General features: G+C 44.3%; 8 protein-coding genes and 1 long non-coding RNA gene across 27 annotated transcripts in view; 6 read left to right on the top strand and 3 right to left on the bottom strand.

Annotated features, from left to right (window-relative positions):
- MRPS33 (mitochondrial ribosomal protein S33) overlaps positions 1–1,413 on the bottom strand; it is a 211,550-nt gene extending 210,137 nt beyond the window's left edge. Inside the window, exon 1 of the mRNA XM_083701056.1 lies at positions 1,395–1,413. Coding sequence (XP_083557182.1) covers positions 1,395–1,398 — 4 coding nt within the window. The 5' untranslated portion in view covers positions 1,399–1,413. The remainder of the gene's footprint in view (positions 1–1,394) is intronic.
- Positions 1–93,660, top strand: part of TMEM178B (transmembrane protein 178B) — a 271,646-nt gene extending 177,986 nt beyond the window's left edge. For both annotated transcript variants that reach the window (XM_083700894.1, XM_083700895.1), the window contains 2 exons: positions 59,174–59,311; positions 92,531–93,660. In XM_083700894.1, coding sequence (XP_083557020.1) covers positions 59,174–59,311; positions 92,531–92,781 — 389 coding nt within the window. In that variant the 3' untranslated portion in view covers positions 92,782–93,660. The remainder of the gene's footprint in view (positions 1–59,173; positions 59,312–92,530) is intronic.
- Positions 93,661–130,499: 36,839 nt separating this feature from the next.
- On the top strand, positions 130,500–168,257 carry AGK (acylglycerol kinase). Of its 3 annotated transcripts, XM_083700729.1 has the most exons (16): positions 130,508–130,799; positions 132,872–133,049; positions 142,329–142,368; positions 145,879–145,958; positions 148,466–148,541; positions 150,452–150,544; positions 151,031–151,063; positions 153,917–154,011; positions 159,232–159,301; positions 160,008–160,087; positions 160,794–160,851; positions 162,398–162,545; positions 162,883–162,980; positions 164,503–164,573; positions 166,381–166,465; positions 167,891–168,257. In XM_083700729.1, the coding sequence occupies exons 2-16, from the start codon at positions 132,940–132,942 to the stop codon at positions 168,023–168,025; spliced, it is 1,272 nt and encodes a 423-aa protein (XP_083556855.1). In that variant the 5' UTR covers positions 130,508–130,799; positions 132,872–132,939; the 3' UTR covers positions 168,026–168,257. The 3 variants fall into 3 exon arrangements, with proteins under 3 accessions (XP_083556854.1, XP_083556855.1, XP_083556853.1); XM_083700728.1 differs by lacking the exon at positions 142,329–142,368 and having other exon boundaries at positions 130,500–130,799; XM_083700727.1 differs by lacking the exons at positions 130,508–130,799; positions 142,329–142,368 and adding an exon at positions 131,773–131,942.
- Positions 168,258–176,973: 8,716 nt separating this feature from the next.
- DENND11 (DENN domain containing 11) lies at positions 176,974–198,634 on the bottom strand (the record flags this gene model as incomplete). The annotated part of the gene is made up of 9 exons (XM_083700723.1): positions 176,974–177,649; positions 178,159–178,227; positions 178,900–179,050; positions 180,295–180,426; positions 181,751–181,889; positions 182,862–183,009; positions 183,993–184,151; positions 185,170–185,269; positions 198,397–198,634. 9 exons carry the CDS (start codon positions 198,632–198,634, stop codon positions 177,454–177,456), a joined length of 1,332 nt encoding a protein of 443 aa, XP_083556849.1. The 3' UTR covers positions 176,974–177,453.
- Positions 189,794–219,903, top strand: WEE2 (WEE2 oocyte meiosis inhibiting kinase; the record flags this gene model as incomplete). 6 transcript variants are annotated; one of them, XM_083700313.1, is made up of 12 exons in its annotated part: positions 189,794–189,815; positions 201,449–201,810; positions 205,057–205,256; positions 208,079–208,130; positions 210,613–210,785; positions 211,548–211,669; positions 212,534–212,680; positions 215,272–215,373; positions 216,559–216,644; positions 216,821–216,991; positions 217,618–217,760; positions 218,620–219,903. In XM_083700313.1, 11 exons carry the CDS (start codon positions 201,454–201,456, stop codon positions 218,783–218,785), a joined length of 1,719 nt encoding a protein of 572 aa, XP_083556439.1. In that variant the 3' UTR covers positions 218,786–219,903. The 6 variants fall into 6 exon arrangements, with proteins under 6 accessions (XP_083556439.1, XP_083556434.1, XP_083556435.1 ...); XM_083700308.1 differs by lacking the exon at positions 189,794–189,815 and adding an exon at positions 198,633–198,921; XM_083700309.1 differs by lacking the exon at positions 189,794–189,815 and adding an exon at positions 198,709–200,209.
- Positions 219,904–222,509: 2,606 nt separating this feature from the next.
- On the top strand, positions 222,510–231,411 carry SSBP1 (single stranded DNA binding protein 1). 3 transcript variants are annotated; one of them, XM_083701049.1, is made up of 7 exons: positions 222,510–222,727; positions 224,550–224,620; positions 225,701–225,764; positions 225,940–226,080; positions 227,468–227,555; positions 229,212–229,300; positions 231,239–231,411. In XM_083701049.1, the coding sequence occupies exons 2-7, from the start codon at positions 224,597–224,599 to the stop codon at positions 231,280–231,282; spliced, it is 450 nt and encodes a 149-aa protein (XP_083557175.1). In that variant the 5' UTR covers positions 222,510–222,727; positions 224,550–224,596; the 3' UTR covers positions 231,283–231,411. The 3 variants fall into 3 exon arrangements, with proteins under 3 accessions (XP_083557175.1, XP_083557173.1, XP_083557174.1); XM_083701047.1 differs by having other exon boundaries at positions 222,513–222,727; positions 227,462–227,555; XM_083701048.1 differs by having other exon boundaries at positions 222,532–222,634; positions 227,462–227,555.
- Positions 231,412–243,996: 12,585 nt separating this feature from the next.
- CREB3L2 (cAMP responsive element binding protein 3 like 2) lies at positions 243,997–459,497 on the top strand. 3 transcript variants are annotated; one of them, XR_014555610.1, is made up of 13 exons: positions 244,289–244,780; positions 284,470–284,686; positions 294,430–294,602; positions 296,539–296,626; positions 297,199–297,380; positions 298,844–298,990; positions 300,708–300,766; positions 301,741–301,809; positions 310,089–310,188; positions 311,266–311,392; positions 311,569–311,794; positions 313,636–314,216; positions 459,467–459,497. XR_014555610.1 is itself a non-coding variant. In XM_083700540.1 (12 exons), exons 1-12 carry the CDS (start codon positions 244,673–244,675, stop codon positions 313,709–313,711), a joined length of 1,569 nt encoding a protein of 522 aa, XP_083556666.1. In that variant the 5' UTR covers positions 243,997–244,672; the 3' UTR covers positions 313,712–317,360. The 3 variants fall into 3 exon arrangements, 2 of the variants coding, with proteins under 2 accessions (XP_083556666.1, XP_083556665.1); XM_083700540.1 differs by lacking the exon at positions 459,467–459,497 and having other exon boundaries at positions 243,997–244,780; positions 294,433–294,602; positions 313,636–317,360; XM_083700539.1 differs by lacking the exon at positions 459,467–459,497 and having other exon boundaries at positions 313,636–317,360.
- Positions 316,188–326,933, bottom strand: LOC310826301. Its single transcript, XR_014555713.1, has 2 exons — positions 324,044–326,933; positions 316,188–318,061 (listed from the first exon to the last, which is right to left on the bottom strand). It is a non-coding gene; the product is annotated as an uncharacterized lncRNA (long non-coding RNA).
- DGKI (diacylglycerol kinase iota) lies at positions 330,366–570,585 on the top strand. 7 transcript variants are annotated; one of them, XM_083700072.1, is made up of 35 exons: positions 330,366–330,941; positions 440,233–440,341; positions 445,309–445,404; positions 446,393–446,467; positions 450,908–450,964; positions 454,523–454,588; positions 458,664–458,735; positions 459,803–459,919; positions 463,854–463,949; positions 464,266–464,340; positions 465,427–465,522; positions 467,555–467,637; positions 471,114–471,174; positions 474,377–474,490; positions 477,546–477,683; positions 478,590–478,668; positions 481,977–482,032; positions 482,532–482,594; positions 483,235–483,308; positions 484,041–484,152; positions 485,314–485,513; positions 495,425–495,487; positions 507,777–507,877; positions 515,922–516,001; positions 516,698–516,742; positions 524,121–524,190; positions 525,812–525,852; positions 528,881–529,008; positions 531,360–531,485; positions 544,060–544,085; positions 559,490–559,527; positions 562,654–562,774; positions 566,328–566,364; positions 569,269–569,368; positions 569,937–570,585. In XM_083700072.1, the coding sequence occupies exons 1-35, from the start codon at positions 330,736–330,738 to the stop codon at positions 570,051–570,053; spliced, it is 3,138 nt and encodes a 1,045-aa protein (XP_083556198.1). In that variant the 5' UTR covers positions 330,366–330,735; the 3' UTR covers positions 570,054–570,585. The 7 variants fall into 7 exon arrangements, with proteins under 7 accessions (XP_083556198.1, XP_083556201.1, XP_083556200.1 ...); XM_083700075.1 differs by lacking the exon at positions 463,854–463,949 and having other exon boundaries at positions 459,803–459,904; XM_083700074.1 differs by lacking the exon at positions 463,854–463,949.
- Positions 570,586–576,716: the final 6,131 nt, after the last annotated feature.

Here is a 576,716-nt window from a genome sequence, read left to right as displayed (position 1 = left end):
AGACTTAGTGGAAGGTGGGGTAACCACACAGCATGGGCAGTTATTAAGGAACATGTAGCATTTGTTCCAAGGTTACTGAATGACTGTATATGCACTCCCATGTGGTGAGAGAAAGAGATACTTTATGAAATTCATGCATCAATGCCTTTAATTCATGGGTTTATTGTGCAGGAATATATATATATATATACACAATCGTTGACTCTTGAAGAGCTGGAACTTGTGTAAAATGAAGATTAACATTTCCCCTATGGGATGGGGAACCTCTGAAACCATGGGCGATACCTTTTGACCCACCAAGCCATTTGGGGGGAGCCATGCCCACACCTGACATAGAGCTTAAAGAGTTCTCACGCTTGCATCCCATTGAGATTCTAGCTATGGGAATATACAAATGTACACAAATCCCCACATGTCCTTATTTGGGCTTAGTTGTACACAGAGGCAGATTGTGTACCTGGATTTCTTGCTGCAATTCATTTCTAACATATATGGAAACAAGTAAAATGCCAAGTAAATAAGCTGTATTGAATGGTAAATTGCTTCATGTTGTTGTTTGGTGATTATTCTGTGCCATGCAAAATAATTTATTTGCTAGATACAAGTTTTGCTACAATTTTTTTTTTTTTTGCGGAGGGGGGGGGGATTCCTTGTTTCATCCCCAAGAATAGAAAAGTATCATTGAAAAGAGGGAAATGGCTCCTGCAGTCTTCTTTACCCCTCTTTGGACAAGAAAATGTTATACTTGGAAAACATTAGATTTATTGATTATAAAATTAAATTTCTTGGATGAAACTCTACTACCTTTTGAAAGCAAAAGAGGCACTCCAGATTTACAGACAAATGTGACATATCTTTTGTCTTCCAGTTTTTACCTTTACTCTTCCATTCCAGCTATTATCAGAAGTTTTAAAACTGGTGTGGATTTGATCCATGTGCTGCTAATGATTTTATTTTGCAGTTCCTTATTGAGTTTTAATGAACTGACAATGCTATCACAGCTGTAGAGTGAGCCTCCTCTGTTTGGTCTCCCTGCTTCCTCTCCCTCGTGACCACAAAAATGGCAAAGGAAGATGGTGATCTGATTTAGACATTTAATCATAGGTTTTCTTCTTACAGAAGCAATTGCTTGGATCATGTGAAACTCATATCCAAGGCTACACAGTACTAAGGTTATGATGCCAAGGATGGTTTATTATTAGGAATGTAGAGAACATTATAGGGACGCGGGTGGTGCTGTGGGTAAAACCTCAGCGCCTAGGACTTGCCAATCGCATGGTCGGCGGTTCGAATCCCCGCGGCAGGGTTCGCTCCCGTCGTTCGGTCCCAGCGCCTGCCAACCTAGCAGTTCGAAAGCACCTCCGGGTGCAAGTAGATAAATAGGGACCGCTTACCCATGGGAAGGTAAACGGCGTTCCGTGTGCTGCGCTGGCTCGCCAGATGCAGCTTGTCACGCTGGCCACGTGACCCGGAAGTGTCTGCAGACAGCGCTGGCTCCCGGCCTATAGAGTGAGATGAGATCACAACCCTAGAGTCTGGCAAGACTGGCCCGTACGGGCAGGGGTACCTTTACCTTTACCTTTTAGAGAACATTATCTTTTTTCCCCCAAAGTGAAAATACACATTTAGATAGGAGGATAGGAAGCTGTCTTGTATTGAGTCAGATGATTGGCCCATCTACCTCAGTAGTGCCTAAACTGACCAGAAGTAGCCCTCGAAAGTTTCAGGCAGCAACACTCCTAGCCCTATGTGGAGATGCCAGGAACTGAAGCTGGGACTGTCTGTCTACAGATCAGGTGCTCTACCACTGATCTACTGCCCATCCTCACATTAGCTGTTGGAGAGAAATGTCCAGCATCAAGCAATAGGTTTCTAAATATGTTTTGCGTTTCAATGGGGGGAAGCGAACAAGTAGCAACTTGTTCAACAAAGCCTGGTAATAGTACAGAGATGGAACACCATTTACGACGTGAGCCATATGCAATGGCTGTGATCTGCTAGGGAACAATGTACAATGATTCCTGCTGTCCAAACTAACATGCGAACAAACAGGTCAACCAAAAATTAAATAATAAATAATATGGAAAAGCCTTCCCTTATGAAAATTGCACGTTTGCTATCGCACACAAGTGTCCCAAACATACAATGCCATATTTTAATGAGGCAGAATTATAGGTTATTAATAGGCTGTGCCAGAATATGTTGGTTGGATTGATGACTTTAGCATTTCTGAAAATGTTAAGGCCAACCAAGTAACACCATTACTGAAAAGAGTGGAACGGCTGATCTTTCAAATTAGACCCAATGTATGCCATAACTCTGGAGCTGAAGCAATAGTTGCCCCTTTCAATGTTTCCAAGCACATGCATCCAAGCCAATAAAATGTAAAGTCAATCATTGTCAGTGTAGACAATATTGAGCTAGGTATTGTATTGGTCTCACTCAATACAAGGACCATCTTCCATATGGGAACAGGCAATTCTGTGACCGGCCTGATGATTATTTGATCAAACATTGTTATAGTTAATTACATATGAAGTATATATAAAAAATCAATCACAATGAATGCCTTTCATATACTGCTTTTGGGAGTGGGCTTTTCAGCATTGCTGAGAATCTTACCCTCTGTACCACCAAAATCTCCCCCCAACTCAAACCTGAAAATAGTGTCCCTGATCTCCAGGACTTCAGATGTTTATAATGCTTTGGCTTGATTTTCTTTGGTCTGCTGTTTCCCTACACCCCCATTAATTCAAGGGGGTATTTCCTGATTGGTTGAATGAATGAAGTGAGCATAAAATTGATGAAAGTAATTGCAAGTCAGTAATCAGATACTGTCAAATACTGATTGCTAATGCTCACCAGCTGTCAGATACTGTCAGATGTTGACTGCTATTGAAAAATTGTCGGATGGTAAACGCTGATGATGACTATCAAATACTCACCAAGCTGGAGAACATTCAGAGAATTTTGATAGCAAACATTTGCAGAGGAGAATTTTAGGGCCGCTTACTCCCGGCTCTGAAACAACACAGCACCTCTTCTCTGAATGCTACATTTGATCTTCTGCTCACAATGCCTCTGAATGCTCTTATGCAGCAGCTTGGCCTGTTGTAACACTGCCATTATTATACAGACCCTGTTTCTGGCAAAGTGGCAGGAATTAGCATAATGACATAACCCAGTGTGGGTGCGTTAAAACCAGTTGCTTTTAACTGCATCACGAAAGGTCTTCAGGGACATGTGTGTGTCTGTGTGTGAAGCTTTTCTCTGAAGCGTTGTTGGTGTTGTCCCACTCAAATAAAGCACAAAGACACAAATACTTCAGTTTGTTCTTCTCTAAAATATAGTATTACTGACAGCTTCAAAACCCAGACATCTCACTTGTTAAGGTTCCCAGTGCTATGCATGTGGTTTATCACAAATTTATAATTTGGCTAGTTGGAGACACATATTTCTTATTTATTTAAACATTTTAGATGCCACTTAACTATCACAGTCTTTTAGAGATTGATCGTGGGGCATTCTATATGCTCAGTTGCTCTACCACTGAGCTACCACCCTTTCCCATGAACCTGCCCAGGTGTTAATACCAGTCTCAGAGAACCTGCTCTGAATCCCCAATGCTTCTGAACTGGGGCAGGTCATGATAGGAGGCCAGGCCTTCTCTGCTGTGGCACCCAGTCTCTGGAATCTGCTCCACCATGAAGCTCAGTTGGCACCATCTTTCAGCACCAGCTGAAAACTTGTTTAGTTGCACAGGTATTTTGTTACAAATAAGATATATTGAGGTTTATGCCAGGATTTTCTCTATTTTGTTCTGCTTTTATGTTTTCTTGCTTTAAGGGTGATTTGCCAGGTTATTGAAAGTCCCTATAGGGGTATGATATCATACAGTCCCCTCCACTGATTGCTAGACAGTCACAAGCAGGTGCAATGGAACTATGGAGTTTAAGAACCTGTGTAGAGGGGACTCTGTGATATCATACCCCCAAACCTGGTGGTGGAGAAAAGGCAGTGGGTTAATCCCTACCTCTTCCTTCCTGTCGCTACACACTCTTTTTCTTACCTGCAAAAGGGGGGGGGGCGATGTATCTTCGCTCTCCCTCAGAAAGCAATCTCCATTTCTAACTAGCTTCTAGCTGTGCAGGGAGGTGATTTTAACTCTCCTGAAACAGGTATTTGCATTCTCACACAAGTGAGAAAGAGGAAGGATACTTATTGTTATGTACTGAAGTTCTCACCCTGGGTCAGCAGGGGGATACTGTAGATAGTTCAGGTCCACACATGCAAATAAGGGATTGAAAGTGACGTTCATTGATTGGATAGTTACAGAAAGTTGTTATAGTTATGTTGTACTGGAGCTCTATATAAGCAGGCTGGCTGAACCCTTCAGTTCAGTTCTGTTCTGGCCTCTGAATAAACAAGAGCTGTTTGAAGAATTGCTGTGTCGTCTGATATGTTCACCCACAACTTAGCACTTATTTAAATTAAGGTTACCAGATTTCCCCCCCCCCCATGAATCTGGGGACACTTTTCAACTTCAATGGATTTTGTATGGGGACTGATTTGTAAATCCGGGGACTGCCCCCAGGAAACAGGGATGCCTGGTAACCTTAATCTAAATCCATCCAACACCAGCACCAGCATTACTACCGCTTACTTAGACAGAGCTGGAGGTGGGGCAGGGTGGTGGTAGGGTAGGGGCTGGGTGGATGCAGCAGTGAATCCAATCTGGTGCTCCCATGGACCTCACTTGTTTTCCGTTTGGGGGCTAACAAAACACGGCCTGCAGTAGTATCATACACAAATTACCTGTTTTTGACACCTGGGAATTTCAGTCTGAATTATCCCCAACAGAAAGGACTCTGGTTTTTTTTTGGGGGGGGGGAGTACTTTTAAACATTTTTTTCAATTCATTATGGATCATTTCCCAATACTCTTTTACCCCTTTACAAGTCACCACATGTGAAAGAACGTTCCCTCCACCTCTTTGCATCTCCAGCACTTATCTGATTCAATCTTATACATCTTAGCAAGCCTACCCAGAGTTAAATACCATCTGTAAATCATTTTCAAGTAGTTTTTCTCCTTCAAAGAATAACATGCTGTAAACTTCAAGTCACTTTTCCAGAGTTTCCCCCAGAGGTTAAAATCTGTATTGTGCCCTATATCGCTCCCCTGGGGTTTCAGTCCAGTGCCCTATATCGCTCCCATGGGGTTTCAGTCCAGTGGTACCTCAGGTTAAGAACTTAATTCATTCTGGAGGTCCGTTCTTAACCTGAAACTGTTCTTAACCTGAGGTACCACTTTAGCTAGTGGAGCCTTCCACCACCACCACGCTGCCACCACATGATTTCTGTTCTCATCCTGAAGCAAAGTTCTTAACCCGAGGTACTATTTCTGGTCTGTAACCTGAAGCATCTGTAACCTGAGGTACCACTGTACAACCCTGACTGTGTTATTGCCCTGCCTTGCCCCAGCCCATTCGGGTGAGCGGCAGTGATGCTGATGTCAGGCAGTGAGCTCTTTGGCAATGCCCCATGACACCAGTCACTACTGTGGAGAATCTAGAAGCATAGGACTTTGTGAGGAATTATCACATGGAATCTAAAACACAGAAAGGCATAAGAAGAGCCTGCAGGGTCAGTCAGTAGCCCATCTAGTCCAGCATTATGTTCTTACAGGAAACAACCAAACAGTCCACAAGCAGGACATGAATGCAAGAGCACTTTCCCCTTCTGCAGGTTCCAGCAACTGGGATCCAGAAGCATCTCTCCTGCAACTGTGCGTGTACAACATGATCGGAGGCCACCTTCCACCCACCCTTCCCAAACGCCGTCCCAGCTTGGCTTTCTTCCATTAGCCTCCACTTTCCTGCCTGGGATAACAGGGAGCAATTTGTCCTTGCATTATGCATACTTTCTATTATGTGGCAGCTTATTCATCAGTAATCTTGCTGTCTTTAATTCTGCTGTCAAAGACTGTGAGAAATGCATTAGAAGTAAGGTTGAGTTCTTGTTAAGTTAAAAAGAATGCCTTGTGGTTGACAACAATGACCTTCATGAGGAAGGCCTAGAAGACGCGGGTCAAAATTCAGCAGAGCTCCAATTATCACTGAACAGTCGGCAACTGCTTGATAGTTAAGGTGAACTGAGGTGAAGTGCTCACTGCCAAATTTCAGGCAGTTCTATATGTTTGGGGATGGCTATGAATGTTAACGTCTGCTGACTAGATAAAGGCTGTTTAATCATAGAATCATAGAGTTGCAGAGTTGGAAGGGAATTGACAGTCATCTAGTCCAATGCCCTGCAATGCAGGAATCTAACTAAACCATTCAAGACAGATGACCATCCAACCTCTGCAAAAAAAAAAAAAAAAACTCCCAAGGAGGGAGAGTCCACCATCTTCTGAGGGAATCTATTCCACTGTTGAACAGCTCTTGCCATCAGAAAGTTTTTCCTGATTCTTATTCATAATCTCCTTTCTTGTAGCTTAAATCGATGGGTTCAGGTCCTACCCTCCGGATCAGGAGAAAACAATTTTTTCCATCTTCCATGTGGTAGTCCTTTAGATATTTGAAGATTGCTATCATACCTATCTGCTTCCAATGCTACTTTTTTAAAGACACAGACAAGTAAAAATAACACTGTATTTAATAATAATGAGCCAAGTCTCATGCCTGCTTCAAAGTCTGGGGTCTAGATTTTCGTTATTTAATAGCCAATAGAATTCTTCCCAACTGAAGAACATAATATGAGCCCTGCTGGATAGCACAATGACCCACCTAGTCCAGTGTCCTGTTCTCACAGTGGCTGAACAGATGTCTGTGGGAGGCCTGCAAGTTTTGGAAGAACCAAATATCAGGCTATGAATTCAGCTGTAGACCCCCACATTTGTGGGAGGCCTCTTGCTGGTCCATAAAAGTTTCAGTAAATGTTGTTCCTCAGTTGCCCGTGGCCTGAGATCTTGCACATCTTTTGTCTTGAGTTTATAGACAAAGTTCAAAGCCCCTGTGCCAAATTGTTTTTTGGATTAAAGCCAAAGTAGTCTAAACAAAAGCTCAAGAGTGATCTCATATATCCAGGCTTAAGTGTTGGCACTGCAGAGACGGTCCGGTCTCGTATTGCCACCCTCTGGACCTCTTGAAGAGGCGGCATATGAAGGAGGGGCTCAGAGGTGATCTCAGGGTCTGGGTAGGTTCATATGGAAAGAGGCGGTCCTTGTGGTATTGCTGTTCTGAGCCGTTTAAGGCTTTATAGGTCAAAACCAGCACTTTGAATTGGGCTGGAAACTAATTGTAAACTATTTTGTTATGTCTTATACATGTCTGATATTTTAATTTGATTTTATATTTGGAAGAAATTTATAATTTCTGGAGTATTTCATACGTTAGAATTGTGCTTTATGCTTGCTCCTTAGCCTTTTTGGTGCAAATAGCTAGCCTTGCTTAGGTCATAGAATAGCCGAGCTCCGACACTGCACATAAGGCCTTCTGACCACACGTGACCTCCACATACTCTAGAGAAGGCTCATTCTCTTGCTGTCCAGACAAAAGACAGGAGTTGCTTTGTTCCCTTATTCTGGACAGGGGTAGAGAAATCCCTGGCTTTCCAAAGGGATTTGGGCTGATACCTCACCCTTAAAACTTCCAGTAAGCATTGCATCCGAGCTGTTCCATTTCACGAGCCATGCAAATCTTCTTTCAGTTCAGCCACTGGAATTCCTGTGATTTTTGGAGCACAGCAATTAGCTATCACTTCCAGTGACTTCAGGCAGTTTTGGATGGTCTTGGTGTGCAGAAAGAGGATAGTGATAATAGAGCAGCCCTAAGGCCATTTCCCACAAATAGGGGTGACAGCATGGGCTGAGCATCAAACTGGCCCCTCGCCCATTTGCTTGCTCTCTTTGTGAAGCAATCTTCCTTGTAGCAACTTTCTGTAGATTCCCCCCATATTGGTGTGTTTTTCCCCTTTATTTGTTTTTTTAAATTCGATGACACATGTTCGATACAATTTTGGTCAGCTGCCTTCATCCTCAACATTTGCCTTCTCTTCCATGAATTTCTCTAATTTCACTCAAGGACTACTATTCTAAGCCTGCTCAAGTTAAGGCCCGATATGGAGAACCCATTTTTTTGGTTCCGCGAATAAAAACATAGATTTATATTAAGACCTAAGGCAATGACTTTGCTTTCTTTGTGCAATCGGCTAAGTGACACGAGGGGCAAAAGAAGTGAGAGAAAGGTTAACAATAAAACAATTAATGTTAATGGTGTTTAATGGATAGCATATTTATTTCCATAGTGAATCAAAAAGGCAGGAGTCAAAGTGAATAGACATTTCAGCAGTACCCAGTTAGACAGTTAAGATCAAATGCTGACAATGGCTTCTAGCCATAAGGGATATGTTCTGTCTCCATTGTTGGATATAAAAGGTAAAGGGGCCCCTGACTATTAGGTCCAGTCGCTGATGACTCTGGGGTTGCGGCGCTCATCTTGCTTTATTGGCTGAGGGAACCGGCGTACAGCTTCTGAGTCATGTGGCCAGCATGACTAAGCCGCTTCTGGCGAACCAGAGCAGCGCACAGAAATGCCGTTTACCTTTCCGCCGGAGCGGTACCTATTTATCTACTTGCATTTTGTGCTTTTGAACTGCTAGGGGGGCAGGAGCAGGGACCGAGCAACGGGAGCTCAACCTGTTGCAGGGATTCGAACCGCCAACCTTCTGATCTGCAAGTCCTAGGCTCTGTGGTTTAACCCACAGCTCCATCCACGTCCCTTATTGTTGGATGTATGCTGCCTCAATACCAGTGGCTGAAAGTCACAAATGGGGAGGGGGTTCCTGTACTCAGGACCTTTTTGTGGGCTTTCCAGAGGCATCTGGGTGGCCACAGTTATAACAGATTACCAGACTAGACGGGCCTTTGATGGATTCCATCAGGGATCTTCTAATGTTCTTAACACAATGTCTGCTAGCATCTGCTTGTACAACAGGACTTCTGATTTCTTTTGTCCCCCTTCAGCCCCACAATCTGTTCTAGAGCATTTGGGGAACCTCTGAAGCAGATTTTGGGGGGAGTGCAGGGAGTTGGACAAGGACCAAGAAGTCCCATTGTGCAAGCAGGTACGCATCATCGGAGATTGCCCCAGATCTCCTAGATTCTCCACTTTCAGATCTGAAGGAACCCTTGGGCATGGGCAAGTTACTAAACACTTGAAAAGTGGGTCAGGAGTGCTGGGGAAAACATCTCTCCCTTCCAATGAGGCTGGGTAGAAGCAGCTGTTTGCAGAGCAAACTGTTATGTATTCCCAGGTCAATGCACAGAGCAGCCATTGTTGCCAGGCTTGGGTGGGTGGTGGGGAGGTAATCGGTGTGTGTGTGTGTGTGTGTGTGTGAAAATGTACAGGGGTAGAAATCCTAGTAGACTGATATTTATAGCTAAGATTGTAATGCAGATGCTTTAGAATGTCTGTTGCTACGGAACCCCACAGATTCTTGTATGTTGCAGAAGAATGCACACCCCTCACTGCATATAATGAAAATAAACACAACGCACTCCCTAAAAAATAAGATGGGCACGAATTTTATGCGGTGGAGGGGGTTGAAGACTCTTTGGGTCCCTTTCAACTCTATAATTCTATGGTTTTATTAGGCAATGGTGGGCAGTGTTGTGTGATGCAGAGCAGGCATATCCTAGTTCAAAGACCTTTGCGTTACACCACACTACCTACAGCGGCTATATGAATGTTTTGTTTCCCTGACATCCTTCTTTCCAGCTCCCCACCCCTCTCTCCCCCGCACTGCCAAAATAACCCCATCATAATTTCCTCCCATCTAATTTGACTCAAGGCAATTTGCATTTCAAATCACTGTTTATTCTTTGCCTTGATTACCTTTTGCCCTAGAGTTGTTAGGATTTTGGACGTGTTTGGTTCCCCCCCTCCGCCCCCCTGTTAAAAAAAGTCTTGCATTTAACAATGTAGTGATCCTATTTTTTCAAACTCTATTCCTATTAACTCTTAACGTTCTAGACATGGATATTTGTTCTCTGCATACCTGACCTTGCATGTGCCTAACTTCTCACTGATACACACACACCCTCCAACATTTCTCCGATGAAAATAGAGACGCCCCCTTCTATGAAGATAATTTTACTGTTTATACCCCACACATCTTATTGGGTTGCCCCAGCACTCTGGGCAGCTTCCAGGATACATAAAAACATAATAAAACATCAAACATTAAAAAAAACTTCCCTATACAAGATTGCCTTCAAATGCCTCAGGGGTTGGATGAATCCATACCCTCCAACATTTCTCCAATGAAAATAGGGGCATCCTAAGGAAAAGCGGAACATTTGGGGATCAAATCAGAAACAGGGACGGCTTCTCTAAATCAGGGACATCCCTGGAAAATAGGGACACTTGTTTGGAGTGTCTCCACACAGGAGACATGCCCAGAATCACTTTGGTTTTTGTTTCATTTTGAAGGTCTCTTTTAAGAATCACATCTCAAAATATTGGGTGTTCCTCTTCTGTGACAGTTTAGAATCTCTCTGTGTGGGTTAAGGTGTGGGTTGCCAATGCAGTACCAGTGGGTACACATGCACCCTAAGGCCTCCCCTGGCAGCACATTGCCCCCCCCCCATCTGAAATTAGACTTGAAATAAGCCAATAGAAGTCTTTTCTAAGCCTAATTGTTGTACAGCATACAACCGTATGCTGCAGCTGGGGAAGCAAGGTTTACCCTTGCCTCCCCAGTTGCACTGTCCAGGAAGATCTCTCTCTCACACACGCAAAATTAAGCTTGAAGAAAAGTGAAAACACTTTTTTTCAAGCCTAATTCCAGTTGGGTATGGAGGGTGGAATGTGAAAATCTATGTGTGTTGTTGGCATGCATGCACAGTTGTGGTCACATATAATGCCCACAGCAGTTGCTTGACTTTGAAGATGTGCTAGGGACCCAAAAAATTAGCCCCCACTGTTTTAATGCTATTCCCCCCCCCCCACAAAGGGAAGTTCTAAAGTAAATGCAAAAGCACATATGAGAGGGGAGTGTTCCACCCAACTTTATGCACATTAATCATTTGTTTTCTGTACAAACATATGAAGCTGACTTAGACCAAATCAGACTATCTACCCTTTCTTTTATTAAACATGCAAAACAACATTGCAAGGGACACATACCATGTACTACACATGCCTATGATTACATCAACTTTTATGCCATGGATAAGCTATTATATCAGGGATGTGGATCTTTTTTCACATGTTTGCTTATGGGCAACCTTCCGGAAGAAACATCCCAGTGGCAAAATTGGGCATGGCACAATGTGTACGTTTTCATGAGAAATCCCCAGAAAACCCTGAAACCGTTTGCAAAAAACTGAGTCATTTCAGCTCAGCTCTAAATCTTATCCTTTTCTCAGTTTTATCACAGGTCTGAGTAGGAGGCCTTAAGAATCAACCATAAGTTGCAGGGATAACTGAAATCCGTCTTACAGCAGCTGCAACCCACTCTCCCTTTTGCAGCAAGGTCTGCGCTCCTTATAGGAGCTAAAATTTCTTTCTCTGTCAAAAGTAACTTTCGGCTCCTAAGGATTTGAGCATGTTTGCAAACTTCACTCCTGATTAGGAGGCAATTTATTATTGTTTGTCAAAGTCTTTGGAGAGCTGAAGAGGGAAGGAGGGGCAGAATGCCAAAGGGCGCCATTTCCAGGCTGTGCAGTCAGCAAATGGGGACCGTCAGTTGTTTGAAGAGCAAACACAGGGGGGCAACCAAGTGTTGCCAATGCAATCACTAATGATACTTGAACAGGTGCTCACCTCTCGGGGCACCTTGCACGTTTTTTTTTTAAATCATCACACCAAAATCCGAAAGCTGCTGCGTTGTTTTTAATTACACAACTCTCCCTTTTCTGGGTGGGGGCAATATGAATTTTGCATCGGGAAATAAATCAAGAGGAGAGATAGCTTAAGGGTGTGGGAAAGAATTTCAGTAGCATCTGAAGAGCTTCTGTGAAAATTTCAATTTGCAGAGCAGGGATGGGGAACCTGTCTTCCATACATTGTTGGATTCCAATTCCCATCAGCCCCAGACAGCATAGCCCAGAGGTCAGCTACTTTTTTCAGCCGTGGGCCTGTCCACCGTCCCTCAGACCATGTGGTGGGCTGGACTATATTTTGAAGAAGAAGAAAAAAGAATGAATTCCCATGCCCCACAAATAACCCAGAGATGCATTTTAAATAAAAGGACACATTCTACTCATGTAAAAAACCGCTGATTCCCGGACCGTCTGCGGGCCGGATTTAGAAGGTGATTGGGCTGCATCTGGCCCCCGGGCCTTAGGTTGCCTACCCTAGCATAGCCAATGGGTCAGGGACTAGGGGAGCTATAGTCTAATAGCATCTGGAGGGACCACAGGTTCCCCATCCCTGTTGTTGAGTCTGTCTTCTAATCTTGTATCCTGTTAAGCTGAGTGCTGCATACCAGCAGAGGTTTAACAGGTGAAAGTGGGGGCACTCTGGTTGCCTTGTAAAACACCTGAACACCCCGAACAAAGATTAGCAAGCAAATGGGCAGCAGTAACAGTAGCAAGGAAAGGAGCCAGTTCAGAGAGGGGGATCCTCCAAGGGCATCTTGCCTAAGGACCGAGGAGGAGAAAGATGTCAAGGGCTACTTGCTAGACAAAATGGCTATGCTCTGCCACACAGTCAGAGGCAGTGATGCTTCTGCATACCAGCTGCTGAGAACTGCAGGAATGGTCCACCATTCTACGCCACTGTTCCCCCACCCAATGCACAGGTATGGGGGGGGAACGTATTCTTCCATATGGAAGAGCGGCATGTTGAATTTCGCCCAATGTGTTTACTCTGTGTCAGCTTCACAGTGGATACAGATTCCCTTTGTACCGACCTGATATAAAGCTCTTCTCTCTCTTCCTTGTCCTATTCCTCGGAGGACAGCCAGTGAATTTGCTTTGCTCCATTTGTAAAAGGGTAAAAATGGAGTTAGCACAATTGTTTTCAATTACAATTTAGGCCGGTAGCCCAGCTGGCATGAAGGAGAAAAGGGGGTCCCTCCCCCCACACTAAATCCAAAGCTTCATGAATTCTGCTTCTCCTCTTCTTTCCTCCTTGTTTAGCTCTCTCTGGCTATTTTCAATTTCATGTCAGTTCACATCTTGCCAAAAAATCCCATCTGCTCATCATCAGTGGCATTCTACTGCAGGAGGTCCTCTAGGGAGCTGGTGCTGATTAATAGCCTCAGTTTCAGTCCCCAGGCTTTATGGGGAAAGAGGAACAGGGAGGGGAGAGGAACCCAGGCCCGTCTGTGGTCTAACAGTGCGAGGTCAAGAAAGCTCCTCTCAAAGGGACATACTACTGTTTCCAAAAGATCAACTGGCCAACAGCAACCATTTTATACACTATCCTCTTTTTCTTAGGAGAACATCTAAGTACTGTGGAGGAGCCCTCATCACATTAGCCATCTGCATAGTTAAAAATCAGGTCTGCCTTCAAAGAGTTTAGAAGACAAAGATGTGGTCTTTAAAAAGCTGCTGTGTAAGTTAACAATCTCACATGGGATTTCCTGCCACGGGTAGAGAAGGACAAATTTATCAATCTAAGTTTCTCATTTTTCCAATTTCAGTTCACCACTTTCCCTCATAAGTTCAATGTGTGTGTGTGAACAGTCCTCACAGAAAATCATTAGAATTTTAGTGCACATTTCACCTAATATATTTCTCAGTCCTTCACATACACATCTTTGTATACAATTTTCCCTTAATTTTTTTTGCAAGCCATTTCCCCTAATATAATGCATTTTGTATGTTATTTTTTCACTGCACACTTTTTACACACCTTTATACCCATTTTTGTTGTTGTTCGAAAACTACATTGCAAAATTCACCAATGGCCTCCCTGCTAAAGACTAGGGGTGCTGCTCAAAGATTTGCAGCTCAGCTAGCCACCTTGCTGTGAGTTTTTTGACCCAAGATAAAGGTTGAAGCCTTGCACAGGGTTTGACCTGTTTCGGAAACTGCAAATTCTGTCTGCTGCTTCTATCCAGACCCACTTCCCTCAGCCTGTCCTCTCACACTACTCGGCTTGGTTCTACAATATTAAGTATGCAGTTGACAGTGCAGTAGTCTCCCCCCCCCCCCCGAGCTTCAGCAGTTTTATCTCTCACATTTTACAGGAGTGGGGGGGGGGTGGATAACTGTGTAATACTCAGGGAGTCCTGAACAGTAAGAAAGCCAGAGGAAAACACTCATATACCGTAATTAAACATATTCATATGAAAACATCTGTTCACCACAGACATGCATATGCGTGAATATGGAAGGAGCAATTGCTTTCCAAATGCTCCCCCGTTACCCAGAGACACCCTTCTTTATTTCACAGAATGTGCCCCTTGCCAGTTAGGCCTATGTGGAAGAAAGGAAGTGGCATACATAATGGCTGAGGAGCAGAAGCTCAGCGGGCCTTGCATTCCTTTGGGCAACCAGCAGGTCTGATACTGTTGCCATGACTACAAGAAGTGCATCAGTGCCCTTCCTTCTCTCTCCCTCTCCCTGTCTCCCTCTCCTCTTCTTTTCTTGAGGCAGCAAGAGAACACAGCAGTCGACAAATGTGGCTCATGAGCAAAAATCTTTTTGGGGGCAGGAAATGTAGATTGCTGAGGCAATGCTGACTGTTTAGCAACCGCCTCTTGGAAAATAATCTTGCTCCCTTTTCTCTCTCCACCTTGCTTTCTGCCAGATTTGCTGTATAGATAGGTGGGGGGACACAGTGGGAGGGCTGGCCTAAGACATTTTGCCGCCTGAGGCAAAAGGCAAGATAGTGCCCTCCCTCCCATTCTATGTACAAAGTTTGCCGGCTGAAGCACTGGCAAAGGGGTGGCACACTCCACATCACCCGTGGGCAGCAGACTAGATTTGGGAATCCAGGGCAGTGTGTGTTGCTCAGACAGTTCTGTCCATTCTGTGCCCCTCAACATCTGCCACCTGAGGTCTCCAGACTCTGACTAATGGTAGGACAGGCCTTGCACTGTGGGTTCCTTTTCCCTAGAAAAAAAGTAGTTTACATCAACCACTTTTGCTAGATTAAAAACAACAACACCATCTCCACCACCACCTTCTACAAAAGGGTTGCTTATTATTAGCCATCACAAGTAATTAATAATTACCAATACATTAATTTAAAACAATGTTACCCCATTCTTCAACAGGAAAAAAAGCTCCTCCAGAGAAGCCTATAAATATCACTAAGTCCCCACCCTAAAGTTTACCAGTCTAAAAAATATGGCATGAAAAGGAAAAGGGATTGTGAGACACTTGCTCCCTCCCTCCCAATTGCCAGCTAGTCTAACCAGAGGGATCATTTGTTCCCACCCCAAAATACAACAGCTGGTTAACTCTTGACCCTGATGCAAAACTCAGTAAACAGCCCCCACCCCACCCGCATATGAAATGCTATTAAAGGGCAAACATGTTTGCTTTGTTCAGTATTTTCTATCTCATTTTGCCTAGTTCCATGTTTCAAGTTTTTAATGTGACAAAATCGACTCATTACTCCACAAGCACAAGCAACAAAGGCATCAGAGGATAATCATATGATAATCTTCGCAAAACTGCCCAAGTCTGTATTAAAGGTGGAGGATAATGATGTAAAAAATGCTCAGGGTTTTTATTTGGGAGGCATTTGCAGCTATGGGTAAGAGTGTGTGTGTGTGTGTGTGTGTGTGTGTGTGTGTGTGTGTGTGTATACAGTCATACCTCAGGTTATATGTGCTTCAGGTTGAGCATTTCCAGGTTATGCTCTGCGGTGACCTGGAAGTAACGGAGCACGTTACTTCCGGGTTTCGCCGCTTACGCATGCGCAGATGCTCAAAAATGATGTCACACGCATGCACGGAAATGGAGAATCGCAACCCGCGCACGAGCAGACTCGGGTTGTGTTTGCTTCAGGATGCGAACGGGGCTCCAGAACGGATCCCATTCACATCCAGAGGTGCCACTGTATGTATGTATATATGTATATGTACAGTGGTACCTCGGGTTACATACGCTTCAGGTTATATATGCTTCAGGTTACAGACTCTGCTAACCCAGAAATAGTGCTTCAGGTTAAGAACTTTGCTTCAGGATGAGAACAGAAATTGTGCTCCGGCGGTGCGGCGGCAGCAGGAGGCCCCATTAGCTAACGTAGTGCTTCAGGTTAAGAACAGTTTCAGGTTAAGAACGGACCTCCAGAATGAATTAAGTACATAACCAGAGGTAGTACTGTATATGTATATGTATATGTATATATGCATTCTGATTGGGAAAAACGGACATTCTTCTTGAGCACCATGTTGCACAGTGAATTGCCCAGAACAGAAAAGGATATGCAATAAGCTTGTATTTTGCACAACAGCCTAGCACCATAAGAAAAAGATTGCCACCTGGGGAAACAAGCATAAGCTATATCGAACTGCCTAGCCCTGTAAATGGAGAGTGATGCCAAATGTGAACTGACATGCAAAGGGTTTAGAAAAACCCAAGCCATTCAAACTTAGCTGTGATTCCTGCACTGCAGGGAGCTGGACTAGGTGCCCCTTCAAGTCTCTTCCAACTCTACAGTTCTGTGCTTCTATGAATACTGCATATCTGCATTTGTGGATATATATTGGGGAGACGGAAAGACCCACAGATATAACAGCAAGAAAGGTTTGGCCAGCAATTTCCTGCCACTGAGCTGTACCACCCTGTTCAATACAGGCAGCTAGGGATTCTGGAATGGTGCTTTACTAGGTGGAGAGTGAAACAAAACAAGAGTTTTTTGTGAAGAGTTAACTTTCCTCCCTCCCTCAAAGAAAACAGACCATTAAGAGAAACCACTCATTTAACAGACAGTATGTCAGCTTGAAGCAATGTGTGCACATTAATATTACAATGTGTGTGAGCTGCTAAATTTCTATTCCTGGGGGATATTTCATGGTGAAAATCAGCTTTGACTTTGTCACAGTTAAGACATTTCCCCTCCCTCCCTCTCTTTCTCTGAGGATGAATTTGCTCTGTCCTTATGCCCTTTTCAGGCATTTCTTTTGTCAAAGAGCAACTTGAGTACAGAGAGGCTGTGGGTTTGTTGCACCTTTAGCCCAGCCCTTGTTGTTGTTGTTGTGAGGCTTCTTGCCACTTCCAACATATTTGGGGCAAACATTGACATGTTTGTCATGTTTGTCTACATTGCAGTCTCCCTGAGAAATTTAGAACCCTGACTGTGCTGAGTTCTAGAACACAACGGTTCTGTGTGTGTGGTTCCAGGCCATCCAATAGAGCAATATTCTAGATTATGCTAGCAACCAATAAGATTGCAGAAAGCTTTCTGCCGCAGATGTTTGTCCTAAGTACATGGGAAGCCAGAAACAGTGCTGTGCATCAATGGGGGCAAGTATAAAGTAAGAGCCGCTCCCCTTTGTACTGGTGTTGCCCATTCATGCAAATAATGACTGGCTAAGAGAGCTTTGGGAAACCTGCAGCCTTGCACATGTTGTTGGAACCACACCTCCCATCATCTCTGGCCAAATGGGAGTTGGAGTGCAGCAGCATCTGGAGGGCCAAAGGAATAGGGATCAACAGCCTTTTATTTACTTGTGAAATCTCCCCAAGTAGATGACCAGCCCTATCATTAGGCAGAGTGAGGCTACTGCCTCAGGTAACAAATGCTGCATGGGAGGGTGACAACCTGCCACCAGTCCCGAGTCCCCTAAACAAGCCCGCTGAGCACCCCTGAAAATAGTTGCCTACCTTCTGGTATGGTGGATTTCAGCAATGTTGTTCCACTGCTAGTGGTTAAGTCAGGTTCCACACCAGTCTGGTTGAATTATATTTGTGGAAAGAGAAGGTTCTATCTTGTCCTTTGCCTCAGGCAGCAAAATGTGTTGAGCTAGCTTGCCCATGTGATTCAGGACTCTGCAACATCAGGGTCTGCATGGGAAGCCTCCACATACAGACATTATTCCAAACACTCTACTAAAAAGAGAAAGGTTTTCGTCTTGAGTTAAGCAGGGATTCAATAACAGAGAAGGAACCTATAGTCTTATCAATTGCATCTGCTTCTCCAACGCAACTAGGCACACTCTTAGCATGCTGAAATTCATGGTGGATCAATGTATGATTAAGATAATGGACTTAATTTAAATCTCTGTTGTTGTCATTGTCAGATGCATCCTGTGGCTTCCAGCAGGTTTTGGCATTTCAGGATTTAATAAACTATTCCACATTTATAAAATCAAGCTCACAAATAAATAGTCTGGTCCCACCAAACAGGTACAACAGTAAGGCAAGAGCTATTACTAGGTGCACATTCAATGCATTCATGCATGCTCTATAAAGTCAACCCAATCTAGCCAGGATATGGAAGCTTTAAGCAGAGGGTTGGAGAAGTAAGATAATTCTCTGCATGCCTCACCTCTGAAGTTTTCGGTATCCTTTACCAAAGACTGTTATTCACATGAGCTCTGGGGCTCAGAAACTAGCAGTCTTCCTGAAAAATATGGAAGAAAAGTTCCCTTGCTTATTCTGGGGCCCAGGGAAATTCATTTTCCCCTAGCCCCTCCACAGGCTACATCAATGGAAGCTCAGCCTTCCTTGACTTGGTCTACCTGGTGGACATATATGATGTAAGGGAGACTGATTGCAAGCATCTGCTGCCCTCAACTGACAGAACCGACCATCTGTTCAGCAAGGAAGATCCTTGCAGGTAGCAGCATGAATGCAGCCCACTTGCTGTGTACAAAGATTTCTGGAAGGCTGTCCTGGTGAGAGAACAGGGGTTGAATCACTTACATAAGTATAATTGATGGGGCCTTTATCACTTCTCATGTGCACAATTCAAGTCTGAGTGTATTAAATATCTTGTAAATGGTCTTGCTTATTCCCAGATAGACTATCTTCAAACCTCTCAGACCCTCCCCTGTAACCCAACCTGAAAGATGGAACTCACTTAGTTTTTATACTGTATATAAGTGTTGCACAGCACCTCAATCTCTGAACAGTGCAAGATTCCAGGGGTTCCAGGCATTGCTCAAAGTTCATGTTTCCTTTTGGAATGAGGCACAGTACAGACAGAGGTGTCCTTAGGATATATGCTTTATTTACACATATATACAACCTGAGTCTTCAATGGGGAGGTTCATAGCATTAACACCCCAAAAGGGCCTTGTTTCTCCCACAGCTGTGTTGTTATTGTTGTTGTTTAGTCATGTCCGACTCTATGTGACCCCATGGACCAGAGCACGCCAGGCACTCCTGTCTTCCACTGCCTCCCGCAGTTTGGTCAAACTCATGCTGGTAGCTTCCAGAACACTGTCCAGCCATCTTGTCCTCTGTCGTCCCCTTCTCCTTGTGCCCTCCATCTTTCCCAACATCAGGGTCTTTTCCAGGGAGTCTTCTCTTCTCATGAGGTGGCCAAAGTATTGGAGCCTCAGCTTCACAATCTGTCCTTCCAGTGAGCACTCAGTGCTGATTTCCTTAGAATGGATAGGTTTGATCTTCTTGCAGTCCATGGGACTCTCAAGAGTCTCCTTCAGCGCCATAATTCAAAAGCATCAATTCTTTTTTAAAAATAATAATAATAATATTTATTAAAAGTTTAAAGACTATAAAGGAAAGAAAAAGAATTCAACAATACAATACAATACAAAAACAAAAACACTACATAACACTAACAATAAAACATTGAATTAACAAAACAAAACAAGCACAAAAGCACAATTTAAAACACATCCAATAATTTCAATATCTTATCTTTCATTCACTTGTTTCCACGACCTCCTCACACATCCCTTTTTGTATTCCTCTTCAATTAACTGTTTCAGCAATTCCTTTCCATCTTCCTCAGTTTTCTGTCCTGTAATTTATCTTAACTTATTCTAACCTTATTTTTTCCCTTTAATACATTAAAAATCTATTTGTACTTAATTCCTTATAACCTTTCTGCTAAAGCCATATAACTTCATTCCAACATTTTTCTAACATTCATTAATTTTACAGTATTTCTGTAAATAATCTTTAATTTTTTTCCAGTCTTCTTCCACCGACTCTTCTCCCTGGTCTCGGATTCTGCCAGTCATTTCCGCCAGTTCCATATAGTCCATCAACTTCATCTGCCATTCTTCCCGGGTGGGTAAATCTTGAGTCTTCCAATACTTCGCGATAAGTATTCTTGCTGCTGTTGTTGCATACATAAAAAAAGTTCTGTCCTTCTTTGACACCAATTGGCCGACCATGCCCAGGAGAAAGGCCTCTGGTTTCTTCAAGAAGGTATATTTAAATACCTTTTTCATTTCATTATAAATCATCTCCCAGAATGTCTTAATCCTTGGGCATGTCCACCAAAGGTGAAAGAATGTACCTTCAGTCTCATTACATTTCCAACATTTATTGTCAGGTAAATTATAAATTTTTGCAAGCTTGACTGGTGTCATGTACCACCTGTAAATCATTTTCATTAAATTCTCTCTTAGGGCATTACATGCCGTAAATTTCATACCAGTGGTCCATAACTGTTCCCAGTCAGTCATCATAATGTTATGTCCAACATCTTGTGCCCATTTAATCATAGCAGATTTCACCGTTTCATCCTGAGTGTTCCATTTCAACAGCAAGTTATACATTCTTGACAAATTCTTAATTTTGGGATCTAACAATTCTGTTTCCAATTTTGATTTTTCCACCTGGAAACCAACTTTTTTGTCCAAGTTATATGCCTCCATTATTTGGTAATAATGGAGCCAATCTCGCACTCTGTTTTTCAATTTTTCAAAGCTCTGCAGTCAAAAGCATCAATTCGTCGGCGATCAGCCTTCTTTATGGTCCAGCTCTCACTTCCATACAGCATTCAAACAGAAATGAACCATCTCTCTCTCTCTCTCTCTCTCTCTCTCTCTCTCTCTCTCTCTCTCTGGCTTGCTGCTTTTCCTCTAGCTCACATGGCTGCAAACTCTGCTCTCAACCCTGGCTATGTCTGTTGAGGGAGAGGGCACCACTCATTTGCCACCTTCCATGAAGCCCTTTAATCCTTCATCTTGGCTATTTCCAGGAAGGCTTGATTCGCTTTTAACACTTGCTAGATCCAGGGATTAGAAGGGTCTGGCATACAGTTTAACATAACCCATAAGGCTTCCTCCTTCCTTTACCCCTTTCCCTCCTCATTCTCTCTCTGTCTCTCTTCCACTTGTTAAAAAATAAATAAATGTTTAGTTAGGCAACTGGGGGCCATCCGCCTTAGTTCAGGGATAATCCAATCTATGTCCCAGCTTGCCAACTGGAGTGAGAGTTGTGGTTTTCAAACTTCTTGCCCTCCAGAAACTCCATCCACATTAATTTGTCCACCAAAGAGCCTTGACTTGCCACAGATGATTCTGAGCCAGACTTATTTAGGCATCTATTCATTTTACAAAAGGCTTTCCCCAAAGCTCAGAGTGATGAGCAAAACATTGAAAACCCATAAAACCCCAATATAAAACAAGATAACAGAGCAACTACAGTGAGGTAATACCTTAGTCTCAGAATCAGAGCAGACTCAAGCCAGACCTTGACAGGAAAAGAAAAAGCTTTCTGCAGTGAACTTTATAGAGCAGGGATGGAGAACACTTTTCAGCTCAAGGGCCACATTCCTTCTGGGAAATCTGCTCAGGGGGCCACATACCAGAGGTGAACAAAGCCAGAGGCAAAAGTGGGCTGGGCAAGGAATATAAGTTTCACCATTGTACAGTAGTGTAGTTTCTGCACACACACACACACACACACACACACACACACCCTTCTCTGTCCTCCATCCAGGAAAGTAATAATTGTTTTCAGAGCTCAGGAATACAGTCCAGCCAGGCAAAAACACTCATGCGGAGGGGTGCAAAGCAGGGCTGATGAGGGATGCACCATTGAGAGTCCTGGGAGCCAGATAAAGAGAGGACTGGAGAGCACATTCTGCTCCTAGGCTTGAAGTCTCCCACCTATGCTGTACAGTGGTACCTCGGGTTACATACGCTTCAGGTTACATACGCTTCAGGTTACAGACTCTGTTAACCCAGAAATATTGCTTCAGGTTAAGAACTTTGCTTCAGGATGAGAACAGAAATTGTGCTCCGGTGGTGCAGCAGCAGCAGGTGGCCCCATTAGCTGAAGTGGTGCTTCAGGTTAAGAACAGCTTCAGGTTAAGTACGGACCTCCGGAATGAATTAAGTACTTAACCCGAGGTACCACTGTATAAGGTTGTGCAAACAGAAGAGCCCAGGTTTAATTCCCAGAGTCTCAAGCTAGGACTGGGAGAAAGCTCTGGCTGGAACTCTGGAGAGCTGCTGCCAATCAGTGTAGACACTGCTGAGCTAGATAGACCAGTAGTCCAAGACAGTATAAGGCTCCTGTGTTGTTCCAGAGGACCAGCTGGAGAGGTCCCTTTTCTAGGGTGTGGAGGCAGAGGATAGACGTTGTGCTCCTCACAAGCGGAGGGTGTCTTGAAGCGCAGCTATGCTCCCCTTCAACCGCACCTTCTAGGGAACAGCAATAATTATGGACCTCCCATCTTTTTAGTAGTTTGTGCCTGTTACCAACCCTTTCACCAAGGAACTCTTCAGAAGCACCTGAGGCATCCCAGCCCTTCCCAGAACACAGTCTACAAGCTATTGGATTTAGCACATGAGGGGAGAGGAAAGGAAAGGTTTCCATGGAGTAGCCTGCCTTTTGTTTTTTGATCACAGCCAGCCCAGCCCATGAAGTTAAGCTTCCATCCATCTTGAAGAGGTTGGGGAGCTAATAAACATATCCATCAAGTCTTTTGCCGGGTCTGCCGGAATTTCAGGTTTCCCGATAGCAGAGAGAGGCAGAGTGGAATTTGCCGTAGCTGAGAGCGGCGGCACAATAATAACACGGTAATAAATACGCTGTCACTCCAGCAGCGAAAGCCAAAGCTTCCAGGCCTATAAACCGTCTGGCGGTAGGAGGAGGCAGCGGTGGGAGATCAGAAGAATGATGGGGGAAGGAAGAGGAAGGAGCTGCAGGAGATCTGGGTAGCACTTAGAAGCCTGCAGCAGGGGGATGGTCTGGGAGAACAGCAAGCGGAGACAACAGGGAGCAAGAGCAAACCTTGGAAGAGTGCAGATTCTGTACTCAGATCAGGCACTGCATGCTTTTTTTATTTTTAAAATCACACTGGTTTTTGGATAACAAGGTTACGGTGTTGTGTTGTTTTTTTCATCCCACGATTTTCATAACTAGATGAGGCACTCATATTCTCAGTGGGTCTCCACGGGATTATGGTCCTTAAAATTCACAGTTGCCCCCATGCGGCACACAAATGGCTCCTCTTATCCCTAATGGATGCGGAAGAGAAAGGAGAGGGGGAACTACATCCCACCGGCTGCAAATTACTGTGTAGCTACATTGCCGATTTGTGTGTATGTGTGTGAGCTACACTGGAGACTGGGAACCAGGGGGTCCCCAAGCCAAATTTGTTTTCTCGAGGTAGTGTACCCTAGCATCACAACCACCCTTGAAAATGACGAAAAGAGGGGTCTGAAAAGAATGGTGACAACAGGTCTTATCGGAAGACCAGTTTGGGAGGTCATTGGTGAAGACTTGGCCCTCTGTCCCTGGCTCTGTTCACACAGTGTTCCTTGAAGAAATCTAGTTCTTGACTAGATAATTAATGTATGGCTGGAACAGTTTCCCCCAACCTGGTGCCCTCTAGATGTTGCTGTTCAACAATTCCCATCATCCGTAATAGAAATTTAGGGGGTGCTAGTTTCTGTAGCCAAAAACAGCAGAGTGGTACCTTAAAGGCTAAGGAAATTCTGATGGCATCCCTGGCCCCTGGCCATGCAAACTGAGGTCATTAGGATGATCTAATAGCACCGAGAAGAGGCCTTTTCAGTGGTGGTCTCTCATGTGTAGAATGCTCCCCCCCAAGCAGGCATGCCTGGCATCATCCTTGTTAGTCTTTAGGCACCAGACTAAGACCATTTTGTCCCCTCAGGTAGCCGGTAAATAAGTTCCCTCCTACAGTAAAGGGACCCCTGACCGTTAGGTTCAGTCGCGGACAACTCTGGGCTTGTGGCGCTCATCTCGCTTTATTGGCCGAGGGAGCCGGCGTACAGCTTCCGGGTCATGTGGCCAGCATGACTAAGCCTCTTCTGGCGAACCAGAGCAGTGCACAGAAACACCATTTACCTTCCCGCCGGAGCGGTACCTATTTATCTACTTGCACTTTGATGTGCTTTTGAACTGCTAGGTTAGCAGGAGCAGGGACCAAGCAACGGGAGCTCACCCCGTCACAGGGATTCGAACCTCTGACTTCCGATTGGCAAGCCCTAGGCTCTGTGGTTTAGACCACAGCGTACAGCTTGTCCTTATTAATCTGTTATTGGGCGAGCATTCTATGTATTTTGCATTGCTTATTGTTTTACATTTTCCCAGTTTTAAATTGTGTTTATTGTATCGTATCTTTGAGACTTTTTTCCTTCTATAAAGCAACTGACAAATGTAATAAACAACAGCAGCAAGTGAAGGGAAGATTTAAGAATCAAATTCCTGTGGCTGTTTTATTCAAACTGGCACTATCCATCTGGCACTGCTGCTGGATGTAGCGGCTTTTTCAGGCTTGCACAATTATTTACAGTATTAACGGTAATATTACAGAGCCAGTGTGGTATAGCAGTTATAGCGTCTTGGACTAGCACCTGGGATACCAAGATTCAACTCCCCACTGGGCCATGACGCTTGCTGGGTGATCTTGGGACCAGTCACTGCTTCTCGGCCTAACCTACATCACAAGGTTGTTGTGAGGATTAAATGGGGGGGGCCATGTAAAGCTACCTTGAGCTCTTTGGTCAAAATGGTGGGATATAAATGCAATGATAAAAATTTGATTATTGCCCTCCCCCAGCTATTTGCCTCTTTCAATGCTCCCTCTCCCTTCCCTCGTTGATTGACCCATTCCAATGACTTGGGCTTCTAAGGTACTTCACAGTTTTGACAGGAAGAATAATTGAAATAATTATGTGTACAGGGTAATTTTTGTCTTTCCTGTTTTCTTGTTCTGGTGGAGGCCATTTCCACTAATCTGTGCAAAGCCTGGCTGAAACTTGAGAAAGAAGAGAGAGGGACCTAGACATTGCGACAGTTGAAATCTACTGGCATTTTTTAGGTGGATTTTTTTTTAAAAAAGCAGAAAAGGGAAGAGAAAACAAAACATGGGGAAATAAATATATATAATTTCCCCACAAATAAATACACAAGAGCCCCGTGGCATTCATTTAACCTTCAGCGTGACTGAAAATTCCACTAGCAGGTGAACAGAATTATTGATGTTTGAAGTAATTACTTCAGGAGGCACTGCTATCAAAATTCATAGTGATTGATTTCCCACTAGTCAGCTTATCTCTTCCAGAACAAGTGTGCTGGAAAGCAGCTTGTAACCCCTTCCTAATAAGCCGTGGCACATTATTGAACAAAATGGCTTTGGGCTCTGTCTCTATTTGGTTTTATTTTGCATTTACTGCCCCTGAAAGAAGCTGGGTTGCTTAGAATGTTTAAACTGAATCTGCTCCTTTCTCTCTAGCTCTTTCCAAGACCATTTCAGGATAGTTACAAAATGTTTAGCTCTTGCATAGCCTGACTTATGCCAAGTCAGACTTATTTCAATTGCCTATTTTGACTGGCAGTGGCATTCTGGGGTGTCAAATTGAGATTTCTCCCCAGCACCTACATCATCCTTTTTTATTGGAGATACCAGGGATTGAACCAAGAACCTTCTGTGTGCAAACCATATGCTCTACCACTGAGCTAAGAGTCCCCATCTGCCCAGGCTATGGCGCGCGCGGGGGGGGGGGTGGAATCCTAGAGAGTGGTGGGAAAAGTCTAGGAAGATCTGACCTCAGACAGAGAGCAATCAGTAGAAGGGATGTGTTAGCAAGGAGCAGGCAGCAGGTGCTTGATAACAAGGAGGTAAGCTACTAGGCAGCTGTTCAAGAATCTGGAGATTCAGGACCTTGGAGAGGTCCCGGAGACAATGGATGTTGCTCCATCCAGCTCCAAAGCCCAATGGAATCCTTATAACTCCAAGCAGGATCTGATGACTGCCTGACTCTTATTTTCAAGTGGAGGCTGTGCATGCAAGGAATGCTTGGAACCATGCACTGTTGAATAGCCTCTCTCTGCCTTTTTCAGCAGGGATTCATGGGAGGGTAAAAAGCCTTGGGTGGCAAGTGGGCCTATTTAGATACTTTATCTGGAACTTATCACCTCCTAAAATATGTTTGGTTGGAACCAGGGTTGTGTCTCAGCTCTGGAACCTCCTCCTGGTGAAAGGCATCTTGCCTCCTCTTTAATCTCCTGCCATAAGTCAGTAAACACATTCCTTTTAAAGAAAGCTTTTTAGTTTGCTGATGATTCTCTTTTTGTATTGGTTGGAATCTGCTGGTGTTGCTTTGCTGTTCTTCTTTTTATTGGTTTTGTGTGTTTTCAGAATGGATAATATGCATTGTTAAATGGTGCAATTTTGTGGTTGGCCACCTTGAGATATTTACGAGGAAACATAAGACATAAATGTTTCAAATAAATAAATGGATGAAACATGGCGTGAGCAACCAGGCCTGGGTTAATTGCGCAACTCCATCTTTCCAGAGAGTTCAGCAATAATTCCTCCTCTTCCTCACTGGTGACTATGGATTGTATCCAACCCAGAGCAGGCTCATTAATGGGTGTGGCTAATTTTGGTCCAGTTATTTCAATGAGTCTCCTATGAACAGGACTAGGACTGCATACAGCCCTCTGTTTCTGGCAGGTTCATGTTCAGACCATCCTGCCTGGACAGAGAATCCTACCTTAAGGTCATCATTGGCTGAACAAGTGGGAACTGCAATGAGGTGTTGCAGCATGGGGCAATTCTGCTCATGTGTTCATCCACCCCATTCAATGTGATCTGTTTTCATATGTGTGTGCACTTTCTCCCTCCTATCCCCCACTACTGCAACTTCCAGGATCCCTCAAACGTCCTGATATCTCCCTTTTGTTCATGGGGCCATTTTGGACCAACATGCAGAAAACTAATGATACTATTAGATGAGTTTATTCAATACAATTGGGCCCCTTTCCCAGATACAATCATGTAACCTATGCTGTGTCCCTCAAGGTAACCTAAACAATATAGCATGGGCAAATCTGTAAGGGGAGTAGTTGGTGTGAGTGCGTCAATTGACTGATTCTGTGGCAATGTCTTGGCTTAGGACAACAATTTGTGTAGGACTACGCTGAAATGGCTTGGGCTGTAGAGTTTTTGCAGTGTAGAAAAGCTATCTTTTTCATCATTGAAAAAGCTACCTTTGAATCTCCGCAGCCATGAATGTTACATTTTTATAAATCTGGGTCTCTGCTTTTTATTGATAAAGTCGAGTTTGCTGATTGCTTTTTATGGCAAGGTGCTCTAGATTCAATTTATTGATCTCATTGTTGCTGCAGGCTATGCACACAGCTATAACCAAATCCCCAATGTCTTGTGTCCAGCCTATTGGGGTAGACAATATTGCTTGTTCCAAATTCTAAGCAAGATGAGCCAGGCCATTAGAGTTAACTAAAGCAGTGAAGGATGGCAGTGCTGGGCTGGGAATACATTTTAGCACTTTTCATGCTCCAGGAAGCCCAAGGTACCTAAGACAGCAATGGGCCTGTGTCACATAGCATTTCAGCAACTCTGCAGCCAAATGCACATTTACTGCTTGCCTTCCTGATAGGAGGTCTTCAGGTAACAGACCCTAGTTTACTGATTCAGGTTGCCATGCAATGCTGTTCCAAGACAGCAGGGATATTGCAGCCTCGTATAATCTTACAAGGAGCCCTGGAGAGAGGCAAAGGCAGAGAAAGGGAATCTGTAGCTAGCTTGGCTAGGAGGCATCATTGCTCAGAAGAACAAAGGATCCCATAGCCTTCTGGAGGGTTAAGGGAGTATCAGCTGATCCACTTTAGCCTATTGATGCAAAGAGGCTTCAGGGCTGGTGTGTTTGGCATCATTGCAGTTCCAGCCTTGGGGAGTGGTCTTCAGGAGGGCTACATGTCCCCCACCCCTGCTGTAAACATAAAGCTGGGTGTTAATTTTCTGCTTGCGGGGGGGGGGGGATTTAAACAAAATGTGGGAATGCTTTAAAAAATGCCCACCTACAGGTTTCTACCACCCCATTTCCTCCTCATTTTATTGCCCAGATAGGCCCAGTCTGAGTGCAGAGAAAGCAGTTGGTGTGAATACAGTATGTGTATTAGCCCTGAGATTCTCAGGAAGGCCGTGGTGTCGGATTATTTGTCTCCTGAGACAGATGGATGCCAACAGCAAATTTGTTAAACAACTGGCTTCTGTGATTTGAGGAGCAATCACGGTCAAGCACTCAAGTCGCAAGGAAACTGGTGTGTATCTTTTCCACGTTGGGGCTTGATGGAAGGTGCTCAGTACCACAAGGTTCCATAGCCTGAACCAGATCGAACAGAATAATACCAGACTTTATAAGATGGTGGCGAATAAACAAGAATTACATCCTTCTGCAGTTACAGTTTTGGTCCCAAGCGATGTGGGGAACTTGTGCCCATCCAGAGTTTGTTGGACCACAACTCCCATCATCCCTGACATTGGCCATGCTGGGTGGGGCTGATGGGAGTTGTAGTCACCCCATTTCCTGGGCCTCCTGATCCCAAGCTAACTCTTTTATTTATTGGCTCCAGGAGTCTCATTCCACTACCTTTCCTTTCACCTCCATGAAACCTCCACACACCACCTCCATCTCTACTGCCTGGGGCCACACCCACCAGGGCTCATGGTCTCTTCTCTTCCTTCTCACCAGTTCCTCTGCAGGGAACTGCACAGCTCCCATGGCTTCACAGTCCTGCATTACTGACACCTGCAAAGGGGTTTGAGAGGATGGTGGTCTTGGTCGGAATTCCCAGCAATTTGTCTCTGCTGCAAAGAAGGAGCAGCATCTGAAAGCGCCTTTCCCCCATTTGCTTCTCTTGTGTGGAGAGAGAGAGAGTGCACCAGAGTGCTCTCTTGTGTTCAGGAAACCATGTTTTTCACCCTGCCATCTGCCACGAGTAGGGGAAGCAAATTATGCTGTTTAGCAGGAAGTGAACAGATAATTTGCTTGAAATGGTTTAGCGAAAAGAGGCCATGAAATCTGCTGAATGAGAGCATTTAACATGGCAGAAGGAGAGAGCTTACATTTGAAAGCACCAGCTATGAAGGCTTCACTCAGGTGCCTGTTCATCGATCAAAGAGGATGGCAGAGAGTTCAGGTGACCACTCTGTCCCTGAGGGTAAACTAAACAATATAGCATGGGCAAATCATGGGTGGAAATAGTGGCCTGCTAAGAAAGGCTGCTGTGATGGTTAGATTAAGATGCCCCAGCGCAGCTAACCTACATAGTCTTTCCCTCCACATTTCACGAGTCTCAACAAGAGGGACAAATTAGATTTAGGAATGCAGGAAGCTGACTTCTCCCAGGTCAGGCTGTTTGTCTAGTCGAGTACTGTGTACTCAAATAAGAGCCTGTTGAATTAGGCCAGTGGTGTCCAAACTTTTTTCAAAGAGGGCCAGATTTGATGAAGTTAGGGGCTGTGGGGGCCGACCAAAGGGCCAACCAAAGGACCTTTTCTTAGGATTGAAGTTGTTGAAATTTTTTTAGGGTTGAAGTTGTTGAGATTTTTTAAAGATTTTACCCCAAGAAATAAACTGCCACAGGGGCCAAATTAAACCCCGACCGGCGGGCCAAATTAGGCCCCTGAAATGGGCTTTGGACATGCCTGAATTAGGCCTTTCTAAATTCACACGCACACAGCTTGCCTGTACCTTAAGTGGCCCATGGTACATCATTATGTAGCGTCGTTCCCCAGGGCATTCATTAAGATGCCCCAGTTCACATATAACACCTAGCTATGGTTTGCTCCAGCCATGTTGTGTTTTTACAAACCATGAGTGAACCACAAATTGTCCCACAGATTATCAAACCATTGCTTGTTTCTCCACAGTCATTTCCATTTCCCAGCTGCCCATGCCTTTGTAGTTTTGGGAGTGCCTGAGGTGGCGTGGTCAAGCAAAGCATGGTTAAAGAAAGGTCCTGGGCTCATACATAATGCCACAACCACAATTAAGCTTCTGAGCAGGGTTCACAGATAACAAGCCATGGTTTAGTGTCATGTGCAAACTAGGCTGATGGCTGCCCCCTTTGACATTGTTCCAAATGGGCATTCTGTCCCAAGGGGCAAATTTTCTTTTCAAAAAAAAAAGAAAAAGAAGTAGTACTCCATGAGATCATATTTAAAAGTAAGACTACTAGCACTTAAAAGCTCTTAAAATTTGCTGCTGCCCCATGAAAGCTTCTGAATACCACCTCTCCACTTTCATAGGGGATGAAGGGCCATAAGAAAGTGGATATTTGGGCAGGGATATTTGGCACAGCTTTAAAAGAAAGCACCTTAGGAACAATGAATTCAGAGGAAGGTCCTTCAGTTTATTCCTGCTCATCATCCGCCACACAGGACTGCCCATGCCATCTGTTTAGATTACAGGTCTCTGGGTTGGATCTTCCACTAATTTATGCATGCTTGGAAGCATCACCACAGAACTCAGACTGGAAAGCTCCCCTTTGAGCTAAACAGCTTCCCTCGGCCGGTTATTGTTTCTGACATTTCACCTGTCACATTGTGGTCTTCTTCCAAGGTGGGGGGCAGTGAAATGTTTGGAGCCCTGAATGTGAGGTTGGCACACAGTTCTCTGTTGACATGAGATTAAATATGTCAGGACTTCAGAGGAACAAGCAAGAATGAAAGAAGGAGAAAGAGAGAGAAGGAGAAAGGGGATTAAAAGGAGAGAAATGAACAAAAATGGAATTTGCCCAAAGATAGGTGGACACATGACTAGTAAACCTGATGAATCGACAAGTTGTGTTGGAAAGACTTCCTAATGATGGTTCTGGCAGGAAGGCCAAGCTAAGCTAGTTCTTAGCGGCATGTAATGGCTCTGTGGTTTAGCAAAGATTAATGTTCCTTGAGATCTGGGAATGAGCTGCAGTGAAGACTGATCTGAAGAGATTTCTGTGTGTGGTTGAGAACCCTTGCTTTACTTCCTTCCTGGTCTAGGCCTGCCATTTATAGGTGTCCACAGTTAAAATAGTCTGAGAGCCAAGCAATGGTTGCAAATGCGTTGCTCAGTGAGTCACTGCTGGAAGTGTGCAGGCAAGCAGGGCCAGGCCCTGCAAGGTGGTCTAGTTGGATAATGTGCAGGGAGCTGGAAAGACAGGCAGGCTATTGAGCCAATAAGGTGAGGGTGGGCAGGCCAAAAGCAGATCAGTTCAAGCCCTGGTGACAAGTTACATGGACTGAGAAGCCAGGCCAATGTCACAAACTTTATTATACCAGATGAAACCCTATGGGTTCCTTGTGTCACCAGAGACCTATGCTCTTTGGCAGGCATAGGCAAACTCAGCCCTCCAGATGTTTTGGGACTACAGTTCCCACCATCCCTGACCACTGGTCCTGTTAGCTAGGGATCATGGGAGTTGTAGTCCCAAAACATCTGGAGGGCTGAGTTTGCCTATGCCTGCTCTTAGGGCTGGCCCTACCATTAGGCAGAGTGAAGGGACTGCCTCAGGCAGCAAATGTTAGGCGATTTAATAATCAATTCCTCTTCCCAGAAAACTTTGGGTATTGTCTCTCTGTGTGGAGAAGAGAGGCCTCCTAAAAACTCTCATCGCCCTTAACAAACTACAGTTCCCACAATCCTTTGGGAGAAAGTCACAACTGTTTAAAATGGTATCATCATATGGAATGAATGTGGCCTAAGTCAATGTGGCAAAAACTGGAGTGACAAGATTTACGCTATCCTTTGGCTAATTATAGCCTTTTAAACTTGTTACTATCTTATGTATTTTTTTTGGGGGGGGGGTTATATTGTAAATTGCCCTGTGATGAAGGGCTGTATAGAAGTTTAGTAAACTAATAAATAATACCCAAAGACTCGCTAGTCTGAATTCAAGCCGCTGCTTCATCATGTTAATTATTTCAGTCATAATTAATAGCACACCCTCTTTCCCGAGTGATGCCTTAGGCACACAGAGAGACTGCCTGAAGCGGTTAAGAAAATAGCCCCAAATGAAGGTAAAACCTTTTGACACGGAGACGCAAAGCCTTCTGAAGAGGCACAGTGCAGTCATGTGAGGCCCCTGCCCCCCAACGGCATTGTAGATTGCACTGCATGAACCTGATAGAGTGCCGTAGGTTAAAAGGCTTTTTGCAGAGTGTTCGCAGGGTGGAATGGGGAAAGCTGTTCCTTTAAGTGGCTTCACAGGGCACCCTCAGGCGAAACCACCAACTGTCTACTTCTCCTCAAGGTAAGGTGGGACGGCTGGATCTCCAGTGCTGCTCATTAGGGCAGAATTCACCATTGTATGTTAAATAAGCTACCCCAAGGTTGCACTCCTGCCAGCTGTTAAAATCCACAGGAAACTCTGGGAAACCTTGCATAGTTATTAAGGTCAGAACAGCTTGGAGGTGAATTTTTTTTTTAACATTCCTGAAGGAAACCCGATTTGCCAGTTAGGAAACCCATCTAGCTCATGTTGTCTGCAGAAGTGGTTTTCCACCAGTGTGCCGTGGCACCCTGGGGTGCCTTGAATGATGATCAGGGGTGCCACAGGCAATACTGGCCTCTGTCCCTCTTTCCCTCCCTCCTCTGGTTCCTTCTTGTGTCTCTGCCTCCCAAAGGCTTGCACAGCTGTTTATTGCAGCATCCCTGGCTATAAGCTCCATGGGTGAATGGTGCCTTTAAGAGGCACCTCTCTTTGGGGCAGAGGGGTCAGCTCAGAGACCAGGGACGGCAGCAGTAGCTGCCTGGAGGACTCCCAATGAGAGGGAAGAGGAGAGAAGGCTGAGAGAACACTCCACAAGGGAGGGTGTTCAAAAAAGGGTGAGAGGCTGCCAGCTCTGCAAGCAAAGGGTGACGTAACTGGGCTCCTGAACCCCACAGGGGTGTCGCAGAAAGAATGTAGTTGGTCAAGGGAGCTGTGGACTCAAAAAAGTTGAAAATCTCTGGTCTACAGTGACTGTCTCCCTGCCTCCACAACCTAGAAAAGAAATGGGGAACCTTTCTTGCTGGCTTCTGGAGAAACATATTAAACCGCCTTATGTCACTGATCCATCTAGCTCTGCAAAGTTTCTGATCAGGATTCTTACCCCGCCCTCTGTTTTGAAATGCCTATTTTGAGAGAAGATACATTTTTAAATGTGCAAATTTGCCTGCAGATTTTTAACATGAAATCTCCAAACAAAAAAAAATTCCTTCCAGTAGCACCTTAAAGACCAACTAAGTTAGTTCTTGGTATGAGCTTTCATGTGCATGCACACTTCTTCAGATACACAGTGTATTCTTCAGTGTATCTGAAGAAGTGTGCATGCACACGAAAGCTCATACCAAGAACTAACTTAGTTGGTCTTTAAGGTGCTACTGGAAGGAGTTTTTTTTGTTTTGACTATGGCAGACCAACACGGCTACCTATCTGTAAATGAAATCTCCAGATTAACATGGCAGTGGGATGATGGGTGAACACATGAAAAGGTGAGGTGGGCTGGAAGCAGGTGGATTCACTAGCCCCTAACCCTGAGTGCATCCCAGAATGGCTTGCACATCCATCGACTATTCCTGCACTTGCTTCCTGCTCTTCAAACTGTACTGCAATGTCACTGGCTTTTCATTCTTACAACCTGTTGCTTATGGACTGCCTTGAGCATCCTTTGATTGAAAGGCAAGGAATAAATCTCCTAGGAACGTGCATACATAAATAATATATTTGGATCTTGCCATTACACCTCAAATTAGTGAGCAATTGGACTTTTGCTGTTGGATCCTCCTTGCTGAAGTAGCTTAGTTCTACCTTTATTCCTGCTTCCTCGTCTTTTAAAATATAATAAGAAAGACTTTCTAATTATGCACTGGGTTTTAAGGGGTCTGCTGTGAACAATAAAAGAATCAAGTAAACCAGTTTATTTTGAAATATAAAATAATCTGCTTTTTTCCACTTTGTATTTTTATCAATAGTTTTGAACAGCATAAGTGGTGTGGCATTGAACACTATTATCCTGAATAACTAAAGTCCTATTCTAGATGGCTGAGCATTTATCCCAATTTCTTTGCAGGGAAGGTTACATAATATCCACTGTTTAGTGAGCATTCATTCTGATTTATTTGTGGGAAAGGTATATGGCCTTGCATCCAACAATTGTTGTCCGACACTTTTGAGTGCATTCCCAATAATTTTCCTTAGCACAAAAAGTGTGTTTGTTTGTTTGTGGAACATGGTGGGGGAAGAAGGTTTGTTGTGCAAGACCTCCCAACCAGCTGCAATGGTGTAACCTGAATTTATTGGCAAACCATTCAATCTTATCTGCAACATAGCAATGTTGTGGAAGCGCTCGCAGTTTCACAGAACACCATCAATCACCTTCCTTTGCTACAGCTGGTTCTGATGAAACGAAGATGGTGGATCTGTGAGCCTCACATTTCTTTTAGACACTTTCATCTGGCCGTTCTGCCTAGATGCAACTGCCTCATCTCATTCAAGTGTTGGCCCCCATTGTGTAAACAGAGAGCAGAATTAGAAATAAGGAGGTGTATCGTGAATCAAGCTGCTCCTTTGTGAAGCCAAACTGTGTGTTAAAACCAAAATGCGGCTCTTCCGAGAAATATCAAGCGTGTTAAGCTGGAAGAGTAAAACTTGGTGGGAGGAAGAGGGGGTGGGAGGAAGCCCCGACTGTGCTGGAATTGTCTACATAAGTAGCAAAATGAGGCACAGAATCTGGAGGTGACCAAGTGGCTTTTACACCACTTCGGATTCCAGATGAAGGCACCATTTTTAAATTCTCCCCATGTAGAAAGCTTCTTACCATGCAGAAAGGCAACAGAACAGGTTCCCTCCAGCCTTCTGTATCCTCTGTGTTGAGGAGGAATGAAAGAAACCCTTTGGACATGTTATAATTGCACCTACGATTCTACGTTCATGGAAAATCATATTTAACCATGGTTTACAGTGATGTGTGAACCGTATCACCACTAACTCAACCACTACTTATTTCTACTATATTTTTGGGAAGGAGTGGATGCATTGCTACAAAGCAACCAAATGCTGAGTTGAGAGATGGTAAATATAATGCCGATTCTGCCACAGGTTTGGAACAGATTTGTGGAGGGTTTCCATGTTTGGCATGTTGACTTTTAAAACTCTCTGAGGACTTGCGCTCTGCATGCTGTTAGAGATGCTTGAGAGCAGTGTCAATTTCTTTACAGTTTGAGTCCTATCCCCCCCCCCCATTTCCATTGAGTGCATTGTTTTCCGTGAACGGAGCTTGGAATTGAAATGGTTGTGTTCATTTTCTGTTTCATGCTGCAGTATCCTTCCAGGGTGCATGGTGTCAATAAAACAGATTCTGTCTTGCTGGGTATGCACTCTTGCTAAGCTACTGGAGGAAAACCCATTACATTGGGGGGTTTCTTTTAAGATCTGAAGGAGCGTCTCCACCCCCATCGTTTTACCCGGACACTGAGGTCCAGTACCGAGGGCCTTCTGGCAGTTCCCTCACTGCGAGAAGCCAAGTTACAGGGAACCAGCCAGAGGGCCTTCTCAGTAGTGGCGCCCTCCCTGTATAATGCCCTCCCACCAGATGTCAAAGAGAACAACAACTACCAGACTTTTAGAAGACATCTGAAGGCAGCCCTGTTTAGAGAAGCTTTTCATGTTTGATGCATTATAGTATTTTAACTTTTTTTGGAAGCCTCCCAGAGTGGCTGGGGAAGCCCAGCCAGATGGGCGGGGTATAAATAAATTATTATTATTATTATTATTATTATTATTATTATTATTATTATTACCCTATGTATCATTATATAAATGTAAACAAGCTGTGTATTGCATTGTCTCTGTATGTGCAATGGGGCAAACTGGGGTGATTTGGGTGATTTGGGTCATGGTTTCATGCTCCCGAGTTGGATCATGCCAAGCTTTTGAGTTGCCCTGTGGCCTCGTCTCTCCCCCCACCCACCCCCGGAAGATAAACACAATACTTTCCCCTCACTTTTCTGAGAAAGGAAATCAAGCTGACTGGGAAAACACTTAGAGCTCAAGAGAGGAAGGTATGAAGAGGTGGGAGGGTTTTTCTAGCGGGCGGGTTGACAGGTTTTAATCACATTATTTTTCAAAGCCACTTCAATTGCAGTGATGAGTGGGGAAGATGTTGAAATAAATAAACAGAGTTGTTCCTCCCAGCATCATTGCCTTCTACACTTTGGCTGTGAAAACAGGATGTAAGCAGCAGAGTTAGGTTATTGGGGGGTGTTAAAAATCAAGACTGTATCCATATGAGAGCTTCATAGAAACAAATCCTGAAAATGTTGAGACTGTAGTAGAAGACAATCTCATACAAGAATCATTCCATTGCGTGCCCATTTTTGTATTTGTCATTTACTCCCCTGTCTTAAATAAAGGGGATACAAAGGTATCATCATTTTAATGCAAATGTCTCCCAATATACAATTGTTTGCAAAAGCGTTTCCCCAAAGATAGGCATTTATAGGCACACTTTACCCTACTATGTGCATTTTTGTACATGTCACTCAGCTGGAGAATTTTGTTGCCGAATTCAGAAAGGTGCAAATTTCAAAGGCCAGCTGCATTTCAGTTCGCCTATTGTCCTGGAAAGTGCAAATTAGGTTAAGTTGCCCTTTAAATGTCCCTCCTGTGTGTAGCCCAGGTCTTATTCTGAGGAAGCTTCCGCCCACCCGTAGGAGGGCAAACTTAGTCACTTCCTCTCCCTATATTCTCAAGGACAGCCTTAAGGATGCTCCATATTCATGAGGCGGGTTGTTGATTACTTCTGTCTCGGCTCCACTGATTCTGGTGAGTCCTCTCCTCCAGTCTTATCCCACTGCCGCTGAATTCCCAAGGAGACCATTCCTCCACCAAGACTTGCTTTCCCTTTCTCTCCCTCTGCTGTCTGCTCCTCTCCCCCTCCCCTCCTCCTCCTCCCCCATCTTTTTTGTGAAAAGCAATTTCATGGCTCATGCACTTAAGATCCCATCAGAAAGTTGAGCCTTTGATCAGGCAGAGAGATGCCCTGCTGTGCTTTCATTGGCAAATCACAAGTCCCTTAATTAACACTCTGCGTCTTTAGTCGCTAAACTGGGCCCCTAGCTCATTTTACATCCACTGATTTTTCCGGGTTCTGGAGCCTTCGCCACCTAAAGGGCACATTGGCATCTGTCACTAGGGTGCCCTTCCCACCCAAGCCTACAGCAGCAACTCCTCCTACTCCTCAGAATGTAGTGGAGCACCCATTCGGGACAGGGGGCAATTTGTCACTCAGTGTATGACCCTTTTTGCAAAGAGAAAAAATGTTGGAAACTGCAGCAAATCTGTTGTCACTGGCCACCCCAATCTCTGCCAAGCGGGACACGAGATTCCAAGTGGTCTTGGCACTCAGCCAAGGTCTGTGCTCCTTTGGAGGAGTGAGAGGGTCTGCAATGTCTTTGAAATACAGTGGTACCTCGGGTTACATACGCTTCAGGTTACAGACCCAGAAATAGTGCTTCACGTTAAGAACTTTGCTTCAGGATGAGAACAGAAATTGTGCAGCGGCGGCGCAGTTGCAGCAGGAGGCCCCATTAGCTAAAGTGGTCCTTCAGGTTAAGAACAGTTTCAGGTTAAGAACAGACCTCCGGAACAAAATTAAGTACTTAACCTGAGGTACCACTGTACCATCTAAACCACTGAGACTCTTGGGCTTGCCAATCAGAAGGTTGGCAGTTCAGATCCCCACGACCGGCTGAGCTCTCAGTTGCTCTGTCCCAGCTTTTGCCAACCTAGCAGTTCAAAAACATGCCAGTGGGGTGGTTGGAAGCTATGCATCCATCTGCTAGGCCGAGGTGTGCTTCCTTCAGACCTGGAAGTTCAATTTAGCTATCCCATCCAATGGGCATTGATAGAGCTGCCTTGCCCTCCATGGATTTATCTAAATCTTTAATTAGCCTGGCCCTGTGCCTGGGAAAAGATTGAACTCTGCTTACTGACTCCGGTGTGTTTTGTCTTGGTTGCCCTTGGAGAAACTCAAGTTGTTTGTCTCTTGACTTTGGGAGGCCTGCTGCACTGGAGCCAAGTTGGAGCACCCACTCCTGCAGTGAGATTGCAGCTGTAATAAAAAGTGCTGGTGCTCAGTGTTAGGTGAACAGAGGTCATGTGAGAGGTCCAGAGCTGTGAGGCTCAACAGAAGGGGGAGGAGGGCCGGGCGAGGGAGTGATGAAGGCAGTAGTGGGACCAGTAAGGCAGAAGGAACAGAGACCAGCAGTAGGTGGAGTCAAGGAGAGGCAGAGCCATGCTGCTGATTGGTTGTAAGTAAGAAGGTGGGAGGAAACTGCCTGGAGGCAGACAGAGGTTGGTCAAACAGTGCCCCATTTGCCCAAATGGACCCGTCTTCACTGGTCTAAGGACCAGTTAACACATTACCCAGATGTGAGAAAAGCTTAAAATTGTATGAATATTTCAAGGATCATCTAGTCCAACCCCCTGCAATGCAAGAATCTCACCTAAGGTGGGGATCAAACCTACAACCTTGAGATTAAAATTCTGAGCTATTCTCTGGACACCCTTTGCTTTCCTTAAAGAGGATGGCCACATTTTTCATCTGTATGGCCCCGTTTTATCCTGTGTTTATTCAATTTAATTTATTTAAGACATACTGCTTCATTATTTGCATTTCCAAGTGGTGGGTGCATGGAAAAACAATCCACAGAAAATGGGACAATAAAACACTTTTTAAAAATCGTAAAATCGAACACTACTTTAAAATGCCTGCTGGAACAAGGAAGTCTCCGTCACGCTCCTGAAGCTGAGCAAGGAGGGTGCACATCCAATCTCAGTTGGGAGGAAGGGCCGCAGGTTTGGGCCCACTACACTGGGATTTAAGTTGTTATAAGTCATGCATCTGAGCCATGGGGGACCAAAACATGTAATTAGATACATGTCTAATTACTTCTCGATGTTTTTCCTCTAAGTGCCATCAAAAGAACTGAAAACATCGTCCTTCCCCTATCCCAAATTGGCAAATATTAAATGCACTTCTCAAACCACATATTTATTTTTTTTGGGAGAGGAACCCTAAATCCTGTCCAAAACAGAGCTGTGTGCTAACCTGAGTCAGCTTTACATTCCATGAATCTTTGGACATGGGTTTGAGATCTAGAGATGAATGTGATCTTATCTTCTAAACAAGGGTAGTGGCATTTCACCATTTTTGGCCACCCATAACACTATGCCTAGAAGGCAGTGTGGGATGTAACATAAGCAGTCAAGTACAACATTTCCTTTTTGCCCAGAGTGGACATGCAGGCGAATGTTGGTCCAGCCAGGAGGACTTCCTGTCACACCTGGTCTGGAGCATCCTCCCCTGCATGTGACCAAGTAGATGGGCATGACCCTGTGAGACCCCATAAAAGGGCTGGTCACATAGCCATCTTCCCTTCTCTCTTGACCCTTCTTCGCTCTTTGCCATCTTGATGCTTTTGCTGTGGGCTGGCTCTCAGCACATGGGCTCAATCCCCATATGGGATGAATCCACACTGTAACTACAAGCTAAAGCCTACCTTCAGCATCATACTGTGAACTGAATGTGAGTAAACGTCTTATTACTTTAAAGAGAAGACTGTTGTGTCTTTATTCTTTTCTAAGAGGGAACAAATCCAATTTGGACAAGCCAGACTGGACTGCTTAACTCTAGAAATTCTAAAGAATCTACCAACTACAGTGGTACCTCGGGTTACATACGCTTCAGGTTACATACGCTAAAGGTTACATACGCTTCAGGTTACAGACTCCACTAACCCAGAAATAGTGCTTCAGGTTAAGAACTTTGCTTCAGGATGAGAACAGAAATCGTGCTCTAGCAGCGCAGATGCAGCAGGAGGCCCCATTAGCTAAAGTGGTGCTTCAGGTTAAGAACAGTTTCAGGTTAAGAACAGACCTCCGGAACGAATTAAGTAACCCAAGGTACCACCTAGTTTCCTGCAATATACAGGGGAATGTACTCTGCTACCAGCTCACTAGGAAGGATAATTATATTTAATCAATATATCCTCTCCTACTATCCACAACATTCCCACAGGCAGTGCAGTGTGTCCTTAAAGAGTAAACATCAGATTCAGGATGTGCTTCAATCTGCATAAGGATGCTACCTGCTCAGAGCCACCTTGCTTAGCCCAGGAGATCCGCTAAAGCCACATGCCAAGTTGGATCCCGTCATTTTGTTTTTGAAGGAAGCAAGTGTCTGACTGCATCAGCCCAAGCTAGATAGATGCAGATGGAACTGAACACAAACATGGACTGTTGTCCCATTGCTGTGATGGGGAAGGACAGCCATAAATCGTTATATATGATATTCCATGTAAGAATAAATCCAGTGTGTGTAGGATGGGAAACAATGGATTTTGAAAGCACTTTCCATTTCCCCAACTCCTTAAAGCAGAGTTGGGGGGTCCATCTGCCCCTCCCCTACCAGGCCAGGTTCAAGGTACTTCTGTCAACTCACAAAACCCTAAACAACTTAGAACCATAGAATTGTCGAGTTGGCAGGGACCCCAATGCAGGAATCTCAGTGGTACCTCTGGTTACATACTTAATTCGTTCTGGAGGTCCGTTCTTAACCTGAAACTGTTCTTAACCTGAAGCACCACTTTAGCTAATGGGGTCTCCCGCTGCTGCTGCGCTGCTGGAGCACGATTTCTGGGTTAGGGGAGTCTGTAACCTGAAGCTTATGTAACCTGAAGAGTATGTAACCTGAAGCATATGTAACCCAAGGTACCACTGTAATTGATATTGCTTATAATCCACCACAACCACTGATGTCCTCTGAGGGAAGACCTTGGTCTTCTGTTGGTCTTCTCTAGTGACTGAGCCTTTAGTGTGGCAGGCCCTGCCCTGTGGAACTCCCAGCCAATAGAATGGCGGCAGGAACGGCCCTTTGCAAGATGACTCTCTCACTTTTTAACCAACTAGTATTTGCTGGCATTTTGTGGATGTTTTTAATGAAGTTTTTATGGATGCTTTGTTGGTGTTATTTTAATTGTCTAAGTCTCATGCCACCTTGATATACTGTTATGGCAGTGTGGATTACATCTATCAGTCCACCAAGCTCCCACAGATGGGGCTGACAGGAATGGTACTCCAAAACTTCCAGGGGGCTCAAGGTTGGTGACTGCTGCAGAAAGAGGCTCTGTAGGGGTGATGCTGCTGATGCCTCCAGCAGCAATTGAGCTGCCTGAATGTCACAGAGGACTGTGGCAGGCAGAAAGAGCTCTGATTGCTGCTGGTTGAGCTGGCTAGATATCCTAGAGATGAGCAGTTGGTGTAGAAGGCAGGAGAAGGAAAGCTTTTTTAAAATCTAGGAAAGGAATAAGGAGGGAGCCATCAGACCCAGGATAGCATGAGGACCTAGGAAAGGAGCGCTGGCCTAGTTAGGGATGGAAGAGAAACTCAATTTAGTTCACATTTAAAGGTGAATCTGTGTAATTCACACCTTCCAAAACAATATGGGAAGTGAAACACAGCCATCCCTCAAAATATGCTTTCCAAATTATGCAATGCAGTTCTCCAGCCACGTAAGGTGTACAGAAATGCATGTGCAAGAATAAAGTGGGCATATAAATGAATGTATTGGTGAAAATTGCATACAAAACTTAGGAGAAATTCGCAGTAGAATGCTGGTGATCTTTCACAGAGAATTTAAAAAAACAAACAACAACAAAAACACACACAAACGGATGTGGAGAACTGAACTTAACAAAAATGAGAGACAGGGAGAAAGTGAAATGTGCGGATTTGGCCAGCACAGGGCATGGTGCAGGAGAATGGAAGGAGAGAATGGTCAAAGGCAGAATTCTGAGGGGAAGCCTGGGAGAGAGAATGGGGAGATGTCTGCAGGACTGGGAGCTGCAGATATGAGGATGCTCAAATGTTGCTTTGAATGCAACATGTCAGATATTTGGCCTGTTTGGGGGTGGGTTATCTTCTTTTAAAATTAAAATGTCTTAATCCCAGATCACAAGTCTAAGACCCCAAGATTTCCCTTCCTGTGATCCTGGAATTGCATGGTTTATGAAATTACATAGCCTGGGGGCAGTCGCCCCTCGCTGTCACCCCTCGCTGCATGTGCCTCCCTAGCAAACCCTTTGGAAAACCTCCCTCCTCTTCAATGACTTGCTGCTAGTTGGCATCCATTTGTGGGTGTAGTGCACACAACAAGCGTTGACTTGCAAGTCCTTGGAGAGATCTCCTCCTAGTGATAGTGTTAGGCCATGCAGAACCTGATGAGTTACTACTACTGACCTACTATACAACAGTGATAGTTTCAAGAGGTACCTGTCTTGACTTGATCAGATGTGAATCCAGAGCAAGGCTCTTGCAGGAGCTTGTGTGAACACTCGCTCCCTTTCTTTTGGTCAAGAGTTGCTGACCACCCTACAGCTACAGCTGCTGAGAAGACATCTCAGGCTAGGTTTGTTGGTAGCCCAGGACTTCCTTTCCAAGCCTGCATTTGCAGAGGACCATCACAATGAGGTTGTCTTTCTCAATTCTTTTTTCATTCCTGCTGTATAAAGCATCTATGCTGGGATATTTTTACTATTAGTGGTGGTGGTTTTTGATAGTGGGGTTCCCTCCTGCCCTCCTCCACTTTTCCCAGATTATAATGGATTTGTCTCTTGGCCTGGCACTTACGATTCTGTCTGCTTCTGGCAGACCCATGCTTGGGACTATCAAAATGCCACCAGCATCGATCACAAAAGGTTAGCGCTGCGCTGTCGCCAGAAAGTTTATTATCAGGGAAATGATTGGGTTTGGGAGATGGGGAGTGGTGGAGGGCAATGGCAAGCCCATTTCCCACACGTCTGGGACTCACATTGTACATCTTTCCTTGACACCTATAAATTCAGAGGAAACTGACATTTGCGTGATGACAATCTGGACCAGAATGAAACACAACTCTGCAATCTTGCTTTCATGCATTTGAAAGGGGAGAGAAAATAAGAGCACAGGAAGCTGGTCCGTGTAGCCTACACTGCCTGGATGTGGCTCTGTCAGATTTCAGGAAGGGGGCATTCCTAGTCCTGCCTGGGACCTTCTGGAAATAAAGCAGGTGCTGTACCACTGAGTTACAGCCTTTCCCCCTAAATGGGAGCAGATATTTCTATAAAGGGCATTCATGTACAGAAAGCAGAAATAGGATCAAGCTGGTCTTGCTCAGGATCTGGGAAGAAGAGCTGCTCTCTCTGTTTAGCGCACATTCAAGGGGAAAGAGGGTGGCTGATGAAAGCTCCACTTGAAGTTCTGGCTGTTCTGGGGATGCATAAAAAAGGCTCTTGCTGCTTTTGTTTATATCTCATCTTCATCTGTCTCATTCTAGTTCTTATGCTGATGGAATAATTCTTTGCCAAGGCCAGCTCAAGACATTTTGCTGCCTGAGGCAAAGGACAAAATGGTCCACACCCATTCCATATATAGTAGCAAATTCTACTTCAATAGTAGCAACGGGATCAGTGGGGTAATTATAAAAGTGGAGGGCAAGGTGTATGATTCACAGCTCTCTTCTCCAACAGAAGGGTATGGCCATGGAGCTCAGGAGGAAGAGCTGAGGGGCAACACCGCCTCCCAGCATATGCCACCTGAGGCAGTTGCCTCAATCTGCCTAATGGTAGGACCAGCCTGCTCATTGCATGTGGGCTCAGTAATAATGACTCTCTTTTGCAGCCTTAGGCAATTAAGGAACCACTAGCAATGGGAACAGTAAATGGGTTGAAGCCTTTTCACGTATCAAAGCTAGGAACAAGATGATGGCCTCTTGGCCGAGGAACTTGTACCCACCCAAAAGAAGAAGAGGGAAATCAATAGACTTGGAATGTAGATGGCCTGGAGTTGCATAACTGGGTCATGTAACCCCCCTGCTCCTCCCACTGTGGTTTCAGGAATGGGTTATGCCAATGGCATTCAATCTGTTGATTAATTGATTGGTTGAATTTATATTCTGCCCTTCCTCTCAGAGGAGCCTAAGCTAGCGAACAACAGGCAATAAAACTATTTTTAAAACAATTCTAATCTATTCAAACCATCCAGCACAGTGGTTCTCAACCTGTGGGTCCCCAGATGTTGTTGCACTACAACTCCCATCATCCCTGAGTGCTGGCCTTGCTAGCTAGGGGTGATGGGAGTTGTAGTTCACCAACATCCAGGGACCCACAGGTTGAGAAAGGCTGATCTAGCACAAGGATAAGAACCTAGTCATCTCCGGACCTTTGGTGGACCACAGTTCCCATTGTCCCTGATCCTTGGCCATGCTGGATGGGGTAGATGGGAGTTGGACTCCAACAATATCTGGAAGGGGGAGCCAAAGGTTCCCCAATTCTGATCTAGCAAGTAGGAAAGATTGGTACTGGGAGGCAAGACAGCACATCACACAATGACAGGACATCACACAATGTCCAGATTGACTTAGAAGAGGAACAGAAACAAGTAGGATGGCAGGGGGAGAATCCAGGCTGAGAAAGCAGGGGTGAAATGCCCAGAATTCCTCTTGTTCTTTCTGATGATGATGATGCAATAAATCCATAATAATGAAGCTCCCCTTGAAGTTCTGGCTGTTCTGGGGATGCATAAAAATAAAAAGGCTCTTGCTGCTTTTGTTTATATCTCATCATCATCTGTCTCATTCTGGTTCTCCAGGGATACCCTTATGCTGATGGAATAGCTCCCTTTGTATATAGCTGCTTACCCAGCTATATACAAGGGGGGAGGGGCATGGATAAGCAAGTAAAGAAGACTGAATTCAGCTTGCTGTGGGGCAGGAAGATACGTCTTGCTCTAGAGAAGTCTAGATTCAAACAAGTGTAGCATGGGGGCAACTGATTTCACCTTGAAATTCCAGGTGCATATGTAGATGGCCTTTCAGTCTGCTCCAGAATAGAGCATCAATTCCAGAAGTCTGAAGGCATGTCCACAGTTCTTCCAAAGGCATCCAAAGTGCATCGGATGTGCTTTTGGACCTTGAAATGCACAGACACAACCATACCATACATTTAAAGCACATTGGACCACTTTAACAATCCTGGCTTCCCCCAAAGAATCTTGGGACCTGTAGATGACCCCTCACAGACCTACAGTTCCCAGCACTCTTACTTTTAAAGGTGCTCATCAGTACTGTACTGTACTGTTATGGCCAGCCATTGATGGCTGGTAAACAGTTTTCCACTGGGAATATGCAGTGCACTTACCACTGCTTTCAGGAAGCCAATAATAATAATAATAATAGTAATAATAATAGTAATAGTAATAATAATAATAATAATAATAATAATAATAATAATACCCCACTCATCTGGCTGGGTTTCCCCAGTGACTCTGGGTGGCTCACAACAGAAAATTAAAAACACGATAAAACATCAAACATTAAATACTTCCCTAAACAGGGCTGCCTTTAGATGTCTTCTAAAAGTTTGGTAGTTATTTTTCTCTTTGACATCTGGTGGGAGGGTGTTCCACAGGGCGGGTGCCACTACCAAGAAGGCCCTCTGCCTGGTTCCCTGTAACTTGGCTTCTCGCAGTGAGGGAACCACCAGAAGGCCCTCAGCGCTGGACCTCAGTGTCCAGGCAGAACGATGGAGGTGAAGACGCTCCTTCAGGTATACAGGACCGAGGCCATTTAGGGCTTTAAAGTTCAGCACCAATACTTTGAATTGTGCTCGGAAATGTACTGGGAGCCAATGTAGGTCTTTCAGGACTGGTGTTATATGGTCTCAGCAGCCACTCCCAGCCACCAGTCTAGCTGAAGTTCGAAAACACTGGGCTTGGAATATGAATTGATCCAGCTAGATAAATTTGTGCAAATAGAGAAATGCATTTCTAGATGAGCTCCTCTGCTCCTGAAAACATTTGTCTGCTCTTCACTTTAATTGTGTGACTATTCTGCACCTGCACAGATTTGCATTCTCAGCACCCAGAACATAAGCAAGGAGAGCCTGTTGGATCAGGCCAGTGACCCTTCTAGACCAGCATCCTGTTCTCACAGTGGCCAACGAGATGCTTGGGAGAAACCTGCAAGCAGGATGCAAGCACAAGGGCACTCTTCTCCCTTCCAGTGGTTTCCACCAGCTGGAACTCAGATGCAGTACTTCTTCCAACCACAGCAGGAAAGAGCTGCTGTGCTGGTGTTTGGTTGGCATGTGCTTGCTGATGGTTGAAGCTAACTTGAACTTTTAGAAGTGGGTGTTTAAATTTCCCATTTGACCATGGCGCCTTGGTCTTCAACTTGGCTTGGAGTTTCCGCATTAGAAAAATACTCATAAGCTCCAAGTGGAAGGTATGTGCCATGTAAGCGTGACCTTTTAGAAAAGCGAATCGCAAGCCAAGATGCTTGAGGATTTCAGACCTCATTTTTCAGCAAAGTGCAAATGCCGTATAACCTTTCTGCAAATGGTATGAAAACGGAATCAGGAGGATTGCTCAAAATACGCTTCATGTGGAAGCAACCCAAATCACCTGGTGGCAATAAAACATCGGACGGAAGTGAAAACAGATTAAAATCAGGGGGGGATGGGAATATCTTTTTCTTGGCACTAAAATCACCTTAAAGTAGGTGCCAGACAAACCTCGCTGGGCAGAGCATTCAAGAATTGGTGTGCTACCATTGAAAAGGCTTTTGGTTCCAGTGACCACATGCTGTTACCTTATCCAGCTGGGGCTCTTAGAAAATAGTCTGCAATACAGATCTTCTGTGGTACTGGACAGTGTGGTGGGGCAATGGCGTTTCCCTCACCTCCAGACAGCTGAGTAACTGCTCCCAACCAAGAAGCAGAGGGAGAGGGACAAAGCAGTGGGGAGGTCAACCCAAATGCACCAGCAGGAGTGCCAGATTTGCTCCACCGACTTGTCTTTTTTTTTTTTTATAATAATTTTTTATTGTTTTTACAAAACAAAAAAAAAACAGGGAACAAGGGTATAGGAAAAACAAACAAATCACAAACAAATACATAAAACATGACTTCCCCATACCTCCCCTTCTCTGCATCATTATTTTATAATGTGTCAGCAACCCTTCAGTCAATTTCTCTATATATTCTCATTAAGTTTCCCCCTTTAATTTACGATTTACAGCTGTAGTTCTTTGTTTCTAGCCTCTCGACATCTTAACCGTCCGATATTTTACAATAGTTCTTAAGGTATACTTTAAATTTTCTCCAATCTTCCTCCACCGCCTCCTTCCTCTGGTCACGGATTCTGCCGGTCATCTCTGCCAATCCCATATATTCGATCACCTTCATCTGCCATTCCTCCAGAGTGGGTAGTTCTTGCATCTTCCAATACTTTGCTAAAAGAATTCTTGCTGCCGTGGTTGCATACATAAAAAAAGTCTTATCCTTCTTCGGTACCAATTGGCCCACCATGCCCAGAAGAAAAGCCTCTGGTTTCTTTGAAAACGTCCATTTAAGGACTTTCTTAATTTCATTATAGATCATTTCCCAGTAGGCCTTAATTTTTGGGCAGGTCCACCAAAGGTGATAGAAGGTTCCTTCAGCTTCCTTACATTTCCAACATTTGTTATTGGGCAAATGATAGATCTTAGCAAGCTTGACTGGAGTCATGTACCACCTGTAAATCATTTTCATAATATTTTCTTTCAAAGCAGTACATGCTGTGAATTTCAAACCGGTGGTCCATAACTGTTCCCAGTCAGCAAACATAATGTCATGACCAACATCTTGTGCCCATTTAATCATAGCTGATTTTACCGTTTCATCCTGTACATTCCATTTCAGCAGCAGGTTATACATTCTGGATAAGTTTTTTGTATTGGGTTCTAACAGTTCCGTTTCTAGCTTTGACTTTTCACTCTGGAATCCTACTTTCCTGTCCAACTTAAACACTTCATTTATTTGGTGGTAATGTAGCCAATCTCTAACTCTATGTTTTAATTTTTCATAGCTCTTTAATTTAAACTTTTCTCCATCCTTTTCTAACATTTCATCATATTTTAACCAATTTGAGTCCATGTTGAGTTTTTTAACTGCTTTTGCTTCCATTGGTGATAACCATCTGGGGGTTTTATTTTCCATTAAATCTTTGTACCTGATCCAGACATTATACAATGCCTTCCGTACCATATGGTTTTTAAAACTCTTATGCACTTTCACCTTGTCATATCACAGATACGCATGCCAGCCGAGGTTATTATCATAACCTTCTAGATCTAAGATGTCTGTGTCCTCAAGAAGTAGCCATTGTTTTAGCCAGCAAAAAGCTGCTGCCTCATAGTAGAGCCTCAAGTCCGGCAGGGCAAATCCCCCTCTATCTTTTGCGTCTGTTAAGATCTTAAACTTAATTCTGGGCTTTTTGCCCTGCCAGACAAATTTAGATATATCTTTTTGCCACCTCTTGAAACACTCCATCTTATCCAGAATTTGTAAAGTCTGAAACAGGAATAACACTCTCGGCAATACATTCATTTTGATAACAGCTATACGGCCTAACAAGGAAAGTTTCAATCTAGACCATATATCTAGATCCTTTTTGACTTCTGTCCAGCATTTCTCATAATTGTCCTTAAATAAGTTAGCATTTTTTGATGTTAAGTTTACCCCCAGATATTTAACTTTTTTAACAATTTCCAAACCCGTTACGTTTTGAAATCTATCTTTTTCTTCCGGTATCAAATTTTTCCCCAACACTTTGGTTTTTTGTTTGTTCAATTTAAATCCTGCCACTTGACCAAATATCTCAATTAGGTCCAACACTCTTTTCGTACTCTCCTCTGGCTGTTGTAATGTTAAAACTAAGTCATCTGCAAATGCCCTTAATTTATAATGTTTCGCTCCGACCTGAATACCTTTAACCAGCGGGTCCATTCTAATCATGTTTAACAAAACCTCCAGGACAGATATAAACAGGAGGGGAGACATAGGGCATCCCTGTCGTGTACCCTTTTCTATTGATATATCATCCATCACCATACCATTCACGATTAATTTTGCTTTTTGTTCTGCATATATCGCACCTATACCATTTTGAAATCTTTGGCCTACCCCCATTCCCTGGAGATTCTTCATCATAAAACTCCAATTGATATTGTCAAAGGCTTTCTCCGCATCCACAAAGATCAAAACTGCCTTTTTGTTAATGTCCATTTCCAACAGTTCCAGAATGTCTAAAATATTTCTCACATTATTTGACATATATCTCCCTGGGAGAAAGCCTGTTTGGTCCTTATGAATCTCCCCTACTAGCACTCTTTTAAATCTTTTTGCTAGAATGTCTGCAAAAATTTTATAATCCACATTCAACAGTGATATAGGCCTATAGTTTTTTACTTGGCTTTTGCCAGTCTCTGTCTTTGGTATAAGTGAGATGAATGCCTCTTTCCACGATTCGGGAGCCTTTTTCCCCTCCAAAATTTGATTGCAAACTTCTTTCAATGGTTGAGTCAACCATTCTTTTAACATTTTGTAATATCCTGCAGTTAAACCATCCGGTCCTGGAGATTTCCCCATTTTCATATTCTGAATGGCACCCTCTATTTCTTGTTCTGTTATTCTCCCATTTAAGGTCATCTTATTCTGTTCTGAGATTTTTGAGAGTCCATATTTTCTGATGAATTCCTCTATTTCTTGCTCGTTTGTTGGGCCTTGCGCATACAGTTTTTTGAAGAAGCTTTGAAAACAATTGCTTATCTCATTTGGTCTAGTGATTATTCTTCCATCTTCTTCCAAAGATGTTACAGTATTCAGTTTTTGTCTTTTTTTCAATTGCCATGATAGCAGTTTCCCGCATTTATCTGCCGATTCAAATGTCTTTTGTCTCATCTGCTTTATCTTCCATTCTATTTCTTGATTCATCAGTTCCATATATTGCATCTGATAGAATTTTATTTCTCTTAATATTTCTTGTGACTTTGGTTTAGATCTTAACTTCTTCTCCTCTTCCTTTATTTTTTCCAGGATTTTCTCTTCCCTCTCCTTTTGCTTTCTTCTCTTTAGGGAATTCTGCTGGATAAGAAAACCACGCATCACGGCTTTACTTGCATCCCAGATTGTTCTTTTCTCCACATTTGTTCTTAAATTTATCTCAAAGTATTCTCTTAAAGTTTTTTGGGCCTTCTTGTAGATTTCTTCATCTTTTAAGAGGGTGTCATTCATTCTCCATCGAAATGTTCCCGCCGTTGTTTGTTTCATTTCCATTTTTACAGCATTATGGTCGGAGCAGGTTTTTGGGCAGATTTCTATCTTCTTAACTTTTGATGCCAGATTGCTGGAGATCCAAATTTGGTCAATTCTAGTCCATGTCATCTTTGCTTCGGAGAAGAAGGTTCCCTCTCTTTCTAGAGGGTTCCTTGTTCTCCAAATGTCTATTAAGTCCATATTGTCGGTCATTTCAAAAAAAGCCTTTGGTAGTCTCCCGTCCTTGGATATCACAAGTCTTTGGGCTTTGTCCATGTTTGTGGAGACTACTCCGTTCATATCGCCCATCATTACAATTTTATAGTCCATAAAGTCTGATAGAGTCTCATGCAATTTCTTGAAAAATTCCGCCTTCCCCTCGGCTCCACCGACTTGTCTGCACAGCAATGACCTCCCCATTACCTCTCCCCCCTTCCCTGTAAGGAGCAGTGACTCAGTTGTCAGGAGGTCAGGTGAGTGCTTTTGCCTCACCACTCTGCCTGCTACTGATCTGAATAGGTACTTGTAAAGAAAGGCAGTCCTTTGGGTCAGCCTAGCCCTGTGCGTCCGAACCGGTTGCTCTACCTTAAAAATGACCTCCGCCCACTGAAATGGACGAGAATGACTAAGTTAGGTCTGTTAACTGCAGTGGGTCTGACTCAAGCAAAGTTGAATACCACCCATACTAAATAAAATTAGTACCCCTGTCTCAACCCACGGAGGACTTTCAAAGTGAGAACTAATTGAACCCCCAAACAGGCAAGGAACGGGGAAAGCCATAGCTTGCTGGCATCGCATGATTGCACCTCTGCAACTCGATCTGCTCTAAGGTTACCCAAGAGTTAATGTTGTGTGCTTTTGTCCCCGTGGAGCCTGCCCAAGTCTGATGGAGACTCTTGTTCAATTAAGAGCTCGACAGTGAACCCAGAGGTAAAGGCCACCAAATGTATTGCTGTCAGCTTGCAGCATTCAATCTGACCTACATTCTAATCACTGACCTAGAGGTGGGAGACACCAGAGCCCATTACTTGTTCCCCTGGGGCATCCTATTCCCAACCCCCCAACCCCCTTTATTTTCTGAAATGGCAGCCAAGGCCATTGAGGCTCCTGGTTAATTCACTGCTCGGGGACAAAATGTGTGTATCCCTTTTCCTGCTCTATAGGAATGGAAAATAAGGTGGGGGTGGGGGAAGACGAAGACAATTAATGATTGGATTTCCCCCAGGGGTTTCTTCAGTGGAGATGGAATCTCTTGTGTGGCAGAATTAGAGCGAACACCAGGCAGACAGGTGGCCTTTGGTTAACCCTGTGTGGTTGGTTATCCCCCCCCCCCATCAGAGTCACTTAATTATGCTGTCCGAAACAAAAACCAGCAGGGGATTCTGCTGAAGCGTTCCAAGAAAATAAGTGGGGAATGATCCCCTTCGAAAGTGGTCAGAAACCCCTCCATTTCACCTTCTCTCTCTCTCTCTTTTTAAACCAGGTGTGAGGATGGGGGAAATGAAAATATAGATGTGTGCAGGTTTGTGTCACTGGTTGAGAAATGGCAGGCAGATCAAGTGTTCAGCCAAGCAGGCAGGAAAGTGTCAAATGCCAGGGGACGCACATGAGATGGAGGACAATTCAGTCCAGAAACAAGCCTTGCCTGTTAATACAGACACATTTCTCCTTCTCTTGAGTTTCCTGAGAACAGTGGTGTGTTCATACCATCTATTTAAAGCACATTAGTTCTCCCAAGCAACCTGGGAGCTGTAGATTACCTTTCACAGAGCTGCAGTTCCCAGCACCCTTAAACTACAGTTCTCAGGATTCTTTGGCGGATGTTGTGTGCTTTGAATGTATAGCTGTGTACGCAGACTAGGATTTGTGTGTATTTGAAACCTCAGCTCTCGGAGTCTTCCTCAATTCTGATTAGGCTGCAAGTATCAGAAAAGAGGCTGGTACACACATACAAATCTCAATGGCTTCTTTAACTCTCTTTTAGACAGCATCCCTAATGAATGTGTGTGCCAGCAATGTCACCTTAATTTTGTGATGGCCAGGTCCATTTAAAAAATCCATCAAATGAACTCTATGTCCTTTTTTATTTTTGCATTGCAAAATGGGCACTTGCATGTTGCTGCATTTGTGTTTTTTCATATATATACAGTACTTTGTAGGAACCATATTGTAGGATTGCCATATGTCTGGAATTTCCTGGACATGCTTGGGATTTCAACAGTGAAATTAGCGTCTGGGTGGGGGTGGGGTGGAAGTGGGGATTTCAAAAAATTGGCAAAATGTCCAGGTTTTTGCCAACAGAACAAGGAAGTGTGTGTTTGAGTATCACTCTTGTTTGGGAATTCGCCCAGCAAAGCTCAACAACTTTTTGGGTGATTTACCCTCCAAAAAGGTCAACAACTTACGTTTCAAACATTTTTACTTCTTGAAATATGGCAACCCTGCCATATTGGTATCAATGTATGAAAGTCCCCTCTCCTTGCTACTTTATGAACTAAAGGATTTGTGCTCATAGCAGGCAGGACCTAGCAGGCAAGGGAATCTGAATCCCGGGCCACTCAGCCCTGGGAAGAATCTGAGTGGCTGAGTCATCAACGCATCCAATGGCTGGATGGCTGTTGCCGGATCAGAAGATGGAGAGGTGCTGTCTCTCTCTCCTGCTCCTTCTCTCCCCAGCTCTAGGCTGGCAATGCATAGGGTCTTAGCATGTGTCCACCCAACCATCAATGGGTCAATTTAAGATGACTGGGGCTGGGGAAAACTCAGCCAGATGGGCGGGGTATAAATAATAAATTATTATTATTATTATTATTATTATTATTATTATTATTATTATTATTATTATCATCTTTGGGCAGCCTTGCTCCTCCCATATTCTGCTCCCAAAGTATACCATTTGGGGGTCTTGTTCCAGCTACCACTGGTGGGAACACAATCTGTAGCAGCTCCCCAACAGCCTATGCCTTTTGGTGGGCACAAGAGAGGCTTTCATGGCATGGAGCCCACCACAAGCAGAGCCATGAAGAGGGACACCTCTGCCCATTCCAAACCCCAGAACTGTCCCAGAAAAATGGGGGGCACATCCCATTTTTCCTCATGAGAGCATGGCAGCCAGTTTTTTTGGGGAGCTGCAATATCACACGGTGTCCCAAAATGTGTGTTTCTTAGGCACCATGCCCCCAAAAAGCACTTTTGGGAGATGGTGGTCTCAGGCAAGTCACGTGACTCATACAGAAGGTGGCATCTCGGTTTCCCCTAATGTCACGTTGGAGGGTATGCCATTCCCTGTCATCACCACCTCCGTTTGAGGGTTCGGATTGCTTCCCTTTGTTCTTCACAACAGGTAGGTTGTAGAAAGTTTTGACCTGGGATATATATGAAGCAGATTTTTGCCAAGTCAGAGCAACTATTCATTTAGCCCCCTACTCTGACTTGCAGCAGTTCTCTGGAGTTTCGGACAGAGGCCTTCCACTTAACCGGAGATAATTTCCTGCACGTAAAGCATTAGTGCTACTGTTGAGCTGTGATGCTTTCCCAACAGCAATAAAGCAATAATGTTTTTTTCAACAAAGAACAATGCTTATTGCCGCGGGCACAGGCCAGAGGGAAAGTGCCCAAATATTGAAGCCAAAGGCTTGTTCTCTTGATTTATGGATTTATCGATTGAAAATGTATAAATCACCCTTCATCGCAAAATGGATTTTGGGGCAGCAGTATACCGAGAAGTTTAAAATTACAAAAACATTGCAAACCCAGACCAACAATGCAGTTGTGTTAAGAGGAATGAAACCATCCGAGCGGCTCAAAATAGCATAATCTAAAATGCCTGGGAAAAGAAAGTCTTAACATGGTGCCAAGAAAAATACAGAGTAGGTTCCAAATGTATCTCCCTTGGAAGGTCATTCTGTAGTTGGGGCAACCACAGAGAAGCCAAAGATTTCAATCTTTTACAGTACTTCCATTTACTGAATAATGTTCCTTTCTTTATAGCCTCCCCAGATAGTGCAATCCTATGCATGTTTACTCATAACTCATAAGTTCCATAGAGTTCAGTGGAACTAAGGCTGTCTTACCTCACTAACCTGGGAGATAGGGCTGTTCATAGATGGTTGCTATTTTTGCGTGGAATTCAGTCACATATTGGAAAATTCAGGTTGCACAATTATAGTTGATGAGGAGTTCTTGCACAGCAGTTCCCCAAAATAAGTTCCTTCTGCAATAAGGAACGTAAAGGGGAAATACACTTGCTTTGAGGCAACATCATTTAGCCTACCTACAACAACAACCCAGATTGATGGTCGTTGTGTAGCTGATGTAATCTGATCTCCCTGCAAACAAATCAGGATGAATGCTCAAAAAATAGCCCGTATGTTTAGGATTGCAGCCTTACTCCCAGGTTAATGTTGTTGTTGTTTAGTCGTTTAGTCGTGTCTGACTCTTCGTGACCCCATGGACCAGAGCACGCCAGGCACTCCTGTCTTCCACTGCCTCCCGCAGTTTGGTCAGACTCATGTTTGTAGCTTCAAGGACACTGTCCAACCATCTCGTCCCTCTGTCGTCCCCTTCTCCTTGTGCCCTCCATCTTTCCCAACATCAGGGTCTTTTCCAGGGAGTCTTCTCTTCTCATGAGGTGGCCAAAGTATTGGAGCCTCAGCTTCACGATCTGTCCTTCCAGTGAGCACTCAGGGCTAGTTTCCTTAAGAATGGATGCATTTGATCTTCTTGCAGTCCATGGGACTCTCAAGAGTCTCCTCCAGCACCATAGTTCAAAAGCATCAATTCTTCGGCGATCAGCCTTCTTTATGGTCCAGCTCTCACTTCCATACATCACTACCGGGAAAACCATGGCTATAACTATATGGACCTTTGTTGATAAGGTGATGTCTCTGCTTTTTAAGATGCTGTCTAGGTTTGCCATCGCCTTTCTCCCAAGGATCAGGCGTCTTTTAATTTCGTGACTGCTGTAGGGTTAATGTAGGGTTGCCATATTTCAAAAAGTGCCATTTTTGATCTATTTTTTTATTAAAAAATGGCAAAAATGACACTGCCAACACAGCTTTCCGTATGTCCAGATTTCCCCAGATATTTTGCCGATTTCTGCCAGGACACTGCTTCCAGCTACAGTATTCCGAATATGTCTGGACGCATGGCAACCCTAGTTAATGTGAACAGGAGTGCAGCTTAAAACTCTTGACAATTGTGTGATTTCCTGTGTCGCTCTTCTCTTTTCCATGTCGATTTTAATACACTTCTAATTTCATCACTCTCTCTTTTTGAAGAAAAATACATTCAATCATTTGTAGGACAAAGCAAATGGAGATGCATTTCACATTGCTATACATTTCTTCTCACTTTTAAATGGCATCGATTTAAATGCAGATTTCGTGCGTGGAGCTTGGAAGCAGGGGCTTTCAATTTAAATGTTAATAGAAGAGTAAACTTGAAAATAATAATAAAAAAGATCTTTGTGAGAAAGATCACTTCCTTGCTGTAGTTAATATATTTCTAAGCTGGCCCTTCTTTCCTTGTACTCCCACTGGCAACCGGCCCTGTATTAAATGGTCTTCACACGCACACACAAATTAAAATAAGAATGTACCTTTGGAAATGCCTAAATTAAAGTGTTTAATGCCAGAGTCTGCAGGAGGCCTGAGCAGAGACCTGAGGAGCTGATAACGCAGAGATCTCATCCTTCAATCTCTAGCTTGTTCCTTAACAGCCCATTCATCAAAAATAGCTGTTCCTAAAGCTCTATATGATTATTTTGAGGTTGATGCAGCATAATGTTCTGGTAGGAGGGAGATAAGAGAATATTTGCTCACACAGGCTTGCCGAACCTTCCCTTGATTAAAGGCAACTCCACAGCACAGGCCCAACCATTAGGCAGAGGGAGGTGGCTGCCTTGGAGGCAAATCCTGAGGGGCCTGGCAGTGGCAGCAATATGTTGGAAGACAGAGCGTCTGCCCTGTGTCACCCCCGGCTGGCCTCAGGTGTAATAGAGGATGCCATCCCATCAGCTGTGCCAAAGTAAGACCCATCTGCTAGTCCAGTCTGCTTCTGTACATCAAATGGTGAGGGTGGTGCAGTCTTGGCCTTGGCCTCAGGCAGCAAAATGTCTTGGGCTGTTTCTGGCAAACAGAGAGATTTAAGTGGGTATAGATGTAGGGCAGAGTGAGGGAAGAATGTGAATTGAGATCTACGGATCGATCACTAGCTCATGGCTGACCAATGTGGCACCCATGGGGGCCAGTGTGCCCATCAATACCTCCTACGGTGCCCAGGAATGGTCTCAGTAAGCATCTCCTCAATGCATAAATGACAGTTTGCTCCTCCTGCTCAGTTTCTGTTTGGGAGGTGCCCAAGCAATTTTATGGCCTTATCCCTTTTTAGACTCGGAAGCCATTAGGCCACACCCCATGGCAGCCATGTTGTATTATGCCACGCACACATGGTGGCCATTTTGTGTTAGGGAACAGGCTCACCCTGGCAACCATTTTGTGGCTGGTGCCTACCATGCTCACTCATACTTCCAAATGTACCCACTAGCTGAATGGGGCTGAATGAGATTATTTATAGTAGGCTGGCAAGGATTTCCAGCTCCCACTTGTCCCCAGGCAGAGTGCTCTCTCACATTGGCAAGTATCTGATTTGTAATCTAGATACACTAGGATACATCCGCTTGCAGAGGATGTGCTCTTCTGATGCACCAATGTGGGGAGCTGCCCCTGAGGAGCTCCAAAGTGGGTAGAAGACTAGCTATGCGTTTGGACAACTCTCAAGATACCATGACCACATTCTACATGATGGTTTGTGAGAGCAAGGTTTACATCTATGGTTGGATACAACTCGATGCCATTTTGAATTAAGATGGTGGACTGGACTTTTCAAAACTGCACTGATTTTAAGCACTGATTTCAAAACTGCACCAATGTTTTGGTTCTTAGAATTCCCTAGGAACGCCAGGCAGGAGGCAGGTGCTCTTTCTTGACTTTATTTCATTTGGTCTGGAGTCTATGGCAACAGCTCATCAAGGAGCCAAGGGACTCAGATGTCTGGGAAACCCTGGATTAAATTATGAGGGGAGCAGAAGCCACAAGTTAGTGATGGAGGGGAGACCTTCAAACAGCTAAGGGGAGCTGCTCTAACTCTGCATCCTGATGGGGCGTCTCCTTGTTTTCCTTGCCCCAGTCACCACTCAAACTGCTGTGTTCAGCTGTAAAGAGGAAGCGCTGATTAAACTGTATTGGGACTTCTCAGCTGAGAGACCCACGGGATTTCTCCAAGTCCTGCGATGCCATGTTAGCAGAGAAGGCACACTTCTTTTCTAGTCTGACCTCCTCCTTCCTAAATAGCTGTAGGGTGCTGATTCAGCGTTGTGCTGCTGTACATACACATTCATTTCCCATTGGAGGAATTGCTCTGAATAGACTCATCCTCAGTGCTGACATTTCTGAGCGGGCTGTTATGACATGGGAGGAAGGCTGGCCAGATTGCATCTGACAAGTAAGAGCAATTCAGACAACCAGCTCACAACCCCTCTTTCACACCACTGCCATTTGCAAGCACTGCCCTTGGCAGTGGCCATGTCAGGCCAGGAAACAGCAACAAACAGAAAGATTCTCTTCCTGGCATGCCTGATCATTAATTTGTTTATTTAAAATGAATACTCATAAATAAAGCATTTGGCATAGGGAGGCAATATGTTGTTACTTGCCCCTCCCACCCCCAACCTTTTTGTAAATGGAGCAATAAATACCCCTTAAGACCTGTCAAAAGATGGATAGCCAGTTGATGTGTCTCACTGGGAGCTGAGATGATCCAAGAAGACTTACAAGAAGCCTTGGGGTTTGTTTGTTTTTTGAGCAATTGCCAATCAAATTATTATTATTATTATTATTATTATTATTATTATTATTATTAAAACTGGCTTTTATACATTTTAGTTGTTTTTCAGTTGTCATGTATTTTATTCAAGATGCTGCAACTTACATTGTAAACTACTTAGAGATTTGTTTAAATACAATAGGTGAAATTATTCATTCTCCCCAAAACACACACACACATACATACATGACAGAGGGCAAGTGTGGTTTGTCTGGAAGCAGTAACCACAAGTAGAAGCCTTTAGCTTCTAAGGGTGGAACTGAAAGCATCAGACACAGAGAGCTTCCTGCAACAATCATTCCACCCTAAAAATCTGATAGGGAAGCAGTATGTGTTGGAGTGGCTTTAAGAGGCAAAACCTCCACCTATGCTCAACATGTGAGTAAATCATATATCGCAAAGTTCCAGCCAGTTTCCAGTATCCTCTGGAAATGTGTACATTCTACACTCCTGGAATTTTCACTGCTCGAAGACTTGGGGTATATGAGCAAGCAAAGATAATGATAAAGTCATTTTCATGTGGTCAGTTATCTCTCTCAAATGGTTTTCTTTTGTAGAAGTAATCAACTTTTCTCTGTGGTGCTAAATAAGAAATACCGTATTTTTCGCTCCATAAGACGCACCTAGTTTTTAGAGGGAGAAAGCAAGAAAAAGAAATTCTGCGCAGACTATGTAAGCGGCTCTCGCTTTTCTTGCTCCCGTCCGTCCCTCCTCCCGCTTCGCTGTACCCGCCTCGTTTTTTTCCTTCCTGTCTGCAAAAGAGCTCTGTCTAACTTGAAAAGAACAGATTTTGCATCTCTCCTTCTTTCAAACCAACCAAACAACTGATCTCTATGCAAAACTGTACGGCGGTGGGTTGGGGGCCACTTGACTTTTGTATGTTGCAGCTGCTCAGAGCAAGACTGGATCTTTAGTCCCCTTAACAGCAATGAGACAAACCATGAGCGCTATTAACAAGATGTCTCTTTTTCATGTTGCAGACTTGCGCAGAATGACAGCAGGCTTCATGGGCATGGCTGTGGCCATCATCCTCTTCGGATGGATTATCGGGGTGCTGGGCTGCTGCTGGGATCGAGGCCTTATGCAGTATGTGGCAGGACTTCTCTTCCTCATGGGAGGTAAATGAAATGCCATTTTGCTTCTCCACGTCTACATTTCAAAGTACCAGGAGGACCGTGTCCCAATTCTGCCATTGCATTAAAGCCAATCAGCAGCAAGTTGTTAAAAATCTGGCTACCACAAGCAATTCCTGAATTTATATAGCACTTTTCCTAAGGGCTCAATTCACTTGCATTATCTCAGTAATCCTTACAAGGTCGTCTGAAGCAGGGCTAGGTAGACTTCAAGCCTGTGGGATCCATGTTGTGGTTGTTGTTTACAAGATTCATCAACCACAGGCAGTTGCAATATAGTGACTCAGATGTTTAGGGTAAAGGTCTGGGCATGTCAGAATTAAGGAACAGGACACCTCTGGGCATACCCTCTATAAAGGAATTTGTAGGATGAGGGCTAAGCTCAGTACACCCCAAATCCACACCTCTTGTTAACGGAGAAATCTGAGGGTTCCCTTGGACAAAAAACAAGGACACCAGCCAGGAATACCAGAGCAAAACAGCAGCCATTAGGCTTGGTCTTTATTGAAGACTGTCACGACAGGACTCCCATATGCCACAAGGTGGAACAAGATGGAAGCCCCGAACAAAAGAGCCCCCAAACATTTATTAGCTGCTAATCCCCATGTTACACCCCCCCAAACTACATCACTAATACATCACAGTTACATCATGAAAGGGGAGGTCTGGTGGCAGTAATCTGAGCATCCTGGACCCTGCCCCATGGTTCTCCTTGCCCTCCACCAAACACCCATCAAGTGTAACAAAATAGATATTTACATTTCCCTGTTTCCCAGCCAAGTTAATCACACCCTTTTGTCTGCATCTGGGTTTGTTATTTCTGGAATAGTTACCTGTCTGGCACTCAGGTATCATGATGCCAGGAATTATCACTCAGGCAGAGGGGCTGCTGAGTAGCTGAGCTCACATGTCTATATGAATTTCTGAAGTTTTCCCAGTGAGCCAGTACATTTATCAGCGAATTGTTACATTTGTTGCGTGGCAAGTTCCCTCCCCCATAGAAAATAAAGACACAGGACACGTTCTTTAAGGTTAATGGGCGTAAATGGCCACAACTTTATTGATTACAGAATTGAAGGTATTGGCCTTAGGCATTGGCTCCTATCCACTACCCGGCATGGTGACCGGGGAAGGGTTGATCACTAACCGTGGGGGTCCTGTTGAAGTACGCCAACTAGGAACCCACGGGTGTCACCGCTCGTGGGCGTGCCGGAGGCCCTTACCTTACTAGGTTTCGGACAAGACAACGCCCCCGGAGTCCTCTAACGGACTACCCTTTTTCCTGGGGGGAAGGTGATGGCATTTCCTCCCCCCCGTCCATTTGCATAACAATTGACCCCTGCCAATGCCTAACCGCCAAATACCGAAAAAGTTGTGACGTTTGCTACGAGGTAGGTGAAAAAACCAAAAGGCTGGAAATTTGCGAACTTGGAAAAATTCCTACCAGGCCCCTTGCGGCGACCAACCGAAGTCCATAGCAAGGTCAAGCCTGCCTAACCTGAGGGTGGGTGGGATGGGAAAACCTCACGGCAGCTGAAGGGAGAAGAGGGCAGTCCCGGGGCGTGCCTGGCCTTAAATACCATTAGGCCACGCCTCCCCAGCCCGCCGATTGGCGGGCAGAGGGAAGGCACGCCCCGGAATTCCCTAGGTCTCGCGGTGGCCGTGATCCATTCCCCGCGCATGTGGGAGGGGGCTGCCCGCAACCCCCTCTCCTCCCCAAGGCTCGGAAATGGCTGTATCGTGCAGCAAAGGCCCTTTGAATAGATAGGAAGAAACTGTGATGGGATGTTTTGTGGGGACAAATCACAAAAGACACAAAAGCGATTGTGCTGGTTTTGGTAGTGAACACACGTAAGTTTCCTTCCTGCCAGCAGTCTGATTTGGAAAACAAATAAAGCTTTATCTTGACAGTATTGCTAAACAACTGGGATTCAGAGACCTTTTTCAATCTACTACAAGTTACTTAAAGCGCTACCAGTCAAGCCTCTGTGGGTCTCCTTCTCTCCCCCTCTTCTGCTCCTGGCCACATGTTTAAAACCTAGATTCAACACCCAAATTCAGTTTGGGGCCTAGATCCAGGTTAGGCCGGCCCTGGCCCATCCTGGGTTAAATCAGGGCTGTTGCAAATTGCTATCTTGGGCTTCAGATAGGATTCAGTTGGGCATGGCATACACTGGATTCTACTCAGTATATTTGTATTATCATCTCCAGGTGACAGATGGGTGGGTTCGGTTGTGACTTAGAGATGAAGGCTTTAGATTTAAACAAGGGCATGTTGAAATTATGTTGAAATGGATTTTTTTTTAAAAAAAAAAAAATCCTTTAAGGAAGAAGATCATAGCTGTCAACCGTCCCTTATTTGGCGGGAAACTCCCTTATCCCAGCGCCGTGTCCCCTGCTGTCCCTTATTGATGATGTCCCTTAAATTTCCCGGGTTTCATGCTCACCCGGCTCGGGAGAGAAGCAGCGGCTCGGGGTCCTCCGCCGTGACAGAGAGCGTGCGCTGGCGCCGTTGTCCTGGCGTGAGGAGTTCCATCGGCCCTTCCCCACCCAAGGAGGGGGGGAGGGAGAGAGACTCTTGCCCCTGCCGCCTGCGAGACCAGAGGCAGCAGCGGTGGCGTCAGCTGAGGAGGTGGGCTGAGGGAGGAGGAAGAGGAGGGGAAGGGGAGGGATGCAGAAGGGCGGCGCTTCAGCGGCTGCGGCACCGCCGCAACCGCCTCATGCCAGATTGACAGCATCTGTCAATCCTACCAATGTGTGTAACTCTTTACAATGGCAAAATCCCTTATTTGAGCTGCTGATCCCTTATTTTCGAGGCTGCTGGTCCCTTATTTTCAAATCTGTAAGTTGACAGCTATGAAGAGGATGCACTTCTGTTTAGCACCCTCACAAAACTACCATTTCCTTGACTACTCAAGAAAAGCCACGACAAACTGGTTTAAAAACTGGTTTAAGTTGGCTGATTTCAATGGAACGCAGTCTCACGTAAGCATCTAGGATGGCAGTCTAAATCATCTATAACTGAACTAGGTTGAAATGAGACATTTTGAGGAGGGGGGTGTTGTCTGTGTTTTAAATAAAATGGGCTGCCATTCATTTTTTGGTGTTGTAAAACAAGCTGGCGTGCTACAAAAAGGTATTGTGAGAAACGAGGCCTTCAAAACATGAATGTCGTGAAAGAAAGTTGAAAGTGATCCTTCCTTTGTAGTTCTGAGTAGTTTTATAATAAGACCAAATTTAAGCTGCACTTTTATGTTTAAACAACAACCGGCAACTAGATAAAGATCTTTTAATCGATTAACTGTCTGGCTTTTTACTGCTTAATCAACTAATCACATATTGCTGTGTCGCAGTAATCATGCTTTTTCTGAGGATCTTGACTGAAGGTGACAGTTTCTTATTGGGACTCGTCTTCAAGCAAACAATCTTCTCCTCATTGCTAATCTTTATTTTCTTAACTTGTGAAACAGGCAGTGCTGTGTTTCTCTAAGATGTCTTAAAGAAACAAGTAAAGATGACAGTGCTATAATTCTCTCCCCACAACTAACCTAAGTTGTTCACTGAGATTTTTAAACGCACCAGTCCAAAGGTGCACACAGCACCTTGTTCACAATTATCAATAGTGCTTTTTCACTGCCTTAGTACCTCTGCAGAAACATTTGGCCGCGAATAGAATCCACAAAGTTTTCTTGGTCTGAACAAAATTACTTTTTGGAGAACCAAAGGGAGCTTGCTCCAAAGTGCAGTAATATGAATAACCGGCATCCTTTTTAATTCTTGTATTAAAGCTTGCAGTCCTGATTGGGCAGTTTTGACACTTCATTTGCATAAATAGCTAATGAGGAGTGAACTCTCCTTAGCTTATCTCAGTTTTTGCAAGCTTTCCTTGTGAGTGCTCAGAAAAACCCTGTGAAATCTTTTTAAAGTATTCATAAGGAGAATTAGGGAGAAAAGAGGATGAATGTCCCATCCACCGGTTCTCCTTCTTCCCCGAGCTCAAAACTCTTACCCTTGAGATAAAGAGGGAGGGGAGGATCAGTGAATGGTGGCAGAGAAAGCTCACTGGGGACATGATAGTTCTTACTGTCATTTCATGGGGAGCATGGGATCTGTTGTTCCTTCTGCCTCCTGAACTGAATTAGAAGCCAGAGGAAACTACAAATCCCATTCTCCCCAGAAAGTAATGGTGCACCTTTAATTTCCAGATTAGGAAAGATCTGATTTCTAGTTTAGAAGAATGGGTAGGTAGTACTAGGGGTAGGGTGGGGGAGAATTTTTATTCAGTTTGCAGTTAAAGGCAAACCTAGCTAATCTGCACTTTATTAAACAAAGAGAGTGTAAGCGAAGATTTCAAAATTTGCATGTCTCTGAATTTTGCAATTCTGTTATCCAGCCAAGCAACGTGTACAAGAACACATGTGCCAAGGTAAACATATAAAGTTGCAGTACATTTGGGCATTGGGAAAAATTGCATACAAACAAGGATAAAGTCACACTGATGAATTTCATGAAGATAAATAATAAGTTTCCATTAATTATTTTTTTAAAAAATTGCAAACTGCTATGGAAATGAATTTAAGGCTGAGGGGGTGTGAGAAAATGAAATTGGCAGATTAGCCCATTCCCTAAATAGGAGTTAATTTCGCAGTGAACTTGATCTAAATGCAAAGGGATCTAGACCCAATTTGCAGGGGGTGGGGTTGAGGTTTTTTAAACGAGGGAAGTTTGCGTTCTGAACTATTCCAATTCAAACTTTCCCCTCATCAGTATGAAAGTGCTGTGCACTTGAGCAAGTAACATTTCCTGCTTGCCCTGACCCCATGAGCAGTCAGGATGTGGCCCTCCAGTTTCGTGAGAATCTAAGCTTCTATTCTTAATATTAATTTTATAAGCAGGCTTCCGGCTCCTGCGGTTGCCAAGATATGCTTGAAAATGTGTGGGCAATGCCTGGCAAAATCTCAGGCTCCGCAGGCACGACTGTGCAAAATTTCTCATGCTTGGAGTTGGAGATAGGGCTTTGGTGCTTTGTATAGTTTCTTACCCGCCCTGATGAGTAGGAAAGGAACAGAATAAATGGCATAAAATAGAAGGGGGGAAAGTGGACTGGATTATGCAAATTGGCTCAAGTTGAATAATGCTCAAGGCACAATATTCAGCTGTGACTGATTCTTTGTACAGAATCTGGATTATGCATATCTCTCTCTCTCTCTCTCTCTCTCTCTCTCTCTCTCTATATATATATATATATGAGCAGACACTCCTGAGAGAGATATCGGATGAGTATCAGCATACACCCACAAGCAGGAACTTCCACCTTGATCGTGGATGCTGCCACTGCATTTCTGGAAGTAATGCTCTCCTCTGGTTCCTTGAGCATGTTTCCTTGCTCATGTGAGCAAACTGCTAACCTGAGCATTTATTCGTACAAATGGGGCAGCAAACAGGCCACCAGAACTATTTCACAGTTTAATCATTCTTGTCCTCTTTGTGGTTTGTAAACTATTTGCTCAGACTCTGCCTTCTTTACTGCTGATTTGCACAACTTGCTTTGGAAGCACTGCTGTGAGTGTGTGAGTGTGATGCCAAGGTTGCAGGTTCGATCCCCATATGGGGCAGCTGCATATTCCTGGATTGCAGGGGGTTGGACTAGACCATAGGTAGGCAAACTAAAGCCCGGGGGCTGGATCCGGCCCAATCACCTTCTAAATCCAGCCATGGACGGTCCGGGAATCAGCAAGTTTTTACATGAGTAGAATGTGTCCTTTTATTTAAAATGCATCTCTGGGTTATTAGTGGGGCATAGGAATTCATTCATATATTTTTTCCAAAATACAGTCCGGTCCCCCACAAGGTCTGAAGGACAGTGAACCGGCCCCCTGCTGAAAAAGTTTGCTAACCTCTGGACTAGATGATCCTCAGGGTCCATTCAAACTCTACAATTCTATGATTCCACTATGAAATCTAAATAAAGAAATGTGGGACCCAATCTTGCCCAGAGATCTTCATAAACTATGCAGCCCCTTAGTTTGAAAGGCAACTCTGGAAAGGCAACAGCCTCCTGTTGCAGAACTGTCACTAGCCTCTGACACCGACTTTTATTTCCACCACCTCTCAGTTCACTCTAACTCTACAGCCCGAAGCGCAGGGGTCAAATAATGATTTAAAAAATAATGCTAAACCAGGCAATAACTGAGACATCTCTATTGCAGCTATTAATATTGTGCAGCTTGAAGCAATTGGTTGCATGGAAAACTGACTCCTTTTGGAAATAGAAATTGACCAGACCCATAATTATGATTCAAAGCTTTACTAACCAGAACTTCATCTCACACAACAGGTACAAAGCAATCAATGATACATCCAGAAAGTTGTGGAAAACATATGCATATTCAAACATAGGTTCTTATTCTTAAATATGTAACATAATTACAGAGCAAAAAAACCAAAACAAAACTCTGTATCTCCGATAGCCTGCCTTCCAGATTAAGGCTATTTGCTCCTGGACAGGCATCCATATCACATCCTTTGTTTTCTTCTGCTTCCAGAGAAAGACTCAAAGGAAACTCCCTTCAGGATGGAGATTTGCAATGGAATATCCTCATGTGATCTAAAGTTAAACACCACATGAGAGCTGGCAGACAACGCCAACAGTTAACTATCAACCTGTTAGAGCTCAGAGAGGGCTTCAGTATAGCCCAATTGAATTTTCCAGTGTTAAACCTTCAGCAATACATATGCAGGCATTCTCCAGTTCAGTATGCAATTAAACAATCTCCAGTTCGCAAGTATCATCACAGTCTCTCATGTAAAAAAGGCAAATGTTTATAGGAAGTAAACGCTGGAATCAGAAGAGGGGCTTGATGGGGAAAGTGGATCCTGTAATCAGGCATGACCTTGTGGGCCTGGCCACCCCTCTAGGCTCAGAGTTTTGATATTTGAGACATGGCATGCCCAACACATAGGAATGCAGGAAGTGGCCTTAGACCATTGACTGCACTGACTGATACCACTTCTCCAGAGTTTCAGGCAGGAGTCACTCCCAACCCTACCTAGAGATGCTGGGGGTTGAAACTGGGACCTTTTGCATGCAAAACAGATGCTCTACCATTGAGCTACAGCACTTCCATATGCAGAGAGATGGGCCATTGGTACATTTCAACAACCCAAGATGAGCCAGGAAGTAAGAATTGGGAGAGTTTCCCCTTAGTGAGAGTTACATAGGTTGCTCTGTAATGGGGGAGTTGGACCAGTGTGCCAACTACATAATATGTTTAAGACTTCAGTGATGTATTTGATTTAGAACTTGTGATGGGGGGGACTCTAGCACTACACAAAGATCAATAAGAACACAAGTCAAATGAATTAGAAATTGGGTAAATGGTAGGTTCCCAAACGTAACTGTTAACAGGGAAATTATCATTAAATGGAAATGTTGCACAGACATCAATTCTTGACCCAGCGCTATTCAATATCCTTGCCAGCCATCCGGAAGAAAATAGAAAATCATTGCAGATAATAAACACAGGGAGTGGTGGGATGGCAAAGAATGACAACAATGTCAATTCTACAAAATGAACTGAGTTGTTAAGTGAGCTTCTCAAATTCAAGGAGTGGGGATTTTAATACAGTACGAAAGTTGGGCTAAGAGCAGCAAAGAATATAATGGCCATTCAGTGATTTTGCTATGTCTCATGTGATCCACAGACCCGTAGCAGAAGTTGAGACATTACAGTTACTCAATGGCAAAGTCCCGGAGATACCATTTGGAGAAATTAGCCAAGGAAAGAGGATTGATTCCACACACATATGACAAAGAGCAGGAGCAAGACTTGGGCTTGTGTGTGCGTACACACAAACATGCATACCCCTTGAGCTTCATGCTAATGAAAACCTACCCCCATGAATACCTCTAGAAGTAGCCTCAGTTTCCCAGCCTCTCTCTGCACATTTTCTGAGGCCTCCATCTAGAGGTCACAGCTCATGTTGAAGGCTTAAATGCACTGAAGCAGAATTCTCCGCTTCAAGCATTTGTCTTTGACCAGAATTGGCTCTTCATCTTGATGGGGCTATCCATTGCTTGGTGTCGCTTGTAGCACTGGAAATGAAGGCCTATTAGAATGCAGACAGCCATTTAGAGAATTAGCTTAATGTGAAACTAATGGTGATGATAGACACATCATCAGGAATCATATACATAACCTCATTAGCTGTCTTGCGTCGGAGACAGAGGCAGGCGTTTGGAAGGTTGTTTGGGGCACCCTACAATCCCTACTGTTAGTCAAGGTGTTCTAGGCCCACCAAATCCCTCCCACTCCTCCTTATCCCCCTCCCCAAAGACTGCCCCACGGATAACACAGGTGCATTAACCTTGCCCCTTAGGGTAACTAAAACGAACAAATGTAAGCCGACTGTTGATTTGGGAAAGGACGGCATTAAGAGGTTGTGGGTGGAGGGAGAAGACAAGATGCATTGCCTCCTTCTCTCTGTCCAAAGAAACCTCTGCATCTATTGGGGGGGGGATCTGACCGCATGAAATGCAGTTGACTGCAGCCTACATGGAGACAGCTTGGCAACCCTACCATTAGGCAGGTCTCTCCAAGCACCGATCCTGGGTGTGTTCACATGGTTTGTGCCCCAGGGAGGACACTTTGGTGCTGCCAATGCAGCGGCCTGCCTTCACCCCTGGAGGTGCACTCTGTTGTCTCTGGAGACAGACAGAAGCCAACAAGAATATCACATGGACCCTTCCTTGTTACCAAAAGGAGGTAGAGGGACTGGGTTATTGAGCTCCCTTGCCATGTGGCTTATCCCTGCTCACTGCTGTTGGGGCACACCACCATGCTGTCTCCATGTGCACACATCCAATGGATGTTGGAAGGAGTTCCACTCACATACAGAGGTGGAATTCCTCCATCTGCTGCGTATGTGTGTGTCCCCTTGGTCAGGATATGTCCTTTCATGAAAGAGCTCTCCTTGCATGTATATGAATTTTATTTGGAGTAACTTTCCTACGAAGCAACTTTCCTATGAGGAAAGCTTGCAGCAGCTGAGATTTTTTTAGTTTAGAGAAAAGTCGTGATAGGAGTTTATAAAAGGATGCATGACATGGAGAAAGTGGAGAGAGAGAGAGAGAGAGAGAGAGAGAGAGAGAGAGTGTTCTCCTCCTTCTCCTCCTTCTCCTCTCATAACACTAGAAATCATGGACATTCAATGTAGGCAAATGTTGGAAGATTCAGGACAGGAAAATCCTCCATACAGTTAACTTGCTACCATGGGAGGTAGTGATGGCCACTGACCTAAACATCTTTAAAAGAGGATTAGACAAGTTCAAGGAGAAGAAGACTGTCAATGGCTATTAGCCAAGATGGCTATGCTCTACCTCAATGGTTGGAGGAAGTAATGCTTCTGAATACCAACTGCTGGAAATGAGAGGAAAGGAGAGCACCCTTGTCCTCATGCCCTGCTTATGGGCTCCCCATAGGCATCTAGTTGGCCACTGTAAGATGGGTCACTGGCCTGATCCAGCAGGATCTTCTTATGTTCTTAGAGTAGCTATGACAGTGGGCAGCACCTCATGCTGCGGTGGGCTGGGGCAAACTGCCCAGCTCTGTGCCCCCCTCGGCACCCTCATTCAATGTGTGGAGGGTTTTGTGTGTCATCCTCCCTTCTGCCCCTTGCTTCCTGCTTAGGAAGGGTTTGTTTTTGTAGGACTCAGCCCTCAAACTTCTGCTGCTCAGCTTTGAAAAGCAAAGATGCCCTACCAGAAAAAGAGATCCCAGTCTTAGGACTGCCTGTGAATTAGAATGGATAATTCCTTCAGCACTCAAGCCAACGTTTTCAGAACGAAGGTTAAAATGTTCAACATCTGTCAAGAGCTGCCATCTCTGGGCTGTGGTGGCTTCCAGATCACATAGAGGCTGCTTTGTTTTTGGATTGGTGCAATAAGACACACACACAAACACACACACACACTCCATGTGAGCTGATCATAGCCAAATTGACTTCAAATCTCAGAGCAGACAGCTTTTGAAAAATTGATTAATTTTGTTCAGTTGATTTCCTGGCTCTTTCTGCAGAGGCCAGAAAAAGCCAATGATTTGGAGCCTCTTTAATCAGAGGTGAACTTACTATGTTGAACGTTTGAGGAAGACTTAGACAGGGACAGGGTTACCAGCACCCAGGGTATTCTTGGACAGATCAGACCGCTGCCAGCCCTATATCAAACAAATGAACAGGCACAAAAGCCAATGTTTTCCTTGCATTCAGTTTATTTGCCTCTCGTGACAATCCTCCAGGAGCACCCCTCAGGGTTGGTTTTGACATATGGCATTGCTACAGATGACTGGTCACATTAACAGACTTGCTGCTATGTCTTGTTTGGAACGTAATATATTTCACTCTCTTTCAGCCACAGACAACTGACTGGCCATTCTGAATGTAGTGTTAGGTAGACCCCAGAACCTTCTTTTATAGAGCTGTTTCCCAATTATATGTAAGTTAAGTGGCTTTGCATGGATATTTGGTATAGAACAGTTGTGTTGCTGACATCAAAAACATAAGTTTTAAAAGAAATTAAAACCCATTAAAACTCAATTAAAATTGTGTTTCTACAGAGCTTCAGAGCTAGCTGCCTGCCCTGTCACCATCTTGACCAGAAGTCTGTTGCTGACACTGGAACAATGGATTTAAGGGGTGGAATTCAGCATAGTGCGAAGGAGATGGTTTCATCTAGCACAAGGATTCCTGCTCACCTGACAAAACAATTTCCCCTCTCCTCCTCCTCTACACTGTTCTGGGGGTCCTCCTGACCCTCTAAGCAGATTTGGGAATGGGGGCTTGTGGGTACTAGCAGAACAGATTCATTGAATCCAGCCCCAATGAGTGCAAACCTATAGCATGACTAGATGGCAACGGAGTCCAGCGGTGGCTTTTAGTAATTGTGGGGATGATGATGATGATGATAATTTATTTATACCCGCCCTTCCCGGTTCAGAAAACCGGGCTCAGAGCGGCTAACAACAAATTTAAAACACTTAATTGTAAAAGCAGCATAAAATACAGTATAAAAGCACGAATAACAATAAAATTCAAAGTTCAAAAATCAATTTGGGGGGAAATCCATCTAATAAGCATTAGATAGTCACCAGGGCTAGCTGGCTGAATTAGTCCTACTTGGGCCAGCGAGGAGGCCAGGGGAGAATTAGCTGTGGGGTCCCAGAGCGGGTGATTTTCATAAAAAGGGGAGGGGAGGGAAGGAAGGGGAATAAAAGATCAGGCTGAATTCAAAGTAAAGGCCAGACGGAATAGTTCTGTGTTACAGGCCCAGTGAAAGGAGGTTAAATCCTGTAGGGCCCTAGTCTCATGGGACAGAGCATTCCACCAGGTCGGAGCCATCACTGAAAAGGCCCTGGCCCTGGTGGAGGATAGTTCAGCAGGTGCAATTTACCTCCTCCTCTGCATGCGGTGGAGACTGGTGCAGAAGGGCAAATCGGGCACTGCCCCACCAACCTCAGTCTATCCTTGACCAGCCCCCACCTGTCTGCTTTCTTCAGTGAGTGCCTCTGCCTGCCATTGGCTCTGGCTGCACCTACGTAGTCTTGGTCTCCCTGCCTTCTGCCCCACCAGTCGCAATGGGCGCCAGCCTCCACTGGCAGCCTCTCCTCCCAATGTTCCCTCTTCTTCCATGCAAGTGTTGAATATACAGGAGACTCTGTTACATCCGGTCACCCTATCAAGCTGAGCAATGTGAGGACACCACTAGCCAGGCAAGCCATCAAGCCTCTGGGATTTTCCAGACAGCCAATGCTCAGAAATTTGCAGACCTACATTATGGAGAGCTTATGCCCTCTTTCGTCAAGTCCCTTCGCAAAGCCACCTATTCCAGGAAGCTCTCAATTAAGCCTCCTCCTTCACTCCCAACTGCAATGAGGGGGTGAAAAAAATATATGGTGAGTCCCCTGTGTATGTCACCTTTAACTTCAGTGCGTGTGAAAATTACATATTAACTGCTTATTGGTCAGGCTTTGAGAAATCTATTCTGCTCATCTTCATCTGAAGCAGCCCAAATCTCAGAAAATACTTTGTCTTGTCCTACTAGACCAAGCTCTTTGAAGCTCATTTTACCTAAATTTGGTAGCAATCGTGATATGGGAAACTTCAGAAAAGAAATAAACATTTTGAACCAGCTTAGATAATACTGGTTTACTTTTTCCTCCCTCTGTGTATGTGCACACACACACACACACACACCCTTATACCTATATGTATAGACATATACTATGCAGTAAGAAAGCGTGATAGATAAACCTTACTATTGGCATAGAGGAGTGCCAACTTCGTAGCCAACCACTGTAAGGTAAAGGTAAAGGTACCCCTGCCCGTACGGGCCAGTCTTGACAGACTCTGGGGTTGTGCACCCATCTCACTTAAGAGGCCGGGGGCCAGCGCTGTCCGGAGACACTTCCGGGTCACGTGGCCAGCGTGACATCGCTGCTCTGGCGAGCCAGAGCCGCACACGGAAACGCCGTTTACCTTCCCGCTGGTAAGCGGTCCCTATTTATCTACTTGCACCCGGAGGTGCTTTCGAACTGCTAGGTTGGCAGGCGCTGGGACCGAGCAGCGGGAGCGCACCCCGCCGCAGGGATTCGAACCGCCGACCTTTCGATCGGCAAGTCCTAGGCGCTGAGGCTTTAACCCACAGCGCCACCTGTGTCCCAGCCAACCACTGTAGCTGTGCTTTTAATAGCAGCCTGATCTTCAGGTGATCATGCTTAACTCCATGCTGTGGAAAGTGTCACTTGCTGATTTCTACACACCAAGCAGAAGAACAGACTAGGCTGGGCTGAGGGATTTTCTGGTCAGTTGGCAACCTTATTAGTAGCCTATTTCTCAAAGCTGCAGAGTTGAAAGGTCTGCCTCAGGGATCCCTGTGCTATTTAAGAAATGCAGCTCTTTATCACCGGCGTTTTTTTCCCCTTTTCCTGCCAGCTCCTATTACTCAGCATAACAAGGATTTGAATTGAATGTTGAATCTGATTACATCAAGGGATTTGTCAAAATGAATCATTTGTGGACTATTATCTTGTACTCTCACATCTAGAATCCCATGGTGAGGAAACAGCGCTTTAGGATGCATTGTGTATTGTAACTCAAAACTGTGTTTGCAGTGAGGTTTGAAAATAATTGTTCAAGTAATCTTTCCTCTTTCATTCAAATTACAGCCTTGGGCAGTAAGTGGACATGTCCCTCAATTGGTTCCCATTGATGTTTTGCATTCTTCTTTTGCTTTTACAGCACACGCTTCATACTTGTTTAACATGGACACAACAGGCCAGGAGCAACTCTTTGTAAGCCTTATAACACAGGTGCACAGGAAGTGGCCTTATTTCAAATTGATCCATTGGTCCATCTACCTCAGTGCTGTCAACGCTTGAATGGCAGTGTCTCTCCAGGCCTTCAGACAAAGGGATCTCTCCCAGTTCTGCCTTGATTATTTATTTTATTAAATGTGCATGGGTTCCCTTCAGCTTTTAACAAGCAATTCTAAAAGGTGGAGAAATCATTCCCAGGGAGGATGTGTTTATGATGTCACTGGTTCCCTCCAATCAGTGCTACACAAAGACAAACTTGTGTATTTGATTCTCCAGAAACCTTGCTGGTATAATGCCAGGGTGATGCTGACGTGGTGCCTTCATGATACTGCTAGGGTCCCACTCCCATCAGGCCCAGCCAGCATGCCTAATGGTCGGCGGTGATGGGAGCTGTAGTACCACAACATGTGAAGGGCAGGTTTGCAACACCTGTACAGTTTCCTTGGAAGGAGATGAGTGCCTAGAAAGGCCTTCCGAGAGGTCCAGCTTCTTTCCCACCCAGCCCTTTTCTTCCATGCCCTTCTCCCCACAAGTTAAGCTCCTTCTGCAACCATTGTCATCTACTGACAAAAGGGAGCAGGAACACAAACACACACACTGGCTCCCCGGCAGCATTATGCATTTCAGTTCACAAGGGACAGAGTACATTATTGCCTTGCATAATTTCTCTGCTCTGCAGTTTTATGACACCATTTCACTTCTCCCAAAACTCTGCTTTTGCTGACCTTTTGTCTCTGGCAACCCCCTAAAAGCTTTTATGCTCATACCTGTTGTCTGCAGGCTTTTGCCATTAGCCACCCGCTACCAGAGTGACATGCCCCAAGGTGAGGTCAAAGCTGCATCCAGCAACGCTTCATGAATCTCACTGGCTTTCTCTATTTATAGGAGCATTTGCACCAGAGAAGTCTTTCTCCAACGAAATCCCTTTCCTAAAAAATGTGCTGCGCCAACAAAGGAGAACAAATTAAATCCAGCCAAGTGGACTTTGCCTGAGTCAAAGCATTTCCTGATCTGGCCCATCACCCACTAGCTCAGGCTTCCTCAACCTTGGCCCTCCAGATGTTTTGAGACTACAATTCCCATCATCCCTGATCACTGGTCCTGCTAGCTAGGGATCATGGGAGTTGTAGGCCAAAAACACCTGGAGGGCTGAGGAAGCCTGCACTAGCTGATCCTTTAGACTAGCACTTCCATGGATTGAATTTGGGGTATTCTGATTGTGTAGCATATGCCCTGTCCCTTAGCTATGACTCTTCTTAAATAAAGCAACATTATCCATAAGAGCACAAACATATTTCATAAGTACATAAGGAGAGCCTTGATGGATGAGACCAAAGACCTAGTCCATCTAGCCCAGCCCACCTAGTCCGACATATCAATGAAAACAACCAACAAATATTAGGGGTGCGTAGTTGTATCACTTGTTGTTGTTGATTAGTCGTTTAGTCATGTCCGACTCTTCGTGACCCCATGGACCAGAGCACGCCAGGCACTCCTGTCTTCCACTGCCTCCCGCAGTTTGGTCAAACTCATGCTGGTAGCTTCGAGAACACTGTCCAACCATCTCGTCCTCTGTCGTCCCCTTCTCCTTGTGCCCTCCATCTTTCCCAACATCAGGGTCTTTTCCAGGGAGTCTTCTCTTCTCATGTGGTGGCCAAAGTATTGGAGCCTCAGCTTCAGGATCTGTCCTTCCAGTGAGCACTCAGGGCTGATTTCCTTAAGAATGGATGCATTTGATCTTCTTGCAGTCCATGGGACTCTCAAGAGTCTCCTCCAGCACCATAATTCAAAATGTTACATCACTATGAATGGCTAAATTATGACAGTTAAACTGCTTCAAAGTGGAAGAATCCACATGGGTGAATAGGTTCCCATCTTGCTTTTCTCCCTCATCTCTCTCTCCCCCCCCCCCATCTCCTTTTTGTACATGCTACAGAAAACACTGCTTTGGAAAATAGTGGCTGCTTGGGTGTTGTTGTTCACCATATTATATCCATGTGGCAATAGTGACCATGTGACAAAACCAGCTGTGAAGCTGCTCTGTTGCACTCCATCCCAAACACTCATTTGATCTGCAGATGTCCATTGGCCTTGGCCATGACTCTTTGGATCAGATATGGGAAACCTGTGGCCCGCCACATGATGTTGGACTACAACTCCCATCATCCTTGACCATTGGCCATCCAGCATGAAGCTGATGGGAGTTGGAGTCCAGTAATATCTGGAGGTCCACCGGGTCCATACCCTGTGTTAAATGGGCAACACTAAATGTCAGCCAGTCTAAAGGTTTGCTTCTGAAAGCAAAGTAGGACCCTGCCTTTTCCCTTGCCTCTATGATCTGCCATTACCAGCACTATATCTAGCTAGAGACTGACGTCCTTTCTTTGCAAAACCTCCACTTTTTTGCTGGCATGCTGAGTTCCTTGAACCCTCTGTGCCCTATCCGGATTATGAAAATCATCTCAGTCTCCGTGTCTTTTCAGCTAGCTTATTAGTTCAATTTCCTACTGAACGATTTGTTTTGTTTGTCCAAAAATACATCGCCATGGGTCTCACCTGGTAGCTCAGCTCTTAGGTCACCTGGAAGCTCACTTCTTAGAAATGACAGTTACGTGGTTGAAAAGCTTACTGGGATTTTGGGATGACTTCATCTAGCAACTTCTTGATCCTCCAGAATACACGGCTTTGTCTCCAGCCAGTCTTTCCTTGTCAATATCTGACCTGTGATGGATTGATCCCCTCGCAAGCAGCCAGGGAAAGAGAAAAGAGTAGCAGCAGAGACTTTTCCTAGGTTTCTTATCATGGACCAGTTTTCCTGCGGCTCTTATGCTATAGAAATTCAATGCTGTTGCTACCTCCGTATTTGCCTAAGAGGCAGAGCCTGTTTTGAAAAAAAAAAAGAGCATTATTATAACACATAGCACAGCTTTATTATCCTGTGGTGCCTAGTGTGGTATTGAACTCAGAATTCATCTTTCTGATAACCTTCCATTTTTCATCAAAAAGCATGCTTCTAATCCTTATGGCTGCAAGCAACACCTGCCAAAATCTTAGAAGCAGAGTGATGACTGAATAAAATTTCCAGTGGTTGGGGAGGGGGTGGCTTTAGTGTCTGCATGCATGACTAGCAAAACCAAAGCAAATGATGCAAAATAACAAAAAGAAGAATTGCAACCATTTATTCTACTTTCATAATTTAAACAAGATTGAGAAGTCAAAACTTTAGCACATACAGCCCCTGGCTATTAGCTGAGTACAAGCAAGGGTCTTTTCAAGCGTTACATTTCACCTTAGACTTTAAGATTTGAATACAACAAATCTGTTTAAAAACAATTGGGGTTGTGCAGGTAAAGTTGTCTTGAGGGGTGCCAGAACTGGCTGCAGCCCCTTTTAAAGTATATGCTTGTTGCAAACCCACATTTGTCCTACGACGTGTGTAAAACAGGTTGTGCAGGACAGCAGCAAAGAACAACAAGCACTGTTTGTCACTAGCTGCTGATTCACCCAGTGCTGATTCATTTGAGTTGGACATTTTGCTCCGTTTCAAAGAAGCTGTTCTTAAAAAGGCGGAAAGAATGTGTTTAAGTTGGGTGCAATATTTGGTGTTCTATTTCCAATTTGCAAAACAAGAGTGTTTCTTACCTTAAAAAAAAAAAATCTGACAAAATTTTGCAACGTGTATGATATTCCCTTGATATCGAGTGCTTCCTGGCACTTGGAGGAGGTCTAGGAGTGGGGAGAAGGACCCACAATACTCCAGAACAGTTCCTGCCTGTGCTATTTTTTAAAAAAAGAAGAGTGAGATGGATAGCAAGATACCAACTTCGCATTTTCACTGAGGTGAGAGAGTGGAGGTGGATCCTGTCAACGGCTAGTTTAATGGGGATTCAAGATGGATATAACTGGATTATGTAACTGATCACTTAATCAAAACCTGGAAGCTGGCATTGTCAAAAACACAAGGCGAGGTGGATAATTCACTTCTGCTTGTCATGATGCTGTCTGTGGAATGCCACCACTGGCGCCAGGTATAAGGGATGCTTGGACCTCCAACCCCCTCAATATTTTGAATCAAGGGGCTGGAGCCCCCCAATATTGAGGGGGCCGACATCCCCTGCCAACACTAGGTGCCTTCTGTGTGCCCCAGCCCCCACCTGGGAGCCAGGAGGGGGCTGAGACAGTCAAGGGTAAAGATTGCCAATGTGGGAGGCACGTTGACGCCCCTGAGCACCACACAAAACTGATGGAGAGTTCCTAGGGTTAAGCGATGAGATCCAGTGCCCCAAAAAGCAAAGATTTGGGAGAAGAGACAATGGAAGAGGACTGGAAGAAATTTAAGGACTATTTACAAAAACATTATAAGTTGTATGAATGTTAAGAATCTGCATGATTTGGAAATTTTAGTTCCTGCAACTAGATTGGGAAAATAGAAAGTTAAGTTATAAGTAAGAAAAAGTTGAAATTTAAAGTTATTTTATGTATTATCTTAAGGTATAAATATTTGACAAAAGGTACTTTAAATTTAGAAGTAAAATATTTTGAAAGATATAAAAAAGATACGAAACAAGGTAATAATTTGCTGATATGTTTATTGTAAAGAACGCAGGGTGAGGGAGATGTGGGAAAGTCCAGTTAGTAACGTTAAAATGCATTTTGAAAGTTGGATTATTTTTCTTTTTTCTTTCTTCTGGTTTGTTCTTTCTTCCTTTTCTGTAAATTGAAAATGTAATAAATTTTTTATTTAAAAAAAAAAAAAAGCAAAGGGAGGCATACGTGGCATTATCCTGTTTCATTCCTTACAAGAAGCATTAGAAGTAAAGGTGAGCCACTCGCAGCACAAACCTAGACATGTTTACTCAGCAGTAAGTCCCATTATGCGGGAGGCAGTGGAAGACAGGAGTGCCTGGCGTGCTCTGGTCCATGGGGTCATGAAGAGTCGGACACGACTAAACGACTAAACAACAACCAAGTCCCATTATGTCCTGTGAGCAAGTGTGTTGAGAATTACAGCCCCAGTGAACTTTATCCATGCTATTTCTCTCCTAGGCTCTCACAGGCCTGAAGCTCTGTAGTTCAGACCCCACAGTTATAGCTTATCATTCCTCGCTTCCTTGCTGCTGAGAGCCCCTCTCCCCCAAGCTGCTCCATATGGGCTTCTGGTAAGCTGCAGCTTCTTGGCACAGCCTGATGACATCACTGCATCACAGGCAAGGCAACTGGCTATGTGTTGTTCCCTCAGGTACTGGATGAACACAAGGAGCCTGCTGCATTGGGCCATTGGTCCATCTTGTTCCACACTCTGCTCTTATAGCGGCCAACCAGATGCCCATGGGAAGGCCATTAGCAGGATCTGAGCACAACGGCACCCTCCCCACCCGAAATTCCCAGCAACTGTCAGTCCAAGGCATAGTGCCAGACTTTGGGGGTCCTTGGCACTGTGCCGCCAGTGGGTGCCCACCCTCAACACTGCTGCACACACCATAGCTCCAAGGCAGCTGCTGCAAGTGGAGGCCATTTGGCTTCCATTCGAAAGCGACACTGCCATCTGCCCAGTGCTAATACAGTCTCCCAAGAGAAATTGCGGTGAAATTGGTACATGTTTCCATATGTGGTGGCCATGCAAAGAAACATTCATATTCTGGTTGGAGATTTTTAATGGAACGAACCAAATAACTGACCAAAATATATATAATGAGCCCTCAGTTGGCATTGTTGCCTATTTTTGACAAGTCTCAAAATATTCTTTTTAAAGAATTAATACTTTTCCTTATTGTGGCAGCTAGATTAATAACTGCCAGATTCAGGAATCAGTCGCACTCCAACTTGCTGAGTCTACGGTATAAGGAAATGTGGCAAACTGCTCTGATGGCAAATCCTACCTTTAAAGTAGAGGCTGAAAGAAATGGTCTGGAAGCAGATAAATTTTGTGTTCTGTGTTACAAATTTATTGCATATAACTAAGTCTGAGGGCATTCTTCACCCTCTCACAACTCACAGAACACTAGTTTGTTTTGTTTGTTTTATTTGTAACTATTGTTGTTCTGGTTGTTGTTGTTGTTGGGTTTTTTTACTTTTAGAAACCTTAAACTTGATGTAATAAATATATAACAGTCTCCCAGAGGCCTGGCTAGGAGGACAGTAAGGTGACACAGCTAGGTCAGGCTGGTGAGGGGCTCTTCTGAGCTGCTGGGGCCTTCAACTGATGGCCAACCTGGTCAACTCCTGGTGCTGGGCATGTTGTTTCACTTCAGCAAGGTAGTGGCCAAGTGTGCCTAGACCATACTCACCCAGCCAGTTATTCTAACCCCCAACTAAAAACAGAGCAAGCAAGTTTTGGAGATTAATCACTACACAACCTCTGATTGCCATGATGATTTCAAAAATAGGCCATTCAAAAGAAAAGTGCCTTGTGTTAGAGAAGGAGTATAGCTGGCTGGGATATTTTTTTAAATAACCAGACCAATATCAACAGCCAGAATGGTGGTAGGCGGGAACAGCAAACATCAGACGTTCAAATCAATTAGGAGTTCCTCATTTTTACATGAACACGGAGATAAAAGAAGGATGTTGGATTCAAGCTACAATCAGACCAATCCTAAGCATAGCTGAGCGTGACTAAGCCTGTCAAAATTAATGTGCTTAAGCACACCTAGCTTTGCATAGGAACAGGCTGCTCAGCTGAAACCCTGTGCACTTGGAAGTCAGCCCCGGTGAAGTAAGCCTAGCAATGAGCTTTGTTAGGGTGCTTTTTATTGTATTTTAGATTTAGCAGAAACTCACATGCAGACTGTTGCATGTGATATAGGCGTTGTTTCATCTCAAGGCCTCTTCATACAATGGAAATTCACGTGGAGGCGTGTCATACCTTACAGGCGACCTGTGCATTTCCTATGATTCTCTACAGAGAATTACTTTCCTTCTGGAGTTCTGTAATGTATAAACTAACCCTCTTTGCCATGCCCTACTATGGAGAGGTTGTCCTTCAAGAGGCAAGGCAGTGCAGCTCAGGTTCCCTACGCGTAAACTGAGGAGGCATGCAGTTAAGTGGCAAATGAAGTGTGCATGTAAAGTACCCCGTGGATGTGTACCTCGTGTTGAATCATCTGGGTCTCAGAGTTAAGCTGCTTTGAACCCTTCATGTGTTTGTGCGAAAAGAAAGGAAGAGGAAGAAGCCTTGCTACAGGGAAGGGCTCAACAAAGAAAAGAATTCTGTGAAAAGCTGAATGACTCAGTGAAATGACTTAAGCTGCAGTCTTGTATACTCTTAGGCATCCATAGCTCTGCAATTTTCTTCATGGACTGTGTGGAAGGTGTTAGCCTTCATAAGCGTTCAGATATTCCAGTCCCCATAGTAAACATGAGTGGAGTTCTGGATTTGGTGCATGTTAGTCAATGTGCAGAGATAACCGGCTGGGGTGGAAATAAAGTTATAATATTTAGCATTTGTGTTTTCAAGTGTTTAGAACGCTTCATGTAAATAACCTTGTTGTGACCTTTAAACAGGAGTGGGGAACCTTTAGCTTTTGGGTAGTTGCTGGATTATAACTCCCACCATCCTTGACCAGTGGCCATGCTGACTGGAGCTGATGGGGGGAGTTAGAGCCCATCAACATATGGAGAGCCACAGATCCCCCACCTCTGCCTTATAACAACCCTGTAAAGTCACTGGGTATTGTTGTCCCCATATTGCAATTGAGTGGGATAAGGTTGAGAAGTGATGGCTTCCTTAGGGCCACTTAGTAAGTGTATGACAAAAACAAGATCCTAACCAGGGGACTTCCTGATTCATAGGCTGCAATCCTAAACAAGCAGCAGCTGGCAGGGCAGGTTGACCTCCTGTTGCCCCTGTGGTTTGGTTGACCTTCTGTTGCCTGTGTTGGTTGGTTGACTCCTGTTGCCTGTGTTAGTTGCTTGACCTGTCACCCATACTGCTGCTACTTACCAGGAGGTAGATGGGGAAGTGGAAAGGGATAGAAGGATCATTGACTCCTGTTGCCTGTGTTAGTTGGTTGACCTGTCGCCCATACTGCTGCTACTTACCAGGAGGTAGATGGGGAAGTGGAAAGGGATAGAAGGATCATGTGAATGCTGCCACCCTGCCAACTGTTACCGGACATCTTGACGAAAGAATAAGCTCCTTGGAACATTGTGGGACTTACTTCCACATAAACATGCTGTTTAGGGTGTCCAAGTGCCTTTCTTTGTGTAAAGGACTGCCCGGTCCAAATCTAAAGAGAAAGATCCCAAAGAATGAAGAGCAGCAGTGGGCTTGAGGCAGTCTATCAAAAGTGCCCAAACAGAAGACTAAATAGGCACATAGGTCACCCGATCACTATCTCCCCCACTATGGTGATATGTTCTGTGTTTCTATTTAAACTACAGCCGTACCTTGAATCTCAAACACCTTGGCTCCCAAACAAACAGGCTCCCAAACAATCAAAACCTGGAAGTGAGAGTTCTGGTTTTTGAATGATTATCAGAAGACAAATGTCCGGTGTGGCTTCCGTGGCTTCCGATTGGCTGCAGAAGCTTCCTGCAGCCAATCAGAAGCCGCGCTTTGTTTTTTGAACGTTTTGGAAGTCGAATGGACTTCTGGAATGGATTCCATTCGACTTCCAAGGTACGACTGTATAGTAATTAGTCATTCATTATTAATTATCAAATGCAATTTTTCTGCAAATCATATTAGGTGATGCTGAAGTGGTCACTCTAATACTGTGGGAAATCCAAATCTGATGGTGTTTGAGCATAATTGTGGTGGTGTATGTGCTTCTGCTACCTCCATTTCATTCTCACTAAAGCACCACGTGGTAGTTTAGTTTGCAGCTGAGAGCACTGCAAAACACAGCACTAGTGAGGTCCCAGCCACTCACCATCTTAATCTGCCCAGAGATATCTGCAACATATAGACCAGTGCACTGAGTCCTTTAAATACCCTAAGGGCAATCCTTTATTGCCCTTAGTTACTACATTAAGTTAGATCAAAACTGACTTCTGCTGTCAAACTCCAGGGTGGACTATATGTAAATTGATAGTAATTGACAAGAAAGTACAGAAGTTGCACTCATACAACTCCTTTTTCTCAATTAATTATATACTGTTTTAATCTTGGGGTGAAATGCATAATAAATCTTTTCTTCTTCTTCCTCACCCACCCCCAATTATTCTGGATTTCACTGCGACCCCTTTCAATGTAAATGGATATAAAACACTTACCATCTCTCTGGCTTCCGCATGGAATGTGAGCTATGAACTGACTCACAGGAAATGGAAGATGCACTTGCCCAGGCAAATCTGACTGATCTGATCTTGGTTCTGCTTCACAAAACCTAGATCACAGGAAGGTTCCTTGCAGACAATCAAGAAGTCAAATTGCGTAAAACAAGTATGAATTGCTAAGCAGTAATGCTGCCACCTTTTCCCCAACCCCTGACAGAGACTTTGCAACTCTAACACCTGTGGGACAGGCAGAAATTCCACAGGTACAGATTTTTCCAGCTAAGAGAAGCCAGTGTGGAGAAGCTATGTTTGTTGGATTTCTGCCTGTCATGCAGCTGCTAAAATATTTGAAGAAAAATGGTGATTCCCCAGTTGCATTCCTTGGCAGTTCTTCAGCATTTTACTGTCACAGAAACATTCAGAAGAAAAAACTTCAAATGCTGTTTGTTCTTCTTTGCTGTTGCTAGACAGACAGACACACAAAAGGGGGGTGGTCGCATCTCACACAGTGCTGGACCCTCTGCACAGCCAGTAAATCATAGTAACTGCATCAATGCTACCTTTCAGGAACAGAAGGCAAAAGGATCTTTGGTCCAAAGATGTGAGAAGCTGGAGCATAATTTGTCATTGACCAAAGATAGTGCAAGTTATGCTGAGATGACTGTTAATTCCAGGTGTGTTTGGGGTTGTTTTTTTTTTTTAAGCTAACAGCCCTTCCTCTGCCAACATATATTTCATTGCACCCTTTTACACAGAGGCAAAGATTTCAAGGATGTCCAGAGCAGATTGGAGTTGCGGGGGGAGACAGGACTGTCATTTCATTATTAATATTTGGAAAAGTCATGTGTGGTGTTTGTACAGCTGTGTTCCTTACTATGAGTATTCACAGTGGGATATTCATGTGTAGGACTGTTACACCTTACAATCTAAATACCAGTTTCCAGGGATTTCCTGCATGGGTACATCTTCCATGTTGGACATCTATCATGTGTGAACCAGCCCACAGCTTATTTTTCTTATTTTTGCAGTGCTTACATAATGCTTGGCAGCCTTTTCCAATCTAGTGCTTTCCAGGTGTTTTGGATTACAGCTCCCATGAGTCCCAGAGTTTGGCCAGTGGTGATGGACAATGGAAGTTGTAGTCCAAAACTTCTACAGGGCACCAGGTTAACTTATGGTATACAGCAGTGTGTCCCAAACTTGGGTCTCCAGCAGTTTTTTTTAACTACAGTTCCCATCATCCCTGACCACTGGTCCTGCTAGTCAGGGATGATGGGAGTTGTAGTCCAACAACAGCTGGAAACCCAAGTTTGGGAAACACTGGTATAGAGGATGTACTACAGACAATTGAATGGTATCCCACTTCACCAGTTCCTATGTCAGGACTGTCCCTGAGCAGCAGACTAGGCTGCTATTCAGATGCAAGGTGGGTGTGAATGTGCAGCCAGATACATTGGACCTATGGCACTAGATGAAGAGGAGTGTGATGGCCTGGGATTCCGATTCAGAGGCTGAACCAGAGGAATCCCAGCCTGCACAGGAGTCCCCGCCTCCAGGGCCGGCTGAACTGGGGCAAGGCCTAGATTCTGAGGAGCCTGCACCTGTGTCAGATCCTCAGGAGCAGGCACCAGGTGAAACCATACTGGCCCCAGAGGTGCTTGAGGACTCAGTGCCTACAGGTGAGCCTCCCCCGGGGCCCAGTAACCCTTCAGCCTCTCCTGAACTGCAGAGGCTTAGGGCAGAGAGGCGAAGGGAACTGGTTTCTCCCAGGAGGAGTGCTCGCCTTAAGGCCAGGAGAGGCGGGGCTCCTGGGGGCCGGGACCGCCCCTGGCCTTAGAGAAGATAAAGGTCAGTCAGCCTGGTCCCAGGTTGCGGGAGCAACGTCATCATTGAAGAGCTGTATCGGCCAGCATCCAGTCCATTTCCTCCAGTGTTCCTGTTCCCTGCCCGGCCTCCTGCTTCTGACCTTCTAGCGTTCTAGTTCCCCGCCCGGCTTCCTGCTTCTGATCCTCGTGAGTTCCTGTCCCCGCCCGGCTCTCTGTTTCGGACCTCGCCTCACATCTTGTGAACTCTGACTACGGTAACAGTACCTTCCCCCGGGACCAGCACAAGGAGCTAGAAGCTGGTCCAGGCCCCAGCATCACAACCAGGCCTAACCTCTGGCTTTACTCATCAGATTGAGGGGTACTTGAGCCAACTGTCTCTGAATTCATGATCTCTGTCTGAACTTGCTGGCAGTCAGTTAAAAAGATGCTTTTTAACATCTTTATGCGCCCCCTCGCCCAGCTTGTCCGGAGTTTTGGGCTGAGCTGCCATCAGTATGCTGATGACACCCAACTCTATCTGTTGATGGACGGCCACCCAGACTCGGCCCCAGACACACTGATCAGATGCTTGGAGGCTGTGGCTGGATGGTTTCGTGGGAGCCGGTTGAAGTTAAATCCTGCGAAGACAGAGGTCCTCTGGCTGGGACGGGACGACATGGGACTGAGGGGGCAACTCCCATCTCTTGCGGGGGTGCAATTAGTGCCAGCACCGTCCGTTAAGAGTTTGGGTGTAATCTTCGATACCTCCCTCTCCATGGAGGCGCAGATTGCAGCTATAACAAAGGCGGCATTTTTTCATCTCCGCCAAGCTAAGCAGTTGGCTCCTTACCTCTCTCGCCCTGACCTAGCCACTGTGATCCACGCGACGGTCACCTCCAGACTGGATTATTGTAACTCGCTCTACGTGGGGCTGCCCTTGAGACTGACCCAGAAACTCCAGCGGGTGCAGAATGCCGCAGCGAGACTCCTTACGGGGTCTTCGCTTAGAGATCACATTCATCCGGTGCTATATAAGCTGCACTGGCTCCCGGTGGAGTACAGGATCAGGTTTAAGGTGCTGGTTTTAACCTTCAAAGCCCTATACGGCCTAGGGCCCTCGTACCTACGGGACCGCCTCTCCTGGTATGCCCCACAGAGGAACTTACGGTCTTCAAATAAAAACACCTTGAAGGTCCCAAGCCACAGAGAGGTTAGGCTGGCCTCAACTAGAGCCAGGGCTTTTTCGGCTGCGGCTCCAACCTGGTGGAACGCTCTGTCACAAGAGACAAGGGCCCTGCAGGACTTGACATCTTTCCGCAGGGCCTGCAAGACAGAGCTGTTCCACCTGGCCTTTGGTCAGGGCGCAGCCTGACTCCCTCCTTTGGCAATCTTTACAAGACTTTAGTTTATGGTTACCATTAATTTTGATTTTAATTCATTTTTATAATGTTTTATAATGTTGTACTGTTTTAGTGTTGTTAGCCGCCCTGAGCCCGGCTTCGGCTGGGGAGGGCGGGATATAAATAAAATTTATTATTATTATTAGTAGCCTAAACCTCTTGAGAAACTGTTCCCCTCTGCACCAGAGACTCCTACACATCCCCATGTCAGCCCTCCAGTATAGGCAATGAGCTGAGATGGTGTTGTCTAATATGAGGTGGTGTGCTGGGCCCCCATTAAGGCTTTCCACTCCTCAAGAAGCATTGGAGCCTTGGAGGGGTGAAGCATTAAAAAGCTTCAGTCCTGTTGTGGACTTTATTGGAACAAGTTTCTTTCTTGGAGCTCTCCATGGTGCTGTAACTTCTGACTTGCCTTGCTCCGTTGTAGGCTTCTTGTCAACGACCAGATCCACACCGTCAATTTTAAAACACTCTTGTAGCACTTTAACAGTCATGGCTCCCCCCCCCAAAGAATCCTGGGAATTAGATTTGGGGAATCCAGGACCAGGAAAGACTTCTGTCTGAACTTGCTGGCAGTCAATGTACAAACGCCAAGCTAGATGGAGTAATGATTGGACTCTATATAAGGCAGCTTCCTGTGTTCCAGTTCACAATGTCAAAACTCATTTGTGAGCTGCATGCACTGCAGGCTACAAGAAATGGTCACCTGATTAATTTGTCGAGTGGCCAGACTAATTCTTCTCTATGGGATGAGCAGAGTAATTTTCCCCACACTTCAGCAGAGGCTGAAAATTGATCCAGCCAAGCAGCATAACGACCACATGGCTGCATAACTGTGAGGGCAGATAGAGTGCATTTTCCTCCACGATGTGGCTAGGGCCAGTTTTTGTCCACACCAGTGAACCCAGGCTATGGTTGTGATACTCAGATCTCTGGAGGGATGAGGAAGGTCAATCATTATTTTGTGTTGCTCTCTCCTGTGCTATCAGATTTTTGACTTGAGACCCACATAGCATTTCTTACTGTGGGGAGGTGATTCCGACGCAGGTCCTTCATCTTGGGAAGTGGCAGTTCCAGGCCAAAATGAGCAGAATGTATTCTTCTGGGGACACTAAAAAACTAAGTCATGGCAAACAAATAATGGGACTACTGGCAATTTAGCCTCCTTGCTAATACTGCCACCAGGCATTGCATCAGGTGATATTATCAAAGAATAGAACCATTAAGGTTAAGGAGGAGGAAAAATCTGAAGCATCAACCAAACGTGGAACTAAAATGAGACCAGTAGAATCTACGAATAAGAGTGTTTCATTCTTATTATTATTACTTCTGGTAACATTACAGATAATTGCAGGGGGGGTCCATTATGTCTGAATGAGTCAGGAAAATGACAATGGAGTAAAGACTGAAAACGTCTAGAAACCCAGTGCCCAATTTGGTTCAAACTTAATTCTGGACAGACACTGAGAGAAGGACTTATTTTAGCCTAAGAATCGTGATATGCCTTGTGGAAGCTGTGGAGCTTTGCCCAGCTTTTTAATGGTCATGTGTCCAGAAGAAACTGTTGGTATCAGCTGACTCCAGGGTCATGGTACCCAGTGAGGACTGACCATGCTCAGTGGGCATGGAATGCTGGATGGCTATTGGAGGAATGGAAAACAGGAAGGAAGGAGAAATGGGATAGAGTATCCTGGGTGTGGCCGGTTGGTTGGCACCCTGAAAGGAGCACTCCACATTGCAGTGTTTTGGTGCAGATCCTAATTGTAGTAGCATCAGCAGCAGTTGTAAAGTAGTTCAATATTATAATGCTTTTTTTCAATAAAAAATATTTATTTGTATGGCAGGACAATAACTTTTCAACTCAGTTAACCATACCAATTCTTTCATGGCCTGAACCAAAACAAATTCTGACACATTTGAACTTGCTCCAGAATTTGATGTATTAGTATTAATGGTTTGGCTCCCTGAATCCAGTTTTGTACACTAGTATTTTTAGGGGACGCGGGTGGCGCTGTGAGTTAAACCACAGAGCCTAGGACTTGCCAATCAGAAGGTCGGCGGTTCGAATCCCCGCGACGGGGTGAGCTCCCATTGCTCGGTCCCTGCTCCTGCCAACCTAGCACTTTGAAAGGACTTCAGAGTGCAAGTAGGTACCACTCCGGCGGGAAGCTAAATGCCGTTTCTGTGTGCTGCTCTGGTTCGTCAGAAGCGGCTTAGGCATGCTTAGGCATCTTAGGCATGCTGGCCACATGACCCGGAAGCTGTACGCCAGCTCTCTCGGCTAATAAAGCGAGATGAGCGCCGCAACCCCAGAGTCGGTCACAACTGGACCTAATGGTCAGGGGTCCCTTTACCTTTTTATTTTTTGGGGAGAAGAGATGTTTGAGTTTCAAGTATCACAGGATTCTTCAGAAGAGGAAGGAAAATGAGGAAGGAAAAGGTCTGCACATCCTCACCAGTAGAAGTTGGTCTTCTTATCTCTTATGTTCTATAGATAAGGCAGACTTCTCTCGTTTCCAAGGTTGCAAACTGACAAATTTCAGCTACCCTCAAGTATCACTTTAAAAATAAAAGCCAAAGTCAGATTCAGATATACCAATCTCCTTTTTAAGATTAGAAATGGGGCTATTATACGTATCCCATAGAATGGATGAATGGGTTATGCTGCGGTGAGGTCAAAAAAGAAAGGGTGTTAAAAGTCCCTTTATTGCTCTGGAAGCTGTTGAGTCCTTCTCTCCCAATAATGAAGGTCAGCTCAAATTATAACAGAGGTCTTGATGAAGTTGGAGACGGGCTACTACCAAAGTTGAAACTCTAATGGGCATTATGCTTGGAGATGGAAGACCTCAGTTTAAAGACTCAGTATAAATTCAGTGCTCCTATTTCCCTCTCCCTCTCTCTCACACACACCTCAGACTTTTCAAAACCTCTGATCAAGCTATCACATAAACTCAGTGATCATAGGTCATATTCACACCATATAGTTACAGTGATATGATATCTAACAGGCATGGCTCCCTCCACCAAAGAATTCTGGGAGCTGCAATTTGTTAAGGGTGCGGAGAGTTGTTGTGCAACCCTTATTCCACTCACTGAGCCACAATTCTCAGAATCTCCGGTGAAGAGGGACTGATTGTTAAACCACTCTGGGAACTGTAGCTCTCTGAGGGGAATAGGGATCTCTTCTCAGGGACGCGGGTGGCGCTGTGGGTTTAACCACAGAGCCTAGGACTTGCCGATCAGAAGGTCGGAGGTTCGAATCCCCGCCACGGGGTGAGCTCCTGTTGCTCGGTCCCTGCTCCTGCCAACCTAATAGTACAAAAGCACGTCAAAGTGCAAGTAGATAAATAGGTACCACTCCAGCGGGAAGGTAAACGGTGTTTCCATGCACTGCTCTGGTTCTCCAGAAGCAGCTTAGTCATGCTGGCCACATGACCCGGAAGCTGTACACCGACTCCCTCGGCCAATAAAGTGAGATGAGCACCGCAACACCAGAGGCGTCTGCGACTGGACCTGGACCTAACGGTCGGGGTACCTTTATAACAACTCTTCACACCCTTAACAAACTAAATCTCCCAAAATTCTTTGGGGGAAGCCATCCCTGTTTAAAGTGGTATCATAGAGATTTTAATGGTTTAGAGAGAATGTTGGAAGGTATGAAAGCCGAGTCAGTAGGAGGTATGGCTGGGCAGGTGGTATGGACTAGCGAGTGTCTCAGACAGGTCAGACATAGAGATTTGAAGGGCTGTATTTGGCCCCCAGGCCTTAGGTTCCCCACCCCCAGTCTACACTGACTGGCAGTGGCTTTCCAGGGATTCAGGCGGGGGTCTTTTCCAGCCCTAGCTGGAGGTGCCAAGGATTGAACCTGGGACCTTCTACATGCCAAGCAGATGTTCTGCCACCATGATACGACCCTTCTCCTCTCTCTCACACACTCTGTTTGTTCAGTACTGAGACAGGCAGCAAAGGCTTGATGGACAGCCACACAATAGCGGCAAGCTTTGGAGAATCACACCTTGTACAGGTCCAGATTACCATCTGCCAAGCTGTTTTAGCAAGGCAGCAAGCAGCCATTTTTGCCTTCTCAGTTTTCCCCTCGCCCTCTCCGCTGCCACAAACATGGAAACAGACACAGCCTTGGTCACACAAAGGTTTCCACACATGATTTTGCAGTGTGTGCTTGGCTGAGGGAGGCACACAGCTGCTCTTGTTGCTGGGGAACCTGTGTTGAACTGGCCCAAATTCACCATACTAAAACAATCTCGGTCGGTCTATTGTGATTCTGGCTCCTAGAGTTGTGTGTGTGTGTGTCTATATTCTAATCCAGGAGGATTTGTGATCTCACATTGCACAGTCCCTGCATCAGCCAATCGGGTCGCTTCCCCTTTTCCAAGGCATTTTCATAAATAAGGGCAGATTTAAACTAAACCCTATCTGCCACACGCCCGTCTGTTAGCCGATGATGAGGCTACAGTGTGTAATTAAACAATCATTTATATTCCATGCAAGTGCGTGCCAAACAATGAAGCGCTCTCGAGAGCCTTGTGCTGCTGAGGCGTTTAATCCGCACACAGAAGGCGCTTGCTTCAGAGCTGCTCTGGCAGAATGGGCCTTGTCACCACGCAGCAGGGAGGGAGTGGAGTTTTATTCTTCAATAATTTTGATAAGGCTGCGGAATAATTTAAGTAGCTAATAAGGAGGCTGAATTTCTTGGGCCAGGTCCATGTGCACAATGTTGGATTGCCTTGCACATATTTGGGGGCTGGGGACGGCGGATAGAAACTGGTTGGTGAAGGAGCATTGGGTCTACCTGTTGGAATATATACAGGAGCCTCCAAAACCAGACAGACAGACAAATACAGTGGTACCTCGGGTTAAGAACTTAATTCGTTCCGGAGGTCTGTTCTTAACCTGAAACTGTTCTTAACCTGAAGCACCACTTTAGCTAATGGGGCCTCCCGCTGCCAGAGCACGATTTCTGTTCTCATCCTGAAGCAAAGCTCTTAACTCAAGGTACTATTTCTGGGTTAGCCGAGTCTGTGACCTGAAGCGTCTCTAACCTGAAGCGTATGTAACCAGAGGTACCACTGCATACAGACAGACAGACAGACAGACAGACAGACAGACAGACAGACAGATCCAGCAAAATTGGACTTTTTCAGTAAAGAGAGAGATGAAGAAATGCACTGGAAAGTGTGGCATAACAATTAGAATCACAGAATTGTAGAGTTGGAAGGGACAACGAGGGTCATCTAATCCAAACTTCGACAATGCAGGAATCTTTTGCCCTATGTGGGGCTCAAACCTATGACCCTGAGATGAAGAATCTCATGCCCTACCAACCGAGCCAACACTTGAGATAATTGCTTGACACGACATCACATAACCTCCTCAAAAAGAACCCAGAATGAAAACTCCATATACAAGTCTAGGGTGAAACACACTCCTCTTCAGAGCAGGCCTGTCGAAATCAGTCGACCTGACGTGTCCATTGGTTTCAGTTCCCAGAGTAGTTTAACAACCAATTCATCTCCCCAAGGTACTCTGGAAATTGTAGCTCTGCAAAGGGGTATCCAAACAACTCTCAGAACTCTCAACAAACTACAGTTCCCAGGATTCATTGGGGGAAGTGAAGACTGTTTAAAGTGGCATGATACTGCCTTGAATATATACCACAAATGGGGGGAAATTCTGACTTAGTTTAATAAGAGAGCTCCTTATCTCCTTCTTATATTTTACTTGCTGCAATCCTTCACTAAAATCTTTGGGGGAATTGGGATTGAAAGGAATCCCAGCCTCCACTCTTTGGGGATAGAAAAAGAGCTGGCATTCTCATTTAGGAGCAGAGTCACAAAGCAACGGACCTTATCACAGCAAAACTGATGTACCCAGACTATCAACAGGGAGCAGAGAATTAGGCAGGTCTCTGGAGCCTGGAGTCAGAACTTCTAGCTACTAGTCTAAGCATCTCTGAATCATATTTTTGTTGACTTACAATTTCATTTGCTAGGATGGACCACAAGTGAAAATTAAATTTGGGAAATAACAGCCAGCCAAGCAGAGCCTCATAGATTAGGGGCTTACATAGCTCACAAAAGGCAAAACACTTGCAACCAGTAAACAAAGTTTATCTCCTTCCCCTGTTCAAGGATTCCGCCTTCTGCCCCGTTCAGCCAGTTCTTAATATTTATTATCAGTTCCTCTGGCATGCTTAGTGCAGAGTGCCACTTGCTGGAGTCAGGGATTGCCATAAATTGGGACTGGAAAGGGGACAAAGGGTAATCCAACCCTGCTTCTGTAGCCAGGAACTGGCTAACCACTGTGATGACCAATGTATGACAGACTTCCAGAGATCCACTAGTACAGAGCACCAGAGTAGTGGGGCCACCACAGAGAAGGCTCTGTGCCTTTTGCCAATCAACTTCACTGATCTTAGTGGGTTTCTGCAATGAAATTCTGTGTGTGTTTGTTTGTTTGTTTGTTTGTTTGTTTGTTTGTTTGTTCATTATTACATTTATATCTTATTTCCATCCAAGGATCTCAAGGTGGCCTACATGGTTCACCCCTGTCTCCATGGTATCCTCACAACAACTGCAAAGAGGTATTTTAGATGCTTGTCACATGCAGTCCATATATTTAAAGTGCATGGCTTCCCCCAAAGATTCCTGGGAACTGTGTTTGTTAAGGGTTATAGCAACTATAGCCCTGTGAGGGGCAAACTGCAGTTTTCCCAGGATTCTTTGGGGGGAGCCATTTTGTGTTGAATGTGCTTTGAATTATGGCGTGAATGTGACTTGTAACTGGTCCAAGGTCACCCAGTGAGCTTCATGGCCAAGTGGGGATTTGAACCCTGGTTTCCCATGTAGTTCAACACCCTAACCGCTATTCCACACTGGTGTGGTTTCCCTAGCCGCTTCACCCAAATCCCTTCTTTTTTCACATGGTGGACAACCGATTGCTCTTTACTATTTTGGTACATTTTTATTGATTTTTAATACATCCTAAACATCGAATCAATTGCTTAATAACAGTAATTGGCATAACCAAGTCAAACCATTGTGTTATAATAAGGGATGAAGAAAAAACAAATACAAACAAAGAACAATCACTAAGCAAGTATTTTTCAAAAATGTATATGGTAATCTTCAGGGATCATACCAGGTAATTATAGCAGCAACAAAAAATCTGTTTTATATTGCAGGTTCAGGAAAAGGGGTAAAAAATAACGGAGAGTAGAAGACACATAAAGAGAGAAAAATAACAAACCAAGACACTTCAGATTAACCTGATTGCTTTTTATAAGTCTAACCCATCTCCATCCTCCTCTTCCCCCTTCCTTCCTTCCTTCCTTCCTTCCTTCCTTCCTTCCTTCCTTCTTTTCCCTCTTCTCCTTTTCTTCTCTTTCTGCAGGAACCTTCTGCATCATTTCGCTGTGCACCTGTGTGGCTGGGATCAACTTCGAGCTCTCCCGATACCCCCGGTACCTGTATGGACTTCCAGATGACATCAGCCATGGCTACGGCTGGTCCATGTTTTGCGCATGGGGAGGCCTGGGTCTCACTCTCATCTCCGGCTTCTTCTGCACCTTGGCCCCTTCTGTTCAACCTGTCCCCAGGACCAACTGCCCCAAATCGAGACCTGAGAATGGGACAGTGTGCTAAAACAGACACAAACAAACCTACCAATATACATATTATAAATATATATATATATATATAAACATATATCATATATAGATCTCAAACGGATGCCAGTGCCAATGTAGAGTGGAGTCCAATATGGCGCCTACGTCTCCTCTACAGACTTTGTATCGCTCTTGTTCTTTCTCCTGGAGGTGGAAATAGCTTTTCTGCACCATTGCTCTTCCGTCTAGTTCTTTAAAAACAAACAAAAACACACATCTTCAGCATCCCAGTTCCAAAAGTCAAGTGAACATATTGTTTCATCTGACTACTGCTGGTTAGGGGTGGGTTACAGTAGGGCTTGGGAAGGGGATGTTTCTTGGGATATGTGATAACTGAGTTTGTATAGGAAGCTAACACACACACACACACACAATCTTGCCTGTTGCAAATTGGGGAAACAGAAATCAAACATTTGTGTTACCTCTCTCTAAAATGTAACCTCCTCAAGGCCATCTTCAGAATCCCTCCCTTTTTCCTGCACACTCTCCTCTTTTTAAACAACAACAACAAAAATCTTGCCTGTTAATTTTGTCTGACTTACCAATAAAAGGGGGTGAACGAGAACATCTTTGTTTAAAAGGTTCCCTTTCCTTGCTAAACTTTAAGCAACAAGGCAAATTATCAAGAACCTTGCAGAACACAACTGCGACTGGGGACGCTTCATGGATGCTGCTTTCAACTTCCAACTGCCTTACATCCGGGCCTAACAGAGAGAGCTGAACTGCTATCGGGGAAAACACAGGAGAACACCTTGCTAAAATGCTGTGATACATGTGTGTATAACTCCCCCTCTCCTTTTGTTTTTTTTTTCATTTTTAAAAAAGGAAAACCAATTCAAACATTGCAATGTGATCATCTGCCAACTCATCCTCTCTGTGTTTGTGACTCAAGGCATCAAGACTTGTGGATGTATGCGGAAAATGTGTCTGTTCTCTGAGTCACGTGGGCCGGATTTTGTTCTGCGAGTGTTTCTCCCTTGCCTATGGAACAGCAGGAGATTTTCCACCCACGGGCTGGATGGATGGCATTGTAGGTAGCATTGGGTGAGGGGAGATACAGGCCTTTGTGGTTGGTTGAACTTTGGGGTGATTGTGCAGGAGGAACTCTGGCGGAGATTTTGTTGTTGCGGCCGCCATTTTGTCAATGAAAAACAATGGGGGTAAAGAAGCCATTGTGGAGGAGAGGTGGGGAATTCTGAAGGAGCGTTGGTCATGTTGAGGGGTGGTGCCTCTTGCTATGTTCATGTTCATCAAAATAAGATGCTTCATACATTGTCATCAGAAGCTAACCTATGTCACCAGATATCTCCTTGCAAGAAAACTTCTCCTCCACACATATGGGGTGGAAGAGGTTGGAGGCTGAGAATGAAAATCCATTTACCCATAAGCTCAAAGGTTGTCTGGTGCGTTGTGATTCTGCAACTGGACACCTCCCTCCCTCTCTCCCTCCCTCCCTCCCTCCCTCCCTCTCCTTTTCTTCTTTCCTTTCTTTCTTTCTCTCTCTCTGTGCTTGGTCCCTCTCATCATCCATACCAAAGATCTGGTATAATTTTCTGAATGATTTTCATAGTAAAAGGAGCAACAGAATAAATGGGGGAGGCAGTGGGGGAGATGACCTGAGATCTGAATCATCCCAATACAAGGTGGCGGTCTAGGGAAAAGCAAAGGCAGAAGTACGGCTAGGTTAGGGGCATCCATTGACTGATGAATTGTACAAGAAGATGTAGTGTGGTGGTGGGGAACTTTTTTCATTTCAAGGGTTTCATTCCCTCTTGGCCAACCTTCCAAGCACTACATCCCAGTGTAAGGTTGTCAGATGTCAAAAGTGGGTGTGGCCAGAGGCAAAAGTGGGTGGAGCTACAGACCTGAGACACACATATACATACTTCTCCATCCAGGCAAGGAGGACATGGAGCTATTGGAGGTGGGGCTAATAGAGGGGACCATGGCCTAGGGTGAGAATAAAGGGCCCGGCAGAGAGGTCTGAAGGGCCACATTTGGCCCCTGAGCCTGAGGGTCCCCATGCTTTGACACAGTGCAACATCTCTGGATAGATCTGCAAGGAGGAGAAAACCTAGCCCATTTCAATCATTTAAGTTCATATCAACTGGAGTTAAAAAGTCATTAGCGAACGTTCTTTTTTAAAAAAAATCAGTAACAAAGATGCACAAGCCAGCTTTTTTCAAGTATTTTGAACCAATTTTCAAAGATTGCAGCATCTTCCTGATGTCAGCTTCCTCAAGGCCTATCTACGCATCTGTGTAAATGACATAGCAGAAGACTTGGTGGGACTTTGGGGTTTCAGGTGGTAGGTGCAGAACTTGAGATCTTAGAGATCCATCTAAGGTTGCTTGCCACTCTTATTTGGTTTACTTTTCCACAATTAAAAAATGCTGCCACCCCAGCTGAGTTAATATCCCTCTCCCAAGTTGTCAGCTCATAGATTTGTGCCAATACAAACCTGTGAGGATGGACAATTATAAAGGTTATCAGCAGACTAGTGATTAAAGAAGGAGCAGGGGAATGAAATGACTCCATTCCTTAATTTTGGAATGGGTGTTAATGGGTGTGCTGGAATTTCAATCATGTTGAGATCCTTCTCTTTCCCCCCCCCTCCCTTTCTCTTCCTCTAAGTCAGTCCCGAAACCTTATTATTAGATATTCAGTCCATTTTGAGGCAGAGAATATCAAGGACATAGTGCTATTTATTGATGTAAGAGTTTATTGTCTGCTGACCAGAGGTCAGCTATTTCTTGACACATAATCGGAGGGGGGAAAGGTTTTGTTTTCTGCGGCTTTTGTTGAAATGAGGCTGAATTAATGAATAGGTTGAGTATGTTGCAGAGTACGTAGACTGCATCCTCCAACAAATGAGGTTTTTGCTATTCTCCCCCCCCCCCACACATACACAAACACACAAACATGAAAGCCCCTAAGGGCAAATTAGAACCATGAAGAACAAAACAGTTAAAAACCCACAGAATAATAAAATATTACAATTACCAGAGCACAGCAATAGTAGATATTGAATTGCACAGAACATTCCCAGTGTGGACATTTTTATAGTCATCCTATGGCACCCTCTGGGTGTTGTTGGACTACGACTCCCATAGTTCATGACTTCATTAACTCCCATCATTCATGACTTGTCAAATGTAATGATTTGAGATGCCATCAGGAAATATGAGCATTTTGTCTGTGAGATTTGATCTGTAATGACCCATTCCCACATTCAGCCTCCCCAAGTGATGAACACTCACATCTGAGCTGTTCTTTATAAAAAGTGAGTTCTGTGAAAATCATGAGGACTCACTTGTGAATAAAAGTCCAAGTGAGTTAGACAACAGTTTCTCTGGAAGCCTCCCAAAGTAGCTGGAACAACACAGTCAGATGGGTGGGGTATAAATAGTAAAATGATGATGATGATGATGGAATAGGTAAAGGGACCCCTGACCATTAGGTCCAGTTGCAGCCAACTCTGGGGTCTCGCTTTATTGGCCGAGGGAGCCGACGTATAGCTTCTGGGTCATGTGGCCAGCATGACTAAGCCGCTTCTGGCAAACCAGAGCAGTGCACAGAAACACCGTTTACCTTCCCGCCGAAGTGGTAACTATTTATCTACTTGCACTTTGGCATGCTTTTGAACTGCTAGGTTGGCAGGAGCAGGGACCGAACAATGGGAGCTCACCCCATTGCGGGCATTCGAACCACTGACCTTCTGATCAGCAAGCCCTAGGCTCTGTGGTTTAACCTTGATGATGGAATAGGATATCCCTATATTCATCAGAGAAATGTTGGAGGGTATTGCAGGTTCCCCAGCCCTGCCCTAAGCCAGCTTGTTGCTCTCAAGAGGAAACTGCCCCATCACCAGTACTGAAATCAGAGCCCCCTGCCAGTCAGATCAGCTTCCATACATGGATTTGGGTGTGGACACCAATTTCTCCTTTCCCCCAGGCAGGAAAAGATCTTCTGGCCCAGCCCTCAAAAAACTAAAGAACATTAAGCTTGTTAGTGGCGACTTTTCTTTTCACATAATTTTGCTACGTTTTCCTCTTGTGAGAATGTCTCATTGATCCAGCAATAACAACTACAGGGTAGAGTAAGACGAAGCCGGTTTTATCTGGCTTGTGGCGTAAAGCTGCACTTTCATCAGACAAATGTTGTGTGGCAATGCAGGGTGTATGGGGAAAAGGCTGGAATCCTCCACCACACGCCTGCAGAACGCCTCTCGTTTGGATGAGCTGAATTATTTATAGCTCTCGGGAGCCGAGCAGAAGCTCAGACACCTAATTTGAACCATTACTATTTTTACAGAGCAATTTCCATCGCTTTAGTGTCTTTCTTTGTGGATTTGTCATTTGATCTTCTACAAATTTTCTGCTCTCTCTTCTGATATGAAATAGTAAAAACCAGGGGACTGTTGAGGATTTCTTTTGCTGCAGTGACTTAAATTACTCTATTATAAGGTCTAAATGTGGCACCTGTAATATGTAACACTATATATATATATATATATATATATATATATATATATATGCGCACAGTTCATGTTCTATGGTGAAATCCAGTCCTTGCAAAACTCTTTTGAAATGAGACTGACATTTTGCAGGGAAGTCAGAACTCTGACTTCATTTCCAACTAGCGAAAGCAATACTTTTTTGCTTAACTAAATCTGCAGAATTACACTCTGCCTATGTACATGCGGAAGTAGATACTCATGGTCTGGGATGACCCACCATTGGTTTAGTCTCATTTAAAGCTCACAAAATCCATTGACCTCCAGCAGCTACTGTGTCCAATGTCTGCTTTAGTCATTTGGGCAGCGCATGTAGAAGACTAAGATGCCGCCCAACCACCACTGGTCCACACATGCTGGAGGGTTTGCCCTAAATGCTAGGGGTTCTCATTCCTATAATACTGGCATTATTCTGCCCTTTTACCTTAAAACAAGAAACCCAAGGCAGCTAAAAATCTATAAAACCACACCACAAAAACATGGCTGGCTAAACTGAATCAAACATACAGTACTGCCGTTAAGTAATTTTAAACCCTGCACTTAATACTATTACAGGGTAGAGGTTCCCTTTATCATAAAAAAAGGTAAAGGTACCCCTGCCCGAACGGGCCAGTCTTGACAGACTCTGGGGTTGTGCGCCCATCTCACTTAAGAGGCCAGGGGCCAGCGCTGTCCGGAGACACTTCCGGGTCACGTGGCCAGCGTGACAAAGCTGCATCTGGCGAGCCAGAGCTGCACACGGAAACGCCGTTTACCTTCCCGCTGGTAAGCGGTCCCTATTTATCTACTTGCACCCGGAGGTGCTTTCGAACTGCTAGGTTGGCAGGCGCTGGGACCGAGCAGCGGGAGCGCACCCTGCCGCAGGGATTCGAACCGCCGACCTTTCGATCGGCAAGTCCTAGGTGCTGAGGCTTTAACCCACAGCGCCACCTGCGTCCCCTCATCCCTTTATCATACCCTCCAACATTTCTCCGATGATAATAGAGGTGTCCCATTCCATAAGGATAATTTTATTATTTATACCCCACACATCTCACTGGGTTGTCCCAGCCACTCTGGGCAGCTTCCAACATATATAAAAACATAATAAAACATTAAGTATTGGGGGGGAAACCTTCCTCATACAGGATTGCCTTCCAGTGACTTGGGGGACAGATAACTCCCTACCCTCCAGCATTTCTCCAATGAAAAGAGGGATATCCTAAAGAAAAGCAGGCTAAATCACAGATGCCCCTGGAAAAAAGGGACACTTGGAGGGTCTGCTTTAGCTATTAATCTGCATTGCTTCACATTTCAAACTGTAGTAAGTCAGCCCATTTGGGGGTCCTCTTGCTCATTCTGCTGAGTGGGACCCCGAACCTCTGCCTCAAAGTCCTGTCCTGACTTTCCTAACATAAAACCAATGGACTTCTATGGACTTTAAAAAAATACCCCCCCTGGATTCCCTTCTTTACTAGTCCTTGAGTTCTTCACTAGTACCTTGAGAGCCAGTGTGGTGTAGTGGTTAGGAGCGGTGGACTCATAATCTGGTGAACCGGGTTTGCTTCCCCGCTTCTCCACATGCAGCTGCTGGCTGACCTTGGGCTAGTCACACTTCTCTGAAGTCTCTCAGCCCCACTCAGCTCACAGAGTGCTTGTTGTGGGGGAGGAAGGGAAAGGAGATTGTTAGCCGCTTTGAGACTCCTTCGGGTAGTGAGAAAGTGGGATATCAAATCCAAACACACTTCTTCTTCTAGTCTCTCTGATAACCTTAAAAGTCGACAGTGGAGGCAAGTCTATTAGCATGAATAAGGCACTGCCTCACCAACCTTACTTGTCCCCCCTCCCCCAACCTGCCCAACTTCTTCCTACCAGTGCCAGCTTCCTACCACTGCCAGCTTTCTCCTCCATAGCCCCAGTGTTGCCCTTGCAGAACTCAGGAGGACAGGGTGGAAACGACAGCCAATTGTCTCTGCTCATCTTCAGCTCTGACTCCACCAACTGTCGGGCTCCCCGCATTCCCCCCTACCATAGGCACCACCTACCGCTGAAAGCAAATGATGCCAGAATGGATCATAAGGAAAACTGCCCAGCTGTGGGTTATGGAATTTCCCAGTAAACATCAACTCCCTAGTCCCAGTGGCCTACGCTGTCCAGTTGGGCATGTCTCACACCTGCCCTTGGGGTCCTCGGCTTTGCCTCTGTGTTGCTTCTGTCCTTCCTCCACCTCCTGAAAAGAGCAAGAAGTAAGATACCTGGGTTTCAAAGCCATGCTGGCAAAGCATATTCCATTCTTCCGGCTCCTGCCCCATTGGGGGTGTTGCACTACGGCGCCACCTAGTGTTGTGCCCTGCTAAGGGCAGTTCCAGGCAGACATTCCTTGTAACGGGAGTATCACAGAATGGCAATTTGAAACCCAGCAAACTCCTGTTGTGTATATATGTGAATAGATATATATATGTAAATTTGTGAAGAATACCAGTGGATTTGTGGCTACCTAGACTAGTTTGAAACTGAGGCACAGAATGCCTGACAAAAAAAAAACCTGTCAGAATATTTTTTTAATTGTGGTGAACTTCTGATTCCCCAAAATGGATCCTTTGCTGGGTAGCGCTGGAAGTATTTCTGTCCTGGAGTCAAAATGGCTGCCCCATCTGCCTTAATTCAGGATGCAAGGCAGGATGTTTTCTTAGATGATTTGGCTTTTAAGTGGATGGAATATTGTAGCACTTCAGACCAGGGGCTTGGGTGGGCTGAGCGTCTTCTACTGAAGACAACAGTTTCTCTGGACTAAGTATTACAGACAGATGATTTATCATTTGGAAATTGCCTACATTATTGTACGTGCATTGATGGTTTTCACCAAGGCCCCTTGCCCAGAGGTTCAATCCATAGGGCACGACTCTAATTTAAAAATAATAATCAAAAAATCCCATACTTTCAATCTGTACCTACTTGATTGATTAATACTAACTGATCAATTACAGGTTTCAGCAGGAAGTCAAATCCAGCCACTCTTACAATGACTCACCCTCCCGCCCTAACCCTCACTACTGCCTGTGAAACCCAGTTGCCATAATTTCATCTGGATGCAATGATGGCAGTAAAGAAATATCAGATCTTCCAAAGCCTTTTTTTTTTTAACCTGAAAATGGCAGGGGAGACTGAATTGGACTAGAACTGCAACACTGGGGAGATGTTAACCAATTAGAGATACCATGTCAACCCCAATTTAAAACACATCATTTGGAGCTCCTGATAAATGTGGTGGGCTACAAATAAAACTACGGTACCCATCTTGTTTCTCTTCCATGGCTAGGAGCAGTTTTTAAGTCGAGGAAACAGTTCAGGGCGGGGGGTGTTTAGTGCTTCCCCCAGCCCCATGGCCCTAATGAAATCTCAGGGCCCAGCAGCTTGTTGTTGTTTAGTCCTTACCATTTTTGGTAAGCTAGCCTTGAATTGAGGCCAACAGACCAGACTAGCAGGGCCATGGGCAGTAACATCCTGCAGAAAATGAACTTGGGCAAAACCTGTACTCATTGCTGGAGGGTGGTGGTGGCCTGAAATCAGCTCCCACTAGAAAGTGAGATTTAATAAGAGAGATAGAGGAGGGATTTACAGGTGTGTCAGAGCCAGATCCTGCCAGGTAAGTGGTATTAATGAGAAGAGTGGTCCTCCTGTCCAGGAAACGTAGCGAGCCAGTTGCAGAGGCAAATGAAGTGAGGCAAAGGCAAAGTAAACTGACTCCAGGAAGCAGAAGCAAACCAAGCCATTTTGTTGTTCAGACCAAAGGTGCAAAACAGACTTGGAAGCTCTTGTTGAGGTTCATCTGGCCATGTCTCCTGCTCTGGCCTATTGAGGTTTTGGAGTGTCTGTAAGCTGATCTCCCTGCTGCTGCTGCTGCTGCTTCTTCCTCCTCTGATAAGTGTCATGGCTGAGTTCAGGACCTGCTGCAGACCTTGAGCCCTGATAGGTTGCAACCACAGCAGCTGCAGCACCACACACCATTAGGAGCATGCTGAGGCTCAAATGCACCAGGCATTGATTGCAAAGGCATTGCCTTCACACACATAGGCAGCTACCAGCAACAGCTCTGGTGCTTTTGCACAGTGCATGGTGCAGCAGGAGGGTCCCTGCGGACGTTTTCTCATCTTTCTGGACTCATCTTGTGACTTTCCCCTGTTCATATAGTGCAGAAAAAGGTGAGTCTTTCTCCCACACTACATCTCCTTCCTCCCACCCACCCTCCCTCCCTCTCCCTCTCTTTTCCTGTCTCTCTTTCTCCTGAAAATGTTTTCTATAAATGGAAGATCTTCTGTTCCATAAGCTCCATTTTCATACCGGCACCTTTCATGTGTGACTGCTTTTGGATCCAGATGCCTGTAAAAAAGAAAAAAAGGGGGGGATGTACAAACTATAAATTGTGAACTGGAGGGGAGGGGGGATTCACTCTTAAAGTGAGTTTTTTAAAAATGCAGCATCATTTCCTAAGGAATTTTTTCGAGACCACCCCTGAAACTGCCTCACTGATTCTCCCTCTTTTTCAGAAGGGCAAGGGAGATCAAGAGCATCGAAGCCTCTGTCGTTGTTCCTATTACTGTAGAAGTCACTGGTTCTAAGCAAACTGTTTGCATGTATTGCTGTCAAAGGGGGGGGGGGGAAATCCCTGTCTCTGAAAGGCTTGTAAGGTCTCTGTGTCATAATAAAGTCAATGTCATAAAAGTTTATTGGGGAGAAAGTGAGGAGAGGCAAAGTGGTTCTTTCCAACAAATTGTTTTACTATCCTATTCCTACCAGCAGCTCTAAGCAGCTGCTCCTGTTGGGTTATTATCCTTCATCAACTGCTCTGACCTTGGCCAAGATTCATGCTCACCAAAAGGGTTCTGTCATCATTTATTTCTCCAGCAAGTGACCTTACGAGGCTGCCTGACTAAGCAACAACAAATGGAGTTCGGTATATCTTTTGAAACCGGTTCGATTCTCTTCCTCCTTTAGCAGAAGACTGGGTGCATCCGCTCCTTTCAGAAGCCATATGGCACAGTCCAGAAGTTAATTGCCATTTAAAGCCATATTCTTATGCATTCCTGGGCCCTCCCACAGCACCATCTCACACCCAGTGGTGGCTGGCTCCCCCACCCCCGGAACTGGTAAGGGTGACCGGCAAGGGGAACAACAGCAGCTGATGTCAGAGCAGATGACAGGCAGAGCTGCCCCAATTGGTTGCAAGTAAGAAGACAGGCAGGTGGAGTTGTTGGGGCACTGCCCCATTTGCCCCAATAGGCTAGCCTCCAGAGCTCCTGCCCCTCAAATAATGTAGAAACCAGATGGAAGGCGTCACACTGGGAAGAATACCATGAATATCCCCTAATCAGCTTCTTAGTTTTCCATCCTATGTGATTTCAGCATTCCTACTTGATGTACGATGGTAGTTACAGGAGAATAACCTCTTTGCAGCCCTGCCTAAGATTCAGCTCTAAGGCCCATTGAAATCAAAGATGCATAAAGGTCTGATTTATACATCTGGCAGAATCAAGTGGTACATCTATTTCTGGTTTGCCCAACTTCAGGCTGTAAATAAGAAGACTTTGTGTGCTTGCTTCTTCATAGGGAAGAGGAAATCCCTCCCTTCCATGGAAGCGAATGCCCAAGGAATGGGGGAGAAATCTGATACATTCAGAGGTGAGCCTCCCAAAGTCACATGACCTGCAAACCAAAACACAGCCATCCTCTGAGACTTGAGATTCTTCAAATTTTGCTGGGCAGGTTTCTAAGTAATGTGTATAAAAATGCACATACCAGAGTAAAGAGTGCATTAAAATGCATGCATTTAGTGAAAATGCATTATATTTGGGGTGGCGGGATTTGCAAAAATATGTATATTAGGAAAACTACATACAAATATCTGTACATTAGGGGGGAAATCTACACTTAATGGATTAATTTTTTTAAGGAAAAATGGCAAACTTAGATGGCAATGTGATTGGATAAACGAAAAACTGAGAGAAACTAAAACTGACAGATCTGCCTATCCCTAGCCAGCCCCCACTGGCCCTGCCTACTTAGAAGCAATCCAGGGGTTGGCACTGCCAGTCAGCTTCCTCCTCCCTAGTCTCAGAGTTGTTCTAGCAGGGAGAAAAAGGATGGGTACAAAGTTAGCATCAGGTGGCTCTGCTTATCATTGGCTCTGGCTCTACTTACTGTCTTCCTGCCTGCTTTCCACCCAACCAGTCTCAGTCGACACCAGCCCCCACTGCCTCCCTTGCATGCAGAAAAATAGCATACCAGGGAAAAGGCTAGGCTCTACTGATGTGCTACTTTTCGAGTTGCAGGGAGTTTCTTTTCGCAAGGGATTGAAATGCACATTGTGCAACATATACACACACAGCAACCCAATGTGGTGTAGTTACCCCCTTGATCTTGCCAGACTTAGAAACTGGTTAGTTGTGACTTAATTCAGCGGAACATAATAGTGACCTGGCTTGTGCCCAAGGCCCTTATTCTGCCATCCTGTACTGCTGGGTCCTATCAAACTGTGGTCTCTCTTCATATGCAAGGCTCTGTGGATTCTGCAACTGCTTCCCTTTTCGCAAAATGGAGCAGAATGGTATCATTTATATAACAACTGGCAGAACCCATCCTGTTTCCGCAGAAATGTGAACTCTTGAGAACTTCCACTGTGTGGAGGAGCAACCCCAGTCTTCTCTGTCCCTTGATAGGTTTTCTGTTCCAAGGGTTCCATCATGAGCACTTTTATTTAAAAATAATTTCTGAAGTTTTGGGTCATGACTGGGTAAGATGAACTAGCTTGTGCAACTGTGTAATATATTTTGAAAAGCAAAATACGAGGTGCCTGCACTCAGAATTTGGTTTTTCCTTGTATCCAGATCTGCCATTTTTAGTTGCAGTGAGGAGGGGATAATATTTGCAACTAGTGCAGCTCAAACAGATGCTGTTCTGTTAAAGTTACGCTACGTCCACAGGCCTTTACCTGTCTACTCAGATGTAAATCCTATTGAGTTCAATGAGGCTTACCCCCAGGTAAGTGGGTTCAAGACTGAGGCGTCAGTCTTATTATCACCTCCTTTCTACTATAGCAAATGTAAATATCACCTACTAAAAATCTTCTACAAATGATAGTCCCGCTAATCACTTTGATAATCCTGAAGTTGCCCACTTGGTACAAACCATGATTGAGTCAACAGAAAAGGAACTATTTCATAAATTTATGTGAATGTTTAATAAATATTGTGGGAAACTATATTCCGAATCCGGCAGAGACAAAGTACACTTAGGCTCTTCATTATGTATGTCAACATAACAAACAGAACTGGAGTTCTGAGGATCAAAGGGAGGTTGTGAATCTTTTTAAAATGATAAGGACTGCACCTCTTTTGAAATACTGTCGCTCTGAAAAGTCAACAGAAGTAGCATTGGGTCTGTTATAAACAAGTGTTTGAGCTGCACTGCTACAAAAAAAAAGTAACAAAAACTGGGGATGAGTTGCATATGCATCTAGGGCTAAAATGGAGGTGTTAGCATTGGTCAATGCTTGCAAAAACGTCTTGTTTATATATAGGAAGTGGGGTTTTGTTTCGTTTTTTACCCTACCAATCACAGACGTTTGGTCAGTGTAGCCATGAGAATTTGGCCAACAGCTTGCCATCATAACCAATGGCTGTGGGGTTGAGGGTGTATCTGCAAACATTTGATCATCTATTATGCTCTCAGCCATGAAATCCTGGCATTGGCTGATACGTCTTCTAGGACATTTGATAATGAGAAACAGGAAAAATTTGATCAGATTCATGTTAATGGGGACAAAATTCTTGTTTCTGAACAACTGTGGAAATGCATAGCTCTTGCTACAAAGCGAGTCAGAGATGCTGCAAGTAGTTATGAAGTCTTTGAAAGATAGCATAACCAGCCTATGCGCCAGATTTGTGCAAGCTCTGTCTGTTATCGACAGACTAGTGTTAAAAAGCCAGCCACACAACTCCCCATTCTCAGGGGTCTGCAACCTTTAAGACAAAAAGAGCCACTTGGACCAAAGAAAAAAACAACTGGGAGCCGCAAAACCATCGCGACATTTAAAACAGTGGGGAGTGTCGGGGCACACAATGCGCCTCCTCCCCTCACTAGTATCCACCCCGGAGCCGCGGCAAAGGTGTAAAAGAGCCACATGCGGCTCCGGAGCCGCGGGTTGCTGACCCCTGGTTTAAGGCAAGAAATGTTAAAGAGGGTCACCTGTGTACTGGGGGGGGGGGGGATGCAGTGTTTGTAACTGTTATTATTTGCCTTGTGTGAAAGAGACATCCGTTTTTAACCCTGACATTCTGTTCAGCCATTTACAAAATTACAGGCATTTTCATATTAAGCAACCTGTGACCATTAATACAGAATTTGTGGCACTGCAGTCAAACGTGGGTACAGATTTATGGGACGTTATTATTTATTTGTTCTGGATTACTGCCCACAATTTGGAGGTATTAAAACTGTGTTGTACTAAAGCTAAACAATTCATCCTTAAAACTAAGGTGTGTGTTTTTGGAAGACATGGTATACATCGGCCAGTGAGAACAGATAGCGTTGTTGTTCCTCTGTTTAAAATTTTTGCTTCATTGTACTGATTTAAGAATATTACACTGCCAATTCCAGGGACCCCCAAACTAATGGTCTGATGAGAAATGATGTACAGGTTTTAAAATGAATGAAACATAAAACCGAGGACAGATAGGTAGCCGTGTTGGTCTGCCATAGTCAAAACAAAAAAATTCCTTCCAGTAGCACCTTAAAGCACCCTTCTATATAGGGTCTGGAAACTTCTGTTTCAGTGTATCTGAAGAAGTGTGCATGCACACGAAAGCTCATACCAAGAACTAACTTAGTTGGTCTTTAAGGTGCTACTGGAAGGAATTTTTTTGTTTTAGAGACCTGGTCTGAACAAAGACCTTGGATTCTTATCTCATTATACATGACAAAGCCATTTTTCACCTTCTCACCCCTTGCTTTTTCCTGTAAGACCTATTGCAGTCTTTAAGAGTCGTCAACAGGCTCATCACAGCTATCTGCCAATCACCCATTCCCACCACCCTTCTGAGTAATACCCCTCCCCACCTTCTCACTATATAGAAGGTCTGGAAACTTCTGTTTCAGTGTATCTGAAGAAGTGTGCATGCACACGAAAGCTCATACCAAGAACTAACTTAGTTGGTCTTTAAGGTGCTAGTGGAAGGAATTTTTTTTGATAAACTCGAGGAGTCAAACATACCTGTCTAGAACAACTATATTATTAGCACTACTTAGCAGGGCCAGTAACACTTGCTTTTCAATAGAACACTTTATACAATCTTGCCTGTATTAATAGTGCAAGCATATACATGTCTACTCAGATGTAAGTCCCACTGAATTCAATAGGGCTTACTCCCAGGTAAGTAGCTATAGGATTGCAGCTTTAATTATTGTGGGAATGCACAGTAAAGCAAATCAAGAGGCATATGGAGCAGTTTGTAATAAATAAATTAAAAATCCCTACCGCTTTTCCTCTGGCCCCAATCTTGGCAATTTAGGAAACATGTGGCTTGGCTCTTAGTCACAATAATGTAGTTGGTAAGATGAGCTCGACTTGGTGAGATTTTGAACTGATGTAATCAGTTATATCGTTGAGAAGAGAGTGCAACCAGAATTAAAACATCATTGGTGACCTCTGAGGTTCACTCTGTTTGAGGTTCTGAACAATGTGCGTTTCAACCCAGTTTACCAGTTTCTTTTTCATCAATTCACAATCTAAGTACCTTCTGGCAGTATGCTTTGAGGGGAATGTATTGTCTGAAGTGATAATTCCTATTCTTCAGCACAGTTCAAGGTCTCCACATTCCCCTCAGTTTCTTCTCTCAAGACTGCCCTCCGCATTTTAAAGTCTCAAGCTTACACCCACACTTCCCCATTGCTTCTAAAGTATTTAACATTAAACCATCACCTGTTTCTGAAAAGAGTCCACTTCTTGGAAGGCTTCTGTATCAATCCATGACCTAGCAGGTCACATACATAGTTAAACTGTTTTTGGGAACTGCATCATCTTTGAATGTATATGGGGGAATCACACAATCCAGTGCTTCCTTGTGGGAACAACCATCTCTGCATGTATATACAGTGGTACCTTGGATTACATACGCTTCAGGTTACATATGCTTCAGGTTACAGACTCCGCTAACCCAGAAATAGTGCTTCAGTTTAAGAAGTTTGCTTTAGGATGAGAACAGAAATCTTGTTCCGGTGGCATGGCAGCAGCAGGAGGCTCCATTAGCTAAAGTGGTGCTTCAGGTTAAGAACAGTTTCAGGTTAAGTACAGACCTCCAGAACGAATTAAGTACTTAACCCAAGGTACCACTGTACATCTGAACATATACAGACTTGTAAATCTGTTACTGTCTGAAGTGGTGCAGTCCTGAGGTGATTTCCCCTCTTCTTCTGTGTGGACCAGGCCAATGAGTCCATTGAAATTTCTCATTTACCACAGAAAGTTACCTGCAAAAGTGTTTCACCTTCGTGCCGTTTGACTTGTTCTTAAGCAGTGTTTTTCGACGTCAGGTCTCCAAGTGTCACTAGACTACAAATCCCATTATCCCTGACCATCGGCTAAGGAGGCTAGGGATGGTGGAAGTTGTAATCCAACAACATCTGAGCACCCAAGGTTGAAGAACACTCTTCTGGAGAATAGTTGACCGAGGGTATTGAAATGATGCTAAGCACAGGCCGACCCACTCATGAGGCAAGGTGAGGCAACCGCCTCAGGCAGTTGGATCCACAGGGGCATCTGGCCTCCAAGGAATGCATCGTTTGCTGCTGTTGCTGCCACAGGTAGACTCATTGGAGTCCAGATCCTTCTCCTCCTCGGCAGCCCCACTATTCCACCTCAGCAGTAGAGTAGGAGGCTCTGTGGGTCTCTTCCTACCGCTAGGAAAGAAATGTCTTGGAGAGTTAAGCATGGGGCATCTGATGCAGAGAGAGAAAGCAGAAAATAAAGACATTTAATTTGATGCCTGTCCAAAGATAGACAAGGGAAGGACCTGCACAGTCGATATGATGTTGTAGACACTGTGCAAGGAGTACATCGAACATTAACAGAAATGTTATCTCCACAGCAAACCTCCCATGGCAGAATTACAGATTACCAACCATGTGTTAGTTGCTTGAGTGCTGGTAAGCAGTGATTCTCCCACGATGCACCTTGGTGGCTCAGTGATGACGACTGCACAATGTTTACAAAGGGCCTTAGTTCAACACACCTTAGGATGTGTGTGACCTCTTTACATGAGTCAGAAAAACGAAATTGATACCCGGATGTATGTTCTTAGGACTATAGCTTGTGTTCCTGTCATTCAGATGTGAAAAGCATGTGAGGCATACAACCAAGCAGTCCCACTAGCTGTGTGTGTGGTACCCCCAGTCTGGGGCACAATAACCTCCTGCTTGGAAGGTCAGAGCAGGCAATTTGCCAAGCACATGAGAGGCACATGAGCAGTGTGGTGCACTGGGCTTTGCTGGTAGCAAGTGCATCTCTACAATGGAATATTTGTGATCAAATTCTGACATTAAATCGTGCTTCATTATTACTGAATGGGAAGCTGAGCTAGAAGACGCTAAACCATGGCATATTAAATACCAGGATAATGTTGATCATTTCTAGACATTCTTTTCCTAGTTAGTTGAACTCCTTAAGACCCTTTCTATCCAGCCTTGTGTCTTTTGCCTCACTATCCATCACAGAAGTCAGAGTGGTGTTTTTTGTGATTAAGCCCCATTAGTTAATGTGAATGAGGACAGAATGCAGCACATTCTTTTCAGCTTCTGAGATGCAAAGTGGCCAAAATGGCTTTTGGTGCTAAAATGAAATAAAATCCAATAACCTGAATTAGTATATTTTGATTCTACTTCTGATATGATGTGAATAAATGTGTGTTGTTTGATCTTTTTACAGCTAAGGGTTCATTTTACTGCATCTATTTCTTCACATAGCAAAGGTGAGCCAAGGTAGTTGGATACAACAGAAGCCAACCTGCTGTTCTATTTCAGGTTACTGGTTCCGCACACCTGTAAAACCCAGGGGCACTTTGTTCATTGTAACAATAGATGAACATCTAGGAATGAAAAGGGAAATTGCCGAGTTCTGGTATAATATTGGAGCTGCGAAGGGCACTTGAATTTTGTAGAACTTTTCTGGGAGGAAAAGGAAAAAGAAACAGAAAGTAAATTGTGAAGGTCACAAAGTATTGCAGGACTTTGCTGGGAGGCGGGGGGAATGGAATAAACACATTACCAAATGCACCTTCAATGTTTTTTCTTTTTTCAATTTCCATCAATTTACAATCTCATCTGGTTGTAAACAATTTGTTCATGGGGGGAAATGAAAAAAGTAAACTGTCAATTGTGGAATGTAAACTGATTAAACAATTAAATAAAATGAAATCATGTTGTGTGTTTTAAAGACTTGTGCTTGGTTGTTTTCATTTATATATATAGTGTGTCCTGTCCCAAAAGTTTAAGATGGGTAGCAACATTTGATTATCCCCTTTATCCTTCTAACAACCCTGAGTCACTACGTATTATTCCCATTTTACAGGTGAAAGCTAAGAATAAAGACGTTGTGCAAGATTGCATTATTATTATTATTATTATTATTATTATTATTATTACTATTAAAATTTCTCATGTTATCTTGCCCCAGGCAACACAAAGTGACTTACAGGCAGGTAGGCAGGTAGGCAGGCAGGCAGGCAGACAATAAGCCCCACATACATGCATTAAAACCAACTAACCAGGTGACTTGGAAACTACAACTAATCTAGAATACTGCTACCAGACTAGTGACTGGGAGCAGCCGCCACCGGGACCATATAACACCAGTCCTAAAGGATCTACATTGGCTCCCAGTACATTTCCAAGCACAATTCAAAGTGTCGGTGCGGCTCTTTAAAGCCCTAAATGAGCTTTGGCCCTGCAAACCTGAAGGAGTGTCTCCACCCGCATCGTTCAGCCTGGACACAGAGGTCTAGCTCCAAGGGCCTTCTGGTGGTTACCTCATTGCAAGAAGTGAGGTTACAGGAAACCAGGCAGAGGGCCTTTTCCAGTAGTTGCACCTTCCCTGTGGAAAACCTTCCCATCAGATGTCAAGTTTTATTAACATGTAAATAAATGCAGATCGAATCACCTAACACTTACATGGTTAATCAACTGAAATTTTGCAATTTGTTGACTGCCCAGATTTGAATACGTTCTGTGTCTCCCTTATGGATCCAATTGTTTGCTGTTGCTCTTCAGCTGTTCAGTGTGTATTTCCAAGGAACCAAATTGCGTATCAGAATCATTATGGGCTGCTACACCAAGCTGCATTCTTGCCAACCTCTTCCACCTGAACCTACATCAAACGTTTGTCAGCAGTCAAGCATTTAATGACAGGAGCACCAGCATAAATGACAGAGATCAAACCCCCTAGCACTCTTGTAGGGATGGAGTGCTTCCTGTGGCAGAAATATCAGTGTTTAGACTAAAATGAAAAGAAAGGTGCACACATCCACATCAGAGAGCCATCAATTGTCAGATGCATAATTTACATTCACTTGCATTGCATCGATGGAATTGCTTGCCGGTGGAAAACTGCAGGCTCTATTCGACAATCTTGGGGAAAGGTTAAGCACAAAACAAAAAAGAGTTTTCAACAGCAGAAGAGTCAATTAATCATTAATCAACCTGGAATATATGGAGACCTTTAGGTTTATTCTGTTTGGGGGCAGCACCGGAAATAGATTGACAGGTAGATTTACAGATCTGAGGTAACAGAGTTTAGGGTTGCAATGACTGCTAGGGTTGAGGGATCTTAGAAATTAATAAATGGCAGAATTTAGATAATATTTATTCATTTAAAGCACATGGCCTCCCCCAAGGAATTCTGGTAATTGTAGTTTGTTAAGGGTGCTGGGAATTGTAGCTCTGTGAGGAGTAACCTACAGTGTGTGCTGTTGATGTGACTGCAAATGTTAGAAATGTGGTCTGATGCAACAAATCCCATCAGCAGGACAATCCGATAAATATCTACTCAGAAGTAAGTCCCAGTGCATCTGGAACAACATCAACAAACCCCACCGCCAAATTCAGCAGCACAAATTTCACAGCTAAAGCGTTTGGGTCAAGTTAGATGGCCATTCGCAAGCATAACAAAGAAAGGATTGGATTTTGCATTTGAAAATTCTGAAAGGCAAGCAAATGCAGAATATTCCATTCAGCCCAATTCCTACTCCCAGTGTGTATACGGGTGGAGCCAGGATGTGCTGAATAATGAGATGAAAGAAAGCAAGTTGTTTTAGATGGCAGACAAACACACACACACACACACAAACCCTGTTGCACACATGGACACACTTGGAGTTAAATGCGGCAAGCTGTGTGAGAAAACAAAAGCTCCTTTTCCCGGTAGCCAAGCAACTCCTTCTGCCTGTTCTGACGCTGACAACACCCTGCTATCTCACAGCGGGGAAGAATGGAATGAGCATTAAAATGTGCCTGGTATTCTGCCTGTCCAGTGGGAGAGCAGGCACTCCTTAGGACGACCAATGAAATTGCTGTGAACAGGTAGTAACAGCCAAATTCGTCTCAGACAGAGCAGCCAATCCCATCCGCGGATGGCTCCTCCGTTAAAGGTAGACTTCTCTCTCTCTCTCTCTCTCTCTCTCTCTCTCTCTCTCTCTCACACACACACACACACACACACCATGTGAGAGAGTGCAGAGTATGCTTGTGCAATAACAGTGTCTGACGTCCTTTTCACACAACCATGTGAATAAGCAAGGAAAACCCTCTACACCGCAGCTTCCTGATTGTGGCTGGGGGGTTGCGAGAGTCCACTGCCACACTTGGGACTCAGTTTCTCCTAGGCTGATGTAGAAATATAGTGTCCATTCAATCTGGGTCAGACCCCCCCCCCCCCGCCAGGCAGAGTTAGCTGCTCTGGGACCCGGAGCGGTGCACATGCTGTGCACCTGGGGGTGGGGCTAGCTGCGGTGAGTGGCAAGCATCCCAGGGGGGTGGGGCTGCGATGTCACTCCCCCTCAGGGATGACACCCAGGGTGACCGCCCCCTACTGGACCCCACTTCTTCCGCCAGTAACCTCGCCTAGAACACAGTGTCCAGTTCTGAGCACCACAATTTAAGGAGGATATTGACAAGCTGGAATGTGTGCAGAGGAGGGTGACCAAGACGATCAAGGGTCTGGAAACCAAGCCTTATGAGAACAGCTGAGGGAGTTGAGGGTGTTTAGCCTGGAAAAGGGGAGACTGAAATGATATAGAGTGGTACTTCGGGTTAAGAACTTAATTCATTCTGGAGGTCCATTCTTAACCTGAAACTGTTCTTAACCTGATGTACCACTTTAGCTAATGGGGCCTCCCACTGCCGCTGCGCCACCACCATGTGATTTCTGTTCTCATCCTGAGGTAAAGTTCTTAACCCAAGGTACTATTTCTGGGTTAGCGGCGTCTGTCACCTGAAGAGTCTGTAACCTGAAGCGTCTGTAACCCGAGGTACCACTGTATAATAGCCATCTTCAAATACAGTGGTACCTCAGGTTAAGAACAGTTTCAGGTTAAGAACTAGTGGGGTGCCACAGTGTTCTGTCTTGAGCCCGGTCTTATTCAACATCTTTATCAACGACTTGGATGATGGACTCAAGGGCATCCTGATCAAATTTGCAGATGACACCAAACTGGGAGGGGTGGCTAACACCCCAGAGGACAGGATCACACTTCAAAACGACCTTGACAGATTAGAGAACTGGGCCAAAACAAACAAGATGAATTTTAACAGGGAGAAATGTAAAGTATTGCACTTGGGCAAAAAAAATGAGAGGCACAAATACAAGATGGGTGACACCTGGCTTGAGAGCAGTACATGTGAAAAGGATCTAGGAGTCTTGGTTGACCACAAACTTGACATGAGCCAACAGTGTGACGCGGCAGCTAAAAAAGCCAATGCAATTCTGGGCTGCATCAATAGGAGTATAGCATCTAGATCAAGGGAAGTAATAGTGCCACTGTATTCTGCTCTGGTCAGACCTCACCTGGAGTACTGTGTCCAGTTCTGGGCACACAGTTCAAGAAGGACACTGACAAACTGGAACGTGTCCAGAGGAGGGCAACCAAAATGGTCAAAGGCCTGGAAACGATGCCTTATGAGGAACGGCTAAGGGAGCTGGGCATGTTTAGCCTGGAGAAGAGGAGGTTAAGGGGTGATATGATAGCCATGTTCAAATATATAAAAGGATGTCACATAGAGGAGGGAGAAAGGTTGTTTTCTGCTGCTCCAGAGAAGTGGACACGGAGCAATGGATCCAAACTACAAGAAAGAAGATTCCTCCTAAACATTAGGAAGAACTTCCTGACAGTAAGAGCTGTTCGACAGTGGAATTTGCTGCCAAGGAGTGTGGTGGAGTCTCCTTTTTTGGAGGTCTTTAAGCAGAGGCTTGACAACCATATGTCAGGAGTGCTCTGATGGTGTTTCCTGCTTGCCAGGGGGTTGGACTCGATGGCCCTTGTGGTCTCTTCCAACTCTATGATTCTATGATTCTATGAACAGACCTCTGGAACAAATTAAGTTCTTAACCTGAGGTACCACTGTATCTAAAGGGCTGTCACATGGAGAATGGAGCAAGCTTGTTTTCTCCTGCTCCAGAGGCTAGGACCTGAACTTCAAGTTACAAGAAAGGAGATTCCGACTAAACATTAGGAAGGGATTTCTGATGGTAGGAGCTGTCCAACAGTCTCTCTCTGAGGGTGGTGAACTCTCCTTCCTTGGAGGTTTTTAAGCAGAGCTTGGATGGCCATCTGTCATGGATGCTTTTGTTGAGATTCCTGCATTGCAAGGGGGTGGACTAGGTGTCCCTCAGGGTCCCTTCCAACTCTACAATTCTATGATTCTATGAAATAGTCAAGAATGGTGTACTTTACAAGCAGGCAAAAGCCGAACTCTTCGTTTGGAAGCCGCAGGTACTGCATAACTGCCCAGCCTGGTGATGTTCCTGCATTTGCAATGTGCCCAGTGGTTGCTTGATCTGCAAAGAGCTACCCAGTTGAAGTACCTATGGGAGAGTATAAGGAACATTAATGCTCATAGCAGAAATCCAGATTTAGAAGGGCCGTTTTCGGCCCTGTCTCCAACTCCGCTGTAAATGTGTCCCAGAGTTTCCTGCCACATTTTTTTAAAAAAGGTCATTCACCAGCATTTTAAGTGTGCATTTTTCCTCATATACACATACCTGCAGGAAGCTGCCTTGATACCAAGTGAGACTATCAAACTCAATATTGTTAACTCTGACTGGTAGCAGCTCTCCACGATCACAAGCAGAGGGCTTTCTCACCTCCTGCTACCTGCTCTTTTAAGCTAAAGATTCTGGGGTTTGAGCCTGAGACCTCCTGCATGCAAAGCTAACAGTCTACCATTGAGCTATGATTCCTCCCTGACCATCGCTCAGCCCTGACATTTTTGCATGAGCTCAACTATTGACAGTTGCCATGGTCACCTTCTATTCCTGAGTCTTCAAGCGTGCTGTCTCCGAAGGTTAGCACAACCTCCCTTGGGTATTTGTCAGGCTTTCTCTCTCCTTCCTGTTGCTCTTCCTCCTCCTCATTGACAGATCAGCCCATCCCTGGTGGCAAGAAAAAAGTATGGTACCCATCTCCTTGATACCGGTTTTTCAAAACAGACTGTTTATTGTAGCTTTGAGAGGATGCTGTCCCTCGGGAGCTACATGCCCTGCAAGTGTCCCGGGAAAAAAACACCTGACATCCCATTTTCTCGTGTAATAGCACAGCGGCCATTTTGGGTGCTGTGATGTTGTGCGATCTTGCATTGAGATCTTGCCCCGAAAAAGCACTTTCCCATGAAAAAGCCCTTTTGGGGCGGGCGTAATCTTGCGTGGTGCCACAAGATGCATTTTTTTTTGAGACTGTGAGAGCACTGCCATGAATAAAGCATACCTTTTGGGTTTCATGACACACGACCACATCCCGGTGTTAGGAGCTGGTTCAAAGAGCTCAGAGAAAAGGGGTAGTGTGGTGCAAGAGAAAAAAGACTTTAGCTAGTGCTGTGTTGTTGCCCAACCTAAGAGATATACTGGGGCCCAACAAATATGCCCCCCCCCCCGAAAGCATGCATGTAAACATCACCAGTGGGATCTGGTAAAGAAGAAGAAGAAGAAGAAGAAGAAGAAGAAGAAGAAGAAGAAGAAGAAGAAGAAGAAGAAGAGGAGGAGGAGGAGGAGGAGTTTGGATTTGATATCCCGTTTTATCACTACCTGAAGGAGTCTCAAAGCAGCTAACATTCTCCTTTCCCTTCCTCCCCCACAACAAACACTCTGTGAGGTGAGTGGTGCTGAGAGACTTCAAAGAAGTGTGACTGGCCCAAGGTCACCCAGCAGTTGCATGTGGAGGAGCGGAGACGCAAACCCGGTTCACCAGATTACGAGTCTACCGCTCTTAACCACTACACCACACTGGCTCCAGTGATCTGCTCCAGCATTTGATTCTCACAGTGACCAACCAGATAGCATACATTTTTCTGATGAAAATAGGGACATCCCTAATAATAATAATAATAATAATAATTTTATTATTTATACCCTACCCATCTGACTGGGCTGCCTTCAGATGCCTTCTAAAGGTTGCATAGTTCCTTACCTCCTGGGCTCAGGGGGTCACATAACTCCATACCCTCCAACATTTCTCCAATGAAAACAGGTACGTTCTAAGGAAAAGTGGGACATTCTGGGATCCAATCAGAAATCGGGATGACTTCTGCAAATCCTGGACCATCCCTGGGAAACAGGGATACTTGGAGGTTCTGAGATAGATGTCCATGGGAAGCCTGCAAGTGCAATATTCCTCTCTCACTGCTGATCCTCCGGGAACTGGTTAGCAAAGGCATGCTGCCTGCAATATTGGAAGCAATATGTAGCCACCATGAATCGTAGCCACTTTTACTGCCCCACCCGTAGCCTACTAAAGAGGGAAGATGTTTTGAAAGGGGGCGGTATGAGTGCAATAGGCTGCGTCACAGATTTTAGACCAACCTGTATGTATGAGCATCACATGACACATCCAAGCAGAATAGCAATCTTTCCAAACTTAAGAGGAAGAAAGGAGGGGAAAGGCTCTGCGCTTCAGCAGCATTCAGAATTCAAGGCAATGTCCATTTCTTTGCTATCTTCACATTTGTTTCATTCATACACACACATATATATATACAGCCATACCTCATGTTACGTTTGCTTCAGGTTGTGCGTTTTCAGGTTGCGTCCCATGGCGACCCGGAAGTACCGGAAAGGGTTACTTCTGGGTTTCGCCGCTCGCGCATGCGCAGATGTGCAAAATGATGTCGGGCGCATGCGCAGAAGCAGATTGCGTTCTTTTCAGGTTGCAGACGGGCCTTCGGAACGGATCCCGTTCGCAACCAGAAGTACCACTGTATACACACACACACACACACACACACACACACACACATATGGAAGAGCGAAGGGGGGAGAGAGAACACTAACCCACTTGCTCATATAGGGTGCAGAACACTCTAGTTAAAAGAACAGACATGACCCCAGGCCAGATGAAACAATAGTGAAGAGTTTATAAATTAATCCATAGAAAAAGGGGGTGGGGAGGAAGTAAGGGAATCTTTCTGGGGAAACAGCAACTGTGAAAAAGGGAAAATAAACTCAACTTGCTTTTTAAAAGCTGAGTAGAAAAATATCGATTAGAAAATGTTTTTCTGCGCACACAGAAAAAAGATAATAGCAATAAATGGTACACGGCACATTGCAAAATATTTTTTTATATTGAAGAAAACGCCTTTTCAAATACTATATGGAACGAATGTATTTTCAGGCACTTTTCATTTGGAAGAAATATTGCTGTCTGCCAACATTCCGTTTACCGCTGAGATAAAGAATATTGCCTTTTAGAATATTCGGCGTGGGTTAGCGCTACTTGGTTTTTCTACAAATATATGAAATCTGAGCATCAAATAAAGCTCAGCCACCCACCCACCCACCCCTGTTTTGAACATGCAACTTGCCTGGTCATTTTTTAAGCAGGCGAAGATCCTTGCAGAGATGCAAAACGCACTTGTCGTGGTTGACAACTTCCAATGCTCCCTGAAAAATCTTGCTCACAAGGTGTTCTTAACATTGTTCTCATTATCAAACAGTTTGACTTCCTCTGTGCTAATATAAGAATGTAAGTGCCTGCTGGGGCAGGCTAATGGCCCATCTAGGCCAACATCCTGTGACCACCCGGATATTGTGGGAAACCCACGAGAACACTGTCCCCTCCACTGGTTTCCAGCAACTGGAATTCTGATGCGTGACTGCCTCCTTTATGATACTGGAGGTGGAACATAATTGTTGTTGTTGTTGTTTAGTCATTTAGTCATGTCCGACTCTTCGTGACCCCCTGGAACAGAGCACACCAGGCACTCCTACCTTCCACTGCCTCCCGCAGTTTGGTCAAACTCATGCTGGTAGCTTCGAGAACACTGTCCAACCATCTCGTCCTCTGTCATCCCCTTCTCCTTGTGCCCTCCATCTTTCCCAACATCAGGGTCTTTTCCAGGGAGTCTTCTCTTCTCATGAGGTGGCCAAAGTATTGGAGCCTCAGCTTCACAATCTGTCCTTCCAGTGAGCACTCAGGGCTGATTTCCTTCAGAATGGAGAGGTTTGATCTTCTTGCAGTCCATGGGACTCTCAAGAGTCTCCTCCAGCACCATAATTCAAAAGCATCAATTCTTCGGTGATCAGCCTTCTTGATGGTCCAACTCTCACTTTCGTACATCACTACTGGGAAAACCATAACTTTAACTATACGGACCTTAATTAGCACACTTAGTAGCCACCGGCAGCCTTTACATCGATGAATTGGTCTAATCCTCTTTTAAAGCTGTCCAATTTGGCAGCTATCAGTGCCCTCCTGCAGAAGCAGGTTCCATAGTTTAACAATGCAAGGTGCAAATGATATCTCACAAGCCACTGCAAAACTTGAAAGCCTCATTATTACCTTGGCAATACAAGGAGATTCTATCAATTGCCCTTGTGCGCTCTGGTAGATACCATTGTTGCTCCTGCTCTGAAAAAGGCCTGGAAACTCAGGGCCGGATTAAGCCCCTGTAGAGGTTTGTCATGGATTTAATCTGCTATTTTCTTGTTATCGTTCTTTTGCCCTCCTAATGAGCACTGCTGTTGCAGTTTATAAGGTTTCACAGGCAGTGAGAAACAATGGCAGGCGCCTCGTTAATTGGCATCCAGAGAAAGCTTCCTGTTTAAGACACAATAACAACCCCTGTCCATGGAATCGCTAAATGTGGAAGGAGAAGACATTGATGGTGCTGGTTAAAAACCGGACTATCACCAAGATGAATGGCAGCATCTTCCTAACCGTGCTGATGTTGACAACAGCTGGCAGTTAAGGGTCTGGTTTCCAAGCTGCTAGCTCACCTCTGAGTCGGTGGGACAAATCATGGCTGGCATTTTTGGGTGCTTGCCATCAGAAATCACAGAAGCCAAGAACCAAGTTTGGGGCAAGTACTCTTTGGTGAGAGAACCCCAGCGGAGATTTAACATGGCAAAATATGCAGCAAAGAGAAGCGTGGGAATATAGACGGTAAAAACTTTAAAAGGTGTCCTTTCTAGGGAACCCAAAAGTACCCCACTTCTCTATCACAAAAACAGACCATGTGTTTAGTAAGCTTTAATATGGTTTACTTACAAAACTCTTCAAAGGTCAGATTCATGCTGCAATGAAGAGGTGGACTCATGGAAGGTCCCCATGACAGCTAGGCTTGTTCATGTGTTACACTGAACACAGGTACAAGCTGTCTCTATGCATGTACAAGGGTTTGTGTGAAACAGTGAACACTTTTATTTGTGCAGTTCAGCTGTTGTCTACACACGGACACAGCCTGTGCGTTTGTTGAACAGGAGCATAGGATGCTGTTTTGTACTGATTCAAACCATTATTCCACCTAGCGCAGTTTTGTCTGCCCTGATTAGGAGCAGCTCTCAGGAATTCAGACATGAGTCTCTTCCAGACCTACCTGGAAATGGGAAGGATTTGAACCCGGGACCTTCTGCACACAAAAGATTCTCTCTAACACGTGTGACTGAGCAAGTGTACAGCTCAACTGTTTGCGTACACAGTTTGTGTGCTTGTTGAGTGTAATGTGTGAACACCCACATTGCCCCTCTTCGTCCTTGCATTCATTCCCTCTCTTATTTTCCTCTGGGTCTAGCTCAGCCCTTCTATTCCTTTGCTGCCCATCATTTGTCGTAGGGGCTTATCTTTCACTCCTTGCTTTCATGACAAATTTGTCTGCAACTTTTGCTATAGCCTTTCACAGTTCCTGGACCTTGGGGGATTTTGGTTCTGAACACTTCACAGTTTATACCGCTAAGCAGAGAACAAGAAGGGATAATACCCATGACATTCATAGAGGAGTGAGTAAATTTTGCAACGTCTACCTGAATGAGTCCATCAATTGCTACGTCTTTATCTTGATGGGCAACGAACCAGTTGCTAATGAAATGTTGGTACTTTGCAGAAGCTCTGATTAATGCATTTCAATAGGGGGATGAAGTCACAGCTATGTTAATGGCAGACATGAATTATACATTGTGGATGAATTGCCAAATGGGCGAAGGTAATGTTACATAGCTAGGAAGGCTGACTGTGTTACCAGTAATCAAAGATCATGCTTTGGAGTGCAACATAAGGAGCCAAGAGCCAGGAGGGCCTCACACATCTACATTTCTTTGCAGTTAGGCAGCCAGAGTATGAGTCAGGAGGAGGGATTCCTCTTATGTCAATATTATGCAACAGCTGGAGATAGTACACATAGAATCATAGAACTGTAAAGCTGGAAGGGACTGTTAGAATTCCTGCTCCATGATTGCAGTCATAGGATTGTTGTCTTTCACATGATGGTATATGTTTTGACTCCTCAGAGTGGGAAGTGATGGAGACAGGATGTTTGTGTTACTGTGTTCTGTGAAGTGGGACTATTGTCCTTTGTTCTTTTTTTCTTTCCTGTCTGATGCTAGAGAGAGAGGTAACCATGTTGCAGTGCTCCGTGTGTGTTTATATGTAAATAAAGTAGATTAGCCAACATGCTGAGTTGCTGAGGTCTGTCATGCAAGTTGCAAAGACTCTGTGGATCCCTAAGTGTGCCGGTGTCTGTTGGCATCGGTCGCTGTGATGTTCAGGCAGAAGAAAGCTTTTGAAGCTCCCAATCAACCAGAAGGGAGGGAACATGCCAGTCGGGCATGTGTCTCTACCAGGGTCCTACTTGAGTGTAGCACGAGCTCCTGACAGGGACCTCTGAGGGTCATCTAGTCCAACCCCCTGCCATGCAGGAATCTTTTGCCCAATGTGGGGATCGAACCCATGACCCTGATATTAAGTCTCATGCTCTACCAACTGAGCTATGTTGGTAAGTACCCCTGTAGTTGTCCATCCAGTAGGAAAGTTGTTGTTGTTGTTGTTTAGTTGTTTAGTCGTGTCCGACTCTTCATGACCCCATGGACCAGAGCACGCCTGGCACTCCTGTCTTCCACTGCCTCCCGCAGTTTGGTCAAACTCATGCTGGTAGCTTCGAGAACACTGTCCAACCATCTCGTCCACTGTCATCTCCTTCTCCTTGTGCCCTCCATCTTTCCCAACATCAGGGTCTTTTCCAGGGAGTCTTCTCTTCTCATGAGGTGGCCAAAGTATTGGAGCCTCAGCTTCAGGATCTGTCCTTCCAGTGAGCACTCAGGGCTGATTTCCTTAATAATGGATAGGTTTGATCTTCTTGCAGTCCATGGGACTCTCAAGAGTCTCCTCCAGCACCATAATTCAAAAGCATCAATTCTTCGGCAATCAGCCTTCTTTATGGTCCAGCTCTCACTTCCATACATCACTACTGGGAAAACCATAGCTTTTACTATACGGACCTTTGTTGGCAAGGTGATGTATCTGCTTTTTAAGATGCTGTCTAGGTTTGTCATTGCTTTTCTCCCAAGACTTCACAGTAAATAACCAGAAGACCCTGCAACAGTTCCACTTAATACTAGCCCGTGTTTTGTTAGCCCCAAAATGGAAAAGGAGCAAGGTCCCAGCTAAAGAAGAATGGCAACTTAAGCTGACGGAATACTCGCAGCTTGCAGACTTAACATATACAGAACAAAAGAACAAGAAGAACATATGTTTAGAGAAGATTGGAAAATATGTATTGAATATATGGGGGGAAATTGTGTACACTTGAAGACATTGGCAGCATTATGATAAATTCAACAGTGTGAATAAGTTTTGATGGATGTGATAATGGAATACTGAATGGTTTAGTTTATGTAAAATATGCAGGGATTTGTGATACGCAAAATGAACCGTGGAGAGAGAAGAAGGGAAGTCATTGATGTTTAAATGAGTATTCAAAAATGTAAAATAGAAAATTACATAAAAATTACATAAAAATACTAGCCCTGTTTAGACAGGATATTTGAAGCTGGTGCCCTCTAGATGTTTTTGAAGTACAACTTCGGTTAGCCCCAGGCAGCATTGTGAATGGTCAGGGATGATGACCACTGGTCTTGTTAGCTAGGGATGATGGGAGTTGTAGTCCCAAAACATCTGGAGGGCTAAGTTTGCCTATGCCTATCTAGTCCAACCCCCTGGAATGCAGGAATGTGCAGCTATCCCGTACAGGGATCAAACCTTCAACACCATACTCTAACCAACTGAGCTATCCATATCCTCCAATATAAACTCATTGACACATGGAGGGCACTAAATCCCATTCAAAGGGATGTCACCTATTACTCAGAGAAACACAAAATTTATACAAGAATTGCCCACCTTTTGATTTCACACGCCTGGTGTTCCAACAGAAAACCCTCAGCACTTGGAGTTGTAAGTGCCTATTGGTACCACTCTGAACTACAAACCTGTCCTGGTGCTTGAGCCCTTTGCTATTACAAAATAAACTAATGTCAGCAAAAACGACAGAAAAAATAAAAATGTTTTTTGAAAATGAGCAAGGGCGCTTGTGTTCCCCACATTCATTATGGGCACTCTAAAAAGCAATGCTAAGGGCCATTATTATTAGTGAAGGCAGCAGAATAGAAACAAATCTCAGACAGATTCAGGAGAATATTTTATTTGGAGAAATAATTTTTTTAAGAACTACGGCACAAGAGGACAGCTAGGAACAGGATACCGTATATAAAATTCCAATCAGAAAAAATCAAAATTGGATTCTTCAGACGTAAATAAAATAGAAGACTCCTTGTCAATCAATATTTTTATGAATTTGATGGTTAAAAAATTCAAATTATTAGCAATAAAATTAAACAAAAATGTAAAAAGGCACAAATTGTTCTTTAAAACCCCAAGGGGAGGAATCTACCAAGGTAAGGCAATACTAATCAATTTTAAAATTCATTTGAAAACATATATGCTCATTATTCAAACCTATTAGTTTGAATAATGAGGCAATCGACCCATATCTGGATAAAATAGGAGTACAATTGGATGTTGAGCAAATGGACTATTTAAATCAACCCTTTACAACAGAAGAAATTGATAAACCAATTAAAAATTTAAAACTAGGAAAATCTCCAGGGAAAGAGATTTGTGGGCAGTTTCTATAAGAAATAAATGAAACCAAACTAATTCGCATTCTACGTGTACTGTTAAATGACAGGGGGAAAAGGTGAAGTTATCCGAGACACATGGAGACACATACGAGGGAATAACGGAATGGCAATACCAAAACCAAATAGAATAGATACTATTAGGAGGGTTCTAAATGCGATCTATAATGGAAGAAAAAAAACCCCACTTTCCTTTAGAATTTTGTTACTGGATGCAAGCAAAGCTTTTGATGGGCCGCCTTATCAGTCTTAAAAAATGAATATGGGTGTCTGTTTTGTCATCATATTGCAAAGACTTTATACAGGCAGAACAGCAACTATTTTTTACTCTAAATAGGGGGCCAAAACAGGGGTGCCCCTTATTCCCACTTCTGTTTGCCTTCGCCAAACAGAACAGCCCCAGAAAAACATGACATAACCATACAAGGCGCTTCTATCAACCTATTTGCAGACAGTGCGGCGATTATAACAACAAGCCGTGAAACAGCAATGCCTAAAACTATGGAACATATGAATACATACAATTTATTGGCAGGACTGCAAACCAATTGTCAGAAATGTGAAAAGCTGTGTTTAAATAACATCCCCGGCTGTACAAAATAAAATCCAGACAACTTATAGATTTGCAATTTGCCCCAAATTCCTTAAACACTTAGGTGCCCTGATCCCTCAAAAATTTAATTACCTTTTAAAATTAAATTATCATTTGTTACTTTAAAAAAAGTAATGTATGTACAGAGTGTACAGATGCATAAATCCCCTGCCCCGAGCCCCACTTTCCCCCCAGCCAGAAACAGCTTGTATTCCTCAGATGAAAATGTCCTGGTTTGCATCTGAGAAATGTTGGAGGGTATGCAATATGGCATGTAGCTGTGCATGGGCCAGAAATAAAATATTAGAGGACGGACAGGGAACCATTTAAGCTTGCCAGGCCTCCCATTTGCCCCATAAGGCCATTCTGGTGTATTCAATCCCATCTGCTCCACACCTGGCATCACATACAGGGCATCAAGGGTGAGGCAGGTAAAAACTTGCCTTAAACTAAAGGTTTTTTCCCAGGCACCTGTTACGGAAAAATCTAGGTGCGAGGCTGCTCAGTCACCCAGCTCATAAGGCACAGCCTGCAGGTCCCTGCAGAATAAAGGAAGCAATAGCTGTAGACCAAAGTTTATTGTGCAACAGGTTCAAAGAGGAATTTTGAACCCTGAAGATGGGGTGACAAGGACTTTTAAAAGTTTCTGTTTTATCCCAGGATCATTAAGCATCATCACTACATCATTGCTACATCAGAAAAGGGCAGGGTTATACATGATTAATATAGGAGGAATGTGTTGGGGCAACAGGCGGATACAGGATATGTATTGAGAACTACATTCTAAGCACCTACTACAATAGGACAATAGAACTTTGTTTTGTATAGTTTGCCACCTGGGCAAGTCCGGAGGAGTGCCTTTGCCCAGTGATTGACACCTATGAGTACCTTCCTGTGAATACATGACCTTCCGCTTGAGGGATTATGGCGGGAACTAAGTGGTTTCCAAGTCCTTGGCCAATGAAGCAAATTGGTGGTGGAATGAAGGAAACTAGCAAAGGCGTTGATTTTATATGATTTTTAAAGCTAGGTAACTTCCCTTTAAAGCTAGGTAACTTGTTAGGGATGCGGGTGGCGCTGTGTGTAAAACCTGTGTGTAAAGGTAAAACCTTTATCTTTACCTTTAACTTCCTTTAGCTGTCAAGTCAAAAGGATACATTTATGAATAATATTTGTAACATTTAACAACTTTAAAGATGTGCCTCACCCCCCGAAATTTCCGTAACACACCGAAGATCTAACAACCAGCCGGTGACCGCTGGCTCTTTAGAAGCCTTTTTCAAGGCACTGGGCTGCACTCTGAAAGGGGTTTCTGAAATCCCCTGGGCAAATAAAGGTGTTGCAGGAATTTCTCCGTTAAAAAAGGTCACCTGAGGTCCTTGGGTCGAACTTGGCCTGGGCAAGGTGGGCAAAGATACCAATCTGGCCTGCTAGGCTAAAAAAAGAACCCCCCCCCCCGGCTTGACTTGGAGGGGGCCCACATTTGACGCCCAGGTGCCAGGTTCCACATTCCTGTAGCTCATCCTTCACAGCGCCCTTTACAAACTACAGTTCCCAGGATTCTTGGTGGCAAGCCATGTGCTTTAAATATTTGGTGCGGGTGTGACGCTGCCACTTCCCCTGGCATTAGGATTTAGAAATGGTCAGCGAGGAAGGAGGGAATAACAATGCAATACAGCCACGCATACAAATCAAGAATATCTGGAGGGAAGAGAAAGAGCTGTATACAGAAAAGGCCAAGCGAGATTTCAAGAGTTCTTATGTGTCTTTGGGTGGTTGGAATCCAGCTGTGTGCAGCAGCCAACACCATTGCAAAGGTAGTTCTGGGAAATGATTTATAATGAAATGAAAAAGGTATTTAAATATACCTTCCTGAAGAAACCAGAGGCCTTTCTCCTGGGCATGGTCGGCCAATTGGTGCCAAAGAAGGATAGAACTTTCTTCATGTATGCTACAACAGCAGCAAGAATACTTATTGCAAAGTACTGGAAGACACAAGATTTACCCACTCTGGAAGAATGGCAGATGAAAGTGATGGACTATATGGGAATGGCAGAAATGACGGGCAGAATCCGAGACCAGGGAGAAGAGTCGGCGGAAGAAGATTGGAAGAAATTTAAAGACTACCTACAGAAATATTGTAAAATTAATGAATGTTAGAAAGATGTTGGATAGAAATTAAGTGGTTTCCAGCTGTAATGTCTTAAGGAATATGAGAAATAGGCTTAGAAACAGGTTAAAAGTAATGGTAAGGATTTGCTGAACTAACAATTTGAATTGGAATACAAAAAAGGGAGGTATGAGGAGGTCCGGGAAATATGTTAAAGGAAAATGAGAAATGGAAAATCTGTATGTTTTATTTTATTTTTTTATTTTTAATTATTCTTACTTCTGTATTTTTGTTATTATTTTTTATTCTTCTTTTCTTTTTACTGCTATTGTATTAAAACCTTAATAAACATTCTATTAAAAAAAAAAAGCAAAGGTAGTTCTGCTCAACCAAATGAGCATCCTTAGCAAGACCAGGAGCCTTCCATGCCTTCCATGACAGCCTGAGCTAGAGAGCCATCTAGCGGTAGGTAGGTCCACCTCACCAGGAGAGACTCAACGAGGCAAAAGAGCTCGGGGGCTTTTTTCTGCTAGGACCAAACAGAAACGCATCTTTCACACCAGCCAGCAAATCATTATAATTAACACCAAAGCCTGCAAGTTTTCGGAGGCTTAATTGGCAAATTAGTCAACCCAAGTTTTAGCTGATTAATCAGGAGCAAATTTTAATCGACAAAAAACACGTTTAATTGATGGAGCTGAGAGACTGAAGGAACGCTTGCCTGCTTTGCTTAGAAAAACAAAACACATTCTGAGATTGGGCATGTCTTACTGCAACATTTTCACTGACATATTCAAGATTAATGTACATTTTAAGATGAATGGGGGAGGGATCCCTCACATGCCTTCATTATCCTGGGAATGATCAAGGATTGGGGTTGGTTGGTTTTTTTTAACAGTATGCAGCTCTGCTGAAATTGAAATTGACTGGTTTAAAAAGTAATGATTTAAGCAACTAAAAATCTGCAGTGGTTGACAGGCCAAGTGAGACACGAAAGAGGAGATTCTTTAGCTGTGCTAGGCCAAGTTCAATGAAGTACTGTACACAGTTTAGACCCTACCCCCAGCACATAGTTAAGGGCCACTTCATACATTCAGCATAGTCAAGTGATATAAAAACCATTTCCCCTAGACTATAATACATCATAAAATACAAATCCATTTAAAAAGAAGACAGGGAAAATGAATGATTAAAGCAAAACAAAACAAAACAGAGAACATCATAAGGAGCATATAAGGTAAAGGTAAAGGGACCCCTGACCATTAGGTCCAGTTGTGGCCGACTCTGGGGTTGCGGAGCTCATCTCACTTTACTGGCCGAGGAAGCCGGCGTACAGCTTCCGGGTGACTAAGCCGCTTCTGGCAAACAGAGCAGTGCACGGAAAAGCCGTTTACCTTCCCGCCAGGGTGGTACCTATTTATCTACTTGCACTTTGAGGTGCTTTCAAACTGCTAGGTAGGCAGGAGCAGGGACTGAGCAACCGGAGTTCACCCCATCGCAGGGATTCGAACCACCAACCTTCTAATCAGCAAGCCCTAGGCTCTGTGGTTTAACCCACAGCGCCACCCGCATCCCTTAAGGAGCATATACACTCATGATAAAGGAGGATTTAAATTCTCAATTGTTAATAACAGTTACCCTTATAGTAATAATTCCTCTGTAAATCTGTTTAAAAAAATTAAGGGGGGGGATTATCCTAAATTGTATTTCCACGATGAAGCATGAGTCCATGTAGGCTCCAAAGACTGACCCTCTCCCACCCCCACTTATTTAACCTCTTGTCATCAGCTGATAACAAAATACTTATTTCCAGCAATTTCCAAACTAGGTTCTCAAAAGAATCACATATGCAAGGTAATTTCCCTTGGCCTTTAAATAAGACTGCAGCACAGAAATCAGAGGGGTCCTTTGAACAACTCTCTTTTTATGTTTCCTGGTCCCATGCTGCTTCGCTAATCACTCCTGCTCAATATCTGAAACAAAAACAGCAGAACAAGTTGGAAAGAAGTATCTGGAACATGGAGAGATACAGCAGGTAGGTTTTGCCTCTAGGGGGACCAGATGTCCAGAGCAAAAAAACACACACACACAACAACCCCCAAAACCCAACAACTAAAAATAAGCCAAGTAGTTTTGCCACGAGGGATTCAACAAGAAATGCTACATTGGGTCATATAAGCCTGGATGGGTAATAAGACAATAATGAAGTCTCTTGCAGCTGTTCATTAGTTTGAATGGATGCAGTGCACCTGGTAGGTTTGGACAAGTGTCTTATCTGCTGTAAAAAATATTAAGACATTGAAGTCATCCGAGATGCACCAGGCAAGGAGCTGTCTTCTATGATCATTCTATTTGGAACGTCATGTTTCACAGATGACCCGTCTATTTAGCATCCACCCCAACCCCCTGAGTTTGTTGAGCATCCCTCATCCCTGGCGGATTCAGGGCACAGAAAGGAAAGTCCTCCTTCATGCAGTGCGTAGCTAAACTACAGAACTGGCTCTCACAGCAGGCAACACCCATTTCGGTGGTTTTAAAAGAGGATTGGATGAAAACATGGAGGAGAAGGCTACCAATGGCTACTAGCCATGATGGCTTTGCTCTGCCTCCACGGTCAGAGGTGGCCATGATTCTGAATACGAGTTGATGGGGACTGCAGGGGTGGGGAGAGGCCTTCTGCTAAGGTCCCTAATTGAGACCAATCTAACCACCATGCGACCTGGGACCTCCAAAATGTTATTATTTGTGGACCTTAAGGTCCTCCACGGGGCATACCAGGAGAGGCGGTCCCATATGTACGTGGGTCCTAGGCCACATAGGGCTTTAAAGGTCTTTAAAGGATGCAGAATTGATGCTTTTGAATTATGGTGCTGGCGGAGACTCTTGAGAGTCCCATGGACTGCAAGAAGATCAAACCTATCCATTCTTAAGGAAATCAGCCCTCAGTGCTCACTGGAAGGACAGATCGTGAAGCTGAGGCTACCAGCATGAGTTTGACCAAACTGCAGGAGGCAGTGGAAGACTGGAGTGCCTGGCGTACTCTGGTCCATGGGGTCATGAGGAGTCGGACACGACTAAATGACTAAACAACAACACCACAAAGGATGCAGGACTAGATGGGCCCTGGCCTGATCCAGCAGGCTCTTGCTTTAATATTTGTTGCAAACCACCCTGAGGAAAGATGGGAACACAAATACTGTAATGAAATATGCATATAAATTTATTAGCAGCAGTAGTAAGGATAGTAATAACATAGTAGTAAGGGCATGATAGTGTAGATCAGGGGTAGGAAACCTTTAGGCTTGTGGAATCCATTTTGCTTTTTACCTAAAACCTTAACAGTACCCAGCCAGAACCAGGTGTGAAAGACATACAGCCCTAGAATACAAGGTTGCCTCTAAACCCATTCTGAACCTAGGAGTTTTGTTTTGCGGAACTAGAACTGAGCCAATCTCCTTGTCCTTCCTTTTCACACAGGTTAGCCTCCTTCATCCTAGGTGAGGACGGACAAGCCTTTTTGCAATAGTTGCTGCTGCTCTTTTGAAACCATTGGAAAAGATTGGAAAACGTTTATTGAATATACAGGAAACAATTGTGTTGAAAATGTTGGCAGCATTGAGATAAATTCAACAGTATGAATAAGTTTGGATCGATGCAATAAGTGTATCTTGAATGCTTTTGTTTTTGTAAAATATGCAGAGATTTATGATATGTTAATAGACAGAGAGGGAGACGCAGGTGGTGCTGTGGGTTAAACAACAGAGCCTAGGGCTTGCCGATCAGGTCGTTGGTTTGAATCCCCGCGAAGGGGTGAGCTCCCATTGCTCGGTCCCTGCTCCTGCCAACCTAGCAGTTTGAAAGCCCGTCAAAGTGCAAGTAGATAAATAGGTACCACTCCGGCGGGAAGGCAAACGGCGTTTCTGTGCGCTGCTCTAGTTCGCCAGAATCAGCTTAGTCATGCTAGCCACATGACCCAGAAGCTGTACATCGGCTCCCTCGGCCAATAAAGCGAGATGAGCGCTGCAACCCCAGAGTCGTCCACAACTAGACCTAATGGTCAGGGGTCCCTTTACCTTTACTAATGGAGAGAAGAAGGGAAGTCATTGATATTTTAAGGATGTTAAAGTATATTTTAAATTGTAAAACAGAAAATTTCACACACACACACACGGCTGGATTTAGGTTTGATGAGGCCCTAAGCTACTGAAGGTAATGGGGCCCTTTATATGTCCAGCTGTTCTTTGTCAACAACAAATTGTTGCTGGTTTTTGTGTTGAATATATGCTATATGGTAATTTATGGACCTAATAGGTATCTAAAGCCATTTGCACATAACAAAATATATATTTTTATCAAAGTAATTGTTGAACTGAAATACAATTAAGAAGTATTTTAGGAAGCAGGCTAGCAGGTGGAGTCCATTACTTACATCATAGGAGCCTACACAACACAAAACACTGTTGCTGTATGTACGTTTTATTTTATTTTATTTGTTTTTTATTTCTTTTTTGGAAAATGTACATCCATTCCCCCCCCTTTAAATTTCCTTTAATTTTTTTGGGGGCTCCCAAGAGAGCGGGGCCCTAAGCTATAGCTTGTTTAACTTATACGTAAATCCGGCACTATACACACATGAATTAATGAAACCATCGGGAGCCTACGGTCAACCCCGAACCACCCACGGATCTACCAGTGACAAGATCCCGACGTGGGGAGCAAAAGAGGTTTTCCCAGGCCATTTCTCGACGTGTGTGTTTGCGTGCGCGCGTGCTGTACTTATGAACAGTCCTCTCTCGGCGCCGCCTCCGTTCGGGACGGCGCCTTTTCTCTCGGGGAAGCGGCCCGCGCGGAACCAAGGCGAGGCGGCTCTCTGTTTCCGCGGAAGGCGGCGGGAAAGGAGCAGCGCGGCGCCCGGAAGCGGGAGGCTTCTGCCCGGGAGAGGCTGCGAGAGGGAGACCCCCTGCTTCTCTTTGCTCGCGGCAGCCTCGGCCCTGGCGGAGAAGGAGAAGGAGGAGCCAGAAGGGGCCGCGGAGCGGAGGCAGGCTAGCCGGCAGGCGGCGAGAGGCGGCTCCACGCGTCAGGTGAGGCCGCACGTTTCAAAAGTCAGCCTCGTGTCCCGCCTTTCCTACGAAGAGCTCGGGGCGTTTGGGTGCGGGTGGGTGCAGGGCCGTATTTACGTATAAGCTAAAAAAGTTACAGCTTAGGGCCCCACTCTCTTGGGGGCGACCAAAAAATTTAAAGGAAACGAAAAAACGATGTACATTTCCAAAATTTGAGATAAAAAAGAAAATAAATCCTACATACAGCAACAGTGGCAAATGGCTTTAGATACCTATTAGGTCCACAGATTACCATATAGCATATATTCAACACAAAAACAGCGGCAATTTGTTGTTGACAGCTGGACATATAAAGGGCCCCATTACTTCCAGTAGCTATGGGCCTCATCAAACCTTAATAATAATAATAATATTTTTTTATTTTTATCCCGCCCTCCCCGGCCATGTCCGGGCTCAGAGCGGCTAACATAAAATCCAGCCCTGGGTGTCCCCTTTTCTTTCAAAAAATGATCTTGGCATTTTGGAATATGCAGAAATGGGGAAACTTACCAGAAGAATAAGAAATCAAGTTAACATTATTTTGTTACAAAAGAATGTTAAAATGGTTTATTGAATATGTACAGAAAATTATAAACAAATAAAAGCATTGGCAGGATTATTGTAATAACCTGCAGTTTTATACGAGTTTTATATTTAAAGAAGATGAATGAAGAAGTAAATTAAGTTTATTTGGATATTCAGAAGATATTTAAAACAAATTTAAGGAACTGCAGAAAGGGGGGGAGGGAGTCAAGTTTTGAAATGTCAAAATGATTGTTAAAATTAGTGAAATGTATAAACTTGGAAAGTATAATTAATGAAATGAAAACCACAAACAAAACAAAAAATGATCTTGGCAGCAGCAAGGCTGCCAGATAGGCAGGGCAGAACTGCCGTGTCCGTGACTATTTCTGCAGAACCTTAAAGACAAGCCGGTTTATTGTGGTGCAAGCCTTTGTGGACGGCAGTCTGCGTCATCATGGAATCGTGGAGTTGGAAGGGAAGCACGAGGGTCATTCAGTCTACCCCCAGGCAGCATCACCCATGGTCAGGGCAGATGAAAGCCCCAACAACAGACGGAGAGCTACAGGTTGCCCACCGGCTGGCATAGACCATGTCAAGCATGTTGGTATAAAAGCAGCTTTCCTTGTTCCTAGGGTGCAATGATCAGAGGTTCAAAAAATGCAGAGCAGAAAATCTGCAGATGGAATTGCTGCCTGACCATAATTTCTGCCTCATTGCTAGTTGCCACAGGGGCCCATCCGTAAAATACGTTGCATGTCAGAAAGCTAGGGGAAATGTGATGTCTCTAAACAGAATAATAATAATGCTTTAATTGGGGGGGGGGTCAGTAATTTTAACTTTCCATAATGTGTGTGTGTTTTAAAGAAAACCAGTAGCCTCCAAGGGAGGAACATTCTGTTCACATAACCTCTCTCGTTGATACTGATTTGAAACAAACAAACAAAATGTTTCCTGTTTCAAGGGAAAGCCACTTGGCGCAGGCTCAGACAAATTTAGATATGGTGCCAAAAGGTTCTTTTATGTATGTGTATGTGTATATTTCCAAGTCACTTAGCCTGAACTGCTAGAATCTTTGAAAATGAAAGGTGGCAACCTCTATTGTGGAGAAGCATGTTTGTTAACACTAAACTTGATGGCTAAATGGAGCCTCGGTGTTTGGAGGAACACACACACACACATATGCAGAGAGAGAGAGAGGATTCCATATTTTTAAATATTTTTTAAAAAATTCAAATCCAGTACAGATATAAACTGGGACAAAGATCCACAGTTAAAAGGCTTGTTGAAAAAAGCCAGGTTTTCAGTATTGGAGACAATAGAGACGGCACTTATCTGACATGTAATTGGCAGTTCCAAAGTGTAGAAGTAGCATCAAGTTAAACTCAGGGAGACATTTTTCTCATCCTTTAATATTTTCTGCCATTATTTTATTAACAGGAAAGAAATAGATGTTTAGTGTTTAGTGAACATTGTAACCATTTCCTTGTTCTCAGGTGATATTCATCTTTTATTTACGGTTTACCACACAGATGCTCTTCCATGCTGTTTCTTTGCATCGGAGTCCCCTGTAAGGTCTGCTGCAGAGTAAAACATAAACATGGCCAAGGTTATCAAAATGTTTCACACACTCAGAAATCACTGGAAGAAGACCACCGCTGGGGCCTGCCTGCTCACCTGGGGAGGAAACTGGCTGTATGGAAAACACTGGTAATTATTTCATTGGATTGGATCCAAGCTAAGACAGTTTAACTTGAGTTCTGTTGTTTTCAAGGGGAACTAAATTCAACTACCTGGACTGAACGCTTAATCTTTAAAATAATATTGGAAGTTTTGGAAGGGCATTTGGGTTTGTTCATTGTTGTTTTTCCCCTAAACCAGAGTCCAGGGCAAAATATAAGTGACACATATATACTGTTCTCCTGATTATTTTTGCTTTGCCTTACCATAGCCTTGGAAAGCTCTTACCATAGCCTTGGAGCAGTGACACAAGGTAGGGGTGCTTAGCCTTTCCAGTTATGGGCTGCTTTTCTGATCAAAAACACTTCCAGACAGTTTTTCTTCCATTGGTGGGGATGGTACATGAAAGGTCCCTTGTGTGAAGAGATCAGGCGAAATTTTGGGTTGCAAATGGGTTCAGCACCCCTGCACCTCTTCTTTGATAAAATGTCAATTCCCTTGCTACTGCAATGTACTAAAAACAAAGACCGTTGGGAGGCACTCCACAAGTTTGCAATTTTAAGGAAGAGGGCATTTATATGTGCATAAATTTGAAAATTAGTTGTAAAATAGTTTTAGCACTTGATCAGCGGGTGGCTACAGACTGGTTTTGTGCATCTATAAGTTCTGAGATACACAATTATTTCATCTTCATTTCTTTGGTACTGATATGGCAAATTGCTATAATGAAATTGATAGATGTGTTTTAGATTAAATGAAACTGTCATGGACAGGATTGAACAGTTTCCCCCTGGATGCTTTAACGGCATAATTTTTTCAGGTTTGCAAATAATAAAAAAACAAAAGCTCAGACAGTTTAATGACACACTTTTTATCTGCTGCTAAACATGCTATGTAAGTCTACAACATAATGTGTTTTAAAATGCTACTAAGTGGTTCTGCTGGTTTGCTTCAAACTTGCAGTGGCATTTTACTATGTTAGTAGATTATAAGGGGTTGGTTAACACAAAACTCTAAACCATGGTTTAGTATAAGGGTTGTCAGCCGTTTTAGAACTGTGGGCCCATTTGGATTTTTTAGGGAGTGCTATGGGTGTCACGTGGGTGGCGCTGTGGTCTAAACCACAGAGCCTAGGACTTGTGATCAGAAGGTTGGCGGTTCAAATCCCTGCAACGGGGTGAGCTCCTGTTGCTCGGTCCTTGCTCCTGCCAACTTAGCACGTCAAAGTGCAAGTAGATAAACAGGTACCGCTTCGGCAGGAAGGTAAACGGCGTTCGCCAGAAGTGGCTTAGTCATGCTGGCCACATGACCTGGAAGCTGAACGCCGGCTCCCTCGGCCAATAAAGCGAGATGAGCGACGCAACCCCAGAGTGGGCCACGACTGGATCTAATGGTCAGGGGTCCCTTTTCCTTTACTTTGGGTGTCACCACCTCTCATAACTTCTCTCCCCTCGACTGGATTGGGGCCACCCCACTCCCTGGAGAAACAGAGAGAGAAAGCATTCGGACATACTTCACTTTTCCAAAGGATCTAGTTCCAGTGGAATTAATCAGCTTTTAAAATCATGTAGAGCTGAAACAGAAAGTGAAGAAGAGGATCAGTCATCTAACTTCGCCTTCAGTTCCAAGGGAGCAAAAACTCACCATCCTAACCACTGTATGACTGCTTGGAAGAAAGCGAGGAGGGGGAGGCTGAGATGCTGCATGAAACCCATCGTGGCAGCCCCTGGCATAAACTATGTTGGCCTCAACTGATCTCTCCAATCTCCCTGCATTGAACTAGTCTGAATGGGGCCTCCAAATGCTTTTGACCGATTGTGCTTGGAAGTCTCTCTGGGATCAAGAACTCTGGTACTGCAGTTTTTCCAATCACAGGGAGGCTTCATTTAATCTCTTAGAAGCTCCCTTTGGACCCTGCCACTCAGTGAGGAAGACTGGGGTGGATCAGGTAGCAAATGGGGTATTGGTGCTGGGAATGGCTTTTGCCACCTGCCCTGTTCCCCAAAACACACAGTTTATGCCCTTATCACACAGCCAAAACCCACTGAAATCAACCAAGCCAAACCACTTCAGGTTCAAACATACACTGGAAAAAATGCAGTAAGAAAATATGAATATTTTACATCTAGGTGAAAGGCAGATGCTCACAAAGAGGGGGAAAGAGAAAAGAGAGAGACAAAGAAGATTTGGGTTCTTAAGTCTTCCATGTAGATACTGGCAGGACTTGCTGTAGAAGAGCTTGGAAAACAGGAGGGCTTAATTGGCACCAGTTTCTTGAAAAGTGATCAAACAACAGAGCAGATGTGGTTTGCAAGTCAACAATGGTTTAAAATAATTTGGCTATATTTGCATTTCCCTGAAACTATATTAAATGTGCAAACAGGGATTAAAATTAAAGCTTCTTGCTACATGTTTTTAGAAATGAGTACGGTGGTTTAGGACCTTACGATGAATATTTCTTCCAGAGAAAGCAGAAATGGGAACAGTAATTGGGAAGGAATTTCTTGCATTTTCTTGTAATAATACTTACGCTCGTAATTTTCTGAATGAAATAAGGTGGTTGCTGCTTTTACAAACTGAAATGAACCAAGAAAACACCCACACTATACATGCTAATGAGCTGGGACCCTCCTAACCCACCGGACAAAAAATTGCACTGTCTTTGTCTAGGAATGCAGGGAGAGACAGAGGACAAAGCAGAGTTTAAGCAAGGTTTTGGTAGAGTGAGAAGGGAGTTGAGAAAGGCTTTTGACTTTGTGTTGTACCCAAACTCCACTATTTCTCCTTGTTAAACATTTTTTTTCTTTTCTGTTTAAAGACCGCCCAATGTTCATCCCTTCCTGAGGTATTAAGATCTCTCCCATTACCTTGCCACTACTTTTTCCCTTTCATAATAACAATACTAATAATTTTTTTAAATTATTTATACCCCACCCATCTGGCTGGGCTTCCCAGCCACTCTGGGCGGCTTCCAACAAAATATTAAAATACAATAGTTCAGTGTCTGTCCCTTCTGGCTTCCATGTCACAGGCTTTTTTTTTACCTTAGTCAACCTACTTTTTTTGTTCCCCTACCCCACCCAGACTTTATGCAAATCCAGGATTGTGATGCAGCGCACCCAGTCATTCCAGTGGGGTGCTGCACGATGATGGCCTAGTGCAAATAACAGTACAGAGAGAAATGTAGAACCGTACATCTGAAATATTAAGCTTTTCGAATCTTGCTCAACAAGGTAGACTATATGTACATAGCCTAGCAACTGAGTTTGGGTCGTTGCTGATACTGGAGGCTGAATTACTATGCTTGAGGCACTCTTGACTAGACTTATATAGTGTCCTTTTATAGCAGATTAAAGGTTTAGTGAAATCTTGTCCCTTTTTTCCTGACATAGTTGGAGCTTCTGATGCAAAGGGTGCTGCTTTAGCTCAACATTGCTTCAGATTAGCCTTTGACTTCCTGGAATTAGCTGTCTCAGGCATTGCTTGTTCATTTGCCACTGAGGAGGACTTCTTCTGGGGGGAGTGCAGAGATCTGGTGCCAAAACCGGCTCCAATTAGCTCTTACTTATTCTTGAATAGCAAAACCCTGGGCTTTGGCTGTGGAATTTGAAGGTCTTATTATTTTGAGCAGCATTACAGGCATACGGTGCCTGCTGTCTTATACAATTCAAAAATGAAAATTCCTGGAGCTGCTATTTGCCCCATGATACCTGCAAGTTTTCCTCATGGGGCAAATAGCAGCTTCACTGGGGAGAGGATTTTAATGGAGGACTACGGTCTGATGCAAAAGGGTTACATCCCAGTGCCGTGATCCCAGTTTTCTTTGGCCCCTCTCTGGGTGACGTCTGATTATTTTTTAAATCACAGGAGATGCTCAACATGGGTCTCCTGAATCGCATCCAGTAGTGGCCCACTTTTCTAAATAAAAATTGAAGGCACACTGGAGGAATCGCAGGCATTCAACGTGAGGCAACCAGTGCATCTCAGCACCAAGTATGACTGAATTATTCCTCATGCAGTAGTACTACAGAATTGCTTGACCTGACAGGTGACTGATTGGAAAGTGGCAGGAACCTTTACTTTTATAAGCACGCCCTAGTTTATAGTTTGGGAATTGCCAAATTAAAAGAGTGTCTGTTATGTTGCTTTTGCAATCCCTTAGTAATACTGGGCAGCAGTTTGCTGAAGACAACCTACTAGTGGCAAGAGAAATGCATGCTGTTCTAGTGTATCTGCATCTAGGTTGGAGAACAAAAATGTACCATGCATTTGATTACATATTGCTGTAGCAATGCTGTCACAGCAGCACGGGTCCCAAAGAAAAGCATCCTGATTGCCTTGGGATGCAGGCATGTTTGTAATAATTGGTTGGTGTTTTGCTGGATGATGTGTATATTGAGAAGGGACGCGGGTGGTGCTGTGGGTTAAACCACAGAGCCTAGGACTTGCCGATCAGAAGGTTGGCGGTTCGAATCCCCGGACAGGGTGAGCTCCCGTTGCTCGGTCCCTGCTCCTGCCAACCTAGCAGTTAGAAAGCGCATCAAAGTGCAAGTAGATAAATAGGTACCACTCCGGCGGGAAGGTAAACAGCGTTTCTGTGTGCTGTTCTGGTTCGCCAGAAGCAGCTTAGTCATGCTGGCCACATGACCCGGAAGCTGTACGCTGGCTCCCTTGGCCAATAAAGCAAGATGAGCGCCACAACCCCAGAGTCAGTCACAACTGACCTAATGGTCAGGGGTTCCTTTACATTTACGTATATTGAGGGTGGAACAATCTAGAACATCTGGAATCTAGAAATTGCCAGGAAATCCAATCTACAAAGAAAATTCTCTCTCTCTCTCTCTCTCACACACACACACACACGCACACACGCGCACACACACAGAGAGAGAGAGAGAGAGAGAGAGAGTGCACACATGTAATCAAGAAACAACCCTACATGCAGATTTACTGGCATAATAGTGATAACGAGCTGACTTTTTACTTTGGAATAATCTAGCATCATTGTTGATGGGTGAGGGCAGTGCCTGATAAAGGGCAATTGCGTGCCATAAAGGAATGTGCCTAAGTGGGACTGAAACCACCTATTTCTGTGTGCACAGTCTCGCAGACTGGCTAGTAACTTTCTAGTAGCCATTAGATTTCAGGATTCGGAGTTGGGGGTCAGCAATGCCTATTTTTATGCTTGCTTCTGTACCCTTTAATACCTGCCTGAGTCCTACATTTCTAAATAAAAGCAGTTGTGTGGTGACACCAAAGGTCTCTTACTCAGAGGATACTTGCCTTGGACGTCCAACCATTTTGGGGAAGGAATGGCTTGAAACAATAGACTTGTGAACCAGCTTTTCTGTTTCTGATCACCCACAGCCTCTGCTATTTGTTCTTCTGTCCAGTGCACAGCAGAGTGTGGAATCACACTGGATTTTAAAAGGTTTAGGCATCATTCATCTTACAAAGGGGCCAACTCTTTATTAAGGGTTGGGCAGCTTTAGGTTCCACGGAAAAATATGCCCAGAAGAAGTCTGCTGAAGTATTTCTTTTTCTGCTCTGCCTTGATGATTGTGGTCTATCCTGGGCAGCTGAAAGAGGAATTGGATCTGTATTGATTCTGGTTTGGTTACCTAAGTAAACAGAGGAATCCTCCTGATTTATCTCTGCCAATTTTACCGGCTCACCAAGCCTGCCTAGTTATTTGGAAAATAATTGTGAAATTGGATAGCAGAGAAGCAGCATTTCATTAGCTGGAAATAGCTGAGCTTTGAATTTGTTTTTTGCCCAATGCGTAGCAGCGATTGCAAGCTCTGAAGAAAAGCTGTGGCTGTAATTGCTTCACACTTTACCTGTGATTATTGTCATTGTGATAGCAGAAGCCCATTGGCTTTTCAAGGTGATGATAGCTCAGCCAGCTGGTAAATTCACAATCATGTTAGCTGCCCTCTCTTTGCTGCTAATTGGGAGCTTATTGCATTAGATGCCATTCCTGTTAGTATATAATAGAGAAGATTCTCCAGACACTGTCCTGGTTCTCTCTTGGATGCCAAGTGAAAACCTTATTTGCCCCGATCTGTTAAGCTAATGCTTTAATTGTGTTTATTTTTATGATGGACTTACCCTAACTACTCCAATTTGCTACTGATGTAGTTATCGTATGTGTGATTGCTTTTTATGTCTATATGCCACTTTGAGAGCTAGGCTGAAGAGTGGCTAATATATCAATACATAAAATAATAGTAAATGAATTGACTAGATTGGCTGGAAGTGCAAAATCCATGCAAGCAGGAGCATTTATGGACCTAGCCCCTTCCTTCCTGCATGGATGGATGGGGGTTGTCTTCATGTCCTGTTTCTGAGCTTCCCATAGACATCTGGTCAACCAGCCACAGTATGGAACAGGATCCTAGAATCCAACAAGGCTATTATTGTGGTCTTCATAAGATGTGGCACCCAAAGCTGATGGTTGAGTTTTTTGATCTCTGGATCTGGACCAGAACTACACAATTGCAACTGGAGTTTCCAAAGGCAGAGAACCCTTTTGCAATGTTTTGTGTGTACATTCCTATTTCCCTTCATGGATTTCCTTTCATATGGATTGGTGTAATTTGGATGCAATCCAAATAAATCAGGTGATTTTGTGTGTGTGTGTGTGTGTACTCCAGGTGACTTATTTAGTAAGACTAATGGAAATAAATGGGACTCAAGAGCCCTAGTTTTCAGCAGGCTGTGCCTGCCACTTGCAGACCTGCAAGACGAAGTTAAAATAATTAACATCCCTGAGCCCACCCATTCTTCACAACCTTGTCTCAAAGTTCAGTGCTGTGGCTTCTAACCTTGAGACTGGTGCTAGTCCAATTTCAGCATCCTCTGTAAAGCTTCTCTTTCTCCTGACATGGAGGAACACCAAACGATTATAGCAGGAAGTCCATGAAAACAGTTGATGTGGATGCATTTGTTGCATTCCTGTTGCCCTACCACTGTGCATCATCAGCCAAGACTTACTTTCCTTAGGCTTTGCTAGCTGATCAGATACTTAGCAGGTTTGATGGGGAATCTTCTAATAAGAATGGTCTTTCTCGTGTTTGCTTCAAAGCTTTCACATGCTGGGGGTAGGGAGAGGTGCTGAGAATTTTGCCCTTATAATAAATACATGTTTGTTTGCGGTGCCTCTCTGTACATGGGTAGATAAGATGGAGTAGGGCTGTCCAATTCATTTCGGCACTAGAGTTGGTTTTTAAGTAGTACTTAGTAAAAATTACTGCAATTAGTCAATAGCCTGCCATTCTTGTAAAAAAAGAAAGAAAAAAATGTTCCTGTTGCTTAACACACATGATTTATTCCTTTGAATGTGAAGAGCAAACATTATGTTAAGGGGAGCGCTACTGCCTCTAAGGAAAACTTTGATAAATATTCCAATTAGGCATGAATTGGAGTAATATATTATTTATGCGTTCTCTCGCTTAGGAAGCTTATTTCTGTTTGTCCCATTATTTTCACTAAAGGTTTCCTATTGACAGAGTTTCTCTCGCTGCTTAGTTTGAATTTCTCCAGATTGATTCTTCATCTAAAATCAATTTTCTGTAACGTGAGAAAAGCTACCGTGGCAGTAAATGCTGGTAAGGCAGAACGAGTTACATGGCTTTAAAAAGTGGAATAAGTAGAGAAAGAGGGGGAAAGTCTGCAAGCGAGTTGTTCTGGAATGAGCCCCGTAAATTGCTGCGTATTAACAAAAATGTGCAGCATAACATCAGAGCGGAATTGAAAGGAGTGCTGCCTGGCCCTTTTGGCACCAGGAGCCAAGGAGAGCACTGCCCTGCTGTAAACCGAGTGAGTTCTCATTTGCCCTCTGGCCTCCTCCTCCCTGACCCCAGCCACTCTGAGCTGCAGGCAGGCAGACAGGCACCTCTTGGGCTTTTACCAGCTTGGCCCTTAATCCTCGAGAGATGAAAGCCGCAAACCCAGAATGCTTCAGGCTGCACAAATCAGAACAGGGATGCCACTTCCACAGAGAGAGGTGCTTCCAAAAGTTGACTTTCCTCTATCTCCGTTCTTCACCCTTGAACTGCATAGCACTTCAAGCCCTATTTTAATGACTATGTGGAGAGTTATCTTTGGAAAAGATGGCTAAGTGGAGCAAAGAGAAGCAGTGAGTTTCCATTTATTTGTTTAATACGTTTATATCCACCAGCTGTTGAAGGTTCCCAGGGCAAACAAGAAATACAAAGTGGACTAGAATATAGAAGCGCATTAAAGTGCAGTGGGCCAGTTTTTAGGACGCTCATATGCCTCCCTGTTGCAGCTTAAAACAGATGCTGATCCAAGATGAAAAGAGCAGGACTGCCCCTCAGGTTTCACTTTTCTGGGGGAGAAATTCACTTTCTAGCTGGTTGGGTCAGTCTAAGCCAGGTGTGGGGAATTATCACTGTGTTTCTCAAATGTGGGTCCCTGGTTGTTGGTGGACTACAGCGCCCATCATCCCTAGCTAGCAGGACCAGTGGTAATGGGACTCGTAGTCCAGCAATAGCTGAGAAACATAGCAGAGATGTGGCTGAGGAAAACATCAGAAGGCTGTATTCTCTTGTAGGCAACCTTCTGGGGACCCCATGTCACTGGTGAGCAGGGCCAGAGGTCTTTACTGATTTCCCTGCCATGACACCATCTTGCCATGTCAGGTGTTTTTTCACTTGTGCCTGAGACTTGCAGAATGGGGACATTTTATGTTATGGCAACGCAAAAAATAGTCAGGTCCTTACCACCAAGGAACATACAATGTAGACAATCGGGGAAAACAGCAAACAGGAGGGGGAGACGAGCAGGGAGGGAAGGATATTGGCAAATGCAGGTGTACCTTCTTGGTAATTTGATGACTATATGCACTTCATTGGTAGTGCTGCAGCTAGCATGGTGCTTCTATCTGAAAAAGGAATAATTTGGCCACTGATTTGCTAGCAGGCTGGGCAGTTGGTTAATTCCACTCACAAGTTAGACCGGAGGAATTTTGGTCAGTTACTTCCTGTTTATACAATGGTGCGGTTCAGTTTGGTCAATTAAGTAATCACATTGCGGGTGGAATCTGGCTCTTGGTAATGAAGACATGGTCCAAGAAGTGACGAAAGCTAAGGTGGCGTCAAAACAGTGACATTTAAATAGTTATGTGTTTTTGACAAGTAGCCCCTTTGGAAAGTTTGCTCTGTGTTTTGTGTGCCAAAGCAGTAGAAGTAGGTATTTTTAAATGCATGTTTCCATCTATTTATCCCTCCCCTCAACTTGCGCTATCTAAAACACTGTTCTTTTTCTTCTTCTTCCTCCTGATAGCGATAACCTGCTAAGGAGAGCTGCATGCCAAGAAGCCCAGGTAATACCATTTAACAAGATCAAATTAGATTAAAATCCTCTCCTTATCTCTCTTGTGCAGGATTCTGGAGATTCTCCCAGCAGGTCTCCTCTACGTGACTAGCCTGCCAAAGGGACTCTCTGTATTCTTCTGCTCAAATACCAAAAGACACTCTCCCCCTTTGCACCTAATTACGCCTCAGTTCAGTGCCATCACAAATTATTCATGAGCATCACAAAAGTGGAATATATTCGGGAAGAGTTTGGGAAACTTGATTACCTGTATTGCTTTTGTTAGGTAAACTTGTGGGCCAGCAGTGACAGGACTGAAAATTCTGGAGATTGAAATCGCATTTCATCAACTGGCAGAATGGAGAGCAGCTAGCATGTAGCTTTTCTTACTCTGATTGGACCTGGTACTCTGGTACCTGTACAAAAAGGCAGGACCAAAAAGTTCCAACGAAGTAGGAAAAACCAAATTGATTTTATTATTATTGGAGGGCACTCTTTGTAGTCCCAAATGCCCTTGAAGTTCGGCTGGCCCTGAGGGAACAAGCCTTTAATATGTCAGGCTCTGACTTGTGGAACTCCTTTCCAGTAGAGGTATGGCAGAACCATCCTGCTCATTTAGACGTCTTCTAAAAACTATATTAATTTGACAGGCCTTTCAAACCTAAGATTCTTTGCCAACCAGCTCTTAGTGATGTATTTGATACTTTTATTGTAATACTGGGTTCTTAATCTATTACTGCCTTATGGTATTTATGCAAAAGTGCAGTTTAAAAAAATAATGAAAAAGCAAACAGATACCTGAAATCATGTTTTCCCCTCCTTGTTATAAATTTTCATAAACACCCAATTGTGCCTTTTATGTGGAGTACCCCCCCTTTTTTTTATTTGTAGTTTCTCTGGCCAAAGATTTATGGCCATCTCATTGGCCATTGGGAAATAAAATACTTCGGATTCTGTCTGAAATTGGTGTCTTTTGTATTTTGCTGAACATCCAAACAGATGTGCATATTCATTTTGGCAAACACAAATTTTTAAAATACTCCTTATTATGTTTCCAGTAGTATATTGCAGCACTGTAACATGGAAACTGCCCTTCTTTGTGGTCTGAAAATGAAACTTATACTTTGGGGGAGTTTATTAGGACGTGAAATTCAAAGGGGTGAAATAGTTTTTATCACAAGGAGCAACGGAGGCCTGCTTTGCACATGCAAATCCATGCTTGATGTTGCAGTCATGTGAATAACACTTGAAAGGTGCCATCACAGATGCAGTACCATGGTCATACTGGCTGCATTTGCAGATCTCAATAAACCAGGGTCGCTGGCTTAGTAGGAATGAGTTCACATTGCCTGATTGCTCCCACTTCGCTTCTCCCTTGGCTTGAGCAACAGAAACAAACCACCAAGCCATAGTGAAGCTTGACTTCCTGCCATGCTCCCTCACAAGCCGGGATCGCTTGTGTTCTAGCCATGGTGGCTGTGTTCTGTCTCTATTGTCAGAACCAGTGTGTCTCTGAATACCAGTTGCTGGCAATCACAGATGGGGAGGGCACTGTTGCACTTAACTCTGCTTCACCTTAACATCTGCAGGTGAGGCAGTAGATGTGCTGGACTGTTGTCTTGTCCTGGTAATGGACTGGATGAGAGCCGACAAACTAAAGCTCAATCCAGATAAGACTGAGACACTGTTAGTGGGTGGTTCCTTAGTCCAGATGGATGGGAGACTGCCTGCTCTTGATGGGGTTACGATTCCTCTGAAGGAGCAGATACGCAGCTTGGTGATACTTCTAGATCCCTTGCTGTCACTTGAGGCTAAGGTGGCCTTGGTGGCCATGGAGTACCTTCCATCAGCTTCGGCTGGTGGCCCAGCTGCTCCTCTATCTGGACAGGGATAGCCTAACTTCTGTTGTCTCTGCTCAGGTAACCTCTAGGTTAGATTGCTGCAATGCATTATATGTAGGGCTGCCTTTGAAGATGGTTCAGAAACTTCAGCTGGTGCAGAATTTGGCAGCCAGGTTGCTTACCAGGGCAAGACAGTTTGAGCTGTATTTTGTATTCTTATTTTGTATTTTTCTGCCTTGGGATATTTAGTTGGAGGGCGGTATACAGATTTAATAAATGGTGATGGCGATGATGATGTTCTGCTTCCCATTGGCATCTGGTTGGCAACGGTGAGAACAGGATGCTGGCCTAGATTAGCCCTTGGCCTGATCCAGCTGGGTTTGTCTTCATGCCAGCCAGCCTTAAACCATGGTTTGATGTTTGATTATGAATCCGTGCTTCTTAATAAACCAGGATCCCAGGTGTGGACATTACAGCGAAGCCAAGCTTAACCCTGGCTTATCATGGTGTGTGAATGTGTCTGTTATTTCACTTACCTTTGCGTCAAACAGGTCTATGGAATATTCAGTTATTGTCTGCAATGTTGTTGTAGTGTGTTTGTGGGGTGGGGGTGGGGAAGTAGTGTGAAGGATGGAATGATCAAACAGGAAATAAAATCAGTTTACAAGCGCCTACCCTGCAGCCAATGTTTTGGGTTAGTAAATGATTACAAAGGGTCTTGAAGTGGTTTGTTTTTTTAGTCTTCCTCTTTAAAACTCGAAAGCATGAGAGCAGAGTCTGCATAAAAAGCAAGTCTGCCAACAGTATAATTTGTAGAAGAGACAGGTTGTTTGTTCAGAGCAAGCAAATATATCACTCCCCCATCAAGTAAATAATTAGATGTTTCTAACAGCTGTAACAGACCTCAGAATTATGAATGCAGACACTCTTTTTCCATGATTTCCCCCAAGAATGCAAAAGTAATAGAATTAATCACTGACTTTTCCCATCTGTTCTTTAGATAACATGCCAGTTTGATTTCCTCTGTCCTTTACCCCCATGAATCACTGTTTCTCGCATGCCTTCTGCCTTCTCATTTCCACCGCGGTAAAATAAATAGAACAGAGTTGAGCATTTAAATTCTAACAAATTTTTTAATCCTCTACTCTAATAGCCTCAGTGATGCTGATAATTGCTATGAATTGCTGCTTTGAAAATCTACAGAGCTCTCTTAAAACAATTACTTCAGCTGCCTCGCTTTATATGTCTTCACCAAAAGTGTTGAGAATAAATTCATTGATTATTATTATTAGTTATATTTGCCTGGGGCCTATACTTGTCACACAGCTTGCATCAAAGTGGGACAGAGAGGCAGAGCAAGCTGTCAGTGCATAGGGCTCACATTGTTTTCAGTGGAACTAACTGCATACAGATGTACCCAGTACCTTTGCCGTTCCCTTGCAAGTTGTCAATGTAAGCTGACTAGAGTTTGCAGAACATAAGGCTAAATTAGGCATCTAGTTGGCCTTTTGCTGGCTGCTGGCTGGGACCGGAGCTCAGTAAAGTAGTCTTGGCTCCCCCCTCACTGAAGCCATTTGTGTGGGGTGGGAGAGGGGCCCTGTAATCCCTGAAATTGTTCAGCACCAAAAACAGACAGATTTTTATTCTTTAATAATGAGAAGCTTTCTCTCCATTATTAGGTGTTTGGCAACCAGATTCTTCCTTCCAGCATGCAGATCAAGAAAGCAACAGTGTTTCTCAACCCTGCAGCTTGCAAAGGGTAAGATTCCCTTTCCCAGCCACCTGGCATCTTTTCATATACAGTGGTTTTGCTTTCATCAGGGCAAGACATTCATGGGAACCAAAGCCTTACCTATCCTCCCCTGAACCTAATGTTATCAAACTTCTTCAGCTGATTAAGAAACCACAGTTAAAGTGGGCCTGCTTGCTAAATTTAACATGAACTCCAAATCGTACAGTTCGTCTCACTCCCCTCTCCCACTCCGTATTCCACATTAATGTCATCAGCATTCCCACTCTATGAATGAGATTAAGATGTTCCGAAATAGAGGTGCATGCTCAGATGTTGGGCATGCTGATTTAGTGCCCCTGAAGCCATGCTGTGCCTATTTTCTGGTTTAATGGTAGCAAATTGCCGTCGTGTGGAAAAGCTATTTCAAGCTCAAAGATTTAGCAGGCGTATTGGTTTTAAACACATTGGGGCTTTTTTTGTCAATGAATGTGGCTCCCGATGGCTGGCATCTTCACCATCATTTTATCATTTATATGCCGCCCATCTGACTTGGTTGCCCCAGACACTTTGGGCAGCTCCCAACAAAATATTAAGAGCAAAATAAAACCTCAAGCAGTAAAAGCTTCCCTGTACAGGGCTGCCTTCAGATGTCTTCTAAAAGTAATAGTGAGGAAACAGCCAGAAGGCCCTTGGAGCTGGACCTCAGCTAAACGATGGGAGTGGGGATGCTCCTTCAGGTATACTGGGCCGTTTAGGGCTTTAAAGGTCAACACCAACACTTTGAATTGTGCTCGGAAACGTACTGGGGAAACGTATGTCTTTCAGGACCGGTGTTATACGGTCTCGGCAGCTGTTCCCAGTCACCAGTCTAGTGCTGCATTCTGGATTAGTTGTAGTTTCCAGGTCACCTTCAAAGGTAGTCCCATGTAGAACACATTGCAGTAGTCCAAGGGGGAGATAACCAGAGCATGCACCACTCTGGCAAGACAGTCTGTGGGCAGGTAGGATCTCAGCCTGCATACCAGATGGAGCTGGTAGATAGCTGCCCTGGACACAGAATTGACCTGTGTCTCCATGGACAACTGAGAGTCCAAAACGACTCCCAGGCTGCTCACCTAGTCCTTTAGGGGCACTGTTACTCATTTTAGGACCAGGAAGGGATTTTTTGCTTAGGAGGCCAAGCCACCCCGCTTAAAAAGATTGTCTCGTTGTCCTAAACTGCAAATTCTAGCTTAGGCTTATTTTTGATAGGGGGTAAGTCTTACAAACGACACATTGTTTGGAAGACGTCCCTTACTTAAAGTCTTTTTTTCTTTTCCCTGGGTGCTCAAAATAATTTTTCAGGATAATTCATAATTAATACCATGGTTATTTATTATGCAGCAGCAGGCATTAAAATGCACGAGAGCATTACCAAAACAAGGTCAGGTGAAGTTTTTGTATTAATGTTGCTGAATAATAATAACGCAAGTAATATTTCTCTTTTAAAAGTAGAATTTGCATCTTACCAACCGAGGGCAAGTATTCCATATCTCATTAGTTGGGTAATAATACATTATTTGCTTGAGGGCTTATTATTTGGGGTGGCAGGCAGGGTTGTTGGGGGAAAATATTTAAAGTTTCTAAAGCCATAATAGAAAAGTGGCGAGATGAGCATTGGACTAGGGACGACGGGACATAGCCATGAAGTTTATTGGCTAAGCTTAGACCCGTCACCATCTCTCAGACTTGTCTACCTCACAGGGTTGTTGCAGAGATGAAGTAGGGGCTTGGGAACACCTTGGAGGAAAAGAGGAGCAAAAATGTAAAGTGTGGTGATGGCACAGGTTTTCCATCCTTGAATAATTCTAGAGTTCAGAAGGACTTCCTTCAGAACTTACTGTTTGCTAGTAAATAGCTTCTTTTTTGAAGAAGAGAAAGTCCTATGCTGATGCCCCCTAAAAATGTCCCTGGAAACACAAGCTAGTAGCAGTGAATTCACAAATTCACTTACAAACACAGGGGAGTGACTTGTATTGCCTCATAATAAGACCCTTACCTTAGTTTTGCTGTGAACCATTGAGAATCACTGTGGGGTAGCCGTTGATGTGTTGGAGTAGGACCTGGAAGACCTGGGTTCAAATCCCTGCTCATCCATGACGCTCACTGGATGATTTTGGGGCAGTTGCCATCTCTATGTTACCTACCGCTCATCTCACAGGGGCGTTTGCTTGAATTAAATTAGGAGCGTTCCTATTTGCTTCTGTCATCACGTATTCAGTTATCATTGTTTCCCAGGTATCTTGCGACTGAGAACTGTGTATGAATGACTCATTCTGCATACCAAACCTCACTCCAGTCAAATAGCCACCTTTATACTGATGAAATAAAGGTGCCCCCATCCCATGACGGCTTTTTGCCAAGGATCTGCAGAATAGCCTGCTGCTGTTATGAACATTATTTCGGTTTTAGTTAACAATTGAGGATATTTTTTACGTGGACTAATGTGGGGACTACCATAAAGTGACCTCACACTTCTTCTTTTAATTTTCTAGCAAAGCCAGGAGTCTTTTTGAAAAGAACTCAGCCCCAATTCTTCACTTGTCTGGTCTGGATGTGACTGTGGTTAAGGTAAAGACAGAGAATGGACTTGTGCTTTCTTCTCCTAGCGACTATTTCCTCTTCCCAGTATGTATCGGCCAGAATCCATCTGTCGCTAGAGGTGAAACGAAAGATAAAGAGTCCATAAGTGCTCAAGTTGGCGAGGAGTTGTATTTTTACTTATTTTAAAACCAGTGCTGGTGCTGGAGGAGACTCTTGAGGGTCCCATGGACTGCAAGAAGATCAAACCTATCTATTCTTAAGGAAATCAGCCCTGAGTGCTCACTGGAAGGACAGATCATGAAGCTGAGGCTCCAATACTTTGGCCACCTCATGAGAAGAGAAGACTCCCTGGAAAAGACCCTGATGTTGGGAAAGATGGAGAGCACAAGGAGAAGGAGGTGACAGAGGATGGGATGGTTGGACAGTATTGAGTTTGACCAAACTGCGGGAGGCAGTGGAAGACAGGAGTGCCTGGCGTGCTCTGGTCCATGGGGTCACGAAGCGTCGGACACGACTAAACAACTAAACAACAACAAAAACCAGTGCCATGTTTTGTGTTTTGGTTTGGGTTTTTTGGGAATGTTGTTATCTTGCTTTCATTTCATTGACTCAAGGGCGATGGAGAATATATACAAGATTTTGGCGAGAGAACCACCAAGGCCTGTAGGCAAAGAGAAGAGGTGATGACTCTGCCTGAGAAAAGTTCATTCTCATGCACGAGAGCTCATAAAATTGCCACAGGGCACTTGAGATTGATTAAGAGCAGTCCTTTTTAAAACACCTTTAATGGCCTCTCGGATAAGAAAAACCTCGGCATCTCTGATGAGAACATAAAAAGTCAAGAGAGCCTTCCTAAGGAAGGGAAGACTGTTCTGAGATTGTATTGTGCTAGCTGTTCAACAAACTATTGCTAGCAGAAGTATGTCCTTTCTCCACTCAGAGGCAAGAGGGCATTCTGCTCAGGAAATGCCTGACCCTGGGATCAGGTAGGCAGGGCTAATGGGCACATTCCTAGGAATTTCAGTAGTGAGCATTTGAAGCTGCCCTTATACTGAGTCACATTAGTCCATCTATTTCAGGGCTGTCTACTCAAACAAATAATAGCCCTCCAGAGTTTCAAGCAGCAACTTTCCCCCCAGCTTTGGTATGCAAGTAGCTAGAGATGATTTATCTAATCCCATCAATATGCATTGCACTTTTACTGAGTGGGTTTTTGTGTGTGTGTGTGCACAGCATATGTTCAGTCATTGAGCTACGGACCCTCCCCATTGGATCACAAAATATTTTATCATTCCATGTGGTTATCTTGTAAATTGGAAGGGTTCATGAGTCAAGTAGGATGTTGTCTCTCAATACGTGGATGGGAGACGGATGCAAATCCCCCCCTCCATTGCCTCAGGATGTAGTGTGGGTTAGTTCAATAGATGGTGCTGTTTGCTTTTAGAAATGATCTAGCAGAGATTGTTGGCTGAATAAGAAGGCATGGTTCTCAGAAGCTACCTATTTGAAGATATGTCAAAACCATCAATTAGTCCTGCAAAAACAACCAACTTCTTTGAACGAAAAATGTGATTACATGTTTTGAGTTTGGCACTTCTAATTTAGAAACAGCATGGGCTATATTTATCTTAGTTGAGCATATATATTGTAGGGATTTCTCTGTGTTACATCCCGTATTGGGGGGGGGGGGCTTTAAGAGGGGTGATGCAAAACTTTGAAATAAATAAATGAGAAGATGTGTGCTGTTGTGCTGAGTATTAGATGTACGCGTGTTCATATGGAGATGAAAGGTTTTCTTTTTGGGCAGCCAATACCCAATGTTAGTCAATTCATGAGACCCATTGAAATTAGTGGACCCAAGTCCTTGTTTTTCATTGGGTCCGTTCTGAGTATTAATACCACCCAATATGTTTCTGGCCTCTCTGTATTTATCACAGACAGATTATGAAGGGCAAGCGAAGAAGTTGTTGGAGCTGATGGAAAACACAGACATGATAATCGTTGCAGGAGGGGATGGAACATTGCAAGAGGTACTGCAAGAATTCTTCTACATTTCTCCCCATGGGGAAATAGCACATGGGGGAGGATTCTCGATAGGAGAAGCTTTTCCTCCACCTTCATGCACTCCAAGCTTCTCCCCCCCTCCCCCCAAGATTCCTCTCATCCTGATTCCCACTAAACCATTCGAAACATCGTGTTAGAATGTCAGTCTGGGACCTGGGAGACCAGGATTCAAATCCCCATTCAGCCCAGAAGTTCACTGGGTGGCCTTGGGCCAGTCACTGTCTCTCAGCCTTAACCTACCTCACAGGGTTGTTGTGAGCAGGGAGAACCATGCACACTTCCTTGAGCCCCCTGGAGGAAAGGGTGATATGTAAATGTAATAAGTAGGTAACTGGAGCAAAAATTGTAGGATACATCAATGTTTGGTGGTGTGTCATCTGTTCATTTGAAGAAGGAAGGCAAGTTCTGGTTCATTTTACCGATAGTAGCTAAAAAAAGTTTTTTTCTTACAGGTCATAACTGGCCTTCTTCGGAGGGTGGATGAGGTAAGGTGTTTTCTTCTGTTGCCTTTTTAACAGGAAAATCCAAAGCATTCTGTAGTCTCACTGTTTGTCTTTTTTGTTAGGCTGACCCTGCTGTTGGCTTGCAGTTTCATCTGTCTGTCTTGGGCCCAGGGAAGTCAATCTGTGTCTGGGGTGTAGCACCCCAGAATGCATGAGGGGGCTTTGTGTGATGGAGCGCTCCTCCATACAAAAACACTTTTTAGAATAGTAGCATGTTGACAGGAAGGCTAGGCCCCAAATTCTTCTCCCTGGTTTTCTGTGTAGAGAGACTTGTTTCATATGGAGCAAGAGCAATCAATCATTCAGTCCCCACATACAATATGAAATGGTACAGCCTTGCCGCAGGTTTGTTGGCTTGTTGAGAATTAATTAGGCCTTTGACTTGGAAGTAGCTTCTTGCCCCAGTTTTGTGGAGTTCCTGGTAAAGCACAGCAGGGTAACTTTGAATGCAAAACTTTCGAACAGGCATTTGTCCAGATTTGCAAAACAAGTGTTCCTCTGGACCAGTAGTCAGGTAAAGTGAAAGTGGAACCCATGACTGTTTGCATTCCCTTTGGAAGCAAGCTTTGGGTGAAATCCATACACCAGCAGGGGTGCATTGCATAAAGCATATAAGGCTGCTTGTTAACAGAATTGTATTCAACAATGTCTTATCAGTACCTGACCAAAAGGGAAAAAAGAGAAAGACAGAAAATGCAATTTAATGATTCTCTCTGAGATCCCAGGAGGCTGTTAGCAACTAGAATTGTGCCTGCTGTACAGAGCCTTTGCCTGCTTATGGAGAGACAAAATTTATATTTCAGCTTCGGTGCAAAGAATTACCTTGCTTCCTTTGAGAAATTGTAAGCTTTCAAATCTCTACACTTGAAAAAAGAAACCAGGAAAAAGTAATAATCTGCTGTGACAGCTTTGCTGCTTAATGGAGGACCATTCCTCTCCTCCCCCATCTCCTGGAAATGGAGCAATTCCTGGGTAAAGGAGCGATGGAGCTCAGCTACAGTGCTGTGTAGTCTTGGCCTTTTCATGTCAGTCTCTGTTTCCTATCAGTGGGGAAGGGATGCTGTCTTTCCCTATTGCTGTCCATTTATGGTTTCCCCGGAGGCAGTAGTCATCAGATGCCTCCTCTCTCTGTACAGTGACGGACCCTTTTAGCTAACGGTTGGAGCTCACAATGAACTCCATGAACTTGATTCTCTCGACTGGACAGAGAGAGTTTCAGGAGATGGCAGCCCCCTCCGCCAGCCTGCTTTCCCAGGCAAGAGATAATAACTGGATCCCTTAACCAGCTAGGGAGAATAATGGGCAAACAAACAGAGATCACACTCTACAGCCATTGGCCAGGTTATTTGTCAAGCCAAGCCATGAGCAATGTTATATTCTTTTAAAAAAAGAAGTTCATCTTCCCAGCTATTGATGGCGCATAACTAAAGAGCAGCTTCTCTGTTTCATTGCAGTACAGTTCTAGTTCAGACTAAGAGGACAGTAGAGATCAAGTTATGCTTTTGTTTGAAGATTTTGTCTAGTTCCAGCATGCTTGACTTCACCCTTTCATTTCCATGCAGCTTCTAGATTGCATGTTGGCTCGGCAGGAAATGAAGTTTTGCTACCTCCCATGACAAAACACTTCCCTTGAATTTTCTTTCTTATCCCCCTTTCACTTTGCACGCTAGAACGGTGCACCCCATCATAGCTCACAGTAACCCCAAACTCCCTGAATATTGTGCACCTGTTCTGCTGGTGCAAGTCTGTGACCCAAAAAAGGCCCGGCACTCGCCAGCACCGCAATCTCCAGGTAGCTAACGCCTCTTGGCAGGCTGTGGTTAGTACTGTAGGCAAAATCGCTGTGTGTCTCTGTTCGTTTGACACTGGGCCATCTGCTCTGAAGTATAAGGGGACAGAAGAGATAATGAGATGAGGAAGGAGACTGGTTGTAAGAGAGGCTGCAACAGAAAGGCATGGAAGCAGATGGAGCGCTTCAGAAAAGGAGTTGGATTTGCTGAATCACTGTGCTGCAAGCTGCAGTCTTCTGCAGAGAGCCAAGGTGTCGTGGTTGCACAGTCATTAACATTGATTTGCTGGCACACTTGAAGGAGCACAGCTCTTGGTTTGCATGTGTGTGCACATACATGTGTACTCTATAGTAACGTGGCCTTAGCAGCCGGGCGTTGACTGGCAGTGACTTCCAGCCCGGCAGCATGTCTAGAGAAAAGAGTTGTGTTTGAACCTTCCCGTCGCATCCGAGTCGCAACCCAGCATGTGACCCTCCCTTATTAGCAGATCACCTCATTCTGTTGCCTGCTCCCCCAATTTGCAGAGTCAAAGATAAAGACTGTCAATCTGTCTGTTTGGAAAAGGGCTGCTTGATTGGTGTGTAATAATAACCTCCCGACTTGATTGCCAGGGTGCCTTATTTTAATATTCCCCTTCGCGGAGAAAGACACTCTGCATTACTGAATTTCCTGTCTCGGCCGCGCTTTGCTTGGAGATGAAATGCAGCCTGAGCGCAGCCACGCTTTGGGTGCCACCTTCAGTCTTTTAGGAGATGGCAGGTTGCTGACAGAATCTATACATTGCTTGGAGGGGACGTGCCAGGCTCTGCGTGTGTAACAATGCGGCTAATGACTACAGAAGGCTGCTTTGTAGCCAGTTGGCATTCGGAGGGGCTGTCCGGAGAGGCTGATGTTCCGAGTCATTCTTTATTACTGCCTCCCTTTCAGGAAGAGCCTGCCTGGGGTGGGGGGGTGGGGAGTGAAATCGGGCACAGCTGTCCTCTGCACAGAATGGGAGCTGGATTCAGCTGGCGCTGATGCAAATTTGTTTTGCCCTTGTTCCCAGGCAGCTTTCAGTAAGATTCCCATCGGATTCATTCCCCTCGGAAAGACCAGCACCTTAAGTCACACGCTTTATCCAGAGAGTGCAAACCAAGTCCAGTAAGTGTGTGTGTGTGTTTGTGTGTGTTCATCACGCATCATACGAGAATCAGTGTGAAAAGGAGTAGGATGCAGGGAGGAGGAGGAGACTGGTGTATATTGAAGGAAGGAAGGGCTGCAAATCCGTCCCCCCCAAAAAAGGGACCATTTTAGGCACTTCAAGATTATGTTATACATGGTCACCTTCAAAAATGAGAAAAGATCTATATCATGACCTTAATGTACCTAAAATGGTACTTTCTGTAGAAGTTCAGACTTATTATTATTTATTTAATTTGTATACCACCCTTCATCCATAGACCTGACATTTTAGTGTATTTTTAATCTTTGTTGGAAGCCGCCCAGAGTGGCTGGGGAAACCCAGCCAGATGGATGGGGCACAAATTAATAATAATAATAATAATAATAATAATAATAATAATAATAATAATATCATCATCCTCATCATCTCAGGGCAGTTCCCAACATAAAATTACCATAGAAAAAACCCACAAAATACATATTAAAAATAAGAACAAAACCAAAGCAAGAATCCTTCCTCCCATAACACATTTAAAAGGGCACCGGATATCAATCAGCCAAAGGCCTAGTTGAAGAGGAACATAAAGGTGTATAATGAAGGCATCACATGAACCTCCCTAGGGAGAGCATTCCACAAACTTAGAATTTACATTTATTGTCACATTTGTATCCTGCCCTTTTTTCAAGGAGTCCAAGGCAGCATCTGAGGGGCCTCCTTGTTTTGTCCTCACAGCAACCCTGTAAAGTCTGCCTACCGTGGACTTCTTCATTCACCTGGTGATTTGAACCGAAGTCGTCATCCCCATCCCTGGTCCACACCAGCCTTCCCCAACCTGGTGCCCTTCAGATGTTACAAACTTCTCCTCCGCCCACCCCTGACCATTGGCCATGCTGGCTGGTGCTAATGGGAGTTGTAGTCCAAAACCTCTGAAGGGTGTTCGCTTAAGAAAGGTACCACTAAGGTTGGTTGCCTTACTCCCTAATTCCATCACACTTGTTCTCACTGAAAGGTCGGCCGGCCTGGAAGCAATTTAATTAAAGCCAGCACCGCTGAATCCAGCTTCCACTTGAAAAGGGCAAGGGGGGAACCCTCAGTCATGTCAAGTTGGCAAGTGTAAGTCTGGTTTGTTACAAGAGCCTTCGCTTTCTCCAAGCTGCAAACAAAGGATGTTGCGCCAGTTGGCTTGGAGAAAATGACCTATAAAGGATACCTGCAAAGCTTCTGTTGAACTGAATGCTAATTAAGATACATGTCAGGACTGCCGCTAGGTCCCAGCTCACAGAGGACCAACGCCCAGTGGATATTATATACAAAAGTCTTTATTGAAGTTTAGTTTCCATTTCCAAGCTCTGGGCGCGCAGGCCCACGTCTTAACGCTAGACCGGCTAAGTCCCCTCTGACTCACTGCTCCACCCACACCAGTTTAAGATTCTAGCCCGGCTCCACCTCTTGCGCTGCTCTTTCCTGCGTTGGGTCCTTCTGCCCTCTGGGGTTTCCTCCTTCCTGGACTCCTCTGACGCGGAGCCTCCTGAGTCTTGCCCCTCCCTCCGGCGGGCTTTAGGACCTGGCTCCCTTCCCGGGCTCCCCGCTGTGCCGCGCTCCTGTACATTTGAACTTGGCGCGCGCGCCCAGCCGGTGACTTTCCTTCTGACCGTTTCCCCGCTTCCTGATGTGGGTGTTGCCAAACCTGACTCCTCTCCTCCCTCTGGTGGTGAGGACACTGGTCCCGACTCCTGGGACTCCCCCTCCCCACTGCGCTCTGGTGGAGACGCTGGCCCTGATCTCCAGCTGCTGTTCAGAGACTCCCCGCTGGCCCCTCCCTCTTGAGGTTTCTCCCTTGGAATCTCCCTTGCTCTGGCCACCGGCGCTCCCTTCTGTGAGTCCTCCGATTCGCTAGAGAGGCTTGTGGAATAACTCTGGCCACTGTCACTGCCTGCGCCCCCCTCGTACTCCTCCTCCTCACTCTCCATTTGCTCCCCCTCCTGTGTCTCTCCTTCTGAACCCCTGACAATACAGTGAGCAATAGTGAGCAGGCCTCTCTGTGGCAGTGAAATAACACCCACTTACTGCTGTGGAACAGGAAAAGTATGATGGGAAGACGATGCACCACATCTCAGATTTAGCAATCCCTAAAGTGCCTTTCACACTGATTTGTTGTTGCCTTGTTACCCAGCTCCCTATCCCCTGCCCCACCCCTATTATTTGACCATTCCATGAAGCTGGAAACGCTTCTGATCTTGCATTTAAGACAGAGTTGAATTTCTGGAGATTTCACAGCAGGAAGAAGGGGCAGGATATACGGTAATTGTTTAAAAAAATAATATTTATTTATTTATTTTATTTTTTACCAACCACCAAAACACAAACAGTGAAGCCCCCAGGCGGCTGATACATTGGGTATACATATTCAATAATATACCTATTAAATAGTGTTCATATAACATATTCAAATCAACCATATGTACACTTCTATATACCTTAACATTCCTCCTCCACAAGGTTTATTTAACTTTTAACATTTTAATTGCCCCAGATTGTTCAAACCTACCCAAATAACTCAATATCTTCTCAAACCAATCCTCCTCTTTCTCACAGACCTTAAGCCCTTTCATTCTATGTATCTTCACAGTTAGGTATTCTAAAATTATAATACTATTTAGTTTTTTCCTCCATTGGTTCACCCCTAGCTCTTCTGCATTTTTCCAATTACTCGCTATAACCTGTCTGGCTGCAATTACCATCAGTTTTACCCATTTACATTCCTCTTTTGTTTTTAACTCGAGGGGCAGGATATAAATGCAACGATGAAAGATATGTGCCAGTGTAACTTGAGAACTATAACGTAGGCATCCTCCCTTTTCATGCATTCTGATCCGTTCAGTTTGTGGCAGTGCAGCAGGAAACCGACTCAAAAGGCTGCATTCAGAAACTCTTGCTTTTCTGCTTGCAACCTCCTACAGTGGTGCCTCGCAAGACGAAATTAATTCGTTCCGCAAGTCTTTTCGTCTTGCGAAGCACGGTTTCCCATAGGAATGCATTGAAAATCATGGAAACCGCCTTCAGACCAGGTTTGGGTTAGGGTTAGGGTTAGGGTCAGTCTGTCCCCCGACCTCTTCTGAAGGCCGACGGGGGGGGGGGGGCGAAAGTCTTTGCTTCCCCCCCCCTTCCTGGGACAGCGGAGACTTCTCCGCTGTCCTGGGGCGATTTTAAAATGCTGGCGGGCGGCAGCGAAGCCTTCGCTGCCGCCCGCCAGCATTTTAAAAACCCCGGGACAGCGGAGGACTTCTCTGCTGTCCGGGGCGATCTTAAAATGCTGGCGGGCGGCAGCGCTGCCGCCCGCCAGCATTTTAAAATCCCCCGGGAAGGCAGGCAGGGGGGACAAAGACTTTTGCCCCCCACCCGCCTTCAGAAGAGGTCCAGAGGGCTCTCCAAGCTGCGGATAGCAGCCTGCTGCCCCGCGTGAGGGGCAGACATTCGCAGCTTGGGGAGCCCTGCAGGACTTCCCCGCAGGGCTCTCCAAGCTGCGGATAGCAGCCTGCTGCCCCGCGCGAGGGGCGCTCTTAAGCAGAGCGCCCCTCGCGCGGCGCAGACATTCGCAGCTTGGGGAACCCTGCAGGACTTCCCCGCAGGGCTCTCCAAGCGGCGAATGTCGGCCCCGCGCGAGGGGCGCTCTGCTTAAGAGCGCCCCTCGCGCGGGGCAGCAGGCTGCGCACCTTCCCCTCTGTTCCCGGACCTGTCCTGAAGGCTTGCGGTGGGAGGAGGGCTTTCCTCCCCACCGCCAACATTCAGAATGCTGTTCTGAATGTTGGCAGTGGGGAGGAAAAACCCTCCTCCCACCGCAAGCCCCGGGAACAGAGGAGAAGCGCTGCGCACCTTCCCCTCTGTTCCCGGACCTGTCCTGAAGGCTTGCAGTGGGAGGAGGGCTTTCCTCCTCACTGCCAACATTCAGAATGCTGTTCTGAATGTTGGCGGTGGGGAGGAAAAACCCTCCTCCCACCGCAAGCCCCGGGAACAGAGGAGAAGCGCTGCGCACCTTCCCCTCTGTTCCCGGACCTGTCCTGAAGGCTTGCAGTGGGAGGAGGGCTTTCCTCCCCACCGCCAACATTCAGAATGCTGTTCTGAATGTTGGCGGTGGGGAGGAAAAACCCTCCTCCCACCGCAAGCCCCGGGAACAGAGGAGAAGCCCTTCGCGCCTTCCCCTCTGTTCCCGGACCTCCCACCGCAAGCCTTAGGACAGGTCCGGGAACAGAGGAGAAGGCGCGCTGCGCTTCCCCACTGTCCCCGGAGATTTCCCTATGGGCTTTCATCTTGCGAAGCAAGCCCATAGGGAAATTCGTCTTGCGAAGCCGCTAAAAAATCGGAAAACCCTTTCGTCTTGCGGGTTTTTCGTTTAGCGAGGCATTCGTCTTGCGGGGCACCACTGTAGTGAGTTTTATGGCAAAACAGGCATTTGAACCTCATCCATAGTCAACTTTATGCAAGACCCACAAATTATTGGGCAAGACTATAGTTGGAAGTGAGCAGAAAGTTCTCTCTTATTTCATGGCAGCGCAGCCTCCATTGAAGGCGTTTTGTGTCGCCTGTCCTGAGGCTGTGGGATCAGAGTAGGCTTGAAATCGAAATAAAAGCTCTAACTTAGATGCCAGTGTCTTCTTTTTGTGTGTGTGCAGGAATACGTGAATGTGCTTATGCCAAGTCAGGCTGATCGTTCCTCTCACCCAAATGCTGTCAACTCTGACTGGCAGCAAAGGACCTCATGGGGGGAGGTCCTTTTCAGCTCTGGTGCCATCTAGGGTCCTTTTAAAGGGAGATACCTGAGCTAAACCGCAGAGCCTAGGACTTGCCTATCAGAAGGTCGATAGTTCGAATCCCCGTGATGGGGTGAGCTCCCGTTGCTCGGTCCCTGCTCCTGCCAACCTAGCAGTTTGAAAGCATGTCAGAAGTGCAAGTAGATAAATAGGTACCACTGTGGCGGGAAGGTAAACGGCGTTTCCGTGCACTGCTCTGGTTCGCCATGCTGGTCACATGAGCCGGCAGCTCCCTGGGCCAATAAAGCGAGATGAGCGCCGCAACCCCAGAGTCAGCCACGACTGGACCTTGTGGTCAGGGTCTTTACCTGAGCTCAAGCCTAGGATGCTCTGCAAGGGAAGCATGACTTCTGCTACTGAATAACGTCTTCCTCTTGACTTCTTCTTCAGGCATATTACTGACGCCACATTGTCCATACTGAAAGGAGAGACTATTCCACTTGATGTTTTGCAGATTAAGGTAGCCATCTTTTTTCTTAGGTCCTCCTCTTTCTGGGAGGGATATTTTTCTTCATCTGTCTTTTGCCATGTGCTTTTCTAACCCCATTATGTTTTTAAAGAGCATGCAACAATATAAAATCATTCTTTAAAGAACAGTGCACCTAGTGCAGGGTAGGGACTTGAACCCGTGGCCCTTACATTGAGAGCCTTATGCTCTATCAACTGAGCTATGTATGAAAGGCATCTGGGAAGGAGAAGAGGGAGATTTGCTCCTATAATGTTTTTAAGCCATTCTAATTTTTTTGTTCTTAATTGTTTTTAAATGTGTGAAATTCGTTTTGTTTTTAATTGCGCTGTTTTTACTGCTTTGTTGTTTGCTGCCCTGGGCTTCCTTGAGAGCAGTGAAGGGATAGAAATTCAGCAGATTAATCATCACCATCATCTTGTGAAGATTTACCTTTCATTTAACTGATAACTACTCATCATTCTTGCTTTGGTCTTCTGATAGCCACAAAATTAAATGACTCATGGCTAAAATAACATTGCAGACAAGCACTCTACACTGAGGAATTAATTTGCAATTCCTTTCTTTTATGTGTTGCTGGAATATAGTGGTTGGTGTTTTTGTTCTCGAACCACTGATCCATTGTTGGCAAGATCACCACAGATTACTGCAATTTATAACATTTGACTTTTGTTAGTGATTGTTTGTTTTTCCTTTATAGGGGAACAAAGACCAGCCCGTCTTTGCTGTAACTGGTTTAAGATGGGGGTCTTACAGAGATGCGGGAGCAAAAGTCAGCAAGTATGTTGACCACTATTGCTTTGTTTTCTTTTTGCCCCTATCTTGTACTTCTAGACAGTTTCTCCACTATCTCCAACAATATGCAAGCAAGGAGCCCACTGGCACCAGATCAGGCTGTGAAGTGTTAAGACAGCTGCTGATTGCCTCTGAATCCCTGGACCAGGTTCCAGAAAAAGACATGGGATGCCTCTAAACTGTCATTATTTTTTGCAACAGATTGAAGCACATACCAGAAATTTACGTTTGTGCAATTAAAATGGATTAAAGTGCTTTGTGCAATCAATCCACATTTCTATTTTAAAAAAACCAGACCGTTTGCAGTGAGGAAAGTGACAGGGAAAGTGTGGGATGAACAGACGACTAACAGGAAGATGAGGAAATATCCCACAAGCAAATGGGGATGAATGCTCAGTTTTGTAGAACAAATCAGAACAAGTGCTGAATAAATACCAGACATAGTCTGACCTCTTTGCATAAGCAAAACAGGATGAATGCTCAAGAAACAGGTCATCTGGAGAAGCCCGCTGAGAACATTAGCACACATCCAGGTGCCAGCTACACCTTCACGCGCATTGCTTGTGCATCTAATGTCCAAAGATTAGGTTGTAAGAAACAGCTTTAGTAGATACTGCATTGGAAAAGAGGACTGCTTTCCCCGTGCCCCCGGTTTTATTTTGCTTTTTCAGTTCTTTTTATTCTTTTCTAGGTACTGGTATCTTGGGCCTCTGAAAATCAAAGCAGCCCACTTCTTTAATACATTGAAGGTAAAGGCATTTCAATATGGGTCACACAAGGCTATGACAGTGGGAAGATCTGTGATGCACACAGTGGTGGATCACATTTTTGAGTGCATGAAGTCCCCAGGTTTAGTCCAAAACAAAAGAATTTGCTGGAGAGTCACACCCAGACAGCTGTGAGCTAGAGGGTCTGACTCTGTGCGAGGCAACTTCATGTGATCTTACTGTATGTGGCATATAATGTAGTTTGGAGTGCTTACAGATCATATTTAAGGCAGTGTTGACTTTTTTTTAACATAGCTCAAAACTGACCCAGCTTTGGTTATTCATATGTTGCCAGAAAAGGGTGGCAGAGACAATTGGCTTTTAAAAAGTCTACTAGTGGAATGCAGCTGAAATAATACCACAATGCTAGAAATTACTACAGAATATTAACTGCATTATGGAAGGGTAAACAGCCTCTCATGCAGCTGAGGTTGCTCGGCTGCCTTCCTCTAGTGCAGTCCTTTCTCATGGTTTTTGTTATGCTAATGATTCACCCTGAGATTTATTCAATTGACGTAAGTGGTGCCTATAAATAGAGCCCACAGGACTGTTGATAATCTGCCTTTTGCATTCAGCCTACCTTCTGTCGCAAAATGAGCAGAAAGGTTAATTGCTCTAGTTCTCAGGTACTGAAGGATTTGACATACATTAAAGTAGCTGCATTCCCCCCCCCCCCCCGTTCACACCCTTTTCTTGATTCCTTAGCAGATAATAAACATATGACTCTCCTGTGAAATGTCCTGACACATCATAACATATGTACTGTCTATGAGTTTGCACGTAATACTAAACCATGGTTTAGTGGTATGTGGACAAGCTGCAGCGAGCCCAAACAAAAGCGTCAGTCTCACCTCTCCCCCCCCCCTCACCTTTCTGAGTGATTTGTTTTATATAAACCAGGAATTCTGTTTTTGAACAAACTCTGTTCAAATTAAAGTGTTGATTTGAACTCTTGAACAAATTAAATAAAGCAGCTTCATAACAATGGTTTGGCTTGTTTTTAACCTTTCCAGGATTCCTGGTTGGTTCAACAGGACAAGCCAGGGTTTATTCAACATGAAGTTAATCTCTTCAGAGGGCCTCCTTCTCCTGACTACATAGGAGGGAAGAGTGCAACACTTCACTCAGTCTTGCTGCAGCTCACCCACATAATGTTAAACCACAGTTTAGTGTGACAGTCGAGTGCAGCCTTTGCAAGAAACGATTTAGATCAGCTAGACCAGAATTTATTCTCTGCGGCAGGACAGTAACCTGCTTTGGGGGAAGTATAGTTCTTTCCTCACGCACACTTTCCGCAGCCACTCCGTCCCCCTCAACTGACAGAAACACTTGTTCACCTCATCACAGGGAAATGGGCTAGTAGAATGGCTGGAGGAGAAAGCAGCAGGTGGGTTAAGCAGCCCCTAGATTGCCTCTTCTGCCATGTGGCTGTTTGGTGGCAACCATAATTCCAAGTCTGACTGCTGCTGAATGAATGGTTGGTCTGTAGAAATGGTTATTTTGCTTTTTTCTTTCTGGAAATTCCAAGGAGTGGCCTCAGAAGCATCTAGCCTCCCTTTCCTATTTGGACCCAACTCCAAGGCCTCCTGAGGAGCCGGAGCAGAAGACTCCTAGACCTCCTTTATACATCAGGCTTTACAAGAGACTGGCTCATTATTGGACACCTGTCCCCAAAGGTAAGCGGTCAGTCATTCTCTCTCAGATAGATAGATATATTAAAGCTGTTCATTAGAAGAATCCTTTCTCCCCACTGTGGCCCTGCAGCAGGGCCTTGAGAGATCTGTCACCTTTTCCAATTAAGCCAGCGAGTTGCTTTCTTTTTGTTGTGTGAACTTTGAACTTCTTCCTTCCTTTTCTGCGGCTGTTGTTCCTTTGAGCCGCCGGCATTAAATATAGATAGAACAAGGCCTTGTGAAGTAACAAGAAATAGATGGATCTGGGCCTCTGCTGATCTTAATACAACAGCGCTTATCTAACTTTCTGTTTAATGGTGTCTTTCCTCTCGGACTTCAGAAATCCCCAAGGAGCTGACCCCGGAGGCCTGGAGAGAAATGCAGCTGTCCGCTATTGAATTCTCTGTCACTACTCAGAACAGACATCTTGACTTGAAAGTAAGAGTAGAGAAATAAATAAAAAAATGCTAAGCTTTCCTTCATCTTCACAAAAGTAGTTGCTTTGTAACTTGAGGGGATAACAGCCTGCTTAGGCCTAATACATCGGGTCTGAATTTGAAATGGTGGCAACCTGAGATGTGCGCGTCTCTCTCTAAGTCCCATACCCTGTGAGCCGTGTGTGCGCTTCTTAAAATGGTCCGTGCCAAAAAGAGAGAAGCATATATACACAAACATGCTTTTTGTACTGTATGAGTACCTGTGCCCATTCTGCACATAAAATGTGTGTGTCATTTCCTGTGCAGTACGTCCATTGGAGCATGGAATGTTTAGTGCAGAGTACCATTTCTTGAGATTCTCTGCTTTTAAGGAGGCGCAAACCACCTAGACCTTACTGCTTCACAAATAGACTTGAAAATGTGTGGACAAAGCCTGCTGGATCTCTGAAGCCAAAGGAGGCAACAATTTCTCATGATCAGGAAGCTAGCTGGGCTCCAGGGCCCCACGCAGTTCTTATCTTTTCTTCATGACTAACAGAAGCAGAATAAATTTTGCAAGGCTGGTAAATAATTACGCACCATTCAAGGGTGCTTGCTTTGCATAGTTTACGCAAGCTTTTCAGTTTTTGACTTATATTTATTTGTATGTTCAGCACCGCCCTTATAGGACTTTAGGACAGAACATAAGCCTGAAAGCAAGAGGCCTAAGGATTATTGTTTACGTCTTCCCTGTACCATTTTTTCACTGAGCAAAGACTCAGATGCCTTGTGCTGAATAACAGCAAGTCCTAGGAGCTAAATTGAACATCCCTCCACAGATTGAAGGATAATTACTGATATGCCCAGTTTTTAAATGAAATGCCAGCTAGGCAGTATGTGTGTAGTAGATCAAAGGAGCGAGGATGCAGCTAGCTGGGCTGCTAAGAGACTCTTCTGGGCTCAGAGCACTGCTTTTTTTATTTAGGACGTTGTGGTTGGGTGCGATTCTTGAGTGCATTCTGAACAATAAGTTCAGAACCTGAACTTTCTAATCTGAGAATCCTTAGCTTCAAGGATGATTGAAAGATGTAAGAAGATGTCATTCTGTGTGCTATTTCTCTAAGATGTAAAAGAGGAGGTTAGAGGTTAATTTGTATTCCTTCTACAAAGAACACTCTGCTTCAGCTGCAGATGTGAGTTCATTGCCCTGGGACTGCAAGGCTGTAAATGTTTACTCGGGAGTAAGCTCCACTGAGTTGTGGGACTTGCATTCAGGTATGTGAGTAGGAAATTGCAGCTGTGTGTGTGAGAGAGAGAATATGAGAATATGTTAATGCACATTCTGTCTAGTTTTTGACCTGACAGTGCCCTTCTATGGCTCACACAGGTAACTCTTTGCTTTGAATTCTCCTGGCTCCCAAATACTGTTTCCCCTCAGAGAATGGGAGAAGCTACTGAATTCATTCAGTAGGCAGATGGTGGGGCTTACATGAGATGCTGTGGCTGTTAGAATTAATGCATCCATTTCTGAACATTTCTTTTAGCGCACAGAAGACTTCATGAATATTTGCATTGAACCAGATTCAATCAGTAAAGGAGAATACATTAAAAGAGGGTGAGTCCTAGAGAACCTGTAATGATATGCCTTATTGCTGTCATAAAATATATTTATCAATGTGCTTTTGGGGTTAGTTGGTAGTTTGTATAGTAAGGTGCATTAAGGGCAAAACTGGAGAGACTGGACTTAAAATCTAGAGCGGAGACAAAACTAATTGGTGCCCATGGCATAAATAAACCCTTCTAATGATCCCAGCTGTGTGTCAGGTTCAGTCAGCAAGGACACCGAAGAAATAGTTCTTGGTGGCAAATCACAGTCTCTAATTTTTAGTTTCCATGACCACTACAAGGCTGCAGATCATTTCCCTGTTTCCTTGAATCTCTTCATATTGCTCCAGCGTTGACTCATGGCGACTTCGTACATTGTTGTTGTCGCTATTTATTTCATTTGTGAATGGCTTTCCGTAAAACCTCCCAAAGCAATTGAACGATAAAAATGCAAACTATAAAAGCGTATCTAAAAACCAGGAGAGTCTCAAGACAAGAACAGCAGATGGGAACACAGTGAAGAGGATGAATAAGAGGGAGGCTTCTATCCATATCCTTCCTTTGAATCCTAAACCCCAGTATGCACTGTCAGGACATGTTGCCACAATGACCTAGTAGGCAGGGCATTGTCCAAAGGCTCATGATGCAGACACCTTTCTGAAGCTTAAGCAGGTCTGCTTCTGATTGGTCCCCTGCTTGATTCCTTACCCTGGCATGCAGACATGGGGTTATACTCAAGGAGCTGGCAAGCCAAGCTGGTGCAGTGAGCCACCTTACTAGACTTGAACCTTGGTTCAAAGTGAGCACATCAAAGAGCTTGTAGCTTTGAGCAAGTAACATTGTCCTGCGCTTCTCTTCTTTGTGTGTAAAACGAGAGGATCCCTTCGCCTCGCAGTCTGGTTGAGGGTGATGAGCTCTGAGTCTTGGGTGCATAGATTTGGAGGGAAGTTGCATTGATCTTGATGGAACTGACTTCCAAGCATTAATTATTCAGGTTTGCACTCCCTACTATTAAAAGGATGAGGCAGCTTGAGGAATTTGTAATCCATTTTAATTTAGGCTCCCTGACAAGGCCGTTGGCTTCGCGAGCCCCCGAATCAGCCACGGTTCCTCACTGCTGCACTTGATCCATAGCTTTCTCTTCCGATTTGTCTAATCTTAATGTATTTTGTTCTTTAACAGAGATTGGGCTTCTTTTTGGGGCTGCGCGAGGATTACCCTGCTGGAGTTCCTCTGGGCTGTAAATCAGGGGGCAGGTCTCCATCTTGCGGGCAAATCTTGGCTCACCAGGTGGTCTCGAGCTGGCTTGCGAGGGTGTTTTCCCCAAACCATGCCCACCCACCCATCCACTTGTGATGTAATCTGATGGGTGTGATAAATCCTGATGGGGCATTCATGTTCCTAGCATTAATAAAAGCAGCAGGCAGCCCAAACAGCAGGATGTTTGGCCTGTGGAGCCAAAAATTCCCTACCTCCACTGTAGATAAAGTGCTCAAAGCGGGTGGTTCAATTAATGCTGCTTGTAGCTTGTTTTTCAGATATGTCTATTGCTTTTCTCGCAATTCCCATTTAAGGGGAGGGCTTTTCCTAGTTGAGGCTTGCTGCTACCCCATCAATTCCTTCTGCCACACAAGTTCATTGATCTCTTAAAATGTTTCATTTAGTTTGTTTGGCTATAGCAGAAGAAGGAAGTTGTGTCGTCCAGTGCCTTTCCGGGTTAGCAAGGCAATCTGCTTGCCGGCTTCTCTGCAGCCCCTTTGTGCTTTAAGCATAGCTATAATGATGACTTGGTTGCTCTCTTCCTTTGTTTTGTACAGAAGCCAAAAGATGGAGGACCCCCACTTGTGCCCAGAAGGAAGCCAGTGCCTTCAGGCTAGCAGGTGTATCTTGCAGCTTCCAGAGGTGAGAAATAAAACATAGGGTAAAGCTATGCTTTCCTCATTCTTCCCTTACAGGTAGTGGAAAGATCCTGTCCCCCACCTAGAATTAGGCAAATTTCCTTCTGTTGTATAAAGGCAGAATGATTACATTCCAACTTGCTTCGTTGGGATGGGATATGCCCAAAAGCCAGCTTCACCCATCCTTCCTAATTTAAAAAATCAGTATGTGACAGTCTTCCTTGCTGTATTCCCACCTCCTCTTGTGTCTCTTACATTCAGGTAGGCCAGTTTCATGTCCCTTTCTATTCCCAGGGCAAAGCCACTGTGTGGCAACAGGAGGAGTGTTTTTGTGGGCAATCAGTTCCTTCCAAAATAGCAGCCTATATTTCAGCTTTCAGAGAATCCTGTAGTTATGGGTAGGAAGCCAGGTTCATAGAAATTCCCAAGATGCAAATTCCAGCTGTCTGAGCCTAACCCCCCATTATAAAATCACATTTGATGGACACAGAGACAAGGAGTGGGGGCAGGGGGAGATTCAAGACCCTGTAAATTGATTTTGCCCCTTAATCATGCCTTACATTTGATGGGTAGGTTGTTTGGAATCCCAAAATTGACTATAGCTTTTAATGGATGAAAAAGGACTTTTCAGTTCTGCAGCTTAGGACAAAGCAGGGGGGGGGGAGGGAGGTGGAATGGGAAGAGAAGGTTAAACAGAACTAATTTGTCCAACCTATTTCTAGGAGGTGGTGATGGGGGGGGGCACCACTAATAGCAGGGATCCAATGAGGGAAGACTTTCAGGTGGCAGTTTCAGGAACTGTCTCCTTGGGTGGTCCCTATGCAAACTGGGAAGTACCGAAATGTGGAACCAGGACATCTTCCCTGTAGCCAGAGAGGTGCATTTGACGGATAAAGAGAAGGCATGAATTTCTCTAGAGGAAATGCCTTCTGCCTGTGCTGGGCCTGACACTTACGGAATTGGAATTGTCAGCGGGCAGAAAGCAGGTGAGGTAGTTTGCAGGCTGTCTTAAGTGAGAGGCTCAATGACGTCTGGCAGATAGTTTGAGCCAGGGGTGAGAAATCTCAGCCATGGGGTACCAGGACTGTTCCCTAATCCATTTAGCCTCTCACCCTCCAGCCAGGCAGCCCTCCTGTCAATCATGTGACATCACCTAGGCCACACCCCTCTACTGGGTATAGCCTTGACAGCTTTACCTGGCTGGAATGCGCCCTTGAACTGTGGTAACAGCCATTTTAGAAAATAAACAAACAGTGCTTTCTCAGTGAAGTGTTTCAGAAGAAAACACCTTGAAGTGGAGCCCTAACTAGGATGAACACCAGCTCTTTCTGATGTGTCTGGCTACATGACCATGGAGGAAAAGACCCCTTGCTGCTCAGACCTAGCCTTCGTCAGCATGTCTCTTTCATCTTTCCTGCTTTCTCTGCAGGATACGGAAGGCTTCTTGGCTGTGGACAGCGAGGAGTACGAAGCGATGCCAGTGGAAGTGAAGCTGCTGCCCAGGAAACTCCGGTTTTTCTGTGATGCCAGAAAAAAAGAGCAAATGCTTCAAGGCGCATCCTAGCGAAGGCTGCTGCCGCCAGCCAACCGTGTGAACTTCAAAACGATGCTCTCAGCTCCTGGTTGGCAGGCTGGCGTTTGCATCTGATAAGGCCTGCGGGCATGTCAGGTGCCAAAGAAGACACATATGGAAAGGGTCTCTGAAAATGGGGTTAAATTGGTTAAGTTTAAAGAACTGCAGCTGGAAAATTTGCATGCCTTTCCTTGAGTACAATGAAAGACTTTGTTTTTTTGCAGACTGACCAGTGCTTTGTGTGTAAATAGCTGGATCTCGGAGTACTAAATTCCCTGCCTTGGAAGTGTTAAGGTAGAAATCCATACATATTTATTTGGGTCTCGTTTGGCCATTTCTTGAGGGAAGAATGGCTTTCCCCTGCTCTCAGAATTGCTATTTTCAGCAGAAGCGCTGTTTCGGATGTTTGGCATTATGCACATCTTTTTTTCCCAAGGAGGTGACACACTTAACAAAGGAAATGAAGTGTGTGTGTGGGAGGGGGGTTAGTCTGCATACTTAAATGCACACAATCCAAGTTGACTATGCACTTTTCTTAGAGAGAAGCTGTAGTGATGGAAAGATGCATCTAAAATGAGTGTGTGTGGCCACATGCATTGCCTATGGTCAAGGTGCTATTATGCCAAGTTACGATGAGTAGCAGCTCTCCAGCTTATAGCAGAGGTGGTTTCCACGCCTGCTATTAAATATAAAATTAAGATGCCTTCGATAATGCAGGTAGAACACAGACCTCGTGGCGAATAACTGTTGAAAGTATCATTCCTCCACAGATAAGTCTAACCCAACTTGATGGCATTTGCTGCATCTTGTGGGAGCTATTGCCACATAGCCTGTGCGAACTTTCCTTTGGTCTGTCCTGAATCTTCCAGCACTCAGATTCAATCATGAGGGAGAAAAACGTTTCTGTATCTTTCTCCACACTATAACTCCTCTTACTCATATATTCTGTAAACTAAAAAAACAAACAAAACTAACCTTTCCTTATTTAGGAGCGATACTCCAACCTATTGATCATTTTAGTTGCCCTTTTCTAGCTTTTTGAAGTGAGATGACCAGAATTATAGTGTGTTCCAGAAATATTCACTGTGTGCTACAAGCTCTCTGCTGGTCCCTGGTATAGGGTGGGAGCTTTGAACCCCTCAATCACATTTGTAAGGAAATTATCACCAGCTCCCTGGCCAAAAAGGGTTGGCCATGTCACTGATTCCCAAGAAAAAATACATTCGTGTTCTCCCATTACTAACATAAAAAGCCTCAGAACGTATCTCTGTATTAGAAAGAAGTATCTCATTACAGATGTCCCATAAAGCACTTTCAGAATAATTGGCAGGCACAAAAGGCTGTATGTGTTAAAAGTGAACTTTAATAGAGTAAAAAAAGTCCATTATAGTATGTACATGAGTCCCTCTCGGGCTCCACATAAGCAGTGGCAATCCACAAACTTAGTGCTTTCCTTCTTGCGGGAAAATGAAGAAAGCCACAGGTACAATTGACACCGCTAAAGGAAGGTGCGTGGTCACAGCTTAGTGAGGAGAGGCTAGCTGCCGATCAAATCAGATTCACGCTTCATCCGAGATATTAGAATTATCACAGCCTGTGCTGCCTTTGTGGCCGCATCAAATTGGTAGTTGTACACTAAACTCGGCTGCTGAGGGATACTGCTTTAAATCACAACACCCTACAGATTTCTTACCTAGGAGAGGAGGGATGCTCTCTCACTGACACTACCAGGAGGGGTTTCGGTCAATCCACCCTTTTACCAGAAATACTTCCAGTATCAAGTGGGGAAGTATCGCAAGCAGCTTTATGGCCAAACCACATGTGGGAGAATTGGGACTGGAATGCCTGCTGCGCTCAGGTGTTTGGTCTTATACTTTCACAACTACTGATGAGCCAACATTGGATTCAAGCAACAGTTCTGGAGGAGAGGTTTATCCCCCCTTTACTTTGTCAAGATCTCTCCCTGAGCTATTAGACCTTCTAGGGGGAAAGCCAGGTAACAACTCATACTTTGCTCTTCTCCCAGTGAGACCATTAGCAACCTTGCAGGTAGGGGTGATTTCGATTAGAGAACCATTTCTCTCTTCCACATGTAGTTTAACCCTCTCCCACGGGGCTCCTGCCGTGATCCTACTTGAAAGAAGCACATTGAAAGAAGCACATTTTTTTAAAAAGTATCAGGTGAACCAGTCACAGTTCTGTATGTTGCTTGGTGGTCTTGCAGTGGTGGTCCACTCTGATGGCCGACTCCCAATTTCTCTTATGAAAACAGCTGGGTTGAGGATGTCATGTATTTACAGTATACCTCACAATAAGCTTTTGGAATTCTATTGCAGGAGTGGGGGATCCTTTGTCCCTCCAGATGGTGCTGAAATATAGACTCCTGTCATCCCTGGTGCTTGCTAGGGCTGGTGGGAGTTGTAGTTCAGTGACGTTTTACAGCTTTCCCTCATATTTAGTCTGTTCCTATTGGGACTCCCGTACACCACTGTGTTGGAATAAATAAACGAACGCCTAGAGGGCCAAAAGCTCCACACAACCTGCTCTACAACAAAGCAAGCGGCACTTTTTCACAACGGCCATCACTTGCAGAAGAAGTTTTGCCTTGGTTCATAGGTTCCCGCTCATCCCACTGACTTGCACACAGGAGCCATCACAGACCCAAGCTCAATGTCATGCCAAGCAATGTTAGTTCACAAATTCAGCTGCCACTACATTGTATGCCCTATGTGAACTGCCCGGTGAGATGGGCTGTCCTTGTTTCGAAGAGTGCACCATAATCGCCATGGAGTGTTGAGACTAAAGCTGGCTGGGACTTAGATATCTGTTTCAGAAAAGGATGAGCAGAGTATACTTCAGTGCCATGGTGATATCCCCTCTAGGCACATGAGACACGCGGGTTTAAAAATAGGTGCTGTGTTTTATAAACAAGTGGCTCACTGCCTGCTTCTTACTGCTGGGAAAATACCTAGAAAACAAGGAGCAATCTCATAGGTGAGGCAGTATGCACTGTATGTCGTACACATAAACAGCAACTTGCCTCTCAATGGCATCTGCATAGCAAACTGCACTTTTCAGCCTGTACAGCAGAGGGGGCATCGCTCATTTGCCAAACACATACTAATGGTGCCTAGCCTTAAATGGCACAACCACAAATGAAAGGCAGGTAACAGCAGGCTTTGGGGGGAACCCCAAGTATATACTGTGCAGAAGTGCACAGAAAATCTGTAGAGGAAAAAGCAATGATGGGGGAAACAGGAATCCCCAAACAGCCCAATGAGGACTGAGCATGCTCAGTGCACATTGAATGGTGGGTGGGGAAAAGGGGGTGGAGTATCCTGGAAAGGGCATGGCAGACTTGCTGGAACCCTGAGCAGCACTTCGCGCTGCAATGTTTTGTTGCAGCTCCCACTTATATCTCCTATTTACAATGATCCGTGCACCACTGCAAAGTAGAACCAGTGGCTTCACCACTTTCCTGTGCCAGGCACTCAATTTTAAAACAACAAAAATACATATATATACAAAAAAGACGATACTGATCTCGTATAGGGGAGTTTTCAAAGGGCCAAAGCAAGGCTCCTCATTCAGAAGCAGAATTTAAGCCAAGCCGCTGCTATGATCAGCTGATCAAGCACAAAGGCTAAAGCTGCCTCAGAAACCAGATTGGAAGAAGGGTCACCCGTCCCACTGCCAGAGGGAGCTCTGCAGCTGGGTATGGAATACTACCATTGCAATCCCCATATGCTGTCTTGGGGTGTGTGAAGTTTATTGCACAGTGTCTATGCCAGGGGAGCAACTGGTTGTAGGGGTCAGGAGTAAGAGGAACTTCGATTGCTAAGATAAGCATATTGCAGGGCACCTACACTCTTTTTCAGGAGCAAAATCTTATGCATATGGGAGGAAAGAGAACTAGCAGGTTGCTGTTTTTCCTGCTTCTCCCACACCCAAGTGAGGAAAGGGGAGAAAGACAGATAAGAGTTCGGGAGGACAGGTTTTTAAACATTTCTATAGCTCAGCATGTTTCCTTCTAAACAGCTAGTTTGCACAGTTCGTTTCTGATGTAAAAAGTCACATTGGTGCTCTTCTCTTGAAGCTTCTACAGCCTCCTGTAAAGGGTATTATTATTATTATTATTATTATTATTATTATTATTATTATTACAACAAGAGGAAATCTAGCTGGATTACCCAGTTATGGCAGGGCAAATGGGCCTAAAAGTCATATTTTTAGGAAACCAGGAGTCATGTTTTATAAAGTTTTCTAGCCCTGAAAGTTACAAAGACAGGCTGTGAGCACAGCTTGATGAAATTTCAGAAGTCAAGGTGGAAGGAAATAACATAGGCTGGCCAGCAGGCAGGGCAACTGTGCTGCACATGCCTCTTTGCCCCTGCCTAGCAAAAGCAAACTAAATTATGCAAAGCAAGCAAAGAGGCTATTTTAACTGTGCAATTTACAGACTTCAGGTTTCCAGGAGCCCCTGAGATGCACAAACCTGAGCCAGATACAAAATAGGAGCTGGGGAAGTGGAATATCCAGCCTTGCATTTAATCACTAGCCTGATAGCCATTACGTGACAAGGTGTGACATGCAGCAAAGTGAGCAGGGTTGGTGGTAGAGGGATGCAGCATTCTCTCTACACCCACACAGAAAGAAGCAACAAAGATGTTTCCAAGCAAGGTCCTGGGTCAATATTCTGACCTTGTCTTGCATGTTTTTCCTCTGCATTTTCCTTTTAAGAATCCACTCTGTTCCTGCTTCAATGTGTTTCCTGCTGTGAACAATAATCTTAATTCTGTTGCCTGGGAAGAAAGTGGTAGAAGAATTAATTGCCTTCCTCCTGCCTAAGTGGGGGAGGCTGTGGTTTATTTATTTATTTTGCAAATTGGAAGCTGCAGAGAGTTTTGGATTTGAAAACCAGCGCAACAGATCTTTTAGAGAGAAAGCTATTTCCCTCTCCCACCCTAGCTGACCCAAAGCAGCAGAGCTTGGGAACTGGTGATATTTTTCCCCCTATGAAGAATCCCCCCTCCCCCCCAAAAAATACCTTTCCCAGGATTGCTCCGTTAAGATAGGAAAGGTTCTCTTAAAACACCCACCATTTGACTGCAAAACAAATGTACAAGGGAAGGGGGTCCTGTAAGTGGTGTGTAGCACTTCATTAACAGTTCCTGCTCCTTCAAATTGCCAGCCTTTCTTTTATTTTCCTGGTCTTGTTCCTGTGTCTTTAGAAAGCAGCCTGCTGCCATGCACAAATTAAGCAGTGAGAGTTTTTCCTAGCATGACCGCAAACAGGCATGAAAGGCTTTTTCTGCGTTTCAGACTAGGTGAGCAAAAAGTTTAACTTGTGGTAGGTACGTCGTGTTCCATAGGTGCACAGCAAGTGAACAGATTTATGAACCCCATACACATATAAAATAGAACTTCTGGAGTGGACAGCTGAGCTCTGCTGCCTCTTCTCCTTTCCATGCACAAACTATTGACCCTGACTCTGGATCTACGTAAAAGGTAAAGGGAACCCTGACCATTTGGTCCAGTTGTGGCCGACTCTGGGGTTGTGGCGCTCATCTCGCTTTATTGGCCGAGGGAGCCGGCGTACAGCTTCCGGGTCATGTGGCCAGCATGACTAAGCTGCTTCTGGCGAACCAGAGCAGCACACGGAAACGCCGTTTACCTTCCCGCTGGAGCGGTACCTATTTATCTACTTGCACTTTGAGGTGCTTTCGAACTGCTAGGTTGGCAGGAGCAGGGACCAAGAATGGGAGCTCACCCCATTACGGGGATTCAAACCACCAACCTTCTGATCGGCAAGTCCTAGCTCTGTGGTTTAACCCACAGCGCCACCCGCGTCCCTGGATCTACGTACACAACTACAAACATAATGTTCTATCAGTCACTGTCCTGCTGCAGCTTAGCGGTTTCGGAAAAGAAGCAAAACTTAGGCAAAGACCCCAAATTCAAAGGCTTGGTTTGTGCACGAATCAGGACCACCACAACGGATATCAAGGGAGGCGAATGGAGAAACTGGGCTTGGAGTCACATGCTGAGCAATTATTATATTTCACTATGTAAAATAAAATTACTTAAACCCCAATGCAGGAAGACTCCTCCCTACAAAACAGCTAAATATGAGGTAGGAGGAAAGGGTTAAGACAGAGGCAGGGAATCTGCTGCCCTCCAAATATTATTGGGACTCCAACTCCCATCAGTGCCAGCCATGGATGACGTAGTTCAACAACATCTGGAGGGCTACAGATTCTGCATACATGGGTTAAAACATAGAAGGAATGTGTCTTCTCTACAGAAAAACATGAATGCCTTCACTATTGCGGCCCACAAAATTATTCTTCCATTGCATCCACCCTATTCATAATATATGGGGTGTGTTGTTAATAATCATCATCATCATCATAAACAACTCCATTAAGTATTCCACACAAAGAGTGCAGAACACTAAAAGTCCAAGAGAAAGTCTAAAAACCAAGGCAGCTCAGAGAATACTTGAAAAGGTAGTGGTTGACACAGTATAAGCTATGACTAGGCCAAAGAAATAGGAACCGGGGATGGCTCAAACATACTGTATATTTCTTCCTCTAGTTAAATCTAGCTTTTTCTGCCGCCTGCAAATTGTGGCTTTCCAGGCAGAAGAGCTGAAATTATTCAGTGATAGCAACAGAGCTCGAGTTAAGTCTCAAGAGCCTGTGGAGGCAGCATGAAAACACTGGTTAACAACTAACTCTGGCTGCGTTTTCCATTTATAGCGAGGGCTTCGGGGATAGCAGCATTGTCTCAGCCTGTTCCACCCAATGCCCAACAAAGTGCTCTCCAAACCAGAAAGGGGGAACTCAAAGCTCTCCAGATGTTGCTAGGCTGCGACTCTCATGATCTTTGATCATTGGCCATGCTGGCTGGAGCCGCTGGGAGCTGAAGTCCAAAAATAGCTGGACTCCAATAGTTAATCTCCAATAAACATGAGCAGCCAGTTTCAAAAGGGTGGTTCTTTCATCATGTCCCTCAGCCATCCTGCTGTCCTCATGTCCATGGTGGCTAAAAAGCTATGGCTGTGTCTCAAAAATCGGGTGCCTATATCCCTAGCATATGATCAGAGGCACTGGGTTCAAAGCAATGAGGTCAAACCAGCCGTCGGCTACCAGCTGAAGAAATGGGCTAAGCCAACATGGATGTAGCTCCAGGTGTTGTTGGAGCTACAACTCTCATCATCCCTCGCCATGCTGGCTGAGTGCTGGGAGTTGTAGTCTGGCAACATCGAGAGGACACTGCGAGCTAAGCTCTCTGCAGTGTTTACATGCAGAGCTGTGGCTGCCCTTGATGGCAGAGAGAAAGTGAAGTACAAATACGCCAAAAAGCGACAGATCCTGAATCAGCGCAAGTTACTGCGTGTGAGCCCTGGCACAAGTCAAACTAAATTCTAAGCCCAAAAGTCCATGTTGAACAATGCAAACTTGCAGCTCTGAGAAGTTCCAAACTCACGTACTGCATTGGGAGTGAGGGCAGCCAACCAGCTGCCATACACAAGTCCAGTTCTCCCTGCAAGCGAAGACCTGAGTCAGCGTGCAATGAGGTCACTATTACCGACTTCTCCTCAAAGATACGGCCAAGCCCCTCGCTGTAGAGCAGCAGAACTGCCAGGAGATATTTACCTCCAGTCCTCACTGCTTTCAACAAACTCTTCAGTATAAAATCACACCACTGACGATCCCATTAAGATTCATGGAGGGCCTTCACAATGGAGATGGGACTCAGGTATGGTTAATCCCTGCGAAAGAAAGCACACAAATTGCTTCGTGCAGGAGGGGCAACCTCCCAAGGTATGGCACGAGGAGAATGTACATATATTGAGACAGACAGGAAATTAAATAATATTTTAAAAGTAAACGGGGAGCTAAGTAAAGCAGACATAATCCAGACTAAGGCTGAGATGTGCACTGCTAAAGATGCAGACTGTGCCGGCAGATTCTGCAAAGCACATCTGAGAGCAAGGGACAAGGTCGGTGTGGCATTTGCCCGTTCTTTTGGAAATGTCTGTACAGGGGGGAGAGAAAGGGTTAATAGGTAGACCAATAGAAAAGCCAGAGGCGGAGCCTACCTGTTTTTAAAAGGCTTAGCCAGAGGTTTAGACAGTTGGGAAAAAGCAGTTGGAAGACAGATGGAAATAGAGAGACAGTTAGTGCAGTTGGTTCTTGTGTGAGGGGAGGTAGAAGAGTTAGAGATAGGATAAAATAAAATAAGACTAATAGGGTAAAGGGTAATGTTTCGAACGCATTTAAAGTTTATGTGTGTTTGCAATAAATTACAATCTTCATTGTTAACTTGAGAACCCAACTGAGACTAAGTGATTTACTGGGGAGGACCTGGTTGCTGGCAGTGGATTAGTGGTGTACGGGTCAATAGTCTGTGAGACGACCAGGGGCTCCGTACGAACGCCATAGCCAGCTGCTCTGGCTTGCAGATGGCGGGGGCAGAGAGAGGGGTCACTTGGTGTTGGACCTAAACTTTCAACAAGGAGGCAAATGCCGTGACTCAGCAGGGACTAGCAAGAGGATATTCCTCACAAGTGGGATCTTCTAAACAAAGCTGGTCAAAAAAGCAATAACAACAGATCGTTCCTATCATTCAGTCAAGGGAAGAAAAGGACTTTTCCTTTTGAATGACTCGACACGGGAGAAAATGTTGACCCCCTAAAACCTGTCCCAACGAAAGCCTAACCCTTTCACAACATACAGGTAGGATTCAAGTATCTTTTGCATAAAGCGGCTCATTGGCTGGGGCCCTCCAGGTAAGGCTGTACTGCAGCCGGCAATGGCCCAATGGTCAGGGAGCGATGCAGGATGAGAATCAGGCAACACCTGGAGGAGCACTGGGATAGGACTGTGCAGACAAAGGAAATCTGATGGGGGAGGTCAACTACGCAAATCACGAAGGCTCAAAGCAGTGTTATTATTATTATTTTTAAAAAAATCACATTGGTCCCCAAGAGAGTAAAGTGCTTTCCCCACCCACCCAAATTTGGGCTCTTACAACAGCATGTGCTGGGTTGTTTAAGAGCAGGCAGGGAGGAAGGGAAGGAAGGAAGCAGACTATCAGTTTTACAGAACACAATGAGGGGCAGTATGATGCACAGTCTGTCCTGGAAGAGAGAAGCCACAACTTAAGTTATCTCCAAGAGCGATAATTAAAAGTGTGTAAGTGTGTGTGTGTGTGTGTGTGTGTGTGTGTGTGTGTGTGTGTGAATATAAATAACACTTTCTGTAGAGGGTTCTCATAAATAAAAGGCAATCCTTCACGATTCAAGCTGTGGTGAGTTCCCGCAAGGCTGCCCTGGTGCTTCCAGTAGTCTTGGCAACAAGTGGCTGCCGTCCTCTCGCACTTGTTGTGTTCTCCGTCTCCTGCTCTCTGCTTTATGTACAACAAGGGTTATCAATGACCAGCATGACATCAATGCCATAGACTTCCAGTAGGTCCATGAGGAAGCTACGGTCGCCTTGGGGGTCCAAGCCCATTCCTCGGGCGTGGTCAGCTGTCAAGGTCTTGTCCTGGCTGGCTGACACCTCCATCAGCGTCTGGAATATCCGGTTGTTCTGCTCCATGAAGAACCTTCGGAGATAATGCGAAATGGAGATGTGTGAGAAGCCCAAAGCAGATCCAGCACCCCTCTTTGATATACTACACCAGCCTTCTTTTCTCTTTGTTTTGGTTTAGATTTGTGGGGGTTCTTATTGCAATGTATTAGGAGAAGTTTTAATAAAATATTACTTTTTTAAAAATAACGAAAACATGAAAAAAGGATATGCAGACCTTCAGGCTTTATTTTTTACTATGACTGCCAGAACCACCAATAGGAAAGTACTGCAAAAACAGAACGAGAGGATTTTGAGCCCTGGAATTTTGTTTTGAGTTCCAGAATTCCATAGGCCTTACAGTCCTCCCGCCCACAAAAAAACAGTATGGCTTGGGGAAAACAGGGTGCTGCTGCCCTTTTGTTGCCACTATTGCTAAACAACTGGGAGCCTCAAACCATTGGTGATCTGCCACACATCTCCCAGTAAATCCCATGCCAGCTACTGCCCACCCCTGCTCTGAAGAACCCCACATGAACAACTCACAGGATAAAAAGGTCCTCTTCACAAGAACTGCAGTCTCCGTCCACTTCCTGGGAGTACATCAGCATCTGTCTGAATGACAGAGAAACACAACTGTCACATCAAAACTACTGCCTCTCGAATGACTCCTCTAGAGACTTCCAAAGGCAATTCCAAGTGATGCCATTGATCTACAAACATCTGAAGAGCTTGAGAGCCTTGTATATCTAGGAGACCAACCATCTCTTTCCCTATATCCCAACTTGCCTCAAGATGACCAAGGCCACACAGCAGAAGTGGGGGACCTTAGGCCTGGGTGCAAAATGCAGCTCTCTGGGCCTCTCTGCCTGGTGTTCAGGACTCTTCCAGGACCACCCCCCCTAATCCTGTGGCTCCACCCACTTTTATCTAGCCCATTACCTCACACTGCCCCCTGAAGGTTGTGCATGAGGAAATTTGGCCCTCAAGCTGATTGATGAAGGTTCTCCATCACTGAACTACAGCAAACAGATGAGTATTTGGTGGAAGTCTACAGCTAAGGAAGTCTAAGTTCAGGAAAGCACACTAATTTTGACACTTGGTGCATTTTTTTATAATTAATTTTCGCGTTTCTGGTCTTAAGACCAGTCATCTCAGAGACCTCCAAGGCCACATATGCTCTGGAGTCCAGATGAGGTGCTCAGAAGTTGGGAATAATCCAGAAACAATGCCCCCACACGCAAGCCATGGGGAGAATACACCAGGGAAAGCTTCTGCTGCTGCTACCTCTGATCATTAAGCCTCCGGTACTTTTCTTTGTCGGCGCTGTTAATTTTTAGGAGCGGCTGCAGATGCTCATGATGGGTCTTCACATTCTGGTTATCCACATAGACGTCGTACAGATCCCGCTTCTCCTCAAAGATTTTCTCCGTTGTGCCTGCCGGAAACAGAGGAAGAGAACGGGTTGGGCCCAGTCTACGTTAGTGAAATCGGTATTCATAACCATCAGTTTATTTGTATGCCACTCTGCCACAAAGCATCCCCACCATGCAGCCTCCTACACACACAACAGCACAGTCCTAGAAAATGCTGCCCATGATCCCTTAGGTACCCACTGTTAAGGCAAGGCTCCACGAGGGGGCTGGAGGGTAGCAACACGAGAACAGGCCTGCTCTGCAGTGGCTCCTCATTGATGGAATGCTCCCCCCGGGAGGTTCGGCTGGAACCTTCATTAAACAGTGGTACCTCGGGTTACAGACGCTTCAGGTTACAGACTCCACTAACCCAGAAACAGTACCTCAGGTTAATAACTTTGCTTCAGGATGAGAACAGAAATTGCGCGGTGGCAACGGGAGGCCCCATTAGCTAAAATGGTACCTCAGGTTAAGCACAGTTTCAGCTTAAGAACGGACCTCCAGAACAAATTACGTTCTTAACTCGAGGTACCACTGTACACCTTAGGTGCCAGGTGAAAACATTCCTCTTCAACCAAGCCTTTGGCTGATTGACATTGATTTCAAATGTGTTGTGGGAGGGGCGATTCTTGGTTTGTTATTGTTCTTACTTTTATTACAATTTTTGTATTTTAAATTTTGTAATTTTATGTTGTGAACTGCCCTGAGATCTACAGATGAAGAATACAGCATTATTAATTAATTAATTAATAATAATAATAATAATAATGATGATGTATGTATGTAACAGTTTCTTCTTGACTTCAGCCCAAACCCTTGCACAAGCAGAGCTGGAGAATCTCGGGGTGACAAAGCAAGCAGACAAACATGTGCCTATAGAAAAGGTGTGAGGAACCTTTTTCAGCCTTGGCTGCACTGCATCATGGGAAATCTTCTGGGGGCCACATTCCAATGGTTGGCAGGGCCAGAAGGAAAAGTGGGTGGAGTAATGGGTGTGGGTCTTACTACTGTTGTACAGCAGGCTGTCTTTCAAGCTCACAAAAGCCAGAGGGTCCTATGCATGCACGTTCTTCTCTCCATCATTCATCCAAGCAAGCAAGACTCAATGTCACAGTTAAGGTGCCTGTTCCAGCCAGGCAAAGTGGTAGCGGAGGGTGCAGAGCAGGGCCAGGAAGGGGCGTGGCCTCAGGAAGAGTACTGAGGGCTAGGCTAGAGGGGCCTGGAGGACTGTTCCCCCCACCCATTCCATGGGATGCTTCATACTTACAGGCCACATACGACACTTCCGTCTCCAGCATTTCAATGTCAGCCACGTTGACGTAGAAGAAAGGCTTGGACTCGGGAACAGTCCCACCGATTCCAGGCAAGGAGACATTGGCAAGGCAGCAGCAGCAATAAACTGCAGACAAGGGCAGAGAGAAGGCAGTGCGTCTACATGGCATTGTCTTCATCAAAATGCTACCCCATATCCCTACTCCCTTGCCTTTAATGCAGATTCACTATTTCCTTTTTATTTATTTGTAACCCACTGGATTTTCGGCAGAAACTGTACATCTGGATTAAAACTGGGGGGGGGGGTGTAGGATGGCATTTTGATGAGGACAAAGTTGTGTGGATGCAAACCTTGCAGGAACAAGCAACACCAAGTCTGCAAACAAACAGCCATGTGGAGGCACTCATCATTTCTGAAACAGCTGCCCTCATGAACAAACAGGCACAAAAAAATCCAAATGCTATTTTGGTCTTATCATCAAATCTTTCATTTTTTTTTTTTAAAAAAAACTCCTGTTGGTTTTTAAAAACAGGAGAGTTCTTTATATGAAACAATTTATGAGTTATCAGTAAGAAGTTCCTTTCCACTAGACGCAGAGTACCAACTAAGATCAAGGACTCAGCTAAGATTTATATGATGAATGAACAGCTCCACTTTCTCACCTACGGAGCACAGAACATGTGCTTGGTTCCCCCCTGGCCATTATATCCAAAACTCAACCAAGAGATGTCACGATAAGGCAGCAATCTTATACCCACTTACCTGGCAGTAAGTCCCACTGAACTCAATGCGACTTACTGCTGAATGGGCAAAGGGTTGCACTGTAAAACGTAAAAAAAGCCCTAACTAGGGTTAGGAGAGCTGGAAAAAAATTCACATCTGGGAACCAATGGTTTCAGACAGCACATGGGTGCTAACTAAAAAGCCCAGGACACAAATTTTCATGGCCCTCTAGTAGCTGTGGCAGCTCATTTATCAGTAGTAATGTATTTATTGTTAACTCTGGAATTATATACTCTGTTCTGACCAAACTAAGCCTCTCAGGAAGCTTTTGCTCTGGGTAAATGAGCCAGCATAGCCTCTAGAAGGTGGTGGAAATTTGTGTCCTGGCCTACCATGTACTATCTGAAACCAGAGGGGTGAATAGGTTGTCAGATGTGACAACCTGCAGATTAGCGTTCAGATTGTTTGAAATGCTGCCCTGTTTTGTTCTGACTGCAGGCATTTCTCTTCTCTCGCTGCATTTTGTAGTTTTGCGTTTGCTGTCTCAAACCTGCAGCAATTATCTTGTGTGGATTACGTTTTATTTATTCAGTTTCATACACCGCTTTGGAATCTGTTGGTGTAGGCGTTTAGAAAGAAACATTTCAAGCAAACAAACAGCAGAGGGGAGAAACTTTCACCGTGTGTGATTTGATAACACGGACCACATCTCCCATTTTCTACGTACCTCTATAGCAGACCACACCGACAGGAGGCGGGGAAAATATCAAAATGCGTTTCCGAAGCAAGGCGAACTTCCAGAGAGTCAGGATCTGCTCGCCAAAGAACTTAATGAACTGAGACATACAGCCTGCAGGGTGCGTGATCTGCAGCCAGATAAAAAAAGGGGGGGCAGGGAGTTAGCAACGAAACAGAAACAAGATGGCTCCCATTTTTGCTGCTGAGGTGATGACTGCTAAAAACAAACAACAGATCCGAGAAAGGGGAGGAGAAGTACCTTGGAGCTTCGAATGTCCAGAAACTTCTATCCTTTCAGGCAAACAGAAGCAATGAGCCACACAGCTCACTTTGCAACCTTGGGCCAACACCCTCTCTCTCAAGCTTATCCTAACGCACAAGGTTGTGAGGGTACATTGCAGAAGGTGATACATGTACGTCACCCTGAACTCTTTGGAGGAGGAGATGGAGGTGGATAAAAATGGAACAAACAAAAAAATAAAAACACTTTTCTGTAGAGCATCTGCTCTACTCGTTGTGCACTAGAGCAGTAAACTGGGTGATAGAGTGCACTGAATTTCCCAACTTTCCAAATTCCAAAATGAGAGCTGCTAAAAAGTTGTAACCTGACTTGGGAATTCAAAATAGTTTGGTTAAATTAATATAATTTGGTTTTGCTTGGTAAGCAAAATATGTGCAAAATGCCAGAGAATTCATTAAAAGATGATTGCCAAGTACTTACAGTTGTATATATTAATAATTATTATTATTTATTTAGCAGTACATGCCATCTTCATAAGGCAAAACTAAAATTATTCGGTTTTCCAAAAGCAGTTTATGTGCTTCTTCAACAAACATAAGACTTACCAAGCTAAATGTGCCCAGTCACAAACATAATGTCAGCTTTGAATTACTAACATCCAAAAACATTTTTAAAGGCCCCTCACAATGAAGAAATTTGCAAAAAATTAAGTTTCATGCCCTACTGTCACAGAATGCAAGAGGCCTCCAGAGATCCATCTTGGCCGCTAGCTAGAGCTACTGCGTGGCATCTGACCAGTGTGGATCACTGGCACACTCTGCCTTCATGCGAAGCTCAATAACCGCAGCCTATTTCTCACCTTCATCTCTGGGTACATGTATCTGTGGATGGAAGGCAGCCAGTGGACGGTTTGCTGGGAAACAAGAGTGCCAGCAGGGAGGACCCCTTTCTTGTCATCATAAAATGCCTCCAGGTGAGAATAATGCCCTGGCATCTCCAACTGATGTCTGTAAGGCAAGCAGAAAAGCAAGTCACAAAGGGTAACCAGAGAACAACCCTCCATTTGCAAGCCAACGCTATCAGTTTTGCATCAGTGGCACCTGCTGGTCCCTCTTGCCATTTCTTGCTCTTTGGTGGTCACATGATTCCTTTCCTATAAGAACGCAGGATGAACCTGCTATTCGCACAGGGAGCAACCAGATGCCTATGGGAAGCCAAAAAGGCAGGTCCTGAAGGAAACAGCACCCTCCCACATGGCTCCTGGTGCAGCACAGCTTCCATGCTTAAGCACCTGGTGGCCTAAACAGCAGCATCCAGCCTCTATGCATGCGTCTTTTCGGTGCCGTTATGTATTTCACTTACGAATTGCTTCCTACGAGGCACCTTGCGGTGGTTTGCAATGAAACAAGAGTGCGTTGCAAACAATCGCGAACATAAAAACAGTCAAAACGACTGCATTTATAAAAGCAAAAAAGGCATTGTGCATAAAACCATTAAAACTACAATTACATATATATACAGTAGTACCTCAGGTTACATACGCTTCAGGTTACAGACTCCGCTAACCCAGAAATCGTGCTTCAGGTTAAGAACTTTGCTTTAGGATGAGAACAGAAATCGTGCTCCGGTGGCGCGGCAGCAGCAGGAGGCCCCATTAGCTAAAGTGGTGCTTCAGGTTAAGAACAGTGTCAGGTTAAGAACGGACCTCCAGAACGAATTAAGTACTTAACCCGAGGTACCACTGTAACTTGGGAGGCTTGTTAGAAAGGGAAGAATCTTCAACAAGTGCCTAAAAGACAACAGAGGTGGTCTGACTTCTACACGTCTCCGCTGGAAAATGACTTGGCAAAGCGGGTCACCCAAGTCAAATCTGAAACCATCCCAGAAAAGCCACCACGGTATTCCAGCACGAACCAAACATTTCTCCCGAACCACTTTATGGTCCAGTAACAACCTCCCTCCCATTCTCCCTTTTTTTCTAATAACGTACCTGACCTGGTTCTCCAGGAAGTGCATGTATCTATACAGCAGGGTGTAGGAAGGAGAAAGAATCCCCACAGACTTCATCCGAGCGCCACGCTCTAACTCGCTCTCCACAGGCATGTTGGCGAAACAGGCCAAGCCGAAGCAAAGGCCTTTCCGGAAGTAACTGGAAAGGAAGATGGAATGGGAATAAAATAGGCAAATTGGGTGGGGTAGGCATGCAGAAAAAGCAGGATGGAGACACAGTGCTTCCTGGATTGCAGGGGGTTCGACTAGATAACCCTCAGAGTTTCTCCCAACTCTACAATTCTATGATTTTTCCAGATACGCAGGGGTGTGTGCTAAAGACGCACTGAATTTGGACGCAAATCGCATTGGCTTGCTTTCCAGAACAGCAGCTGGATTGGTCCACTGTGCTAAAAGAAAATAAATCTCTCTGCCTAGTTCTCCGTGAGTTACTCCACGAAACCAAGTTGGCCTTACTTCAGAGTAGACCTGCCCAGGACTAGGAATTTATTTATTTATTTATTTATTTATTTATTTATTTATTCATTCATTCATTCATTCATTCATTCCCTGCCCTCCCCGGACAGAGCCAGGCTCAGGGCAGATAACACCGGTAAAATTACAGTAAAAACATACTAGGGGGTGGGGAAAACAATTTAAAATACAGGTTAAAATGCAATTTAAAATGCATCCTCATTTTAAAAGTAGCCCATAGATCAAAACCACAAGGGTTCTAATTTGAGAGCACCATGATGAGAGTTGAAGGAGGGCAGTCTTTATGCTGGGCTAGTTAATCCAGAATGTTTAGTCTCTGGGCTCTCCCCATTATCAGCTCTGGCTCTGCTCACGACTAAAGGGCTGCCTCCAATGGGTAACTACATCTGCATTAACCAGGGCACCGGTGGGGGTGAAGGGTATATCTGTGCACAGGGCAAACCTTCCCCCCCCCCCCCGTCGCCCAAAAGCCCTTGCAATATGCACTCAAACAGTGGAGTAAGGGCGGGGTATAAATTCAACAAATAAATGATTATATAACAAATATACCCTGTTAGTCTACAATGGTAACCGCCTCGTCCATTTCATCAGGGGCAGTCTGTGCCGTGTGCTTTCTGGACAATGGCAGGATACGCACAATTGAACAGCACAAGCAGGACCCTGGGGACGTTTTGTACACTCACATGAAATCCGACTGAACTTTATGGGACCCGCTGGCCATGGATTTGAACTCGACGCCTTCCAGGTCAATGTCTTGCGGCAAACACCACTCAACCATGTTACCTGTGGAGGAGAGGGGAGAACGCAGCATGAACACACACCTGGGCACAAACACCAAGGCAATTGGCCAGAACGTATTATGCAGACGTGCTTACAATGGTCAATGCCAGGTCATTAATTCTGCTAGCTGTGGGGAGGAAGAAGAGGCTACGAATGGCAAACTGCTCCTCAACTCAGCAGTCCCACACTGACCTCTCAGATCCAAGCAGAGTGGCTGGGTATAAATAAATGATTATGATTATTACATAGCAGAAAAAGAGACGGGAAGCAGGGCCACTTCATCAGCTCAGCTGAAAGAGGGACAGTTTTTGCCTCCTTCCCTCCTTGAACAGTTTTCCATTGCTGCTGGTCTTTGCAAGCACCCTGTAACTAAGATATAATGCCTGAGCTCGCTTTCCCCCCTCCTCCTGCCCAATCCCTTTTCCTCTTGTGTTGTGTCTTTTAGACTGCAAGTCTGGGGGCAGGAGCTGATTTAATAGAGATATTTGAAAGGCACTTTGGGAGCCCTTTGTCAGCTGAAATGTGAGGTTAAAATTATATATAATTTATATAAGTCCATCTAGTGCAACAGTGTTATCTCTGACAGGCCAGAACTCTCAAGGGGCTGAAGCAAAGATAAGACTTTTGACTTGATCCTTTTAAACTGGAGATGCCATGGATCTTCCACATGGAAAACCTGTCTCTGCTCAGTCCTCTTGAGTTATAGTCCCTCCTTAAAATCTGTGCCTCTCCTGCGCCTTATCCCCTTTCCTTTTGGCCTTGTCCTTTTAGTTATCTTTACTGATTACACAGTTATCCAGCCCTTCATCGGAGGAGCTTATGTCATCCTCACAACCACCCAGTGCGGTAGGTTAGGCTGAGAAAGTAATTCGGCCCAAGGTCACCCAGTGAGCTCCATGTCTGATGACAGGAGCCAGCCACCAGTAAATCACACAGAGCAAGTTGGAGTTGACTCTTTATTAGCAAAAAACAGAGTCTGCACAGGAGTGCCAGGCCTAATGAGAACAACAACTCATCTCTGGTCGGTCTTGCCCCCATGAAGCAGTTGAGGAGACTGCAGGTCCCTGCCTCCCCACAGCTGCCTAAGTCCCCTCTCCTCCAGGGTTTCCCCCATGCAATCTGAAACTGTGCCTGCGTGAAGCTAACTTCTCAACCCTTTTCATGCCTCTTTTGGTTCTGGGAGACGAAGGGGGAAAGAAGGGCGCTAACTGCAGCAGGAGAGGGAGACACCTGTAATTCCTCACCAGCTCTGGCTCTTGGCCCACCTTATCTCCATCCTCTGCTTCTGCCTCTGCTTCTGGACTGCTCTCTGCCACAGCCTCTTCCTGCTCACTAAGTCCTGTTACCTCTTCAGCCTCTGACACCTTCTTTCCCAGTCTGCTCCCTCTTATTCCTCTGCCCAGTGATCGTCGTCCCACCACCACTCCCCAGGCTCTGAGTCTTCTTCCCTTGGGGGTTCCCCAACTATTGCCTCCCACCACTTCTCAGCATCCAACCGGTCCATCACACCCGAGTTGGGATTGGAACCTAGGTCTCCATGGTCATGATTTGACACTCTTAACCAGGCATAGGCAAACTTGGCACTCCAGATGTTTTGGGACTACAACTCCCATCATCCCTGACCTCTGGTCCTGTTAGCTAGGGATGATGGGAGTTGTAGTCCCAAAATATCCAGAGGTCCGAGTTTGCCTATGCCTGCTCTTAACCATGGTATCAGACTGGCTTTTCACACCACACCGCCACCTGGGTGAACTAAGTCACAAGGGTGACGTTGGTCGAAGGTTGCCTCCTACGAAACCTAGCTCCACCAAAAACACAGCATTTTTTTCTCCAAGAGAGACTGCGAAGGCTGATCCTCAAAATAGACGCTGCCACACTCAATACTTTTCAAGGTGAAACACGACCAGCATAGTAAAGAGTGGGGAAAATACTTGAAAAGCACCCACTGCAACTGTTGTAAATTTTAGCTGATGATTGCAGGCTGTTTATCTCAGATGGGCAGAAATGACAAGCTTAGATTCTAGGCCCCCAAAAGTAACAGCTTTATTTTCCCTGTTCCAATCCTCTGCCCTAAAAAAACAACAACCCTGTATCCACTGGGATCCGTACACTGGAAAAGCTATCAAGCCCACAAAGATGTCAATAGCCTCACTATTATGTCGTTGCCAATTGGGCTGTGTTTTATATAGAAATTTCTCATTGCATGCGCAAACATCGATCAATAAAATTATATTTAGCTGCTGAAATCAAGCGTTGCCTATCATGTTCCTTCAGGAGCCTGAGTAAGCCCTGGGCCTAGTTAAGCAATATTATTTGCTTCACGGAAAGAAAAGCTTCATACATTCAGCCATCTTAACTTAGTAGGTAGCTGAAAATTATTATTACAGAAACAACATTCTCTTTCTCCCAAGAGCTGCCTGTTTAACATGCATCGTTTTTCATTCTGGTACCTAACTACTTCACTTGAGAAGCTGTGCCTCACCTCAAGCAAGCGGCCTCCTTCTGATTCCTCCTTTTACAACAAAATACACTGAAGAACATCTGATAATTCAGGGATGGGCAACCTGCGGCCTTCTAGACACTACTGGAGTCCAACTCCCATCAGTCCCAGTCAGCATTGGCAAATAGGTCAGGAATAATGGGAGCTTATTGATTTAGTTATTACCTTGATATCCCACCTTCTCCTTCAAGGAGCTCAAGTTCTCTCCACCTTGTTTAATCCCCACAACAGTGTTAGAAATTAGCCAGGGGCCAGGCATGTTTTGCGACTGGCGCAGGTCCAATTGCGACCAAGTTGAGATCTCTGGATGCTAGGTTGGTGGCTAACATCTCCATTTAGCTGTCCCGTCCCCCCCTTATCTTTCTTAAGCAGGTAAGCAGAAGGGCTTATTTATTGCATTTATATCTCACCTTTTTCCCCAAGGAGTACATGGTTCACCCCCCCCCTCCTCAGTTAATTCCTCCAGCAACCCTGGTAAAGAGGCTGTGACTGGCCCAAGGTCACCCAGTGAGCCCGAGTGGGGATTTGAACCCTGATCTCCCATGTCCTAGTCCGACAATCTAACCACTACACCACACTGCCTTCCTAGGGTACTTCTGCTATGCGGCAGCTCTATAAATTAAGTAGGTAAGTAGATATGGGGAAGGCAAAATGTCACTTAGAGAAGGATCTGAAATATTTTCCTGGAAGCTTGAATTTGTTTTATTCCGGATTGCTTTATTTGATTTCTGAATGTGCTGTAAACTGCTTTGAGGTTTTTTCTTTAAAACATAAAGCGATATAGAAATGAAATTATTATTAATAAATAAATAAATATAATTCATTGCAAAACAGAGAGAGTTGCCTAGACTAGACTAGGCTATCTAGGGATGGCAGGCTTGTTGGTTTTGAATATCTTATGTAGATTTATTTATTTTTCAATTTCGTTGTTCTGTATGGGACAGTGACAATAAAGATTATCGTATCGTATTGACATTCCCTTGTAGTGACATTAATTAGTGTTTAAGGTGGCATTTGGGAATTAGCTTATATATCTGAGTTTGTAACATTGCTCTGCAAGGTAGGTTAGGCTGAGAGGCAACGAATGACCCAAGGTTCTCCAGTGAGCTTCCCTGATTCTGTCTCGCTGGGAGTTGCGCCAGTTTTCCGAAAGCTTTGGAGATGAACAGCTGGGTGTGGGAAAGCAGAGAGAAAAGCTTGTTTGCCAGGATGAAATGCTCAGCTGCCTGGAGCGTTATCTCACCTCCAAATTTGTGTTTGTCTTGAGCAGAACAAACACAAGGAACAGGATGGGGAGGTAGGAAGGAAGAATACTGACGAGAAACAGGGCTGTAGTGGCAACTTGTTAAACCACTTAGCTGCATCTCTGCCTGCTATGGGTTCAAGTTCTGGCACTCTCATCCTTTCTGTTTAACTATAAATGAAAACCTGATCTTGATTAGAGGTGTGGCGGGGACGGGGATGAGAGACGAAGTGGTATAGTAAACTGTTCAAAACTGGTGCTTTAACTGCACCAGTTCGACAGGTGAAGACAACTGAATTTGGAACTGGGTGACCAAATGTATAAACCACTTATTCTCTTGTTTCAATTTGTATTCCTCCTCTCAACCCGAAGGCTCCCAAGGCGGTACACAACACAACATTAAAAGATGCATACCGACACCCCCACAGCACCCCAATAAACCAAAATAATAAAAGAAGCAAATTTACAGACAATCCGGCAGAAATTCCAGTTCTCATAAATGCAAACAAGCAGCCTGGACATTAAAGCCCGGGGAAGTGCTGGGTAGACACTTTCTCCCCCCTCCCAAATCCTGAAAAATAGTGTGTCCAATGCTTGGGAAACATTTATGCCTTTCCTGCTCTCACCCCCCCCCCCCCCGCCCGGCAGGCTCACATGAAGTCACTCCTTTGTTTGTTCTTTGTCTTGCCCAACTGATTTGTATCTCTCCCCACCTACTCACCCAGACGCACATTTTTCTTGCCACGTCACCCATTTCACGCTCATGGAGCAAGGTGCTGAGGCAATCCCTTGCCTGGCAGACGCAGGTAAGTTTGGCTAATGGCTCCGAACAGATGGTCAGCCTCCTCTGGGAAAGGCATTCTCTCACCAAGTCACACCAAATGTGTGTGTGTAATATATAACATGCCATGTAGGAAGACGTGTGCTGTGTCAAGCAAGCTCAGTGCTTTAATTAGAAGCCTCGTAAGTCATTAGTTTTGTTTGCTTTGAGGAGGACGCAGCTGTTTGAAACATGAATGGGGGTACTTGGTTTTTTTGGTCATTTTGGGGGGGACGGACGGGATCACTGAACCCACACCCTCGCTCCCACATTTGAACCCAGTTCATAAAAGCTAGATTATTAGAAATGATCTTCTGTCTTCACTGAGACAGGATAAGTAACCCTGGGCTGTTCTGACATAAAGCCAAAATATAGTTTGGACATCACATGAACGGGCATCATGCTCCCCTCACTCCCCTCATGTCTGGAGATTAATCACGTCCTATTTGGGTTTCTTGCAATTCATAGTTTCCTGGTTTTTGTCCAAACAGGCAAACCATGGTTTCACACGCCTGCAAACCAGGATAGCCTTGAGAGAGAAAAGGGAGACGAGGTTGGGTATAAGACTCCTCAGGACTCAAACTTGGGATGTGTCTGAAATAATCTATTGCCTTTGTGACAGAACAGGACTGCTCCTCAAAACAAGTTTTCACCCAAACCCTGAGACCAGGAGTCACAAACCCAATGAAACAATAGTTGCTGGAAACCATAGGAGAGGAAAGTGCCCTTGTACTCAGGCCGTGCTTGCTGGTTTCCCATAGGTTGGCTACTGTGAGAGAAGGATGCTGGACTGCATGGCCTGATCCAGCAAGCTCTTATGTTCTTATTGCATGTTCAATGGCATATGTCAGCCAAGCAGTGCAGCAATAGATGGTATCCTACCATAGAGATTTGAAGGTAGAGAGGCTTGGCTATTATGCATTATTCTCCAGCCCTGCACATGGCAACACTGGAAGGGAAACCACAGTGATGGGAGGCTGAGGAATCCCTTGGTCTTTTTCTGTTTTTATAGCTGCTCCATGCAGTCATCCAATACCTGGTGTCAGTGACAGCAAAGCATGAATCTGCAGGAGGGAACTTGAGGACATGGGTCTAATAAGGTCCTCCAGACCCCTCACATCTGGCCAAGCCACAGTCCAATATCGGCTGAAGCTGACCCAGACGGAACCAACCCAAAACATTTTGCAACCCAAGTCCAAGCAGTGAATGGTGCCCTGTTGCCACTCAAAGCGCACAGCACACAAAGCCAATCAAAATGTTTTGGCACCGCAAGCAGAAAAGTCCACAAACGCCTCTCCCATTTCTCCCCTGGCAGTGAAAATACACTACAGTGGTACCTCGGGTTACATACGCTTCAGGTTACATACGCTTCAGGTTACAGACTCCGCTAACCCAGAAATAGTACCTCGGGTTAAGAACTTTGCTTCAAGATGAGAACAGAAATCGTGCTCTGGCAGCACGGCAGCAGCGGGAGGCCCCATTAGCTAAAGTGGTCTTCAGGTTAAGAACTGTTTCAGGTTAAGAACAGACCTCCAGAATGAATTAAGTTCTTAACCCAAGGTACCACTGTAATAATAAATTAAATAGTGAACAATTTGCTGCCCTTTCATAACTTCCAGAATCAACCACCTGAGGCGACTGCTTCATTCTGTCTAACAGTGGACTCAGGTAAAGAAAGGAGAGGGGTCATTGCATAGTTATTTCTTCTGGGCAGGGAAGAGAGGTGCTTCTGCACTCTTCCCACAAACAGCAAATATCTAGGTCACACCTGCACTATACATCTGAAGCCTTCTCATGCCCCTTTAAACAGTCTTGACCCTTGGTTTCCCACAAATGGTATCATACCAATTTAAATGTAAAGTGCAGACGAGTTCCCAGTTAAACTTTTTCCCTTCCCTGTTTCAGCTTCTACTTCTCTCTTACGTTCTGTGGAATGCACACACAACGATAAAGCCAAAACAACAGTATTTATAAAATGGAATGGCATGTGCATCACTGAGGAGATGCACCCATAAATTACTCCCACAACCAGGTTGGATTTGATTTAAATCACTAGTCAGTAAGACTTGATTTAAATCTTTTTTTCTTTTCTTCTTTACAAAAAGACTCATTCTTGCTGGTATAATCTTAATATTTACAACCAGAGGAAGGTTTCGTTTTTGGAATAATACAGTTATATAAAAAATGACTGATTTGGTTATACTATTAGAAATACATAGAGAGATAATTATGAAATTGTTTTGAGGTTTAATAAGTGAACTGTTGATATTTGGACAACTCTTCTGCTGTACTTCATTGAAAGGAGAAAACAATCATTTCCTTAATAACAATTTAAACAATTTAACTAACAATTTTAGTTTAGTTTAGTTAAACAATTTATTTAACTAGAACAATAACATTATAGCATATGTATCCATGTTTTTGTTTTTGTTTTGTTTTTTAAAAACTTAGACGGAGTTTTAGCACACATGAAAAACTTAAAACAAATCCTTATTTCCTGATGAATAGAGTTTGGGCTATAATGTAACTTAAACAGAAAACTATCTTTAGAAAGATTTTTCCTTCAAAAGCATTTTATTTTAAAAATCCAATTTAAATAAAAAAAATGATTTAAATTTTAAAAAATCCAATTATTATTATTATTTTAAATTATTGATTTTTATCCACCCTGCCCACAACCCTGGCACAAGTGCATTCCATACCGTACTCATAAGAGCACTGACACGATGGGAAAAGAATAACGCTTTCCACAACTAAACAAGGCAGTTTAAACAGCGGGAATTTGGGTATCACTGCAAGTTCTACCCTAAGGGAAGAAGTCTAGATTTTGGACAGGAGCACAGTAGTCCCCTCCTACTGCAGTTCACCTGTAACTGGTATTTGTGCTGCCTCTGACATGTTCATACCGTTCAGTTACACACTTTAAGCAGCCATGGCTTCCCTCAAATAATCCTAGGAGCTGTCGCTTGGGACGGGTGCTGAGAGTTACTAAGGGACCCCTATCCCCCTGACAGAGCTGCAGAGTCCTCAGAGTTCTCTGCAAAGAAGGACTGAGTGCCAAACCACTCCTGGAAATGTTTGCTGCGAATGTGGCCACGGACATTGTGAATAGTAGCCGCTGATGTTAACTGATAGCACGTGTTTTGCGGGGGATAAGGAAAGTCCTCCACAAAAGTGACTAATTCTGACATAAGGAAGACTTTCAATTGAGCCCAAAAGCAGAACTTGAAGAGCCCCAAGGTTAGAACTGCAAATTTGTGGTCAGGGAAATATTAGCGAGGCAATCCAGAATTTACTTCCTCCCATTCCTCAACATTCGCAAAGAACATAACTGGTAAGGCGAAAGGGAGGGGGAGAGAAAGTCTGTTGATGTTGTCATTCGCTTCCTTCCACAGAAGAAGAGGCAAAAGAACTTTGTCACATGAGGGGATGTGAGAAAACAGTGCATGGTGTTTCTATTTAAAACTGCTATCCTAGCCTGTGTGATATTTAAGTTACCATTTCGTCATTAATCATTTTATTTTTTAATATCTAGAAATGACATCTTGCTATAACTTCCTTGTACTTTTAAATGCATTTATATTTGAAGATTTGGACAGCACTGCGGCTCGACTGTTTGTGCAAGTAGACATAAATCCATAAACTGTAATTTGAATTTTTCACTAGTGCTAAAAACAAAAACAAAAAACCCCCACTCCTCACTTTAGTCTGGTTGAGGCTGGTACTGTCAGCGAGCCTGTCTACGTTCATAAATGACAAACAGATGACTCCACCATTTCTTCGAAGACATCTGAGGGACAGACTTGCTGCCAAAACTCAGGGGAGGAAACAGAGGGGACAAAAAGATGTAGGCAAAGCTGCAGGAGAATATAGTGACATGGGAAGATGCCTTATACAGTGGTACCCCAGAAGTCAAACAGAATCCGTTCTGGAAGTCCGTTCGACTTTCAAAACGTTCGGAAACCAAAGTGTGGCTTCCAAAAACAGATGTTCGGGTTCCAAAGGTTTGCAAACCGGAACACTCACTTCCAGGTTTGCGGCATTCGGGAGCCAAAACATCCAACTCGCAAGGCATTCAGAATCCAAGGTAGGATTGTACTAAGATCAGACCATTGGTCCATTGCTGCCTACAATGACTTGCAGCAGCTCTCCAAGGTTTCAGACAGGACATACTCCCAGCCCTTACCTGGAGATGCCAGTAACTGAACCTAGGGCCTTCAGGATGCAAGGCAGGTGTTCTGTCACTGAGCTGCAAGCCTTCCCCAATACGCTGTGGGAAATTAAAATGGTGGCTAGATTCAGCTACCAGGCACTGCTTGGGAGGACCAAACTGGGGAGGGGGAAAATAAGAAGTGCTGGGGAACAGGAGCCAGGGGCAGATATCAAGCGCAGGCCGGGCCAAGATGCCCAAGGATCCCAGGTGTTGTCCCTAGCTAAGGACAATGTGACCATAACTGACACATCACTCCGTTTCCCAGAACAGAGAGGGGAAGGGTTAAGTGGCAGCCACCAGCTATGACTGTCTAGAAGGCCAAGCCAAAATATGTAGACTCTGATAATAGCGCAATTATGTCTGCTTCCTTAGAAAAGGAAGAGCCCTTTTGGTGGTGGCCCTAAACCTATAGAACAACCTCCCCAATGAAGTACACTTTGTCCCAACCTTAGGTGCCAGGTAAAAACCCAGTTCTTTTGCTGGACTTTTAGAGGGTGGTGGATTAAGTCATTGTTATGATATTGTTAATTATGTAATTTACAATAACTGCTTCAATGTTTCTGTTTATTATGTTTTTTCAATATTATCTTTGCAATCAGTGATCATTTTTGGTAAAGGTATAGAAATCTCTTAATGAGTTCAATGCACAGATTCATACCACCGAACACATATAAAGTTTGAAGTCACCCTCCAAGCACTTCCAACACAGAGGGAGAGAAAAGGCAGCCTCACCAAATGGGAGGATTAGAGACCACCATGCTCCTTTTGCAAGTACTTCTTTCCTCAACCTGCCCCAAACATAGCAGCCATGCAGACACCACCAGAAGCAACATCCCAAGGACGATCTAACACGCCATCACACACCTATCCACAACCTTTTCATTACAGGTTTCATAATCAACCCAGCAGATTTTGCACCACATGGCTCGGGAATTTGCAAGGCATTTAAAGAACCCTTGAAGTTAAGTGCTCTTCAAACGAAGCATTAATTATTGAGCTTCACAAAAGCAAGAAGCCACTCCACAGTCTCTCAAGCAAGGCCAACTCAAGTGGCTAAGACAGAACTGGATGCATGCATGTAAACTGCCTTGGCTGAGCATGGGCAGAGAGGTGAGCCATCAATACCTGAATTAGGACCAAATAAGATATAAGCTACTTGAACGAACTTGTTGAAGGTGAGCGTGGCATCGGTCAATGCTACAGGTTACCCTGGAAAAAGAATCAGCTGGAACGCAGCCCAATCCTTTAGCGTTTTCGCTCAAGTTCAATAGGACTTTATTCCATACAAGAATTGTAGGACTGCCATTGTAGGATACCCAGGTCATTTTAGGAAGGCCTAAAAAGGCTAAATAAGAGCTTAAGAGCCATGTTAAAGGTAAAAGGACCCCTGACCATTAGGTCCAGTCGTGGACGACTCTGGGGTTGCGGCGCTCATCTCGCTTTACTGGCCGAGGGAGCCAGCATACAGCTATGACTAAGCCGCATGACTAAGCCGCTTATGGCGAACCACAGCAGCGCACAGAAATGCCGTTTACCTTCCCGCTGGAGCGGTACCTATTTATCTACTTGCACTTTGATGTGCTTTCGAACTGCTAGGTTGGCAGGAGCAGGGACCGAGCAACGGGAGCTCACCCCGTCGCCATGTTAGAGAGGGCCAAAAGCTTATCACTGTTTTCAACCTGGCAGATGCCCCTAGGATTCCTGCAAGAGAAAGCTGAGTGCAACTGCAGTCTCCCCACCTGAGGTTTCCAGAAACTGGTATTCATACTGCCTCCCATAACATGACCAAGCTGGCTGGTAGACACTGATAGACTTATCCCCCATGAGTTTTATCTAATCCTCTTTTAAAGACAAGCTGGCAGCTGTCACCCTATCTTGCAGCAGCTATGATGTTATCTTTTTTATTTAGACAAAATGTTATTTTTTACTTAAACAGGCTTTTGGCCTACAAGCCGGCTTGTGAATATATTGAAATTGGTTCTCACTAGTTTTTTTTAATGACTGATTTTTTTACCTGTCTTGTTTTTTAATGGTGTATTCACAGCTATTATCTATTTTTAATATATTTCATTGCATTATTGTTGTTAGTTGCCTTCAGTAACCTCCAGTGAAAAAGCAGGAAACAATTTTAAAAAACAAAACCCACACAATTTGCATATGTTTCCAAAGAACTTGTTTAAACTGTTGAAAACCTGCCACATATTCATGCAACAGGATGTAGGTAAAGGACACAACACAAGAAATGAGGAAATATTGAGCCACTCCAAAAAGATTCACGCTGCAGAAACTTGACAGTGAAAATGGTACTCAGTTTTGCTTATCCTTATAAAAGCAAGGCTGGGCTTAATTCTTCCTGTTAGTGTTCAAAAGCAAAGGTAACTCCAGGAATATGCTGCAATGCCTTTAAGTATGTGCAGAGTATTTTTCTCCCTACCAGCCAAGTAACCACAAACAATCCTTGTATAGTTGGAGTTAAAGAGCAGGACATCCAGGATCAATAGCATTTGGGAGCTTTCTGTCGCTATTTGTAAACCGGATAAACTATTGCTGGCACCCCACAACCTTTCCAATGGGCAACAACAGAATTCACCCATTTCAGTGGAAGGGAAAGGACCCTTCTGGTTACAGGGAAGGGCTTTGCAAGCACACTGGTGACCTCTAACAGGTTTCATACTATATCTGCTTAAGAGGAACATCCTTCCAACTACTAATTGGTAACATTCATACAGAACATAACAGAAAACATATCTTCAACTTTGCAGGTGAGAATGCAATGGGGTCTGACCCAAGGCCCATCTAGTCCATCATTCCGCTTCCCAGAGTGGCCAATAAGACACCTTTGGGAAGCCCACAAGCAGGGCTTGAAGGCAACAGCCCTCCCTTGTTATTTGGTCTCCAGAAACTGGTAGTCTGTGGCATATTGCCTCAGAACAGTATGGCTCCGTTTAGCCGTAATGGCTGGTAAGACCCGTCTTCCTCCGTGAATTTGTTTGATCCTCCCCAAAAGCTACCTAAACAAGCCCACAGCCCATTGCTACATTCTGCGGCAGCGCATTGTGTAAGGCAGTGCAGTGCTTCCGGATGATGCTGGACTACAAATCCCATCAGTCCCAAGCAGCATGACCAATGGCTGTGGATGATGGGAGTTGTAGTCCACCAATATCTGGCCACCCTGGTTGCAAGTTAAGAGACGTAGTGAAAAGCGGTACACTCTTTCTGTCCATCCACAATCAACACCCATCAATGTACAGTAATTGGGTAATCCCATACTCAAGTATTACGGGAGATGTGGAGAGAGAGAAATCCCTTCATGTCTGCCATTAAGAGCAGCAGAGACGGACAGACCAACCTGGGCATCTAAGGGTACTAGGAAGTCCTCTTGGGACAGCTCCACCAGAACAAGCACAACTGTGCACTTGTGCAATTCAATGAAACTTCCACTGGAATATGTCCCAGAGAATCATGCCCCATGTTCACAGATGCACCAGTGGGGAAGGGGGGACCATGTGTATTTTTCACACCAGGCATCCGAATGCTTTGGGGGAAGTCCCTGGAGTGGTGCCCTGAAGTTGCAGTTTGAGAGGTCAAGGGTCAATGGTGTAGGCCCTGCTGCTTCTAAAAGGGCCTCTCTGAATGCAGTGGGTAGACAGCGTATGATATCTCCTTCCATCGTGTGGAGATGTCTTCTGAGGGATACCTGTGTGGGAGGGGGATGCTATGCAATTGAGGCAAACATGGCACTGTCCCACTAGCCTCAGTTTGCCCTCAGCCAGGCCCCACCTGCCTGCCTTGTCTGCTTACAACCAATCAGACCTTTCACCCTCAACGGGCATCATCAGCTACCACTGAGGTGGCTGCCACAAAAGGCATCCATGACTCACAGTGGGTGGAGACACTATTAAGTTTTCCATTAGGAAAAGCCTGGTGGAAAAGCAAACAGGTGCAAGTCACCTTCCCTGCCCAAGAATTCATGGCTGATATCTTGGGAATCTCTCTGGGCATCACAAGGGGGTAGGAAAAGAGGTGACACATCTCTAATGCCAACCTACCGGTTGGTTTCCTTCCTGGGAAGGTGTATGCCGACCTGCAACAGCAGTTTAAAGGAGGCAGAGAGGAGCGCCCTTTGTGCATGGTCAGAGGAACTCGGTTCTGCCAGAAAGCAACCCAAAGGGGGAGAAACCACACACACACAAGCTCCTGTTGAGGTCTTGCTGCTGTAAAGGCACCCACCACCACCTGGGATGCCAAGGGGGGGGGGGCTGGGTGCGAATCCGAGTCCCTTCCTCCTCCACCGGGGGGAAAGGGAGATCCGGCGAGGGCATCCCTAAGCGATTCCGCAGCAAGCAGCCCTTACCCGTGCGGGGATCGAAGGTGACCACGAACACGGCCAAGATCTGGTCCTCCTCCACCTGCTCGGCTCCTTCCTGCTCCTGGAGGCGCCCGCCGAGGCCGCCGCCACCGCCGGCGGCTGCCTCCCCCTTGACGCCAGAGCAGGAGCCCCCCCAGCCGCCGGGCTCGCCGGGCTCCGGGAGGGAGACGGCCGGGCCCTCGGCCCAGAAGAGCAGCGGCGCGTCGTCGGCTTGCTCCACCATGGCCCAGCCAACCAACCAGCCAGCCAGCTGCGGCGCTTGGCGGAGCCGAGGGGCGGCGCTTGGCGCGCTCCGACGACGCCCGGCCCCCTCGCTTCCCGGGCCGGCCGGCCAGACGGGGCCTTGCGGGCTGCGGGCAGCTGACGCCCAGCTCGGAGGAGGGACGCCCGCCTGCCTCTGCCCGCGATCCTCTTGGCGCGCAGAGAATCGGCCGCCTGCAAGCCCGTGTGCGCGCTGGCGGCCGCGCGCAAACTTGGGAGGTGGCGCACGGGCCTCTGGACGCTTGTTCGGTGGGAAGGAAAAGTCCCGAATAAACACGCGCAGCGCTGCACCTGAAAGCTTAACTGCCCGATCCGTTTTACGCTACGTGTAAATACCCCCACCCCGTTAAACTGCTCAAGGACTTGCACTGCAAATTCTTGTAGCCTTTTGCCTTTCTTAAAAGGCTTAACAGGGACGCACGCGCCTTTAAAATGAATGAAATTTTCTTCGGAGTTTGGAGGTTCTTTGTTTCCCACCTTTTCCTGGCAACAACCCTGTGAGGCTGAGTTCCATGCTATGAGGATTTGCACCCGTCTATTGCTCTAATTGTGATGCTGGGTGGAAGTACTGGCTTTTTGAATGGGGCTTACTCTGTGGTAAGCGGGTTTAGGAGTGAAAAGAACAAGTCTGTCGGTCAAAGTGCCACCTATGAGTAAATATGCATAAGATTTGGTTGCAAGTTCCTCTGCTCAGGGTTACATCCTAAAGGCACAATCTCTGGGGGTGTCCAATCAGAAATGGGACTTCTTTTCTGGCACTGCGGCTTACGCACAATTATTTTCCACCAAGTTCAGTAGGACTTCCCTCTGGACTTGCCAATATGTTGGTTTGGACTGCAAGCTAGGTTATATATATGAATGCATATCCTGCCTATTTTTCCAAAGAGGTTTACCATCCAGAGCACAAACGCAATACATAACAATAATACAAATACTAACAAATCATAACAATTAGCTTCAGAGCCAATCAGCCAGAAAATCCAAAACATGCAGACACTAAAGATAGACCAGCAAAGAGGGATCATGCCAAAGCATACCTGCCACTGATACCCTTACCCTTCTCTAAAGTGCCTAATTCTCTTTTAAAGCCTTGCAAGTTGGTGGCTGACACTGCCTCTTTTGGGAATGAATTCCATGGTTTTAACTATGTGCAAAAGTCCTTTCTTTTGCCTGTCCTGAATCTTCCAACATTTCAACTGCAGTGGATGGCCCCGAGTTGTGGAGAACAACATTTCTCCAACCACTTTCTCCATACCAACTCTACAATATCCTTCTTGAGGCAAGGCGGCCAGAACTGTACATGCTACTGCTCCCAAGTGCAGTTACACCGCAGATTTCAATAACTGCTCTGTGTTTTATTTTCATTTCCTAATGATCCCTAGTACCATGGTACCTTGGGTTAAGTACTTAATTCGTTCCAGAGGTCCGTTCTTAACCTGAAACTGTTCTTAACCTGAAGCACCACTTTAGCTAATGGGGCCTCCTGCTGCCGCTGGAGCACGATTTCTTCATCCTGAAGCAAAGTTCCTAACCTGAGGTACTATTTCTGGGTTAGCAGAGTCTGTAACCTGAAGCATATGTAGCCTGAGGTACCACTGTATGGAATTTGCCTCCCCGCCCCACTGCTGCCACACACTGTGTCAACATCTTCAATGAGATGTCTACTGTGACCCCCAAGGTCTCATTCCTGGTAAGTTTAGACCCCATGAGCGTATCTGTGAAATGTCCATTTGGAGATGTCCTTTTGGACCTCTTTGCCACCTTCTTTCTGTTTTAGCCACTCTGAACAGGGAGCTGCATGGATGCAAGTCCTTGCAGGATGGACCATAATGAAAAACAGGAAGCTATATAGGGAAGGGAACTGCTCTTAAGTGGCATTTTGCAAAACCTCAATCCCAGCATGCACTATAAGGCCAGACCTGCAATTCAGTAGGTTAAGCAGGAAGGAGAGAGCAGGAAATGGTATGGGGTCATTTTGAACACAGGTGATGCTGTGCTTTTAATTGTTGGTTTTTAATGGCAGTGGGTTGGAGCACTTATAAATTCTGTGAGGGCATTATTAAGGGCCAGTTTTTTCCAGTCAGAATGGGCTATGTCAGAAAATGTTTGCTAGCTGGCTGGGTGCCTTTGCATCTGGCTGTGGCATAGGGCCTTCCTTCTGGAGATCAGTGTAAAGGGATTATTATGTGGGGCTTTTCTCTGCCTAGTTTCTGTATGTACTGACTTAACCCCTTGTGCGAGGACAGCTGTGGACTAAATGCTTATTCCTGATTAATATGAGACCTGTGTGCAGCCACAGACTATTCACATTTATTTGGAAAAACTCCCAGTGAGTTCAATGGGGCTAATTCCCAAAGCAGTGTACATAGAATTTCAGGGTTAATATAATAATGCCCTTATTCCTGAGTCTCCTCAGAGTCTTTCTTTCTCTCCCTTACTATTTTTCTTTTTAAAATGCTGTCTTATTTTCAAATGGAGTATGTCTTCTCACGCCAGTGTAGCTGTGGGATTATTCAAAATGGATGTCTGTATATTGAGTAAAAGCTGAAAACTAGCTCTTGCAAGCAAATACAACTCTGGGGACAAAGTCAAGGTAGTTTGTGTGGCCTTTGCATTGTGTGAAATTGTGCAATTGAGAAGATTGAAGGGGAAAGTATCTAAGAACTTTGTTTTGAAGGAATTTGTTTCTGGAGCCTTAGGCTAGGTGTAACTTCCAGGGCTGAGACAGGTATTGCAAAAGGCTAATCTCTGGGCTGTGTGTTTTGTTTCTTTCCAGCAACCATGGATGACTGGGAGAGCAGTAGTGGTAATAACTTCATCCAGAAGCTGGATTTTTCAAGTTGTGGAGAAGACACTGAGTTGGAAGAAGACAATAGCATGCAAGAGGAGGAGCCAAGTCATGTCACCCCTCAGAAAAACTGGGAGACTGGGAACTGGAGAGTAAACTGCCCTGTTCCGGTCACCCCACAGAGGCAGCTAGATGATCTTTCTTTCCTGAAATCGTGGGCAAGTCCAGTGAGGAAAGGTAAGGAATCTCTGAGGAAGAAACCTCTCCCTTTGGAAGATTATCCTGGGACGCCGCTGCACTACATCACCTGGCAAAAGCTCCAGCTCTGTGACACCCCACATACTCCAAAGGTAAGGTGATGTGGTGTGTGTATTTATATGGCACATTGTGTATAAAAATCCTCAACGGGGGAGGGGCGGCTTTGGTTGCAGTTATTAGACTTTCAACGTGGTTGAGGAGTCTTTGTGAGCATCCTTTTTTTTCATTCCACAAATCTTAATATTTCTACTATAACTTTTAGACCCCATTTTCCTCCAAGGGGCTCACAAAGTGGTGTACGTGGTTCAACCCCCTCCACATTTCATCCTCAGAACAACCCTGTGAGGTAGGCCATGAGGCCATGACTGAACTGGGGCCTGGTGAACTTCATAACAGAATGGAGATTTCAGCTCTAGTCTTCCAGGTCCTAGTCTGATATGCTAACCTCTACACCATTTCTCCGGTGCCCTGCACTTAGCAGTGTTTTTGGGTATGTGTGCTTCCTGAAAACAGTGTGATCACCATGGTTGGACTTTTCTCCAAGCATAGGAAGGTGGAGAGGCTGCTTACTGGATGCCTTCCAGTTGTGGGGGGTTTTTTAAGCGAAGTCTCTCTTACTTTTAAAGAAATGATCGTGGAGAACTCTCTTTTTAAGGACTTCCCTTGAACAAAATCATTTGACATACTATTCTCAAGCGCTTGGTAGCCAGCTTCCCTATCTTCCCGTGCTTTAATTTGAAGCTTGGGGGAAGATGTGATGAGGCAACTCATTCCATGGGTCTTCCTGAGATTAGGAAGTGTGGGCAGCTGGGAAGACTGCAGAGTGTTGGAGAAACGTTTCACAGAAAACGAAGTGCACAGGCCCCCTCGCAAATGATACGATGAGTTCAACTGTGTGTGGACTGAGATTCTAAAGTACCATATGCCTAAGCCAGAAAAATAGAAAACTCTTTCAAATGACAAGAACTGCTGTGAATTTGGGGACAAGTTTCGTTCTAAACCACAGAGCCTGGGGCTTGCCGATCAGAAGGTTGGCGGTTCGAATCCCCGTGACGGGGTGAGCTCCCGTTGCTTGGTCCCAGCTCCTGCTAACCTAGCAGTTTGAAAGCATGTCAAAGTGCAAGTGGATAAATAGGTACCGCTCAGGCGGGAAGGTAAACGGCGTTTCCGTGCGCTGCTCTGGTTCGTTAGAAGCGGCTTAGTCATGCTGGCCACATGACCCGGAAGCGATACGTCGGCTCCCTCGGCCAATAAAGTGAAATGAGCGCCGCAACCCCAGAGTCGGTCACGACTGGACCTAACAGTCAGGGGTCCCTTTACCTTTACCTTTCATCCTAGAACCAGACTGAACACTCTTAACTGCAAATACCAATGTCCCACATCAAATTTCCAGAGAGGCAGCCAGCACCACTAAACACTGTTAGTTTACAAAGCCCACAAACTCATCTCTCTCCTTCTCTGATCTGGTTTAGACATATAACACTGAACTATAATTTAGGGTTATGTGAATGAGCCTGGCTGAGCCTTGGGCTTTTTTTTTTTTTTTTTTTTTTTTTGCTTTCCATCTCCTTAGTGGTCATAAGGAGCTCAGAAATCGGTTTCTGGTTTCATTGAACTGCTATTTAGCATTTTGTGTGCCACCTGCTTAATCTTAAGTGTGGTATATTGAAACTAGCCAGCTTCATAAACTGTGCCAGTGTGAATGTGGCATGTTTCAGTAAACCAAAGTAGTATACAGTACTAAAGTATAGTAGGTCAGGGTTTGGACATAACACATAGCTATGGTTAGAATGGAAATGAAAGCTTACAGAGTGTAAGCTCTGAGTGTAGCCACACTCAAAAAGGGGAGGACATGAACCTAAAGCCCGCCCAGGTCTGTTCACATGCTCACCTAGCCCTCTATCATCTCTGTTCCCTTTCACAGATACCCACACATACCTAGATTACATCTTTAGCTTGGAGTGGAGGGATACAGGCAGTTCCACCTTCCAAATATTTCCAAACTACTCAGAAAGCAACCACCACCTAGCTAACGGCCATCCTAACAGGACATACTTGGCAACTTTTCCACTGACTGTTAAGGAACACTTGCAGTCATTGTGGTGCCATTGACCTCTCCTATCCAGTGCCCCATGTCCCAATAGTATGGTATCTATAAAAGGAAGTGCTGTGCAGTGGTTAATGTCATAGACTGAGGCTGGAGAAACCCAAGTTCAAATCTTCACTTGGCCATGAGTGACCACTCACTCTCTCTGTTGAATCTACTTCACCGGGTTGTTGTGAGGGTGCAATTGGGGAGCAGGCCAAGCATGCCTGATGCCTTATGCTCCTTGAAGGAAAGATGGGGTGTAAATGAAATGTACACCTGCTTAACAGTGATACTGGGCTAGGTAGATAGAAACACCTTCGGTGGTGGTTCTTCTCCCTCTGTCATTGTAAAAGCTGCACCTACATTCTCTCAGATGAATAGCTGACTGTTGAGAGTCTCTGCTGAAGTTCTTTCTAATGGGTGCACCATACTGTGAGTGTATGTATATATTTTTACCATCAAAATGACTTCAAGTAGCATTGCAGGAACAAGCTTTACTTCAAAGCAGCTTCTGTCACTTCCAAGTCCCAGGCTTGGATGTGGAGCTTCTGCGAGCTATAAAGACACAATCCTGAGTGAGTCTCTTAATTGCATTTTTGCTCTCTTAAGGTTTGAAATGGAGCAATTTAGAAAATCCCCTTCATCTTCCTACTTGTTAAGCTGGATGCCTGCAGATCCTCCTGGCATCTGCAGTTCTGTATTTAAGCTTTGCTGCCAAAAATAGCCTACTGTGATAGTAACATAGTTGAAAGACCCGTTTTTTGTGATTTAAATCCATATGGCTGACAAGGATTCGACTTGACGGGAAGTCAAAGCCTTCACATGACTCTGATATTCCAGCTGCAATTTGTGTAGCAGGTGCAGCCATTGTGGATCCTTCCAGATGTGGATGGACTTCCATTATCCTAACACTGGCTTGGATGGTCCTTGGTCTGATGTAGCAAGGCAGGTCTTTTACATTCCTAACCCACTGGCACTTCAAAGCATAACAAAGGTGGGAAAACTGGTTCTCCAGATGTTGTTGGACAGCTCCCATGGTCCCTTTCCATAGGCCAGGTTGACTAGGCCTGATGGGAGTTGAGAATCCAACATCTGGCGGACACTACATTGCCTACCCCTGGCTTAATGTGGTGTACAGGTATTGGTGAGTTTGGGAATAACAAGCATCATGACCTTCCTCTTTATTGCAGGTTGATGCTAGTCGACTAGACTGTTCTCCGTTGACTGTCTGTTGTTGTTTTCTATCTAGAGCCTCTTGTCCAAGACTGCTTTCCCTTCACCTGTGGGAAAGTTCCCCGCCAAAGGGATGAGGAACTTGAGGTTCACTTCCTGCCCTGACTCCGAGGAAACTCCCCCTGCTTCCTTAGTTAACATTAACCCCTTCACACCGGAGTCTTATCGGCAAATGGTTTTCCATCCCAGTGGCAAGAGGAAAGCCAGAGGGGAGCTGTGAGTGTTTTCTCTTTTTTCTTAAGAATATATATTCTATAGGGGGAAAAGGGAGATAAGAGGGTAGCCATCTTGTAGCCCATTGGTTTTTAATACTGTGTTGCAGGGCCTCATGAGTGAGAAGTTTGATAAGAATGGACAAGCTTCTTCTGACAGCTTGCCTGCTATAAATTTCTGACATTCCTTTGCAACAACAACAACAATAAATAATTTAATTATACCCTGCCCATCTGTCTGGGTTTCCCCAGCCACTCTGGGCGGCTCCCAACAGAATATTAAAAACACAAGAAAACATTGAACATTAAAAACTTCCCGAAACAGGGCTGCCTTCAGATGCTTCTATAAGTCAGATAGTTGTTTATTTCCTTGACATCTGATGCGAAGGTGTTCCACAGGGCAGGCACCACTACCAAAAAGGCCCTCTGCCTGGTTCCCTGTAACCTCACTCCTTGCAGGGAGTGAACCATCAGAAGGCCCTCAGAGCTGGACCTCAGTGTCCGGGCTGAACGATGGGGGTGGAGATGCTCTTTCAGGTATACGGGGCCGAGGCTGTTTAGGGCTTTAAAGATCAGCACCAACACTTTGAATTGTGCTTGGAAACGTACTGGGGGTCGATGTAGATCCTTTAAGACTGAGCATGCACCCTACAATCCACATAAGAAATCTCTCCAGAGGCTGTACAGTCATCTATGGAGGGGGTAGTTTGGAAGCTCCTTTATCTCATATCAGACTATTGACCCATCAAGCTGACCCATCTGTTCGGACTCCAGGGTTTCAGGCTGTTGACATTCCCAATCCTACCTGGAGATGCTAGGGACTAAACCTGGGATGTCTTCTGCATGCAAAGCAGATCACTCCTCCTCCTTCCTCGTTCTTTGCAAGATGGTTTGCGTTTCAAATGAAATCTAGTTCAGTATCCCATTCCTACAGTGGCCAGCTAGATACCTATAGGAAGCAAACAGCACTCTCCCTACTTGTGCTTCCCAGAAACTGGGCAGCTGGGCATAGTGCCTTGAGCATCAGAGGTAGAAGATGTTTTGTTGAAGCTCAGTGGGTTTGTAGGTCAATACAGCTTCTGGATTTTTTGGAGGCCTTCCTGGGAGCATGGCTCTGGTGTGGGGAGGCTGTCCTGCTCAGCTGCTTCACTTCAAAACACACTCCATTGCTGTTGGGAATGTGCTGGACTTCTTGCATCAAGCAGCGTATTGGATAAAACTGTTGGGATTCTGGGAGTTCTTGGCAGAAAGGTTCTCTTAACAATAGGAAGCTTTGAAAGCCTTTGCCTCAACCCAAAGAGGGCTCCTTTGTCTTTGCTGCATGTAAAGGAGACATCCAGCAAGTGCTGTGTTGATCAATAAAAGCGCCACTCTAATAACCTCTCTCTGTGACTCTCTTAAACCAGTCGAGCACACCGCAAAGCTAAGAATTGGCAATCTTCCTGGAGGTGGGCGAAGGAAGCAGAAAGCGTTCTGCGTTGTGTCTGTTTCTTAGTGTTAAATAATAGGCTGCGTGTGTTTTGTATGTTTACAAAAAATAGATTTAAAAAAACAATAGGAAGATTATTCCTCCCACTCTGATTCTCAAAGCCATGCCTAGCTGGGGGAGCTAGCATGTAGGGAGTATTGTATGAGTGAAAAGCATAATGGCACTTGACTGTAAAGATTACTGACAATGGGTCGTGGTACATCTAATCGGATGGCCTACTGTGGAAAGACAGGTTTCGGCCTTCACTGGTCCAACCAGCAGCTGTCAATTGTCAATGCGTAATCAACTGTCACTAAGCAATCAGCATTGCATCAATATGGGTCCGGATGCCAAAGGCTAACTGAGAAGCTTAATTGCTTTCAACTGCAGGAGTTATTCCTGTATCTTCAGGCACAGGAAGGGGGGGGGGGAGTAGGATTTCAAAAATTAAGCTCTCTGCAGGTAGGGATGGTGGAGGATGTCATTTGGTCTGCATTTTAAAGCAAACTGAACTGATCTGCACCTCCCAGACTAATAGCACAAATCTTTGGGATTCTGCACTTCCCTGAATTTTGCAGTACTGCCAGCTCAAAAAGAAAGAAATGTACCAAAATGCATTAAGCACTTTATTCAAGAAATGCAAAGATTGGAATATAAAACAAAAATTTAAGTATGTGTGTTATGATAAAATACTGTTTAAGGATATGATTAAACACAATTTTTCCTAATTTTAAAAAACAGAAATTGCCAAGTTACTGCAGAAATGGGACAGGGCAGGCTTATGAATAAATACATGCAAAACTTAACATGGGTGTAGCAGTTGCCCCTCTCTAGATCAAGTAAAACAACAGAAATACTTAGCTAACCAATCACGTTGGTTCTGCTCCTGCCCCCACAACAAGAATCCTGGCTATGCCCATGAAACAACATGTATCACCAAATCCATCCCCTAACCTCAGGTCTGTCAGAGTTGGATGAATCCTTGTTTCCAAGTGTCTCGGATTTCACAAAGACTGGGATTGGATTTCATGCCTTTAAAATGCTGCATCACTAACCCCCTCTGTCTGCAGATGTCAGGGCAGCCGTGCATTAATTTGAAATCTGAATTGATTGTAAACTAGAATGTCGATCACCCTAAATTGAGGGCTATAGCCTCTGTGGTTTTGAAGTGAATTTTTTTTCTAGTGGTCTCTTATGCTTATGCGGAAATGCCTACATAAATACTTCATGTGGCTTGAGAAGTTCCTGAAGCTGGTGTTTGAAATATTTAAATGCTGAAACTGAATAATAGAGTTGGGAGTTGCGTCTTGTCTTTGCAGTCGGGATGCTTCTTCACGTGATTAAACTTACCATTTCAGGGATGATCCCAGCCAAAAAGAGAGCCAGGTGGAACCAGGGTTGCCTGCCAAGGTGAGTAGGGTGTTTCTTCAAACAAGTGCACAAAAAGCACCATGACCATATGTTATTGGTTTAATACTGAAAGAGGGAAAACTGTGAGCCTATAGCAGCAGAAAGCAGTATTGCTGTAACACAAAGAGTAATCTTAGCACCGACTTTCTTTTCATTGTACATTTTCAAAGAAAGCCCATCATTTTATATTTTAATGAAATGGGGTGGGGAGGAAAAATTAAGTGGTGCAAGGCAATAGTTATTACAACACCAGATAGTTACTTAACAGGTTTCAACAACATCACCATTCAAAACTAAACTACACGTTGCATCAGATCTCTGTTTTAAGTTCTAAAGTACGGCTAATAAGCTGAGGTATAGGCTGAAGGCCAAGCTGAAAGTTTACTTTGGTTCAGCTTTAAAACTACTTGGAAGTTCAGCTCCCTGTTTTCTTCCAGTTCTACCCTCTCCTGCCCATTTTCAATGATTCTCCTGGTAGTAATGCACTTGCCATAAATGAACCTGGTGGAGGAGGTTTTCAGGTATTAGACTAGGACCTGGAGAACCAGGGTCAAATCCCCCCCTCAGCCATGAAGCCCCCTGGTTGACCTTGAACCAGGCATCATCTCTCAGTCTAACCCACCTCACAGGGTGGTTGTGAGAATAATACAGAGAGAGGGAACACCATGTATGCTAGCTTGAGCTTCTTGGAGAAAATGTGGGATGCAAAAGCAAAAATAACTAAATACTCAGACCCACTGTAATGAATGGGCCTAAGCTACCAATGTTTATTGAAATTAATGGGTCTCATCTGCACTGGACTAACTTTAGATGCAACCCTGTACATGGGTTGATCATATCTTGGCCAGAAATCAACAAATTCCTAAATTTCCATTCCAAAAATTAACAAATTCCAACTTGCACAAAATGCTTATTTGCTTGCTGTTTACCTTGAAAAAGCTAGCTTAGGTTTGACTGTACAATGTGCTCCAGTCTCTTTCTCAATTAAGCTAAGTGAAATGTCCCCCCTTCCCCCCCTATCGTAATGTAAACTCTAATAAATTATAGAACAACCTGAAGGATACTTCCTTAGCATCAATAACAATCCAAGAAGTGAAGTGATGTCTGTGTAATGCAGTATCTGCCTTGAGATGGTGGTACATTCAAACTCCCGTCAGGCCCAATTAGCATGTGCAGTAGTCAGGGATGATGGGGACTGTAGTCCAAAACATCTGGAGAGTACAGGAATGGGGGAAGAAGCAGAGAGTTCCGGGGGCCACTGGTTTGATCTGGTTTGACCATCACTCCTGCGAACTTGCAGGCAATGTGATTTAGTAAGAAACTTGTCCCAGTCCATATCTAACTCTTCAGGCTTCATTAATTTGAAATGCTGCTGGGAGCATAGGAAGCGGCCTTCTACCAGGTGAGAATCATTCTCCATCTTACCAATATTGGCCGCTCTTTGGGTCAGGGTCTTTTCTAAGGGATTGAACCTGTGGCTTCCTGTGCACATAGCATGCCCTCTGCCTCTGAGTCAGCACTGATGCTATAACTTACACGCGGAGTGAATTATTCAGCCAGAGTTGTGGGCTGAGAGGGAAAACAGAGTGCTGACCATAGACGTCAAAAGCAATCACATGCCAAGGGAAACAAAATGGGGCAGGGCAGGCACTTTTATGTTGGCACGGCTGCTGGCAGTATTTTGACTCAGCATATTGGATCCATTTCCATCTGCCCTGAAGGCTTTGATGTTTGTGCCTCTCCAAGTTTAATTCTAGGTTAGTGCTATGATCTACTAGAAGCTCTTAGCAGAGAAACAGTGCCAACACCATTGATTAAAATCTGAACATCTAACAATAGCATTTTCTGCAAGAGCATAAATACATACTGGGTGCAGTTCTTTGATTTATCAGGCTTTATATTTTGCCAAATGTTGACACGGGCTGCAATTTGAAAGCTGCTGGTGGTGAACCGATTGCAAAGAAGGGGGTGTCTTTAATAGTTCGCTTTTGCACTGCTTTTTTCCTGCAAAAAATCATGCTCAGTCCTTCCTCTCCAGCTGCTTTGACCCTGCAAGTGGAAAATATATGACTTGAGGATTTTGTTTCATCTGCACCATGCTGCATAGCAAACTACTCTGGACCCTAAGGGCACTATCCAAAGTAGCTTGTGAAGTGACATATTGTAAGGGTGGTGATCTTCCTTCATTCATAAATCAGGAAGAAGACAGGAAGCTTTTCCAGCGAAGCAGGATACCATACTGTGTGTGCAAAGTAGGGTAGCCAACTTGGTGCCAACTCCAGATCTTGCTGGACTCAAATGCCCACCAGGCCCAGCCAAGGTAGCCAGTGGGAAAGCAATGTTGGCTATTTCTGGAAGGACATCACTGCATCCAGGAAGCAGAACCCAGGGCCTCACATCACAAGGTCTCTTCAAGTCGTGCTCGGGATTTGATGGGCAAACCTGTCTTAAACTTACGTGGATTTTTCTCTCCCTCCTCCAGAGATTCCTCTTACGTGAGAGCAACATGGTTTCCCGCTACAAGAAGGAATTCTTGGAGCTGGAGAAAATAGGTGTGGGGGAATTTGGTTCCGTGTACAAGTGCGTCAAAAGGCTGGATGGGTGCGTCTATGCCATCAAGCGCTCCAAGAGACCCCTTGCTGGTTCTTCAGATGAGTAAGTGACCACCGCAGAACACACACAGGCACACCATGATGAAATGAGTAGAGCCTTGGCTGGATTGGTCAATAAATTTCTGGATTGAATGATGCTAGAAGTTGTACCACGGCTGCTTATCTTAACTCTCCCACCCCACCCATTTTTTTAAATAGACCATGATAGGTATTGTCATTGTTCTTCCCACTATAGGCTCCAAAGGTAATGTTTGGTTTTGGATTCCCCAAACCACATTTCACATCCTCTAAGATGCTCTCTAACTAGTCTGTAAATAAGTTGGATTTGAGATTAGCCAAGTATTGGGAAAGGTCATGTGAAAAGCAGACTGAAAGCATTTAAAAATGAAATCCGCCATCCGTTTAATGAACCTTTTCCTTCCCCATGTCATTCAGGGCTTGCCTTTCCTTAGTCCGTGCCCAGCGCTCCAGTGAAATCTAATCTAGTATTGAATTAAGAACTTTTGTTCCATAACAATACTGTTTCCTCCCCCCACTCTCCCACCCCCAAAAGAGATCTTTTAGCGGTGAGAGACTTCAGGGTCACCAGCGCTTACCTTTCTATTGTTTCTCTAAGTGTGGGGGTGGAGAAGCGTATCCCCTTCCAGGTATTTCCCAGCCATTTAAAGAATAACTTTGTCAAGTTCTCCAGGAAGTCTTGTTTGACTCCATTAACCCTCCCCTGTCCAAACTCCTGATCTCGCAACAATATTGTTCTTTGAATGATGGGTCATATCTCTCTCTCTCTCTCTCTCATTCTCTCTAGGCAAATGGCTTTGCGGGAAGTCTATGCCCATGCTGTGCTCGGCCATCATCCCCATGTTGTGCGATATTACTCGGCTTGGGCAGAAGATGATCACATGATCATTCAGAATGAGCACTGCAATGGTAAGGATTGGGGGTAGAGGTGGGGGCTTAGGATACTGCTCAACTTCCCATGTTAACTGAAACTTTAAATTCACATGCACTTTGTGTAGTCCTTTGTGTACTTAAATTGAGGTTAGTGGATGCTCATGGAGTTTGGAAGTCCAGAAGAGCAAGATGAATTGCCACCCTGTTGCTTTCTAGACTCACAAACTGCCACAAGGAATTGAAGCTCTCCACCTCCACCCCAAATGCAAAATCTGGGATCTCTAAAGGACCAAACATGAGGAATGAGCAGAAGGATCTGCAAAAAATGGGTATTCCCATTGCACGTACGCTTCTGCCCAGTTCTCCAACCAAAATGATGTGTACAAAATGCATATACTAAGAGCAGGTGTCCATAAAATGCACATATAAGGTTAAAAAAAGGCAAAATTATATTTAGGGAATGGCTTGCAAAGGTTGACATACAAAATATGCATTGGGAGAAATTAGCACTAAAACACTGGTGGAATTATTTTAATAAAAATAAATAAATCACAAACTGATATGGAAATGTAGTAAATGGAATTTAAGATATGTAAAAAGATACAGTACTGAGATAAACCAAAATCTATATGGGGGCCTGGCTAGCAGAAATGTTGGGAGTTTCCTTATATAAAAGAGCCAATGCAGAAGATGTCAATCAAAACCCTTTGAAATGAAAGTGATGGAAGCTAGTAGATTCAAACCAAAACTCTAAGAGGCAGAAGTGTGAGGCTACCACTTAACTGTTAACCAGATCTTCTAAATTCCTCCTTCTAAAAGAGCGCAATCTGCTTTAGAAGGAGGCTCTGTGAACAAGTGGGCGAGGAACTCTGTCTGCTGTGATTGCTTGGCTTTCCACAGGTGGGAGCCTCCAAGATGTGCTTTTGGAAAAGGCAAATACATCAGATTATTTCAAAGAATCTGAGCTGAAGGAGATCTTGCTGCAAGTTTCCATGGGACTGAAATATATTCACACTTCTGGCCTGGTTCACTTGGACATCAAACCCAGTAAGCATTTCTGTTCAGTAATGCTTTGTTGTTGTTAAGTCGTGTCCGACTCTTTGTGACCCCATGGACCAGAGCATGCCAGGAACTCTTGTCTTCCACTGCCTCCTGCAGTTTGGTCAGTGCTTTAATATTTGTGAACGGCATGCATAAGCACATTGCCATGACCCTTTGAGAAAAGTGAGTTAAGCACAGTTGCGCTTTTAGACGGGATGGAGGCTCATCATATTTAAATAGGAACTGTGCCAGTCCTTGTTTAGGGTTTTGTTCTAAGGAATAGGGAAACTTGAGCCTAGCTTGTTACTAACTTGGGCATAACCCCAATTACCTGGCCAATTGAATTCAGTAGGACCAACTTCTGAGTAGACAGGGTTGAGATTAGTTTAATTCACTGAAGCTATGCACCCACAACTGAAATGGATCATATGAGGATAGGCTGAAGGAACTCTAGGTATATTCCGCCTATGGAAGCAAAGACTGATTGGAGGTCAGGGTTGTGAGTGGGTGAAAACACATAGAAGGGGACAAAGGCTCTGCTGCCTAAATCTAATGGGCTGATATAGTTCAATCAAACATCAAGAGAAACATATTGATGGTAAAGGCAGTTTGACAATGAAACCAATTATCTAAAGGGATGGTGGGCTGTCCCTTGTTGGGACCCCTTCCAGCAGAGACCATATAGCAATGGGGATATTCTAAATGTGGATTTCCTGCATCCAACAAGGGGGCAGTTTTGCAATACTCGCCTTTCCTCAAGGATTCTTTGAAATAAAATAATTCAAGCCCTACTGTGCCCCAATTGCTGGAAAACTCTGGAAATACATCTTCTTAGGCTTCATTTGAATTTGGGGTGATGATGCTTACAACCGTAAAATCAGTCATAGCTTCATCCATTTTTTTAAAAAAATAATTTTTATTGATTTTCACAGCCAACAAAAAACAAAAAAGAAAACAACAACGCACACAAAAAGAGAAAAGAAATAGACATATACAAAACACAAAAAGTGTGACTTCCCCATACCTCCCTTACACTGCATCCTTGTTTTGCAATTTTTCAGCAACCCTTTAGTCCTTTTTTCTATTTGTATCTCTCTCAAATTTCTTAACATTATTATTTACAGCTGTAATTCTCTGTTTCTTACCCCCTGACATCTTAACAGGCCACAATCTTACAACAATTTTTAAGATATAATTTAAATTTTTTCCAGTCCTCCTCCACTGTCTCTTTCCTCTGGTCACGGATTCTGCCGGTCATCTCCGCCAGTCCCATAAATTCAGTCACCTTCATCTGCCATTCTTCCAGAGTGGGTAGTTCTGGCGTCTTCCAATACTTTGCCAAAAGAATTCTTGCCGCTGTAGTTGCATACATAAAAAATGTCCTATCCTTTTTTGGTACCAGTTGGCCAACCATACCCAGGAGAAAGGCCTCCGGCTTCTTTGAAAAGGTCCACTTAAGGACTTTCTTAAGTTCATTATAGATCATTTCCCAGTAGGCCTTAATCCTTGGGCAGGTCCACCAAAGGTGGTAAAAGGTTCCTTCAGACTCATTACATTTCCAGCATTTGTTATTGGGCAAATGATAGATCTTTGCAAGCTTGACTGGTGTCATGTACCACCTATAGATCATTTTCATTATATTCTCTTTTAAGGCACTACATGCCGTAAATTTTATACCAGTGGTCCATAACTGCTCCCAGTCAGCAAACATGATGTCATAACCGATATCCTGTGCCCATTTAATCATAGCTGATTTAACTGTTTCTTCCTGTGTATTCCATTTCAGCAGCAAGTTATACATTCTAGACAGATTCTTAGTATTGGGTTCTAACAGTTCTATTTCTAACTTCGACCTCTCCTTCTGGAATCCTACTTTCCTGTCTTGCTTAAATACCTCATTTATCTGATGATAATGTAACCAATCTCGAACTTTATGCTTTAGCTTATCATAACTCTTAAGTTTAAGCTTTTCACCATCTTGTTCTAAAATTTCACAATATTTTGACCAATTGGTGTCCATGTTAAGTTTTTTCACTGCCTTAGCTTCCATTGGTGACAACCACCTGGGGGTTTTACTTTCCAACAAATCTTTATATCGAATCCAAACATTATACAATGCTTTCCTAACAATATGGTTTTTAAAGCCCTTATGCACCTTTACCTTGTCATACCATAGATAAGCATGCCAACCAAAGTTATTGTCATACCCTTCTAGGTCCAAAATGTCTGTGTCCTCAAGAAGTAGCCATTGCTTCAGCCAGCAAAATGCTGCTGATTCATAATAGAGTTTTAGGTCTGGCAGGGCAAATCCCCCTCTATCTTTTGCATCTGTTAAAATCTTAAACTTTATTCTGGGCTTTTTGCCCTGCCAGACAAATTTAGATATATCTTTCTGCCACCTCTTGAAGCAATCCATCTTGTCCAAAAGTCATAGCTTCATCCAAAAGGAAATCCACTTGTCTATCTTACAGCATTTCTCTCTTCCCCAGATTGGATATTTAGTGGCAGGCAAAAAAGTGATTGTGGAATGCAGACTGCAGGTTATCTGTGTGGGCATTTCGAGCTTCCGTGCTGTTTTTCTGTCTTTGCATTTACAGGCAATATCTTTATATGTCATAAGCTGATTGGGCCTGCTGGTCAGGAGGAGAGTGACAGTGAAGACGACGGCTTTGCCTCTTCTAATGTGGTGTATAAAATTGGTTGGTAGTGTATATACTCTATGCTTCTAGGGCTAAGACTTGAATGGTTTTTAGGGTGTACATACCAATCTCTCTCTCCTTCTGCTCCAAATTCTCAGATGGGACCCATGGAAGAGCGGGCCACATTAAGTGGGAAGAGGGGCAAGTAGAACTGTTCTGGGTCCTGAATAGATACAGTGGTGCCCCCCAAGACGAATGCCTCGAAAGACGAAAAACCCGCTAGACGAAAGGGTTTTCCGTTTTTCGATGCGCTTCGCAAGACGAATTTCCCTATGGGCTTGCTTCGCAAGACTAAAACGTCTTGCGAGTCTTGCGATTTTTTTTGCTTCCCCCTCCCTTTTTCTAAGCCGCTAATAGCCTTTTAGCCACTAAGCCGCTAAGCCTTTAATAGCCGCTAAGCCGCTAATAGCGCTAATCCGCTAATAGGGTTGCTACGCAAGACGAAAAAACCGCTAGACGAAGAGACTCGCGGAACGGATTATTTTCGTCTTGTGAGGCACCATTGTATTAGAATGGGTTCAGCAAGAATCAACTGAACGCACATAACTGCATATAGGTTGTTTGGGGGTTATTTATTCCATTTTTTAAAAAATGCATAGAACATATCCAACAAGGTCACCCATGGGTTGATTCCTGCTTTGATGGATGGATTGCCACCCTTGCCTAATCAGGGTGCTGCTGGACTTGAGTAATATAACCTGAAAGTTGCCTTCAGCCTGCTAGCTTCCTTCTCAAGTGTAGACAAATACATTTCACTCAAGAAGTATTATATATTGTATGTGTGAGCCTAGAACACTGAGAGGCTCAGGCCAGAAAAGCCAGCTGTAGGTTCCAGCATTCAAGAAGAGCCCTCCAGAGATTGCAAGATTACAACTGTCATCATTGGCCTTGCTGGCTGGGATTAGTGGGACTTGGACTACAACCACCTAAAGAGGACCACAGCCCTGGTGTATAATTCCTCTACTCAACAAATTTAAACCTTGTCTTTCCTCCCAAAGAAACCCAGGGTGGCAAACGAATCTGTAATAAAAATACAAGTAAAAATAAAATAAAATTCTGTAGCACATGCTGAGTTTCTTCAGCAGACTAATCTGTCTTGCGTAGGACTCGCTGAATGCAGAAAGCTTGCACAGACCACTGGCACATATTAATGCATTTCATGGCTCACAAGTTTCTTTTTCTTAGGGGACCTTGGACATGTGACATCCATAACCAATCCCCAGGTGGAAGAGGGTGATAGCCGATTTTTGGCCAATGAAGTCTTGCAAGAGGTAATGATTTGGGCTTTCTTTGGCTCATGGGGGCTTCAGCAGAAGCAGGAACTTATACACTTCCCATTAAAATCCCTTTTCCTGAAGAGAGATGCTGATTTGAACATGATCAGACTTGGGTCCATAACTTCTCTTGACAGTTTTTTCCCTTTTAAAATCTTCTGCTTCCTCCATAGCAATACTGCTACCTGCCCAAAGCAGACATCTTTGCCCTTGCACTGACCATCTCTCTGGCAGCAGGCTGTGGTTCCCTGCCTACCAACGGCACCCTGTGGCATCACATCCGCCAAGGCAACCTTCCACTAATCCCTCAGCAGCTGTCGCGGGGCTTTGCAGAACTGCTCAGTGTGAGTGTCCTTTGGGGGAGGACTGTAGCTCAGTGGTACAGCATATGTTTGGCATGTAGAATGTCCCGGGTTTGGTTCCAGTCATCTCCAAGTGGGGCCAAGAGAGACCCCTGCCTGAAACCCCGAAGAGCTGCTGCCAGCCAGTGTAAGCAATACTGAGCTGAATTGACAATGGTCTCATTCAGTGTAAGGCAGCTTCCTAAGTTCCTAGCATGAGGAAAGCAGTGACATTTCCACACATCAATAATATGAGCCATGGTGCCGTCAGATCAGGACTTTGAGGCAGAAGTTAAGGAGCCCACTCAGCAGAATGAGGAGGGTGCTCAAATCATAGACTCATAGAGTTGGAAGGGACCCTGAGGATCATTGTCGAAACCCCCTGCAATGCAGGAATACTCAGCTGTCCCATATGAGGATCGAACCTACAACTTTGGGGTTATCAGCACCACGCTCTAACCAACTGAGCTATCCAGTTATGTAGCAGGGTAGGCTTACCGCATAGCTGAAGTAATGCCCAAAACACATTGCCATCTAAAGAGCCTGCCCTCCCCCCGAAAATTCAGCATCTAAAATTACCCAACCGCATCACTGAATATAAAAATCTCTCTTTCCCCTGCTTGCATCAGCTGATGATTCATCCTGATCCGGTTGTGAGGCCATCAGCCACTGCACTAACCAAACACTCCGTCCTCCGGCCTTCTCTTGGGAAAGCTGCCCAGCTTCAGGAACAGCTGAATGAGGAGAGGTTCAAAATTGCCATGCTGGAAAGGTAAAAAAAAGGACCTTCATGCTTCAGTAGCCAATCATGATTTGCAAACAACAAGGGCATTGGACTACCTGGCTTGGAAGCGACTTCTCCTTTGCAGGGAGAACATGTTCTTAATCAGGTGTGAAGAACCACTGGCTCTCCAGATGTTGACTGAACTTCAGCGGCCACCAGGCCCCAAGCAAGCGTGGCCAGCGATTATGGGAGTTGTAGTTCAGCAGCATTTGGATAGCCAATGCTTCTCCTATCTGTTCTAAATGCAACTGTGGCTTATTTCAGGGAAAAAATCCAAGCCTTGTCTTTTCCTCATCATAGAATTCTGACATCTGGGTTTCCACATGCCTCTGATACAATCCTTCACTGGGAGTGCCACGTCTTCCTTGTAGACTGACTTTCCATGTCAGTTTTATTTATCTCCTGCTATTTTAAAGTGAGGAGGAGGGTCTGTGACTTCATGCTAGTTTTGAGTGGGCAGGGCAAAGGGAAGAAAGGAGGTTGTGGCAAATCTACACCATGCAATTTAAAGCACTCTTATCCATCTTCGCTTCCCCAAAAGAATCCTGGGAAGTGCATTTTGTTGTGGGTGTTGACTTGTTATAGGACCCCATAACAAACCACAATTCCCAGGATTCTTGGGGGGGGGGGAGCCAATAAAGTAGCAAGAGTTTTGCCCATCCACACTGCAACCAAGCACACTGTTATTTACTACACCACAACTTACTGTTACCAACAGTAGAAAGCCCACTTTCAACAGTGGAAGGGGGCCCTGTGGGCAGGAAGGAAAGTCTGTATGTGCAAATGTGTGTGTGACATTGGCAACCCCTTGTGTTAAATGATACCAAATTCCTCCTCTCTTTTTCAGAGAGCTGAGAGCAGCCCGTCTTGCCCAGAGCTTCAAAAAGGATAAATTTTTGGAATGTGCCAGGCCTCAAGAATCTGGAGCCAACTCAAAGCACCCAAACACCAAGAAGCGTCTGGTTGGAGGGAAAAATGCCCGGTCGTTTAGCTTTACTGCTGGTGGCTTTTGATGGTTTAGGCTCCTCAAATCACTGAAAACACACCCCTTAGAAACAAGAGACACCTTCAGATTTAAGGGACTGTGTTTTTACTTATTCCATCATGCGATTGTCATAGTACTAAATCTGGCTACTTGTAAGAGATAGTTGCTACCCATCACATTACAACATAACCTCTTTTTAAACCTGTCTGTCACTTCCTTTTGCCTGAAACGAGTGGGTTTGTTTTCCCTCCCAGGATTATCAGAAGAGTGTACAACTTTATTTCCTTTCTCTAGCTTTTAGGTTATTCTGTGTTTTCAAGACCCCTTGTGTTTTTCACTTTAAAACAACACACAGCCCCTGGCTGTATTTCAAATGGAATACGATTTAGGCAGCAGATGGCTTGTTCCTCTTGCAGTTGGGGAGGGCCCTGCCATCACTAACATTTAAGTTCCATCTACCGAGCCAGAGAAAGTAACCAATGCAAAATATATATTTAATATTCAACAGACCTAATGAACAGGATCCTTCTAAAATCAACAGGTTAGCCCTGCTGCCATTGGGGGTTGAATAAAACAAATCTATATTTGGAAACAGATTGTTTTCCATGAGAAATAGCAGACAGGATACAGCCTGGTCTTGATAGCTGTCTTTTTTGGGTCCAGGATAGAGCACCTGCTGTTCTTAATGTGGGTGGCTGACAATACTGACAGGTAAAGGATTGATCTGTTTTTTTGCCAAGTGTCGTCTGGGATGGGTGGTGGTGTTTCAAGCACATTGGAAGGGAATTATAAATGCTTTTTAAGAACGCCTTGATTTTCTGGGGATTATGTTATGTAAAGTGTTCATAAATAAAATAAAGTAAACCTTATGCCCCTGTCGAAGTGTTAACTTCTGTTGTGGTTTTCCTGAACACAAAACACTGCTTTGTTGACTAGCCCAGTCATGAAGACTTGGCCAATTGCAGCAGTGTCTTTTGGGGGTTTCAAGCCTCTCTGTGTGAGTTCCCCTGACTTTCCTGAAGATAGCTTTACTTCACTAGCTGCTGGACAGCACAAATTTTATAGCTGTTGAGAAATGATTCTTTTTCTTAAAAAAAGAAAGTGATACATTTGTGAATAAAGCTTCTAATTTTGTTTGCTTCTAAAGTGTATGTGTGTGGAAATTTTGTTTCAGATCATACAAGGGAGGGCTGATAACATTACCTGTGACCACACAGTCTTGTTGCTGATTCCAGGATGCATCTTGAGTTGCTCCACTGTGGGCTTTGCCAGAGTAATGTATGTTGCAAACATTATGACATTTTTTTGCTGTGCAAAGGCTGCACTGGGGGGGGGGGGGCTACAGCTGGCATAACCAATATAGTGCCCTCCAGAGGCTTCTAGAGGACATCTCTCATCAGTCCAGAACTTTGGCCATGGTGGCTCTTCCTAGAGAAGTCAGACTGGCTTCCTCCTTGCTGTCCTTCTGCCGGCAGGTGAAGACCTCGGAATAACAGGCCTTTGGGAACTGGCTGCTTTTAATGAAAGGGCTGGTGCTGTGCTGGTTTTATTGTAATTATCTGTATGTTTTAAATAGATATAGCTTTAATTCCGCTAAGGGGTTAAAGCCCACCCAGGGATGGCTGTGGGCAGAACTGTGTTCTGACATCATGTGGAGGGCACTATGTCGGCCGATTCCCTTTTTTCCCCAAACTTTTTTTTTAAAGTAATATTTATTAATGGTTTAAGGGTTACAGAAAGAAAAAAAGGAAAACACAAAATTAAACAAAACAACACATCACAATAAAGAAAAAAAAACAGAAAACACTACTTATCTTAACAAAACGAAAACGAAAACAGAAACAATTAAAAACACAATAAATATTCCCATAACTTATCTTTCATTTGCTTGTTTCATCGACCTCCTCGCACCTCCCTTTTTTGTATTCTAGTTAAGTTAGCTATTTCAGCAAATCCTTTCCATCTTTCTCAATTTTTGTCCTATAATTTGTCTTGACATAATCTAACTTTACTTTTCCTCCTTTAGCCGATTAACGATCTATTTTTACTTAATCCTTTATAACATTTCTGCTAAAGCCACATAGCTTCATTCCAACACCCTTCTAACATTCATTAATTTTACAATGTTTCTGTAAATAATCTTTGAATTTCTTCCAATCTTCTCCCTGGTGTCGGATTCTGCCAGTCATTTCCGCCAGTTCCATGTAGTCCATCAACTTCATCTGCCATTCTTCCCGACCATGTCGGCCGATTCCTGTGCTGGGTAGCAACATACCTGCGTTCATACATACAGTGGTGCCTCGCAAGACGAAATTAATTCGTTCCGCAAGTTTTTTCTTCTTGCGAGTTTTTCGTCTTGCGAAGCACGGTTTCCCATAGGAATGCATTGAAAATCAATCAATGCGTTCCTATGGAAACCGCCTTCAGACCAGGTCCGGGGACAGTCTGTCCCCCGACCTCTTCTGAAGGCTGGAGGGGGGGGGGACAAGGGCTTTTCTTCCCACCGCCAGCCTTCAGAAGGCTGTTCTGAAGGCTGGCAGTGGGAAGAAAAGCCCTTCTCCCCACCTCCCGCCCCGCAAGCTCCGGGGACAGGAGGGCTTCGCTGCCAACCGCCAGGATTTTAAAAGCCCCCGGGACAGCGGAGACTTCTCCGATTTTAAAATGCTGGCGATTTTAAAAAGCGATCTTAAAATGCTTGGGGTCAGCAGCAAAGCTTTCGCTGCCGCCCGCCAGCATTTTAAGATCGCCCGGGACAGCGGAGAAGTCTCCGCTGTCCCAGGAAGGCAGGCGGGGGGGAGCAAAGACTTTTGCCCTCCGCCGGCCTTCAGAAGAGGTCCAGGACCTCTTCTGAAGGCCGGCGGTGGGCGAAGGTCTTTGCTCCCGACGGCCAGCATTTTAAAAGCGGTCCGGGATAGCGGGAAAGCGCAGCGCAATTCCCTGCTATCCCGGACCACTTTTAAAATGCTGGCGGTGGGGAGCAAAGACTTTCGGCCCCCGCCAGCCTTCCTGGACCTCTTCTGAAGGCCGGAGGGGGGGCGAAAGGCTTTGCTCCCCACCGCCAGCATTTAAAAGAGGTCCCCGGAGATTTCCCTATGGGCTTTCTTCTTGCGAAGCAAGCCCATAGGGAAATTTGTCTTGCGGAACGACTCAAAAACGGAAAACTCTTTCGTCTTGCGAGTTTTTCGTTTTGCGAGGCGTTCGTCTTGCGGGGCACCACTGTATCTAGAGTTCTCACAAAGCTCTTTGGGGGTTGTGAGGGCAATTGTTAGGAGTCTTCAGGGGACCCAACTTCCAAGTCCAGCTATTCCCCCCCCCCCCCCACCAGAGAAGCAGAAGACACGCACAGGCAGCATTTTTAAAAGGTGAGTCATTTTGGTTGCCCCCAAAAGGCGGCTGACCTGGGCGAAGTCTTCCTCGGGTTCATTCGTTCCAACGGGTCTACTCTGAAGTAGGACTGGCATTGGCTTCCTCGTGTGTGTGTATACGGAGAAACAAGGACCCTTGCTTATTCCTTCTCCGGAGTCCCTTTTAAATACTCCCTCTTTTGCAGGCGGCAGGAAGCCGACGGACCTGATCCCGCCTGGTCTCTCACCAGCCCCGCTCTCCCGTCTGGCGGGGATGGAAATAATAGCGCCACTGAAATCCGGAAACTGGTCCAGGGGCTATAGAGGAGGAGGGAGAGAAAGGCTGCCGCTGATTGGTTGGTTGCTCGGCGCACAGCCCCAACTTCCGCTTTAAAGGCGCCGTTGGGTCCTCGGCCCTCTTTCCGGTGTGGCGTCGCTCTACCCCTGCGCCTCTCTATGGTTCAACCCGGCGTGGTCTGCGCTGTAGGGGTCCCAATTCCATTTCACACCGGAAGTATCCGCGCGGACCCGCGGTGGGTTTCTCTGTACTTTCCTATCTCTTTGGATCCGCGTAGCTGAGAGCGCGTGAATCTGAGGAGGGCAAACGGAGCCTCGTTTCCTTCCAGGTAAATAGAGGGTGCAGAGAGCGCGGGGAGAGAGTATTCAGGGGTGCATTTTTCCTAATGCAGTAGATCCCCAGGTTGTTGTTTAAAGCAAACCTTGCTTTGATTTCTACCTGTAATTTGATTTTACCTGTAACCCGCCTTGTGTCCCGCCCGGGGAAAAGGTGGGGTATAAATAAATATATTATTCTTATCCCGTATTATTATGATCATTGCAAACAAATCGCACGGTGCTCACCACCCCCGCCCAGTATATCCAGCCTCTTGCATCCTCATGTAAAACCCCTGGAGCTGCACGCCCGCTGCTTTTGCCCGCGTGACTCCATGCACGTGTCCGCGTTTTGGCCTTAATTGCCTCGGATTCGGACGTGCCTCTCCTGTTCATACGTGCGTCTTAATTTTCCTCTCTGATCCCTCGTATTGCACGATGAGCGCTCCCTTCTCTTATCTCCCCAAAGCGGGTCCTGCCGGGAGCGCATCTCCACTTCTTCCTCGACGCACATCTCTGCCAGAGCCGTCAGCATCACAAGCTTATCTTCCCACCACCACGTTGGGTTTGTTGTGAACTTTATAGAGAAAGCGACTTCAAATTTATGCTCTCTTAATGCAGTTTTTAAAGCACGCGGTTAAAACCGCATCTGCGCTACACAATTAAAGCACCGGCATATCGCTTTAAACAGCCATGGCTTCCTTCCCCAAAGAATCATGGGAGCTGTAGTTTGTAAAGGGTGCTGAGATTTGTTAGGAGGCCACTGTTCCCCTCACGGAACTGCAATTCTCAGAGTGGTTTAAGAGACAATCCCTCTTCCTAGAGAACTCTGGAAATTGCAATTCCAGGAGGACTTGCACAATAAACTAGCTGCCTCCTAAGATCAGGCTTTGTGCAGTAAGGAAAGTGGAAGGAAAACACACTGGAAAATGGCACTTGCTCTGAGGCAATGTCATGTAACCTCCCTGCCAGCAAATCGGAACAAATGCTTACTAACTAACCAGCTTTGTCTAACCTTCACCGCAAACAAGGGAGAACTAACACTTAGCTGGCTGTGATGCCATGTTCTGTGTATTCTGTTCATAATTTGTAACTGTTCGGTGAAAGTAATATGTCATCTTTTGAATCATTGTATCTTTTCACCCCAGATTATTGTCTCATTCTTCTCAGCCATGCTACTACATGTGAGCCTGCTAGGGTGAGCAGAGGTTGACAGGGTGGTGACCCTGTAAAATGCACCCACACACACCCTGCCCAAAGTATTGATATTTTGGTGGTGGCAGCTAGTGATTGTTTGGGATGATTAAGGACATGGTTTAGTCCTGATCATAACCCTGGGGCAAGAGCCAGAAATCCACTTAATTTGTCTTGTCTAATGACTCCTGTGGGTTAAGGAAAAGGGTCGGGATTTTCTGAAATACTTTGGGGGTCTGCCACAAAACGATTCACTTTAAACCAGGAATAAGGAATCTGTGTCCCTCCAGATGTTACTACGACTCCCATCACCCCAGACAGTTGGCTGCACTAGCTGAGGCTGGTGGGAGATCGAGCACCACAACATCTGGAAGGCAGGGTTTAAGTTATCCCCTTTTCTTCCATGTCTGTTAAGATGGCCTTACTGATGAGTTACTGTGTTTCTTCAGCTACTCCTGGCTTGTTTCTATGCTTCCTATGCTTTGTGCTTTAGATGCATAGCGCATATGGGACTTAGACCAAATGTGAAGTGTGCAGAAAAGACAAAAGGGATAGCTTTATTGTGTTCTAAGAGGAGACAAATTGAGTAAGGTATTTTGGCAACTGGAAACTGACTGTTTAAATAGCTGCTTTGTCTTTCAGAGGAAGTGGCAAAGTCCCCATAAGAAGACGTAAAGAAAGCAGCAGAAATGTTGCGCAGGCCCTTACTGCAGGTAACAATTCCATAGTCTTTTGGCACAGTTTTTAAGCGCTGTTTTCTGTGAAGTAGAAGACATGTATTTAAAGCAAAGTCAAGGAGCTGGAAGTTGCTTATGGTTGTATGTGTGCTATTTGACCATCTGAGTAGGGTGTGGTTTTGAAGTGTGAGAAGTGGTACAAAGAAACTGTGAAAAATTGCAGCCCAGCTTAATTGCAAAAGACCTTTGCAGGCAAATACTTCAGACCTCTGGCAGGGGGAGAGAAAAGCAGTAGCCCTGTCTGCTTTTGCCATCAACTTCTAACAGATTACTCACAAAGGAATGTCACCCTTAACTGGAAAACAAAAGAGTTCCTCAGCCTAGTGTGTGGCACAATATGGCCTGGATGCCAGCAGAACCCTACAATGCCAGCTTTAAGCAGCTACTGGTCAGCCTCTTGCTACTCCGTTGTGGCAGGGTCCAAGAATCCCAGTCAGACCTGCCCCTTTTAGACAATGTTGAAACCATATAGGTAAAGCACCATTATACCCCTTTAACACCCATCGCTTCCCCCAAAGGATTCTGGGAGCTGTAGTTATTTAAGGGCCCTGGCAGTTGTTAGGAGACCCTGATTCTTCTCACAGCACTACAATCAATCCCTTTCCCGAGGGAACTCTGGGAACTGAAGTTCTGTGAGGAGAATGGGAGTATCTTAACAAACTACAGTACCCAGGATTCTTTGGGGGAAGCCATGACTGTTAAAGTGGCATAATAGTGCTTTGAATGTATGGTACAAATGTGGCCTTATTAAACCTTTTATTTATTGGCACTAGCAAATGAATGAAGATGGGTGATGGCTGTTAGCAGAGCTGAAGTGTGTCACTGGACACCGAACTACAGTGGTGCCCCGCAAGACGAATGCCTCACAAGACGGAAAACCCGCAAGACGAAAGGGTTTTCCGTTTGCGAGTTGCTTCGCAAGACGAATTTCCCTATGGGCTTGCTTCGCGTGGCCCCCAAGAGATTACTTCCAGGGAAGTGTGGCCCTTGACAGAAAAAAACACGATTCCCTATCCCTGCTGTATTGGCTTTGCCCATTGTTTTCCTTTCTTCTAGGTGATGCGCCAGTTTGTGAGGCACGAGTCTGAGTCGCCGGCACTGCCTTTAGTCCTTGAAAGATGTAAGTAGCTCTTCTTGAGACGAGACAGGCAAGCTCTGTGGGTCATGTGGAGTCAGTATCAGATAATCTCGTTGTGCTATTTAACTGTCTTTCGTGCTGCCAAGGGTGTGTCAACACAACCATGGTGGTTCCTTCTCTTAAGTTATTCCTGCTCTCTTTTCCTTCTTCTTCAAAGCCTTGAATCGTATCCAATTACTTGGCCGTGTAGGACAGGATCCTGTCATGAGGCAAATTGAAGGCAAAAACCCGGTCACCATCTTCAGCCTTGCAACCAACGAGATGTGGCGATCGGGAGAAAGCGAATCGTTCCAAGGAGGTGAGCTGCTGTCGCTGCTGAGGGCTCAGCGTTGTTAACTGCGACATATTTAGGGGGCTGTTCTGACATTATGCTGTGTTAGATGAAAGTCTCAACTCCTTCGTTTCAGCATAGGTTAATCAAAACCTATGTTATAATGCCAGTTTTTTATTATTATTTAAGACCCTTTGTCAAAAAGACCACAGGGCAGAGAGCATAATAAAGAGGGTAATAATATACATAAGCATATCTATAAAATACAAAAATCCCATAACAAATATATTTATACTTTATTTATATTTATATTTATATTTATATTTTATTGTGAATCGCCCTGAGACCCCCAGGTATAGGGTGGCATATAAATGCAATATAATAATAATAATAATAATAATAATAATAATAATAATAATTTATTTCAACAGTTTATATACCACTTAATCTAAGTGTCTTCTCTAAGCAGTGTACAAATCCCTCCATTCTCTGACTCTTTCTTTTCCTTTTCCTATCCTGCCTTGTGTCCTTCATTGCTCTTCACTCCAGCGGGGCTCATTTTTCTTTGACTTCTCCCCCTCCTGCCTCTCCTGACCTTTTGCCGTTGCTATTTCTGACCTTAGCTTAACATCCTGTTCCCAAATTCTTGGAGAAGCCTTATTCCTGAGGCCACCTTCACCTTCCATCTCTGCTATCTCCTAACCCACTCAGTGCCCTCCAAGCACTTGTCCCCCCCCCCATACAGTATTCTTAACACTGAACAGCAGGAACTAACTCGCCTATGTTCTAAACCCAGTGTCTGCTGGAAAAGGTCCCCTACCCAAATGAACATGGCTCACTTTAGGGGATTCTAGGCAAGCATCTCTCTGGCATTGAGGAAGTTCATGGGTTGCAGTGCAGCATAGCTGTGCCTCTCCTTCCCCACTGTGGGTGTCCTTGACAATCCATACTCTCCATGTCTCGGGCGAAGGGTTCTATGTGCGTAGAGTTCCTACATGTTAGGCTGTGGAGTGCTGGGATTTGGGGCTAATAACAATCTTTTTTTGGAGGGTGTCTGTGCACATATGGCAACACACTTGTGGGGCTCCTTCACACAGAATGCACTGTTGTGGGTGTCTGTTGTTGAGAAACGGGGTAGCTGCACCGTGAAACTCCATGATCGTATGTTGAAAGAAAATGCGATGGAGTTGAAGTGAATGCTTCTTCCACCCCATGAAAGTTTTTGCCCAACGTGGTGCCGTCCATATGTTGTTGGACTCCCCCTTCCATCAGCCCCAGCCAGAAATGATGGGATTTGGTAGTCACAACAACAGCTGGAGGGAGCCACGTTGCAAAAAGGCTGATTTAACCCACCCTCTAGAAAAGACCATGAATCCACAGGTGTTTATCTGTTCTGTGTTTCCTTTTGACCGAGGTGATATTACACAGAAGACGACATGGCACAGGATCTCTGTGTTCAGGCCGGGGCTAAGAGATGTGGCGTATCAGTATGTGAAGAAGGGGTGAGTTAACCTGGGGGAAGTCTGCGTAACAGTCAGGCGTTACAAAACCTCAGGAGCTTACTGCTGACATTCTTTGTATACCAATCTTCCCTGCTCAGCAGACATGGGGGACCTGTGGTCTTCCAGGTCATTCCTGACTGTTGGCCATGCTGGCTGGGACTGGTGGGAGTTGGAGTCCAACAGCATCCAGAGGACCACAGGTCCCCCACTTCTGGTATAGAAAACCTGGGGTTTGTGGTCTGGCCTAATGTATGAACTGAGGCAGGAGGCCCCTGGCGATGAAATCACTTAGATGTTCTTAAGCAAACCAGTCTGGGCCTCAGACATAAGTCTACAATAAGGAGGGATACTAAGGTTTACCTAACTCACAATAAGGATGATAGATGAAATGTGTTTTAGTGTTCTTTGGAGCTATTTAAATGCATTTTTTGTTGTTGTGGCCCTTGACACCTGACGGTTAGGACCCACCCTCTTCTTGTGACTATCTTGTTTTAATTCTGAAATTTTAAGTTGTTCTAACTCCCCCTAGGACCTGCAGGTGAAGAACTGGTAATAAATGTAGTGGCCGTAGTAATTAATGGTGCTTATATATTTAGTGGGACGCGGGTGGCTCTGTGGGTTAAACCACAGAGCCTAGGACTTGCCGCTCAGAAGATCGGCAGTTCGAATCCCTGCAACGGAGTGAGCTCCCATTGCTCGGTCCCTGCTCCTGCCAACCTAGCAGTTCGAAAGCATGTCAAAGTGCAAGTAGATAAAGAGGTACCACTCCGGCAGGAAGGTAAACGGTGTTTCCATGTGCTGCTCTGGTTTTCCAGAAGTGGCTTAGGTCGTGCTGGTCACATGACCCGGAAGCTGTACGCCAGCTCCCTCGGCCAATAAAGTAAGATGAGCACCGCAACCCCAGAGTCAGTCACGACTGGACCTAATGGTCAGGGGCCCCTTTACCTTTATATATTTATTTGCACTGTCCTCTCCTATTTGTGATCTAAATCCAGCTAAGCCACAAGATGTTCATTACACCAGAATGGAAGCCCACGTGAGCCGGACTGGATAGTATATTTTGGCTGGGAGACCCAGATTCAAGCCCCCAAGCAGCCAGCAAGAAGCCCACTGCCTGACCTTCTGGCAGTCACTACCTGCCAGCCTAGGCTACCTCACATAAAATGGGAGGAAGGAGGGAACCGTGTAGGCTGTCTTGGTCTCCTTGATTGAAGGACAGAATATAAATGTAATAAATAAATAAGCCCTCGGGGATAGCTCAGTTGGTAGACCCTCTTAATCTCAGGATTGTGGGTTCGAGACCCATGTTGGGTGAAAGATGTCTGCACTGCAAGAGGAGTTGGAATATAGATTATCCTTGTGGTCCCAACTCTACAATTCTAGGAGTCTGAGTCTGTAAGCCCACTCACAACTTAAAATAGCCTGTGTGTGTGTAGACCCAGAAGGACCCATTTCAGTAGCCTGCTGTGATGAGACACCCTCCGGTTTGCACCCCCCCCCCCCCGCAATAGCTTTTGAAATTTTCCTTCCCTCTCACACCTTCTGTGACTACGGAATAATCAGATGAGCGCTATCTGTTAGCGGTAGCTCTTAAACCACTACCAGCAAAATGTCACCATTAATCTCCCCTGTTGTCTTATACTTGGCTTCTGGCAGTGCTCGGATCTACGTGGAAGGGAAGATAGACTACGGCGAGTACGTAGACAAGAACAACGTAAGGCGGCAAGCCACAACAATCATAGCAGGTAAATAACTTCCTATGACAAGCTAGGCAGGGCAAATGGGCTGTGCTTGTTGCCCATGCATCCGAACCACCTTTCGCCTTCCTTGCTTCGAACAACAAGGCAGATTTAGATAGAACTGAGTAATGCCTTAAATGCCTAGCCTGTGCCACAAGGTGTCGCTGTTGGGTGCTCTTAGTGAAGACAGCTAAGTGTCTGCTCTGCTTTAATTTTGCACATGCTTCTTCAAGTTCTCCCATTTTCTCGTTGGTGTGTAAGTCGTTTTCATTTTAGAAAGTTTGCAGGCAATGCACGCCCTTAAATGTATTTCCTCATGACATATGAACGTTCAGTCATACTTTATCCCATTGTACACATTTTAAAACTTAAGGTAAAGGTAAAGGGACCCCTGACCATTAGGTCCAGTCGTGGCTGACTCTGGGGTTGCGGAGCTCATCTTGCTTTATTGGCCAAGGTAGCCGGCGTACAGCTTCCCGGTCATGTGGCCAGCATGACTAAGCCGCTTCTGGCGAACCAGAGCAGCGCACGGAAATGCCGTTTACTTTCCCGCTGGAGCGGTACCTATTTATCTACTTGCACTTTGACGTGCTTTTGAACTGCTAGGTGGTCAGAAGCAGGGACCAAGCAACAGGAGCTCACCCCGTCGCGGGGATTTGAACCGCTGACCTTCTGATTGGCAAGTCCTAGGCTCTGTGGTTTAACTCTGTGGTTTAAAACTTACTTTGTCCTAAAATACAAGTTCGTTTGTTTTCTAAATGCATCTTGATGTGTCTTTTGAGCTGAGAGCTGCATTCAGAAATTGAGAGGAGGGCAGAATCCAGAGAATTACTACCTCCTTGTCTGTGAGCTTTTGCACGCTTCCCCTCTGCCGACTAAGAGGGTGGTCAGACTCTGTTTGCTTTCTCAAAGAAAGCGAGCCTTGTCTGAAAGTTCAGATTTCAGGAGTTTAGCAGGAAATACTTGAATGTCTGGCTGTGCCACCGATTATAGGTTTCCTCCCATCTTCCTGCGTTCTCTGTCCGACAGGGTGGTTGTTGGAGGAGAGGCAGCTTGGAGAGGTGGCTAAGGAAAAGAGGGAGAAAATAATTCCCTTTTAATGAACAAAACACCTGCTAAAAACACCCCACGGTATGCTGGTAATAACTTTGGGTTGTAGCCAGTGGTTAGTCCTACTCAGGACTAACTGAAACATATCAACATCTTTAACTTGGGTTCATTGATTTCAGTGGGTGTGCTCTGAGTAAAACTTACCTGAATGCAACCCATTATTAGGACCAACCCCAAAGTTGCAAAACATTTGTAAGCAGCTCATCGCGTAAAAGCCATTCGCTTTATTTTGGATAGGTAGTCCTGGAACGGCTGCACCCTCTGTTCTCTCCTCAAGTACAGTGGTACCTCAGTTTACATACGCTTCAGGTTACAGATTCTGCTAACCCAGAAATAGTGCTTCAGGTTAAGAACTTTGCTTCAGGATGAGAACAGAAATCGTGCTCCAGCGGCGGCAGCAGGAGGCCCCATTAGCTAAAGTGGTGATTCAGGTTAAGAATGGACCTCCGGAACGAATTAAGTACTAAACCTGAGTTACCACTGTATTGAGAACCCATGTGAGGTGGGTTGTGGGGTCAAGTTGACTACCCATGCCGGTGCATTAAGTAGCCATTCTCAGCAGCATCCACCCATTGTCTAGTATGTGAATGCGTTCTACTTGTCGTCTGGAGAGTTGAGACCTTGCCTGCTCTGGATGGTGGGTTTCTTATATGGGCGTCTGGTTTTAGTCTTCTTTTAAACGCTTCTGCTGTTTTCATAGTTTTTAACTTAATATGTGCGCATCAACTTGGGATGGTCGCTTAGAAGGTGACTAATAAATCAGTGGTCTTTGACTCCGTGTTTGTGTCCATCCATGTTTGAATGCGTAACTTGTCTCTTTTTCTCTCCTTGCAGATAACATTATTTTCCTGAGCGACCTTCTTAGAGAAAAGGAATGAGCGGTCTGTCCTGGGACCGGGTTTTCAGCTGTTCCTTTTTCTTCTTTTGGTAGCATTTCCTAATTCTGCAATCATGTGTCTGCCTATAGTTTCTTTTCCATGATTAAAAATAACCTTTTGTACAAATAAGGAGGTTGGTGTGAGTGTTCCGTGTCTATTTTTGCAGCCCGTCCTCCTCTTTTCTCGATTCAGGCTTTTGCAGGGCTTTTTTTTTTCCAGCCGGAACTCTCCGGAACCCAGTTCCTGCACCTCTCAGGTGGGCACCATTGCCATTCTAAGAGAACGAGGGAGTCATTCATGGTGACTTTTTTCTAGAAAAGAAGCACTGGGCTTTTGACATCTCTGTGTTTCACTTTGCAGAGAAAGCTTGCAAAAGCAGTGTGTGTGTAAGAGAGAGAGAGAGATGTGTATTGTTTTTCACTTGTTAATTGTAACTGCTCTTCAGTGCTGTGGAAAATGTTGTGATTGGTTTCATGGATGGTGGGGAGCTATGCAAATCAGCAAGGCCCAGACCAGAGCCATATTTGATAGTAGGACTAGCCATATTCCGGCATTCTGATTACTTGTGTGTAAGCAAATGTGTGAGGAATCTCTGCCTTCTCCACTGCATTCTGTTCTCCCTTTTTCAGCCTTCTATGAGCAAAGCTGAGAAATACTTATTTCTGGAACCTTGGTGGAGCCAGTCAGAGGAGGCTTCACTGGGCTAGGTGGACCAATGGGGTGGCTCGTTATAAAGCAACTTCCAGTGTCCCAGGTCAGCGTCCCTAAGTGCCTCTCAGATCTGCATTCTGACCCTTGTATAGCCTGGTCTCTATTTGAGACCCAGCATATCCCCCTTGAAATTATGAGGCTGCCAATTGACCAGTAAGGTTTACTGCAAGGAGCCCGTTACCTGAGATCCCTTAACTTGAGGGGTGCAGAACATTTTTATGTCAGGGGCCACATTCCCTCATGGGTAATCTGTTGGGGGCCGCATACTAGCGGTGGACAGAGCTAGAGCTACTAATACACAGAGCTAGATGGATTAACTAAGCTGGAATAAAGACCACCCTGCTACAACTTTTGCCAAGGCAAACGCAGCATTCCTGTGCTGGTCAACTTGGATGTAAGCATCATAGAGTTATACAGGGTTTCTTTGAAATAAAAGTATACAGAGGACTTGCTTATTCTTAGTAGTACAACAGACCAATACGGCTACAGTTCCAGAAAGCAAGTGAAAGCAATTCTTTTCTGCTTGTAGTGTGCAGATTCACACTCTCTCCAGAAGCCTACCAATTTGTTCTTGGTCAGCTGGGGGGCAGGGAGGAATTGTTTTCTCCAAGCCTAGGGCAAAGAAGTATAACTAGATGGGGAAACCACTTTTAAAGGTCAGGAAAATTAAGAACAAAATGAACAGGAAGGAAGCAACTCTGCTGGGATGGAAGTATTGGGGCAACTTCAGGAGGCGTCAGACGGAGGCCAGCTGTTTTTTAGCTGCAGGGATTGAATCTACGACTTGCACCGAGCTTAGCTTTGCCTTTCCTCTCTAGGTGTTACAGAATAGACACAGAGATTACATGTCCCTGAACTGCATTCTTCTGGGATCATGTTTAGTTTTGTGACCTTTTTATGTTCCTGTCGGTTCTCTGTTCAATATTTGCTTAGGTATGCATTGTGCCATCTTTTCCGAATGGCTCCATGGACTTGTCCCTGCCCTGGCCTCAGGCCCTCTCGACTGAAGCATGGCTGCATTGGCAAAGGGATGTGCGCAAACTGACACAGTGCAGAGGAGCCACCTTGGCAGGAGCGGGGTGTTGTTTGTAGAAGTGGGGGCAGCTGAATGTGGGGGCAAACACACGCTGGCAGTGTGACTCAGAGCACACTCTGGACAGTGTTTGCAAAGCAGAGTTTGTAACTGCTGGATTCTGCTTTGCTTCCCTGTGGCTTCTCCGCCTCTTTAGGAGAGCAAACGAAAGAGCGGGACCCTTCTGACAGCTTCAGGCATAGGTAAAGGTAAAGGGACCCCTGACCATTAGGTCCAGTCATGACTGACTCTGGGGTTGCGGCGCTCATCTCGCTTTACTGGCCGAGGGAGCCGGCATACAGCTTCTGGGTCATGTGGCCAGCATGACTAAGCCGCTTCTGGTGAACCAGAGCAGCACACGGAAACGCCGTTTACCTTCCCGCCGGAGCGGTACCTATTTATCTACTTGCACTTTGACGTGTTTTCAAGCTGCTAGGTTGGCAGGAGCAGGGACCGAGCAACAGGAGCTCACCCCGTCATGGGGATTCGAACCACGACCTTCTGATCGGCAAGCCCTAGGCTCTGTGGTTTAACCCACAGCGCTACCTGCGTCCCTCGCTTCAGGCATAATTGACAGCAAATTGGCAGTAAGTTCAGACCACTGAGCCAGAGGTGTTTAATGATAGCTCAGTTGGTAGAGTGTGAGACTCTTGCTCTCAGCAGTGTGTGTTTGAGCCCCACATTGGGCAAAAGATTCCTGTGTTGCAGGGTTGGACTAGATTTCTTTTGTGCTCCTTTTCAACTCTACAATTCAGTGCTGACCAGGTCTCGCTCGTCTCAACAACCGTGCCGCAGCATTCTGAGATTGGCTTAGCTCCTTGGGTGGGAGACTGCCAGAATCCCCAGCGCAGGAGCAGTATCATAGGTGAAAAGGAACACACAATTATTATTTTTTAAACTTCCCACCATCTGCAAATGGTACAGCCTGGCAAAACCTGCTCTGTTTGTTTCTTTTCCCCCTGCTCATCAGGCGGGGAAACAGTTTACAGGCTCTTTGCGCTGCAGAAAATAATACATTTCACTCTGAAATGGATTGTTTTGACAGTGGCCAGGGTTGATATTGTTTATCCATCTTTTAGGGGGAAATGAGGGATTACAAACAATCACAGGAAGGCTGGCTCACTGACAATGTTTGAGATGTGTTTGTGGAATGCACATTACCCGGGCAGTTTGCTTTTATCACATCCCCCTCCCTATCTAGTTTCTTTTAAGGCGATAGCTTTTTAGGTATACATCTGTCTACGCAACCCACTGCAGTGAGAAACAATTCAATATTAAAAATATTTTAGGGTGATGCAAAGGTAGGGAGCCACCTAGTATTGAATCAGACCCCTGGCCAATCAGATCAGTTTTGGGCTAGTGGCTCCTGGTGTTTCGTCCTTGGCTGAAGAGGGCACAGATTGAACCTGGGACCCACTGTGCCCACTATGTGCAAAAGGGCGGGGAGGGCCATAGCTTAGTGGCTGACCTTCTGTTTGGTGTGCAGAAGGCCCCTGGCATCTCCAGTTAGTGCTGGGGGAGAGCCCTGTTTTGTAGATGAGCCCAACGGTCTGACTTTGCATAATGCAGATTCCTGTGTCTGTAGGCAAAGCACCACCACCACTGAGCCACAGCACCTCTTCCCTATACAGTGATACCTCGGGTTACATTCGCTTCAGGTTACAGACTCCGCTAACCCAGAAATATTACCTCGGGTTAAGAACTTTGCTTCAGGATGAGAACAGAAATCGTGCTCTGGCGGCGCGGCGGCAGCAGGAGGCCCCATTAGCTAAAGTGGTGCTTCAGGTTAAGAACAGTTTCAGGTTAAGTACAGACCTCCAGAACGAATTAAGTACTTAACCCGAGGTACCACTGCAATAGCCTATGGCTGTCCTGCAGCCAGCCACAATTGGAATGAATGGGCCTGTGTTTTGCATGTGTGTTTAATGCACCTGAGTTCAAGGTTCTCTATACTGGAAAGTGAAAGCAGGGTACAGAGAAAGTCCCAGTCCTTGGCATTTCCCATTCAGAGGATTGGGCAGGAGGTGGAGGGAAAAGGGACCAGAGAGCTACAGCTACCAGCTGTCCTAGCAGTGTGGGGAGATGGGGAAGATGTCTACAAACAGCCACCACTGAGCTTGCTTACAGAAAGAAGCTATTTGCACCTCTCCTGTTCAGAACAGGTAGGAAGGTGAGCATCCAGGGAGACATGGGCATGTTTAAAGGGAAGCGTTCAGTGCTCTTTCCTGGGGGGACGCAGAGGGATACATACCCCTAAACATTTTGTGAATCTAAGTTTGGCCTCATTGAGGGGCAGTATTTCAATATGAGTAGGAAAATGAGAGTACCCCTAAACATTTTTTGTAGAAAAAAAACACTGGGCGTGTTTAACGCAGGAGAAGCTGAGCTCAGTGCAAATAGGAACTGAGCAGGAACAGCAAACAGTCTCTTGTGTATTGTAAATCTTTAAGGGTATATTTACTGAGGCCTTTTATGGATGTCACAGAGCTACAGTCAATCCCTTTTCCTGGAGAACTCTGGGAGTTGTAGCCCTGGGAACAGGGGTCTCCTAAAGACTCTCAGCACCCTTAACAAACTACAGTTCCCGGGGCTAGATGAGGAGAACCTGTGGTCTTCCAGATGTTCCTTGACTGCAACACCTGTATTCCTGACCTTGCTGACTGAGCCTGATGGGATTTGTAGTCTTAACAACTTCTGGAAGGCATCAGTTGTTGTTTTTTTTGGGGGGGGGGGAGATTGCTGTAGACTCTGGCAAGTTCAGTGCATGTGTGAAGCCTTCCTTACATTCGAGAGTGATGGGCTGCCAATCACTTTACCTTGCCACACTGATAATTCCCTCATTGTCGACTTACGTAGCTTATGAACAGGAGGGAGGCTGGACTCACTCCAGTTTGCAAATGGGTGTCATTCTGACCTCTTGGGTTTTGGAAGGCTTGTTTGGTCCTTGACCTTTTCAACGTTGCTTGATTTGGCAGTTTCTGCAGGTTGGGGATGGGATCAAAGCAGTCTTTTGAAATGCAGGTACTTCAGCTTAGCTCTTTCCTGTATGTATGTGTTTATAATGGGAGGACGGACATCTGTGGCCTCCAGATGTTGTTTAATCCAACTCCCTTCACCCCACTCTGCATGACCAGCAGTCAGGAAGGGTGAAAGAACATCTGGACGAGTCTAAGGCTTGTCTAATGCCAGGCAGGGGCCATTCTAAGCTGGGTATGTTTAGCCTGGGGAATCGAAGGCTTGAGAGGTGATAGGATAGTCATCTTTGAATACTTGAAGGGCTGCCACATGGAGCAAGCTTGTTTTCTGCAGCTCCAGAGAGTAGGATCCGAACCAATGGATCCAAATGATAAGAAAGTAGATTCTAACTAAACATCAGGAAGAACGTGGTGATGGTAAGAGCTGTTCGACAGTGCAATCGGGTCCCTCAGAAGGTGGTGGACTCCTCTTCATTGCAGATTTTAAAGCAGAGGTTGGATGATCATCTATCAGGAATTCCTTAGCTGTGGTTTCTGCATTGCAGAGGATTGGACTAGAGGACCCCTCCAACTCTACAATTCCATGATTCTATTGGGCCCTTGGCCTATCTAGCAGACATGTCTTACGTTCAGCTGTAGCAGCTGCATATAATGAGGGAATCAGTTTAACCTTCCAGCTGGTCATATAAGGTTTTTTATCATTCAGTTAAAATCTTAAGAGCTCTGTTAGATCAGGTTATGGTACATCTAATCCTGCCTTCAGCTTCATAGAGTAGCCAGTTAGATGTTTTCAGGGCAATGAAGCAGCAAGCCCTTACCCATTCTTTGTCCTCGGCATATCATACCTAGGGATAGACTGTCTCCGGATATGATAAGGAGTCATTATTTGACAATCACAGAGGTGCATTTTTTACTTACAGTGGCTCATAGCAGCTGATGGATCTGGGCTCTGTAAATTTCTATCTGATACTTTTTTTAAAAGCCAGTTTATCATGCACAAAACTGGAATTCTTAAAAAAGGGGGGCTAGAAGAACTAGGACTGGAGGAAGCTGGTTAAATGAAGAGTTGAATATTTTAGGAGCAAGAGGGGGGTGGAAAGAAAATAAAGAGTCGTTTGGAACAAAACTTCATGGTGTGAAACCAGCTTATCCGGTCGGCAATGGCTGCGATGTGGGACCCAGTCCACTATGCCCCAGGCCATCTACATCACTGGGACTCTGCACATGTCACTGTGTGAGTACAGGATTGCCCTATGAGCCAATACCTAACAAGGGAACTTAAATCTGATAAGAGAAGCCGCCCAACCGGTTCATGTGATCGCTCGTCATCGTTTATCTTCGAACTGTTCCAGTTCAGTTGTGAGCAGGAACAGAGGCGTAGATGTTGATCTCTGTGAGCGGACATAACAGACGGTGTATCTCCCCCCCCCCCCCAACTCTGGCTGTTTATCTTTATGCAGAGGGCATTCAAGAAGCCAAAGTCTGGTCCAGATCTGTTGTTCTGGATAGGCTTTGAAGCCAACCAATCTCTGCAAGAGAAGGGCTGTAGCTCAGTGGTAAAGCATGTGCTTTGCATGCAGAAGGTCTCAGGTTCAATCCCTGTTGTCTCCTAGAAGAGAGTGCTGCCTGAAACCCTGGGAACCAGCTGCCAGTCAGTGTAGACAATATTTAGCTGGATAGATCAACAGTCTAATTCTGCATAAGGCAGCTTCTATGTGCTACGTATTTGCATGTGTAAAGGTAAAGGTAAAGTGACCCCTGACCATTAGGTCCAGTCGTGGCCGACTCTGGGGTTGTGGTGCTCATCTTGCTTTATTGGCCGAGGGAGCCGGCATACAGCTGTTGGATCATGTGGCCAGCATGACTAAGCCGCTTCTGGCAAACCCGAGCACTGCATGGAAATGCTGTTTACCTTCCCGCCTTAGTGGTACCTATTTATCTACTTGCACTTTGATGTGCTTTCGAACTGCTAGGTTGGCAGGAGCAGGGACTGAGCAATGGGAGCTCATCCCGTCGTGGGGATTTGAACCTCCAACCTTCTGATCAGCAAGCCCTAGGCTCTGTGGTTTAACCCACAGCGCCACCCGCGTCCCTCTTTGCATGTGTAAGAAGGTACAATTAAGGAAGAATGGGAACTTTTTACAAATTATCTAAAAAGACAACAAAATGATTTGGACTCCTTGGCTGGTTTTGAATAAACATCCACAAATTTATTAGTTGAATACATGATGGATAAGGCAACATATGTACAATTTTATAATGTGCAGAGAACAATATGCGCATAGAAACAAGAGAGGGGAGCTGAGGGAAGTCCGGGGGGGAGGGGGAGGGCGGGAAGGGAGAGAGGAAAAAAGAGGGGGGGGATGTAAATGGTGATATTGATTGAAAATTTGTTTGCTAAAATTGTTCATTAAAATATATATATTAAAAAAGTAGTAGGTACAAGAGGTAGCGATGGCCATCTACTTATATAGCGTTAAAACCACTTTGAGGTTTTTTCCCTTTTTAAAAATAAAATAAATTCATAGAGGATAAGATTATCAACAGCTACTAGCCATGATGGCTGCCTCTGAATACCAGCCACTAAGAATCACAAATGGGAGTGCAAATTTAGGTCCTGCCTGTAGGCTTCCCATAGACATAATGGTTGGCTATAGAGAAAACAGGATACTGGACTAGATGGGCTATTGGCTTGATTTAGCATGGCCCTTCTTGCAGTCTACGTCCCTGTTCCATTGGAAAGCTGGGAAGGAGCTTCAGAATGACAGACATTACAAAGCAACACTGTGAATTTTGCAATTTTTTTGCTGGGAAATAACTTGGCCTTTGAGCCAGTTGGAGTCATTGGCCCTTATCCAGATAGCCTTTGCAGTTTCCAATCTGAGTTATGAGGAAACCCTGCCCTTGCCATTGTGCTTGACTGGAATGGTTCAGTTAAAAGCACAACGGCAGGCACATTGCCCAGTGCAAGGTTTTGGACGTTCATAGAATGAGCTTTCGTAGATTGCAGAGCTTTGTCAGTGACAGCTCTGGAGTGCTGCACTTTCAGATATGCTGCACTGAGTAGCTACAGAAAGGATGGGGATCCTGGGCCCCTCCTGATGTTGCTGAACTACAACTCTCATCATGCTTGACCATTGGCCACACTGACGGGCTGATGGGAGTTGGAGTCCAACAACAGCTAGAGAGCTGCAGGTTCCCCAACCCATGATGCAGGATATCAGCAGAAGGGTGGGGGCTATTCATAGAATGGGGCATCATTTTTTTCTTCTGTTGTTTAGTTCCTACTTTCTCATCATGCGGAATAAGATGATTGATTCAGATAGAACAGGGGGCGGGGAACCTTGGGGCCAGGGGTCAAATGCAACCCTCTGGACATCTCCATCTGGTTCTTGGGGCTCTCTCCAAGCCAGACTCCTCACTTGTTCTGCTTCAGACATTGGATGTTCCTGAGCTAGAAGCTGGTTGGCTCTGTTTTGGCCAAAAGGGCACATTTAAAGGTAAAGGGACCCCTGACCATTAGGTCCAGTCGCGACTGACTCTGAGGTTGAAGTGCTCATCTCGCTTTATTGGCCAAGGGAGCCGGCAGACAGCTTCCGGGTCACATGGCCAGCACGACTATGCCGCTTCTGGCGAACCAGAGCAGCGCACGGAAATGCCGTTTACCTTCCCGCTGGAGTGGTACCTATTTATCTACTTGCACTTTGATGTGCTTTCGAACTGTTAGGTTGGCAGGAGAAGGGACTGAGCAACGGGAGCTCACCCCGTCGGGGGATTTGAACCACCGACCTTCTGATCGGCAAGTCCTAGGCTCTGTGGTTTAATCCACAGCGCCACCTGCACAGAGCCCTTTATTAAAACAGCAACTTTCTTGGTTGTGTTCTTTTTGGGTTAGTTGTAGGCTGGAAGACTCTTTGGCCTCTAGAATGTAAGAATGCAAGGAAAATCTGCTGGATCAGGTCAGTGGCCCATCTGGAACAGCATCTTGTTCCCTTAGTGGCCACCTAGATGCCTGTGGGAAACCTCTAAGCAGGACCCAAGCTCATGAGCACTCTCCCCTCTGGTGGTTTTTCAGAAGCATTCCTGCCTCTGCACCGTGTGTTGGGATTTGTATTCCACAAAGAGCAGCCACTTAAGACTGGTCACTTGTACAGGCTGTGAGAATGTGAAGGTGAACTGACTGGGGAAGGGGGTCATAGCTGTGTGGCAGAATACAGTGGTACCTCAGGTTACATACGCTTCAGGTTAGACTCTGCTAACCCAGAAATAGTACCTCGGGTTAAGAACTTTGCTTCAGGATGAGAACAGAAATCGTGCTCCGGTGGTATGGCGGCAGTGGGAGGCCCCATTAGCTAAAGTGGTGCTTCAGGATAAGAACAGTTTCAGGTTAAGAACGGACCTCCAGAACGAATTAAGTACTTAACCCGAGGTACCATGGTATAGACCTGTCGCCTGCTCAATGTTGTTGCACTTTAGCTCCCAATAGTCCCAGCCAATGGTTAGGAATAATGGAAGCTAGTCCAACACCATCTGGCTGGCCACAGCTTCTGTTTTACATGGAGAAATCCCCCAGGTTAAATCTTCTTGTGTACACATAATTACTGTTTGTTTTCAAGGAGTCCCGCCCCCTCCAAAATGCATATAATTATACTTTACATTAATTACATCGGAAACATTAACACAACTATAACAGTGCAGTGTGCAGCTTTTAGCAGTGTGAAGGGAGGCAAGGGAGAGGCAGAGGTTTACATGCAAACAGGGCCAGTTATTCCACGCTCATCGGAAAAGGCTCAATAGAAAGGTATATCAGTAACAAGTGCAACCAGAACTTCTTCCGAATGAGTAGCAGCTGCACAGCACCTCTCTGCCTAGCTACATAATCATACATCTTTTAAACAGAAAAAGATGAATGCTATTTAATACAAACTCCACTAAAGGTCATGTGAGCACAGTTGAAATTTTGCTTGCAAAAGGATCAGAAATGCAAACACCCTCACACCCTCTGGCCTAGCAGTTCAGAATGTGTTTCATAATGTGAAAACCAGCCTCCAGCCGGCTGCTATCACCTTGGCTTTGGATAGAGCCCTTGATAACGTTGGCATCTTGTTGTCTTCTTGAGATTGGTAATGTCACACCTGCACTTTTTGAGGAGGCAGCACTTTTGTTGTTGAATACTTGCATGTAAAGTCTAGGTAAAACTAGGAGGGCTGGACCTTCCCCTAGGCTGAAGGGGTGGATTCCTCAGGCAGAGGATGCTGGGCTTTGGGTGGCTGCAGAGTCCCCGTACCCCCATATCCCCTGTAGTGTTCCCATCCTCATGACCTTCTGCTCTGGTTATTGCTGATCAGGCTGGCTATCTCCTCTAGTTCCTTTTTCACTCCAGCAGGCACTGCAGCTATGTGTGCATTGCTCTGCTCACATGTTATGTTGCATTTGCCTGAGTGGGCTGGAAACAAAAGCAACATTGATGGGGCCTTGAAGTTGCCCATTGACACTTAGCACCTGGAGCAGACTGAGCAGGCAGACAGGTCACAGTCTTCCACACGATGAGGAAATGTATTGCTATTTAAATTGCAGCAAGGATTTATATAAGGTGTGCAATTAAAAGGGATGGAAGAGCTCTGTTGCAACGAATCCATTTCTAAAAACCCTGGACTTTTTGCAGTTAGGTAAGTGATAGGGAAATGCATTTCATAAGTGAATGATTTCAAAGAAAGACACATAACCATCCTGCATTGTGCTATAATCTCCCCACAAACAAATCAGAAAGAAAGCTCAACTGATCTCCACATAAACAAATTGGAAAACAGGTTGTCTGGAAGAGCCTCAGGACTATTCGCCACTGACATCCCATAAGCTGGGGATTGGGAAATGCATATGGTAGGCAGGTGATGTAATGAAGACCAATTAATCAGTGCTCTCCTATGGTGGCTTTTGTCCTTCAATGTGTACTGTATTGAAAGCTTGCAGAACTGGGTCATGCTTGTTGATTTATACACCACCTTTCTGCCAGTGCATTCAAGGTAAATTATAATTTTTAAAAGCCATGCTTTGCAATCTAATGCCATGATGTGGAAGGAATAAAGGTGGAGAGGGAAGGAAGAAGAAAAAAAACAAGCAAATGTACCAGCTCTTTCATAACAGTTACATAATGAACGAGTGGACTATTTGCTTTTGTTGCACCCTTTGAAATGCACCTTGGAACAGAAAAAGGTGTCACTGTTATTCTTACAGAAGTACATCCAACTCCACCCTTTGGTTGAAGCGTACTTATGCCATTACTATATTGCTCTCTCTCCCCACCCCACCTCAGTTTTCCTGTAATCTGCACTTTACATGGGAGTCTTGTTGTTGTGTACATGTTAAGTGTGTCCTGCTGAATGCTGTGAAGTATGTGGGGAGAAACGTGTCTGTACACATACAGGGACATGTGCCAGAGCTGACCCAAATCATTTTGCTGCCTGAAGCAGAGCACCAAATGGTGCCCTCGCCCCCTGAAGTCCAAGGTACATAAGTATCAAAGGCCAGCCAAATTTGTTTTGGCTTCTGAGGCAGAAAATCCCACAACTGCCTCTCCCCCTCCCTGTCAAGACAAAATACAACAATGATAAATTAAATAGCTTACAATTGCTCTTTCGTGATGCCTGAGGAAGCTGCCCCACTGAGACGAACAGTAGGGCGGGCCCCATTACAGGCTGGGAAACTGTGGTTTGATAGAGCTGGCTTCCTGACATGTGTCCCTTGTATGTTTATTTAATAAGTCCCTCACTTTTGTGAGTCCATGCCATGGTTCCCACTCCCTTTGTTGTTTTCAGCAAACCACATCATATTTATCTGGCTGTGGGTGGGTGGAAGAAGGGGACATACCATGCTAGGAGGAGGAAGGTTCTACGTCCTGAAAACATGGTTAATGAGGTACAAAAGTGAAGCGAATTGCTATGAGTTCTAGTATGGGTACTGCTTGTGGGCTTTCTATGGATGCCTGCTTGGCCACTGTGAGAACAGGACACGGGACTAGATCACTGCCTGATCTAGCAGGGCTATCCTTACAGACAGGGCTGGATTTAGGTTTGATGAGGCTCTAAGCTACTGAAGGTAATGGGGCCCTTTATATGTCCAGCTGTCCTTTGTCAACAACAAATTGTCACTGTTTTTTGTGTTGAATATATGCTGTATTGTAATTTATGGACCTAATAGGTATCTAAAGCCATTTGCACATAACAAAATATGTATTTTATCATTGTAGGTTTTATTTGTTTTTTAGCTTATATTTTGGAAATGTGCATCCAATTTTTTCCCCTTTAATTCTTTGGGGGGGCACGAGAGTGGGGCCCCAAGCTATAGCTTGTTTAGCTTATATGTATATCTGGCACTGCTCACAGATCTATGAGTCTGTGGGAGGGAGTTATCTTTAGCAGGGGGAGGAAGAATGGGCATAGTTGCTCAGAGTCCTGCGAGTCCAGGGGAGCCTCGACTACTTAACTCACTTTCCAAATTCTTATCAGTCACTTTTTACATCTCCTAACCTAACTTCGACTTGTCCTGAGTTTTTCAACTACCCAAATATTCCTTTTGATGTGCCCATATATTCATCCCTCGCCCCCGTTTTGGATCCGGTTTCCTCTCCCACACCTTTTCTTTTCAGCTCTGCTCTGATGTTTGCTTTCTCAAGAAAAGAGAACTTTGCTCCCAGTTCCCTATAAAGCAATCAATCCGGTTCCAGAGAAACTCAGTGACAAATTGGTGCTGGACATTGAGCTGCAAGGAAGAATCATAGCCCATTTCCTGTCCCCTCCCTCCCATCTCCAGTGTTAAGAGGTTATTTTCCCCCGGGTCTACTTTCAAGGCTTTATTTTTATTTTGCTCCTCCAAAAGTAGGCGGGGCTTTCCCCCAAGCTGTTGTCTTGTCGCTAGGTCATTGGCTGCGGCGCGCGCCACTTTCCGAACGTTGCCGGTCCCTCGGAGCGGCTGGAACATCCAGGGCGGAAGGCTATTGGTCAGAGACAGAGAGGGTCGAGGGAGGCGGGGGGGGGGTGGAGAGGGCCTTTTCCCTGCTTGACGTAATCGGGACTTCCCCGCCCACATTCCACAGCTGGGGAAGTGTAGGAAGCGGCTATGGAATGGGGAGGGTGGAAGAGCCAGGGAATCGGCTTCTGGATTCTGATTGGGCGCTCGCCTTCGAAGGTCCCGAGCTTGCCTTCGCTGATTGGCCAGGGCGGGGGGCGGAGCCAAGAATCTGGTGGGGGCTGGAGGGAAGGCAGCAGCTGGTGGCCGTTTGGAGTTTCAGGAGCTCTGGGGAAGGTCTCTGCCAGTTGGGAAACGGAGGTCTTGTTGAAACCAGATGCGCGCCCGAGATCTAGGACATATGGTTGCAAAACTAGCTGGCTGTTGCATTTATTTATTTTTTGCTAGTTGTAGATTGGCGAGTGTCTGACATTTTCAGTTATATTATTATATAGCTTCTATTTTATTCCTTTTCTAAGGGAGTAAGGCGCACAGAGGCAGGGGCGGCAGCGTTTTTTCAGCCTTATGGCACAAGTTTGTTTTCTGTGATCGTTCCGAGGTGCTCCAAGAGTGCATATTTCTCTCCCCCGCCACCACCCCCCCGCTCTTGGTATTCCTGAGGTCCGAAATGGCCATGGATGGGCTGGAAAGTGGGGAGCAGAACCTGTTGCACTGGGACCGAAAGCTGAGCGAGTTGTCGGAACCGGTGGACTCTGATGCCCTGCTCTACAGCACGGTGAGAACACGGTCAAAACACTGGGACACTGGTAGTGGTGGAAGGCATGGGAAAATGGGGTGGCACAACGAAACTTTATTATGTTGGCTTGCGATGCAGTTATCCACTCTGTAAGAAGTGTGTGGCACAGTGTGTGGTTTTTTAAAAAGTAACTTAGAGGTGGGGTTTACTCCTTGTGGGTGGAAGAAAACGTTCTGGCTGGCGCACATCTGGCTTCAGAAAGTCACCCTGCTATTAGCTTTCATTATGTAGGAGGAGTCTCTTTTTTCTTGGAAAAAAAGTTATGTTGAGCTCATCTGGAATTGGCATCTCTTGCACTTTGTCCACCTCCCCACTCCCTTTTCATGACTTAAGTTTTCCTCCCTCTGTTTTCAAAAAGAGCAGTCTGCTCTGTCTGCTCATGGGTGTTAGAATAAGTGCCAGGTGCTGTCTACTGTAGGGCCAGTGAAGAGTTCTCAAAACAGCTTTATGGTTTTTAAAAAGATGGTGGAGAGCCTGGAGTTTGGAATTTCAGCGGGGGGGGGGGGAATTAGGAGCCGCTGACGCAAGGAGGAAATACCTGTACTTTGAAGGGTTATCTGTGTTTCTTGATGCAAATCTAATTACTGCCCACAAGGCCTGTTTGGACCAGCATATATATGTGTGTGTGGTTTAAGCGTGGGGATTCCTATTTCTTCAGAAGTGCTTGTTACGAAACTTTTGATTGGACTCTTTCCTGTTTCTGCACATTAAGAGGTTCCTATTAAGAGTTGTCAGCAAGAAAATAGCAGTCTTTCTGAGAACCGCAATAACGGTCTCATTCTTTGGGCAGCATTCCAAGCTCTGAAACTTTTGCAGACCTGGTTCCTGGTGTTCCCTCTGCCCTGCCTGCTTTTAGTTTGCTGAAAGAAAGTAAATGCCCATGTCTCCAAAGAATATTTATGGTGGTTCTGCAGTGGTAGCCATGAAAGCAAGTAAGAGATAATCAGTGCTTTGTGCCAGATGTTGTTTCCTCTTGCTGGAAAGTGTGCACCAGCGACTTTATCCAAACTCAGTTTCTGCACGTACAACTTTATCCCCAGACTGCTGGAGAAAAAGGAGATCTATTTGAGCAAGCAAAGTTGGTGGTGTGTGTATCTTTTTCTGTTACCATCTCACTTTTGTTTTAAGAATGCTTGGCACTTAAGGCAAGAATGACTTGGAGCATGTGCAAAGTTCCTCCCCACTGTAAAAAGTTGAGTTTTTTTTTCTTTTTTAGAAGGAAAAGGCATCTGAGGAGAAAGCATTTTGAAATGTGCAGAATGATTTTTCCCCCTTGGGAAGAGAACCAACGTTTTGAAAAGTCAGAGGGAAAAGTCCTTCCACCCACCGTGAGGACATAATGCTTTAAAAACAGGCTCCAAGTTGGCACTGGCTGCACACGCAGTTCATATTCACATATATACTAATGCATTTCCACATGGCAAATGTCCTATCCATCCAGACTAGTGCGGTGTCAGAGAGAGCAACAAGTCTCTCTGCATTTCACAAAGAGAATTTCCCTAGCTCTCTGGCACACAACACAACACCTCTCAATATCCTGGGGTGAGGGGTATCCAAAATATTAGAGGAGGCTAAGTTTCCCTGGCCCTAGTTGTTTACGCTTTATTTCTGCTGGTGAAAAGATCTATGCTGCCCCAAAGCAAGCATACCCTTGTATCAAGCCTAGATATTTCAACAGAAGATGGTGCTTCATCTTAGTTTTTGGCATCAAATGGTACACTTGCCATGCATAGGGTACTAGGAACGCACCCTGTGTGGTTGATTTGGGACTGCAGAGTCTGGTTGCACTCTTCACACAGTAGCGATCCTGGCAACACTTGGCAATGACATGGGCACTCCCCACTGCAATTAAACCAAAGTACCTAATAAGGGGTTCTAGATGTGATAGCCTCAGTGCAACTCAGCAGTCAAGAGGCAATTAAGTTTAGCCATTTTCTACTTATGGCATTAATTCTTGGAGCTCAGCATGCCAGTCTGAACATTTTAGAAGTGTGGCTGGCTCAATGTGTGATCTGTAATGGGTATATGGAAATTAATTTCAGCTGGGCTTTATCACAAGGACGTTCTTTCAGTGCATCCATGGCAGGTATATTTGTCAGGTGCTAGCACAGGGGTTTTAATTAATTACGCAAGTAATTATATTTGTTAGCCATCCTTCCCTTGGTTACAATTTAAAATCCAGAATTAAAGATGGTTAAATCTTACAGTTACAGGAATATGGTGGGTCCTGAAAACACACACCTGAGGTGTGTAAAGAGTTGATTCTTTAGCATTTCCTGAAAGAGGTACAGTGATGAAGCCAGATGCACCTCTGTGCAGAGGGTAGCCATGGCGATGCTCTCCAGTTGTTGTTGGACTGCAACTTCCATCATCTTGTATCATGGCCCACCTGCTGGGGCAGGCGGGCATTGGGAAGCCAATAACAACTAGCAGGGCTGGATTTAGGTTTGATGAGGCCCTAAGCTACTGAAGGTAATGGGGCCCGTTATATGTCCAGCTGTCCTTTGTCAACAACAAATTGTCGCTGCTTCTTGTGTTGAATGTATGCTATGTGATAATTTACAGACCTAATAGGTATCTAAAGCCATTTGCACATATTGCCATGCAACCAGTCCATGCAGAATGTAGGCACCCTATATCTAGAAATGAGCAAACCAGTGATATTTTAGGGAGCAGGCAAGCAGGTAGGGCCCATTGCTTGCATCTTAGGAGGCTACACAACACCAAATACTGTTGTTGTATGTAGGTTTTATTTTATTTGTTTTTTTATATTATATTTTGGCACCGTACATCCAGTCCCCCCCCTTTAAACTTTTTTTGGGGGCCCCAAGAGAGTGGGGCACTAAGCTATAGCTTGTTTAGCTTATACGTAAATTTGGCACTGATGTTGGGTCACCTTGTGCTAGTGTGACCTAGAATGGGGCCTAGGATGAGACTATGCAGATAAGGGGCTGTCTTGGTTCCCAGTGGTTCCCATTGAGTTCCGTGGGGTAAACCAGCTATGATTTGAGATACTCTGGAGAGAAGTTGGGAAGGGAATGAAGCTCACATGTCCAAGGTATGTTTAGTACGCATCCCATGCTATCCCTTTACTTTCTCCCCACATTCACTTCTGTTGAAAGGGATTTAAATACCAGCCTTCAGGGCAACATTGCAGAGGATGCAAAGCCTGCACGCCACCATTCTTGACATTGTTTTCCCTCCCCTGCATGTCTCATTCTGCCCTCCTGGCAGAAATACAGCATCTCATTCCTGAGGATACTCCTTTGTGGTCTTTCTAAGAGGGAAGCTCTCCCAGTGCACACACCTTGCCTATCAAAATGGCAGGGGTTTCCCCAAGTGAAGCAATGATGCATTTGCATTATTGGTAAAAAACCTGCTTTGCTTGCAGAGCTTCAAATATTCAGTCAGTATGTTTTTGAGCACAATTCAAAGTGTTAGTGCTGATCTTTAAAGCCCCAAATGGCTTCAGCCCAGTATACCTGAAGGAGCATCTCCACCCCCATTGTTCGGCCTGGACACTCAGGTCCAGTTCTGAGGGCCTTCTGGTGGTTCCCTCACTGCGAGAAGTGAGGTTACAGGGAACCAGGCAGAGGGCCTTTTTGATAGTGGTGCCTGCCCTGTGAACACCCTCCCATCAGATATCAAGGAACTATAGTGGTATCTCAGGTTAAGAACTTAATTCGTTCTGGAGGTCCGTTCTTAACCTGAGGTACCACTTTAGCTAATGGGGCCTCCCGCTGTCACCGCGCTGCTGCTGCGTGATTTCTGTTCTCATCCTGAAGCAAAGTTCTTAACCTGAGGTACTATTTCTGGATTAGCGGAGTCTGTGACCTGAAGTGTCTGTAACCTAAGGTACCACTGTATCTGACGTTTAGAAGACATTTGAAGGCAGCCTTCTTTGGGGAAGTTTTTAATGGCTGGTGTTTTCTCGTGTTTTTAATATTCTGTTGGGAACTGCCCAGAGTGGCTGGGGAAACCCAGCCAGATGGGCAGGATATAAATAATAAATTATCATCATCATCATCATGATTGATACCCTAATTTAGGGAAAATCCGGACACAAACAAATGTTTTAGCTTTTTTTTTAAATAGAAAATTCCCAAAGTGGTTGAGCTTTGGGCGGGATGGGGGGTGGGGATGGAGACTGCAATTTTATGTTGCCGAAGATCCAGGACGAAAATTCCCACCAGATGCCACTTCCAACCTTGAAATTCCTGACGTATGGCAACGCTGCCGTAATTAGAAGGAGCAGATTATGGGAAACACTTCTGCCTAAATAGCTGGAGAGCTCTGCTGTGCAGAGTAGATCATTGTGGGCTTCTTGAAATGAAAACAAAAATCTATTGCTGTTTTTAGAATTTATATACCAACAGTCTGAGTCAGCTTCTGACTTCCTAACCCAGAGAGCAAACACATTTTGCTATTCCTGATAAACTACAGTGGTACCTCGGGTTACAGATGCTTCAGGTTACAGACACTTCGGGTTACAGACTCTGCTAACCCAGAAAGAATTACGTTCTTAACCCGAGGTACCACTGTACTTGGTGTCCCCCCTACCCTCTTTCCACTTTTCTTGAAATACATGGAAGCTGGTAATTGTTTTCAGCTGTATCCGAGATATGAGGTGGAAAAAATTCCCAGCTCTGTACCCAGTGTACCACCCCTAGATGTTTAGAACTCCAATTCCCATCAGCCCCAGCCAGCATGGCCAGAGGTCAGGAATGATGGGAACTGGAGTTCAGCATCTGGAGCGCACCATGTTGGCTACACCTGCTCTTGTACATCAGAAATTTTTCCTGTATGAATTGCTCTAATTTGCATACGATTCTCCTCACCAAAGAATAAACCACAACAGTGAGATGAATTAAAATTCATTGTCATATTCCAGTTTTGCTCGTTTCTAGTGGTATCGTTGTCTTCTGTATTGCAATTCCTTGCAATTAATATAATTATAAAACATAAAACTGTCAGATACTATTCTCTTCCTCTATCACTCAAAGCTTCTTCTTTTACCTTGCATAATGTTATTTTTGTGGAACGACTTGGAGGTAGGGGCATGTTCTGTGGGGTCTTCTGCTTTTGAGTTGGCAAGGGCATTAGCAGCAGGAAATTCTTCTAAACTCTGTTTTACTGAAGAACTGGTTGGGAAGGTGTTGCCTTCCAGCACAATATTAATCCACTGGAATTCCCCTCCACATTTTCATTAGACTTTCAAATGCTGGAATGCAAACCCACAAATGTTGGCTGTTTTTTGTTTAACTCCTGCTAAATAGTTTGATCATCCATGACCCACACAGCTAGCCTGTTAGCGAGAGAAGCATTTTGGTTGCATGTATATAATCTTCATGGTTATTTTTTGCTGTTAGCAATTCTATCATATCCTGAGGTGCTAGGGTAGATTGTTAACACTTTTAAATGTCACAAACAAAAACTAAAATTGTTGTGTGCGATGGTTGTTTTTTTAAACCAACAAAATCCAAACAAGACCCTGAATCTTAGCTTCACCTTATTTCCCACTATCAACTTCATTTTGGCCACTACAACTGATGTTTCAGGAATAATAATAATAATAATAGAATGTTAGAATTGTTGGTAAAGACCCCTAGACAGTTAAGTCCAGTCGAATTTGACTATGGGCTCATCTCCGCTTTTGGGCTGGCAGTGGGACACTGCAACGGAACCCAGAGCGCACGGAAACGCCGTTGTAGAATTGTAGATTTGGAAGGGGACCATGAGGATGATTTAGTTCAACCCCCTGCAATGCAGGAATCTCAACTAGATCATAATGAAATCATAGAATTGCAGAGTTGGAAGAGGTATTGGTTGCTATTACAGTCATACCTCATGTTACGTTTGCTTCAGGTTGAGCATTTTCAGATTGTGTCCCGCGGCGACCTGGAAGTACCGGAAAGAGTTACTTCCGGGTTTCCCCACTCGTGCATGAGCAGCGAATCGCGACCCGCGCATGCGCAGATGTGGGTTGTGTTCCTTTCAGGTTGCGAACGGGCCTCTGGAACAGATCTCTTTTGCAACCAGAGGTACCACTGTATTGCAACAAACCAGTCTGGGTTCCTGTGTCTGGGGTCTGGATATTGAATATGCACCAAAACTCTGGCAATTGGCTCATGTGAAATACTTTAAAGTCTTTAGCTGATTCTCAAGTGCCAGAGAATCCAGCATTTCTCCTTGGTGAATAGACACCTTGTTTTCTCCGCAGCTGCACATATTTGTGAGCCTCTGGAAAGGTAATCTGAAGAGCCTTTGCAAGTCGCTCTGAATAGAGCCAGTCTTCTAATTCTTCTTGACAGGTGAATCAAAAGTGAAGAAAGAAAGTGAGGGGCAGCGTCGACAGATAACCACAAATCAGGCCTCTTCTGCTGACTCTGGTTTCCGAATCGAACTTCGGATAGGGATGGAAGCAGTATGAAACACCTGGTATGAAGCACAGCTGCTTCAGCCATTTCGCAAGACCCTGGCCTGAGTCCAGGTAAAATTAGTCACTGCTGTGCCTCATGGACGCCAGTGGAACAAAGTTAGTTGCAACGACAAGAACTGAACAGTACAGTCCTGTGCGCATCTACTTAGAAGTAATCCCCACTGAGTTCAGTGGGACTTCCCCAACACTGGCAAGTTTGATAGAGAGGATACTCACTCCTCCTCTTTTAAAATTTGTGATTATGCAAAAGAAATAAAGGAGCAGCTTGTCTTTCAACCCTGTTATCTTTTACAATGTTGATCCTTTGCTGGACCACTTAGTTGGTCAACCACTGTCAACATATTGACAGGGATGGAAATGTCTGTTGCTTCATTGCTTGCAGGCAAATTTAAAAGGCAGGTTACTCTAACCAGGAACTTGGAAATGTCAACAGCTTACCTGAGCATTTGAGTCAACCTCTCCCTCCTGTTGTGGTTTTTATCCGCCCTCTTCTCAAGCAAACCTGCTGTTCTGCAGGTTATAGGAGATATATACCGTATTTTTTTCTTTTAAAAAGAGGTGTAATGTTGGAGGAGAACTGAGAGGGAATTTAGCAAACTAGCCAATATAACTTGACACTGATAATCTTTCCATTAATACATTTTTAAAATAAAATTTTCTATTTGCAGATTTAATGAGGAAAGGAGAAAAAAGATAAAATTAAATAAGAGAAGGAAAACAAGCCAAAATAATAATATACAAACAATAACAGTAGACCACCATCAGTTTACATTGCAGATACAATGACCACCAGTATACAAATCTTAAAATTAAATATGTAAGTTAATATAAGCCCTCCAGTTTTTGCTTTTTTTGCCATATAGAAGCTGCACTTGTACAAAAACCTGTTTTAAGAAAATAGATAACTAGGGAGACAGCCAGTTCACCTGTTGCATGAGAAGAAAGGCAAGACTAGACAAGCCTCTTGTCTATTTTACCCACACCCTGTGGCTGCTTTTAACTTTACAAATGGAACGAGACCGGAAAGGTTAGGTTGTGAATCTCCTGCCAATTTGTCCAGTTGCACCATAAGAAAGGAGTACAGTATACAATTATACAAGGGCGAATTATTTTAGCTCCATATTCTTTGGCACATGGCCAACACAGTATTTCTCTTTTCAACCTTTTTCGGTTTATCTTTGGACTGCTGTGTTGCATTCATGTTTGTTTCTGGTATTTGTATATCAAACTATTTTTGTGTTAAAGGAGCAAAGGTATAAGCTGGAGTGACAAATGGGGGAACATAAACTACTCCTTGAATTTTAGACGCTCGCCTAGTGTCAATAGGCAGAGAGTTCCGAAGTGTACACTAATAGATGCAGTTACCTCTAACTGCAGTTGATTGAAGTGGTTGACTGGGCATTTATGCAGTAAGGTAAACATGCTTTTACATGTGTTGGAAGCTGCTCAGAGTTGCTGGAGCAACCCAGACAGGTGGGCAGGGTACAAATAATAAGATTATTATTATTAGGTATACACGATGGTTGCATAGTAATCTTGGGGCCCACACATAAACCTCTCTCGACCTGACCTACCTTTCAGGGTTGGTGTAATAATAAAAGGAAGGAAGAGGGTTATATGCATCACTCTGAACTACTTGGAGAAAACAGTGGGAGGAAAACAAACTCTGTATTTTGGTCAAAGGAGTGTACGTAATTGGGATGAGGATGGCAAGGAGTCCATGGTTCAGATTCCAGCAGGCCACATGGCTTTGCTTGTTGCTTTTTTCCACCTAAAGTTCAGAGTTGAGATCATTCTTGGGGATGAGCTGGGGAAACTTTGAGCTTCCCTTATCTCTCTTCAGGTAAATTACTTGGAAAGAGCAGTGAAGTCTAAACACCCACTTGCTTTGACTTTGCTTTCATGTTTCCTAATGAAAATGTTCAGCCCTGTGATAAGGTAAAGTTTATCTGAAGAGCTTATCTAGTGAGTGGTTTTTCTGTGTCTTTCTGAAGCTGCTGTTGAGAATCTGGTTTGTGGCCTTGTCCCCTTTTTTCCCCACACAGCTCGGTTTTTTTATATGCACACTGAAAAACAACAACAAACTACTCCATGTTCAAACTTAGAGGAATGAGGCATGCATCTACATTGCTTTGCAGGAAATTAATGTGCCTTTCGTGATATCTCCAAATTAGCCACCTTATTTATTTCAAATATTTATATAACCAGATTATCTAGCTCAGTATTGTTTGACTGGCAGTGACTTGCTAGGGTTTCAGGTAGAGGACATTCCCAGCCCTACCTGGAATGCTGGGGAAGAAGAAGAAGAGGAGTTTGGATTTGATATCCTGCTTTATCACTACCCAAAGGAGTCTCAAAGCGACTAACATTCTCCTTTCCCTTCCTCCCCCACAACAAACACTCTGTGAGGTGAGTGGGGCTGAGAGACTTCAGAGAAGTGTGACTAGCCCAAGGTCACCCAGCAGCTGCATATGGAGGAGCGGAGGCCCGAACCCGGTTCACCAGATTACGAGTCCACCACTCTTAACCACTACACCACACCAGGGACCTTCTGCTTGCAAGGAAAATGCTCTATCACTTTCCCTCTCCATATGAAGAGCTAACACATGAGTGGGGTGCTGGCCCCAGTTTTGATGATCCTCCACTGGTTTCTTCCTGCAACCACTGTGTGTTTGAGGCAGAGGCTGACTGTAGGCTCCTCCATGTGATCTGGAGCCCTTTGTGAAGATGCAAATTCAGCCGGTTCCCCTTCACAACTTTGTTGAAGTACAGAAGTTGTCAGGGTGGTGGGCACAGCTGTGTTTCTTACCTGTGTGTGTATGTGTTGCGAATGCAAGGGGGTGATCCTAGTCCCTCTCCGTTTGGAGACCTAATGAGTGAATAGGGTTGAAGTCCAGAACATAAGAAACTACTGTGTGCCTTTGGGGGGGGGGGTTTGAAGTCAAGCTGTCAGAAGGTTGCAGCGCTTGCTGTGGCTGTAGAGGCCAATATGGAAGAGACATGTTTGCTTGTAGCTGGAGCAGATGCACCACGGCATTTCTTCTCTCTGTGCTCCTCCCAGCGGTCATTTCTCCTCTGGTCACTGCTACGGATTGATGACTTGACTGTCTTCAGGCACTGTGGTCATCTGCAAGGGGTTCCCTTGTGGCAGGTTGATGTTGCCAGCCTTTGCGCATCACGTTTGCAGACATCTTTGTGATGCAGAGGTGGCCTGCCAATTGGCCTGGTGCCACATATAAAAACACAGCTTTTGTGATAATGAACCTTTATCCCCCTCAGCTCATCCTAGGGGTGTGGTTCTGGAGGCTCCATAAAGCACTGCATGTAGCATCTTTCGTAATGCCAGTACAGTGGTTTGTTTTAAGAACAGCTTGTTTATGAACAACTTGGATTAAGAACGCTGCAAAACTGGAAGTAGGTGTTTTGTTTTGTGAACTTTGCCTTGGAATAAGAACATGTTTCGCTTCCTGTTGAGTGTGTTCCGTTTGTAAATTGAGTCCCCTGCTGCTGTGGAAAAGCATGCCTTGGTTTAAGAACGCTTTGGTTTAAGAACGGACTTCCGCAACGGATTAACTTTGTAAACCAAGGTACCAATGTACATCAAACAGGGTATGTGCTTGTATTAGCCAGAACTGAAACCAAGAAAGGCTGGTCACCATTTCTTAAAATTCAGGGAGGAGAATACTGCCGTAAAGGAAGAGTAGCCCTAAGATGTGGGAAAAGTAAAAAGTGTGTGGGAATCTAAAAGTGAGAGGTGCAGTCACTGAGAAGGCCTTCTCTTGGGTCAATGGGAGCTCACCCCATTGTGGGGAGTCGAACCGCCAACCTTCTGATGGGCAAGCCCTAGGCTCTGTGGTTTAACCCACAGTGCCACCCGCCTTTATCTGTTAATAAATCTTAATTCAATTGGCAGTTTTCAGAAGACGTTCCCTTTTGTTGCTGGGAATTTTCTGGGTGACCTCTGTGGCTGTCATTTTCAGATCTGCTCTCCAATGACTCACAAATGAAAGTAGGTTAATGCAGCACCCAAAGTCTGGGTGGTTCCCACTATCCAATCCCTTCCTTGACCAGGGAAACGGGACTTTTTCAGGGGTTCCCAGAGTTGGAACTAAAACTGATGTGCTGACTTCTTGAATGAAGTCATTGCATTAGCTCAAGGAGTTCTGCCCTTGAAATTGGGTATCATCCTCTACTTATCTGCTGTAGAGAGTTAAATTAAACCCCAAACAGATATGGGGGGAGAGGAAAAGAAAAGGAAGTCCTGCTGCATAGATTACTTCCTCTAATTGGATAATTTTGTTGGATGCAATCCCCAGTTCTGGTAATTCCTCTTTTGTGTTAACTAGCCACAGACACACCTCTGATAACAACAAAGGATGAGAAGCAGCAGCATTGGAATAAGTTACAGTGGCCTTTGGCCTTCCGTGTTCATTGATCAACGTTTAGCACTAACAGGGTTTAAGCTGAGTTGGATACATTCAAAAAACAGCCAAAAACCCCAATTAAGAACATAGGAAGGCACCCTACGCTGAGTCAGGCCACTGGTTTATTGAGGTCAGTATTGTCAGGACTTAATGGCAGCAGTAGGATCACAAGTAGGGACTTTCCCAGTTCTACCAGGGATTGAAACTGAGATGGCAGGCACTGAATCTGGGGCCTTCTACTTATGGGAACCAGGTACTCTAAACAGCTTCCTCCATTTCCCTGTTCTCTTGAGCAGGAGGACGCAATTTATTTGGCCCTGTCTAGGCGCTAAAATCATCATCACTATTATTATGTATTGAATTTATATACCGCCCTATACCTGGAGGTCTCAGGGCGATTCACAGAACAAAATCAAAATATAAAACTACAAAATATATGATCAAAATAAAAACAACAACCTAATAACCCTCCCCCTATCATATGGTTGCCCTTAGGGGACTTTAGGGTTGCAGAGAAAACACTGGGGCTTAATTTGATCAATAAAATTTTTGGTATCTGGCTTGTGTGTTCTGCTCTGGAACTGGCCCCTCCCTTCAATGTATTCCATTAAGAATGTCAGTTAAGAGCAGAGGTCAGCAAACGTTTCCAGCAGGGAGCCAGTCCACTGTCCCTCAGACCTTGTGGGGGGCCCGACTATATATTTTTTTTGGGGGGGGAATGAAAGAATTCCTTTGCCCCACAAATAACCCAGAGATGCATTTTAAATAAAAGGACACATTCTACTCATGTAAAAACACGCTGATTCCCAGACCGTCCGTGGGCTGGATTTAGAAGGTGATTGTGCCGGATCTGGCCCCCCAGGCCTTAGTTTGCCTTCCTATGGTTAAGAGGGACAAACTGCCTCTTGTTTTCTTGCCTCAGACTTGCCTCATGTTGTTGTACAGTGGTGCCCCGCAAGACGAAGGCCTCGCAAGACGAAAAACCCGCTAGACGAAAGGGTTTTCCGTTTTGGAGGCGCATCGCAAAACGAATTTCCCTATGGGCTTGCTTCGCAAGAAGAAAGCCCATAGGGAAATCTCCGGGGACCTCTTTTAAATGCTAGCGGTGGGGAGCAAAGCCTTCCCCCCCCTCCGGCCTTCAGAAGAGGTCCAGGAAGGCCGACGGGGGCTAAAGGCTTTGCTCCCCACCGCCAGCATTTTAAAAGCAGTCCGGGATAGCAGGGAAGCGCTTCCCGCTATCCCGGATGGCTTTTGAAGGCAGGCGGCGGGGGGGGGGGGAGCAAAGACTTTCGCCCCCCACCGGCCTTCAGAAGAGGTCCTGGACCTCTTCTGAAGGCGGGCGGGCGGCAAAAGTCTTTGCTCCCCCATGCCTGCCTTCCAGGAGAGCGGAGAAACGCAGCGCTGCGTTTCTCCGCTCTCCCGGGAAGGCAGGCAGGGGGGACAAAGACTTTTGCCCCCCCCGCCTTCAGAAGAGGTCCAGGACCTCTTCTGAAGGCCGGTGGGGGGCGAAAGTCTTTGTCCCCCCTGCCTGCCTTCCCGGGGGCTTTTAAATCGCCCCGGGACAGCGGATAATTCCTCCACTGTCCCGGGGCGATTTTAAAATGCTGGCGGGCAGCAGCGCTGCCGCCCGCCAGCATTTTAAGATCACCCCAGACAGCGGAGAAGTCCTCCGCTGTCCCGGGGTTTTTAAAATGCTGGTGGGCGGCAGCGAAGGCTTCGCGGGCAGCAGCGCTGCCGCCCGCCAGCATTTTAAAATCGCCCCGGGAGCGGAGAAGTCTCCGCTGTCTGGGGTGATCTTAAAATGCTGGCGGGCGGCAGCGCTGCTGCCCGCGAAGCCTTCGCTGCCGCCCACCAGCATTTTAAAAACCCCGGGACAGTGGAGGACTTCTCCGCTGTCTGGGGTGATCTTAAAATGCTGGTGGGCGGCAGCGCTGCTGCCCGCCAGCATTTTAAAATCGCCCCGGGAAGTCTCCGCTGTCCCAGGGGCTTTTAAAATGCTGGGGGACGGCAGCGAAGGCTTAGCTGCCGCCCGCCAGCATTTTAAGACCGCCCCGGGACAGCGGAGAAGTCTCCGCTGTCCCGGGAAGGCAGGGGGGGGGGAGCAAAGACTTTCGCCCCCCACCGGCCTTCAGAAGAGGTCGGGGGACAGACTGTCCCCGGACCTGGTCTGAAGGCGGTTTCCATAGGAACGCATTAATTGATTTTTAATGCATTCCTATGGGAAACCGTGCTTCGCAAGATGAAAAACTCGCAAGACGAAAAGACTTGCGGAACGAATTAATTTCGTCTTGCGAGGCACCACTGTATTTAGTTTCTCTCATCATGTCGTTCTGTTACAGTTGCCTTCATTATTGAAACTTAGTGTACATTTATGTGAGCCACTTATTTTTCTCAAAAAAAAGAAAAGAAAGAAACTCTGCTGAGGAAAGGTGTGGAATGTCCTAAATTGCATTAGTCAGAGGATATTATTCCCAGTTTGCCAGGAGGATGGAGTTTTGTTAATCACCCCTCCTCCCTTCTTCCTCCCCTCTGCCTGGTTCCACAACAAGAGTAGGTAATAAATCAATCAATAATAACCCCAGAACTCTAGGACTTGCTTGCAGCTGACCTCTGTATTGTTATCAGAATTCAGGTTTTTCAAGAAGTCCTTCAAAACCCTCTTGCTCTCCTCAGTGGGTCATAACCACGAAACCATCAACAGATAGTATGATCATGTAGTATTGTTTTACAATCTGGACCTCCAATTTGGTGGTGTTTTGAGGCATATGGCTAATGGTTCTGAAGCTAGGAGGAACAGAAAGGGAGAGAGTGGAAACTCCCCTGTCAAATCCTCCCTGAGGATGAATTTATGTTGTCTATTTTTAATGTGGCAGAAGCTTTGGGGTATTCATTTGTTTCAAGATTTTCTTTGGATTTGTGGCCAAATTTCATTTCAGTCAGGACTGCCAGCATGTTGCCATCTTCCAGGCGGTCAAAGGCCTTGAGAATGTCTAACGCCATGACTAAAATGATGGCTTTGTTTAATTTCAAAGGCCCATCACCCAGTGGTGGAGCAACCTCTTTTCATGCAGAAGGCCCCAGCTTCAGCCCCCAACATATTTAGGGCATTTTGGGAAAGACTCCAAACTTTCAAGCTGTAGGCCGTGCTGAGCTGAGTGGGCCAATGACCTGACTTGGCACCAGATAACTTCTTGTGTTCCTATGTGCATGAAATCCAGTGCTGGAAACAACCATTTTCAACTGAGATACTCTTAGAAGGCTTGGGGAAGAGAGTGAAAATTGGTGCAGTCATATTGTTTCTTTCTTTCTTTTTCTTTTCTTTTTTTTTAACTATAAATTCTTTATTGATTAAAAGATTTGCATGTACTCTTAACAGGTTAAAAAATAGAAAATTATATAAAATAGAAAATTTATAAAGAAAAAGAAATAAAGAAGTGACAAAGATAAGAAACAAAGAAATCAATTTTTTTTAAAAAGACAAAGTTATTTACATAGTAAAAGTACTCATCAGCACAATCCCTCCCATCCTTTTCATTATACTGTTTGATATAACAGGTTTACATTGTATCATATGATTTCTTTCTGCTTTGTATACATTCCTTTGATCTTTTTCTTTACAAATATTACTCAATTTCTGCTAATATGGAGTTATTTGTACAATAACGTTTTACATAATTCTTAAATATTATCCATTATCTGGGTTTTTTTTTTTTATATTCCTCTAACTGATCCCGTCAGTTTTGCTAATTGTAGATATTCTAACATGAGTATCTGCCAATCTGTAATCTCTGGGAGCGTTTCATTCTTCCAGTTCATGGAAGGAACATATTGTTTCACTTACAAACCAAACCAAACCTAGAGCAATGTGGCAGTCTTTCTGAGGAACATCTGCTTCTCTCATCTTGAGGTTAATTCTATCCGACTCAGCTGGTTACCTGTATCGGTTGTGTTTCTCTGTCCAGTTTCCAATAGCTAAGGTTTCCTTTCTCTATCACATGTTGTGTCTGCCTTGCCGTTTCCCCTTACAGCTGTGTTTGTAATCCCAGCAGTTTGAAAGCAGACTTTCTGCATGGAGGGACTGGGGGCACTTGCTCAGAAGAGGTGGTTGGTTTTCATAGTTTAGCAGATCCATTCGTTATGTTTGGTTATGGAAAACCAAGCAGTTGTCATTCGAGGACCCGATCCCCGCTTGGGGAATAAAGACACGAGGACACAGTATGTAAGGTTAATGGGTAAGGAAAAGGCCACAACTTTATTGATTACAGCATGTGAGAAGGTATTGGCTTAGGCATTGGACCACGGAACTTTAGACTCCACCCACTCGTAGAGGGGTGAGTCTGAGGAGGGGTTAACCACCAGCAGGGGGAGCCTGTTGATGCTAATAGAACTATAGGCTCTCTCCTGATGTCACCGAGGGTGCCATGGCCCCCCACCACACGGGCATCGGACAGGATCCACGACCACCAGATTCCTTTAGCGGAATACCCAAAATTGTCGGAGTAGGCAATGGCCACACCTAGCCCCCCGAAACACCAACAACACATTCCAATGCCTAACTGCCAAATACCACGAAAGTTGTGACGGTTGCTACGAGGTAGGCGAAAAAAACTAAGAGGCCGGGCCAATTTAGCCAATTGGAAAAAACTCCTACCAGGCCCCCTGGTTAAACAGGGTGACAACCAAAGGTCCATAGCAAAGTCTCAGGAAAGCTAACTCTAAAAGGGAGTGGAGGGTGGGTGTCTTGAAGAAAATGTGTGTGCAATGGTGGGGATGGCTGGCGCGGCCGCATTTGAGCGGCAAGCCACGTCCCCGCCGAGCCTCCCTACTGGATGCCCAACCGGGGAGGGGCATGGCGCGCCAGCCCTGGAGTTGAAGCAGGGGGCAAACACCCCCTGCATGACGCAGTAATCGTCTCCCGCTCACAACCCCTCCCCTCCTGGAGTAGGAGAGGCTTTATGTTTGGTTGTGGGAAAGATGTAGCTTTACTGGATGGCAGAGAAATGGTTATTTCTTTTTAAACTGATTCTCACGTAACAGTGTCGTAATTTGAAGGGGAGGGGGAAGGATCTTGATATCAGATGACTGGATTTTAAGCATTTGGGAATGGTAAATTTTAAGCTAATCTTGTTAGGGTCGGTAGAGAACAGGGTAATATTTTTATTGAAAAGTTAAGTCCGTTGCCATGTATTGGTGGGGGTAAAAGAAAGCAAGAAAATGTTGAACCAGAGAGCGAGAGAGAGCGCGCTGGATAAAAGGCAAATATAAAATTGCTAGAGAGAGCGCGCTGGATAAAAGGCAAATATAAAATTGCTAGGGATTGATTTTATATATATATATATACACACACACACACACACACACACAGTCATACCTTGCGACTTGAATGTTTTGGCTCCCGAAAGCTGCAAACCCAGAAATGAGTGTTCCAGTTTGCGAACGTTCTTTGGAACCCAAATGTCTGACGCAGCTTCCGATTGGCTGCAGGAGCTTCCTGCAGTCATTCGGAAGCAGCGCCTTGGTTTCCAAAAGTTTTGGAAGTTGAATGGACTTATGGAACGGATTCTGTTCGACTTCCGAGGTGCCACTATATATCAGTATTCCCCCCCCCCCCCCGCAATAGGAGGCTTTCTTTGAGAACTGTATGAAATGTGAAATTTCATTTCCATCTTGCATCATTTGAAAAAGGTTGGGGGGAGGGAAATAGCATGGAAGATCCAGCGATAAAGACACATGTGTGTTATGACTGTATTCCTTCTGCTTCTCTTCTTTGGTGGGATTTATGGAACCCAACCTCCTTGGTTAAACAACGGGAGAACGAAACATGCTCTTTAAATTCCCCCTCCGACCCTTCCTGTATAAAAACAAAGACCACCACTACCAGATGTAGAAAACGCTGCATTCATAAGTCGTGCCCCACAAGTAACAAAAGACCCTTTCACGGAGTGAGCAAGCATAAGTAACCTGGCGCCTGCTGGCGCTCCAGATGTGAGATTCCATTGTGTGCGAATGCCAGACTCTGGCCGTCCCTGCTTGCTTTCTCCATCAGCAGCTGGAAAGTTTTACTCATTCACAACTCCCTAAAGGCAAAACTCCACAGCAGAAAAACAAGCCTTTGGTAGAAGAAGAGGCCTTAGCTCAGTGGGAGAGCAGAAAGATCCCAGGTCCAATCCCAGGCAAGGCTGGGCAAGGAAACTCTTCCCTTGTGTTGTGCTATGTGTCTATTGTGAATGCTAGAAAACGTACAGCATTGTTGTGAAGAACACGGGGAGAGAAATGATATAGCACCAAAACCATTTAAAATATCTTCCTGTAAGCAGAAAGGGTTGCCTCTCCCTAGAAAGACTCAAATGCTCAGTCAAATGCTTCTGCAACCATAAAGTGCCATTTTGGAAGCCCAGTATGCATTGGCGGCATCTTTTGAGTTTTGCAGAAGTCTGTAGTTTTGTCTGCGTAGTTTTACAGAAGTCACTCATGGACTTCACAGTTCAGTATTGAAGGCTTTGACCGTAATCAACAATGTGGTCCAAAGGTTGCAAGGTTCATTGTGACATTGGAGAAGTAGAGCCAATGTCAAATTGCGGACTCCCTTGCAAGAAATAACAGGTGTATTTGAAGCAGTTCAGCAAGTGGCATCAAGAGCAAAGAAGAGATGAGAACAGGGGAATGTGGGATTGCAGTGGTTTTCAACCTGTGGGTCCCCAGATATTGTTGGACTACAGCTCCCATCATCCCTGAGCTCTGGCCTTTCTAGCTAGGGGTGATGGGAGTTGTAGTCCAACACAGGTTGAGAAAGGCTGGATTATTGGGAGGGAGTGTCAGTAATTGCAGCCTTCTGTACCAAGGAGCCTTTACTACTGACATTTATACCCTACCCTTCAGGGATAATTTGCATTCTCTTAGCTCAGGGGTCGGCAAAGTTTTTGTGGCTTGTGCCAGTTCACAGTCCCGTAGACGCCATGGCGGGCCGGAGTGTGCATGCATGTGCAAATGCTATTTCCGGCGTTCCGGTGCAGAGCAGGCATGCGAAGCTTCTCATTGGCTGCAGGAGCTTCCTGCAGTCAATGGGAAGCCGGCCAGTGTTGCGGAAGGTGGTCCCCACTCTGTGCTGGTTTAGTGTGGCGCACGGGAGTCGACCGAGTGGGCGGCGGGGGTCCATGGGCCGGTTAAACGACCCCCTTGGGCCTTAGGCTGCCGACCCCTGTCTTAGCTAGTCTCTATACATGATTGCAGCTCTAGTGACTTTTTAGTTGTGGCTGTTCTTGTATAAGATTGCCCAGGCTAGCTTAGTAAAACCTTTGCTCTTTTTTGTTGTGCTAAAAAGCATAGAAGGGAAATCTGTTCCATCCCCTTTACCTAATCTGAAAGAACATCATAATCCATAGCAATGAACTGGATACCAGTTGAGGAAGGCTCCTCTATAACTTTGTGTATTTGTCCATGATGGAATGTAGAAGAAATGGAAAGAAAAAAAGGAATTCAACGCACAAATTTCTTATTGGGGCAAAAGCACTGGAAATACAGTGGAAATAATGCAAAAGTTTGGTGTTCAAAACCCTGATGCTGACAGTAGGGAGGAAATGATTCATATGGAAAGAGGAAGTCTTGAAAGCAACAATGCTGAAAGAGAACCGCAAGGCCAATGGTGGATGGCAATAATAGGAAAATATCTGTCTGGGAAGAAGGCATTGAGGAAAATGCGTACACATTTTGAGTCCTTGATTTCTGTGCTGTCTTGAGATAAGTCAGGCTGTAAAAAGACCTTTTACCATTTCATAATGTGGAGGCTTGGTTATTGTACTATGGCATGAATTGGATATTGTGGAACTATATTTTAGATACTGCTGGAAGTGGCCACTTTCATGCAGTGATTTATATTTGGACTGACTGAGTAAAACTTAGTTGAATTCCACCATAAGTGTGAATTTTCAGGGTGCAGTTCTACATTTAAAGTTTGGGGGTGCAGGGATGAAGCTGGGAATCTTGGCTTATGCATTTACAACTTCACTTTCCATCTGAAGTCTGAATGCGTGTTTTGACCCTTGCGCTTGATTTTGAGGGGTTGGGAATGTGTTTTGTTGAGACACAGGGAGGCTACACCAACACCATACATTTAAAGCACCCGGCTTTCCTCAGAGACTCATGGAACCTGTCACAGAGCAACCATTTTCCAGCACCCTCAACAAACTACCGTTCCTGGGATTCTTCGGGAGAAGCCATGTGCTTTAAATGTATGGTATGAATGTGACCATGTCTGCTAGTTGTTCACTGCCTCCATTCCTTCAGATTTGGAGGAACCCTGTTTTGGGCCTGGGTCTAGAATCCTGCTAGAGGGATGGCTGTAACCCTGATAATAACCTTTATACTGCCACAATCATGAGTCTGATTTTGGTTTTTTTTTTAAGGAATATGATATGCTTCCCACAGTCCTTTGGTTGGCAACTGTGAGAGCAGGATGTTGGGTTAGTTGAGCCATTGGCCTCATCCAGGACTGTGGTGCTGATGTGTTTTGGGGGAATACTCTGAGAATGTGTACTGTACATAATACAGTGGTACCTCGGGTTACATACGCTTCAGGTTACAGACTCCGCTAACCCAGAAATAGTGCTTCAGGTTAAGAACTTTGCTTCAGGATGAGAACAGAAATTATGCTCCGGTGGCGCGGCAGCAGCAGGAGGCCCCATTAGCTAAAGTGGTGCTTCAGTTTAAGAACAGTTTCAGGTTAAGTACGGACCTCCAGAACGAATTAAGTACTTAACCCGAGGTACCACTGTATGATGGTCCTACTTATCTGGGAGTGAGTCTCATAGAACTCTATGGGATCTGTCTCTGGGTAGTTATGCATAGAGAGTGTGCAGTAAGAGTATGATGCTGTGTTCAGTTCAGGCCAGATAAGTTTGTCCAAGTTTGTCTAAACTGTGGGTGTCACCCCTGTCCATATCAATATTGTTCTTAATATCTTAATGCTTCTGGGGTTGCCGGTGTCTGGCTCCGTGACAGCTTGACGTTTTGCAGCTGTAGAACTAATTTGGAAGTTGTTTAGAAAATAGAGCAGCATGTCAAGGTATCATAGTAGCACCTGAGTTGTAGATGAAATATTAAAGATGCATTGTTGCGGCAGGTGTTCTAAAAGCAGGCATGGAATTAAAATTGATGCTGCTGGGAATGAGCGGGGGAGAGCGAGAGAGCCAACCCTGATTAGCAACATAAAGGGTGTTTTTCAGTTTCAGGTTTGTGCTAATTATATAACATGTGATTTTCAGTATTGGTGAGAGAATAAACATCTGTAACCCTGGGCCCAGCTTCCCACTCTCCTCTCACGGCACAGGCAGAGATAGCTGTGGTGGCTGAATTCCCACTCTGGTGGTAAACCTGCGTGTAGCCTGTACCACTTCAAATACTAGAGGCAAGTCTGTTTGATGGAAAGCTCTCCCCAGCAATGCACAAAGGAAAGCATATGCCTTTGCAGAGTTTTTGGGATGCTGACCTGTATTTATAGTTTGTATTATTATTAAAATAATCTGTAAAACTACCCAGTGGATTAAAGCACACTGCACATTTAAAGCAACCCCACCCTTCAAAAAATATATATTGGGAACTGTAGTTTAAGGGTGCTGGGAATTAGATCGGTAAATGGTAAACTACAGCTCTTAGGATGTTTTGAGGACTTATGCTTTAAATGTATGGAATGCATGCAACCTTAATAGATCATAGAACTGTAGATTTCGAAGGGACCGCGAGGGTCATCTAGTCCAACCCTCTGCAATGCAGGAATCTCAGCTAAAGCATCCATGTTAGATAAGGTAAAGGTAAAGGTACCCCTGCCCGTACGGGCCAGTCTTGACAGACTCTGGGGTTGTGCGCCCATCTCACTCACGAGCCCAGGGGCCAGCGCTGTCCGGAGACACTTCCGGGTCATGTGGCCAGCGTGACATCGCTGCTCTGGCGAGCCAGAGCCGCACATGGAAACGCCGTTTACCTTCCCGCTGGTAAGCGGTCCCTATTTATCTACTTGCACCCGGAGGTGCTTTCGAACTGCTAGGTTGGCAGGCGCTGGGACCGAGCAGCGGGAGCGCACCCCGCCGCAGGGATTCGAACCGCCGACTTTTCGATCGGCAAGTCCTAGGCGCTGAGGCTTTAACCCACAGCGCCACCTGCGTCCCAAGCTCCATGTTAGATGGCAGTATATAAATGTAATAATGACAATAAAATCAGCATGTTGCGGTAGAAGAGTTGTAACAGTCTACTCTTTCCCCTGACATGCAAGCTTTACATTTGTAGGCATGTTCAAGTTATTTTTCCACCCATCCCAAGTCTGTAATGGTAGAGGCCCCAAACAGGCTCATCACCTCAGTGAGAACTGGGATCAGTGCAGCAATAAGTATAGCATTTATGCTGGTCCTGTTGCTAAAGAATCTATTGTTAGCACCTGCCCCTGGTAAGTCTTCAGTTGAATAACAGGCAGAGATTCTTGCATTTCATATCTCTCAGAAAACCTGCTGCCTTTGCAAAGCATAATGCTCATGTGAGTTGCTTTGGCCTTCCACTTTGCTCCAGAATTCCTTATCTAGTTCTCCTGGAAGAAGGAAGTTTTTACATTCTTAACAGTCTTTATTTAGATGGTGATTGGCATTCCTTGTTTCACAAACGAACTTTGGTCTAGGGTAAAAAAACAAAAACAAAAGCAACCCATGAAGCACTGTCTCATGGAATGAATACAAAAACTTAAATCACAGAGCTAGCTGATTTATAACAGAGGCTCCTCTAAGTGGAAAACCACCTACTCGAACAGCGCTGCCAATCAGGGTTGCTTTTCTGCAAATGTATGCAGTTCTTCAGGAAACAAATGATTTCACCTTTTGCCAGAATGTGGTGCTATGTGTGCGCATGGACACACTTCCATGTGCAACTGAGTAATCTCATCTCCTTTTCTGGTTTGAGAAGAAGCTTGTGGCTGTGCTTCTCATCCAAAAAGAATTGTTGATGTGATTCTCCATGGTGGTTGGGCAGACTAAAATACTTCTCTCAGTTTGTGGCGGGGAATCTGTGTCACTCGTAGATGACACAATTATGCTTTGATCCAGAGATACCTTGTGTGAGTGGAAAGCCTCTTCTGCTTATACAACTGACACCTTCTGTGTCCATAATATGCTATTCCTGACGGTCTCTTGATTCTGAGGGGTAGCTTCTCCAGCCTTTCTAATATTGGATGGCTTCAGCATACTCAGGAATCAAAAACTTTGTGTCTCTTTGGGGGGAAGTGTATTTTTTTATTCATTCTGCAACTTCCATTTCCTGGAAAGCTGAATTGTGTAAGCAGGGTTCTTACGTCTATATCTGGATTCAACTCTTTGCATGACTTCATTGAGCAGTGTGGGCAGATTATTGTTTGGAGGTGGCGGCGGCTATGGTTAAATCCTGCACTTCCTCTAAGAGGCTCAGTGTGACAAATGTTTGCAAACTGTAGTTGGTCTTAACTATGGTTTAATGAAACAAGCCAGGTTGGGACAGAGTGCTAAACTGCAGTTAAAAATAGAAGTGTAACTTTCTGGTTGTCTCCTAAGGGAGGGGGAATGAATGAGCCCAAGGCTCATTCCCGTAACAATAAACAATAGATTATCACTGGCCACATTCACACAGCACTCAACCAAACCATGGTTTTGCAGAAACACAGTGTCTCCTGGGAAGGAGATTGCAGGTGCTTTGCTCCTCCTTGATTCTTTTAGAGCAAGGCTTGTACTTGCTTATACATCATGATTCAGGAGGAGAGAGCTGAACCACAATCCCAGGTTCGTACAAAGTGTCAAGCCATGCTTTGGCTTGACTGATGTGTTGAACTAATAGGACTGGTGAGATGCAAAGCAACTACAAATTCCTCTCCAGGAGCCTGCATGGTCACAGGAAAGCATAGCTTGACTTAGCTCACCTGGTTTGCAAGTCAAGTCAGTTTAAATGCAAGCAATAAGTGAAAATGGCAAAATAGTATTTTGGTCAACTCTTGGCCATTTAATGTGCTATTCATATGCTGCTCAGCATGCATTAAACCCAAGTTGGCCCATAATACACAAGTTGTGTAGTGATGCAGTTTTGAATGGTCAAGGTCAGCAAAAATCCCTGAGCTTGCCTTGATTTGACTAGCATAAATAAGCCTGTGCATGTCTGTGCAGAATTTAGTGGGGGCTTACTCCCAATTAAGTGTTTGTGGGATTGCAGCCTTCATAGTAAGTGAAAGAAATTCACCTTTCTCAAGGGTCTGACAACATGACTAACAAAATACTCCTTGAAATATGAGCCTCAGGAAGAAACACATTTAGAAAACAACCTTAATTAGATGCACATGTTTACTGCCACCCAATCTCCTGTGCCAAACATTACAGACTTTCCAGGTTCATCACACAGCAGGTTTCATTACCAAGCAAGGCAGATTTTTATTTACTCCTTTCTTGTCTATTCCCAGCACTCATGGTTGACTCTCACAGTCAGGCAAGGCCATATAGGGCTAAGAATTGCTTATATTCAGGAATAGAGCTGATCTGTGTGCCTTCAGACTCTTCTCTGGAAACCCAATGCATGCTTCTCTCTGAAAGAAATCCCACTGTGGATGCTGAAACTCTAACATTTAGGATTACCATGTCATGTATTTTGAGTAGTACAAGCAAGCTTTTGGTATTGAGGTGACTTCACACAACACACCAGCAATCTTTTTATATTATAAGGAGGTGGATAATGTACCTGGGAGGGTGTGATGTTACTCCTTTTTGAAAGTATTTGACATGCAGTCTCTGTTGGGGTGTTGCTTGCAGCTTACGCAGTACATTTTTCACATTCTCCTCTCTTGTGGAGTAGAGGGAGCAGAACTAACTGGAACCTTGCAAGCTAGAGAAAAAGAAAGAGCCTGTGTTCCTGTCAGGAATAGTAAACACCATAATTATTATTTATTACTATTTATTAAATTTATACGTCACCATTCACCTGAAGATCACAGGGAAGATCACAACATAAAAATACAAACTAAAAACACAAAATGCAGAATAGAACAACAACAAAAAAACAAACCAATGATCCCCCTCTCACAAAACACATTTAAAAGGCCATAGAACATTCATCAGCCAAAGGCCTGGTTACAGAGAAGCATTTTCTCCTGATGCCTAAAGATATGTAGTGAAGACGCCAGATAATGTGTTGGGGCTTTCTTCCGAACTTGCACCCACTCCTCCCCAACCTCAAATCTCTATTTTTCACAGTGCAGGGCAGGAAGTTCATAAAGTTCATTTGACAACATGACTTTCAAGTTGAGCTGGTACAAAGAAGCCTGGGAAATAGGCACTGTCTGCTCGCACTCTGGTTTTCAGGGGTTAACAGGTTAAATTTCTTGTACATCCAGTTCTTCTGGCTCTTCTCGCCAAGGTTTCAGGCAGGGAATCTTTCCCATCCCTACTTAGAGATGCTGGGGATTGAACCTGGGACCTTCTGCAGGCAAATAAGATGCTCTGTCACTGAAACCATGGCCCTTCCTTGCCTTATATTAAAGGTAAAGGGTTCCCTGACCATTAGGTCCAGTCATGGCCAACTCAGGGGTTGCGGCACTCATCTCTCTTTATTGGCCGAGGGAGCCGGCGTACAGCTTCCAGCTCGTGTGGCCAGCATGACTAAGCCGCTTCTGGCGAACCTGAGCAGCACACGGAAACGCCATTTACCTTCCCGCCAGAGTGGTACCTATTTATCTACTTGCACTTTGACGTGCTTTCGAACTGCTAGGTTGGCAGGAGCAGGGACTGAGCAACAGGAGCTCACCCTGTCGTGGGAATTCGAACCGGCAACCTTCTGATCGGCAACTCCTAGGCTCTGTGGTTTAACCCACAGTGCCACCCACGTCCCATTGCCTTATATTAGGCTAGAATATTTGTCCGTGACATGTACTCTTGACTAGCTGACTAGCAGCAGCTCTGCAGGGTCTCAAGCAGGGGTCTTTGCCATCACCTGGCAGTCACCTTTAACTGGCATCACTGGAATTGAACTTTGGATTTTCTGCATGCAGAGGAGGTGTTCAGCCACTGAGTTGTGGTCTCTGTCTTCAGCTGCTGTAGTGTGAGACTCCTGCCAGGGCCTTATCCTCTTATCTCCCTCCCAGCCTTTTTGCACCAATGATTTTGGAAACAAACTTTGTTAATATACCTTCTTCTTCACTACAAATTTTGTCCTAGTCCCATCTCTGGCTGCATAATTAACCTGACTTCTGGGTAGCAAGCAATGTGGCTGGGAGCTTTGGAGAGGCATTTGAATTCCCCTGTACTAAGTACTGTAACTGGCCAGCGCACAACATTTTATGCTATCTATAGCAGGGCTTTTTGGTCTTCCTGGGTTGCGGAAGTGAGAAGGGAACCTTCTGGCAGTTCCTGAGTTCCTGTTTTAAATATGTCAGCTCATGCTGTTTCCCCTTCAACATTTCCCAAAACCATGGAATCACTGCTATAACTGGTCTGGTTAAATAGCTATGGAAGGCCAAGGTTGCTATAATTGGCACGTATGAATTGTTGGTAGCAATGCTTGTTCATTTTACAAAAAGAGGGACCCACCATTATTTTTTCTCCCTGGGCCATCAGGTTTGTAGTAAATGTCACCCAATGAAATCGTTATTATGAGAGTCAAAATAATACTCCATAGTTTGGATGTAATGCTCTATTAGGAATGGGCAAGATCCAGCTTGCTGGCTTTCCACTAGACAACACCCCTCTCATTGGCCACACCCATTTCTTCCTTGTATGCCTGCTACAGTCCTGGGTTCTCAAGCAATGAAATGTGAGACTAAAAAACCCTTGCATTTATCAATGCTTAAATTGCCCTAATGAAGTGCTCTGGCACGGTCACCAGTGCCCAGAAGATCTTGTTCACTTCCTGAAGTACTCCTGCCTCATCAGCTCCAATCACGCATATTTGGAAGTGTTCCAGCAGCCTCTCCTTTCTTCCAAGGCAGTGTGAAATTTTTGAAGCAGATTGAAGTCCTCCTTCAAGGGAAGGGCTGTAGCTCAGTAGGAGAGCATCTGCCCAGGTTCAGTCCCTGATATCTGCAGGTATGACTGGGAATGTCCACTGTCTGATTTCCTGAAGGGTCTCTGCCAGTCAGTGTAGGCAATGCAGAGTTATATGGAGCAATAGTCTGACTCAACTTAAGGCAGCTTCTGATGGTCATATCTAAAGTTCACTGAATTTAAAAAAAAAAAAATTAATCAGGGAACTTTGCACAAGTGGGAGTGAAGGAAGGTGGATTTAAATGAGGAAACTTGAATATTGTGTGTGTGTAGATGGGGAAGAAAGCCTTACTGGAATATGCACTTTTTGGTTAAGGTGGGTTTTTTTTTTTTGGTGGGAACAAATGTAAAATTTTTATTGCTTTGTTCCCCACATTGAGATTGAGTACACAGTGGTACCTCGGGATGCGAATGGGATCCGTTCCGGAGCCCCGTTTGCATCCTGAATGGAACGTAAGACGTGATGGCGCATCTGCATGCGCGTTGGTCGTGTTTTGCCGCTTCTGCGCATGCGTGTGACGTCATTTTGAGCATCTGCGCATGCACGCGTGGCGAAACCCAGAAGTAACGTGCTCCATTACTTCTGGGTTGCCGCGGAGTGCAACCCGAAAGCACTCAACCTGAAGAACATTCAACTCGAGGTATGACTGTACAGTTGTACCTTGGAAGTCGAACGGATTCTGTTCTGGAAGTCCGTTCGACTTCCAAAAGTTTGGAAACCAAAACATGGCTTCTGATTGGCTGAAGGAAGGTCCTGCAGCCAATTGGAAGACGCAGAAGCCCTGTCAGACGTTCGGCTTCCAAAAGAACGTTCAAAAACCGGAACAGTCACTTCCGGTTTTCGATCATTCAGGAGTTGATTTATTTGGGAGCTCAAGGTGTTTGAGGTCCAAGGTACGACTGCATATAAATATAGTAAATAACCAAGGAAGTGCAGGAAAAACGTAGGAAACAACTGTGTCTCTGTGCTATGGGGTTAAGAAAGCATGGGGAGGCACCTACCTGCAGCGCTCGTGAGGGTCAGAAGGCATCTGGCTATTAATGGTGGCTGGAAGTACAATCATGGACTTGATAGCTCTCTGTCTGATCCAGCAGAACTCTGGGCCTTTTGGTGGGGTGGTAGCAATGGGAGAATATTTCTGCCTTCCTGTTGTTCTTTTGGACTTCCAGATGGCCGCTATGGGATGTAGATCACTGGACTAAGTGGACTTTGGTTACAATAAAGCTCCTTTATTTATTTATTTTTAAAAGAGAAGTGTACTTATTCACCTCCATCATTTGAACACAAAATCGGGGGGGGGGGCACTAGGGATGCCTCATGAACATTATTCAGTATTTTAGTGCAAATTTCTCCTAATACACTATGCAGTTTTGTCTAGCACATGCATTGTTGCGAAGCACATTTTCCCTGATAATATTTTCCCTAACATAATGCATTTTCCGTGTCATTTTTGCTAATAATATGCATGCCTATCCATACAGAGTACGTGCATTTTTGCAAATGTTATTTGGCTGGAGGACCTGCCTTGCAAAATTCAGAAAAATGTTGTGTTTCTGTTGGCATATTGTTTCAGAAAGTGCAAATTACTGAAGGGTGGAATATATAAATGCCAGCTTAAAAAAAAATGCTCCCACTTTACTGTTTGTTGTAAAGTTAAAATTGATTCATTTCCTACTGTTGCTGTTCTTTCCGTTTTGCTACTTTCAAGATCCTGAAAGAAAAACGGTAGTCTAGTGTTTTGTGTGTGCAAACATTTTTTTGATTACAGTTGCAGAATGGTAGTATTAGACTTCTTCCAAACATAAACTACAGATGTCAGAATGTGCAAGGTTTCTGGGTCATCCAGTCTCTGTGTGTTTGTTTCTTCTTTTTAAACAAAATCCAGTTCAGGCCAAAGAGTCATAAGCGTTCCCCAGTTGTCTGGAAATGGTCTAGTCACCGTAGGCAGTTTTTAAAATAAAATTTCTCTATCCAGCTGTGTGGTGCTCTGTAATTAAAACATTCATAGGCAGCCTAAAATATTGGATGGGAAACCATGCAGTTATGGGTTGTGTGTGTGTGTGTGTGTGTGTGTGTGTGTGTGTATGCCTGTTGTGAGGCATTCTTTTTTGCTGGAGGATACAATCAGTTTAAGTTTCTTCTGGTGACGGGCCAACTCTCCCGCCCCAAGGAATGCATTCCTGTCTAGCCTAACAGACCAATAATGAAAGGTGGAGTCCAAAATGTGGTCTAGGACTTTTACTGTTTTTTTTCTTTCTTCCCTGCTAAGGTTAGAGTAGGGAGCGGGGAGGCTTTTTCAGATGACTGGTTCTCCTACCCCTCACTTTTGCATTATTATTTTAAGACAGCAGAATTGCCTGTCTGCCTTTTAAGTGGGTTTTCCTGTTGCATCTCCTTCGCATTGGGCCATTTAACCCATAGGTGGCCAACCCGCAGGCCGCTTCAGGCTCCCCAAACTTTTTATTGTGACCCCCATTTCCCTCCAAACTTGTCCTTTATTATTATTATTTTTAGCGACCATACCTATTTTGAGGTTTGACCATGGTTCAATGTGGCCCTTGGCCTGGAGAAAGGTTAACCACCCCAATCTAGCCTGATACTTGGGCAACGGCTCTCCAAAGCCCCAGCAACCTTGGTGTGCCCTCAGATACCCCTCACCTTACTTTCTTACAACCAGACTAGGGAATAACACTGCTTGCCAGCTCTCCTCCTCCTTAGTCCCAGTGTCACCCTTGTAGAACTCAGCAGGGCAGAGGCTGGAGCAAAACTAGAAAGTAGTTGGCAGCGCTTGTCATTAGTTCTGGCTCAACCAACTGTTTGGCATCTCCGCCTTCTGCCTCACCAGTCTCAATGGGCACCAGCATCAGTGTTCACAGTTGGGCCATGATGGTCTTGCTCCTTGGTGGGAGGTCTGCAGGGACTTGAGGGGGAGAGCAGAAGAAGAGAGAGGCAGATGTTGTGAGCTGGAGAAGCCTCCTCTCATCCCAGGATGCATGACTAACCATGATATCACAGTGATTCTGGCCAGCACATAGACACTCCAGTGGTTTTCCCCTCCCTTCTTAACAGCCAACTGCATGTTCAGTCTGAACTAGAATCTGAATAAGCTTTTACTGATGTCATGGAGAAAGGCAACAGCTTGTTTATCTATCTGCCCTAAGGTGGAAAAAGAGGATAGCAAGAGCCATGTTGCTGGGCTCCTTAACTGAGAACGTTCTGTGTTTGTTTTGTTTTTTTAAAGCAGATTTGAAAGATCCACTTACCTGGTTGCCTTTGTCAAGTCAGGGTGGCAGAAAACTCAACAAAATGTATTTTTTTTTAAAAAAAATGAAGGACTTATGATGGCCTAAAACTAACATTTATGTTCAGGTGAATTTATGAGCAAGACCATGTTTAAAGCTATGAGGTCCTGTCGGTCTTGCACTGTCAAGATGCTTGAATTATCTATCTCTCTCCTCCCCTGGCATCTTGAGAACCCCAGTTTGTCCATTCATTCCTTACCTGGGCAGCTCATTTCTATCCTTCCCTTTGTTCTCTATCCAACTTATCCGGCCCAAGTGCAGACTAGAGATCACTCAATCCTTCATTGGGTACCCAAACAGTGGTGTTTGTCATACAAAGGCTAGCAGTAGTTAGCCAAATGTCACACATCACGCTGTGAGAGCTGCCAAGGAGAGTGACATGGAATATTGGAGTGAACTTTAAAATGTGAGTTGGATGCCTGAGTCTGTTGTTTCAGCTCAGCCTTCTGATCCCACTCCAGATCCCCAAGCATATCAGTTATCTGAGCTAAGGAATAAATGATACATTTGCTAACCGCCAGTCAGCTCAAGAACCCTGATGTTCCAGCAGTGGCCACAGTCTTCCCATGGTTGAATCAAGCTATCTTGGTTTCAGATCGTATTTAATGATATGAGCATTAGGCTCCACCTAATCTATCCTTTTCCTTTGTGTGTTTAAGTTTGCTCCCTCGGTTCTTGATATGGGGAAACCCCTAGTTTATCCAGTTTGCAACTTCAAGATTCCTGTTACTCACCCTGCTTAGGATTCTGGACTTAGACTGGAGAACCTTTCAGGTAGACAGCTTCTTCAAATAGAGGACTGTCCTTGGCAGAATGCATGGCCACTCTAGCAAGGGGAGGAGGGGATGATGGAATCATAGAATTGAGCTAGAAGGGACCACGAGGATCATCTAGTCCAACCCTATGCAATGCAGGAATCTTTTTGCCCAATATGGGGCTTGAACCCACAAACATGAGATTAAGAGTCTCATGTTCTATCAACTTGAGGTATCACAGCTATAACATACACTCCTGAGGCACAGTAACTTAGGTTTGTCCCAAGTGTGTGTGTGTGTGTGTGTGTGTGTGAGAGAGAGAGAGAGAGAGAGAGAGAAAGAAAGAAAGAATCGTGTGTGGTGGTAGTAGATTGGGGACAAATGACTTTATCTTTTTAGAAGATAAATGTATCTCTAGTTTCAAAGCAGCTTCCAGGAAAAATAAAACATGTAATGTGCAAATTTGTAAAAAGCCTCCCATAGGAGGGATGATGCCTGCTTGATTTCTAATGGGAGAGTGTTCCATAGTGTTGGGCTGCTACATCAGGGGTCGGCAAGGTCTACCTCGCCTGGGCTGGCTCACTCCAGCGGAGATCCCTCCGTGGGCCGGATTGCGTGCGCCCCCACGATTTTCGGCGTCTGTGCATGCACAGATGTGATTTCCAGTGCCGTGGAAGTGAGTCCCAGTGCTGTGCCGGTTTAGCGCAGCACGTGGGGACTCGCCAAGCGGGCAGCTCATGGGCTGATTAAACGACCCCCGTGGGCTGCTTGTGGCCCATGTGCCTTAGGTTACTGACCCCTGCACTACATGATCACGTTGGTCCTTGCAGTCATGAGTCATGCTTCCCCAGATGATGTCAGGACTAGAAATATATTTCAGATATTTAGTTGCCACTTACAAAAGCTTAAGTATCTCTCTATCTTTGATTATTCTTTTAGGCTTGATGATGGTTTACTTGCAGGTGGGAGATATCTACTCCCCCCTCAGTGAGGAGGAAAATATCTTCCTTGTCTTGGTCCCCCCCCCCTCCTTACACATGGGACAAAGTAGATGTGTTCAGCATAAGAACCTGCTGTTCATCCTGCCAGCTCCTTCGGAATTTTAAAAACTGGCATAATTTGTATAGCATTTAACCCTAAACCGCAGAACAAATTATTATTGTGGTTGGATTAATTGCACATTGTATGATAAATTTGCCTATTCAGGATTCCTTTTCTAATATCCTGTAGTGCCATCTTTCAGATGACAAATTTGTGCAGCATGTTGTTTTGTCTGCTGCCAACATGATATCGTTGATGCCCTTTTTTGATTGTTTGTAGTCAGCTAATTTTATGATACTGGCAATAAGCTCAGTTTATCCATTCTGCCTTCACTTCTTGGATTCTGGCTGCTGGGATGTAGGTGGTGTTCATGGTGTTTGTGGTTGATGGTCCCCTTTATGGATCAAGCATGAATCATTCAAGCTTCGTACTCAGCAGTTTTAAGGTTAAAGGCTGTTCTGAGTTCCAAACAGCTCTGAAATATGACATAGCTGAATTTTCTGTCTTTTGCCTGTCCAGATGGCACATAGCAGATGCTCACTGTAACGTGGCTACTTCCATGAATACACACATAAGAAGGCAAAAACTACCCTGATTATAAATGAAAAGAAGATTGGCACCGCCCAGGGAAATAGCAGGAGACCTTAGAAAAGGTGGTACAGAAATTAACTACACTCAGCCAGCTGATCATTCCCTGCTGTTGCTGTTGTCTGAGGCCGGTTCTGATAGTTGGAGGGAGAAAGAGAGAACACTTGAGCACTCCTATGTGCTTACCTGGGTGAGAAGGCCCAGGTTGGCCTGGTATGTGACAGAAGCCTTCATGAAACGTGGAAGCACCCCCTTTTCAAGGCTTCCTCTTTCTAAAGTGTCCAAAATTTGATAGGCCGGCATAATTTTACATTTTACTGGTCCTCTTTCCTAAAATGGGGATGCAATGCATGGGAAACATCAACAAAAGCTTCCCCAGTCCATTTTATCTCTATACCTGGAAAATCCTTGCATGCTGAATTCCTGGTACAGTGGTACCTTGGGTTACAGACGCTTCAGGTTACAGACTCCACTAACGCAGAAATAGTACCTCGGGTTAAGAACTTTGCTTCAGGATGAGAACAGAAATTGTGCAGTGGCAGCACAGCGGCAGCAGGAGGCCCCATTAGCTAAAGTGGTACCTCGGGTTAAGAACAGTTTCAGGTTAAGAACGGACCTCCAGAATGAATTAAGTTCTTAACCTGAGGTATCGCTGTATCCGAATGCTTGCTGCTGAGAAAGCGCAAGAATATGGGTGGGTTCTTTTTTTATTTTTATTTTTGGTAGCCAAATGATAGAGATCATTCAAAGAGGACATAGGAACCTGTTTCAATAGGACTGGGCCATCTACCATCCTATGTATACTTCAGCCTTCCCCAACGCTCCATAACTTTTGGTTTGCAGCTCCTGTCAGCACTTATCAGCATGATGGGAGTTGTAGTCCAGAGCATCTGAAGGGCATCAGGTTTGGGAAAGAATTCCAAGAGAGTGGGCAGGTGACAGTAGCGCCAGGTGTCCTTGTCTGAACTTTTTTCTCCTTCCATATGGCCTCCTTCCATTAAGTGATGGTGTGTGGGAAGAATTTGATTGGCTTACACTGGTTAAGGCATTTTTATGTTGTGTGAAAGGATTTATATTCTGAAAAGTAGAATATTAGCTATAATTATGCAAAATAAAGAAATTGGTGGCTATTAATACAGCAAAAGTGCTGCCCTATATAGGTGTCACCCAGTGGTTATCCTCAGCAGTGCTCAACCTGTGGGTCCCCAGATGTTGTTGGACTACAACTCCCATCATCCCTGAGCTCTGGCCTTGCTAGCTAGGGGTGATGGGAGTTGTAGTTCAACAACACCTGGGGACCCACAGGTTGAGAAAGGAAATGAAACAGGGACATACTTGCTCTAAATGTGTTGGAGTAGGAAATCTGTTGTGGTTTCTCACAGCTCTGGTCAAAATGCCTTTGCATTTGGTGGATTTTATAATTTTGTGGGGTGGGGATTCCATAGCAGCATAGTGGATAGGTTCTCAAGTGTGCTTAGGCTGGGAATACCTAGATTTCAATCCCCATTTGCCCACAGAAAGATTCTTGGATGACCTTGGATAAGTGGGTGTCTCCCTTATTTCTGTCTCTTAGGTCTGCTAAAGGGGAAGGGACGACCGTGCGTACCACCCTGTGTAGGGAGGGAAGGAAGGAGGGATGAAAATAATTACGCAATCTGCCTTTCCCCTCACTCCTCATTGAGCAGTCTTTGCAAGGGGAGATGCCACAGGAAAGGAAAGGCTGCTTTATCGTTTCGTTCTGCTACTGAAATCAGTGCACAACGAAAGCGTAATAGTAAATAAATAAAATCACAAACATCTCAACCACAGTTGCAGCATGCTCTTCCTTAATATATCTTAGGGCCTCTCCAAACTTGTGGTGGTGGTTTTTTTTTGGGGGGGGAGGGGGCATATTCTGTAATATACCATTGATACATTTATAATGGATTAGTGGTGGATTTATACTGGACCATCCACACATCATTAGCTCAGTCAGTACAGCATGAGACTCTTCATCTCAGGGTCGTGGGTTTGAGCCCCAGGTTGGGCAAAAGATTCCTGCATTGTAGGGGGTTGGACTAGATGAGCCTTGTGGTCCTTCCAACTCTACAATCCTATGTTTTTATGAACAAGTACTGAGCGGAAATGAAGCAGCATGTCCTACCTTGAAATAGTTGCAAGAACAAACAGCATTATAAGGGAGGTGGGTCACAATTTCCCAAAAGCACGGTGAGCACAAATCTTTATGAATGCACAATAAAAAGAATGTCTGGAGGGGTTGTTATTATTAAAAGTTGTTCAAAACAACTTAACATAATTCTTAGTAAAGTTTTAATATCGCTGGTTGGGGGCAACAGACACTTCAGTTTTGATGCTGAGGCGCCCGCACGGTTCTCGCTTGATACACGAATGATGCACACTGATGTGCCATTGAGTTGTGCAAGCTGCTCTGCCGACTGGTGGTGACGGCTGGGTTAGACAGCGCATGTGATCAGGAGTTGTCAACACCTGGTCATTCCACACCATATTTTTGATTTAAGTGGTGTGATATCGCATGCCATCCTGCCGCTCTCTGCGTTTGTGAATCCCGATGACATGAAGACATGGCCTTAATTTGTCGCACTTGAGGACAAACGAGCTGCTCAGCATGCGCTGGTTTGCTGCTAAATAAGATCAAACAGATAAGCTGGCTCCTTGGGTTAAATAAACCCAGCAAGACTGGGCTAACCATTTTGCTAAAGTACTCTTTTGAGAGCAGAGCCCCAGTTAAGCTGGCTAAGGTAATTTTGACAGTGCTGAGGGCTTAATTGTCCTGACTCAAGTCACTGGTAGTGAACTTGTCCTGTGTGATGTTTTTGGAACCGTTGCCATTTTCTCAGCTGTGTGGGAATCTTAAAATGTGAGTAATCTCCTTGGTGAGTAGCTAATTTTACGGAAGCGGAAGGCAGCTTGCGGAATCTTGCCCTTCTCTCCGCCCTGCAAAAGCTTCTCCAGAGGAGGGTTCAAGGGACCTACCAAACACTGTGGCCGGGGGCCGCAGTCAGATGGGGGCAGTGCCTGAAGCTGGATAGTGGGATCTTTCAGTGTTTGCGCAAGTTGCCTGAGGTTGGGTAATTTCCCTCCTCTCACTGGAGCCTGTAAGTCTTAGCTGACTATGTTCAGTAGGTTGCTGTCCCTCTTTCCCCGTCACCTTCAGAGAGGCTTTGACCTGCGGAAGAAAAAAATCAGTTGTTGATCTCGGTACCAGGACAGATCTCAGGAGTTTTAACAGGGCAAGGTGGAGTGCGGAGGGGCAGAGATTGGAAAGCGCTGAAGAGGAGAGAGATAAAGTGGAGCCACAGAACATAAATTCTACACTTGGACCTCACATCTTCTTAATCTAGCATGGGTCTTGAGTATCAGTTAGCCATAAAACTATTTAAAGGTAATTATTTCGTCAGCGGCTTTCCCGGTATTATAGGACTATTAAAACCTTGCAAACATTCCCCCCTTCCGCCCTACGCTCAAAGTTGAAGCGCAAAGTGATAATCGCAAAAGAATCTTAATGTGCCTGTACTTGCTAAGTTGTGGAACAGTTTTTGCTGTGTCTTCTCCCTTGCGCAAAGAAATCAGGGTTGGTAGGTCTAGTGTGCTGTGTTGGAGCAAGCCAATGATGCTTATCGATTTGAGCTTGTGCAAAAGTGGATGGGTGATACCAGATGGTAGTCCTACTAGATAGATCAAGTGGTAATAAAACGGCTACTTTTGGTACAGAAATACCTTGCTTTTACTGACAGGCTGCAATGACAATTGCAGGCGGAAAGTTTCCAACTTATGGTAATGCAGGCTTAAGAAGTGGAATATAATGGGAAGTACCTTGAAGAGGTAACTACAAAATTTAGCATTTTGGCTATCTACACAATAGCACTGTAAGTTCGGATAGTATTAGGGATGATGATGATGATGATGATTTATTTATTTATTTATACCCCACCCATCTGGCTGGGCTCCCCCAGCCACTCTGGGCGGCTTCCAAAAAAATATTAAAATACTGTAATACATCAAACATTAAAACCTTCCCTAAACAGGGCTGCCTTCAGATGTCTTCTAAAAGTCTGGTAGTTGTTGTTCTCTTTGAATAATAATGAGTTGATTCCCTCAGTTTTACTCTTGTAATAGTTCCGCTGCAGCAGCTATTGCACTGTGCATTTTGTTGCACTTTGGTTGTCAGAAAAGGAGAATGTTGAAATGCTGATGACAGATTTTGTAAATGTGTAAGGTGAGGGGAAAGACCCTGCTTTCTTGGAAGAAGAAAATGCCTCATTCTCTTTGTTTCCAGTGCTTAGGTGTAAATATTGTTGCTTAACCATAATACCCATACGCAAGCAATATGTACCAATGGGCTTGGGGAAAACCTGAAGTTTGCAGAAGTACAAAATGAAAAACAAACATTTAGTTCAAATAGATCTTTAGAAACAAAATCCTAAAGGGGGGGGGGGCGCCCTCATCAGAGTCCATCAGAGTCCCTAGGATGATGGAGGCATAGCGTCTGCTGGCTACACCAAAGAGATCTATTTCCACCGCAAGTGGTTGGGCAAACCATTCAAAGTCTACCCTGAAATAGACCGTTTTTGACCATACCAAAATTGATGCATTCTCATCCCCATCCACCCTCCTCTGCAAAATTTTCTACTTGTCAGTGGGCGTTGAATTCTGGAGAGGGGGCATTTCATCTTGACATTACCTCTTGATGCTGCTGTCTGCAATTCTGCAGCACAGCTGTTCTCCCTGAGTATCTATTTGGGCAAGCAGCAATAAACACAGAGTGCACCCTTCGTGCGGATTGTGGGCGTTGGACTCCTTGGGGGGTAAACACTGTCATGTGCAAATGTTGGGTGAAGTCATCTTATGCATGCAGAAGCAAGCACACACCCAACTCAAAACTGAGTGTACCACATATTTCTAAATGACCTTCTTTGCTGTAATGCTCTCAAGAGGGTAATGTAGGAACAGGGAAGGGACCAGAAGCCAATCGAGGAGAGATGCAGAAAAATGTACATGAGCATGTTCTGGCCTCAACATGTTAGGCTAAATTCAGATCCACTGCGCAGTTTCCTATGAATCCATCTTTAGATTTTAGCTTGAGCAGGCAAACAACTTGTAAATGCAGGTAACCAAATGCTCTGTGGAAGGAAGATTAAATGCCTGAATCTGACCAAGTTAAGGGAGAGACTGGAGGGGTGATTTGAGAATGCAACAGTTTGAGGGGAAATGTTTCCTTGATAATGTGGTGGATCCAGAATACTGTCAAGGACCCCAGATTTTCAGAGAGCTAAGAGGAAAGAAATCAAATTAAAACAGGTGGGAATTCAGGACATCCCCATCCCCATTATGATGGTGACCTGCTACCCTTCCAACATTAAGAGTTAGATCTGCAAGCAGGCTAGAAAACCTAGCAAAGGGTATTCCCAAAGGGATTTAGTTCCGCCCAGACGTGATGTGAAGCTTAAGTTTTGCATGATTCATATATTTCTACCATGCACACCCCTCCCATGACCTGAGTACTTTTGGGAAGTAGGTGGGTGGAGTCTGGAATCTCATCAAAATGAAATGGATAGTGGATGACATTAGCTAGCTAGTTAGCTATGTAGGGAATGAAAGCCTGCTAGAACACACTCTCTCTGTGTGAACGTAGATACCGTTATGAACGGCATGCCCAGTTGGTAAAAAACTGTTTGAATGTAAAAAGAAACAACAACCCCCAAACCATGGTTTTGCAATCAAAATTCAGCAACCCAGGATCAAGCTTAGAGCTGGGGACGGAATCAGGAGGTTGACCCTGGTACAAGGTCTGGGATGGGGGAAAGTGCAGGGGTTTGGCAGCAACAGACTTTGGCTTGGCTACCAAGGCCAACAGAAAATTGTGGACTCCTGACCCCATCAGTCTAACCCAGCAGGTAGGACATTCACCCAGCACTTGAGCACATGGATTGTTGGCAGAAGCATGGACATGATGGGTGGTGACCCAAATTTATGACTTGTTGTGTGAGTTGCAGACCCAGATGGGGTGTTGCTGGTAAATACTTGGGCCTCTGTGACCCTAGGGTGCTGGTGCTGAACATGACAGAGGCAGTAGAAGATAAGTGGGGCATCAGGAGCAGGTGGGTCTGGTCTGACAATTCAGTTCTAGACACTTGCCTACCTCACACTCACTGTGCTGCTGCTGACACCCTGACTTAGTGGGCTATAGGCATGAAGGCCTGCAAATGTATTTCAGCTCATACTAGACTGGCGCTATCTAAAAATAATAGAATGTGACTTGTGGCATAGTTGCCAAAAAAAGCTTGGGTCCTCTGCCTTGATAGTTTTATAGTTTCATCCTAAAATAACAGCAGATGAACTGGTTTTATTGCAAAGAACAAGGCAGTTACTGATTGTGATCTGTGTTCTTTGTAGCTCTACAAATAACTAGGTATTCGTTTTAAGACATTTTAACAAGTGGGACCTGTAGCATTTGTTCTTCCAACTTAGCTATTCAGTCTGGATTCAGCTGGTTTTTTCACTCCCAATATTATTTTCTACTTATGCAAATCTTTTAGTCCTCCTAGTAAGCCTGTGGATACCTCCTCTTGTGCATGGATGGTGGTGTTTAAGTTAGGTAAGGGAGAATGGAGGACACTCTTATTATTTAGGTTATGATGCTTAGTACCTAAATAGGGTAAAGTAGGTCAGGTTCTGGTTTGTCCTCCATTTCACAGTGCCAGGCAGACATCCTGTTGCTTCTGGTATTGCATTGACTTAACTTTTGCAGAGAAGTTGAGAGTTAACTGAAGTGTGGGCCTTGGCCTCCCCTACAGGGGTTCTTGCAATCAGACATAAATAGCCTCTTATGCCAGCGGCAGGCTCCATGAAAGGAATGTTTTGTCTGAAAGGCGTGGTATGTGGCCGGACAGACTGAGCTGCTGCTGGAGGCTCCAGCTGGGGCATGGCCAAGTTGTCCTTTTAAAAGCCTTGGTTCCCCCCTCCCCTTCTTCATATTGAAGTTCCAAGGATCGGAAATCCATTTTTCTGCATTATTATAAGCTTCAGCACATCAGCGGGGTTGGGCATGTGGGTGGCAAAATCTGATAATGACTTAAATAAAAGAAAACGCTCCCGCTTTATGAGGAACATCATCTGTCCTTTTCTGTGTGCATTGAACTAGTACATGTCTGGTGCAGTGTAACCCCCAGTGTGCATTTATTGGGCTGGCAGAAGTCACATTTCCTTTATTTTCCTAGGTTCCTGGTTCTTCTTTCCTCCACTCCTTTTCCCAAGTATAGGTTTTTCCTTTGGTACAGCTACATTAGGAATGTTGGAGGCAGTTTCAGCTCAGAGTGACCTGGACTTTCAACTCTAGCTTGAGGTCATCAAGACCTTCATACTGGGGCATCAAACTGATACTGGAGTTTGCTTAGTGCCTCAATGACATGTTCAAGCTAGAAACTGCTGCATTTGCCATGGTCTTAGGCTGTGTACACACCGTACAATTAAAGCACATAGCTTCCTCCAGTAAACCGTGGGAATGGTAGTTCACCCCTTGCAGAACCAAAATGCCCAGCATCATTAACAAACTACAGTTCCCTGGAGTCTTTTGTAGAAGTCACATGCTTTCAGTGTCTGGTGTGTTTACAGCCTGAAATGGTTTTTACAATAACTTGCATCTAGCTAGCTTGTTGCCTCGTTTTAGTTGGATGTCTTTCCTCTCCGGGACACTGTAAAAGGTGTTCACTGAAATGCAGGGTGTGTATCCTGGATTGTCCCCATTAGCAATGTCTCCTGATGCTAACGTGCTCATTAGTTGCCCTGCTTGTATTTGCACCAACAGGTCCTGCATATGTATGATAACCCTAAATGAATGACACTAACACTGATGGATGACTGTTGTTAGGATGCAAACTGCCCAAGAACCACAAATGAAATTGCTGCCCAGGATTTGGCACTGAATGACAGTAGGGCCCCAAATGGTCAAAAGACTTTGATGCTTATCACGTTTATTTGTTTACCAGTGTTTGTTAATTTGGTGAATGCCTTTATGTCGCAGTGAAAGGACATCCTCAGTATTCTTTTTTCCCTTTCTCTCTCTCTCTCGCAGCATTTCACTGAACTCCTCGATGAGTTTTCCCAGGACGTTTTGGGGCAGCTCTTGAACGACCCCTTTCTGTCCGACAAAGATGAGATAATGGAAGTGGAGCTGTCACCTGCATCTCCCGCTCCCCTCATCCAAGCAGAGCACAGCTACTCTCTTTGTGGTGACTCGCGGCCACAGTCCCCGCTAACCCACATTTCAGCCGATGATAACTTCAATGAAGGTATGGGTTAACGAGTTTTGGACTTCACAAAAGAGTTTTTACAGTCTGGGATATTCTAGTTGGTTGTGTTTCCAAGGGAGCTGATTTTTTAGGCGATCTTCTTTGAATTTTCTGAATGGCTAGGAAATACCTGAAAGGGGAGCTCCCCTCCCTTCCTTCCTAAGTTATGGTGTACTCTAGGTGTCTCTGTGTCAAGGCTGATAATAGAATCTTCCATTTGAGTTGGTCAAGTGAGACTGACCAAGAGAACTGAGTTTGGCCTTTATAAGTAATTGTTTTGAGGTGCTGGCTGCCTCTCCGGAGATCTGATGTGGAATTGGTTATCAACCGGAGTGTTTACGCTCTACTTCCACCTCCTCTCAACCTGTATATTTGTAAATCATTTCAAATACACACAGGTCCCTCTTTTCAAACACAATGTGCTCCCAGGAAATTGTTTGTTAGGCAAACTTTCGCATCATTGCCTGATGGTTTCCATTATTTCCTAAGGGGACATTTTCATCCATGCTTTCTGCCTGAAACTTCTGCAGCCAATTTGCAAAGGCCAAGAAAGGGAAATGTCAGAGCTCTCCTGCTCCCTGATTTTCCGCTCTCTCTCTTTCCCTCCATGCTTTCTGTCGGAAATGTCTGCCATTGACCAGCACAACACAAGCAAGTCAGGAAGTGAGCAAACTGGCTGTTCAGATATCTATATCAGCCACTTGTGTAACAAGGTTTGGGTATAATTCTTTGTGTTCCAAGAGCGAGCGTTCCTATAGCAGGACCTGCCAAAAAACCTGCTCTGACTTCCTTCCAAAGGAAACTAAACCCAGGTAAGCACTGTGATCCCAGAACTTCTCCCTGCTCAAAGAAGTAGGGTGAAGGAGGTTGATGGTAGAGTTGAGAAACTTCTTCTAGAATTGTGCATTTTGGAGACTAGAATGTTAGGCGAGGTGGCTCTTTTGTCCCTGCATGGGTCCTTGCATATATGGTTTTTCTGCCCTGCTGCCAAATGATTTTTCACAGAGGAGATTCATGTTTCCTATCCTTGAATATGGTTTAACCCAGCCTTCCCCAACCCCCCAGTTGCCTTGGACAACTGTGCTGTGCTGACTGTGGCTGATGAGAGTGGTAGTTCAAAACATCTGGAGGGAACTAGGTTAGGGAAGGCTCACTGAATGCATATTGAATTGGTGAGCAGACCTATATTTGCATTTTTTAAAAAGATGGATCTGCTCTCTGTGTGTGTGTTTTTTGTTTTTTTGCTATATAGGTGTCCCAGCCTTCTCTGAAAGGTGACTTGCAAAATATGGCAGAGTGAAGGTGAATTCAAACTCAGTGAAGTTAAGATGCAAGTTCATTTTTAAGATGCAAGTATCTGAAAGGATAGGGACACGGGTGGTGCTGTGGGTTAAACCACAGAGCCTAGGACTTGCCGATCAGAAGGTTGGCGGTTTGAATCCCCGCGACGGGGTGAGCTCCCGTTGCTCAGTCCCTGCTCCTGCCCAACCTAGCAGTTCGAAAGCACGTCAAAGTGCAAGTAGATAAATAGGTACCGCTCTGGCGGGAAGGTAAATGGTGTTTCCGTGCACTGCTCTGGTTCGCCAGAAGCGGCTTAGTCATGCTGGCCACATGACCCGGAAGCTGTACGCCGGCTCCCTCGGCCAGTAAAGCGAGATGAGCGCCGCAACCCCAGAGTTGGCCATGACTGGACCTAAAGGTCAGGGGTCCCTTTACCTTTATCTGAAAGGATACTTCAATGGAGTCTGCTCAGGTGCATTTTGAGAGTCACAAACTAAAAAGGCAGATGGAAAGGGATGAGCTAGATAGGAAGGAATATGAAATATTACAGGAAAGGAGACAACAGAATTTGCAGGTGGTCTGCTGCCGTTCTGTGGCCCTTGTCAACTCTTGTGAATTAGTATACAAGTGTGAAAACCAGCCATATGTGCTGCTAAAAACCATCTCAGAGCCGCTTTATATAACAGTAACTGTCAGCTATCATACTGTGGTAATTCACGACTTGTATTTTGTTTCTTGAATGATCAAGTACATGTAATATCTATATCCAACACGTTTCTAACATAAGGATTCTTTTAAGTGACATGAAAATGAAGCCTGAACATTGAAGGGTGCAAACTGCAACTATCATAATTCTTTTTATATACCTCTTTCAGGCAGCCATGTCTTGAATACCACACACAGCTCTAGCTGTCTCTTTTGAAAACGGTATCATAGGTCTAAGTGGCATAGCGTGGGTTCCAGAACCCGGAGCTAGAGCAAGAAACCCAGACAGATTGGCAGGGTATAAATAAATTAATAATAATAATAATAATAATAATAATAATAATAATAATAATTGTCCTCATAACCACCCACTGATCAGCTGCAATGAAGGGGCAATAGCTCAGCGACCTATTCAAGTGGTAGCTGTGGTGCCCTGTGAGAATTGAGCATGGCAAAGAGAGGGATTGGGGGGGGGGTTACAGGAGTGGGGAGATTTTCTGTGTGAGGGGGAGGGCTTCCTATTTTTTATTTAGTATTAATATTTTCTGGGTTTTTTTTTCTCTTTTGAAATTTTTGTCCCCCTAAGAATTCTGTGCCCAGGGCAACTGCCCCTGTGGTCACGCCACAGGTAGATCTAGACCAGGGGTTGGCAAGGCTTATTGGGCATGGGCCGGATCACTCCCGTGGAGATCCTCCATGGGCCGGGCAGTGCATCACCAGAAATCGCGTCTGTGCATGTCCGTGGTGCCGGAAATTTCCAGTGTCTGGGCAAGTGATTTCCGGAGACCCGGAAGAGAGGTTCGGGGGTGGCTTGTGGGCTGGTTAAACAGGCTCTGTGGGCTGCTTCTGGCCCATGGGCCTTAGGTTGCCGTCCCCTGATCTAGACAAAGATCAAGACAATGGAAGGTGACATGATCAAGAGCCTGGAGCATATTTCTGTCAAGGAAATACTTGCAAGGAGGCTTCTTAAGTTTAGGAGATGATTACTTGGATGGCAAGGTTGGAGGTGGTGAGAGGAGATGATGGCCAGACCTATGCAATAGAAGAGACTTGTCTTGGGCCCCAGCCAGTCTAGCATGTGAAACCGGTGGGGTCAATGTTGAATGTAGCAGACAGGCAGGATTGTGTGAGGTAGAATGAAGATGTTCTTCAGACATATTAGTCCCCTTACCATTCAGGTGATGAATGGGAAACCTCTGGGCTGTGTCCTACTTCTGGCTCCCATCAGCCCCAGTCAGGGAGGATGGGAGTTGTCGTCCAACCACAGCTGGAGGACTTCAATTTCCCCACTTCTAGTTTAGGGCTTTATAGGTAAGAAAAGTCTGTACAGTCGTACCTTGTAAGTTGAGTGTGGGGTATATTTTTGACTAAATTGTTCCAATAATGATTGCCCGCCCTTCACCCTAAGGTCAGGAGTGCGTTACAACAACACTGAGCATTGGAAACTAGAAGGAAAAGCAGACTTTCAGCAGCATTTTAGGGAAGGCCGATATGTAAGGAACTTGATGTTATCTTCCAAAACAGAATAATATTTATCGTGCAGATCCGAAGTAATTTCTGGTTCACTTTATATAGTTGCCTTTTAACTTGGTCTGCTTTTAATTATGCAGTCCTTGGTTCCCATTTCCATGCGGCTTTCTTCTGGGAGTGTGAAGCAGGCATTCCCAGCATCCTTTTCTCTCCCCCCCCACCTAAAAAAAAGTCTTGTGATGAGTCATACATCTGGTGACTCATCAAACACTTACTTTACTGCTCCAAGCGATGATGCCTACATAAAACTCCTGCAGAGAATGGAGGTGGATAAGAGCTTAAGAAGTGGCATGCAAATGCCCCCCCCCTCGCCCCCAGAATCCACCTTATAGTTTTCCCCTTTCTTCCCCATGTGGATTCAGTTCTGTCTAAAGGGCAAAAGGTTCCCTTTAAAAAAAAAAAAAGTATAATTGAAAATTGAATCTGGTTCCTATGGCAACAGAGTCCTGTTTGATTTTTTTCCTCCCATAGAGAAGTTAGATTGCTTTAAATAAATGATGGTCACACTTTTGTCATCAGGAAGCCCCCCCCCCCCAAGATGCACCAATATGAGGATTGCATTTTTGCCCTCAAGGGTATGCATTTATTTATTTTTTTTAGATGGAGGAATGCATGAGTTGTAAGGGACCCCAAAGTTCATCTAGTCTAACCCCCAGCAATGCAGGAATCTCAGCTAAAGCATCCATGACAAAAGCCCTTTGTGGGCATTTTATGAACACGAGTCATTCATAAATGATGCTGTGCGCTTTGTGCATTGTAGCTGGGGATTTGGTTTCTCAGAATAATTAATCTTTTGAAGTGGCCCTGGCTTGTGGGCCAGCTGTTTTTGCTTTTTTGTTTTAAGTTGAAATAGATTACAGCCTGATGAAACTAAGAATGTATTAAAATAGCCTGGGGTTGTTTGTTTTTTAAATGTCTGTGGCTGGCATCAAACAATGTTGGCATCGGGCAGCAACATTTTTATTTCCCCAGGCTTTTAAACAGATCATTATTTTAATCAAATTGTTGCACTCTGTGCTAAATTGTTTTGATTACTTTAATTTGTGTTTATAGTTCAGCTTTTCGGAAGTCAGTTAAAAACTTCGTTTTGTTGGCCTTCCAGATGGGCCATAAACCTGTTTTTCAATTTCATTGACTTAAAAAACAAACAAACAAAAAAACCTCTTTCCAGCATGAATTGGGAAACCCATAGGTCCAAAAACAATGCATAGATTGATTTATTTTATACTTTTATAGAACCTCTGTGGTTTGTTGTATGTATGTAGGTTAGGAAGTCTGAGTAGGTCATTCTAATAGTACAGCTTCAAAGTAGTACATTGGGGAAAAGGAAGTTGTTCAGTGGGGGAGCCACATGCATTGCACTCAGAAGGTATGAGTTTCAATCCCTGATACCTCCCGTACCCTCTGCCAGTCACACATAGATAAGGCTGAATTAGATGGACCCAAGGTCTAACTTAGTATAAGGTAGGTTTCTCTGTCCTGAAGCTGACCCATGGTTCAGATTATCGCCTTTGGCTGCTCTCAAGCCAAACTGATGGCAGACCAGATGTCACAGTGATATCAAACTATTTTTGTCTGCAAGGGCCTTACATACTTACTTCACCAAACCTGTTCTAGGCCTGACACAGCTTGCCTTGAAATAAATCTGTCCTTGATACTGGCACTTAAAATACTAAATTGATTGATGTCTGTCTGTGTACATGTGCTGTTCAGTTGTACAAAATTCACCAGGGACACAGGCGGCGCTGTGGTCTAAACCACCGAGCCTCTTGGGCTTGCCGGTTGGCGGTTTGAATCCCCGTGACGGGGTGAGTTCCAATTGCTCTCTCCCAGATCCTGCCAACCTAGCAGTTTGAAAGCACGCCAGTGCAAGTAGATAAATAGGTACCGCTGTAGCGGGAAAGTAAACAGCATTTCCATGCGCTCTGGTTTCTGTCATGGTTGCCCCAGAAGTGGTTTAGTTACCGTATTTTTCGCTCTATAGGACACACCTAGTTTTTTTTGGGGGGGGGAATAAATAAAAAAAATTATAAAAAAATAATAAAGAAAAATTATAAAGAAATAAAGAAAAAAAGAAAAGCCCGAGCTTTCCCCGACCCCAGCCCCCAGAATGGGTCCGGGAGCGATGGCGAGGTTGCGCGCACCCCAGGCTGCGCTCCCCGGGATTCGGGCTGCTGCCAGCTATCCGCAAGCCTTCTAAGCCTGGCGGGAACTCCCGCCAGGCTCCGAAGGCTTGCGGATAGCGGCCCAAGGCCCGGGGCGCGCAGCACTGCGCTCCACAGGCTGCAGGCTGCTATCCGCAAGCCTTTGGAGCCTGCGGGCACTCCCGCCGCGCTCCGAAGGCTTGTGGATAGCTTCCTGAAGCCTGGAGAGCGAGAGGGGTCGGTGCGCACCGACCCCTTTCGCTCTCCAGGCTCCAGCAAAAGCCTGCATTCGCTCCATAGGATGCACACACATTTCCCCTTCATTTTTGGAGGGGAAAAAGTGCGTCCTATAGAGCGGAAAATATGGTATGCTGGCCACATGACCCAGAAAGCTGTCTGTGGACAAAAGCCGGCTCCCTCGGCCTGAAAGCAAGATGAACCCATAGTCACCTTTGACTGGACTTATTTGTCCAGAGGTCCTTTACCTTTTACCAAGTTCATGCCAGCCTCCTGAAGTGCTTTTTTTGTGACTATACTCACTGTTGTCTTTCTTTGTTGCCCGTGGCAGCCATTTTGTGATGGCACCCACAGCACTTTTGTCTAGCTATGAGTACCACATCTCATTTTTAACAGGAAAAGAGAGAAACACCTGCAGGCACTGATATTGACCATGGCAACCTTGAAATTAGTAGCTTTGAGGGTATGTGACTGTGGTTGTTGTTGTTTTTAAAATGGTTTTAGACAGTTTTTAAATGTCTTAATTGCGTCAGTTGTTTTTTTTAAAAAAACTTGTTTTCAAATAAGTTTCATTTTATTTTTGCATGCTTAAAGGGGGAATTTTTGCATGCTATGGGGAAATCAGGTTCTGAGACCAAACCCTGGCAAAAATGGAGCCTTGGTCTTGTCAGTTGAATTGGTGATTCTTTCCTTTTAAAAGTGTTCATTTCACCCATGCACTTGAGCTCCACCTTCCTTCCCCTCTCTGTTTAATCATTCCACGCTGCCTCTCTGGAATAAGGTTCCAGTGTTTGGTTGCTGCACAGTGGTGCCTTTGTCAGGAGCAAGCCAGCAGCTTGTCTTTCATTATCTGTGGTGGTAGCTGGAGCAGAAGGAAGGGAGAGGGTGCGTGGGTGGGAAAGAAACCCCTGCCTCTGGACAACCGCTCAAAGAAACTATTTATAGATGAATGCAGCCTCTCACCTGGCAGAACAGAGGGGCGAGGTTAGCATGGCAGAAGCAGCACAAAGGGATTTTTGTCTGCCTTGGCATGTTGAGTGAAGACGCTGCATGGTATGGCACAGGGAGGCCTCAGACACTGTAACCGGCACAGTAATATTATTATTAATTTCATTTACGAATACCTTCCTGTGAAGCCACTTGAAGCAATATCACAGTACAATAAAAGCGGCTGCCTATATAAAAACAAAAACTATTGCATGTATAAAAACAATTCTAAACAGATTCAGATCCCAACGGGAATAAAAGTCTCATCTTGGAAGGCTTGTTGCTGAAAAGGAAAAATCTCCGACAGACACCAAAACACAACAAAGACTGTGTGTGGCAGGGATGTAATGGGAAGAAGTTCCAAAGAGTAGGTACCACCACACTCAAGCCCAGTTCTGACATTGTGGAGCATAGCTGTCAACCCATTTCCTTTTTTTAAGGGAAATTCCCTTATTCCAAATAGGATTCCTCTCAAGAAAAGGGAAAAGTTGACAGCTATGTTGTGGACGGATCTCCTCATTGGATGGTATCTTCAGGTTGTCATCTTCTGCAGAATGCCGCGAGTGTTTGGGTGTGTAAGGTGCATGTTTTTAATATATCAACATCTGTGGTTGAAAGGAGCTCAGGTGAGTCAGAGCTGGTCCAATACATGAAGGCAGAGGACATCAGCAGCATCCTTACCCATAACTTCAAATGGGGGGGGGGGGGAATCCATCAGGACCTTTTTCTTCATAAGCAGTTAAAGCAGGATTCTTGCATAGCTCTCATTTAAGCATGGCTTGTGCAGGAGAAAGGAGTGGACTTTCCTCCCTGGTTTCGATTTGTTTAGACCAGGCAACATCTGCCCAAGATGCCCACCTTGCCCTCTGTGGAGAAAGGCCTGTGCCTAAGACCCTGGAGAGATGTTGAGCTCAGATTTATTGGAATCATCAAATCATAGAGCTGGAAGGTGCTCCCAAGGGTCTAGTCCACCCCTCAATGCAGGAATATTAATGGACCGTATTGCCAATGTAAGCCAACTCTTTAGCAAAGCATCATGAGCACGTATCCTGAGCAAGGGAACAGTTGTCGCTTAACCTGCCTCTTGTGAACAGGGCTCCTTTTGCGGTGTGCATGAGGGGAGGGGAAGGAAGTTATAGGAAAGAATAAACGTTTCTTGCCTTCTCTGTCTTGCACATAAACCTCCAAGGACGAGTGAGACTCTTACATGGAGTCCTGAAGCACCACGTTTATTGGATATAGAATTAAACACCTGCTGCCTGTTGCTGCTTACGTGGTAACAGGGTGTTCTTTTCTAAACTAATTTGCACACCATTGATTTATATTGCATTGGAGGGCATTACAGACTGGTATTCCTTTGGACAACTAAATGTACAGCATTGCAGAAATGCAAGGTCAAGTTATACAGCAAGATATGGACTTCATACTTAGGAAACGGAAAGCCCTCTTTGGAAGGACTTATGGAGGAACAACATGCATATATATCAGCTAACTTATTAAAGAACGTAACGTATGCCATGGGTTTGATATACAGTACAATCGGCTCTTCAGAGGAGTTTGTGTGTGTGAGTGTGTTTGCGCACCAAGAATCTCTTGAGCATAGATTCTATATATAAAAATTATGGTTACCATTCATTATACAGTTATTCTTCTTGGCAGAGCTTGGATTACTGTTTTGAAGTGTCTAATTACAGGATGTATACATATTTATTTTTGCTTGTAATCTTTTTGGCCTGGCCTATCGTTATTCAAATTACATCTTCCTTTGCCAGCAGGGGAGGTTAAGATTACACCACAAAGTAATTACTAGCATCAGGCCGACGCAGTCGCTCGCTCCCTCCTTCCTTCCTTTCTCGTTGCTGCTCATTTTGAAGGCCCCCAGAGCAGCAGGCCGCAGGGCTTTTTCGCTCTTGATTTCCATTCTTCTTCTGCCTTCGTGGCCAAAGCACGTGGTAATTGCATTCTGCTGCAATAAGTATCTCCCTGAGCCGAGATCTCACTTCTGCGTATCTCATTTCTGCTGAAGAGGCGTCATTGGCAAAGATAACAACATGTATACTGCCTCCGATGCAGCTTCTGGGTGATACGTTTGGCAAAAAGCCAGGGGGGATGAGGGTTCCGGTGGCTGCTCACCTTGATAGATGGAAAGGTTACCAGAATGCCTTGAGTCGAGATAATCTATGGTGGCTGAGGAGGCTGCAGCCTTCCCAGATGTTGCAAGACTACAACTCCTATCACTCCCGATGGTTGTCCACTCTGGGTGGGTCTGGTGGGAGCTGGATTCCAACCTACAGAATGCCATAGGAGTCTCAACCTGGCATTACCCCAGCGATCACTGATATGTTAAACTCTGTTGGTGTGAGGATCTCAGTTTCCAGAGAGCAAAGCGGGTCTTGCCTTTTGGAAGTGGTTTCTGTTCAGATCCTGGGAGCTGATGCAAAGAATGCACAATGCCAGCGGCAGCCGGGTTCTGTTGGCATGTGCGGACCCCCGGCTGCTTTGTCTAATGGCTTGTTTAGTCTTGTTTGCGGCTTCTGCTTGCAGCGTTCAATAATTACCTCATTTTCTGTCCTCTGCCAATCCACCTTCACCCCAGGGCTATGCTTAGGCTACCGTTTAAAGCCCCAGGTTTCCGTATGAAGTAATAGCCTGGAAGGGGAGGGTAGAAAGGCTTTGCTTAATGAGTTAAATGCTTTCTCTCCAGGCTTCCTGTCCTTGGCTGGGGTTTGCTTTTGTGAGCTTCTTTCTCCTCTTTCATTTCTGCGAAAGTCTTGCCGGTTCCGACTGCTGGTTCTTAATATATGCCTGTGCCTCTCTCGCTCTCTGTCTCCTCCCCCCGCCCCTCAATCCCTTTTCCAGCAGACTTGGAAAATGACAACTGGTGTCTGGGCTCAGAGTTGTCTTCAGCAACCATCAAGACAGAACCTACCACGGGAGATGCACCAGGCCTTGCTCCCTCGGTCAGCCTCACCGCCACATCCAGCCCCACGAGTCTGGAGGCCGAAGAGCCTGAGATGCAAGACGATGGCATGGTACTGTTTGGGGTTACTTCCCTTCATGGTGGCTTAACTGGCTTGACACGGATGGTGTCGTCGGCTAATGAGGTATAATGTAGTGGTTAGAGTGTTGGACCAGGGTCTGGGAGACCTGGGTTCAAATCCCCACTGGTCCAGTCATCTCTCAGCCCAGTCATCTCTCAGGGTTGTCGACAGAATAAAATGGGGAGGGGGTAAACCCTATGGACCACCTTGAGAGCCTCAAAGTGAAGGTGGGATACAAATGATTGGGGGGGGGGCGGGAAATGGGAGCATTCCGAATTGGAGACCTGCTTGTTTTAGGCAGTCGTTCACTTTTCTATACAAATGGTTGCCTGCTTTGCTGCATGGGGGGTGAGGGGACTTGGTTTCAAAGAGTATGACACTGCCCTTGCCTAGTTCTGCATCCTTGCAGAAGGGAGTTGCCACAAGGACTCTTTGGCATCTCATGATTTTTGTCTATACTTTTCATCTGAGTTGGTCAGAGAAGTATTTTTCATTATCTATTAGATTTATATACCGCCCTTCATCACGAGATCTCAGTGTGCTTAGCAGGATAAAAATATAGCGGTACCTTGTATAAGTCCGCCCCATCCAGCTTCCATTTCGGTGGATGTCCTCAGCAAACCTGGAAGTACTGAAACAAGTTACTTCCAGGTTTGCCGCATGAACAGAAGCGCAAACCGCTCTGCGTGTGTGCGCAGAGTGGCACTTTGTTGAGCGCCCTTTTCGTTGAGCTTCCAGGGCTCCAGAACGGATCCCAGACTCAAAACAAGGTGCCACTGTGCAAGGTAAAAGCACCAGTAAGTAGTTAAAAACAACAAAACAATACCGCCACACACACACAAACACATTTAAAAGGCTGTAGAATATTAATCAGCCTTAGGTAAAGGTACCCCTGCCCGTATGGGCCAGTCGTGTCCGACTCTAGGGTTGCGCGCCCATCTCACTTAAGAGGCCGGGCCAGTGCTGTCCGAAGACACTTCTGGGTCACGTGGCCAGCGTGAAGAAGCTGCTCTGGCAAGCCGGCACCAGCGCAGCACACGGAAACGCCATTTACCTTCCCGCTATAAAGCGGTACCTATTTATCTATTTGCACTTAGGGGTGCTTTCGAACTGCTAGGTGGGCAGGAGCTGGGACCGAAAGACGGGAGCTCACCCCGCCGCGGGATTCGAACCGCCGACCATACGATCGGCAAGCCCTAGGCGCTGAGGTTTTACCCACAGCGCCACCCGCGTCCCTCCTTAATCAGCCTTAGGAAGCAAAAAAATAGAAATGCCAAATACAAATTAACCCCTCCTCCATTGAACAACACCTCCCAAGTTAAAACCCTATCCCCATTAAAACCATAGGTTTAGCACAAGGGGGCTACCTCCCAAAGGACAGTACCCTTTGGTATTGCCCCTTCGGTGGTAACCCCGCTGGGGCAGCTCCGCCCCCAAGGCAGGCAGGCTTTATACAGCTGCCCCATGTTTACCTGGGGCAGCAGGTGCCCCTGCCACAGTCCTTTCCTTGGTAGGTTGGCCATTTAGGCAAGTAGAAATGCACTGCCGCATAAGAAGGTGTGGACTTGCATATAATTTGCATGCACGAATATGTATCTATTTTGCAGAGGCATATTGATAAAGCATTGCTATAATTTAAGGAGAAACACAGTCCGTCTCTCCATGGTGAGGAAGACTGTAACCAGGCGGCCTGCGTGAATGCTCAGTCTGCTTTCCTGATGCAACCTCCAGGCTCCTGCTGCTCCCCTTTTGTAGGGTTCTTTAAGCAGACTTTAAAGCAGGTCTGTTTTCTGTAAAATGGGATGCCTGGCTTCCTCGTTCTATGCTGATTATCTTGCTCGTCTGAATTAACAAATTTTGAAACTGGAAAGAAGGTAGGTTCTCTCCCGAAAGTCTGATGTCTCTTTCAACCCTTTTGTCTTTTTAGATCAAGCCGCTGAGTCACAAAGCTTTTCCAGAGATCAAACTGGAGGCGCATGAAGTAGACCAGTTCCTGAACCTTTCTTCCAAGGAAGGTTTGTTTTGTATCCCTGATTTCTCTCCACATGATGGGCAGCAAGGGAGAAGAGGCTTGGGCCCCCAGCTCCTGTTGGACTACAGTTCCTATCATTCCAGTGGTCAGGGCTGATGGGAACTGTAGTCCTTTAGTGCTGCTAACAGAGCGGTTTGACTTCACCTCTGGAGGCGTGCTGCAATGTCTCTCGACAGACAGATGTCTTAAACATAGCAGCCTCCGGTTTCCTCATTGGCCTGACTTGAAGAAAGATACTGTGCTTTGTTAAAACTGCCATTTCCTGTGATCTGTAAACCTGGAAACCGTGGTTGAAGCAAAGCTTTCAGCCTAGGCTCTGATCTTATTTTGTAAGCAGTGCTTCAGACCTAACTTCCTGGTTCTGATGCCATGGGAACTGTGATTTAATGAGGCAGGCATGTGAGGGGAGGGAAGAGAGGAGAGTGGGACAAGGCTTTTTTGTCTTATCAGTTTGGGAAAGTTGCATCAGAGCTGGTCCACCATTTTTTCTAATGCTCTAAGACACACTTTCTGTTTGTCTCCCTTGCTCCTTTCCCCATCTTCTGTCTCTTGCAGCCATGGACACCCTGCACATGCCTCCAACCCCTCCCAGCAGCCACGGAAGTGACTCAGAGGGCGGCCAGAGCCCAACCAGGTCCCTCCCACCATCAAGTCCCAAACAGTTACAGGCCACGGCTAAAGTGACCTCGCACATGGCTTCTGCGCTCACCAATTCCCCTCTCTTAACGGCACCACACGTAGGGGACAGTTCTCTCTCTCTCTCTCTTAATGAATGCCATGTGTTTGATTCGCTATATTTTACTGTCATCACTCTGACTGCATATTACAATGGAAATCTCGTTCAAAACTCAAAATTCCTCCTGTTCCAAGAACAAGGTTGGCTTGTTTTAGCAGATGAAGGCTAGTTCTCTAATTGATACCAGGTATCACTGGAGGGTGAAAAAGTCCCGGCACCAAGTGACCACTAGCACATGAAAAATTGGGCCTGGAAATTGACAGAAAGGTGAAAATGGGCTTCTTATTTGCAAAGAAAATTGTGGCTCTGCAGCTCAATTGGTCTCTCTGCTTGCCTTATACCTAGTTAGGCTATTGGTCTTTACAGCTTAGTATTGTCTACGCCAGGGTTTCCCAAACTTGGTCCCCCAGCTTGTTTTTGGACTACAATTCCCATCATCCATGACCCTGTGAACTAGGGATGATAGGAGTTGTACAGAAACTTGGAAACCCTGCTCTGCACTGGCTGACTTGCATCAGCTCTCTAGGATCTCAGACAGGAAAATATCCCAGCCATAGCTGAAGACACAGGGGTTTGAAATGGGGACCTTCTGTATGTAAATGAGGTACTCTTCAGCTGAGCTCCTGCCCTTCCCTTATTTAAGACAGTCTTTTCATTTGGGTGCTTCTGTTCAGAAATGGAACTTCAGCACACCTGAATCAAGGGATTGAAAACTTTTCCTTCCACATGTTTTTGGACTCCCAACTCCTACTAACCCCAACCTATGTGGCCAGTGGTCAGAGGTGGTGGGAGTTACGAGTTCAGCAACATTACCTGGAAGGTGAGTGTAAGCTCTTAGGCCACAATGGTCCCCACCTTTTTACAGGATAGGTGGAAAGAAAAACAGGGTTTGTGGATGCAGTTCTGTCTAAACCGTCAGTCCTGGATATGCTGGCATGGGAAAGAGTCTGTTCCAGAGGCTGGGAAGTTGATGATGAATGCAACAGCAGAATCTCTCCGAAGCAGTAGAGCAGTAGATCTGTAGAACCCAAAGAGCTAGAAGGACAGAACCAGCAAAGCAAGCTCAGTGGTTTCCAGTTTCCAATGGGTCCATAGTATTATTATGCCTCTATGCACAGAGTTGGAAAGAAACCTCAAAGGTAATCTAGTCCAGTTGACAATGGTGCAGGAGACCCCACATTTCAGCAGGTGGCTTTCAAGGCTCTACTTAGTATATTACACATAGAAAAATGGACTGTTTAAAGCAGCAGCCTTTAGAGCAACACACCTTTGGAAAATAGATCCCCATTTCAGTGTTTTCTGGAGCTCTTTGCATGCATATCGCCAGCACTTGAGTTCACTGTTACGAATACAGTTGTGACAGAAGACTTTGCTCTGAGAATGCAGTTCCTGTCAATATTTAAGAACCTTATTTCCCTCACACACCCCCTTTCCTCTAATCCATTGTCTTTGCGTTTGCCGTAGAAATTGCAGGGCACAGGTCCCCTGATCTTGACAGAGGAGGAGAAGAGGACCCTGATTGCAGAAGGGTACCCTATCCCTACCAAACTGCCCCTAACAAAAGCAGAAGAAAAAGCACTGAAGAAGATCCGCAGGAAAATAAAAAACAAGGTAGGAGTTGCTATTAAACAACTTGGACTTATATTCAGGGTTGTTGGGGGTTTTTTGTCGGGGGAGGGAGGACTTGGGCGGCAAGATGCTCCTGGTGAACCACCTTCTCTGGGCAAGTCTGCTACTGTTGACGGCACCAGTTTTCTTGCTGCCTTTCTCTGGACCCAGAAGGTGAGGCTGCTGTTCCATCATGCTCCTGCCATTGCTTGCTCACTCAGAGGTCAAGTGAGCAGACAGCAGTGAGGAGGAGGAGGAGCAGCAGGCTCCAAGTCCTGGCAGCCTTCCTTCCACTGAGCCTGTGGGGTTGGCCAAGCGCCAGATAATGTTGGCCCTGTTTCGTTTCTCATACCAAGGAACTCTGTTATCACCTTCGGTGTATTTGTTCAGGGTATTTGTTACACTATTTTCCCACAGCAAAATCTGCCCACTGCTATGCCTATATAGAACAAAACACGATAAAGCAGAACAACATTTCAGGGCAATCTGCTAGCATTATGAAAGACACGTCTGCAAAATTTTAACAGGGTCGCCGTGAGGTTTTTAAAGGGTCATAGAACAGCATTTCAATAGGCCAAGCAAAATAACTCCTGTTAATCAGCTCTGTGTTACATCAAGATGGAGCGATCTGCTAATCATTCATACTAAGGCCTAACAATAGAAATAGAAAATAACCCAATGCAAATTGCAGCAAACATAGTCTTAACTTGTTCTTGGTCCCGAGGCCACCATCCTCCCAGACTGGGTGGAAGGGGCCAGAAAGAGTCGGGAACCAGGTCTTTCAGAAATTCATAGCCAGATGCTATGCCAAGATGGGGAGACACTGTCCTCCAGATGTTTCTGGACTACAGCTCCCATTATTCCTGACCATTGGCTATACTGGCTGGGGCTGATGGGAGTTGGGGTCCCACCATAGGCTTCCCATCCCCGTCCTATATGCTGTCGCAGTGCTGTGATGGTTCTTCGATCGAGATGGCTAAATGGTGACTTTGTAAGTTTGTCTGGTCCGTGATCACTTTCATTACAAATCTTTGCACCAATAAGAGCCTAAGGCGAGCCTGCTAGATCAGGCCAGAGGCCCATCTAGGCAAATATCCTGTTTTCACTGTGGCCGATCAGATGAGTGTGGGAAGTACGCAAGATGGACAGGAGCAGAACAACACACTCTCCACCTGCAATTCTCACCAACTGGTATTGAGAGGCAAGATTCCTCTGGCAGTGGAGATGGAACATAATCATTGTTGATAGCCTTTTCCTCCACAAAGTTGTCGTCTTCTAAATCCTTCTAAGTTGGTGACCACCCCTGCCTCCATATTTTAACAATGTGGTGCGTGAAGTTTCTTTCGTTTATCTGCCCTGAATCTTCCAACATTCAGCTTCAGATGGAACACATTGGTTGAGTGCCCCCCACTGTCTTCAGAACACCCCCGTGAGGTAGGCTAGGCTGAAAACAACTAGCTCACTTGGGCCCAGGTCTCCCTGGTTGCAGTCTGAAAGTTTAACCCCTGTACCTAAACACTTGCTCTCTGGTATGAAGCTGGGCACCCTTCTGTGGCAGTGAGGAGCTGGAGTGGCATGGGCAACACTCCACTGTGGCATGAGACATGATTTTACAGCTTAAAGATGAAGTTGTTTTCCTTATCTATTCCTGAGTTCTAATTCTTCTTTTAGTTATGGCCTCTGTTAGGTGTGTAATCGGTGCTTTGCATTTCTCCTGTAGATCTCTGCCCAAGAGAGCAGGAGGAAAAAGAAAGAATACATGGACAGCTTGGAAAAAAAGTAAGCTTGCCAGAATGACCTGTACAAGAGAAAGTTGCATTCTGGAGTGCAGAATCCCAGCCTCCCCATTCCATTCCCTCTCCTTCCTGGTTTTCTGTTCTCATTCTTTCCCAAGAAACAGTCAGTCAGCAATCATTCCATGGTGACTTAAGCATGTTACGTCCTCATGGGGCTGTTTGCGGATCCCTCCTTCCCTGTTTTCTTTTTCTGCAAATGGTTGGGGTTGCTCCTTCCCTTAAGTGCCTGGGTGTTGCTTTTTTGGCTTCATAAGCAACAGCACTCACAGCCTGAAGATTGGAAATAGAGGGAAATGTAGCAAGATTGCAGTGACGGCTGTGGAAGGGGTAGACAAAATGGAGGCTTCATAACGCAGTGGTAGAGCAGTTGTTGTTTTTAATGCAGGGACTCCTATCTTTGGCTGAAAGGATCTCTCTGGGATAAAAAGCTCAGAGACCCCTTCACTGAGGCCCTGAAGAGCTGCTGCCTTTCTGAATACGGTAGAAGGGCCAGCGGCACGACTCTATTCAAGCCAGATTTATATTCTCACCATGTTTATTTTGATGCCAGCAAGGAACCAACATGGCCACAAAGCATTGGAGCTGTGTGTGTTTCACGTGCCCCCTCGTGGCTGCTCCTGGAAATACTACTATTGTTAGCACAAGAAAACAAGCTATAGCTGTTCAAGCACTTGGAGGTATCATTGCAGCCCTGTCATAGTCTGAAATACCTATGCTCAGAACAGAATTTGGCACGGAATAAGTTTGCTGAGATTATTTCCTTCTCTTGTTCCAGCATCTCGGCATCTCCTCCTCCAGCGTGCAGTGCAACTCTTGCTTACAAAATTGATGCATGCACTCTTGCCGTGGTGGCAAGGGAGAGTCACCTTTCTGCAGTTCAGAAAGCATATCCCACTTTGGTTGTTCCATCCCAACCGAGGAAATAGCTTAACCTTTCTTTGTCTGCTTGTTCCCAAGGGTCGAGTGCTGCTCAAATGAGAACAGCGAGCTTCGCAAGAAGGTAGAAGTTCTGGAGAACACAAACAGGTGAGTTATAAAGCACTCTGGTCCGTAGCTAATACTTCTGCCGTGTTTTGGAGAGAAGCAGCTGGCTATATTGACTCGCCAATTGCATGAGCAAGATTACAAGCTGGAAGTGAAATAAGAACAAAAGACAAGCCCATCTAATTCACCAACCAGATGGCCATGGGAAACCCCTAGCAGGGCCTGTGTTACAATAGCACTCTCCCCTCCTTTGATTCAGAAATGCAGAGCTCCCAGCAGGGAAGGCACAACATAGCCTTCATGGCCAGCAGCCATTTATAGCTTTATTCTTCACGAATTTGTTTAACCCCCTTTCAAAACTGTCCAAATTGTTTTCCACCAGTATACCTAGCAGCAGTGAGTTCCACAAATTAACTTTGTGCCGTCTTAAAGAAGCACTTCCTTTCGTCTCAGCTAAATCCTCTAGCATTCAGCTTCATTGAAATGGCTCTCAGTTCTAGTATCGTGAGAAAGGGGAAAACACTTCTCTTTACCTGCTTTCGCCACACCATGCAAAATTTTATACAACTCTGTCGTATCAGGCCCTCGGCCACAGTGGGGGATGAGACGTGCCCAGTTAATCTCTGTGATTTCCAGAAACTGATACTCAGAGGTGTACAGCCTCTGAAAGTGGAATCAGAACTTCATGGGAGGATAAGAAGTTAGAAATTTGTTGAGTGAGGACGAGGGTATCAGTGGCTCCTTGCCATGGTTAACTAATACACCAAACTCTCTAGTTCAGAAATATGGTTTGTGTGTTAAACATATGGGCACATTGCTACCAATTACATGGCAATTTGGGCAATACCGTCTACACCTGCAGCTGGCAAGTGGCCAGTGTGGTGTTGCACATCAAGGCACTGACAGTAAGAAAGGAACGTGGTGTCAGGACTGAGCAAATCCCATCAATAACATCTCTTCTCTTGCTGGATCATGCACCTGGGCTCTGTCAGCTTCCTGCACTGTGATGGACTAGGGCAGTGAATCTGACATACATATTTTTTGAAAAACCACCCAGATAAAGGAATGCACTCATGCATTTGTTGGACGATATCGCTGGAGTGTGTGCCTGCATCTGGGAGTGGATTATCTCTTTGAGGATAAAGACCCAGAAGTGGTTTCCAAGTCTGACTGGCACTTGGTGTGTGTTGCTAATTGGATAGCAAGTGTTCCGAATCTCTGGATCTCATACCGCGGAGGCAGCCTTGGAGTTTAGAAAGCGTCTCCCACACATGGCTTTTGTGCTCTTGAAGGCGGAACGGCATGTTGCCATAACAAACTCAGCTCCTCTTACCCAAGTTCATGGTTATAGTATGGGGACAGAAGAGGCATTTGTAATGCCTTGCAGATTGTAGGCTTACGGGGTGGGGGTTCTTAGCCATTCTTGCACCCATTGATTATACCTTGCAAAGCACCCTCCTTTTGGTCTGTTTCCCCCTATGCTGAACCTTTTTGTTTGTGCAACCTGTCTGGGACAGGAGAACAATTAAAAATGGCCTAGATGACTGCGGAGAAGGATCAAGCACTATCTTCCTGCTGGTTAAAGTAAAGGTAAAGGGACCCCTGACCATTAGGTCCAGTCGCAGACAATTCTGGGGTTGCGGTGCTCATCTCACTTTATTGGCCGGGGGAGCCGACATACAGCTTCCGGATCATGTGGACAGCATAACTCAGCCGCTTCTGGCGAACCAGAGCAGCACATGGAAACACTGTTTACCTTCCCGCTGGAGCGGTACCTATTTATCTACTTGCACTTTGACATGCTTTCGAGTTGCTAGGTTGGCAGGAGCAGGGACCGAGCAACGGGAGCCCACCCCATCGTGGAGATTCGAACCACCGACCTTTTGATCGGCAAGCCCTAGGCTCTGTGGTTTAACCCACAGCGCCACTTGCGTCCCTAACCTGCTGGTTAGGAGGAGCCATATTACAACAGTATTGTATGCCAACAGGTTCAATTCATGTCACTTTTAGCTAAGAATGGATCAGCTGGTGATGCGGAAGAACCCCAGCTTGAGTCCCTACAGAGCCCCTGTCAGCCAGACAAGGCAAAGCTGGGCTAGACAGACGAGTATAGTGTGCCCTGATAGATCAAGGGAGCATCCTGTGTTTCTCAGCTGTAGCTTAGGCTTGAGGAAGCTGTGGTCCTCTAGATGATGTTGGATTCGGACTTCCATTGGTTCCAGCCAGCATGGTTGATGGGATCAATAGTGTAGCAAAGTCTGTAAGGCTACAGGTTTCCCACTCTTGCTGTACAGTGGTGCCTTGCAAGATGAAAATAATCCGTTCCGCGAGTCTCTTCGTCTAGTGGTTTTTTCGTCTTGCGAAGCATCCCTATTAGTGGCTTAGCGGCTTAGCGCTATTAGCGGCTTAGCAGCTATTAGCGGCTTAGCGTCTAAGCAGCTTAGCAAAAGGGGGGGAAAGCGAAAAAAGTCGCAAGACTCGCAAGACATTTTCGTCTTGCGAAGCAAGCCCATAGGGAAATTCGTCTTGCAAAGTGCCTCGAAAAACGGAAAACCCTTTCGTCTAGCGGGTTTTTCATCTTGCGAGGCATTCGTCTTGCGGGGCACCACTGTATAGCTGATAGTGCTGTCTTGAAAAACATGTTGAAAGGCATTGAGCCTTCACATCCCTTGTCTGTATTGAGAAGGTATGGTTGTTTGGGTTTCAAAGCAACATTTTGACTCTAGCTACAGTAGTTTTGAATTTGGTTGGATAAAGATAATGAATATAGGCCGTATTTAACAAACGCGCCGCTCTAGCAAAAGTCAGTGAAAGGAGTGGAATGGGAATTCGCCCACCAGTGTGTATTCTGCACAGTCTGGCAAATTTGCTCTTGAGGGTTGAAGGACCCCAAAAAGAGATTTAGGGAACAACACGCAGGGAAAATCATTGCACTGATATAACCTTGACTTTAGCATTGGGTTGAATGCAAGCCATTATCTTTTGTGGATTTAAGTTGAGAATAAACTTCCCTTCCTCCAGTTTTTGCAAAAGGGGACTTTATTGAGGCATTGTAATTTGTTGATTTGCTTACACTGAACAGATTAATAGGTGATATTTTTTATTTCACTGACTAGCTGTCCTAATATTTTTAAATTAAATATTTGGATTGGAGTTTTCTGGTTCAGATGTCTTGCAAGTGAACCATCCTTCAGCTCCATTTGCATTAAAATAGCATAAAGACGCTCTTGAGATTTTTACCATCTTTGGTCAACTGAGATATGCTTATCTATTTTCATCCCCAGTCTCATCAGTGTTTGACAATATGTTACATGTTAAAATCTGCAAAAATCTGTACTCTTCTAGCAGTGGCAGCATCCAATATAAGTGACTTGGTTTGTTCTGCAGTGTTTTTTGTCCTTTCTGTGTGCAAACAATTGATTGGCCAATAATGCACGCAGCCCTCCATCCAAAAAGAAATTTAGCTGCTCCTGCTCTCCATTTGGCATTGGCATTTGATACACTTGGGATTGCTGCAGATGTGCATGGCCGGGCAAACAGCCCAGCACGGGTCTTTCTTTTTTCTTTTGCAAATGTGTTGGTGTCAAGTCCTTTTGAAGGGGCCGTTGCTGGGATGCTGCACATTTTGGCGGAATGAAATTGATCTGATACATTTTCCAGCGTTCCTATTAAACAGATTGCCTCTTAAGATTATGGCTTTGAGACTTAATTGGACATTTCCTTGTTGATGTGCCAATGTCCTTTTCCTGGTTGTTAACTAAATTTAATAGTAAACCTGTCTTTTAAAGGGTCTCTCTCTGTGTGTAAAGGGGGCTTCAGAAAGCAAATTGTAGAAATGCCATAATTGACTTGTGTACAGTGGTACCTTGCTTCTCGAATGGCTTAGTTGCCGAACAAATCGGCTCCCAAATGCCGCAAACCCGGAAGTAAGTGTTCTGGTTTGCGAATGTTTTTCGGAAGCCGAACGTCCAACACAGCTTCTGCTTGAGTGCAGGAAGTTCCTGCAGCCAATCGGAAGCCACGCCTTGGTTTTCGAACGGTTTCGGGAGTCAAACAGACTTCCGGAACGGATTAAGTTCGGGAACCAAGGTACAACTGTACAGTTATTTATTTACAGGGCAGTGACAGAAACAACCACAACAATCCACCAGAACTTCTTAGTTTTCTTCTTTCCCAGAAAACACATGATTGATATTTTAAATGAAACATGAAGGTTTTAAATCTCCATGGTTTCTGCTAGCACTGCTTGATAAACCTTCTGGTGATCAGGTGTCTGTGCTGCATGAACATTGGTTTGGAATGGGTGGGTATTCAGCACTGATTTATCTGAAATGGCTGCTTCCTTTAGAATAGGTTGTGGAGAAACCATTGACTTTGCCCAATCCTTCAGCATCAAAACACAGTGGATGTAGAGAAGGCAGAAAATCAAAAAGATGGTGACTGGAAGAGCTCTTCCACCCTTTCCTTGCCAGTCAGCTGCCCTTCTCTTCCACAATAGGCTTTACACCACTTCTGCCAGTTGACTCTTGCCAGCCCATTGCTACCATGGTTGATTATGGCCATTTCCTTCCTTTCCTTCTATGGATGGGCTAGTAGATTGAGTTGTCCCATTTATCCACACAACATCCCTGTTAGGCTAGGCCAAGAATAACTGGCCAAAGGCCAGCCAGTGAACTTCTGAACCTGGGTCACCTCAGTTGTGATCATGAATTCTGTCCTGCAGGCTACACTCCTCTGGTTTGTTGACTGTCAATCTTTGGAAGGGGGGGGGGGCTGTCTGTAATCTTCACTTTGCACCTCATGGCCCACACACCCTGGGGGCACAATGAAAAAATAAAGCTAAATGGAAGGCAGGAGGCAAAGCTGTGAAATGGCTGAGCCCTCATTGGCCAGGAAAGTTCAAATGTGTGTGTGAGCGCACACACATATACACACACACTGCTTTGAAGAAGGCAGTTCTTTGAATTGCACCCCCTAAGTGTGTCAGGCAAAGATCACCATTTCTTTCAGCATCAGAGTTCCTGTTTTATGCTCTCACCTTTTTCTCCTCCCCCCGCCCACTTCTTTGAGCTATGCATGTACTTGCTTCACCAAAACCGTTGTGAATTTTAGTAAGATGCACTGCTGGGGCCTCTTAGTGTATCATCGACTCCCCACCCCCCCTCTCCCTCTTTAACTTCTTAAATGGCTTTTTCTCACTTAGCCTACCCCTTCCATTTTCAGTAGATAGCTGCCAAAATGAATTGTTTTCAGTAAACTGAAGAATGTCATTTCTCTGCAGATGAGCAAGGCTTTTGACTTTGATTTATTCCCCTAGCACCACATTTTATATCCAAATGAAGCGTTCAAGTTTGAAAGTAGTTTTATCCTGAGTTGTAAAGTAGCCATGACCCGGCACATGAGCTGCTCATCTCAGTTTCTTGTTATTCCTTTGGTCCTTCCCCTCTCCTGCCACCTGATCCTTTCTAACCTGGAGATGCTCAACCTGGAATCTCCTGCGTTCAAAGTGCATGCTGCAGCAGTGAGCTAGGCCTCTGAATACCAGTTCCTGGGAATCGCAGGTGCGGAGAGAGTTCTTGTGCTCAAGTCCTGTTTTAAAAGGCTTCCCACAGGCATCTGGTTGGCCACTGTGAGAACAGGATGCTGCCCTAGATGTGCTATTGGCCTGGTCTTATGTTCCTATTCAGCACAGTGCACATAGGAAGCTGACTTAAGCTGAATCAGAGCTGTGTAGACTGGGTCTAGCCCAGTACTGTTGACACCAGCTCTCCAGGGTTTCCCAGCCCTGCTTACAGGGTCTCCACTTTGGGGCTGGCCTGGAAAACTGGGAATGATTTGCGGTCTCCTCTGATCATCCTGCCATACCACCACCACAGTCCTCTTGGGAAAGGGCAGAGTCTCACCTCTGACTTTGCCCTGAGCTTTGGAGGCAAAGTCAGAAGAGATCCTGTCTCTTTCCCCAAGAGTCAGGCCTGGCTGAGAGGGGGAATTGGCGTCGGGTGATGCTAGATGACGGATGGGATACTTGCCAGAGGGCAGAAAGAGCGATCCCCGCGGCGAACACGGCAAGCGTATTTGTGGAGCCTTTTCTCCTCTGCTTTCAATTACATGGTGGCAGCTTCCCATCTCCAAGGGGTTTCTGCAACTCAAGCATATCACAGTGTGCAACAGAGCCCTAATTCTGGCTTCTATATAAAGAGAAAAGCTGCTTCAGAGGAATGCTGAGCAGAGACGTGTCAGGGTCTCTTGTCCCCCTTCTCCAGCCAGCATTTTGCCACTCCTAACAACTCCTAACAAAGTACATAAAGGTAAAGGTAAAGGGACCCCTGACTATTGGGTCCAGTCGTGGCCGACTCTGGGGTTGCAGCGCTCATCTCGCTTTATTGGCCGAGGGAGCCGGTGTACAGCTTCCGGGTCATGTGGCCAGTATGATTAAGCCGCTTCTGGCAAACCAGAGCAGCACACGGAAATGCCATTTACCTTCCCGCCGGAGTGGTACCTATTTATCTACTTGCACTTTGATGTGCTTTCGAACTGCTAGGTTGGCAGGAGCAGGGACTGAGCAACAGGAGCTCACCCCATCGTGGGGATTCGAACCGCTGACCTTCTGATTGGCAAGTCCTAGGCTCTGTGGTTTAACCCACAGCGCCACCCACGTCCCTAACAAAGTACATAAGATCAGGCCAATGACCCATCAAGTCCAGCATCCTGTTCTCACAGTAGCCAATGAGATGCCTGTGGGAAACCCATAAGCAGGACCTGAGTACAGGGGCACTCTTACCTCCTGCAGTTTCCAGCAACATCCTGCCCACATGGGCTTCAAAACAGAGAGAGGGATGCCTGCATAAGAAAGGTAGGTGTGTGTAAGCAGAAGTGATTTGGTTCTGTGAAATGGCAGCTAGGGAATGGATTCAGCACTGCATTCCCTCACTACTTTTCTGCTCAAAGTATGCTCTCGTTTCATTCAGAAAAGGCACCTAAACTTTACAAAATAGGAGGCTTCAGGTGAGCAGATTTTTTTTTAGGGCAGGGGTTATTAATAATATTAAGAAAGAGTTCTGGTCCACATAGATCTCTGGTGGGAGCATTGGGAGTCCTAATTTAAGCCTGAACATCTAGAGTCCTTGAATTCATTCAGACCCTAATTAGAGAGGTGCTTAGTTGTTGTTGTTGGGTTTTTTTAAGGCAAATTTACATTTGGCTATAAAGGCACATCTGGGCATGTATTTTGTAACTTGAGCATGTAAAGAAAGATTGGACTGAAGTGTGTAGAAGAGGGTTGGGGAATGTGTGCAGTTGGACGCCCAATTCCCATCAGCCCCAAGCAACATGGCCAATTGTTAGGGATAATTCAGTGACTTCTACACCACATCCATGGTGTAGAATATAATTCATTCAGCTTGAAAACATGTATGCTTGTTTTCCTTGTGAGCGAAACTATAGGGCCCCAGGCTGCCAGATAAAGTGTGCAGTTGTTGTTTTTTTAACTTTTTAAAGTGGTTTGTTGCAGCAGGTCAACAGAGAGCTTTAGCCCACTTGTAATTGCTCAAACCCAAATTGCTGGCACATGCTTAAATCCCTCTCACAGAAGAGTGACAGTCTGGAGACACCCAGAGACAGTTGAGGACAGGGGGTGAGGACCTATGGCCCTCCATATGCTGCTGACCTACAACTCCCATGAGCCCCAGTCAATGTAGCCAGTGGTTGAGGATGATGGGAGTTGTAGTTAAGCAACATCTGGAGGGCTATAGGTTCTCCACACCTGCTCTGGTTCAACAAATCTTCTTTAAAAAAGAATCTGACTTTTGCAGGTAGGAAAGTGATGGGGAAATCCCCTGAAAAGTGTGAATGATTAACGGGGAGGTTTCATGATTAACGGGTTTTCAAAGGCATCAGGTTGGCCTCTGTGGGAAGAGGATGCAGACTCCTCCTGCGTTCTTACAAACACCCTGCGACCAGATCAGGATGGATCTTCCTTCTCTTGCAACCTAATCCCAAACTAATTGGGATGCATGCTCAAGAAAGGCCAGACATAGTTTAACCTCCATGTAACCTTTGTGCAAGGTAGTAGGAATGAATGCTCAATGAACAGGTTGTCTGGAGGAGCCCTCTGCTGTGTACAGGTTCAACCGATCTAGCGCCCCAGAAGAAGAAACAGTCCTCTATGTGTTCTGGGCATGTGCCTCTTCATTGGCAGGCCCAACAAATGTTGAAGCGTTGTATAAATATGACAGAACGTAAGGACAAAGAATACGAGTGGTGCATGAAATGCAGAATCCCAGACCAACACATGTTGATTTCTGCCGCTCTCCATCTTTCAGAACACTCCTGCAGCAACTGCAGAGGCTCCAAGCCATGGTGGCTGGCAAAGTGTCTCGCTCATGCAAAGCTGCCGGCACGCAAACGGGGACCTGCCTCATGGTGAGTCCTGCCTATTCCTTTTCTCCTGAGGTCCCTCCCTGGGCCATCGATGGGTCACATTGTTTATCTGGAACTACATCATGGTGGGGCGCAGGGGCAGGGAACTGTTTTTAGCTCAGGGGCCACATGCCAGCGGTGGGCTATGCCAAAGAGGGAAGCACGTAGAGCAACAAATGCAATTTTTTAACTTTTGCACAGTGGGCTAGCCCCAAAATAACCATCTCAGATCTCCTGTATGCTTTTATTTCTCCCCAATATGACATGTTCTGCCTAACATAAAAACCCCCTGCACTTCTCATCTCAAGCTAAAAAGTGCATCTTCCTGATGTGCTAGCTTTCTTTGGCCAGTGAGCATTCAACCATGCAATTCCCTCGGCAGCATTGCAAAGTCATATTGTCCCCAGAGAGCTGTGTCGTTTGCTTCTAGGCTGGCTTTATTTGGCAGGCGAAAACTGAAATGTGCTTGTCTCTCCCCCCATCCTTGCTCTATGAATCCAACAGGGGCAATTTGGTCTTGTTTTTGTTTTTGAAGCAGCTGTCCCTGCATCTACCAGTCAAGCCCCCACTTTGAGCTCCTGTTAATTCTCCCCTTCCTGCCTGAGCTTCCCCTCTTCCAACATGTCCTGTCAGGCTGCTTTTTAAACTCACGGTTGTGTGTGCCTGTTGAGTCGCGAGGAGCCTGGGAAGTGCCCACTGCGATGTTATGAAACAACATTGAAATTCATGTCACAGCCTAGTCTAGCCAAGATGGATTTCCTACCTTTTTGAGTTTTGCGAGTAAGTAGCTCGGCTGAGCGGAATGGCTGCAGAGCTTCCAGCATTGCCATACTAATGTGGAGCGTCTCTCCTTCTGTGGAGCTGAATCTGGATTGCATCTGCGCTCCTAGTTTCAAGCATCCTGTCTCATGATTAATGCAGCCTGGGGAAGGAAATCACCTCTGAGCCACACATCATTTTCTTGGTTTTGATATTGCTCTGTATTTGATGTTCGAGCTGTAAGACTTTATTTCTGTTCGTTGGCTCAAGTATAACTGAGTCTCTGTGTCTTTCCTTCCTCTCCCCCCACCCCCCTGCCAGGTGGTAGTTTTATGCTTCGCAATCATTTTTGGCAGCTTTTCCCAAAGTTATGGTCCCACGTCCTCCATCACAAAGGCAGTGCTACCATCCCAGCATTCCATGCCAGAGTCATATACAGCCTCTATAGGTGAGTGAGCATCTCTCTTGTGGTTCTGCGGTTATTCAGTTTCCAAAAGGAGAGGGAGCTACGATTTGCCTCTGCCCTAAGGAGCTAGATCTGACATAAGGGGATTTGCATTGCATTTTGTGTCCAAAATGGTTTCTGTTCTTCATCCCTTCTCCCTCCTACCTGTTTCTGTACAGTGAGGTCAAGGAGTCTTCTGACTTATGAGGGGCCTCCTCACCTGCTGGAGGAACAGCACTTCTCAGATCGCAGCAACAGCTGGGACAGGCACCTGGAGGCCTCCAAGCACTCAGCTCTGCCTTCGGAATCCGTGTCCAGGTCACCGCACGACCAAGTCACAGAGATCATGATAGCCAATGAAACGAGGCTAGAGAAATCATTGCTGGTGGAGTTCCAGCAGCACAGGTGAGTGGAGGGCATGGGCTGCTTGAACACAGAACAGTGGTGGGAGGAACCAGCTAGGGAACTTCCACAGGAAGAAGTCTGAGAGCCAATGAGCGGTCAGGGGGAGGAGACTGGGAAGAGGAGGTGTCGGAAGCTGAAGAGGTAGCAGAGTTTAATGAGCTGGAAGAGTTTCTGGCAGAGAATAAGAGGCAGGAGAGGAGGAAGGCCAAGAAGCAGAAACAAATCAGGCTGGTGCAGAGTCATGGATGTCTCTCCCTCCTGCTGCCACAAGCTGCCCTCCACCCGCCATCTCCCAGAACCAGAAGAGGGCTGAAATGGGCAGAGCAGCGTCAGGCTTCATGCAGGCGCAGTCTCTGATTCCTTGGGGAAAGCCCTGGAGAGGAGGGGATTTAGACGGCTGTGAGGAAGGGGGGACTTTCAGTCTCAGCAACTGATTTTCATGGAGGAAGACCACCAGGAATGAGCTGCTGTGCTCATTAGGCCTGATCCTCAGCCAAGTCTGTGGAAATTGTGTTTTTGCTAATAAGGAGTAAACTCCAACATTGAATGGTGTGATTACTGCTCCTATGACAGTGGATGAGGGTGTGGGGAGGACAGGACCCACATCTCCCAAAGCCCCCCTTTTAACCTTTTACTGTTCTGGATGAAGCTCTCAAAAGCTTATTGCAGAATTTGCCTCATACCAAGTCAGACCATTTAACTTAGTATTCCCTATGCTGACTGGCAGAAACACTCCTGAATTTCAGACATGAAGTCCTTCCCGGAGGTGCCAGGGATTGAACCTGGGACCTTCTGCATGCAAAGCAGATGTTCTACGACTGAGCCACAGCCCTTGCCCAGGTGATGCCTGCTGAATGGGCTTTAGTTAATCAGAGGGTGGATTTCATCTGAACACGAGAAGAAACTTCTTAAGGGTAAACACTGTTCAGCAATGGAAAGGCATTCTGGGGTCCCCTTGCAGAGGCTGGACAGTCATCTGTTGGGAATGTCCTGGCTGTGGCTTTCTTGTACTGAGTAGGAGCTGGGCTGGATTGGGGTAGCCAACATAGAGCTCTCTCCAGATGTTGTTGGACTCCAGCTCCCATCAGCCCCCACAGGAATGGGTAATGTCCAGGGACGGTGGCAGCTGTGGTCCAGCAACTTTTGGAGAACATAGGGTGGCTACCTCCATTTTCAATGATATATTCACAATTGCAGGCATTGCTTAGGAGAAGATGGGCTGTTTCCTTTTCTCTTGTGCAGGTGGGAATAGTAGAGATGGCATTGGTATTAAAAATAATGCATTAAAAATAGTTGTGCGCAAGTAAATGACTAAGCGTTGCAGCCCCAAATTGTGCAGCATTCTTTGCATTTAGAAGATCCCAGGTGCCAGATCTTGGCATCTCCAGTTCAAAATGGTTCCAGGGAGCGAGGCTGGCAGGAAGGCCGCCACAGATCTTTTTGCTGTGCAGCAGAGCACATGCTTGCATTGTGTAAATTGCCACGGCTGCTGATAAGAGCAATGGAAAAAGTAGCCTGCACTGCGATTTTGGTTGCCGTTTTGTAGTACAGTGGTACCGCTGGTTGCAAACGGGATCCATTTTGGAGGCCCGTTCCCAACATGAAAAGAGAGCAACCTGCAGTGGCACATCTGTGTATGCGCGGATTGCGATTCGCTGCTTCTGCACATGCGCACAACATCATTTTGCGCTTCTGCGCATTTGCGAGCAGCGAAACCCAGAAGTAACCCTTTCCGGTATTTCCGGGTCACTGCGGGACGTAACCTGAAAGAACGTACCATGAAGCAAACGTAACATGTGGTATGACTGTACTGCCACTTCTTTTCCTACCTTTGTTTACAGAGTCAACTCAGAGCTGGATGCAAACGAAACTCTGAAGATTGTCGAAATTGACAGAAGAGTTAATGCTACATCTTGAGATGAAAATAAAAAAAAGGGATTCCCTCCCACCCTTTCTCTTTCTTCCAACCAAAGGTCTGAGGAACTTGTCTCTGTCAGTAAATCCAGAGGCCACGAGGAAAGTGCCCGGCTGATTTTCTGTACTGGATTGGGAAGAAGTGGCTTTTGTCTCTGTAGTCCATGTTCTTTTCTCCCCTCCCCCCCCCAGCCTCCGACTCACACTACTCAGTTTGCCTTTCTGCTTCTACAACCAAGGGGAAGAATGGAAGGAGAGCTTGTTGGAAGATGATGGGAGTAGGCATGCCTCTGAGTGGAGATGCAGAAGGGATAACTTAAGCAGTCCTCACCATCACCGCAAAAATGACTAGATGCCTTCTTTTGGGTCTCTTAAAGGGTAACAAAATGTGCAAAAGTGGTTTAATGACTTATAGAAGGTTTTCTGAAATCATCCAAGATCCGCCTCCCCTGATTAGGTGACTCTTAACACCATCATTTTATTCCTTTATGAGAGCCAGTGTGGTGTAGTGGTTAAGAGCAGTAGTCTCGTAATCTGGTGAACCGGGTTCGCTTCCCCGCTCCTCCACATGCAGCTGCTGGGTGACCTTGGGCTAGTCCCACTTCTCTGAAGTCTCTCAGCCCCACTCACCTCACAGAATGTTTGTTGTGGGGGAGGAAGGGAAAGGAGATTGTTAGCCGCTTTGAGACTCCTTCGGGTAGTGATAAAGCGGGATATCAAATCCAAACTCTTCAAACCCTTTTTACAAGGAAATGTCACCATGGGGTGGCAAACATGTCTCTTACGCTTCCCTGATAATTTGTCCTGGACCATTTCTGCTTCCCCCGCCCCCGTTGTGCAATAGAAATGCAAGCACAAGGGAGGCACTTCCTTTTGATTTCTTTACCTTGGTGGTGAAAATGGGCAGGAATTGATAGGTTAACAGAGGTCTGGCAAAATTTTATGATGCTTGTTCTCGAAAACTTCCAATTGTGTTCGTCACTGAGAACTAAGCTATATGTGAGGAATGGGAACTTTTCTCCCAATGCAAGCTCTAAGTGGGGGATCCCTCATGGAACATTGGTGCATGTGCTAGGTTGAGTCTTCTACCCTAACCAGTTGCAGTTCTATATTCTCTTATCTAGGAGCGAGCTTCATTAAACTCAGTGGAACTTACTTGTGTGTAGACATCTATAGGATCGCACTGTCTCAAATCTTGTAGCCAGCATTGCCTTAAATCTTTTTCCTCCCTCCATGAGGACTACAAACTTGTCCCTTCCTATAAAATGAGGGCAAAATTGATAGGAATCGGTCAGATCCACATGTTTCCATGTCTTGTAGTCTGGTCATGCAATAACTCATTTTCTTGATGTTACCTTATTAACCAAAGACACCCATGTTCAGTAGCAAAAGCTACATTGCCTTCATTTCCCCTTACAGCATTTTCCATTCCCATCTATGGGCGTGTACCAATTGTATGCTGGAAATACAAAGCAGTGACTGATTCCTTTGCTGCATCTGTCTTCATGAAGAAAACAGACAAAATTCGGTTAGTCTCTTTCTTGTCTGGTCTGCATGAGAAAATGGAGCCAGCCTGAACCAAATCTGCTTGGAGAAACCAATTTGTACCAGTTTCTCATACAGGCGAGAGTCCCCAGGCGACTCAGATTCCTCTGCCATCCCTGCCCCTCCTCTTGTAAATAGTATTTATTAGTTGCCCCATGATATCAGCTGGCAGCCGGAATGACAAGCAAAGGACGTGAAATCCCTCAAATGCTCTGGGTGACTTTTGAAAAAAAAAAATCTATAACTTGTTTTAGGCCCCTGACATTCAACGTAAAAATTGATGCAATGCATTGCCCTAACCCACTACCCTGGCCTCTTTGCTCCCTATTGCATTTTCTGTTCCATTGTGCATGCACTCACTTAAAGCAGACGTTGTGATGAAAATCAGCAAAGGTTTAAATCTCATGTTCTACTTGTTCCCCGCTACGGCAAGCTAAAATGACCGCAACGTCCTCTCCTGAGTGCCAGGGGCCGATTCTGTCTCCGGAAAATTCAGCAAACATCTGCCACCCACTTGTGATGAGGATTGTTGGCTACATTTGTGTGTCACTTTCCATACCAGTCACCATCTTAAATTAATATTGGAAGCGGTTGCATAGATGGATATCTTAACAGTGCAAAAGGTGTGCAGAACCTTTGGCTGCCAGATTTTGCGGAACTACAACTCTGCTTCCTTGGCCATTGGCCATGCTTGCTGGAGCTGATGGAAGCAACAGCCCTACACCTGCTGTAGAACAATGGTTCCCCCACCCGCCAAGGGCCTCTGCTAAAATTTTAGCTGCCTGTTTGGGTAATTAAAAACAGTGCCCTTGGCTGCTATCCTGCAGGGTTTCTCAAGAACAGCTATACATGCAAAGCAGTGGTTATTTCACGCTGTGTATTGAACTCCATCACATCATCTGTCATTGATCCCACATACTTGTAGCAATTATACTTTCTTTTTTTTTTAAAGAAAGCTGATGGGTGGGCTTATAAAAGAAAGGGGCATTATTGTAAACTCTATATTTATGGAAGTCACGCTTCGGTCAGTGACGCTTCTTAATATTGCATAATCATTGACTAGCATGTAGATGGTGTCTTTTATTTGTGCATATGCTTCGATTCTGCGCTAGCGTTCCCTTTATATCTGCTATTTTTACCGTGCAATTTAATGTTGAAGCAAATGCTTCCGAGCCAGATTTCAGCTGATGCAAATTGTTGGTTTTCCATTTTACTCCAAGCTGAAGATGTGCTCCCTACCCCCTTCTTTATTATTCTTCAGCTATTCTTAGCAACATCGTCCAATTCTTGATGATAAATCTGGGTTAAATGTCAAATTTTAAAATGCCTAAGTTCCCCTTTTAGGAATTATTCCATCCGTGGGGTTTTCTTTTCTTTTCTTTTGTTTGAACCTTCAATTTTGAGGAGTGCATGCTGTCTAGACGCTGTTTGGCTGTCAGTCAAGTGAGTGAGTAACATTAATTTCCCACATCAGGAAGGATATCCACGAAGAACTTGGGATCTCTCATGTCACAAGTCCATTGTGCAAACTCCCACCACTCCACACAAAGCATAAGACTCTGTATATTTAGCATCCTTTTCCCCACTCGGTGACAAAAATAATTCTCCTCTAATTGCTAATTGGAAAGAGGCCATTTTCCCCCTTGTATTTTTGAAGGTGAAACAGTAGGCCACTGCTATAGTGACTAAAGGGGGGGGGATTGTTTTTTAAAAGTTACAAAACATAGGAAGCTGCCTTATATGGAGTCAGACAATTGGTCCAATTAGCTCAGTATTGCCTTCACTGACAGGCAATGACTCTCCAGGATTTTGGGCAGGAGATAGTCCCAATTCTACCTCGAGATGCCAAGGATAGAACCTCAGACCTTCTGCTTGCAGACCAGATGCTGTACCACTGAGATGCAGCCCTTCCCTAAGTTCATATTTACTTACTAGTGGAGTTCTTCTGGATGTCTTTGCAAGCAGGAGTTCAAAGCCAGGGCTTCCGGATCCAAATCTGATTTCTTGCGAAATGAAAAAAAAGAAAAGAAAAATCCATCAGAAACAAGGTCCTGTGAAATTTGTGTTGAACGTCTTTTAAAATAAATGTAACTTAAATTAAAAACCAGCTATTTATCTTAAATTATTTCAACATGTTGACAATTTTCACCATCTACTTAGGTTTCTTCTTTCCTAATAGTCCTCAAGACAACAATACAGTAATGTTATGCCACCATAGTAGTTAGTAGTTAACTAAGCCTTACTCAGAGTAGACACATTGAAATGAATGGACTTAACTTAGTCATGTTCATTATTTTCAACAGGCCTATTCTGAGTAAAACTTAGTTGACTACCACCTTAACTAATGTTTTTTGGTATGTAGAGAGGAAAACTAAACAGTGAGGTCAAAGGGGAATAAAATGAAAGTGCAGACCGTAATAATTCAGTTAAGGCTTAAGTGCCTATAGAATTAGCACAGTGATCGTGCACAACAGCAGCACAATCACCCTTCCATTGCTAATTATTCCACCTGATGGAACACCAGCACTCTAGTTCTATATCGAAAAGTAACAAAATAATCTATTTAGGAACGTAAGTCACAATTTACATCCTGGAATCACATAACTTATACAAGTGTACAATTCGTTCCCTTTGATATTTTTCTATGCAAAATTTACAGATTCTACTTGTATGTTTTAGTTGCTGTTTTGGCAAAATGGGAATCTCTGATGCAGAGCTTTGCGGCTGGCTAGAAATATTCAAATGACCACACTAGAATTCACAGGTTTAGATGTTCAAGTACAGTTTGCCACACAAGCACCCAGTCTTCTCTCTTGAGAATAGTTCATTTTTTTCCCCCCCAATATTTTTATTGATTTTCACAAACATAAAAAACAAAAATAACAAAACATACAAACACACATAACACGACTTCCCCAAACCTCCCCTTCACTGGACCCTTATTTTTAAGACAACAATTTTTAGCAATCCTTCGTTCAAATTCATAACTAATTTTCTTTAAAAAATTTTTTTTTTGAATTTAAACTTTAACAGCTATAGTTCTCTATCTCATACCCCTTGACATCTTAGCATTCCAAAATTTTGCAACAGTTCTTAAGATAAACTTTAAATTTTCCCCAGTCCTCTTCCACCGTCTCTCTCCTCTGGTCACGGATTCTGCCGGTCATCTCAGCCAGTCCCATAAATTCAGTCACCTTGGTCTGCCATTCTTCCAGAGTAGGTAATTCTTGAGTCTTCCAATACTTTGCTAGTAGGATTCTTGCTGCCGTGGTTGCGTACATGAAGAATGTTCTGTCTTCCTTTGGTACCATTTGGCCGACCATGCCCAAGAGAAAAGCCTCCGGTTTCTTAACAAATGTCCACTTAAGGATTTTCTTAATTTCATTATAGATCATTTCCCAGTAGGCCTTAATCTTTGGGCAGGTCCACCAAAGATGATAGAAGGTTCCTTCACATTCATTACATTTCCAACAATTATTATTGGGCAGATGGTATATCTTTGCTAGCTTGACTGGGGTCATGTACCACCTATATATCATTTTCATTATATTCTCTTTTAAGGCACTACATGCCGTGAATTTAATGCCTGTGGTCCATAACCGTTCCCAGTCTGCAAACATAATATCATGACCAATATCTTGTGCCCATTTAATCATTGCTGATTTTACTGTTTCATCTTGCGTGTTCCATTTCAGCAGCAAATTATACATTCTAGACAAATTTTTAGTATTGGGCTCCAGTAATTCCGTTTCTAACTTTGACCTCTCTTTCTGAAATCCTAATTTCCTGTCCTGCTTAAACATCTCGTTAATCTGATGGTAGTGTAGCCAATCTCGGACTTTAGGTTTTAGTTTCTCCAAGCTCTGTAATTTGAGATTTTCACCATCATGTTCTAAAATTTCACAATATTTTGGCCAATCTGAGTCCATATTAAGTTTTTTTACCGCCTTGGCTTCCAGGGGTGACAACCACCTGGGGGTTTTATTCTCCAACAAATCTTTGTAACGGTTCCATACATTAAACAATGCTTTCCTGACAATGTGGTTTTTAAAGCCTCTATGCACCTTTACCTTGTCATACCATAAATATGCATGCCAGCCGAAATTGTTATCATGTCCTTCTAGATCTAAGATGTCTGTGTTCTCAAGAAGTAGCCATTGTTTCAACCAGCAAAAAGCTGCTGCTTCATAGTAAAGTCTTAAGTCCGGCAGGGCAAAGCCCCCTCTATCCTTTGCATCAGTTAAGATCTTAAATTTTATTCTGGGCTTTTTGCCCTGCCAGACAAAATTAGATATATCTTTCTGCCACTTCTTGAAACAGTCCATCTTGTCCAAAATTTGCAGTGTCTGAAACAAAAACAACAGTCTCGGCAATACATTCATTTTAATAGCAGCAATTCGGCCTAACAAGGAGAGTCTCAACCTAGACCATATGTCAAGATCTTTCTTCACCTCCAACCAACATTTCTCATAATTATCCTTAAATAAATTCACATTTTTAGATGTTAAGTTCACCCCCAGGTATTTCACTTTTTTTGTTATTTCCAAACCAGTTTCCCTTTGAAAGCTATCTTTTCCCTCCATCGTTAGATTTTTTCCCAGCACCTTTGTCTTTTGTTTATTTAATTTAAAACCTGCCACTTGACCAAATATTTCGATAAGTTCTAAGGCTCTTTTTGTACTGGCTTCTGGTTGTTGCAGAGTCAAAACTAAGTCATCTGCAAATGCTCTTAACTTGTAATGTTTAGCTCCGAGTCGTATTCCTTCTACCAGCTGGTCCCTTCTAATCATGTTCAACAATACCTCCAGGACTGATATAAACAATAGAGGGGATAATGGGCATCCCTGTCGTGTCCCTTTTTCTATTGGGATCTCATCCATAACCATACCGTTCACAATTAATTTAGCTCTTTGTTCAGAATATATTGCACCTATACCGTTTTCAAAGTTTTGGCCTACCCCCATCCCATGGAGATTCCTCTTCAAAAAGCTCCAACAAATATTGTCGAAGGCTTTCTCCGCATCCACAAAAATCAGAACTGCTTTCCTATTTATGTCAGTCTCCAAAAGTTCCAAGATATCTATAATGTTCCTCACGTTATCTGACATATATCTCCCTGGGAGAAAGCCCGTTTGGTCCTTATGAATCTCCTCTGATAACACTTTCTTAAATCTTTTTGCTAAAATGTCTGCAAAGATTTTATAATCCACGTTTAGAAGTGATATAGGGCGGTAGTTCTTAACTTGGTGTTTCTCAGTTTCTGTCTTCGGTATAAGTGAGATGAATGCTTCTTTCCACGATTCGGGAGCCTTTTTCCCTTCTAAGATTTGGTTGCATACTTCTTTCAATGGTTGTATTAACCATTCCTTCAGTGCTTTATAATATCTGGCAGTCAGTCCATCTGGTCCTGGTGATTTTCCCATTTGCATATTTTGGATGGCACCCTCTATTTCTTGATCGGTAATTTTCTCATTTAAAATCCTCTTGTTCTTTTCCGAGATCTTTGACAATCCATACTTTTTAATAAAATCTTCTATCTCTTGTTCATTCTTTGGCCCTTGAGCGTATAACTTCTTGAAAAAGCTTTGAAAGCAATTACTGATCTCGTTTGGTTTATAAATAGATTTACCATCTACTTCGAGAGATGTCACAGTGTTCAACTTTTGTCTCTTTTTCAATTGCCATGATAGCAGTTTCCCACATTTGTCTGCTGATTCAAAAGTTTTTTGCCTCATTTGTTTTATTTTCCATTCTATCTCCTCGTTCATCAGTTCCATATATTGGGTCTGATAGTATTTTATTTCCCTTAAAATCTCCTGAGACTTAGGTTTAGATCTCAGTTTCTTCTCTCCTTCTTTCATTTGTTTCCAAATTTTTTCCTTCTTCTCATTCTGTTGTTTCCTCTTTATAGAATTTTGCTGAATCAGGAAGCCACGCATCACGGCCTTGCTTGCGTCCCATATTGTTCTTCTTTCCACATCTGATCTTAAATTTATCTCGAAGTAGTCTTTCAGTGTCTTTTGGGCCTTTTTATAGATTGTTTCATCTTTAAACAGGGTGTCATTCATTCTCCATCTGAAGGTTCCAGCTGTTGTCAGTTTCATTTCCATCTTTACTGCGTTATGGTCGGAGCAGGTTTTTGGGCAGATTTCTACTTTTTTAACCCTTGGTGCCAGATTGCTAGAGATCCATATTTGGTCAATCCTGGTCCATGTCATTTTTGCTTCAGAGAAGAAGGTCCCCTCTCTTTCCAGAGGGTTCCTTGTTCTCCAAATATCAATCAAGTCCATGGTATCAGTCAGTTCGAAAAAAGTCTTTGGGAGTCTCCCATCCTTAGAAATTGTTTGCCTTTGCGCTTTATCCATGTTTGTGGAGACGACTCCATTCATATCGCCCATCAATATTATTTTAGAGTCCATAAAGTCCATTAAAGTCTCATGCAACTTCTTAAAGAACTCGGCCTTCCCCTCATTAGGTGCATAAACTCCTACAATCAAAATTTTTTCTCCTTGAGTTTGGATTTCCACTGCCAGAAATCTTCCTTGTTCATCCTTGAAGATCAATTTTGGTTCGAATTTTTCTTTAACGTAAATCACAACCCCTCTTTTCTTAACTTTGTCTGAAGAAATAAATTCCAGTCCTAATCTTTTATTTGTCAAAAGTTTTCTGTTTGTCCTGGCAATATGGGTTTCTTGCAAACATATTATGTCTAAGTGTTCTTTCTTTAATATGTGAAACACCTGTCCCCTTTTTCGGGGATGGTTCAAACCATTGCAGTTCCAACTCAGAAGTTGCAGAGACATTTTTGTTACTGGGCTGCTTTTCCACCGACTGCTCCAAGTTCTTGTTCCTCCTCAGTAGGTACTGAAACTAGTCCAAATGATAGATTTGCTATGTCCGGTATTTCCCTCCCGCTCACGGTTCCTTTCTCCAAGTCCTCAAAGTTTCTCTCCAAAAAGTATTCTTTATCTTGAATTGTTTTAATCTTGATTTTCTTCCCTTTGAAGTTGAAGGACAGCCCTTGTGGAAACTCCCACCTAAATGGGATGTTGTTTTGTTTCAGCAAATCCACTAGAGTCTTAAATTGGGTCCTCACCTCTAAAAAGTGCTTAGGAATATCCTTGAAGATCTGTATTTGGGAATTCTTAACAATCAAGGCCTTCTGGAAATGCAGGTTCAAAATTTTATCTCTTTCTTCCTTAGATCTCAGGGCGATTAAACAGTCCCTTGGTTTCTTGCCTTGTTTTCTACCAATCCGAAAGGCTGTGGTTATTACAAATTCATCCTCTTCCCCTTCTAGCTCATCAGTCCAAAATTCTTGGAACTTGTCTGTAAGGAATTCTCCCAGGTTGCCCTCTTCCTCCTCTGGTACCAATCTCAATTTCAGATTCTTATTTTTCCTCTCTAATTCCATAAGGGCCAAAGCTGCGTCATGTTCATGAACTTTCTTTGCAATGGGTACAAATTTTCCCTTAGTGTCCTCGGCCGTGCTCCTAGCGCTCTCAGCTATTTTCCTTGTTTCCGTACTTTCCTGAATTAAACGATTTATAGAGTCTGTGTTAGATGATATTGCCGTTGTATTCAGGTCAAGTCTTGTTGTCAACTCTGTCAGTTTCTTAGAGTTCTCTGTAGATTGCTTGGTGAGTACTTCTAAAGATTGATTTATTCTGAGCAGTGCCTGTGTCATAGAATCCATTGATGCTGTTGTTCCTTTTTCCTGTGCAGCTGCTGCTCCTGATATGGAGCCTCTTTTTTGAGTCTGCTTTTGAGTCTGTTTTGTTTTGCTTCTTGTTGTTATTTCATCCAGTGGAGTGCTCATAACTCAAGGTCGTTCACACAGGAAAATTACAAGTGGAAAATCCCACTTCTCTGTCTCTGTCTCAATGCAACTGTCTCTCTTTTAGTCCTCTAGAGGGAGAAGTTGTATCCAAACAATGGTAACAATAGTAACAAAGAAACAGGGAAGCAAGTAGCCAATGCAAAGTTCCACAAATAAAAGTCCAGCCAAAAGCCCTATTTGTTACAGTTTAAAATACTATAAGTTCCATCCACTAAAGTCCCGTTGTTTTGTTTCAAATAAAATTGTACTTTGTATCCACAAACTTTTTTGACTTTTTTGACAGCTCACTTCCAGGCGCTCGTCTCTCCGGCAGCCTGAACAGAGGTTTCAGCAGCGGAGAGTTTCACTTTCTAAGCTCTTTTCCTCTGGCAGATTAAATTTAGCTCGATCTTCTTCCCCCCTTCTCCTGCCTATGGGGGGGGGGGAAGGTCCCCTTCCAATGTCAGGTTTGATGAAATTTTTGAAAGAATAAGTCCCCTTTAAATATAGCTTGTTTTTTCCATTGCTCAGTCAATCGTGCAGTTCCGGGGGGGCTGACTTCCTTAATTTCTGCCTCTCCCGTTTTCAGCCAAATCTTCTTAATTTAGTTTAAACATCCCGTTCACTTTAATTTGCAGATCTTACTCACGGGTGTTGTTGCCAATCGGTTGTTTCAGGAAGGAATCGGCGCTCTCCGTCAATGGCGACGCGGCTTCGCTCCGTAAGCTGGGTTGCGATCCTCAGCACCGCGCTCACACCCGATGCCGCTCCGGAGCCTGTAAAAAGGCTCTTTCGCGATACCGGGGGGCGCAAAGGTGCCCACCGAATCTCCTTGCTCACAGGCTTCAGCGCCTGTGATTTTAGGGGTCCCCCGCTCGCCGTAGCGGGTCAGACCCGAACTCACGGAGCAGTCCTGCTTCAGAGCTCGAAGCAAGGACCGCCATTAAACGCTGGCGCCGACCGGAAGTCACCTCTCTTGAGAATAGTTCAATGTGGTAATATAGGAGAGGTGATCATCTACTCTAGAAATGTGCCTGTGTGGTCCTATAAATGTCATTGGACTCCCATCACCCACCGCCAACATCATCAGAGGTGATTGGATATGCAGTTGAGCATCTTCTGGAGGGGTCGCAGGGTCTACACACAAAATGGTTAGCCTGTAAACAGGAAAACCTATGGGTACCATTCCCCATCTGGTTTTCAAGAAATACCTGAGTTTGAGAATGTAAGCATTGTTCACATTAACTAGTTCTCTGTAGGAAATGCTGAAAACTTTCACAGGACCCTGGGGAGCTAACTTTTAGATGTACCCAGGACCTCTGGGGAACCACTTATCTATGAAGAGAATCCCGTAAGACAGGGCTGGATGTGAGCAACCCAACCACGTGGATAGGAGAGATCCAGCGGGATGATTCACACTGTCTACCTGCCCGCATTCAGATGCAGCTTCTAGCCAAAATAGACAGTTCCATCCTGCAATTGGATATGTCTAAGAGGTATGGCCATTGCAGAAAATGCTGAAGCACATTTTCAGGGCGCACACTTAGTTGATATGGAGTGTTGACCAAAACTGATGGGCTTCAATAAAACCATGAATTTGGTGTGACTCACCTGTATGCTGCTCTGTGATACTAGATTGCAGGAGAAGATCAGAGTATAGGACAGGAAGGTGCCTCATACCAGCTCAGTCTTTTTGTCTCTCTGGCTCAATTTTGTGTTCACCATTCTGGTGCTCTCCTGATGTTTCAGGCAGTTGTGTGTTACTTCTTGGACACAAAGCACAGTCATCCCCCCGCAGTGTCTTGGTTCACCACCCTAAACCACCTTTATCACTGAGGAACCAGTGCTAAGTTTCTGGCAGAACCTCAGTATTCCCAAGAGGGAAGGCACTTTAAAATCCACCCTACTAAGGCAGATGTTGTTAAAAAGAAAAGCTTGTCTCACTGGTCCTTCTTTCAGCCCCCTTCAAGCAGGTGCCCTCCCAATGCTGTTGGATTATCACTCACATCATCCCTATTGGCCAAGCTAAACAGGGCTGTGGCAGTTGCCTCTAGAGGGCACAAGGTTGAGGAAACCAGCCTTAATTCATAACTTTCTTCCCCTTTCTCTGCTTTAATGGCTTCGTCCACCATTGTGTTTCCATTATTTTGTAGGTATCAATATAAGAGAATAAGGAGGCAATATAGGAATTAGCAGGGAAGAGAGCGAATGTGCATCTCTCTCAAGTTTTATTTACACACACCTGAACTTTATGTTGTAGGATTTTGGTACAGAGGTGAGTTTTTGAGCACTCATCTGTGATGTTGTATAGGCAGAGCTGTCTGGTCATAACTGGTGAGGACTATTTCTGGTTCTATAGTAGTCATGCACCACACAGGCATGTTTGTTTTGATTCAATCAAATGATGATATATCTTAATTTTGTAGCATTAGCCGTGATGGGGACGTTCTTCTCCGTTATGTATGTAGAAACATGTGCTACTTATTTGATGCCTAATCCCCAAGAACATTGGTGATCTATCTTCAGCAGTGTATCTCTTGATTTTCAGACTTGTAACATTCAAGCAGCATTTCCACCCTTTATCTTGGGTGTCATTCGTGTTGCCCTGTATTCCAGTTCCAAATGCCTTTTCAGGGCTGTAACTTAGATGGCCTAGCACACAGACTGCTAAACTTTTACATTTCAGTTTTTGTGATGTGCTGAGCAGCAGGCCCTATTCTAAACTGCTAGAGGAGGTTCTGGTGAGAATAGGATTATGGGTGCGATGGGTTTCTCCATGGATTTCTGTTCAAAATTTGGATTCCCAGTGCATTGCACCAGTGCCCAAAAACTGCTGGCAAACTCAGTGGAATCTGGAAGTTTTCAAAGAACCTAGGCACTGTGGCTGGGGGAGAGAAGGAGGCGCAGTCCTTAAGCTAGCCCCAAGCATCTGCCCCATAGGGTGGATTTCTCCTCTGAACTTCAAAGAGTCTGCCTTCATACATCTCTAGATGGAAAACCTGGAGGTGGTTTATTAAAGGAGCATGACCAATCATGGCAGATGATCTTGAACAGGGCTTCCACCAAAGAAGATACCACTTACCTCACATTGCACCATAAATCTAAATACATTCAGCCAGATTTAGTGCGCATGGAAACTCAAATTTACACATGCAGATCTCATCCAAGCAAGGCATTTCTCATTGGCTTAAATACCAGAATGTGTTACGAGACGATATACAGTAGCTTAGATTTATTGCCTAACATAAAAGTTGCAGTTCTGTAAGTTCCATGCATTCGGTTCCACAAAATGCAGTGGGTCAAGGCATATATTCACTGGGTGCAGGATTGCAAACCACTCTATGTAGCCATAGAGGAGCCGCAACTGTTACACTAGGCCATCTAAGTCAGCTTCCTTCTGCCCAAATTTCCAGTACTCGTTCAGCTATGTGAATAGGCAAATATAGTTCTTTTTGCTAGTCTGCATTTAAATGGAATTGTCTTTATGGGAATTTAGCAAAAAGCATGAGAAGAGTTCAGAAAGTTTGGGTAAATTACAATAATATCCTCCCTTTTTTTACTTAAAACTGTTAATGTTCTTTGTTGTGTTGTTTTTACTATGTTAAATGCCTTTTCTTTTTGTATTTATACTTTTTCTACACGCACTGCTCTTTTAGGTGTGTCCACATGTGATCATTCATATTTCAAACAGGTGGGAGGGTGGGTGGGTTGGGTAAGAGTTTTTGTGTGTGTAAAGAACCTTTTATTTAGCAGACAGGTTTTAAACCAAGCAGCAAACTAAGTGCTTTTTTTTAAAAGTAGCTGAGTACAGTGAAAATATGTATTGCTTTATCTGTTTCCTGGCAAATAAATATTTTCCTAAAGAAATGGCATCTCCCATCATCGTGCTGTTTATTTTCCTCCACATGTATTTACAGCAGTCACCTGCTTTAACCCAAACACCATGCTTCAGTGCTTGGAGTACTTCTAGCTTCCTTTTCATGCTGACAGCCTATTGTCCAGTGTTACCTCCAAATGGTAAGAGATCAAAAGCAGTAATGTGTCTCACAGTCATGGATTTGCCTTTTGCTTCATAGAAAACACTGAACTAATCATTGTGTTTTGTTTACAAGATTTGTGGGGTATTGGGAGAGCTTGTAAAGCTGAAAAATGACTGCAGTTCAGCCAATACTCAGTGTTGCATGCATTTATCTCAGGTATATTTGAGGGCCACCTTTGACCAGTGGATATCCGCCTCCTTGCAGATAGATGTCCATCAGGCCTAGGGCAGATCTAACAAAATGCCAATCCATCTGTGTCTAAAATCTTTGCATCAAGTGATGACTCTTTAAAACTGCATGTTTTGTTTTGCACTAAAAGCAGGCAGGGGGTGGGGTGAAAATTAAAGGGGATTAATGCATAAATAAATGCTGCGTGAGAGAGGATTTAGGCCAGCATGGATGCTCTGACCTACCTCTCCCGAATATATATTTATTGACGGGGGGGGGGGGGGCAAGAGAGAAGGCAAATTTAGCAAATAGTGCAGGTTATATGCTAGATTAATAATGTAGTTTTATTTTAAAAAATAAATTTATTGCAGGAAGGATTGTGTTTCTTAGAGCATTGATTTGCTTAAGTTTATTAAAACTTAGAACATGGTTTTTCTTTTTAAAAAAAGAATTCAAGAATATTAAAGCCATCAAAACAAAAATACAAACATTTTGCTATATAAAAACTTGTGCTTTTTCTCTTTTTGTTTGTTTTCTTACCAGTAGCAGAAGCCTAGGTACCTCAAGTACATTTGGAGTACTCCTGGATACATGTTTATTAGCAGTCCAACACAGCTGTGGTTAAGAGTGCCTTTTACCAGCTTTGACTGGTATGCCCGCTGCAGCCATATATAGATCAGGATTTCTTGGCCACTGTTGTCTAGGCATTGGTAACCTCAAGACTGGACTACTGCAATGCCCTCGTATGTGGGACCATGCTTGGACATAGTCTGGAAACTTCAGCTGGAGCAGAATGCAGCAGCTAGAGTTCTGGTGGCTAAAGGCATGTGACACTTTACCAAGTGTCCAAGTGATATGTTACCAAGTCAAGGTTCTTGTCATAATACAGAATCTCAATTTGATCACTAAAATCATCTGCTCATTACCTTAGAAGCTTGATTGGTTCCCCCCCCCCCTTATAATTTTTACTGCAAAGTAAATACATCAATACCAAAGAATAATATAAAGAAAGAAAAAATAGAGGAAAAAAATGCAAAGTAGACAGTAAAAGAATAAAGAAAAGTATAGTATTTTAATACAATAAACACTATTTTACAAAATAATAGTAATAATAGACTTCCATCACTCTCACAACACTTCCTTTCACATTTCATATTTTATCTGTATTTCAGTATTATTTTCATCTTAATATATAGATATGTATATATATATGTTTCCCCTTTTCCATTCACGAGGAAATTCTAGACACAGCCATTTTTTTACATTAGAACCTTGTCTTTCTAAATAATCATTCAAGCACTTCTGTTCCTTCTTGACTGTATTCATTGGCTTTAGTCTTATTATATCCATCAATTTGGCCAGTTCCAAATATTCACATAAACATTCCTCTTTGGTCTCTACTAAAAATCGAGCATTTAAATTAATAACCAGTTCCAAATAATCAATAATTCCCTTCAAAAACAGATAGGTAGCCGTGTTGGTCTGCCATAGTCAAAACAAAAAAAATTCCTATCTGAAGAAGTGTGCATGCACACGAAAGCTCATACCAAGAACTGACTTAGTTGGTCTTTAAGGTGCTACTGGAAGGAATTTTTTTTGTTTTCCCTTCAAAAACTCACTCATAAAGTCTTTTTGCTTCTAATTCAATAAATAACCAGTTGTTTCCCGATCGGACCTTGCAGAAAGTTTGAATTATGGGGTAATTCCAAAATATATGCAAAATTGTTCACAATCTGTAGAGTCTCCATGCAAGTCATCATGCAGGTTCCAGTGTAATTTAGTTTCCATCCTATTTTCTCACTTGGCTAAAACAAAAGATGACTTAGAGCTCTGACAGGAGGTTACACTATAAGGACTTCAAGTTCCCTTCCATTACCATCATTCTGTGTGGATCCATTACCATCATTCTATGTGGATTGTATTGGTGGCTGGTTGAGTGCTTGTAATGTGGAATTGTGTTGTTGTTTTTTAGTCATTTAGTCGTGTCCGATTCTTCATGACTCCATGGACCAGAGCATGCCAGGCACTTCTGTCTTCCACTGCCTCCTGCAGTTTGGTCAAACTCATGCTGGTAGCTTTGAGAACACTGTCCAACCATCCTCTGTCATCCCCTTCTCCTTGTGCCCTCCATCTTTCCCAACATCAGGGTCTTTTCTAGGGAGTCTTCTTTTCTCAAGAGGTGGCCAAAGTATTGGAGCCTCAGCTTCACGATCTGTCCTTCCAGTGAGCACTCAGGGCTGATTTCCTTAAGAATGGATAGGTTTGATCTTCCTGCAGTCCATGGGACTCTTAAGAGTCTCCTCCAGCAATATTAGCTTCAGTTAAAAAGGGATTTAGGTCCACCACTCTGCCTCTGACAGCCATGCAGCCCCAAGGCAGGGGTGAAGCTGGAACTAGCCAGAGGGTGGGATATCAGATCTCATCAAGACTGCCTAAATAACTTTGCTTCTCGTCATGTCTATGTGCATTAGTGCTACTGAGCTTTTGCTGAAAGGGATGGTTGCTCCCAGCAGGTACACATGAAGGTTCATTGACACTGCTATGGCTTACACATACACACACACATTGGGGTTGTACTCAGTGGTGATTCTGCACTGGTGGAAAGAGTGAAGGGCTATGGGTTTGCTAATAGGCTATCTTCCCGCCCCTGCCGGCCTCAAGCGAATCTAATGGCTTAAGTAAGCTCTTGTTCCAGCAGGAAAGTTGCTTCTGGGGTTAATAACGCGTGATGGTTTCACCCGAAGCTGCCCCTTGCTGGAGGACCGCTGGCAACATATGCTCCGCTGTCCAAAATCTTCAGAAAGCGCTTTCTCACGCTCTTTATTCCTGCTACCTAACGGGCTCTCAGCACCCTTTACTCTCCACTGCGCTGATGTTTCCAGTTTTCTCCCCCCGAGAAGGGCTGCCCAGTAATAAAAATTAAAAAGCACTCCACCTCGTCCTAACACACTGGAGACGTCCACGCAACTTATGCCCCCTGCATCCCTCTAGTAGAAACGCTTCTGGATGCGGCACAAAACGGGGCGTCCGCCTGTAGCCCCGCCCCCAACTCTCTCCCCCCCCCACCCCTATCCGGCACGCACACACAAAACAGAGGAGTCTGGCCAGGTTTTAAGGTGCAGCTGCTCCTGCTGTCCTTTTCGAGCGGGCGTGGCGGGAGGAGCAGCAGGAGGGGAGGAGGCTCTGATTGGCCAGAGCGGAGGCGGGAGGTAGGGAGTTTCCCACAATGCCCCGCTGCAGCCAGTGCGGCCGCCGATGGATGCTGCGGGAAGGTGCTGCCATTTGCAGCCGCCTGGACCATTGGCTCGCTGAGGGGAGCCCCGTTCCGGCAGAAGCAGAGGCAGGCAGGGAGGGAAGCAACCTTCTCACCCCAGTCCCCGGCAGCCCTTGACAGCGAAGCTACCCTCGCCGCCTCCTCCGCTTTCCTCGCGGGTCGCTGTCCATTCAGCACCGCGATGAACCCTCCTTCCACAACCGGCGAGGAGAAGGGGGCTGCGGGAGGCAGCAGCAACGCTTGCCGGGGAGCTGAAGGCGGCGGGGACCCTAGGAGTGCAGCCGCGGGAACAGAGGACCCGGAAGAGCCCGCACTAACCGCTCAGAAGGAAGAATCCTTGGAAGAGAAGCTGAAGAGTTTAACCTTCAGGAAACAGGTGTCCTACAGGTGGGTGAAGGAGGCAAAGCAGGAGTGTCATTCCGGGTGCGCTTTCTCCCACGTGAGAAGGAGCATACACGTGTGTCTGTGGCTGAGTCTCCTTGAGCCTCATAATGTACCCATCGTCAGAAGTTCCCTAGGACAGAGTGATAGGGGAAGTCTTGTCTAGCTCCAATCTTCCAAGTTTCCCTTGTAATCTCTCAGGGAGATAGATATCTTATGTGCAAGTGAATTTAGTGTATACTTGTCATTACTTAATGTAGACGAGGTCATTGTCCTTAGCTCACTTTTACCCTGTGCCCTGCTGTTCCTTTGATCTGGGTGGTAGGTTTCACACCCAGTTTGGAAATTCTCATTTACCTGGCTGTGAACATGGGACCAGCGAGGGGCTATTTACTTCAGATGTGCTAATTCAGAGTTTTAACGGCATGATTTTATGCAGAGGGAAGCTTCAGGATGATAGATTTCAACCTTGCAATAAGTCAGGACCTACTGCTGTAACGTTCTTGTAGGAGAAGATAAAAAGCTTTGAGGATTCTGATGGTTGTTTTGGAGGGATGTGGTTTCATGAGGTTTTACCCCTCCCTTTCCCCCCCTCCTCTGAAAGCTACATGGTATGTGGGCAGGCTTGCCTAGAGAGAGATAATCTTACGGTTGAAATCAGTGCACCAGGAATTCTGTGTCGCGCATAATGTGTGTTTCTGTGTCAGGTCAGTTTATGCACACACGGCAGCAAAACAGCTGCTGCCCCAAATGTTGCATTATTTTTTTCCAGAGCTGGGGGGGGGGGGAGGCAACTGATGTATTTGTACTGGCACTTAGAGTGGTACCGCAAAGGACTTCACATTCCTACATGTAGACCTAATCCTTGTTGACAGCATTATATGTTAGACATTGATAGCATCATGTTATGTATGTGATACCGTAGCAATTCCCTTTGGGATTATGTGTGTGAGAAAATATTATAAAATCTATAGCTGCGTCTGTATATATTAGGAGACAAGTGATATATAAGGTAGCTGTTAAAGAGTTAACGTTGTGCAGTAACGCCAATTTGTTATGCTCGAATGTATGTGTAGGTAGCACTGTAACAGCAGGATGTGGGAGTCACGCTGCCAGAATAATGTTGCAAGCAATGCCAGGGATTAGGGTGAGGGTAGCATCATAATTGTCTACTGGTTTTCCCCCTCCTCTAACCAATCTGGCTTGTGCTAAAAAAGAAATCCTGATCTTGTTTACAATCCCTCTCCAAACAGACAGCACTGCCTCAGAAAAGATGGTGAGGGTTTAAAAAGGTCTGTTTGCGATCAGGAACTTTAGGATTATCCAGAGTGGGTTCAGAAGTGCTGCCTGCCAGGGAAGTGGAGTTATTCTGGAAGTTTTTGATCCTCAGTTTAAAAAACAGAAACAATTAAAAGAAGACAACTGAATCTACCTGTTGCTTTATTGGTGTGGGGGTGGGGTGGGGGGTTAATGAAAATGTTTCCTTGGAAAAGCAACAGAGAACAATTTTGGGTAGCCTGTCTAAGGCTTCAGGAATCTTTTGAAGAAGAAATCCTCACATCGGTTATGAACCATTATGTAAGTGTTAGCATTTGCCCAGCTGTGTGGATGGTTACATTGTGTGCCTACTTCTTTTACTTTAATGCAGCTGTATTTTTCATTCCATTTTTAAAAAAATAATAAAATATTGTTACGATTCTGCCAAACATACTTCAGCAAATGGTAAATGGAAAAGACAAACATTGTATTGCTGGTGCCTATTAACATTCTGGAAGTTAACACAAAAATCCAAACTACAAAATAGACATACTTTAAGGAAAAGAAAAGAGAAAAAAAAGCCTATTGCACCCCAGATACATTCTGTTTCTCAGGGTTAACACAACCATCAGAGTGCGATAAAGAAAAAATATGTTTTATAACTTTAAGGGTTTCTAGATTTTAGCTTACATAATATGTATTGGTTCAAATTAAATTATCTCCAATAGTGCTACCATAAGAGTATTATGTGGAGATTTGTCATTCCAATATTTTATAAACTCATACCAAGATTCTAATACATTTCTTTGGGATTTTGCTACATCTTCCCATAATCTTTGAGCATCTATGATCTTATGTATAAGCACCCTCTGCCAAACAGCTATTTCCCATTTCTTGATTAACCCCAGCAACTATTATCCAAGTTGCCAGCAAAATATTTTCCATCACTTCCTTGTTTTCCTTCAGGACTAGTTCTTTTACCTTGCCCAAAATAAAAATCACACCATCTCATTTTAATTTGTAAGTCGTGGTTTGTTTAATCTGGCCCTCTGAAACCTGAAGTTAGAGACAAGCTAAATTAAAGTTTTTGGCAAATGTTTGGCTTTACTTTTATGATTTCCCCTGCAGTCTTCTCAAACAAATCTCTAGGTTCCAGCTTCAATATCTGAGCAATTTTGTCTAAGCGTTAGCTTTGGTTTATGCTATAGGGTTAACTCTGTGAAAAATAGGCATCTTGTGTAAATTATGACATGAGCCTCAGGCTCCAGTGCTGTATGACAGTAAATGCTTGTGTAAGGACACGGCCAGTTATTTTGAGAAAACGTCTCTTAGCAATTCCTAATTAAAAATAACCAAAATTAGTTCAAGAGTGAGATAAAGGCCCCTGAATAACTTGGGGCATCACACTCCATGAATGTTTCACTTGCAGCATCATAGTGATCCTACCAAATATGCCATAGAGATGAGTTGAGTGAATACAGATGGTTGGCTGGCATCTGTCTGTCTCTGGAGACAATGGAGGAGTGTGCCTTTGGGGGTGAAGTCAAGCTGTCAGAAGGTTGCAGCGCCTGCTGTGGCTGTTGTAGAGACTGATACAGGAGAGACATGTTTGGTTGCAGCTGGGGCAGATGAAGGTGCACCATGATGTTTCTTCTCTCTACACTCCTCCCAGCAGTCATTCCTCCTCTGGTCACTGCCATGGATGCATGACCTGTCTGTCTCCCGGCACCGCAGTTCTATGCAAGGGATTCCTACACGGCAGGGTTGATGTTGCCAGCCTTCATGTCATGTTTGCAGACTTCTTTTCAACGCGGAGCTGATCTGCCAACATATCTGGTGCCTGAAGCCAGCTCCCTGTAGAGAGCATCCTGGGGCATACAGACAAACATAAGCATAAAGCTTAAACACACCCAGGGATTCTCTGGGCATCTAAATATGCTGTGCTAATTTCAAAGGAGAAGAGGAATTCAGAAACCTTGGTGCCCCCATTTTGTAAATGAGTGCAAGTATGTGATAGTTTCAATGAAATAAATGGAACAATGCACATAAAATTAGGTGCCTGGTTTGGATGGATTGCTATTTTTCACTGGGGTAGCTCAAGGAATATGCAAGTTCTGTTCCATTTCACCTGGACCTTTCTGAACACAACTCTGTGTTCAGTTGCCAAAAGAATTTTGTGTTCTGGGTTAGATAAATCAGGTGTTGGAAACTGCAGGCCCAGGGACCAAAATGTGATCTTCTAACCCTCCTTATCTGGCCACCAGGACTCTCCCCAGACAGACACTTCCTCGCATCTCTACATTTCCTTCTAGCTTTGCTTCACACCCTTATTGAAGGTCTTTGACTGCCTGGAATGTGTTCCTGAACTCAGATAATATCTCTTGCTTCCCTGGATAGAGAGAGGGTGTAGAAACTAGCCTATTGCATAAAGGTAAATTTACTTTCATTGATCCACCTATCTTTACCTCTGGTCCCACCCAACACTTGTGTGTGGCCTCTGGAAGATTGCCCAGAAGGGAAAGTGGCCCCTGGGCTGAGGAAGGTTATCCACCCCTGAGATAATGGAGCCTTGCCTAGCCAATGTTGGCAGAATAACTGTTTTGATTATCTCGCCTCTCATGTAGGTAGATTTCCAAGTTTGTGTTAACTAGTCATTTTGGCCAGCTTCTGCACCTGCTGGAGGTACAAGGATGGGATTTCTAAGCTGCAAGCTTGTGTGTGGAGATGGTTTTTGAACAGCCTGCTTTCAAACGCTTGCAGAGAGAGATCTGTTGCTTTCTGAAAGGTAGCATCAGCAGACCACTTGACACACATGGACTGGCTCTTTTGACTTTGTAAACAAGAGATGACAGCCTAGCTGATGAGTGCAAAACCTGGAGTGATTCATTCCCCGCTGACCTTAGTCAGTGACGCAAAACAATACATTCAATGGCCACAACCATCCCTGAAACATTTCTGTTGCCGCTCGCTGTCTGCCTGCTTCCCTTTTCCAACAGTTTTGAAACATGGAAGTTAATGCCAGGCTTCCTAGTAGCGGCCTGCAGCAGTCAGAGATGGTGAGTTCTACAGGTGGGTTTGATAATGATCCAGGTAGAAATGCCTAATGCAGAACCACAGGCAATTAGTTGATTTCTGCATTTGCATCAGTGGGGCTGGAGAGTGTAGACTGCTGCACGCATTTTATTGAATTTTGCTTTTCTATCTTTAATAGATAAAAAATATTAATGAACACCTACCACCCTCTGATGCTATGAAATGTATTGGTGTGTGTGTGTTCCTGGAACTTTCTTCATTTCAGAGGTGGCTATGCTCTTCTGCACTCCTGGGGAGTAAAAACCCCATTTGCCTTTTGCTCAGCTTGTGCGTAAGTGAAGCTCTGCTACGTCAGGCTAATGGATCATGAAGACCAGTAGCACCATCAGGGTAGGGTTCTGGGACAGGTGTTCAGACTCCCAATCTGTAGAAAAAGCAGACGAGCTCGAAACAAAGCCAATTTATCACATTTTGAAGCATGGGAAAGAATATACATCGTCACAAAAGCATTGTCCAACTGGACTGCTGAAATAGTCTGGCATCCTGTTTTCAGGAATGAGTGACAAGCCACACCCTCTGTAGCTACAACCTTCCTCTCCAGGTCGCAACCCTCACTGGACCTGCCTTGCAGCCTCCTTGAGTGCTTTGCTTGTCCATAATGTATCCTTGAGCTCTGATTATGTGTCTTGCTTGCCTGGATGGAGGAAAGGGAGGCGTGTGTTGAGTGTTTGTAGAAATGACCATTGTATACAGAGGCAAAATTTCCATTCACCACTCTTCCCACTTTAGCCTCAAGGTTTCCCACCCCTGGAGTAAGCTAGTAAGCAGGACAAGAAGGTAATAATGGACTGTCACAGGAGTGTACCAGTCAGTAATCATACAGTTCAAAGATGGAGTTAACTCCAAAAACACGACCTCCGCAGACTTGGTTGAGTGTCAGGCCTAATGAGCACAGCAGCTCATTCCAGGTGGTTTTCCTCCATGAAAGTCTGTTGCTGAGACTGAAAGTCCCCTCCTCCTCCTCAAACAATCAGAGACTGCATCTGCATGCAGTCAACCTCTCCTCTGCCCTTTTCATGCCTCTTCTGGGTCTGAGAGACAATGGGGAGAGAAGAGCTTGTCACAGCAGCAGAGGGAGACGCTCATGGCTTTGCACTAGCCTGACTCATCTCTGCCTCTTGGCTTCCCTCATCCCATTCTTCTGCTTCAGCTTCTGTCTCTAATTTTGGACTTTCTTCTGCCACAGACTCTCTCAGCTCAGTGAAACCTGTTATCTCTTCAGTTTCTGACACCTCCTCTTCCCAATTTTCTCCCTCTTCCCACTCACTGACACCCCACCACCACTCCCTGGGCTCTGAGCCTTCTTTCCTTGGTGATTCCCCAGCTGGTTCCTCCCACCATTCCTCTGTCTAACCAGTCTATGACATGGACCTACCCCTCTGCCCTATAATCTATAATCCTCAAGGTTTTTCTAACGGCAAGGATGTCCAACCTCTTAACTCAGAAGGAGTATGATATGCTTTATCCTGAAGTTATTTAGGGACTTTGCTCCTCCTTGGTGAGTTGTGTCCTTGGTCACATAGGGTAGAAAGGGGAAACTCACAAGACAGGAGGCAAGAGGCTACTATTTGAACTCTGGATAGGATGGAATGAAGTTGAGAAACAGTGGGTTAGTTCAGAAATAATAGGGAGCCATGCCTTCTCACAATGTGAACAAGCCACAGCAAGCCTGAGATGCATGACCTCTCCATTTCCCTCCCTTTCTCTCTCATGCCCATAAGAAGAAGAAAAAGAAACTGTTTCTCCTGAATTTAAATAAACCAATTCTTGACAATTGAATGCAGGAAAAGGGGGGTTGTTTAAACTATCAGTTGTGAGAAAAGGGCATAATTATAGTGGATCAGATGCTAGCTTGTTCTCACCAACCATAGTTTCAACAAACCACAGTTCCTTGGGTTTGCACATCACAAGGAACTGTGATTAGTTTAAAATTGGAAGCAGATCATTCTGGCCTGCTTCTCTACTGCATGGGAGAGAATGGAGAGAGGAGAGGAAGAGTGTGAGCCTCTGGCTCACCATAGTCCGTTCACCTCATGGGAAACCATGGTATCCTGTCTGCTGACTTGCTGAATAGTACACAATTAAATCATGGCTGAAGAAGATAACATCTGGATTCATATTTCTGTGATAGAAAATCTAGCTTTCCGAAGCCTGTGGCTCTCCAGATGTTGTTGGACTACAATCCCTATTATCCCTGACCATGCTGGCTAGGGTTGATGGGAATTTAGTTGAAAACAACGGGAGGGCAATAGGCTGGAGAAGGCTGCTACAGCCACTGGATTCACCGACTGGCTTTCTGGTACAACAACCTTGCACCTGGTATTCAGAGGTAGTCTGCAGCTTAATCTGGAAATCCTGTTAACCATAGTAACTATATGGAAGTTTCAGATTCAGTATTCTCTCCTCTCTGCCTCTCTCTTCATGGGCCCATATGTTCTGTTCATGCATCAGAGCTCTTATGCCAATGAGATCATCTGGATGGAGGCAAACTCACACTTGCAGAGAGAATGAAAGATGTTTGAAATATGTGTTAGTGCAGGGTATATATATATATAGAGAGAGAGAGGGCAGAATAGCAGAAGTTGTTTGTCTTTCCTTGTGTGTGGGCATGCAGTGAATTCCATATCTTTAAGCACAGAAGGCATTTACAATAACCTTTAAATAACAACTTCCTGAGGTATGTCATTAATTCTGTTTGACTTGCCAGCATGCAAAAGAAAGCTGAATGTTTTTCTGCACCTCTTGATTTGCACATCTTAGTGCCTTTTGAAACAAGTTTATCCCATGAGGAATTCCCCCTTTCCGGCATTTATAGCAAAGAGTCTCAGTAAATACCTAGATCTGAATGCTTTCTCCCCACCTCCTGTGCCAAAACACCACTTCTGAACTGCAATGCCTCCCACAAATCCAATTTTTCCCTTTTCTTATCCTCCTTATTTTTCTTCTTCTTCACAATTACTTCCTTAAAAAGGGTGCTGCTGTGATGGATTTACAAATGTAAATAACTGCACAATGAGGCAGGAAGCTCAATTGGGATTAGCCACAAAGGTTTGGTTTACGCAAGAGCACCGCAGCAGTTCCTTGAGGCACCTTGACAAGTTTCAAACGGTTGGCTCGGGGGCGCCCTGTGCGTGTGTGTTCGGTGTTGACAGCTAGTGCACACCATTCATCTGCATTTATGGCTTCCATTATTGAGAAAAGCCTTCTCTGCAAAATAACCCAGACTCCTGCAATGGAGCTTAATAACTTCGGCAGTGAGTGGAAAGTGGGCAGAGGTAGCGGAGAAGGAAAGCAAGAGAGCCTTGTCATTAAGAAGTGCGAAGGAGGCTTGCACACTCCTTCCTCATTTGTCAGGGCTTAGTATGAGCCCGAGCTCAGCAGGCTCCAGCCCCCAAACCCGTTTGGTGGTTCAGTGCTTGGAGAGAGAGGGAGGGAGGGAGAGGGAGAGATGTGCATATATAGCACACATAGCACAACCTTGTGCTGGGCTGTGCAGGGACAGGTAACATTCCTAGCAGCTCCTGTTGCCTCCCAAGACTGGGGCCGGTCCTACCATTAGGCAGAGTGAGCAACCACATCAGGGAGCAGATGCTGGAGGGCCGCTGCCAGCTGTTCCTCCCGAGTTGTCTACAATCACCGGAGCACAGTCGAGAGCCTCTCCTGCTCAATACAAACCCATGAATACAGATGAATGTGTTAGCTGTCAGCACTGAACACACAGAAACACGCAAACACACACTACCTCTTGAAACTTGTCCAGGTGGCTTGAGTAACCGCTGTTGTGCTCTGATGTAAGGCAGCCTTTGTGGCTTAATCCAAATAGAACTTCCTGCCTTCTACATAGTGATTTGCATTTGTAACCACATCACAGCTTCACCCCTTTTAAGGTATTAATTGCAAAAATAATAAAGAGGAAAGAAATAAAAGGGATTTGTGGGAGGCATTCCAGCTCAGCAGTGGTGCTCGGGCAGAGGAGGTGGGGGAAAGCATTCAGAGCTAATTAGCTACCCATCTATATCACTCTGAGTGCAAGAAAGGGGGAAATTCCTTTCTTGCATTTATCCTAAAGGGCAGGCAGGCAGGCAGGCAGGCTCATATACCCTTAAGGGATCCCGGGTCCAAGCCATTTAGGGCTTTAAAGATGATAACCAACAATTGCCCTTCTCCATCCCGCAATGCAAAGGAAGCCAGTGCAGCTGGTAGCAAAGAAGGAAGTCACACCAGAACTGAGTCAGATCTAGCTCAGTACTGCCTACAGCAGCAGATCTCATACCCTCCAACATTTCTCTGATAAAAATAGGGATGTTTCATTACTTAATAATAATTTTACTACACACATTTTACTGGGTTGGCCCAGCCACTCTGGGCAGCTTCCAACATATATAAAAACATAATAAAACATTAACCATTTTTATTTTAAAAAACCTTCCCTATACAGAATTGACTTCAGATTGCTCAGGGGTCGGATAACTCCATACCCTCCAACATTTCTTCCATGAAAATAGGGAGATCCTAAGGAAAAGTGGGACATTCCAGGATCAAATCAGAAACCGGGATGGCTTTTCTAAATCAGGGACATCCCTGGAAAATAGGGACACTTGGAGTGTCTGAGATCTTCATGGTTAAGAAAGCTACAGAGTGGTTGCCTGAAACAAGATAGGTCCCCTAGGGGTCAACATATAGCTTAACAGCCAGTGGTGTGCAGTTAGAAGCCCAACTAGATATGATGTTAAATGTGTATTTGGATGTAACTTGCAATGATTTTTTTTTTTTAATAATGCACGTAGCATAAGCTAGGGAAACCCACCCCCTGATAATTACAGGGATCGAAGCAGGTGGGATTTAACCATTTCCTTTCCTGCTACACTTCTGAAGGAAATACTTTCTCTAGAAGTGTGATTTGTACCTGGGAGGAAACCCTCAATGCCACCACCAACGGGAGATTTCACCTCTAAGCAAAATATTAATTTCAGCAGAAGGGGCTTCAATCAAGACAGCAGTTAGGGGAGGAAATAGTTAAATCCCACCCACCACACCTGCTGGGATCCTTATGACTGTAAACACACCCACCCACCAGCTGATGCAACTTGGGTTTACAAAACCAAACCTGCATATTAAATGCAATGAAACATTTAATTCCATATCTAGATTGGTCCACAAAGGCAGTGACCATTCTCTGACTGCAGGAGGGAAGTGGTGGTCCATATTCTTATCTGCAACTGGGATAACTAGAATTAAGCTTAAATTAGGAGCAAAAGATCTTGGGTAGAGTAAGCAGTAGTTCTTCATGGTTGGTTTTTTGGTTTTTGCATGTACTGCTCTGCATGGTTCTGTCTTTTTGGTTGAATAGGAGGCAGAGAGAAGAAACCATTTTCTTTCCATGAGGTCCAGAATATTCTCCACCCTCCCATTTTTCAAAATGTGGCACTGATCCTGCAACATGTCATGTCTACCCTCAGGAGCTCCTTGCACTCGCAAGGCTCCTACTGCAGGCTTTCTGTGGAGCCTTGCAAGCGTGTGGAGTTCTATTCCATTTCCCCTCCCCATTCTCTCTTTTGTAAAACTGTATTTAAAATATACAGATATTGTCAAAAGAAAACACCAAATCATGACACATCCATCTCGTTTGTAAATACAGTATTCGTAATGACTGTTTTTAAAACGTACAGATGTAATCAAAAGAAAATATAAATTCCTGACACATCAGTCGCTTTCATGAATATTCACCTCTGCTCCATTTCATCTGCAACTATGGGGAATCCTTGTTTGGGGGCTGCCTTGCTGATTGTGGCCTGACATGTTTTCAAATCCTTCATTTATTTATATATCACATTTGTATTCTCCCTTTCTTCCAAGGAGTTGAAGGTGGTATACATGGTTTTCTTCCTCCCCATTTTATTGTCTCAACAACCTTGTGAGGTTGGTTAGGTGGAGAGGTGGTGACTAGCCCAAGGTCACCCAGCGAGTTTCATGGCTGAGCAGGGATTTGAACCCTGATCTCCCAGGTCCTAGTCCAGCACTCTAGCCGCTATGCCACACTGGTTTACTTAGTTACTATACGCTTCCAGGTTCATTGCAAAGAACTATTTGCAACTATTTGTGTAGCAGCTTTTCTAATGTACCTGATTGGTCCCTGGAGGCATATATTCCAGCCCTGCTAAACAGTATAGTTTGGATGCAAACAAGCTTGCTGTTTGAGCCAATGTAGCATGTCGTATAATCAGAGTAATTAATTCCCCAATGGGTCTGCACTGGTGCAAGTATAAAGAGGCAGATCATCTCGATGCTCAGTGAAAGACAATCAAAGCATTTGATTTAGAAAGTGCATTGTAGCCACTTTCCATTGAAGCAAAAGGTGTGTTGTGCCTGGTAGATTGAAATCAATTAAGTGTATTGTGTTGCCTGTAGTCGCACACTGTATTGAGTCTATGCTAAGTGGATGTTTGCAAAGCAGCTAAAAGGGTTTTGCATTTAATGATGTGTTTACATCTCTCTGCTCCTTTCCTTGCAGTGTCATAATTACAGTCGAGGTACATCCTGGATGTGTTTGTATTCAGCCTCTGTGAATTAAATGGACCCGGTACCCTTAAATACAGCCCATCCTTTACTCTTGACTCCCCCATCCTTCTCTGGAAAGAAGGGAAGCTCAGTTGCAGGCCTGTACTAAGAACCCTGCCAGAGAGCTGTATAAAACCCCGTAAAATAAGCCTGCTAAGTTACCAACACCTATGGGACATTTAAATCCACTAGTCAATGGCTGCCTGACCTCCATGCCAATAATAACCATAGCAGCAACAGTCATATTCAGTCCTCAAATGATTCTTTTCCAGGAGCAGCTGAAATCTGCAGCTTTTAAGGGGCATGCAAACTGAGCACATTTGCATCCTGCTTTTTATTTTATGCAATTGATTCAGAAAGTCTTACGATTTGCATCATTTATTCTGGTTTGGCAAAACCTTTTCACGTTCCATAATGGGGTGGTATTATAGCAACAGGGATACAGAATCTTGTGCTACCAGACCAACAGGGAAATTCAGCAGCAATCACGACTCCCTGTCATAAAGAGCCGTCACTATAGACATTATCAAAGTTGACTATTCATAAATCTGACTCCTGGCTGGAGGGGAAAAACCCTTTCAGACAAAATTCAGGACAGTCAGAGGCTCTTGAAATGATTTTAAAACTCAATGTGGCTTTTAGAACAGTTATCTAAAGGCAGATGGAATTAGTTTAGATGAGTTAACATGAGGAATCAGATAGTCCTGGGGCCCCATCCTTTTTCTTGTACATTCATGTGTTCATGATGTTGGTAGGTATATGCCATCCTGCTTTCAATACCGTTTTGCTTGCAAAAGTTTCCAGGTGGGCATACTGTTTTGTTTCCAATCAGTGTGCAGCCCATAACTTCCCAATGAAATCTTGTAACCTTTATATATCGCAAATGTTCGTGTGTGTGTGTGTTGTTTTTAACTGGGGTTGTTTGCTTAAAAGCATTTATGAACCACTTAATAACAAAATATCTGTTGTGCCATCATGCAAGTGCCCCTCCAGATGGCAATAAAAGGATAATGTTGGGAAGGCATCATGGAACAGCTAAGAAAGTGGAATGTGTGACTGGTCCAGTATAAATCAACTATTATTACACCAATGACACGTTGCAGAATTCTGTGGTGAAAAAACCTCCGTGCATTTAGATGGGCTCTTGTTAAAAAACAAATCTTCCCATCTCACACTACAGTCACAGTTCATCCCTGTGGTTATAACTAAAATCTTGGGATACTCAGTACATGGAGGAGGGAAGTCTACCGGCCTGATATTGACCTCCATGATCTGCTTACCCAATTCACTGAATATTGCACCAAGCAGAACTGTATTATATGATCTTAAGAGCTTATACCTATCAGAATGTTTTGGGCCAGATGAAGTTTCTCGACTGTCTTCAAGGGAAGGTGCATGCATTGCAGCAGTAGAATCAGAAAGTCACTGAGGCATGAATGACATCAGGCAGATCTTTTGTCTTCTGGAAGGAAAATCACCTGAAGCTGCTGAGAGAAGCATTTCAGGCCACAGCTGTTACCTGGGCTGTCAGGAGTAAAAGTAGACCCAAAGAGCTTTGAAACTACAAGCCTGATCCTTAAGTGGTGATGAGAGGGCATGTCCAGGTTGCCACTCAGTAGAATTGAGCATAAGCACTCCCCCCCGCCCCACCTCTTGCAAATGCAACAGGGCTGGTTTCCTACATATTGAAGTAAATAAAGTAAATAGCTTCCAAAGCAGGTGTCCTGGTGCCTCCCAGATGCTTTTGGCTACAGCTCTCATCAGCCCCAGCCAGTGTGCTTGTGCTCCCATTAGCACCAGCATTAGACATCAGTGTTAGCTGGGACTGATGATAATAGTAATTCAAAACAGTTTGGGGGCACCAGGTTGGTAAATGCTGATCTAAAGGGTGGGGTTTCCTTAAGGCTACTAAGGCCTCCCCAATGAGACCACAAAGTTCATGTTATTTGGACCAAGGATTAGTGTACAGTGGTACCTCGGCTTACATACGCTTCAGGTTACAGATTCCACTAACCCAGAAATAGTACCTTGGGTTAAGAACTTTGCTTCAGGATGAGAACAGAAATCGTGCTCCAGCGGCAGGGCAGCAGCAGGAGGCCCCATTAGCTAAAGTGGTGCTTCAGGTTAAGAACAGTTTCAGGTTAAGAACAGGCTTCCGGAACGAATTAACTACTTACCCTGAGGTACCACTGTATTATTAACTCACACTCTATCTATCACCGATTGTGGTCAGCTACTCCCATTGCTAGTATTGGAATGAGACTCAACTGCCAATCACATTAGCTCTACGACATGAAATGGGGGTGACAGTGACATGTCTCACATTGTTTATTTGCCTCAGGCAGCAAAATGTCTCCAGCCATTCCTGGTTCTGTGAAAATGTCTCCTGCTTAACTGTAGGGGTAAAGGGCCTGGCAAGGGGTTCTTTTAAGACCCTTGAGATCTCAGCCATCTAACAAATTATATTAGGCACAGCTCCTCTCAATCAGTTTGTAAAAGAAACTCATTTTGGTTTAGCAATTCAGGTTTGGCAAGGTCAATTATTGCAATGAGCTCCCACGCCTTTTTCATGTTGCTGTGTTGTTCTGGTCTTAAAAGCTTAACTACCGTAATAGCTCTTAATAGCCTTCACCAACTGTATGATAAAAGTAAACAAAGGCTGGGGGGTGTCATGCTTAGCTCTGACCTGGTAACAGACACATAAGAACAGCCTGCTGGATCAAGCCAATAGCCCATCTAGTCCAGCACCCTGTTCTCACAGAGGCTAACCAGATGCCTGCAGGAAACCAGAGGACAAAGGAGACATTCCAGTGGTTGAAGACCTTGGAGCAGCAGGGCAGGGTCTCCTGAAACAGCTGCTGAGCATCCTCATGCCTTGAGAGTTCCTATGATGAGAGACCTGCTGAAAAAACCTGGGAGCAGCCAGAGGAAGTGGAGTCACTCACCAAGACCTTGAGAAGTCCAGACCAAAAAGCAACTACATAGCATGTGTCTATGGACCCAGAGTTCTTGTATGGCTCCTGAGAAAGTGATCTCTTCTGAATGAACAATCCCTGAAATGTTTTCACTACCAGCAGCTGTGATTAGGAGGCCCATATATAAGGTTTGCCTCTTGAACCTACCAGTTTGTGGAAACTACAAAGGTGTCTAGCTTCTTGTTCCCAAGCTTAGTCCTACCCACTCCTTAGTGAGTTGCACCTTGCTTGGGCAGCCTGTGGCCTTGACTATTGCTTCACTTTGCCCCTGGGTCATGCAGTGAACCTGAACTGATTCCCTGTGCTTCAGCCTTGCTCTGTTTCTTTGGACTGCACTGGACCTTTGACCCTGCTCTTCTGGGTGAGTGTTTGTGTAAGAGACATGCCTCTGGGGACTGGGCTATGGGCTCTTGAGGGTTTTCAAAAGGGGAGGCAAGATAATTCTTAATATTTGGCATACTCCATTGAAAGCGGGAGTGTTGGTAGATTGGATGGGGGACCCGCTTGTGCTTTGAGTTACTGTAGGCTTTGTGTAATCTGATACACTGCCATATTGGGAGAGAACAGGATACTTGGCTTTTAAGGCGCCCCCTAATCAAATAGGCAATGCTGACAGGAAAGACAGTAGTATGGTTTGGCACAAAGCCCAGTCAGGGCCTCTGGACAGTGTTGAGCCTTGATTGATGTTGACTGTTTGGAAGGTACAGCTGGGAATCTATTGCGTCGATTTGCCATTATGCACTGCTTCCAATTTGCTAATTGACTGGCATCTTCTATGCAGCCCAGTCATGACTCAGTGATGGTCAGACTAAGGCTTTCCCAGATATTAAAAACACAAAGCAAGTTGAGGAAGGGAGACTTTCCATTTCCCCCAATGCTCCCGCTCAGCCATCTTTGCTTGCTTGTTGTGTCAACTCGGAAGGCTGCTAGAACTGCTCTTGTGTGGGTTTGGACCAAGGAGGTTTTGTTTTATTGTGTTTGAGCAGGAGGAACACAAGAAATTTAATTACATTATTTGCCGGATTCATGGTTCCCCAAGGTTCTGGCACTTTCTGAGGTGTTTCGGAATTCATAGCAAGTCTTGTAAGGAAAACGAGGGTAGAGAAGATCAGGTCTAGATCCAGGATGATGTAGGCCTTAGAGGGTGAATCTTCTGTGGCTCCTCATATAACTGCCCTCCTGATGCTGGAATGACACCTGCAATGAAATATGCCAAGGATAAAATATTCATTATCACAAGAACTGTCTCCATTGAGTCATTTACAAGCTGCCAGCAGCTGCCATGGGACAGGTCAGCTTTGACTGGTGGGCAGCTATTCTTCAGAATGACCACTTCCAACTAAGGTTTTTGCTGCACTGATTAGAAATGCCCTGTGGTAATTCTCAGTAAATTAGCTAAGGCTGAGGTGAATCTCAAATAACTACCACTTTGTGGGATATTTTTTGGCCTTGGGGTGTAGAACAAGTGGGGGTAGGCCAGTCTTTCCCAACCTGATTGCCCTCCAGAAGTTTTGGACTACAGTTCCCATCAGCCCTAGTCAGCAGAGTCAATAGCTGTGGATGATGGCAGTTATAGTATGAAACATTTGGATAGTGTCAGGTTGAGGAGCTGGGCTAAAGTATAAACTGACTGATATATAATACATATGATATAGGAAAGGTATTTTTTTCATCACATCTCATATCTGCAAGCCTGTGGCAGTAAGAAACTGTGCTTATGTTTTCTTTTTTCTCAATTGCTGTGTTACCAGCTTTCATACCTGCATATCAAGCATGACCAAGATGTGTGTGTGGAAAATTGAATGACCTCGAATATTGTAGGACTAGTGTATGGGAAATTGAATGGCCCCTCAGAATGAAATAATTTGATCTCAAAACAAATGGTCTGGCTGTAATCAAATTGGCCTTACTTAGTTGCAACTAGGTATGAGGAGCACATGCTCAGATGTCATGGAGTCATTAATTGGTAGGGGTTGGGGAGGCTGAGAAACAGATATATTGGGTGTGGTGGAGGAACCCAAGAAAGGCAGACCAGCAGTGGTTCCTTGCTTTTCCTGAATGTGTTTGACTGGGGTGGGGAACATGTGGTCCTCCAGATGTTGGTGAACTCCAACTCCCATCAGTCTCAACTAACATAGCCAGTGGTGAGGATGGTTGGAGTTGTAGTCCAGCAAGATTTGGAGGACCACAGGTTCCCCACCCTGGTGTATGATATAGCAGTATAATAAAACATATATAAAATAGTTTCATTGATTCTGTCCTTGGATATTACACTAAGAGTAACTTTAAAAGCACACCTCAGTTAAAACTGATGAGGGCTTCTGGAGTCCAGACCAATTGTCCATTCCTGATAAGAAAACGGTAAACTCTTGATTGTGTATGGAAGGAAGGCGAGAATTTCTAAAATGAATGACTGGAGGAGGTTTGCCAATGTGCTTGATGAGATTTAGGAAGCCTTTGTTAGGCTTGCTTTTTGAATCTGTGTCATCAAACATAGGGCTGCATGCTTTAATTGGCAGTTTTAGTTTTTGTTGGCGAATCATTGAGGTCACATTTTAATCAGCAGAGCTTCAAGTTGGGGGCACACCTGTTTAATTTTGAGTGTATTTTGGTCCAGGTATGTTACTGCAATAGGGAATAATAAAGCAAATATTAAGGATGGCCCTTTGGGTGTATTAAACAGCAAGTTATGTCAAACCCCTGCCAGCACCTCGAAAAGGCCTCCATACCGAGGGTTTGGTGAATATGCAGATCAATTTGTATTTAATTGATTAATTAAAAGGCAAATGATTAAACCTCTACAGTTGTTGAATTGGTTGGAAGCTCTAATTAAAAGCCATCAAATGGCGCTGCTTGAATTGTGCTTCTGATGATTTAATATTTGATTCCGTTGCTTTTTTTTTTAATGTGATATGACTTATTATGATGGTTTTTGTAAGCTGCTTCAGGAAATGTGGAGAGGTAGGGTAGAAGAATGTTTTAAAATCAAATAAACCTTCCTTCCAAAAGCAACTCCCACGTACCTACGTGCTTCCTAAAAGTTCTGCCTATAAATGGAGTGAAATGGAGCACTTTGGGGAAAAGAAAGAACTGGCATGGGATGGAAATATGGTGAGTGATCTATCCAAACCAGGCCCCTCTCCTCTCCCTTGGCAGAAACCCTGGGCTTTATTCCTGTGAAGATTCCATATGAAAAGCCAGGCTGAACTGGCCCAAAGCCCCCTCTTAGTCTGACATCCTGTTCACAGTGGCCGACCAGATGCCCATGCAAAACCCACAAGCAAGAGCAGCCTCTGTGCATGTGATTCCCAGTGACTGGTATTCAGAGCCATATTGCCTCCAACATTTGAGGTAGAACCCTAGCCATCATGGCTGAAAGCCACTGGTAGCTTGACGGCCTGATCCTCCATTAATTTGTTTTGTTGTCTTCAGAGACATCACCTTGCCAACAAAAGTTTGTAAAGTTAAAGCTATGGTTTTCCCAGTAGTGTTGTATGGAAGTGAGAGCTGGACCATAAAGAAGGCTGATTGCCAAAGAATTGATGCTTTTGAATTATGGTGCTGGAGGAGACTCTTGAGAGTCCCATGGACTGCAGGAACATCAAACCTATCCATTCTTAAGGAAATCAGCCCTGAGTGCTCACTGGAAGGACAGATCGTGAAGGTGGGGTTCCAATACTTTGGCCACCTCATGAGAAGAGAAGACTCTCTGTAAAAGACCCTGATGTTGGGAAAGATGGAGGACACAAGGAGAAGGGGACAACCGAGGATGAGATGGTTGGATAATGTTCTTGAAGCTACCAGCATGAGTTTGACCAAACTGCGGGAGGCAGTGGAAGACAGGAGTGCCTGGCGTGCTCTGGTCCATGGGGTCACAAAGAGTTGGACATGACTAAACAACTAAACAACAACAAAGCCAACTTTTGCCCCAGTGGCCATTTTGCTCCAGTGTGCCTCACTTTACTTTTCCTTACACTGAATTGCATTTGCCCATTCACCCAATTTGGAAAGATCCCTTTAAGGATCTTAATAATCCCTATTTGTTTTAAGCATCCTGAATAATTTGGTGCCATCAGCAAATTTGACTACATCACTGCTCACCCCTAACTCTAGATCATTAACAAATTAAAAAGCGCAGGTCCAAGTATGATTTGTTGGAGGAGCTCACTTTCTACGTCCCTCTCCATTTATTCCTAGTTTCTGCTTCTTAACCAGTTGCTGACGCACAAAGCACACTTCTCCTCTTAGTCCATTACTGCCAAGTGTATGCAGGGAGTTTAGGGGAGGTTGTTTATCAAACACTTTTTGAAAGTACAATGCCAAATCGCTGTTCTGTGCAATGTCTAGCATAATAGATTTAAATAATAGGGAAATAAGTTGTGGGCTAAATATTTTGTGTTTCAATATCAGATATGATTCTTGCTATGTGGAAAGGTCTCTTCACGTTTGACAAATTGGTGCTTTTATGGATGAATAAGAAAATACATCATCATCATCAATTGTTTTGCTAGTACCCCTCCTCCCTTTTAGTAAATGCCTATTCTTTAAATTATTCATGTTTTCCTTTCAACGGTGGCCATTCATATTTATGTACGCACAACTGTGTGTCCTGAATATGTATCGCTGCATAATTTATCCTGCTTCAGGTTGCCATCATGCTAACAATTACATCTGTCTCTGGCTGGCAGCTTTAATATGGCGCAGCTTGCTTTGCAGTCGTGCTCTGCCCTGTCCATATCACAACTGCATAAATCATACAGGAGGAGAGAAAACCCTCTAAGCAAGTTCTCAGACCTTTTGGAGCTGAAAAAGAGAGCAGGATTATACCTGCAATAGCTACCTAGTTCACCGTCTGACTAGCTAAACCTACTTGGGACAAGGTGTTGGTGCCATGGGTGGTGCCTAGTCATGGAGGTCCCGGGGCACAGAGAGGTTAGGCTGGCCTCAACCAGAGCCAGGGCTTTTTTGGCTGTGGCTGGTGGAATGCTCTGTGACAAGAGACTAGGGTCCTGTGGGACTTGACATCTTTCTGCAGGGCCTGCAAGACAGAGCTGTTCCACCAGGCCTTTGGCCAAGGCACAGTCTGACCCCCTCCTTTGGTAATCCTCACAGAGCTCTAGCCCAATGGTTGCCATTAATTTGATTTTGAATTGATTTAGAAATGAATTGATTTTAGAATGCTGTGTTACTTTTATTGTTGTTAGCCGCTCTGAGCCCTGCTTCAGCTGGGGAGGGCAGGATATAAATAAATTATTGTTGTTATTATTATTATTATTATTATTATTATTATTATTATTATTAACGGGAGTGGGCCTAGGTGTGATGAACTTTAGCAGCAGCCCATCCCATTTTGCCTCCCGAGGCACCCTCTATTTCCACTTTGCACTGGAACTCCCCCACTCTGGCTGAACTTGGCATTCCACTAGGCCTTGACGCTTGTCTTCTCTGTCCAAGGGTCAGGGGAGATGAGTGGCAATGCTGTGTACCAGAATGCTCCCTCCAAGAGGGAGCATTCTTCCAGTGGCAGAAGCAGTGGGGCAGGTGTGGTGCCGCCTCTTGCACATCTGCCGCCTGAGGCAGCCACTTCACCAATGAGTGGACCAATTTTGTTAGAGAGCATGCAGTTTTGTCTTCTGGTTTCTGTTAATGTTGCCTTCAGAACCTGAGTGGGGAGCCTTTGGCTCTCTAGCTCAGGGGTAGGCAACCTGAGGCCCGGGGGCCGGATGCGGCCCATTCGCCTTCTCAGTCCAGCCCATTGACGGTCCGGGCAGGAATCAGAGTGTTTTTACATGAGTAGAAAGTGTCCTTTTATTTAAAATGCATCTCTGGGTTAGGAATTTGTTCATTATTTTTTTCAAAATATAGTCCGCCCCCCCCCCCCCAAGTCTGAGGGACAGTGGACCCAGCTCATGGCTGAAAAAGGTTGCTGACCCCTGCTAGCTGTTGCTGAGCTGCAGCTCTGACCATCTCTGACCATCTGTCATGCTTGCTGGGGCTGATGGGCATTGCACCTGAGCAACAACTGGAGTTGTTTGGTTCCCCACACTTGTATGAGAGTAGATCCTTTTGTTCCATATAAGTGGCACACCTTGTGAAATGTCCACCTTTAAGATGAATAGCAGAAGGACGAGCCGCAGTGCCTGGGGCAGAGGTTTCAGACAAATTTCTCCTGAATCCCCCCAGCTGCACACCAGACTACAGCTGGTTCATTTCAGCCACTAGAACCCAATGGGCAGCCATTGAGAACTGAGCTTTATCTAGGGTAAGGTAAAGGAACCCCTGACAATTAGGTCCAGTCGTGATCGACTCTGGGGTTGCAGCGCTCATCTCGCTTTATTGGCTGAGGGAGCCAGCGTACAGCTTCCGGGTCATGTGGCCAGCATGACTAAGCCGCTTCTGGCGAACTAGGGCAGCGCATGGAAATGCCGTTTACCTTCCCGCTGGAGCAGTACCTATTTATCTACTTGCACTTTGACTTGCTTTCAAACTGCTAGGTTGGCAGGAGCAGGGACCGGGCAATGGGAGCTCACCCCGTCGTGGGGATTCGAACCGCTGACCTTCTGATCAGCAAGTCCTAGGCTCTGTGGTTTAACCCACAACGCCACCTGCAGTCTTCTTTTGTATCTAGGGTAGCCAGATACAAAAGGGGACTGGACTCTTGCAAAACAGGGAGTTCCACAGCTATTGCTTACACAACAAGCTCTACTTGCTGAAATTCACTCTTCTGCATGATTATTAAAGATGCAGGAACTCTCTTGCATCTGACCACCCTAAGCCTCCCTGATCTGCACAGCCCATCCTTTCATTGGTATGGTCCTATGGTAAATTTCCTGGAGTGTGAGAAAAGACAGAACTTGCCTCCCCTCTCTTTCTGGTTTAGAAGACCATCTTTTGCCTTTGGATGGAGGAAGATAAAAAATGAGCAGGTGCCCCGGGAGAATCTGAGGTGGATCCCCATTCCACTCTATGAACAACTCCAGGTGCTGCTTTGGCCTGGAGTTGCCCGATCCATTATGGCCTCACAAATTGACATCACTAGGGTTAAGATGTAGGCCTTCATCACCGCAGATACAGAAAGAGAGGTAAGCCTCAAGCTGTTCAGAATTGGTCTATTATTGCAGAATAAAAAGCCCAACATGCTTTGATTAAAATCTTCCTCGGGGGAAATATAGTCCAATGTTCTTTTTCTTCCAAGATAATTCTCTTGGGATATTTTCTGTGAAAGGATTTCCACCCTCACAACAGTGGTTGCATTTCTTTGGAATTCCCTTCTAAATTCTGGTTTGCTTTTACAAGAACTTCTTGTGGTGCTTCTGGTTTTGTTTTAATGATTTGAATTTGTGGATTTCTTACATTTGCTATATTCATTTACAGTGCAATCCTATACACGTCTACCCAGAAGTAAGGTTCTATCTTACTCCCACATGCCCAGATTTATTTATTTTTTTGTTGGGGGAGAGAGAAGAAAAGTGGGTCATAAATATTTTAAATAATAAATAAGCCACCTGGATCTTAAGATCTGAGAAACAGCTTCCTCTCTTATGTAGCATTAAATTAAAGACAGCTATAATGGGCTTGATGCTCTTCAGGTGTTTGGGACTCCAGCTCCCATAAACTCCAACCAACATGATCAATGTTCAGGGATGATGGAAAATTTAGTCCACAACATATGAAAGGCATCTCATTTCCCAGCCATGCTTTAAGAGAGAAGTCCATGGTTTGGCTCTCCCAACATGAGTGTCTTCTAAGAACAGCCAACCCCTCTCCCCCACCAAAAAAGGCCATGGTGTAGTGGGGGCTGGGCAGAGGTTTAACCTATTTTCCCACTCCAACTCATTGCCTCAACAACTTCTATTTGCCATAGAGGGCAAAACATTGGCTAATATCAATTCCAGAGTGGGACAGTTTGGTCTGGAGGCATGGAATGAGAGGGAAGGGTTAAATCTCCTCCCTTTTTGCCACAGCCCCAAACTAAACCAGGAACTCCAATGGGTACTGTCAGAGTATAAAAAATTAGACCAGGAGATCTGACCACAAGCTTCCCATGTGATGTGGGACAAGAGAAATTACACAAGAGGCATGGATGAGAGATGTCCAAGTTTTTTTAAATAATCTTATTTATTGATTTTTTTCAAGCTGCCCATTTTCATCCTAATCAAAGGAAAGGCACAAGAGTAGCCTTGCTTTTTTATTATAAGAATGGCCAAGTATTACTTAATTTTGATGGGATATGGGGAAATCCCATTTACCTGTAGCTTTAGAGTTCAGCAGACATCAGTATAGTCTTGTGTTGCCATACATATCTGGAATACTGCAGCCACAAGCATTGTCTGGGTGGAAACTGGTGAAATGTCCGGGAAAATCTTCAAAAATAGCTGTCTGGATTTTCAATTTTGCAATATGGCAACCCTAGTATAGTGTCTCCCCCTCTCCCTCTCCTTCCTCCTTAATTTGTTAGGAATTGCTGTGCTTAACGCTTGTTCTCGATATCTGATTTTTGTATTGAATTGGAGTAGTACAAACAATGGGCACCAAGCAAACTGAGTCACTGCAGTAGAATCCTTGGGCGTCTTTTATACTCTTTTTAACGGAACAGAGCCAAATGGTAGAAATTAATTTCCCAAACCACTTGTCCTTCCTCTAGCTAATTGGAATTAACTGATGGCGTGCCAGCAACCAGGGGTGTCATCGACTGCCTTCATTCCTTGCTACCTCCTTCTCCATTTCTTATCTGTTTACTTGCTCTTTGGCTTGCCAAGAGAATCCTTGACGCTAATAAAACTCAATCAGCTATCTCATGCCCTCCAACATTTCCCAGATGAAAATGAGGGCATTGATGTGCTTGTAACACTTCCTCTCACACCATCAACTGCTGCCTTGAGTGTTACCCCATTCACAACTGCACTTCGCTAAAAGCTCTTCTCTGCCTGCTCTACGTTTATTCTGAAAATGGCATCCCCAAGTGGAATTCCCCTCAGATATACCCTAAATATGACAACATGATGCCATGAAGGTATTTCCCGTCAGTAAAGGTCAGTGGGTGCCATTAGGCAGAACTTTGGTCAGAAGTCAAGGGCCCTCAAATGCATCAGTGATGGTATCAGGGTAGGACTTTGTGGGAAGTAGTCTGCTTTCCATTGTGGTGTCCACTACAGGGGGCCCAAGATGACTGGAGCATGATGGAAACCAGTAGGCAAAGTTCTGAGACATTATGGGACCATAATATAAGGCAAGATCAGGACTGCAGACTGGCAGAAGAAAACAAGTTGTCTTCGCCTTGTTTTGGAGCAACTGGCAGAGCTTCATCATCTGGACTAGGTAGTCAAGATGAAAGTTCCATCCTCAGAGTGCTGTCTCTCTTCTGTTAAAGAGACAGTGCATTTTTGTGCAGCTGTTGGTTTCCTCTAGGCCAGGCATAGGCAAATTCAGCCCTTCAGATGTTTTGGGACTACAGTTCCCATCATCCCTGACCAATGGTCCTGTTAGCTAGGGATGATGGGAGTTGCAGTCCCAAAACATCTGGAGGGCTGAGTTTGGGAATGCCTGCTGTAGGCGATCTGCTTTCATTCTCCATGAACTTCTTGGGGGGAAAGCCCCTGGAGTTTTCCCTGATTCTCTGAAGAGTATGTGGTCTGATCAACAGAGTTAAGTGGCAGAGATATCTCCTTGGAGTTCCAGGGACATGACGTGGGTTCTAGTGCCAGAGGATCCACATGGGAAGTACTGGAAAATGGACCTGTTGTCTTCTCTTCAGCTACTGTTGTAGGAGGACCTTCCATCTGATGATTTCCAGCCCATGACACTAGTCCTCCCTCCAGGATGTACAGAAGGGTCTGGCTTACCATGTTTTGAACAAGTGAATGAATATGTTTTATTATGTAAGAGGGCTTCCAATGAAACATTAAGTCCAGTGTCTAAAACTGCACCACTGGCAATAGTGTGAAATGATGGGTGAGGAAATGGTAAAGGGCCAGAGCTCAGTGGCTGAGCTTATGCCTTGGATGCAAAAGGTCCCAGGCTCAATCCCCAGTGTCACCAGGTACAGGTGGGAGTGTCCCTGCCTGAAACCCAGTTGCCAGTCAATGTTGATGATACCGAGATAGATGGACTGATGGTCTGGCTCAGTATCAGGCAACTTCCCATGCTCCTATAATGATCATAGAATTGTAGAGTTGGAAGTGACCATGAGGGTCATCTAGTCCAACCCCCTGCAATGCAGGAATCCTTTGCCCAACTTGGGGTATGAACCCACAACCCCCTGAGATTGAGTCTCGGATGCTACCGTCTGAGCTATCCCAAGGATGTAGTGATATGATGTATCGCCGTACGTTATGGTACATCTGGGGAGAACCTGACCTAGGGATACTGGTTTCAGTTCCAATCCCATATCCCCAATAATGTGCACAGTTCCGTCCTTAGTTTTAGGAGAACTAATGCAGCGTTCTGTCACTAGGTGTCACTGTTCATTTGCTTCTTGTGTTAAGAAAGTAATACTGTGTTCTGTCCTTAGATGCTGCTGTTGGCTGCATGAGTTGAGGACTAGCCTTAGGGGTTGGTGAGCTAGGCACTGTTTTGGATGCCAAGCTGAAAGGGGTACCAGTCTGCGTTTAGTGGCTTGGTGTTGAGTGAGTGAAATTGGGTGGACAAAAGAGCAGTGGCTTTAACCCCACCCCCCCACCCCCGTGCGAGTTCTACACTTTGTTTAGGTAAAAAATAATTTAATTTCCATAATTAGCTTTAAAGTGTTTTTGAGGTTTTTCTTAAAATCATTTGTTCAAGATAAAAATCAGCACCATAAACACAGCAAACATAATACTAATGAAATTTACAAAAAAGCTGTAAGAGGTCCCATTTCAAAACTGGATTGTTGTTGTTATTGTCACTTTTATCACTTTCAAAATACAAATACCCTGTGCAAATTGCATATAAAGACAATATAACAGATCCAGAATACCCTGTTGGAATGATGTCTTTGATTCCAATAATTAATAAAAAGTCTTCCATTCCAAAGCAAATTTTGTCAAGGCTGTCAATCTACCTTGTCTAAAATGACAAATAGCACTTAGCTGGTAGATCAGCAAAGACATGCAGGGTGGCAGCAAAATTGGATCACACTTAGCAGGATTTTCATCTATGTTTTTAATGTTTGTAGTATCCTGTTTTGGGTATGACAACCAGAACAGTATGCAAGCCTGGTCACACCAGTGATTTGTATAACAGCATTATTATATTGGCAGTTCTTCTTTTCAATCCCTTGCCTAATTATTCCAAACATGGAATTCACAGCTGTTGCACAATGGGTTGACATCTTCACTGAGTTGTCCCCTACCAAAAAACACACCTGTATTGTTATAGTGTGCTTGCATTGCTTTGTGAGCTTTGGCTTGTGCGAACTGTATTACAGTACTGAGAGATCAAGGTTTCAAACAATGTTGCTCTTGGTGGATGGGAATGATGGGAGCCTCTTGTCCACCAGAGCTGATCACAAGCACATTTTGATGATATTCAGCTTTGAGAAGCTATGCTTTTCATTGGCTGCTCCAACTCAAAGTGTCAGGAGAATTTGTAGGGCTGCCCAGACATTTGGGAAGACATCGCTCACTTGGGTGTCATCGATGAACTGCTTGTGAGGCAGCTCACTGGAGCAGTAGGACCTGCTTGCTAAGTTGTACAAGTTGGCCTTTCAAATAGGGTGCTATTCTATGGCTAGCCCTGGATGAGGCATTTGACTATAGGTCATGAGTGAGGACTCTGTAGCCCTTCAGATATCATTGGGCCCCAACTCCCATTGGTTCCAACCAGCATGGCCAAAGGTCAAGAGTAATGTGTTGGCTATTTGTGATAAAATAGACGTCTTACACAAGACTTAGAGATAAATCTTTACTTGTCAGGTTGGCAAGAGTTGAACAACAAGTATTACACACAGAGAGACACACATGCACACACAAATGCAATGTGTTTTTTCTTCCTTGAACCCAAGAGAGGGTTTAGTCCTTCCCCCCAAAAAACCCTCCTGCATAGCAGTGCATAAGGATGGACACCAGCTTGCCTGTCTTCACAAACTCCTCCAGACAGCATCTCCTTGAAGTCACAACACTTCCACATTCTCAAAGAATCAACTAACAGAATAAACAACTGACTCTCAACTGCCAACCGCCACCTCGTTTTCCCCAAACCATTTATTCTTTGTAAAAGGTAAAGGAACCCCCGGACGGTTAAGTCCAGTCAAAGGTGACTATGAGGTTGTCGCTTCAGGCCAAAGGAGCTGGCGTTTGTCCACAGACAGCTTCCTGGGTCATGTGACTAAACTGCTTCTGGATGGAAGCCAGAGTGCACAGAAATGCCATTTACTTTCCCGCTGCTGTGGTGCTGTGCTTTCAAACTGCTAGGCTGGTAGGGGCTGGGACAGAGCAATGGGAGCTCACCCTGTCATGGGGATTCCAACCGCCAACCTTCCGATTGGTAAGCTCAAGAAGCTCCGTGGCCTCAGCACCACTCGCTCCCTTACTTATATAGCATAAATGGACAGGGCAGTAGGACTGCATTGCTCCCCTGAAACTCCATCCAGCTGGATGAGAGGGAGCACAGCACTGATGAGGTCAGCACAGTGCAAATGTGATGGCAGAGCCCATCTAGGATTCCTAATAGTGCCTTTGCACTATGATAACCTTGCCACATCCTTCCTCTCCTCTGTCTCTGTATGCTGCAGCAACACAACAGAATGGACATCAGGTGAGTTATGCAGCCTCACCCCATCATCTTTAGTTGATATGTAGAGAACATGCACATTTTAAAATCAGAACTCACAATTAACTGTTTCCATACTCAAGTACAGTGGTACCTCGGGTTAAGTACTTAATTCATTCCGGAGGTCCGATTTTAAACCGAAACTGTTCTTAACCTGAAGCACCACTTTAGTGAATGGGGCCTCCTGCTGCTGTTGCGCCACTGAAGCACGATTTCTGTTCTCATCCTGAAGCAAAGTGCTTAACCCAAGGTACTATTTCTGGGTTAGCGGAGTCTGTAACCTGAAGCGTATGTAACATGAAGCGTATATAACCCGAGGTACCACTGTAACCAACTACAGGAGACTGAGCAAAACTATATTTTATGATTTTGGTTTGAAACTTAATAAAAGCCATAGTTAGGTATTAGAAATCTGATTTGCTTTGATGGAGATGTTGGGCTTATTACAAGACAGCTCAAGCATCTTTTCATGTCAAAGCTGTAAACAATGAACAGAATTTACTACTTGTAAGCATGCGAACTGCCTTAATTGTGTGGGAAAAACCCCATAAATAAGAGGGTGGTGGTAAATCAATGGCAGGTAGTGAGATGATTTCACCATCTCTTTTCAGCGCAGCATTTAAATACACACAGGCACAATAGAGGATGTCAGTGTTTAGCTATTCAGTGACAGAGTTACATTGATAAGTGGATAATAATAAAACAAGGAGGTAATAGGTTTGTTTTCAAGGATTAATTCTATACAGAGTAAGAACCTTCTGTAGTGCACTGAAGAGCTTGCATAAGGATCTGTTTTAGATAGAGAAATGATTGGGGGGATTAGACTTGTTCCTGAAATTTGAAAACACACACACACACACACACACACACACACACACACACACACACACAAATATTGTGCTTTTTGTCATTTCCAACTGCTGAGCCAAAAAACCTACCACATTTCTGATGAAACCTACAAGTCACACATGTGAAGGTGCATCTTGCAATGTTTGAAGTTGTTTTCTAGAAATGGTAATTACATGATATTGTAACTTAGGGGTAATGGACTGGATGAGAACCACCAAACTGAAGCTCAGTCCAGATTAGACTGAGGTACTGTTGGTGGGAGGTTCCCTAGACTGGATCGATGGGAGGTTGCCTGCTCTTGATGGGGTTCCACTCCCTCTGAAGTTACTGGTACGTAGCTTGAGGAGAACTTTGGGATCCTTTGCTGCCATTTGGCCTCAGTGGCCCAGAGTGCCTTCCATCAGCTTCGGTTGTTAGCCTAGCTGTGCCCCTGTCTGGACAGGGGTAGCCTAACTTCTGTTGTCTATGCTCTGGTAACCTCTAGGTTAGATTACTGCAATTTGTTATACATGGGGCTGCTTCTAAAGAATTTGGAACAGGACCATCTTTACCTGGGGGTGCAAGGGGTGTGGGGAACCCAGGTGCTGAATTCTGGGGGGTGCCAGGTGCCCGCTGCTGAAGCCGCCTGAGCTCTTAACTATCTACCTGTTATGAAATAATAATTTTGATCAAGCTAGAAAAACAAAATACATATATACCTAGGTATTACTGAAATATATACCTACTGTTTCACTAAAGGACTTTCGACTTTGTGCGCTCATTTACCAAAGAAGCGGTGGCACTTGTTAGACTCAACAACGGCACTCACAACTAAATTTGGGGGTGCTGGGCGGATCTTTGCACCCTGGCGGCGCATATGCTAAAGACTTGCCTGGTTTGGATACTTCAACTGGTGCAGAATTCAGCAAACAGGTTGCTCACTGGAGCAAGATAGTTTGAGCATATATCACCAATCCTGGCCTGATTGCGCTGACTATCAATTAGTTTCCAGGCCCAATTAAATGTGCTGGTTTTTTACCTATAAACATCTCACGACCACAGGACCTTTGTACTGTCACGTCCGTATTATTTGTATCCTGCCCATCAGACTAGGTTGCCCCAGCCACTCGGGGCAGCTTCCAACAAAACATAAAAACACAGCAATGCACCTTCTTTCAGAGTGACTTAAGTTGTGTTTTCTGTGAAGTTTCACAGTATGTAACAGAAGCACCTTGAGTTTTCTGTGTTCCTAAGTGTTAAGCTTTGGAGCATACAGTGGCTAAAATGTTCCCCTTTCATGCTGATTGGGGTGGCTCTATTATGCTGGAGACAGGGACTTCCCTTGACCCCACGTACAGCACTGGGCATTCATTATTACTGTATATATAGAGAAGTATATAAAAGTTTCTGCTTTCAGGTTTTGCTTTTGTCAAACAATCATTGTTGAGATTCCTTTTGTTGCTCCTGACACCTAGATCCCAGGAGAGAGAGCAGTTCTCTTGGGACGTGACTTAAATGAGCCTAAGTTGGTTGTTACTTAGACTAATGGGTTCATTTAAATGAATTGAAAGAGCCAGTTGGGAATTCTTAACCTTATGGCACAAAATATTTGATGGCAGGTGTGTCATTTCTTCTCAGGTGCTTTGAAATCCTGAACCTATTGTGGCAAAAGGAGATGAGGAGCGGAGAATCTTCTGTGACTTATTTGAGGGGGAAAGTAACCTTCTCCAGGGTAGACAAGGTAGTGCCCTCTGGATGTTGCTGGACTCCAACGTCCAGCATCCCTGACCATTGGCAATGCTGCTGGTGCTGATGGGAATTGTAGTTCAGCAAAGCCTTTCCTCCTCCCGGAGGCAGAGCAACGTCTTCCCTGTGCAGATATGTTTCCACCATCTGTTCCAACACAGCTGGGGATGCATCTTGGTGTATGTAGGTGGTCCTGGTCACATGGATCTTTCCCATAGAAACAGCACCCATGTATCTGACCCCATCCGCCTAGCTGTATCAATCAGATGCAGTTCACAGTTGTGTGGGAGCAGATCATGGAAATGTGACTCCCACATAGGCAGAAATTGGATTCGGTTCACATTTACAAGCAAACCTACCTAATTCACACTTCCTAAACCAACAAGCAAAGAGAGACATAGCTGTCCTTCAAACTTCACATCTCTCTGGCTTTAAGTGACGCAGTTCTCCAACACAAAAGTCTGCACATATTTGTGAAAATGGGTGTGCAAGACTACATTATGAGGAATTACTTGCAGAAATGCACAACAAATTGTGTACATGAATGCATATATTAGGAGAAATCCTCCCAAAATGCATATAGATTTTTGTTTTTGGATTTGTGTAAAAGAATTTGTTTTTTGTAAATTTTTGGAAGGTTTTTTTTGCTTGTCTTTTGATTTCCTGAAAAATACTAAAATACGTAGAAAATACTGGGCAAGAACTGTCTCACAAGAGCCTTTCAGATATAACTCTGTTGTTGGTTCTATGGGATAAATGGCATCAAAGAACATAATGCAATCAACTAATCTTAATATTGAGATGTTGTTGATCATCAACCAGTACAATCTCAGTCAGCGTCAGGGTTAGGTAGGGTCAGATTGGTAAGCGTCCAGGAATCTGATATTCCCTAGAGCGGGGTTTTCCAATCTTGGGTCTCAAGCTGTTCTGGAGTACAGCTCTCATCATCTCTAGCTAATAGGACCAGTGGTCAGGGATGATAGGAATTGTAGTCCAAAAACAGTTGAGACCCAAGTTTGGGGAAAAATGCTCTAGAGCAGCCTTTCTCAATCTGTGGGTCCCCAGATGATGTTGAACTACAACTCCCATCACCTCTAGCTAGCAAGGCCAGAGCTCGGGGATGATGGGAGTTGTAGTCCAACAACATCTGGGGACCCACAGGTTGAGAACCGCTGCTCTAGAGCCTTAGGATGATTAAGAACGTCAGAAGAGTGTGCTGGATCAGGTCAATGGTCCATCTAGTCCAGCATCCTATTCTCAGATTACCTGATTATCTGTTTGCCCTATCTCTCTCTGTCCTAAAATCTCTTTATGATTGGAGATTGTATGGTTTCCTAAAACATAAGAACCTGATAAATCAGAACAAAGGGCCATCTGGTCCAGAATTTTGTTTCGCACAGAGGGCAACCAACAAAAGACCTTGTTGTGTCTTGGTGACTTTTATTCAGTCATTGTGCTTCTGATCCTGAATGTAGTGTGGCCATCATGGAACGGAGCCTCAGACCTTTCCTCCTGAATTACGGTACTTCAGGTTACTTGGTTAGGACTGCGATGCGGCAGGTGGCGGCATGGTTGGAGCTGTGTGGACACACTTGCAGGAGCACCAGATGGGTTCAACCAGGGCACCTCCAGAGTCCTGACCCCGTTGCTGCCTTGTCCCACCTGCTCCATGCTGTCCAGGTAAGCTGCAATGACACTGGTGTTGGGAGGGTAGCCCAACCCATCACATGGGCTGCTACAGCATGTGAGCTTTTAACATTCCTATTTCCTGGTTTGTGAAAGATTGATTGAGCCCAGGCTTTGTGAGTGTCCCAAACTGACTTGGGACGACAGGAGACCTCTAATCAGCCTGATTCTCTTTGTTATTTGCTCTCTGCACAGAGCTGATGCACACACACACACACACACACACACACACACACACACAGTTTATAAAAGCTTTAAAATACTGGTATAGCTTTGACTAATCAGCTGGTTGTAATTTTTAGAATTTTGGAACATAATAGCCATCTGCAAACAATTTTTAATTTTTTAAAAATGTTTTGTTTAGCTATATATGATGCATCACAGATTGATAAATTTGAACATATCTTGGTTTTTTGTAAAAAAAAGTGATTTTAGTTGTTAATAAACATCTGTGCTGAGCAAGCTCATTTCAGGTTTATTAAACTTAATTGCTGGTGCATTCCCCCTCTAATAGCACAATACAGTATATACTGTAGACGCTTAAGCCCCCCTTTCCAGTGCTTCTGATATCCTTATACACAGCCACAAGAGAGCAGCTGATCCGCAAGTCTGAGAAGCTTCTAGGAGTGTGATTCAGAGGGGCTCAGATAGTAGCATTATTTCAAGAAGCTGCACATAATGCGAAGAGGCTGCACATATGTGGACTATGAAAAAGGGCATGATTGCAACATGAGTCATTGTGAGTTATATACAATGCTCAATTGGCTGTGCGCAAGCGCACACACACAACTTATTAGACTACAAACGCTACTTGTATGAAAAAGGGTACAATTGCTGATGTACAACTCTCTGACAAGGCAGGGTTAAAACAATAGGATTTCCAGAACCTCTTCTCATTAAGCAAGGGTGATAAAGCAAGTTTTTTTCTCTCTCACTGCCTTACTGTTTAATTTATATGTAAATGACCAAGCACATAATTACAAAATAATGCTTATTTCCTCCCCACTGGCATTGCCACACACAGTGAACAATTCCACGGTATGGTGATGATATTGTGCTTTTCATGTTTCCCAAAACCTTACTCCCCTCCCACCTTGCATTCCTATAGCATGTGATTTAAAAATCCCCTTTCATTTTTTGACATTTCCATCATGTGGGTGGGTAATTTTTATTGATTTCATTTATTATCACTAGAGTGATATACCATCTGCGGGTTATTTTCTACCAGTGGGAGATTAGGAGAGCTGGGTGGAGGGGATATCTCCACAGAATCCACCCCCCTGGCGTAAAGGGTTGGATTACTTTGGCCAGTGAGTTTAAAATGCAAAACAATACATGATCGGGATATTTCTTTTCTTTTTATCAGGGTTGGCAAACATCTAAAATGTTCTCGGTGGTGGCAAAATGTTGATGAATTTTGTGCGCTAACATCCCAGTGATGTGGAAGCAGTTGTAAAGTATGGAATTGCTTGCAGGTTCCACAACAAATGAAATAAACATGGGGTGGGTGGGTTCCTAAATCCCTTCTCCCAGAAAGAACACTAAGTCTAGGTGCTAAAAATACCTAACTCATGGGTAGCCAACGTGGTGCCTTTCAAAATTTGTTGGGCTAATGGCTGTTGGAAAATCTTCCAACAACATCTGCTGGGCACCATGCTGGCTACCATTCACCTAGCTCAGTGGTGGCCAAACTTGGACCTCCAGATGTTTTGGGACTATAATTCCCATCACCCCTGACCACTGGTTCTGTTAGCTAGGGATGATGGGAGTTGTAGTCTCAAAACATCTGGAGGGCCGAGTTTGGCCACCACTGACCTAGCTGCACACTCTTCTGATATGCCAAGTCTTTAAACCTGAATAAATAATTATTTCTCCAGATTTAAAAGCCTTTACACCATAGATTCTAAAGGATACAGGCTTGGGTTCAATAACCATTTATATAAACCCCAGATTCTTAACAAATTTTGTAATTCTAATCTGATTATTCTGGAACTATTATTTTCCACTATAATGCAGTGAGCAGCGGAGACCGGGATACAGAAGAGTTTGGATCAATTATCTAATCCAAATCCAGTAAATACAATTTGTGTCTTAAACTCAGATTTGGAATATAGAGACCACTTTTGCTGCTGCTGTTGCTGTTGCTATTGATCATGCAGAAGTTTTGCTTTGAGTCTTGGCTTTATATTTTCCCACATGAATTTGAAAATAAACTGCTCCCATTTGCTGATTTGGTTATCTTTGTTGGTAAATGTTGAACTAAGAAATTTAGGCCACAGTCACACCATGCACTTAAAGCACTAAGATAGCACTTTGAACGCTCATAGCTTCTCCCAAAGTTCCCTGTGAAGAGGGATTGATTGCTACACTCCTCTGAGAATTGTAGCCTTGCAATGGAAATAAGTGTCTCCTCCTAACAACTTGCAACCCCCTCAACAAACTATATCTCCCAGAGTCCTTCAGCGAAAGCCATGACTATTAAAAGTAGCATCATCATTCTTTAAACGTATGGTGTGAATATGGTCTTATTTTAGATAAAAGTATTATTTTGACCTCAGAACCACCGCAAGATTAGTATTGTGGAACTGGATATAACTGTGGAGTGGCAAAATATAACTTTCAAGCTCAAAATCAAATCAAATATTAAAGGAAAGAAATGCAGATTGCAAAAGAAAGAACCACCGCAAGAAATTGAATTTTTGCCATTCTTGAAGCAGAAATTCAAATTATATAATGCCACACAGTTAGTTAATTGCATACAAATCTCATACTGTATCTGGTTATTTTTATACCCAACTATCCTACAGGCTTTTCCACCCACTTACAAACAAATCTATCTTTAATTTGCTTTCTAGAGCCTGCTGACACATTTATGCCTATGATTTCTCTCTTCCCTTTATTCAATCAGTATCCTGCTAGCAGTCCATATGAGCTTTTCAAAAATTCCTCTAATGATTGCGGAGGCTTTGTTAATGGTGAAGCTATATCATCGGCATACAGTTGAGTCCCCCTCTCCCTGCTCGTATTATTGCTTTCTCCTATTTTAATAGCTAATTTTAATAGCTTACGGTTCTATTGCTAGCAGCAACAAGAGAGGGTGAGCGGTTGAATTCCTGTGTAGTTCTTTTGGTTAACACAAATTCTGGTGGTGTAATCCCATTGATGCAAATGCTCCCTCTCAGATTTAAATAAATAGCTTGCATAGATAAAATTATGCTATAAACTCTTTAAAATGGATGAAAATGTGCTTCCAGGGACTCGGTAAATAAAAAGCATTTTATATGCATTGTATATGCAATATAACACTGTGACACCAGATGGCAATGTGGAATCCCGCCTTTCCCAACCGGATTTCCCTGTATGAGTTTACAACACGTTTAACTGAAACGCTTCTTTGACGTGTCTAGATCCAGCCCAGGAGAATTTTTTTTTTAAAGAAAAGGAGAAGGATAACAATTAGACAATGATCCATGGTGCAGGCATTTGACATCATCCAAGACAATGGAATCCAGACAAAGACCAAAATATATCAAAAATATGCCAGGCAATTATTTTTCCAATCAATACATGGAGTCAATTTGGACTTTATTCTCATCATATCTCTTCCTCATTAAAAATTATCATACTCTTGAAAGCTATTTTCTCTGATTTCCCCCCACATTTAGATTCCAAATTATGCCCTCTTGAAGGATAATACCAGAAAATTTCAGCAGAACACTGCTCATGAGTCTGTAGAGTTCAGGCAATCACAAACATCTCAAATTGTGCACTCTCTTACCCCCCCCCCCCCCAAAAAAAAACCATAGGGTGAGATTCATTAAGAAAATGTGTCGAGGCCAGTGCTTTTTTCTGGGGTGAATCTTTGTACTTTTATCCATTTACTGTATTTATTTTCCCCGATCTGAACTATAAAATGGTGATTTTCTTGAGTCAAAATGAGAATACCCCTAAACATTTTTTAAAGGAGGAAAAAGCACTGGCCGAGACCCAGCAGAGTCACAGACCAATGGCATTGTCCAAACTTGCTGGTGCTCAGTTTTCTGAGGGGATGAGTTCCTTTAGCATGTTTTCTCACAGAATGTTTTCTCAGACTGAAGATCCAAACTGGGAATTAAGCTCTGTGATGAATAAACAGCAGCTCCTAGGATTCTCTGTTTGAAGCCATGCACTTTAAATACCGTATTTTTTGCTCTATAAGACTCACTTTTCCCCTCCCAAAAAGCAAGGGGAAATGTGTGTGCGTCTTATGGAGCGAATGCAGGCTGCGTAGCTATCCCAGAAGCCGGAACAGCAAGAGGGATCGCTGCTTTTGCTGCTCAGCGATCCCTCTTGTTGTTCTGGTTTCTGAGATTCAGAATATTTTTTTTCTTGTTTTCCTCCTCCAAAAACTAGGTGCATCTTATGATCTGGTATGTCTTATAGAGCGAAAAATACGGTATATGGTGTGGATATGACTGCGCTCTCAAGTTCTGAACCGACTCAGGGTGGTCTTCCTGGGCAGGTGTGTTTCTGCTCCTTTCCTCACTTTTCTGACTTCTAGCTAAAACCCCTGCCTCCTGACACCTGCCAGTAGCTCAATCCTGACAGCTAGGGGACATGATAGAGCATGACTGGCTGACTGGTTGTGGACTTGAGCACTCAACATGAGACAGGTAACCAATATAACAACATGTTAAGAGTGTTGTGTGAGTGGACCTTCAATTAGGCTCGGTCAGTCACTGATGTGCCCTTAATATTTCTGTAGAATTCCCTATGGATGATGGAGGATGGATTTGATTAGCTGCATCTGAATTAGAATGTGAATCTCCGTTTCAGCTGATCTGTGAATTCAAGCATCGGTTGATATGCTTTGGGCTGTAAACACTTGCTTGCAGAAGTTGAAATTTCTACATGGTGTAGCTTTGCAGAATTGATTGAGGTCTAGGCTGTTTTCGGTTCTTTTTGTATAAAATTTTATTTATGGATTCATAGGTATATTGGCCACTGCCTGCAGCCAGAGTTGCTTGTTGATGGGCCGGCGGTTGATCAATTGTGACAGCTGCTCTGGACTTAAGAAAGAAATACAATAAACAGAAGCTAATTCTCCTTAGGCTTCCACCTCAGAATTATAATCCTATTTATGACATCACAATTGGTTGCTGTGGGAACACCACTGGTATCATGAAGAGAGAGTTACAGAGGGAATAAGCAGCTGGAACAGATGACCTTTCTTCTACAAAAATAAGGCTCCTGTTTTCATACAAAAAACAGGGGTTCCAAAAAAAGAACAACTAAGTGAAGTGCAGAAGATGCACATTATGGTTTCTAAAAAATGCTGCTCATTGTTTTCCACTCACTGTCTTTGAGCTGCTTTTAAAACAGCTAAGTCACACATAGAAGGGATGGTTTGCATGCGTGATTCATGGAACCCCAGTTCGGCATTTTTCCACTCCTTTCATGGATGAGTCTATACTCTCCTTTCCTATTCATATTACTGTTTTTTCTGGGCTTCTGGGAAGGGCAGGATAATAAATAGAAAATAAAATGATGGTGGTAATTCTATTACTCAAACTGGCTCTCCCCTTAGATGAGTGACAGAGCTACATATTGTTTATTTATTTCATAAAATGTATGTGCCACTTGGTGTGCCTGTGTTTTTTTAAAAAACCTCTAAGCAGTTTGCAGAAAGAATGAAATTATTGGTAAAAACAGCTGAAAGCAGTGATTTAAAATGTTCCAAAATAATTGAAACAAATGAGGAGCTAAAGCCCAAATTCAAACACTTGTCCACATTCTACATAACTGGATAGTATTGCCTAAACAAACTGGGATTACTGTAGAGTGGCTAGGGCAACCCAGCCAGATGGGCAGGGTATAAAAAATTTTTTTATTATGTACTGTGGTCATTGGGAGAGAGTCAACATAGGTCTGCATAGCTTGTCCCAAGCTTACCCTACTGGAGTTTGGGCTCAGCAGGTCACAGGTTCAGTTGAGCAGGTGGAGATGAGGCACAAGGCTCCAGGAGCTCACAGGCGCAGTAAATGGGGAGATAGCTGTGCCATTTTGTTATCTGACCCCAAGAAGACGTGATGCGAATCTTCAAAATGCAGGTTAAATATTACATTAAGAAAAAATAAATTCTATAAAAGGTCTGAGCATTCTGAAAATCCTCAGAATGCTGTCTGGAATGATAAAACCGTACTTAGTATGATTTGTACAAGTGCCTTACAGGAAGAAATTACTCATTCTCAGATGATGGCACTTGAAAACCTCCCATTAAAAATGGAAGAAAAAAACATATGTAGACTTTAGCTTAAGGTCTGCTTCTAGTTTGGCTTCAGATTGTTAGTCCAGTTTCTGGACAAATTAGGAAGTCTGTCTCTTTGGTGCTCAGATGTTCAAGTGGTAACCATTCTTTCTCATGATACATACATATCCATTTTTTCTTGTTTACTACAATCAGGCCCAGCACCAGCACCCTTAGGCAGCTCCAGGAGCTCCAGCATCCTGGCTTGCCTGCCATTTTTATTTCCCACAATGCTTTGCCAGAGGCATTGGGTGAAATTTATATGGCAGCTCCTTAGCCACCCAGTGCTGGTTCAGAGCACTGCTGTTGTCCTCCTGTTGAGATAGAAAGGGGTTTCCAAGAAGGTGCTTGGTGAAGCCCCCCCCCCCCATTTCAGGAATGAGTCACTGGCGTCCTTCTCCTGCGGGTTTGGAATCTGAAAATGCAAAGCCCCTGAGGGGCCGTGTGACATTTTGGTGACTTGTCCTGTTTTTCCAGGCTCAAGGCTGGTCTTAACAATACTCCTTTCCCTTCTTAGTTATTGTGAGATACAGTGGTACCTCAGGTTAAGTACTTAATTCATTCCGGAGGTCCCTACTTAACCTGAAACTGTTCTTAACCTGAAGCACCACTTTAGCTAACGGGGCCTCCTGCTGCCGCTGCGCTGCCGGAGCCCGATTTCTGTTCTCATCCTGAAGCAAAGTTCTTAACCTGAGGTAATATTTCTGGGTTAGCGGAGTCTGTAACCTGAAGCGTATGTAACCTGAAGCGTATGTAACCTGAAGCGTATGTAACCTGAGGTACCACTGTATGTTACTGAGTGGTCTGGAACCAAGAGCGCTTCCAGACTTTTATTTTTCGGGTTGGATTCAATCACATGCCAGCAAATTCAGGTTGCACAATGACAGTCGATTGGGAGGTCTTGCACAATAAACCAACTTGCAATAAGGAAAGTTTCAGGAAAATAACGCTTCCATTGATGCAACACCATCTACTCTCCCTACAGACAAATAAGAATGTTCAATGAAAGGTCCTCTGGAAGCAGCCCAATTGGTGCAATTTTTTTTGTTTCATTTTAGATTTTTACCTCTAAAGCCTGTGCTTGCTTTCTTCCCCCTCCTTGGAGTGAGGCAGCTTACTGGGCAAAGTGAGCCACACAGGAATCAAAGTGTTAAAAAATGAATCACAGAATATCCTGCATTAGAGGAATGAGTCAGCTTTCTTTCTTTTTCTTTTTTTTGGGGGGCATTGTTTGAGAACAAAAAATGCTGAATGGAAAGATTAGCGAGAAGTCTACATTATTGAGGTGGTCATCTGTTGTTTATAAATATATGGGGAAATATTATAAGGGAGATATATTTTGAATACTGTGCTATGACAGGGGAACTCTCACTTGGCTAATGCAGCGGCAGAAGGGCTTTGGGAGCAGACACAGCACTTTTACTCAAGGTGAAAGAAACTGATCACGCTCTGTGTAGGCACCAGAGGTCTTGATGAACTCAGGACAGCTGCACCCATAAAAGTGGTTGATGGCCCAGCTCAGAATAAGAGAGGAAATAAGTGCCAGCCAGCTGCAGCCGCCTCATCATTGGCCTTCAAAGCTTTGCTATCCAGTTAGCAGTTAACAAGAGACAGGCGAAGGTTTAGAGAGTGATGGCTTGATGCCCTGCCCTGAACTTCGACTGCTGTGGTGGGGGTGTTCTTTATGACTCCGGGCTGCTGTTTTATGTTATCGTCTCAGCGGTACTTATTATGGTGCTTCCCAAGTCTTGGATATCGTTACACATTTTGATGATGAAATGCAGGTTTTGAGGGAAAACAACAGCACGACCAGAAACCAAAAAGCGAATGTAGTTCCTTTTCAACAGGGATGAGGAACCCAGGGGCAAAATGTGTCCCTCGGGATTCTCCCCTCCTCAGCCCCACCCCATCTCTGGTGATCCCTGCTCTACACCTTCCTTGAAGGACTGGAATGGGTTCTTTTGAACTCGAATAATGGATGAGAGGACAGAGGTGCATGGGTGAGAGAGCGTGAAGAAACTAGTTGCCTGCAAAAAATTGCATTTGTTGTTCTGCCCACTTTTGCCTCTGGCTCTGCCCTTTCCTGGTATGTTTTCTCCAGAAGGTTGCCCAAAACAACTCTCAGGCAGAAATGGTTCCCTGCCCACTGCCTTACGAAGAGACAAAGACAAAAATCCTCTAGCTGTCATAAGAATGTCTGGGGAAATGGCTCATGTCTGACCGGTTTGGAGGTATCTTTATGTGAAATGTTTATGGCATGTTACGGGCTTTAAGTTTCTTATATGACAGCATTTATGCCTTTTGGTGATGTGTTTTGTTGTATGGTGGATTGCTGTATGGGTTGTTTATTTTATGTTCTGTACCCTACCTTGGTGAGATGTCACATGCATGAAATAAGATATCCGTGGGCTGGTTGAACGTAGAGGAATGGTGGGAGGAAGCAGCTGGGGAACCACCAAGAGAAGAAGGCTCAGAGCCCAGGGAGTGGTGGTGGGATGGTGATGAGTGGTCACAGGGAGAAGAGGGAGAAGACGTGGAAGAGAAGGTGTCGGGAACTGAAGAGGTAGCAGGGCTTCGAAAGCTGGGAGAGTCTGTGGCAGACAGAAGTCCAAAATCAGAGGCAGAAGTCAAAGTTGGTGAGTGGGAGGAGGGGGACAAAGAAGCAGAGATGATTCAGGCTGGTGAAGAGTCATGACTGTATCCCTCTCCTGCTGCAACAAGCTCCTCTCCCCCATCTCCCAGAACCAGAAGGGGGCTGAAACAGACGTGGAAAAAGCCCTAGAGAGGAGAGGACATTGATGGTTGTGGGGAGATAGGGGCTTTCAGTCTCAGCAACTGATTCATGGGGTACGACTTACTTTGGATGAGCTGTTGTGCTCATTAGGCTTGACACTTTGCTCTTTGACATACAGTGAATATATACCATCTCGTCCATACTGGAGCAGAGGAGTGGTCATGGCAGGGGTGGTCGTCATCCTGCACTGGAAAGGCAAGCAGCACCAGCACTATAGGTTGGCATTAGGTCTGAATGCCACCAGAATCTTGTGGGATGTAATCCTGACTTCTTTGCCCTCATAGCTCTTTCTTAAATTGTGAGGAATATGAGGATTTCAGGTACTACTATCAACTTGATAAGAACAACCATTTTGGCAAAAAAATTAAATAGTTTTGGAATACAATAATAATAATAATAATAATAATAATAATAATAATAATAATAATAATAATTTTATACCCCGCCCATCTGGCTGGGTTTCCCCAGCCACAAAGCACATTTATTTATTCTTGGAATATACAAAGTTCCAGTGATCAGAGTTAGTTGCTGGATTTATTTTATAGACCCCCTTAGACATCCTTTTTAATTGCACATTCACAAGTATTTGTTTTCATGATGGTATCAGGACAGCTACATGTGATCCCGATTTCAGTGTTCTTTTGCACTTACAAAATTTCGGGGCTGTCATGCTGCTTTGTTTCCAATTGATGCCATAGCTTCCTGCTGAAATCCTGTCACTATTTTTTGTCCTGCTTTTGTTATGGCCCACCACACAGCAATGATGCAATACTATTGGGGAAGCATTGCAAACAGCTACCAGAGTGGATTGACATCTGGATTGCCAAATATAAATCCACCACTATTGCAGTACTATTGCATCCTGGGATGGCGCTGTGGTCTAAACCACTGAGAGCTCTTGGGATTGCCAGTCAGAAAGTTGTTGGTTTGAATCCCTGTGACTGGATGAGCTCCTGTGGCTCTGTCCCAGCTCCTGCCAACCTAGCAGTTCAAAAGCACACCAATGCAAGTGGATAACTAGGTCATGCTGTGGTGGGAAGGTAAACGGCATTTCCTTGAGCTCTGGTTTCCGTCACGGTGTTCCGTTGTGCCAGTAGCAGTTTAGTCATGCTGGCCACATGACCTGGAAAGCTGTCTGTGGACATACGCCAGCTCCCGAGGCCTGAAAGCGAGATGAGCGCCACAACCCCATAGTCGCCTTTGACTGGACTTAACCATCCAGGGGTCCTTTACCTTTTACCTTACCTTACATGTCATCAGTGACATGTTGCAGAATATGTCCACACATTAAAAAAACGTAGGGGCCCTATGGCCCTGTGATGTGCTATATCTTAACATAAAACATCATTGAACATTAAATTAAAAAATAACAACCAAAAGATTTCAAATTATTTATCTGCCTCAAACACTCAGGATGGCAACAATACAAATGTGAAAATAAACTGACACACATCCAAATTCCCAGCTGGAAAATGGAACAGGATGTGGAATTTTCCCTTACCAAGCAGCTTGAACTGGTGGTGAGCATCGCAGGAGAGGATTGTTGCACTCCTGGGAAGACTATCACTGTGTTTCATGAAAGAGCCAACTCTGTTTCCAGCTGCGCCTTTGATTTCCCATGTCAGTGGTACGCAGGCCAATTAGTCCCTCTTTTTCACTCCCTCCCCGTAAAAGCTACCCAGGCGATGAAAAATGCTACGATAAAAGGTCAGGTGTGAGTGTCGAATCCAGCAACTTACCTACTCACAGAGGTAGCCTTGGAATGAGTCAAGGGAGGGTGTCTGCCTCAGGTGGCAGAGTCTGGGTACCACTAAGGGCAGCAAGTGGAAGAAAAACAGATCTGATCTGTGGAGCCCTATCCATCAAGAGAAAACATATACTATATATTAGCTGTGGACAGTTCAGTGAAATGGAAAGGATAAGGCTACATCAATGGCTACTAGCCACAATGGCTATGCTCTATCTCCACTGTCAGAGGCAGAATACTGGTTCCCGGGAATCCCATGGGGGGATGTGACTGTTGCACTCAGGTCCTGCTTTCAGGCTCTCCAGAACACATCTGGTTGGCCATGTGAGAGTAGGATGCTGGACTAGACTTGGCATTGGCCTGATTCAAGACATATTTATTTCAACATCTGCATACTTAGCCGTCTCTGAGCAGTGAGCCTTTTTGATGCCTGAAGTAGAAACATCCAGATGGCACATAGGAGGATGTCCTACATCAGATCAGATAGTCCATCGGATCAAGCACTGTCTACTTCATGGGTTGACAACATGGTCCACCATGAATTCTGATCATTGCCCAATATTTCTTACTTTGACTTATATGTTTTTTTTTATTTCTACCCAGTTCACAAGGAAGTTCTGTGAATTTGGTCAATTATGTCTGATTGACCTGTCGTTCATATAGTACAACAATGGGGAACCTGTGGCCTTCCAGATGTTGTTGAACTACAGCTCCCATTTGCCCTGAAGAGTTGGGCATGCTGTACGGGGATGATGTGAGTTGGAGCCCACCAACATTTGGAACACCACAGGTTCTCCATCCCTGTTATATGTGAACCATGTGTCCCTGAAATTATTTTTCACAGTTAACCATCCATTCAAATTCATGAATCCCATGTGGACTTGGGGCTTTTTTAATGTGCCTCAGATGATTGGAATTTGAAGATTATCTCACTATGTGTCATGTATGTTAGAGTATAGCTGTAGTGGAAAGCCTCAGGTCTAGGGGCCAAATGTGGCCCTCTAGCCCTCTCTACCTGCCCCATGGGACTCTCCTATGGGTCAACCCCCTCTTCTCTGGCTACCCCCCTCACTGGTACAACTTTCCACCCTCCTTGGGTGTTTGTGCCTGGCTGGAATGCACACTTGAACTCTGATGTTGCTTCTTGCTTGCTTGAATGGAGCTTTGATAGTATACCTGAAGGAGCGTCTCCACCCCCATCGTTCAGCCTGGACACTGAGGTCCAGCTCCGAGGGCCTTCTGGCGGTTCCCTCACTACGAGAAGCCAAGTTACAGGGAACCAGGCAGAGGGCCTTCTCGGTAGTGGCACCCGCCCTGTGGAACGCCCTCCCATCAGATGTCAAAGAGAAAAATAGCTACCAAACTTTTAGAAGACATCTGAAGGCAGCCCTGTTTAGGGAAGCTTTTAATGTTTAATAGGTTATTGTATTTTAGTGTTTTGTTGGAAGCCGCCCAGAGTGGCTGGGGAAACCCAGTCAGATGGGCGGGGTATAAATAATAAATTATTATTATTATTATTATTATTATTGATAGTGGTGTGAATGTGTTTTAGAAATGAGCACAAAGGTAAAATTTATATATATTGCTCCATCCACTTTTGCCTCTGTCCCACCATCACTGTTATGGGTTTGCCTGTTTCACCTGGGATTTCAGCACAGCATCCTATCTGCCTCTCTCTTTGATTTCCAGTGCTGAACTTCTTCAAGAGGCCGATCCTCCTTGCTATGGTTCCTGCCCTACTAGGTCAGTTTCTTCCTCTTGTATAGATAGCTGCTTGGTCCCTGCTTAGCATCACTCTTGGCTGCCTATTGGACTGGTGATCCTGCCTTTAGCTTCTGGTCATAAATGAACCGGAATGGATTGATAATAGTATTTCTGACAGTTGCACGTTCTGGATAACTGATAGGGTTGGAAAGAAAGTTTTGGGGTGGACAGATTAGATCAAGCCTTACAATATTCAATTTGAGATGTCTGGAAGACATATCTAGTCCAGCTGTCCTATGGAATTAATTTCTGAATCCTCTCCAAGGAGCAAGGGAGAAATGCCATCAAGCATATTGGCTTAGATTTGAGCTTTTGGTTCAAGTCAACCTGGGAAAAGGTATCAGAAGAACAAGAATTAGAAATCATCATCAATTTATTAATCAAATTTAATAGTTACATGCTCAAGTGCCTCAAAGCAACTTCAGTTCTATGCTATAGATTTATATACATTTGAGTTGGAAGGCACCTCAAATGTCATGTAGCCCAACCTCCTGTCTATGCAGGAGACCCACTGCTAAAGTATCCTGAACAGGTGTCAACATAACCACTGCTTAAAAACCTCTAAAGAATGAGGTTCCACCATTTCTCCGAGGCAGTCTGCTCTGTTGTTGAACAGAGCATAAAGATTTGTCATCAGGAAGCTCTTCCTAATGCTTAGCCTACATCCTTTCTGATGCAATTTGGATACACCGGCTCAGGACCTGTCCTATGGAATAACAACTATTTGCTCCATTGTGGTAGCCCTTCAAATATTTGAAGTTGGCTATTATTATACATAGTTGTCTCTTCTCCAGGCTAAACATGCCCGGCTCTTTCAACTTTTCCACTTCTCACTCTTGGTGACCGAGCAGTGTCTCAAGCTGATGATGGGGAAAACCAACACACACACACACACACACACACACACACACACACAAGTTTTTGTCCTAGTAAAGGGTGATTCCTACTCACATTAGACCTAAATTTAAACTCAAGGAAAGGAAGTGAAGACACGCCCCCCTCAACACATTATGAGTCTTCTTTCCAGTCACCCTTTGTTCTGTACTCTTCGCTAATGGGAGGAAGGTCTTAAGAGTGTGTTGCTTTCACACCACACTGACATTTCAGGAGCTTCATGGCAAATGCCGACAACTGGGATGAGGAGGAAATGATGCAGAAAGGGAAGGACAGCAATGGGCATCCAGTTCTGGGGACTGCCAAGCCTCCTGGGATGCTGGATCGGTGGAAAGCCAAGCACCCTTGGAACAGAAGGAGGTGGGAGAGTTTCAGATTCCTTTTCTGTATTTGAAATGCTCTGCCGTGATTCTTGAGCAAAAAGCCTCTGGCCCAGATCCATCTAATTCATTTTCTGTAGTTAAAATGCTCTGCTGTATTTTCTGTTTGTGTGCAAGGGCTCTGGCCCCTATCCAGAGAAAGTTAGTCACACCCACAAGCCCTGTTAAAATCAGTGGGGTGCTAGTCACGAAACTAGCTTAAGTCCCACAGATTTAATTTGCTATGATTTGGAATTTGGCTAATTTCCTCTGGATGGGACCCTACTCTCTGTGGGAATTTGATTGGGTTATAGTTTCAAAATATGTCGACTGCAGGCTGCTTACTGGAGTTGAGAAGAATCTGTCGTCTTCTCCTGGGTTTCTTCACTTGAAATGTGTGTGGTGTTAAGGAAAACTGTGTAAGGAAGCTTTACTTAGAGCATGGGCCAGTAAACATCGAAGGACTCAACAGATTCTGAATGTCATGGTACTTTCATGTGAACATGATGCTCATGATTTCTTGAAACCTCCTTATCTGTTATATATTCAGTAGGTTCCTGTGGTCTACTGGAGAGTTTCTCCTGCAAGTTCCAAAGATCTCAGAAGCCCACTCTACAGTAATTCAGAGCAGGGCTTTTAGTGTGGGTGTGTCCCTGTTCTGTGGAACAACATTCCTGTCAACATATGACAGGAACCAGCTATCTGCACTTTCTGGAAACACTTGGGATGTTTTGTTGTGACAAGTTTTCCCAGCTGGAGGAATAGGTCTCTGCCATGGCTATCCATTTTGTATTGTTGGTTTTTTAAAAAAAATTAAATTGATTTATCCATGTATACTTCTTCTAACAATATATCTTTAACAATTTTTCATATTTCGACCCTCCTCCCCTGGACTTCCCTCATACTCCCATTTTGTTTTATTTCCATATTGTTCACCCTGCGTATTGTTTCCCCAAAATTTTCTCAATACATATACTCTTATTCTTTTGTTGTATACTGTTGTGATTGTTTACTCAAACCCTGCCAATGAGTCCATTTCTTTATGTTGCCTCTTCATATATGTTGTAAATGGTTCCCATTATCTTTTAAAGTCTTTGTTGTCCTTTTCATGTAATTGTTTCTTATCTTTGTTCTGCATTGCTTTAAACTGGTTTTTATCTGTTTTCCATGCATTCAGTAGGTTGCCTTGAGACGTGTGTGGAAGGCAATTAATAAATGGAAATATATAAAAGAGTAATAATAATGAAAAGTATTGAATTGATCAACCCTTGGAATCAGACCACCAATCACCAACATATATTGGGATCAGGGTACCATTTCCAGATACTAGGCCATATGGACTAGGATCCTGAGCTACAGCTTTCTGTTGTGCTTCCTGTTAGTTTGGCAAGAGAAAACAAAGGGTTCATGGGGCTGGTTGGTTTTGCCCAGAGCATCTATAAGCCTCTGAGCTGCCCTCCCAGTTTTATCATAACTCCTTTCAGTGAGTGGCACATTTTCTCTAGTTGTTTAATGAAAATAGTATTCAGAGTAGTGTCAGAGAATAGCAGGACTCTTTAAATACATTGGAATTTATTTATATTTCTTTCTTCATCTCTGTTGGAGCAAGAGCTAGCTTTGGTACTACAGCTACCTTTGTTTTTTTGTTTTGAAGTACTTTAACGTTCTCTAGAAATATACGGTGACAAAAGGCTTGGATCCTGTTTGCGCTAGTAACAAAAAAATAAAAGTAAAAATCCACCATATTTCTCTGCTATGGCCTCAAAGCTATGAAACATAGCTTTTCAAAAAGTAAATGTGAAATTAATTTTGGGGGGATGTAATTGTTACGGACTGAATTTGTGTGTGTGTGTGTGTGCGCGCTAGATTTGTGCCATTCTGCTCATAACTATGCTTCCCTGAGAGTGGATTTCATTTGACTGTCAGCTATCACAGTTATATAATGTGGTGAGCAAGAATTATTATTATTATGTGTCAGGGTTTCAGGGACAGAGAGCGAGGGGGAGGGGTCCCAGGGTGACGAGGAAGAGGACGACGACGACCCGAGGTTGTCAGTGAGTCCGTCAAGTGAATCCGAGGATTCCCAAAAGGGAGCCCCCCTGGTCAGGCCAAGGGGCAGTAGAGAGGGAAGCAGTCAGAAGCAGGGGAACGAAGAGGGAATCCCCAGTGGGGGTTGGAGATCGGGACCGGCCTCTCCGTCGGAACGGAGTGAAGGGGGTGGAGTGGCCAGTGTGTCAGAAAGAGCAGAACAGGAAGCAGAGAGGGGAAGGAGTTCGGAGCAGAACGTCCTGCCGGAAGGGGAGGAGTGTAGTACCGAGAGTAGCGTAACGGTCGAAAGGAAGGTCAGAAGCAACGTACGCGCGCCAAGTTCAAATGTGGAGGCGCGCGGAAATGAGGAGAGCCCTGAGGAGGAGCCTGGTCCCAAAGCACGAAGGAGGGGGGAGCAGGCGTCAGAAGACTCAGCCTCGGGGGAGTCCCGGAGGGAGGGAGCACAGGGGGGCAGGAAGACCCTGCGGAAAAGGAAGGAGAGGAAAAGGTGGAGCAGTACAAGCCTCTTAAGCTGGTGCAGGGGCGGGACTGACTCAGAGGGGACTTCAAACATCTAAGGGTAACAGATGCTGAGCCACGGAGCTTGGATGTAACGACAACAATGTTCTTCAATAAAACCTTTTGTATATAACTTGGACTGGATTTTGGTCTCTTGTGAGCTGGGACCTCGGGTGGCTCTGACATTATGTTTTAAATTAGTAAGCCGCTTTATGTTGCCCAGAAGAACCCAAAGCGACTTACAAGCAACCAACTTGACAACCCCCCAGCCACAGATACATTAAAACCAAGAAGAAAAAGAAAAAGACTAAAAACATCCCATGCACTTCTAAAAGGCCACAGATAGTTAAGGGCCAAAGGCCTGGTATAGGTTTTGGTGCTAATGAACTTATGGAACTTATTTTAAGGGAAGGATTAAGGACATAGCAGTGCCGCTTCTCAAAGCTGGTCTAGGTATAACTTGGAATCCAGTGTGTAGCTCCTGTGGCTAATTTAAGAAAGGGAGTTTCTGTTTGTGTGCATGGCCATCTTTTTTGTGTGAATGCCCTGCGATTAAACCTGTGACTGATTTACAGCTATAGGAAGATGATGTGGAGGGGTAACACAGACCACTGGAGAAAGGTGAGCTCCCCTCTCAAACGCATAGAACAGATAGCATATAAAGAGACTCCGTCACGCACACATGCTGTCCATAGCATGCCCAGCTCAAGGAGGGCAAACAGCGGGTAATGTAATTCTTTATGGGGAAGGCATGCACTTACAGTAGCTCCTAAGGTACACAGAACACACACAGAGGCTTTTGGCAACTTAGCAATTGGCATCCCCTCCCCAGGCTTGTGTTCTGAGTTGGACTGTTGGAGCAACAATGTGACCATGCATCCACCCAAATTTAAGTACATTGGTACCTTGTGTAACATACGCTTCAGGTTACAGACTCCGCTAACCCAGAAATAGTACCTCGGGTTAAGAACTTTGCTTCAGGATGAGAACAGAAATCGTGCACCGGCGGCGCGGTGGCAGTGGAAGACCCTATTAGCTAAAGTGGTGCTTCAGGTTAAGAACAGTTTCAGGTTCAGAACAGACCTTCAGAACGAATGAAGTACTTAACCAGAGGTACCACTGTATCCTCAACTGGCAGAACGCAGAAAAGCAGTCTGCAACTTCTCCTTCACTGAAGCTGTTGCTGTGACTGCAAGTTTAAGCCCCTCCTGGTCCTGGGGGACAGCAGAGGAGGGGATGGAGGGGATTATACTCCCGCCTGCCCCTGCGCTATCTCTTCCTCTGTTCGTGGTGCATCCTGCCCTTCCTCTTCTGTCTCTGACTGCTTCTCCTCTTCCCCTTCTTCCAACCACAGCTCCTGTGCCTCCTCCCCCATCTCCGACTGCTCACTTCCCTTTCCTCCAGTCCAGGTTCTTGCCAGGAGGCACCCCCTCCATTTTTGCTGCCTGCTTCCCCGTGGTCATCCTCTGCCCCCCCACCTCTGCCCCCAACTCCTCAGAGCTCTGCCAATCCCTGACACATACATAGGTAATTGGTAGATTGAGTTGAGCTGGAGCTAATTAAGGCTTTCTCAGAGACTTTCCAGGGCTTTCTCTAAAACCTTTAGCTTAAACTTTGTGATTATAATAATTAAGAAAAAAATACTGAGCGATAAAATACTAGAATTGGTAAAGGCTAATAAAAAACTGATAAAACTAATAAAAACTGCACAACTGATGCGGAGCTCAAATCGATGCTTCCACTAACGACGCCACCTAGGATCCCTAATTGGTAGACCTCTAATGAAGGATAATCCACCACCTTCCACTATTGAACAGCTTGCATCATCAGGAATGCTTTTGTCCAAATCCCTATTCTGGTCATTTGAACCCAATGGTTCCAGTCCTTCCCTTTGAAGTGACAACAAACTCACCATGATGGGATGAGTGAAGCCTCAAAGCCAAATGTTGCCTGCAGGAATAAATGAGCTGTGTCAGACTAGGCAGACTTGGTGAGTGACGTCATATTTAAATCTTGCTTATGTTACTCAAATTAAAACCCTGCCAAACCCAGAGTGTGTATGGCTTGAGGTACCACACACCTTGGGTGTCTCTTATGTGCAGCCGTTAGACTGAGCCCCATCCAAGATTTTTCACTCTCGGTCCGTTCTCTTTTTCAGTCTGCTGGGGGTTTTATGGGTCTGTGTTGCTTTTTACCTGCTCTGCCCGCCTCCCTATTTTTGATTTGATTCTTTGCTGGCTGTGCAGTTGATTTTAACTGATTTGTTCATAGTAAAAATAAATAAATAAATAAATATAACTATTTATTTATTATTTATACCCCGCCCATCTGGCTGGGTTTCCTTAGCCACTCTGGGCAGCTTCCAACAAATATTAAAATACAGTGGTCTGCCTTTGATTATTTTATAAGAAAGGCAGGATGTAAAAATATTTCATCTGTTTTAAATACATTTGCTTTAGGGATTAAACCTTGAAAACTGGTGGATTCTCCTTTATTGGAGATTTTTAAACAGAGGTTGGATGGTCATCTGTCAAGAATTCTATAGCTGTGATTCATGAATTGCAGGGGGTTAGACTAGATGACCCTTGGAACCCCCTCAAACTGCAGTTCTATGATTAAAGCAAACCAGCCTTCCCCTACTCGTACAGAACAATGAGCTAAGGTGCTAATATTGACTCTGAACCGTCATCTTGAATGGGCACTCAAAAACATGGGGTGAGTTGTGTTTTCCCACTGAAGTCCACTTCAGCGATTTTACTTGTTTTTGTTTGCGAGAGATCCTTCTTGCAGTTTTTTTTTTAAAGGAATGCCACATCTTTTCTCTTTCACAATTTAAGAAGGATCAAGCTCATAACACATTTCATTCACAGCTTGCAGCTAGTATGTTTTAAAATTTCATAATAATCATAGGTCCCATGAGATGGAAAAGAAATGAAAGAAAACACTCAAAGCAGAAATGGATCAGAAAGAAAACTGGAAAAAAATGACAAACAATGAGACATGTTTAAAAATAGTAGACAAACTGCATCCTTGGCTTTCATGACTATACACACTTGACTGTGAATGAAAAGCAAAGTTCCAGCTAGATAGTGCTAACTTGTGAGGAAATCTTTAGAGACATATTCACCTGTAACTTCTGTCATCCCAGCCCATCAGCCATGTTATCTGGGACTGATGGGAGTTGTAGTCCATCAACATCTGGAGGGCCACAGTCCCCCCCCACCATACCAAAAGTACAGGATTTAATATCTCCTAGAGCAGTCTTCCCCAGTCTGGTATCTTCCAGATGTTCTGGTCAGCCCCAGCCAACATGGGAATGATGGGAGTTATAGCCCAAGAACATCTGGATTGCCACATGTTCCCAGTCCAGGATTTTATACAGAGTGGAGGATGATACAGGCTGAAGAGTTGGCACTTTCTCAATATGTGTGTCCCATCTGGATTTGATGTCATTTTCCTTTGAAGAACTGGTGATTTTCACCTGCACCACTCAACACTGTCCCTAAAACCAACCAAGCTTCTTCTGCCACATCCCTTTTCCCTATCATAGTCTTGGAGAGGGACTTGAAACCCTTCTTGTCTTATACACAGAAGGTTCCTGGTTCAATTGCCAGCATAACTTCAGATAGGGCTGGGAATACCCCTTTCCTGAAACCCTGGAGACCTGGCAGTCAGAGTTGACAACACTAAGCCAATTGGACTACTTATCTTACTAAGGTTCCATTGTTGAACTTCTTTTACCGTCAAGATGTTCCTGCTAATGTTCAACTGAACATTTTTGTTGTTTAGTCATTTAGTCATGTCCGATTCTTTGTGACCCCATGGACCAGAGCACGCCAGGCACTCCTGTCTTCCACTGCCTCCCACAGTTTGGTCAAACTCATGCTGGTAGCTTTGAGAACACTGTCCAACCATCTCGTCCTCTGTCGTCCCCTTCTCCTTGTGCCCTCCATCTTTCCCAACATCAGGGTCTTTTCCAGGGAGTCTTCTCTTCTCATGAGGTGGCCAAAGTATTGGAGCCTCCGCTTCAGGATCTGTCCTTCCAGTGAGCACTCAGGGCTGATTTCCTTCAGAATGGATAGGTTTGATCTTCTTGCAGTCCATGGGACTCTCAAGAGTCTCCTCCAGCACCATAATTCAAAAGCATCAATTCTTCGGCGATCAGCCTTCTTTATGGTCCAGCTCTCACTTCCATACATCACTACTGGGAAAACCATAGCTTTTACTATACGGACCTTTGTCAGCAAGGTGATGTCTCTGCTTTTTAAGATGCTGTCTAGGTTTGTCATTGCTTTTCTCCCAAGAAGCAGGAGTCTTTTAATTTCTTGACTGCTGTCACCATCTGCAGTGATCATGGAGCCCAAGAAAGTATAATCTCTCACTGCCTCTAGTGCTTAATTCAAATACCCCAAATCTGCCCCATTCTTACTCATTGTACTAGTTGGTAGAGGGTTTTTAAAAATATATATTGGGCAAAACACTCTGCCTTAAACCATGTTTGATCTCAGGTTTGCAGCAGATTTGGTTGGTGAACAGGTCAATACTTTGCAAGGATTTTTATGGAGCATGCTCATATGATTTGAATATACTGACATGGACAAAGTTGCAAAATCTGGCATGGATTAATATCTTGGACTCTTGGAATAGGGAAGGCTTTTCATCTTGGAGTACTTCCCATGCCAGCAGCCTTGTACAGATGTCCCTGTAGCAGGGACTGGTTCGTTCTGTCCTTTAGGCCGGAAATGTGTGGCCCAAGTGTCCCTTCTCACTTGGCAGGGATTTTTGCAAGGAAGCAATTAGCAAGGGACAACAAGCTTCTTCCTGGGGATCCATGTGGCTAAGCAGAGGAGGCATAGGAAACGATGGCTTGAACTCATATTCCTGTTAATGAGGGCAAAATTAGACATGATGGCAGGCAGACCTGAACCCTGTGAAAAGTGTAGCTCCCATGATCCCTGGCCAAGCTGACGGAGTCCGACAGCATTTGGTCCCCTACACAGGTTCCCTACCCCTTCTGTAAACCAAGGACTAAGCCATGGTGTGAAGTGCTTGGTACAAAGCAGGCCTCTATATTACCAGTTAGTAAAAAGTTGGCTGTATGTACCCACAGATACTGGGACATGGGTGGCGCTATGGGTTAAACCACAGAGCCTAGGGCTTGCCGATCAGAAGGTCGGCGGTTCGACTCCCCACAACGGAGTGAGCTCCTGTTGCTCGGTCCCAGCTCCTGCCAACCTAGCAGTTCGAAAGCACATAAACGTTCAAGTAGATAAATAGGTAAATAGCGGGAAGGTAAATGGCATTTCCATGTGCTGCTCTGGTTTGCCAGAAGCGGCTTAGTCATGCCGGCCACATGTACGTCAGTTCCCTTGACCAATAAAGCGAGATGAGTGTCGCAACCCCAGAGCCAGCCACGACTGGACCTAGTGGTCAGGGGTCCCTTTACCTTTACCTTTATGTACCCACAGATAGAGGAAGGTCAGAAGAATGAGCCAGCAGGTTCAAAGCACAGTCAAGTGGCATCAAACAGACACTCTGAACCAACCTGCCAGCTGCCTCTTCCTGCTTCCTTTTGCCAGGAATGATGGGATGTAGGATTCAGATTCACTCATTGTTTTCCTCCATGGTACAGTTAAGGCTGAGGAGCAACTCCTGACAAAATCAGAGCTGTCAGATAAGACAATATTTGACTAATATTTCATGCTGACTATTTCACGGCCCTCAAATGGTTTCAAGCATAAAACCTGGCAAAAAAAAATCCCCTTTTCCATTCTGCATCCAGCCTCATTAAGTGTGGTATCTCTGAGTTGATGTGTGTTTCATTGGCAAAGCTCCCCCTCTCATGCTGCGTATTTTGTTTCGCTAAACTTGTGTGCCTAGCCTGCCGCAACAAAGGTCAGAGCAAAACCAGCATCCTCATACTGCCCCCCTATACACACACCACTGTCCTCTAGAGCACAATGACTTACAGGGAGCTATTCAACCAAGCAGAAGATCTTAAAAGAGCTACACAGCTGCAGCACAGTTAATGAACTGATCTTTCACCTTGAGAGAGCAGAGGCCATCTTTGATTCCAGGCACTGAAATGAGTTCTCTGGTTTCATCCTTTCGTTGCGCACCCTAATTCAAGTGGACCCAACCACTGCTAAAGATAGGCCTGCTGTAGGTGTCAGTAGAGGGTGTTGTGAGCCAGGAATGAGGTGGAACTCAACAGGGGTGTGAGTGTCAGAGCTGGACCATCGATTCGAAGCCCAGGCACAGAGACTTGTTTCTAAGCTCATTTTTGTAACCTCTAGATTTCACACTGTGGGACAGTCCTGTCTGCAGGAAAGGGAGAGGACCCTGTGAGGAACCCCTAGGGATTCCCTCCTGCACCAAAATCCACACAGCAGGGCAGTGTCAGGAACCCAGGAAGTAAATTTCCCGTCTACTCTCCTGTCCTAACTCTGTAACAATAATACTACTAATAATAACTTTCATTGTTGTTCTTGTTGTAGAATTACAAAAAATTGGTATTATAGCAACTTACAAGATGAAATGTTGCTGGCATCTGTCTGTCTCGGGAGACAATGGAGCCTTTGGGGGTGGGGTCAAACTGTTGGAAGGTTGCAGCGCCTGCTGTGGCTGTAGAGACAGATGTGGGAGAGACCTGTCTTGTTGCATCTGGGGCAGATGGAGGCATCCAGTTGTGCACTCCTTCCAGCAGTCATTCCTCTTCTGTTCACTGCTATGGATAAATGACTTGTCTGCCTGTCTGTCTCTAAGCACTGTGGTTGTCTGTAAGGGATTCCCACATGACAGGGTTGATGTTGCCAGCCTTCTTGTCATGTTTTCAGACATCTTTGTAATGTAGATAAAGCTGATTAAAAGCCTAATAATAATAATAATAATAATAATAATAATAATAGTAGTATTTGTATTCCATCTTTCCTCCAAAGGGTGCAAGGCAAAGTAAAGGTTAAGGTAAAGGACAGTTAAGTTCAGTCAAAGGCAACTATGGGGTTGCAGCGCTCATCTCGCTTCAGGTCAAGGGAGACGGTGTTTGTCCACAGACAGCTTTCAGGGTCATGTGGCCAGCATGACTGAACCACTTCTGGCACAACGGAACACCGTGACGGAAGCCAGAGCACACGGAAACACCGTTTACCTTCCCGCCGCAGTGGTACCTATTTATCTGCTTCTACTTGTGTGCTTTCAAACTGCTAGGTTGGCAGAAGCTGGGACAGAGCAACGGGCGCTCACCCCATTGCCTAGATTCGAACCGCTGACCTTCCAATCGGCAAGCCCAAGGGGCTCAGTGGTTTAGACCACAGCGCTCACAATTCTCCCCCACTCTATTTTATCCTCACAACAACCCTATGTTAGGCTGAGAGTCTGTGACAGGCCCAAGGCTACCCAGTGAATGGCCATTAGAATCCTGCTCTCCTGGTCCCAGACTGACACATTAACCACTACATTGCCTTGGCTCACCACCCTGAGGAGGAGGCCGAACTGTCAAGGAAGAAAGAGTCCTGAAGCAAATGGAGCCCTCTTCCCATCACCATGGCTGGTAGGGAGTGCTGGTTGGTTTTGTTGGAAAGGTTCCCATGGTTGGCCTCACCCACACAGTCACATCATTCTCTCTCTCACACACATATACACACCGCCTGAGCACTGTGGGATTATACCACAGGGAAGAAGCTCCCACACTGCTGGCTCTCTCTCTCTGTGTAGGGGACAGTAGGGAGGGCTGAATCGCGCGTCATGCTGCAGCGTGAATCAAACGCTCCGCTTTCTCAGTCCTCCCAAAGCCTAGCATCTGATAAAGCAAGAGTGGGAAGTGTAAGGTCAGGATGCTGTGGAAGGAAAAATAACCAGAGGGAGAAGGCGCGCTGATACAAACGTATAGGTTATGCATTAGAATGTGTGGAGATGTAATAGAATTGTGTTGGAGGTAATGAACCAGAAAAGTGAAGATGTAAGAAGTCTGAGTCATTGAGAGGCTGATGGCATAATGAGGGGGCGGAACAGAAGAGCTGCTCTCTTGGGGCTCATTTGCATATTACAAAATCAGCGGCAAGGTACCGTTTGGTGGCTAATAACCATGTTGCATGCTAAAAACGGCACCGAGTGTGATTACTACAAAACTTAGCAAAACAACCATGACTGTTAGGAAGTTCATGCAGCTGATGATAATGAAGACCAGTTTTTACCTTTATGACAGGTATATATGTTCAGGCTTGATAATGTGCAAAGGAAAGGCATCATAGGGGGGAAGGATGGGGAGGGGAAAGGAGCCAATTCAACAGCATTTGGTGCAGCCATTTAAGAAAGGAGTCTGATGCATGCTTGCCAGGGAGCAAGTCCTGCCAGAAATCACTGGGATGCACTTCTTGGTAAAGATGGCTAGGATGTGGCTGCAAGAGCCCTTGTGGGTAAGGAAAAGACTAAATGTGCCAGTGTTATTTCTGAAGATGTCACCCTGTACAGTCCTATGACACACCTGGAGTGCACAGCCCCATCAAGCCTTCAGGAAGTGCTGGAGGGGAATGTAAGTTTCCCTGAGGAAATTCTGGAAAGGTTTTCTGAGGAGAGTTGGCTGGAAAGACTTGGAGAATGAGATTTTTTTTTTTTTTTTGAGAGAGAGAGAGAGAGAAAAGAGAGACTGAAAAGAATACAAAGAGAGGGTATTGCTAAGAGGGTATATTAATTATATTAAATCCTCTACTGACCCATGTGTGTGGGTTAGCTAACAAAGGGGGGAAATTGTTTAAGTGCCTGTTTTAAAACCATGGGGCTAGCACATAAAATCATAGAATTGTAGAGCTGGAAGAGACCCCAAGGGCCATCTATTTCAACTCCTGCAATGCAGGAATCTCAGCTAGTCCATACATGACATAAAGAGCCTCTGAAGCAGAGTTTAAATCCCACTGTTAGGCAGATTAAAGAAGCATAGGAATGGGCTATTAACTTTCTTTTCATATGTTCTAGCTGCTTGAGGCAGCTGGCTCCCCTTTCTACCGTCATGCAACGAAACAGAACACACTGTGAAGTAAGTTTAAAATGCTTTACTTACTCAATCCAAAGTCACAGTCATGCATTATCCTATGTAGCAACAAGAAAAAATGCAGGTGAATGTTCTTGGGTAGAAATTCAACAAAAGCTGAATAACAAAATAATAAATATCAAATTGCCCACTGTTTCCCTATCACAACCTCCTCCTTTCAGAAAGCATGGCATTATTTGCCATTTGTTCCTCCTACCTGACTCAGTGCCATTTTGATATGGGACCTAGGTGAAATCAGCTGAAGTTTTTTTTTTTATGCATTTCTCTGTAAAACTACAGAGCTGAATTTGTGCATCTGTGTGGGATCCCAAGGGGAGAACAGCAGTGGAAATAAACAACTGCCCTAAATATCAGCACATGATTTATTTATTTATGTATACCATTTATTTGCAATGCCTCAGAATGGAATCTGCATTATATCAAAGGATTTCAAGGCTGTTTGGGGGATAAAGAAATCCCTGCCAAATCAACATGGAGAAGATTTGGTACAGAATGTCAGTAATCTGGGAGATTTCTGGCTGTCTGAACCAGAGGGGAATCAATGTAGGTAGGGATTCCAGAGTTTGTGATGAAAAGAAAAATATTCTGATAATGATGAAAGAGAGGGGTGAGGGCTGAGGAAAGAGGAAAGAGCAAGAGTGAAGCTTCTGTCTGGACCCAAATTATTTCAGTGTCTTCTTTTTTTTTTTTGTATTTTTAGGATACAAGCTTTCATGTGTGAAAACAGAGAGGGAAAGACAAAATAATGTCAGATAATAAAGACCATAGGCCAGGCTGAATCTTTGGGTGGCTCTGTATGTGTATACAGTCTTCTACATGTGTATTTCAAGGAGACCAGTGGTCAGTTACTGGAGTTTGATGTGGAGGAAGCAACAGGTCCTGCTGTTTTGACCAGGCAAAAGCCAAAGGTCTGTAGTTCATCTCAAAGCTATGCTCCCATTAGTGGTTCCTGTCATCCTTTCAAAACTTTCAAGTAATAACTATTGAAAATATTCAATATTTTTTAGAAGAATAAAATTCCAGGTTTCCTCAGCTCCTGCGTAAAAAGATAGTCATGCCTGTGCTGTGACGAAAGGAACACAAGTGCCATAAAGCATTTTGTTTATTAAATGGGAGTATGAATAACATCCTGAAGTGACCATTATTTGTATTCAATTTGTTTTCACTGCAAAATCAAGAAGGAAGAAAAAGAACTTAAACTCTAATACACTCAAGAGATCTGTTGATGCCACATAAATGTTTTTAATGGCAGTTATGGTTATGACCTACACATTGAAAGCATACAGAGCTGTTGCTAGTCATATGTTTCGTGTCTAGTTGCTGTGTGATTTCTTTATTTGAAGCAGAATTTTTTGAGGGATATTGAAGTAAAACAAATAGTGGTAATAAGAACCGAGAAGACATCATAGAAGGAAAAAAGGAAGGGGAATGGGGGGGGGGAGGAGAGAAAAGGAAGGGAGAATGAATAGAGGAAGGGCGGAAAGAAGGGGAACAAATGAGAAGAAAGGGCCAAAGGGAAAACTGTGTGTGTGTGTGTGTGTGTGTGTGTGTGTGTGTTTGTGTGTGTGAAGTAATGGAGGGGTATTCAGAAACCAGAGGGCTGAAAATAGTTTGTAAGGGGAAATGCTACCTTTGACCCTTTATTTATGGAAAGGACCCATCATTCTAAGAACTTGTTCTCCTGTTGGTTGCTGATTTCTCTTCTTAAGTGAAACAGATTTTGTTATTTGAATTTTGGTTCCCTTTTTACTGGGATGTGTGCTCCCATGTTCTCAGGGGCATTAAATCAGGACAGAGCACTATTCCCTGAGGTGGGCTACTCTTGATCTTGCTTGCTCCAGTTCTTCAGTTTGGTCTGCTTCTTCCTGACTTGTAGCCTGATTAGAAGCTTGAACTATATACTTACTCTGCAATCCACTCTCTCCTCCTCTTTGCACCAAGCTTGGTGCCACTACTCAGGTGACAAACTGTGGAAAACCTCAAAACAGGGTATCTCTGGGGAGGGGGATGAGTTGATGTGGGATCTGTCGGATCCTGTCCACCACTGTCATGTAATGGCACTGGGCTAGATTTAGGAACTGGCACAGCGTTTTTTCCTGGCCTCTCCTTCCATCCCAGGGCTGTGGATGCGGTGGTAGCCCTGCCATTTTGTTAGGTACACAGGAAGCTCCCTTATCACTGGATCAGATCACTGCTTCATCTAGTTCAATATTGTCTACACTGACTGGCAGCACCTCTCCAGAGTTTCAGGTAGGAGTCTCTCCCCGGAGGTGCCAGGGATTGAACCTGGGACTTTCTGCATGCAAGGCAGATGCCATACCACTGAGCTCCTTGTTGGGGTTTGGACTGCCACACAAGTCTGTTAGGCATTGTGCCAGAAGCCCACACTTCTCTGCTGGGTTAGGTCTCCCCAGACTGCTCTCTGTTTGACTGGCCATCTCTGTCCCTGTCTGGCTAGAACCACCTGCTTCCTTATCTATTTATCAAGGCAGCTAGGATTACATCCAACAGATTGAGTGACCATACACCTATCGCAAAAAAATTGAAATGAAATTCATCAGAATAAGAGGACCTAGATCTGCATAAGATTTATATGTGCTGATTTATATGTGTAGACACAAATTTGGAAGTAATTGCTATAACTTAAATAAAGGTAAAGGTAAAGGTAAAGGTACCCCTGCCCGTACGGGCCAGTCTTGACAGACTCTAGGGTTGTGCGCTCATCTCACTCTAGAGGCCGGGAGACAGCGCTGTCCGCAGACTCTTCCGGGTCACGTGGCCAGCGTGACAAGCTGCATCTGGTGAGCCAGCGCAGCACACGGAATGCCGTTTACCTTCCCCCTGGTAAGCAGTCCCTATTTATCTACTTGCACCCGGGGGTGCTTTCAAACTGCTAGGTTGGCAGGCGCTGGGACCGAGCAACGGGAGCGCACCCCACCGCGGGGATTCAAACTGCTGACCTTTCGATCGGCAAGTCCTAGGCGCTGAGGCTTTTACCCACAGCGCCAACCGCGTCCCTATAACTTAAATAGAAATGTCAATATCTCACCGTAGCATAGGATACTATGGCCAGGTGAGCTGTGTGCCCGCTTGGACTGCTATCTAGGTGCTCACTGCTGATGGGGAGTTTCTGGACCCCTCCTGCTCTCCCTTACTAGGGTTCTTTATTTTGAAACTGGACAGCACTTCAAATAAAGGATGCCTTCAAAGAGGTGACTGTCCTCTGTAAAGTTGGACACATGGCCACCCTACCAACAGACTGCCTACAGCTCTAGACTTGGCACTTCCTTGTGTGAAGTTTCTGGGACATTGTTCTATAAGGACTGATGGACATCCAATCTGGGGTCTAGTTAAGGGTGCTGTCTTAAGTGTGTGTTAAGTGTCCGTGATGGTTAAGGCCTCAGAGTCTTCTTTAACAAGAGAGGAGACTATTGGTGTGCGTTTGGCCAATGCAAAGAAAAGAACGCAGTGCAAATTGCTGATGTTCCTGTTGAATTTCCTGCTCTGAATGATTTATTTTAGATGAAAAGTCACTCCTGAAACTGACGGACCTCTTTTGACGTCCATCCATCCATTTTGCAACCTAAAGACCTTAAATAAACCTTAAGAGTTAAAAGGGCAATAAGAACATGATGTCAAACAATAAAGCAGATGACTAGGATTTGCAGAAGGAAGCTGCTAAGACTAGATAGTGGGTGCAAAGAAGCCGTCTGCAAGTACAACCTTACGAAGAAGCAATGTAGTTTAAAATAGCACTTTCTTACTTTGTGCACATGCACTTATTTCTTTACTATCTTTGGTTTGTGGCTGAGTGATTGCTGGAGATAGCACTTTGTTTGCACCTCACTTGATTGGCAGAGATAACCAGATTGATGGAAGGCTTTAGCATGCTCCATGATGAGCTAACTGTATTTTGATTTGGGAAAGAGACAGATGATTTAAGATGCTCGCTATTTGTCAGGGCATATTTTTGATCTCTAGGTTACACCTATCAAGCATTATTTTGGGGATTCCCAGAAATGTAAAACAAAGACTAGAATTCACAGGTACCTGTGCTATTGCATAAACACATTTCTCTTGAACATTTCTCTGACATTTCTAGGAAAGCTTGATATTTATTTCTCTTGGCTTACCCTTTTAGACTTATTCTGAATCATGCTTCGGTGCTCCTCTCTCTCTCTCTCTCTCTCTCTCTCTCTCTCTCTCTCTCTCTCCTGTTAACAATACAATTGCTAATTTTACATTGAACAATTTGACTTGGCTGCAGTGCTCAGAGGCAACTGTGATCGAAAGTGACTGACTGCCTCTACCTGGAAAACTGACATGACATGCTCAGGAAAACCTTGCACGTCCTCCACTGCGATGCAGATTGCTTCCCAAACAGCCAACCTTTCTGTTCCTGCCTGACCTGTCGACCCTCTCCACATCAGCAAAACCCTCACAGCACACAAATTGAACACACTTCATTGCCCAGTGAGGGCTATTGAGGAAATGGGAAGCAAGGGGCGAGAGAGAGAGAGAGAGAGAGAGAGAGAGAGAGAGAGAGAGTGTCATTCCCCTCTGTTCAGTTCCTGCGGGAGGAAGAAGGTTGGAAGAGAGGAATGCAAGAAGATTCAAAAAGGATGGTGCTGATACCAGATCATTTAACAGGCAAAGCAGATAAAGATTAGGGTTCCTATGGCAACTGGTTCAACCTCAGTGGGGATTTGGGGAGAGGCAAATGCGGAGTGAGCTAGTTTAACACAAACCCCCAACATTAAAGGAAACAGTCCTGACCTTTTCCTAGCTTCATCTCTGACTCTTCACTGTTGAAGGAGATGTTGCTGCACAGTCTGTCTCCAATACAGGAAATAATGCTTCTCTCATATTTTATTTTTTTTGTGTGCGGCGGGAAGTAAAATGAGGTCTTGCTGCTTCTGGGTACCTCTCCAAAACTCTACGTAAATGTATTGGTTCCATAAAATTGCCCTCTGCCCTTCCAAATGGTTATCCAAAGGGGCTTACATCAACGTATAAATAGCAGGCATAAAATGATGTAAACAAACACCATCTATGATGTGGGGCAGGGCGGGATAGCTCAGGAAGTAGGATGCATGCAGTGTGTCCGGGACTGGGCACTGGCTGGGCACTGAGGAGTGGTGGCTGGATGTGTGGGCATTGGGAGAAGTGGGATTGGAGACTGACTCTGAAGAAGGGGTCAGTGATCTGGGGGAGCCTGTAACAGCCAGGAGACAATAGTCAGAGGCAGGAAAGCTGCAGGACTGGAGGGTGGAGAACAGGTGCAAGACAGGTCAGGCTGGTGCAGAGTCAAGGGCTGCCCCTACCTCTCCTGTTCCACTGTCTCCCAGGACCAGTAGAGGATTGAAGAGGGAGGAGCAGAAACAGGTTACATGCAGGTGTAGTTTGCATCTGCTTGCATGTATCTCAGTGGAGGAGATACATAAGCTGAGGTCAGGGCCTCTCTGTTGCTGCAACTGCCTCATCAGGAGCAGCTGAGAGATGTAGGATGGACGGACATGCTGTTCCCTAACTTGTAACCGTACTTTCAACAATAAAGGGTTTGCGTCTCACTCTGGATATTCCTTACCTGACAGCGTCATGACACAGAAGTCCTCAGGTTCAACCCTGGCATCATTAGTTGTTAGAGTCAGGTAGGAGGTTATGGGGGAAGCCCTCTGTTTAAGACCCTGGAGTATCAGTGCCAATCAGAGTCCTGGACTAGATGGGCCAACAGAGTGACCTCATCTACAGCAGCTGCCTCCAATCAGCAGCAGTAGAAACCCAACAAGAAGAGTGTTTGAAAAGCATCTGCACAGCTCAGTAGGCTGGCCGCATGCCTGACTTTACAGAGGACATGTCTCTGTTTGAAGGGCTGCCCAGTCACAGTCCAGTTTAAAGAGCCCCGAGAAAGGAGAGCATAGGAAGTTGCCTTACACTAAGTCAGGCCATTGGTCCATCTAGCTCAGCGTTTTCTACCACCGACTGGCAGTGGGCATGTCCACCCCAACCTAGAGATGCTGAGGATTGAGCTTGGGCCCTTCTGCAGGCACATCAAGTCTCTACCACTGCGCTGCCACACTTCCTCCAAGGCCAAGAGCTCCAAGAGCCTTGGAGTTGCCCACTAATACTGAGCACCTGGGCAGCAGCCTGAGCAGTCACACACAGGCCACCTAACCACTGTCTTCCTCACTATGGAGAGAGGCATGGTATCTCTGTATAAATCACTGTGATTACACAGGAAGAGCCCTGCTGGATCAGGCCCATCCAGTCCAGCACTCTGTTCTCACAGGGGCCAAAACAGATGCTTATGGGAAGACCTTTTTCTGAAAGTGCGTCTGTACATATTAATTAGCATGTGTATGCCGATATGCATTTTAATTAGCATATGCATATTGGCAAATTTGTGACCTCTTTTGTAGTGATGCATTTTTTAAATGCAAAGTGTGTAAGTAGCTACCCTATGATGCAAGCATGGGAAAATTAAAAGCTTTTTTTTTTTTAAAAAAAAAAAAAGAATAGGTGCTTAAAGTAGACGTTGATCCAAGGAGACATTAGCTACAACTACCTGCAGGGGAAAGCAAACACAACAAAATCATTTAGGGAGAAAGGTTTTGTAATTGTCTGCTCCTTGATGTGCCAGTTTCCCATCTGCAGAAAGATTTAAAAATCTAGGGGGGAATTAAAAATGTAATGTTCTGAACTGGTGTGCCCCCTAAATCTTCTGAAGATCATACTGTATGGTAAGAGACTGCACTAAGCCTGGCATCAGTACATGCCTTTTCTTGGCAGCTAGCTGCCAGGATACACCTCTGATGCCTACCTTGGTCCCCCATATTACAAAGCAGCTGGGTTTGAGAGCTGTCATCTTAACACTCCACAATTTCTAGAGGAAGAGTTTTTCTGTGGCATGGTGGCAACCTAAAATGATAAACGTCCCATACCTTGGAGAAGAGGTCTTGCTGAGTGGGGAGAGCATCTGATTTGCATACAGAAGGCCCCAGGGTTTGATCTCCAGCATCTCAAGATAGGGCTGGGAATGTCTCTTGTCTCAGACTCTGGAAAGCTACTTCTGGCCTTCGTCGACAGCTAGATGGACCCAGTGGTCTGACTTGGCTTCCTCTGCTCCTAGATGTGACTGTCACATAAAATAATGAAACTTGTGTGCATTTCTGTCAGAAGGGCCCTCAAGCGCACCCTCGACGCCTGCTTAGCACCCCTGTGCTCTCTTACCTTGCCAAACCTGTTTTGTTTCTGAACACCATTGTTCAAGAATCTCAGCCCGTGCTTTTCACCACAACGATGCACTTAATTTCCGAAACTGATATTTTAAAATAACATTATAAAAGCCTAACTACTTAGTCATATATATATTTGCTCTGAGGACAAGGGAAGGACAAAGAAGATTAAGTATAGTTTTTGGTGAGATCAGCACAGCATGGAAAATAACTGGGTTTTTCATGCAAACAGCACGAGGAGGACTCATCAAATGACACTTTCTCCAACTTGGGCTTTAGGGCACTTGAGCAATTTCCTTAATTAGTCTTTGTTGCTCTTGCTTTTTTCCGATAAGCAAATCAATGCAATCTCATGCATTTCTGTCTATGAAAAATAGGGTAGCCACTTAACTCATCTCTGAAAAAGAGGATGAAAGAGGGCATTGAACTGCATATACTAGTTTATATGCATAGTTGCAAATCTAGAAATCATTAACATGATTAAAAAAAATACAATCCATCTCAGTATGTTAGGGAAGGCAGGTGACCTCTGTACCTTTTCAGTCTGCTGTCCAACTGCTACGTCTTGATGAGCAATTTCAAGATCTTTGCTTGCCCTTCTTAGTGTTCTTCCAGCTAGACTTAAACCCCGTGGTCCTTAAAATAGAGGGCACCTTCCAATGTCCTTTGTAAGTAAGACACAGGGCCACCTGCATGAAATAATCTCTTGGGTAGTGACAGAAGTTTTTCCCTTTGCAGTTACATAGGAACACAGGAAGCTGCCTTTAAACCAAATCAGACCAAGTGGCCAACCAGGAACTGACCATCAGTGACTGGCAACAGCTCTCCAGGGTATCAGGCCATGAGTCTTTCCTAGCCCTAGCTGGGGATTGTACCTGGGGCCTTCTTCATTCATAGCAGATGCTCTACCAACTGAGCTAAGAGCCTTTCTCTAAGGGTTACACATCCATTAGTGTGCAATTCAAGGGGATAAGCAATCTGGGACATCATCCCCATCATGCCTTGCATCTAAGTGCACCAAGGCAACAAATGTGAGAAATTCCACATCTGGTATCTCCATTCCTAGTGACAGTTGACACTGATGTAGAGAGACTGAGCTGATACAAGGCATCACCAAAGCATAATTATGGTTGATACTAACCTAGAGGAAGTGGATTTATCAGTCACTTGAAGAGCTCATCCGTCTCTTCAGTTATCCACCAGCCATGCTGGCTGGAGCTGATGGGAGCTCGAGCTCAGAAGCATCTGGTGGGAGATGACTATTTTGCTCATGTTCTTCTCATTGGCTTCCCAGCGGTTGGCCACTGTAAGAGCAGAATGGTGGACCAGACAGTCCTTTGGTCTACTCTAGCAGAGCTCACCTTGCATCCTTATGGAACATCCCCATTCCTAATCAGAGCATCTTCTGTTAGCATTGTAGACATCCATCCCTCAGCAAGGCTTTGAAGAGGTTATAAATTAAACAGAAACCTAGGAGATGAAGCTCTTCTTGGCGCAGAGATGCAATGATGAGGAAAGATGTACCTGCTTAATTTCCTCCCACCCTGCTACTGACTGGACCCTGTCAGAGAAAAAGTTGACAGTGTTAGCTTGCTTTGTGCTCATGTCCTTCACATGGTTCCTTTTACCCTGTCCCTTTATGGATGGGGGACATATGGCCCTCCATATATTGTTGGACTACCATCCCCATCACCCTGATCAATGGGCCTCACTGGCTGGGGATGGTGGGAATTGTAGTCCAACAACATCTGCAGGGCCACAGGTTCCCACTCCCTATAATAATAATATAATAATAATAATTTATTATTTATACCCCACCCATCTGGCTGGGTTTCCCCAGCCACTCTGGGTGGCTCCAAACATAACACTAAAATACAATAACCTATTAAACATTAAAAGCTTCCCTAAACAGGGCTGCCTTCAGATGTCTTCTAAAAGTTTGGTAGTTATTTTTCTCTTTGACATCTGGTGGGAGGGTGTTCCACAGGGTGGGTGCCACTACCGAGAAGGCCCTCTGCCTGGTTCCCTGTAACTTGGCTTCTCGCAGTGAGGGAACCACCAGAAGGCCCTCAGTGCTGGACCTCAGTGTCTGGGCAGAATGATGGGGGTGGAGACATTCCTAAAGGGACAGGGGAAAAGGCCACATGAATGTTAAACTTTTGGAGCCACAGCTTTTACATCCCATGAACCAGAATAAGGGTGCAAATTTCTCTTGGCATAAACAGGGCAGTCGGAAACAGGGAGCCACTGCCAACTGCCACCTCCCCACTCCTGCTCTTTTTAATTTTGCTTTAAACCACCTTCCATAAGAGGATGAGCAAAGACAAAGAAGGTCAAGCGTTTTCTGCCTTATCTCTCTGCTCCACTATCCTGTAAGATGAACCTGTGTCATTTCATCTCTAATGGGCTTTGCTTATTGCTTATTAGCATGGTTGTCGGTAAATAAACCCATTTGTTTTGCTCAAGAGCAACCTGGTATTGCAAGGCTATGTTTGGGGGATTTTTTATCCTGTTTGGTTTTTAAAGCATTAAATATTTAAAGCTTTCATTGTGGCATGCATTTCTTTCACTTGCAAAACACAAGACAAAGCTTTAAATGGTCTCTTTCTCTCTTCCCTGCTCCATCTAACACTGAATTGTCTTTAGAAATGTGGATTCTTTTCTTTTACTTTGGATGTGGGCTGTCTAGTTCCTTTGGTTTAAGGAAACATTCCCCAAACTGGTGCCCTACACATGTTAGGGACTACATCTACCATCAACCCCAGTCAGAGGGCGGGGTAGGTGGTGGAGGAAAAAGGCACCAGGTTAGGGAAAGCTGTCTATGGATTTTGCCTTAGCCTAGGAATATGTGCAGCAATAAAGACAATAGCACCTCTGTGTTTGTCCAGATTGCCTTATCTCCCCTGCCCTGTGAGTTTCCTGCCTTATAATTAGGGCTGTAATTATAATTAGCTCAGCAATTTTGAGGTTTTCCTAAAACAAGCTCAACAACTTTTGGGATGTCCTGGTTTTTGCTTTTTGAAATATGGCAACCCTATTATAGTGCATATAATGCAAGCAATCTCTTGCTTTGGGTTTTGCATTGCCGTGGTGATTAGATACAAGCCACCAACTTTGCTTTGAAAGAGGATTAGACAAATTCACGGAGGGTAAAGCTACCAGTGGCTACTAGCCACGATGGCTGTGCTCTGTCTCCATCTGTGCTGCTGGCTCTCAACCTTCGCTGAAATATATACAACAACAAGTTATTCAATTTGTGTCATGCGAATCAAATTGGACCCAGATTGGACCAGACCCAACATTTTCAATCAATGTGGACTGAAGGTTTTTCTGGGGTCTCCCTGGGATTGGGGGCCCTGCAGCTTAAGCTTCATTAGTAGAGCCATCCCTGATTTGCACATATATATTAGCAAAACTGCAATATCTTTTGCCTTTTTGGGGGGTTGGTGGAGATGGGATGATATAATTATAATTTATTATTTATACCCCGCCCATCTGGCTGGGCCTCCCCAGCCACTCTGGGTGGCTTCCAAAGAAGATTAAAAATACATCAAAATGTCACACATTAAAAACTTCCCTGAACAGGGCTGCCTTCAGATGTTTTCTAAATGTCAGGTGGTTTATCTCTTTGACATCTGGTGGGAGGGTGTTCCACAAGGCGGGCGCCACTACCAAGAAGGCCCTCTGCCTGGCTCCCTGTAGCTTTGCTTCTCACAGTGAGGGAACAGCCAGAAGGCCTTCGGCACTCGACCTCAGCGTCCGGGCAGAACGATGGGGTTGGAGATGCTCCTTCAGGTATACTGGGCCGAGGCCGTTTAGCACTCTGAATTGTGCTCAGAAATGTACTGGGAGCCAATGTAGGTCTTTCAAGACTGGTATTATGTGGTCTCAGTGGCTGCCCCCAGTAATCAGTCTAGCTGCCGCATTCTGGATTAGTTGTAGTTTCCAGGTCACCTTCAAAGGTAGCCCCACATAGAGCGCATTGCAGTAGTCCAAGCGGGAAATAACTAGAGCATTCACCACTCTGGCGAGACAGTCCACAGGTAGGTAGGGTCTCAGCCTGCATACCAAATGGAGCTGGTAGACAGCTGCCCTGGACACAGAATTGACCTGTGCCTCCATGGACTGCTGAGAGTCCAAAATGACTCCCAGGCTGCGCACCTGGTCCTTCAGGGGCACAGTTATCCCATTCAGGACCAGGGAGTCCTCCACACCTGCCCACACCCTGTACCCCGAAAATAGTACTTCTGTCTTGTCAGGATTCAGCTTCAATCCATTAGCCGCCATCCATCCTCCAACCGCCTCCAGGCTGATGAGTAAGTGGCCACCCTAAATACAAAAAGCTGGTGTATTTATCAGCTTGTCTTGGGGGCTCAACTCCTTCTTGAGATGAATGCAGCAACAAGCTATTGTCCAAAAGCAAAGAGTATATCTCTGAACCAGACTGAGGTAAAACTGTTTGAATCTGCCTTCCACTGCCACTACCAAAAAATGCAACAAGGCACACAAGATTAGGGCAGGGCTTGAGGTGGGCACATGTGTGTTATGCATTAACCTGCCTGTATTTCCCTTCCCAAGCAGAAAGAAAGAAAGAGCAACAGGGGAGAAAGTACGAATGCCTTCCCTTAGTTTCCCCTTCCCTTTAATCCGTGGCTTGGCTCTAGGGTTGCTCTCTTTTCTTGGAATTGCTCTGTACTTTTAATAGCTCCATAATAGGATTAATGTCTAGCCTAAAGTTAAAGAACCAGTTTTCAAGAGGGCAATGCAGCGAAGGGAAAAAGCTTTTCCCTGTTATATTTCTGAGCGGGATGGAGGTGTTCAAGATACGGGAGCCTTCTCAAGAGCAAGGGCCACACTTTACAGAACCGAGAAATGCTCCAATACATTCCCAGTCTTAGAAATCAAGGCAATCTTTATCCCACTTATGGTCCACACCATTTCCCTACTCTTAAATAAAGAAGAGAAGAAGAAAAATGAAAAACTGTACACGTTTCTTCTGCTGTGACGCTTTCCGCCAGGTCAGGCGCCTTGCAGGACAGTGACAATGTGTCCCCTGGATCCTGCAGTCATACTGGAGGTGAGGGGATTTTCCTGGGTTTGAGTGAATCTTTTTCAGCTTCTCCCAGGTCCGAGAAGTGGATCGCAGCTTGCCTGCCTATTTGGCCAATGGACTTTCTGTTTGTTCCCATATTTCTGTTCACTTAAAGGAAATAGATTTCCAGGGGGGCGCTGAGTAATTATTTTCTAAAACGGGGGTGGTAGGCCAAATAAGTTTGGGAACCCTTGGATTAGATGGCCCTCTGTGTTCCTTCCAACTCTATTATTCTATGACTGGGGGGGAAAGCTCCCCATCCGTTGATCTAAGCGAACGCCCTGCTTAGAATAGGACCCTCCAGCCAGACCCCTCAACCCCAATCAATTGCACCCTGTCATGTTGCTGGGGAAGCCTCTATCCCATCGTACTATTTAAACCAAGGAGAGCTCCTGGAGTGCTTTGACTCTCACATTTGCTCTTAAAAAGAGAGGTAAAGCTTATTCTTATTTTTAGTGCACCTGCAAAGCTCGCCTTTAAAATTTAATTGAGGAGGGTATTTTTAGGTTCATCTATATTTATAGAATCTGTAAAGAATGTAAACTCTTAACCTCTGGCTGGTACATCTCGCGGCACATAGACCTCGCTCTTCCCCTCCACCGCAGCTATCGAAAAGCAGCTTGCGCTAGGACCCAGGGGGAGAAGCTGGGACAGGCTCACCATGTTGTGAGTCTATTTATAGCAGGCGCGTGTCTACTCTCCTTGCCATTCTTTTCTTAGCATCGGCTGGACGGGCTCAGCTATCAATTATCCATGAAGCTAATGACAATATGAGCAAAGCAAAGGAGGCAGGTGCTCAGAAGAGAACGCGAAGGGGGTTGAGGGGGGTGGCAGAGGTAGGGGAACACGGATCCGAAGAGGCGCAAAAAGCGTCTCTCTCTCTATCTCTCTGCTGTTATTGATTGCCAGAGATGATTGCTAATTTAACCAATCCCCGCACAATGTTGCTGTGACTTTCTCCCAATTTTAATTTCCTCCCGTTGACTTTTCAAATCTCCGCCATTTTTCTTGATTGTGAAGAGCGATGGAGGGGATATTGTCATCGCGCCTTTGCGTCTCTTGTTCAGCACCAGCTTTAAATCCAAAAAGCCCTTATCAGCAGTCGCAACAATCCCCCGTCTAAACTCACTGCTTTTAGTTGTGAGAGTTTGCTTCCTGTTCTCAGAAGGGCCATAGCTCAGTAACATACCCTCCAACATTTATTCAGTGAAAACAGAGACGTCCTATTCAACAACAATTTGACTACAGTCCATACCTCGGGTTACAGATGCTTCAGGTCGCGTTTTTTCAGGTTATGGGCTCTCCAAAACCCGGAAGTACCTGAACAGGTTACTTCCAGGTTTTGGAGATTGCGCGTGCACGCAGATGCGCTGAATCGCAACTCGTGCGTGTGCAGACGCGCCGGTGCAGGTTGCGAACGCTGCGGGTTGCAAATGTGCATCCTGCACGGATCATGTTCGCAACCCGAGATTCCACTGTATTTATATCCTGCCCATCTGACTGGGTTGCTCCAGCCTCCCTGGGCGCTTCCAACACAAATAAAACATTAAACATTAAAAAACTTTCCTCTACAAGGCTCCCTTCAGATGGCTTGGGGGTTGGATATCTCCATACCCTCCAACATTTCTCTGATGAAAATAGGGATGGCCGAAGGAAAAGTGGGACATTCCAGGGTCAAATCAGAAACCAGGATGGTTTCTGTAAGTCTGGGACTGTCCCTGTAAAGGTTCTGCCAGAGCAGTGAGGATGCGGACCAAAACTCTGCCTGCCCCCTTCTGCATGACTGGCTTTTCCTGAAAGCCCAGCTAAGTGCTGCAGTGCCAGGGGGCCACCTAGGCTCCAGGACTGACTTGAATTGTGTCCTGGGGCCAACCAGGAGCTGCCAGGCCCCATAAAAGCTTAACATGTGTGTCAACTACTGAGTGTAGTCACGTTACCAGGAGAAGTTTGTGAATAGCTTTGTGGTTGCGTGATCCAGAACATGATCGCTGACCCATTTTTCATCACAGCATCTACTTCTGGCCCTTTCGACCTTAATCTGCTTCTGTTTGAACTGAACTGGACTGTCAAACTGTAGCCTCTTTCTGAGCCCGGAGAAGGCCAGAAACTCACTCACTCTCGGGTGTATGTTTCATGCTGGATTAAACTATGCCAGGCTATACATGATGATGGGAGTTTCTAGGTAAAGAAGTTGTGACTCTCAACACCTTACCCTGAATCTTGAGCAGTGCTGGCCCACCCTTGAGGTAAGGTGACTCGACTGCCTCTGATGGCAAGATCCATGGGGGCAGCAGATCCCAATGTAGATCCGTTGTTGCTGATATCAATCTTCACACATCCCTTCTTCCCTCGCAGGGAGGGCAGTGCCATTTTGTGGTTCACCTGAGGTGCCAAAATGTCTTGGGCTGGCCCTGATCTGGTGCTTTATGTGCAGACAAAACGCTCAATGAATTGAAAGGGCATGAATAAAGAGTTTTGCTAGAAGAATTTCTTCGCATCCGTACCTGAGACCCTTGGGAAGCATGGAAGATTATTAAGTCAAACTGTGCTGCGGGTGTTACTTGACTCTCAGTAACACTGTAAATTCTGTTGGGAGATTGAGACCAGCGAAGCAACTTGGCAATGAACAAAATCAAGAACACACCATGCACTGAAAGCTAGTTCTATCCTCCCCAATTGTAGTTTGTTAAGGGTGCTGGGAATTATACCTCTCTTTCTCTCTGTGTGGATAAACTACAGGGCCAAGGATTCTTTATGTGTACATGCGCTTTTAATTTACAATGTGTGTGTGTGTGTATGTATGTGTGTGTGTGTGTGTGTGCAGCTTCTGTTCTCACTGAATTTCTGTTAAAATGAAGTTTCCATTTAAGTTTGGAATTCCTTTGCCGGAGAAACGTCAAAGGAATGACAAAGAAAGACATGTTCTGATGAGAATAGCCAAATTCTCTGTGTACTTATATGTGTTTCATAGAATTGTACAGTTGGAAGGGACGTTAAGAATAATCTAGGCCACACTCCTGCAATTCAGGAATATGCAGCTTTCCCATACGGGGATCAAACCTGCAACCTTGGCATTATCAGCACCATGCTCTAACCAACTGAGCTATCCCTAATTTTGAGAGCCCCTCTGCTCCTGCTGTCCTGTTTTCACAGGCTAGATTTCACTTGGTCATATTTTCCTGGTTTTACTTTCTGATGCACATTGTTTTGACGGAATGGATGCCCTGGCATGGAATATACAAAAAGCAGGATCCACATTTACAAGTCATCACCAGATCAGTCAGAACAGACTGTGGCATGTGTTTATAACTTGGACAACCTTTCAGTTTTGATGGGATGGTGGTGGTTTGCATGAAATAGGATGTGGAGGAAAGAACAAAAGGTATATATCCTGGTTAGCTTCCCCCTTCTTGACAGCAGATCAGGTTCCATCACCACCACCTGCTATTTTAATCTACTTTCCAAGTGAAGGACTGTGACTGACAGTCGTATACATGCAATGCTTACTGGTTGGACATGCATCATTTAAAGAGACTCCTTCCTCACCCTGATCACCTTGCATCCTGTTTCTTTCAAAGGCTGGCCTCAAATGCTCCTGTGCGTTCCTTGTAAGAGTTGTGTGGACATTGAGCTTTGCTCTTGTTTACATTGTGCTTGCTAGTTCATAACCTTTCTTTTGGGGGTGGGTGGGTTTGAAGTGGACAAGGAGAAACGGAATACCACAAAGCCCGAAGCCTTTGGCTCGCCTTCTGTTAAGAGAGAGTGTTTTTTTGGGCTGGGGGTTTTTTTGGGACTGTGGCTTGGATATGAATGTGGGATGCTTCAATCTTTTCCACAAAAATGAAAAGAAACAGAGTGACAGCAGGTTTGCCATCTCAAGTCCTTTGGAGAGCCGGTAAGTGTGTTTATGTGTGTGTGTTTGGGGGGGGGGGGTCAGCTTCTTATCTCTTTCCATTAGGTTACTGACTTGTACCGTTGCCCAAACCATTCAAAATGAAAAGGTGCATTGAATGAAAGGATGTCTTAGGAAAGGGTCATCTGTTAACGTTCTAAGGAAATATTTGGTATCCTGGTACCCATGCTCACCTATGCCTTAAAAGCTTTAAATTTAATTTATTCGAGAGGAATACATACCTTAAAAGCTCATGCAGAGCCCCATATCCCCTCTATTGCCCATAGGAAGCTTCTATATCCACCCCACCCCCCACATGAAAGGTCAGCATCTCAGTGGAGAAAGGGACACAGTGCCACACAGTGTGCCAAGCAGTACTTTCACCGAAACAAATGGAAATGGAGTTAAGCAAGGAAAACCCTTTGCCTGTGTCATAATATCCTACGTGTTATATCCATAGTCAGTTTCTGGATCAGGATAATTAAGTGATGGGAACGGAGACTTTGTGCTGTTTTATATCACTTTTATAAGGGACGCGGGTGGCGCTGTGGGTAAAACCTCAGTGCCTAGGACTTGCCGATCGCATGGTCGGCGGTTCGAATCCCCGCGGCGGGGTGAGCTCCCATCGCTCGGTCCCAGTGCCTGCCAACCTAGCAGTTTGAAAGCACCTCCGGGTGCAAGTAGATAAATTGGGACCGCTTACCAGCGGGAAGGTAAATGGTGTTCCGTGCACTGCGCTGGCTCCCCAGATGCAGCTTGTCACGCTGGCCACGTGATCCGGAAGTGTCTGCGGACAGCACTGGCTCCCGGCCTATAGAGTGAGATGAGCACACAACCCTAGAGTCTGGCAAGACTGGCCCGTATGGGCAGGGGTACCTTTAGCTTTACCTTTATATCACTTTTATAGCCCATGATTATAATGTCTTCCTGGTGTTTTCCCTGCCTCCTGTGCTTCTGCAAGGTGACTCAAATCTTACCTGCAGTTAGAGAGACTAACATGTTACCATCCTGCTACTTGCTGCCTCTCCAGTTATTTGGGAGTTTTGTCTCTGTTTCTCCATCTCTTCCTCTTTAGCTGGAGTTTGGCTAGTTCTTCGGTGTCCTTCTCTTTTTAACAGAAGCAGCTCTTTAAGATGATTGATAAGGTAACATTGATAAGAAGCAATGAGTTAGAGGCCTTGGTCACAATACAAGCTGCTTTGACTTTCCTGAGGTCAACAGTGCTCCTTTCTAATTAGGTGTGTGCACAGTGGCTGGGCCATTGATTGCCATGTGCTCTGACAACACAAGGTTAGAGTCTGCCAAAGACTTTGGTATTGCAAATTTCAATGACACCCCGTGCCAGCCCAAAATTTGGCGCCCCATGCCTCTCACCCTACGTTCTCCTCAATTCACTAGTTGTGGCACCCTGCGGCATCCCCTAGGCTTGGCACCCAGTTCAGCAGAACTGGTTGTGCTGCCCTAAATCTGCCTCTGTTCAGAGCAACATCAGTTTCCTCTTTGTGCTGTGTTCTCCCTTTCTTGGACACAGCACCCATGTTTGCATCCAAATGCCACCATATTGTTATTATTATAATTTATAGGAGCATCAATATTCTTGGCAGTTTACAAAAGAATGTTAACAAAAGGTTCCTGCCTCCAAGAGACTTACAATTTAAATTTAAAATATGTATGTACATGCTTTGCGTGTGTGTGTGTAGAAACAGAAGATGGTGAGAGAGAGAGAAGAAAGAGTAACAAGGAATGAACATATACCTAGATGTAAAGGCACTATTTCAAGGGGAAACAGCAACTGCTGCTTTAGACTAGTGACCACCAGGGAGAGAGGGCCATTTTGGTAGTGGCAACCCACTTATAAAATAGGCTTCCCAGGGAATTTTGCCTTGTGTATCATTGTGGTGTGCTTTTGCACCAGGTGAAGGAATTTGTTCACTTGGGGGTTTTAAACAGCTGGACCTTTCCTTTTTGAACCTCTGTTTTAACTTTGGGGCGTGTGGCAAGGTTTATTTTTGTTCTCTTTATGCTGCTTTGATTTTGTAGCACTGAGTCTTGCTCTGTATTTTGTTTCATTGTTATTTGCTGTAAGTCAGTGGAGGATGGTGCGATGCATACTTTGCAAGTGCCCCAGGAAAAGCACCACAACCCGTTTTTTGTGTGCAAGATCTTGGTGGCCATTTTGGCTGCCATGATATCCTGTGCTCTCACACCCATGGAAAAAGTACTTTGGGGGGAGGGGCAAGAGTGAAGTGCGGCTCACATGACTCACCCAGGAGTGTGTCCTGGAAGATGCACATCTCAGTTAGAAAAAGGTGGGTGGTCTGGTGGTGGGATGGACTTAACAGTAGGTGAATCACTCCTGCTTACTTGCAGTGGGAGGGCAACAGGGTGAAAGCGTCTCCGCAGGAGCGCCGGATTAGCTCAGCTGATGCGTTTGTCCTGTACTAACCTTGCTAACACCTCACCCCTCCCACCTGTAAGCAGCAGAGACCTGATGGAAGATCAGGTAAGCATCTCCACCCCCCACTATGCTGCCTGCTACCCTTGCAAGCTGTCCAGAGAACTTTGTATTCTGGGGCAGCGTAGAAGCATCCCATATCAAGAAGGCTGTGCAAGAATCCAGATAACCGACTGAGATAATGTAGCAAATGGAAGGGAGCAGCACAGTTCCTTTCAGGCTTGTCTGTCAGCACACATGACACCCACAACACACTCCATCTAGAAGCATCGCTGCTGATCTCGCCGACCCTATAATGGCCAATAGAATATGCCTCTTTCCTAAATGAAGTCAAGTGCCCCAAATCACTTGACATTCATTTGGTTCTGTTTAAAATCCAGCTGTTCTTTAAATTCTCACTGATTACGCTTGTTGCTTTTTCGAGCTAACGCTCCACCTGGAAAGCTACAATTACATGGAGATCTGAACAATAAAACCAAACCTTACATTCGAAACTACCTTGGGTAAAAAAAAAGGGGGGAGCAGGGAAAACCCTTTCAAGGCTTTTCAACGTTCTCTCTGACAAAATTCCTCCACCCCCTTTTTATATGCCTCTCTCTGCCCTGCTCTCTGGAAATGTGTAGGCTGTCCCTCTCTGTATTTTGGCAAAGCTATAGAGGAAGTAACAAAATACCATGCATATTCTGAGAGGAAACAAATCGTTAGAAGAATTCGAGATCCATCTGTTTTGAGAGCAGTTTCAGCGTTGGCCCTGAGAACTTCCTATGTATCTCTCATCTCACGGGTACCATTTCTGTGCTGTGTATCATTAGCCAATCTTCTCCATGAGATCTTTCCCAAAGAAAACATGTTTGGTGTTTCCTCTACTTTAGCCCACCCATCAGAATGGTATTTGAGTGCTCACAAGAAAGTGACAAGCTTGAAAGCACTTAAGAAGAATTGCAGGGAGAACATCATAAACACACTCTGTTTTGTGGGGCGGCTGCTGTTAAAAAATAAATCACACCTATGAGAGAATTATAGAGCAGAAACACTTTAGCTACAGAGCTAAAGGAGGAGTTTTCAAAAATTGAGTTCTGCTTTGAGATTCTTCTCTCTGTGAGAGAGTTTTGTGTGAATTACTTAAAGAGCACAAGAAGAGCTTGTTGAATCAGGTCAATAACCCATCTAGTCCAGCAACCTGTTCTCACAGTGGCCAACAAGATGCCCACGGGATGCTCCTCTCTTGCGGTTTCCAACAACAAGCATTGAGAGACATATTGCCTCTGACAGTGGTGGTGGAATATGGCCACCATAGCTAGTAGTCATTGATAGCCTTCTCTTCCATTAATTTGTCTACTTTTCGAAAACCATCCAAGTTGGTAAACTTTTCTACCTCCTGTGGGAGCCAATTCCACATGTCCTGTGTGAAAAGTCCTTCCTTTTGTCTGCCCTGATTCTTCCAACTTGGATAGCACCAAGTTCTAGTACTATGAGGGAGGGAGCAAAGCTTCTTGCTCTTCAATTTTCTCACCATGCACAACTCTACCATGCACACCTCTGCCATGAGCCCTCATTCCAGGGGCTGCTAGTCATTCTGTGCTTTGTTTCTGCTGCAAAATGGAAAATGGCAACTTCCACCTGAAGCAGCAGTGGATCATCAGTGTTCAAAAGGTATTTCCCCACTCAGAGCTGGTTGTAGAAGTGGAGGTTGAGATGTCACCCAACTACAGATGCCAATGGGAGCTCCCTTGGAATCCAAATAGGGGCTTCAGAGATGCAGTTTTTGTTGGGACCATGTCAAGAGGAGCTCAACCTCTCCTCACTATGGATGAGAGGCTAATCAGGTTTTCCTGTCACCGCAGTTTGCATAACAAAATCTGTACATGTTAGTTGAATTCATGCAATCAGTTCTATGCCCAGTTTCACCTGTGGCTTTGCATGTAAATGGTCCCTGGTTCAATCTCTGGCATCCCCAGGAAGCAAATAACTCAGGTAACAGATGAAGCAAAAGATCCCTACCTTAACTCCCAGAGAGCAGCTGCCAGGCAGAGTAGACAGTATCTCGGCCAGATGAACCCAATAGTTTGCTCTGGTAGAGTACAGCTTCCTTTGTATTCATAGAGTACAAAGGGACGCGGGTGGCACTGTGGTCTAAACCACTGAGCCTCTTGGGCTTGCCGATCAGAAGGTTGGCGGTTTGAATCCCTGCGACGGGATGAGCTCCTGTTGCTCTGTCCCAGCTTCTGCCAACCTAGCAGTTCAAAAGCACACCAGTGCAAGTAGATAAATAGGTACCACTGTGGCGGAAAGGTAAACGGCGTTTCCATGCACTCTGGTTTCTATCATGGTGTCCTGTTGCGCCAGAAGTGGTTTCGTCATGACCCGGAAAGCTGTCTGTGGACAACACCGTCTCACTCGGCCTGAAAGCGAGATGAGTGCCACAACCCCATAGTCACCTTTGACTGGACTTAACTGTCCAGGGGTCCTTTATTTTTTACCTTTTACCTCTTAGAGTACATCTTTGGGTAGTGAATTCAGAAATAGCTGTCTGAAATATGCGCATTGCAAGACATGATTTTCAGGATTTGTGCAAATCCGCAGGATCCATTGCTTTTCATTTTGTTCATTTGCTCATTTATTTACAACATTACTAAACTGTGCCGTCTGCTCAGAGGTGATGTATACTGATCAACCTCTTTATTTTAAACCATTACATGTGTTGCTAGATTGTTTTTGTGAAAGTAAATACTAAGCCCAGGATTGCTGCCTCTCTGGTTGGGTCCAATACCCACTGCTCAAGGGCACAGTCATTCGGGGTATCTAGAAGTTTCTGGAATGCACATGTAGCTAACCTATGTGAGAATAGTTGAAGTCACCCATTACTATTATGTTTCCTCTTTTGGTTTTATTCTTCATCTCAAGATCACCCTGAGCATTTTGATCTGGGAAATGCCAGCACATCTCCAGTATGAAATTACTCTTGGGACCCAGAATCATCACTCACAATAATTATGTGGGGGAATCTGCCCCTTTGGGGATTTTTAACTTGCAGGACTCAATGCTCCCTTTGAAGTGCAGAGTGATACCGACTCTGTGGCATCCTTCTTTATCCTTTCTATAGAATTTGTATCCAGAGATATCCATATCCCACTGGTTCTCTCTGTTCCACCATTCTAAGCACTGCTTCACAATGTGTCACTGAAATCTTAAGCAGAGTGAGAAAATGAAGGTAATTTTGTGTTTGCCTTACCAAATCAGGTCAATTTGTGGTACAGGCCTTTAGGGGAGATTCCTGCAATCACACATGCTGTTGGTTTTCTTTAAGTATTGCATTCTGACTGTGCATTGCTCTAGTTCCTACCCTGAATCTGTCTCTTTCTTCTCCACAATCTGGTAGGCTCTCTATAAAAAAGAGCTTTCGGGGGGCTGAAATAGGTGCCTGCCAAGAGTGTTCTCAGGTGGTGCGCTCTGGGCTCCATTGTTGACCATGTTTAGGAGGAAGTTTATTCTGGCCTTTGAGCAACTTGGCTAGGGGTGGTCTACTGTAGAAGTTGGCTATGGCTGTTGCCTGTTGTTTTCTCCTTTCCGTTTCAGTAATAAAGGGTTTTATAAGACCTGGAAATATCCTACAGAGTAACCTGAGATGCTCCAAGGCAGTAAATCAATAGGACTGGGTGATCTTTATACGAAGCTTCCACAGAGAATAAAGTGTGAAATAGCTGAAGTACTGATGAGGCTATGTGATATATCCTGACAAACAGCAGCTGTTCCTGATGACTGGAAAATTACTAACATGATGTGTGCTCTCAAACAATAGCCATGAGAGAACCTGGAAATCCTAGACAGGGAATTTTCCTGTAATTGCTGGTGGGGATTACTGCTATAACTGAGAATAAAAACTCAGTAGGATGAGACTGGTCAAGTATCTCAAGTACGGATGGGAAAATCTGACAATTTTGGCTTCTTTCTTTTCCTCATTTATCCTATCTTAAGTTCAGTTCTCCACATTGCCAGGTCACTTTGCATTTAACCCCCCCCAAAAAACAACAACACCACCACTCTGCATGCAAATTCACCAGCATTTTACTGCGAATTTCTTCTAATAAGTGCATTTCTGCATGCAATTTTGCACAATCTCCACATTTTGCAAAGCAATTTCCCCATGTATAATGCAATTTTTTGTATGCAATTTTCACCAGTATATGCACACCTTACCCTGCTATGTGCATTTTTGTACACATTACTTGGCTGGAGAGGTGTACTGAAAAACTGAGAGAAATGTGAATTTCAAAGGGTGGCTGTTATTCAGTTTGTATTTCACCAAGTGTAAATTAAGTAAAGGTAAAGGTAAAGGTACCCCTGCCCGTACGGGCCAGTCTTGACAGACTCTGGGGTTGTGCGCCCATCTCACTTAAGAGGCCAGGGGCCAGCGCTGTCCGGAGACACTTCCGGGTCACGTGGCCAGCGTGACATCGCTGCTCTGGCGAGCCAGAGCCGCACACGGAAACACCGTTTACCTTCCCGCTAGTAAGCGGTCCCTATTTATCTACTTGCACCCGGAGGTGCTTTCGAACTGCTAGGTTGGCAGGCGCTGGGACCGAGCAGCGGGAGCGCACCCCGCTGCAGGGATTCGAACCGCGACCTTTCGATCGGCAAGTCCTAGGCGCTGAGGCTTTAACCCACAGCGCCACCTGCGTCCCATGTAAATTAAGTAGGCTAACCTTTAAAAGCAAACTGAGTTGGATTCATTCCATGCTGTTAAAAACATGTCTTCCCCCATGTTTTGAATTGTCTGCATCAATCTGGGGAGGGGCTGGTTGGAAGTCATTTGGAGCTAAGCCCCCACCCTGCAACTCTTCAGCTTTAAAAAGAAAAACAGCATTGGTGCTCTGTTACGTTTGCATTTGAATGCCTAGCGCAGTCCCTAAATGCTATCAGTAAGCATTTGCCTTTTTCAAAGCAGCACAGCTTGACCTGAGAACATGCAGTTTATTCAACAGCCCTGTTGCTGATTCCCAGGTGTCCTTGTTAAAGAGGTGCTTCAGGTCAGACAGCAGTTCAAAGCTTAAAAAAAAAACCAACCACCCTACTCTGCATTTACCAACACTGTCCTGGAAGATTCAGGAAAGAAAAAAGAATAGCACGTATTGTATTTTTTGCTCTATAAAGACTCACTTTTTCCCTCCTAAAAAGTAAGGGGAAATGTGTGTGCATCTTATAGAGGGAATGCAGGCTGCGCAGCTATCCCAGAAGCCAGAACAGCTAGAGGGATTGCTGCTTTCACTCCGTAGCAATCCCTCTTGCTGTTCTGGCTTCTGAGATTCAGAATATTTTTTTTCTTGTTTTCCTCCTCCAAAAACTAGGTGCGTCTTGTGGTCTGGTGTGTTTTATAGAGCGAAAAATACGGTAGTTAATTTTTGGAATTCACTCCCACAAGAGGCAGTGATGGCTACCAGCTTGAATGGCTTTTAAAACGGACTGGGAAAATTAATGAAAGATAAAATGATCAATGACGACTAGCCATGATGACTCTGCTCTGCCTCCACATTTGGAGACAACAATGTTTCTGAATACCAGTTGCTGGAAACCGCAGTAGGGGAGAATGCTCTTGTGCTGAGGTCCTGCTTGCAGGTTTCCCACCGGTCACTGTGTGAATAGGCTGCTGGACTAGAAAAGCTACTGCCCTGATGATCCAGCAGGCTCTCCTTATGTTCTTACCAGTGATGGGAGAGAAATGGGATTCCATTCACATTTGAAGACTCACTTACCAAGCTCCCACTTTCTGAAACAAGATGTGAACCAAAACACAGCCATCCTTTGAAATGTGCACATCTCCAAATTTTGCGGTGCAGCTCCTGTTAGAATTCCTGCTCCATGATTGCGGTCATGGGATTGTTGTCTTTCACATGACGGTAAATGTTTTGACTCCACAGAGTGGGAAGTGATGAAGACAGGATGTTTGTGTTACTGTGTTCCATGAAGTGGGACTATTGTCCTTTGTTTTTTTCTCTTTGCTGTCTGATGCTAAAGAGAGAGGGAGCCATGTTGCTGTGCTCCGTGTGTGTTTTTATGTAAATAAAGTAGATTAGTCAAAATGCTGAGTTGCTGAGCTCTGTTATGCAACTGCGCGAACTCTGCGGATCCCTATGTGTGCCAATGTCTGTTGGCATCAGTCGCTGTGATGTTCGGGCTGAAGAAAGCTTTTGAAACTCCTGAACGGTCGACCAGGAGGGAGAGAACATGCCAGTCAGGCATGTGTCTCTGCCAGGGTCCTATTCAAGTATAGGACGAGCTCCTGGCTGCTCCCCTGCCAAGTAATATGTGCAAAAATCCATTGCATAGATTAGGGAAAACAACATAAAAATGCATTCTGTTTGGAGAAATTGCTCTGCAGAAATGTATGTATTAGGCAAAATTAAATTGCAGGCAAACATCCATATATCTGGAGACATTTGCTGATGAATTTTCAAGGAGAGTTAAAAAATAGTAATGCAAACCGATGTGGAGATGTGACAAAGTGAGCTTAAGACTGGAAAAATGAGAAATTAAAAATTGACACTTTCACCCATCCTTAACATTCACCCAGAGTAAACTTGTAATATATACAAGCTACTGGTAGGGAGTGGTTTTACTGTTAGGTCCCTCTGGGAGCTGAAGATCTGTGAGGGGAATAGGCATCACCTAACTACTCTCGGTACCCTTAATGTTTCTGCAGTTCCCAGAATTCTTTGGGGGAAGCCATGAGTGTTTAAAGTGCTATCATGGTTCTTTAAATGGATAGTGGGAATGTGCCCAGTATTCAATCCATATGTTCCTTCCCCATAAATGGCCTAATAGATAAACACTGTGGCTTTTTCATGGACCTCTCCGAGGAAGTCAATTATATAAATGGGACACAGAATCCAGTGGACATAATGGGGGTTAAGAACACTATTTGGATCATAAGGTGTGTGTGGGGGGGGAAGGGTTTGTTAGAATTTGTGCTTGCTCTTTCTCATGTGGAAGTTTTGATGTTGTTGTTGTTGTTTAGTCATTTAGTCGTGTCCGACTCTTCGTGACCCCATGGACCATAGAACGCCAGGCACCTCTGTCCTCCACTGCCTCCCGCAGTTTGGTCAAACTCATGCTGGTAACCTCGAAAACACTATCCAACCATCTCGTCCTCTGCCGTCCCCTTCTCCTTGTGCCCTCCATCTTTCCCAACATCAGGGTCTTCTCCAGGGAGTCTTCTCTTCTCATGAGGTGGCCAAAGTACTGGAGCCTCAGCTTCACAATCTGTCCTTCCAGTGAGCACTCAGGGTTGATTTCCTTCAGTATGCAGAGGTTTGATCTTCTTGCAGTCCATGGGACTTTCAATCGTCTCCTCCAGCACCATAATTCAAAAGCATCAATTCTTCGGCGATCAGCCTTCTTTATGGTCCAGCTCTCACTTCCATACATCACTACTGGGAAAACCATAGCTTTAACTATACGAACCTTTGTTGGCAAGGTGATGTCTCTACTTCTCAAGATGCTGTCTAGGCCTGTCATTGCCCTTCTCCCAAGAAGCAGGCGTCTTTTAATTTCGTGGCTGCTGTCACCATCTGCAGTGATCATTGAGCCCAAGAAAGTAAAATCTCTCACTACCTCCATTTCTTCCCCTTCTATTTGCCAGGAGGTGATGGGACCAGTGGCCATGATCTTCGTTTTTTGATGTTGAGCTTCAGATCATATTTTGCGCTCTCCTCTTTCACCCTCATTAAAAGGTTCTTTAATTCCTCCTCACTTTCTGCCATCAAGGTTGTGTCATCTGCATATCTGAGGTTGTTGATATTTCTTCCGGCAATCTTAATTCCGGCTAGGGATTCATCCAGCCCAGCCTTTCGCATGATGAATTCTGCATATAAGTTAAATAAGCAGGGAGACAAAATACAGCCTTGTCGTACTCCTTTCCCAATTTTGAACCAATCAGTTGTTCCATATCCAGTTCTAACTGTAGCTTCTTGTCCCACATAGAGATTTCTCAGGAGACAGATGAGGTGATCTGGCACTCCCATTTCTTTAAGAACTTGCCATAGTTTGCCGTGGTCGACACAGTCAAAGGCTTTTGCATAGTCAATGAAGCAGAAGTAGATGTCTTTCTGGAACTCTCTAGCTTTCTCCATAATCCAGCGCATGTTTGCAATTTGGTCTCTGGTTCCTCTGCCTCTTCTAAATCCAGCTTGCACTTCTGGGAGTTCTCGGTCCACATACTGCTTGAGCCTTCCTTGTAGAATTTTAAGCATAACCTTGCTAGTGTGTGAAATGAGTGCAATTGTGCGGTAGTTGGAGCATTCTTTGGCACTGCCCTTCTTTGGGATTGGGATGTAGACTGATCTTCTCCAATCTTCTGGCCACTGCTGAGTTTTCCAAACTTGCTGGCATATTGAGTGTAGCACCTTAACAGCATCATCTTTTAAAATTTTAAATAGTTCAGCTGGAATACCATCACTTCCACTGGCCTTGTTATTTGCAGTGCTTTCTAAGGCCCATTTGACTTCACTTTCCAGGATGTCTGGCTCAAGGTCAGCAACCACACTACCTGGGGTATACGAGACATCCATTTCTTTCTGGTATAATTCCTCTGTGTATTCTTGCCACCTCTTCTTGATGTCTTCTGCTTCTGTTAGGTCCTTTCCACTTTTGTCCTTTATTATGGAAATCTTTGTACGAAATGTTCCTTTCATATCTCCAATTTTCTTGAACAGATCTCTGGTTCTTCCCATTCTATTGCTTTCCTCTATTTCTTTGCATTGCTCGTTTAAGAAGGTCTTCTTGTCCCTCCTTGCTATTCTTTGGAAATCTGCATTCAATTTCCTGTATCTTTCACCATCTCCCTCGCATTTTGCTTGCCTTCTCTCCCCCGCTATTTGTAAGGCCTCATTGGACAGCCACTTTGCTTTCTTGCATTTCCTTTTCATTGGGATGGTTTTTGTTGCTGCCTCCTGTATAATGTTACGAGCCTCCATCCATAGTTCTTCAGGCATTCTGTCCACCAAATCTAAATCCTTAAACCTGTTCCTCACTTCCACTGTGTATTCATAAGGGATTTGACTTAGATTGTATCTTACCGGCCCAGTGGTTTTTCCTACTTTCTTCAGTTTAAGCTTGAATTTTGCTATAAGAAGCTGATGATCTGAGCCACAGTCAGCTCCAGGTCTTGTTTTTGCTGACTGTATAGAGCTTCTCCATCTTTGGCTGCAGAGAATATAATCAATCTGATTTCGATGTTGCCCATCTCGTGATGTCCATGTGTAGAGTCGTCTCTTGTGTTGTTGGGAAAGCGTGTTTGTGATGACCAGCTTGTTCTCTTGACAGAACTCTATTAGCCTTTGCCCTGCTTCGTTTTGATCTCCAAGGCCAAACTTGCCAGTTGTTCCTTTTATCTCTTGACTCCCTACTTTAGCATTCCAATCCCCTATAATGAGAAGAACATCCTTCTTTGGTGTCACTTCTATAAGGTCTTTTAAGTCTTCATAGAATTGGTCAATTTCAGTTTCTTCAGCACAAGTAGTTGGTGCATAAACTTGGATTACTGTGATGTTAAAAGGTCTGCCTTGGATTCGTATCGAGATCATTCTATCATTTTTGAGATTGCATCCCAGTACAGCTTTCGCCACTCTTTTGTTGACTATGAGGGCCACTCCATTTCTTTTACGGGTTTCTTGCCCACAGTAGTAGATATGATGGTCATCCGAACTGAATTCACCCATTCCCATCCATTTTAGTTCACTGATGCCCAGGATGTCAATATTTATTCTTGCCATCTCATTTTTGACCACCTCCAACTTACCCAGGTTCATGGTTCTTACATTCCAGGTTCCTATGCAATATTTTTCTTTACAGCATTGGACTTTCCTTTCGCTTCCAGGCATATCCGCAACTGAGCGTCCTTTCGGCTTTGGCCCAGCCGCTTCATCAGCTCTGGATCTACTTGTACTTGCCCTCCGCTCTTCCCCAGTAGCATGTTGGACGCCTTCCGACCTGAGGGGCTCATCTTCCAGCGTCATATCTTTTATATGCCTGTTGTCTTTGTCCATGGAGTTTTCTTGGCAGGGATACTAGAGTGGCTTGCCGGTTCCTCCTCCAGGTGAATCACGTTTGGTCAAAACTCTCCACTATGACCTGTTCATCTTGGGTGCCCTGCTCTGCATAGTTCATAGCTTCTCTGAGTTCTTCAAGCCCCTTCGCCACGGCAAGGCAGTGATCCATGAAGGGGATTTTTTGATAAGAGGGTTTGATAAGAAGTTTTGATAAGAGGGCTCAACTCCCCCTTGAACACACAGTGCATTGTATTTAAAATGATGTGCATCATATATATTTTAAATCCCACACTTCCTCCAAGTTGCTCAGGGTAGAATATTAGTTTCTCTACCTCCCATTCCTCCCATCATGACACCCCGTGAGGGGAAGGACTCACAGGGTGATAGAGGGTGGCAAGGGGATGGAGGTCAGCGCACAGGAACCAGAGCAGCAGGACCCTTCACCAGAGCCAGAGGAGCCTCTGTCTCCACAAACATGGTGGACTATGAGGCATAGGGAGCAGCAGGTGGCTGAGGAGGCTGAGGAAGGCAAGGGCCCACAGACCAACTCCCTAGCTGGCCAGGTGGGCCTTGCTAGCTCTGGGAGGAGGTGTTTGATTCCTCAGCTGGAGTAGGCCTGGAACAAGTAAGGGTCATATGCGTCACCAAGCCCAGATGCTTCAGTCAGCAGGCAAAATACAAAAGAGAAGCAGAGGGGAGGTGCTGTGTCTGCTCAACTGCCCAGGTTGATGGACCTTGACTTGGATGCTCCTGGACCTCTATGGACCGTGCTTTGGGTTTGACTGTGAACTGTATCCTGACTGTTGAACCTCAGATTTGGCCTGCTTAGATGAACCATGGACTGTGTTTCCTGACCTTTGGACTTGACATACTGACTTGCTGCCAGGTAGGCCGGGGTTCAGGACCTCACTGCACCACATTGGTGCTCTCATGAGAATGCAGTCCCTGTTTGAGACCCCACTTCTCAATGAAATGCAGCAAATAGCATATGGGGAATTTGGATGAGGGGTGGTGGAATGGTATGAGGAGAAATGCTTAACGTACCTCACAGAGCTACGATTCCAAGAGTTCCCTGATAAGAGGGATTGACTATTAAACTACTCTGAGAATTGTAGCTCTGTGTAGAATAGGGGCTTCCTAACAACTAAGCAACCTTAACAAACTGCTGTTTCCAATTACTCTTTGGGGGAAGCTGTGACTGTTTAGCAGGATGCTGCTTTTAATGTATTGGGCAGGTGGGGCTGTTGGATCAGTCCCAACCTTATCTATACTTCTGAAAATTTAATTTTTGATGCCATCCACAGATCTAATGCACACTGCAATCCCTGTGGCTCCGTAACAGTTTGTGGATGTTTGTGCTTTTGACAAATTCGAAACCAAAATAATTCTATACTACTTGTATGTTACAAATAATTGCATCATGTGGCAATAAGTAATGATAACGGCTCATCAGCAAGGCCCTGAACTACGCATTGCAACTGGTTAAACCTTTATTAAAGCCATATATTAATTGCTTGTCAACTATGTATAAACTCTTAGAAATGAGATCCTTTGGACAAAAGGGTGACCTTAAATAATTCAATGAGCAATCAAGAGAATTGTGGATGAGATCTGTGAAGAGCTATTGCGGAAATGACAGCGAAGAGAGCCCATGGTTACTCACTCAAAGTCCTTGGCTGCTATTGGTGTAGGGACTTGTAATTGTAAGGCTACTGGTGACCTCTGGATTCACCTTCACAATGTCAGGAATGGCAAAGAGCTCAGGTCAAGCAGAACCAAGAGTCTCAGTGCTACAGGAGCATAAACCCACAAAAATCCTGAGTGTTGGCAGAATACAGGAACATGAGTCAGGTCCATCTAGTGCAGAATTGTCCATACTGCCTGGCAGCAGCTCTCAAACATTTCAAGCAGGATTTTTTCCCAGCCATAGCTGGAGACACCAGGGATTAAACTTGGGGTCTTCTGCATGCAAAGCAGATGCCCTTTCCAGAAGCAAGTCTGCAGAGTTTTGTTGGCAGGTCAAAACAAAGAGTCTTCCTGCAGCCTTGGATAAAAGGGTTTACTTTGGATCCGATTGCTTGCAACCCAGTTCCGTAAGGTGCGAGAGACCAGTGCTGTCCCCTGAACCAGGCAGTAGGTCCACATGTCTCTTCCCCATGTCTGCCCAGCAGCTCCCTGTTGCTTCAAGGACTGCTCACCTAGACTGGATGAGTTCTCAGCTGCCCAACATTCCCTGACTGGACCTGTCTCCATTGCTACAAAGAGCTGGTTGGACAATGATGGCAACAGCACAAAACCAGATACGTTTATCTATAGCATTTTCCTTACAAGAAGTTGTAGGAACCATAGTTTTGAATGGGTGCCAGGGGTTCTCTGCTCTGAGTTCCTGGGGTGGGTGGGGAAGGAATCACAGAATCATAGAGTTGGAGGACTCAAATTAATTTTCCCCAACCCCCTTGCTGGTGCAGGAAATCCATTTGTACAGCATTCCTGATAGGTTAAAAACTTCTAACCAAGGAGAGTACCTTCTGAGGCAATCTGTTCCACTGCTTGCTTTGTCAGGAAGTTCTTCCTAATAGTCTAAATCCTTTTTCTTGTAATTTTGTTCCACTGGTTCGAGTCGTATCCTCTGGAGCAGCAAAAAGCAATTTTGCAACATCAGCTACATGGCAGCTCTTCAGATATTGGAAGATGGATATCCTATCGTTGTGCTAGTTTTAAGGCTATGATGTACACAGAACTGGCCATCTCCAGTCATGCAGCAAGCCAGGTGTTCTTGCATTTCCCACTTCGACAAAATTCATGAGAAGATGCCAAAGTCTTTCAGTGCTCAGCTCCCCACATGGCCAGAGGCTACACTTAATTGGCTCTGCATGAGTTCAGAGCTATCCCAAGATGGATTTTTAAAGCAATCATAGTTGTGCAATTCTGCTCTTGGTACATGTAGCTATTTTCACTTTTTAAAGCCTTCCTTAATGCTTCATGTTATATTTAAACTAATTGGCCAATTAGTATCAAATTGCAACATTAGACCGACTTTGGAGCACCTAACAAAAGTATAGTAATTGATATTTCCACTAACCTCTGACTGTATTTCTGGGATTGAAACATGGGGCAGTCATGCTCCCCCCCAAGGGCTCAAAGCAGGGTGTTGGGTTTGTTGAAGGATAATTTAAACCCACAACTAGGTGCTATATTACCAAGAGGAGTGATGCATGTCATCAGTTTCCACAGTCAAAACAAAAAAAATTCCTTCCAGTAGCACCTTAAAGACCAACTAAGTCAGTTCTTGGTATGAGCTTTCGTGTGCATACACTGAAACAGAAGTTTCCAGACCCTTCTATATAGTGAGAAGGTGGGGAGGGGTATTACTCAGAAGGCAGGAAGAAGACCTATTGCAGTCGTTAAGAGTCGTCAACAGGCTCATCACAGCTATCTGCCAATCACCCATTCCCACCAGCCTTCTGAGTAATACCCCTCCCCACCTTCTCACTATATAGAAGGGTCTGGAAACTTCTGTTTCAGTGTATCTGAAGAAGTGTGCATGCACACGAAAGCTCATACCAAGAACTGACTTAGTTGGTCTTTAAGGTGCTACTGGAAGGATTTTTTTTTGTTTTGACTATGGCAGACCAACACGGCTACCTATCTGTAATCAGTTTCCACAGTTCAGGTAAGCAAAAAGGGGGAAAAACTTCTTTTCTTTTTAAGAGTTAGTTTTCATTAAGGTTTTTTGTGTTACAAAACAGATAAATAGGGAAAGGTACATCTATTGTCTCCACTTTCAATTCATAATCTTTTTCACAATTTGTCTACATTTAGTGAGAGACATTTTTGCCATAGATGTCTTGTGGTTGGGGGCAAAGATTGATAATAAGAAAGATTAGGGGGTCCCAAACTTGGTTGGTTGCATTCAGTTGATTGCTGTGTGGCTTGTTTGTATGTTTGTTGGCAGAGGGGAGGTTGTTGGGTCATGTTAGACATCTTGATTTGTATGCTGTTGGGTGGGTGGGATAGGCCGTTTTCCTGTTGTGCTGTGTATGTGATAAAGGGGAACCATACCAGGGTGAAGGTATACTCCTTTGCTTGTCCCCATGCTAGTTTAAGTTTGTTTGTTAACTTTCCTAATAGGGCAGTTTCCCATAGGTTTTGGTACCAGTGGTCTATACACATAGGGAAATGTAGATATTTCAACAATTTTTGTATGTTAAACTTTCAGTACCAGGAATATTTGCTTATACAGTGGTACCTCGGGTTACAAATGCTTCAGGTTACAGACTCCGCTAACCCAGAAGTAGTACCTTGGGTTAAGAACTTTACCTCAGGATGGGAACCGAAATTGCGTGGCAGCGGTGCAGTGGCAGTGGGAGGCCCCATTAGCTAAAGTGGTACTTCAGGTTAAGAACAGTTTCAGGTTAAGAACAGACCTCTGGAATGAATTAAGTTCTTAACCAGAGGTACCACTGTACTAAGGGAAATCTACAAACCAAAACAGTATAAAACAAACAAACAACCAAACAAACAACCAACGACTTTAATATAATTTTTATAGAGATGTATCAATATATATTTATACAGACTGAGTGTATGTGGAGGCTCACCGCTGTAAACACTCCTCACACATGCAGTCTTAAGGGAGACAACACAAACCCTAAGATCTTCTAATACCCAAACAAAAACCCAGTTCTGCCCCCTCTCTGCCCTTTCCCTGGGTCCCCACTAGCCCACTTGCAGACTGTTTGAAGGACATGATCATTGCAGGGAGAGGGGAAGGTAAAACAGCCTCTGGTTATTTACTGTTGAGAACAATCTCCTTAACAACAGGGGATTTGCCAGGCCATCAAAGTACCGTAATATCCCTCAGTCCTCCTGGTTTCAGTAACTCCCTCCTTTCCAACTCCCCTCTTGCAATCACAGGGCTGTAAGAGTCCCCAATCCTTTTCTAATACATCTGCAAAGTGTGTTCATTTCTCTCTGGTCCACCAAACATGGTACTTTTGGCAGGTAAACTTGCAGCTTGCTCTCATTGTGAACAAACAGGTTTCATAGTTCTGAAACAGGTGCACCGATCTCTGGCAGAGATGTGTGCTCACTGAATGCTGATTTTTCCTTCAGAAAGCTACATGCCAAGAGTCTTTGAACTTCCATTTCCTTTAACAGTGCCTCACCAGGTACATTACATTCGTGGTCTGGCAGGCAGCCATTGTTCTAAGCTGTTAACAGAAGCTTATTTAGAATTCAGTCGCTTCTGTTCCACAAGGAAGTTTTTTTTGGGGGGAGCAACATCGTCCCCAGATTTGATTCATCATGTCTGCACACTGCGAGCTGTGCAGCCACACCTGATGAAATTGCATATTCTGTGCGCTATTAAAAGCGTATGAGCCCTGAACAAAGCCCACCAGCTACTGGAATGGGGCAGAGGAACAGTTTGGAGCCAGGTTTGAGAGACAGAGAAGTGGCAGCAAAAATTGGTGCGTGTGGTGTGTGTGTGTGGAGACTTAAGCAGGAGCCGTCTGGAAATCTGATGGAGGATATTGGCTGTGCTGCTTGCTGAAAACACCATAGATCTCTAATGCTCGCTTAGGACTCAGATACATTAGTCAAAAAACAGTGTTTTGAATGCGTTATAAACATGCAACACCAGGTGGTGCTGGAGAGCAAAGAAAATTTCTATGTGATTTTACATAGCGTTTTTTCTTTTGTTATAACAATTTAATTTCTGACTTATTTATAGGGTTTTCCCCTCTGTGTGTAGATACACCCTTATTCTTTCGTACAAAAGCAAACTTAACTCTGTAGCATTGCCCCTGAAACTTCAACACTACTTAGAGAAGAGCAGGCAGCTTTTTAATTAAATCCACATGAGAGCACAAGAAGTCGCATGATACCGAGGCAAACCATTGGTCCGTCTAGCTCAGCATTGTCTACACTGACTGGTAGCCTCTCTCAAGGTTTCAAGCGGAAGTGTCTCTCCTAGCCCTACTCAGAGATACGCAGGATTGAACCTGGGCCCTTCTGTATACAAAGCAAATGCTCTACCACTGTGCTACAGCCCTATACCATTTTTATTCTCTCCCTCTTCTCCTTCCTATGGAAATGGCAACATGCTTCTATTGGGGGGGGGGGGGACACAGAGAACATCCCCAGAGTTAGCAAACTTAGTTTTGCTCAGGATAAAAATACATATGTAGTTCTCCTCTGTTTTGACACAGCAGGATCTGTCTGCTGAAGTTCAAAGCTGTGTGTGTATTTTAGCCCATCTCTAAGAGGGCATGTCCTAAATGATACATCACCAAATAGCTTGTAATTTATGCCCTTTCCTCTCTCCTTTTTGTGCAACTTCAAGCACCTAATCATTAAAGTCATTTATGTTAAGGAGCTAAGCCCTTATTGCCATGGAAACACCATTAAAACAGCTTTTGAAGTTTAGATGTCCTTTGTTTATCTGGTAGCATTTGGTACCTTGCTGAACTTCTCTTTACAAGAGCAAACAAACAACATGGGGAGATAAGTATTTTATAGTTTTTCTTTTCATGTGGTAAAACGATGATGATGATTAGGGTTTTGATGTTTAGCTGATTAGGTTACAATCCTACAAGCAAACTCAGCATGTATTTCAGAATCCTCTTGGTCAGTTAAAAAAAGGTGTTGTTCCTCCAGTAATCTGTTAGCAGATACTTTATTTATTTATTTATTTATTTAGCGTGGTACATCAGGTTACATATGTTTCAGGTTACAGACTCCGCTAACCCAGAAATAGTACCTTGGGTTAAGTACTTTGCTTCAGGATGAGAACAGAAATTGTGCTGCGGTGGCAGTCGGAGGCCCCATTAGCTAAAGTGGTGCTTCAGGTTAAGAACAGTTTCAGGTTAAGAACTGACCTCCGGAATGAATAAGTACTTAAACTGAGGTACAACTGTATTTATTTTTGAGGTTAAATGGGAACATAGTGATGTAGGAAGCTGGCTTATACCACATCAGGCTCTTGGTCCTTCTAGTTCTGTCTTGTCTATTGAGCTACAATCCAGGATTACAGTCTTTCCCAGTGTTCCCTGGAGATTCTAGGAACTGAACCTAGGCTGGGATATCCTGCAGGCAATGCCACTGAACCATGGCCCTTCCCCACAGTTGTTCCGACTGACAGTTGTGGCTTGATCAGTGCTATCTTCCTAGAAAAAGGAGTGCCAGAACTCATCACAAACTTCTCCCTTGTTCTCTTAGAATGGCAATGGCGCCACCTGAGAGGTGCCGGGGCTGAGCTCAGGCTGAAAAAAGAAGAAGCTCTGGGCTTGATCAGAGAGAAGGAACGGAACATGTGCTCTCTTGGGGATGGAGATGTTAGTAAATCAAGATAATCCTGGGGCTGCCCTGATAACCCTTTTGTGCAGAGAGCTTGAGCAGAGATCCATTATATTTACAGGCTTCCCCACACAACAATAACTCAGTTCAGTGCGCTTCTTATCTTCCCCCTATTCTTACACGAAGGCACTTTCTTTAGAAACAATAACTTTGCTCGTGCTGAGTAAAAATGATAAATCTGCTAATAACCACCCTTATTTTATCTCTAACAATGCGCTTTGGAGTATACAAAGCAATAGGAGCACAATGGCTGTCAGCCCTTCCTACGCTGGGGCTGGCTTGCAAGTGTTGGTTGCATTTAGAAACTGAGTTTTTCGAGCATATTTGCGATAGAATTGCCAGGCACTGCAGTGCCATCAATCCTTCAGATTTCTGGTCCGAAGCCTGCAGGAGACAGAGCAAGAGCTAAGGCTCATTTTAAACACAGGCAAGACCTTAATATGGTCCTTTATATAGCAACACGCCAACTGCAATATGATTTAGCTACGAAACATGAATGTGGGAAGACTTGAATTGGTTACACTATATAAACAAGTTATTATATTTTTATTACACCTTTTCCCCAAGCGGCTTGCGGTGGTGTACATAGGTCTCTTTCTCCCTGCAATTTACCTTCAGAACAACCCTGTGAGGTAGGTTGAGCTGAGCGATAGGAACTGGTGTAAGAACATCCAGCAGTGGAGTCTAGTTCAGTAAGGAAAATGAGATCCTGCCCTCAGCCAGCCCCCATCTGCCTGCATTCTTACAGGTGATTGAGTAAATAGCACTTGCTCTCATCTTCCTCAGACTCAGTGTTGCATTTACATAATTCAACAGGGAAGAAGATGGGAAAAACTAGAATTAGTGGGCAGCCCCTCCTGCTGCGACAAGCTCCCCTCCCTCCTTGTCTCCGCAGAACCAGAAGAGGCATGAAAGGGGTAGAGGAGAGGTTGGCTGCACGCGGTCTCTGATTGCTTGGGGAAAGCCCTGGAGAGGAGAGGACTTAGACAGCTGTGAGGAGATGGGGAGTTTCAGCAACTGAAGTAAAACCATTAGGAATGAGCTGCTGTCATAATGGGGATTTTCTCTCTGTGGAAGCTTTTGAATCAAAGCAAATCGATTAAGAAACCATAAGGCTAGGAAGGATAGTTCGATCCAGATTTTCACCCGAAAGCATCCTTGTATGGTTCCTGTCCCACATTCCAGCCAGGCAGAAGCACCCAACATTAGGCCTGACATTCAGCCAAGTTTGTGGAGATCATGTTTCTGCTAATAAGGAGTAAACTTTAACTTTGAACTCTGTGATTACTGACCAACAGGCTCCTTTGACACCTAGTCAACTCTTTCCCCCAAAACATGATCTTGTTACTTGGGTGGAGTATTCAAAGCTTTTTTTTCTTGCCGTACTGATCTGTTAAGGTGATGTTCCATTTTAAGGGAGTGTTGCTTCCTTCACTGGATGAAATCTCAGCAGTAAAAACCTCCTGGAGGTTTTTACTGCAAGGCATGGTACTTCTTCAAGCATGTAAAAGAGCCCTTTGGATCATTTCCCACGCAATCAGGAATCAGAAGCTATTCCTCTTACCATGGGGGGGGGGGGGACTTGTCAGGAATTTGTAAGCAAGTACGGCAACTGATTGCAGAGTACTGGCTGGCATCCTCAGAAGCATATTTCTTAACAACTTTATGTGGTTCCTGCTGAGGACTGTTTGGAAACAATCTCTTCCTGGTAGTCAGAATGGAAGAGAAACTGCTGGGATGTTGAAGTTGGTCATGATGATTTTTTGCTGAGAGGTAGAAAAGGAAGCTGAAAGCTTTAAACCAGCATGAACCCCTCCACTCTCTCTGCAGACTGAAAATTTATGGACCAGTTGCCTCGTCCAGGTGTAGTTGTACATCTTTGAGTGATTTGCAGTAGATCAACAAGGATTTTCCTCTTCTAATTACGTAAGAAGCTGCCTTATATTGAGTCAGGCCAAAGCTATCTGGGTTTCTGATAGAGAGTCTCTTCTAGCCCTAGCTGAAGACGCTGTGGATTGAATTTGGGACCTTCTACATGCAAGGTAAGAGGGTTTTGGGTGGCGCTGTGGGTTAAACCACAGAGCCTAGGGCTTGCCGATCAGAAGGTCGGCAGTTCGAATCCCCGTGACGGGGTGAACTCCCATTGCTCAGTCCCTGCTCCTGTCAACCTAGCAGTTTGAAAGCACGTCAAGTGGAAGTAGATAAATAGGTACAGCTCTGGCAGGAAGGTAAACGCCATACACCGGCTCCCTCGGCCAATAAAGCAAGATGAGCCCAGCATCGTCCGTGACTGGACATAATGGTTGGGGTCCCTTTACCTTTGCATGCAGGGTGGATGAATAACCATCATTGTTGGGCTACAACTCCCATCATTCCTGATAATGGGCTGTTCTGGCTAGGGCTGATGGTAGTTGTAGGTCAGATAACACCAAAAGCACTACAGGTTCCTCATTCCTGGTCTACATAATGCCAAGCAATCTGTTGTGAGCCATGCTTATCAGTCAGTTTATCTCTGGAATGAAAACAACCTTGTTAGGACGGAGTGAGGAAGAATGGACAAACGATAAAAATCAAATGAGGAGGGATTAGGAAATGGGGAGGGAATTTAGTCCTCAATCTTCTACGAAAGCCTTTGTCCGCCTTTCAGTGTGTCCAGATTCAAAATCCATTCCTTGTTTAATCTTTGTGGTGCTTCTAGAGTCTGATTTAATGGAATATGTTCCTGCTTCTATCATTTCTGAGCTTGACTTGTGTTTGAGCCAAGAAGGATATATACTCTGATTTTGGAATCCAGAATGTCATAATGGGGATTTTCTCTCCGTGGAACCTTCTGACTCAAAGCCAATGGTTTAAGAAACCATAAGGTGAGGGGGACTTCTGGTTTCCTACCGACAGAACAGGGAGAGTGGGTCTGAAAGAGAAATTTGGAAGGAAGGAGGACTGAAATGTGGAATTATCCTAATGGGAAGCCTCTTTCGGAGGAGATTTAAATATGCCAAAGTAAGAAAAAAAGAATGGGTAACAATCTGGAAAATTGTTTTTATTTAGGGGCCAGCGGTTGTAAATGAATTGGGACATCAGGAGACATGGATTAAGTGCCTGCAAAAAGCAACAGTTAGGATAATTTTGAAAGGGGAAATAGCAGGAAACCATAGATGTGTAATGTATGAAGTGGTCTGAATGTTTGAAATATTTGTGCTGTATACCACAAATTTAATTGTTTAGTAGTTGGAAACTTGGGTAAAGGGATCTGAAATTTAAAGAACCAGAAGAGGGGGTGGAGGGAAGTCTGGGCATTGGGGGGGGGGAGGGTAAAAATCTGTTCTTTTTGATTATTTTTTAATGTTAATGAGAAATGTGTGGAGTAATCTGGTATTGATACAATGTGGCATATACTGGATTTTTTTTTAAAAAAATGAAAACTAATAAAAAAAATATTTTAAAAAGAAACCATTAGGCTAGGAAGGGTAGTTTGATCCAGATTTTCACCCTAAAGCATCCTTGTATGGTTCCTATCCCACATTCCAGCCAGGCAGAAGCACCCAAGGAGAGTGCAAACAGGGCCAGAAAGGATGAGGCCTGGGAAGACTTCTGAGGGCCACGTAGTGAGGTCTTGAGGGCCACAGGCATCCCCTGGACCTGAGGTTCCTCAGCCTTGATATCGAGCATATAAACCTGGGTTATACCTTTGGCCCACCTAATCCAGTACAGTGGTACCTCGGGTTAAATACTTAATTCATTCCGGAGGTCCGTACTTTAACCTGAAACTGTTCTTAACCTGAAGCACCACTTTAGCTAATGGGGCCTCCTGCTGCTGCCACGCCACCGGAGCCTGATTTCTGTTCTCATCCTGAAGCAAAGTTCTTAACCCGAGGTACTATTTCTGGGTTAGCAGAGTCTGTAACCTGAAGCGTATGCAACCTTGAGGTACCACTGTATTGCCTTCTCTGAGCAGTAGCAGCAGCTGTCGAGGATCTCAGGCAAAGGATCTTTCCCATTTCCTGATAGCAACAGTGCAACCCTATGTGTGTTTGCTCAGAACTAAGTCCTCCCGTGTTCAGTAAGGCTTACTCCCAGGTTAAGTGTACGTAAGATTTGCAGCCTGAGCCACACAGAATGCAGTTCTGAGGGAGCTGCAAAGCCTCTGGATTTGATGCTGAATCTGCCACTGACTCACTCTGAAAGTGAGGATAAATAATTCTGCTTTGAGCTTTATAGATAGAAAACAATATGTTGGCCTGATCAAAAGCCAGACTCAGGAAGCAGATGCTAATATCCTAGCCTGTGTTGGAAAGTGCTGTAACTGAGCACATTATGTCAGTGCCATTTTGCCTACACATGGAGTTTCGTGCCAGGATTTGACTCACTGCTTAATCGCCCCCCTTTAAAAATATGAGGATGCTTGATATATGTAAGGTGCTGTAGGAGGTGAATTCTTATCCAGATTGAAAGAATATCCTCCACAATGACCCCAGAACGCCCATACTTGGAATAAAGCAGGTTCGTTCCTTGTTAGCTCAAGATGGATTTAAACAAGACAATTTTATTCAAATGAATAAATGTACATATATTGAAATCTTCATTTAACACACACACACAAATTAATCAAAATAAGCCTCATGACAACCAGCTGTTTGTTTTTCCGCTACGGGCAATAAGTTAATGTTTTCCTAGTGTGAAAGAAAGGTATTATTATCTGTCAAGTGCATTTTGCAGTTCTGTCTGGTGTCTTTGATACGCAGAATGATGCCTGTATCTCAAGCTTCGCTGGATGGAATTATTGGAGTTTATGTGTGCATATAATGAGTAGAGCATCTCCCGATTCTATTAAAGATCAGTAGCAGCTCCAGGTGCCCAAGGCAGGGCAGTACTCTGGAAGTTGCATGCTGCCTCTCTGTTATTTAAATTATCTAATCACATTTTTGGCATGCAAAATGCCTTTTGGTGACAATTTCTGGGGTTTAAATACGGCATCTGAGGATGTTACCTGCTGGTATTTTCAAAAGGTATTTCCAATACACCCTTCCTTCTTCTCACTTCCCTACCCTCTCAAGCCCTTTCCCCATACAGCCCAAGGCTTTTCTGTTTGTCCAGGGCAATGGGATACTGAGTTAGATGGAACAATGCAGTCTGACTGGATATAAGGCAGTTTCCTACGTTCCTGAAATGCAGTGTGAGGTGATTGAAAAGCCTTACTACTCAGTTAAGCGGCTCTGACATCGCAGTGCTGGGAGGTACCTTGGAGAGCTCCGCTGGCCAGACTAGACCTGGTGCCTACAATCTGGTGCGCAGTCTCCCTTTTGGATCACAATCCTGTCAACTCCAGCCAGTATTCTGCTGTGCTGTGCTGGCTGAGCTTGGCCTGAGGTGGAGTCTAAAGCTGCTGAAGAGCATCTGGTTGGAAAACATTGAGATGGAGGGTACCACTACTAGGCCATGTAAGATAGTTCTCTGAATGGCCTTTACAATGTCATACCTGCCAACATTTCTCTGATGAAAATAGGGACACCCCTTTCCATAATGATAATTTTACTATTTACTATATTTACCATATATTTGCTATATTTACTATATATTTACTATATGAGCATATTCACCCAGTGCTTTTCAAACTGCACTGGCTCCCGGTGGAGTACAGGGTCAGATTTAAGGTGCTGCTTTTGACCTTTAAAGCCCTTCACAGCCTACGACCCTTGTACCTCCGGGACCGGCTCTCCTGGTATGCCCCACGGAGAGCCTCAAGGTCCATAAATAACAACACCCTAGTGGTCCCGGGCCCTAAGGAAGTTAGATTGGCTTCAACCAGAGCCAGGGCCTTTTCAACTCTGGCTCCGGTCTGGTGGAACGCTCTGCCTCATGAGACCAGGGCCCTGCAGGATCTGATTTCTTTCCGCAGGGCCTGTAAGACAGAGTTGTTCCGCCTGACCTTTGGCTTGGAGCCAATTTGATTCCCTCCCTCTCTTTCTTTTTTCCTTTCCTTCTCCTCCTGCGATGAGGCTAAATTTTAATATTTTAATATTGTAATCATTCAACTTGTTTTTATTATTGTTTGTAAGCCGCTCTGAGCCTGGCCTTAGCTGGGGAGGGTGGGGTATAAATATTATTATTATTATTATTATTATTATTATTATTATTATTATTATTATTATTTATACCCCACACATCTTATTGGGTTACCCCAGCCACTCTGGGCAGCTTCCAACATATATAAAAACATAATAAAACATTAAACAATTTTTTTAAAAACTTCCCTAGACAGGGTTGCCTTCAGATGGCTCATTGGTCGGATAACTCCATACCCTCCAACATTCCTCCAATGAAACTAGGGGCATTCTGGGATCAAATCAGAAACCAGGATGGCTTCTCTAAATCAGGGATTTCCCTGGTGGGTCTGCAATCCTCCCTCCCCTCCTGTGTATAGATAGCTGTAATGCTTGTAGTCTCTTTAGGTCTAATGATGCTATCTTGCTGTGAAAATGGCTACAGTTGTCATGGCAACCAGCCCTCTCTCTCAAATATGGATGGGTCTTATGGTGGTATTAGATTGGGGAGCTTCTGGCTTTCAAACAGCATTTCCTACATAAATGGTAGGACACTTGGTTGCATGGGAAAACACTGGTTTATGGACAGAAAACACAAATGTAATAGGCATTTAGGTTAGGCAGTGTGGTATAGTGAGTAGCGTCGGACTGGGAAGGTCAGAATTCAGATTTCTGCACAGGCATAATGCTGGCTGGGTGACTTTGAATCCCCACTCAGCCGTGAAGCTTGTCGGGTGACTTTGGGCAGGTCACCATCTCTCAGCCTAGCCTATATAGCAGGGTTTTTGTGAAGAAAACATGGAGAAGGGGAGATCCAAAAATGCCACCTCAAACTCCTTGGAGGAAAGGGAAACTATAAAAAGCAAATATCAAGGCAAAGTACTGCTCAAGTAAGCTTTTATTTATATCAGTTTTACAAAGAGACAATGGCACAGGATTTCAGTTAATTTAAATTGATGTTATCCATGGAGGATTTGACCAAATGGTCCTGTTTTGTTTTTTTAAGGAAGATGAGGCAGAATTAGGAATGCTGATGCCTACAATGTAAGTAGGCAAGCATCCTTCATTAAAGGATTTGCATTTCCTACTTCACCCAGAGTTGTTTCTACTTAGCCCCAGATAGTGAGTGCTTGCATGTCCCCTTCATTGTATCCCTTGGAAAGAAAACACAGGTAAAAGAAAGAAAAGATAGGAAGGATTATGCTACTGAAACAACCACCACCACCACCAACAACAACAGAAGCACTATCCTTTCCCCCCATTTAGCAGATTGAGAAAAAATATCAGGGAATAGTCATGTGCTTTCTGAAAATCTATTTTCTTACCTCGGCTATTTGTTAAATCAATCATTCCATTGCAAGAGGAGGGAGACATGTACATGGCTAGTCAAGATGGTGTTCTCCAGATTTTGGTGAACTACAGCTCCCATCCTCCCTGACCATCAGCTGTTGAAGTTAAATCCTTTGAAGGCAGAGGTCCTTTGGCTGGATTGAGACAATATGGGGTTGGGGGGCCAACTCCCATCCCTTGCGGGGGTGCAGCTAGTGCCAGCGCCTTCCGTCAAGAGTTTGGATGTAATCTTTGATGCCTCCTTTTCTATGGAGGCACAGGTTACAGCTATAACAAAGGCTGCATTTTTCCATCTCCACCAAGCTAAGCAGTTGGTCCCTTACCTCTCTCGCCCTGACCTCGCCACTGTGATCCATGCAACGGTCACCTCCAGGCTTGATTACCGTAAATCACTCTATGTGGGGCTTCCCATGAAACTGACCCAGAAGCTCCAACGGGTGCAGAATGCTGCGATGAGACTTCTTACAGGGTCCTCACCACGGGATCACATTCACCCAGTGCTATACCAGCTGCACTGGTGGAGTACAGGGTCAGGTTTAAGGTGCTGGTTTTAACCTTTAAAGCCCTATACAGCTTAGGACCCTTGTACCTATGGGACCGCCTTTCCTGGTATGTCCCACGGAGGACCTTACGGTCTGCAAATAACAACACCCTAAAGATTCCAGGCCCCAGGGAGATTAGACTGGCCTTGACCAGAGCCAGGGCCTTTTTGGCCATGGCCCTGGCCTGGTGGAACACTCTCTCACAAGAGACCAGGGTCCTGTGAGTTTTGATATCCTTCCGCAGAGCTTGCAAGACGGAGCTGTTCCGCCAGGCCTTTGGTCAGGGTTCAGTCTGACTCATTTTCTCTTTGTATAAGAACAAGCACGAAGGAGGTTTCCCAGCCCACTCTCAAGTCCTTATAATATCAGTGGAGACAGTTGGTCCTGGCGAGTATTAACCGCTTTCAATTTTAACCTGAGGATTGTAGATTGATTGCTTGTTTTTATGCACATTGTATTATTTATATGATGTTAGCCACTCTGAGCCCGGCTCTAGCCAGGGAGGGCGGGGTACAAATAATTTTTTTTTATTATTATGCTAGCTGGGGCTGATGGGAGCTGGTTTCCAACAATGTCTGGAAGAGGCACAATGTGTCTATGATTCTATGATTCACAACCTCTATGTACGCAGAAATGAGCCAGAATTCTGCCCTGGACATCAGTACTGCAGTTTGATAGATTATTTTAAATGTCTTAATGGACAAACCTCTTGTCAGTCTTCTGAGTGCTGAGCTGAGAAACCACAGTTTTCAAAGGGAAGATGTTTGGGGGCCAATAAGAGGGTGCATTTGCAGCCAGCTTTGATACTGGACTGAACTGTGCAAGATGAGCAAAAGGGAATGTAGTCTGCTAAATGCGTTCAATACCTGGGCAAAAGACAATCTTTCCTTTTTTGAAATAGGTAGTACTAATGCTCCGGGGAGATATTTTAATGAGATTAATGCTGTTGGCTAATTGCATTTTATGCCTCTTAGAGATTCAGGCACAGCTCTGTATGCAAAGCAGTTCCCTTGAGGGTTGCTATATGGGATTTCCTACATGCCCAGAGTGTTAGGAGAGGGTTGATCAAAACAAGGCTTAGAGTAGAGAATCAGGCTCTGCCCTTATTGAATCAACAGTGGATCCTGTAATGTAACAAGTTGAGCTCTGAGTAATTTGTCAATGAAAATCACCAGAGAAATGTGGGTTCAAATGTAAGCAGAGTGCAAGCTAGGACTGCAAACCATGGTTTGATTGTGGGTTGTAAGTAGAGCTTAAACCATTGTTTCTTGATCCAGATGGAAGCAAAACTGGTATTCACCATGTTGTCCTCTCTCCTTCCTCAAGTTCAACTGCTTCATGTGCTGAAGTCCTCAGGGACCACATCTGACCTCCAGAGCAGCCACCAGTATATTTATATCCTGGCTTTCTTGAGGCTTTTTTTTTGGTTCACATTCACTATTAATAACTCTATAAAAATAGAAGTCTATAAATTAGTCAACAACAGAAGTCATGTAAGGAAAAAAGGCTTCTAAAGTTCAGGTCTGAGGATTCCTCAAGAAAGTATCCCATAAAATTGGGGATCCAAAGTCCTTCTCTTTGTTTCTCCTTCCCCACCCCAGATGACACCTCTTGTGGCACAGGGTCATAGAGCAAGCTTCCCCTGTGGTTCCTTTAAAAAGGATCAATGAGTGATCTCCCATAAGGAGAAGAACTCCCTCAAGTAGGCTAGATCCAGGCCATTCATCATTAGAACAGAGGTCGAGACACAACAGGAAGCAACATATCAGGAACATGCTGTTGTAAGCTAGGGCAGGTGTAGCAAACATGGTGCACTCCAGATTTTGTTGGACATCAAATCCTATTAGCCCCATCTAACATGACCAATGGTCAGGGATGATGGGAATTGTAGTCTGATGATATTGCATTGACTACCCTTAGGCTAGGGCAAACAGAATGCTCTTGGACATTTGGCAATCACCAGATTACCATACTCCCAATCCAGAAGTTATTCTGAGACCCCCCGCCCAAGCTCTGAAACAGGGAACTTGGGGGTAGCAGAATTTTCACCCTCCAGTGTTTCTTTCAAGAAGATGTCATCATGAGGGTAACACTGGCAAATTAAACCTAATAATAATAATAATAATAATAATAATAATAATAATAATAATATAATTTATTTATATCCCGCCCTCCCCAGCCAAAGCTGGGCTCAGAGCGGCTAACAATAGTAAAAATAGCAGAGTTTACATAAAGCCACAGTCAATTAATTGAAATACATTCTAAAATCAGTTCATAATCAAATTTCTTACTTCTTTTATTCCCTCCTGCAGTGCTACTGAGCCCACCCCCAATTCTGTAGCCAGAAAAGCAATGGATTTGAAGGAGCCTTTTTGTTTTGTTATGTTGATGCTGTCATGCAACCCATATCTCAGCCGGAAGTCTTAAAGTACAAATTGATTTAGAAATGTTTCCATAACAGTCCAGCATTGTTTACCTCCTGATTCAGAACCATAAATCCTTACCTGGCAGATTTACGTAAGTTGTTTCTGGAGAAACATAGCCAAGCATGCTGTTGGAAAGTACATCATCACTAGATCACCTTTCAAGAGGTCTCAGCCAATGCTGAGGTATTGTTACAAGAAGTTCACCCACTTCTAATCCTGACCTGAAATTGTATCTGAGGTGTGACATAGGACCATCTGTAGCCATTCGTCAGGCATGTTTACCTTAGCTGGCCATGGTTCATTGATAGTTTGTTATTGTTGGAGGCTGGGTAGACATTTGGATGCCCGTGAAATCCAGTTCAGGATTTGATTTTGGATGAGCTGTGGCAAATAATGCAGTCACAGTAATTCGTTTAACAATGATTCTGGGAATGATATCGGCTGCAGAATTTACCTTGCTAATTATTCACTTTTATTATTTATCATTTTCCTTCTGTTATTCAGTCCCCTAGGGCTGCTAATTAATAGAATTGAATACAACTCACTTTAGAACAGGGAGTGAGGAACCTGTCTAGATACTACAGTACTTCCATCAGTCACAGCCAACAAGGCCAACAGCCAGGAATGATGGGAGTTGGAATCGAGTAATTGATTTTTCTTAAAGGCTTACTGCAATCAATATATAGTAATGGTTTCACCCAATTAAGGGTCATTTTTAGTCATCTAATTAAATTAGTTTTAGTTGTTTGATTAACTCTGCATCTACTTTTAAAGAACTAAAACAATAGTTCTGAATATTTTTAGATGACGTATGTACATGGGGAATGCCTCTTCTAAGATAGTGCAGCCACCTGCAATTTCTGTAAGTATGTAAGTTTCTTCATTAATGAGGCATGATCTGTTAGTCAGTTTAAAAGTTTTGTAGTCAATTACTCTAAAATTGATCAAAGGTTACAGCACTAATATAGTCATTATTGTCACAGAGGGAGGAAATGCACATTCAAACTCTCCCTAATGGTGACAGGTGGAGGGTTTCCATCCTGGTATGTTATTTAAGTAGGGTTTTGTACAAACCATAGTTTCCTGTATTTGGATGAAAAGGGAAAAATACTTGCGCCAAACCATGACCAGAAATTTTACATCTGCTTCCATCATGAGAGGAAGAGGAGAAGGGAGAGCCAGTAGCAAGCCCACCCATGAATTGATCCAAAAGATTCTCATAATGACCAGCTATAGTTTATTGTTTCATCCAAAGGGGGCTGGTGTGCTTTGTTGTTGTTTAGTCATTTAGTCGTGTCCGACTCTTCGTGATCCCATGGACCAGAGCACGCCAGGTACTTCTGTCCTCCACTGCCTCCCGCAATTTGGTCAAACTCATGCTGGTAGCTTCATGAACACTATCCAACCATCTCGTCTTCTGTTGTCCCCTTCTCCTTGTGCCCTCCATCTTTCCCAACATCAGGGTTTTTTACAGGGAGTCTTCTCTTCTCATGAGGTGGCCAAAGTATTGGAGCCTCAGCTTCAGGATCTGTCCTTCCAGTGAGCACTCAGGGCTAATTTCCTTCAGAATGGATGCGTTTGATCTTCTTGCAGTCCATGGGACTCTCAAGAGTCTCCTCCAGACCATGATTCAAAAGCATCAATTCTTCGGCGATCAGCCTTCTTTATGGTCCAGCTTTCACTTCCATACATCACTACTGGGAAAACCATAGCTTTTACTATACGGACCTTTGTTGGCAAATTGATGTCTCTACTGGGCTGGTGTGCTAGAACATTGCTAATAAAGCAGACATTTCTCTGACATACTGTAGTACAGAAAGCCAGCTGGATGATAATGAGGTGGCAAAGAAATATATTTGGAAATGTGTTATTTAACGAGTGCCTCTTTCTCTCTCAATCTGGCTTTTCGTGCATGCCCTGGAACTCCTGACCTTTAGTGCTACCTAGTTTGAGAGATTTATAAAATTTTATAGAATTGTCGGATTGGAAGAGATCCCAAGGGCCACCTAGTCCAGGGGTCTGCAACCTTTAAGACAAAAAGAGCCACTTGGACCCGTTTCTGAAGAAAAAAACAAACTGGGAGCCGCAAAATTCGTCATTATAAAAATAACTTTTTTATCACTTTTTTATTATTTCTTTGTTTGACCCCTCAGAATTACTTCTCCTCATAGAAATAAACGTTAAATTAACAAGTTACCTGTGTGTGTGTGTGTGTGTGTGTGTTCTTCACTCCCCTTCAAAACAGTGACCATCGTACATGCCCCCTTTCAATGCAGTGACCAGCGTACATTCCCCTTACAATGTAGCGGGCGGGCGGGAAGGTGACGTCGGGACGGTGCGTGACTAACGCACGCACCGCCCCCATGCGACGTCACAGCCAGTACAGCGCCCGCCACAGTGGAGAGTGTCGGGGCGCACAATGCGCCTCCTCCCCTTGCTAGTATCCGCCCCGGAGCCGCGGCAAAGGTGTAAAAAAGCCACATGCAGCTCCGGAGCCGCGGGTTGCAGACCCCTGACCTAGTCCAAGACCCTGCAAGGCAGGAGTCACAGCTAAAGAAGCCTTGACAGATGGCCATTTGTAAAGAGCTATTGTATTACTGGAATGCTATTGTGAAAGAAAACCTGTTTGTTTTTCTTGGGGCGGGCGGGGAGGCACTGTTAGAATGCTTAGGCCTTATGACATACAGTTGGAATGGGGTTCTGTTTGTCAATCACAAGATCTGCTGCATTGCTTTCTGTTGCCAAGACAGAAGTACTGCTTATTAGCCTTTTCGTTTGCTTGTTTGTCAGAGTGGCAGCTAACGTTTTAATCTAAACCAAGGGTAGCCAACATAATGCTTTCCAGAAATAATGATGTTGGTTTTTTTGATAATAATTTTTATTAGTTGTCAATTACAATAATCCAATAATAGCCTCATTATATCAATGCCAAATTATAATACAATTCCTAATACCAGCCATTCAAATAATGGTGGACTATAATTCCCATCTCAGACCCTATTTTCCAGGGACATCCCTGATTTAGAGAAGCCATCCTGGTTTCTGATTTGATCCTGGAATGTCCCACTTTTTCGTATGGGTAAGGTAAAGGGGCCCCTGACCATTAGGTCCAGTCGTGGCCGACTCTGGGGTTGCGGCGCTCATCTCGCTTTACAGCTTCTGGAGGTCATGTGGCCAGCATGACTAAGCCGCTTCTGATGAACCAGAGCAGCGCACGGAAACACGGTTTACCTTCCTGCCGGTAAACTTGCACTTTGACATGCTTTCAAACTGCTAGGTTGGCAGGAGCAGAGACTGAGCAGCAGGAGCTAACCCCGTCATGGGGATTCAAACTGCTGACCTTCTGATCGGCAAGTCCTAGGCTCTGTGGTTTAACCCACAGCACCACCCGCATCCCTATTTCATTGGAGAAATGTTGGATGATATGGAGTTATCCAACTTCTGAGCTGTCTGATTGCAATCCTGTATAGGGAAGGGTCCCCCCCCCCCTTAATGTTTAATGTTTTATTATGTTTTTATATATGTTGGAAGCTGCCCAGAGTGGCTGGGGCAACCCAGTAAGATGTGTGGGGTGTAAATAGTAACATTATGGAATGGGACGTCTCTGTTTTCATGGGAGAAATATTGAAGGGTATGCCATTGGTCCTAGCCAGAATGAGCAATGATCAGGCATGAGGAGACTTGTAGTCCAGCAAACCTGGCTTGAGGACCCTGTGTTCGTCACCCCTGTTTTAAAGAAAGGGAACTGAAAGGGTGTTATATGTCCCCATTAAGAGACATTACGTATGTTTGACCTAGGTTGTTCAAAACAAGAAAGCAAAGAAGAGAAGGATTGGGCTTTTGCACAGCAAGGGGATGAAATCTGTTTCAGTTGGCACCATGAAAGAAAAGGGAGAGTTTATTTATTTGTAGATATATTTATATACAGGCAGCGACCATTTTGTAAGGGGGTTCTGTTCTGGGCCCCTACACACATTGACAGGGCATGCATAAGCCCACCCCATCCCATCCTATTCAGCTCCTGCCCCACCCCTTTCTGCCCCCATTCCCACTTCCCAAAGGACCTGGGCACCAGTGGTCAAGTGTCAATTGGACATGCCTAAAATGGCTACCACCTGTATCACCTTTTGTGCCCCATAAGTTAGATAGAAGGTGCAGGTGTGGCAAGACCTTTTAAAGCAGGGTTGGGAAACCTCAGATTCGGGAGTCAAATGTAGCCTCCCAGGCCTTGCCACCTGGTCCACGGGGCTCAGCCTAGGACACACTCCTGTCAGACCCCTCACTGGCCTGATTCTGCACACTCCTTTTTACCTGGCTGGAGAGTGTCCTTTAACTGTCTTGTTTGCCTGGAAGGAGAGTGCTGTGTGGGCTCTGAAAGGCTGCTCATGAGGCAATGTAATCTTTGGACTGAAAAACGTTCCCAGACCTTGTTTTAAAATATTTGCCATGGTGGTAGTGGGGATGCCTTTTAGACTCCGCTTCAGGCAGCAAACTGTCCTGGGCCAGTGCTGAGGAGAGAAATATGTTCCTCTCCCCCTGCTTGTTTAAAATGGTCCAATGAACACAGGAAGAATCAGTTTGGATAAGTGCAAAAATTAACGGTAACTGTTGTATTTTAATTTTGTTTTTAAGTTGTAATCATTCAACTTGTTTTTATTATTGCTTGTAAGCCGCTCTGAGCCCGGCCTTGGCTGGGGAGGGCAGGGGGTAAATAAAAATTATTATTATTATTATTAATTAACTGTAAATTAACTGTTCATGTAACTGTTTGCTGGTCCATTCTGGGTGTGCGCATAGTGTTCTGTGCATGGAAAACCCCTTCCATGCATGGGGCACATGAAGGGTCAGGGAATTTCTGCTCACAGAAGCTGCTGCTATTACTTCTGCCTCCTCTGTACACTCCTCATGTGTTAGTGGCACATTTCAGGGCCAATTCATAATGTATAAATTGGCACTGTCTGCCCTCTCTTGGTGAGTGCAATCTCAGAGCTTGTGTCTTGATTTCCCAGTTACTTGCAACCCAAAAGATAATTCAAAACCATCCATTGTAATGGGAAGACAACATTGTTATTAGACAGCGGAGGATCCATCTTACGCAGTTGGACTTAAAGAGTTGTTTCAACAGTGGAGAGAAGGGCATTTTGTACTGTGCACATCAAGTACGCATTAATTCTGCTTGGGCACAGTGGGAGGGATTCAGCACAGGGCTAAGGAGATCACTCCATCAGCGAAAGGCTTTCTGCTTTCCTGATGGAACAAACTCTCCCCTCCCCTGTTCTGAAGGTTCTCCTGACTGAGCTCATTTGGGGGTGCAGGTTGAGGATGGTGGGGTGGGGTGGGATGAGGGAAGCCTGGTTGCACTAGAAGAAGTCCTTGCATAGGCTTCCACTATCAGTACAAGACTGTCAACTACATATTCTAGATCAGAATAGCCAGCATGTTGCCTTCCAGATGTTGTTGGACTACAACTCCCATCATCCCGGACCATCGGCTGTGTTGGCTGGGGCTTGGAAAGGAGTTGGAGTCCAACAGCATCATCAGAGTATCATGTTGGCAACGCCTGAGTTAGAAATACAGAAAGAGAAGAAGAAACAGGCGACAGGCATTTGCATCATTGCAATACATAAATAGAACAGGATGGGTGCAGGATACAGAGAGCCTTGGCGTGAGTAATGTGAACATGCTGAATGTCCACACGAGAGGTTAGAGGTCGAGGCTGCAGTTACTGGCCTTGGGATTGTTTGGCTTTCCATCCTAGCTATGTTGGAAATGCCTTTGGGTGACGCTCCACCCAACAGCATTTGTAGCATTTTCAGGAAGTCACATTTATCTCTTTTAAGCCAAGAGAAGTAGAAAATGTTTCCGGTTCATATTGTGGGTGAGCTGGAACATCAGCCTAGCTAAAGCCTATTGCAGAAAGTAGAGAAGATGTGTCTCTGTGTATCTTTATATTTAAATACACACATTGTGTTATAAGTGTTCATTGTCTATTGTTCATTGCTATATTGTTCGTTCATAGTTACTGTAACTATTTTTAGTTTCTTGCTCTTGGCTGAATATTTTTTTTTAATTGAATGTTTTACTTTACTGAATGGTAGTTATGAAATGAATCATTATTCCATTTCCCTGAAACACTGCTATTGTGTCTGTAGGGGATGTGCACTGGCATTGGACAAATCAAAGATCCCAGACCAAATCAGGCCAATTTGGACTGATCTGGGATTTTCCCAGAGTGGATGGAAGCAGTTCCAGATCACAGATCCATTAGTACACCAGTAGCTCTCCACCCCCACCCAACCACCATTCACAGATATTGAATGTATGGAAAGGGTGCAGTGCAATCCTGTGCAGCCTATCCAGAAGGAAGACACACAGAATCCATGGAAGAGTCATTCCCTACACTGTTTGTGGAAAAACGAATTATTCAACTGTACCTTCCTTGGTTTCCTATGTATAGATTAATATGGATAAAATGAAATAATCTGGAATTATAGCTTCAGTTATATAGCTTCCTTCTTCTTTTTTCCTCTTGCAGGAAAGCAATTTCCAGATCCGGCCTTCAGCATTTGGCTCCTGTTCAAAACCTCAACATTGCCATCACCAACGGCCCAGTGAAGGAGCTCAGAATGGCACTAGAATGGAGTGTAGGTGTTTCTTTTTTGTTCTGGTTATTTAGTACTGTTGTGGCCTTGGCGCAAATAATAGCTTGGTTGACATTTCTAGTAGACAGAGTTCAAATAACTGTAGGTTGGTGTTTGAATGATTGAAGACTGCCAAGAGCGTTGCATGACAGGAAACCTCTAGAATGTCTTCTTTATGTAGACAGGGTATAATGGCTGAGTTAGTCTCCTTTCTTTGCTGATACCTTTGCATTTGGGAGCCAGGTAGGGGCAGCTTTTGTCCATTCACAGCTACTCTAAGATCCCAGATACCTAATTTTTTTTCCTATTGGCAATCACTTCTCCACCAAGGAAGATCCTCACAAAAGACTTAAAATGAACCAACAATAGTCTTCTGTCCCTGTAATATTCCCTTTGAATTTTCACACATTACATATCGCGGAGGTGTCCCATTTTAAGCAGGACGCCTTGGACTGACAAAAGCACGGGCATTTTTACATCCTGCCCTGTGGTGCGAGTAAGTTGGCTCACACCAGGGTGTGGGACCAAAAAAAAAAAAAAAGCAGACCTACCTTGCCCCCACACATTGCCACTCTTCTTCCTCCTTCCGTCACAACACTTCTGGAAGCTGGCTTCTGGAATTACACTGGTGTCGGTGTCGGTTGGACTGGCCACACTGGCTTCACCTCCCCCTAGGCTGCAGTGGCTTCACCTGAGGCCATGATATCGTTGGCCGAGGCGGCAGCAGCAGATGTGATAGGTTGGTGGGAAATGGCAGCTGGCAAGTGGGCAGGATGGGGGACAGTGAGGGAGGGAGTAGACAGATGGCAGCAAGTGGGTGCTTGAGGGATGGGGTGAGCAGGTGGGCGGTAGCAGAGGCGGGCGCGAGCAGGCGAATGACAGGAGTGGTGGGATGGTGCAGGGTGTTCGCGCCAATTTGCTCTCCCAAAACATTGGAGGGCATTTGACCGGCTTAAAGCACAGTTAGGTCATTCTTTTATTCTGTTCAGATCAAAGCAGGAAAAGCATGAAAAAGTAGTACTTCATGATAAATTACAGGACAGATACAGGATATGGATTTAGTCTAACATAGTGTGTACACTCATACCTCGGGTTACAGACATTTCAAGTTGCATTTTTTCAGGTTACGGACCGCCGAAACCCAGAAGTACTGGAATGGGTTACTTCCGGGTTTCGGCGGTTGCGCTTTGCGCATGCACAGAAGCGCCGAATCGCAACCTGTGCGTAGACTCGCCGCTGTGGGTTGCAGACACTGCGGGTTGCGAACGTGCATCCCACATGGATCATGTTCGCAGCCCGAGTGTCCACTGAACACCAGTTTCTAAACCAGCAGTGAGAGTGAACTGAATGCAAAATAAACGGGAGTGCACACACTGCCTTTTTCTAATTGTGTAGATCTGCTTTCCTAAACATCAGCAATTGCTGTGACCTCATTCATTAACTAAAATGAGAGTGAGGGCATCCATGTGATGTAATTGTTACAGTGTGCTGAACTAAGACCTGGAATACCAGTGTTTAAATCTTTACCATGAAGCTCTCTGGGTGCCCTTGGGCCCATTGCCATCTCTCAACCTGACTTACCTCACTGCATTGCTCTTAGCATAAAATGGGGAATGGGGAGGTGTGCCAGATTGAACTCCTGGGAGGGAAGATGAGATAAATATAAATTTTAAAAGCCTGGAACAGTCTAGCTTATCCCGAAATGAATGAAGAGAACCTTGCTCACAGGCTTAGCTTCATAATCTTGGGTTCTACAAGGACTAGAGGCTGTTTTTAAAGAAGAAAGCTATATATCTGGGGAATATAGCTTAGTCAGCTAGGCGGCAACTGTAATATCCCTTCTGGATGTCAATTGGTGGAAGTAGTAAAGATAAACTTGCCTCTCTCTGCTGTCTTTCTTTGCCATTCAGGTGGATATTACGATGGATATTCTGACTGAGAGGTCACTCTTGGCTGATCACAGGGATCATGACAGGACATAAGGAAATACGGCAGTTTCTAAGTTTAAGCCTTGATAGGTCTGTTGGCTGAAAAAAATAGCACAATTAAAATTGTACCTTCAGTGGCCTAGGAAGCTATATTTGACTGCGGAGGACCAACATAATAGGCTCTTGACGAAGCACCCTTTTACGTTTCCCCTCGTGGGAATGGTGGTGTAATTTACAAGGGCAATTGAGAATCCAGTGCTCTCACCTTTTCAAGGACGTCTGCATGAAGAGAAATGAGATGTCTTCCCAACTGGATTGTAGAAATAGGCCATGCTTACCTTTAGAAAAAAAATCTAGCTAGGGATGTAATGAAGAAACGATGTGCACTAGAATAGGGAAAGGTAGATACTCTTTTCAATGTAAATATTGTTTTAAATCTTCTCTTTAAAAAATAGAGTTGATGGCCTGGTTGCAATACGTTTTTTCTGACCAGACCCCATATATATAGTTTAAATAACATTGTTTTGGAAAAAGCTACTTCACAGAGCAAGTTAAAGGATTTGCTGAAATACAGTAAGAATTTGTCCTTTTTCTCACTAGTCTGCCCCATTTCTTTAATGAGCTACTTTTATAGTAAGATAAATTCCTCTTTCAGCACACTGAAACTATCAGTATATTGAAAATGGTTTAGAAAGACACAAAGCTGCACAGTTAATTGAAAGTAATCTGCTGTTGGACACCATCTGGTTGGAAAGCAACAATATTGCTCATGACGTTTTTTTTGCAGTGCAGAAGCCAAACTATTAGGCGTGATCAATGCATTTTGTATCATGTTGCAGTTCTGGATTCTCTTTGTTTAAAGCAGAACATCAGAAAATTTTTGTTTGAAATTAAGCTGGTATTATGGCAGGAAGGAAGCTGGAGTCCCCTTTAAGCTGCATTATTATTATTCTGAGTTATGATTGTTTGAAAATAAATATCCGCAGCTTAATATTAGTTAGTTATGGGTCACTTTCCCCCCAATCTTGGAACCTACCTGGGAACATGTAATTCCAATGTGGTCACCCATCCTGCCATTGACCCACCCCAGGTGGCTTTGTGGTGGCTTCATGTGCCTTCAGACCAGACCCTGGGACCAAGGTTCCAAAGAAAGCTCAGGTGACCATGGAATGTTCTTCAGAGACACAGTGTAGGCACCTTCTCCCTCACCAGCCAAAAGAAATCCAGAAGCCACCATCTATAGATCATCCTTCTCTAGCCTGATGCTCTCCAGATGTTTGGGACTAAAATTCCAAACGTTCTTGCAAGGATGGTCCAAAATGTCTGGAGGGCCCCAAGGTGGGGAAGGCCAGTCTATAGATGCACACAAAAATCTTGAAGCACAGACTTGCTGGAGGCGCCACCTGTCAAATGTGAAGAACGAAAGCCTTAACTGATTCTGACCATTAGCAATCCCCACTGCACATTTCAAAAAAGTACCATGTAATGCCTTTGGCAAATAATGTCTACCCATGAATTCAACCCTACGTTCAGATTTTATACATGGTTGTGGCATTTCATGCTTTCCGATCTGCCTTTTGGGTCTGTAAAGATGGGAAAGCTTGAACAAAAATGTCTCTTTTCTCTTGAGTTTTATTATAAATAGTGGGTTTTGTGGTCCTAAAAGCACGAAATGGATAGTTATCAGATAAAAACTAGTAGACATATTTGATACATTCTTTATGACTAGCACTGTTGGTTGGTGTCTTCCTTCTGTTTGAGCAGGACAGGCAATGATGCTCTCTGGGCCTTATGGGATGCAGAGTGGGGCAAACAGAAAGTGAGCCCATGAATGCTGGAATGATTGATGTATATATATGATATATATATATTATAACTAGTGCTGTGCTGAAAAATCTCCTCCTCCTCTATTACTACTACCACCACCATTTTTCTTCAATTGATGAGGGAAGCATTTGCATTCAAACATAATCAAAGTGGATAAAATGTTGGGTGAAATTCTCATAGATGGGTGCAGGACTTTTGTCACAATTACCTTGCTTATCTTTGATGTGCTCAAGGGGTGTTTGTGAATCTTCTTTCATTCATTCAACACACCATCTCACCCAAAGGCTCTGCAGCCTTCACAGGTGTCTATGCTTCAATTAAAGCCTGGAGGAAGACATCATGATGCATCATGGCTGCAAAGTGCAGAAGAAATATTTACTGGCAAGAAAAAAGCACATGTTGCCCCTGGCCACCTGGCAACAGGAAGTAAACTTAACTTCACACACAGAACAATCCTAAAGAACAAACCTCTTCACACACAGAACAAACCTCTGTGGTGCCCTGTGAATGAAGTGGGGAAATGAAATTCTGTTTAGCGGGGAAGAAAACCTTTGAGAAATTGGAATATGCAATATGAATGTGTCAAAGGATGTTGGGCAGAGGGAACTATCTGTTGACAGTTCTAAAGTTATGCTTCATAAAGAGAAGTGGAGAATGTGTTAAATAAAAGAACACTGGGTTTTTTTTCACATTGGTAAAGTCCAGACACGAACCTTGTGCATGAAACATAGTTTTCACCCTTGTGGATGGAATATGGCTTTCAATGTGTCTTGAATGTTTTATATTTTTGTAAAAAAAAAAAGGTGTGCTTTTTGGTTGTCACTGCAGCTTTTTTGCATTTTGAAAAGCAGATTGAAGAATGTAAACAACAATCAAGCAAATATCAAAAAATCCCCAAACTGTGCCTCAGACTTACAGCTGATCTTGATAAAGTAAGGGAGAGGGCTGTATTTTAATATGCTTTTCTATGTTTATCCAGAAGTAAGAACCATTGAGTCCAAGAGGGCTTACTTCCAGGTAAGCACGCATAGGTTCGCTTTGTAAAACCCTATATCAGGGAGAATCTGGACTATAATTTGAAGGCAGCTCCTGAAATGTTTACCTTGGGTCTTCTTGCTATTAAACATTACTGAAAATGACTATAAAGAAGGTTGGTTTTCCCCATCCCTCCGAGTAGCTAACTGAATGAATGAAAAAACATTTTCATTTTCTCAGGAAAATGCAGTGAATGGCGAACATCTCTGGCTAGAGACAAACGTTTCTGGGGACCTGTGCTACCTGGGGGAGGAGAGCTGCCAGGTCAAGTTCTCTGTAAGTGTTTCTTTTTCTCCCATAATTTCTACCCCAGTGTTCATATGGCCCTAGCTGTGTGAACAGACTCAGGGATGGATGGGTACATCCATTTAAGTATTCAGGGAGTGTGTATAGTTGGGCGACAGGGCAAACCCTGCTGTATTGACACTGCCTTCTGTATGTGTTCCCTCAATGCACAGAGGAATAACGGCACAGTTGTTTTATGTATGATCTGCATGATCCCTGCACATACAGTAGGAAACTGTTTGTATATCACCACCTCCTTCAACATGATGCTTTGGATTACAAGCTTGGGAAGCAGCACCCAGCTGTGCGGGAATCACTCTTGCTGGCTGAAAGAGGCTGCTTTGACAAGGCATCCTCTCCAAGGAACATGCTGGTGAATCAGCAGCCAGTAAGACGGAACCCCAGAGATGCCAGCTGATGGGCAGGTGGGTGTGGTTTTGGGAGCGAGGATGCCAGTACAGTGCAAACACACCAGCAGGAATGCCAGATTGGCTCTGCTAGTGTATTTGCACTGCACTGACCTCCCCACCACTTTGCTTCTTCCCTTCTCACTCCTATTAAGCAACAGAGACCAACCTGTTGGATAGCTAGTGTAGCCGCTCCATCCTGTTTTCAAGCTACTCCTGCCAATATACTTTCTTTGAGCAAGCTGCTTTCTAACCACCAATTGAAACCTTTCACTATTCGTTCCAAACATCTTGGCAATTCAATGTTTATGAGTGCTTTTATTTATAACCCGAATGTTTCTTGCCTAACTACTGAGCAAGTCGCCTTTGGAAGCAGATAGACAGGGTAGAAGTTTTATTATTTTGACAACAAAGCACATTGTCCAATTGCATACTGTCAACCGGGAGCAGAAAATCTTGAATGCATGACAAGAATAAAAGTGGGAGGGAGCATGGAAGAGCAAGAAAAATGTTCGCACCATATTATCTCCTCCTATATTGATGAGCATATGGGTACTATATATATATTTCAGAAATCAGCTCTTCGAAGAAAATGTGCTGCTTGTAAGATTGTCGTCCACAATGCATGCATGGAACAGTTAGATAAGGTAAGATGGTGCCACCTGCTGGGATATTTGTGCCAGGGAACAAGCTTAGGCAAAAGTCCCTCTTATTTACTTGCATAATATTACTATATATGACATTTCGACCTGTAAGGCTAATGCCAGGTCTTTCACCAAAGCAATAATTCTCCATCCATCATAAACTACCCCTACTCCTGCAAAAAGAAAAGAAAAGAAAATGTGAAGAATCTTTTAGTAGTGATGAATTCTAGAAGAGCAGCCATACTGGTTTGCAGGGGAAAGCACTGTCTCCAGGAACCTGCAGCATTTGTTACCTGAAAGTTTTTGTTGTTCAGAAATGCACTGAATGCAATGTGATGAATTGGGCTCTTGCTTATGGAAGCTTGTTCCACAAATTAAATGACTGGCCTTCCTACTGCCCAAAGGGCTCTCTGATATTATTTTATGTCTGCAAGTTTTTGTGTTACCCAGAAATCCTCACTGGGTAGAATCGGGATGGACAGATTATGCTAGAGTCAGATTTTCTTTGGGGTGGCATTTCTTTTTGGTCATGTGTGCTTCTTTTTTGAGTCCAGGAGGAAGTGGATTGGTATCCATGTAGGAAAGCCATTTCATAAGGAATCCTATGAATCCAAAGGGGTGATCTGCATTACTTTCTTGCACCAAGAGCAAAGAGACCCCATGCATTTTAAACACCCATACACAATCAGCATAAAGACCCACCAATATGAAAATATACATGTAATTTACAACCCCCGCAGTAAACATTAATAATACTAGAACTATGAAAAATAATGCTATGGAACAACCGGTTTTAGTTTCAGTGCTATTTTTCATTGTCATGTTTGTCCTTTTCTGGAGTACATTACAAGTATATTTTCATTTTTCAAGGTCTGTTTGCTCTTTTCGTTTGATACGCAGGGACCCTTATTGTATATTCATTCTGCTGAACCTTAACACGTTTACTATAGCAGAAGCTTTTGTGGTCTGGAGATGACTTTGGCCACATTCACACCATTCATCTAAAACACCAGAGTTCTCTGGGAAAAGGGATTGGTTTGTTAAACTACTCTGTAAATTGTAGCTATGGGAGTAGGGTAGCCATATTTTGAAGAGCAAAAAAGGATACATTTGCCAATTTCTACTTTTAACTATGGATCACTATGACGACTATCGTTTTAAATACCTCTACTACATGTAGGCTATAGAAGCTGTGATATATTGCTAGTAGCAATGTTCTTAACTTACAACAAAATAATAATAATAATAATAATAATAATAATAATAATAATAATACATATTGCTCACTCACTTGCCACATGAAAGTATTTGGGCTCATGTTCACATCTTTGTGAACATAAGTGTGCACAGAACAATTAAACTGTTTAACAAGTACATATGGACTCTCCTTAAGGGCAGGGGAATATTAACTCTTGCCCTTCCAGACGTCTTCAAGATCTTGTAGCAGAGTCAGTGTCATTTTTGTTCAGCCACAAGAGAAGGGATTTCTACAGTATGACGCTAGTTTAAGATGCTGCTCTGTTGTGATTCTCTGCTGCTAACTAGCTTAGCCGGGTGCCTTAGATCTGAGTCTAATGCACCAAAAAAAAAAAAAAAAAATCTTGGGTTACTGTAAACAAAAAAAACCAAACCAAAAATCCCAAGCATTTTGCCAAATTAAAAAAAAAACTGCCCAGACAGAAATTTTAATCCTGAAAAAGAGGACATGTCCTGGAAAAAGAAGACACATGCCAACCCTATATGGGAGAGAAATAAGAGTCTCCTGACAACTCCTAGCCCCCTTAACAGACTACAACTCCCAGAATTCTTTGGGGGAAGCCATGACTGTTTAAAGTGGTATGGCACTCCTTTAAATGTATAATGTGAACGTGGCCCTAATCTGATGCATAAATCAAAATTGGCGGATATGTGTGTAACATCAAAATACACATGACTTCTTTTTTCTGTTACTGTGCAGAGCAGGGGAAGCATTAGAGGGTAGCAGAACAGCAGGTTCTGAAATGAAATGCTGGTTGAATTTTCTTGCTGACCTTTACTGGGAATTATAATCATTTCTTCCTACAAGTTCAGTACTGATGACATCTAGCGGAGAGCCACATGCCTCCAGACACAAAAGATTGTGAAATAGCCAGGTTAGTTAGTTTATAAAGGAAAGAACCCCAAGGTCAATCCGGCATATAAATCTGCCTCAAACTTTATCTTGTGGCAGCGGCTAATCCATTGCCTGGCCCAGTGCCCAGCATCTAGGCTGAATTTTAAACAATATGATTACAATTTAGATAGCTTTCCTATCTTGGCAAGATCTATAGAAGGGTCAAAAGCTTAATGGTAGCATTTGAGGCGGCTTAACGGCTTGGAGTGGGGCACGCTGACATGCATTCTCCAGGCCATATGTAGGTCAAGAGTACTTGTATTTTTTGCTTGGTCACAGAATCTCAACTTCCATTTTAAGAAACAAACAAGCAAGCAAAAGTGACTCTCTAGGCTTCAGGGTTTCAGAAACAGGGTTGGACCCAGACTTCGCTCCCGTGGGGTGGGCTATCACACAGGATGAACAATTGAAGGTGGAGAGACTGTGTCCTTCCAGACGTCATAGAGTCATGGAATTGGAAGGGACCTTGAGGATCATCTAGTCCAACCCCTGCAATCTCATTGGACTCCAACTCCCATCAGCCCCAGCCAGCATGACCAATGGTCAGAGATGATGGGAGTTGTACAACAACTCTGATTTGCAATATCTAGTTCTGGCTTTGGTGTCATACAGGATGTACAACATATTCATATCGTAATAGAGGCCCCCACCAGAAACTACAATTTTCCTCTATACTATACGCTTCGGAAGAATGTGTATTTCTAATGATTTCCAGCAGTATGATCAATATGCCACTGGAAGAGACACAAGTACCTCAGAAGCCTGAGTTTTACGTTTGTTTTCCAGGCATTTTGCTGACATTAGCGTTTGAATTCTGACACTATATATGCACATCTGTCACTGTCAAGAGGGGATGAATGTTGTTCACGAATGATTTATGAATTGTTAAATGCCTCAGCATAAAAACTTAGCTAGCAAACTAACAATAGCCCTCGTTATATGCATTTAGTCCTGTCTTATGACGTGCAGATGTGCTGTTTTTATTGTCCATAATGCAAAGCATGACATGTTTAAGAGGTATTTTTTTGGGGGAAGCATGAACTGTAATGATGAGCATTTAAAGAGAAGGGGGCAAGAATCAGAGGTAGAGCATCTGCTTTGTATCCAGAAAGTCCCAGGTTCAGTCTCCAGCATCTCCAGGTAGGGCTGGGAAAGACCCCAGCCTGAAATTCTGGAGCAGTGGAGTGTATGAGGTGTTTGGGGAGGAGAAGTACCTCTGGTAGGGAATACGTCATCCTCCTTCTGGGATAGTTTGTTCACCATTGGTCCCTACCCTGCACTCAGCTCTCACCTGTGCCTCCTAGAAGCTGTCAGTGAGTGACAGCAGCCAAACCATGGACAATGGCTTCACCTGGCTGGCTCAACCAGGTGAGAGTAGCTGACGGGTCTCAAACTGTTGGTGACTTAGGGACTTCCTTTGCATGTGAAGACAGGCTCTGGTAGAGTGGAGAAGACCAATAGTGGGCCCAGTAGCCAGGAAGGTGGTTTCTGTACATGCTGTAGAGGGAAGTGAGGGACCAATGGGGCTGACCAGTGTGGGAAGGTAGCCCATCTTGGAGAAGGAAGGCTCTGATCCTAAACTTCTGCTTCCTTGTGAGATATCTTCGGCAGAAGAAATGGCAAAGGAGTGAACCCCACAGAAATCCAGAGTAGAATCCCTAAGACGATGGGATGGCATCTTGTATGCCTCCTTCCTGCAACTCCTGCAGCCAAGCTGGTGCCAAACATATTGCTCTGCGCACACACGACTGCACACCTTTGCTAGATTTTTGCAGCTGCTGGGCAGGTGGTCCGATGGATTCCTCCAGCAATCCTGATGGGTTGGCTAAGGCACCTTGTGGCTTGCAAGTAAATGGGGCAGCTGTTTCGTGGTGGCACTGGGCCCCTGCTCCAAGGACTAGGTCCAGAACAAGCATATCACCTGTACTCCCGCCAGTCAGCTGCCCAGTCCTAGAGATCCATTGCCATCCAACGTGGACCAATACTGAGTCTGTATTATACTGAGCCTGGAACTATAGGAACATAGGAAGTCGTCTAGGAAGGGAGACCACCGGTCCACCTAGCTCAGTACTGTCTACAATATCTGGAAGAGGTTCTAAAGGGTTTCAGGCAGCCCTACTGGAAGATGTTGCTAGGGATCAAAGCTAGGACTTTCTGCATTCAAAGTGGATGCTCTGCAACTAAGTTACAGCCCTTTACCACCTCTTTTGGTGCTTGGGAGGGGTGGCCTGTTTCATCATGGGGATAGGTCTGCCATTATTACTCCTGTCTTCTTGCTTCCCACCTGGCAGATTAACTTTCGTTGCAAGCCAACTTTCCGAGAAGGCGGCTCTAGATCTCCCAGAGAGGTGAGTGGTTTGTGAACGTTACCTATGAGTCTCTTTGCAGGATTGTGGCCCATAAGCAACTGCTTCGTTCTTGGGGGGGGGGGTGCAGAGGGATACTTTCAGATCCAGTGGAGCTTTGGAAACGGCTTCTCTGCTTTTCAGTTTATCCTGGTGCTCAGCCTGCCAGGCTGCAAACCAGAGAATGTATAATAATAATAATAATAATAATAATAATAATAATAATAATAATTTATACCCCACCCTCCCCCGCCAAGACCGGGATCAGTGTGGCTAACACCAGATATAGAACAATTGATTGAAATACAACTTAAAAAACAAGATTAAAATACAACATTAAAATGCAGCCTCATTTCAGCAGAAACTCAAAAACTTTTTTGGGGATGAAAACATCGTCTTCACATCGTCTGCAATATATACAAAGAAATGCGTAAACTGAGAAGCAAATATGGATGATTCTCAGAGAATCCGAAGGAAGTCCAAAAAGCAACAAATTTGTGAAAATTTGGTATAACTGTATTTTTTGTTTTGTATTGGAAAATAATAAAAATTATTTATATATATAAAAAAGAAAACATCGTCTTCACCAAGGCTAACTATCCAGACTGGTCCTACATGGGCCAGAAAAAAGCCAGGGAAGTCCCCAAGTAGGAGTTCCATCACAGAAGGAAAAAGGAAAAAAGAAAGAGGGGGAGGGGATCAAGTTAATTCCAAGCCAAAAGCCAGGCTGAACAATTCTGTCTTACAGGCCCTGCGGAAATAAATCAGATCCTGCAGGGCCCTGGTCTCATATGCCTTTAATTCCTAAAAACAGCAGGCAAGCGCTGCCTTTCGCCTCCCTGGTTCTGCTGTGCATCCTCTCCTTCATCTCTTGTGACATGCAGGACTTTAGGAAAGCCACATAGGAGGCGGAGATATTTGGTGGGGTTGAAGGAAGGAGAAGGGGGAAGCACAGCAGAAGAATGAAAACACAATGTCAAAGGTGCACTTGACATGGTTCAAATGGGCTTCTTCAGGCCTCCCCCCCCCCCGAACCACTTTAAAAGGCAGTTTTGCTTGCTGTTTGGGAGAAGTCTTAGACCTTGATTTGATTTTGATTTATTATATTTCTCTGCCACTTTTCATTTGAATGAACCCCAAAGCAGCTTACGAAGAACAAATAATAATGATATAATAAAACATAATAGAGCATCACAAATACATACAGAATAATTAACAAATCGTCAGTGAAACAGATACGATGTGTAAAACACTGTTAACAAAGCAACAACAACTGAATAATAAGCCAAACAGTGGCTTTAAAGCAGAAGTCATTATATGAATAACAAATCAATGCAGCATTTATAATCTATAAAACAAAATAAACAACATGAAGACAATAGCAACCAAAAGATAAACTAAGCACTGTTAAGCTAATACACACTCTCCACATCTCCTTGACTCATAATTTTCATTTTATTTGGCTCATTAAAATACACATACATATAATGCCTGTGGCAGCAACTCCCTCTTTGAAGGTTCCTCAGGCTGCAGGTGGGGCAACACAGGTGAGAAACCAACCACGCCCTGGTGGCAAAGTGTCTCCTTCCCCTCACAGTTCTTCCTCTGGAAACAGCTCCCTTATTAAGGCTTCTAGGGCTGGAGGGTAAAGCAAGGCAGGTAGAAAAAGCTATTGCCTGCTGGCCAACACAGCATCTCTCTCCCCTCATCAGATAATGTCCCAAATTGCTTGAGTAGAGCCTTGAAGAAGCTGCTTCAGTTGTCCACTGGGGAGGGGAGAAGAAGACCACGGGACCACCGTGCTTCATAAGCACTCTCCAGGATAGGGAATTCAGCCCAGAATACTAGATACACTAGTTGTGTATCATTTGCTCCTGATACCTGCTTCATGAGAAACTGGGCTCATTCTGAAAAGAGAAGCACATTGCAGATTGATTGACAGCAGCATGGCTTAGTGCATATGTAGTCTTAGAGCTCATTCACACTTCTATTTGCCTATCTGCTTTCTCCCAGGAAAACCCATGCTTGACCATTGAATTGGAGCAAACATTGATTGGGTTTCCCGCAGTTTGTCGGTCATTTCGATTTAGTGCTACAGTGTGTGTTCTCCAGGGGAAAGTGCTGAGACAAAGGCAAAACCACTTGGACTCCTATTTTCTAGGCATGGGATAAGCAGGAGTGTGGGCGAGCCCTCAGTGTCCCAAAGAACAGCAGACCAGCCCAGCTCCTGCAAGGCCTATAAAGCAGTTTACACACAGGTCTGCTGCCCATGATTTTGCCTTGAAAGATGGAGTCAAGAATGTGGATTAGGCCTAGGAAGATGAGTAACCATGGAGCATAAATAGCTAGTAGATAATTCAGGGAGCAGGACCAAATTCTTCAGAAACTATCTGGTGCAGACATAGCCTTAAAAAAATAAATCACTTAATTTTACTTTTAATTTGTATGCCACCTTTCTATATTACTATGTGCAAGGCAATTTACAACAACAGAATATACAACAAAGATCACACACCTTATAATAATCTGATCCAATGCGACAAAGTCATAAAAAACCATAACTTTAAATTAAACAACTTATATCAAGTAAAGTAATATTCAACAATATATTCGAATATAACAGTGCACAATAAAATTAACTCACAAAGTATCAGTAAATAATAAACAGAAATTTGCTCTTAACAGTTACAATAAATGATTGCTAAACTATAACCAATAGAAATAACAGTAAATCACAATGCATAAAAAAACCCACACTACATGCAAAACCATGTGAAAGTATCAAACTGAAATTGCCTTGGTTGCACTGGTCGATGATCTCTGGTGGGCTAGGGACCAAGGTGATAGCTGTTTCCTGGTCCTGCTGGATCTCTCAGTGGCCTTTAACTATTGACCATGACATCTTTCTGGACCGTCTGGAAGAGCTGGGAGCTGGGGGCACTGTTATGCAGTGGTTCTGCTCCTTTCTCCTGGGCTGTGTCCAGAAAGTGGTGTTGAGGGATGAGTGTTCAGACTCCTGGGCTCTCGCTTGTGGGGTGCTTTAGGACTCCATACTCTCCCCAATGCTTTTCAACATCTATATGAGGTTACTGGGAGAGATCATCAGGGGGTTTGGGCTGCATGTTCACCAGCACGAGGATGATACGCAGCTCTACCTCTTCAAATCAGAACTATGGAAGGTAGTGAAGGACCTGTGTGAGTGTCTGAAGGTGGCTGGAGAATGGATATAAATAGTAAAATTATTATTATTATTATAAATTGTGTGTGTGACACAACTTATATTTTTTAAAAATGGGATGTGGAGGAATACTGCTTTGAATACCAAAAGCCAAAATGCCTTATTTTATTTTCTGTTATGGAGCATCTCTCTCTTATGTGTGCTTCAGAGCAGCTGACAGCTCCTATCCCTTCCTTTCTGAATTGCCTCCCAGCAATGCCAGCGGCGATCTCTAGGCTGCCATATGTGAATGGTGGCTTTGGAATGCCAAGTTCTGCACCGGATGCTGGGCTGTGTTTTCTTGTATTAATTTTATTCCTTGCTTCCACTGCCTCCCCCTGCAGAACTTTGTCCGACATCACTGGGTACACAGGCGGCGGCAGGAGGGGAAGTGCAAGCAGTGTGGAAAGGTAAGGATAATGTCGGGACCAGCACAATTCATCTTGCTGCTTGAAGATGAATCCTGCCTGCCACCACACACACACATAGGCCGATCAGATTGGCAATTTATTTTATTGACCAAAAATAAATAAATCTCTGGGTGACAGATGCATTTTAAGCAGGTGCCTAAATGTCAGTACTGTAGGTGCCTATCTGGTGTTCATTGGAAGCCCATTCCAGGAGAAGGTGTTAAAATGCACCGATCTTGATGGACAAAAGCTGAACCTTGGGAGCATGTGAAACTAAGGTGTCCCTCCTGAGGATTGAAGTGACTGGGCAGGGGGTATATAAGGTAAGGCATTCCCAGAAATAACTTGGTCCTCAATTGTTCTGGGCCTTATAGCAAGACCTTGAACTTGTCCCAGTAACATATTGCCTGTTGAATCTTATTCCTTAGTGAATCTGAGGGCCGCAAGCAGGGTGTATGACAGGCCTGGGGCACATAGCTGTGGACTCTGATGGAGGGGAGTGACTCAGGAAGAACAGCCAAGGTGTTTTCTGCTGTTCTCCTCAGTTTCTGCCACCTGAGGCAATTGCCTCACTCTGTCCAATGACAGGACCGGCCCTGACTAATATCTACAGCATTTAAAGCTTTGCGTATCATTTATTCATTCAGTTCTCTAGTTGGCCATGCTCCTTGACATAACATTAATTCATTTTACGGATTAGAGCTTCTCCCTTGTTCTTTTCCTTAATGGTTCCATGGACTTGCTCTGTCCCATATTCCACTCCCCCCTCCAGTTTTTTTTAAAACAAAATTGATTTCAGAAAGGAAGCATGTAACATTTGCTGTAGCTTCCAACACCTTTAGTTCATTTCCATCATATATAGTTTCTATTTTGCCCTTCGTTGTCAAGTGATCTCAGGGTGTGATAAATAGCAACACACACACATACACCAGCCTTCCCCCCAACCTGGTGCTGTTTGAGTGTTTTGGACTACGAGTCCCAACATCCCTGGCCATAGGCAATGATGGCTGGGGCTTTGGGGGTTGATGGGAGATGTAGTCTGAAACATCCGAAGAGCGCCAGGTTGGGGTAAGACTAGGGGATATGAGTAGACTGGGGGAAGAGTTGGCCCCTTCTTCACACACACATGCATGCATTGTGCCTGCTTGAAGCACATGAAAAGGGCATGCACATGATTCCACCGCTATGCACCAAGATCCCTGGATTTTACTCTAAATCCCTCTTCACCTGTACTGGTTTTGTAGTCCAAAGCACCATCTTAGGGAAGGCTGATGCACACAGTACAATCATTTGGTAGAGCATTAGTAAACATGAAATAGTATGAAAGATAATAAGTCTGATTGCACAGTGTTCTGATATTGTGCACTGGCAACGCAGGAAGAGCCTTGCAGACTCAAATCTCAAGATTATGAGAGACTTACATGGTTCAAGAGCTGGAAGCCTTAATAAAGCCTTCAGCCCCTCGAGCAATTAAACAATATGATATCCAAAATTGTTATCAATTTGAGGCTTTTCAAATCTGCTTAAATGCCAAGTTCATCTTTCCACGTTCATTACAGCCCCGGTTCTCAAGTTTAGTGAATTAGAAAAAATAATAAAATCAATTTGCAAGAACTGTGGAAAAGAATCAGAGTCCCATTATCTCCAAGCAGCATCTCTGCCTCTCGCATCACCCAGTCCTCTCAGCCTGTTTTGAATTATTACTTTTTTGTGAAGCAAGATAATTTCACCATCTTTCTTATTCTTTCTTCCCCCACTTCAAAAAAATACCCCAATAACATATCTCTTTATCTTTCTACGTGAACCAATTATAAAGTTCCTGCAGTTTTTGAAGCCTGGCTCTTCACTGCATCCCTAAGAAACAATTTCCTATTATATATGTGTGTGTCAGGCAGGAGTTTGGTAAAGGCAGAAGGTATTCAGATGCTGTCGAACCGGGCATAAGATACCTCCAGTTAGTGGGCCACTTTGCCAAGGCATTGCACCTCTGTCTTCCACCTAGTGCCATATATTATGTCAGGTATGGGGCAAGTAAGGATGTGACTGGGTCCAAGGGGTGGGAGTAGGAGGTGCTGTCAATCAAGTCCTGCGCACAGTGCTTTGCAAGCACTGGCATTGAGTCTGTGTGGGCAAAGTGGGTCACCTGACATCTGATGTCAGGTGATTTACAGATGGGAGCCTTTACCCAGTGGTCAAACTATCCCCACAGGGATGGGGCAGATAAGGCTCCAGTCTAGTAGCCAGATCCAGTTCCCCACACCTGTGTTGAAAAATGGGGAGGATTTGGGCAGAGGCTGTAGCTGGGTTCCAAAGAGCATGTACGAGGTCCAAGTTTTGATTATTGTTGCTTGCAAATAAAGCAGGTCCTCTGGTTAAAGAGGGCAGAATACTTGGACATTTGCTCATGTCCCCAAATCAACAAGTGACCCTCTGTGCTCCTGCTCTTACCATTTCACAGTGTTATCATCCATAGACCTAGACAAGCTTCAGAAAAGGTCAACCAAAATGATTAATGGGATGGAGAGACTCTCCCCTGAGGAAAGGTTGCAGAATTTGAAAATATATTTTCATTTTCACAATTTATTTTCACAATTTTCACAATTGAATTCCACATTTAATCACAATAGTACTTCCCCCTCCCACCCCCAAATTCACAAATATCTTTTTCAAAACCTTATCTTTGAGGTTCTTTAGACCTCACAACTTCCCTCCATTCCCTCTTCTTGGTTCTTTATATAGACAGAATTTGAGTTTGAGACTTTTTAGTTTAGAGAGAAGGCAAGAGGCGACATGTTATAAATGTACGCATGGCATGGAGAAAGTGAATAGAGAAATGCTTTTCTCCCTCTCTCAAAGCACTGGGACTTGTGTACATCCAATGTTGGTGAATACAGAAAGATTCAAGACATGAAAGGATGTACTTCACGCAGTGCATAGTTAAAGTATGGAACTTGCTTGCACAGGATGCAGCGATGGCCAACAACGTGGATGACTCTAAAAGAGGACTAGACAAATTCATGGAGGAGAAGGCCACCAATGGCTGCTAGCTGTGATGACTAGGCTCTGCCTCCAAGGTTAGAGGCAGTGATGCCTCTGAATACCAGTTGCTGGAAGTCACAGAAGGGGAAAGAGGTCTTGTGCTTGTGTCCTACTTGTGGGTTTCCCACAGGCATCTGGTTGGCCACTGTAAGAAAAGGATGCTTGACTTGACGGACCATTGGCCTGATCCAGCAGGGCTCATCTTACCTTCTTATTTCTGCTTTGCACAAAGTATGCAAGGAGTTCAGATGCAGCCAAAAAGAATTCTAAGTTTGCACACCCTGCTTCTCCAAGGTTGGGGGAGATGACTGAGGATGCCGTGCTGGAGACTTCATCTGCAAAAAAATCCTGAAGACATCAGGGCTTAGAAGAAACAATACCAGAGACTGGACATCTAGATTTAAGTCTCATTAACATTATGGGTGAATTGCCCATTGGATGAAGTTTCCCCAGAAATGGATTCTCTTATACCTCCATTGCACCATTTAAAAAGCAGGGCCGGTCCACTCATAAGGCGAGCTGAGGCAAGTACCTCAGGCAGCAGTTCCACAGGAATAGAAGATCTGACCTTGCTGTTGCTGCTACTGCAGCTGCTACTGTAGCAACAGCTGTGACATGCTCCTGGGAGGCCAGATCTGCTGTCTCCTTGGCAGCCCCCCTATTTTATCTGCCCCTTGGTGGTCCTACCACAATTTAATCAAGGTCTGGTTGACAAAAGAGGAAGATACTCCCAGTGGCATAGCATGGGTTGTCACCACCCGGGGCAAGGCAAGTAATTTGTGCCCCCTAACCTGTGGATTTGTGTCCCCTAACCCTAACCCCCAGATGTTGCGCCCGGTGCGGCCGGCCCCCCCTGCACCCCCCACGCTACGCCACTGGATACTCCCCTGTAGTCTCACTTGTAAGGAAAATAAAACAAATTTTTTACCATGCATGCAGTACACACCAAACATTTTTTTTTTTTTTGGTGGGGCAGGACAGCTGTGCAATGTGATTGTTAGGTGATGGATGTGATAAACTCACCTTGTCGTTACAGGGCTTTCAGCAAAAATTCTCCTTCCACAGTAAAGAGATTGTGGCCATCAGCTGCTCCTGGTGCAAGCAGGCAGTAAGTGACTTTTGCCCAGTGAACTGTGTGAGTGCTTGTGACCGTCTCGCCAGCATGCCTTGGGTGGTTCTGCTTTGATTGCACAGGCAGCATCTTTAACAAGAAAAAATCCTGCGGGCAGGCTCTACCTGGCTTATTTTGTTATTTTCCCACTCGGCTCTCCTTAAAATGCCAAGTATCTGTACTGTGAGAGGTGGACGTGCTGCATTCCTCTCCCACAAACATACTGAAGAACATCTCCTTTTTCTTGAACTCATGGCACTAATAGGGCATTCTTTTTCCTTTTATTTCCTTCCTTTGGTCCATTAAGATGATTGTTGATTGATACAGCATACAAAAAAAACCTGACAAGAGAGTCAGGAAAGGGGAAATGCAAAATATTGAGCATACACAGAAGAGCATAAAAGCATTCATCTAAAGAAAAAGCACCTCATTTTCATAGGTGTGTCCCCCCCCCCCGGTATATATTGCTTTGCAATCCCTGTGCTTAGTGGTTCCTGAGCCAAGCGGCTGGCAGATCCTTTTGCGCAGCAGTTCCCAAGCGCCTGGCAGCCAGCTGGTTGTCAGGTGTTTTGGAAGCCCTGTTCAAGGGACTTGGACAGGCACCAATCATCTAATGCCATGATGGTGTCAGATGAATGTCCCACCTGCCTGTGAAAATTGGCTTGTGGGGATGGAGAGATGAGTATTTGGCCTGCTGGGTCCGGAAGATCTATGCCAGTGTGGTGTAGTGGTTAAGAGCAGTGGACTCGTAATCTGGTGAAGCAGGTTTGATTCCCCGCTCCTCCACATGCAACTGCTGGGTGAGCTTGGGCTAGTCCCACTTCTCTCTGAAGTCTCTCAGCCTCACTCACCTCACAGAGTGTTTGTTGTGGGGAGGAAGGGAAAGGAGATTGTTAGTCGCTTTGAGACTCCTTCGGGTAGTGATAAAGTGGGATATCAAATCCAAACTCCTCCCCCTCCTCCCCTCCCCCTCCTCTTCTTCTCTCAGCCGTGTTTTACAACATTATTTTCTCTCTCACACCTCTCTCCCTGTTTCATTGGTGCCTCTCTTTTCCTTTCTCAAGTTTCACAATAAGGTTACCTGCTTCATGCTGCAGCACATTGAAGAGCCATGTTCCCTCGGAGCTCATGCGGCTGTTATCGTACCTCCCACCTGGATCATTAAGGTGAAGAAACCTCAGGTAACTGCATGCCAATGTCTGTTTTGACACTGCTGGTTGGCTCGCTTGGCTTAAACATCTGATAGTTTGCCAGACAGGTATGCTTCACTTCCTTTCGTCCACAAACCCACCACCTTCTGCACTCATAAGTGTTATAAGCCATTATCCAGTCTTTCCAGTTACTCCTTTGGGAGGATTCCTTCACCATATTGTTTTGGATTGTGGAGAACTAGAATACTAGGCTTCGTGGGGTCATTGTTGGAAGCAATAATGAAATTCTTCTATCCTTCTTCCTTGTCTGAATGTAGCTGGAGGGGTGAGGAACCTCCAGCCCATGGGCTGAATTAGTACCACCAGGCTCCCCCATTTGGTCATAGGACAGGTTAAGATGCAGCTGGCCAGTGGGTGGTTGCAAGCCTAATATTAAGAAAAGAAAGAGGGGTAATCTATGACTTCATTGTGGCATCAGGTGATTGACATGTGTGTGGCTCCACCCACATGTCATATTTGGACCACGGTGTGTTTAGGGGGAGATAAGGATGGATCCAGTTTCCCGCTCCTGGAATAGAGTTAGATTTGCCAGATTGCATCCTGGAGATCCTGTCTGTACCTTTAAAGGCTCTGAGGCTGTTGGTTCAGGGCTGCATTTGCTCAGCTCTCTATTTAGGGCTGGACCAAGGACTTTTGCCGTCTGAGGCAAAGGATGAGATGGCTCCCTGCTGCCCATTCATCTGCCAAGACTGGGAGTTGAAACTGGTGATAGAACAGCACCCTCCAGCTTAGGGGGCACATGGCAGGCCATGTAGCACACTCAGCCCTATGCTCCAACACCTCACCACTGCTTCCTGCCCCAAAGCATATGCCACCTGAGGCAGCTTCCTCACTCTGCCTAATGGTAGGGCCAACCCTGTCCCTACTCTGTCCCTCCACTGGTCCCTCCGTTCATGGTTTCCTCTACTATCTGGTGGGTGTTTTTGAATGCTTAAGCATTTAGTTCTCTCTGGAAAGTGAGGGGTGTTTCCACCTCCTCCCCTGGTAACTTGTGTATATACATTTGGAAATGGTACCTTTGATTGTCAAGGGAAAGATGGTTTGGTGTACTTTGACCTGAAGAAATTGGGTGAGATGTAGTATGAGTGGGCTTCTGCTTGCAGAATGGGGCTTCTCCTTCCTCTCCTCCCCTTCTGCATGCCCACAAAATCAGCTCCAGAGGGTTGGGACATATTTTGAGGACATTTGAACTGGGAACAGTAGAGGTTGGAGAAAATAAACCTGAAGTACCATTGCACAAGTAGATTCCGCTACACAAGATGGCTGACATCTTTGGATGTCTCTACTCTCTTTAGTTCAGTCTTCTGTGTACACGAGGTCATAAATGACCCAACAGGAACATTATATGTCTTCTTCTGATCTTTAACTTTCTAATCCAAAAAGCAAAGCAAAACAATAATCAGTGGCTATGATTCACTTTCTGTGCCTGGCGAGATTTGGAACACAGACCATTTGGTACTTTGCACTGGGGGGATAAAAGGTGGCTGGTCATCATGAAAGGGACTTTAACAATGGAGCCTCTTTCAAAACAACCATCCCCACCTTAAATATATCCAAAGAAGTAGAACACTCACAGTGGATGGCTGGCCATGAGAAGAGGAATTTATAAAATTCTGAAACAGAAATGAAATGTTAGTCAAAGTCATTGTGACCACTAGATTTCTATTAGAAAGTGAAATTGTTCCTCTAACTCACTTCAGCTTTACAACCCCACTATAAATGATTACCTTGGCCTAGGCTGGTTTTATTATATTTTTTTTGAATTGGTTTTATCCTTTTTTCCTTTTTTTTAGTAAAATTGATTGTTTAAATAAATGTGCTTTTTATTGCTGTAAGCTTTTTTGGACTGGCTTTGCCTAGAAAAACAGCATACACATGTCTACTAAAATAAAATAAATATGCATGCCAATATATTTCAACCTTTGCCTAAAAGAAAAAAAAGTGATTATTTGGCCTGTGTGGGTAATTATCTGCACAGGCTAAGTAATCACTTCCCCCTTTTTTATCTTCTATGCAAAGAGATACCTTTGGCATGCAGGGGTTTTAAATTATTATTTTCTATTCTTCCAGGCAATGCATAAAATAATATTTATGACACATACTCTTAGGTTTAATCAGGCCTCTCATATACAACACTTCCTTCCAGCCTTCCTGCTATAATCTGAAATGGTATTTCTTTCTGTTAAATGCAGAGGCATTTCCCATAAATTGTGATTAAAATATTAAGGAATCCTGAGATACAAAAACATGGGCACATGAATCCATTTGTTCTATGTATGCTTATGGATGTGCAAAGATGTACACACAGACACACACACACACATTAGTGTGAAAGAGAGGATCATGTTCCAGCAGGTAAGATACTCCTGACATTATGCTACTGTCAGGGAGCCAGGCCTGACTAGTGAAAAAAATATATGTGTCCCGGAGAGAAGGGGAAGGAATCAATTAACTAAACAGTACGTAGACAGATCCCAGGTAGTCTGATGAATGAGTACAGAATCTGCATGTTCCATTTTCTTCTGAGTAATGAATGCACATCTTATAGTTTTAAGAACACATGATATGAAAAAAATCAAATTTTAAGTGGCATCCAGTTAGCCTGGCAAGGTTTGTGTGACCTAGAAAAGCAAGAAAAGTTCCTACCTAGCATGACTTATAAGTCATAAATTTCTGGGATATTTAGAGCACCTAAATATTTCACCTACAAGGGCTGAGAAAAGCAGGGTGTATGCTTCTTTCTTTGGCGATCACTCATTGCATGGAGATGGATGAGGCTGAGCCTTGCTCACTTCCATACTTGGGTTTTTTAAAATAAAACTTGTCTAGGTACTTAGTTTTGCTGCATTTTTGTTGGTAAGAAATTGGGTTAAACCCAAATTCATGACTTGGGTTTTGTAACAGCAATAGTAAGCCTTTGGGGAAAATCAGACATGTTTACAATATCCATAATTTTCTGTGTATTTCTTTTACACAGTTCCCTCAGGTGAAACAAGCATAGGAAAGTCACCATTGAGTGTTTTCATCCTGAAATCCACCTGCAATGCAATGTTAATCTATTACAGTGTCACAAGAGCATGGGACACGTGGGAGGAGGAGAGGCGGGGAAAGCCCATTGCTGTCGCCAAAGCCTGTATATGCTGCCTCCCACTGTCAGAGCTCATCAGTTGAATCCCACCCAATACATTTCCACCATAGGCAGGAAGCTTCTGACTAGGTGACTTATGTGGCTTTCCAACTTGCTGACCAGGGGAAGCTTGAAGACCCCCACTTTTCTTTCTTATGATTATTTTTAAAGTGGACTCCAGCCAGCCAGCTCTTCAGATACAGGAATCCCTTCCAACAGAGGGTTGTCTTCATATATCCCTTTGAATAGAGCAGTAGCCATCAACCTTTCAGACCTGGGGCTCTCCTTCAACCCAAATGTTGCATTTTGGGATCCACACCTTAATCATTGTTATTTTTAACCATATATTTGTATGGTGGCAGTGCTGCTGTTGTGGCTCTTCTTTGATCTCACAGGTAGGTCTCTCACTCAGAAAAAAGGTGGACCCTCGGAGCTCTCACCTGGGAGCTTCCCTTTCTTCTCCCCGGCTCCCATCCTGCCTGGGAGACCTTCCCTTCCCCTGCCTGACCCACGGGGTCCTTCACCAGCCAGCTGTCACCTTCATCTGCGTGCAGACTGTTCATTGACCCAGAGTAGAGGACATCTGAAGGGGAAAAGAGAGAGAAGGAAACAGAAGCAAAGGAGGGAGAGAAAAAGTAACATCACACGAGGCTTCTTTGGAAGGGAGCGCACAGTAAAGTGGGAGTGGCATAGCTTGGAAAAGAATGAATAAGTACACCAATAAATCCCATGAGGCTCAGCTCGTTTTATCTTATTCTGCTTCACCTTTTTACACAGATGGTCTCCACATTAGGAGACGAACCTGATTGGGCGGGAGACTGGAGCCCCGGAAGGAAAACGGGCGTCTCCTACCTGAATTGGGAGGGTTGGCAGGTACAACATGTGCTGTTATGTGAGTCTATGGGAGCATCTAGTATTCTTCTCCCTCGCAGCCTTGGAAAGTCTCCAGTTCTGAAAGTACCAGTCTGGTGGTCTCAGTCAGTGTGTGGCTTTCTCCATAACCGGTGGTGTGACAGTGTCAAAGCATGAGGCGCATGTCTTTTTCAACCCACGCATGTGTGGTGTTATCATTCTCCAAAGGTACTGCCACAGAGGTGTTTCTTATAGGGATACTTTCCTTTTCAGTTTGTTCTTTTTAAATACTCTTCCCCTTCTCCTCCCTCCCCCCTTAAAAAAAACATATATACAGAATTCACTGAAAAATTCGACCAGGCGGAAGAAAAGGACGTCTTTCAAGAGGAAAGCCAGCAAAAGGAGCAATGAGGTAAATCTTTAATGCACACTTTAAGGGTCTGATATTAGCTGGGGATTCCTAGAACTATCTGGGGGCCTGACAGGTGGCTTTAGAGGTATCAGAAAAATCTAGGAGGTTCTCTGAAATGTAAACTCTTGATGTCATAATCCTGTCAGTCAATGGAGAGTGTTTTCAGTCTCCACTGTTCCCAGGCCATATATATTTTATTAAAACTGTAATAGCTGAAGTAATGATTCTTGTCCCTCTTCCTTTTGAGTGTGCAGTTACAGGACTGATAATGAAATCCAAGAGGATAAATTCTAGTTTGTTATGGAATCCCACAAAGAAACAGGGGGATTGAAGGCTGGCGGGTTCTCTGTTAGAATTCTCTTTTAGAGAAGACTAATTTCTCTCTCTCCCCCCCCCCCCTTCACAACTACATTGTTCAAGTTCCCTGAGGGGATGATATGACGATGAAATTTTATATTGTTAATATGGTCTAAGAGTAAGAAGACATTGTCACAAATAGGGCAACATATAACTTTTGCCGATAGGGGTGAATAGTGTCATTTGAAAGGCTCCATTGGTATCACAGTGGAGAACTATCGGAGAAGGAAGAAGATCATTGCAAGTAAGTAGTTGTAGTGTTGACCACTACCACTGTCAATCAAGATGGTGGAAGGAGTGTGTATATAACCCATACAGCACTCTGTTTGGGTCTGGAAACCAAACATTCATCCATCTGCCTTTCTTCAGTCACACAAAGTGATACTGGGAGAGTCCATTCTGCCTTGGTAGCTGCCTTCATTTCCTCATGGAGGACAGACTCATAGTTTGAAAGACTTAAGTCCATCTCTGCCCTCAAATGTTATGTCTTCAATGTTGCTATTAAAATGATGATACATGTGTAGCTTCTTATAAACATATTTAGAACATGCAAGCCATCACCCACAGCTCTTTCGTAAATCTTGAATTATCTGGTGTCTCTGACTGGTAATTTTGCATATCTAATTCAGGGATGGAAGAACCCGTGATCTTCCTTCTTCCCTGGCATCCCGAGTCAACATAAAACACACACCAAGGTCTTCTGTCACATTTTAATTTTCTTTCTTCTAGGAGAACAAAGGCCGTCCTTTTGTGGTAAAACCCATCTCTTCCCCACTCATGAAACCGTTGCTTGTATTTGTGAATCCAAAAAGTGGAGGGAATCAGGTAAGGATGGAACACTGAACACATTGGCTATTTTGTGCATGTTGTGTCTTGGTCAAAGGAGTGGGTATAAAATGAATTGATTTCAAAAAAGAAACAAATGCTTCCATCTTGAATTAAATGCTTCTGGAGTGGAGGATTTGGCTTTCAGTAATGCATTTTACTGATCGATTGGCTTCGTATGCTGCCTTTCTGCCAAGGCACCTGAGGCAGTTTGCAGCGTTAAAATATTAAAACAAATGCATTATATAAAATGTAGAGTGACAGAGTCCTCTCGGTTCAACTGGGAGCTGATAGCACAAGTGATAATAATAATAGTCATAATACGGGGGCCACCAGGGGGCGCATTGGAAGATGGCCGACAATAACATCTCTCCAACCCACATGAGGTAATTAAGAGGCTGATATGGGAGTATGCAGCCTCCCTTGCCACCCAAGGGAATGGGGGGGGGACTGCCTTGCCAGCTGTGTCCATAATTCACCCCCAGATTCGAAAGAAGGGGGTGAGGGCACTTGGCACGAAGCCATCAAGTGAAGTCGGCTCTCCCTGACGCTGTCTCTAATCGCGCACTGGTTTGCATCAGCTCGAAATATATAATTGGAAATGAAGCAAATGCACATATTTCAAGTGAAGAACGGGAGTGGAGACTGCTAATTGAAGTGACCTCTGTGAAACGAGAGCAACGGGTTGGATTTAATGGAATACAGCATGAAGAAAATACACCAGGTTTAGTATGCCGGAGCGGGACTGGTTGGGGGAGGGAAACCTTTTTTTCTTTTCCTCTATGTGATTAATCAATAACCCCCCCTCAAAAAGAACCGTGGCTTAACCGACCTAAGCAGGATGATAAAAAACTGTGTGGAAATGATTTACTACCAAAAGTTTGGCTTGTGAGATCGAGAAAAAGAACAAGGGCTTTTGATGGCGCAGCAATAAAAAGGGAGTCGCCATTTTGACAGGTTTTGTCGAAAGATCCATGTTCGGGAGGAGGAAGCTTTGTTTTCATATTGGATTCTGGGCAGAACCTCCTCGAGGACTGAGAAAGAGGGGCAGACCTGCGAAAAAGCTGATGAGTAGACACCAAGAAAGTTTTTCTTTATAGAAGCGATGGAACATGACTGCTGTCTGAAAATATGACCCTTGGACGAACGGAAAAATCCACACAGGAATATAACTTTGTTTGAACCCGCTTATGGAGACTATCAGAGGCCACAAAGACAAAGAGAAAGGAAAAATATATGAAAACAACTAGAAGAGATGTGGAAAACAGCAAGAAAGGATTGGACAGAATTGTGAACATTATCTGGACAGATTTGTGGACTTTTAAAGCAGCAGCAATAAGAGGATTAGATTCCTTTCGGAACTTGAAATATGGGTACCCCCAACAAAAATTTAAAATTAGGCTTTGTAATTCGGTATTTATGTGATGTGATGTGATTTGATTTGATTTGATTGGTCTGATAATAAAAATTATTTTTTTAAAAAATCTTAATAATAATCATAATAATGATTTATTAATTGTACCCCACCCATCTGGTTGGGTTGCTCCAGCCACTCTGGGCAGCTTCCAGCATATATTTAAATATATAAAAAGTTTCCCTATACACGACTGCCTTCAGATGTTTCCTAAATGTTATATAATTACTTGTCTCCTTGACATCTGATGGGAATGCGTTCCACAGGGTGGGTACCACTACTGAGAAGGCCCTCTGCCTGGTTCCCTGTATGTAACTTCACTTCTTGTAGCGAGGGAACCACCAGAAGGCCCTTGGTCCTGGATCTCAGTGTCTGGGATCTTTTGGGCTGACCAAAAACTTCATCTTAGGTTCTTATGCACATGCAGGTCTTTTTTAAGCAGAGGAAGATGGAGAAGGAGCTGCCCCAGCAGTTGTCTCAGGCTATTAAGAGAACATTTTACTGGCCTGAATTAAGAATTCTTTTAAAAAAATAATAATATTGCTGCAGCATTTGCAAAGGGATTCAAGAACTGTGCTTCAGAGAAGTTGACTGTTTTCTTTTCCTCTTTCTTGACAGGGTACTAAGGTTCTCCAGATGTTCATGTGGTACTTGAACCCACGCCAGGTCTTTGACCTCTCTCAGGAAGGACCAAGAGATGCGTAAGTTCTAAGATGTTTGATGTGGTTTGCTATTTTGCACTTTTTTTAAGCATTAGCACAGGTATTTTGAAGGGTACCTCTACATGATGGGCATTTTGAAGCAACCATTAAGAGATATTGGCTGGAATAAGCACATCTTTCACAAGGTGGTCCAGAAGAATTTATGGAAAGAAGGGAAGTTAAACTCCCTTTGTCTCTGTCACAGTCAGTCCCTGGAGAGAGAGTTCCATAACAAGAGCATCTCTGCTGAAATGCTTGGCTCCTTGACTCCAGCAACCTCACCAGATAAAGCTAGGATTTAGGATAAATCCAGTGCATGGATATATAGCCGGCGACAGGTGTGCTTCATAAGCATTCTGTGGAATGCAAATAAGTTGGAAGAGGAGCATGCAACATGATGCGTTCTGACTTTGCATACCTGAAAATGACAACAGAATATGTGCTCTACAATTCTTCTATATAATCCAGTACTGAGATTGTGTATTAGAGGATCAGAATTGGGCTGAACTTTAGGTCAAAGAGAGAGCTCTGACCAGGGCCAGATTTAAGTTTGATGAGGCCCTAAGCTACTGAAGGTAATGGGGCCCCTTATAGGTCCAGCTGTCCTTTGTCAACAACAAATTGTCACTGTTTTTTGTGTTGAATATATGCTATATGGTAATTTATGGACCTAATAGGTATCTAAAGCCATTTGCACATAATAAAATATGTATTTTATCAAAGGATTGTTGAACTAAAATACAATTAAGAAGAATTATATTAATAGTGTGGGACGCGGGTGGCGCTGTGGGTAAAAGCCTCAGCGCCTAGGGCTTGCCGATCGAAAGGTCGGCGGTTTGAATCCCCGCGGCGGGGTGCGCTCCCGTTGCTCGGTCCCAGCACCTGCCAACCTAGCAGTTCGAAAGCACCCTCGGGTGCAAGTAGATAAATAGGGACCGCTTTCTAGCGGGAAGATAAACGGCGTTTCCGTGTGCAGCTCTGGCTTGCCAGAGCAGCGATGTCACGCTGGCCACGTGACCCGGAAGTGTCTTCGGACAGCGCTGGCCCCTGGCCTCTTGAGTGAGATGGGCGCACAACCCCAGAGTCTGGCAAGACTGGCCCGTACGGGCAGGGGTACCTTTACCTTTTATATTAATAGTGAAATACAATTAAGAAGTAGTATATTAATAGTCATAGGGAAGCGGGTGGCGCTGTGGGTTAAACCACAGAGCCTAGGGCCTGCCGATCAGAAGGTTGGCGGTTCAAATCCCCGCGACGGGGTGAGCTCCCGTTGCTCGGTCCCTGCTCCTGACAACCTAGCAGTTCGAAAGCACATCAAAGTGCAAGTAGATAAATGGGTACCGCTCTGGCGGGAAGGTGAACGGTGTTTCCGTGCGCTGCTCTGGTTCGCCAGAAGCGGCTTAGTCATGCTGGCCACATGACCCAGAAGCTGTATGCTGGCTCCCTCGGCCAATAAAGCGAGATGAGTGCCGCAACCCCAGAGTCTGTCACGACTGGACCTAATGGTCAGGGGTCCCGTTACCTTTTTTATATTAATAGTGAAATAATTATTAAGTGCTAACTTAAAATGATTTTTATTCATAACAAACTTAATAATGCAAACACATTGGCATTTGATGATAACAAAAGTTTTTTTTTTATGTTTTTTATCTTATATTTTGAAACGTACATCCAGGTTTTTTCCCCTTTAATTTTTTGGGGGGCCCCCAAGAGAGTGGGGCCCTAAGCTATAGCTTGTTTAGCTTGTACGTAAATCCGGCATTGGCTCTGAGCCTCTCTCTTAGCAGCTGCACAGAAGTGCATTTATTTACCCCACAAGTGAATGACAGACACAACTTCTGTGGGCCAAGTCACCAGCTTCATCTCGGTGCATGTGAATTGAGCATGAATTCTACACAAAACAGATTTCCTGCAGGGAGAAGCTAACCAGTGGTAAACTTCTGTGTTGCAACTTTTCATTTTCTGAAATGCAGACCATATTTTTCAATGCCACAAGGTGGTGCTCTCCGATAGTTACTAGACCTTCTATAAGGTGCTGCTTTCATAGCACTTTCAATCATGGACTGCTTTGTGTGTGGTTGTTAAATAGCATGTATGAAAAGAGGCAAATAGGATTGATATAGCCAAAAGGATCACTGGCATAAATTGTGCCACGTTTCACAAAGCCACACATGTAGTTTGAATAGGGTTGCCATATTTCAAACAGTGAAAATCCAGACAGAACAGTTGTTGAGCCGTTTTAAAGGGAAATCGCCAAAGATGACACTGCCGACATGGATTGCCATATGTCCAGATTTCCCCAGACATTTTTATCAATTTCCATCCGGACACTGCTTCCGACAGAGGTATTCCAGGTATGTCCGGGAAATTCCAGACGTATGGCAATCCTAAGTTTGAAGATATGTGATACAGCAACAAAGCTAAGCAGGTATGTCTGTCTGCATCTGGATCTGGCCAAGAACGAACCTTGACTTCTATGATGGAAGAAAGATGAGATAAGAAAACTAATAATTTAATAATAATAAAATGTTTATCTAATTTTTCATTCAGTCAAATAATAATAAAAAACTTCAAACATATTAGTCTGCCCGTATTTATGCCTGTAATATTCTGTAATGATTCTCCACTCCACTAGGCCACTGTGCCACACAGTTATTGCCTCTGTTTCCCTCCAGAGTTAATAAAGTTTTCATTTTGATTGAAGCTCCTAGGTGAAATGGTGCCCTTTCTCCCATCCATGCTAAATGCTGTTGGAGTCCTATCCGCCCAACCGGCCATCTCATTTGTCCTGTATGTTGCTTCCCTTTTCCCATGTTGGGCCTGGGGGGGCAGGGAGAGAGTGTCAGAATCTCTGCTACAACCGAGCTACTCCTCTGGTCGAGCCTTCAGAATCTCCTCCAACGATGATTAATGACCTGAGCCTTTGATAAGGCTCCAGGCACGTTCCCCATTCAGCAGAGTATCAAAGCAGCAGAAGAGATGAGAAGTTTGAGCTACATTGCTAGGTTTTATTTCTAACTACGCAGACAGAAAAGAAATATACATGCTCTCTCTGTGAAAGCAGTGAGCAACCGAGCAACAAAGGAAGAGGAAACCAGTAACATCACATCCGTCTCCTGTCTTCCGTGAGACTTCCAACAGCCTGGAATCTCTGGAATGCAAAACAGAGTCTTGTGACTCCAAGAGCACTGCACAGTGGTGTAAACAGAAACCAACAGAGAGGCCATTTGGTGGACCTCACTTATTTTATGCTAGACTTATGCTATATTATGCCCTAGTCTCATAGTTCTCTGTCAGCTGCTCTAACTGACCTGCCCACACCTGTTGACCCCTGGCCTTATTGTCGTATCTGGGCAGTTTACCTGCTTACAGTTGCTTGTTGTCTCCTTGCTTTTTCAAAGCAGGGTTTGCCAACTAATAGCCCCCAGGCTGAATCATCACATAAGCTTTCTTTCATGCTTGTTTTCTTTTTATAGGCTTGAACTGTACAGAAAAATGCCAAATCTTCGAATCCTGGCCTGTGGTGGGGATGGAACGGTAAGTCCCACAACTTTTTTTTTGGTAATAAGCAAAGGAGGGAAATTGCTGTGAGCCTAATGCATGAAAGGGGTCACAGCAAAACTGACAAACAGCACACACCAACTAAGAAAAAAGAGTGGCGATGATGTTGAGGAGCAAATAGTCTGACCTGGTATAAATTAGCTTCCGATGTGTGCCTTGTTCCTCATGGATGCAGCAGCATGGACAGAAAATAGCAGAAGGCTTCATAGTGAAGTTACTTCATGCAAGCAGCTGCTGGTCATTAAGGGTCAATTCACATATCCATGCACATGACTTGACTTCTCTATTCTTTATTACCGTATATGAACAGCGACAGCGTTATATGACTCCAATGGAGAGCATTTTGTCAGGTGTTGGGAAATGAGAAGTTTGGGTTGTTATACCTGACATGGTCCATCCATGCAAACAAGTCACTGTGCTACAGCTATTGAGTGTAAAATCATGCATGTGTGAAGCTTGCCTTAGCATGCAGGAATAAAGTGCAGATAAATCAAGCAATGTGTGAACCAGGCCTTGAAATGCTGTACAGTATATGTCTGCTCTTTCTGTAGAAGACATTTCTGGCAGATGGGAGATCATCTCCTTCTGCCTCTGCCTCTGTCATAGTTATAGTATCGGGGGATGTCAGTCTAGAAGTCATCTTTGGGATCTCCTCTAAGCTTGTGATTTATGTCTGCAAGAAGGGAGAAAGGGGCTGCTAAACTGGTCAAACCAGTCTCTTTATTAAGCCAATGGCTGCAGCCAAGTCTCCGGCTGCATAAGTAAAGATAACAGGTGACTGGCTGACAACAGAAATGACTAACTGAAGATGGGCAGAAGGGGGAGCCAGCCATCCCTTGCTGAAGGAAGTATCATTAGAGTAGGCATAGGCAAACTCTGCCCTCCAGATGTTTTTGGCCTACAACTCCCATCATCCCTAGCTAACAGGACCAGTGGTCAGGGATGATGGGAGTTGTAGTCCCAAAACGTCTGGAGGGCTGAGTTTGCCTATGCCTGCATTAGATTCCATGAAGGAGAACAAATAACTGGCTGTCTTGAACTAGGCAGGGAAAAGAGACAGAGGCTTGACCTGTTCCCTGTGCTGAATTCAAAGCTATGGCTTTGCCCCACTCTCTGTCTCCCTGAGCAAGGGAGCAAGTTCTGTTGGAGTGCTAATGCTGTGAATCTTGCATCTTATGCTCAGTCCATGTATGTGCATAAATGAAACCACACATCACAAATGCCCCACTGTCTGATTCTACATGCAGAGATCCCTGAGATCTTGCACCACTTGAGATAAGTGATGCACACAGCTGTATTTTAAAGCGCTGGCTTTGGGTTTGTTGTTTCCACATTCCTTCCATTTCACATTTTGAGCTAATGGGGGCAGCATCTTCTCATTAATATGAGAGACACATGACTTATCTATGCTGAGGTTATGTTAGAAACAAATTAACGTCTCGTTGTTCCAAAAGCCATTAAATCTAGAAATGAAAATCTTGCTCAAATGGATTTAGTGAATATTCAATGAGACCAGATATTACTTTGCATTATTGAAAGAAACAGAAAGTGGGAGATTTTCCAGTGTACCTGCCCAATTGTTAACTTTTCCTCTTCTGGCAATAAAATGCAACATCGTCAACTTCAGGCAATCTGTATTCTAGACTCTTTCAGGCAGCCTTCTGATTCAGAACAATTCGGAGGGTGTCTTATCCAATTTTCTAAAGATCATGCAGAGCATTTAGGATCCATAATAATATACTTTTTTTAAAAAAGCCCTCAGCTGAAACCCCCAAAGCTTTATTTCTCAAAATGCAGCTGCTGAGAACAAGTGGAGAATTTGGACTGGGGCTGTAGTGTAGGGTGAAACGGAGATGAACCCTAAAGGAATCTAGGAACAGGGAGAGGGAGTGAGCTTTGGCCACTGTGAGAACGGATGCCGGGCTATAGATGGGGCCTTTGCCCTAATTCAGTAGGGTCTTATTATATTCTTATGGGTGTGCTGCTGTCCCAACTTCTGCCCCTGATTGATTTCCTCCCCAAACCTAAAGCCCTCCCCAAGCTGCTATTAGCTGTGACAGGGAAAACATGCAGGCCAACTTGCATGTTTTCCTTTTGGTGGAGAGGAAACTATTTGTATCGTGTCGTAAAACCTTTTATTGGCATCACATACAACATCCAAAACAAAACAAATCAATACAGAATTACCACTTGCCCAGTGGCACAAAACATTTGCTAAAAGAAAGGAGGCAGAGCAGTCTATCGTCACATCTCTTGGTCTCCAGGGAGATCAGACGTCTGCAATGTATTTCAACAACAAAAAACCAAATAGAGATATTTAGCCACTAACTTGGTGAGCTCCTGATCATTCCCCAGTAATAGAAAATGTATGACCTCTGACTCTGACTTCCATTTGGGGATACAGAGTTGATCTAGAAACTGCTGGCGGAGATCAGCATATGGTTTACAATTGAGAACCATATGAGTAAGGGTTTCCACCAGGTGGTCTTCACATGGACAAGTTCTTTCTCCTTACACCCTGCCTGAGAAACTTCCCTAAAGGAGGTTTGATGGATTTGAATTAAACCTGGCCAGCGAAAATGCCCTTCTTTCTTGAGGGTTAAGCAGAAATTCAAGATAATTATGGTTACAGATAGGTAGCCGTGTTGGTCTGCCATAGTCAAAACAAAAAAATTCCTTCCAGTAGCACCTTAAAGACCAACTAAGTCAGTTCTTGGTATGAGCTTTCGTGTGCATGCACACTTCTTCAGATACACACTTCTTCAGATACACAGATACACAAGATAATTATGGTTAGGGAAACTATTTGTGAATGATAGTGTTTGTGTGTGATTTGGATCAGGGCCATGGAGGGGCCATGAGTGAAATTATTTGTCTGTACTTATTTATTACATTTGTACCTCAACATACCTGCTGGAAAATCAAGGCAGGGTACGTGTTTCTCTCAACCTTTTATCCCCGTTAATACTCCTGTGATGTAGGTTAGGTTGAGAGTGGGTGATCCTGGTTTTCGGATTCTGATCTTTAAATTCACAGTATAAACCACACACCAGCAGAAATAAAATGGCACAGACTTAGAGAACGGATGGGATATGCATTTGGAGAATCCCAAGTATTGTGTCTTCACCACCCCATAGCATATGATATCATTTCCTTTCCTGTCATATTTGATGTTTAGGTGGGCTGGATCCTCTCCATCCTGGATGAGCTGCAGCTGAACCCCCAGCCTCCTGTTGCTGTACTTCCACTTGGTACCGGGAATGACCTGGCTCGCACCCTCAACTGGGGAGGGGTAAGCAGATTGCATGTTATGCCTCAAAATATTTTATCAGACATTTACTGGCTAACATTTGAAAGGTGTGAGATCTAGTTGAAGCAGGAGAAGCTAAAGAGGTTTCTGAATATTCCCTTTAGGAGGTGGTGGGAGTGTAGGAAGGTGAAGGGCTTCTGGGAAATGATATATAACGAGTTGAAAAAGATGTTTAAATATGCATTTGTAAAGAAACCAGAAGCTTTTTTGTTAGGAATTACAGGAAGCGAAATTAACAGAAGTGATTACAAACTTTTTCAATATGCAGTGACTGCGGCAAGAATTTTAATGGCCCAAAAATGGAAACAAGAGGAATTACCGACAGTGGAAGAGTGGAGAATGAAACTTATGGACTTTGCAGAATTAGATATAATGACTGGGAAAATTAGATACCAGAAAGATCACAAGTTCACTGAGGACTGGAGAAAGTTTACGATTTATCTGGAAAATATCTGTGATGAACAGACAACGCTAGTCGGTTTTAAAGAGGCTTTGTGATGAGAAAGGATATTGTAAAAGAAAATGAGATGAAAGGATATTATTAACTGGCAATATATTATAAAGGAAATGCGTAATAAATATAAAATATGAGGATTGTGGGAGGAGCTGGTGGAAGTCAAAAATTTGTAAATTGGCGAATATGGTTATGTTTGAATAATTTGTAAAAGAGAAATTTGTAAAAAAATCTAATAATAAAAAAAAGGAGGTGGCAGGCTTCTCCATCATCAAACCCAGTAGCCGTTTCCTTGATGGATACAAAGTACATATTTATTTCAAGAGATGTGTGAAGCATGAAAGAGAAAGGGCTGCTTAATTTCCCTTTCCCTTGCTATTTCCCCACATATAATGAATTTTTCCATGTTGTTTTCACTAATATCACCGCCATCATTATCCAAGAGTTTTTTATATGCATTTAAAATGCAATTTCCCCTAAAACGCACATGTTTGCACACATTCTTTTTTGTGTACAGAACTGCATTGTAGCATTGAGAAAAGAAGGCATTTCAAAGGATAGCTGCATTTTGGTCAATTTATTGTTTCAAATGTGCAAATTAGCTAAGTTTGCAATAAAATGCAAGCTGAAGTGAATTTCTCCCTCACCCCTACCTCTATGGACAAAAGATACTCCCCACTAACTGATTTTATTTCCAAACCTTTAAGGGAAAACAACTTAGGTGTTACGTGTTATCAGACAAATGGCTGGAAGGAAAAGGGTTAAACAGCACCCCCACCTCATATCTGCTCCCAGTCACAGTGCTTCAAGTTTGTTTTTATTACAAAACAAAAAACAAACCAGCAACACTAAATAACTCATCTAGTTTGAGCCTGCGAACTTGGCCTACTATCACTCGGTTTTATATCATTCTTAATCATTCACAGACCCGCTGAAAGAGGCGGTCATTAAACCGCTTCTTAAAAAAACATCTATAGACCCAGCCAATATGGCCAACTATATGGTAGTCTCAAATCTACCATTCAAATCTACCAATATGGTAGTCCCAAATCTACCATTCTTGGGCAAGGTGTTTGAGCGGGTGGTTGCTGAACAACTCTAAGCATGCCTGGAGGATGCGGACCATTTGGATCCCTTCCAATCGGGATTCAGGCCTCATCATGGGAGTGAAACTGCCTTGATCGCGCTGGTCGATGATCCCCAGCGGGCTAGGGACAAAGGTGAGAGCTGTTTCCTAGTTCTGCTGGATCTGTCAGCGGTCTTTGACACCATTGACCATAACATCCTTCTGGACTGTCTAGAGGGGCTGGGAGTTGGGGGGCACTGCTATACAGTGGTTCTGCTACTATCTCCTGGGCCATGTCCAGAAAGCGGTGTTGGGGGATGAGTGTTCAGACCCCTGGGCTCTCACTTGTGGGGTGCCTCAGGGTTCCGTCCTCTCTCGCATGCTTTTTAATATCTATTTGAAGCCACTGGGAGAGATCATCAGGGGGTTTAGGCTGGGTGTTCATCAGTATGCAGATGACACCCAGCTCTACCTCTCTTTTAAATCAGAACCAGTGAAGGCGGTGAAGGTCCTGTGTGAGTGCCTGGAAGGGGGTTGGAGGATGGATGGCAGCTAACAGATTGAGGTTGAATCCTGACAAGACAGAAGTACTGTTTTGGGGGGACAGGGTGTGTGTGTGTGGGGGGGGGGGGCTCCCTGGTCCTGAATGGGGTAACTGTGCCTCTGAAGGACCAGGTGCGCAGCCTGGGAGTCATTTTGGACTCACAGCTGTCCATGGAGGCGCAGGTTAATTCTGTGTCCAGGGCAACTGTCTACCAGCTCCATCTGATAAGCAGGCTGAAACCCTACCTGCCCGTGGACTGTCTCACCAGAGTAGTGCATGCTCTAGTTATCTCCCGCTTAGACTACTGCAATGCACTCTATGTGGGGCTACCTTTGAAGGTGTGTTGGTGCTGACCTTTAAAGCCCTAAATGGCCTCTGTCCTGTATACCTGAAGGAGAGTCTGCACCCTCATTGTTCAGACCGGGCACTGATATCCAGCACCGAGGGCCTTCTGGCGGTTCCCTCATTGTGAGAAGTGAGGTTACAGGGAACCAGGCAGAGGGCGTTCTCGGTAGTGGCACCCACCCTGTGGAATGCCCTCCCATCAAATGTCAAGGAAATAAGCAGCTATCCTATTTTTAAAAGACATCTGAAGGCAGCCCTGTTTAGGGAAGTTTTTAATATTTAATGCTGTATTATTTTTAACACTCGATTGGGAGCCGCCCAGATTGGCTGGGGAAACTCAGCCAGAAGGGCGGGATATAAATAATAATAATAATAATAATCATCATCATCATCATCATTATTAATCTCCTTTTGGTCTAATGTTTGGGAATTTCTGGGAGTAATATCCACCCACCCCAAAAAATCTCTCTCTCACTACCTCTTGTAAAGTGGTTGGAATATGGAGTTCACAAACAATCTTTGAATAACACTGTTGATCCGGTATTCTGGTCAGATCTCTGCAATACATCATGTAATGAGAACAAATGCCAGTTGTTGACATTGGACTATGAATATCTCTTATTTCTAGGGATACACAGATGAGCCTGTTGCAAAAATTCTCTGCCATGTAGAAGATGGGACCATTGTCCAACTGGACCGGTGGAACCTCCAGGTGGAAAGAAATCCTGATTTGCCCCAAGATGAACTAGAAGATGGAGCACGGAAGGTTAGTGTGAGATCTTCCTCTACCAGAATAAACCAAAGGAAGAAAATCAGGGTTCATGCAGGATGGCAGGGGAATGCTGTCCAGGAATGCTAAGAATTTACAGTAGCTTTCGGGCTTAAATAATTGCATTTATTTACATGGTTGCTTACTGTTTCTAGAAAGGCAGAACTAGAGTCAGCCAATGATCACGAAATAACCCCTATCTGTTAGCAGCATTAGATCATTTAAAAGAAGTAAAATCAAAAGAACTAAACTTTTGAGTCCAGTGGACAGGGACCCACCGGTTCCTTGGCTGATGATGGCATCAGTTCCAATTCAGGCATCTTTCCTGAGCAAGCCTGTGAGCTGTTGCTGCGAAACGGTATTCTTTACTGCCTCTGCAGCTTGGCTAATGAGCGCCACTAATTAGCAACAGTTCCAGTAGCAACTTCAATGGTGCTCTGGACCAGGCAGACCTTCTAAGCCAGTCTTGTAAACTTGAGGTGAATGCCTCCTGCTACATGCTTCACCTGTAGCAGGAGGCATTTCCAGAGAAGAAATCTGAATTGCTTAAGAAAAAGGTCCTACATGCTGCAGGTGACCTTTTTGTGTCCTTTTACAAAGTCCTCCTTTGTCTCCTTCCACTTCATATGGGGGCCTGTTGCTGAGTGGTAGAGCATGTGCAGAAGAACCCAGGTTCAGTTCCTGGCCTTTTTATTACAGTATTATTATTATTAATTTAATGCTGTAGCTGGGAAAATAATACTTCTTGCAGAGCTGCTGGCAGTCAGATCATAAAATATTGGGTTAGTGGAACAAAGAACAAGGCAGTCTTGCCCAAGGTGTCCTAACATTTGCCATTGCATATTCTTAATTTTTCTTTTTACACACAGCACTTCCCTTGTTCCCCTTGTCTTATCATTGCAGCTTCCCCTCAATGTTTTCAATAATTACTTCAGCCTGGGATTTGATGCTCACGTTACACTGGAATTCCATGAATCTCGAGGTGAGAAAACAAAAACAATATCTTCCCTTCTTGAGCACCAGGGTGGAAAATGAATAGGTTGTGAAAGCCTTCCTCAAAGAGGTGCTTTACCTTATATAGCAGGCAGAGCTGCAACAGGTGTGGCTCCTTCCATTGCAGTACAGTGTGGGATGAGGTTGAGGTGGAGACTGCTCCTATCCCTCAGAACACAATAGAGGAGTTAAAGCAGGGATGATGAACCTGTGGCCCTCTCGATATTCTTGGACCTCAGCTCCCATAATCCTTGACCCCATTGGCCATATTGGACTTGCAGGGTGACAGGTGCACAAGCCCTGAGTTAAAAGAAAACAGGAGATGATTTAGGTTTCTCTTTAAGAGCTGAAGGTTTCTATATACAAGCTGCATATCAATCAGCTGGTTTTTGTGTGTTCAGGCATTCATGTTCAGGCATGATGCATGCAATGTTTGCATTTGGATCTGTTTGTGGGAAGGCTAAATGTCTTCCCATAAACCTCTCATTATCCTACATTTTTAGTGCATAACCATCACTTTCCTACCTGCAAAACAATCTGTCTTTTAAAGCAAGAAGTGGATTTGTTGTGCCATATTGCTCCAATCCACTTTAATAGTCTAAACCTAAATTTGTGGTATGCATTTGAATCCCTCCTGCAAAGTCTGGAGGTGACCTAAGACTCTATACCTCTAAGCTGCTTATTCATGAACAAAATCTCAGAGGAAACCTAGCTCCACCCCTTCCTAAAGGATTGCCAATTCCTTTCTGACAGGGCTCATGTAGCTGGGGGTTTGGGCTGCTTTTAACTCTTCAAGGTAACTTTAAATTATTTTATACAAGGAGTCACGTTGACACTGGGCTTTTCTCCTCTCTCATGTGGTTTAGCTATTATGCTTTGTTTTGAAGTTGTTTTTATTTTAACATATTGCACCCAGCATAAAGGTTCTCTGTTACGAGGTGAGCAATAAAGCCAATCAATAAATGTACCCTTACCAGCTACACAGAACGTAGATGTTTAGTAGATGAATCTTTTTCCTTGCATGATGATCTTTACTGTTGCTGCTCAAAGTTTCAACTGATAAATGTCTGCCTGCTGTGCAATGTCAAAGAAATAGGAGCCCTGCCAATAAACAATTGGAAATCCTACTGATCTTCTTTTGTAAAAAGGATTACTTTTTGCCCAGGAAGTAGAGCAAAAATCTGGGCTGTTCTTGCCTGATTCTTCTGAAAATGATACACCATGCTATGAAAAGGTTGGGGGTATATTGTGAAGACACAGGACATGCAAGACTGGCACTCCAGAACAGTCCCTACTAAAGTGCATAATAATATTTGTCTTTGTTCATGTGAACAAAGTACTCCTATCTGTTTTGAAACATTGCCCTTAGTACTCATGTAGTTCCATACAGCACAACCCAGCCAAGCAATAATGGTCAGTCATTCTGATAGATGTCTGTATGCTAGGAAATCACACTGATGATACCCAAGTTGTTGTTCAGTTGCCTTGTTTGGCATGTGTCTGATTTAACTACAACCATACTTGTCCTCATTTTCATGCTATCACAAAGCCATGCAAAAATGTCCGTCCTCCCCCCTTTTAAAAAAGAACATCCTAATGCCAGGCTAAATAAAGATCTGAATGCCTGACGGAAAGAGCAAATGCATATTTTATCGTGTTTAAGATGACTGTGAGCAGTAAGCATAATAATGAAGGGCCATGGAAGGGCAAAGGAATGAAGTGATGACAGCTGCGCGCTCATTTCCATGTGCACATGTGCTGGCGTGCATGCCAAATGTGTCTGGGACTATATAGTAGGGATGAGGTCCTGAGCTACTTTCTCACTTAGCAGAAGCATTATTTAATCATGAAGTCATATTGCGCTATAAAGAATGAATGGACATTATTCCAGGGATGCCAGTGTGTGCATGTAAGTGTGTGTGTGTGTGTGTGTGTGTGTGTGTGCGCGCACACACACACACACAATTTTAGAGGAGAGTGAAACCACTTTGGGGAAAAGCAAGCTGGAGGCTTGGAGGTGAGTAATTTGGCCAGAAAGATTTTTTCCTACCCCTTCAAATTTATAATAAAAATGAATTTTTATATGTAAGGTTAGTGTGGGGGACCCTCTGGGAGTTTGCTTTAGTGTCCTTATTGTTTGTGGACTTCCTTTTGGTGTCTCTGTGTGTTTCAGTCAGATGTTGTTTTTTAATAAGTAAGGCGGGTTGTTGGTTTGATTGAAGGCTTATCCTCTTGCTCCCCCTCCCAGGGGGGAAACTGCTCCTTGGCATTCAATCAGAGCAAATGGCAATTTGGTTTTCTCCAGATTGATGTTTTCTCCAATTTTGCACTAAAGAGCAGCTTTTTCTTGGGAAAGGAGTGGGGCAAGGGTAAACCCACTCAGACTCATGCCTCGAAAGTGTGAGTCTGGGCAGAATACCACTCAGACTTGTGCTTTCTTGGCACTAGAGAAGTAGACTTGTGGACGAGCCCTGAGTGTACTTAAGTGCCGCTTTTCAACAATGATCTCCAGTTCTGAGGGTGGTTTACAACATAAAGATATGATATTAAAACACAAAATACAATATAAAAGCACAAGGTGTTATAAGAAAAACTGTTCCTTTTCCCTTATGGGGTACCCAAGAAGACAGTATAGAGTCTTATGTAGGTTCTCAATTGGTAGGAGAAAATAACAGAGGCCTACCAGAGAATATTGAGAAGCAAAGCAGCTCGTAAGCCTAATCTTTATTAAACTGTCGCAACAGGGCTTTGCTTCTCAGTAGTCTCTGGTTGCCCTCTGTTATTTTCTCCTACCAATAGAGAACCTACATAAGGACTCTATATGGGCTCTTGGGTACTCCATAAGGGAAAAGGAGCAGTTTTTCTTATATATGCATCAATACTCTTTTCTCCTTTTTCTTAGAAGTGAAAGGGTAGGTCTTCCATTAATAATGGAATTACACTTCATTTATTAATCCAAATTAACACTTCTCAGTTGAGCGCAAGGCCATCTCACATCACCAATCAGCACACAATGGTTTCTTGAAAGAAAAAAAGATGAGCAATTTGCCCCCTTTTCCATAATAGACTGATATACAGTTCATCGGTTCCTTTTGACTCCCTTATCTAGTGAACACAGAAAACAAAGATGCGTCCTTTTCGCCTCTCCTCTTTAGCCAGCAGCCAGCAATGGCTAGAAACTCAGCTGTTTGCCTGCCAGAAGGCAAATAAGGAACTGAACCATCAAGGGCAGCGTACTGTTTAATTGACTTAGTAAAGACTCCTTGTATTCTGCTGTTTTCTTCTTCTTTATCACAGAAGCAAATCCTGAAAAATTCAACAGCCGCTTTCGAAATAAAATGTTTTATGCTGGGGTGAGTTGAAACGTGTTTTCCTGAATCCAAATTTTGCTTATTTTTTGGGGGGGTGGTGGTAAACAGTTTATTGTTTGTTTTATTGCTTTAATTATTGAGGATTGTCACCACTATTCTTTGGGACATCAACCAATTGGCTTAATCTTCAGGCTCAATCTTGAGCCCCTTTGAAGTCACCTGACATCATAATGAAATTGGGTATTTGACAGTTTCCACCCCTGTGCTTCCAATAGTTCAGAGGTTATCCTTTTGGAGTATTTTGGGCTCCTATTCCATGTCACTTTCTGATTCAAGGAAACTTTGCCAATTAGAAATGTCGTATTCACTGAGAGCAACTTCAGCACTTAACTGTGCCCTGAAACTCAGCCTCTTTCTGTGGGGCAGCTTCACTTAACAAGGCCTTGTTTTCACTCCAGATCCTTGAAGCAACAAAAATGAAATTCAGATGAAATTATTATATCACACTTCTTTTCCCCATCTACTTTTCTGTATAATTTAGGCAGCCTTTTCAGACTTCCTTCAGAGAAGCTCCAGAGATTTATCCAAGCATGTGAAAGTTGTGGTGAGTATAAAAAGGGGAACAATGTTTTTTAAGGACGTGTTGGAGAATTGGCTGGTAAAACAAGATGAGAAAAGTTTCCTCTTGGTTGTAAAGTTGCATACATTTCGTGAAGACAAGTGGAAATTAGTTTCACTTACATTTAGTGAATTTAAGGGATTTGGGCTGGTACCTAGATTGATTGTTACAGAGATTTATTGTTACAGAGTTGCCACTTTTAAGACGGAACAAGACGTCCATGCCTTTAACTGAAACAAAAAAAGGAAGGAGAAGGAAAGAAAGTGGGCGCAATAAATTTATTTCAGCAAGTGTGCTTTCTGGCTACATCAACCTTCCCTCCTTCCATGTTTATTTTCCCAGTGTGTACCCCAGTGTGTTTTATTTCCCACTAGATGTAATGGCACTTGGCTCAAACCACATCAACATATCTGGAGTACTTGCTTTTGCCAGGGGAACATAGCAAAAATAAATACAGTGTGGGCTTGTTCCTCTTTGTTTCATCTGGGCTTCTTGTGTGATGTGGCCTTACATATTTTTGTTTTTTTATTTAAGTCCAAGATCTCATTGAAATAAATCCACAGGTGTTTATTTTATAATAAACCTTAATACATACTTGTGTGCTCTCTCTCACTCTCTTTGGCAGTGTGATGGCACAGACCTGACCCCAAAGATTCAGGAGCTGAAATTCCAATGTATAGTGTTTTTAAACATACCCAGGTAAGGACTTGTCCTGGGAGGACTTGCGGCAGGGTGAGGGAACCCTAGGAGGGGAAACCATTTTTGAAAAATAGACAATTGTCCCATAGATCTAGGATTAGATCTCTAGCAATTACCTGAAAAGGCAGCTGTTATAGTTCTATTCCCCCTCTCCCCCTCTCAATCTCTCTCACAATGAATTCGAAGACCTAATTGAAATAAACCAATGGAAGGGAGGGAACAGCCTCCCATTGTCCTCTTTCCTCACTTGGAAGACCTTACTCACTTTTTGAGAAATTGTTGTACTTTGGTGATGTGAAGAGTTGAAACCAAAGAGGTGGTAGGGAGGACTGACCATAGGGAGCTTTGAAAATAAAAGTGAGTTTCCTCTTTGCCTTACCCTCTCAGACCTTATTCAAACAGCTAACTGGGATAAGTACAAGTGTGCAACCTGCATCAGCCCTGCAAATGGAGAATTGACCACCCTGGTCTGCATGATACAACCCTGGTTTAAAGCAGAGGTGTTCCTTCCGAAACCTTATCCTACCTGAAAGATATTTGTAGAAGACATATGCTTGGTTTTGTTGCTAAAAGCCAAGTGGGCCAGATGTTCAGTGTTTGCTCAAATCCCACGTATCCTCAACCTCTCACATTCATGCTTGTGAGCTTTCCATAGGCATCTGGTTGGAAGCTGAACTAAACAGGTTTTTACTTTGAACCAGCTGAGCTCTTCTTATGTTTTTTTCTGTTCAGGTATTGTGCTGGCACAATGCCCTGGGGGAATCCAGGAGATCACAGAGAATTTGAACCACAGCGGCATGATGATGGTTACATTGAGGTCATTGGGTTCACCATGGCCTCCTTGGTGAGTCTTTTTCATAGGTTGCCTCCTGCCAGCAAACTGTCTATAAGTCAACCAGAGCTGACTCACAGAGAATAAACCAAATGGCAGGTTTCCAATAACTGAGTATGTAGAGTGAATCTTCCTCACTCCTGGTTTGCCATTTGAGGGAACAGTGAAGGGTGGGTGAACACCCCTTCCTTCTGCACCTGAAAAAAATGGCTTGCAGGAAGGACTTTGATGCTATCTTAATATCTGGTGCCATAATTATTGCCTCCTCCCATTTTTATTCCTTGTTTCTCTCCATGTCTTGCCCTTCCTTCCTTCCAGATTATTCATTCTGCAAGGAGAGGGGGACTAGAAGAGCAAGGAACAATTAATTCTCCAGGGCATCAACCTTCCCCTACCTATTGCTAGCTGTCTCTCCCACCGACATACCTTTATTGCTCCCAAGTGCCTTTTAAGCAGCACAGCAAGTCAAACTCTGAAGCTTGCAAATGTTGTTGGTGTGTGACTCTAAGGGTCAAACTTCATGTGGCATTAAACATCCCTTTTATCCATTTTAATTGGAATTAGTGACCATGAGGAGCCCCCATCAGGACCCTTGGTGGGTAGGCACAGGGAGGTTAACCCTTTCCATGCACCACTGTGGTCCCAATGAAAATTGCCCTCCCTCAAGCTACTATTTGCACTCCTATTGGCGCATGTTTATTGTCTTGAGGAAAGGCAGAAGCGAAAAAGCCCAGAGCAGACAGCTCATAAATATCCACCATCCACCCTAAAAGAACCATTTGGGACTTTAAAAAGACCTGTGTTCACCAAGGAAAGGCAGATTCTAGTAAGCCTCGGACAGGGATCGAGTACCTTCACCTTCATAATCTTTTACCTTATTATATGTATTTTTGTGCACATTCCTTGGCTGGAGAACTGCACTGCACAATTTGGAGAATTGCAAATTTCAAAACATGGCTGGGTTTCAGTTTGTACATTTGTTTCCAAAAATGTGAATAAGGTAGATTGGCCTTTAAATGCCAACCGAATCAAATTTCTCAAAGTCAGTAGGTACTAATTCACCTGCTGAAAGCAATCCTTGAGCTCATATGGTCTTGCAAATAACAGTACATTTTAGCTAGATTTCACGACTTGAACTGATTCCTCCCCTCTTTTTCTCTTTCTGTTGCTAAGGCTGCTCTTCAAGTGGGAGGCCACGGAGAAAGGTTACACCAATGCCGGGAAGTGACGTTGCTGACGTACAAATCCATCCCCATGCAAGTGGACGGGGAGCCTTGCCGGCTGGCTCCCTCGCTGATCCGAATTGCCCTGAGGAATCAGGCCAATATGGTGCAGAAAAGCAAGAGGAGGACATCGATGCCTATGCTCAATGAGTGAGTTAGCTCCATGTGCATCTTGGGAAAAGGGAAATGGCAAAGTTGAGCCAAGTCAGTGATGGATCAAAGACATGGCCGAACTATGCCAAACAACACCCTGTCATTCTGCACCTGTCCAAAAGATATGACATGCCTCCTCCTTTCACCGCATACCCCACCTTTGTTTGTGCTTAGCATGCAAAGACAGCTATACAGCTAGAGGAGCAGGAGCCCTTTTCTTACTCTCAATATATAATAACAACCCTTCCCTCCCCTGCAATTCAGTACTGGCTGCCAGTACATTAAATGTCAGAATAACTCAGGACAATACCATCACCCTAGCCTTCCAGCCACTTGTTCGTGGAACATTTACTGTATTCTGGTGAGTTTTAATGAAGCACAGCACACTTTTCTCATACTATCCTTTCCAGATAATTTCACCCTCGCAGAGCATTCACTCTGTGACATTGTTAGCCTGAAGTTAATCCAACCCTCAGCGCAAGACTCTCAATCTAAGCAGAAATGAACAACCCATCCCCGCCAACATTTTCCTTTCCTTAAAAAAAAAACAAACCTTCACCGAATATTATCTGGATCTATGTTGCCCAGGCATCTGGTGACATTTCCCTAATATAGGAAAACTCACTGGGTTTTGAAATGTTTTCCCTACAACATCTTCCCTCCCCTTACCAAATGACTTAGAGCTTTCTCTTGTGTTCCTTGTGGGAATGAAGTTTATTTTTCATCCAAAGAGCTATTACTCCCACAGTTCCAACATCACAAACTTTTAAATTGGTAGCACATAGCATTTATGTATTGTATTAGAGGATTCAAGGTAGTTCACATAACCTCATAATGTGTAGAACACAACCTTCTAGGACAAATCGATATCATTCCTATATTGCAGATGTTGGAGGAGAAACTTTGGATTTGTCTCCTGTATTGTTATGAGGAGGGTCAGGATACAGTGGTACCTCGGGTTAAGTACTTAATTCATTCTGGAGGTCTGTACTTAACCTGAAACTGTTCTTAACCTGAAGACCGCTTTAGCTAATGGGGCCTCCTGCTGCTCCCGCACCGCCGGAGCACGATTTCTGTTCTCATCCTGAAGCAAAGTTCTTAACCTGAAACACTATTTCTGGGTTAGCGGAGTCTGTAACCTGAAGTGTATGTAACCTGAAGCGTATGTAGCCTGAGGTACCACTGTACTTGTAAAAATGTGACACTACACATATTCCAAAAAAGGCCCACGTAGCCCCCCCCCTTTTTGTAGAAAAGTGGGTTGTATGTTACTTATCAAACATTATACAATTCTTTTTTATAATTACTAGACCTGAATGTGCTGTTCCATCCATGAACAAACAGGCCCTTCTACAATTTTCAGGAGCTTAGTGCCAGTGTACAAGATCAGGTTTGCTCCTGAAGATGATCAGAACCAAAGATAGTCAGATCCCACCTTTTTTTAAAAAACAACAACACACAAAGCCAGTATCAGGATTGTTGTCACCAGCTATGGAATCCTAGTAGCTGAATGCCCTTGTTTAACAGAGCCTCTTCACACCATCCCTTTTTTGCCCCTGAAACACAGATGAGCTCTTCAACAATATTGGCAGCTATTCATTTCTCTCCCCCTCTCTGCTTGTTTTCAGTGAAGGGAACTGATTTAAATTATGGGCTAGGAAATAAGAATCTGTCTCAAGATGATAATTGTGTGTGGTCTTTTTGGCTCCTTCTGAAAATATCATTACCGAATGGGTTGTGACTAGATTTGATTTTCATTTATTTTATTTATGTGGGTTTTTAACACATTCAGTGCCCCAAAATACTATGTTGTCGGCACAGCTTTACTTCCTGCAAGAAGTGACCAAATATGTATTGGAGAAAAGACCCCATGCTTCAGTTCATGCTCTACAACAGAGCTGGGAAACCTCCAGGTCCTTCTACCTGGCCTTTGGGACTCCTCCCAGGCCACACCCTTCATCAGCCCTGTGTTGCACCCTCCTTAAATGTTCTTGCCTGACTGGAATGTGTCCTTGAACTCTGATAATGACCTTTGTTTGCCTGGATTAGAAGGCAGAGAGGGGCACATGAGTGTGTGTAGAAACTAGCCTACCATTGAAGGCTAACATCTACATTTGTTTTGCCTCTGGCCCTTGGAAGGCTGTGACCTTCAGACTGAAGAAGATTCCTTACCCCTGTGCTACAGCATGGGAAAGTTAAGGCCTATATCCTCTGCCTTCTCTCTTCTATGTCAATTCATCTCCAGGAAACAACCCAGCAAAAAAAGAAGAGAGAGGTTATGTGTGAGAAAGAGATAAGACCAGGCATCAGCTAAGTGACCTAGGCAAAGAGTCTCCTGAGGTCCAAGAGGAGACTCCAATTTCCACCAGCTCTCTTTCTCTCTGCAGTCACTTTGCTTCTGAAGACCCCTGTACACCCTTGCAGCCATGTCCTTCCTAGAGTGCTGGATGCTGGACTGCAGATGGTCCTATTGCCTTACCATTTCTTCCTTAATTTTGCCCTACTTTACAGAGGACGTCCATCTATCTGAAGGACTGTCAGAGGACAGTCCTCTGACTGAAGGAGTCCTCTATGTGAAGAGGTGTCCCGTCTAAGTCTGAGAAAGAACCCTAAGAAGGGAGTGTAACCAGGGGTCTTGGAGTGGCCCAACCCAGTGGCATAGCATGGGGGGTACAGGGGGGGCCGGCCGCACCGGGTGCAACATCTGGGGGTTAGGGTTAGGGGGCGCAAATCCACGGGTTAGGGGGCGCAAATTACTTGCCTTGCCCCGGGTGCTGACAACCCACGCTACGCCACTGGCCCAACCATAGGTAGAACCTAGACAGCAGGCTGAGCTTCCGTGGTCACAATCTTCCCCACTATGTTAAGATGCATTGTGTTTCTTTTTAAATTATGGCAATTATTTTCTGAATGTGCATCTAGATGTATAAATTAGTATATACAATACCTTTGCAAATTGTCCTTTTATGCCCTCTTTTTGGTTTTTGGGTGATGTGTAAGTAGCCACTCTAGATAGCAGATACCTCATCCCCCTCACATGCCCTCCCCATTCACATACATAATATGAGAGGCAGAGTGGGCCTTACTTGGGGGGGGGGGGAGTGACCCTGAATTTACCTCTGCCTCAGACACTTTCTCCCTTACTGGTTTGCTTCCTGTAAGGAAGTTGTTATAAGAAAAAAAAACTGCTCCTTTCCAGAGCCCACATAGAGTCCTTAAGTGGGTTCCCTATTGGTAGGAGAAATAACAAAAGCCAACCAGAGTAAATTGAAAAGCAAAGCGGCTAGTAAGCCTGATCTTTATTCAAGGAACTGTTGCAACAAGCTCACCACACGCTGGAGGGAGGAGAACCCTGAACAATGGTGTGCAAGCTCTTATATAGACTTTTGAAATTGCCCACCCTGTAGCCCAAGACCACCCCCCTAAAACATCATACATACATCACAGAAGGAAGCGGTCTACAGCAGAGGAGGTGGTCTACAGCAGAAATCCTGTTTGCCAGGACACCTGATAATGGTCACTGATTGCATTACCTGGGCAGTCTGGCCATTCTTTTGTGATGGTTATTACTTTAGTTCCTGAATCCAGGTCACAGGCCCACCCTATTCATTCACAAATACACCTTAAAGGTCATTGGGCGAGCCAGAATGGCTCCAGGATTGCTCTCCTATACTATTTCACATGGTTCATATATTTAGATCTGTGTGCGTTTATGAATATTTATTCTGTGTTTGAGACCTTAAAATTCTTATAACAAAGTCAAGGAAATGCCTCACAAATGACTGTGCCAAGGGAAGGGAGGAGAGTCAGGCTAAGTGCTCCTCTCTCACATACGTCTGTGGTTTACGACGTTAATTAAAGGGTCCATAACATACCTCCTGCTGCTCCTAATAATAATAAACCTAATATAAAATGAGAACAGAATGAAAACTTCACAAGATAGAGCGGAAACAGAAGAAAGTGGGGAGGGCTAACTGAAAAGGCAGTGAAACAAAAAAAGTATTCACAGCCCATCTAAGCACCTTAATGAGGCTGCCACTTGGGCCTACTTAAGAGCTGAGTAGACTTTGGATGGCAGTGGGACACATAGCAAAGGCAAATGTCATGGTAAGGCCAGTTTGTGAGAGAAAGCGGCCCCCAAAGCAGTCTTTCAAATTGTTAAAGCAAAACCCCTGCCCCTTTCCCAACTCACATATTGAATGGGTGGGTTCCTGAATAGTGAGTGGCCCCAGGATATCTACTTTGGCCCTTAGGGTTCTGTTTACCAAGGAAGCCACATAACATCAACTCCAATGTCCAAGCTGGAGGACAGGAAGTTGCCATATGAATGTGCTCAGAAGTACAGTGGTACCTCGGGTTAAGAACTTAATTCATTCTGGAGGTCTGTTCTTAACCTGAAACTGTTCTTAACCTGAGGTACCACTTTAGCTAACGGGGCCTCCCGCTGCTGCTGTGTCGCTGCTGCACGATTTGTGTTCTCATCCTGAGGTAAAGTTCTTAACCTGAGGTACTATTTTCTGGGTTAGCAGAGTCTGTAACCTGAAGCGTCTGTAACCCGAGGTACCACTGTAACTTTAACTGGAGTAGGTCATCACATCTGTCCTAAATGAAGGACTATTCTGGGAATTGAGAGCTTTGAGCATGTCAACAGAAGCAAGAATATTGACTGAAGAACACACATCTTATTAATGTTTGCTTGCTTCTTATGCACTGATGAGAAAAAAGCAGCTATAATCCCACAAACTAATAAAACAGAAGCATCTGGGTTTGAATCAGTTTTGGCCCTGATTTGTGGGCTAAATTAGAATAAATAATCCTGTTTAGGCGATCTATGAATTGGGTTGAGGCTTGCCTCTGTGGCACAGTATGCAAGATGAAACTAGTTGATAGGAAATGTCGCTATGCTGTACGGAACTGAAAACTATTTTCTACAGCCTACAATATTTGCTTAAAACGTTTTCCTTCAGCAAACATCCCTCTGAGTTCCTCCCCCAAATTCTATGCAGGAAGCGAATGTGAAACACATGCAAACATTGCCAGAGCAAATGAGTTTAAACTTTAAAAGTCTGGGATAATATTTACAGAATGTTTGGTTAAATTGGCAAACAGTGTCCACATTTAATATATATTGAGTGAATTTGCAGGCTTCCTGCTGGCTTTATCTTTTAGATGTTGATGATGACAGACCCTTCCGAGTTACATAATAGCATCCTTCTACTCTGGTGTATTCCAGGACTATGGGGCTCTGCATGGCTGGAAATTGCCCCATTTTCTTTAATATTAGGAAGCATTCCGAATACTGAATGGGAGTGCATGTTTCAATGGGGCTGCATGCTTGGGGTATCATCTGCCATTGAAGGTGATGGGGCAGCAGTTCCTGTTTGCATGGAGCTTTCTGTACAGCTTCCGGGTCATGTGGCCAGCATGACTAAGCCGCTTCTGGCAAACCAGAGCAGCGCACGGAAACACTGTTTACCTTCCCGCTGGAATGGTACCTACTTATCTACTTGCACTTGACGTGCTTTCGAACTGCTAGGTTGGCAGCTTAGACAGCTTAAATTTGGTAGTGGCAGTGCTTACCCAAGGCACTTTGGTACCTGAGGTGAACCACAAAATGGTGCCTCTTCCCAGCCAGGAAGAGTGAATATCTACATCGGGAACAAAGGAGAAGGGAGTCAAATCAACCTTATGCAACAGTTGAAGTGGGAATCAAAGGTGGGTGTGGAGCCCAGGAAGCCCCAGAGGGCAGCCCCACCATTTCCTCCTTATGGGTGAAAGAGCAGGAGTGTCTCCTGTTCGCTGAGATTCCACTGTGGAGGCAGCATGGGGGTTGGGGTGCCGAGAAGGTGGTGGTAGCTCTGACCTCCAGGGAGTGCATTGCAGCCACTGTTATATAATAATAATAATAATAATAATAATAATAATAATAATAATAATAATAATTTATAACGGCCTATCTGGCTAGGCTTCCCCAGCCACTCTGGGCAGCTTGCAACAAAATATTAAAATACAGCAATGCATCAAACATTAAAAGCTTCTCTAAACAAGGCTGCCTTCAGATGTCTTCTAAAAGTCTGGTAGTTGTTGTTCTCTTTGACACCTGGTGGGAGGGCGTTCCACAGGGCAGGCACCACTACTGAGAAGGCCCTCTGCCTGGTTTCCTGTAACTTGGCTTCTCACAATGAGGGAACCGCCAGAAGGCCCTTGGCGCTGGACCTCACTGTTGGCACCACAGCAGCAGAACCAGGCGATGTTTTCCTCAGTGGCTGGATTTGTCACCTGGATCTTGCCACCAGAGGTAGCCTACATCCTCCAAGAGACCCTGGTCACTAGAAAAGTCTGTACTTTGTCCACCTCTCTTTCAAAACCTGCAGCAGGAAGTCTTAACAGTGGCTACTGCTTTGGCTCAGAGCAAGCCAAAGTACAGAAGGGCAGGGTGGCTGAACCATGGGAATTCTGTTCTCCCTTTAAAACACTTGAAGCTGCTGAGTTGTGCGGCTGGCCAGCAGGATGTGCAGTGGCAAGAGCACTGTTTGCATAGCCATAGTTTATTGCACAGCCAATGCAAATCCCACATGTTCACTGGTGTGTCTCTTACCGCAAAACCCACAAAGGGTGGGCAGCCTAAGATCATTTTTAAATGGGGAAAAGGTTGGTTCAGGCTCACAAGCATGTTTCTGCAATAGGTGTTGTCAAATCCTGCCATCCTCTACCCCCTTTAGGTTTTGCTCCACCCACTTGTATAAAACAATGGGGCTGCAAATGGAAGAGACAAGGATACTATTGTCCATCTCAGACCCTGATGTTTCAAGGATCTGACGTGTGTGTGTGTGTGTGTGTGTGTGTGTGTGTGTGTTTTCCCCTTTAGGGATTTCCATCTTAGGAGATGGAGGGCCTAGAATTCTGCTACTCCAGGGCAGCCATCTCTGCTATTTATTGATGGACACAAAGCCTGGAGCTACTATATATTATATATAACAGGGGACACCATGTACAGACAAATTGACCTCTCCACATGCTTTAGATTGGGCATAGGGGGCAGTATTCACATTATGGGGAAAAATATAGCTCTACTCCAGAATTTCCCCTCCCCGACTTCAGGAAAAATCTTGCATTTCATGTATTTATTTACTGCATTTCTTTCCCACCTTTCCTCCAAGGAGCTGAAGGTGGCATGCATAGTTCCTCTCCTCCCCATTTTATCATCACAACAGCCCAGTGAGGTAGGTTAAGCTGAGAGTGAGTGACTGGCCCAAGATCAGCTGGTGAGCTTCATGGCTGAGTGGAGGTTTGAGCTGTTGTCTCCCGGGTCTAATCAGACGCTACAACCACTCAGTGGTGTCGCAATGGGGGGGGGGCGGGCGGTGCGCCCTGGGTGCCATGTCTGGGGCGGGGTGACAAGAAGGCACCCCGCAGGGGCTCGCGGCAGCACGAGCAGCCATCACACCACTGCCGCATGCGGAGGATCCTCCATTCGCAGCTGCAAGCAGAGGATCCTGGCGCCGGCGGCAAACCACTATGTACAGTGCATGTGCAGCGTTGCACGCATGTGCTGTACAACAACAATGCCGCACATGCGCTGTACATAGCAGTTTGCCACTGGCACCACTCAAGCACTGTACAGATAGCACGAGCAGAGGATCCCGGCACCATCTGCACAGTGCTGGAGCGCCGCCGCTGGCAAACTACTATGTACAGTGCATGTGCGGCATCGCTACATACGGCACATGCGCTGTAAGTAGTGACACCACACATGCGCCATACATAGCGGTTTGCAGCCCCGGGTGTCACGATGCCTTCGTTCGCCCCTGCAACCACTACACCAAACTTCCTTTCTAGTCCTCCTGTGGCTAAAGGTTTGGTAAACTAGGACCTCTCTGCTCTCTGCAACTGCACTGAGTCAGCGTCTGTTGTTGCCAAAAGCTATGTTTACAAGGATATAAATAAGAATAATGGGAAATTCTTTCAGAGGCAGAAGGTAAGGTGCAACTTAGGATAAAAGTTTAAGCGCCACCAATGTGCAGTGTCAATATTGCTTGTCTCCAGATAGGGGAGAAATAGGAGGTATAGATGTGAACAAAGAGATATCATGTTTGTTTATGGCTCTTATCTTTTGTCCATTTGTCTTCTGAGTCACGCTTGTTAAATTCGGTGGCAAAGTTTTACTGAAGTTAATCTGGGAGAGAGTCAATTTTGCTTTAGAAGAATGAGCTGCGTTTCAGTCCGCCTCATGCATCATTAACAGAATTGCCAGCTAAACTCCAGTCCCAGAATCTCTAATAGACAGAGGGGAGGGGGAAAAATACCCATCCCACTGATGATAGATGAAAGAGAGGGAAATTGACTTGATAGTGACAACGCTGCAGTGCCGGCAGATTGGAGAACCTGGCCTGATATGTAATCTGAATGTCACTTTGAAGAGAAAAGTGCTATATAATCAGCATCCAGTTTCCCATCATGCATTTTATGATCCAAAGACAAAGTTGAAATGGGTTTCTCTGTAACACAGTCAATGAGGGACGACAGCTTCCTCCGTATTTTTTTCTTTCAGTTTGCATTTTTTTGGGGGTGGGGATATTCTGTGTGATGAAATGCCATTTCAAAACTGAACTATTAAAAAACTGTTAACCAAAGAACTCCAGGGATCTCAGGCCTGAGAACCAGGGGTTCAGAAAGGATCTCCCACTGGCTCTTCCAGATCTGCTTAGTTTCAGGGACTGCGATGCTGATGCCTTCAGACCATTCTGTGGACCCAGTTGTGGACTCACATTTTCTCACTTGGGCTATTGATCTAACAACTACAACAACACAATTCACCCTAAGGTCCCAGGGCACTTTACAACAAAATATAGCATTACTATTAAGGCACAACAGTACACAATATTGAAAACAGTTTTAAACACCCCAAATCACAGAAATAAGGTGAGTCCTAAAAATATGCATCTCCAAAGCCAGGGTGAAGAGGTGCTGTGTGAAGCCCCAAAGGCCATCACAATGTATTTCCATGTGGACATTTCTATGCACGTCACTGGCTCCATTGGCAATCCTGCCCCCCTCATTCAGATGCCATCTGGGCCATGTGTTTTTGAGCCCGTGTCTTGTTTGACTCATCTTCATGGAAACAGTTCATGGTTGGTCCAAAGCATGGAGCTGATTGCCTCAGAAATTCAGAAATAGGGATGAGGGGGAAGGGAAGGGAACCACTGAAGTGGGGTGAACAAGTGAGAGAGGTTGGGGGAGTTTGTGGCAATGATGTGCTTGTATCTCTCCAAAGATGGTTGCATACATCCTCTTAGGATGAAGAACTGTAGCCCCTTTTTCTATAAAGGATGCTTCATACCCCAAGGTCTTGTAGTGCTGCAGGGCTCAAACCCTAGGAACCTCATGAAGCCCAGCCAAGGTACCAAACCATTGGTTATGCTTTGCCTCCAATATTGGAGGCAGTCTACCTCTGAAAACCAGTTGCTGGGAGATCACAAGTTGGGGAGAGCACTGTTGCCCTCAGGCTCTGTTTGTGGGCTTCCCATGGGCATCTGTTTGGCCACTATGAGAATAGAAAGTTGGAATAGACAATCCAGCAGGACTCACCTTACAGCCTTATATCCTTAACTCTGCCATTGACAGCTACCTGCCTTGTTGCCTCAGAGTTCCACCATGCCCCATAACCAGACGCCATTTTCCTCCATTGCGCTTGCTGATACCTCCCATTGGCTTTTCCATTGATGGTTGTGCTGCCTTGCAGCTTAGCACACATCTCCATTTTGCCTCAACATGATGCCTTCCTTTTGTTTCTGTTTAAATGTTGTTGTATGTCTCTCTCTCTCTCTCTCTCTCTCTGGGCTTTTTCCCTGTCTGTCCATGCCGTTGTGCTGATCCTCTCCCGGCTGCACATTTCCTGCTGCCTATAGCATCCCTAAAGTGCCCTCTGCTGACCTGAGGAGAGTTTCAGCTCCCCCTGATTCCTTCGCCATGTGAGTACTCCTCTTTTCTCTCCCTTCTTTGAAATGCCCTCCGCTTCTCCTTGCTCCACCTCTTCCCACCCTGCATGGTTTGTTATGTGCTCATCCTTCCATCACCCTGAAGCACTTTCATCCAAACCTAGCATGTCCAATGAGGTAGTTCCTACTGTGCAAAAGAGGAGTTTTAATTGGGCAGAGGTCATGTGGTTGTAAGGTTGCTGAAAATACTTGCCCTCTAAGCAGAGCTAGAGCACTGCCTGACATTCCTGTAGGATAATGCTTGTCTTCTGCCTCCGTCCTTGATATGCTCTAGACTTTGGACCTTCTGAGTTACGTATTTTCTTTTTTAATCTCGAAACACTACAAACAAAAAATCCCTGTAAATGAAACTTAAAGGAGAAGGAAAGTGTTTATCAACACAAGCAGTAATCGAGGTGTCTTAAACTGGCTATGCATCTGTTTTGTTATGCTGCATAATTTGTATTTTCAAAAAAAGCTTAATAATGGGGGAAAATCTGGTGGGTCAGTGGCATAGCTCAGAGAACATCCAGCAGGCCAGGGACAGAGCTGAGGAGAAACTTGGGGATTATGGTTAGGGCCTGGCAGAATTGCAACTTGACTACCTTTTCATATACCTACACAGAATTTGGCTGGTGGGGCAGTTAAATACTTGGTGGTTGTTCCCTGATTTTCTTTTCTTTCTTTTTGGCTCTTTCAACAAAGGCCTCGAGGAGCAACCAGCCCTAGTTTCCTGACTTCTGGAGGGAGATCTGTAAGCCAGGGTCATATTTACATGTAACTAGACATCACTCCCTCTCTAGGTCCTCAGGAAATGTTTACAATGAGGACAAAGAGAACTTCGGCACAAAGTACATGATTATCCTATGGAATTTGCTCCCAAAATATGTAACTTTTGTCATCTACATGACACACAATACAAATTGAATAATGCAATGAAAATCAAATAATGTACAATAACACCACCACAAAACAAAATAATTTTATTTTTTGAACTTATATCCCACTTTTGAACTTATATCCCACTTTTCCTCCAAGGAGCCACGGTGGAGTACACAGCTCCTTTCCTCCCCATTTTATTCTCACAACAACCCTGTGAAACAGGTTATGCTGAGAGTCAGCAACCAGCCCAAGTGACCTTCATAGCTGAGTGATGATTTGAAGCTTGGTCTCCCAGATCCCCATCCAGTGTTTCTCAAACTTGGATCTCCAGCTGTTTTTGGACTATAGTTCCCATCATCCCTAATCACTGGTGCTGCTAGCTAAGGATGATGGGAGTTGTAGTCCAAAAACAGCTGGAGACCCAAGTTTGGGAAACACTGTCCTAGTCCAACAGTCCAACCACTGCTCCACACTGGCTATCAGAATGCTGCCACATAGCTATCGACATAGAGATGGGAAGTAGGTGCATGAATACGGTGCTCGCTCCCCCTGCAATGTGCTTACCAGCGTCATGTTGTTTCCTAGCTTTGCAACGATTTCAGATCCACTTGACCTCTCTGCTCAGCTTCTCTAACATTTTCAGCATCTCAGTTAATTTTTATACGTCAGGTCAAGACTTGAAGAAAGTGGCAATTTTTACAAAGGGACCTCAGCTAATTTGTTAGTCAAAGCTATTCTGTATCTCCAGATCTGAAAAGAATAGATTAATCAGGCAGCTGCACAATGACTGACAATTAGCATGTCTGATAAATTAAAGCACAAACCCAAGGGGAACTACAGAAATTGGATTTGGGATGCTAGTTGCTTTGAGATTCAAATGTTCTCCTTCAGCTTGGCAATGCGTGTTGTTTCTGAAATCCTGTTGGAATGACGTGGCTGAATTGGTTTTTGAGGAATATGAGTGACTGGCTGCAAATAACCTTCAAATATTTTGGTCCATTTATCTTATGGAAATGGTCTTGAATTTTGGATTGTGAAGTCTACGAATTGTTAGCCAGTGTTCTACATCATTAAATGGTGTGACCTTCTCTGAAATTGTATTGAAGATTTTGAGTTGGCATTCAAACCACATTCATTTTATATGGCCATTTGCCTGCAGAGAGAAAGCTCAATCTGCTGGCTTTTGTAAATATTTGGCTAACATCAGAATTACCGTATTCATCATTGCTGCCCACACAAACAGCACCTTGCTGCATTCATCAACATTCCTGTACTTTCTCAAAGTGTTAATTATTTCCTAATAAAACAGTAATCAAAGACATATTTCCTTTTATTGACATTCTGGGCAGGAAACAGTAATGGGCTGTTTCTGATCCATATAAAATGTTGTGGGAGCTGGAGATGTTAATGCCATTTACATCTCAAAAGACAGACCCAAGAAAGGCTATTACTGCTAGTGTTGAAGTAACCAGTACTAATTATTCATATGAGCACAAAAAACAAACAAACACTTAGCTGCCTTCTCTGCCTAGCTGAAATCAGTATGATCTGCAACTGTATACCAGACCATCTGAAACCTCATTTTTTGTTATCTGTGGAACTCTCAAAATGTTAATTCATTCATACCTGATCCTATGGAGAACTCTGCAGTAAGGGAACCTATGGAGACCAGGAATAATTGCCAGACAAACACAACATACATACACATTGGCTAATGCATTGAAGGTGAATTGATTGTATTTAGCAAGTTGAAACCATAACAAAATGTTGCAGTGTGGACGGTTCCAGGCAGGCAGGCAGCCAGCCCTTTTTGAATACAGTGTTACCTCTGGTTATGAACTTAATTTGTTCTGTAGGTCCGTTCTTAACCTGAAATCGTTCTTAACCTGAGGTACCACTTTAGCTAATGGGGCCTCCTGCTGCCGCTGCGCTGCTGGCACATGATTTCTGTTCTCATCCTGAGGTAAAGTTCTTAATCTGAGGTACTACTTCCAGGTTAGCCGAGTCTGTAACCCGAAGTGTTTGTAACCTGAGGTGTTTGTAACCCGAGGTACCCTTGTATTTTCATTCCCCATTCCCCAACCTTCAACATTCAGCCACCATTCTATAGTTACTGAGGATATTCGGTCCTTGATGGGCTGTTTTGGTGTCAAGCCACACTAAAAAAAGGACATATTTACACAGTGTATAGTTAAGCTATGGAATTCACTCCCCCAAGAGGCAATGATTGCCACCAACTGGGATGGTTTAAAATGAGGATTAGACAAATTAATAGAAGATAAGACTCTCAATAGCTACTAGGAAAACCTCGCTAGATTTAAACAAAAACATTTCCCCAAGCCTATTGATACCTCCCTCTTGGTCATGAGTGGTGCTATTTTTGCTAGGTACAAATCCTCACTCATAATGTTAGTAGGATATTAACAAAATATGCAAAATACACTGAACATGAAGGAACCAGTCTCCCTTGTAGCTGTTTGGGGGTACGTACCATGGGCCTCATTGCTACAAAATAAATTAATTCAAGGGGAAGGTAAGCACATGAAAATGCATTTGCATTTGTTGCATTTATATCCTACTGTTTTCTCCAAGGAGCTCAAAATAGTGTATATGGTTCTCCACCTCATTTGATGCCCACAAAAACCTTGTGGGGAGGTAGGTTAGGTAAAGAGGTCCTAAGTCACCCAACGACCTTCCTGGCCGAATGGGGATTTGAACCCTGGTCTCCCAGGTCCTAGTCCAACACTCTAAGCACTGCACCAAGTAAATCCTGCTCCAAGTAAATCTCCTGGAGACATATTGGAGGAAAAGAACTGTTGCTGATACACTATTAGTCTGTGATGTGTTGTCTCTGACTCTGTGGCATTAGACACACCTGCATGGATTTGTCGGAAGGCATTGCATGCTCATCTGCTGCGACTTAACTTGCCACCCAAATGAACATGTGCTCAGGTGTTTGCATTCCTTGCCAGTCACTCAGTGCCAACAGAGTTGATTTTGGGTTCAGTAAAAGCCTGTGGATGGTGCTACTGATGGTTAATGCTATATTGAATGCTATCTGTGATTAGTTTGTATATGCTGGAGGTTTGCACTGAAATGTCACAGACCGTAGCTGCTGTATTTCATGGGATTTTGGGTATCCCTGTTAGGGTGCCAGTTTACTGGCTGCCGGATAGGGGAGGATCACCCCAATAGATGACAGATATTTTCATAAAATTGGCTATTTTATATGAATAGGAAGCAGATATGTGACTAAATGTGTAAATAATTTCTGTAATTTAAATAGAGGGAGTCTGTGGGGAAACTTCGGCCAAGTATTCTGTATGTCTGCACTGTGTCTTAGGAGACAACGGAAGAGTGTGCCTTTGGGGGTCAAACCGTTGGAGAGTTGCTATGCCGGCTGTGGTTGCAGAGACTGATACGGGAGAAACATTTGCAGACATCTTTGTGACACAGAGTTGGTCTGCCATTGGGCCTGGTGCCTGACGCCAGCTCCCTGGGGATCCTGCCACCTTCCATTTTGTGGACATAACCAAGCCAACAATAGATATCACTGAGACAGGAGTGCAAACATATTGGGAATGTGGGCTAGGGAGAGCACATCTTTGTTTGAGAGACTGTCCTGCCATGTGATGCCCCAAATTGTTTGGATGCAACACACGAGGAAGGTGTTGCGGAGTTGCTCCTGGCAGTTGCAAGTTGCCCACGACTCACTTCCATAGGAGAGTGTGCTCAACACACAAGTCTGATAGACCTTCATCTTGGTATTGGCTGTTAGCATCACATTCTCCCGTACCCTTTTGGAGACGTGAGCCATTGTCTTTAAGATGCCCCAAAACTCTTTTCTCTCTCCTCCGATGGCATCTATTTATGTTTTGAATGAGTAAAGCATTGTCAAAGAGAGCCTCATTTTTAATGTATCACTTCTAAGCTCTGACAACGAAATCTCAGTAGCAAGGTTAATTATTTTTCTTTTGTGGCCGCTGTTTTCCTTCTCCCTATTGTTCTAAAGGCAAGGGGATTTAATTAGTTTTGCATGTTTATTTCTTCTCCGGAAGATAGGTAATTCATTAATCTGTCACTGCAAACATGGCCCAGGGGAGATGTGCATTTTCTGAAGTTTAATTTCAGGGGATTTTTGTTTTTAAATGGAGGCAGATTTCTCACTGAATCATACCAGCTAAGCTAGAATTTCAATGGGATGTGATGTAGACTGTTTTCTTTCCTTTTTAAAAAATCTGTCAGAAATCTGTGACTGAATTCCTCCCTTGTCTGACTTTACGCAGACACTTGAAGGATAAGATATGGTTCACAAGACTTGTAAATAATTGGAAGGAGAATAAGGGTGTGTTTTTAATTAAAAGTTTTCATCCGGCTGAATCAAACTGGTGCTGTGGCAGAAATGTTGTTTAGATGTCAGATGAGTGCTCTGGGTTCAACCGCTAGCCTGGATTATCTCATTTTTTTCTTTTTGCATGTCAGTGGAGGCAGAAATACACATTCCAAATGCTGCTACAGCAGCAGTATTTCCACAGGGTCTGGATAATTAACCAGGCAGTGTTAGAGTCACACAGCTTCAACACAGGTGTGTGTCATATTGTCAGAGCGGTGTGTCTGGGTACATTTTCCCAGGTGGGCATGAGAGGAAGCTGGCACCTGAAGGGAGATGGACTTTGGGAGTGTTGGCCTGCTATAGATTTCATATGCTTTAGTCCTAGACATTGGGAGAAGGGACTTCAGGTCCAGTGTGGGCTTCCTCTTCATCCCACCAACATCATCTCCTGGATCTATGGCTGCCCTGCCCTTTTGTGTTCTGCACTGTTGCTAGATCCCATGAAGCAAGGCTGAGCAGGAGTTTCAGGACCATGGATAGCTCCAAATGCTCTGATAAAGTTTGAGAGCAACCTGAGCCTTTTTCAGCCTCTGCCCCCAGACTACCTCTCCCATGCTCTTCCCCATTGTGGGTAACCTCAGATTCTTAAAGGGTCAGTCCTCTGACTGGAAGATGGGCACCCTTCTGTTCTATAGCCTAATACGTACATGGTGTACTTCCTGCACCAGTGGACTGGTGATGAGGCAGTTGGTTCTTCAAGTTCAATGGAAGGCACCCATGAGGGTCTAGGTTCCAGCCTTACAGGCCCTGGGGGTATGGGAGGTTGTTCTGTTGACCCTTGGCTGTGAAGCTCAGCAATCTCATTTTCTCTAGCAATAGAAGAGAAGAAGAGAAGAGTATGGATTTGATATCCCGCTTTATCACTACCCGAAGGAGTCTCAAAGCAGCTAACATTCTCCTTTCCCTTCCCTTCCTCCCCCACAACAAACACTCTGTGAGGTGAGTGAGGCTGAGAGACTTCAAAGAAGTGTGACTGGCCCAAGGTCACCCAGCAGCTGCATGTGGAGGAGCGGAGACGCGAACCCGGTTCCCCAGATTATGAATCTACCGCTCTACAATAGGTGTATGAATCTAACCACAATAGGTGTATGAATCTAACCACTACACCACAATAGGCTCAGAGCATCTGCTTAGCATGCAGGTCCCAGGTTTAATCTGCAGCATCAGCATGTCCCCTGCCCCAAACCATGGAGTGCATGAAACGTGAGCTAGCCAATGGTCTTGCTTTGTATAAGGGAGCATCCTACATTTCATTGTGGTTTCTAGTTCTCTTGTCCATGGGTGGAGAAGTGTTTTCAGCCCAAGGTCCACATATCCTCATGGGCAATCTTCTAAGTGGTGCCAAAGGCAAAATAGACTGGTGCAGTTGGATCCAAATGTTTCTGTGCAGACACCCCTCTTTAGCTGGGCAAATAAGAAGCATTGTCACAATTAAAAACTCAAGGCTGGCAACATTGAGCAGGGATGTAGATGTACGTGGTTTGGGAAAAGGTCTCTGATTTTGGAAATCCCTAAGGGCCAGATAGAGAGGCCTAGAGGGCCGCATCTGCTACTGTTATATGCTTTTCTCTCTCCTTTGGGGCTTGGCTCAGAGTCTTTTATAAGATCCTAAATATGATGTCTGAAAAAGAACTGTACCAGCCACTACTCTGTTTCAAGGCCCATTTCAATTATGGACTTAAACGGATTGGATTCTGATTCTCTGTGTGTATGCTTCCTCCAAATGAGCTCCACCACAGATCTTGCCAGCAAGAATCTGCCAAAAGGGCCACAAATCAGGGCCTTTTCTGTTGCAGCCCCAAAATTTTGGACTACCCGTTTTCAGGGGATTTCTATGGCTCCATTCCTCCCCCACCCCCAGATAAGAACTTGGCTGTGTCTTTGATAGTTTATTTGCTACAATCTGTTTCATTAATTGTAAATTTCGATCTTTTTTCAGTGTATTTTGTGTGTGTTCTTATTTGCAAATTGCCTTGGGAATTGTTCATATGCAAAGTGGGATTACAGCGATTGAAACGGATACATAAATGAAAAATATTTATGGCATGGAGGAAAACGTGCTTGGGAAGAATTTTTAGAGTTCACAGCTTTGCTTGTGTACAAACCCATTTGTGCAAGAGTTCATTTGGCTCATTGGCTACTGATGCTGATGGCCAGAATACATACATCTAGGCTTCATGCTGGGCAGAAAGTTACTATGAATTTATCATTCCACCACTTTGGAAAGCCAACTCTGTGGCAGGGTTTTTGGCATACAAGTGAGAATTCCAACAGTGTTCAGTGTCATTAGCACTGCCTAATACAAATGACTATCATTTTTGCTAACATGTGCCTTAGGATGCAATGAGACAGAACCTCTTATATGAATACATAGCTATTGCATTTCCCAGAGGCTTTCTGGTCTCAGAAATGCCCATGTTGATTTGTAATTTATGACTGAGAAATCGCTGCAAAGTCTACAGTGAACTGCATACCTGCAACATCTCGGAAACCTAGTTTCTGGATTTGTTCGTCCAGTAAAGGTAAAGGTAAAGGGACCCCTGACCATTAGGTTCAGTTGTGGCCAACTCTAGGGTTGCGGCGCTCATCTCGCTTTATTGGCTGAGGGAGCCAGTGTACAGCTTCTGGGTCATGTTGCCAGAATGACTAAGCCACTTCTGGAGAACCAGAGCAGCGAACGGAAACACTGTTTACCTTTCTGCCGGAGCTGTACCTATTTATCTACTTGCACTTTGATGTGCTTTCGAACTGCTAGGTTGGCAGGAGCAGGGACCAGGCAACGGGAGCTCATGCCGTCGCGGGGATTCAAACCGCCTACCTTTTGATCGGCAAGTCCTAGGCTCTGTTGTTTAACCAACAGCGCCACCCGCATCCCTTGTTTGTCCAGTACTGGTAGACAAATAAAAAGACATGAGAAGAACTGGTTGAGGCCAAAGACCCATCATTATCCAGTATCCTGCTCCCACAGGTGTCAACTTAGATGCCCATGAGAAGCCCACATGCAGGACCTGAGTGTAACAATACTCTTCCCCGCTCAGTTTGATTCCCAGCAACTTTCTAAAGGATGTGGATAAGGCTACAAGGGATCACAGAAAATCTTCACTCAACTTAAGCGCTGTATAAAATAAATGGCAGCTCTGCAAGAAGTGGCCAATAATTTCAAAATAAATATGTTAGAATTAGATCGGCCAATATAATCCCTGTCTTAAAAATGCTGGAAGTGGTAAAAAATGGATTCTTCAATATTATTGTGGACATCCTTTCCCTAAAGATGCAGTTGCAAAATTAAATGTAAGCTTTATATTTGATATTATATATGCGTTTCCTCAGGTCTTCTGAGGAACAACAACAACTCGTTATCCAAATGGCCTAGGCAGCACTCAAAACTTAAAAGAATAGGGTACTCATCTCTGTATCTTGTTCTTACGCCAACATATCCAGATAGTGGTGACAAGGTGCTTGTCTGAAGGGGAAGAGAGAGACAATTTCTAGAGCACTGAGGAAGCTGCCATTTCTTATTTTGTTCTGTGTCGATTAGTCTTTCAGTTTTTCACTGCAACGTTGCTGGAATACATCCCCTTTCCTCAGACATGGACTATTCAATTGAATACTTGTGTTGATTGAAGTCTGAGGACTTGGTTCATTTCATTATCTGCTCTCTGGCATTTTTAAAATCACCTTTCCATATAAAAATGTGTTTTTATACATTATCTCATATTGTACCATCTAATGAGAAACCACACAAAACCACGCAGTCACCACCCAAAGCAACAACCGCAGGTCAACACAAGTAAAATAAAAAAATGTAGCCCATATAATTCTTTAAAAGTCTTGTCAATATTTAATTTACGCCCCCTCCCTGATTTTCCCACCTCCTGTGACTTTAGAGGGCACTGGCACCATCCATCATATTGATCTTAATTTCTCAGTCAACTTCTTTTTGAATGTTAAATAAATGTCTGAGTCAAGAAAGGGACTGAATCACCTGGCTTGCAGCCTGCTGTTATTCGCCTGCTGCTTTCTCCTTATCCCCAGAGTTCTGAATCTCCAGATCTACCTACAAAAACAAAAGAAGCAGCAGGTAGATCCTACCCTGTTAGATGAGATGTCCGAATGCCAGCTAAAGCAGACAGCTGTCCCCTGAAGCTGCTCAGGAAGTTATGGGTGCAGCTTTCTGTCTCAGACGAATCATGACAGCTTGCCTTGCATAGAGAGAGGGTTTTTTTTTGACATCTGAGGGCACCTGGGCAGCATGGCAGCTGCTATTTAGCACTGGGGAATTATTGTCTGTCCAGAGCAATGTGAAAACCATAATTATTTCAGCTGGTTTGGTTCGCTATTCTTAGAATCCGTTAAAATTCCAGCATAATCTCTGAAGCTCAGAAATGTGTTGTATTCCTCGTTGCTTGCTGCAATGAACAACAACAAGAAAATTATATATTATATATGTATTTTCAGTTCATGGTCTTAACCCGTAGTTACTGACTGTTACTTCCTGTCACTTCCAAGACCAGACAGTCTCTGCCTTTAGGTGCTGCTTTAATAGGGAGTTTGCGCTCAGGTTGTTTCTAGGTTTTTAAAATTTGTCCAGAGGTGACAGACCTGTTTATAGCAATCAACCAAGGAACAAATTCAGCTTCCTCAGAGATATTTGCTAATTGCCTTCTCCATAGACTCCAGAGGTCAGTGAAAATATATCGCCTTAGGTCCAAAAGGTCTGGTAGATTTTAAGCTAAGGAGTAATGATGCAATAATTCATACAGTGTAAGTTTACTTTTTGAAAGGAAAGTGCTGTTTTGTTGTTGTTGTTGAAGCTGGATGCATAAAATAACAAAGAGCCACATGTCACAACCTGCTCTGAGACCAATATTAATAAATGTTAAGCCCATTTTTTAAAAGAAATCCCGTGGGAGAAGACATTTGAGGACTATAGGCATGCTTTCTGTTCCCAACCGCTGACATCACCTCTGTGGACAAGGCAAGGAAAATGGCCAGTGTGGAGCAGTGGTTAGAGTGTTGGACTATGACGTGGGAGACCAGAGTTCAAATCTCCACTCAGAAAAGAAGCTCACTGGGTGACCTTGAGCAAGTCACTGCCTCTCAATCTAACCTACCTCACATGGTTGTTGTGAGGGTAAAATGTGGAAGGGAACACCATGTAACCTTGATTTCCTTGGAGTAAGGCAGTGTATTAATGTAACGAAGAAACTAACCAACTAACTAATAAATAAAAATGGTTATATACCATTCTTTGTTTGAAGAAGAAGAGAAGAAGAGTTTGGATTTGATATCCCGCTTTATCACTACCCGAAGGAGTCTCAAAGCGGCTAACAATCTCCTTTCCCTTCCTCCCCTACAACAAACACTCTGTGAGGTGAGTGGGGCTGAGAGACTTCAGAGAAGTGTGACTGGCCCAAGGTCACCCAGCAGCTGCATGTGGAGGAGCAGGGAAGCGAACCCAGTTCCCCAGATTACGAGACTACCGCTTTTAACCACTGGCTCTCTGCTTTGCATCCAACTGGTTCTTTTGAGAAACATTCCTCTAGCTTATACGCAGTGGTGCCATGAGGGCGGTATAAACAGACACCCCCCCCAAAATGTAGCACATATTGAAGTGAGCAAAGCAATGTACATTACCATCTAAAGACAGCCCTCCTCCTGTGATAAAACTATTGCCCAGAGTATAAACGTAGCTATTGCATTACAGAGTGATAGCTAATTGAATCAGACCCATTGATATGAATGGATTTAAGTTACTGAGGGTTGGCATGGTCAGATATTATTATATAAAAATTTTACACTGCTTGATTGCTCCAAAGCCACTTGGATCTGTTGCAGTGAGAAGGTAGACTCAATCAGGGAGGATGTCTTGTCTAAGGTACCTCCAAAACCTGGAGTCAGCATTGATGAGACTTCTGCTTATAATAAATTCCTTATTAAACTGTTTGCTAATCATTCATTGGAATGTAGGTGCTGTTCGCTTCAAACAGTTATTGGCAGGGGTGAACTTTGATTGTCTTTTTATTCAATAGCAAATCTAGAATGTTTCCTAAAGTATCTGGAGTTCAGGATATGCCTGTTACTTTGTCTAGAGAAATTGGGTCAGGTGTGTTGTGCTAAGCTGCATTTATAGGTACTGTTATGCCATTGTTAAGTTATCTATCTATGCACGGCCCTAAGAATATAGATAGATAGACTAGATAGATAGATAGATAGATGATAGATAGATAGATGATAGATAGATAGATGATAGATAATAAATAAATCCATTAAAATATAAAATCAAGTTGAGAACAGGCAGCAAAATCCTGGTTCAGAAAAGACAACAACAACAAAGGGGGTTATTTACTTATTTATTTCCATCCTTAGTTTTAATGAATGTATAGGGTTTTTTTTTATTTGTTGGTTGGTTGGTTTTATTTTTGTAAAGATGCCTTGAGCTGCCTGTGGCGAGGGAAGGTGTCTAATAAATTTATTTATTTATTTATTTATTTATTTATTTATTTATTTATTTATTTATTTATTTAATAATCAGACAAACCTCTCTGGGGAAAAGCTTTTCCCAGCTTGAGAACTACTTTAGAGAAGGGCCTCTCAGGTAGCCTTCCTCCTCATCTTAGATAGCTGAGTCTCCCACATAAGGTCCTCTGTAGGAAGTCCTAATCTACAGCTGGGCAGATTTCAAATTTTTAATGGAAAAAAACCCAGCAGGTGCACGCCAGATTTGAAACGGAAACTTTTCTGACTTTCTCAAAAGGACTTGTTGACCCCTGTGACCTTCAAGGAATGCTGTTCCATTGAATCAAAGGCTGAACTGTTTCATTTGCAGAAATCTCGTGTTTTGAGATTGGCAGCTCAGTGCTCGTGGGGATTTGATTTTTATTTTTTGCTTTTTGCTTCTGTTCTTTGTCTCTCATTGCAGCTCATTCTAGGAAAATCAGATTCTCTCTTCTGAAAACCGATGTTAGCTGTGACCCTGCCTAACATTTCTCTCGCCTTTCCTTGCAGTCCCCATGCCGTCTTAGAGCGCCTGAGGATCAGAGTGAACAGAATTAGTTTACAGGATTATGAGGGACTGCATTATGACAAGGAAAAGCTTCGGGAAGCTTGTAAGTATATATATAAACATATGGCTGATTAGTATAACTGCATTCATGTGTTCTCCTATGTATATAGGTATGTATATAGGTAGCCTTTTGATATTAGGCTGACATGTTTTGGTTGGGCTTAGTCAATAGCCATTTGCTGTCAGGTCCTGCCTTCTCTGCTTTGTGCTCCACAGAACCCAAGTGCATTCCTGACGCCTGGCAAGGTGGCTTTTATGAGGGAAAACATTGGGCAAGAAGATTTGTGTGCATTTATAGCATCTCCTGCCCTCCAAACTTATAGCTTGGCGCCATTTTGAAAGAGGCAGTTGGGACTTCCCCTGTGTTTACCAGCACATTTTCTTTTAAAATGCTGCTCCTGTAGTTGGACACTTCCTGAAAACAGAAACCAGCTGATCCCTCTATGACGTTTAGCCCTTTGTTGCAAGAAACAATCTCCAAAGCAGATACGATCATTATAGGTATACAGTGGTACCTCTGGTTGCAAATGGGATCCGTTCCAGAGGCCCGTTCGCAACATGAAAAGCCTGCAACCTGAAGTGCCATATCTGCACAGGTGCGCAGTGCAATTTGGTGCTTGTGTGCATGTGCGAAGCGCAACTTAGCGCTTCTGCGCATGCGCAAGCGGCGAAACCCAGAAGTAACCCTTTTCGGTACTTCTGGGTCGCCGTGGGATACAACCTGAAAAAAAGTAACATGAAGCAAACGTAACATGAGGTATGACTGTAATGGTTGAGCAAACAGGGAATCAAGAAAAGCCCTGAAGATAGAGATCTGGTGTGACAATGGACAGCTGTGGTGGATAAGGCAAAAGTAGCAACCCCTCTTTTCAGAGCAGGCAGGCCACTTGTTTGGAAGAAACCCATACCATATGGATAACGCCATCATGACCTGCTGGTGCACTTTCTTGAGACATCTGGCAAGTCTGCACGGAATGGCAAAAGGCTGAAACACTTCATTCTGTTCTGCTCCATTTTGGCATATGAATGATACAAATGTCTTATACCATAAGGGCCTCATGCAAATACCCTTGTAGTCATGGAGAAGATTCCCATTATTTTTCCTGATTCTCAGTTAAGACCTTATCAACCTTGAACTTCACAGCTCCGCTGAGAAAAACAATACACAATTTCTGGGAGAAAGTACTGTAGCAATTAATGGTCACGTTCAATCAATGATGCAGAAGTCCAAGGGAGAGGTCAGCCAATCTGGCGATGTTGTTGACGGCAACACCTTAAAATAAAGTCCTTTTCCTTGGTGACATGCACAGAGTCATTAATCAGTGCAGGATGTGGCTGCTTGCGATAACAGTTTAATAGAGTCTTGTTCATGCATCTGGCTCATTATTCATATTCAATTACAAGGAGGCTGTTTGTTATGTAACAAAGCTGCAGCTTCCTTTTTTTACAATATGGGATTCCCTGGTAATTACTGGATGGCAAATCTTCTAATTGGTTTGCTTATCTTCTTGTAGAAATATGGTTATTCTGTTTAGACAGTTTTATGCTCCCACACACACACACCCAACACACACACACACACACACACACACACACACACACTTTTCACTGTTCACTGGTACTCTTTCTCCAGAGTTGAAAGCTGATGGTCTCAATAATGGGAGCACAGGTTCTTCTAACAAGACTAGTGCCATCTCTTGCTACATATTTCCACCCAGAAAATTAAAGCCTTCGTCATGGGTTTGCCAAACATTCTTCATGAAGATAATTGTTAGGGTTTGTGGGGAGAAAGCATATTAATTATTGAAATTATGCTAGCTAATGTCGACTGCCTGGTTTGTGGTGGGAGAGCTGTCTTGGATGGTGCTGAGCAGAACTCTTTATTGAGCAAAATCATTTGCCTGAGGGAAAAAATTGCCAGATTGCAACAGCAGAGGTGATTCACCTTTGTAACGTTGTGGCGTGGTGCCTCCAACACAACAGGGCAGTTTGGACATAATGATAAACCTTTATTTATTGGAGGGACATGAAAGAAGACATTTGGGGACTGTAGACTTTCTTTCTGCTCCCAGCTGTGAGCATCATCTCTGTGGAGAAGATAAGGAAAATGGCCAGTGGGAGCAATGGACTAAGACATGGGAGACTAGGCTTCAAATCCCCACTTGGTCATGAAACTCACTGGGTGGCTTTGGCCCAGCAACAGTCTCTCAGTCTAGCCTACCTCACAAGGCTGTTGTGAGGGTAGGAGAAAAACAGAGAGCAGGAGAACCATTCATGTCACTTTGAGCTCCTTGGAGGAAAGGCAGGATATAAATCTAACGATAAATGGCCTTTGACTTACCCACTCATGCTCCCCTCTCCAGCGGTGAAGGTATTGGAAGCCTTTTCTTCAGTTTTTTAAGAAAACAGCTTGTTTCATTTGAACCTGGCAAACTATGATTCACCTTATCTGTAGTTTGTTTTAAACCAGCTCACTTCAAACTAAGAGTTATGAAGACAGCTTAGCTTAACAAACCACAGTTAAGGTTAATCACAGTTTCGGGTTCATGTGTAATGCTAAACCGTGGTTAGTCAAAAATGGAAGTGAAAGCTTCATTTCCTTGTGGATGTGCCACAGGAGGAGTGAGAAGGGCAAGGAGAAAATGAGTCTTTGACTTGCTATGCCTTCTTCCATCACGTTAAAACAGGAATAATCAATGTGGGGCCCTCTAGTTGTTGCACTTCATTTGCCATCAGCCTAAGCCATCATGACCAGTGCTGGTGGGATAATTGGAGTTGTAGTTCAGCACCTGGAGGGTATCACTTTGGCTTCCCCTACATTAAGTCATGGTTTACTAGGATGTCCAGTCCAGCTTATTGTGGATGTCTCTCTTTTGCGGAAAAAGCTGTAGATCAGTCTCCAAATGCATGGGTCATGACTCTTCCCCAATGTTCCCCTTTCAATCTTGCCCACCTAAATAGGCAGTAAATGATGAAAATCATAACATAGAAACCCGTTTAAGAATGAGCCATTTTATTATCCCTTTGGGAGCCCTGCAGGAAAGCTATTAAGATTTTTGCCTGAGACATGTCTTCATGATGGAGCATCAAATACTTCGACACCAGCGTAATAACCTGGATCATCCAAACTCAGAGTAAATAAATGTTGCTCTTCTTGTTTGCTTGAAATACCAATTTGATTCTATCAGTGGCCTCATCTGAAATTGAATTTTTTTACTCCTGCATCCAACTCTTCATACATGCTGTTCAGAGAAGATTAATCTGGGCTCCACTGGAGGTAGACAACTCATTTTTGAAATCCTTCCAAGAAATTAAATGATTCCATCCTTTCCTTTGTAATATTGAAACAACCATTTTTTAAAAACTTATTTTACCCCATTTTTGTTACTCACTCCACTATTTTATTTTAGTTCTTTCTGTCTCCCATCAGAGCACTTTGGTGATAGAATGGAACAATATTCTTATAAGAGGTACAGGTATTCACTTAGGACAGTAAATGTGTGTGTGTGTGTGTGTGTGTGTGTGTGTGTGTGTATGCTTGAGAGGTAATCCAATTCAAGTTCCTTCACTTTAACCAAATCATTCCCCAAAGATGAATTTGTCCAACCAAATTGCTTAGTTCATTTGTTCTTTAATGGTAAGCGTTCTTCTGATACAACAGTTTCCACCCGGTGAGTAATTTTGGAATGACTTCCAAAATCTCAATATAGGTGAATGTCACATCAAAGGGAAGCAAAATGAATTAGTGGAGAAAGTAACAAAAATCTTAAATTTCTAATTTTTAAATTAGGCTCATTGTCTTAATAGCTGAAAGGTGCTCAAAAATGTGTGGGTAGTACTTGGTGAAACATCAGAAACTGAAAAAGCACTTGAGAATGCGTTTAATTCACCAGATAGAAGGGGCTTCATTCATCCCTTTGGCTACTTATCCATAGAAGACTTTGCTGTTGTATCTTCCAAGTGTCAAATCCTTTCCTCCTCAGAAGTCCTGGGTGACTTGAATTCTGGAGCAGTTACATGAAATAATCTGATCTATACAAATAGGCTCAATTTGCATAATTTATTTTAATTGTAACATTTTCATCAGGAATGGGAACCTGTGGCTCTCCACAGGTATGGCCAATGAACAGGGATGATGGGACCTGTAGACTGACAACATCTGGAGGGCCACAGGTTCCCCATCCTGGCATCACATAGTAACTGCCAGTTGTATGATACTGGCAAGGCCAGGCTGAGTCAAGCAGCTGTGCCCAAATATAGATCTGGACCTCTAGTTCAGAGTCTGTAAAGCCAGTGCACCAAAGCTAGAAGCTGAAGCCTGATGTTCAGCAAAGAAAAGCTACTGCTCTGGATTTTCCAGAAGGCAGAAGAAGACAAACCTCCTAGTGTCAATGCCAGTGTCTAACCATATGCCATGACGAATGCATTGCCAACTGCTGACCTGTGTTTTCTCCTCATTCTCCCCAGTGACGCAGTTCCAGGATGGCACAAAATCAGTATGTGGCATTCTCCGGCAGCTATTGGGGCCACAGTGTCCCCTCCCCTCCCCTCTTTAAAAGTATTTTGTAGAAGTACCAGTCAGTTGGGAGCTGTGATTTAAGGACCCAGGATGATGATGCACCAGGAGCATTATGGGAAATTAAATTGGCAGTTCCTAGAACTGACAGAGCTCTTCATCCCACCACCACATAAGCCTACTAGCGGCTGCGTGTGTGTGTGTATTTTCTACCTGTGAGCACTTTGCCAAGGGCTGATTTGAACCTGGAGTTTGTCCAGATTACCGAAGGCACGAGCGATGTGATGTCACCGTGCTCAGAATTAAGTAGCCCCTGTCAGCAGCACTCGGCCAAAAATGGAATGACTGCTTTGTTTCGGTGTAATATTTCAGCAGGCGAAATGGAGCTCTTGCTTCTGATAAAAACACACTCATTTCCCCCGTGCTGAAAAGTTTAATAGAAGAAAATAGCACGAGAATTTATGAACCAGCTCTCTCTTATCCCACTTACAGGAACAGCAGTGATGTACTGGTTATTGTTGTAAAAAGATAGAAACCAGCAGCTAATGAGGAAGCATCAAAACGAGATCCCAGCAAGCCCTTAAATCATAGTTCTTCAACTACTTCTTTTTTATGGCACGATAAGCTAACCAATAATAGTATGCAAGCAGACTTTACTCTGTCAAAGAAGTTTGACAGCCATGTCCATGTCACATCTTATCAGTGCCTTGATGTCACTTTTGAAAACTTCTGACATTTGCACTAAGAACAGGGATGAAGAGAACCCTTTTCAAACCGGGGTCTGTATTCCCTAATTTATGCCATTGGTGGGCAGGGCAATGGATGTGATACTGATGCTCACCTTTGTACAGTCCAGCCATGCAAAAGTAAGTGGCTTCTACAGTTAGCATCTCTTCATTCAGACAAGAAGCATTGTTATAGTTCAAGTGGACGTTCTAGCCAGGCAAAAGAGCTGAATGATAATGATCACCTGGAGGATAATGCATGAAACGAGTTATTGCATTTCATGGTCTTTGTGGATGCACTGCTTATATTTTCTTCTGTAAATGTGTGTATAGATACTTGGCAATGAGGATTTCCCCTAATGCTTCTGATGAAGTGGGCTGTAGTCCACGAACTCTAATGCCACTGCAGTTGTTTGTTAATTTTGCTTTAAAAAGATCCCTCCCAATATTTATGTACCTGCAGTTGAGTTCCTGCCCAGTTAATGAAAGAGAAGTGGGAGGCACAAGGAGGGCATGGTCACCTAATTTGCTAGTGTCAGTAGTGGCTAGTGTCTGCAGATCTAACTTGATAGGCATCTTCTGAAAAGGCTCTCTGGAACATCTCACCCATGGACTGCATTTAACACGTCTTGATGCCAGTAGTCTATTACTAGGGTATTTCCCCCCTTTCACATGAATAGGACAAAGTACTTCCACATTAGGAGGGCTGCACTGATTAATGTTGATAAGAGTATCCTTGTTGCTTAAAGTAGCATTGTGCAACACTTGATTTATTGGGGGAAAGGTAGGGGGCTTTTAATGAAATACAGAAGCTTCATACACTGTTTCTTTCTCATTGTCATCAAATCACTCCTTGTCCCCTTCAACTGCCTTCGAAATATTATAGCTATGGGTTACAAGAGAAGGGGGCCAGGTCCCACCTGCCTTGTATTCTGAGCCCTGGCACAGGAGCTAAATTAAAGCTCACATGAGATGTATGGAAAGGTAAACAGAGTGAAAATACATGGGGGGGGGGGAGAATATTAGCCTGCTGTTGCTTCTTATGCCTTTAAAAGCTCTGCATTAAACAAAGTGCCAACTGCAGACTATTCATTAATTTCCAGCATGGCAGAAATGAATGTCAGAAACAGTCCTTTAATTCTTAAGCCATTGCAGCCAGCTTAGAGCTCATAATATGATCAACCGTAAGCAGTTTGTGATGAGTTTGATAGAAGAAAACTAAATTGTTTAATGATGCATCAATATGTAATCTTGAAGGTTTTTCATCTGAATTTAAAGCTCTCCCATGTATTTGAAATGCACCGAGTATGGATTTTTGAAAAGGAGTTGTTGTTATTCAGTTTCTGTGCACTACAAAAATACAGTGTCAATGATGCCTGGGTTAGCTTATTCTTAAACTGTTCCAGCACTGTTGTCAATGCTGCTGGGTAGAGAGGTCCATGCTCATACACACTCTTGCAAAGGTGGAAGGATTAGCAGTATTAGGGCAAAGAGCATAATTCACTAAGAAATTCTACTGCACACTGAATGGGAGCTATGCAAGAAGTACTGTGGTTCTACACTAGGGATGGACAACTGCAGCCCTCCAGATATTATTGAACTCCAGCTCCCATCAGCCCCAGCCTGCATGACCAATAGTGAGGGGTGATGGGACTTGTAGTCCAGCAACATCTGCAGGGTCACAGGTTCCCTGCTCCTACACAGCTCTGATTCACTTCAGTGGGGATTGAACAGGAGAACCTCCTGGCGGATTGTGTCCAAAGCTCCTAGGAGACTAGGACACATGCAATTTCTTTTCTGTGATTTTTGTTTTTTTACAAATGGGGATAAATGACCAGATGTTAATGAAACCCAGTGTTTCCATGGTGTTTTGAATGGCTTTACTGGACTTGCTCCCAAATTTATTGACAGCTGCACAAGTTATTATAGCTAGGAAGTGGAAGGGGCAAAGTAAATATAAAATGGAAGACTGGTATAAAGAGTTGCGGGATATTAGCTATTAATGATAAATTAACACACGCTATTAGGGTAAGATGGGGAATATGCAGGAGAAATTATTTTTAGGAGATATGGAGGGTGTTTGTAGAATTTGTACTGTTAAAACGGAAAGGGGTCAAAACATTGCAAGAAGTGTTGAAATTTTGGGAGCCTGGATAGTTAAAATGGAATGGTCTCAGGGGTGGGGTAAACAATTTATTCTTATTTATTTATTCTTATTACTTTGTCAAAATAACAAATATTTTTTTTAAAAAAGAATAAATAAATTGCTTTACTTTGATTCCCCATGCTCTTTACATTACTAAAACGCATGAAAGCCCGCTCCATGAACAATGGTGTACATAGCATGAAAATTTCTACTCTCTCTCTCTGTGGGAATAATGTGAAATGTAGTAATGTCACTTTATGTTGTCGTGAACAGCCTTGACTGGATTTTCTGAATGGATCCTGATTTTTTTATTATTAACTATGCTGAGGTGACCACAGTTGAGATACCTCTATTTTAAAGTATGACTGCAATCCAGTACATGTTTCCTTGGATTAAATCCCATTGGCTTTCTAGGTTGGTGTGCACCAGGCACACCATAGGCGGCAAACCTATAACCCTCCAGGTGTTGTTGGACTCCAACTCAGTAAGCATGATCAATTTTCAGGGATGATGGGAGTTGTAGTCCGCCAATATCTGGAGGACCACAGGTCAAACAAGCCTTGTTGTATAGGATTGTGCTGCTAAAAAGATTGCACAGTACTGTGATTTCTTTCTGTTTTGCAATGTGCTGTAGTTATTATTATTACTACTATTGTTATTATTGTTATTATTATTATTACTATTATTATTATTCCTGTAGCTATTCCTCTGGGAATGATAGTTGTCAGAGGAGACTGTGATTTAGAGACCTGTCGCATGTATGTGGATCGTCTAGAGGAGGTGAGTTGCCGCAAATTACACACATGTACACAGGTATTCAGGGCTGGATTTAGGTTTGATGAGGCCCTAGGCTACTGAAGGTAATGTCCAGCTGTCCTTTGTCAACAACAAATTGTTGCTGTTTTTTGTGCTGAATATATGCTATATGGTAATTTATGGACCTAATAGGTATCTAAAACCATTTGTACATAACAAAATATGTACCATATTTTATCAAAGTAATTGTTGAACTGAAAGACAATTAAGCAGAAGTATATTTATAGTGAAATACAATTAAGAAGAAGTATATTAATAGTGAAATAATTATCAAGCTCTAACTTAAAATGATTTTTTATTCATAACAAACTTAATAATGCAAACACATTGGCATTTGGCAATAACAAAAGTTCCTTTAGAAACACAATTTGCAAAGACTCATAATCTAGTCTCTATAAACTTGCTATAACATGAAATAATAATAGGTGTAAATATATGATGCAAACTACTAATAATTATAAATAGCAGAATATAGGCTCCTTATATAGGGCCCCATTACTTACATCATAGGAGCCTACACAACATTTTGTGACATGTCTGAACAATAATTAATGAAGAAGTTTGTATATGGCAACAAGTTAGCAAGGATGTTTGGAAAACGATGGAGGCTGAAGCTGGTTTGGGACTAACCATTCATTGTTTTGATCTTTCTCCCTCCAGGATTTACAATCCGTAAGTTCAACAACACAGAGAGTCCACTACCAGGTACAAGATAAATGGTTCCCAGTCTTTTTAAAAGTCTCTATTGTCCTTGTCTCTAAGTTTTCCAGCTAGCTTTGCCATTTCAGCGTAGTCCATCAGTTTTTCTTGCCATTCTTCTTTTGGTATCTTGTCTTCTTTCCATTTTTGGGCTAGTAATATTCTAGCTGCTGTTGTGGCATACATGAATAGTCCTCTATATTTTCCTGGCAAATCTTGACCTATTATTCCTAGCAAAACAGGACATGACTCTTGAGAGAGGGCAAAGCCACATTTGCTTCCTTTTTATATGATATTTTCAGTTCATGCAAAGATCACCTGCAGCAGTTTCTGTTTGCATTTACAATCTGTTTTTGAAGGTTCATCCTCCAGCGTGCATTTTAAATATAATCTCGTCTGATTCACGGAGTTGCATTTTTAATCTTGTTTTGCCTTAAGGAATATTCTCTTGTTATCACCTTCATGCACTTTCCACATCATTTTCCCCAGCATGCTTGCGCACACGCTAAAATGAAGAGTTTAATAAAGTATAGCACCAGCAAGGGGACTTACCTTATAAAAAGAGAGAGAGGTGTTCTACATTTTTGAATTTTCTCATGTAGAATAAGGGCTCGTGCCATTAAGATCAGTCGGGATGGTCTCAGGCCAGTCTTTGCTGCTCTTTCCAAAGCGTGAAAAATCAATAAAAGGTGAAGTTAGTAATGGATCATTTCTTTCAGAGTGTTTCGCTTCCAAAAAAAAGGTACATCAAACATTTGCATAGAATAGGTATTATCGTTGCCACCACCACCACCACCATTTAATATATTACCTGCCGTTCACCAGCAAGCCCCAGTGTGAATTATTACAGTTTAAGAACAAAACAGTGAAAACTGTTCTTCCAAGACCCTCAGTAGCACAAGGAAACTGCTTTTTTTTTTACTGAGTGTCCCTTCATAAAAAAGTAACATTTCAAACCTGATCCAACTAAAGTTGTGACTCCAGACCGAAGTAGACATGACATTAAATGCATGAACACAACTGACATTTTTATTATTATTACATAAATAGTAAATCTTGAGTTATACCAAGTCCCACGAGATGGACTATTACTGTAGTATATAATATATACTGTATTATTTAATTATTATTATGTATTTGTTTATACCCCTCCCCCCTTTTCCCTTATGGGATTCAAGGAAACTTGAAGAAAGAAACAAGAATCACTAAAAACCTTTTTTTTGGGGGGGGGGAGAACCATTAAAAAATTAAACATTAATAAAATTAAAACTATATACATAGATAACATCTGTTTAAAACATACATATAATTACAATAACAACTGTAGTACTTATATGACCCCCATCTGCAGTGAGAAGTGAATATCAGGACAAAGGTTCCAGATTTGTGTTTTCCCTAAGATTATAGATTTTCATGGTGCATAAAAGTTTTTAATGTGGGAACATTTAACAATATGATCCCCCATCAGCAACCTGGAATTCTACATTCCAGAAATGGGTTTATAATCTCATCTCTTATCTGTGAGGACTTTACTTCTGTTGCAACGAACCTGGAGCCTTGACACGCTTCCTTGCAGCTAGCATTTCATAGGTGAGGGTCATCATCTTTGACAGTTTGCCATTGAAATGGTCCCAGTCTCTTTTTAATCCACATTGTGGAGAGGGATAATGTAAAATATGAACTGGAGGGGGACGGGACAATGAAGTCGTTGCAGATGCTTGAAATGAGATTTCTTCCAGGACCTGCACATTTCGGAACAAATCCTTCCTTGGGGTGCTTTTGAACAGCAATTCTCATCAACAGCAAGGGAATTATTGTTGGAGTCACTGCAGAGTTCTTTGCTTTTGATGAGGACTGCTGTTAAGAAGGAAAGGCTCCTGTTCTGAAATGTGTCGGGCTTGGCAGAAATCTCGTTTCAAGCATATGGAGTTGTTTCCTCTCCTCTTCCCTGATTGTGGTGCTTTCCAAGTTTTGTGGTTGGTAAAATATGAACTGTCATATTGCCTTTCCTCTGGTGAGGGATGTCTCCACCTGTACCAATCAGATTGGCTTGGACAGAAGTCAGGCTTTTCCCCTACCTGCAAAGTGCTTCTCAATGTAGTGCTTTGAAAAGGGCTTCTGAAGACCCCTGGGAGCAAAGAAGGTTGCCTGACATCATTGCAATGTCAGGTGATAAGTAAGTGGCTCTCCCCACCTGTCAAATGTGGCCCACAAATGTGGCCTCCCAGGCAGATCCACTTCCCCACCCCTGATGTATATCAATGAATCACCCACCCACCGCAAGTGAGCCTCTTCGAATCCTCTTGTGCATTATCAGCACTTGATTATTACTCATTTTGAATGGACTCCTAGATTCTCTTCAATTTCCCAGGGAGTTATTTATATATTCTCTGAGCATCTCTTTGAGCTCTCAACCCAAAGCAGCATTGTCTTGTTATCAGCCTGGTATGAATTATAGAGAGAAAGGCGGACAGTACCTGCGCTAGAGCCTTTTAGTTAATAGAACTATCTTCCTGTCTCACTAATAAGGTGTCTGGGGCACTTTTAGATCTCATAAACAAAGTACATTTCATTCCTGGGATTCCCTGGAGTTTGGAATGGGGAGAGTCAGCAGATAGCATCACCATGAACCCAGCTGCAAATGAGAAACTTGCCTCCAGATGCTGATTTGTGTTCCCTTCCTTTTTGTGTGTGTTGCTTGCTGCAGTATGTTTAATACATAGACACCCACCCTCATGTAAGTGAGAACTCCACCTCCCTCTGGTTCAGCTGCTGTGTTTGGGTTACCTTCTACAAAGTTACAGGGAGAGAGTCAATAGATTCCTTCTCTGAGTGGATGACTGCCAAAAGCGAAGGCTGCATTGGCTGTGCAGCTGCGCCCAGGAATCTCCCCTCTTCTTGTCAAACTATCTGCATCTGAGTTATCAAAGTCAGTGTTTCTCATATATTCCTCATTCTCTGCATCTTTTACCTAAAGCAGTGTCTGCACTCAAGTTAATTAGAAGATCAGCCAAGCAAGAACTGCACTATTCTCTGCAGCAGAGCAAGCAGGTCTATGTGTGAGGCTGGCACCGCCGCGCCAGCAATCAATGCAGTTTTTTGGGGTGCCAAAAAATGTGGTTAGGGATGGAGAGTGTCCCAGAATCCTGTAAAAAATCCCAAAGGGTGCCTCTCAGATTAAAGTGCAGCTATAGCTGAACTTTTCTGTCTGCAACGTGGGATGCATAGAATATTGCAGGGTCTATCCTGTGGTTTATTTCCACCACTTTCAGTTGTACAATGTACCCTGGAGCTTCCTCCTTTCTGTCCTTTGGTGCCCATCACATCACAGTTTTTAGGATTAACTGAGAATTCCTGTGCTGCAAAAACAATTACCACTGGGGTCTACAGCAAAATGCTGTCGGATGGAGGTTTGCTGTTCAGTGCCCCAGCCAGTGAAAAATTCTATCTTCCAGAAGAATCTATCCTGTCCCACCTGCAGTTTTCTTCCCGGCCCCCCTCCAGACTTTCAGTGTGCTGAGGCAGCTGAGCATGCTCAGTCCTTATTGGACCATTTTATTTTTGGGGATGGCAGGGGTTGCCCCCTTAACACCCCCCCAAACTTGGTACTTCTGCAAACTGCATAGATGTGCATGCTGCTACCATCCTCCTCTTTTACATTGGACATTATTTAGCTATAATCCTGTTGACACTCACCAAGTGAGGTTGTTGGTGGTGATGGTGGTGATAAGAATCAATCAATCAATCAATCAATCAATCAATCAATCAATCAATTAAGGTATTACAAATTCACCATAATTCTCCAGGGCTTGCTGTTTTCCAGAGAAAGTAAACTCTCTGAAACTCGCACTCAGAGCAGGGTTCATGCCTAAACGTAGGAAGGAGAAGCCATCCTTTGGTGGATTCTGGCGTGTGAAGTGGATGGAGGATTTATGTGATAGAAATAGTTCTTGCAAAAGCAGCACAAGTCAGGCTTTGCTTCTGGGTTTGCCATATCTTTGAATCTCTTGGGAGCTTGCATGAGAAGGGTGTCGGGAGCATCATTTACTTCCCCATCCTGCATAACGAAGGAGGGAAGTGGATGATAGATAGACGACTTAAAACAAGCCCGGAGGCAGCAGCTAATAAGACGAATCTTGCAGCTTCTCATGGGACCGATGTAAAGGCCATTAACCACCGGCAGAAATCTCATGCCAAGCTAATGAGCATCAGCCTGGTCGTGAGAAATTAGAGATGGAGTCTTTCAATGAATTAAACCCTAATTGTTGTAACAGTATGGTTTTAGGAATTGCCCAGGCAGAGAGGGCTGGCTTCTTGCACACCAAGAATGCATGAGCCAAGAACAGTTGTTTTTTTGGAGTCGACCACAATCCAGATGGTATTTACAGTTCGGTTCCATATTTTTGGCCAGGGTGCTATATCTTTCTTCAAAGCTGGCTTCGTTTACTAGCTAAGAGCCTCTAGCAGGCTGCAATGTTTAAACAACAACAACATGGGACAGGCTAGTGCTCCACATTTGTTTACTTTTCTCCGTGCACATTTTAGAGGCTGTATTTTAAAACTAAACACTCATTTAACATAACTCAGATGATTTGACCAATGACATCAGTGGCTGGCCATGATGCTGTATAATTGCTCCACTGCTGAAGGCTGTATGCCTCTTAACATCAGTTTCCGTGGAGCACAAATGCGGGAGAGTGCTGTTGTGCTTATATCTGGCTACCAAGCTTCCCACAGGAATCTAGTTGACCACAGTGAGAAGAGGACACAGGGCTGGATGAGCCTGTGGTCTGCTCCTCTAGGTATGTTCTTATGACACTGGCAATACATTATTGACCCGGTTACTGACTGCTCAGCTTATATGCAATTATTCTCATATAGATTCACAATAGCCCAGTATAATCCATCACAAAGTTCAAAAATACCCATAGGAGTGATTCTCACTACTGAAAATTGGCCTGGCTGTGTGGCAAGCTCCAGGTATTGTACAATTGGCTGAGCAACCATCTGTCACGGCATGGCATGTCCAGATAGATTTTCAATCTGCAATGAAAGTGTGTGGGTGTAATCGTCATTGCAGCCTAAAAACCAATTGGGGAAAATAATAATCTGACAAATGCATGGCTGTTTGGCTCGCTCATTGATTTTATTGTCCAGCCGGGGGCAATTTTTCAGTCATTTGAATTCACCCCGAAGAGTTCATTCATGCATGCATGTCACTCAGTGGGTGGCTCACACCTGAATGTGTGAGGTGATTCCTTTGGAAAGTGTTGCTTAGGAGATTCCATGGAAGCTCTTTCTCTGCGAAACTGACTGGTGCTGAGACTGGTTCAGTATTAGCTACACAGATTGGCAGCAGCTCTCCAGAGTTTCAGACAGGAGTCCATCATTTCCTACCTGGAAATGCGAGGGGTTTAACCTGGCACATTTTGCAAGCAAAGTATGTGCTTTTCCCATGAGCCTTTCCCTTTCTGTACTGTTTCCCACATGCAAGCATCCCTAGTGGTTGTTGCCATTATCACCTGGCGGATAGGCATGTGGGAGCTCACTTTCCGTATACGATCCTGATTAAGCATTTAAATTCACAATAAAGTAATATTTGCAAAAGTTTAATACAGTGGTACCTCGGGTTAAGTACTTAATTCATTCCTGACGTCAGTTCTTAACCTGAAACTGTTCTTAACCTGAAGCACCACTTTAGCTAATGGGGCCTCCCACTGCTGCCGTGCCACCAGAGCAGGATTTTTGTTCTCATCCTGAAACAAAGTTCTTAACCCGAGGTACTATTTCTGGGTTAGCGGAGTCTGTAACCTGAAGCGTATGTAACCTGAAGCATCTGTAACCCGAGGTACCACTGTATTGTAGCTGTTGCTGGACCATACCTTAGGCAGCACCCAGAGCATGGGTAGGCAAACTAAGGCCCAGGGGCCGGATCCAGCCCAATTGCCTTCTAGATCTGGCCCACACACGGTCCAGGAATCAGCATGTTTTTACATGAGTAGAATGTGTCCTTTTATTAAAAATGCATTTCTGGGTTATTTGTGGAGCATAGAAATTCGTTCATCCCCCCCCCCCAAAAAAATAATAATCTGGCCCCCCACAAGGTCTAAGGGACAGTGTACCGGCTGCAAAAGTTGGCTGACCCCGCCCACCGCTTCCTCATCACCTGAACCCTGTGTTTACTTGAAGTAAAGCCATTTTTCACATGCAATCCTAAGCATGTTTATTTGAAAGCTAACTCTGCAATATCAACAGGACTTTGTAGGAAACAGGTTGTTAGACAAAGCAATCCCTCCAGCTATCACCTTGAAAATAACTTTTAGGTGAAATGCAGTTAATAACCATATCTGCACCAACATTTCAGTGGCAGGATTTATGATAAAATAAAACTGCTATTGCAGCATCCCCACAAGATAACTGATATCTGCGATACACTATATTACTCAGTGTTAAGTGTGATGGATAAGTGTCTTAAGTGTGTTTTCCTCACCTTTGCACCAGGCCTAGCAAACTCAGTCCAATCTATCCTGTGAGTCAAGACTCGCTCCCATTAACCTTCTCACTCAGAAGGAGGAAGAAATTCCTATTCCCCGATGTTGATATATTTCATATTATTTGCAACTATGCGAATGGTGCAGTGTTACGGAAATATATTAAGACTCGGAAAAACTGTTCTTTGCCCAAGGGGACACACTTCTCTGCATTAAATAAATAAGTGGGAGGGGAGCTGACAAGGTAGCTAATCCTGGGGATTTGACTGTAACAAGCATGGAGCGTTGGTGGTGGTAGGGAGCAAATTGCCTTTCAGATCTAGTACTGTATTTAATTAACTAATTGCCTGAACATGTTTGTGGCGCCATCTCTCTCCCTTGCTTCGAGTCCCTCCTTCTGTGTGGCCTGTGAATTATCTTCTGAATCCTTAAAGCACACATACTGACATTTCTCCACAACCCTCAATCCCCTCCACACTGGGAGCCAGTGTGGTGTAGTGGTTAAGAGCGGTAGACGTAATCGGGTGAACCGGGTTCGCGTCTCCGCTCCTCCACATGCAGCTGCTGGTTGACCTTGGTCCAGTCACACTTCTCTGAAGTCTCTCAGCCCCACTCACCTCACAGAGTGTTTGTTGTGGGGGAGGAAGGGAAAGGAGAATGTTAGCCGCTTTGAGACTCCTTCGGGTAGAGATAAAGCGGGATATCAAATCCAAACTCTTCTTCTCTTATCACCATTGCCCCCACAATGTCTGTCTTTGTCTCTGAGCTTCTTGGGGCCTTTCTGTTTTGCCTATAAGTTGTCCTTTGCAGTGATGGCCAAATATGAAGAACAACTACTCCTCCTCCTTCTTATTTCTTATTTTTTCCCTCCCTCCTCCTCTTGTTCTACCCAGGACCAGGAAACCTCTTTCCCAAGAGCATTGTCGGTTCAAAGGCTTTCTCCTAGATGGTGCTTCCTAGATGGTAAGTGCAGAAGATGGTTTCATTCATCCTTGAAGCAAAGAGGATGTAGGCCGTTTATACACTAAACCTTTAAAGCACATTCCAAACACATTCTTTCTCTCAAAAGAAATCTGGACGCTGTAGTTTACCCCTCACAGACTTACAATTTCCAGCAAGCCTTAACAAACTACAGTGCCCAGAATTCTTTGAGGGAATGAATGTGCTTTACTGGTATTGTGTATACACAGTCTGAGGAATCTACTTAGACACACACATTGAAGAGTTTTGACAGGGGTAACTGCAGTGGCGGACCTTGGTGTCTCAAATTTCAGTGGCACCCTGTGTGGCGCCAAAATCCAGTGCCCCCTGCCTCTTGTCTCCCATTCCGTTCAGCCCAGACACTGAGGTCCAGCACTGAGGGCCTTCGGGTGGTTCCCTCACTGCGAGAAGTGAAGTTACAGGGAACCAGGCAAAGGGCCTTCTCGGTAGTGGCACCCACCCTGTGGAACGCCCTCCCATCAAGGAAACAAACAACTATCTGACTTTTAGAAGACATCTGAAGGTAGCCCTGTTTAGGGAAGTTTTTAATGTTTGATGTTTTATCACTTTATTTATTTATTTATTTATTTATTTATTTATTTATTTATTTATCTGTTGGGAGCAGCCCAGAGTAGCTGGGGAAAACCAGCCAGATGGGCGGGGTATGTATGTATGTATGTATGTATGAATGAATAAATAATTACAGCAATAGTGGTAGATCCTGCTCCAGCTCCCCAGAAGCTCTGAACCCAGTGCGACCACACCAGTCACATTCCCCTAGAGCAGCCTCTGATAATTGAAGCTTTTCTAGCTGTCCTTAAAATGAATTTTGAATCTAAGGTAAAGGTAAATCAATACATGTGTGTATTCCATTATCATCCACCATCAAAACAATCAGTTGTTGTTGATGATGTGTGTAATGTTAATTACGGAGAGTACGGCTGGTGTCCGGTAGCACCTGCTATCTGAAATGTCACTTGGTAATACATCTCCCCCCTCCCCCAGAAGAGACAAGGGAGAGCCCCCGGGGAAATTCTGCCATTTTGGAAATGTGTTATTATCAAACAAGAGTGTTGCATTGCTATTTTCTTGCCTTATTTGTCTACTTATTTATTTCCCATGCTGATCTTACAAAGTTTCTAAATAAAATGCGTAACTGAAATGCAGGTGCATTCTACACATGATTGCTAAAATGCCAGCTGTCCATCAAATGTCTTAAATCACACACACAAACAACACATGGTCACATGTTACAGGGTAATCCTATTCATGCTTATTATAGGCTGTATGATTAAAATGCTGCAAGAGCAAACACCCCAGGGTCTCTGCGAGCTTTATGTGCACATGTACTTTGCAAACACTTTATACTGTACACCTTCGGATGAAGGGTGTTGCATAAATTTAATAAATAAAATAAATGAATAGCATGGTTGAAGCATCAAAATAGAATTGTTGGGTGGTGGGTTGTTGTTGTTTTGGTATGTAAGAGTTATTACTGCTGAGATTTTTGCTGAACTTTTAGAAGAAGAAGAAATAGCAAGCTTTAAGAACATTTTTCCTCCAGACCTTTTCTTTAATGTAGTTATTTCCTTCTTATTTCCAGCAACTTCGGCCGATCGCTTTTACCGCATCGACAGATCTCAGGTACACCACAGCACCGTTTCTTCCTTTCATTCCCCTTAAAGCAATCCTTGACAGCGTAGTGCTCTGATTGTATTTTGTACCCCCACTATTCCCAGCCAGCCCAGTCAAAAACATCTGGAGTCTGAAACATCTGGAAGGCACTAGGTTGGCAAAGAAACTGCTTTAAAAGATTATGTCAGAAGGTACAGGATTGGATTTACCATTATACTCCAGATAACAGGACAATAACCAAATAGCAACATCTTGTTATATCTAATTGTTTATCAGTTGCAGAATTGGGGCAGATGATCAAGTGTCCATCTATAGGATACGATTGATCTGTGATGTTCCATGACCTCAGAAGGAGATGGACTCTCCTACTCTGGAAGTTTTTAAACAGAGGTTGGATGTCCATCTGTCAGGGACACTTTAGCTGTGATTCCTTCACTTCAGGGGTTGGACTAGATGAACCGTGGGGTCTCTTCCAACTCTACAATTCTATGATTCTAAGCAACGCTCAATTAAAATTCTAGGATGTGCTGCATGCAAATCAGGTCACAATTTTTTTTGCAACTCAGGACTCCAAATCTCAGAGAAAACTTGAGCCCGTGGTTTAAATGTTGGAACCTCAAATTCAAAAATATCGGAGACTCTTGCATTCAGTAGAGTATGAATTAAATAAAACACCCTGTGTGCACTGGCAGAAGACAGCCAAAGTCAAAAGAACATTTAGAGGCAAAAAGGATCTGCTCTGTCTTCTTGGCTCAAACCCAGTTTGATGTCTAATAGCACAACTTTCGTCTCCTTTCTTGCTTATCTTTCTGTGCTCGGGACAGCTGCATTTTAAAAAGTAAATCTCCGCGTTTATCTCCTTTTGCTGTTTACAGTCTGCCTGAAATCCTAATCCACTGCATGGGAGATAAGATAACTCTGGAAATTATGATAATGTTACAAGCCAGTACAAAATACATCTCCATGCTTTAAAAGCACATCAAACTAATGGTACCGATATTTGTCAGAAATGTAGCACTCTGTGTGCGTGTTGAGCACTTGCTGGAAGTTTCGCAAACAGTAGTAGTAATTCTGTTTAGACTTCCTTTTTAAAAAAACAAAACAACATTTATTGGCTGTGCAGCTGCAACAAACTAACTAAAGGTGTGCTTGATGCTTTCTGGGACTATAAGCAGAGCCCTGTTGCATCAGACCAATGGTCCATCCATTCCAGCATCCCATCTACTGTATATATTTCTGCTGCAGTCCTATAGAATGTGTGGACCCTTGACCGTTAAGTCCCGTCATGAACAACTGTGGCTGTGGTGCTCATCTAGCTTTACTGGCCGAGTGAACCTACGTTTGTCCACAGACAGTTTTTCTGGGTCATGTGGCGAAACCAGAACAGCGTACTGAAACGCTGTTTACCTTCCCACTGGCACAATACCTATTTATCTACTTGCACCTTTTGGTGTGTTTTCAAACTGCTAGGTTGGCAGGAGCTGGGACTGAGCAACGAGAGCTCACACTGTTGTGGGGATTTTAACCGCCGACCTTCCAATCGGCAAGCCCCAGAGGCTCAGTGGTTTAGACCACAGTGCCACCCATGTCCGTGATGTGTGTATACTTGGGAATAAATCCCATTGAATTCAACAGAACCTATTCCCCAATCAGTGTGCATAGCCTTAGCAGGCTATCATCCCCATAACAATATTTTATGGTTGCCTGCCTCATTTTATAGGTGGGAATTGAAACTGGGAGAAGGAGCAAATGGGGCACTGCCCCACTAACCTCAGCCTCTGCTCAGCCAGACTCAACCAGCCTGTCTTCTTACAATCCTGCAATGCAATCCTGCAATGCAATCCTGGCAGTAGCACTGCCTATCATCTTCCTCCTCCTTAGTCACAGTGTGAACACCCAGGGAGCAGGATGGAGACAAAACTAGAATTAGTTGGCTCTGCCTGACATTAGTGCTGACTTCACCTGATTTTGGTCTCCCTGCTTTCTGCCCAGCCAGTCCCAATGGGCAGCTGCCACCTCTAAGATGGTGACTTATAGCCACCCAGTGAGTCTAACACTATGTACCAATGGCCCAGTTCCAACACACTCTCCACTGTTTGCAAGAGTCAAGGAATCATAGAACTGTAGAGAGTTGAGAGGAACCCCAACAGTCATTCAGGAATCTCAGCTAAAGCATTTATGACAGGTGACCATCTCTGCTTAAAAACCTCCAAGGAAGGAGAGTCCACAACCTCCCGAGGGAGACTATTCCAATGTCAAACAGCTCTTACTGTCAGAAAGTTTTTTTCCTGATGCTTCGTTGGAATCTCCTTTCTTGTAACTTCAAGCCATTGGTTCAAGTCTTTCCATAAAAGCACCCAGCTTGTGGTGGTCAGTTGAAATCTCTGTGCATATTGACTCCTCCTTAAGGCCAGCCATTCACCATGCACAAGACCCAGGGGTGGGTTTTGTTGTTTGTTTTTGCATTATATGGTGTGTTGGGAAATGAAAGACATTTCTGGTGCCGTCCCCTTAATGGACTTCTTTGTGTGGTGTTTGGACACACATGCTTGGTTATCTAAGGACATAAGAAGAGCCTGCTGGATCAGGCAAATGGCCCATCAGGTCCAACATCCTGTTTTCACAGTGTCCAGTCATAGCACCCAACCACAAGAGCACTCTCTCATTCCTGCAGTTTCCAGCAACTTGCATCCAAAAGCATTACTTCCCCTGATCATGATGTCAGAGTGTAGCCAACATAGCTGATCAATAGGACTTTTCCTCCATTGATTTGTCTAATCCTGTTTTAAAGTATTGGTGGCCATCACTGTCTCCTATGGGAACAAGTGCCGTCATTTAATTATGCATTGCATGAATAAGTTTTTTTCTGTCTACAAGGAAAGCTTTTGTATGGGAAGGATTTTCAGTTCCTTTCCATACAATGGCCATGACCTGCTAATCATGGCGGACATTTTCTTTATGTCTAGAAATTGAGTTCCATTTAGTTCATTGTGCACAAACTATGGACTAATCATTCACTCTCGCGCTGTTGCTGCAGGAACATTTGCACTTCGTGACTGAAATTTCGCAGGACGAGATTTTTATTCTGGACCCAGAAATGGTGGCAACACAGCCTGCAGGGACGCCTCCAGGAATGCCTGATCTGGTAGTGGAGCAGGCCTCTGGGTAAATTTCTTCTTTTCCCCCAGCATGAAGTGGGATCTGGAAGTCTCTGTACATACCGTATCTTTCCTTTGTATAATGGGAGCTGCTCCAGAGGACAGTTTCATGCATTCACCGTTGTGAAGAGTACAAAAAGGGAGAAAGTGTTCATACAGGCTAAATTTCAAACCAGAGATGTGTGACTAATGTTTGCTCCTTTGAGAGATGCAAGGACTCAGCCTACATGGGAATTAGGCATCCTGTTTGCTTCAGGTTACCCAGATACCAGTTATTGGTCCTGATGGTTTTAACTGCCAGTGACTTCTGGGTATCTGAATTTTTGCTCCTCTGACTTAAACTAAATAAAGGAACATTAGTTTTATGCAAACTGCTTCAAAGAATTTAGAACCTGTTTGATTGGCGCTACTTTCCTAAAGGCACCCTGGGAATTTATTTGTTTATTTTGCTTAGAGGTTTCTTCACCAAAAATGGTCACAGTTCAGAAAAAAGAAGAAGGTACAATGAAACATCTGTCTTATCTATTTTAAACTGAAGATTGTTGTGCATTGTAAGAAATGCCTTTTAGATTTTCACAACAAATCTTAATTGCATTTCATCAGTGTTGTGTCTGAAATAGTCCATGAGTGGCAATCCAGATGGCAGGAGTATCAGGAGTTCAGCAGAAGAGCCCTCTTGCAACCTTATGAGATTGGCAGGTGAAAATAATGGTTAAGGAAACATGCAAGAGTATGAGAAGAGTTGTGAATAATCAACTCTGCAGAGAAGCAAGGCATGGAGTGATCATCTTCTGGGAATAGTAATATGGATGAATCAGTCAGTTTCAGTTTGCCCCCACACCTGCAAAGGAGCCTCAGAGACAGTACTGGAATTAGAGTTATATTTATTCAGAATAGAACAAGTTGGAGAAGCAGCAAACCAACTTCAGCCCAATTAACCCAGCTTCAACTAATTCAGGAAGTACAGGCAGGTGAGGGTTTAACTCATTCTGGTAGGGAAGCATCTCTCAAGCCTTCCTGGGCACGTGTTCCAGCCAAAGACTGGAGCTCTCCAGCAAAGGATGTGGAGCAGTAAACAAACACCTTCCTTGCCAGGGTGCTGAGCAATAATCTAAGGTGCACATGCCAGGCCTCAAGGATGCCTCCATGTCACCCCAAACACAAAGTACTGGCAGATCTCCGAAGGGTGTCCTCTACCCAATAACACTTCATTTCCCTCATTATCTCTTCACCCATTCTTTCCTTCCCTGTCCATGCTTCATGCTGCAACAGGCACCATCCACACCACTGCAGGAATGCTGAATGAATGGAACAATGTGAAGCAGGCAAAAGGCAGGCGGGTTCCTAGGCCAATCAGGCTGCACACGCACACCCCCCCCCCAAAAATAAAATACCGTTCCTTCAACGGATGATTTGCTAATGCCCACATTGCACACAGGAAAAGAGGAAGCTTGCAAACCAGTAAAGGGGAAGAATTGGCTTATTAAACCCTCACTTTGCTGTCTCAGCATGTGATCCCCTCATCCTCTCCCTTTGGAAGTGACCAGCTCCTGAGCTGTCTTCTAGAGCAGGGAAGGGGTGGGGAAAAATATGCACCCACTTTAGAGGTGGGAGTGAAATTTTCTCAGTCTCTCATTTAGCCCGTCTTCTGTTTGCCCCATGTCTGCTGCAGTTTGCAATTGCTGCTCAATTGTAAAACGAAACAAAACAAACTTAAAAGCAGTTCATTAAAAAGTCAGCATGCAAATTTTCCCCAATATACCAAGGCTGGCTTACAACTTCACCTGTTAGAAAAAAATCCCTAATTTATGTATTTTTGCTTTCAGTTTACTGATTTGTGTGCACTAATACATTGGTACCTCTGGTTGCGAATGGGATCTGTTCTGGAGCCCCGTTCGCAACCTGAGCAGAACGCAACCCGCGTCTGTGTGTGCGCGGGTCGCAATTCGCCACTTCTGCACATGTGTGTGATGTCATTTTGAGCATCTGCGCATGCGCGAGCGACAAAACCCAGAAGTAACCCTTTCCGGTACTTCCGGGTCTCCACGGGACGCAACCTGAAAATGCTCAACCTGAAGTAAACACAATACGAGGTATGACTTTACACCTCCACCCCCCCCCCCGATGCATTGTTTTTGGCATGAGCACAGAACTTCAACATTTGGAGAAGCACGAATTTAGCCGTGTTTCAGTTAGCGTGTGGGTTCCTGAAGTGCTAATTAAGTAGGTTCACCTTTGAAAAGGTGAACCGAGCAGCACTACCCCACCCCCCACCCCGCTCCCCACCCCACCCAAAAATAAAGCAAAAACTCCCATCTGAGAATAATGGTGTTTTCCATTTGGAAATCTTTTTCTCAGAATATCAGATCGGTGGAATCCTGCTGTTCGAAAGCGCATGCTGAGCGACAGCGGCCTGGGGAAGATGTCCCCTCACTACGAGGTACCTGAGAAACAAAAGGAGGCCAGCAAGATGCACATGCTGCAGTAAGAGCCCTCTGCATTTCTCTGCTTGATGCTGCATTGCTACCACACCACCAAAGGCAATTTTACCTGCTCTTTTACAATGCGTTTTCGATACACTGTTCTGATGTGCTCTGCATTCTCTGCTTTCTTTCAATCCGCCTCATACTTTTTCATCTTTTTTAAATTTTTTTAAAATCTACTTTGTGCACCCTTGATTCAAACTAAGCCAGGGCATATCTGAACCGCAAAGTCTAGGGAATGTTGCAACATTTGAACGAGGAAGAAGAGAATGTACGAAGCTGCTTTATATATTGAGTCAGACCATTGGTGTATGTATGGCATGTTAGGTGAGGGGGCAGTACCTCTCGTGGGGGACATGTACCCCTTTGATCCCCACCCCACACTCAGATCTAGCATGTGACAGTGGCCACATCCCAGGAAACAGTTTGACTGGGTGGCTAAACCAGGCGAGGGTAGCCGATGGGTCTTCAACCCTCAGTGAGCTAGGGACTTTGCGGAAGAGACCAATAATGGGTTCAATGGTCAGGAAGGCTGTTTCTGTACATTCTGCAGAGGGAAATGAGGGGCAGATGGGGCTCGTCAATCTGGGAAGGTATCCCACCTAGGAGAAGGAAAACTTTGGTGTTAAACCTCCACTGCTTTGCGGCTATACTCAATTGGGATAAAGGCTTCGGGAACAAACCCTTAGGAAAAACCTCTATTTTCTGCCTTATGGGACAGCTTTGGGAGAATGCATATGCACATGCAGTTGTACCTTGGTTTTTGAACAGCTTAGTTCATGAACAACTTGGAATTCGGAAGTAGCTGTTTCGGTTTGCGAACTTTGCCTCAGACGCTGAATGTCCGGCGTGGCTTCCGATTGGCTGCTGGAAGTTCTTGCAGCCAATTGGAAGCCGCACCTTGGTTTCTGAATGGTTTGGAAGTTGAACGGACTTCCGGAATGCACTCTGTTTGAAAACTAAGAGTACCACTGTACATAACTATATGTATGCGCGCATACACACACACACTTGTCACAAGAAGTATTTTAGGTCTACTTGAATTGGTCATGTCAGGTCTTTATGGTACTCTCTGTGTACCTTGGAAATTTATTTTTGAAACACTCACCAGGCTGTCCTGACCTTTCTTGGATCACGTGGGCAGAGCACATCACAACTCCTAGACCCTGGGCTGGGGGCCTCTGGAATGCCTGAGCTATAAATCTAAACAGCAACACTTTCAAATTCTCGCTGGCCATAAGTGAAGCTTCTCTGAAGGGAAGACAAAAAGAGGGGGGGGAGAGAAAGAGAATCCATTCTCTGACCCTTAGCAGCATTCCAGAGCAACTTGAATAATTGTGGGCTCATCCATGACAGTTTTTGTAACAGACAAGAAAGACAGGAGTGCACTCTGTGAAGAACAGCTAGTGATGGTTCTTAAGATGGTACATTAATCTAGAGTCGCAAATTTACTTGCATTCCCCCCCCCCTTTTTTGCCCATGTACATTCTTGCCCTCCTGGTTCAGAATTATAACATGGAGGCAGAAGAAGGAAGCACATAGAATGAAGGCAATTGCACAACACTCTCTTTCCTTCTGTTTGTCTTGCATCACAACTTCTGCACATTTTTTATTTGTAACTTTTAGTGCAATTTCATTTCCACCCCACCTTTCCTTCGGGGAGCCCAGATTGGCATCTGCATTCACCTCTCTGCATTGTGCTTCTTGTACACCATGTAGAGATGATTGCATTTCGGCAGCATGCAAACTGTTTAAATCGCTTATAAATAAAATAAATCGGCAGAACACCCCTTTGAAGTTGGCTAGGGTGAGAAGATCATGGGGATTTGAACTCTGACCCTAGTCTGACTGTCTAGAATCTGACCACAGCACCAGATTACCTCTTCAGCACCTTTTAAATTTATTGCTTTATTTGGCAAATTTTAGAACAGACTGGTGGTTTATTCACATATACAAGAAAATAATGTTACCTCTCTTCTATGCGGTCAGACTTTGTTTTCCCAAGAGTTAGACTTGCAATTCACTTTTGTGAAGGCCACATTTACATGATGCATGTCTTGATCTTGAGACACATGGGAGTTTTTCTAATTTATATTTGGTGTACAATTTATACATTTTTTTGTCCAAACTGATTGCTGAAATTGACTTGATTTTTCAAAATAGAAGGTGTGCAAGACTCTTGGCAACTCAATCCTGATTTAAGCATCCTTTCTTCTCCTCTTGATAGTGATGTAGAACTGTGGTAAATGAGGACTGAAATATGTAAGGACTGGGGCAGGATTCGCACACATTTGTTCCCTCAGCATTTCCTGCATCTGCCACCAGGGGGCGTGGCTCTGACAGGTGTCAGCAGTAGCCTGGCCAGGAAGCCCTGGCCTGTGAAGGACTTAACATATGACTGCCAAAGTTGGCTGCCATTGAGAAGACAGGAGGCAGTGTAGTAATTAGAGAGTTGGACCAGGACCTGGGAGACCAGAGTTCAAATCTCCACTGGGTGACCTTGAGTCACTAACTCACGGCCTAACCTATCTCACAGTGTTGTTTTTGTGGGTTATAAGTGTCAATAATTAGTAAGTAAGAGCATATCCTCCAATTTTTTTCTGATGAAAATGAGTACATCCCATTCCATAATGATAATTTTACTATTTATATGCCACACATATTATTGGGTTGCCCAGCACTCTGGGCAGCTTCTAACATATATAATAACATAATAAAACACTAAACGCACCAAAAAACTTCCCAAAACAGAATTGCCTTCAGATGGCCCAGGGGTCGGATAACTCCATACCTTCCAACATTTCTCCAATGAAATTAGGGACTTCCTAGGGAAAAGTGGGACATTCTGGGATCAAATCGGAAACTGGGACAGCTTCTCTAAGTCAGGGACGTCTCTGGAAATTAGGGACATTTGGAGGGTCTGTAAGGGTGATCATTGGAACATCAGATGAATGAGGGAAAACTTAAGTATACCCAAGTAACATGGGCCTGTTTTATTGTATTGTACATATATTGCAAACTATCAGCAACAGCTGATGTTGAGCAACAGCAATGACAGCTTTGCCACATGTGTGCTCCTTGCGATCTAAATTTGAGACATGCCAGTTTGGTTGTGTGAATGGGATCGGGATGCAGCCATATGCCCTGCATCTGGGAAGGACCCCTCCAACCAAATTGAGTTTGCCTAATTTCAACTGATGTTGTGCTGCTTGTCATTTTCTGCCATCGTCCTTGGGCAGAAACACCAAACCAAAATTCTGTCTGCATATGAGAATGACATTTCCCTTGCATTTGGCCCTCTCGCCCTCCTGGTCTTTGAGGTCAGGGGTAGACGGCACACAGCTGCTTCTGGTGAGAACAGGAACATTTTTGGGTGCTGTCCAGATGTGGTGGTGAAAAAAGAGTATACTATAAAACATTGAATTGCTGCCATCCACTCCCATTCCTATTCTCAGTGAATAATGTTTTTTATATAATTCAAATTCCCTGAAATGGAATCAAGATTGCTCTTTCCCCCTCCTCTGAATCTTGGAAGCAGAGACTCTTAATTATGTTTTTGTAGCATCTCTGCACCTGACGCATCGTGGAGGAAATTTGCCCTGCTGACAAATTGCTCTGGCAGGTAGTGACACACAAAATGCACCCACATGCCAGGAGCTTACAAACTGGCATCGTCCAAACAAGCTTGCTGTTGAGTAGCGCCACCTCCATTCCTTTCCTTTTCCCCTTCCCTCCTTCCATCTCTGAAATGAACAAATAAGCTCCTAACCTTTCTTTGGGACTGATTTCAAGCAGATTGGGCTAAGAACATCACTGGCCGTGGCACAAAAATATTTTGCTGCAATTTAGATTTTAAATGCTCTTCGAATATTGCCAGCGACTAAAGCAAAGGCAAACAAAAAAACAAAAACATTTTGACAGTGAAGTATAAGACTTTAAAAAATGTTGGAATACATTTTAGGATACAAATTCGATGTTGGCAGAAAGGATAGACATATGAAGGAGTGTGGTGGAGTCTCCTTCTTTGGAGGTCTTTAAGCAGAGGCTTGACAACCATATGTCAGGAGTGCTCTGATGGTGTTTTCTGCTTGCCAGGGGGTTGGACTCGATGGCCCTTGTGGTCTCTTCCAACTCTATGATTCTATGATTCTATTATGCCTTTCCCATTCCTCACCATAATGTGAATTATTTTCTCCCCTCCATCCGGGTCTGAGTAGTTGCCTTGACCAGATAAGAATAGGTGGTTTCTTCAAAAGCTTTCGTATATATTTTTCTTTCTTTCTTTCTTTCTTTCTTTCTTTCTTTCTTTCTTTCTTTCTTTCTTTCTTTCTTTCTTTCCCCTTTTCTGTTTATTATTCTGTTCAAGTGAAATGGTCAGAGAGACATAAAGGAAAAGAGTGAACAAATTTCAGGGTCATAAACATTTGTGCAATGAGTTTCTGTCTGAATAATGAAGAGGGAAAAAGGCCCATGGGAATCTGATCTCTGTGGAGTTCTTCTCACAACTCTGATCTGGGGTAAAATTCAAAGTTCTGGCTTTGAAAGAAACAACTGGCTTGGGTCTAGGATACCTCAGGGATGGGCATAGCATCTACTTTGCATGCAGAAGATTCCAGATTCAAGCCACCACCACCCACATCTCCATTTCGGACTAGGACTATTTGCCCCATCTGAAACTCCAGAAAACTGCTGCCAGTCAGTGTCAACTGGTTTTCCTCATCCTTGGTGTAGCACCCTGCTTGTGGTTAACGCTTAGCTGGAATGAAATATTCAACGCAGCAATAGAGAAATTAAAATAATAATTTATTAAGAGTTAGTAAATAGTAGGATTTATTGTTTAACCTAAAATAATACCATGTGCCTCCCATTAGAGACTTATTTACACCCCCCTTTCCTGGCCAGCTGCTTTTCCCATTAGCTCTTGCCCTTTAACCTTAGGAAAATGTGGCTAAAGTCTCTAATGGGAGGCACATGGTATTATTTTCAGTTAAACAATAAATCCTACTATTTACTAACTCTTAATTAGTGTTTTTGCAGCTTGATTGTATACTGTAATATGTGGGGTCAGTGTAACCTTTTGCTCCCAGCCTATAATTCCCAACTGGGGATGATGGGAGTTGGGGGTCCACCATCTGGGGACCCAGTGTTGAGGGAGGCTGAAGTAAGTAATTTTATTTTATTTTTTTGTTTATTTAGTTCATAAATTTCATTTCATTTTTAAAAACCTCAAAGCAGGTTACAAAAAATAAATCAGCAAAATCAAGAAACAACAACCATACTTGAGTATCTGGATCATAGAATCTAAGAGTTGGAAGGGACCCACAAAGGTCTTCTAGGACCCACATACCTACGGTACCACCTCTCCTGGTATGCCTTAAGGTACACAAATGACAACATTTTGGAGGTCCCAGGTCACAAGGTGGTTAGATTGGTCTCAACTAGGACCAGGGCCTTTTCAGTACTGGCCCCGACTTGGTGGAATGCTCTGTCACAAGAGACTAGGCCCCTGCGGGACTTGACATCTTTCTGCAGGGCCTGCGAGGCAGAGCTGTTCCGCCTGGCCTTTGATTTGGACTCAGTCTGACCCTTATGTTTCCCTCCCCTTAAGCTTTTGATCTATGGGCTACTAATGATCTAATGAGGCAGCATTTTAAATTGCATTTTAACCTGTATTTTAAATTGGGTCCCCCCCTATTATGTTTTTACTGTAATTTTACTGGTGTTTGCCACCCTGAGCCTGGCTCTGGCCAGGGACGGCGGGGTATAAATTAATTATTATTATTATCATTATTATTATTCTAGTCCAACCCTCTGCAATGCAAGAATCTCAGCTAAAGCATCCATGACAGGTGACCATCCAACCTCTGCTGAAAAACCTCCAAGGAAGGAGAGTCCACAACCTCCTGAGGGAGACTGTTCCACTGTCAAACAGCTCTTACTGTCAGAAAGTTTTTCCGTATGTTTAGTCGGAAACTGCTTTCTTGTAAATTGAAGTCATTGGTTCAAGTTCTACCTTCCAGAACAGGAAAAAAAAAACAAGCAGGCTTGCTTGAAGAACAAAACAGAATCCTGACTGACTGCTGGGACAGAAAACTGGGGTGGGGGGGTGGGATAGTGGGACTGAAATGGAGTATATTTAATAGGAGCTCTCCATGCTGCAACATTTTGCTGCAGGACCCACTTGTTCACACTTAACTCTTTCACTTCTCAGCCTTGGATTCTTTTTTCAATCTCTGCGTCCCCTTTCCTGTTGGTTAGTTAAGTTTCAAGAGAAACCCTCTAATACTTGCTTAGTTATTTTACATATTTCTCATATGGCTGTTGTCCAGAATAGTTGGATTTTGGGGCACTCCCACCACACCCCAGAATTGGCCCTACTAAACATCTTCCAAGACAATAATGCCCATTTACACCACAAAGAACTCATAACCCACCTACTTTCAGCAACCAGAAGCATCATAGCCAGAGACTGGAGAGACCTGTCAGGAGTAAGCATGGACCAATGGTACCAAATAGTATGGGAAACAGCCTTACTAGAAAAATTAACCAATAAACTGAAACTGACACGGGGACAAACAGAAGAAGACGCCTTGACCCCTGTATGGCTCCCCTTTATCATATACACAGCCCAACAAGACAATGACAAAAATCCACCAACAGCATACAAATCATTATGGCTAACCTGATCCAAAATACCCACCCAACTCACACATGAAAACAAAGATCACCACAGCCAGTCACAAACAAACAACCACACCCTAGGCCAACCCCAACCTCTCTCACCACCAAAGGAACACAAGTGAATAGCAGAGAACCTGCACAAGCGACGCTGACACAAAACCCCACATATATTAAATAAAATAGAAACATCATCACCCAACCCTACCTCCACTCACCTTTCCCCTCTCCACCTCTTTCCCCCTTTTCTTCCTAATGTCTCAAGAAATGAAACTGATCTGTAAAAAATGTTATTTGGAGGGGAAAGGGAGAGAGAGAGAGAGAGAGAGAGAGAGAGAGAGAGAGAGAGAGAGATTGAGATTGCACATACTTTTGTAAACCAAGAAAATCTTTAATAAAAATACATTAAAAAAGGAGAAACCCTCTAGGTGGCAGTAGAACATTGAGGATAGCAGCTTGTATAATCGCTTCCTGAACTTGGCTGAAACTTTGCAGCAGACAGAAGTGGCAAAAATAATAATAATCTTGAACCAATGGTGGATATAACCCGAGCTGCAGAGGGGAGGAGGTACCACCAGAACTGCTACCCATCCTTTTAAAGATTTTGGATGTTACGCAATCAGGATTCTAAATTGAGCAGGAACCCTGCCCTACCATGGAAATCTGCCCTCTAAAGAAGTTCACCCTCAATCCACTGGAAGGTGGCAGAGTTAGGCCACCAGGAATGTGACAAATGAGACAGGGCCAATGAGTCTAACCCTGCCCGCCTGCCAGGGAAAAGCATGGGCTGGGAGGCTGAACAGGACTAGTACAATGCTGAGATTTTAAAAAAATGCACCAGATTATTAACAAGAATGGTTGAATGTGCAGATGGAGACTAGGAATGGGAATTTAATGAGATTCTCAAACTCATAGATCCACAGAGATCTCTTTCTAATTCCCATCTCACTCCTTAAATTTGATGAGAAGCAAGATTCCCCACCCCTATCCCTTGGTTCTGCTAAAACATGAATTATTCTTGTGCAATATTTTATGCACGATTATATATCCAATACACACATACGATATTATTGCTTTCCTAAAGTAATCATCACGTTCACAGGAACCTGTGGCAATATGTATATAACTGTGTGGAAATGCAAATGCAGCCAACCAAGTTCTACTCAGAGTAAACCCATTGGAATGAGCAAGCCTAAGTTAGCCATGTCCATTTATTTTTCAATAGATCTGCAATGAGTTGAATTTAGTTGGATGCATCCCATAGTTATAGAAGACACTGCTATAGCACAGTGTGGGATATGGCTCTTTTATAGGTACTATACATACAGTACACATAGTTTATATGTATACTGGGTGATTGTTATGTACTGAAGTTCTCACCCTGGGCCAGCAGGGGGATACTGTAGATAGTTTTCACTCAGGTCCACATATGCAAATAAGGGATTGAAAGTGACGTTCAGTGATTGGATAGTTACAGAAAATGGTTACTGTTGCGTTTTAGTGGAGCTCTATATAAGCAGGCTGGCTGAACCCTTCAGTTCAGTTCTATTCTGGCCTGTGAATAAACAAGAGCTGTTTGAAGATTCGCTGTGTCGTCTGATATGTTCAACCACAACTTAACAGTGACCTTGGACCAGTCACAGTCTCTCAGCTTAGCGTACCTCACAGAGTTTCTGTGAGAATAAAATGGAACTGGGAGAGGGAGACCAGAGATCAGAGACCAGCAGGACTCTGAGGAATGTGTAGAGGAAGCAAGGGAGCCTGAGGAATATGGGTCAGCAATTTGTGTGGTTCTGTGCCACCCACAAGGCAAGGGTCAGGGCTCTAAGAAGACGAATAATAATAATAATAATATTTATACCCCACCCATCTGGCTGGGTTTCCTCAATGATTCTGGGTGGCTCCATAATAAAAACACAACAAAACATCAAACATTAAAAACTTCCCTAAACAGGGCTGCCTTCAGATGTCTTCTAAAAGTCAGATAGTTGTTTATTTTCTTGACATCTGATGGGAGGGTGTTTCACAGGCGGGCACCACTACCGAGAAGGCCCTCTGCCTGGTTCCCTAGAATCATAGAGTTGGAAGAGACCACAAGGGCCATCGAGTCCAACCCCCCTGTAACTTCGCTTCTCACAGGGAGGGAACCAACAGAAGGCCCTTGGAGCTGGACACCTCAGTGTCTGGGCTGAACGATGGGGGTGGAGACGCTCCTTTGGGTATACTGGGTGGAGGCAGTTTAGGAAGACTCAGGACTGTCAGAGGCAGATGAGATCCTTTTAAAAATTAAAAATAAATGCATCCTGAAGAACTGGGAAAGAACTAGGGAAACCAGAATTGACAGATTAGCCTATCCTATGCTGGAGACAGATGCTCTGCTGCTATTTGTTTTTGAACGTCTGAAGATGGTTTGAAAGAAGGACTGCTGCTTTTTTTTTGGGGGGGGGTTATTGTTTCAAAACCCTAAAATACATGTTTAAGTGAACATGTGCATGTGAAGACAAAATGGGTGTGAACTGCATACCATTAGAGATGAAACCTCTCTCAAACCATTTTAATGGACTGGGTGTATATAACCTTTAAAAAATAGCTTTCATGTTCTATCCATTGCAGAGGAACAACTAGTGAGTTCATTGGAACCAGAGAGAGAGAGAGAGGTGTTTTGTTTTTAAAAGAGAAACAACATTCAGCCCCCCCTTTTTTTCTTGGCCAGCTAACTGGCAGAAGTGCTTATCAGAAGGAGTTAGTGGGTATGTGTAAAATGAATTACTCGAGTGGCAAAGAAGAGAAAGGCCATAAAACTCCATGGCAGTGCTATAAAAGTATTGTTGTTCAGCCTTTTAGATTCTTAAAGGCTTTTCTTTCAGATGCTGTGGGTGGCAGAGGGTTTCAGTTGCAGGGTTATTGGTAAAAATAGCTGCTTTACATCGGCTTGACGTTTCTCTGGAGGCCTTTGTCTTTATGAATAATACACCCGGTTGCCGGAATTTCTGTAGACTGTGCCTGGAGGAGGCTGGTTGAATTTCCATGAAACCTCAAATCCCATAGACTGAGCTCACAAGGTTGCAAATCCCTTCCTTCCCACACAAAGACATGCCTACACTGCCACCTTCCTCAAGCGACAAGCCTCCAGCAGACTGAAAACACCAGGAATAGTCTGACTGGCACAGAGTATTCCTTTAATGCTAAGCTCCCTTGGCCACTGTTGGCCTTCAGTCAGTGGGCCAGTTTAGGAAGAAGGCACAAAGCCCCAGGTCCATTCTGCACAGACAACGTGCTTTCTATTGCTGACCTATGCTTGACTTTGGCTTTTGACAGCACCTTGCATTGGGCCCAGATAGGGTTGCCATATGTCCAGGACATGTCCATGGGTAGAGTCGTCATAGTGATCCAGAGTTAAAAACAGATGTTGACAAATGTGTCCTCTTTTCTCTCTCTTCAAAATATGGCAAACCAAGCCTAGAAAGAAGCTGGTAGTCATGTCTTTGGACTGGTCTGGGTTAACAAAGAAAAGGAGCCAAGCCTTCTACCATTTTCTACTGACTCCTGCTTGCTCCATTTTTTCAAAAAAATTTTTTGACAAAGTAATATTAATAAATGAAATAAGAATAAAAATATGCATCCCACCCCAAGACCACTCCATTGCAACTATCCAACCTGCCAAAATTTCAACACCTCTTGCGATCGTTTGACCCCTTTCCGTTTCAACAGTACAAATTCTACAAACAATTTCCATATCTCCTCAAAATCATTTCTCTTGCATATTCCCCATCTTACCACTTGCCCCATTTTAGGTTTGAGTTTTTCCATTTTCCAACTCACATTTTTGTGACCCCCCCCACCTGGAGATCCAGCTGTCAATACCTTCTCTCTCTCCCTCCCTACCCTGTAGTTTTGCATCCATCTTATGCCTTATCCTTGGCCTGGTCCCAACAGGTGCATACCATAATAGCAGGAGTATAAACTTTATAATTTTCTTAGCAGCACTTGCCATGGTGATTCCCCGCCCCCCCCCGTCTTTTGGTCTTTTCAGATGCAGAGCTAATTACCTCTACCTGTCTTGCTGTGATAGAAATGCTAGCGAGACAAAAAGGATGCTAAAGTAAATGCTCAGTTATGGCTGCAAAATGGATTATTGTATGCTGTTCTGTTCTGGATCCCGGTAATTGCAATTGCCGTTGGATAGCTGTCCCTTCTGCCGTTGAATGGCTACAAGGGGCACTAAACTGTAGGGGGCTGGTGGAAAAGTTGTTCTCATAAGCACTTGTGTAACATGCTTCCCCCTTTGCCTGCTTCTCCCAGGGAACACAGTTAAAGGAATGGTAGAGGTGGGGCTTTAACAAAAACAAGTCTCCAGCTGACTTGGTACCTATTCCTCCCCACAGAAAACGGTAGCTAATAGTAGCTTCATGGGAGGGGAATTAAACTGAGAAAACAGGGTAAGGAATCTGTACCGCTCCCAATGTTGTTGGGCTGATTGGAGCTGTAGCCCAGTAACACCTTGATGACCACAGGTCTTAGATAGACCTGACGCGGGTGGCGCTGTGGTCTAAGCCACTGAGCCTCTTGGGCTTGCCGATTGGAAGGTCCCCGCAATGGGGTGAGCTCCTGTTGCTCTGTCCCAGCTCCTGCCAACCTAGCAGTTCGAAAGCACACCAGTGCAAGTAGATAAATAGGTACTGCTGTGGCGGGAAGGTAAATGGTGTTTCCATGCACTCTGGTTTCTGTCATGGTGTTCCATTGCTCCAGAAGCGGTTTAGTCATGCTGGCCACATGACCCGGAAAGCTGTCTGCGGACAAACACCGGCTCCCTTGGCCTGAAAGCGAGATGAGCACTGCAACCCCATAGTTGCCTTTCCTTTTTTACCTCAGGTAGAGGTCTTTCCCATCACCTGCTTCCTGGTGCTTTTAGACTGGATTTTTCAAGGACTGACCCTGAGACCTTTAGGAGGAAAAGCATGTGCTCCCGGAGCATGACTGGCATTATGGGGCAGGAGCCACAGAGTTGCCCACCTGACAGCATAATCAATGCTGCTTAGCTGGAGAAAGGCAGTGTAGCTTTGTTACAGGGGCACACTGTTGGAGCCAATCCAGTACTCCCAGCAGTGCACCTAAGCAACGCTTCCCTTACCTCTGCCCTGCCCCTGCCTTTTCCACTGAGCTACCGTTCTTCTCCCTGATCATGTCTGTGATGCACACCAGCAGTTACTTTGAAGAGAAAAGTGAAGTGTTGGAAAATCTGGCCGCAGAACATTCGCTCTGCATTCACCTTGGCTAGGAAATCTCAGTGGAGCCACTGCTGGATTTTGACGGACCTTTGGTTATCAATTCACCTCTGACCTGATCCTCCGAAGCAATTTCCCCTGTTATTTTCTTTCTCTGACTTGAGACTGCTGGAGATAGAAACTGACTGCACACATTAGGTTGAGATAATGGGTGACAATAGCTTGTTCCTTGGGGAGGCAGAAATTTCAGGGCAGGTCTTAGAGAGCAGTAACCAGGCTCATTATTGGGGGGCAGCGGGAAGACCCAGGGGAAGAGAGACGACAGCAGTTTATCCCTCCAGCTGTACCTGTTTATGAGGCACCCTTCTTTCTTCTCCTTATATTTTCAAATAATAATAATAAAGTACTCCTTTTTCCAAAATCACAGTGACGCAGAACTAGGTGGATGCTTCGTGAGGCTCATTCTGATGCAAAGACGGAATGAAGCGGGATCTGAATTTCAGCAATTGTTAGGAAATGAACATAGCACAACCTGTAGAAGTATTTAGCATCAGCGGAACTCTGCTTTACCAAGTGCTGCTGCAGAAATCCCTGAAAGTGCACTGAATTTTATTTGTTGCCTTTTCATCTTACCAAAAAAAGACTGATGGGTCTTTGTTGGTTTACTTCCAGATCTCCGGTTTCTTCAGAAGATCAAGGTGAGAATCGATTTTATTTGTTTGCATGTTGTTGTTAATTGTCCTATTGCAAACCCAGCTTGATAAATATGAATTTTGCTCAGGTTAATTGGATGAGAAATGATCTAGATTCTTCACCACAGCTAGCCCACGGTCTGATTGGGGAAAGTTGGGTGAGCATAATATTTGGCATTTGTCTACCTAGGATATTCAGAAGTGATTTCCACTAATCCGCACAATGCCTTGTAAGGGAGGGATGAGCATACGTCAGGTGCCTAAGATCTATTTGGTTTGTTTAGTAAATCCCCAGTGTCTCTACAAACCAGAACCAGGTGCAAAAGACACAGGACTTTACCTGAGTTTTCTGCTCATACAGTGAGACTTCATTCTCTCCTCTCTGGAGCAGATTTTGAGGGTGTATGGGGAGCTGCAAGCAAGAGGGAAAAAGCAGTAAGTTTTTTCCTGCATGCACACATCTCTGGTGCAAATGGAATGGCAGCAGTGGATACAGCCCATGCAGTTAGAATTAAAAAACAGGTTGCCTCTGAGCACATTCTCACTGAAATACTGGGCAAATAAAGATGGATGTTTGGGTCTTTGGAATGGAACAACAAGGACATACCCATTGGCCTGATTACATGTAGGTAGCCGTGTTGGTCTGCCGTAGTCAAAACAAAATAAAAAAATTCCTTCCAGTAGCACCTTAGAGACCAACTAAGTTTGTTATTGGTATGAGCTTTCGTGTGCATGCACACTTCTTCAGATACTTCAGATTCTTCATTGGCCTGAATAACTCATGACTGCCTGTTCCAACAAACAGCAGACTCCCAAGATTCCCATGTTTGTTTTCGTCCTGCTGTCTTGGACCCTTTAACACAAGGGTGGGGGGACCTGTCTTCCTTCATCCTCATCCCCGCCAGCACGGTCAGAGATGATGGTAGTTGGAGTCAGCAACACCTGGAGGACCAAGGGCTCTTCTCCCTGCTTTAGCCAACACTGGGGCTTTCTGTATGGTTTCCTCCTGTTGCAAGACTGAACCCAAGGTCCGCTAATAAGATGGGTAGCAATGTGTTCATTTCAATGCGTCTTGCATAGGAGAAGCTCTTGATGAGCTGTGGCCCAGTTTCTGAGTAGATAAAGTTCTTCTTCCTTCCAGTCTTTGAAAAGTCATTTCACAATGTCAAGAGAGCACACGCTATTCCCTCCCGTTTGGCCACGGCTGAGTGATATGTTTATTATGTTGCATTTGATCCTTGCCAAAACCTGACTCCATTGCCTCTTATTCCCTTGCTTCAGAGGAAACATTACATTTTAATAGGTTGTCCTGGGTACCAGTATCATGCTATTTGTCAATGGGCAGTGATTTATTAGCCGGGCTTATAGGTTTTCTTTACATTATCGTATTACTCTGTCATTTTATCTATTAATTGAGTGTCAGGCAGCATATGAAGTGCTTCCTTATGGATCTTTTTTGGCTTTAATCTCCAGTATCTGCCCCTACCATCTCCCTTTCCTTTCTGCCTTCCCTGTTTCCCTCCTTTGCACAAATTCCTCTCATGTTCCATTTACCACCTGTGCCTCTGTGACAGGGGACCAGCTCTACAGTTTGATCAATATCCCTAACCACTCCAGAACCATAAAAGCATTTATGAGCTTACTTTGAAATGGAGAATCAAAGCCGCAAGCACTCTTCACCTATCATACCAAGGACATTAAAAGCTTCTGTTTAATGACAGTGAAATAGCTGATTGAGAAATGTATTACAGGGTAGAAGAATGGTTACAGGAGAGAGCCTTTTATGATGCAGCAGGGTCAGAACATTTAGTTCCGCTGCTTGTAAATACTGTCTGTCATCCACCAGGAGAGGAATCGCCTTGGAACTTAGCTCTGCCTAGGCTTTGCCCCAATGCCGCAGTGATGGCTTCACTTGGCAAAAGGGGGCTGGTTGTAGCAGTCCTACGTGTTTCCCCAGCTGTCCCCTCCAGCAAAGCCGCAGACTTGGATGGGCAAAGCATTTTGCTGCCTCTCTGTACTCCAAGGTCAAACCCTGTGTCCTGGATCATCTGGATGATGCTTCCTGGTTCCTCGCTATGCTAGCCTGAAGCAGTCTGATGTGCTCCCTGGGTTGTGTTTTCTCAGGCTTAGTGATGATGTGCAATCAAGAAATACAAAAGATTTATTTCTGCCATCGCTCATTGCATTCCCTTCTCCTTGGGGAAAGGTCATAGCAGGGCAGACTTTGGTAATCTTTCATGATGCGGTTCCTTGCATGAGGTCAACATTTGGCATCCCTCAATGGATCTTCTCAATTATGGATCTTCTCAGTTTTGCATCCCTGCAGCTCGGCACCCTGCATAGCAGAACCGCTCACACCACCCTAAATCTGGCACTGGTCATAGCTCAGTGGCACAACATCTGCTTTGCATGCAGAGGGTCCTAGGTCAATCCCCAGCATCTCCAGGTACGATGGGAGAGACTTCTATCAGAAACCCTGGCTGTGAAGAACCCTCAGATAGGTGGACCAATAGGACCACTCAGGGAATGGCATCCTCCTTTGTTCTTAAATGGTAATCCCAGCAAGCTGAGGCTTTGTCTTGGCTTATGGAATAGCTGGGTTTTTGGGGGGATTCATGGCTCCCCAGATCTCTGTTGGGGGTATGGCAGACAGGAGCAGAGCATTGCTGGTTAGTCCAAGAATGTAAGAACACCCATTTTCAGACCAAAGCTGGTCTAGCATTTTGTTTCCAATAGTAGCTAGTGAGATGTCTCTCGAAAGCATTAGCGCATGGCTAGGCAAACTAAGCCCGGGGGCTGGATCCGGCCCAATCGCCTTCTAAATCCAGTCTGTGGATGATCCAGGAATCAGTGTGTTTTTACATGAGTAGAATGTGTCCTTTTATTTAAAATGCATCTCTGGTTTATTATATCTCTGGGAATTCCTATGGGGCATAGGAATTTGTTCACCCCCCCCCCAAAAAAAATAGTTCGACCCCCCACAAGGTCTGAGGGACAGTGGACTGGCTCCGTGCTGAAAAAGTTTGCTGACCCCTGCATTAACGCATGAGGCCACTGCTCTCCTGAAGCTGAGCAGGTCTGGTCAGCACCAGAATGGGAAACCATCAGGGAATCCCAGGTATGCTGCCTTGCGTTGCATAATGGAAGAAAAGTGGGTTAGAAATGTAAATAAACAAACTCATTGGATCTGCTATTGGAGGCTGTGAACAGGAATGTGCCTTATGCCAAGTTAGACCATTGACTGATCTAGCTCATCATTGTCTACACTGAATGACAGCGACTCTCCAGAGCCCAGGAATCTTTTTCCTACTTGGAGGTACCAGGGATGGAACCCGGGATGCTCTTCATGCAAAGCAGATGCCCCACTGCTGAACTGTGCCCCTTCCCCTATATTTGCAAGCTATAATCCGCAGATGAAACCATTGAAACTTTAGTTGACTGAGCAGTGAATATGAATCTTAATCAGTAAGGCAAACTTTAATTGTTTCTAGACTGCATTTATAACTCATGTTGCACCAGGCACTTAACAACAAAGCTTGAACGCCACATTTTAATTAGTGTGGCTGAGACTTCAGGGCACTCTTTCTCCTTTCTTTTCGGGACTTATTTTGGTTTGGATACATTACTCTTACAGGGAACTTAAGAAAAAAGCAACACTCAAGGCAATCTCTGAGACAATGAAAACCATAGGGACCCCAGTGTGGTTTGGTTTTAAAATCCTCCTTAAAGGCCAGGCAAAGAGGAGAATTTTCTTATGATCCTTTTTCTCAGAAACATCAACATTTCGAGGCTTCTCCCCAACCCGCCCCCCGCCCCCCCTTGTTTTTTGGAGGTGGCAGGGAAAAGGGCCTGTACCCGTCCCCCCGCTCCCGCTTTTGCTTCTAATATGGAAAAAGTAATAAAATATTAAACATGAGGTTGTTTTTTTCTAGTATTGCATGGTAGTTTCTTCCTCCCCCCTTTTTTTTACTGAAAAAGTTACAAACCGAACATATCCCTCCCCCCCCCCCCAAGTTTTGTCAGCCCAAAGGCATTGTTCAGATGTAAACCATGATAGCAAAGTTTGTGAAAGCACTGAAGTGGAGATAGACTGAAAGTTGCCAATATCAATATGAAGGAGAATGTTAACACAGCCATATATTACGGAATGAGGCAGGTACAGTTTGTCCTGTAGAGTCCTCGTTCCTGTGCTGGATGAATGACTAGCAGTTAGCCATAAAAGTCAGTCTCTCTCTCTCTCTTTCGCCCTCCAGCCACACAAAGTTTTTGCATCAGTTTTTCAGAAGGATTTTAAATTGTTGTTAAAAGCAGACTTGTTGGTGTTTTGTTTTGTTTTTTAAAAAATGTTAATTTAATTGTTTTATCTTGTTTGTAAACCACTTTGCCTTTTCGAAAATATAAAATCAAATAAAGAGGTATGCAAATTTTATGAAATAAATAAAATGTTGGCCTGGGTATATTACAGACATTGCAATGGAGTTGAATTTGTAAGATTAGCAAAAGGAAGGTCCCAAAGGTCTGCGATCCTTAGCCACTTTGCTGCGTGGCCTTTCACACCAAATCAGTGCCCTCAAACCTCTCAGCACACAACTCTATGGGGCAAGTCTTTCATCCTGCAGTTTGTACAAGTCAAGCCACGCAGCCCTGACTAGGATTTACTTTAGCCGTCAGAACTGATAGCTGACTTGCATTCAGGCTACAGCTTCCCTTTGTCAGAGGCATTGAAGGGAAAAAAAAAAAAAGACAAGACAAACCTATTGCATGGACTGCAATTCCCGTAGGGGCTTTGCTGACAAAGAAACAAGTGTCAAACTCTCGGTTAAAGCAAGGGCTGCCCTGTGGGATGTGTGGGAATTCTGAACAGGTGAGTGAAGTGCCACACAGCCCAAGGGAGCCAGTGAGAGAAGCTGAACGGGACAGGCAGATGATTTGTGGCTTATTTTCTGAGCCTCCTTCACAGCAAAATCTGCAATTCTGGGAAGAACGATGCAGGGTCAGGCGAATCTGAAAGTGTTGAATGGCAATCTGTTTCCAATTCTACTTGAAGACAATGCCTCTTCCCAGTTTTTGTCTTATTCTGTGATGCCGGAATTTGGGTTATAATTCTGATCCTACGTTCTTATATGGCACTCGTGGGAGACAGCCTGGCAAATTCAGGTTGTGCAGTTGTAGTTGACAGGGAGATCTTGCGCAAGAAACCTGCTCCCCCCAAAGATCTGATCTTTTGCGATAAGGAAAGTGATGGGAAAAGGCACTGAGAAGTGTGGGGTGATATTTGCTTTGATGCAACCCTATCTTCACAAACAAATCGGGATGAATGCTCATTAAATAGTCAGTGCCATTTTATTTCTCTGCTAACAGATCAGGCTGAATTCTTAATAAACAGGACATCTGGAGGTGCCCTGGCTTGCAAGTAGCTCGAAGTCACACAGGGAATCTCTTGTAAATAGCTTCCATGGTTAGTAAAGGTAAAGACCATTAGATCCAGTCATAGCTGACTCTGGGGTTGCAGTGCTCATCTCATTTTATTGGCCAAGGGAGCCAGCGTACAGCTTCCCGGTCATGTGGCCGGCATGACTAAGCCGCTTCTGGCAAACCAGAGCAGCGCATGGAAATGCCGTATACCTTCCCGCTGGAGCGGTACCTATTTATCTACTTGCACTTTCATGTGCTTTCGAACTGCTAGGTTGGCAGGAGCAGGGACCGAGCAATGGGAGCTCACCCCGTCGTGGGGATTCAAACTGCTGACCTTTTGATTGGCAACTAGGCTCTGTGGTTTAACTCACAGTGCCACCTGCATCCTCCATGGTTAGTAGCCCCATATAAAGGCAGTCTCACTGAATGAGCACAGCAAAACCAAGGAGGGTCAGGCAGTCCTTCAGACAAAGGAAAAAGAAGGAATCCCAGTCTCCAGTCAAAAGCATTCTGAGTGGGCCAGCAGTTCGTTCTTTTTCTTCTTTAAATTTTTATTTATCATTTTTGTTTATATACATTACATCAATTATTTAATCATAGTTTTAACAGTTTTAACATTTTCAGTTACGACTCCCTTTCCCCTCTTTCTGAGGTTCCTTACATTTTTGTCCTTTCCTGCATACTCCAAATTGCCTTCACTTATTCTTTTTAATTGTCTATTCTCATCTATATCTCATCTATATTTTTAAAACTGCAGGTTTTTATAATAATCCTGCCAATGTCTTGATCTGTTTACAGTTTGTAAATACTCAATAAACTACTTACATTCCTTTCTAAAAAGTTTGTTGTCTTGATTTCTTATTCTTCCAGTAAAATTTGCCATTTCTGCATACTTCATTAGTTTCTATTTCCAATCTTCTTTCGCCAGGACCTCTTCATCCTTCCACTTTTGGGCAAATAACATTCTTGTAGCTGTAGTCGCATACATAAATAAATTTCTATACTGTTCGGGTACTTCCAATCCTATAATTCCCAAGATAAATCCTTAAACTCTTTTAATTTAAACTCTTTTAATTTAAGTTCTCCACTCTCCTCTCTTAGCAAATTTCTATAAGTCGCCCAACTTTCCATCACATCATATTTTTATTTTTCACCACTATGGCTTCCAAAGGTGAAAGCCAAAGTGGTGTTTTATCTCCAATACGTTTTTATATTTATCCCATATTCGATACATTTCCCCCCTAATTATATGGTTTGTGAAGGCTTTATGTACTTTTGCCTTTTCATACCACAAATAAGCATGCCAACCAAAAATACTATCATGACCTTCCAAATCTAAAATATGTGGATTCTTCAGTAGCAACCATTCCTTCAACCAGCACAGGCAAGATGCTTCATAATATAATCTCATATCCGGTAGGGAGAAACCTCCTCTTTCTTTTGTGTCTATCAGTATTTTATATTGTATTCTCAGGTTTTTCCCCTTGTCAGATATATTTAGAAATACCTTTTTGCCATTTGTTGAAGCAAACTGTCTTGCTAATCACCGGTATTGATTGAAACAAAAATAACATTCTTGGTAGTACCTTCATCTTTATGGTCGGCACTCTACCCAGCAACAAAAGTTTCATTCTATCCCATATTTGCAAATTTATTTTAATATCATCCCATGTTTTCAGGTAGTTATCTTTATACAGCTGTAATCTGTTAACCATTCACCTAAATACTTAACCTTTTTTTCAATCTTTAGACCTGATATATTTTGTAATTTATTTTTACTCTCATCATTCATGTTTTTTACCAGGAGCTTGGTTTTATCTTTATTAATTTTAAGACTTGCTATTTCTCCATTTTTCCCCCTATCTCTTCTAATGCTTTTGGAATTAACTCTATTAGTTCTTCTACAGATATCGCCACATTATCTGCAAATGCTTTTAATTTGTATTGTCTCTGTCCCACCTTTATTCCTTTAATTTCTTGATTCCATCTTATTCTTTGCACCAAAACTTCTAAAACTAATATAAACAATAAAGGTGACAGCTGACAACCTTGTTTAGTGCCTTAAGTTATCTTACAGTTCTCAGTCAATACGTTATTTACTATCAATTTTTCTGATTGTTCTGCATACATTGCCTTAACTCCTTTTATAAAAGTTTCTCCACAGCTCATATATTCCAAAACTTTAAACAGGAGACATTATCAAATGCTTTCTCTGCATCTAAAAACATTAAGGCTGCTTTTTTTTTGCATTTCTCACTTCTAAGTATTCTATTAGAACCAAAGAGGGTCAAGAAGCCCTTCAGACAAAGGAGAAAGGAGGAATCTTAGTCTCCAGTCAAATGCATTCTGAGCGGGCCAGCAGTTCTTGCAATTAGGAGTGAAAGCATTTGCATACGAAGCCTTGATTAGCCTTTCACTCTGCCTTTGCTTTTAAATGTGCCATTACTCAATTGCTCTTCTCCCCTTGCCAGCATAACAGTGTTTTAATGAAGTGCACGGGATAGCCAGCCAAAATCATACTCTCTCCACCCACACATCTCCTTCATCTTCCTGCTCCCGTAATCCATCCCCAACCCCCATCTTTCTTTCAGCTTGACAACTATTTTGTCCCTTTTCATTGCTTCCAAAAGTGGCATCAACTTGTCATTGGGTTAGTTTTCTTCTTCTTTAAATGGTTGTCTTACAGGATACATTGGAAAAGCCAGCGAGTCTGGCGCTCTGGTTACGCACAGCTTTTCTTAGACCAGGGCTAAGAAAAGAAACCTGTGGCCCTCCAGGTATTGGTGTTGGACTCCAACTCCCATCAGCCCCAGGAAGCACAGTGAGGGATGATGGGAGTTGTAGTCCAACAACAAATAAAGCACCACTGGTTCCCCATCCTTGAGTTAGACAACAAAACTGTCACTCTACACCTTCACAATGAGAACCTTTTCACATGTTCTGTAAGCTCTGTAACCCTCTGCACAGGTTTACAGGAAGCAACAGCCAATCCTGGTACCCAGATGGTACTTATCTGTATTGATACATATGTGCCATTATGTGCCATATGATACACATTAAATCGCTAGGTGTACATCTAAGCAACATAATGTTGAATTGGCCCTCATCTCTACTTTGCAAGTTGGCTCATCTAGTCCAGTACAGTCTGCACTGACTGGTAGCAGCTCTCCAGGATGTCTTTATCAGCCCTATCTGGAGATGCCAAGGATTGCTCTTGGCACCTTCTGCATGCCAAGCATGGTTCCCCATTCATTTGAACGCACAGAAATAAATTCTTTTTTTTTTAAAAAAAGAATAAAATAAAAATAAAGAATAAACATATGCACAAATTCTTCCTGCATTTTCATTGCTTTTTTAGATGTAAGGTACTATATTTACTTTGCTTGAATTATTCTGGTTTTATGTAAGCCGCTTTGTGTTGTGTGTGTAAAAAGGCTGAGCAAAAATTAACAAAAACCAATGAAACATTCCACTTGGGGGACGATGTGGTATAGCTATTCTCTGTCTGGGTTGCAGTCATTATACTCGCTTACCTGGTAGTAAGTAACTAAGTGAGGCTTACGCCTGCGTATGCATGTATGGGATTGCACCATTGTAAGCCCTCCCTTTTTGTCCTCCCCCCCCCCATTTTAAACACTTTCTGGCTTGCTACTGTTCATCTAACAAGAGAGAGGGAGAGGAATTGGGGTGGGAAGAGACTTTCTTTCACCTATCCTTGTTGAATGAAGACTACAGGAATAAAGGAAACGCTCCATTTATCAGGCCTGCAACTGTAGTGTGATGGCTTTAAGACATTGCTATTTCTAAGAATAGAAATGTTATTTGAGGCACTGTCTCAAAACAATGGCTTATATCAAGAGGTTATAAATTGTAGTCCCCCAAAATGTCTCTGCCTTTTATCAGTTCAAGGTATGCCTATGAATGTTCATTTGCAAACATTTTCACTAAAAGTATCAGTTAATTTTAAAAATAGCAACTTTCAAAGTAAAGCTTTAAAATAAAGCTACATTGGCAAAGAAAAAATGCTTTATGTGCATTGTTTGTGCATTCTAACACCATGACACCAGGCGGCGCTGTGGAGTTCCATTTTTGTCAACCCGATTTCACATGCAAAGTTTGCAACACATTTAACTGAGACGCTTCTTTGATACGTCTATATTAAGAATGCTCACTATTGAAAGGGAATAACTGGAACAAGAATGTGACATACTGCGGAATTCAAACTTTTGACCTCATATTTAAATGATAATGTTTTAAGACACTGCACAATAACCCCAGAACTGATAAACTGTTTAGTTTAGTTTTGGTTAGTTTAATATTTGATTAGTTTAATCTGTGTCACCTACCTTAAGCAAACTGGGGTCACCAACTTGGTGCCCACGAGCACTGTGGCTCCCAAAAAGGCATTCACTGGTGCCCCGGACAGCTTCCCAAGACTCTGAGCTTTCGTTTAAAAAGAAGGAGCAAGTATCTCAGCCTGGATAGCTCAGTTGGTTACAGCATGATGCTGATAACACCAAGGTTGCAGGTTTGAATCCTGCATGGGGCGGCTGCCTTTTCCTGCATTTCAGGGGGTTGAACTCAATGATCCTCAGGATCCCTTCCAACACTGCAATTCTATGATTCTAGCTCTCATAGAAATGAAGTTATGGAGTAAGAAAGGCAGGTACCTTCTAAGCAATTTATGTGAAATGAATGTTCTGTGGCCACCTTGTATATTTTCCCTGGTACTGAGGTTAATGCTCCCTGTTGCTATTAGTAGCAGCATTACTATTTGTGTGTGATCATTATTGTGTGATTTCCACAATCAGGACCAGCAAGACATAGCTGATGTCTGATGGTTGCGGGTGGTTGTTTCTTATTTTGTCTTATTCCTCACTCCCCGTGACAGCCATTTTATGACTGGTGCCTGCAGCGCACTCTCAAAATTAAAAACGTGCCCATTGGTCCAAAAAGGTTGGCTACTTCCAGTTTAGTACATGCTCACATGTGAAGTGGAAATATTTATGGGGACTATAAGAGAGCCACATCTTGTAGCCACCATGTATGCTTTCATTGCAGTTTTAAAGTCTCCTCTGCAGTGCTATGTTGAAATGAAATTACTGCAGTTTAGGGTGGCTTTTGTAGACTGATTGGGAAAAAAATGAGAAGGGAAAGCTGTGCTAGAGCTACCAGCCAAATAGGTAACTGTGAGAGCACTTTTCCGGAGCTATGCAATGCTTAAATGGTTTTTTTAAAAAATAAAAAATAAACAGCAGCAGCTCTAGGGCATTGGCTTGTTGTAAATTACAGTGAACAGAACTTATTCTTACAGTCCAACATCTGTTGCCAGTGTCCCAACATTTCTGAAAGAGAGAGTCTGTTTCTTAACAATGCCGGTTGTGCAAGGTTTACCTAATTGACAGGGGGGGTTGGGGTTGTTTTTTTTACACTGGCAGCTTCAGCAAAGAGCACAAAGGTTTAGAAATGCATAGAAAAGCAAGTTACCTCTTTCATCCTCCCGGCTTCTCCCTGCTAGAAGAATGGAGGTCTATTGATGATCTAACCAGCCCAGGGAAATTCGCCGTGTTGCCAACGTTGTATTTTGCCAGTTTGTTAGATGGGTAGAAGCCTTAGGTCTGCACTTTTGTCAGTCACACAAGGTTTTCTGTGGAGTGTGTGTGTGTGTGTGTGTGTGTGTGTCTGTGTATAGCAAATCCACTTACCCAATCAAAGAGCACTAAAGCACTTCTATTTCTTGCTGCAAATGCTCATCTTAGGGAAAAGTCAAGAAAATAATGACTTGGTCTCCGTGTTTGTTGAATGGAATAATGCTTGGTGACATCTTCAAGGCCTAGAGATACTTTATGGCATGATAAAACATGTGCATAATTCATGCTCTGTATTGTGAGGCAGCAACACTTGTCGCCCTCTGAATAAATGCATATTTAAAGGCCTCCTTTTGCCCATAATTGCACACTGATAGTGCCAGCCAGATTCTTTTTTCCTAGAACTGAGAGCCAAGCCAATTTTCAACGGTTTGAAGCCTGAGTTGCAACCATGCTCACATAGTTTAGAACCCGGGGGTGGGTGAGGGGCAGTGAGATTACCTGGGGGCAGTGCTACAAGGCAAGTGAAGAGACAGGGGGGGCAGGGTGTAGATGACCTTTGAAAAAGCTGGTATCAACTCCACCAATTTTGTTGAATTGTTTGGGCTAAACAGTTTTAATTGAATTGCAAATAAATGTGCAATTTAGGGTCACTGTTTTGAATTTCATTGTGTTGTTATCTTTCTTAGTCGGTTGTGCAAACCACTATTCTGAATAATGAACGGCCTCCCTCGGGAGGTTGTGGACTCTCCTTCCTTGGAGATTTTTAAAGCAGAGGTTGGGTGGCCATCTGTCACGGATGCTTTAGCTGAAATTCCTGCATTGCAGGGGGGTTGGACTAGGTGGGTCTCCGGGATCCCTCCCAACTCTGCAGTTCTATGATTCTGTGAGTCAGGGCAGCTAACAAATGGACGGCCACTCACTTTCCCAACAAAAAGGAATGGTATCACCAGAAAAGAGGACTCTGATTTGCATAAAACTCGCAGGTGCTCATTTATATGTATACATGTATTCCATCTCTATAGAGTATGTGCAGGGCATCTCAACATAGCGGAAGAGACAGTGGCAGGGCAGCTGGGTTGCCTGTTCAGTCTGCTGTCCAGGGGTTAAGTGCTGATGGGCAACTTCAAGGCTCCTGCTCTCTCTTCTTAAGGTTCTTTCTTTTTAAGCTCGACCTGGACTGGGCTGCCCTTTAAAAATGGAGTCCCTATGAAAAGAGGACTGCCCCCTGTAGAATAGGACACAAAGCCACCCTATCTGGCAATCAGTATTCCAAAGCAGGGACCAGCAACTTCTAGGGGGTCTGGGGGTGCATCAGCAAACTGGAGAAATTCTTGCGGGCATCACACACAACCAAGGACTGGGAATACTTTTTAGGTGTGTGTGTAAGGTTCAGTATCCCCCTTGTACCCTACCCTTCAAATTGCTTCCACACTCTTCTATAGGAGCTTGCCTTCTACCATTTAGGGCCGTTTCCCCACCCTAGTGTCCAGTTCGCCCCTTAATGTTGATGAAAAGCAAGTGGAGTATTCTATACAGGGGCGAGATATTTTAGTTCATGGCCAGCAGAGGGAGTAAAGTTAATACTTCCAGGGATGCTTGTAATGGATGAATAGCTCTATTATTGTTTACATGAGAAATTTTCATTTGGGTTTTAAAATCCCAATGTATTGACAGCTCCATCCCTCCTTCGGAACTGCACAGACAAAAATAGAAATAATGAAGGCTAACAATGCAAGCTGAGTTTTATGGATTTATGGATCCGTGCTTCCAGTGTGAGAAAACAGGTTGCATGTGAATTGTTGTTTTGAGGTCTCCTAGCAATGTCTTAATAGATAACAATTTATAAAAGTTTAGCAATACAATATGTCACAAATAAATGTGCTAATAAATAATACTTAACATCACTATAGTGATTTCAAAAGTTCAAAACACTCTACATGCATTGGCCAGTTGAAATCCTTACGACTGTCCTTTCAGGTAAATTGTTGTCCCCCATACACCTGATAGGCAGACTGAGGCTAGAGGAAAAGAGCTTGCTTAAGACTATCTAGTAGACTGTCTGGCAAAGGCAAGAGTAGAACTGGAGCTCTCGTGATTCACGTCTCAGTCTCTTAACTACCATGCTATACCAGTTTTACATGCCCTCCAACATTCCTCCAATGAAAATAGGGACATCTCATTCCACAATGATAATTTTACTGTTTATACCCCACACATCTTATTGAGTTCTGTTTTAAGATGCAGGTGGCACTGTGGTCTAAACCACTGAGCCTCTTGGGCTTGCCGATTGGAAGGTCCCCGCAATGGGGTGAGCTCCTGTTGCTCGGTCCCAGCTCCTGCCAACCTAGCAGTTTGAAAGCACACCAAAAAGTGCAAGTAGATAAATAGGTAAGGTAAACAGCATTTCCGTGTGCTGCTCTGGTGCCAATGTTCCATTGCGCCAGAAGTGGCTTAGTCATGCTGGCCACATGACCCAGAAAAACTGACTGTGGGCAAACGCCGGCTCCCTCGGCCTGTAAAGCGAGAAGAGCGCTGCAACCCCAGAGTCGTTCACAACTGGATTTAACTATCAGGGGCACCTTTATCTTATAAAGCAGCAATAAATAATTTTGGAAGTAGAGTTTCCACAAATAGACTTGAAGAAGTTGCTTGACTGAGCCTGCTGGAGGTACAGTATCTGCTGAACAGGAAAAGATTCTCCCCTCTTACACACACCCTTTTTATTCATTTATCCGCCCCTTTAGAAACAAACAAACAACCCCACAATACCCAGCAAAGCAACACATGTGTCCCAGTTAATAGAGCTGTTGGGTGCTTTTCGGAAAACCTGTAAATAAGTTGTCATGAAATCTGCCTTAAGAGTTACTGTAGTTTTATTGGTTGTCTTATAACCCTTTTGGTTTGGATGTTACATTTTCCTGTGCTGCACATGGGAGATGAAGTGAGGAAATGTTCCTGAGACTCTTAGACAAAAGTCTGATGCAAGAAGCATTTGAATCTTGTATCGCAAACATATACTCTCTGAGAGAGCAACACTGCTTAGTTTCTTTGCTTGCATCCTTCAGTTCTTCCTGCAGTGATTTCTTTCTTTCTTTCTTTCTCTCTCTCCCTTTTACACATTTGTGGTGTTATTCCTGGAGTAATAATGAGCTCCTTGTGGAATTCTCTCCACGGAGGTGCCAGCCCAGCGCTGCACAGAGAAAATTCTCTGCCAATTTGCTTGCACTTCTTCATTTTTCAGACTCCAGTCGAGGCAAGGGTTTCTAGTCAGCAATATGGTGGTTCTGTTTCTGCACTAGGCAAAGGTGATATTTGGAGGAACTGAAATAATTTCAATTCTCATCTAAAGGCAAATCCATCAGAACTATACCTCTTTAAACAATAGGTGAACTGATACACCTCTGGAATTTGCATTTTTACAGATGACCTTTGACGTTCTTTGGGTTGTGGTGCATGAGAGGGTCTTCACTATGATGGCCTCTGGGTTGTGATATGCCCTCCCTGCTAAGTTGTGTCTCACCCCATCACTGGCTGCTCAAGATGCATATTTTTGCAGAGCATAACTCCATCTGCAGAGTTTCTGCTTGCTCTTTGATACAGTCTAAGTGATGACTTAGTGTTGACCTTGAATGTAACCCACCTTGAAACTGCATGGTGATGGGCCAACTATAAATCAGAGATAGGGCTCCTCAGTCCCAGAGTTCAAATGCAGCCCCCCAACCCTCTCCATCTGGCTCCCATGACTATTCTCAAGCCATGTTCCCATGCTACCCTCCTCAATTTTCCTGCTCCGAACCCTCCTCAATTGGTTTACTCCTGGCTGGAACATACCACTGAATTATGATCGTGCCTCTTTCTTGCCTGGATAGAGCATGAAGAGAGAGGAGCATGAAGTACGTAGGAACACCTGACTTTTACTGTACCATGATAAGTGTCGCACCTGTGGCTCCACCCAAATGGTGCCCCCAAATGGATCTTCTTAATTATCACTCCTCTCAAATTTGCACCCCCTCAGCTTGATGTCATGTGCAGGAGAACTGACTGCACTGCACCAAATCCAGAGCTGCCATTTTTCACAAGTGAGAGAAAAGAGAGAGAGGATCTTTTGGAAGTTCATATGCAGCTTGTATGTGATTCTTTTTGATGCAGAATAGAATATGGAACAAGATGTAGGGTTGCTGCTGCTGCTGCTGCTGCTGCTGCTTTTACATTTGCAAATATGTGTTGATTTAAGTTTCAGGTGTGAAAATGCTCTTAAATCTAAGTTGCAATGCATAACAATGGCCTGGAAAGAATATAAGGCCTTTGGGGCGAGCCTCTTATTTTGTATTAATTATCACAATCGGGCAACATTTGTGTCAAGAATGATTATTAATGCTAATGTCCTCTTTTTGTTCTTTGCAGCACTTTTACAGTCAGTAATAGCTGGTGATTTTCTAAAAGTAAGTAAAAGAAGTTCTGATGCATCCTCATTGATATTCCCTATACCCCTTACATGGTTGTTGTTATTATTACCATTCATTTATTTATTTATTTAATACAAGTTTTTATATCTCAAGGATGATCAACCAAAAAAGGGATTAAAAAATAACTAAAAATGTAAACATGGAGAAATAGAACAACCCCCGAAAGCCAAAGAATCTATGAACAGGATTAAAATGGCTGGTGGGCTAGCTTACATTTGCATCTAAATATTTGGAAAATTAAACCAGGACATTAAGATGGGCACCAGGGAAACCTCACTGGAAAGAAGAACTGGGGCACCATCGCCATAAAGCCTCACCTTAGATCAGCCTTTGTCAAACTGGCTTGGCCTGATGGGAGTTGTAGTCCAAAATATCTGGAGGGCACCAGGATGGCAAAGGCTGCCTTAGATGATGGGGGCACTAGCAGGAGGCCCTCTAGTCAAGATCTTCATACAGTAGTACCTCAGTTTTCGAGCGTCTCAGAAGCCAAACGTTTTGGTTTTCGAACGCCGAAAACCCAGAAGTAATTGCTTCCATTTTTGAATGCGCCTCGAAAGTTGAACAGCTTCCACTGTGTGTTTTCCAAAAAAATTTTCCAATTGAACTTGCAGCCAGCCCTTTGTGTCTCAGTTTTCGAACATTTCGGAAGTTGAATGGTCTTCCAGAACGGATTATGTCTGAGAATCGAGGTATCACTGTATATGGGTGCTTTGACTCTAAGCTATGAAAGGTGAAAACAGCACTTTGAACTGGGCCCAGAAAGTGAGTGGGAGTGAGTGCAGTTAGAATAGTCCAGGCACAGTCTTTTCATAATGGCCATTCCCATTCTGCATTAACTTATCATTTCTGAACAGTCTTCAAATGCAGTCTCACATATAGTGCTTTACAGTGGTCTAGCCTGGAGGTTATCAAAGCGTGGATAACTGAGGCCAGGATAATTTGTTATCCTTCTTCAAACTCCAAATGGGTACATATCTGAATACCAAATGCCAATTAGAACGATTTCTAGAACAAGAGATCTCATCAAGTGCAAGTATGTACATAAGTAAGTTTTAAGCGCCTTCCACAGTCATCTCAAGGCAATGTACAAAATGTAGCGAAAGAAGCTAGAAAACAGTTTATAACAGAACAGAAAAGATCAGCAGCTCAGAAAAAATAGCTACCCATGACAGAGACCTATTCTATCTGTTGGAAAAGCTTTTTGGAACGAAAATGTCTCCAATCATATCTGGAAATCTTTCATGCCTCCGATGAAATAAAGCAGTGGCGTAGCGTGGGTTATCAGCACCCGGGGCAAGGCAAGTAATTTGTGCCCCCTAACCCATGGATTTGCGCCCCCTAACCCCCAGATGTTGCGCCCGGTGCGGCCGGCTGCCCTGCACCCCCCACGCTACGCCACTGAAATAAAGTAATACCTACAAGGCCTTATCCTGCACAACACACCCACCCTCAAGCATACTGAGTTACTTTATAAGCTGAAGAATTACTATTAAATGCTCAACACTCACAACTTCCCCAAGAGACTAGTCTTAGCAATACTACAACATCCAAACACTCCTAAACGCATAATTCAGTGCAGATGCAAGTAGCTACCCATATAAGTAACAGGCACCACAGTCTATCATCTTATGATTTGATGTATGGCCAGTCTAATAGTACATTAGTTTCTGCTCTCCTTTGCACTTCATTGCAATTTCAGTATTTGCTGTGAATGCAGTTCAGATATTAAGCAGGTTCCAGGAATGCCAAGCCTCTCCAAAATCTCTCCTGTTGGAGTAGAAAGGGGAGGGGTTCCCCTCCCTCCCCAACTCCTGTCATTATGCTGCTTATGTCTGTCATTGCATCACCTGTTTTTCAATAACGAAGGCACATTTCAGAGGTTACATTTTTTCTGATCAATGGATCACTGCCATAAATGACATTATGCCGTGTTATTGATTCTCTTACATTTATATCCCACCTTTTGCCCATCAAGGAACAGAAAGTGATGCTCCTAAACAGACCCAAATCTGCTTAGCTTGGATATTTTATGTGCTTTCTGGCCACAGACTAGGATTTTTATTCGTCCACACAAGAATTTGAGGTGGGCTGTGCCATGAGAAGTTCTTGCTTCTGGATAATTGCAATCCATGAATTGGAGCTGGCTCAGTGCTTAAAAACACTTTTTAAACACTTCTTTGTGAAGCTTGTGAAATGTCCCAGGAGACACATTTTTATAAAGAATGTAATATAAGAATCAAGTCCTGTATCCTGTTCTCACAGTGGCCAAGGAGATACCTATGGAAGGCTCACAAGCAGGACGAAATATAGACCCACCAGGCCTCTCTAAGCAGCTCCCAGGACTCTCTCCACCCCACATTTCTCACAGGCTCATCTCCATGCCCTCCTCAATTGCTCCTATCTGCCTGGTATGCGTGCAACTCACTCGTCACGGTGACAGCTAATGTGTGCAGCAGTTTTCTATGACCATCACATGCAAACCAGTTCTCAGGACTTTCACTGGCCTAGGGAGGATGGGCTCTTATGCTGAAGGTTATTGGGGCTTCATCTGATTGTTGGCTTATTCAGAGAGCCCTGTGCTGTGTGTTGAACCCCTGACAATCAGCTGATGGGCAGAGCTTCAAAGTTCATTGCAAAGGCTTTTGCAGGTGCTACCCATCAGGTGATCTGTGGTGCCTGCAAACCCCTTTTCAGCCCAGCTGGAACTTTACCTACTCCATACCAGACATCATATATGATCCTGGTGCAGGACAGGTGAGTGGTGGCTTGTCCAAAATGACCTGGTGGACCAAATGAAGAGACATGGTGGGACCAAATAGGCCAACGGGCCAGAGGTTCCTCACCTCAATTACAAACAAATTTAACACAAAGTTAATAGGCCATTGTCCAACCTATTTTACATTACAGTGTAAGGCGTTCATGAAATGCTATTAAAGATACTTGCTTATTTCTCCATTTCTCAGAGCTGAATCTGGAAGCCCAGCAAACATTTGCCTAACAGCTATTTCTGTTTTAGCAATGCAATTTGTTTAACGCCACGTCTGCAAAAGGAAACCACAACTTCGCATTATTTAGACTTTTCTCTATGCATTTATCTTCTAGTTCATAGACTGCTGCAAAAAAGGAGCTAATCTGTTAATCCAGGGACCTGACCACTGTTCCTTGCTTCACCACGCAGCCAAGACTGGGCATGGCGAGATTGTGAAGTACATCCTAGACCACGGTGAGTGAGGGAGTGGGTGCCAAGCTCTTCACATTCAAGGGGCCTTATTGGCTCTGATCAATTACCTGGTTGTAAGGCACAGGTATAAAAAAAATCACTCTGTCTAGCCCTTCCACTGGCAAAGTGCACAGACAATAGCTTTTCAGACGCTTGGTAGTGGTATTGTAGAACCATTATTGCCAGTGATGCAAACATGTGTTGGTTTGTGTCTCACCACAAACCTTATTTGTTCAATAACAACATGATGAACTAACACGGCACTGAGAAAGAGTGTCACTGATGCTGCCTGCAGGCCTGGGACATGACACTGGAAGGAGAGCAATCAGCACAATCTCACTCTCCCTTCATGCAACTGATGCATGAATAGGGATAAAGTCTCTGACCAACTGGTTTCGTATGGTCCCTTTGGAAAGGCTGAAGCATATTGGCACTTCTTCAGTAGACAGCCATACATTTTGATGTGGTGCTTTGATGACCTTAGCAGCAGATCTATTTCACCCATTTGAAGGTGGTGGCCTCAGTACATGCCTCTGAAGAACATGGGATGAGGGACCAGAGCTTCAAGGGAAAAAAATAACAGGGGATGGGGAGGTTGCATTTATCTTCTATTAGTGAGGTGCTCAATGGCATCTGCTTGGACTTCCTTTCCAATGAATTTTTTTAAGGAAAACTCTGGGCTCACTTGCAGCAGTTCAGGGCTCTTTGCAGCCTGGGAGATGCTTTTTGACAACAACATACAAAGTAGCATGTTGATAAACACAGACCTGGGATCCTTCCCTTGCTTAGTTTCTCTTGCAAGTTGCTAGATGACCAGGGAACCATATGGATCTCCTCAGTTTGGTTTGGGTATTGAGGTTCCTCCAGATCAAACACACAGCCCTCATTATTAGTGCAGCCACATAAGCAGAATCAATTGTATGGTTCTCCGCCACCTGCCAGCTCCCACCCACGGGATTGCATATTCACACATGACATAGATGGATGGGATATCGCCATGGAGAAATGCATCTCCCATAGCTTGGAGTGCATGTGAAGAGGGTCTGAGTAACTGCATTATTCTTGGTTGGAAGACAGAGGCTTAATGTTGTCTGTGTTAAGAAAGAGAGTTGATTGGGAAGGAGGGGATTGCATTTATGGGTGCCATGTTGTTTGGAAATCTGGCTGAAACGGGAACCTTTAGCTTCCTCTTTTGTCTCCTTGTAAGGGGGCAGATGCCTGATTTTCCACATCCTCGCCCCACCTTCTTGGCCCACATACACACAGCACCATAGGGATTTTGATGTGCTTTGCTTCCTGGGAAACCACCAGTGTGTGTGTGTTTGTGTGTGTGGTGCAGCTAAAGGCAGGATAAAGGGGAAAGAATTATGAATTTGAGACGGGCTGACAATTGGAGCTGTTAAGGACAGACAGTGGTCCCCACAGGGCACCCTCCTGTTGCTTTCCCCTTCTGAGCTCTTTTCAGCTGAGATTCCCCTCGCCATTCTTCCTTTAATTCCCTGATCGTTTTCTTCACTTCTCCACCTCCCTGCACATTTCTCTCTTTCTCTTTCCCCGTTTTGTTTTTATTTCCCCATCCCTCCCTGCTGTTTTCCTTGATAGAAATCTCACTCATGCATTTCCCTTCCGGATTTCCATTGGGTTAGTTGGCACTCCCTTTCTCCTTGCCTTCCCGCTCCGCTCCGCTCCCCCTTTCCTTTGCTCCTTGTCCCTGGGTAAAAGCAGCCAGCTCCCTGCTGTGGCAGGATGACAGTGCCACTAGCTTTCTCCAGTGCCAGCCTTTCCCACATCTGTGCGGCTTTTGTCCTGAGCCAGAGGAGGATTTGGAATGGTCGTCTGGCAGCAAAGGGGAGATTGATATATATAAGAAAGCGAGGTCCAGAAAAGGGGAGGAATCAGAGGGGGGCATGAGATGGTTGCTGGAGAGGCAGGCATTTGAGAAAAAAGGCTGAAACCCCATGCACATTTAGGTTGTATGCACTCTACACATTTTAAGCACCCCCTCACCCCAAAGAATCCTGGGAACTGTGGTTAGCTAAGCATGCTGGGAGTTATAGCTCTGTCAGAGATAAACTACAGTCAGGGCTGTGTGTGTGTGCTTCAAACCTCCTTTAAATATATCACATTTATGCATCCGTACTTGGGATATAGCTGTCAACTTTTCTCTTTTCTTGCGAGGAATCCTATTCGGAATAAGGGAATTTCCCTTAAAAGAAGGGAAACGTTGACAGCTATGACTTGTGAGTGAGCTCCATTTAACTCAGTGGACTTTACTACTGAATAATTTCCACTGGATTAACTAATTAACTCTCCTTTCCATTTGATTTCCTCCCCTTGCCCCACCATATTGTATCTTTATCTTTGGTTGGCAAACCCCTAGGTGGGTTGTTGTTTTCTTTCTTTGTTTCAACTTTCGCTTTGGTGCTTAATTTTAGACACTTTATAAATGACAGAGACAAAACAAGAAACAATCATACTAAATAATAAACAAGTAAAGGACACTGGGCTAAAAATCAAGGCTGACACCCTGTCCATAAGCTCCATCCTCTCAAAATGTATACATTTGTCTTCTTCACCTTAAAGACATGCTAAATTTCTCCCAGATTCAAAATTAGAATTTTATCAATGGTGGTTGGTAACTGAAGGTGAATGAAACACTGCCCCACTGACCTCAGTCTGCCCTCAGCTTCTCCCCACCTGGCTGCCTTCATACCTACAACCACTTTAAAGGGTGACATTAACCATCATCTGCCTTCTCCTTAGTCTTAGTGTTGCTCTTGTAGAACTCGGCAGGAAGAGGAAGGGTGCAAACTAGCATTAGCTGGCCCTACCTGCCACTGGCTCTGGCTTGATCTACTGTTTGTCTGCCTCCCACCCTACCAGCCTCAATAGGCACCAAACACCAATGAATTTTAATACTCTGCATTGTATTTCCTTGTACTGGGAGTGGCCGCCGAGACCACATAACACCGGTCTTGAAAGACCTACATTGGCTCCCAGTACGTTTCTGGGCACAATTCAAAGTCTTGGTGCTCACCTTTAAAGCACTAAATGGCCTCGGCCCAGTATACCCGAAGGAGCATCTCCAACCCCATTGTTCAGTCCAGACATTGAGGTCCAGCTCCAAGGGCCTTCTGGTGGTTCCCTCCCTGCAAGAAGTGAGATTACAGGGAACCAGGCAGAGGGTCTTCTTGGTAGTGGCACTCACCTTGTGGAATGCCTTCCCATCAGATGTCAAGGAAATAAACAACCATCTGACTTTTAGAAGACATCTGAAAGCAGCCCTGTTTAGGGAAGTTTTTAATGTTTAATCTTTTATCATGTTTTTAATATTCTGTTGGGAGCCACCCAGAATGACTGGAGAAACCCAACCAGATGGGTGGGGTATAATAAATTATTTATTGTTATTGTTATTGTTAATTTCCACTTGGTGTATTGATGTGTGCCACCTAAAGGGGAAGGAAGTGAAAATCCTCAGCATGCCCCTGAGTTGGAATCCATTTTGTGATGATGAACTTGAGGATTGCCATGTGATTTACCTTGTTTCCTTTGACAGGTCCTTCCGAGTTAGTGGATATGACAGACAGTGAAACGTAAGTCCTGACCACTTGGCTCTTCTATTTCATTGGTTTCATTCCAACTCACTTTTAGGAGTGTGCATTGGTCTCCTTTATTTTTTTTAACCAAGCACCTCTTAAAATAATCCAAAAAGCAGTGACTTCCTGCTGTTTCTTTCCAGTTGCATAATAATGTCTTTCCTAAACTGCAAAGCATATGTAGATAAAGGGGCAAGCTTCACATTGATCGATGCAGATCTTTTTCTCTAGCTTCTTCTAACTTCCCTCTTGTATTGCGAATTCCGGTGGTTAATGCATAGAAAACAGAGTAGACACTGAAAAGATAGATCTACTATTCCCCTCTTTTGTATTATACACTGAAATGGAGATTCTAATCTAGGGCAGACAAGCCAGTGTGGTGTAATGGTTAGAGTGTTGGACTAGTAACTGGTAAACCAGGGTCCAAACCTCCACTCAGCCATGAAGCGCACTGGGTGAGCTTGGGCCAACCACTGTCTCTCAGTCTAACCTACCTCACAGGGTTGTTATGGGGAAACAAATGGGGAGGGGAGAGCAATGTACACCACCTTGTGCTCCTTGGAGAGGAAAGGCAATACAGTGGTACCTCGGTTTACAATCTTAATCCGTTCTAGAAGTCCGTTCTTAATCCAAAACCTTTCTTAAACTGAGGCACACTTTCCCTAATGAGGCTTCCCACCATTCGGATTCTGTTCTTAGACCAAGGTAAAGTTTGCAAACTGGGACACTACTTCCGGTTTTGCGGAGTTCGTAAACCGAATAGTTTGTCAACAGGGCTGTTCTTAAACTGAGGTACCACTTTATATAAAATGTAATAAATAAATGAAATCAGTGTGGTGTCCTTCAGATGTTACAGGCACCATTCCCTCCATCCCTGATCATTGGCCATCTTGGCTGGAGTTGATAGGAGTTGGAGTTCACAACCTCTGGAGGGCACCCTGTTGACTACCCCTGTTAATCCATAACAGTCATTGGTCCCCATATGTAGATGAAAGCCAAATGATGCAACAGCCTTGCTGAAGTAAAGAAAGTATGTCTATGGTTACAGCCTAGATGGGAGGTTGCCCAGGAATCCTGCATATGCTGTCCTGAGTTCTGTGGAAGAAATTGAGGGGGGGGGGATGAAAACAGAAAAGGAGACAGAAGCCAGAGAGTAGAAGTTACTCCAGATTAATTAATGCAGCTCTGAATTTGTGTATGTGACATTAGTCATTACTTAATCCCCCCCCCCGGTGTTTTCTGCTAACATTATCCTAGTCATTTTAGTAGAAATGTTCTGGAAATAATATCTGGTTTCTCCTCACTGCACTCATTGTCTGAAGAAAATAAAAGGTATAATATACCGTATTTTTTGCTCTATAAGACTCCCTTTTTCCCTCCTAAAAAGTATGGGGAAATGTGTGTGCATCTTATGGAGCAAATGCAGACTGTGCAGCTATCCCAGAAGTCAGAACAGCAAGAGGGATCGCTGCTTTCGTTGCGCAGCAATCCCTCTTGCTGTTCTGGCTTCTGAGATTCAGAATATTTTTTTTCTTGTTTTCCTCCTCCAAAAACTAGATGCGTTAGAGCGAAAAATACAGTAGTTTTTTGTGTTTGTTTTATAGAGCTAGCATTGAAGTTAAGTGAAAATTTGTCTCAGAATATGCTTTGATGAAACGTGAATTTGAAAAATGGAAAAAGCATTGTTGGTGTTGGGTTTTTACCTCTGGTGTTATGCTGTGACTATCAAAATCTCTGCATTTGCATCTTCTTATCTGAAAGTTGATGCATTATATTCTGAACCTGTTTGTATCTGATATGAAATCCATTCAGCTGTCTATTGCAGAATCCAGTTTATGAAATATCAAAAAGCCCATTCCCAAGAAGTTAATCGCACCCTTGTGAAACTCACCAGAAGTTCTGGGAGCCAAGAATCCTGTTCTGAAACATCTTCTTAAGTGCCATCAGTCATCCCTCCTATTAAACACAAAGTGCTTAGCTCGAATGTGGTACTAGATTAATTAATGCCCTCTGGTGTCTTTTTGATGGCTGCTGTAACAGCCTAGGAAGAAAAGAAAAGGAAGAGTAGGAGAAAAAGCATTCCCAAGAACTCTAGAGCACCAGTGTTTCCAAGCAATGCAAAGATAGCTAATAGACGTTGGTTCTGCTTAGCTTATGCCAGCATCTCTCTGCCTTTGAAAAGGAAAGGCACAATTTATTCCCTTCTGTACCTGCAAAGGTTCCAATATGGGGACTAAAATAACCTGTCCATTAGACAGCCTATGAGAATTACAATTTTGCATTTGCAGGCGCTGCTAAAGCCTTTGATTCAAGTCCAAGCAGAGACATGGCCTTGAAGTTGCCTTTTGATATTAATTTAAATTGGAGCACCGAGGTTTCAACATAATGCATATCTTTTTTCCCAGGATGGTGTGAAAGGAGTGCTCGAGTTGGAGTGTGTCACACAGTCCCCAAAGGCAAAGAACTGTGTGATATAAATGATTCCAGATTTAAAGTGTTTTTCAAAAAAAAATTTAAAGAGCATAACCCCCAGGCAGAAGCCAAACAGACCGGCAAGAGGATGTGGGGGGAGAGGGGTAACTCAGAGGCAGGAAAGGGGGAAGCTCACTACTGTTAGGGAATTCATTGAACAGGGCGGGGGGGGGGGGCATTCTTGTAGCTGGTTCAAACTGGAGCTTTAGTCTGGACAGCAACTTAGCATTCAGTACATTGCTTTAAGCATGCGAATAATAATAATAAAAATAAATCTATGAACACAATTGACAGCACCAAGGAGCCAGAGATCAAGACTTAAAAAAGTGTCTGTGTCAGCAGTACTTATAAGGGTGCCCTGGTAAAAGTGATTAATTGCAAAAAAAAGAGTGTTTCTTATTGATAGTTTTCTCTGTTGTACACACACAGGGGTGAGACGGCACTTCACAAGGCAGCCTGCCAGCGCCACCGTGGCATCTGCCAGTTATTGGTGGAGGCAGGAGCGTCATTGAGGAAAACGGATTCCAAGGTAACCAAACCAAACAAACCCATTTCAACAATGCTGTGGACAAGTGAAACCAACATGTATCCACCTCAGCCAAAGAAACGGCAAAAGCTTATTTGGGAAGTGCCAAGTGAACATTTTATTTATTTATCTATTCATTCATTTACAAACTGTTTCAGGAAAGGCCCTCACAGACATTCATTATAATTAATTTACTTCCAAGTAAGTACGATTGAGACTACGGTCTCTTATTAAATCAGTTTCTTTACACGGACTACCGTTGCTTTAAACCAAGCGCATACCTTTGTGACCAATCAAACCAAAGACATCTGGTGGGTTGCTCTGTCGGATGACTCATCTACCCACCTGCCTGCCCACCATTACAAAAAAACAACAACAATGGGGGTGTCAATAGGGCTACACAGGATACTATTCTAATTTCAGTTATTCATATCAGAGGGTAACGCATTTGTTGTAGCCAAACAAACCAAGCATCTGTTTGGTTTGATGCTGCTCAGTGTTGTGTTGTTCCCCAGGCTATTTCTAAGCCCCTCTTCTCTTTGTTTGTCTGTGTGTCTCTCTCTCATTGTAGGGTAGGACACCTGGAGACAGGGCGCAGAAGGCTGGGGACCCAGATCTAGCTTCGTATTTGGAGAGTCATCAGAACCACCAAGTGGTTCCCCACGAGGACCTAGAGACTGCAGTGTGATATCTGTGGTGTGTGTGAGAGAGAAAACCCTAGGAGATCATGAGGCTGCGCCTGAGACGTTCTTGGGTGTCATGTGAGGAAGGAGCTAATGGAATCCATGCATCTCTCGCTTTCATGCAAAATATCTGAGAAGATGCCACCAATTTCTAAGGGCTACGGAGACTTGCCACGGAACTCTCATGTTCCCAGACGTTAGCCTGCGGGGTAGTAGAAGGAGACTCAAAGGTCTGTGGAATCCATGGGCCAAGGAAACTTACTATTACTGCTCTCAGCAAGTAGCATGAACATCTCCTGTGTTCCTCTGTAGAAATTACTTGGAAAAAGAAGGAAGGAAGGAAGAGTGCAGGGGAAGAAACAAAGTAACACAGATATCCATAATCCCACCAAACATTTTCCAACTATGACTCCTTGCCATGAACCTTTTGAATTTCCTTATGTTGACCCAACATTTTTCCTTCTTCACGCTTGCTTTCCACATTCCTTCCCCTTCAGTTTCCACAGTTGCACCTCAGTAAAGTGGTGTTTGCTTATCGGTGTGCTAAATCTTCATGGCTGCTCGGGAGGAAGGCAACGCTTTGAGGTGAGCCCAGGGTTTCCTTGGCAAGGCTGCACCTCTAAATAATAAGTTCTCACCTCATTGTCCTTCAGAGATTGCATTGCCAGATCGTTGCCATATTGAATACGCACCAGAGCTGTTTCAGAACCCATCACAAAATGTATTATGAATTTGAGAGTGCACAAAGGCTACAATGTAATGGTGGACCTGACAGAACTAGGTCAGGTTGTAGACTTATCTCAAAGAGTATGCTACTCTTACTCAAATTCCTTTGGCATCCTGCAAAATTTCCCAGATGTTTGGTTTCAGGAGGAACCTCCACAAATTTGCTTCGGAGCTTGTTTTTGGCAAAATCTGATCCCAACCTATGGATGTGCTGAATTTCCCCGAGAAACTGTGCTCATCATAGTCACTTTGGGGGCCATTCTAGTAAGACATCTCAGCTCTCTCTTTGCTGACCACAACAAGCTGGCCATGCTTTGTCCTGAATCTTGTCTGGAATTAGCCACATTTGGGTACTTGAAAAAACATTTTTAGGCTGCAAGAGATCAGAGAAAAATAAATAGCCATGCAGAGTATTTGATTAATGAACTTCAGCTTTTGCTTTTAATGACTACTTGAAACTAAACTGAAAACATTTGCTGTCAAAACTTGGCTTGCTAGCAACAAGAAAGGGATGAAAGTCACATAAATCTCTCTCTCACTTTCTCTCTCTCTTGTTCTCTTTTTCTCACTCACTCACGCTCTCTCACACAAAACATACATATATTGACAGTGCAGTGTTAAGTGTGTTTGCTCAAGTCTCTCCTAATTCAGTAGGGAAGTGTGTTAAGGACTGCAGCCTAAAATTTCCTTATGGTGGAGAATATCAACTGCTGTATGCATTCAGACATACAGAAGGAAAACAACAACAACGTTCCCAATAATTATGGGACAAGTGGTATGCAGTTGCTTTGCCTCTGCTGCTTTCTCTAAGGTAAGAACTTTGTGATGAGGCCTGAAATGATGCCCTCATGCTATATTTCCTGTCTCTAGGATATTACCATAATAATAAACCCAACAGCTGCCTTGCCCCATTTTTACATGAAGCATATGGTATTAATTGCCACAGAAGCAGAACATTTCAGCCTGATTCCCCCCCCTCCCCGGCCAATTCTGATCAGAAAAAAAAGCAAAGCCCAACCCTAGGATAAATTTGGGGTGATTTTGCTGCTGGGAATAATAGTTGTATCTCTTGCAGTGTGACTGCCCATAAATCCTCTCACAATTGCACTGAACAAAATTATATTGTGAACCACCTTGAGATCTGCGGATCGAGGGGAGACACAGAAATAATAATAACAACAACAAAAATACCCACCAGAGTATTTTACTCCAGCATTGGACCCGCTCCCATTTCAGGGTCATTCCCCAAGGCTTGGGTTGACATAATCCCAGTGCAGATGAACCTATCCACAAAACCTTGGGGCAGACACCAGCTGAGCTGCACTCCCTGGATCTTTCTGATCTTTTCTCTTATGGGGGTCTTACAAAGAACTGTCCCCATGTATTTATGTGGCCATTTTAGCTTCTGTCCCAAATGGAAGAATGAAGACTGGGCAGAACACCATAGTATTCTAAATGTGGTTTGCTTGCCATAGCACCAATTGTATTGGCGCGATGCTGTATATACTTAGTATTTGACAGTAAACTCTCTGATGCAGTTACAACAAATGAAGCAAGACAGCAAGGGGTCTGCTTAATTTAGCAAGGGTAAGATGGTAGCAAGAGGCTCCATTGGTATGAGGTACTCCCCATGAGCCATTAAAGCTATGTGCTTCTGTAGGATATCAAGGTGGAGTTAACGAAAAATATTTTAGGGCTGCTGTAGCTCATAGGGGGTTGGCTTTCAATTCCATTGTGGTTTTGATTTCCCATAGCCAGACTCCAGCTTGATCTCAGCCTCTCTCAGTTCAGCCTGTGCATCCAATTCAGGACATGATTATCATTTGCCCCCCACCCCACCCTTCCACTACAGATAGAAAAGGATGTTAGTGTCAGAATGGTAGCATTGTTCTTCCTTTGCAAAGGCCACCTTCCTCCTCCGGGAGACCCACACCCACCCACTGGGAGCTCAGTCAGGGGCAGTCACTGTGTAGCGGAAACAACATCCAGCATAGGAGCTGGATCAGAAATTGGCATTTAATCGTGCCTTTTAATATTCAAGGTGTCTGGAGACACTTTGCAAAAGCAACATGTCAGCAACTGGCAGCCAGCATATCAACTGTGAGCTAGATAGAACTGCTATTATGTTCCTGAAATAGCTTAAAAGCAGCCAAGGGTGTTTGCATCTCTCTTTTCCCTCCAAGGAGGAGAGAGGTTAGGGCTGAGATTCTATTGTGTTTATTTCAGCAGAGCCACGGCCTGTAAGGAACCCCACTATCCAGCAGTATTGTAGTCAGGTCTTGTTCCACAGAAGAATGATGGAACACAGCATTAGGCAAACACAGTTTATGGTTAAGAAGCAACATGCCTGTACAACCACACTGGGAGCTAGAGGACCGTGGCGACTGCCTTTCTGGTAAGAGAATTTTACCAACCCCTTCCCAATGAATGGAAATGTGGTGGGGAGCATGGATCTTATGAAAATGAGCTGCGTGGCATCTTCAGGACTATTTATTGTTTAGGATATTTGTTGATCCCTCTTCCTCCAAAGTTAACTCAGAGTGATGTATATCAAACATATCAACATCATAACACAAGCAACAGTAAAAAGAAAGATGGACAACTCATTAAAACACTGATTCAGATATTTCTGCTGAATATCAATCTATTGAACAATGAGATCAGAGCAACTTGTATGGTCTGATTTATCCCTATTAAGGCTCTCAACAACCCATGCACAGGACCTAAAGTCTTCCAGTTAGTTTTGGGGCAGTGGAGGATCTTAAGGTCTCATTTTTCCGTGGCTCTGTGTGATGCCAAAATTTGGTGTCTCCCGCACTCCATTCAAAATAATAGTTGCAGCATCTCCTGTGGCGCCCCTGAGACTCCTCACCCAGTATGACCCAACTGGTCATGCGCCCCTAAATCCATCTCTTTTGGGGGCTAAGCAGGGATTGGAAACCAATCTGCCTGGTTTGAGTTAAGGAGTGTGCTCTGCTCACTTCATCACACTGGCTTTCTCACTTGGCTGTCCGTTTTCTCCTCCAGCCTGTACTTCACTGCCCTGGTGTGTCCATGCAAGTTTTTGATAGCGCTTGGATTTACTGGCTGAGCACATCCGATCTCTTACTCCGAATCCAGCAGAGCATGTGACACAAGCCATATGGTGAAATGTTGGGCAGAAAGCTTTAAAAAGCTCATTTTTATTCCAGTGCAGCCACCTGAACATCTGGCATAGTGCTAAAGCACTGAACCGGCAGTGTGTGATACTGCTTCAAGTCATGGATGCATGCCCACTAGTCATGCCCATGTCTGTGTTGCAAAAGGAGCAAGATATATGTATGCAGTCCAAGGAAAACATGACACACTGAGTCAGTCGGAGATTTTCCGCACACCTGCATCTTCTTAAAGGTGTACTCTCCTTCCACAAGATTTTACTTTAAACTCCGAAGCTTAATATACAGTGGGATAAAATTCTTTGAGAAGCACTGCAGAGGAAGATAAGGCCAGTCTCAGATGTCAGCAGGAACAGAAAGGTCCATCTTCTGGTCCAGAGAACAGTCAGCAGCCAGTTGCATAGATGAATCTCTCTCTTCTGATAATGGTGGGCAAAGGAATCTGTGATTTTCTAGATGCTATTGGACCACACCTCCATTCATCCCTAACTATTAATAATAATAATAATAATAATAATAATAATAATAATAATAATTTATTATTTATACCCCACCCATCTGGCTGGGTTTCCCCAGCCACTCTGGGTGGCTTTCAACTGAATATTAAAAACAATACAGCGTCAGACATTAAAAACTTCCCTAAACAAGGCCGCCTTCAGTTGTCTTTTAAAAGCAAAACATATTTTTCGCTCCATAAGATGCACCTGACCATAAGATGCACATAGTTTTTAGAGGGGGAATGCAAGAAAAAAAATATTTTTAAAGGGAGCGCTGAGCAGAGCCTGTATGCATCCCAGGCTCTGCTCAGCGCTCCCTTTCACGAGCCACGTGGAGCGTGTGTGCGGCGCTTGCAGGCTTTTCCTCAGGAGGGAGAAGGGCAGCCCGTCACTTCCCCCACCTCCCGCAAAAGCCAGCAAGAGCCATGCGCTCTTTAACGGGTGCACGGCTCTTGGGGGATTTTCCCTGAGGAGGGAGAAGGGACTGACTTGGGGGCTTTTCCCGCCTGCCTCCTGCCTGCATTCACTCCATAAGATGCACACACATTTCCCCTTACTTTTTAGGAGGGAAAAAGTGCGTCTTATGGAGCGAAAAATACTGTTTATTGCCTTGACATCTGCTGGGAGGGCATTCCACAGGACAGGCACCATTACCAAGAAGGCCCTCTGCCTGGTTCCCTGTAACCTCACTTCTTGCAGTGAGGGAATCGCCAGAAGACCCTCGGCGCTGGACCTTTCCAGATGTCTCATGGTCAGTTTACTAGAACACTGGGCAGGTGGCAGGATTGTGTGTGTAAGTGAAGAAGGTTTGTTTATGGCAAACAGGTTTCATGACAAAGCTCAGTTGACTTTGGTCATTTGCTAGGGGACTATCCAATCTTCCCATAAGAGAACTGTACAATTGCATCACTTGACCATGGTAGGATCTTCACATGACCTGCTCAGCACACACAGAATGCAGTCTTACCCAGAAAGAGATACCCAAGGAGATATCCATTTGTTTGAGCTTGCCCTTCCCTTTGAATCCCATCTCTCAGAGCTGAGTCTCATTTAAATGTTGTACTTGAGTCTGGAAGCCCAAGTCTGTGTGCCTCATAAAAAAAAATGAAGGTTGCATGCATAACTCTTTCTCCCCCCCTCCTCCTTTTTGGTAGCATTTCTCTTTAAAATGCACACAAATGGCCAGAGATCAGCCGAAAGACCACTGGCACATTTTTGAACCGCACATATGCACCCTCCTTACTTGACATGCATTTTATACTCACATATGGACACCCAGGTTCAAACCATCAGATGAGACTTGGCCCTTAGCAACTGCTGAAGTCTTTGAAAGGTTGGGGAAAGACTCCTTATTCATGTGTGGGGCTGGAAACCCACTTTAATGTAAACAATATGAATTAAGTTTAATTTGTTTTTACAAAGCTGGTGTATTTGGATGACAATGCACTTATAAGAGGAATATACTTCTTGGACTAGTAGGATTTATCTTGGCCTTCCACAATCTGGTGCTGTTTTGGCTCACAACTCCCATCAGCCCCAGCCAGCATAGTTAAGTTGATTGGGACAGATGCAAGTCGCTGGGCTAAAAGCTCCAGAGGACATCAGGTTGGGGAAGGCTGATTGTAAAGTATAGCCATCTACAAAACTGGCCTGGTCAGGACCCGATGATGTGAAATGTGGCTAATCCTAGATTGTCTTTGTTGCATTTTGGTTCCATTGTAACTCTTAAAACGGCTGTCCCATTCTACAGTACGGCGGGGGCAACAATATTTAATGTTATCAATAGATCACAATAAATGTGATTCTCTTTTGGAAAAAAAAATAATGGTTACGTTGGTTTTTTCATTTTTTGTCAATTAATGTGGGTGTGTTGATAATACTAACTTCATAGTTACTCCTATCATTGTACATTTTTTTTATAAAAAAAAGCTTACAAAGGATAAGAATAACCGAAATGTATCTTAGAACCTTTGCAAAGCATCTGAAGTTCAACAGGGAAGGGGTCTGTCTAACCTCACTCAGGAGGGAGTTCTACAACAGTGGGCCCACAGCACTGAACTGCATGGCTTCTGGTCATGTGCTGACTGGGGCTGATGGGAACTGGGGCCCAAAACATCTGAAGGGCACCAGGTCAGTGGAGTTTGATCTAGATGATAAAACAGTAAGATTATTTCATGCCCAAAAGAGTGACATATGGCTGGATGCTTTTCAAAAGCTGAGTTACCATCCCTTCCTAAGCCCAATCGCAACTTGTGTTGGGCTAATCAGGACCACCAGCCTTGCCCTGGTG

This window comes from Podarcis gaigeae (assembly GCF_964106915.1).
Source record: "Podarcis gaigeae genome assembly, chromosome: 10".
Taxonomy (NCBI): domain Eukaryota; kingdom Metazoa; phylum Chordata; class Lepidosauria; order Squamata; family Lacertidae; genus Podarcis; species Podarcis gaigeae.
This window is presented reverse-complemented; position numbering and strand designations above follow the sequence as displayed.

What these genes read in the sequence shown, in the direction of transcription:
- AGK (XM_083700727.1), top strand. An exon ending in GAGAGTGCAAACCAAGTCCA is followed by an intron (nt 154,012 to 159,231) that starts GTAAGTGTGTGT and finishes CTTCTTCTTCAG; the next exon opens with GCATATTACTGACGCCACAT. An exon ending in GTATCTTGCAGCTTCCAGAG is followed by an intron (nt 166,466 to 167,890) that starts GTGAGAAATAAA and finishes CTTTCTCTGCAG; the next exon opens with GATACGGAAGGCTTCTTGGC.
- CREB3L2 (XM_083700539.1), top strand. Translation starts at nt 244,673, where the DNA reads ATGGCCATGGATGGGCTGGAAAGTGGGGAGCAGAACCTGTTGCACTGG. An exon ending in CGATGATAACTTCAATGAAG is followed by an intron (nt 284,687 to 294,429) that starts GTATGGGTTAAC and finishes TCCCTTTTCCAG; the next exon opens with CAGACTTGGAAAATGACAAC. An exon ending in GTCATATACAGCCTCTATAG is followed by an intron (nt 311,393 to 311,568) that starts GTGAGTGAGCAT and finishes GTTTCTGTACAG; the next exon opens with TGAGGTCAAGGAGTCTTCTG.
- SSBP1 (XM_083701047.1), top strand. Translation starts at nt 224,597, where the DNA reads ATGTTGCGCAGGCCCTTACTGCAG. An exon ending in TGCGCAGGCCCTTACTGCAG is followed by an intron (nt 224,621 to 225,700) that starts GTAACAATTCCA and finishes CCTTTCTTCTAG; the next exon opens with GTGATGCGCCAGTTTGTGAG. An exon ending in AAGCGAATCGTTCCAAGGAG is followed by an intron (nt 226,081 to 227,461) that starts GTGAGCTGCTGT and finishes TGTTTCCTTTTG; the next exon opens with ACCGAGGTGATATTACACAG.
- DGKI (XM_083700072.1), top strand. Translation starts at nt 330,736, where the DNA reads ATGAACCCTCCTTCCACAACCGGCGAGGAGAAGGGGGCTGCGGGAGGC. An exon ending in AGTGCAAGCAGTGTGGAAAG is followed by an intron (nt 454,589 to 458,663) that starts GTAAGGATAATG and finishes TTGTCGTTACAG; the next exon opens with GGCTTTCAGCAAAAATTCTC. An exon ending in TAGAAGATGGAGCACGGAAG is followed by an intron (nt 477,684 to 478,589) that starts GTTAGTGTGAGA and finishes TTATCATTGCAG; the next exon opens with CTTCCCCTCAATGTTTTCAA.